This window comes from Salvelinus alpinus, chromosome 12 (genome assembly GCF_045679555.1).
Source record: "Salvelinus alpinus chromosome 12, SLU_Salpinus.1, whole genome shotgun sequence".
Lineage (NCBI taxonomy): Eukaryota > Metazoa > Chordata > Actinopteri > Salmoniformes > Salmonidae > Salvelinus > Salvelinus alpinus.
Window position 1 is genome coordinate 6,760,962 of NC_092097.1, and position 554,771 is coordinate 7,315,732.

A 554,771-nucleotide genomic window follows, 5' to 3' on the forward strand; every position below is an offset into this window, starting at 1 on the left:
GGTAGCCTGACTGCCATTAGGTACCGAGATGAGATCCTCAGACCCCTTGTGAGACCATATGCTGACACATGCACATTTGTGGCCTGCTGGAGGTCATTTTGCAGGGCTCTGGCAGTGCTCCTCCTTGCACAAAGGCGGAGGTAGCGGTCCTGCTGCTGGGTTGTTGCCCTCCTACGGCCTCCTCCACGTCTCTTGATGTACTGGCCTGTCTCCTGGTAGCGCCTCCATGCTCTGGACACTACGCTGACAGACACAGCAAACCTTCTTGCCACAGCTCGCATTGATGTGCCATCCTGGATGAGCTGCACTACCTGAGCCACTTGTGTGGGTTGTAGACTCCGTCTCATGCTACCACTAGAGTGAAAGCACCGCCAGCATTCAAAAGTGACCAAAACATCAGCCAGGAAGCATAGGAACTGAGAAGTGGTCTGTGGTCACCACCTGCAGAACCACTCCTTTATTGGGGGTGTCTTGCTAATTGCCTATAATTTCCACCTTTTGTCTATTCCATTTGCACAACAGCATGTGAAATGTATTGTCAATCAGTGTTGCTTCCTAAGTGGACAGTTTGATTTCACAGAAGTGTGATTGACTTGGAGTTACACTGTGTTGTTTAAGTGTTCCCTTTATTTTTTTGAGCAGTGTACATAGAATTGCAGGAAATTAGATTTAAAACAGTAAAATGTTCCTGGAGGAGGACCCCTAATCCCCCGTCTAGCGGTTGTGCCAGGGGGCAATGAAATTCACATATCAAATCTCACTTCTGACTGACAACCACATCAATTAAAGATGGATTAGCTGGTTTAACTGGTAGGGCTTTATCCATAACATAGCAGTATATATTGTTGGAATGTTATTAATAACCCCAACAATGTATTTACCATAAACATTCCCCAAATTAAGTTTTCATTCTTGTCAACACAGTTTAGGTGGCTAATTTGTTGCACCACATTTAGTCAAAGTGATTTGAGGACATAATCCCATTAATTTCACTCTATCAACTGATAGAAGATTGTCAATACCTATGCATATAAAACAAGTCAAGGAGCCAGAACAGTCCGTCAACCCATAACGGAATATATTATTCACGCCAAAAACACCTGCTCCAACTCTGAAAGTCACAGGAGGTTACAGTGTGGTAAATAACATCAAGGTACACGTTCGTAAATTGGAACTGTGACAACTTGATGAATTCTTAACTCTCCAAAATACTTGCCTCAACCATGAGAATGTTATTCTAAAGCAAAGTTTACTAAATGCTATAAGAGCAACACCTTTTCTTCCCATGGTTCAAGTAACTGCCATGCAAATTTTTTTCATATGGGATGTCGGCAAATCCAAAAACAAACAGAAGAGAGTGATACATTTTTGCCACTCCGCTCAACTGAGATTCTTTTTTTTTTGTAATGGCATTTGACTCATTGTGGTAACGTTGAATGAATGTGGTTACGGATTATTTGCCAATTTAAAGTGTAGCTGCAATGTGTGATATTTCATTATTTTTGCAGGCAAGTTCAGTCTGGATATACTGTATAGTATTCCAATACTAGTCAGTCACACACTTAACTGCTTCATTATTCAATAAGCCACACACGCACACATGCACACTCAAACACATGCACACACACACACACACACACACACACACACACACACACACACTCACCAGCCTCGGGTCCATTATAACAGGTCCAAAGAGAGGAGGCCGTCTTTCATGATTCCTGTGATTATTACAGATGTAAAATAGCAGGGTTAGTGTGGGTTTGTATTGGTGTGTTTGTTTAACAGTCAACACACGCCAGGATCAGTCTCTTTAAAGGCCCCGTGTCTATCCTGTGACTCAGCTAGCAGCACTCCCTCTCCCAATCTCACAATTACTCCATTCAAACACTGCATGCGTAATGATATCTAACTCACGCTCTTGTTATTTAAAAAAACTGAAAATTAACTCTTACGGATTAAAAGGCGCAGTTGATTAGAGATCATTCACTAGATTTTTTCTTTTGAGCTGTTTATCATCTGTGTCGATATGCGCAGTGTATATAGAATGGATACAAGCTTCATATACCAAACCCTTTCCACACAGGTTTTTTCACACATGAAACCAAATTATGTCATGTTACCCTATTGTTCCTTAAACACAAAAACCCCAGAGCTAAGGGAGCAGCATTGTGGCATTTTTTAACGTTCGGTAATCCTGATAACTATTAATTAATGGTTTACAGTGCAAATACAACGTTATGAATGGGGGGAAAAGCTATACTCTACTGTCATTTGGGGGGAGCATGCATATTGTCGTCATTCACTTTCTTTAGATTATAATTAGATTAGGGCCACCTCTTTTCTTCTGATCAGGCACCGTATTCATAAAGCGTCTCAGAGTAGGAGTGATGTTCTAGAATCAGGTCCCCCCTTGTCCGTGTTATCTTATTAATTATGATTTAAAAGGTGAAACCGATACAAGAGCAGCACTCCCGCTCTGAGACACTCTATGAATACGGGTCCAGGTCCCAGGAGGAGAAGAAGAAGAAAAAGAAGAAGAATTTGTCTTTTTCTTTTTTCCCCCAACACCTCCAATATACACAGTAGGCAGCACCTAAGATATTGATGCCAGCAAGTGAAGGGAAGTAATAATTAATGTAGTGAAAATGACACACTTTCACACATTCCTCAGTGGTTTTGTAAGTGAAAGGAAACAGGATGCATACTCAGTATCAGCACAAACAGCTTAATCCACTGAAGATTGAACAGTCATTAAAGTGATGCTCCAGAGCTTTTGCATAATTTCAGACAGTAGTTTTGAAAGTGGTGCTCACGAGCCAAAACGGTTCCCCGTTTTGTGTGTACTACGTCATCCAATTGTGTACTACGTCTTCCATTTTGTATGATATGTTACTACCTGATTTTTTTGTTGCAATTCATATGATATGATACTAATCCAATTCATACAATAGGTTACACATTTTTTGTGCTTAAGATCCCAGACTGCATCTTTAAGGTATAGTGTTGCCTTTTCTCAGCGACACAGATCATTGCGACATGGGGCCGTGCATTATCATGCTGAAACATGGTGGCGGATGAATGGCACGACAATGGGCCTCAGGATCTCGTCAAGGTATCTCTGTGCATTTAAATTGCCACTGATAAAAGGCAATTGTGTTCGTTGTCCGTAGTTTATGCCTGCCCATACCATAACCCATGTCACGATGGGCGTACTGCGAAATTCTCTAAAACGACTTTGGATGCGGCTTATGGTAGAGAAATTTAAATTCTCTGGCAACAGCTCTGTTGGACATTCCTGCAGTCAGCATGCCAATTGCACACTCCCTCAACACTTGAGACATCTGTGGCATTGTGTTGTGTGACAAAACTGCACATTTTAGAGTGGACTTTTATTGTCACAGCACAAGGTGCACCTGTGTACTGTTCATGCTGTTTAATCAGCTTCTTGATATGCCACACCTGTCCGGTGGATGTATTATCTTGGCAAAGGAGAAATGCTCACTAACAGGGGTAAAACACATATTAAAAGATCCCAGAAATGTTCCATACTCACAAAAAGCTTATTTCTCCCAAAAATATTGCACAAATTTCAGTGTGTCAAATTTTTGGCACAAGTGTTGTTGTGTTACAAAGTGGGATAAACCATTTTTGCACAAATGTTGTGCCAAAATATTTTGAGAAATAAGCTTTTTGTACATTTGGAACATTTCTGGGATATTTTATTTTGGCTAATGAAACATGGGCCTTTACATGTTGCGTTTATATTTTTGTTCAGTGTAATATCTATGCTGAATTCAATTCCCAAGATGGTTGGACATGTGAAGTAGAGTAAAGTACTAACTACATTCAAGTAAAGATGACAACTAGATTTTTTTTTACATCAAAATAACTATTTTGAAGTATCATTTTCTAACCACCTGAATCATTTTTCAAACTGCCGTACAGTCTATTTCCCCCTTGAAATTTCACTTAACCTGTACAGAATCTTCCAGATTAAACAGGAAGCTGTCATGGACACTCAGACACCCATATACTTTGAACTAAGATCCGATGCCGTTGTACTAACAGGGTTGAGAAATGACTTTGTGTTATGTGTGTTACACACACACACACACACACACACACATACACACAGACTGTGTGTGCTTAGGTAAACAAGGCTGCCCTAGTATAAATATGACCTACAGTCAATGGAACTGGAATTCCTTCACACACTCTCACTCTCCCTCTGTCACACCCACAGCAGGTACATTGTCACTGATAGCATTAGTTAGCCTTAGTGTGCTTTTGGGCTGCGCCTTTTAAGTCTGCGCCTTTTAAGATCCAGCAGAGACTAGTAGACAGCCTCAGGCCCCCAGGTAGAGGATTCTTCATCAGTATTCTGGGTTACTTATAGGCCTGCTTTCCCTACCTGCTGTCTGCCTGCTCGTCTGCCTGGCGCATCTCCTGGCCCATCATAAAACACCAGACACCTGCAGACTGACAGAAGAGACTGGAATCTGAGCTAACTGGACTAGAGGTAATCATCACCACTAGTCTACCTTACACCTGTTGGGGTCCTGTATTGTCTACACTCAGCGCCAGTCTCAGCCCTGCCTGAGACCACATTTACATTTACATTTAAGTCATTTAGCAGACGCTCTTATCCAGAGCGACTTACAAATTGGTGCAACCACCCAGAGGCCAGCACACCTTGGCCCAGGTAAGGAGTCGGACAGGTAGTCAGGATGTACTTTTTGTGGAGTCTGTGTGTATGGGCGAAAAAGCCACAGAATTGTCTCCAAGGTGTGTTCTTATCAGTAATTTACCAGGTGCTGTTCGCTCTGCATTGGTCTTAATTGAACGTTTCTGAAAGAAAATTACTTTGAAGTTATCTTATGGGGTAAAGGTATATGGGGTTACATTTTATGAAGATGCAGCTCTTATGCTGATAAAATATTCGAATTTCCTGTCATACAGCACGATGTGGTATTTCATTTTATTGTATTTTATTCAACATAAAGGTACTAGAGAATCTATATGCCCCAACTGTGCAACATTGCACCTGTCTGAGTACTTCTGATGTTTGTCAATCAATTTCAAATCAAATCAAATTTCATTAGTCACATGCCCCGAATGCTTACTTACGAGCCCCTAACAACAATGCAGTTTAAAAAAATACAGATAAGAATAAGAAATAAAAGTAACAAGTAATTAAAGAGCAGCAGTAAAATAACAATAGCGAGACTATATACAGGCTGTCACGCCCTGACCTTAGAGAGCCTTTTTATTTCTCTATTTGTTTTTAGGTCAGGGTGTGATTAGGGTGGGAATTCTAGGTTTTCTGTTTCTATGTTGGTGTGTTTGATTCCCAATCGGAGGCAGCTGTCTATCGTTGTCTCTGATTGGGAATCAGATATAAGTTGTTAGTTTCCGTTTGGGTTTTGTGGGATCTTGTCTTTGTTTGTTGCATGTTTTGCACTACGAAGCTTTACGTTCGTTCTATTGTTTATTGTTTTTGGTGGAACATTAATAAAGAAAATGTACGCCTACCACGCTGCACCTTGGTCCGGTCATTCTACCAACGAGAGCTGTAACACAGGCGGGTACCTGTACAGAGTCAATGTGCAGGGGCACCGGTTAGTTGAGGTAATATGTACATGTAGGTAGAGTTATTAAAGTGACTATGCATAGATGATAACAACAGAGAGTAGCAGCTGTGTAAAATAAGGGGAGGGGGGGGCAATGCAAATAGTCTGGGTAGCCATTTGATTAGGTGTCCAGGAGTCTTATGGCTTGGGGGTAGAAGCTCTTGGACCTAGACTTGGCGCTCCGGTACCGCTTGCCGTGCGGTAGCAGAGAGGACACTCTATGACTAGGGTGGCTGCTGTCTTTGACAATTTTTAGGGCCTTCCTCTGATACAACCTGGTATAGAGGTCCTGGATGGCAGGAATCTTGGCCCCAGTGATGTACTGGGCCGTTTGCACTACCCTCTGTAGTGCCTTGCGGTCGGAGGCCGTGCAGTTGCCATAGAGGTTGTTGTCCTGGCACCACATGGCCAGGTCTCTGACCTCCTCCCTATAGGCTGTCTCATCGTTGTCGGTGATCAGGCCTACCACTGTTGTGCCATCGGCAAACTTAATGATGGTGTTGGAGTCGTGCCTGGCTGTGCAGTCATGAGTGAACAGGGAGTACAGGGCGTACAGGAAATGCATGTGACCACAGACCATTTATCTGCCAATTTATCTGCCATTACATGAAAGGTATCTTGCCAATTATAGATAGTGAATAAATCCCTGAGGTAAAACGAGAGATATGGCATTATCCAAAATTCTCCCCTGGTGGATGACCAGAATGGCACAGGTGCCTGATGGATTTACAGTGCCTTCAGAATGTATTCACACCCCATAACTCTTTCCACATTTTGTTGTGTTACAAAGTGGTATTAAAATAGATTAAATTGTGATTTTTTTTGTCAACGATCTACACAAAATACTTTGTAATGTCCAAGTGGAAGAGACATTCTAACATTTATAAAAAACACATGAAAAATAAAATACCAATGTATCTTGATTAGAGAAGTATTCAACCCCCTGAGTCAATGCATTTTAGAATCACCTTTGGCAGCGATGACAGCTGTGAGTCTTTCCGTGGTAATCTAATAGCTTTCCACACCTGGATTGCGCAATATTTGCCCTTTATTCTTTTCAAAATTCTTTAAGCTGTCAAATTGGTTGTTTATCATTGCTTGACAACCATTTTCAGGTCTTGCCATAGATTTTCAAGCAGATTTAAGTCCAAACTGTAAATTGGCCACCCAGGAACAACCACTGTCTCCGGTGTAGATTTGGCCTTGTGTTTTAGGTTATTGTCCTGCTGAAAGGTGAATTAATCTACCAGCAGACTGAACCAGGTTTTCCTCTCGGATTTTGCCTGTGCTTAGCTCCATTCCGTTTATTTTTTATCCTGAAAAACTCCCCAGTCCTTAACGATTTCAAGCATCCCCATAACATGATGCAGCCACCACTATGCTTGAAGATATGGAGAGTGGTACTCAGTAATCTGTTGTATTGAATTTGCACCAAATGTAACACTTTGTATTCAGGACAAAAAGTGAATTGGTTTACCACATTGTTTGCAGTACTACTTTAGTGCCTTGTTGCAAACAGGTTTGGGAATATTTTTATTCTGTACCGACTTCCTTCTTTTCACTCTGTCAATTAGGTTAGTATTGTGAAGTAACTACATCCTCAGTTTTCTCCTATCCCAGCCATTACACTCTGTAACTGTTTTAAAGTCACAATTTGCATCATGGTGAAATCCCTGAGCGGTTTCCTTCCACTCAGGCAACTGAGTTAGGAAGGACACCTGTATCTTTGAAGTGACTGGGTGTATTGATACACGATCCAACGTGTAGTTAATGACTTCACTATGCTCAAAGGGATATTCAATGTTTTTTTGTTTTTTTTACAAATGTTTTACCCATCTTCTTTTGCAAGGTATTGAAAAACCTACCTGGTCTTTGTGGTTGAATCTGTGTTTGAAATTCACTGCTCGACCGAGGGACCTGACAGATAATTGTATATGTGGGGTACAGAGATGGGGTAGTCATTCAAAAATCATGTTAAATGCCATTATTGCACACAGAGTGAGTCCATGCCACTTATTATGTGACTTCTTAAAACCTTTTCGGGATCAGTGTCCCTTCCATGGGATGGTTGAGCTAACGTAGGTTGTAAGTATCAAGAACATTTCCCAGGACATAGACATAACTGATATTGGCAGAAAGCTTACATTCTTGTTAATCTAACTGTACTGTCCAATTTACAGTAGCTATTACAGTGAAAGAATACCATGCTATTGTTTCCCCCCCCCCCCCCCCCACCACCTTTATTTAACCAGGTAGGCTAGTTGAGAACATAGCAGTTTGACACATACACAGAGTTACACATGGAATAAACAAAACATACAGTCAATAATACAGTAGAAAAAAAGAAAAGAAAAAGTCTATATACAGTGAGTGCAAATGAGGTAAGATAAGGGAGTTAAGGCAATAAATAGGCCATGGTGGCGAAGTAATTACACTATAGCAATTAATCACTGGAATGGTAGATGTGCAGAAGATGAATATGCAAGTAGAGATACTGGGGTGCAAAGGAGCAAGATAAATAAATAAATACAGTATGTGGATGAGGTAGTTGGATGGGCTGTTTACAGATGGGCTATGTACAGGTGCAGTGATCTGTGAGCTACTCAGGCAGCTGGTGCTTAAAGCTAGTGAGGGAGAAATTAGTCACCAGCTTCAGTGATTTTTGCAGTTTGTTCCAGTCATTGGCAGCAGAAAACTGGAAGGAAAGGCGGCCAAAGGAGGAATTGGCTTTGGGGGTGACCAGTGAGATATACCTGCTGGAGGGCGTGCTACGAGTGGGTGCTGCTATGGTGACCAGTGAGCTGAGATAAGGCGGGGCTTTACCTAGCAGAGACTTGTAGATGACCTGGAGCCAGTGAGTTAGGCGACGGGTATGAAGCGAGGGCCAGCCACGAGAGCGTACAGGTCGCAGTGGTGGGTAGTATATGGGGCTTTGGTGACAAAACGGATGGCACTGTGATAGACTGCATCCAATTTGTTGAGTAGAGTGTTGGAGGCTATTTTATAAATGACATCGCCGAAGTCGAGGATCGGTAGGATAGTCAGTTTTATGAGGGTATGTTTGGCAGCATGAGTGAAGGATGCTTTGTTGCGAAATAGGAAGCTGATTCTAGATTTAGTTTTGGATAGGAGATGCTTAATGTGAGTCTGGAAGGAGAGTTTACAGTCTAACCAGACACCTAGGTATTTGTAGTTATCCACATATTCTAAGTCGGAGCCGTCCAGAGTAGTGATGCTGGACGGGCGGGCAGGTGCGGGCAGTGATCGGTTGAAGAGCATGCATTTAGTTTTACTTGCATTTAAGAGCAGTTGGAGGCCACGGAAGGAGAGTTGTATGGCATTGAAGCTCGTCTGGAGGTTAGTTAACACAGTGTCCAAAGAAGGGCCAGAAGTATACAGAATGGTGTCGTCTGCGTAGAGGTGGATCAGAGAATCACCAGCAGCAAGAGCGATATCATTGATGTATACAGAGAAGAGAGTCAGCCTGAGAATTGAATCTTGTGGCAGAAATGCAATGATTCATTGGATCAGTCTAAAAGTTTGCGCATACACTGCTGCCATCTAGAGGCCAACATCTAAATTGCAGCTGGGCTGGAATAATACATTATGGCCTTTCTCTTGCATTTCAAAGATGATGGTACAAAAAAAATACAAAATAACGTTTTTTTTTGTATTTTTGTATTATCAGTATCACCAGATCTATTGTGTTATATTCTCCTACATTCCTTTCACATTTCCACAAACGTCAAAGTGTTTCCTTTCAAATGACCTAGAATATGCATATCCTTGCTTCAGGGCCTGAGTTGCAGGCAGTTCGATTTGGGTGTGTCATTTTAGGAGAAAATTGAAAATAAGGGGCGGATCCTTAAGAGTTTTTAAGCACATTTTTACTCCTTAATTATTCAGGCTTGCCGCAACAAAGGCGTTGAATACTTATTGACTCAAGATATTTCAGATGAAACATTTTTATAAACTTGTAAAAAATGTAGACAAAAGCATAATTCCACTTTGATATTATGTGGTAGTGTGTGTAGGCCAGTGACTAAAAAATCTAAATGTAATCAATTTTAAATTCAGGCTGAATACTTTCTGAAGGCACTGTACATTTTACAGAAAAGTAACAATGGTTTGGTTTGGCTGCTCCCCAAATCACAACACCACAGCACTTGAGTATGTAGCAACGGCCTCTTTAGAGACAGGACATATTAAGGGTACAGATGCTCAATAGCACTAGACACTCAAAACGTGCGTGTGTAGTGCTGTAACAATAATATTCTGTCAAGATTGAGTGTTATGTGAGCATTTGGAAAAGGTAAAAAGTATGGTGTGCCGAGTAGCCTAATCGGACAAAACAAGTATCTTAACAGATATGGGCAATGATCTGAGTATTTTTAGTTATTAGCCTATCCGTGATCGGAAAAAAGTACGTTTCGGTTGCCAGACTCGGCGCAGATCTTTCAATGAAATGCAAGGTGCTACGTGGTCTAAATAACTCAACTGGTTAGTTTGGCTGTCTGTAAATATAAGGGCGGGCTGTACGTTGATCTAGCTGCTCTGATTGGATAGAGCAAAGCAGTATTTATAGAATAATTCGCTTCATATTTTCACCTAACCACTTCTCCTTGCATGTTTCGGTCGGATCAGTTCTTGATGCTTCCTGCTACTATGATAAATCAAATGGGTAGGGCGTTTGCTCAAATTATCAATGTGCATTGTACTGTATCTAACGAAAGCGGGGCGAGGGTACGGAGAAGATATTAAACTTGGATGCGCACTCTGAATGAGTGACAGCAAATTGCTTGCTGCAAATTGAGGACAAAAACACACACACCCCTCCACGCGCTGCTCATAATCTGCAATCTGCAGTTTATTTCGCAGAGAGATTTTCCAATATCTATTTTAGGCATCTTAAAACACTTGTGTGTTTTCCGGTCACAAGTATCATCCGATCTGACTATTAACTGTCAATTACTAATAGTCATATGATTATGAATACCAGTATTTTCTGGTTGACACACCCCTATAGGTAACTGTAGCCAAACTCAAAAGGGTGTTCCTCTCTGAAGAACCTGGCCTGATGCCAATGCACCTGCATTACAGGTGAAAATGGTCCCATGTTACAACAACTGCAAAATAGCGTGGCACACAAAGAAACCGTTCACTAAGGTCATGTCTACACTTGACACTTACACACGACTTCCGCTATCAGAGTACGAAGAACGCATTGAAAAGACGGGTCTAGGCGCACAAAAGTCACTTTGTGGTCTGATTGTGTTCAGAGCTGGCTGACCACTTCATGAGGCTGTCAGGTATGCATTGTGTGCGGTTTTCTTCTCAGTCTGGACACAATGAGAAAGCACATACAGTGGGTGATGTCATCAGCACTCCTCCCACTAGTCTGCAGAAGACGGTGTTTTGGGACCTAAAGGCACCTTTTCATTACAACAATGGAGGAAATACGGTTCCTAGAATTGTTTGGCTAGAGTTATGCTAACCCGTTTGCAATCCCTTTAGCATTGCTTGCTAGCTTGCTACAGAGGTCAGCTGGCTAGTTTACATCTTTTAAATGTTTTTATTTAACCTTTAACTAGGCAAGTCAGTTAAGAACAAATTCTTATTTATAATGACAGCCTACACCAGGCAAATCCGGACGACGCTGGGTCAATTGTGCACCTCCCCATGGGACACCCAATCACAGCCAGTTGTCATACAGCCTGAATTCGAACCAGCGTTTCTATAGTGACACCTTGATGCAGTGCTTTAGACCACTGCGCCACTCGGGACGCCAAGTTAGTTAGCTACAGTAGTTAGCTAATCCCTTCAGTTGTTGCGTTATTGTCATGTTTTGCCTATTCCACCATTTGTAGAATGCATACTGGCATTTGAATATACCACGGGAAAAGGGAATCCGGACATACTGTGGACATGGTAGACACATTTAAATGTAGGTGTTGTCGCATGACGCATTCGGAATTTCATGACCAGAACTCTATGTTAAGAATACTAAAGCTGCATGAACTGTCAAGTCTAGACACAGCCTAATTAATACCAACCCCTTGGAAACCAGGAAACAGAAAACAGCATCCATCATTGATACCCAGCAAAGTAGATTCAACCACTGTTGCTTATTGATTCATTCATACCAAGGGGCATAGTAACCCTTGAATGGTGAGGGGATCCTGGGCTTCTCATTAACACGCAGTCACCTGCAGTAAAGATATGTCACATGTGGGCCTACATGGCTCTGACCTCTATTGGACTTCCTGGTTAAATAACAAATGAGAGGTCTGAGAGTTTAAGGGGCTGTAATATTTTTTATCAGTAAGGCTACTTCCTTGTGAGAACAGTAGACGTTGCTGGGTATTATTGATCTTTCCAGCACTCTCATATTAAGCTAGTATCATCATACTCCTTTTTTTTCTCCATTTGTTGATTCCAGGGACATTACCAAGACCTGTCTTTCGGGGCTTTAGCCCGAATGATTTTGTGTCAGCCGCTAATCTTTTGCGCCGCTGCGATGGTGTAAAGTTGTGGTTATGTGAAACTCCCAAAGTCATATAACTGTTATAAGTAGTGCTGTCGGTTAACCGCGGAGGGATGTTCCACCACTTCTCAGAATGGTGTGATGTCTCACAAGATCACTTAATGATTACTTAGTATTCTAAATCACAAACCGAATGTAATAGCATAGATAATGTTAGGCTACTGTTAGACGAAAAACACCACATCATTTCTCATGGCAATTTAGGACGATTGTGCTGAAATGTCTGAAAAATAAAACGACGTGAACTCAACAGCACGCACCATAGGCTTAATATGCCTTGATTGAAACCAAATACAGGTGTCTGTGTTTAACTCCATCTGATCTAAAATTATATTAAACTGTAGTTAGACTACTTAGCCTATGTCATTCAAGATGATCGAAATGCACATTCCCATGAAACCGATTGGGATCAAATGGTTGGCATGCATGCAGAATGGACGTTTCACCCGTAAAACATGAATAATTATCGATCACGATTGACAGGGACGAAGGCCAAATTTCAAATAAGGTAGGACTAATTTGGTGTCTTAACATGATTTTTTTTTTTTATGAATTGATCCGCTTATGTGTATGCATAGGCAATCTTAGAATTTGGATGATATTATGCAATAGACTACATGTTCCTACAAACTTTCATTCAGAAATGATGGCGAAATATGAATAGAAAATTGAGCTATGGTAGGTTACATAAAAAAATAGCACTACACCACTGGTTATAATAAATGTAAAGCAATTACCGTGTGTGGTCAACTGATCAGTACAACACCATTTTGATTGGGACAGCGTCACTGCGCAACTTTGAGACAAGCATGGGAACTGTTCTTGATAAATCAATCATTGTCCAATTTTCTTTTTTTCACTGAATCTCCATTTGGATATTGTTTTACAATTAGGCTGGGAAATCTAAGTGAAGTTGATGCGAGTGCTCATGATCATTAGTCTAGCAATTGAAAGCAATGACGATCTTCTCTACACACAACTTTCGGGCTTGAGCCTACTTTTGACATTTTTGGCTATTCAAGCCATTTGACATCTTTTCTTATTAGCCTTATGGACACCGAAACTGTGCTACAGTGGTCAAACAAGTCACACGGTCTACTTAGTTTCTATAACAATATAGCTGAAACTACGATAAGCTTCATTGACTTATCCTACTGAATTTATTATCTTGTAATTGTAGGCTACTCGCTGATCAGATTATTTTAATATGATTGCAACAGTAGGCCTACCTATGCAATAACCTCATATGGGGTTACTGGCCACAATCCAGGGAAGAACACATAGCTACAGGAAGAGGTGCTGGAAGTGCTGCAGATACATTGAAATACATTTGCCAAATTATATAATGACTCCTGTCTGTACAGAAATAAATGAAATCATTAAAAAATATTACACCAGAGAGCATAATTTATCCACAGAGGATCAATAGCTTCTTTAAAAAAAATTGCTGTGAATTGTATTTTGTCACATCATGAGCTCATAGGCCTACAGTCAGGAATCCGGCAATTAGGCAGTCCGTGCGACAAATATCAGCTGATTGTTGAGTTGAACAGCAGGCAGCAGCTAGAATGTATTTTGCAATATTTCATAATACAATTGCGGGAAAAATCTACTTGGATAAGATAGTGCCACTGGAAAGTTGGTGGACTATAATTTCTACCTCACATTGTAGGCCTACAATCTGTGTATCCATTATTTTCATTGGCCTATGCTATTGGTTGCAATTAAGACATGGGTTGTTCATTTTATTTATCTCAGTATGTCAATGTCAGAGTATCTTGTCATTTTGGTCAATTGTGTGGTATTAAAAAAATATACTTGTAATGTCGCCAGTTATGTAAAATGGCGTAGAATTGCAGGAAATGTAAGCCCCTGGTCTTCAGGGCTGTGCCCCGAATGTTATGAAACTCTGGTGAATTGCCTGGATGGTTCTAAGTTTCCCATGAAAAATAATAACAAAGAATCACTGAGGCTCGTCCAAGGCATAGATTCTATCAGATCACGCTTTAACCGTCGAGAGCTGACATCCGCATAGTTGATGTTTTGTAGGTGTAACTACATCGGAGCTGTCAAATCGGTGCACCTGTGTTAGAAGTTCAGAACGAGAAAGTGTAGGCTATATAGAAATAATTACGCTCAGGGCCTCCCGAGTGGCGGAGCGATCTAAGGCACTGCATCGCAGTGTTGCAGCGCCACTACAGCCTGGGGTTCGATCCCAGGCTCTGTTACAACCGGCTGTGACCGGGAGTCCCATAGGGTGGTGCACAATTGGCCCAGCTTCGTCCTGGTTTGGTCGGGTGGGGCTTTATTTGGCTCATCGTGCTCTAGTGACTCCTTGTGGCGAGCTGGGCGCCTGCAGGCTGACTTCGGTCGACAGTTGAATGGTGTTTCCTCCGACACATTGGTGTGGCTGGTTTCCGGGTTAAGCGTGCGGGTGTTAAGAAGCGCGGCTTGGCGGGTCATGTTTCGGGGGATGCATTACTCGACCTTCACCATCTCCCGAGCCTGTTGGGGAGTTGCAGCGATGAGACAAGATCATAATTGGATCGCAATTGGATATCACAAAATTGGGGAGAAAAAGGGGATACAAAAAAAATATTTCCATCAGCCTAATGGAGGTGTAGATAATCCTACATCTCAGTTTAGTGTCGTGTTCAAACTTTGAACTTGTAAACAAGGCTGCATGGGATTTCTCATAATGCGACTCCGTGCAGCCAATGGCAATGCTCGCTTTAGGTATAATGCCAGGAGCCTCTTGTGGATTTGACAGATCTGATTGAATAGAGCCCAAAATCTCTCTTTAAACCATACACACACAGGAAACAGTCACACCTGACTATATATACTTCTTTAACTCCAAAATCAAACAAGGGAGCCCTTTCTTTGGAAGTGCACAGGGAGAGGACTCAACAAGTGAAATCTGGTGACTGTTGTGTCTCCCTATATCTATTACTGATGCACTATTTTGTATCAAGAGTTGTTTTAAAGAAGATATAGCAGTTAGGGTATTCAACTCCTGTTCCTGAAAAAATATGTAGCACCTATGTTACCCCTTGGCAGTGTTATCAGAAAGCACAGCATTGATTTTCACTGCTACGCAGACGATACACAACTTTACATTTCTTTGTCACCAGAGGATTTTAGCTCCACGGATCAGTTATTAGACTGTATTAGTTATTTAAATACGTGGATGGCTCACAACTTCCTCCAGCTAAATCAAGACAAGACTGAGGTACTTATTGTTGGAGCCAAAGCACAGAGAGGGAATCTAGCCGCACATTTTAATTCACGGGCAATAAAAATAAAACACCAGGTTAAAAAAAACAAGGTGTTATTTTAGATTCTGAACACAATTTTGAATCACACATTAGGAATGTGACCAAAATAGCATTTTACCACCTGAGAAACATTGCCATGGTGCTGCCGTTTCATTTCTCAGTCTGACACAGAGAGACTCATCCATGCTTTTATTACAAGCAGGCTTGATACAGAGAATGTCAAAAATATAAGAAAGATAAATAAAAAGTGGTTAAATGGTTACCAGGGAGGATGGCTGCCTTCATGGCTATGGTTCATCTGACTGTGTGTCTAAGGCCTGGCTAGCAAATGGAGCGAAGCCTAATTCTCCTGAAATGAATATCACCGTCTTGGCCGAACTCATTTAGAGATCAGTCAGGCCCTTAATCCTTCCCCCGGGGAGCATGTTTGTGCCTCTTTCTCCCGTCCCCTCCCCTTTTGGAAAAAGCTAATATGGCTAAATTTGCCGGGCTAATGGGCTTAGCGCAAGCTGTTACAGAGGAGAGTGGACACACAGCAGGCTGGCCGGTACACCGCCTGGCGCTTTTTAATCTGACTCCTGATGAAGAGAAGAGACATTGGGTTATCCCCAGACCCTTAGCGGGAAATTGGGAGATAAAAGGAGGAATGGGGAGGGGGATAGACTGGGGGTTTGGAGATGTGGAGAATAGAGAGAGAGAGAGGGAGAGGGAGAGGATAACTTAATTTCCTTTAGGGTTAATAGGACTGGTACAGTCTGTCAACCGTGTTCCCGCAAGGATCATTGTGGTAACGCTAAAGTAGCCTTATCCTCACCCCAAGGAATATTCCATGTCTGATCAGTTCAATCAGTTTCTTAGTTTCTTTGAAAAACAACCATATAACAAGTGGAACAATTAATCAACATAAATATAGATGGTTTGGATTGCGGTTGCTGGGTGTGGTACTGGGTGTTATAGCTGTTTTATGAATACAGTGGCTTACAGTCTCTCTGGGCAAACAAGCCATGTCTCTCCTTGAACATGTGCTGTGCGATAGCAGGCGTCTTTTACCACGGCACAACTACTGATAACCCCTGTCTCTATGACAGCTACGTTTCTTCCCATCTACCACCTGTGGCAGCAGGTAGCCAGGTACACTGTGAACCATAAGTGAGGTCATCCTGAGATTACACTGGTCAGTGGTACAGCTGACAACCTCTGATGTTGACTTAGGATGCCACTCTGATGCCAGTCGTATGGCAGCTGTGTGGGAAGTTTCTAAGGCAAGGCGTTTTTCCTGTTCAGGTCACATGGTGAGGAATAACTTTGGGCTGCTTTACATGAGGCAGGGCGAAACCATTGAAACCAGAGTGTACGTAAACAGAGTGAATTGACACAAGAAGTACAAATTCCTCCAGATTCTTCTGGAACTGTTCCTGAGCAGACAACAACACTGGCCCGCCGTCATACTCCATTTTGAGGTGTAGTTGTCCTCCTCCACATTATCTCTCTTTCATTTGATTAAAAATTCCAGCTGACAGTGGAGCCAGAGGGCTGCGGAGACGGCACCTTGAAAGGAAAAGGCAGGCGGTCGTACCGCTTTAGGCCTCAATACAAGTCACCTACCCCCAAGTCACCACCCATTCTGGGCCACTGACCCACAAGTAAGAGACTCAGTGCAATCCATTTTGCCCCATGCCTGCCCTGCTGGTTCTGTGCACTCTCTAAAGGGTCATTCCCCCCGTGTCTTCACTTGACTCAGGACACATTTAAAGAGCCTCTGCAAACATGCTCTCACCTCAGTTTCTGTTCTGTTCACTGTGCATCACTCTGGAGGAGTCACACCCGCAGTCCCTCTGATGGACTTTCTTAACGTTTTGAAACTGTTGCACGTTTAGCAGCCGGAGCTTTGGGCGCGAAGGTATAGTTTCTTGAAGGTACTGTGATTTTGATTTACTGCAAGAACGTCATCTACTGTATAGTGTTTAAAAAAATTATACTTCTAAGTCGAATTTCACTAATTCCAAGAGGATATTACAATTTGGCTATCAGGATGTTCATGTAGGTCACTGGTTACACTTTCTTTACAGGGTTTTCAGTGAAATAATTATTCATGTTTTCCGGTCTTACATCAAACTGAATTGGATATATGAAAGAGAACTAGAGCGTGATTCTGCTGATTCCCACACAAATGAAGACACACTTGTTTACTCTGGGTCAACAAGTTGGCTATGGGAAGTTGTCAGATAATTATCTACATAGCACACAGGTGTTGCAGGATCATACCAAGTTTGATGACAAACTGCTGGTTTTCATTATTCCGTCATGAACTGTATGAGTGTGGTCAATGCCCTGTATCTCCACTAGTGGTGGAAAAAGTACTCAATTGTCGTACTTGAGTAAAGGTAAAGATACCTTGATATAAAATGACTCAAGTAAAAGTGAAAGTCATCCAGTAAAATACTACTTGAGTAAAAGTAAAAAAGTATTTGGTTTTAAATATATTTAAGTATCAACAGTAAATGGACTTGCTCAAATGTACTTAAGTATCAAAAGTAAAAGTAAAAGTATAAATAATTTCAAGTTCCTTATATTAAGCAAACCAGACGGCACAATTAAAAAAAAAAGATTTTTATTGACGGATAGCCAGGGGAACACTCCATCACTCAGACATAATTTACTAACAAAGCATTTGTGTTTACCTAGTCCACCAGATCAGAGGCAGTAGAGATGACCAGGGATGTGCTCTTGATAAGTGTGTGAATTGGACCGTTTCCTGTCGAAATGTAACGAGTACTTTTGGGTGTAAGGGAAAATGTATGGAGTAAAAAGTAATTTTCTTTAGGAATGTAGTGAAGTAAAAGTAAAAGTTGCTAAAAATATGAATAGTAAAGGGAAGTACAGATACCCAAAAACACTACTTAAGTAGTACTTGAAAGTATTTTTACTTAAGTACTTTACACCACTGATCTCCACACACACAATATATTAACATATCAAATAGGAAATACTGTTGGTACTATCACATTCTTGACATTGGTAAATCTTTATGACTATTGTAAACTAAATATCCATTCTTCTTCCCTCACAAGGAGGCAGCAGCCATGTCGAGTCCAGGGGAGAGTATATCATCAGAGGGCAGCAGCCCATTGTTTCCGTCCCGCCTAGGTCTGCCTGAAAGCCCAATGGGAGACAGGACAGGTGCAGAGGCTGGTATGGCCTGGGAGATGGAGGACACCAAGCCCTGCATGGAGGCTCTTGAGCATCGCGGCCTTCCGGGCCTCCACCTGTCCTGCTTCGACATGCTCTTCACCGAGGACTCCACCTGGCTGGTGAAGGTGACCGAGGCCTCCTCGGGTCAGGCTGGTCCCGTGCCTCTCCCCATAACTAGGACCGAGCACCGTGAGGAGCCAGAGCAGTGCCCCGTCATCGACAGCCAGGCCCTGGGGCTCTCCCCGGGGCTGGAGGGCCAGGAGGAGGAGCGATCCCTGGAGCAGGTCCAGAGCATGGTGGTCGGGGAGGTGCTGAAGGACATCGAGACGGCCTGCAAGCTGCTCAACATCATCCCAGGTAGGTACTGCTACAGTAGTAAACGGCCACTCCCGTGCTAGAATTAGTAGAGTTAGTAGAATAGACATTCCTGTTTAAAGATATGTTTTGTGGTGGGTACCGATTCTATGTAGGATTAATTGATCCCTGTCACATCAGTGTTCTGTGCCTTTCATATTTTGGAAAGGGAAAGGGGGATACCTAGTCAGTTGTACAACTGAATGCGTTCAACTGAAACGTGTCTTCCGCATTTGAAACGTGTCTTCCTCTGAATCAGATAGGGGGGGGGGCTGCCGTAATTGGCATCCACGTCTTCGTCGCCCGGGGAACAGTGGGTTAACTGCCTTGCTCAGGGGCAGAACGACAGATTTTTACCTTGTCAGCTTGAGGATTCGATCCAGCAACCTTTCGGTTACTGGCCCAATGCGCTAACCACTAGGCTTGATGAGCCATAGTCAGTGGACTGAGGGACTTGACACTTTTTCCTAATTCTTCATCTATGGCTGCCACTACTGCATGATCCTGTCTCCCTTTCATGAGCATGAAAAACACCAGAGCCATTCATTCTAGCCTATTCATCCATACTGCCCAATCAGGTATTGACACAAGGTATTGATATATTGATTCAGAGCAGACACATCTGCAGAATCCGCCTGCCGCTAGAGGATAATTGAGATGGATGACAGCTCTTAATGATGAACTATGTCTCCCTGACGCAAGTCATGCTTGTTTGCTCCAGGATCTGTATAATCCCAACCTTTGCATGTGTTTAACAAATACCCAAACAGGACCTAGTGGGAATGACGGTACTGCTTGCCTGCCAATAGCCGTGTACACAGTGCATGGGTGAGGTCTGTTCAACTGGCAAAGCAAACAGCAGGTCAAGGGCATACAGTACTGTGTGTACTATAAGATGTCTTCCGTCAGTCACACCCTTTCATCACAGAGACCCTACTTCTTCTCCTCCTGCTGCTACCGCTGTATCCAAAATGTGGTCTCGTGGTGCGTTTCAACTGATGAAAATGATTGTAGAGTACACAACAGAACAGTACCCCACCTTATGCAAACCACCATTCTCCCTAGGCCACGCCTGCGATTAGAGTTCACCCAGAGCGAAGCTCGCTGAGAAAAGACAAGGCAAATAAAGACTTTATGGTGAAGACAGTAATTGGCCTCTGATTGACAGCATTTGATTGCACTCTGTATGTGTGTGTGTGTGTGCGTGTGTGTGTGTGACCAGAGATAAACCGATTCTGCAGTATGGGGACCACACACATCTAGGGTCTCCACTGTGTTCATGGTTGTTTTGGTAACCCTCTATCCTGAATAGACCCATCCCTATTGCAGGCCAACAGACATGCAGTTGACATTTACCGTAAATGTTACTGCTAGTTTGCTAATAATTTGTTCAACATCAATAGATGTATAGGGGACTATCCAAAATAGAGTGTTAATTGCTACCGTTCTTATCTGTTATCCCCAGACCCCATAGAGTGGAGCTCGGGGAACGTCCAGAAGTGGTTGTTGTGGACAGAGCACCTGTATAGACTGCCTCAGGCCGGCAAGGCCTTTCAGGAGCTCACTGGGAAAGACCTGTGTGCCATGAGTGAAGAGGACTTCAGGCAGAGGTCCCCTCAGTGTGGAGACACCCTGCACGCCCACCTGGACATCTGGAAGTCAGGTGTGTTATAATAGCTGTATGACTGGCAGGGCCATAGCCTTTTGGGGGCCCTAAGCTTATATCCATGTTAATATGATATATGAGTGAGAATGACTAACAAAATCAATTGGGGCCCCCTGAAGGTCAGGTCCCCTAAAAACATGCTCTGCGTGCCTGGTCGGTATTCAGCCATGATTATTACAAATGTTTTTTTGCGGGGGCCCTAAGCGACCACTTTTGTCGCTTATGCCTGGGGCTGGCCTTGATGACTGGTTTAGACAGACATTCTGCACATACTGTAGTTTACTACTGTTTTCTCCTCAGGATAATGAAGCTTTTATCATTCCATTCAAACAATACAACAATACATCTCTCTCTCTTTCTCTCCCTTCTTTTCCTCTCTACAGCTGCCTGGATGAAAGAGAGGTGTTCCGTTGGAGACAGCAAAATCACAGGTAGGTTTAGCCTCTTCTTTATTAGCTTTGTTAGGAAAGAAAGTGACATGAATCTCATTTCTCGAGGGCCAGAGTGTTCTTGGCCCTTGGGAAGGAGTAGTGGCAGTTGTGTGGGTTCATAGCTCCTAGGAAGAAGACCAGAGGGTCATGTATAGTGCAGCTCTGTTAGAAAATATGTGTGTGTGTGGGGGGGGGGTGCGCATGAGTGTTCATAGCTCATCCCTCTGTGCAGGCGGAGAGGAGCTGTGGTTGGAGGCAGACTCGTCATGCTCAGGCCAGCCCATCCACCTGTGGCAGTTCCTCAGAGAGCTGCTCCTCAAGCCCCACAACTACGGACGCTGTATCCGCTGGCTCAACAAGGAGAAAGGTGAGCAGGACAGGCTGTGTGACCGCTAAGAACTGATGGGATGAGTTCAGAAGAATGACAATTTAATGCAGCGATAAAGAAATCCATATCTAATCTCACTCTGCTGTCTGTCAGGTATTTTCAAAATCGAGGACTCTGCTCACGTGGCGAGACTCTGGGGACTGAGGAAGAACCGTCCAGCGATGAACTACGACAAACTGAGCCGCTCCATACGGCAGTACTACAAGAAGGGCATCATCCGCAAGCCTGATGTCTCCCAGAGACTGGTCTATCAGTTTGTCCACCCAGTATGAGGGGACGGAGGAGGACAGAGGTCTCCAAAGAAAGGGCCACACGATCACACCTTGCATTTGTACATTACACCAACACCAAGCTGAGAAGGGGTGAAACTAACAAGCATGCACTGACCAACCCCTGTAAGTACACATAACCTTTGCCAGCCATTGCCAGTAAGTGTCAGCAGTCAAAGCTGGCAAATTATTTTTTCGCTTTTTTTAATGCAGAGAAGAAACTTGAGACTAAAATGAAAGTGCTTTTTCTCTGCGGCTGATTCCTGATAAAAACCACCAAACAACAAAGAAAGAAAAAAAGAACCTTTGAACTGCCTTTTTCATTTGCACGATCTGCCTGTCCTTTTTCCCTATTATATCATTGAATCAATAACCCGTATCTTAAAACACCGGAAGACAACATTTGATTGGCATCAAACACAAGGAAGAGAAATTCCCATTGCCCACAGTTATACCTTTTAACCTGATGTACCTGCTGTGTCCCTGTGTGTAGGACGAAGAACAGTCTGCGTGCGCTTGTTTATCAGAGCCTGTTTCTACTCATTCCTCTGGGAATGTGGTTAGGAGTTTTGCTTCAGCTAGGGTTCAGCTCTGGCTCTGGCTGTCATCCAGAGAGGCAAACAGCTCACTCTTTTTTTTTATTATTCACATGGCACACTTTGGGAACTCTCCCGAAAGGCTTTTACAAAAGAGCATTTCGCTGAACCTGAATGGGAGTGCAGCAACAACCCCCTCATAATAAACTCATATAGTCAAAGTCGGTAACTGACTGGTAAAAGCCGTTGGTTTTCCACCCTGCCATAGAAAACATCTAGAAAGCACCAGACCACTGTATATTACCATATTATATGTCATATGTTCTGCACCTTTTGCTTGCGTCTAATTGTAATAGCATTTTTGATTTGAAATGTAACCAAAAAATATAGATAGGAATATCTACATCAAAAAACTGTATCCTCCACCATCTTCACCATTGCAATACAAGTTCAATTCTTGAAAACCAGCAGCATTACTAATCTCATAATTGATCATTACCAGTTCTGTCGAATTCTATGAAGTATACAATAAAAAACGAGGGTTCCTCGAGGGGTTTTTGGTAAGGGTGCTGGTTCTATGTGGAACCATACTGACCCAAAGAACCCTTTGAGCCCTTCAATGGTTCTTTGAGGTTCAAAAAATGTAGACGCAGCAGCTCATTCAAACATTTCGGGACTTGGCTTGCTCACAGCTCTTTCTGTGCAACCCTGAGTGAGTGTCCTTCCAGGTGATCTAATCTGTTGTGTTACGCTATTACATGTTATGTATGACTATGGTCAGTGACAGTGTCTTGTGAAAGACTCAAGTATGGCCTTGTGTCAATTGAGAATGGTTGACTAAGTCAGTAGTTCTCAATTATCTCCTCAGGGACCCCCAGCCGTTCCAGAGCTCCCACACCTGATTTAACTTGTTAATAAACACAATAATAAAAACGATTGCATTTTAACAGTATATTATGGCTTTTAAATCAGAATAAAAACCCATGTATGGTTCTACAAAGAACCATTGAGATTGAGAATGGTTCTATAAAGAACCTGTCTCCATGAAGGTTCTATATCGAAACCATAAAAAAGGGTTCTATATTTCCCCAAAAAGGGATGTAACCATAGCGGAACCCTTTTTTGGTGCTATATAGAACCTTTTTTTTTTATGCTTCTTTATAAAACATTAGGAACGGGTTCTTTATAGCACCATACAGGCTCCATTTAGAACCTTATGAGCATGGTTCTTGATAGAAAAAAAGTTCCGTACATAAACGGGTTGGCTGACAACTTCACGAAAATGATGAGTGCGCATCGATGAGGTAGATGGCCGTGTGGTGGTATGATTCTGAACAGTCAGCTAGCAACAATGACAAGACGCTGCCACGTGGGGAATCATAGGTCTTGTTGTCCCCATTCATTATTACGATCTCAAGTGAACTCTTATCCAAGTTACAGTATCCGCTTGACCTTGGTGCCTTGCATAGTTCCAGCTAACTGGATATATTCGTCTGAGCATACAATCCAGGCTAAACTAAAGCCTCATTCACACCTTGTGCTATCTAACGTGAGGCTCTCATCATCTGATCAAGATGATTCAATCACTATCTGATGAAGGTCTGTTAAGTCTGCAAATGGTAATAAAATGTCTCTCTTATACAGGGGCACAACTTTGGTTTTAGAAGTGGGGGGGTGGGGGGGGGCATAACCTGGTGGGGGGTCTGGAGGTCATCCCTCAGAATTTATGGGCATCTAAAGCTCATTTCCTGCATTTCCACAAAATCTAATATGACCCTTTTGGGGTCACTTATATGGAAAATAAGAATAGAATATGTTTCTAAATACTTCTACATGAATGTGAATGCTACCATGATTATGGATAATCCTGAATAAATCGTGAATAATGATGAGTGGGAAAGTTATAGATAAGATCATAAACGAGCCAAGTTAATTTACTTCTGTTGACAAACAAAGGCTACAAAACATTTCCATACACACAACAGCTGTTAGATACTGCTACCTGACAGATAGCTAGAGGGTAGAGCTGAACTGACTGTGGTACACTAGCTAGCTAGCTAGTTCATTCATTTCAAACAGAACTAGAGGGGATGAAACATTAGCTAACGTTGCACGTCAGTTGCACTACTAGCTCAGCACTGGGAATGTGTTTTTTCTTCTGTTGAGTCAAACAGCAGTTACCTGGCCAGCTATATCAGTCAAATAAAGAGAAGCCAGTTTCTGCTGTGCTTGCTTTTACAACTTGAAGAAAAAGCACAATACATACAGACAACAAATGCCTCAGTTCACACTCTCTGTGGTGTCTGCACGGTCCTAAATCCAGCCGGCTGAAACCACTGAAACCACCTTCCCGACCGCTCTGAGGCATCCGCATGTTCCTAAAGCACACCTATGCTGCTTTTTGTAACACAATGCAGTGATAAAACTGAGGAAGGAGGGCAAAAATGCAACAAAAAAAAGTCACCAGTGAAAGTTGCACCCCTGCTCTTATCTGTCAACTTAATCTGCATTGTGATCAGATTTTCTGGTCCCTCCCTGTATGCAAATTATTTGACAGATATAAGACAGTTATTGATGCCATTAGTCAATGGTGTTACCTTTCCATGATTTTACAGGGCGGAATAATGATGATTTAAATCCAGGTCTGTTTACAGAGACAATGGGTCCCTGACTACCTCCGGAGATAGTCAGGAAGATTGGATCACAATCAGAACACAGTGTATTAGTAACCTACACCTAAAAATGTGGGCGCAATCAGAACGTGGACAAGATCAGAACACAGGACACATTTTAGCACCAGGTATAAACAGGACTTATAAATGAGAAACATTAAAACACTGACTGCGACCGAAGATTCACATTGCACATAATATTTGTAAGATGATGTAAAGTGCCTTCAGAAAGTATTCATACAACTTGACTTACTCCAAAAATCTATTTAATATTGACAATACCCCATATTGACAAAGTGAAAACATGTTTTAAGAATTTTTGCAAATTTATTGAGAATGAAATACAGAAATATCTCATTTACGTAAGTATTCACACCCCTGAGTCAATACAGTGCCTTCGGAAAAGTATTCAGACCCCTTGACATTTTCCACATTTTGTTACTTTACAGCCTCATTCTAAAATGGGCTGAATAGTTTTTCCCCTCATCAACCTACACACAATACCACATAATGATTAAGCAAAAACAGTTTTTGAGCATTTTTGGAAATGTATAAAAAAAAAAAAAATGAAAATCACATTTACATAATTATTTAGACCCTTTACTCAGTACTTTGTTGAATCACCTTTGGCAGCGATTACAGCCTCGAGTCTTCTTGGGTATGACGCTACAAGCTTGGCACACCTGTATTTGGAGAGTTTCTCCCATTCTCCGCAGATCCCCTCAAGCTCTGTAAGGTTGGATGGGGAGCGTCGCTGCACAGCTATCTTCAGGTCTCTCCAGAGATGTTCGATCGGGTTCAAGTCTGGGCTCTGGCTGGGCCGCTCAAGGACATTCAGAGACTTGTCCCGAAGTCACTCCTGTGTTGTCTTGGCTGGGCCAGAGCCCAATCAAGTTGTAGAAACATCTCAAGGATGATCAATGGAAACAGGATGCACCTCGGCTTCATTTCGAGTCTCATAACAAAGGGTCTGAATACATGTAAATAAGGTATCTGTTTTTATTTTTAATAAATGTGCAAAAACTTCTAAAAATCTGTTTTCCTTTTGTCCTTATATTGATGAGAAAAATAAATAATTGAATCCATTTTAGAATAAGGCTGTAACGTAACAAAATGTAGAAAAAGTCAAGGGGTCTGAATATTTTCCAAATGCACTGTGCATATTAGAATCACCTTTACTGATGTGAGTATTTCCGGGTAAGTCCCTAAGAGCTTTGCACACTTGGATTGTACAATATTTGCACATTATTCTTTTAAAAATTCTTCAAGCTCTATCAAGTTGGTTGTTGAGCATCGCTAGACAGCCATTTTCAATTCTTGCCGTAGATTCTAAATCCGATTTAAGTCAAAACTGAAACTAGGCCATTCAGGAACATTCAATGTCATCTTGGTAAGCAACCACAGTGTATATTTGGCCTTGTGTCTTAGGTTATTGTCCTACTGAAAGGCGAATTTGTCTCCCAGTGTGTTGGAAAGCAGACTGAACCAGGTTATCTTCTAGGATTTTGACTCTGCTTAGCTGAGTTATGAAGGATGCCTGTATCTTTGTAGTGACTGGGTGTATTGATACACCATCCAAAGTGTAATCAATAACTTCACCGTGCTCAAAAGGATATTCAGTGTCTGCTTCTTTGAATTTTTTTACCCATCTACCAATTGGTGGCCTTCTTTGCGAGGCATTGAAAAACCTCCCCGGCCTTTGTGGTTGAATCTGTGTTTGAAATTCACTGCTTAACTGTGGGACCGTACAGATTATTGTATGTGTAGGGTACAGAGATGAGGTAGTCATTCAAAAATCATGTTAAACACTAGTCCATGCAACTTATTATGTGACTATTTAAGCACATTTTTTACTCGTGAAGGCTTGTCATAACAAAGGTGTTGAATAGTTATTGACGCAAGACATTTCAGGTTTTCATTTTTTATTAATTTCCCCCAAAATTCTAAAAACATAATTCCACTTATGGGGAACTGTGTGTAGGCCAGTGACACAAAATCTCAATTTAATCCATTTTAAAATCAGGCTGTAACACAACAAAATGTGGAAAAAGTTAAGGGATGTGATACTTTCTGAGAGCACTGTATGTGATGTCAGATTTCACCAGTCAGTCAAGGCCTGGACAAGGGTCATCTCCTCACAAATATTCCACTTCCAGCCTCTATACTGCTATCTACCCTGCCTGTCCATACCTATTTTATCATGCTATCCTCAAATATTTATCTTTATGTTAAACGTGCACGGGTGTATTGTTTGTTACATTTTATTTGTTGGCTTTTATTGGTCTTTTATTACCATGAACTGTAAAAACATAATATTTGTTATATTTTCTACACGATTCATCATTGGTCTTTATTATGAATGCAGCGGACAAAAAAAGTTCCTGTGAGAAAAGACACCGTAAGATCTACACTATTTAAATACTGGTTGAAATATGATATTCATCTATAAGGTCCTAACAAGTTCAACATATATCACCTCAAGGTGAACGTGGCGGCTTGATAAAAAGGTCAGAGAGAATGTCTCGCTCAGGGAATACATTTAAAAAAGTAACTGTGCCATAAAATACAATATTTACTTTTTTATCTGCAACCTTAATTTCATTCATACATAAAAAGTCATAGCACTGTATTTGTAGACGTCACTCCCCCATTAGATGTCAACCCAAACAGTGATTGCAGTTAGGGGCATTTTTTTCAGAAAGAGTAGGAAGCTGAACTTCTTTGTGTTTACTGATGACCTCTAGTGGTGTGTTAGGTAAGGCTTTTTAAAAAAATTTTTTTTACAGCTTGCAGGTTAATTCATTATTATAAGACTTGCCAACATTATAGAGTCTCATACATGCTTATGACCAACGTTTTTGGTCAACAAAGAGTCAAATCACAAGGAATTTAGCGACAACAACAAAAAGTGACCGTGACTCAATGTAATCAAATGGTCAATTTGCAGTGTACAAAAAAAACAACATTTTTTTATGGATGTGTGTATATCACCCCGCTATCCAGAGAATGCGTGTACCTATCATCACAATAGTCGTACCAATGTTCTGATAAAGCCTTTTATTTTGTTGTATGCAGATGAACAGGCACTACAGTTTGAAGAGTACAGAACTATTATTCCAAACAGACAGACTTCTAGACCACTAGGGCTTTCCCACAACCACTGGTTCCCCTACATACTGTGTGCGAAACAAGGTCAAATAAAAGGTTAAAACATCTTTACATATTCACCATCCTTTCACGGCTTCACGTGAATTTCTGTGTGAACGCCATAGGCATGATGTAAATTACTGGACTTTACATCATACTCATATACAAATTAGATGACATGTGTACAACAGTATTGTAAACAATCTCATTCTGATTTAGATACAATGCGTTGTGTTTGCTGGGTCAATAGTGTACTATCTGCACTTTATTGGTGTGTTGAACTGGCTAAAGGAGTCTATAATAGTTTAAAAGAGCATGTACACTAGTTGTGTCTTTTCATGGTGGTAATTGAACCGGGTCTTCCCAGATGCACTGAGCCAGTGTCTGTGTGCACATGCTCTCTTTCTCGCTGTTAGTGTGTGTGTGTGTTGTGGGTATGGGTGGTGTGGCTCAGGTGAAGCATTTACTGATTTAGCGAGGCTCGGGTTTCGTTTGGAGAGCTGATGGTTAACATGTTTTATCCCACTATCGGAAGTGTAGTCCCAAAATGTCCTCCGGTAGCTATATCCCAGATCTCCAAAATGAACTTCTAGCAGCAGAAAATACAGTTTCCTCATCAATATTTGACACTTTCTGCCTTTCTTTAACAGTGTACTTTGTACTGTAGCTTTCTCTCCCCGTGTCATTGTCATTAAGAGTACATCATATATATATATAATAACAGTCACACATTTTCTAGCTATTATCTCCGCTGCAGATTCTCTTTGATTCACTCGTTCAGTAGACAAGGATTAAGGATTGTGTGTTGTATAGATTCAAGTTATCCCCGTTATTTGGATAAGTCTCAATTTTGCCAGTTAAGAGACACAAATCATTGGAATCAGTTTCTAAAATGATGGTAAGGATTAAGGATTCAACTGACAGGATAAAAACTAAAAAGAAAAAAGAAGGAATAATTTGGTCAACGTGTACAGTAAGCTCACTTTCAGTAGTATTTAACAGTTTATTGTGATCGAGTATGCAATGACCGTTAGATCAGGAACAGCAAGGTGGAGAGAGACAGAGACTGAGCTGGGATACAGTTAGGGTGACTCATTTCCATTCATAAAAAAATGCATGTGTTTTATATCTATGGATAGGATCTAGTATCTCGCATGGGGCAGTGGGGCTCTCGTTCGTTTGTTACTATAACTGTGTCATCTATACAGTGAATTCCCAGGATTCTCTCATATTCCTAAATGTCTTTGTCTCCTGTAATTTGGTCGGCGACAGTTCATTTCTGATGACAAACCGTTTAACCCATTAGTGGAGTTGGGTCAATGTTATAATTGCGCTGAACCCTTGTGGAGGCCCACATAGGCTGAGGAATGCACTACCTCAACCCAATACATGCTAAAGAAAGAAAAGACAAAAGAAATCAAAACAATAAAGCATATGTGTCATATTTCTCAATGAACACAGCTTGCACTTTAAGACAAAAGAAAACAACATAACGTGATGAGTCCAGAAAGCAGTGGGGTCAGGAAATCACAAGCACATGATCAACATGGTATGATCAGAGGTACTTCAAGTACATTAACTCAATGCTGCTTTAGGGGAAAGAACATGTCCTATACCGGTGTTTCTTCAACCCTCGGTCCATGGTCTGGCACCGGCCCCTGAGACGTTACTGAGTGGTCCCTCATCTGACACCAACATCGTCTGATCTTGAGAGAAGCTTTTCATCTAAACAGTCATCCAAAGAGGAGAACCGTAGCTTGCCAGTCTCTGGTACAACGAGGGTAGAGAAACACTGTTCTATGCCATTACACTGAACAAGGCTCAACAGCGTAGTACGGTCGTGCTCTGCTCTGCTCAACAGTGATTTGTCAGTGATCCTGCAGCTAAATGTCATTAATGTCATACAGTAGCACATGCTGCTGCTGCTGCTGTTTCACAGGGGGACCTTTAGAACCTTACATGGAATGACAGACCCATCAGCACATGTTTACAATGCACAGTGCATAGCTCATTCTGTCTATGCAAGCACCATGGACTAAACCATATCATATGTTATGAGGGAACGTCCTTTCTGCCATGTAAATGTCATCATAACCACTGCACAACATTGGAATAGAACACAGCTACACAAAAATGCTGAATTATTTCCCTGCACTTCTCGGTTGTGGTGTTTGTTGTTGGTACACATATACTGACGTGGTTTGACCGTGGTCCCAAGCCCAGTGTTGTGGTTGATATGTGTTGGTCGTGTTGGTACTGTCTTTGTCTGATGTGGGTCCTAGGGGAGTGTTTAAATAAAGACTGCTCAGTCTGTGTGTTGGTTGCTCAGGTAGAGAGGAGGGATGGGGAAGCATTGCTTTGAAGTCTCTGGTAATGTGCAGTATGATCAGACGGTTCAGTCTGGGTGACTAACCAATGGGGCAGTGTCCGCCACGTACACAAGCAGCTAGACGGGCTCCGCGTAATTAGCAGGATACAAGCCCAGCTGGCCACTGTCCAACCGGCCTTTACACCAACCCTGCTCATCCTCGTCTTCTAGTTTAGTCAGCTCTTCTCCTGTGAGACAGGAAAGAGAGAGAGAGAAGGAGGGAGCGAGAGGAAGGGAAGGTAGAAAAAGACATCATATTGACATACTGTACAATTTTGGATTGATATTGGATTGAGTTAGCAACAAACATGAATTCAATTACAATTATATTTGAAATCAACCAAACCTTGAAACTCTGTTGTTGATTTTTGGTTGAAATCTGGGTTAAATCTGAGATGTGTATGTTGATGACTTTTTGCAAACTGTACCTCAAACTGGTGCCAGTTCATATGCCAGGGCCGTGGGTGTTGCTATTGTTTGTTTTCTTTTTGGGATGAAAAATGTAACGAGACAAGAAAATAACTTGCTTTTTATCTCTGGAAACCTTGTATCCTACTGTGCGTTAGTTAGATTATTTGGTTCATATCATACATAAAATAAATAACAAAACAAATATATTTGAAAAGTTCAGGGCACAATTTAGTGTCTTTCTTACAGTAACCAATCAACAGGCTCTGCTTCTAAAATGTTCAGTTCTTAGTAGTAGTAATGGGAAATTGATTTGTGGCATCACATTTTGAAAAAGATAGACATGGCAACATGACAATAAACACAGAATTACAACCAAACAACCAAACAGAGTTGTTAGTTCTCGTTGGGATTCTCACCTGCTTTAAAGGTGAGTTCGTCCTGTTCCTGCCCGTCGTAGTCGTACAGCGCCCTCACCCGCACGCCCTTCGCTGACTCCTCCTCAAAGGGGTTGGCCCCACCCCCATTGGTGTCTGAGCCGGAGTTTGGCGCGGCCTGCTCATCGTCTGACCACTCTGCCGACTGGTCCTGAGAGGAGTAGGCCTGGTTCTTATCAGAGCTGCTCACACTGTGGAGGAGGAGACGTTTCAACATCACGGACCATCATCATCATCATCATTGTCTAGTTGCAGAACAGTTGACCACAAGTTTCCACAAGTTTCCTCCAGTAACTAGGATCACTATCCATCATCATGGTCATCATGTGACCAGCACAGAGGAGAAAGGGCTGTTGCTACCTTCCAGTCGAACCAAGGTGAGTGAATAGGAGGCACAAACTGGATGTTTCACTTCCATTGTCCTTTAAGAGCTGATCTCTCGTACATTCATGTTGACCCAGCACGAGAAAACATGCAACAGAGAAAACACACACCCCCACTTCCCTGTTCTGCTATGATCATACTGACAATGCAAAAACAACCGGGGTGACATCATCTTCTGGCCACTAAACAGCCCTCGCGGGAGATATTACCAAACCCAACTGTGACATTTCACAGTTCGAGTTAATGATACTATAGCTTGCGATGACATTGTGTGCTTTGTATTTATGAACCGTTAACTTTATGTCCACATGAATCATTGCTGCTATCGCAAGGACATCCGATAAGACAAGACAAGATAAATGTTATAGCCCCCATCCAATACGTGGGGAAATACTCTTGAGCAAACAACAGACATAACATCTCATTCACAGAATTCATACATTGCCTATTGCACAATTCCTTATTGCAACTATGGGCCATTCTGGCTCGGACAAAGCTTACTTGTCCGAGACTTACTTGCTTACTATTGCAAAATGCCAATTACATCACTGACATACTACACATTGTAAAAAGAGATGTTTTGAGATCAATTCTGCTGTTAGTATTGGTAAAAAAAGGAAAATGGTCTCTGTGATGACACTCACAGTTATTCTACATGTTAGAGAGGCATGTCTGAAGGTAACCGTAGTGGTGGAGGTGTCTGTGAGACCTACCTGCCCCTGTCTCCAGCCGGTGCAGCCACATAGTCCGGAGCCGCTGTCACGTTGGTCAGCATGATACCGTCTGCCCCTTTCTTTGACTTCTCCCGTTTGTTGATCATGTGAGTGATCTCTGGGTTGTACTCCTGGAAGGAAGGACGGAAGAAAGGAAGGACAGACGGACGGAAGACAGGGAGCAAGCTATAGTTACCAGTCAAAGCCTGGTTGTTCCTATTCAGTCAATGGGGGAAGTGAATTGAAATGAATTCATTCCATGAGTTAAAAGCGATCAATTAAACACATGTCTTGTGAGGCTAACTGGGAAGCGGTGGTTGTGTACCTCAAACTGGGGCCAGTTCATATGCATGCCAGGGCCGTGGTTGTTGCTGAACCATTTCAGGTCCTCCTGTGCGCTGGCAGAGGTGATGGTGCGCTCCAGGTCTCTGTACACTGTGGCGTAGCTGAAGACAGACAGATAGACAGCAGTCACACCTCTGTTCTGACACATTCATCTTGACTCGGTGTACTATTATGGTGGTGCCCAGGTGGTGGGCCAAGGTGTGTGTGAGTATGGCCCTACCTTTGGTTCTCGGTGAGGTTGAGGTGTCGTTTGATGTCCAACAGCACCTCCCTGAGGAAGCTCAGTCTCTTATCCTCAAACTGCTGACACGTGTCAAACACTGTCTCCATGTTCTCCATGTACTGGGGCGTACACTTCCTCAGCTCATCCAGAGTCTTCTCATACTTCTCCTTAGCCTGCATGGGGAGGATCACACAGTACGTTAACAACGTGTCCGGGATAAACAAGCACACTGGCTGTACGGTTCAGAGCGGAGGGGCCGTTGACCCCTACAAAGTGGGCTTAATATTTGTTGTATGTTAATGTCTCAGGGACCTTTCATACAGGGTATTTTACTGTCAATATTCTGCACATTACAGTGACTTTTCTTTTTCTATTCGGTTAGATCGTTCTAGCCTCTGCATAGCAAGGTCTTTAGAGGCTTGAGGTGACTGAGAAGTGGTGGTGATTGATGTCGACCAAGGTTGAATGATAATTTGTGGCCCTCTCAGTAGTTCTAAGACAGTGTTATTGAACATATGTAATGGTTTGAGCGGGTCAAGGGGTAGCAAGGCTGTGACATCATCCCAGTGGCCTCAGCAGAGTAAAGTCCACTATACTAGTCAATAGGTCCTCTCTGGGCTGTAGATCTTCAACTGGTCAAGAAATACTCCTGGAACTAGTAACGGCAATGAGATGAGAGGCCTCCCTAACATTGACTGTACTTTTGTTTATCCCATGTGTTGTTGTTTTGTGTCGCACTGCTTTGCTTTATCTTGGCCAGGTCGCAGTTGTAAATGAGAACTTGTTCTCAACTGGCCTACCTGGTTAAATAAAGGTGAAATAAAATTAATTAACAATTAATAAAAAATAAGGAGGAGGAAGAGGAGGATTGAGCAGTGGAGGGTGTGACCCAGATGAGTCTTAAAATAGCTGGAGTTGATTTGATTCACTCTCTCCTCTCCACTCGCCTTGATTGCAGCTCTCAGTGTGAATACTGATTAGCAGAAAGGACTCTTCACTGTGATGATAGCTGATGTGTGGTAATCAGTGTTCCGGCACAAAATGGCTGTCGTGTCTCAGCCAGGTGGGTGCTACTGCTATGCCTTGGTGGTGGATGTAAGCTCTTACGCCCTGATCTGGGCAGTAGTGGTCTGGGTAGCTCACCTTCTGAGAATCCTGCTTGCACCTGTCCACCTTGTCCAGGAGCTTCTTCTGCTGGTCGGCCGTGACTGAGGCGTCTGCCTTGCTGTTGGCCTCTCTGAATGACGCCACCTTCTCCTCCTTACAAGCCAGGTGGTACGTCTTCTTGGCAGTCTCAAGCTGAGGAGAGAAGAAATTGTATATTTTAGAAGGACATGAACCCGTTGGGGACATCATTTCAATGCAAACGACTTCAAGGTTACAGCAGAGCGTGGTGCATGTGCTGACCCGGACCTCAACGTCAATGACAGCTCAATTTGGGGAAAATGTTACATCACTCTAAGTGTAGTTCTGGTGGTTGCCCCTCACCTCCTTGAGCTTCTTGGCCCATGGTTTCTGGGCCTTCTTGAAGCCCTCCTCTGCCTCTTTGGTTTCCTTGAAGCCTCCCATCATCTGCTTGTGGTAGGAGTCCTTCTGCCAGTTCTTCACCTTCTCAAAGTCATTGTTGACCAGGTTGTTCTTCACATCCTGGTGCAGCTCACTCACCTTCTCAGCCTCTGTCATCACTGCCACCCAGGCCCTCTCCACACTGCCGTACTGGGGTCCTGAGGGAGAGTGAGAAGGGGGAGGTCCATTAGCAATTTTAGAAACAGATTACTCCAGTATTACTTCATGACTAATAGCAGTTTTATTCCATGGCAAAGATCCCGCGCATTGCGTTTACGGTACTGACAACACTAGAAAGAGTTTATTATACATTCTAAAATGGGTGGTTCGAGCCTTGAATGCTGATTGGCTGATAGCCGTGGTACAGTATATCAGACCGTATAACCCGGGTATGACGCAACATGTATTATTTTTACTGCTCTAATTACGTTGGTAACCAGTTTATAATAGCAATAAGGCACCTCGGGGGTTTGTGACATATGTGCCTAAGAGCAGCCCTTATCTGTGTTATATTGGCCATACACCACACCTCCTCAGAGTTTATTGCTTAAAAATAGCATGCACCAACTAAGCACAGGCTAATGCCCACGTTGTTTCAATGTCTTTTTTTGGTCTGTTTTTGGTGTGGTCCGGACCCGCCTTGATTTCTGAACCAATCATAGACATCTATGTTTGGTCCAGATTTGGTCCGGTCCGGACTGGCCTTGATTTCAACATCCACAGACGTCCGGTCCGGACTGGCCTATATTTAGCCCAAACATAGACGTCTATGATTGGTTCAGCTTTGTTCGGTTCGGTCCGGACCAAATCTGAACCAATCATAGAAATCTATGTTTCCCAAGTTTGGAAAGCACAGTACAGCACACTACAGTACAGTAGAGGAGAGAGGAGTATGTGGCTGATAGTGTCATGTGACAGTGGGTGATGGTGCTGGTAGGTCAAAGTTGAATTCATGGAATATGGGTGTGGTATATTGTATATCTTAAATGTATGCCTACATTCAGAAATAGATCCCTCTTTTCAATATAAATTACCCTTCCATTTTTGGACCAGTTGTCTGGGACGGGGATGTTGTTTCGATTTGCCAATTCGTAGGCAAGTTCTCTGCATTTGAAGCTACTAAGCCCATGAAAACTGGTCCGCGAGGTTCTTGATATGTTTAGCAAGCTCAGACTCCATGTCATCAGCTAAGACCTTGTGTGCCTCTGCTACTCTATCATACATTCTTCAAAAAAAAAGGGTTCCGAAACGGTACTCCGGCAGTTACGAGTCAAGACCCCTTGAGGTTCTTGAGAGAACAGTCAAGGAAGTGAGAGAAGGGAATAAGTCCATTCAAACAGCAGCAAGGGATGGAAAATAGACTGAATGACATTGACCCCAAAAAAAGAAAACAAACATGTTCCTGTGAGAAAGAGAAGCTACACCAAGGTGCTATCTAAAACCTAAAACGGTTCTTCGGCTGTCCCCATAGGAGAACCTTTCGAATAACCCTTTTTGGGTCCACATAGAACACTTTTGGGTTCCACGTAGAACCCCCGGTCTCTCACTTCCTTGGCTGCTCGCTCAAGAACCTCGAGGGGGGCTAGACCTCTGCTTGTTTTACGTTTGTATGCACGGGACATGCTGATGTCTGCTCTGTAACAATAAAAATACACTATCTTGAGTTCATATGCATGACACATTGCAAAAACATTATGCATGTGAATAAAACTGACAAAATGTAATAATCATTTGTATGGGGTATGGTGGCCATTGGCTCAACGGTTTCCGAGAAACAAGGGGTGGCTCAATTGACCCTTTGGCTCAACTTACCCCACTTTCCCCCCACAGTAAAGAAAAGATTAGTATAGTACAATACAGTACAGCACAGCAGAGTACAGTAAATAAAGAAAAGTAAAGTTCAGTACAGCTCAGCACAGAAGAGCATAGTACACTATAATGTACTGTATTGTAACGTACTTTAAAGTACTGTATTGTACTCAACTGTACACTACTGTACTCTACTCTACTGAATTAAACTGTACTGTGCCGTACTGTACTGTACTCTATCGAATTAAACTCTACTGTACCGTACCGTACTCTACTGAATAAAATGTACCGTACCATGCTGTACTCTACTGTGCTCTACTGTACTGAACTGTGCCATACTGTACTGTTCAAACCTGTGAAACATAGCGTAGATGTCTGTGTTTCGTTCAGATTTGGTCTGGTCCGGGCTGACCAGATTTGTACTTGTTTGGGGGCGGAGCTCATTCATGAATAATAATAGTTATTACAGTCAGTGCATTCAATTACAGAAGACGAACAACAACATAAACAGTCGTCGCAAGACAAATATATGTCTGTAACCGTTACTGAGAATGTTATTGCAGTTGAAGTGGGCTGTTGGTTCATTCTGTAGGTTGGACTAGTAAAAGTCGATTTTAGCCTACTGTAGATGATTCGGGAAGGAGAGGGTAAAGAGGTGGCAGGACTGCTGACGGCAGCGTATGAAAAGTCACAATACCACGGCCTCAACACACATTCTCAGCAGCCTTCACTATCCCATACAGTTCACCAAGAAAAGAAGACTAACAAATAACCTTTGGTATTCACCTCTGAACTCATCGGCCTGTATCTTAGCCCTAACCTGGATAGAAGAGAATAGACCACCAAGCACACTCCTCTGTACAGACTCAGGCCTACAAACACTGGACGAAGGTCACATTTTATTTGTCACGTGACCAATGCAACAGGTGTAGACTTTACCGTGAAATGCTTGCTTACGTGCCTGTCCCAGTGAGTCAGAGTTAACAAATAATAATACAAAGGAAAATAGTAACACAAGAGGAATAAAATATCCAAGAATGGAGCTACAGTGGGGAGAACAAGTATTTGATACACTGCCGATTTTGCAGGTTTTCCTACTTACAAAGCATGTAGAGGTCTGTCATTTTTATCATAGGTACACTTCAACTGTGAGAGACGGAATCTAAAACAAAAATCCAGAAAATCACATTGTATGATTTTTAAGTAATTAATTTGCATTTTATTGCATGACATAAGTATTTGATCACCTACCAACCAGTAAGAATTCCGGCTCTCACAGACCTGTTAGTTTTTCTTTAAGAAGCCCTCCTGTTCTCCACTCATTACCTGTATTAACTGCACCTGTTTGAACTCGTTACCTGTATAAAAGACACCTGTCCACACACTCAATCAAACAGACTCCAACCTCTCCACAATGGCCAAGACCAGAGAGCTGTGTAAGGACATCAGGGATAAATTGTAGACCTGTACAAGGCTGGGATGGGCTACAGGACAATAGCCAAGCAGCTTGGTGAGAAGGCAACAACTGTTGGCACAATTATTAGAAAATGGAAGAAGTTCAAGATGACGGTCAATCACCCTCGGTCTGGGGCTCCATGCAAGATCTCACCTCGTGGGGCATCAATGATCATGAGGAATGTGAGGGATCAGCCCAGAACTACACGGCAGGACCTGGTCAATGACCTGAAGAGAGCTGGGACCACAGTCTCAAAGAAAACCATTAGTAACACACTACGCCGTCATGGATTAAAATCCTGCAGCGCACGCAAGGTCCCCCTGCTCAAGCCAGCGCATGTCCAGGCCCGTCTGAAGTTTGCCAATGACCATCTGGATGATCCAGAGGAGGAATGGGAGAAGGTCATGTGGTCTGATGAGACAAAAATAGAGCTTTTTGCTCTAAACTCCACTCGCCGTGTTTGGAGGAATAGAAGGATGAGTACAACCCCAAGAACACCATCCCAACCGTGAAGCATGGAGGTGGAAACATCATTCTTTGGGGATGCTTTTCTGCAAAGGGGACAGGACGACTGCACCGTATTGAGGGGAGGATGGATGGGGCCATGTATCGCGAGATCTTGACCAACAACCTCCTTCCCTCAGTAAGAGCATTGAAGATGGGTCGTGGCTGGGTCTTCCAGCATGACAACGACCCGAAACACACAGCCAGGGCAACTAAGGAGTGGCTCCGTAAGAAGCATCTCAAGGTCCTGGAGTGGCCTAGCCAGTCTCCAGACCTGAACCCAATAGAAAATCTTTGGAGGGAGCCGAAAGTCCGTATTGCCCAGTGACAGCCCCGAAACCTGAAGGATCTGGAGAAGGTCTGTATGGAGGAGTGGGCCAAAATCCCTGCTGCAGTGTGTGCAAACCTGGTCAAGAACTACAGGAAACGTATGATCTCTGTAATTGCAAACTAAGGTTTCTGTATCAAATATTCAGTTCTGCTTTTCTGATGTATCAAATACTTATGTCATGCAATAAAATGCAAATTAATTACTTAAAAATCATACAATGTGATTTTCTGGATTTTTGTTTTAGATTCCTTCTCTCACAGTTGAAGTGTACCTATGATAAAAATTACAGACCTCTACATGCTTTGTAAGTAGGAAAACCTGCAAAATTGTCAGTGTATCAAATACTTGTTCTCCCCACTGTATATACAGGGAGTATCAGTACCAGATCAATGTGGAGCTATATACAGGGAGTATCAGTACCAGATCAATGTGCAAGAGGTACGAGGTATTTGAGGTAGATACTGTATGTACATGAAGGCAGGGTAAAGTGACTAGGCATCAGGATAGATATTAATAAGAGTAAAATAAAGAACAGAGTAGCAGCAGCATATTATGAGTGCAAAAGTGTGCGCGCGTGTAGTTGTCTCTGTTTGTTTGTGTTGTGTCGGTATCCATGTGTGTGTGTTTGTTTTTGTGGTGTGTTGGTATGAGTGTTTGTGTTACGTGTGTGTGTGTACATATGTAGTGTATGGGAATGTGTGTGGGTTTTGCGTGAGAGTGTTTTATTAGTCGTATGTACTGGATACACTTGGTACTCCCGTTTAACGAAATTATTATTTACAGGTTCCTTCTCGACAAAGCAACAACAATAAGAAATAATAAAAGATAAGAATACAAACAGAAAGTAAATGTACATTTCTCAGTAGAATAAAATAAACATGTTAACATATGCATAATACAGGACGGCACAATTTATAGTCCGTTATTTACACATGTTTTGGGTGAAGGGGGGATTGGGGGACGAGTCTGGTAGCAGCAGTTGTGGTGTGTGTGTGTGTGTGCGTGCGTGCGTGCGTGCGTGCGTGCGTGCGTGCGTGTGTGGATGTCTGTTGGTGTGTGCTAAAGTGTGGAGAATCAGAGCAGGTGGTCAGTCCAGTTCAAGTGTTCAGCAGTCTCATGGCTTGTAGATAAAAACTGTCTCTGAGTCTGTTGGCATCAGACCTCATGCTCCGATACAATTTCCCTGACGGTAAGGACTTGAACAGCTTGTGGATGGGGTGTGTGGGGTCCTTGATGATGCTGCGGGCCTTCCTCAGGCACCGTTTCGGGTAGATGTCCCGGATGGGTGGGAACATGGTTCCAGTGATGTACTGGGCCATCTTCACCAGCCACTGGAGGGCCTTGCGGTCGTGGACGGAACAATTCCTGTACCAGGCTGTGAGGCAACCTACCAGGATGCTCTCGGTGGTGCAGCTGTAGTATTTGGAGGACCCGGGGTGGCATGGCCAATTTCTTCAACTGCCTTAGGAGGTAGAGATGCTGTTGCGCCCTCTTGACAAGAGTGGTGGTGTTGTTGGTCCATGTCAAGTTCTCGGTGATGTGCCGAGGAACTTATTAAAACGGCTGACTCTCTCTTCTGCAGTCCCATTGATGTGGATCTTGGAATGTTTCATCCTCTGTTTCTTGAAGTCAACAATTTTTTGCTTTGCTTAATTTGACGTTGAGGGAAAAGTTGTTGTCCTAGCACCACATTGCCAGTTCACTTACTTCTTTCCTATTGGCTGACTCGTCGTTGTTGGTTATCTGGCCTACAACCGTGGTGTCGTCAGCAAACTTGATGATGGAGTTGGTGTAGTGCAAAGCCAGTCGTGGGTGAACAGAGAGTACAGTAGAGAGCTGAGGACACCACTGGGGGTCCATGTGTTAAGAGTTAGTGTGGAGGAGGTGCTGTTGCCAATCCTCACAGCCTGTGGTCTGCCGTTCAGGAAGTCCAGGTTCCAGTTGCAGAGGGTGGTGTCCAGACCCAGGACTCTGAGCTTGGTGTCGAGCTTGGAGGAAATGCTGAAAGGTAGTCAATGAATAGCATTCTCACATAGGTGTTAATCTTGTCCAGATGTGTTATGGCTGTGTGAATAGTGTTGGAAATGGCATGTTCCATGGATCTGTTGGAGTGGAAGGCAAATTGCAGTGGGTCCAGTGTGTGGACTATGACCTGCCTCTCAAAGCACTTCATGTTGACCGGGGTGAGTGTGACAGGGGGATAGTCATTTGGGCATGTCATCTTTTCTTCGGCTCTGGGATGGTGTTCTCCTTGAAGCAGGTGGAGATTTCAGCCTGGGATAGGTTGAAGATGTCAGAGAAGACGCCCGCCAGCTGTTCAGACGCGGCCAGGGATGCCACCTGGGCCGGCAGTTTGGTGAGTATTCCCTCTTTTGAGAGTTTTCCTCACATCAGCCTCAGAGAGCGAAAGCACTTGATAGTCTGGAGCAGAGACAGTCTTCCAACATGCCTCTGTATTGTCTGCCTCGAAACGAGCATAGATGTGTTAAGCTCGTTTGGGAGGGAGGCTTCGGTGGGCACCACAAAGCTAGATTTGCCTTTGTAGTCTGTGATAGTCTGTGGTCCTTGCCACATGCATCGCGAGTCTGAGTTGTCGAACATCAATTCAAGTTTGAGTCTATATTGTCTTTTTGCGTCCCTAATGGATTTACCTGCTTGCCTTGTACACATTGCGCACCACAGAGTTCATTCTGCTGACATTGAATGCTGCAGTACGGGCTCTCAGCATGGAACGGATATCGCCGTTCGTCCAGGGTTTTTGGTTGGGGTATGTCTGGACTGTTATTGTGCGTACAACATCATCAACACATTTCCTAATGAAGCCTGTGACTGAAAATGTATATTTGTGAATGTTGATGGATGAGTCCTGGGTGGAGGAATCTTTGAACATATTCCAATCAGTATTCTCAAAACAGTCCTGCAACATTGAGTCTGCATCCTTTGTCCAGCACCATACTATTCTCTGTGTTGGTGGCTCCCTCTTGAGTTGCTGCTTGTAGGCGGAGAGTAGGGACAGAGAGACGTGATCTGATTGGCCGAAGTGGGGGCGGGGGATGGCTTTGTACGTGTCACAGATGTTTGCATATACAGTACATGGTCGTTTTTTTTTCTTGTGGGGCAGAATAAGTGTTGATATTTTGGATAATTTTTTAAAGAACGGTGCGACAATAAAGACTGCTTCCAGGTGATAGGATTCTTGCTGACTAATGATCTTGTACAATTTGCTGAGTGTTGCGTTTGCTTATGGCAGTATGGTGGGGTCTGCATTTTAGCATCAGAAACTCCAGGTCGGGTGAACAGGAGCTCGAGATGTTTTCAACTTCAGTACACCAGGAATTGTTGATGATGAAACATACCCCTCCCCCTACTTTATTGTATATTTTTACATTTTTTAAATTTATATTATTGTTTTACCTTTATTTAACTAGGCAAGTCAGTTATTCAGCTTTGTTCAATTGTATTCTTCATACTATAAAATAATATAAAATAATGCCATGGAATTCTAAGCAAATCTTATCTGCTAAATGAACTAGTATAGCCCATAGCCATATGGCATAGCCAGATGAGGACCTAACATCAGGACAACTCAGGGTATGCTATTCTGTCCTTCTGAAATAGACTACATTTTCTTCATATCATGTTTCTTTAGACCTGTCTAAAATAAATAATGGATTTATTGTGAAGGTCTAGGCTATATTACATGTATTTATTATACTTTTTAAAATGTAGATGTTCCAAAGGTCTGCATCAGTGGCTTGTAGGCTGTGTGGATGCCAGGAGATGCTAAAAGTGTTTATGCTAATTAACGGTCAATTACCTTGAGACCAGCAGTTATTTGCTTGACAGTCACCAGCTGATGAAATTTCGTGACCGCCACAGCCCTAGTCCAGAACAAACTGTAATTCACTCAGCAATCATTTCCTTCCTCCATTCCCATAGGGCGGCACACAATTGGCCCAGCGTCGTCCGGGTTAGGGGAGGGTTTGGCCGGGGTAGGCCATCATTGTAAAATAAGAATTTGTTCTTAACTGACTTGCCTAGTTAAATAAAGGTTAAATAAATCATGTTTAGATTACAGTGCATAGTGTAGAACACCTCCATAGTCTCCAACATACTCCAGCCCAGTAGGTGGCGGTACTGCACCTAATATTGGTATGCACCACCATAAAACCCCAATGAAGAAGAAAAGAAGGTTGGACTACTTTAATCATCATTGCTGCCTGTTTGAAAGCTTTTGAAAAAGCTAACATAAGTGCATGTGACAGAAGGGAGCAATAATAAATATTATATGTTGCAATCTTTGGTTGGCTCCTCTTTCCGAGATTAAATGAATTAGAAAATGATTATTGTGATATAATGCTTACTTCATTGAGCATGTACAATATGTGCAGTTGAATTTTGACATGGAACCAATTACCAAAAAATATGTATTTTCAATGTCTGTAAATTATGTTTTTTCAACTTTCATTCAGAACCGAAAATTTCAATGTCCGGAAAATAAGTATTTTCAACATCCAGAAAATGTGTATATTTTGACTTTTTATTCTGAACCTAAAATGAACATAACTTCAACGTCTGGAAAATACGTATTTTAGACATCTTTTTTTTGGCTAACTGGGCACCAACAGGTGGCAGTAACTCTCCAAAGCACTGTGAGCTGCTGGGTTTGTGTCTCCCCTCCTCCCCTCGTACCTTTATCCACCAGCTGTCTCCATCTCTTGGACCAGTCGGTCAGCTGCTGGCTGTAGGCCTTCTCAATTTTGGCTCGCTCTTGTATACAGTTCATCAGGTCATTGCAGAGCCTGTGGCCGTCATCAATCCGCTTCACAGCACGCTTGTAGTTCCCCACCTTTCATGGGCACCAGAATGAGAGGCATTTCAATTACATTCAACACATTCCACCTTAAAAGCCGATTTATGGTAATTACGGTTTCTACATTGGCTGTGCAGTATTTACTGTGATGCGGCCTCTGCAGAAGTCAGGGCATTCATACTTCTTGCGCTTCGCGGAACAGAGCTATTTTGAAGGAAGCCTCCGGATGTTCTGAAATTGCGGCACACCCTCCGTACTGAGCGCATTGCCGAATCAAGCATAAATCGTCTTTAAGAATGTGGCGTGCCACCTTAAAGCTAGAATCCTTATCCCAGTGGGCATACAATATGTTAAATATGTATTTTTCTGGTTGGAATCTGGTCAGGACATCTTATAACCAGATCACAAACAGATTAAGATGTCTTTTACATGATGCCTTTTTTTTGTATCTGTTTTTTTGGTTTAAATCTGATTGAACTACTGACCAATTATCTAAATACTACTAAATTAATCGACTCCAATCTATATAAACATGTGCTTAGTGTTTGTGGGCCATGCACCCATTGGATATAAGATACTAGCACCATTACAATGATTCAAATTGGAATAATGTTATTTTTCTGCAGGGTTTGCGTTATTCAGCTTAGCACAGTTAGCAAACAACAGCTGTCAGAGCGCACCAAAGTGGTCTCACGGCAACATACTGGGCTCGGGCCTATTCCATTTGAGACTCGGGGTACTTGGCATGGACTCGGACTCGGAGGGCTTCATGCGGGCAGAGCTCTTCCCGAGTCCGGCAGAATCATATTACTCTGGCTAATGGTACTCCGGCCGAGTGCACTTCAGCTCATCCGGCCGATTAACTTTTTCAGGGTTAGGGCCATTTGAGTTTTTTATTCAGCAGGTGATGAAATACAAAAAAAAATAAAAGAAATGTGATATATTTAACCTCTATCGAATTTGCTAGGTCATTAAAAGCTCAACTGTGTGACAGTCTCTGCGATCCTAAAGCTATCAGAGATGGTCCCTAATTTAGAGAATCTCTGATGGTATAAATGCTTTTGCTTTTACTACAGGCCATTGTAGGGTTTTTCGTAGTTGCTGTCCACCTAATTGAAAAGTGCACATTCACTTCCGTAACGTTTGTTCTAGGCTACCAGCATGTAAGATGAAAATGCAAAATAATACAGGATACCCTTACAAAAATGCACGGCCGTTAAAATGCAGTAGAGCTGTGGTACAATGAAATAATGGTTGTTTTATTAAATGGCATCTGGTAGCTTACTGTGTGTGTTGCCTCTAATGGTCATATTTAGTCTGTTAGCCAATTACACTGTTTATTGTGCTGCACATTTTCTTCTGTTCAACTGAATGCAATTTTGATGTTCAATTATGACTAACTACATTTCTTTTCAGAATTTAACAAATAACACATAGACCTATGTATTTTATTTCAATATCCTACTACAATTTATAAGGGTTTACAAAACCCTTTTTTTATCAATAATTAGTCAAATATTATTGCACCTGAATTTGACCTTGAGAATATGACTATTATATTTTCCCTTAAAGCTTTTAAGCAATTAACATAATGTGTGCAGTAATTCTATTTTCATTTTAGTAGCTAAATAAGGAGGTAGGCATATTTCAGTAGCTAAATGAGGATAAATAAGGCATGAAACTTGGTTTGGAATCTGTGCCTTGCGTGCAGCAATAGATCTCTAATCTGCTAAATGGTAGTCCCTGTTCTCCTGCATTCTTGTTTTACTTTTGTAGGTAAAAGTGGTTTGTTGGGGAGAAGAACATCAAGGAAACTGCTGACAGATTGAACGTTAGCTAACTTAGCTGGCCAATTTTAGCTAGCTAACATTAGCTCTCTGGCTAATCCTCCATGGACATGGTACATTTACATTTGTACCTGTTGTGGCCATTGGTTGTACCTAGCTAGCTTTTTGATATCTGTGTAGTTAGTGGCAGTAATTGTATGTGTGTGTGTGTGAATATTGTCATGTCAACATTTTGCCATGCTAGCTGTGTGTGTGTGGGAGAGAGATGGTTAATGAATACACATATAGGAAACATTGATTGTGTGTGTGAGAGACATTGTAAGCTGGCCTAATTCTTGAAACGTGTACCCCCAATGTGGATGTGAAGTTTTTCTTGATTCATCAGGTATTTTTGTGAATTTTGTATTTGTATTTGACAATACAATACATTTTGCCTATCCCTGACCCCCCTCAACACCAATTCTAACAATACACCTCTCAACTGCCTATTTCAATTCCTGATTCTTTTTTGTAAACAGGAATCTTCTAGCTTGGAAGGAAGGATGGAGGAGGGAGCAAAGGGAAGGAGTAGATTAGTTATCCAGCCTGCTGACTGAGAAATGTAAACAGTCTATGTTTTGCTGTCTCTCTCTCTACGTCTGTCTGTCTGACTGCAAGATTGCTGAGGGGTAGCATAGTCAATGTACTTGCTATTGTAAGTCTAACTTAGTGAAGACCTTAGGTAATGGTTAATTATGATTAGTCTCAGTCTTTATAGCTCCTGAAACAAGTCAATGACCTGATGCGAGGTGTCCTCTCTCCTCACCTCATTCTCAAAACCCGTTGGAGGAAAAGGTCTGAGGGGAGGAACCTCTGGCTTTCTCATCCAATGGGTTTTGAGAAGGAAGTGAGGAGAGAGGACACAAAGAGTATGACATTGAGATTATCCCATGGCCTCTACAGCAGTGCTTGGCCACACACTCAGCTAGCAGTGACCTATTCTGCCACATCCCATGGAAAGGAGTGAGCAGAACCACCCCTCCTTACATCCATTTTTTCTTAGCATCAGGTCTCACTGAGACTGGATTCCCCAAGAGACATGCTATTCAGCTGATGAAGCGCAAGAAGAATGTTATGGCGGGTGTAGCGAAATGCTTGTGTTCCTAGCTCCAACAGTACAGTAATATCTAACAATACACAACAATACACACATCTAAAAGTAAAATACTGGAATTAAGAAATATATAAATATTAGGATGAGCGATGTCGGAGTGGCATTGACTAAAACACTGTAGAATAGAATATAGTATATACATATGAAATTAATAAAGCAATACGCAAACAAGTGTGCAGAATGCAGATAAGAGTAATAGCTTTGCCAATTACACCCATTTCTAACAATGTTTGTGGCAGGAATGATATGACAAACACAGCTTTTTAAATATATAATATTGGATTGTCTCTTTACACATACTTCCATTTTTTGCATTTACCTTTCTTCTTTTAAGACTGCCAAGCTGTTCTCAATTGAGGGAACCTCTGTCCGGGACAATGTCCACAGGATTATGGGACGGTGTGTTTATAAAAAGTTATTTTATCAAGCATAACTTTACCCTTTAGAGATGAGTAAAATACTGTCATTATCCAACTACTGTCTAATTTTGATATTCTCTTTCTTGAAATGTTTCAGATTGATGACCAATCAATGAATGTCCCACTTCAATATGAATGGACAGAGGAGCAAACATGCCTTTGCACAGGAGCAAGAAGGCCTTTGCTACCACTCGTGTGTGTTCCATTGTAGTTGGTAAGTAAATGTGAGCTGTTAATATATATTTTTTTTTTGTAGATTCTCTTAAAGATATTTTACTGTGCGTTACTGTTCTGTTGTGTCCTGCATGCCCACATTATGCCAATCATACATTTTTTATTTTTATTTTTATGCTTAAAGAAAGTGTCATGAAAAGCCAGAAACCTCAGGAGGTTGATGTGTTGCAGACCCATTGGAAAGTCCTCAAATATACCCCTGATCGCCATGGTGGAGGAGGATGCAAAGTATGTGTTTGAGCAAATTGCTCTTTTTAGAAGCCATCTCTAACCTGTAACTGCCACAAACTTCTTCAACTAGTACCATGGAAATATTTTAAGCCAGCTGAGTCCACAAAGTTTCGTCAGGAATTGCCTTTTCTACTTTTCTTTTAAAATGTCAAATTGATCAAGTTTTAATGCACCGATTCTCTTTACTGCATATCTGACCCATCACACCAGTCTTCAAGAGGGCCACTACGCTCCAGATCACCTTCTGTGCTCAGAGGTCTTTGATGAGGATCTACCCCATCACACTGCTTTTATAAATCATTAATACAATAAAAAAAATGCATCTTTATATACTCTGTATCCCAGTCTTTTTATGCATGTGCTTTCTTTGGGTGAATTTTGAAACAATTAGGGACAGATCAAAGTTGACTGGGGGGAGGGTTGACCCAAAATAGGGGAGGGTTGTGTGGTTTAGGGGTAGGGTTGTGTAGTTTTTCTTTTTTTTTGGGGGGGGGGGGGTAGTTTGTTTTTTCCCTGGTTGACATATGCTCTTCTGTTCATATTTTCCCAATAAACAATGGCTTGACTTACTTTTGATATTACCCTAATAAACTTTTGTGAAGGTTTGGTATGGTGTCACTATAATTAAGCTTTAGCTACTGCAGGCGTATGATATGAAGGCAGTGCACCCTAGTGCTCCAACTGACTCCGACAGTTGAACTTGAGGTGAGGAAGTCTGTTTCAGGCCTACCAGAGTTACTCCTATAATCTAACAATATAGTGCTTATCTTTATACAAAATATTCGGATCGAAAATTAACAAATGACCCTCCTTCTGTACGTCTATATCTGTATAGCAGACGCAGTAGCCACCTGGCCAAAATAAATGAATGTCGGTGTCATAGCATGCCACCGGCATATCTCTCTCTATGGGGTTTGGCCTAAACTTCTCTTCCTTTATATAGGCTCTATGTACATATTGAAATATGAATATCATACAGTGGACACCTAAGCCTACAGGCCTTTGCATGCAATGCCCTGATACATTTAGTGCTCAAATCTTTGAACTCTGAGGTGGACAATTATTGTTTTAGGAAAGTATCCTAAAACTCCCCCCAAAAAATGTGGTTATAAAGTTTTGCATATGCTACACATCGAAACACAAGGAATAGTGTTTTTATAATTTGTTATAAGGTGTTTTTAAGGACACGCAAATGTGATTCATTTGGCCAACATCCCTCGTTTATTGATGGCGCTGGCAGGTTGGATCAAATCAAATCAAATCACGCATTTCTCAAATGTCCGGTCAATTAAAATCTTCCCTGTCATGTTGTCCGGCGCAAAATCTTCCTGAAGGAAACTCTGAAATGGCATATTGTTTTTTATGAAGATTTTAGAATCTTCACATGAAAATCTGTCGCCAATTGGATGGAAACCTAGCTAGACACCCTAAAGACTCTAGCAAGTACAATAGTTCAGTGTCGCTTAGATTATGCCTGCACATCGTGGTTCACCAGCAGCCCTAAACATCCAAAGAATAAGCTACCAGCCAAACAAGTTTAGAAGAATTGTACTTAAACTCTCCCCTCAGATGAGTATCTGGAGGTGGACATTTTTATTCTATCTATGTAATGTGTCTGTATCTATGTAATTGGGACCACGACGGAAATAAGTCCCAGACTTTTTTTGTGCAATCCCAGGTCAAAATCTTTATGTATATATGTATTTTTTAACTGACAAATACAATCAATCAATTCAAATTGTGCAGCGGCCAATTGATGAATGGAAAGCGACATCTGTTACAAAACACCAAAACATTTAATGACATTCGGGGAAAATATGGCATCAAAATGTTGACAATCCGATTTCCCCCTAGCTGATCATTGTCTGCAGCCGGCTCTGATCATAGTGTAACGAAACAGGCAGGAAGAGTGAGCTTGTCTGTGGTGGTCGGCGAACCCTCAACCTTCTGGCCTGTAGCCCTGCGTGGCATCGACTGTGCCACTAAACCATGCAGAAGTGGTCAAGACGATATCCACGTTTATAACCACAGGGTCGCTCCAGTTATTTTAATTTGTGGTCGTAAACATTATTTTGAATTAATTCTATGAAGGGGGAGGGTGTTACAATCATGTGAAAATATTTTTTACTTTGAGGAGGGGGGTGCATTTTTTTTTATGACACCTTGAGTTGGACCAGCCCCTCCCTGCCAGTAAATTTTGATCTGTCCCTTACTTTATGCAGATGTAAAAAAAAAAATGTTGTAGATTTGTTTTTGCAATTGCTTGATCGATTTTAAAAGTAAGAATATGTTGTAGATTTAAACTTTATTGGTGTCTATGGAAACAAATAGAAATGTAATGAACAACGTTTTCAATATCCACATTTATGATTGATGACCAGCTAGTCAGATAGAGATCACAATTATGACCAACTGGTCGTATGGCGGTCAAAAAAACATGTAATTCTGGTCAGTAAAAATACTTCAATTTTCAACTAGTTTGCTACCAGAATGAGACGTCATATAAAGACGTCATACTGACGTTCCTGTCACCTGTCAAACGTGTAATCTACAGCAGCAGTAGCCCCTAGAGTGGGATACTGTATCACACACACACACACACACACACACACACACACACACACACACACACACACACACACACACACACACACACACACACACACACACACACACACACACACACACACACACACACACACACACACACACACACAAAGACACACAATCCCTCTACAACCGCAGCCCTAGTCAGCGGCCTGTCACGCTGCCAGCTCTGCCGCAAAGCCATAGGAGGATGATGCAGTGATCGCAGAGTGTGGACACCTTGGTTACTGGTTCAAATCCCAGTTCCACTTAAAGGGATGCCTGTTTGACTTCACATGAATGTATCTCTGTCGGCAAACAGTTGTGGTCTGTTCTCACCTCCCAGAAGCTGTCTGTGCCATCCTCCTGGCTGGCCGACTCATCGTAGACGCCCGACATGATCCTAGAGGGCTTGAGGAGGTTGTGGGAGTCTGCAGCAGAGTCACGGTCGTCATGCACTGAAGGGAGGAGAGAGAGGATCGTCAATAATAGCAATACAATGATATCAGTTGCTTTTATCCAAACTACAAAAAAATATGCAAAGAGGCCATTTCAGAGATTGTGTGTGGGAATTGAAAATCAACTATTTAAGTGGTCCATGTGAATATAATGTTCCCTTTCTTTCATAATATCATGAAATGTTATTCAGATGTAGAAGATGTGAAAGAACTAATGACAGAAGAGCAACAGAAAACAACAGTTGTATTCAGTTACTGTCCTCCCTCAGTCCCTTCGAATTCAGATATACAGTAGGCAAGCTACCAGTTTCAAATACAGGAGGTAGTATTAAGTAAGTGATCAAGTTGCTCATCCTGAGAATGGACACAGACATTGTGCCAAGACAAGGTTGAGTTATCTGTTAATAAAAGAATCACTGATGTGGCCCCTTTCATTATGGAGGAGTTTCCTGACAGGTGAAACTGAACGTTTTTTAAATGTTCTGAAAACAGAAGTGAAAATGTTGCCTGTTCTGGGAACTAAAATGTTTAGGTTGCAGGGGGGTTCTGAGAACATTTTACTATGGTTCCTTGAACGTTTTCCTGTGAGGTTTTATTAACGGTCTGAGAAAGGAAATTATAGGTTATTTGAAGGTATTAAATAAGGTTCTGAGAACATTCCCTACGTGTTGTGATTGTTTTAAGCAGAATTTAAAGGTAATTTGGATAGCTTCCTTGAAAGTTGGCGCTGAAGAAGAAGGCAGACGTTTTACGTGCCCCCAACCGATTTTGCTTTTTTGTTTGTTTATTTGCAAGTCATTTTTTAAACTTATTTTGTACATAATGTTGCCGCTTCCGTCTCTTATGACTGAAAATAACATCTGGACATAAGGACTGCGATTACTCACCACGGACTGGCAGAATTCTTTTTTTCCTTTAACGAGTCTGACGAGCCCGATGTGAACGATATACTGCTTTCTCGGGAACAGGCCCAGATCCACGGAATTTGCGTGAAGAAGAGGCAGAGAAAAAGGGGCCAGAGGGCGGGCTGCCTTCTGAGAATTTGTAGGCGATCGAATAAACCCCCACTTCTTTCCATTCTGCTTGCAAACTTGCAATGTTCGGAGAATAAAATAGATGACCTACGCGGAAGATTAAACTACCAACGGGACATTAAAAACTGTAATATCTTATGCTTCACAGAGTCGTGGATGAACGACGACACTATCAACATACAATTAGCTGGTTATAAGCTTCACCGGCAGGATAGGTCAGCGGAGTCTGGTAAGACAAGGGGCGGCGGACTATGTATTTTTGTAAATAACAGCTGGTGACAATATCTAAGGAAGTCTCACACTATTGCTCGCCTGAGGTAGAGTATCTCATGATAAGCTAAAGAACACACTATCTACCTAGAGAGTTTTCATCTGTATTTTTAGTAGCTGTTTACATACCACCACAGTCAGAGGCTGGCACTGAGACAGCTTTGAATGAGCTGTATTCCACCATAAGCAAACAAGAAAATGCTCACCCAGAGGCAGTGGTCCTAGTAGCTGAGGACTTTAACGCAGGGAAACTTAAATCCGTTTTACCAAATTTCTATCGGCATGTTAAATGTGCAACCAGAGGAAAAAGAACTCTGGACCACCTATACTCCACACACAGAGATGCATACAAATCTGACCATAATTCTATCCAGCTGATTCCTGCATACAAGCACAAATTAAAGCAGGAAGCACCAGTGACTCGATCAATAAAAAAGTGGTCAGATGAAACAGATACTAAGCTAAAGGACTGTTTTGCTAGCACAGATTGGAATATGTTCCGGGATTCCTCCGAAGGCATTGAGGAGTACATCACATCAGTCATTGGCTTCATCAAAAAGTGCATCGATGACGTCGTCCCCACAGTGACCGTACGTACATACCCCAACCAGAAGCCATGGATTACAGGCAATATCTGCACTGAGCTAAAGGCTAGAGCTGCTGCTTTCACGGAGTGGGACTCTAACCCGGAAGCTTATAAGAAATCCCGCTATGCCCTCCGACGAACAATCAAACAGGCAAAACGTCAATACAGGACTAAGATCGAATTGTACTACACTGGCTCTGACGCTCGTCGGATGTGGCAGGGCTTGCAAACCATTACAGACTACAAAGGGAAGCACAGCCGAGAGCTGACGGTGACACGAGCCTACCATACAGGCTAAACTACTTCTATGCTCGCTTCGAGGCAAATAACACTGAAAATGCATGAGAGCACCAACTGTTCTAGAAGACTGTGTGATCAAGCTCTCTGCAGCGAATGTGAGTAAGACCTTTAAACAGGTCAACATTCACAAGGCCGCTGGGCCAGATGGATTACCAGGACGTGTACTGCGACCATGCGCTGACCAACTGGCAAGTGTCTTCACTGACATTTTCAACCTCTCCCTGTCCGAGTCTGTAATACCAACCTGTTTTAAGCAGACCACCATAATGCCTATGCTAAAGAACACTAAGACTAACCTGCCTAAATGACTACCGACCCATAGCACTCATGTCTGTAGCCATGAAGTGCTTTGAAAGGCTGGTCATGGCTCACATCAACACCATTATCCCAGAAACCCTAGACCCACTCCAATTTGCATACCACCCCAACAGATCCACAGATGATGAAATCTCTATTGCACTCCACACTGCCCTTTCCCACCTGAACAAAAGGAACACCTATGAGAGAATGCTATTCATTGACTACAGCTCACCATAGTGACCTCAAAGCTCATCAATAAGCTAAGGACCCTAGGACTAAACACCTCCCTCCGCAACTGGATCCTGGACTTCCTGACGGGCCTCCCCCAGGTGGTAAAGGTAGGTAACAACACATTCACCACGCTGATCCTCAACACAGGGGCCCCTCAGGGGTGCGTGCTCAGTCCCCTCCTGTACTCCCTGTTCACTCATGACTTCACGGCCAAGCACGACTCCAACCCCATCATTATGTTTGCTGACAACACAACAGTGGTTGGCCTGATCACCGACAACAATGAGACAGCCTATAGGGAGGAGGTCAGAGACCTGGCCGTGGGGTGCCAGGACAACAACTTCTCCCACAACGTGATCAAAACAAAGGAGAGGATTGTGGACTACAGGAAAAAGAGCATCGAGTACGCCCCCATTCTCATCGACGGGGCTGCAGTGGAGCAGGTTGAGAGCTTCAAGTTCCTTGGTGTCCACATCACCAACAAACTAACATGGTCCAAGCACACCAGGACAGTCGTGAAAAGAGCACAACAAAACTTATTCCCCCTCAGGAGACTGAAAACATTTGGCATGGGTCCTCAGATCCTCAAAAGTTTCTACATCTACAATATTGAGAGCATCACCACCTGGTATGGCAACTGCTCGGCCACCGACCGCAAGGCACTACAGAAGGTAGTGCGTACGGCCCAGTACATCACTGGGGCCAAGCTTCCTGCCATCCAGGACCTCTATACCAGGCGGTGACAGAGGAAGGCCCTTAAAATTGTCAAGGACTCCAGCCACCCTAGTCATAGACTGTTGTCTCTGTTACCGCACGGCAAGCGATACCGGAGCGCCAAGTCTAGGTCCAAGAGGCTTCTAAACAGCTTCTACCCCCAAGCCATAAGACTCCTGAACAGCTAACCAAATGGCTACCCAGACTATTTGCATTGCTTCCCCCCCCACCCCACCCCCACACACACTCTTTTACACCGCTGCTACTCTCTGTTGTTATCATCTATGCATTGACGCTTTATTAACTCTACCTACATGTACATATTACCTCAACTAACCGGTGCCCCCGCACATTGACTCTGTAACGGTACCCCCCTGTATATAGTCTCGCTATTGTTATTTTACTGCTGCTCTTTAATTACTTCTTACTTTTATTTCTTATTCCAATCTGTATTTTCTTTTAAACTGCATGGTTGTTTAGGGGCTCGTAAGTAAGCATGTGACTAATACAATTTGATTTGATTTGAATGTTTCAATAAGACTTTTAATAACACTGCTAGCTTAGTTTGGGTGAACTGTTTTGAACTCCAAGCACAGATAGTACACATGGGAATTAATTTGCTTAGGCATTAACCATGCCACATCATGCCAACACATTAATTTTTTTATTGTGGCAGTACCTATGATCTTTTGTTCTCTGTCCATGGAATTTGTCCACTGTGTCACCAGGATGGCGCTTGCATGCCATGTTTGTTTTATGCATACAAAGTTGTTCATTTGATTCTATTCAGACCCCATTTCAAAAGGAATCAATCACTCATTAAGATCCAGTGTGGCCAATTATTGTGCTGAAAAGCACTTAATAAGATTAAGGAGAGAGCGTTTTATTGATGCTGAGAACGGAATGTACAGTGGCAAGAAAACGTATGTGAACCCTTTGGAAATACCTGGATTTCTACATAAATTGGTAATCAAATTTGATCTGACCTTCATCTAGGTCACAACAACAGACAAACACAGTCTGCTTAAACTAATAACACACAAACAATTACACATGTTCATTTCTTTATTGAACACACCGTGTAAACATTCACAGTGCAGGGTGGGAAAAGTATGTGAACTGTTGGATTTAATAACTGGAAGACCATCCTTTGGAAGCAATAACCTCAACCAAACATTTTCTGTAGCTGGGGATCAGACCTGCACAACGGTCAGGAGGAATTTTGGACCATTCCTCTTTACAAAACTGTTTCAGTTCAGCAATATTCTTGGGATGTCTGGTGTGAACTGCTCTCTTGAGGTCATGCCACAGCATCTCAATCGGGTTGAGATCAGGACTCCGACTGGGCCACTCCAGAATGCGTATTTTATTATGTTGAAGCCATTCTGTTGTTGATTTACTTCTGTGTTTTGGGTTGTTGTCCTTTTGCATCACCCAACTTCTGTTGAGCTTCAATTGGCGGACAGATAGCCTAACATTCTCCTGCAAAATGTCTTGATAAACTTGGGAATTCATTTTTCCGTCGATGATAGTAAGCTGTCCAGGCCCTGAGGCAGCAAAGCAGCCCCAAACCATGATGCTCCCTCCACCATACTTTACAGTTGGGATGAGGTTTTGATGTTGGTGTGCTGTGCCTTTTTTGCTCCACACACAGTGTTGTGTGTTCCTTCCAAAGAACTCAACTGTAGTTTAATCTGTCCACAGAATATTTTGCCAGTAGCGCTGTGGAACATCCAGGTGCAATTTTGCAAACTTCAGATGTGCAGCAATGTTTTTTTTGGACAGCAGTGGCTTCTTCCATGGTGTCCTCCCATAAACACAATTCTTGTTTAGTGTTTTACCTATCATAGACTCATCAACAGAGATGTTAGCATGTTCCAGAGATTTCTGTAAGTCTTTTGCTGACACTCTAGGATTCTTCTTAACCTCAGTGAGCATTCTGCGCTGTGCTCTTGCAGTCATCTTTAGGGAGAGTAGCAACAGTGCTGAACTTTCTCCATTTATAGACAATTTGTCTTACCATGGACTGATGAATGTCAAGGCTTTTAGAGATACTTTTGTAACCCTTTCCAGCTTTATGCAAGTCAACTATTCTTAATCTTAGGTCTTCTGAGATCTCTTTTGTTCGAGGCATGGTTCACATCAGGCAATGCTTCTTGTGAATAGCAAACTCAAACTTTGTGAGTGTTTTTTTATAGGGCAAGGCAGCTCTAACCAACATCTCCAATCTCGTCTCATTGATTGGACTCCAGGTTAGCTGATTCCTGACTCCAGTTAGCTTTTGGAGAAGTCATTAGCCTAGGGGTTCACATATTTTTTCCAACCTACACTGTGAATGTTTAAATGATGTATTCAATATACACAAGAAAAATACAATAATTTGTGTGTTATTAGTTTGAACACACTATGTTTGTCTATTGTTGTGACTTAGATGAAGATCAGATCAAATTTGATGACCAATTTATGCAGAAATTCAGGTAATTCCAAAGGGTTCACATACTTTTTCTTGCCACTGTATATGTTTTTAATAAAAATTCTCTGAACGTTACTAAACTTTTCTGGTGGTTTTTATGGAAAGTTTTCTAAAACATTCTTGGAACAATTTGAGAACATGAATTTAAATAGAACCATGGGGAAACATGTAGGAAATGTTACGCTGAAGTACTGAAATTCCCACAGAAGAACATCGAACATCTTAAAGTTCTCGTTAATATTCGAGAACATTTCCAATGTCAAATCAGTTAGAGAACATTCCTGCAACATTATCAACATTTAAATTAAATGTAACCATGTTTGAACTTTTAGGAAACGTTCCTTTAAAGTAATGAAATACCAAGAAAATAACATTGTCAAGTTCCTTAAATGTGCTAAGAATGCTCCAAATCTAAGCAACTATCCTGCACCATTCCCAGACAGTTGTGGGAAGGTTGTATGCAAAATAACCATAGGACAACCGCTCCCACCAAGCTAGAAGAAACCTATCGTTCTCAGAACATTATGTGCTAACTGGGTAATTAATAACATAATTGCATGCTGTCCGCTCAATTTTTTATCAGATTAAGGAGTCTGTTACTTAGAAACTGTATGTCTGTCTGTATCCCTCTCTGTCTGTCTGCCTGCCTGCCTGTCTGTGTCCGTCCGTCCGTCTGTCTGCCTGCCTATCTGTCCACGAGCCGCGTCATCAGAGTTTTAGGGGTCGCTGTCTGTCTGTCTGCATGTCTGATTCTCAACACTCTCAGTCTGTCTGCCAGGCAGATAACCTAGCGGTTAAGAGTGTTGGGCCAGTAACCAAAAGGTTGCTGGTTCAGAGCCAGCTAGAAACTGTTCCTGTTTCTCAAAACCTTAATAAAAACACCTCAGGAATAATTAGCTTCAGAACAAAATAATAGTTATTATTGAACAGCAGTGCCTCTACTATTAACATAGCGCTTAGTGGAAAGGGTAACATGCTAGTAGGGGAAATGCTTCCCACTAATGAGAGACATTGCTGTTGAGGTCTAGAGGCCACAAGGTTGCTGGTTGGTTCAAGTCCTTAATCAAGGCAAATCTCATATTCTGTAATGTCTATGGCAGTAGAGCCTACAATTTACAGATTGTACTCCAAGAGCAACTGGATGTTTCTTTCACAACCGATACTGCAACCCCCCCCCCCCCCCCCCCATCAGCCCTGCAATCTCACCGGGGAAGGCCTTGTGCGCACACACACACACACACACACACACACACACACACACACACACACACACACACATCTAGTCTCGTTCCCAGTCGTGTGTCTTCACTACTACCGCAGTGTAACCCTTGCAGGCGAGGTTAATACACAACAGAATCTGTTCAGTCCCATCGGAGAGAGCTGAGCCTTGGTTGAGTTAGACAGACAGTGCGTGACGAGCGCTTACTTCTGTTCTGTGGAACACAGAGCTGCCTGCCATACAGCATCCCATTAGATGGGCAACAAGCCCACGCTCAAGGGAGAAGGGAGCACACTGAGAGTGAGTTGAGAGTCAGAGGGTCTATGAAGTGGGGTTGGAGACAAGACGGTGAGTCACTGTGGATTGGAACAAAGATCTGTAGCTCCGTATGGCTTCCAACACTTAATAGTTTCATTCTGTCACACCCTGATCTGTTTCACCTGTCTTGTGATTGTCTCCAACCCCCACCAGGTGTCTCCCATTACCTCATGTGTATTTATACCTGCGTTTTCTGTTCGTCTGTTGCCAGTTCGTCTTGTCCCGTCAAGTCCTACCAGCGTGTTCCCGTGGTTCCTGTGCTCGTGTTTTTGGTTTTCCTAGTCTTCCCAGTTCTGACCTTTCTGCCTGTCCTGATCCCGCCTGCCGTCCTGTACCTGCCTGACTCTGATTTGGATTTGGACTCTTTGCCTGCCTTGACCTACCTTTTGCCTGCCCCTTGTACTGTAATAAACTCGGAGACTCGTACTACCCGCCTCCTGTGTCTGCATCTGGGTCTTAGCCTGAGCCGTGATACATACCTCCATCAGACCTCACAAGCCTTCCTTTCTGTCAATGGATCTCTGTTGATTTCTGATACATTGGATTAGACCGTTGTCTTTCTCAGGCAGGTCCCTCCTATCCAAGAGCCTCCCAGTGCTAACACCAATCCTGGCTAGGGGAGTGTTTCATGAGAGACAGTCAGGCGTACAGTAAAGCAGCCACAGCATTGTCTCTCTGTTGCCCGGCAGTGGGCAATAACAATAACACATCTTCAGCCCTGTATATATAGAAACTATTCCATTCCTGAGGACTGAGGCCCAGCAACGCTGTGAGAGAGAGACATGTTGGAAATAGTAGAGGGCTCCACTTTAGTGTGGGGGTCAGGGGGAGGAGGAGGAGGAGGAGGAGGGGGAGAGGGCACTGTATGTGCATTTGGGTCACTCAGCAGTCCTAAACCAATGGGTGGAAGAATACTTTTGGTAATGGGAGAAGGAAAGAGGGAAAATGAGTGAGAGAAAGAGAGCGATAAATACTCCAAAATTCCGTTTCTCCCCAGACAAAACGTGAGCAGAATGGCTTTGGTTGAAAAAAGGGCTTTGACTGCATAGAAAAGTGTGAGAGCTGGAGGTGCGCTACAGTTGTTTAATCCATCAAACCACAAGAGGAGGATTTTGTTCTAATGTAGGACAGCCTTCTCTAGGAACAAGGCTAGATGGTAGGATACACACACACACACATACACACACACATTAGGGCCTACTAGTCTTTTGCACAAAATAACACGTAGTCCACCTATACCGTTACGCACACCTACGGTGAGAAAAGCAGTAAAGACCCATTCATTCTGATTCATCAAATTCACCAGCGAAAGGAACATGACGTTCTCTTCTTCTCCTCTACATCTCCCTGCAACACTATGAAGAAGATCACAACACATATTTCATTAATACTCGTAAACTAAGCACCCATGCACATCCATCTCTCCATCTCCACACACACAACCAAATATACACACACAGACATCTCAACCTCAAACACACCAGCACATCAACCGACTGCATTAACCAGAGTGAGAAACCACTCTAGGCTGTAGCCAAGACAAATGAATGCACCCAAAAAAGATGGACAATGCAGGCAGCCTCCCTCCCTCCCTCCACTTCGTCATAGCAACAAAAGCCTTACCCCCATTCCTCCATTAGCAAGGTGAGATGTGACGGCTAGCTACAGATACAGCTCTGAGGCACGTGGGCTCCACTCCTCTCTCTCCTCTCTCCTCCCGCCCCTTTGTTTTTGTTCAGCTAGGAGCCCCATTTTCTCAGAGAGCTGAGCAAGCATCATCACACCACAAACAGGCAACCGACATAGACACTGTCTTATCCAAGAGCACAGACACTTCTGGCCAGGCAACGTGTTGAGTGGAAGTGTGTGAGTGTTTCAGGGTATGAATGTGTGTGTGTGTGTGTGTGTGTGTGTGTGTGTGTGTGTGTGTGTGTGTGTGTGTGTGTGTGTGTGTGTGTGTGTGTGTGTGTGTGTGTGTGTGTGTGTGTGTGTGTGTGTGTGTGTGTGTGTGTGTGTGAGAGAGAGAGTGAGAGCGTGTGAGTGTTTCTCAATAATTGGGGGATAATCCTCTGGTGTTTTGCTTGAATGGTTCAGACAGAGAGGGAGAGTAAAGAGACAGAGAGGGGGGAGAGGGAGGCGGAAGGAGGGATGAGGAGAAGAGAGAGGGGGGGGTTATGGCCGGGATATACTAACCATGGCATCATGAGGGCACAGGGTTGCAGTGATTGGTAGGACCAGAGACAGTTAGGGTTAAGGAGGTGTGAGAGACAGGGAAAATGGAGGTAGAGAAATATAGTGTGAAGAAGAGAGCGTAGTGGGGATGTAGGGTGACATCATGGTTAGGGGAGAGAGTGAGACGCAGTGAGGAGTGAACAGAGAAGCAGACATACAGATAGATGAAGGAGTGAGGGCACTATAAAACCACTGCACTGGAAAGTCCTGCAGTAGAAGGAGGAGAGGAAGGAGGGAAAGTAGGAGAGGTGACGAAAGAGAAAGAGAGAGAGAGTACAGGTGTGGCCTTATACGACAGGTAATAGAGGGAATTGATACTACACAAGGAGGTTGACGCCACTTCAAAAAAAGAGAGCTGAAATATGCCATGCAGAAAGAAAGCCAATAATAAAACCCTTATTTGAATATTCATGAGCCCAAGAAAGCAACTCGGTGCTGTGATAAGACAGTAATAAATGACTGATAATCAGCAGCCAGGAATAGCTATCAGAACATTCCAGAAAGAAAGAAAGGGTGCCATGACGATGCTGTTATAACAGCTGATAGGCCTGTGTAATATGTCATTCCTGTGAATGTGACCAGTCGTGCTTTCCTGTGTCGACCCAGTGGCCAGAGAGTAGAAGAGGAGAGGGGATCATGAGACTCACCCTGGCCTGATGCTTGATCATCACTGGGTAGAGCGCCAGACAGAGTGATGCTGAGCAGGGCGGGGCAGGACAGGGGAAGGAGTGTGAAGAAAGGGGGACGGAGGAAGAGGGGAAGGACATCGGAGGATAGAGGAGAGAGGGGGAAGAAGAGCGGGAGGATGGGGGAGAACGAGGGCAGTGTGGGAATATCAGGGGTCCATAGCAACAGCTCCCAGCCAGCCACAGTAAAATCCCACTGCAGGACAGGTCCTCTGCACCTCAGAACCCACCGCAGCGCAGCAGCTATTCATCATAAACACTTAATATGCTGCCTAAACATCTCTCTGACTGCAGCGCTACTCTGAATGGCTGTAAGCTGTCATCTGTAGAAAAGGCTTTGGTCCATTCCTGACACATTGGACGAGTTCCTATGTCGACTGCATTAACCAGTTCACATAGCGTTAAAACAACTTATAACATAACATTCACAGTAATACATTCCGAGGTAAATTAAAAAACAAAAAGGCATCATAATATAAAAAAGTTTCTCCTCAGGGTAAGAAACGAGAGAGACACACGCCCTCATTCATTTATGTCACTCTGTAAACAAACTCGAAAGACACAAACCCCGAAAGAAATCCCACCGTGCTAGCTTTGTCAGTACCTGATGACTTCCGTTCAAATCTGTAACAGGACACAGTACTCAAAGACCAAAGCATATGTGTGAAAGGTTGCTGACAGCTTCGAAAACAGTGTTCGGCGAAGCGGCACGAGAAGTCTGACACATGGAATATTATTACACTGACAACCACAAGAGGTTTTAAGTCTGACGGAGGAGGCAAGGAAGCTATTTCAAATAGGCCTACGTAACGCACCCAATGGGAGTGCAAGTGTAGGTCTAGTGGGCTCAATTACCCTCAGCCAAAGAAAAGGCATGCACACACACACACACACACACACACACACACACACACACACACACACACACACACACACACACACACACACACACACACACACACACACACACACACACACACACACACACACACACACACACACACACACACACACACACACACACACACACATGCGCGCACACTTTCCTCACTTTCTGTGTGTTCCTCAAGTCCCCAACTATTGCTGCCCCTGTTGCATCGCAAATCCCACTATAGTAGGATCTTGGCAACGTTGGTCATATCCGGGGGAAAAAGGTTTTAAAGCACATTTTTTGCAGTTTTACACATTATGCAATGGGACGGAGAGAAAATGTTGCAATTTTATAACAAATGTCATGCAATTCTACTAATTTTACCATTGGGCAAATGTATTTTTTTCTCCAGTTTTACAGCAAATTTTGTGCAATTCTACACATTTTGTCAAGGGGTGGAGAGACTATTTTTTTCCGTTTTGAAGCTAACTTTCTGAAATTCTACATATTTTGCCATGACTTAGGCCATGTTAATGATATCTGAGTGAGAGTGACTAACAAAATCAATGGGGGCCCCCTGGAGGTCAGGGCCCCTTGGCACGTGCCCTTTGTGACCGGTTGGTATTCGGCCATGATGACTCCTAGTTTAGATAACTGGCTAGACTAATTTATCAAACAAAAAATTGTGAGCTGACATGGCTAATCGAGTGACTGTTAGTGACTGCCATAACAAGAGAAAAATTGCTGATGCTCTACCAGATGTCTAACTTGCACCTTGTATATTCTACTATTCTAACTCTCCATAATAAGTTAAGACTGAGTTCCTGGGGCCCTAAGCGACCACTTATGTCGCTTATACCTGGAGACGGCCCTGCAGGAGACGCTGCGTCCTGCTGCTCTCATCAGATTCCTGCTCATTATATAGAGACAGAAGATATCATCAATTATTCAGCCATACTGTGTAAACAGATAGGAGCGATGACCAACCCTACGTACCTGGAGGCCTCAGCCAGGGCCCTTCAATTCCAACTCATCCCATATAATTTACCATAAAGTACACACACACTGACAGACTGAATCATTAACCATAGGCTACACACACTGACAGACTGAAGCATTACCCATAGGCTACACACACTGTCAGACTGAATCATTACCCATAGGCTACACACACTGCCAGACTGAATCATTACCCATAGGCTACACACACTGCCAGACTGAATCATTAACCATAGGCTACACACACTGCCAGACTGAGTCATTACCCATAGGCTACACACACTGCCAGACTGAATCATTAACCATAGGCTACACACACTGCCAGACTGAGTCATTACCCATAGGCTACACACACTGTCAGACTGAATCATTAACCATAGGCTACACACACTGCCAGACTGAGTCATTACCCATAGGCTACACACACTGCCAGACTGAATCATTACCCATAGGCTACACACACTGCCAGACTGAATCATTACCCATAGGCTACACACACTGCCAGACTGAATCATTAACCATAGGCTACACACATTGCCAGACTCAATCATTACCCATAGGCTACACACACTGCCAGTCTGAATCATTAACCATAGGCTACACACACTGCCAGACTGAATCATTAACCATAGGCTACACACACTGCCAGACTGAATCATTAACCATAGGCTACACACACTGCCAGACTGAATCATTAACCATAGGCTACACACACTGCCAGACTGAATCATTAACCATAGGCTACACACACTGCCAGTCTGAATCATTACCCATAGGCTACACACACTGCCAGACTGAATCATTAACCATAGGCTACACACACTGCCAGACTGAATCATTAACCATAGGCTACACACACTGCCAGTCTGAATCATTAACCATAGGCTACACACACTGCCAGTCTGAATCATTAACCATAGGCTACACACACTGCCAGACTGAATCATTACCCATAGGCTACACACACTGCCAGTCTGAATCATTACCCATAGGCTACACACACTGCCAGACTGAATCATTAACCATAGGCTACACACACTGCCAGACTGAATCATTAACCATAGGCTACACACACTGCCAGACTGAATCATTAACCATAGGCTACACACACTGCCAGACTGAATCATTAACCATAGGCTACACACACTGCCAGACTGAATCATTAACCATAGGCTACACACACTGCCAGACTGAATCATTAACCATAGGCTACACACACTGCCAGTCTGAATCATTAACCATAGGCTACACACACTGCCAGTCTGAATCATTAACCATAGGCTACACACACTGCCAGACTGAATCATTAACCATAGGCTACACACACTGCCAGTCTGAATCATTAACCATAGGCTACACACACTTCCAGTCTGAATCATTACCCATAGGCTACACACACTGCCAGACTGAATCATTAACCATAGGCTACACACACTGCCAGTCTGAATCATTAACCATAGGCTACACACACTGTCAGACTCAATCAGGAGGAATGCTATCTATTCAAATCATTTCTGGTGTTCTGAGGATATTCTAAACCGGCAGATTTGCTCGCAGATGGCCCTACCCATGATACTAGACTATAAACACAGATAGAATGGTAAAGTCCATCACTATGAGCCAGCTGAGTATATGGGTTAGTCTTTATCAGCTTTAGTTCCATTATTCCACTCACTTTTCTATGTAACGTCTTCCACTCTGAAGACTGCAGCAGAGAGACATCCAAGGAGACAACAAAATTCCTGATGTACCCACAAAAGACAATACCCAGCATATTTCACTACCTCTAAAAAATTAAACACTTAATCTACACTGAGTATACCAAACATTAGGAGCACCTTCCTAACACCGAGTTGCCCATTCACCCTCAGAATGGCACACATACACAATCTATGTCTCAATTGTCTCAAGGCTTAAAAATCATTATTTAGCCTGTCTCCTCCCCTTCCTCTACACTGAATGAAGTGGATTTAACAAGTTATATCGATAAGGGATCATAGCTTTCACCTGGATTCACCTGGTCTGTCGATGTCATGGAAAGGCACAGGTGTTCTTAATGTTTTGTATACCCAGTGTATAATCCTCATCTTACCTCTGACTCCTCCTTGTGACATACACCGCCTCCCTCTCTCTCTGTATCTTAATATCAAGTCCAGCCAGTCCTCAGAAACCGATCAGACACTAACTAACCGGACCACACCTTCCTACAACAAAACACGGCCATTAAAATGCCCTGGCACGCTCGGGTCTCTACCAACAATGACAGGATACCCTAACCCGTCCCTCCCTGGGAGACGATGCTGATGCTCTGCAGACCCGACTTCACTCCCCAGCTGAACAGAGCTGAAGGGAGCTGTAAATGGCCTAGCTTTCTCTGGCTACACAATCAATGTCCAATAGAGGTGCATGAAGATGGCGGCCCCCATGCACTTAACACAAATTCTTTGTTGTGCTAATTTCGCCTTTTTTTCTATGGTCGTTAGCAGAGTATACATTATCTGGCGACTCCGGGATGCTGACCTTCTAGGCAGAGTTGTAAAGAAAAAGCCATATCTCAGACTGGCCAATAAAAATAAAAGATTAAGATGGGCAAAAGAACACAGACACTGAACAGAGGAACTCTGCGTTGAAGGCCGGCATCCCAGAGTCTGGTGTTTTGCAGGTTGAGACTGGTGTTTTGCGGGTACTGTTTAATGAAGCTGCCAGTTGAGGACTTGTGAGGCGTCTGTGTCTCAAACTAGACACTCTAATGTACTTGTCCTCTTGCTCAGTTGTGCACCGGGGCCTCCCACTCCTCTTTCTATTCTGGTTAGAGACAGTTTGCGCTTTTCTGTGAAGGGAGTAGTACACAGCGTTGTACGAGATCTTCAGTTTCTTGGCAATTTCTTGCATGGAAAAGCCTTAATTTCTCAGAACAAGAATGGACTAATGAGTTTCAGAAGAAAGGTCTTTGTTTCTGGCCATTTTGAGCCTGTAATCGAACCCACAAATGCTGATGCTCCAGACACTCAACTAGTCTAAAGAAGGCCAGTTGTATTGCTTCTTTAATCAGAACAACAGTTTTCAAGTGTGCTAACATAATTGCAAAAGAGTTTACTAATGATCAATTAGCCTTTAAAAATGATAAACCTGGATTAGCTAACACAACGTGCCATTGGAACACAGGAGTGATGGTTGCTGATAATGAGCCTCTGTACGCCTATGTAGATATTCCATTACAAAAATCCGCCATTTCCAGCTACAATAGTCATTTACAACATTAACAATGTCTACACTATTGTGTGTAGACATTGTGCTTTTCAAAAATATGCTTTTCTTTCAAAAACAAGGACATTTCTAAGTGACCCCTAACTTTTGAACAGTAGTGTATGTGGTAGTTAGACTATTAACATAATGCAAGAGAACAATGTAGATTGTAGAAAGAGAGGAGCGCACCAAAGCAGCACAAAATGCCATATAGGGCCTAATGTGTTTTTTTCCCTCTCCAATGTCGGTCGATCATGGGCCTTTTGCAGCGGACACTCCGTTGTCTGTCTTATTGTTTTAAAATCTTAATTTCAATTTTTTCTCCCCGATCCCCATTCCATTTGAATGTGACTTCTTGGCCTAGCTGTAGCCTACTCTTTCATGATCAACCATCGAATGAATCTATAGGCCTAACGGATTTCTATCTCAGAAAGTTGTTTGAATCTGAATCTATATTTCAGTAAACTTCTGTAATAAAAGCAGATCACATTCTTCATTTCACCTGTCACATTATTTTACATTAGGAAGCTTACCTTAGTTTCACAGAAAAGTTGAGCCAGTCAAGTGTTTGTTTGTAAATAGCTCAATGGAAGAAAGCGGGAGTAGGTGAGTCCAGTGGTGTATTGACAGGGGTCGTATTTTATATTGAAAGTTAACCGTGTGTTTTTGCTTCAACAGAGTGATCAGGGGCGTGCAACTATAGTTTTCCTTCACAGAAAAAACACTAGTGCTACACATTCAGCAGAAAATTGCTTCATTTTCATCAGATGACAAAAGTTTGGCTGCAATGCTATTTGGCTGGCAGCCACACAAGTACATGAAAAAAAGCAAGGTCTTTTTTGCAAAAAACGTAGCATGGTCATCCTATTTATAATGTTTATTATAGAAAGAACATAGACAGCTACATTTCCTAATGTTTTGCTTAACATGAATCTGGCATTTTACCGGAGGAAAGTAGGCTGGCTACACCAAGAAAAGTACTGGAGAAAAGTAGCTACACGTCAGCCAGAGCGCTGTCTGTTGATAGAATGCCCATCGTGAACTCTCATCTGATTGGAATGCATCTGAAGCAGAAAATGTGTCTGATGCCGAGCAGAAATTACAATAAGATGCATTTTAGATCTGCGTTTACAAAATGCAACAAGATATTTCTTATGTGTTTTATCTTTTTTTCCTGCGTGAAAAATTCTGTGTTAACTCGACCCCTAAGTTTAACTTGCTACTTAACTAAGTAAGAGGTTGAATTACAATGGTGATGAGGCATCATATTGTGTTAGCTTTCTGTCATGTTTGAGAAGTCAAAGCCCATTGGATGAGTTATCTGTACAGCTGCCACTGCTATCTTGATTTCCTTGTGTTTTTTCCTCTTCTCTGTTCTCACCGTCTGCTCCTCCCCCCTCTTCTCCGAACAGAGCAGGCAGGCATGTGGCCTTGTCCACTCCAGACTCCACACAGACACAGCGTGTATACATGCTGCTTCAGAGCCAGTTCTGTTATTCCTTCAGACAAGCATGCATCAAAATTTTGCTCATTTGCACAATGTCTCTCATTCTCATTCCCTTGTAAATGTCCAAACTCACCAAAAGTAACATTCGGTAGCACCTACCAACATATGCATAACTTTATGAGCATGATTTCCTTTCTTTGCAATTCGTTTTTTCCCCGTTTTGCGCTCGTTAACATATTTAGCAGGTTTCTACAGGTTTCCTTATGGTTCTAGTTAAAGTCATGTTCTCAGAACGTTCAGAGAATGTTAAGAAACAATGTTCTCCTGTGGGAATTTCAGTACTTCAGCATAACGTTTTCTGCAGGTTTCCTCATGGTTCTATTTAAAGTCATGTTCTCAGAATATAAGATATAGACATGGTCACCCTGTTCATGGCTCCTAAGCAACTTTTCTGTATTTCATTTCTTTGTGTGTTATTTCTCACATTATTAGCTCAGAACGTCTTTTGCATTATTACATAGAGCCAGTAAGAACTTTTGGATATTAGAACGGCGGTAAATCCCCAGCATTTCAACCAGAAATACAACTTTCCTGAATTGAATCCTTTGTTCGTACCCCCCAAGGCAATTCCACTTATCCCAGAGACTGCTCCAAGACACCGCCAATGGAGAAGAGGTATTCAGAGTGGACTTTTAATCTGACTCAGGAGGCGTGCATACCATCTACTGCTTCTGAGTATATTACTTGCTAATGTTCAGTATCTGGACAATAAAGTAGAAGAGCTCAGTGCGAGGATCTCCTTCCAGAGAGACATCAGGGACTGTGATATACTCTGTTTCACGGAATCATGGCTCTTTCCGGATATACTGTCCCCGTCCATACAGCCAGCTGGGTTCTCCGGGAAAAAGAAAGGCTCAGGTGTATGTTTCATGATTAACTACTCATGGTGTGATTGTGGTAATGTACAGGAACTCAAGTCCTTTTGTTCAACTGACCAAAAATACCTCACAATCAACATATTCTGTTCTTCAAATATACTACATATTCTATCCATATACTGTCCATGTTGTCTATACATCCCATATATATATACAGTGGGGAGAACAAGTATTTGATACACTGCCGATTTTGCAGGTTTTCCTACTTACAAAGCATGTAGAGGTCTGTCATTTTTATCATAGGTACACTTCAACTGTGAGAGACGGAATCTAAAACAAAAATCCAGAAAATCACATTGTATGATTTTTAAGTAATTAATTAGCATTTTATTGCATGACATAAGTATTTGATACATCAGAAAAGCAGATCTTAATATTTGGTACAGAAACCTTTGTTTGCAATTACAGAGATCATACGTTTCCTGTAGTTCTTGACCAGGTTTGCACACACTGCAGCAGGGATTTTGGCCCACTCCTCCATACAGATCTTCTCCAGATCCTTCAGGTTTCGGGGCTGTCGCTGGGCAATACGGACTTTCAGCTCCCTCCAAAGATTTTCTATTGGGTTCAGGTCTGGAGACTGGCTAGGCCACTCCAGGACCTTGAGATGCTTCTTACGGCGCCACTCCTTAGTTGCCCTGGCTGTGTGTTTCGGGTCGTTGTCATGCTGGAAGACCCAGCCACGACCCATCTTCAATGCTCTTACTGAGGGAAGGAGGTTGTTGGCCAAGATCTCGCGATACATGGCCCCATCCATCCTCCCCTCAATACGGTGCAGTCATCCTGTACCCTTTGCAGAAAAGCATCCCCAAAGAATGATGTTTCCACCTCCATGCTTCACGGTTGGGATGGTGTTCTTGGGGTTGTACTCATCCTTCTTCTTCCTCCAAACACGGCGAGTGGAGTTTAGACCAAAAAGCTCTATTTTTGTCTCATCAGACCACATGACCTTCTCCCATTCCTCCTCTGGATCATCCAGATGGTCATTGGCAAACTTCAGACGGGCCTGGACATGCGCTGGCTTGAGCAGGTGGACCTTGCGTGCGCTGCAGGATTTTAATCCATGACGGTGTAGTGTGTTACTAATGGTTTTCTTTGAGACTGTGGTCCCAGCTCTCTTCAGGTCATTGACCAGGTCCTGCCGTGTAGTTCTGGGCTGATAACTCACCTTCCTCATGATCATTGATGCCCCACGAGGTGAGATCTTGCATGGAGCCCCAGACCGAGGGTGATTGACCGTCATCTTGAACTTCTTCCATTTTCTAATAATTGCGCCAACAGTTGTTGCCTTCTCACCAAGCTGCTTGCCTATTGTCCTGTAGCCCATCCCAGCCTGTTGCATGTCTACAATTTTATCCCTGATGTCCTTATACAGCTCTCTGGTCTTGGCCATTGTGGAGAGGTTGGAGTCTGTTTGATTGAGTGTGTGGACAGGTGTCTTTTATACAGGTAAGGAGTTCAAACAGGTGCAGTTAATACAGGTAATGAGTGGAGAACAGGAGGGCTTCTTAAAGAAAAACTAACAGGTCTGTGAGAGCCGGAATTCTTACTGGTTGGTAGGTGATCAAATACTTATGTCATGCAATAAAATGCAAATTAATTACTTAAAAATCATACAATGTGATTTTCTGGATTTTTGTTTTAGATTCCGTCTCTCACAGTTGAAGTGTACCTATGATAAAAATTACAGACCTCTACATGCTTTGTAAGTAGGAAAACCTGCAAAATCGGCAGTGTATCAAATACTTGTTCTCCCCACTGTATATATGTATATTTATATATACATATATATATATACATATTTATACTCTAACTTCGAAATTGCTCATCCTAATATTTCTATATTTCTTAGTTACATTATTTAACTTTTTAGATTTGTGTGTATTGTTGTATATTGTTAGATATTACTGCACTGTTGGAGCTAGGAACACAAGCCTTTCACTACACCCGCAATAACATCTGCCAAAAATGTGTATGTAACCAATCAAATTTGATTTGATTTGAGAACCTTAAGAAAACTTTCCATAAAAACCACAAGAAAACATTAGTAACGTATAAAGAATGCCCGTGCGCAATCGTATACCATATACAATCGTATATCAGCGATGGGATGATGAGTCATTCCAGACATCGCCCAATCCTCGTGGATAGTGCTAAAACAATGACGTCATATCTGAATTTTGCCATCTTTATATACGTTGACCATTGATAAGAGTAAAAGCGTGAGTCACACTCCAGGTGACTGCACAGTTGACTAACAGGGAAGGAAACAGCCAACAGAGCTGCTCCTGACAGATTTCTCCTCGGGATGGGAATGCTTTAGCCTCGTACCAACCATCCTGATCTCGCAGGCTTACATTCTGTTTTGCTACATAGATACAGTCTGGCCACGACCAGATTCAATCACCGAGGTGTAATATTAACTGGAGACTGCGCCCAGTATGTCCCACCGTTGTTTTCAAGGTTATCTACTTTTGTGGACCGTCTATATCCGGGTTGCACCCGGTTTATACGGATCAACATCACATGCGCACTAGCCCTCAGTGCACACAGGGAGCAGTGTGAGCAGCGACGACGTCGTGACATCATCCAAAAACATGGCAGACTTTGGATGAATATATAATGTTGATATCTTCGACTGTGATTGATGGAAAAACAATCAGCCTCAGCGACAATTATTTGAATAATTCAATGGATGTTTTGTGCACAAAGGTGATGACTAGTGTCTTATTAGGATTTTTAAAATCTGACTTCTCTATGTGGCCGTCTACGGAAATTGTCGTTCTGGGCCGGGCGTCAGTTCAACTGCAGTACCGAAACAAAACAATGGGAGCCGTGCTTCTAGGCTGGATCCCTGGTCCCTTGGATTCAAACCGTTTGAGCCCCTCCCTTCGAAACAGAATGCAAGCAAAACAGATTGTGAGATCAGGATGTTTAGTACGAGGCTAATGCTTGGCCAACACCCAAAAACTAAAGATGGGCACTGGAAGTAACACTGGAAATAATGAGAGAGAGAGAGAGAGAGAAAGAGGAAGAGAGAGAGAGAGAGAGAGAGAGAGAGAGAGAGAGAGAGAGAGAGAGAGAGAGAGAGAGAGAGAGAGAGAGAGAGAGAGAGAGAGAGAGAGAGAGAGAGAGAGAGAGAGAGAGAGAGAGAGAGAGAGAGAGAGAGAGAGAGAGAGAGAGAGAGAGAGAGGGGACACCTGGTGTCATGAAAGGGCAGAGGGGCTCAATGATTCAATACGGCCATGAGAGAAAAGGACAAGAGCATAACAAAGTGCAGTAAATCCACAAAACAACCATACACACTTCGCTATTGTGGTGACATCATAGGTACATAAATTACGACATCTATTTGCTTAGCAACACGTGTGTATCCAAGGTATCCGAGAACAACCCCCTCTAACACCCATACACTCAGGATCGATTTCAAGAGCGCAAGCAGTTCAAGTTAAACCAGTGTACCCTTTTTTTTGGAGAAAATAACATATTTTTTGATAGACGGATTGATAAATCAACATGTTATCCAAAGGCCCAACGTCCTGTTTGACTGTCTGCAGTGATCTTAATACATTAATCCAGTGGAGGAGTATTGTTCACATAATCAACAAATCATAACACAGGAGGTTAGTGGCACCTTAATTGGGGTGGACAGGCTTGTGGTAATGGCTAGAGCAGAATCAGTGGAAAGGTATGAAATGCATCAAACACATGGTTTGATGCCATTTCATTTGCCCTGTTCCAGTCATTATGCGTCATTATGCGCCGTTCTCCCCTCGGCAGCCTCCACTGAATCATGCGTACAGGAGTTCTCTAAAGAACCCTGATTTTTCTAACATTCTACATGATATGTATGTAGACTAGGTTATTAAAACTGTAAATATTTCAGAAAGTATATATTGATCTATATTGTGTATTTTAAAGTAACATAACAACAGTACTGTACCTGGTCACTCTTGTCTGTGTGTGCTGGCTAAGTCCTTGTGAGCAACACTCGGAACGATCTGTGTCCAAACTTGCGAGATGTGTCACTCGAGACGGACAGTGTTAGAGGCTAGAGGCAACTAGCACAGCTATGCACCTGAAGGAGACGACACACCCTGTTGTCTAAGCACCCGCGCAACACACACACACACACACACACACACACACACACACACACACACACACACACACAAACACACAAAAACACACACATACACACCGACTGAACTTTGACACATCCTCATGAAGACCGGCAAGGCCATCAATAATTAGCCAGCTGCCAGTGAGGGCACTCCCTCCCTGTCTGTCTGACACATTCCTAGGAAGTCTCAAGGAGAACCGTTGTCATGGAGAGGAAAAGGACAGGAGAGAAAATGGACAGGAAAAAAAGAGGCAGGAGGGAGAAAGGAGCAGCAGAGAAAGAGGGGGGCAGGAATGTAAGGAAGGAAATAAGGGGCTGAAAGGAAGGAAATAGGCAATAAACCTTATTTTCGGACAAAATCCGGACGTGCGTGTAGGTAACAGAAGAGTCCTGTTAGGTGTGTTGTCTGGCAGGAAACAGCAGCGGATCAGATCAAAGCTGACGTGGCGATCTTAGGACACATTGCAATCGGCAGGAGGGTTGTGTGTGTTTATCGAATGGGGGGGTGCGGAATCACTCCCACCCATCAAAAGCTTGCCTTAGAGCAGAGCATAGATAAGCAACAGCAGCAGCCTCATTTCATAGACTCAGTCTGCTTTCAACACACACCTCCCTCCCTTTCTGGCAGCACCTTAGGGAATGATAGAGAGAATGTGTAGCTCGACTGACTCAGACTGAGAGGGGATCAAACTAATTCTCCTACACTTCAAACACAAAGGCTTCTCTCTCCTGCTGGCTACTGCACAAGACTGACCCCAATCTTTTCTTTCTGTTGGATGTGGAAATGATATGCACATCCCAAATTCCCACACTGGGTGCTGGACCACGAGTAAATACTGATGAATGAAGAAAGGAAGCTTGCACACGGTAAACGCTGCTCATATGAAGGCTATTCGAGCTGAAACATTGTCTGTGTATTGTGGTGCAGTTGGATCAAAGCACCTGGGAGCAGCATATAATATACTATACCACCTGCAGGCTTTTTATTTCTGTTTTTATTCTCGACACATGACCTCCCCATCAGCTCGCATGTATCCAGACTGTAATCCCTGAACATAGTGGGAGTAGCGCCAACAGACACGAGGGCAGGTCTGGTGAGGTGACTGCTGTAAAATAATTCTGCGTTAATTGCTCCTGTTTCCCTCTGACGCTCTCATCAAATCTTATTTTGTCACATGCTTTGTAAAAAAAAACAGGTGTAGACTAACAGGGAGATGCTTACTTGCCGGCCCTTCTCAACAATGCAGAGAGAAATAAAAATAGAGAAAATATCAAACGTAGTATAATAAATCAAATAAAAGGTCATAATAAATACACAATTGCGTAACGCTAACTTGGCTATATACACGGGGTACCAGTACCGAGTTGATGTGCAGGGGTACGAGGTAATTGAGGTAGATATGTACATATAAGTATATATCTAGTATATATTAAATGCAGCTCGGACATCCTATTATTCTCAACTGATCAGCAGTGGTAACTCCCAGGTGTTGTTCTTTACTGTGAGCAAAGCTCCTCCAACCTTTGAACAATTCTGCTACCTCAGCTCCCCCAGAACGGTGCAATCAATACCTGTGCTTCTTCCAAAGCTAAATGTAAAACATCAACAACATCATCCTATCTTCTCCAGGCCTGGTAGTTGAGATAGCCAGTCCTATGCTCCCTGAGCCCAGGTTCTCCACCTTCACCACAGTAACTGCAGCGGATGTAACCAAGCTGGTTAAAACAATGAGGCCTACCACTTGCACACTTGACACTATCCCCACCTGCTTACCTGCTCTGGAACACACTGGATGTGTTCCTCTTCAGCTCAAACTGGCCGCTGTCACACCAGTACTTAAAAATCCCGGATCTGACCCTGACAACCTCTAGAACTAAACTCAGCAACAACAAAAAAATTCCCTTTTTCAGGACCCTGTGTCTTTCAAAGATAATTCGTAAAAATCCAAATAACTTCACAGATCTTCATTGTAAAGGGTTTAAACGCTGTTTCGCAATGCTTGTTCAAGGAACCATAAATAATTCATGAACATGCACCTGTGGAACGGTCGTTAAGACACTAACAGCTTACAGACGGTAGGCAATTAAGGTCACAGTTATGAAAACTTAGGACACTAAAGAGGCCTTTCTACTGACTCTGAAAACAAAAGAAAGATGCCCAGGGTCCCTGCTCATCTGCGTGAACGTGCCTTTGGCATGCTGCAAGGAGGCATGAAGACTGCTGATGTGCAAAGGCAATAAATTGCAATGTCCGTACTGTGAGACGCCTAAGACAGCGTTACAGGAAGACAGGGCGGACAGCTGATCGTCCTCGCAGTGGCAGACCACGTGTAACAACACGTGCACAGGATCGGTACATCCGAACATCACACCTGTGGGACAAGTACAGGATGGCAACAACAACTGCCCAAGTTACACGAGGAACGCACAATCCCTCCATCAGTGCTCAGACTGTCCCCAATAGGCTGAGAGAGGCTGGACTGAGGGCTTGTAGGCTGTTGTAAGGCAGGTCCTCACCAGACATCACCGGCAACAACGTCGCCTATGGGCACAAACCCACCGTTGCTGGACCAGACAGGACTGGCGAAAAGTGCTCTTCACTGACAAGTCTCGGTTTTGTCTCACCAGGGGTGATGGTCAGATTCACGTTTATCGTCGAGGGAATGAACGTTACACCGAGGCTTGTACTCTGGATTTGGAGGTGGAGAGTCCATCATGGTCTGGGGCGGTGTGTCACAGCATCATCGGACTGTCACATGTCTGTGGAACTTGTTCAGTTTATGTCTCAGTCGTTGAATCTTGTTATGTTCATACACATATTTACACATGTTAAGTTTGCTGAAAATAAATACAGTTGACAGTGAGAGGATGTTTCTTTTTTTGCTGAGTTTACAAGCCTATTTCCAACCTGCCCTTCCTGAGTAAGCTCCTCGAATGTGCTGTTTCTAACCAGCTCCAAAACCATTTGGTCACTCACAACCTACTTGAACCCTTCCAGTCGGGTTCCGGAGCTAGACACAGCACCGAGACTGCCCTGGTAAGGGCCACCAATGACCTCCTGATGAATGCTGACTCTGTGGCTGCAAGCATCCTCATACTGTTGGACCTCAAAGCAGCATTCGACACGATCAGCCACGCCATCCTGCTGGACCGCATGGAGAAGCTCCTGGGCCTGTCAGATACTGGACTGGTTCAGGTCCCATCTCACAGATTGCTTCCAGTTTATAGCTATCGGTCCTAGTAAGTCAGACACAGTTGTGGTCCGACATGGGGTCGCCTCAAAGCTCGGTCCTGGGGCCACTACTGTTTTGTATCTACATGCTGCCACTTGGAACTATCTTGAGGAAACAGGGACTGGGCTTTCACTTTCATGCGGATGACACTCAGCTGTATGTCTCCACAAATACTGCCACTGCACTTCTGGTCAGCTGCCTGCAGGACATCAAAGCGTGGATGCGGTTGAGTTTCCTGCAGTTAACCTGCAAAAAGATGGAGGTCGTCCTGATTAGCACTCGCACCATCATACACAACATCAGCAGCTGCAGCCTCAATATTGATAGTGTCAAGGTCCTCCCTTCCAGTGAGGTTTGCAACCTGTGTTGATATTTGACAGTCAGCTCTCATTTCAGGCCCACATCAAGAGTATGACCAAAGTCAAATTTTCCCATCTACAGATTGTTTCCAGGTTACGACTTATGCTATCACAACCTGCAGCTGAGCAACTCATCCATACCTTTATTTCATCCCGTCTGGACTATTGTAATGCCCATTTTGTTGACGCATTTGCCAAGTGCCTAAACAGGCTACAGGATTTGCAGAAGTGCTCTGCAAGTATCCTGATCACTCCAGTACTGTTCAACCGTCACTGGCTCCCTATATGCTCACGCATCGACAACAAAATCCTGTTTCACACCAACCAAGTTATCCACAGCTCTGAACCCAAGTACCTGTCGGACCTCATTCTACCCTCCTGCCCCACATGCACTCTTCACTCCTCCAGGTCAGTGTCCCTTCAGCAGACTATAAACTATGGGTGACAGGGATTTCAGTTGCGCAGCTCTGCAGCTGTGGAACACACTTCCAGACACTATTAGGGCTGTCTTCTTTTAAGGCACAGCTCAAGATCGTGGTGTTCAGAAAAGCTTTCCAGGACCTCTGCTAATTCTGTTCTCATGTCCTCCGGATCTGATGACACCTGTATATAGCTTTGATTGTTGTCAGTGTTCTATGTTCTGTGTTTTGGGTTGTTTTGTTATTTATTATTATTTTTATAACTAGGAATAATGTGACAGTTAATTAACAGTAGCAGTAATGTGATGAGTCAAAAAGGGGCAATGCAGATAGTCCTGGTAGCTATTTGGTTAACTATTTAACTAACTATTTAGCAGTCTTATCGCTTGGGGGTCTGGCGAAATCCTGCACGGAGCTTTCACTGTGCCTTGCCACTTTAAGAGCACAGCAGCAGTCAGGAAGGAGGAAACAAAGATGGCTCTTCTGGCTCTGTGTAAGCGCTCTCGGCTAGCACGGCAGTTTCGACGGCGTGTGGAACTCTGCAGAAGTCTTGTGTAGTTTCAACGTGCTTAGTTTCTAAAAGTTTCTTGATCGCCTCGTTATCGCGCTACTGCTGATGCATTAGAACCGTTCCATCCTCTGATCACATGGATTACTAGCAACACTGTTGCAAGCTTTTGTCAAACAAACAATCAAGGATTGTGTCGGACGGATGAGTGCACGTGCAAGCCTGGATGCAACAGCCGAGCCCATCTCTCTTTCTATCTCCTTCAGTGCTTTACACTGAAAAAATGTCTCTCTTTGTGCTGCGCTCGCTTTTCAATGTTCGGTGCCTTCGGTGCCTTTGGTGAACTAATAATGCACTGTAGGAGTGTTTAACATTTTAGTTAAAAAGGGAGGTTGCGTGAGAGTTTGTTTATTATTTATTTTTGTTTGAACTGTATTAGTTTTCTGGGGGATTATTGACATTTGGCCAAGAAGATTTTTGGATGAGATGGAGAAAAAGCACAGAAGGCCACAGACCTTCAACATGAGGAGCTGCACCAGGAAGTAATGCAGTGCATTTCCCATCAGGACAAATCCTCTGCACCTCATTTAAACATTCACAGTGTAGGTTGGGAAAAGTATGTGAACCCCTAGGCTAATGACTTCCCCGAAAGCTGACTGGTGTCAGGAGTCAGCTAACCTGGAGTCCAATCAATGAGACGAGATTGGAGATGTTGGTTAGAGCTGCCTTGCCCTGTAAAAAACACTCACAAAATTTGAGTTTGCGATTCACAAGAAGCATTGCCTGATGTGAACCATGCCTCGAACAAAAGAGATCTCAGAAGACCTAAGGTTAAGAATTGTTGACTTGCATGAAGCTGGAAAGGGTTACATAAGTATCTCTAAAAGCCTTGATGTTCATCAGTCCATGGCAAGACAAATTGTCTATAAATTTAGAAAGTTCAGCACTGTTGCTACTTTCCCTAGGAGTGGCCGTCCTGCAAAGATGACTGCAAGAGCACAACGCAGAATGTTCAATGATGTTTAAGAAGAATCCTAGAGTGTCAGTTAAAGACTTACAGAAATCTCTGGAACACGCTAACATCTCTGTTGACAAGTCTATGATACGTAAAGCACTAAACAAGAATGGTGTTCATGGGAGGACACCATGGAAGAAGCCAATGCTGTCCAAAAGAAACATTGCTGCACATCTGAAGTTTGCAAAAGTGCACCTGGATGTTGCACAGCGCTACTGGCAAAATATTCTGTTGACAGATGAAACTACAGTTGAGTTGTTCGGAAGGAACACACAACACTATGTGTGGAGCAAAAAAGGCTCAGCACACCAACATCAAAACCTCATCCCAACTGTAAAGTATGGTGGAGGGAGCATCATGGTTTGGGGCTGCTTGGCTCCCTCAGGGCCTGGACAGCTTGCTATCATCGACGGAAAAATGAATTCCCAAGACCCAAAACACACCTCCAGGTTGTGTAAGAGCTATTTGACCAAGAAGGAGAGTGATGGAGTGCTGCATCAGATGACCTGGCCTCCACAATCACCCGACCTCAACCCAATTGAGATGGTTAGGGATGAGTTGGACCGCAGAGCAGCCAACACGCCATAGCCAACAAGTGCTCAGCATATGTGGGAACTCCTTCAAGACTGTTGTTACTTAAAAGAATCTCCAATATAAAATATATTTTGATTTGTTTAACACTTTTTTGGTTACTACATGATTCCATATGTGTTATTTTTTATCAATAAAATGTATTTATGAAGCCCTTCTTACATCAGCTGATGTCACAAAGTGCTGTACAGAAAACCAGCCTAAAACCCCAAACGGCAAGCAATGCAGGTGTAGACGCGCGGTGGCTTGAAAAAACTATTATTCTCCAATGTAGAAAATAGTAAAAATAAAGAAAAATACTTGAATGAGTAGGTGTGTCCAAACTTTTGACTGGTACTGTACATATATATATATATTTTTTGATGTATTTACTTACTTACTTGAATAGGTTCACGTCTACGCCCATAAAGCGGACAATCTTTTGGAGCGAGGAGTTGTCAAGCGGAGACACCGCTTCTGGTCGAAACGTACTGTAACACGTTGCGGCGATGCTTCGCCCTGGCCTAGAGCAACCATTGGAGCAACCATACTCAGGAATGCTACAGACCTCTGCAGAGAGGCAGCCAATCGTTTCAGAGGTTACAGTGCCAACTTGGCGAAATGAGTCACTCAAATACACACTGCAGCTGCTCACGGTGTCTATCCACACAGAGAGCGATTCTCTGATGGTGTTGTCATGAATGAGCTCTCTTGTCTGCGTAGTGAGAGGGAACACCATTCAAGGATGCAGGTAATCAAATACCATCTACATTATCAGAGATGCTGGAGTCAAAGCACAATTAAGGCACAGATTAGAGCACATTTACACTGAGACTGGCCCTTGTAAAAGTGACAAACCCTCACAATGAGACTATAGGGTCTGTCTCCCAGCTCGATGTGCCAACATGGGTTCAGAGGATTAAACGGGGCCTTGGAGCAGTCTACAATCAAACAAGTGCTCTCTGCTACAGGGTATTTCATTCTTTGTCTCTCTCTCCCTCTCTCTCACACGATCAAATGCATGCACACAAGCACATGCACACGCACACACACACACACACACACACCAAGGAAATACCTAAGCTCTGTCTACTGCACCAAACTTGAATAAATCCAGTTGCTGTGGCAACATAAAGCCATTCCCTCCCCCTCCACCCCTCCCTGCCCCTGGCTCTAGGTGACTCTAAATCAATACTATAGATGAACAGTTAAAACCTGCAGCCAACACCCACAGGGGTTCTTCTTTGTTTGAATCCCAAAATGGCTTCCTATTCAGTTCACTACTTTTGACCAGCCCCATAAGGCTCTATCAGATCCTTTATTAGGCCCTTTGCTCAATTACTGCCAAGCCTGGTTGGTTTGGGTGTCCGGGCCTGCCTGATCTGGGCCTTCCTGCTGCCATCACCGCCACTCAGCCAGATACCGTGTTTGTATTGTCCAGAAATCCATTCTTCCTCCCTTTCTTGGACTAACTATAGATCTTGCTTTCTCCCTATCGAATTGTGCCTGACCAGTGATTTGTTTGAGAAAGGAGGGATGCGTTTAAGAAGCTCAAGGCCAGCATCTATAGAGGAAGTGTAAATAGTAGAATACAGAGGGCGTTATGCTCATAGTGTAGCACGTTTATGTGGAATGCATTGAGCGCATAATCTAGGGATGACACAATTATTGTATAATCGTGTAACCGACAATTATGGAATAACCATGAACTGAAAAAAATCATCACCATAATTGCCTAAATACATTATTTTTAGGAGAAGGGTGGATTCAACTTTATATTAAAGTTAATATAGTTAACCCATTAGCAGTTATACATTTTTACATGAAGAGGGTAAAGTTCATTATAATAGCAGAACGGCACGGTTGGGAGGATAAGCTTAATTTCCAATACTTCCGAGCGGTCAAAACCATACATTTCTTTAGACAGGGGTGTCACCAAAGCTGTGTTGCGTTTATTAGGTATTTCTTCAGGTATATTTTCAAAGATGGATTATGATGCATTACAAGCTAAAAAAAAAAAAATCGACAAAAATGACAATAACTGTGGCTATTTGCATGACAATTAATCATTAACCCAAATTCCATCATTGTCACAACCCTAGTCTAATCAGAAATCAGTGAAAACCTTTACCTTCTCTACTGGGTCAATCAGGTTTCCATATAACCCCGGGTAAGGACTGAGCCCTATAGAATCCCTTCCCCTGAAGGAGCACACCTAAGGAGACAAGAGGGAGAGGATGACGGATTTCATAATAAAACAAAATGACAGACAGACAAACAAACAGCTAGATAGATGAATCTCTGAGACGGAGACGTCAGTTCTATCTCCTCTAATCCCTCTCTTCCTCAATATCAACCTGGCTCTTTACAAAGATTCATCTGATCTCCTCTCTTCTAATGTCGCTCTCCATCGTTGTCCGTCTGTCCCTCGGACAGGAGATAACAGCAGAAAAGAGAGTCAGAAGGGATCAATGCAGATTGTCAGTCTGCCAACAGCTTGTCTGCCCTCTCCTCATCCAAGAGGAAGAGGCAAGGTTTTGGCTGTGATGTCAGATGAGACTGACCTATGTTGACTGGACATGTTGCAAAGGTCGTTCTGTTGTATATAGGAGAAATGAACAAAGAATGAGAAGGACTCAACCAAATTCATGAAAGCACATGATGTGCTTTACTTGGAGCAACCTATATAACAATTTCTAAGTACTAATTCTAGGTGCCTCCACGAAACATTATACCTGAAGTAAGCGAGTCCCCAGTCACATTCTGCGATGCAGACAGTGGACTAGGAAGTGATGTAACGTGAGCATAACAACAACAAAAATAATAATAAACTAACACTTGCACTTTTCTAACTAGCACTGACTTTGCTAATAGCTGCTTAATTGAGAGAAGAAATTGCTTACTATTGACTAGTCACTTTACCCCTACCTACATGTACATTTTACCTCAATTATCTCGACTAACCTGTACCCCCGCACATTGACACGGTGCCGGTACCCCCTGTATATAGCCTCGTTCTTGTCATTTTGTTGTTACTTTTATTTTTTTACTTTAGTTTATTTAGTAAATATTTTCTTACTCTTATTTTTCATAACTGCATTGTTGGTTAAGGGATTGTAAGTAAGAGTGTCATGGTAAGATCTACACCTGTTGTATTTGGTACTGGTAACAAATACAATTTCATTTGATAGGCTATGTGGTTGTCTCACCTAACTACCTTCAGATTAATCCACTGTAACTCCCTCTGAATAAGAGCGTCTGCTAAATGTCTTAAATGTCAAATGTAAAGAAAAAAATAACACAGTCGATGGGAAATATTGGGCCTGCGCCTTTAAGGACACAGGATGCAGCCTCTCTCTCGGTCCACTCCAGTTGTCCCATGTGAGTATCCTATCACTATCTCCAATTACCAAACAGCTCAATCCTAAAATTTGCACTCAGCCTCCACCACCAGGCAGACCATAGAACTAGATTAGAATAGCAAAGAATAAATTGCCATGGTCCGAGTGGCTTTGTCTGGTCTAGTAATTCGATTTCTATGGTTCAGATCAAGCACTGAGAGCCCTACAGGAGAACGTGTTAGGAGCACCCTTTAATTTAGTGGTGTAGTTGGTTGAGGGGGAAAATCCCCTTGAGCTTCAGTACTCAGAGAGGAGAGGGTGTGGGAAGTTGGGGCATGGGAGTATAACGCAGTATGTTGCAAAAAGTTTAAAGCAAGTAAGACATGACAGCTACTAGTCAATTTCATCAAAGCCATTTTGATGCCAAAAAAGTCAATGGATATCACAGAAGATATTGTTGTTTATATTATTAAGATGGATGTGGTTAATGATATAGTAATAGGAAGCCGTGTAAAAAGGCATCTTGTAGATGAATAACACGCATGTGAAATTCACACACACAATACTGAAAGTAGCATATTCTCTTTTTGCCACCCAAATATGTTTAATATGGATCCAAATAATCTATTTCCATCCAGGCCTACTACAAAGCTGGAAAATCTGTATACAGCATCGCTGAACCTTACTATTCCAAATAAAGCATATTCAGGCTACACAATCTGGAAATGGATAAAAAACAGTGATTTTGCCAAATAAAATGCAGTGTCTATTAGCGTAGGATTAAGATTGTGGCGAGCACAATTGACAAGCGGGCTTGTAGGGACGAATTACAATGACTGAGGCAAACAATTCATGTATGTCTCCATGCGGAATAGCCTACCCTGGCAGATCCACAATCATCTGGAGGAGAGAAATCCAAATGATCTGGGCTAATTAATGACATTAGTAATGGTGCCTATACAGTATGCCATTCCTCCTTCAGTGTGGTCGGCTGAATTGGGGTGTATAAATCAGATGTGTGTCCTGGTCCCCATTCATCCCATTAAGGAAATGACACACTAACACAGGACACACACACACACACACACACACACACACACACACACACACACACACACACACACACACACACACACACACACACACACACAGACACACACACACACACACACACACACACACACACACACACACACACACACACACACACACACACACACACACACACACACACACACACACACACACACACACACACACACACACACACACACACACACACACACATACACAGACACGTGACGCAAACACGTAGAAGCATGCAGAGACATGCATGCACTTAGGCAAACACATACACACAGAGCGAGACAGACTGCACTCTATATGACCCTCCGCTCTTCTAGTTGCCTCGTGTCCTATATAAGCATTCCTTACGTGGAGACATTGTGGAAGGCAGCATAACAGACGGATAAAATCATAAATACATGCATTTCTTTTCAACAGCAGATGGCTTTCATGCAGCTCATTTCTGCTCTGAAGGCAAACATGGTTGAGAAAATGAGAACGTCAGAGGCGAGAGGAATGACACATCAGTCCTACAAATTCCTCTTGCTGTCACATACCTATTGCCAGTTTACTGGGCAGTTTTTTTTTTTTTGCTGGCCAAACAACACGTGGACACTTAAACAGAGCCAACTCTTACAAAGTTTTGAAGATAAACAGTACTCCTTGTTCTTTAAGGTAAACTTTGGCATGATTGGGTCTGCCTAGTGCCTAGTATCACCAAGGCCAACCTACACTAAATTACCAAAAGTACTGTATGTGGACACCTCGTTGAACATCTCATTTCAAAATCATGGACAGTAATATGGAGTTGTTCCCCCCTTTGCTGCCCCCCCTTTGCTGCTATAACAGCCTCCACTCTTCTGGGAAGGCTTCCACGAGATGTTGAAACATTGCTGCAGGGATTTGCTTCCATTCAGCCACAGGAGAATTAGTGAGGTCGGGCACTAAGTTTGGGTGATTTGGCCTGGCTTGCAGTCGGCTTTCCAATTCTTCCCAAAGGTGTTCGATGGGGTTGAGTTCAGGGCACTGTGCAGGCCAGTTAAGTTCTTCCACACCAATCTTGGAAAACCATTTCTGTATGGACCACGCTTTGTGCACGGGGGCATTGTCATGCTGAAACAGGAAAGGGCCTTCCCCAAACTGTTGCCACAATGTTGGAAGCACAGGATCGTCTAGAATGTCATTGTATGCTGTAGCGTTAAGATTTCCCTTCACTGGAACTAAGGAGCCTGAACCATGAAAAACAGCCTCAGAACATTATTCCTCCACCACCAAACTTTACAGTTGGCACTATGCATTCGGGCAGGTAGCAATTTCCTGGCATCCGCCAAAGCAAAATTCATCCGTCGGACTTCCAGATGGTGATGCGTAATTCATCACTCCAGAGAATGTGTTTCCACTGCTCCAGAGTCCAATGGCGGCGAGCTTTACACCACTCCAGCCGACGCTTGGCATTGCGCATGATGATCTTAGGCTTGTGTGTGGCAGCTCGGCCATGGAAACCCATTTCATGAAGCTCCCGACGAACAGTTATTGTGCTGACGTTGCTTCCAGAGGCTGTTTGGAGCTCGGTAGTGAGTGTTGCAACCGAGGACAGGTGATTTTTACGCGCTACGCGCTCCAGCACTTGCCGTTCCAGTTCTGTGAGCTTGTGTGACCTACCACTTCACTGTTATAGGATGCCACGTTTCCAACAAGTCAGTTTGTCAAATTTGGTCAACTGTAAGTGCTGTTATTGTTAAGTGGAAATGTCTAGGAGCAACAATGGCTCAGCCGCGAAGTGGTAGGCCACACAAGCCCACATAATGGGACCGCCGAGTGCTGAAGCACGTAAAAATTGTCAGCACAATAACTGTTCGCCAGGAGCTTCATGAAATGGGGTTCCATGGCCGAGCAGCCGCACACAAGCCTAAGATCACCATGTGCAATGCCAAGCATCGGCTGGAGTGATGTAAAGCCTAGTTAAATAAAGGTTAAATCTTTTTTTAAATTAAAAGCTCACTGCCATTGGACACTGGAAATGCATTCTCTGGAGTGATGAATCTGGGTTTGGTGGATACCGGGAGAACGCTACCTGCCACACTGAATAGTGCCAACTGTAAAGTTTGGTGGAGGAGGAATAATGGTCTGGGACTGTTTTTCATGGATCCGGCTATGCCCCTTAGCTCCAGTGAAGAAAAATCTTAACGCTCCAGCATACAATGACATTCTAGAATATTCTGTGCCTCTAACTTTGTGGCAACAGTCTGGGGAAGGCCCTATCCTGTTTCAGCATGACAATGCCCCCGTGCACAAAGCGAGGTCCATACAGAAATGGTTTGTTGAGATCTGTGTGGAAGAACTTGACTGGCCTGCACAGAGCCCTGACCTCAACCCCATCGAATACCTTCGGGATGATTTGGAACGCCGACTGTGAGCCAAGCCTAATCGCCCAAAATTAGTGCCCGACCCCACTAATGAACTTGTGGCTGAATCGAAGCAAGTTCCAGCAACAATGTTACAACATCTAGTGGAAAGCCTTCCCAGAAGAGCGGAGGCTGTTATAACAGCAAAGGGGGGACCAACTCCATATTAATGCACATGATTTTGGAATGAGATGTTCAACGAGCAGGTGTCCACATACTTTTGGTCTTGTAGTGTATATTGTAATAAAATGTAGGCTACTAAAGAATAAAGCAACAAAAAAAACTGTAGGGTTGAAAAGTCTCGCTGTCCCCGGTAGCAGAATATGATGGGTTGCGTAGCCTACCAGTCAAAGATGCAGTTCTTAGCCTATTCTTTCCGTTTCTACTGAAACAAACTGGAAATGGTGCATGCGTATATACTGTAAATGCATAACATACCAGAGAACACAATGCGATGTGTCCGACTCCCCTGTTGGCCTAAATATAAAAATAGTTCCCGTTATAGCAACTAAAAAAGGTAGACCCTTCTCCGTCAATTGACAGCGTGAAGGCTTGCCTTGTGCTGCACAAAAAGCGGCAGGACAAGAGGCGACATGTGGGGGATGGTCCCAGGGCCGGCTCTAGCTTTTGGGGACACTAAACGAGATTTGGTTGGGGACCCCTCCACCAAGCGGATCAAAAAAAAGTGTGGCCCCCCTCTTGATGGCGGATAGAAAAATGTATGTTTGAAAGTTAATTTCCTGCAATTTTACACATTTTGCCATGTGGAGGAGAGAAAATGTTGCAATTTTTTAACACATTTCATGCAATTCTACTATATATTTTTGCTGTTTCAAAGCATTTTTTCTGCAGTTCTACTGATTTTTCCATGGTGTGGAGAGACATTTTTGCAGTTTTAAAGCAAATTTCCTGCAATTTTACACATTTTGCCATGTTAATGATATCTGAGTAAGAGTGACAACAAAAATCAATGAGGACCACCTGGAGGTCAGGGCCCCTGTGCATGTGCTCTGCGTGCCCAGTCGGTATTCGGTCATGATTGCTATAAATTTAGATTATTGGCTAGACTAATTTAACAATCTAAAAAATGTTAACTGACATGGCTAATTGAGTGACTGTCAGTGTTAGATACTACTGCACTGTTGGAGCTAGGAACACAAGCATTTCGATAACATCTGCTAAATATATGTATGTCAATGGAGGCTGCTCAGGGGAGGACGGCTCATAATAATGGCTGGAACGGCGCAAATGGAATGGCATCAAACACATGGTAACCATTCCACCTATTCCGCTCCAGCCATTACCACAAGCCCGTCCTCCCCAATTAAGGTAGCACCAGCCTCCTGTGGTGTATGTGACCAATAAAATTTGATTTGAAAACAGGAGAAACTGCTGAAGCACAAGCAAATGTTGAACTTACACCTTGTGTATTCTACTATTCTAACTCTCTATTCTATTCTAAGTTGAGAACCAGACAGTTCCTAAAAACCTTTTGGGGGGGTGGGCCCCCTAGCAGCCTGGGGCCCTAAGCGACTGCTTATGTCTGGAGCCGGCCCTGGATGGTCCAATGGAAGAATAATGTTATGGTCTTTAAATGAACACCCCAGTACAAATACCGCTGGCTGAATCCCCAAACAAGACCGGAAAATGTATCTGAAGCTTCTTCTAACGTAAAAAAAATAAAATAAACTCGTATTTCCAAAAAAGGACGAGTGGTGGTTCAGGTTGAAAAGCACTTTGATAAGTGGTGTAAGCTTAGACAGTGTATACCTATTGCAGATATGTGTCAATTAATTTATTTGATTAACAAAAGTGCATGGCTATTTTACCCATAGGCTAATTTGCAAAAATGACGATGCGGAATAATAATTCCCTGTCTATAGGCAATTCCATTTAGTCTACTGCACTTTTCCCGCCAGTTCAGTAGATGACGCTAAAGCTGCTAGTTCCAACGTCTGGGCATAAACGCTCTTGAACGCCTTCCGTCGTTCCTTCCGGTTCCGGTCCCCTAGCAAGTGGCAAGGTAGGCAAATGCCTAGCAAAGATAATCTGAATAAATCTAAGACATCTTACATTGAATGAAGCTGTTACTCTCAATTTTAGATAGATGTGTATGTCATTGTTATAAACATCCACACATTTCCCCAAAAAGCCTTATATTATTCGAGATGTAGGTTAAAATACACAGGGTAGTCTAGCTACCTACACGGACTTCCCTGCTATGTCCTCGTATCACATCATTTGTAATTATTTTTCAAAGCTAGTGTGATAGGTAGTAACCACTGCCGGATGGAATTCGTTCCAAATGTGGTTTTATCATTTGACACTAGAAGCCTGGTAAAAGGTTCGTTACCTACCTCACCTGGGAAATGAGCCCATAGTTGTCCGAAGAAGCTAGCTAGCTAGCTTAACGTACCTACCGGCTGGGGTAACGTTAGTTGACATAAGTTAGGACTCCCAATCTTGTGACTTTAGTAACCTTACAATCTTGTAGTGGGGTGTTAGCCAGCCAGTATGTGGGTAGGTGGACATCCCTGTTATATTGCATTTGACGCTAACGCTTGTCTCATTTTCGGTTGTGTGAATAGATGCTGATGCCTAAGAAGAACCGTATTGCCATCTATGAGCTCCTCTTCAAAGAGGGCGTCATGGTGGCGAAGAAAGATGTGCATCTGCCCAAGCACCCTGAATTGGCCGACAAGAACGTGCCCAACCTTCATGTGATGAAAGCAATGCTGGTGAGAGCCACTTGAACTTTAGGAGATATTGATTCTACTGTTTGAGTTTTTCTCAAGTTGGTTCTGTCCTTTGAGACCGGTGCAGTTATTGTCAAGTAGCATGATGTCCACAGTTAAACTGTGGCTGTTGAGTTAAAGACTGGATTGTATCTGAATTCTGGGATTTTTGTTACATGTTGATGTGATGACCTGAGCAAGGTGAATTTGAGCAAGGTGAATTTTCATGTGCGTGGACTCAAGGGTGACAGTGATGAAATTATGCATATCTCTGGGGTATTCTAGGGGTGTGCCGACATGACCATACTCATAATCGTATCCGTAAAGTGACAGTTGGATCGTATTATACTCGCGATAGGAAAAAACTTGAGTGTTTTTAATATGCCTAAATAGATGTTGGGAAAATACCCCCCTGCCCATTCTCACCGGGTGCGTGTCTGTATCCTCAATTTGCAGTGGGCAGCTAAGTTTGCTGTCACTTAGTCAAAATGCGCATTAGTGTTTAATCTATTTTCCCTACCCTTGCCCCACTTGTTGGATATTATGCTCATTGATAGTTTGGTAGCAAACATCCTCACCTTGTTATATATATTGTTATATATAACAAAACAACAATGTAAAGTGTTAGTCCCATGTTTCATGAGCTGAAATCCCAGAAATGTTCCATATGCTTATTTCTCTAAAATGTTCTTCACAAATTTGTTTACATCCCTGTTAGTGAGCGTTTCTCCTTAGCCAAGAGAATATATCCACTAGACAGGTGTGGCATATCAAGAAGCTCATTACACAGGTGCACCTTGTGCTAGGGACAATAAAAGGCCACTCTAAAATGTTCACTTTTGTCACAACACAATTCTACAGAATTCTCAAGTTGAGGGACCTTGCAATTGGTATGCTGACTGCAGGAATGTCCATCAGAGCTGTTGGCAGAGAATTGAATGTTAATTTCTGTACCATAAGCTGCCTCCAACGTCGTTTTAGAAAATTTTGCAGTACGTCCAACCGGCCTCGCAACCGCAGACCACGTGTAACCACGCCAACCCAGGACCTCCACATCCGGCGGCTTCACTTGCGGGATCGTCTGAGGGGGGTGGCGGGTGCTGAGGAGTATTTCTGTCTAATATATGTATTCTGTGGGGTAAAACTCATTCTGATTGGGTGGGCCTATGCCCTCCAAGGCCCACCCTTGGCTGCACCCCATGCCCAGTCATGTGAAATCCATAGATCAGGGCCTAATGATTTGATTTCAATTGACTTATTTCCTTATATGAACTGTAACTCAGTAAAATCTTTGAAATTGTTGCATGTTGCGTTCATTTTTGTTCAGTATATTAAGTGAGTGGACAGAGATACAGCTTCACCCTAGCCAATCAGAGCACCAGGATCAACGTACAGCCCGCCCTTCTCTTTACAGACAGGCAAGCTTGCCAGTTGAGTTATTTAGACCACGCACATGACTGACTCAAAGACAGTACAGTATGGTTGAGAAACTCTGTGACTGAGAGATGAGAAACATACTTGCATGCACCTGAAAAAAAAAGAAAGAAGAAGTTTCGTATCACGGATAATTACAAAAGAATACTCTGATATGATTGCATCCAGAAAATTGCCCATATCAGTTACGATACTCATTTTGTCAGATGACTCGGCACACCCCTAGTGTATTCATTAACGGAAACGGTTTACTTCAATCTGAAAAAAATTGGCTTTTCAATGAAAACAAGAGTTTCGATTGGACACATTTTATCTCGGTCCCTCCCCGTTTGGTGTCTTTAGTAAACACTTTCTGTTGCTAAATGTTTTTCAATGGATTCTGACTAATGAATACACCACCGATGTGGATTTTCAGACTTGCACACAGTTGGATTACGGAAAATGTTTCCCTAGCATGTCATGACTGTTGGATTTTGGGGCTTTGTCTTTATATAAAACAACTAAAATATTTTTTCATGTTTGTTTTTCAGTCTTTGAAGTCACTTGGGTATGTCAAGGAGCAATTTGCCTGGCGCCATTTTTACTGGTACCTCACCAATGAAGGTATCCAGTACCTGAGAGACTTCCTGCACCTTCCACCTGAGATTGTTCCCGCCACCCTGCGCCGCCAGATGCGTCCTGAGACCGCGAGGCCCCGGCCCAAGGGTACGTCCACTTATAGTCTAACCATTTTCACACTAATGAGATGCACTGTCCTGGACTGGTTACACATTAGGCTTGGGAATTGCCAGGGACCTGACGATACTTAGTTGCCGATACAATATGTATTGCGATTCTCACTTCCTATATGTATTACATTTCGATACTGCGATTTGATGTTTCAAACATATTGCTGCCAATGTCTGCTTCAGAAAGACATGGGCTCGATCATTTCTGATCAGTCATGGCAATAAGTGATGGGGGGGAAATGGTTTACTATTTAAAAACAAGCTATAGGATGAAAAATACGGGCGCTTTGGCGCATATACAGCTGACTAGCGTTAGCTAATGCTACCTGGCGCTGTGTTCCATCCCTGGTCCTGGAGTACCGCCACCAGTACACATGTTTATTGTAACCCTAGACAAGCACACCTGATTCAACAAATCATCAAGCCCTCAATGAGTTGAATGAGGTGTTTGTGTCACGGGCTACAGCGATGAGATGATCCATATCTGGGGTGTATTCATTAGTCAGATTCAGTTTTATTTTTACATATCGATACTTTGAGTCGATTTTATAATGTCCAAAATATAGCCTGTGTGTGTGTGTGTGTGTGTGTGTGTGTGTGTGTATGTATGTATATATATATATATGTGTATATATATATATATATATATATTATACCCCCATCACTATTACATATCCACCTCGTTGCTGGAAAAGACTATATGAAAATAAAGTAACCAAACCAGTATAGTATGTGAATGGGGTATTACTGCTATTAATGAGGCCCTACTTCAACAGGTCTGGGTGACTCCAGTCCTGGGGGGCTGCGGTGTGCTGGCTTTAGTACCAGCCCTGTACTAACTGATTCAACTAATCATGGTCTTTGATTTAGACCTTGATTGTTTGACTAAGGTGGTTTAGAGCTGGGTTGGAACATGTCTGCATACACTGCATCCCTCAGGAGCTGGACAGTGAGGACTATCGGGTTTTGTACTGTATAGTCATAGGTGCTGATTGGACCCAAACCTGATGTTCCTTCCTGTGTTTTTGAGTCTGACATTCCACCCAGCTGAGCATTGTCTTTTCTTTTCCAGGTATGGAGGGAGAGAGGGGAGAGAGGCCTGCCCGCTTCAACCGTGATGGGGGTGATAGAGACAATTACAGAAGATCTGCTGCACCGCGTATGTATAGTTTTACAGAATCCCTCTAATCCTAACCATCGCTTTCAACCAACTGGGAATTTCACTATCTGCTGACTAGTGTGCTTTGTAGCTCCAAATATCTGCCTTGAGATCCAGTAGTTGGTGAGCACATTTGTTATTGGTAATGACTTATTCCTCAGCCTTTGTGACTAGTATGAATGGTGATGAATGAAGGAAAATGGCGATAACTAAAACGTTTTGGAATTTGTTTTGATTACAATCTGTTATTTTCTTTACAGCTGGTGGAGACAAGAAAGCAGAGGCAGGTGCTGGTTCAGCCACAGAGTTCCAATTTGTAAGTACTGTATTGCCTAATGGTAATGTAGTCTGAAGCAGGTGCTCAACTCTGTTCTTGGGGACCGACTCAGTATACCGGTTACCATGACAAGTCTGAATAATAAATGGTCATAAATGATTGTTTATTGTATAGCCTACCGTTGAAAGGTTGTATACTGTACATCTATATGGCACTAGAATAGGCAATTCAAAGCCTTATTTGTGTGCATTTAAGTTGAGACTCAACAAGATGTCATTGCCACGAGCAATTGTAATTGATTATACGCTATTGTGAAAAACAACATACATTGGGCAGCCAGACACACTGTAAAGTTATTCGGGTTGACACATTTGGGACATGAATTGGAAACATAACTATATGACACTCGTTTTGCTGACCAACTATCTTGTGATGTGGAAGCTTATCCTGTTCTTTGTTTTCAGAGGGGTGGATTTGGACGTGGCCGAGGACAGCAGCCTCCTCAGGAGTAAATGTCTATCATTACTTTACAATAAACACACAACACAACTTTGTCCTTTTTATTTGTCAGTACTTTAAATATGGACCATTCTGGATTAATGTAGCATTCTTTCCAATGTTTGTGTGGAGTTATTCATTTGCACACTACAGTAATTATACTAGCTGAAGCGTGGCAGAGGTTATTCAAAGTACAGTCCTTTAGTCAGGGGTTTAACAACCTATAGTAAATACAGGTATTAAGTGGAATACTAAGTAGGTAGACACTTTGTTACAATGATCAAAAAAGGCAAATGGAATCCAGATCTGAAATACTGGTGTTTATTTGTTGGCACATTTATATTACAATCTTCAGTCTTCTCACTGGTTTTTCACAGTCCCAAATGACAATAGTAAATATTCCAGTGACGTACACCTTGGCGAAAACAATTACTACAAATATGTAGGCAAGGGCAAGGGCTTGTGCTTAGGGAAATGCACACTTATATTTTAGGTAGCCCAAATAGCTTTCTTCACTGAATCCCATCTGATTGTGACTTTGCCTTATCAATTTGTATATAGCAAGGGAGTATCACTCCTACTACAGGATGATCCAATAGAAAAATAATCAAGCTGTCAGAGTAGTCACTATCCAAATGCAATGCCATGAAACAAATACTGCTGAGAATGCAAGAATCCTCAACTGGACATTCACTGACTGAGGCAAAACTGTTTCACATGCGTTGCAGAATACTGCCTGACCACTAGGAGGTGTGATATAGGCAAGTTTTACATCACTCCGGTGAAGGACCAAGGAGGCCTATCTGAGCAGAGGCTGCGTTTGATCTTTTTAAAATGCCTACATCCACTCCTTCCGGCTTTCACTGCGTGCTGTGTGAAATCGTCCTAAGGAAGAGAGAAATGCATTTCTTAAAGGACTCAAGCAGGGTATATTTATACAGTACTTATCCCTTTCCTAATAATGAGAAGTATTGAGTAATTAAACCCCTCCACTTCCAACTTTCATTGTATTAACAAAAGGAGTTAACAGAACTATGTATTAAATGGGAGGAAAGGGGAAAAATACACTTATTGACTAAAGCATAAGGTTTATCTAGCTATAAGTGCTGCTTTAGCTAGTATGTACAAGGTATCTCGTCAGGAACACAAGAAAATCGACAAAGTACAAACAGGTTAAAGAACAAGTGGTCATTCATTGGCTGTTACATATGGATATCCACATTCATTGCCCTCGCTTGTGCCCATTTTGAATAGAACCCCTTCACTTTAGAGATTTTACAATTCCATCTCTAATTTGATCGCTCATTATCATATAAAGAAAATGGTGGATTAAGGGAGGCTGACCACAAAATTCAATAATAGGCCTAAATGTATTCTGCTCTGTGGGGCTAAGGTGGTATTGGAAAAATTGGTTTCCACTAGACAGTTCCAAGACTTAGCCCCCCACACCTTTCGATGCAGCTCATGTAATGAAGCAATAAGGCCAGAGGGGGTGTGGTATATGGCCAATATACCACGGCTATTCTTAAACGCACGGCGCAATGCGGAGTGACGACACAGTCCTTAGCCGTAGTATATTGGCCATATATCACAAACCGCAAGTTACCTTATTGCTATTATAAACTGGCTACCAATGTAATTAGAGCAGTTAAAATAAATGTTTTGTACCTGTGGAATACAATCTGGTATAACACAGCTGTCAGCCAATCTGCATTCAGGGCTTGAACCACCTAGTTTATAAAAAGCAATAAATGGTTCAAAGTAGAATTTCTATTGATATCAGTAATCCACTCACCACTTTAGTTCAACCCTTACATTATAGAATAGACCTTGAGTCTGGGATTGGGGATAACATACACTCGGTTGCCAGTTATTAGGTGCACCCATCTAGTACCGGATCGGACCCCCTTTGCCTCCAGAACAACCTGAATTCTTCAGTGCATGGAAACGTTGCTCAATTGGTGTGCAAGGAAAACATCCCCCACACCATTGCCCCATGCTGCTTATGTAAAATCCTGACTGACATCAGCATGACTCAACAGGAACTGGGATTCGTTTGACCAGGTGATGTTGGTGATTGTGCACACTGGAGACACTTCTTGTTTTTAGCTGACAGGAGTGGAACCTGGTGTGGTCGTCTGCTGCATTAGCCCATCCGTGCCCATCCGGTAACTGGATGCCTCCTTTTTATAGCAAGCCACGGCCACGTGACACACTGGAGGAGCTAACTATTTTCGGGAATGGATTGGTGTACCTAATAAACTGACCACTGAGTGTATATAATGCTCATTTTGGAGGGCGAATGATGAGCTACTGAAACAATGACAGGGCAGAAGAGATAATAGGGAGTTGTTACATATAAGAGTTGGTTCTGTCAGAAGACTAGGATAATGACATAAAAGTTCTATGGTAGTGGTCTGGAAACAGCATTCAGCCCAGTGGAAACCCTCAATTTTGTATGTTAACAATTTAACTATGGACTTCACTTTATTACACCTCAGCCTCTTGGTCTTTGTAGAACATCTGAGGCATCCCTGCTGCTAATATCATCCATGATAAATGGGGTCTTCTCTTCACCCCCCCAATACAAAGCTAGCAACATTTACTTGTTCTTTAGCCTTAACATGTACTGTGTATCAAAGCAACTCGTCAACAAACCTTACAAAGCCAACGCCACCCTTTGTTTAGGGATCGAGTCAACTCTACAGCCATGGCTGAGCAAAATATAGCCCTCACAAATGCATCAGAGGAACTGTTTTGTCATTTGTACTCACCTTTGATCTATACAGAAATAAACAATTTACAATAAAACGTCTTACATGCTATCTACAGGGCCTCCAGTTTCACAGTATTGAGCCAGCTGCTCCATGCCACATCTAAGGCAAGTATAGCAGGTTGGCTAGAGATTTGCCAGACGTTTAAGAAAAAGAAAAAAAATAGTATTCAAAGCATTTTTACATGTTAAAAACAAGGTCTCAAACTGTACAAGGCTTGTTTGTTTGTTCTGCATCTAGCCAAAGACAGCATTTTAGATTAAATTACTTTCAATATCAAGCAGGTGTTTGTTCTGGGGATGCAGATTCAATACTAAAAAGGGTAAAACATTTTTACTGAAAAGCTCCCCCCCCCGAAAAGATTCTACATTATTCAAATATACATGTCTATTAGTGCTTGTTTAAGTGAAAAATAAATGTTATGAACGCAATGTAAACATCTGATATAAAACAGAGGTTAAAGTAAGGGGTGAGAATCTGAAAATTTGATAAAAAGGTGGTGTGTGTTGGGTGAAGGCAATTGTCAGTCCATGGTTGGCACAAAATAAATGGAGGAAGACTGCAGTTGTTCACACCATGCAATTCTAAATTATAAACTGATACATTTTGGTCGGTGGGGGGGATCTGCTTACTGTTTCGGTGTCTGTAGTGAACCACTACTAACAGACTACTAGACCGTTAAGTAGGTAAAGACACTGTGGAGAACGAAAGGGTCTCAGTCTATTGGGTAAAACACCAGGGTAAACTCTCAATGCTAACTCACCAAAATGGGGACTGTGCTACATATTTAGTTGAGTAGACATTCTTTCTATATTTTTTCTCTGCCTAAAAGTGAATATTGAAATGGCTAGCTAGCTTCCAGACTAAGGGAAAATGTATAGGCTACTTGACGATCGGGTCAAATGGGGAAAAGGCCCTCGTTTTCTGATGAAACCTGCAAGATATTAATACCAAGAACCACAATGCGGAGCTAAATGAGAATTCAAAAGAACTTAGTTACCACCAAAGACTATCTGCTGCACAATCTATATCAGGTGACCCCAATGTGCAAAACATAGCCAGCGATCATGCAAAACAAGTCACTTCCTACAACTGTCTATTCAGATGCACAGAACATTTCCTATCCTTAACAGAGGGAAAACACACTCTTGGGCACAATCATACACAGACAATAACCAAAAGAGGAGACATTAAAAAGACCACTGAAAGCATTGCGCTTAAGCACTAAGTATACACTTTTACATCACAACAGTAAAAAGTAGTTCTTGCATTCAATAAACACCACGCTAAGGGTGTGTTCAAGGTAGGAGAATGAGGGAGTGAGGGACGCTTCATGACATTTTCAATAAAACGAAACAAACAAGGGGTCAAAAATGACATTTCCAATTTTTTTCAGAATCTTCACTCAACACTTGTCAAGTCTGCACCACAAATCTGGCACAAATGAGTTGGCAAAGCAAACCATGTTATTTTGAGACCAAAAAAAAAAAGAAGTAAGAGGGAGAGTGGTGGCAAGAGCTCCTGGGGTTGTGTTTTAGTTATCTGATACCCGACACGGAGCTCTGGCTGATGTTGTAGGTGGGGGAGAGGTCTCCGCCTATCGTGGCCACCAGGGGCGTCCCGTTGCTGGTCAGGCAACCATCCTTGAGAGGCTCGAAGTATGTGGCCTGCACAGGCTTGTGACACTGCAACACTTGTATTGCATCGTCTATTTTAAACCAATCCCTTTTTCTCCCTGTTAAAAGGAACAAGAACAGACACCATTGTGGCACAAGTTTAGAAAGACAGACATGAGAGGCATCTATAACCAGAATTCAAACAATGTAGTATAAATCAGATTGAAATGAAAGCCACTCACCAATGTTCACTGAGTCCTCCCAATCCTCCAGGACCTCAGTTACGATAAGAATGTAGACGTAGGTTCTGTGTTTCCTCTCTCGGTTCTGTAAGATAGACAGTTTTGACCTTTATTTATTTTTTCAGAACAAAGTCCATATTTTCTCTCCACTCCCAAACAAGCTTTAGCATGCCTAAGCATGTCATAACATAAACTCACCTCAAATATTCCAACTAGGCGACCTAAAGTCCCCTTCACACCTGCCTGTGGAACAAAAAACAAGGAAGCAAATCAAATCAAACCCCTATATAAGGATTAAAAACACAACTCTTTCAATCTTAAGAGTCTGTGTGTAACAATATGTCCTGAAGATGCCATTTGATAAAACATCCTTCACACAACTGTCCTGCTATAAAATATAATAAAAAGTGTACACACCAGTACCTCTACCCGTCATGGTTCACACCAAATGGTGTTTTATATACAGTACCGGTCAAAAGTTGACACCTCATTCCAGGGTTTTTCTTTATTTGTACTATGTTCTACATTGTAGAATAATAGTGAAGACATCAAAACTATGAAATTACACATATGGAACCATGTAGTGAACAAAAGTGTTAAATATCTTATATTTGAGATTCTTCAAAGTAGCCACCCTTTGCCTTGACAGTTTTGCACACTCTTGGCATTCTCTCAACCAGCTTCATGAGGTAGTCACCTGGAATACATTTGAATTAACAGCTGTGACAAATAAGTTCATTTGTGGACATTCTTTCTTAATGAGTTGGGGCCAATCAATTGTGTTGTGACAAGGTAGGGGTAGTATACAGAAGATAGTCCTATTTGGTTAAAGCCTTTAAGACATGGTCAGTCATTCCGGAAAATTTCAAGAACTTTAAAAGTTATTCAAGTGAAGTCGCAATAAAAATCAAGCGTTATGAAACTGGCTCTCGTGAGAACCGCCACAGAAAAGGAAGACCCAGAGTTACCTCTGCTGCAGAGGATAAGTTCATTAGAGTTACCAGCCTCAGAAATTGCAGTCCAAATAAATGCTTCAGAGTTCAACAGACATCTCAACAACTGTTCAGAAGAGACTGCATGAATCAGGCCTTCATGGTCGAATTGCTGCAAAGAAATCACTACTAAAAGGACACCAATAAGAAGAAGAGACTTGCTTGGGCCAAGAAACATGAGCAATGGACATTAGACCGGTGGAAATCTGTCCTTTGGTCTGATGAGTACAAATTTGAGATTTTTGGTTCCAACTGCCGTATCTTTGTGAGACGCAGAGTACGTTAACGGATTAATTTCGCATTTGTGGTTCCCACTGTGAAGCATGGAGGATGAAGTGTGATGGTGTGGGGGTGCTTTGCTGGTGACACTGTGGTTTATCTAGAATTCAAGGCACACTTAACCAGCATGGCTACCACAGCATTCTGCAGCGATACGCCATCCCATCTGGTTTGCGCTTAGTGGGATTATTTGTTTTTCAACAGGACAATGACCCAACACACCTCCAGGCTGTGTAAGGGCTATTTGACCAAGGAGGAGAGTGATGGAGTGCTGCATCAGATGACCTGGCCTCCACAATCACCCGACCTCAACCCAATTGAGATGGTTTGGGATGAAATGGACTGCAGAGTGAAGGAAAAGCAGCCAACAAGTGCTCAGCATATGTGGGAACTCCTTCAATATTGTTGAAAAAGCATTCCAGGTGAAGTTGGTTGAGAGAATGCCAAGATTGTGCAAAGCTGTCATCAAGGCAAAGGGTGGCTACTTTGAAGAATCTCAAATATATTTTGATTTGATTAACACTTTTTTCAATGTTATTAACACATGATTCAATGTTATTTCATCATTTTGATGTCTTCACTAATATTCAACAATGTAGAAAAATAGTAAAAATAAAGAAAAACCTTTAAATGAGTAGGTGTGTGCAAACTTTTGACTGGCACTGTACAACTCAAAGTGTGAAAATGGCATATCTTGTTTGTGTCCCCCAGAGATGGTGAGGGGTACTGGGCCAGTTTTCAAATACATTTTCATTTTATTTAGCCAGGATAGTCCACTAACAACTGCCACTTTTCTAGGGAGTCCTGGGTTCCGTTTAATTAATAAAAACATACACATCACATAAAAGTTGACTAGATAAGAACAGCATACACAGAAGCACACACATCATACGCAGTAGCATAAATACAAAATGACGCTCACATATCCTACTAGATTTGTGTACAGCTCTTTTGAAGGCAGACATGCTAGCTAGCTGTCGTGTGGATATGTCCAGCTTATTCCAGAGCAGTGGTCCAAAGAACTGCAGACTGCCTTGGAAGGCCATGTTTTCCCCTGATGGTTGTGCCAGCAGGTGTGGGTCCCATTGGTCATAGGCTTTGGCTGCTGGTGCGTACTGCTGGCATCCTCTAGTTTCAGTCTATTAATAAACTTGGACTCCATAGTGAATATACCAGTATATACCCCAGTATCAATCCCACGCTCTTCATGCCTTCAACCAGATCATATGGGGAAGACCAGCACTGGGGTGACTGGAGAATAGGCAGGGTTTGGATAGCGTAGGCAAACCTCAACCACCTCTACTGAAAATGGCCACCCTGTCCATATCATAATGAGAACATGAGGGAAGAACATGAGCCGTAGAGCTGCATTCCAGTCTATTTAGCCTCGATCGGGTCAGGCCGTTTAACTGGATGAGTGGCTGTGAACACTAGTACAAGGTACTATGCATAACCCTTAACCTGCTCCTATGTCTTTCAGTTCGGGACCTCACAAACGTCTACAGATGCACCAGAGAGCATCCTGTCAGGCTGGATCACTGCATGGTACGGCAACTGCACCGCCTGAAACCGCAGGGCTCTCTCTCCAGAGGGTAGTGCATCGAGCTGTTGTGGTGACCGGCAGTTATGACCGCAGTCAAATTCCATGTGACCGTTGAGTCACAGTAATATCCTCCTATGCGCTCTGTACATGAATGGTGCTGATGTGTTGCTGGTACCCAACTCGCTGACGACCGTCAGGTCACGGATGGGCTGCTACTCAGCGCTCCATTGTCCTTCAATCACTCTGACATCAATGCAAATGTAATCGAAAATCACAAACACTTATCATGAAAACAGTATCATGCTTTAGGCTACAATGTTTGACCTCACTGCGATGATAAAGTTGAAAAAAGAAGTTGGTGGATCTTGTTAAAAAAACCCATTTCAAATCAAATTGTATGTCACATGCGCCAAATACAACAGGTAAAGTAGACTTTACCGTGAAATGCTTACTTACGAGCCTTTAACCAACAACGCAGAGTTTTAAAAAAGTAAAACATTTGCTAAATAAACTAAAGGAAAAATATTAAAACAAAATAACTATAATGAGGCTATATACAATGTGTACCGGTACCGAGTCAATGTGGAGGGGTAATTTAATATTCACATGGAAAAGTCCACAGACTCACTCCAAATTGCTTTCGGAGCCATCATCGACTCAGTGGGTTTTGTCCAACATGTCTCCGGACCTACTCACTGCCACAGTCATACTCTGGACCTAGTTTTGTCCCGTGGAATAAATATTGTGGATTTTAATGTTTTTCCTCATAATCCTGGACTATCGGACCACCAATTTATTATGTTTACAATCGCAACAAATAATCTGCTCAGACCACATCCAAGGATCATCAAAAGCCGTGCTTTAAATGCCCGGACAACCCAAAGATTCCTAGATGCCCTTCCAGACTCCCTCCACCTACCCAAGGACGTCTGAGTACAAAAATCGGTTAACCACCTAACTGAGGAACTAAATGTAACCTTGCGTAATACCCTAGATGCAGTCGCACCCATATAAACAACAAACATTTGTCATAAGAAACTAGCTCCCTGGTAAACCGAAAATACCTGAACCCTGAAGCAAGCTTCCAGAAAACTGGAACAGAAATGGTGGTCCACCAAACTGGAAGTCTTCCGACTAGCTTGGAAAGACAGTACTGTACAATATCGAAGAGCCCTCACTGCTGCTCAATCATCCTATTTTTCAAACTTAATTGAGGAGAATAAGAATAATGCAACATTTATCTTTGATACTGTCGCAAATCTAACTAAAAAGCATTCCCCAAGAGAGGATGGCTTTCACTTCAGCAGTGATAAATTCATGAACTACTTTGACGACAAGATCATGATCATTAGGGGGAAAAATTACGGACTCCTCTTTAACTTCTCTAGGATAGGTGGGCAGCATTTTCACGTTTGGATGAAAAGCATACCCAAATTCAACTGCCAGCTACTCATCCCCAGAAGATAAGATATGCATATTATTAGTAGATTTGGATAGAAAACACTCTGAAGTTTCTAAAACTGTTTGAATCATGTCTGTGAGTTTAACAGAACTTATTTTGCAGGCGAAACCCCGAGGACAAACCATTCAGATCTTTTTTTTTTTGAGGTCACTCTTTTCAATGAGATTTCATTGGGAATCCAGATTTCTAAGGGACCAGATTTCTAAGGGATTTCTAAGTCAACAGTCTTTAGAAATCGGTTGAGGTTTTTTCCATTGTGTAATGAAGAAGTACGGCCATCCAGAACGAGGGTAACTTGAAGTGTACTGTTAGATAGCGGAGCGTGACCAGAAAGCTAGCTACAGTTTGTTTTCCTCCTGTATTGAACACAGATCATCCCGTCTTCAATTTTATCGATTATTTACGTAAAAAAATACCTAAAGTTGTATTACAAAAGTAGTTTGAAATGTTTTGGCAAAGTTTACAGGTAACTTTTGAGATATTTTGTAGTCACGTTGAGCAAGTTGGAACCGGTGTTTTTCTGGATCAAACGCACCAAATAAATGGACATTTATGGATATATATCGACGGAATTAATCGAACAAAAGGACCATTTGTGATGTTTATGGGACATATTGGGGTGCCAACAAAAGAAGCTTGTCAAAGGTAAGGCATGAATTACATTTTTATTTCTGTGTTGTCGCGCCTGCAGGGTTGAAATATGCTTCTCTCTCTTTGTTTACTATGGTGCTATCCTCAGATAATAGCATCGTTTGCTTTCATCGAAAAGCCTATTTGAAATCTGACATGTTGGCTGGATTCACAACAAGTGTAGCTTTAATTTGGTGTATTGCATGTGTGATTTCATGAAAGTTAGATTTTTATAGTAATTTATTTGAATTTGGCGCTCTGCATTTTTACTGGCTTTTGGCCAAGTGGGACTCTAACGTCCCACATATCCCAGAGGTTAAATCTGCGTATTTCTGCAAAGCTCAGTTGTCCTGAGTCTGCTCAACACTGCCAGAGCCTAGGATCAAGGGAGACACTCAAGTTAATCCTAGATCTCTTGACACATTGATGAAAATAGTCATGGCCCCTAAACTTTCAAGCTGTATACTGGACCCTATTCCAACTAAACTACTGAAAGACCTGCTTCCTGTGCTTGGCCCTCCTATGTTGAACTTCATAAACTGCTCCCTATCCACCGGATGTGTACCAAACTCACTATAAAAGTGGCAGTAATAAAGCCTCTCTTGAAAAAGCCAAACCTTGACCCAGAAAATATAAAAAAACGAATTGGCCTATATCGACTCCCCCATTCCTCTCAAACATTTTAGAAAAAGCTGTTGCGCAGCAACTCACTGCCTTCCTGAAGACAAACAATGTATACGAAACGCTTCAGTCTGGTTTTAGACCCCATCATAGCACTCAGACTGCACTCGTGAAGGTGGTAAATTACCTTTTAGTGGCGTCAGACCAAGGCTCTGCATCTGTCCTCGTGCTCCTAGACCTTAGTGCTGCTTTTGACACCATCGATTATGACATTCTTTTGGAGAGATTGGTTTACACGGACAAGTTCTGGCCTCGTTTAGATATTATCAGTCAGAAAGATATGTTTGTCTCTGTTGATGGTTTGCCCTCTGAAAAATCAACCCTAAATTTCAGTGTTCCTCAAGGTTCCGTTTTAGGACCACCATTGTTTTCACTATATATTTTACCTCTTGGTGATGTAATTCGGAAACAATGTTAACTTTCAATGCTATGCGGACAATACACAACTGTACATTTCGATGAAACATGGTGAAGCCCCAAAATTGCCCTTACTGGAAGCATGTGTTTACAGACATAAATCAAATCAAATTTTATTTGTCACATACACATGGTTAGCAGATGTTAATGCGAGTGTAGCGAAATTATTGTGCTTCTAGTTCCGACAATGCAGTAATAACCAACGAGTAATCTAACCTAACAATTCCACAACTACTACCTTATACACACAAGTGTAAAGGGATAAAGAATATGTACATAAAGATATATGAATGAGTGATGGTACAGAACGGCATAGGCAAGATGCAGTAGATGGTATCGAGTACAGTATATACATATGAGATGAGTAAAGTAGGGTATGTAAACATAAGTGGCATAGTTTAAAGTGGCTAGTGATACATGTATTACATAAAGATGGCAATATGCAGTAGATTATATAGAGTACAGTATATACATATACATTACATATTAAGTGGCATTGTTTAAAGTGGCTAGTGATACATTTTTGATCAATTTCCATTATTAAAGTTATTATTATTAAAGCTGGAGTTGAGTCAGTATGTTGGCAGCAGCCAGGTTTGTGCCGTGGGGGAGATCTTCGTGGGCTATACTCAGACTTGTTTCAGGGTAGTAAGTTGCTGGTTTTAAGATATCCCTCTAGATATCCCTCTAGTAGTGTGGGGGCTGTGCTTTGGCAAAGTGGGTGGGATTATATCCTGCCTGGTTGGCCCTGTCCGAGGATATCGTCGGATGGGGCCACAGTGTCTCCCGCTGCAATAGTTTGTGTGTCTGGGGGCTAGGGTCAGTCTTACGTCTGGAGTATTTCTCCTGTCTTATTTGGTGTCCTGTGTTAACTTAAGTATGCTCTGTCTAATTCTCTTTCTCCCTCCCCTCCCAGAGGACCTGAGCCCTAGAACCATGCCTCAGGACACCCTGGCTTGATGACTCCTTGCTGTCTCCAGTCCACCTGGTCGTGTTGCTGTTCCAGTTTCAACTGTTCTGCATGTGGCTATGGAACCCTGACCTTGTCCCGGACCTGCTGTTTTCAACTCACTCTATCTACCGCACCTGCTGTCTCTAATTCTGAATGCTCGGCTATGAAAAGCCAACTGACATTTACTCCTGAGGTGCTGACCTGTTGCACCCTCTACAACCACTGTGATTATTATTATTATTATTATACCCTGCTGGTCATCTAAGAACGTTTGAACATCTTGGCCGTGTACTGTTATAATCTCCACCGGCACAGCCAGAAGAGGACTGGCCACCCCTCAGAGCCTGGTTCCTCTCTAGGTTTCTTCCTAGGTTCCTGCCTTTCTAGGGAGTTTTCCTAGCCACCATGATTCTACATCTACATTGCTTGCTGTTTGGGGTTTTAGGCTGAGTTTCTGTATAGCCTTTTGTGACATCGGCTGATATAAAAAGGGCTTTATGAATAAATTTGATTGAAATTTGATTGATAACGTGTTATGGCACTGGGTGTCAAATAAAGTGCTACCTTTTCCCTTTGTAATCCGTGATAGTTTACAAGCCCTGCTACATCAGACGAGCGTGATAGACGATGAAGTGGGATTCTTAGTCCTGTATTGACGCTTTGCCTGTTTGATGGTTTTTCAGAGGGCGTAGCGGGATTTCTTATTAGCAACCGGATTAGTGTCCCGCTCCTTGAAAGCGGCAGCCCTAGCCTATAGCTCAGTGCGAATGTTGCCTGTAATCCAAGGCTTCTGGTTGGGATATGTATACTGAACAAAAATATAAAGCAAAACATGCAACAATTTCAATGATTTTATTGAGTTACATATAAGAAATCAGTGAATATTAATAAATTCATTAGGCCCTAATCTATGGATTTCACATGACTGGGCAGGGGTGCAGCCATGGGTGGGCCTGGGAGGGCATAGGCCCATCCACTGGGGATGCCAATCAGAATGAGTTTTCCCCCACAAAAGGGCATCATTACAGACATAAATATTCCTCAGTTTCATCAGCTGTCCAGATGGCTGGTCTCAGATTATGTTGCAGGTGAAGAAGCCAGATGTGAATATCCTGGGCTGGCGTGGTTACACATGGTCTGCGGTTGTGAGGCCGGTTGGACGTACTGCCAAATTCTCTAAAATGACGTTGATGGTGACTTATGGTAGAGAAATGAACATTCAATTCTCTGGCAACAGCTCTGGTGGACATTCCTGCAGTCAGACATCTGTGGCATTGTGTTGTGTGACAAAACTGCACATTTTAGTGGCCTTTTATTGTCCCCAGCACAAGGTGCATCTGCATAATGATCATGCTGTTTACTCAGCTTCTTGATATGCCACACCTGTCAAGTGGTTGGTTTATCTTGGGAATGGAGAAATGCTCACCAACAGTTTGATGGCGCCGGAAGAGATGGCTACTGTGCTATTGTGTGTACATATTGTTTCTGCCACCGTCTCTTATGACCGAAAAGCGCTTCTGGATATTAGGACAGCGATTACTCACCTCGTGCTGCACGAAGATTTTTCCTTTAAAAAGTCAGACGCAAAGAATTTACTTCAGACACCTGACAATGCCCAAATCCCCATTTGCATGAAGAAGAGACAGAGAATCGGGGACATAGGTCGGGGTGCCTTGTAAGGATCCGACGGCGAGTGAATAAATCTCCTCTACCATCAATCTTAAAACTGCCGGGGTTTTCGAAACCATCGGCAAGATAGAACAGCTACCTCCAGTAAGACAAGGGGTGGCGATCTGTGTCTATATGTAAATTACAGCTGGTGCACAAAAACTAATATTAAAGGAAGTCTCAAGGTATTGCTCGCCTGAGGAAGAGTATCTCATAAGTTGTAGACCACACTATTTACCAAGAGAGCTTTCATCTATATTCTTCATAGCCATCTTTGTACCACCATAAACCGATGCTGGCACTAAGATGACACTCAACGAGCTGTTAAGGTTAGCGATCTAGAAAATGTGTTTTGAGTTTCCACTTACTCAGTGGTGAATTATCCCCAACAAAATTAGCCTAAGATACCTGTTAGTGCACATAAAGATGTAGGCAAATCCATCTCTATTGACCAAAAGAAAATTCTGGAGCCCTATGTTAACAGTAAAATATAAGTGGTCGAGGAGTGTGTCAAATCGTTCGTAGGCAAATGGATGACTGTACTGCCCTCCTTGATAGCCACCTTTCATCGAGGATACTCATGTTTATCTTATCGCAAAAGAGTTTTGAAATCTGCCACACCCCCTTCGAATCAGCCTTTGTTTTCTCAGAGAAAAACATGCACACATTTAAAATCAATATGCTACTTATTGTTTTATCTATAAAAATGTCTTGCACAACTAGCTTAATTTGTTTTGAGCACATTACAAATTTATTTTGGGATCCATCCCTGTAACGTAATTTGCCTAGCGACACCTGAGTGGAGAAGGACAGTCTCATTTCAAGCAAGAGCATTTCCACTCTCCTCGCCAACTCTCATTGATTAACTTGGACCTTTTTCAAAAGGAGGCGAGAGAGGACGGAAGAGAGAGAGGACGCAGGTGGTGACTAAATCTAATTGATAAAAAGGCCTCAAAGCTAAAATCCTTAGTTGCTACATACATTTTTGGACTTATAAATTAACTATACATACCCATTGACTCTTGGATATAAAACTTACCAATGCCTCAATCTTAGTTCAACTGTCGTACCCAATCAGAAGCCAAAATATAAGCTTGTTTTACCCCAATGTAAACAAACACTGTATAGTTTTAACTATCAATTTGATATCATGGATGGTTAGTACTTGCATCCATAGCTCTCTATGAATTTGAGAGTGGTTACATTTTTCAAGCCCCATCCCTCAGCTTTTTACCAAAACAGAGGTGGGGTGACATTGTTTCACAGAAAGAGTCTAGCTTTAATAAAGCACTGTGAATTACTTTAGAACATGTTTACTTATTTTTTCTATTGCGTGACGCAGCAAATTTTTTTGGGGGGGTGTGGGGTGCGACCAAATCGTAGGCTGGTGTCGCCAACTGAAAAAGTTAGTGTCACCAGGGGAAAATATTAGTCTGGAGCCCTGCATATAGTCTACAGGCTTTCAAAGTGTCCATGCAATCTTGTAAGTAGGCTATGAGTTCTGGAACGCTTATCTTAGAAAGCTAAGTTATCATATTATTTTCTGGAACGCTTATCTCAGAAAGCTAAGTTATCATATTGTTTTCTGGAGTGCTTATCTCAGAAAGCTAAGTTATCATATTATTTTCTGGAACGCTTATCTCAGAAAGCTAAGTTAGCATATTGTTTTCTGGAATGCTTATCTCAGAAAGCTAAGTTATCATATTGTTTTCTGGAACCTAAGCCTTGGTTGAAGAGACACTACTTGGCAACAGAGAAAACCTCTTTACCCCCGAGCGGGCAACAAAAATACACCCGGGGATTAAATGAACATATTCAATCATCATGGTTCAATTAGTGATTAGTACAGAATAGGCTACATTATGTAAACAAACTAAATTGATCTCCATAGAAAGAGGAGCATGAGTTGGGCCTGTGGCTTGGTTGTCTGGCCTGCAGCCACAGCATTGTGTGAAGGGCAGTGTTTAATCTCAGTATAACGCCCGATGGCACTTTTAACACTCCTGTGTAACATGACTCTGGGATACGAGACTTGGCTGCATGCTTACTGTGGATGTGCTTTCTCAGCACACAAACAGAGTACGATCAAGACCAACTGCTCTGCCCAGAAGGGCTCGGGATAAGTGCTAACAGTGAATGTGCTTTGACCAACATCAAAATAATTATGTGTTGAGCTAGGGCTGGGCAATATATACATTTAATTCAAATGTATGTTTTTGTGTGATATTTCAAATGCCTGTATCGCAAGAATCAGGGTTTTGTTATTTTCCGTTTTTACGATGGCTTATGTCCACTTGTTCCCAGGTTGTCTTTTTGGGCTTGTCTCCTTCGCTCCTTCTGTGCACCTTCCCATTTACACCAGAGATGTGTATATAATGACGAGATGCTCATGTCTCCACCCTATAACAAATGGGAGTCGTTGTCCCAAAGCCGGAAAGGCAGGCGACAAGCTTAGGTCCAAAATAAACCCATAGAAACGTAATGATTTTGGCGAGAGTGAAACCTCTCATGTCGCCTCTTCCTCTCTGTTTACACACATACACACACCCCTCCCTCTGCCACTCACTACAAATATGAGCAATCACTTCTTCCTTTCTGACAAGCAGTTTCAATTCGCTATTTGCATTTGAGGTTTGGTCCAACATAGTTGGTCATATGGACACTGAAACACATTGAGACATTTTTACTGTGATGGGTTCTGACTCATAAACTTGAAATATTGTTAATTATCAAGTATTCTAAGGCAATGAGGAGTGCCAGAGTCTGGTTTCTACACCAGAAGTGAATGGTTATCTGTAGGAGGAATGTATATGGTGGAGTCAATTAAGCGTGGAATGTAATGAGTAAAGGAAAGGCAATCACATGGTTGCAGTCACTGATAAGGTTGGAGAGATGTGGTTTAGTGAGGAATGGGGGCCGAGGTCAGGTCAGATTATGGGAGAAGGAAAGGGTTCATTGCCCGCATCACTTAATATCCTGCCTAGCAATAAAGATGTAATGTTTAGAGGGAAGGAGGATGCTCCACCCAAATTGGGGTATATATATATATACACTGCTCAAAAAAATAAAGGGAACACTTAAACAACACAATGTAACTCCAAGTCAATCACACTTCTGTGAAATCAAACTGTCCACTTAGGAAGCAACACTTATTGACAATAAATTTCACATGCTGTTGTGCAAATGGAATAGACAAAAGGTGGAAATTATAGGCAATTAGCAAGACACCCCCAAAAAAGGAGTGATTCTGCAGGTGGTGACCACAGACAACTTCTCAGTTCCTATGCTTCCTGGCTGATGTTTTGGTCACTTTTGAATGCTGGCGGTGCTCTCACTCTAGTGGTAGCATGAGACGGAGTCTAGAACCCACACAAGTGGCTCAGGTAGTGCAGTTCATCCAGGATGGCACATCAATGCGAGCTGTGGCAAAAAGGTTTGCTGTGTCTGTCAGCGTAGTGTCCAGAGCATGGAGGCGCTACCAGGAGACAGGCCAGTACATCAGGAGACGTGGAGGAGGCCGTAGGAGGGCAACAACCCAGCAGCAGGACCGCTACCTCCGCCTTTGTGCAAGGAGGTGCACTGCCAGAGCCCTGCAAAATGACCTCCAGCAGGCCACAAATGTGCATGTGTCTGCTCAAACGGTCAGAAACAGACTCCATGAGGGTGGTATGAGGGCCCGACGTCCACAGGTGGGGGTTGTGCTTACAGCCCAGCACCGTGCAGGACGTTTGGCATTTGCCAGAGAACACCAAGATTGGCAAATTCGCCACTGGCGCCCTGTGCTCTTCACAGATGAAAGCAGGTTCACACTGAGCACATGAGCACGTGACAGAGTCTGGAGACGCCGTGGAGAACGTTCTGCTGCCTGCAACATCCTCCAGCATGACCGGTTTGGCGGTGGGTCAGTCTGGTGTGGGGTGGCATTTCTTTGTGGGGCCGCACAGGCCTCCATGTGCTCGCCAGAGGTAGCCTGACTGCCATTAGGTACCGAGATGAGATCCTCAGACCCTTTGTGAGACCATATGCTGACACATGCACATTTGTGGCCTGCTGGAGGTCATTTTGCAGGGCTCTGGCAGTGCACCTCCTTGCACAAAGGCGGAGGTAGCGGTCCTGCTGCTGGGTTGTTGCCCTCCTACGGCCTCCTCCACGTCTCCTGATGTACTGGCCTGTCTCCTGGTAGCGCCTCCATGCTCTGGACACTACGCTGACAGACACAGCAAACCTTTTTGCCACAGCTCGCATTGATGTGCCATCCTGGATGAACTGCACTACCTGAGCCACTTGTGTGGGTTGTAGACTCCGTCTCATGCTACCACTAGAGTGAGAGCACCGTCAGCATTCAAAAGTGACCAAAACATCAGCCAGGAAGCATAGGAACTGAGAAGTTGTTTGTGGTCACCACCTGCAGAATCACTCCTTTTTTGGGGGTGTCTTGCTAATTGCCTATAATTTCCACCTTTTGTCTATTCCATTTGCACAACAGCATGTGAAATTTATTGTCAATCAGTGTTGCTTCCTAAGTGGACAGTTTGATTTCACAGAAGTGTGATTGACTTGGAGTTACATTGTGTTGTTTAAGTGTTCCCTTTATTTTTTTGAGCAGTGTATATATACATACACACACACACACACTACCACTGCTGGAAACATGTCTTTGTCTGTATAAACTTGGTTTGAGCTTTTATAGTTGTCCGTCAGTTTTTACCCATTTATTTAGAACCTATTACAGGTTCTGTTATTTAGAACCTGTAATAGAGACGTTAACCTTCCTAACGATACCCTTTTTACAGTACGTCTCAACTGCGCAAATCGCGCACAGAGCAGATAACACTAAAACGGGAGTATCAATGAACATTGATTCTCGAAAACGATTGCTCAGTTTGTCACGCGCGGCATTGGCCTACAACGTAAAGCCCTGAAATCGCTACATTATTGCTGACTGTTTGAAATGCAGTATAGTTCACCTTTAACTGTACAACAAAGGTTATTTAGAGATTCTTTGGCCATATCGCCCATCCCTATGTTGAGGTCAATAGCCATGTTTCCACAAGCTTTATCAAGGTAATCAGCATGGGACCAGTAATGGCAGGCCAAATGTGTTATTTTTCAAAGTATGACATAACCTAGTCACAATGGCAAATCTCAGTTTAATATCTGGTTGCCATTCCGGCAAATACCATATTGTAATTGAGGGGTGTGATTTGCAAGAAAAAAACATTTGAGGTTGTCTACCCAAAAAGCCACACCTAAAACAAAGAGACCCTCATCTCTAAAATCCATAACCACTTATGAAAAACACCACAAGTTCCCTGAAATGCGGGGATAGAGAACAGTGTGGGAATGTAGTTTGAATAATTAAGCTAAGGTCAATGAAATGAGAGGGAAAGAAACAAACCTCTTCACAGACTTCTCGTGCTGCTGCTACATTGGGCTCCTCTTCTGGCTCCATCCCCCCACCAGGGACAATCCACTTGTCTGGATGACGACTACTACTCACCAACAGCACCTGCAGAAAAAGACGATACAGCATTGAGCACCATCAATCAAATCCAGAGTTTCAGGTTCCAATGTAAACACAGCGTGGTGTTGCTTGAGACAACTTCTCTACTCAGTTGAAGACAACATCGCAATCCTATTCAAATTACAGGTGACATTCTCAATAACAGATCAAATAAAATGGTATTCTACACATACTTCATAAGCAATAGGTGTAGAGTAACAGTGAAATGCTTACTTACGGGCCCGTCCCAAAAATGTAGAGTAATAGAAAAGTAATAACATAATAAAAGTAATAATAAATACACAATGAGTAACGATAACTTGGCTACAGTTCCTTCAGGAAAGTATTTAGACTAGGAAAGCATGACATATCGGTGAACATCACGTAATCGGACGATATTAGATAAAAATGCCAACATCGTTATCAGCCGATGTCTAGTTTAACACGGAACCCAAACCGGCTGCGCGCGTGTGCCATCGTGCGCTATCTAGCATAAATGTATTTTGTCCCCTGACACCAAACGCGATCACGACACGCAGGTTAAAATATCAAAACAAACTCTGAACCAATGACATTAATTTGGGGACAGGTCGAAAAGCATTAAACATGTATGACAATTTAGCTAGTTAGCTTGCACTTGCTAGCTAATTTGTCCTATTTAGCTAGCTTGCTGTTGCTAGCTAATTTGTCCTGACATAAAAACATTGAGTTGTTATTTTACCTGAAATGCACAAGGTCCTCTACTCCGACAATTAATCCACACAGAAAACGGCCAACCGAATCGTTTCTAGTCATCTCTCCTCCTTCCAGGCTTTTTCATCTTTGAACTTATTTGGTGATTGGCATCTACACTTTCATAGTATTACCACGACAACCGGCAACACAGTTCGTCTTTCAATCACCCATGTGGGTATAACCAATGAGGAGATGGTACCTGCTTCTATAAACCAATGAGGAGATTGGAGAGGCAGGACTTCCAGCGCGATCTGCGTCAGAAATAGAAAGGAGTTCTATTTTAGCCCTTGGCATCGGAGACGCTCGTTGGCGTGCGCGAGCAGTGTGGGGGCAATAATTGAATAACATGGATTTCTACATTTACTTTGCTACGCTCGCGCACGCGACGTGTCCGGTCTGGTCAGCATGTAACGCCGATGTGCAAAACCGATGTCAAAGCTGACGTGCATACCTATATAACGTAGCGACATGCCGTAATGACGGCATGTAAAATGTTTCGCTATACGTGCAACACAGCGTTCCTAACTTAGCCTACAATGATGTGTGGATCGAGCAGTCAAGCAGTCATTTGAAAGAGTAAGAATTTCAGCGAGACAACTCAAAGGCGAAATCCATTAAAGCCAAGATAATGGAATTCATTGCCCTTGACAATCAACCGTTCTCCGTCGTGGGTGATGTTGGCTTTCGCGACTGGTCGAGCACCAGTACACACTACCAAGTGCGCTATTTTTTAGGTGTTACCCTACTGCAGTTACACAGTAATAGCGTCACTGCTATTAGCTTCACAACATACATACATACTATGGAACGTCGTTTGGATCTTTGCGTGTCAAAAAAGATACAGTAGCACTGTCGAAGCTGTACAAAAAAAGTATGCAAACAAGCAAACACCGGCCACGAACTATGTGTTTTCAATATTGCGTTGGTAATAAAGCATAATTTGTTCGATATCAACCTCTGGGGTAGCTAGCTTTAGCTTGGTACCTAGCTAGCACCAATACAAGCAGCCTGAAAACAATGACCAGTAGAAACTGCACTCATTTTTATTATTCTTAGCAATGATGTAGGAACCCTTGTGAGTAAGTATTAGCTAGATTGCCACTTGTTGTTCGCCTATTGAAATTTAACTTAGCTAGCCAGCTACTTAACACCGTTGCCAAAAGCAAACATTATAAGCAGCCAGCTATCTTCATCTGGCTAGTGAGGCTCGACCAAACCGGGTTGTGTTATGAAGCTAGCCACAATAAGGATTAGGCACAATAGTGGAATTTGCAGTTTGCCTTCGAAATAAAAAAGTGTCATTGACAGTGACGCAAATGAATACAAATATAATTATGCCGTACTTTTATTTTGAAGGCTAACTGCAAAGTCAACTGTTGTGGCTAGCTTCACATAGATGGGTCTGACCACCATTAGTCAAATAAGAACTGTCTAATAAATGTGTGTTATTTTAGATGACACCTACTGAAACAGGTGTCGTTTGCTATGTTTTTAGGGAAGAACAAAGTTTGCATCCATGAGCTAGCTAGCTTATTTTTTATTTTTTTAAATGACCACCACTGTAGGTGCGCGAGACAACTTTACCAGCATCATTGCATACGTATCGATGAATCATTTTTGACAAATGAAATACGAGTGATTGATTACACTATGTGTAATAACTACGTAAAAAATTAATGAACACGTTAAATTATTATGTGACGTGCAATCATATTCAGGTCCTGATTGGTCAACAAGCTTATTTGACACGTCAAATCGTGTTAAATACTATATTTTTTGACACGCAAAGACCCAAACGGCGTTCCATAGAAATCCTGGTTGAGAATGAAACGACTGAACAAATGAACAACGAAACAGCACAGTAAGTAAGTGAAAGAAATAGGTTTTGATTATGTTTTACTGGTGATAGGGACATAAGTAAAAGCAAGCAGAATAGCTTTTTCGTGTGTGTGTGTAACCTTTATTTAACTAAGAAAGTCAGTTAAGAACAAATTCTTAATTACAACGGCGGCCAAACCCGGACGACGCTGGGCCAATTGTGAGCCGCCCTATGGGACTCTCAATCACGGCCGGATATGATACTGCCTGGATTCGAACCAGTGAATCGGTGCATCACTAAATTAGACCCCTTGACATTTCAACATTTTGTTACAATCTACACACAACACCACATAATGACAAAGCAAAAAGAGGTTAAGAAATATTTGCAAGTTTATTACAAATAAAAACGGAAATCACATTTACATAAGTATTCAGATCTGTTACTCAGTACTTTGTTGATGCACCTTTGGCAACGATTACAGCAGAGTCTTCTTGGATGACGCTACAAGCTTGGCACACCTGTATTTAGGGAGTTTCTCCCAATCTTCTCTGCAGATCATCTCAAGCTCTGTCAGGTTGGATGGGGAGCATTGCTAAACAGATATTTTCAGGTCTCTCCAGAGATGCTCGATCGGGTTCAAGTACGGGCTCTGGCTGGGCCACTCAAGGACATTCAGAGACTTGTTCCGAAGCCACTCCATTGTCTTGGCTGTGTGCTCAGGGTCTTTGTCCTGTTGGAAAGTGAACCTTCGCCCCAGTCTGAGATCCTGAGCACTCTGGAGCAGGTTTTCATCAAGGATCTCTTTGTACTTTGCCTCGATCCTGACTAGTCTCCCAGTCCCTGCCGATGAAAAACATCCCCACAGCACGATACTGCCACCACCATGCTTCACCGTAGGGATGGTGCCAGGTTTCCTCCAGACATGATGCTTGGCCTTTAGGCCAAAGAGTTCAATCTTGGTTTCATCAGACCAGAGAATATTGTTTCTCATGGTCTGAGAGTTTTTAGGTGCCTTTTGGCAAACTCCAAGCGGGCTGTCATGTGCCTTTTACTGAGGAGTGACTTGTCTGGCCACTCTACCATAAAGGCCTGATTAGTGGAGTGATGCAGTGATGGTTGTCCTTCTGGAAGGTTGTCCCATCAAACACAGAGGAACTCTGGAGCTCTGTCAGAGTGACCATGGGGTTCTTGGTCACCTCCCTGACCAAGGCCCTTCTCCCACGATTACTCAGTTAGGCAAGGCGGCCAGCTATAAGAAGTCTTCGTGGTTCCAAACTTCTTCCATTTAAGAATTATGGAGCCCACTGTGTTCTTGGGGACCTTCAATGCTGCAGAAATGTTTTGGTACCCTTCCCCAGATCTGTGCCTCGACACAAGCCTGTCTCAGAGCTCTACGCACAATTCCTTCGACCTCATGGCTTGGTTTTTGCTCTGACATGCACTGTCAACTGTGAGACCTTATATAGACAGATGTGTGCCTTTACAAATCATGCCCAATCAATTGAATTTACCACAGGTGGACCCCAATCAAGTTGTAGAAACATCAAGAACTATCCATGGAAACAGGATGCAACTCAGCTCAATTTCAGTCTCATAGCAAAGGGTCTGAATACGTATGTAAATAAGGTACTTCTGTTTAATAAGTTTATACATGTGCAAACATTTCTAAAAACAGTTTTTGCTTTGTCATTATAGGGTGTTGTGTGTAGATTGCTGAGGATATATATATTTTTTAAATCCATTTTAGAGTAAGGCTGTAATGTAACAAAATGTGGAAAAAGTCAATGGGTCTGAATAGTTTGAAGGCACTGTATATACACGGGGTACAAGGTAATGGAGCTTGATATGTACATACAGTGCCTTCACACCCATTGACTTTTTCTACTCTGTTGTGTTTCAAAGTGGGATTAAAATAGATTTTTATTTTTTTTGTCATCGATCTACACAAAATACTTTGTCGAAGTAAAAAAAAAAAAAAATATATATATATATATAGTAATGGAAAATAAAACATATTTGATTAGATAAGTATTCAACCCCATAAGTAACATTTTATCACTTTTAGGCAGTGATTACATCTGTGAGTGTTTCTGGGTCTCGAAGAGCTTCGCAAACCTGGATTGTACAATATTTGCCCATTATTCTTTCAAAAATTCTTCAAGCTCAGTCAAGTTGGTTGTTTATCATTTCTAGAAAGCCATTTTCAAATATTCCCATAGATTTTCAAACAAACAAACTATACCACTCAGGAATATTCAATGTCGTCATGATAATTAACTCCAGTGTATATTTTGCCTTGCGTTTTAGGTTATTGTCCTGCTAAAAGTTATCTCCTAGTGTTTTGGAAAGACTGAACCAGGTTTTCCTCTAGGACTTTGCCTGTGCTTAGCTCTATTCCTTTTTATCCTAAAAAACGTGCTAGACCTTGCCAATGACAAGCATACATATAACATGATGCAGCCACAACCATGCTTGAAAATATGAAGCGTGGTACTAGAGGTGTTAGATTTGCCCCAAAAATAATGCTTTGAATTCAGGACAAAAATGTAACTTCTTTGCCACATTTTTTGCAGTATTAATTAGTGCCAAACAGGATGCATGTTTTGGAATATTTTTATTCTGTACAGTCTTCCTTTTCACTCTTGTCATTTAGGTTAGAATTGTGGAGTAACTACAATGTTGATCCATCCTGTTGTTTTCTCCTATAACTCTTATAAAATCACCATTGGCCTCATGGTGAAATCCCTGAGCGTTTTCCTTCCTCTCCGTCAACTGAGTTAGGAAGGACGTCTGTATCTTTGTATTGAGACACCATCAAAAGTGTAATTAATACCTTCCCCATGCTCAAAGGGATATTAATTGTCAGATTTTTTTCTCCCATCTACCAATAGGTGCCCTCCTTTGCGAGGCATTGGAAAACATCCCTGGTCTTTGTCTTTGAATCTGTGTTTGAAATTCACTACTGACTGAGGGACCTTCCATATAATTATATATGTAGAGTACAGAAATGGGGTAGTAATTCAAAAATCATGTTAAACCCAATTATTGCACAAAGAATGAGTCCATGCAACTTTAACAAATTTACACACCTCAATGTATTTAGGCTTGGCATAAACAAGGTGGAGAATACTTATTTACTCAAGAATGTAATAAATTAACATTTAAAAATTCTAAAAACATATTTCCACTTTTTTATTTGACCTTTATTTAACCAGGTAGGCCAGTTGAGAACAAGTTCTCAGTAACAACTGCGACCTGGACAAAATAAAGCAAAGCGACACAAACACAGAGTTACACGTGGAATAAACAAATGTACAGTCAATAACACAATAGAAAAAAAATCTATATACAGTGTGTGCAAATGAGGTAAGATTGGGGAGGTAAGGCAATAAATAGGCCGTAGTGATGAAGTAATTACAATTTAGCAATTAAACACTGGAGTGATAGATGTGCAAGTAGAGATACTGGGGTGCAAAGAAGCAAAAAAATAAATAAGAATATGGGGATGAGGTAGTTAGGTGGGCTATGTACAGGTGCAATGATCTTTGAGCTGCTCTGACAGCTGATGCTTAAAAGTTAGTGATGGAGATACGAGTCTACAGCTTCAGTGATTTTTGCAATTCGTTCCAGTCATTGGCAGCAGAGAACTGGAAGGAAAGGCAGCCAAAGGAGGAATTGGCTTTGGGGGTGACCAGTGAAATATACCTGCTGGAGCGCGTGCTGCTATGGTGACCAGTGAGCTGAGATAAGGCGGGACTTTACCTAGCAAAGACTTATAGATGACTTGGAGCCAGTGGGTTTGGCGACGAATATGAAGCGAGGGCCAGCCAACGAGAGCATACAGGTCGCAGTTGTGGGTAGTATATGGGGCTTTGGTGACAAAACGGATGGCACTGTGATGGACTGCATCCAATTTGCTGAGTAGAGTGTCGGAGAATATTTTGTAAATGACATCGCCGAAGTCAAGAATCGGTAGGATGGTCAGTTTTACGAGGGTATGTTTGGCAGCATGAGTGAAGGATGCTTTGTTGCGAAATAGGAAGCCGATTCTAGATTTAATTTTGGATTGGAGATGCTTAATGCGAGTCTGGAAGGTGAGTTTACAGTCTAACCAGACACCTAGGTATTTGTAGTTGTCCACATATTCTAAGTCAGAACCATCCAGAGTAGTGATGCTGGGCGGGCGGGCAGGTGCGGGCAGCGATCGGTTGAAGAGCATGCACTTAGTTTAACTTGCATTTAAGAGCAGTTGGAGGCCACGGAAGGAGAGTTGTGTTCAGTGTCCATAGAAGGGCCAGAAGTATACAAAATGGTGTCGTCTGAGTAGAGGTGGACCAGAGTATCACCAGCAGCATAAGCGACATCATTGATGTATACAGAGAAAAGAGTCGGCTCGAGAATTGAACCCGGTGGTACCCCCATAGAGACTGCCAGAGGTCCGGACAACAGGCCCTCCTATTTGACACACTGAACTCTGTGTCTGAGAAGTAATTGGTGAACCAGGCGAGGCAGTCATTTGAGAAACCCAAGGCTGTTGAGTCCGCCGATAAGAACGTGGTGATTGACAGAGTCGAAAGCCTTGGCCAGGTCAATGAATACGGCTGCACAATATTGTCTTTTATCGATGGCGGTTATGATATCGTTTAGGATCTTGAGCGTGGCTGAGGTGCACCCATGACCAGCTCTGAAACCAGATTGCATAGCGGAGAAGGTACGGTGGGATTCGAAATGGTCGGTGATCTGTTTGTTAACTTGGCTTTCGAAGACCTTAGATAGGCAGGGTAGGATAGATATAGGTCTGTAACAGTTTGGGTCTAGAGTGTCTCCCCCTTTGAAAAGGGGGATGACCGAGGCAGCTTTCCAATCTTTGGGGATCTCAGACATTACAAAAGAGAGGTTGAACAGGCTAGTAAACAGGGGTTGCAACAATTTCGGCGGATAATTTTAGAAAGAGAGGGTCCAGATTGTCTAGCCCAGCTGATTTGTAGGGGTCCAGATTTTGCAACTCTTTCAGAACATCAGCTATCTGGATTTGGGTGAAGGAGAAATGGGGAGGCTTGGGCAAGTTGCTGTGGGGGGGGGGGGGTACATGGCTGTTGACCGGCGTAGGGGTAGCCAGGTGAAAAGCATGGCCAGCCATAGAGAAATGCGTACTGAAATTCCCGATTATCGTGGATTTATCGGTGTTTCCTAGTCTCAGTGCAGTGGGCAGCTGGGAGGAGGTGCTCTTATTCTCCATGGACTTTACAGTGTCCAGGAAGTTTTTGGAGTTTGTGCTACAGGATGCAAATTTCTGTTTGAAAATGCTAGCCTTTGCTTTCCTAACTGCCTGTGGTTCCTAACTTCCCCAAAAAGTTGCATATCGCGGGGGCTATTCGACACTAATGCAGTATGCCACAGGATGTTTTTGTGCTGGTCAAAGGCAGTCAGGTCTGGAGTGAACCAAGGGCTAGATCTGTTCCTGGTTCTACATTTGTTGAATGGGGCATGCTTATTTAAGATGGTTAGGAAAGCACTTTTAAAGAATAACCAGGCACCCTCTACTGACGGAATGAGGTCAATATCCCTTCAGGATACCCGGGCCGGGTCGATAAGAAAGGCCTGCTCGCTGAAGTGTTTTAGGGAGTGTTTGACAGTGATGAGGGGTGGTCGCTTGACCGCAGATCCATTAACCTCTACATCACCAGAGGAACAGAGGCGGAGTAGGATAAGGGTACGGCTAAAGGCTATAAGAACTGGTCATCTACTGCGTTAGGAACAGAGTAAAAAGAGCATGGTTTCTGGGCGCAGAAGAATAGATTCAAGGCATCATGTACAGACAAGGGTATGGTAGGATGTGAATACAGTGGAGTTAAACCTAGGCATTGAGTGACGATGAGAGAGGTTGACATTATTGGGTATTGTGTGTAGATCAGTGACACAAAATCTAAACGTAATACATTTTAAATTCAGACTTACAACAACATGTGGAAAAGTCAAAGGGTGTGAATACCTTAAGGCACTGTAACTAGGGATAAAGTGACTAGGCAACAGAATAGATAAACAGTAGAAGCAGCGGATGTGATGAGTCAATAGTTAGTGCAAAAAAGGGTCATGCAGATAGTTAAATAGAGAAGTAAGTAAAAGCGCAATATGTGCCATGTAAAAAAGCTAACATTTAAGTTCCTTGCTCAGAAAATGAGAACATATAAAAGCTGGTGGTTCCTTTTAAAACTTGTTCGGGCTAGGGTCCTTTTTTCTCAATTTCCGCCTGACTGACGTGCCCAAAGTAAAGCCTGTAGCTCAGGCCCTGAAGCCAGGATATGCATATAATTGGTACCATTGGAAAGACACTTTGAAGTTTGTAGAAATGTTAAAATAATGTAGGGAGACTATAACACAATAGATATGGTAGGAGAAAATCCAAAGAAAAACCAACCAGATTTTTTTTTTTTTTGAGAGCCCATGCTCTTCCAATGGAACGTTAGGGAAATAAATAAATCTAGCTCCCAGTATGCAATTCCTATGGCTTCCACTGGGTGTCAGTAGTCTTTGTTCAAGGTTTCAGGCTGGTTTCTTCCAAAACAGGTAAGAAATATGAGTTTTACTACAGGGACACAGACTTGGAAATTCATGTATGTACGCGCGATGAAGACAAGACGCACCTGCTAATATTGTTTTCCTATTGAACATACTTCTTTCCATATGAAATGTTATAGTTTAATTACATTTTAGGGTATCTGATGATTAAATAGAAATGGATTTTGACATGTTGAAAAAGTTTAGGTGTAGATTTTCGGATTCCTATCTTGGCACGTTAAACGAGTGGATTACTCAAATCAATGGCGCCAACTAAACAGACTTTTTGGGATATAAAGGATTTTATCTAACAAAACGACACTACATGTTATAGCTGGGACCCTTTGGATGACAAATCAGAGGAAGATTTTCAAAAAGTGAATATTTAATCGCTATTTGTGAATTTATGAAACCTGTGCCGGTGGAAAAAAATGTTGATGTGGGGCGCCGTCCTCAAACAATCGCATGGCATGCTTTCGCTGTAAAGCCTACTGTAAATTGGACAGTGCAGTTAGATTAACAAGAATGTAAGCTTTCAACCGATATAAGACACTTGTATGTACCTAAATGTTTAATATCCATCATTTTTATAATTATTTATTTGAATTGCGTGCCCTCCAGTTCCCCCGGAAGTTGTCCCGCAACTACAATATTGAAGACTATTAACATGAGTCTTCAATATTCCCAGTTAAGAAGTTTTAGGTTGTAGTTATTATAGGACTATTTCTCTATACCATTTGTATTTCATATACCTTTGACTATTGGATGTTCTTATAGGCACTATAGTATTGCCAGCCTAATCTCGGGAGTTGATAGGCTTGAAGTCATAAACAGCGCTGTACTTCAAGCATTGTGAAAAGCTGCTGGCAAACGGAGGAAAGTGCAGTTTGAATGAATGCTAACAAGCCTGCTGCTGCCTACCACCACTCAGTCAGACTGCTCTATCAAATCATAGACTTAATTATAATAAACACACAGAATTATAAGCCTTAGGTTATTAATATGGTCAAATCCTGAAACTGTAATTTCGAAAACAAAAAGAACCGTTCCGTATTTTATATAACGGGTGGCAACCCTAAGTCTAAATATTGCTGTTACATTGCACAACCTTCAATGTGATGTCATAATTATGTACAATTCTGGCAAATTCATTAGTCTTTTTTAGGAAGAAACGGTCTTCACACAGTTCGCAATGAGCCAGGCGACCCAAACTGCTGCATATACCCCGACTCTGCTTACACTGAACACAAGAGAAGTGACATAGTTTCAGGCACCACATTGATTATATGCAACGCAGGACAAGCTAGTTAAACTAGTAATATCGTCAACCATGTGTAGTTAACTAGTGATTATGTTAAGATTGATTGCTTTTTATAAGATAATTTGAATGCTAGCTAGCAACTTACCATGGCTCCTGCTGCCTGCACTCACGTAACAGGTGGTCAGCCTGCCACGCGGTCTCCTCGTGGATTGCAATATAAATCGGCCATATTCGGCATCCAAAAATGCAGATTACAGATTGTTATGAAAACTTGAAATCGTCCATTCCGATAAATCGGTCGACCTCTACATCATACTATTTTCTAGCTAACGTTATATTGAAGGGCTAGATAGCTAGCTAGTTTGATCACAAGCACGGTTAGCTAGTGGTCAGTCGAGTAAAGTTACTAGTTGCTAGTCAAACTTCTAGGCAATCTAAGCAAGGCCCATATCTAGCTCGCTATATAGTTAGATATCTATCTAGTAAATGTGGCCAACTAACTAGCGCTAGCTCTGATGTCACAAGTTGACATGAGTTTTGAGCAATTGATAATGCTGCTAAACATTGATTGTCAGTGTTTTATGTTGCCATTATCACCAGAACGATACTAACTAGCAGTAGCAATACACACACAGAAAAGTATGTAGACAACCCTTCAAAATGGTGGATTTGGCTACTTCAGCCACACCCACTGCTGACAGGTGTATAAAATCAAGCACACAGCCATGCAATCTCCATATCGAAAATGTTGGCAGTAGGGTGGCCTTACTAAAGAGCTTAGTGACTCTCAATGTGGCATTATCATAGGACACCACCTTTCCTACAAGTCAGTTCATAAAATGTCTGCCTTGCTAGAGCTGCCCTGGTCAACTGTGTTGTTATTTTGAAGTGGAAACTTCTAGGAGCAACAATGGCTCAGCCGCGAAGTGGTAAGCTACACAAGCGCACAGAACGGGACCGCCGAGTGCTGAAGCACGTAAAAATAGTCTGTCCTCGGTTGAAACACTCACTACAGAGTTCCAAACTGCCTCTGGAAGCAACGTCAGCATAATAACTGTTTGTCGGGAGCTTCATGAAATGAGTTTCCATGGCCGAGCAGCCGCACACAAGCCTAAAATCACCATGCGCAATGCCAAGAGTCGGCTGGAGTGGCGCAAAGCTCGCCGCCGTTGGACTTTGGAGCAGTGGAAACGCGTTCTCTGGAGTAATGAATCACGCTTCACCATATGTCAGTTCAAGGGACGAATCTGGGTTTTGGCGGATGCCAGGATAACGCTACCTGCCTGAATGCATAGTGCCAACTGTAAGGTTTTGTGGAGGAGGAATAATGGTCTGCGGCTGTTTTTCATGGTTCGGGCTGTTCCAGTGAAGGGAAATATTAACGCTACAGCATACAATGACATTCTAGCCGATTCTGTGCTTCCAACTTTGTGGCAACAGTTTGGGGTTCCTGTTTCAGCATGACAATTCCCTTGCACAAAGCAAGGTTCATACAGAAATGGTTTGTCAAGATGTGGAAGAACTTAACTGGCCTGCACAGAGCCCTGACCTCAACCCCATCAATCACCTTTGGGATGAATTGGAAAACAAACTGCGAGCCAGGCCCTATCACCCAACATCAGTGCCCGACCTTAGTAATGCTCTAGTGGAAGGCCTTCCCAGAAGAGGGGCGGCAGGTAGCCTAGTGGTTAGACTAGTAACCGAAAGGTTGCACGATCGAATCTCCGAGCTGACAAGGTACAAATCTGTCGTTCTGCCCTTGAACACGGCAGTTAGTTAACCCACTGTTCCTAGGCTGTCATTGAAAATAAGAATTTGTTCTTAACTGAGCAAAGGCAGAACCAAATCTATATTAATGCCTATGATTTTGGAATGAGACGTTCGACGTCCACATACTTTTGCCATGTAGTGCTTGTTAGCGCTCAAGCTAGCTAGCAAGACGATAACGTCGCACTACTGGCTTAGCTAGCTAGTAGCCGGTTACCAATATATGTTGTTGCAGTAATGTTTGCTGGCTACGCGTTCGCTAGCTTGCTACCTAACTTAGGTAACTGTGTCCAGCAGCTACCTAACAATCTAACAAAAGAGAATATAACGTTAACTATAATCTTTCTAACTTCAATGTTTGGTTAGCTGCAACGCTACTAAGTTAGCTAGCTAGAATAAATAGCCTATCCAGTATAGCTGCCAGCTAGCTACAGTTAGCTGGCTACCGTTAGCTAACTCAACGTTAATTATCCCTGGGTGGTCGCTGATTCAACAAACCAAAACCAGTAACAACCAGTTAGATAGTTAGCTAACGTTAACTAGCTATCTAATTCACCTTAGTAATTAGCAAATTAATAAAAATGTACTGCGACAAACATCTATCTACCATGTTATCTGTCCTTTCCTGAACTGCGGCCCACCCTACACCCCAGCATCCTTGGCCTCACCTCCTCTTCACTTTCACTCCTGAAGCACAGACAGGCGGCCCGCTTCTTGTAGCCATCCCCATCGTATGTCCGGGTTTGGTTTGACTTGAGCTTCATCATTTCGGCTACCAATTGACCAAAACTGTAATTCAAACGCTGGGAAGGACGCTGTCTTTGACGCAAAGTCCTCCTATGAGGAACCCCGGCGTTTTCTTATAAGAAATAACTTCTTCTTCGCTTCATTTTCATAAGCATAAGCACATCTCCAGCACGGTCGCCATTATGAAGATAACTGCGTAAACAACGTAACATGGCATATCTTAACGATGGTGGCATTGGGATATTACGTATCTTGTTTTGAGGAATACAGTATTGAATGCCAAAAAAACGAAACGAAGTAGAGAATTTACGCCAATGACGCTAGGTTCTGTTGATATCTTTCATGGAGATGCTGGAAGAATTCATCGCCTTGACTATCAACAGACCAAGATCCTATCTTTGGTTGTAATTCATATCAATGACTAAATGGCACGTTAACGCCGAGCTTGTAAAATTAACCACAATAACATATACAACGTGTGTTCACGCGAAACTTCAGACAATCTTTCAGCACACCAGGCAATGGACAGCAACCTGGTAGGTTATTACCTAAGATCAAACAACCAACAAAAAAAAAACATTTGTGGGAAATTTCTATCGGTTACTTATGTCCATTTATGCATATCTAATAATATACTTCAATGCTTTACATTATTTGTTTCATTTATGTTTTATGCATCCATTTCATAGTGACGTTATGGACAGCCTGAACAGTATGTGACCGCGACCACAATAAAATAGATTCAAATGTTTTGCAGTGTCTTGCATGAATTCTGAAAGACGGTGTGAAATATTAACCAGTTTGAAATATTAACCAGTTTAAACACAAAACTCGGGAAGTATTTTGTTCCTTGTGCATAGATGCAGAGAACAGGAGACGAAGAAACGTCTCCAAGGTGATGACATTCCCCAAATATTACCCCTTAATAGGAAATGAAAGAAATTACGAGAGCCTAATTTTCAATTGCGGATTAGAATTCTAAGGTGAGTTCTAGTTGCTAAAGTTATTCTGTTTACATACTGACTATGTTAAATATCGTATAAGTATTTATTTCCAGAGCAGTTGTAAATAGAAGATACATTTCCCCACCCCTCCGTAACGGGCACCATGGAGAATATATGAGTATGGTGTAAGTCTGGCTGTGGTTGGAAGGCAAGCCCATTACGTTGAATGATGAGGTAGTGTTGATCGTAAAAAGCAGTTACAGCTGATCTTCCTCATCCTCTTCCTCAGAGGACTCTTGGGATCCCTGCTCTTTCTTCTCTTGAAAGCAACAGGGGGACAATATTACAGCTTTCTGCATGCTACAGGGATGTGCACAGTCCATTTCAGTGTCATATCTACCACACCCATGGCAGCAACATACATTTTTCACAAGCAGACCTCAACAATACAGGCAGTGTCCAACACCCATGCAATAAGCAATCGTAAGAGGAACCGCAATAATGTACAGTAACCAACAAAAGGACACCAGAATAGTGTTACCTCCTTTTTGGGTGGCCGTCTGTGCTCTCCCTCTGCAGTAAAAGCAGCTTTATGTTCAAGGTGTAATTCAACAAAACAGGTGCAAACATTATACAGTAAATATACAGTATTATATAATTGTCTATGATGCCAACACCTTTGGCCAAGCAGAATGTGTTGTGTAGCACTCCATGTGTTATTGGCACCAGTAGGGGGAGGTAGATCGTTCAGCCCAGGGCAAGCAGGGGGTTCAGAGGCTTTTACTGCAGGTGCTGCTGACAGTGCTTGGCCCAGAGGGATGAGAGTACAGTCAGCACACCACCTGGTGCATTTGAGGATCTAGCGCTTACTACTGTATATGGACATGAGTGTTGTAGTGTAGTGTACTGTACTGGTATCTTGAGGATAAGCATTTACACAGGGCACAGGTGTTCTAATCCAAACGGATTCATAAAAACATTCAGCAGTGAAGTATAACAAAGGATGTTCTCCCAACTATCCTCACATGGAGTAACTTTGCCTGAGGCCTGAAAACCAATGTTAGCTCAGTGGGCTAATGTTGTCTTGAGATGCGCAGATGATGCAAGCTCAATACTCGGTCTATTACACATGACATATAGCCACTTTTTTATTTCATAAAAAAAAAAAAAATTACTAGGCAAGTCAGTTAAGAACAAATACTTATTTACAATGACGGCCTACACCGGCTAAATCCAGAAGAGACTGGGCCAATTGTGCGCCGCCCTATGGGTGTCACATGGAGCGGAACAGGTGAACCCAAGAGCAGACTCAGACGAGGATGAGGTAACCAAGGTATTTATTGAAACACAGGGGGAAGATGGGGTGCAGGCCAGGGGAAGCCCGGCGGGTTGTAGGAAGCCCGGTGCGGAGGCTGAGGCTGGAGCGAGGGGAGTTGGGACTGGGTAAGCAGGTCTGGAGAGGAATCCAAGGACGCAGTGCAGTGGGGGGGGGGGGGGTCCAGGACAGAGTAGCAGGACTGACGAGACGTGGGACTGTAGACGGGCCAAAGTCAGGTAGGGCAGCGGAGAGGAAAACAGTGTCAGGCAAGGGAAACCAGGATCTAAGCTGGAAAAATTGGCTAAAACCGCAGACTGACGGAGCAGAAGTTACGATCTGGCAGCGTGGAAGTGTCAGGGCTGAGTGTTTGTAGAGGTCTTGATTATGGAACATGTTGCAGCTGGTGGGGTTCTGCTCTGCCTCCAGCACACCTGTCTCTGCCCACACAATCACATACAGAGAGAGAGGAGGAGGGAGAGAGCACTGGGGGAGTAGCGGCAGGTTAGGCAGACACAGGATGAGAAGTAGAGGGTGTGGCAGGAGCAGATGTAACAATGGGACTCCCAATCACAGCTGTTTGTGATACAGCCTCTATTCGAACCAGGGTGTCTGTAGTGACGCCTCAAGTACTGAGATGCAGTGCCTTAGACCACTGCTCCACTCAGGAGCCCAGAGTCAATTTTTGTAAACCTAATGTCAGGGAAAGCTATGTAATTATTTACTGTTTGTTGAAGTATACCTGGCTATGTAATTATTTACTGTTTGTTGAAGCATAAAAAACTGGACCTTCGTGTTATTGATGAAGGGGTGGGGTTCGGGTGCATTACAGTGACTTTAGTTTTACAAAAACTGACATTGGGGTCCTGACTGGTCTTTCTTCTAGCCAGGCTCAGAGTTAAATATCTAATTGCAATGAATGAAGTCGATGAGGTCTGTGAAAGCTCCTCTGGAGAACAGTGGAGAAAATGGTATCGATAATTCACTATAATAAACAGTCTGAATAACCTCTTAGTCTCCAAGGACAGGCTTGGTCAAAGGTGTAAAGTACTTAAGTAAAAATAGTGCTACTTAAGTAGTTTTTTGGAGTATCTTTACTTTACTACTAATATTTTTGACTACTTTTACTTCACTACATTCCTAAAGAAAATAACGTACTATTTACTCCACACATTTTCCCTGAAGTTCTTCTTACATTTTCAACATTTAGCAGGACAGGAAAATTGGCCAATTCACGCACTTATCAATAGACCATCCCTGGTCATACCTACTGCCTCTGATCTGGCACACTCACGAAACACAAATGCTTTGTTTGTAAATGAGGTCTGAGTGTTGGAGTGTGCCCCTGGCTCTCCGTAAATAAATAAAAACGAGAAAATGGTGCCGTCTGGTTTGCTTAATATAATATAAGGAATTTGATTTCTACTTTTACTTTTGATATTTAAGTATATTTGAGCAATTACATTTACTTTTGATACTTTTAAGTATATTTAAAACCAAATACTTTTAGACTTTTACTCAAGTAATATTTTACTGGGTGACTTTTAATTTTACTTGAGTCATTTTCTATTAAGGTATCTTTACTTTTAAGTATGACAATTGTATACTTTTTCCACCACTGGGGTTGGTTATGTTTTATTTTAATTTGAGGCATTTGTGTATCTAGACTTTGTAGGCTAAATGCTTTGTTTTGTTTTAAAACGTGGTTTCATGCAATTTGCCCGCTCGACCCCATCCCGTCCTCCCTTCTCCAGACCATCTCTGGAGACCTTCTCCCATTCCTCACTTCCCTCATCAAATCATCCCTGACCACTGGCTGCGTCCCCTCTGACTTGGTCTGAGTTGTTCCCCTCCTCAAGAAACCAACACGACTCATCTGACGTCAAAAACTATAGACCTGTATCCCTTCTTTCTTTTATTTCCAAAACACTTGACCCGTGCCATCTTTGATCAACTATCTCGTTATCTCTGTAAGAACTATCTTATTGACCCTAACCAGTCAGGCTTCAAGACGGGTCACTCAACCGAGACTGCTTTTATCTGTGTCAGGGAGCCTCTCCGCACTGCCAAAGCTGCCTCTCTCCTCTGTTCTCATCCTCTTAGATCTATCCGCTGCTTTTGACACCGTGAACCATCAGATCCTCCTCTCCACCCTCTCAGGGCTGGGTGTCTCAGGCGCTGCACACTATTGGATTGCATCCTACCTGGCAGACCTCTCCTACCAGGTGATGTATAGAGAATCTGTGTATGCACCACATACTTTCACTACTGGTGTCCCCCAAGGCTGGGTTCTAGGCCCTCTTCTCTCTATACACCAAGTCACTCGGCTCCGTCATATCCTCACATGGTCTGTCCTATCATTCCTATGCGGATGACACTCAACTACTTTTTTCCTTCCCCCCTTCTGACACGCCTGGCAGATAGCTCAACTTTGATGTCGGCCCAAAACCACAAGCTCAATCTCGACAAGACGGAACGGCTCTTCCTCCCAGGGAAGGCCTGCCCGCTCAAAGACCTCTCCATCACGGTTGACAACTCCAGTGTTGCCCTCCCAGAGTGCAAAGAACCTTGGCATGACCATGGACAACACCCTGCCAGTCGTTGTAAACATCAAATCAGTGACCCGCTCCTGCAGGTTCATTCTCTACAACATCCGTAGAGTACGACCCTACCTCACACAGGAAGCAGCGCAGGTAATAATCCAGGCACTTGTCCTCTCCCGTCTGGACTACTGCAACTCGCTGTTGGCTGGGCTCCCTGCTTGTGCCAACCAACCGCTGCAACTTATCCAGAAGGCTGCAGCCCGCCTGGTACTCAACCTGCCCAAGTCCTCTCATGTCACCCCGCTCCTCCGGACACACGCCACTGGCTTCCAGTCAAAGCTTGCATCCACTACAAGACCATGGTGCATACCTACGGTACTGCAAGAAGAACAGCAAGAGGAACTGCCCCTCCCTACCTTCAGGCTATGCTCATTTTGCTACACTCGCATTAACATCTGCTAACCATGTGTATGTGACCAATAAAATTTGATTTGATTTGAAACCCTACACCTCAACCCGAGCACTCCATTCTGCCACCTCAGGTCTCTTGGCCCTCCTTATACAGAAATAACAAAACATGCCGAAAAGATGCTGTGTTGTTCAATGTACGTGTAACCATGTCAAAAATCTGGACCTACGGTTCGCAATGCTCCCACGTAGGGAAATAGAACCTGCGAGAAGAGCCCTGTGGCTTCAGGATATTAAGGGTGGGAGAGTGGGAAATGTGTCCAAGTAGCATCATCTAGCTTCGTGTGTGGAAAACATTTAATCACAGATAAGACATTTAACTTGTTTAGTATAGTCCATTTGAATCTCCACTCACTACTTGTAGCTGTATAGTCCGTTTTTTTGTGTTGTTGGTCTTGGCTAGCTTAATGTTCCGGTCGGTAGCAGGTTGGTAGCACTCACATGTGGCTGCTAGCACCGTCATGAAAAGGGGCATGAGGGAAGCTCTACAATATTACATTTTTCTAAGTAGTGAGAACACTCGGGAGCAGGCAATGTTGAAAAATTATCTTTAGACTTGTACTTTTCTTAAATGTAGTTTTGTAATTGACTAAAACTAAAATAAAACTAAAAAATAGTGTTTGTAAAAGTTCACGTTTTTGCTGTGAGCCAATAGGCTAACCTAGGTAACCCCAGGTTGTTTTCCCCACAGGCGGACAGGGCCGCAACGTTCTATCTAATGATTTTAAGGGCCTCTGGAGTGCAACTCATTAGGAGCACCACTGCAGGTCTGATTCCCTCCAGCAGAGGGTGCTCAACTCACATCACCAAAGCCATAGAAAAAGATTTACAGATGTCGGATCTTAATTTGACCCCTTTTATCACAGAAGTAAAATAATACTGCAGCAGGAGGATTTGAATGTCTAAAGACATTTTTAGAATCGCCGCTATGGGGCTACTGGAAGCGATGTTTGTATAAGCCTACAATACAGTACTGTACCTACATTGTAGGATACCTTTAGACTGCAGGTCCACTGGGCGCCAGTTCAAGTAGCCTTCTGTAGGCTACAGCGCATTTGGTGTGAATTCCAGTGGCGTGTATTAACGAAGGCCAAGGAAAGCCAGTATTCCCTAAAGAATTGGACCACGATAAAAAAAAAAATAACAGCGCCCCTCTGTTTCTGTCACGATCGTCTTTACGTGAATGAGTGGCCCAAGGCGCAGCGTGAGAGAAATACATCTTCCTTTTATTAGACGAAGACGTAACACGAAACGAAACACTCTTACAAAACAATAAACGACCGTGAAGCTATAAACGAAAGTGCACACACAAGCTACTAACGTTCAACATAGACAATTACCCACAACAGCCTAATGCCCATGGCTGCCTTAAATATGGCTCCCAATCAGAGACAATGAAAGACAGCTGTCTCTGATTGAGAACCACTCAGGCAACCATAGACATACCTAGACACCTACACTGAACACAACCCCATAAACTCTACCAAAACCCCCTAATACAATACAACCACCCAATACGAGACAAATACACACAAACATCCCCCATGTCACACCCTGACCTAACTAAAATAATACAGAAAACAAAGATAACTAAGGCCAGGGCGTGACAGTGTCAATATGGGATTGTTCGACGTTGCAGCCGACAGTGCAGGCAGTACTGATCAACAAATCACCTTGCATCATAAATAATTACTAATGATTATTTGTAGATCAGTCAGTCACAATTTACCCATGATACATCCCGGTTTTGATGCTCTCGAACACGGCCATTGTGTAGCCCATCTATCTGACGCTATCTGGCCAAAATGAGTATGGGTGTGTTTGAGTCGAGGAGTGAAGTCGGTGGAGGTGCATAGCCGAAAATCAGACAGCGGTTTTCGAAAATGGCAGTGTCAAGATAGCTGCTGTTATTTATAAAAGTTGTAAATGTCGAAATAAACTTTACCCCCCATATCACACACTGAAAACATAACATGTGAACAATTCATTGGTAATTCATTGGTCTCAAATCATCATTTATTTTATATCACCTGTAGCTTTAGAATCGCAGAAAAGTTGATTCCTGTTTCACTCACACCTTTGGCCACGTTCACGTGGGTCAATCACAAACACCCTAACGATTGTTTGACAACTAGTGCCTCCCACAATGCAGTGATGGCTGCCTGGTGCAGTTGGTGAGAGGCAACTTGAAGGCGACTTCATCAAAAACAGGTGTGCCTTGTTAAAAGTTAATTTGTGGAATTTATTTCCTTCTTAATGCGTTTGAGCCAATCAGTTGTGTTGTGACAAGGTAGGGATGGTATACAGAAGATAGCCCTATTTGGTAAAAGACCAAGTCCATATTATGGAAAGAACAGCTCAAATAAGCAAAGAGAAACAACAGTCCATCATTACTTTAAGACATGAATGTCAGTCAATCGGGAAAATTTCTAGAACTTTTAAAGTTATTCAAGTGCAGTCGCAAATACCATCAAGCGCTATGATGAAACTGGCTCTCATAAGGACCGCCACAGGAAAGGAAGACCCAGAGTTACCTCTGCTACAGAGGATACGTTTATTAGAGTTACCAGCCTCAGAAATTGCAGCCCAAATAACAGCTTCACAGAGTTCAAGTAACAGACACATCTCAACATCAACTGTTTAGAGGAGACTGCATGAATCAGGCCTTCATGGTCGAATTGCTGCAAAGAAACCACTACTAAAGGACACCAATAAGAATAAGAGACTTGCTTTAGCCAAGAAACACGAGCAATGGACATTAGACCGGTGGAAATCTGTCATTTGGTCTGATGAGTCCAAATGTGAGATTTTTGGTTCCAACCACCGTGTCTTTGTGAGACGCATAGTAGGTGAATTCAAGACTGTTGGAGAAGCATTCCAGGTGAAGCTGGTTGAGAGAATGCCAAGAGTATGCAAAGCTGTCATCAAGGCAAGGGTGGCTACTTTGAAGAGTGTAAAATCTAAAGTATATTTTGATTTGTTTAACACTTTTTTGGTTACTACTAATCAAATTTAATTGGTCACATACACGTGATTAGCAGATGTTATTGCGGGTGTAGTGAAATGCTTGTGGTTCTAGCTCTGACAGTGCAATAATATCTAACAAATTACACAACGTATACCCAATACACACAAATCTAAGTAGTAATGAATTAAGACAATATACATACGGGCTAGTGATGTCAGAGCGGAATGGACTAAGATACAGTATAGTATAGAATACAGTATATAAACTCAGCAAAAAAGAAATGTCCTCTCACTGTCAACTGCATTTATTTTCAGCAAACTTAACATGTGTAAGTATTTGTATGAACAAAATAAGATTCAACAACTGAGACATAAACTGAACATGTTCCACAGACATGTGACTAACAGAAATGGAATAACGTGTCCCTGATCAAAGGGGAGGTCAAAATCAAAAGTTACAGTCAGTATCTGGTGTGGCCACCAGCTGCATTAAGTACTGCAGTGCATCTCCTCCTCATGGACTGCACCAGATTTTCCAGTTCTTGCTGTGAGATGTTACCCAACTCTTCCACCAAGGCACTTGCAAGTTCCTGGACATTTCTGGGGGGAATGGCCCTAGCCCTCACCCTCCGATCCAACAAGTCCCAGACGTGCTCAATGGGATTGAGATCCGGGCTCTTCGCTGGCCATGGCAGAACAGTGACATTCCTGTCTTGCAGGAAATCATGCACAGAACGAGCAGTATGGCTGGTGGCGTTGTCATGCTGGAGGGTCATGTCAGGATGAGCCTGCAGGAAGGGTACCACATGAGGGAGGAGGATGTCTTCCCTGTAACGCACAGCGTTGAGATTGCCTGCAATGACAACAAGCTCAGTGCGGTGATGCTGTGATACACTGCCCCAGACCCTCCACCTCCATCCTGCTCCAGAGTACAGGCCTCGGTGTAACGCTCATTCCGTTAGTTTTGTCTCATTCCGTGAGACAAAACTGCGACTCGTCAGTGAAGAGCACTTTTTGCCAGTTCTGTCTGGTCCAGCGACGGTGGGTTTGTGCCCATAGGCGACGTTGTTGCCGATGATGTCTGGTGAGGACCTGCCTTACAATAGGCCTACAAGCCCTCTGTCCGCAATAGGCTGAGAGAGGCTGGACTATCTGAGCACTGATGCGAGCACTGAGCACTGATGCATTGTGAGTTCCTGGTGTAACTGGGGTAGTTGTTGTTGCCATCCTGTACCTGTCCTGCAGGTGTGATGTTCGGATGTACTGATCCTGTGCAGGTGTTGTTACACGTGGTCTGCCACTGCGAGGATGATTAGCTGTCTTAGGCATCTCACAGTACGGACAATTTTTTTGCCCTGGCCTCATCTGCAGTCCTCATGCCTTCTTGCAGCATGCCAAAGGCACATTCACGCAGATGAACAGGGACCCTGGGCATCTTTCTTTTGGTGTTTTTCAGAGTCTGTAGAAAGGCCTCTTCAGTGTCCTAAGTTTTCATAACTGTGACCTTAATTGCCTACCGTCTCTAAGCTGTTAGTGTCTTAACGACCATTCCACAGGTGCATGTTCATTAATTGTTTATGGTTCATTGAACACGCATAGGAAACAGTGTTTAAACCCTTTCCAATGGAGATCTGTGAAGTTATTTGGATTTTTACGAATTATCTTTGAAAGACGGGTTCTGAAAAAGGGACGTTTCTTTTTTTGCTGAGTTTACAAATGAGATGAGTAATGCGAGATATGTAAACATTATTAAGTGAATGAGATACCATAGAATAGTATATAAAACAGTATATACATGAGATGAGTAATGCCAGATATGTAAACTATATTAAGTGACTAAGATACTGTAGAATAGTATAGAATACAGTATATACATATGAGATGAGTAATGCCAGATATGTAAACCTTATTAAAGTGACTAGTGTTCCATTCCTTAAAGTGGCCAGTGGTTCTAGTCTATGCCTATAGGCATAATGTGCTAGTGATGGCTGTTTAACAGTGATGGTAATGCGTTGGGCAGACCGCATCGCCATCGGGAGAGTCTTGCAGTAGCGGGCGGTGCAGTTGCCGTTACAGGCGGTGATACAGCCCGACAGAATGCTTTCAGTTGTGCAGCTGTAAAAGTTTGTGAGGGTTTTAGGTGACAAGCCAAATATCTTTAGCCTCCTGAGGTTGAAGAGGCTCTGTTGCACCTTCTTCACCACACTGTCTGTGTGGGTGGTCCATTTCAGTTTGTCAATGATGTGTACCCCAAGGAACTTGAAGCTTTCCACCTTCTCCACTGCGGTCCCCGTCAATATACAGCCGTGGACAAAAGTTTTGAATGACACAAATATTAATTTCCACAAAGTTTGCTGCTTCAGTGTCTTTAGATATTTTTGTCAGATGTTACAATGGAATACTGAAGTATAATTACAAGCATTTCATAAGTGTCAAAGGCTTTTATTGACAATTAAATTAAGTTAATGCAAAGAGTGAATATTTGCAGTGTTGACCCTTCTTTTTCAAGACCTCTGCAATCCACCCTGGCATGCTGTCAATTAACTTCTGGGCCACATCCTGACTGATGGCAGCCCATTCTTGCATAATCAATGCTTGGAGTTTGTCAGAATTTGTGGGTTTTTGTTTGTCCACCCGCCTCTTGAGGATTGACCACAAGTTCTCAATGGGATTAAGGTCTGGGGAGTTTCCTGGCCATGGACCCAAAATATCGATGTTTTGTTCCCCGCGCCACTTAGTTATCACTTTTGCCGTATGGCAAGGTGCTCCATCATGCTGGAAAAGGCATTGTTCGTCACCAAACTGTTCCTGGATGGTTGGGAGAAGTTGCTCTCGGAGGATGTGTTGGTACCATTATTTATTCATGGCTGTGTTCTTTGGCAAAATTGTGAGTGAGCCCACTCCCTTGGCTGAGAAGCAACCCCACACATGAATGGTCTCAGGATGCTTTACTGTTTGCATGACACAGGACTGATGGTAGCGCTCACCTTGTCTTCTCTGGACAAGCTTTTTTCCAGATGCCTCAAACAATCGGAAAGGGGATTCATCAGAGAAAATGACTTTACCCCAGTCCTCAGCAGTCCAATCCCTGTACCTTTTGCAGAATATCAGTCTGTCCCTGATGTTTTTCCTGGAGAGAAGTGGCTTCTTTGCTGCCCTTCTTGACACCAGGCCATCCTCCAAAAGTCTTCGCCTCATTGTGCGTGCAGATGCAGTCACACCTGCCTGCTGCCATTCCTGAGCAAGCTCTGTACTGGTGGTACCCCGATCCCACAGCTGAATCAACTTTAGGAGACGGTCCTGGTGCTTGCTGGAGTTTCTTTGGTGCCCTGAAGCCTTCTTCACAACAATTGAACCACTCTCCTTGAAGTTCTTGATGATCCGATAAATGGTTGATTTAGGTGCAATCTTACTGGCAGCAATATCCTTGCCTGTGAAGCCCTTTTTGTGCAAAGCAATGATGACGGCATGTGTTTCCTTGCAGGTAACCATGTTTGACAGAGGAAGAACGAACAATGATTCCAAGTACCACCCTCCTTCTGAAGGTTCCAGTCTGTTATTCAAACTCAATCAGCATGACAGAGTGATCTCCAGCATTGTCCTCGTCAACACTCACACCTGTGTTAACGAGAGAATCACTGACATGATGTCAGCTGGTCCTTTTGTGGCAGGGCTGAAATGCAGTGGAAATGTTTTTTGGGGATTCAGTTCATTTGCATGGCAAAGAGGGACTTTGCAATTATTTGCAATTCATCTGATCACTCTTCATACCATTCTGGAATATATGCAAATTGCCATCATATAAACTGAGGCAGCAGACTTTGTGAACATTCATATTTGTGTCATTCTCAAAACTTTGGCCACGACTGTAGATGTGCACCCTCTGCTGTTTCCTGAAGTCCACGATCATCTCCTTTGTTTTGTTGACGTTGAGTGAGAGGCTGTTTTCCAGGCACCACACTCCCAGAGCCCTCACCTCCTCCCTGTAGGCTGTCTCATCATCATTGGTAATCAAGCCTACTACTGTTGTGTTGTCTGAACTTGATGATTGAGGTACATGATTCCATATGTGTCATTTCATTGTATTGTTATCTTCACTAATACCCTTGAATGAGTAAGTGTGTCCAAACTTTTGACTGGCACTGTATATAAAACGACGGTTGTTCATGTGTATTGCTGCATTTCAGATACATTTTTGTACATTTGAATGTTGCAGTAATAGGACGTATGTCATGCCCTGACCGTAGAGAGCTTTTTATGTCTCTATTTTGGTTTGGTCAGGGTGTAATTTGTGTGGGCATTCTATGTTCATTTTCTATGTTTTGTATTTCTTTGTGTTTGGCCGGGTGTGGTTCTCAATCAGAGGCAGCTGTCTATCGTAGGTAGGTTCTCCCCACCGATGCTTTGTGGGTAGTTATTTTCTGTTTTGTGTTTCTGCACCTGACAGGACTGTTTCGGTTTTAGTTCATTCTCTTTGTTATTTTTGTTATTAGTGTTCAGTTGTAATAAAAAGCATGAACACTTACCACGCTGCGCTTTGGTCCGATCCTTCTTCAACAGACGACTGTTACAACGTAGGCCTACAGTAGGCCTAGCAGTAGGACATGTATTAATATTCTGGTTGGTGTTTTATCTTTTGATCGATCGAGAGTGAGGATGATTTTGATAGCAGGCCCTGATCCCAATGACTCGACTGCTCGTTTTCAGGGAATTTATCTAAATCACGAGGCTCATTTTAATTTTCTGATGCAGCAGGGAAATTTCTCTGCAATAAAAGAGTGATAAAGTTAAGATCCGACATCTGTAGTATTACAGTCATTCTAATGCTGGGACCAATTCAGTTTACAAAATGTTAAATGAGATAAACTTGCAAATAGAAACTGGGCCGGAACACTTGTTTAATCAGACACTCAGAAGCTGTTGGTAACATCAACTGTTAAAATGTTACTCTCTCTCCCTAGTAACTTAACAAATTAATGACTATGCTGTAACGCTTCAGGTCACTATGCATTGTGCTTGGCTTTGCACGTAAAGGCCACTGATTTAATTAGCTGTAATTTGCTGTGCTTTGATGTACAATGCCCTCTCTCAGTGCAAGTGCCCTTTGCTAAATGAGGATATGTTAAAGTAATAGAGGAATTGCCTCAAATTGTTACCTGCTGTGGACCACAATACATTCATTCTCATGCATGCACTCTATAGCCTGTCACCACTGATAGACATCGAAAAGCTACCCCATTCACATACAACAATACTCTCTGAGCAGCATTCTATTCTCATACGCTTTTCCCTACTTAGAAGAAAGAGACCAGCAGAGGCTGCTGTTGCCTCAGAATTGTAAATGGAAAAGGACATGCCAGTCCATAAGAACCATAGGATGTATGACATGCAGTGTTCATTCATGTAGAAATCCTGTAACAATAATGGCTGAATAAACTTGATATGACTTCCTTTAATCTTGTTTAGTGCTATTTCTCAATGTGGTATACTGTAGTACTGGGTACTATCAGACTGGTGATTGAGGACTTATCACTCCATACAACAATATTGATTTAAAAACACAAACTGTGCATGAACTCCAGTTTTTCCACGTACAACTACTTGAAACTATGCTGGGCTGACTTGGGACTTTGCCAGGCTCGGAGGTACAGAGAAGCAAGACATCTCTTTAGTCTGAAGGTAGCCTAGTAGCCCAGTGGTTAGAGCGTTGGGCTAGTAACTGAAAGGTTGCTGGATTGAATCCTTGAGCTGACATGGTAAAAATCTGTTGTTCTGCTCCTGAACAAGGCAGTTAACCCACTGTTCCCCAGTAGGCCATCATTGTAAATAAGAATTTGTTATTTTACTGACTTGCCTCGTTAAATAAAGGTAAAAAAAAAACTGACACCTATGAAGTGTTGAAGGAAAGCACCTCACCTCCAGAACCTTGACAGGCAGATTCTTACTGCTCAGTTCACACGCCCTCAAAAGTCACTTGTCCAAGTGATTAATTAATACATGGACAGAAGAAGTTGTAAATAATTGGGAACTTTTCGTGCTAGCACAGCCCCCATCAAAATTCGTCGTCTTAAACCAAGTTTCCTGACCTCAAGTATATTCTGTCCAAAGCCCTCCACGGTGTGAACTTTCTCATTAGGTTCAACATTTCATGGATTGGAGAATCAGTTGCATTATAGTCACAGCACAAGGAAAAACCTCAAGGTTTCATCCATTTATATTGTCAGTATACACTGAGTGTACAAAACATTAGGAACACCTTCCTGATATTGAGTTTCGCCCACCTTTTGCCCTCAGAGCAGCGTCAATTTGTTGGTTCATGCACTCTACAAGGTGTTCAACAGGGATGCTGGCCCATGTTGACTCCAATGCTTCCCACAGTTGTGTCAAGTTGGCTGGATGTCCTTTGGGTGGTGGACCATTCTTCATACACACGGGAGACTGTTGAGCATGAAAAACCCAGCAGTGTTGCAATTCTTGACACACGTAAACCGCTGCGCCTGGCACATACTAACATACCTCGTTTAAAGGCACTTACATCTGTTGCCTTGCCCATTCACCTTCTGAAGGGCATACATCCACAATCCATGTCTCAATTGTCTCAAGGCTTAAAAATCCTTCTTTAACCTGTCTCCTCCCCTTCATCTACACTGATTGAAATGGGTTTAACAAGTGACATCAATAAGGGATCATAGCTTTCACCTGGATTCACCTGGTTATTCTATGTCATGGAAAGAGCAGGTGTTCTTAATGTTTTGTGTACAGTCAGTGTACATACTAAACTGCACTGATCAGAGTTAATTAAGTTCTGTACTAAGTAGCAACACATTTGAATTAATTCTGTAATGTATCCATAAAATGAGCGCTGTCTGGGGCAGGCGATTATGCCTCAGTGGTTAGCCTTTTCCCTGGGATTTTTCATTGGGGACTGGAATTAGCATGGCTTAAATTTCCTCAGCCTCTCGGCTAATTGAAACATGTAATCTCCCATGTCGGCACACGACCGAGGGACTTGGAGGACCGCTCTGACACTGTCTCAACATGATGTCGTCAAAGCATTAAACAAGAGTGAAAAGTAGGGCTGTGGCGGTCATGAAATAATGTCAGCCGGTTATTGTCTTGCAAAAAACTGCTGATCTCATGGTAATTGACCGTTAATGAACATAAACACGTTTAGCATGTCCAGGCCTCCACACATGCAAGCCGCTGATGGACGCCGTTGGAACATCTACATTTTAAAAAGTCAAATAAACTTTTTGTAATGTACACCATCACAAGATATGCTTGTAAGTCCCATGCCATAATTTTATTTTATATGCTTTTATAGTAAGAAGAATATAATTGAACGTAGCTGAATAAAAAAGAAAGTAGATTTTTTTCCCATTACGGCAAAAGTGCACGTGTTAAGTGGCTATGTTGAGCGTAAAAGTGATCACCTGAGGTGAATTTTAAAAGTAAGATAGGTCTACTGTTTTGATGATGTGTTTGATGTGATTTTCAATCGCATTGATGTCAGAAGGGTTAGAGGGACAATAGAGCCCTAAGTACCAGCCATTAGGACCTGATGGTAGTTAATAAGTTGGGTACTACCAAAGCATGTCAAGATTGCATAGAAGGAGATTAATGTGACTCAACGGTCACGTGGAATTTTACTGCGGTCATGACTCACGACTGTCGGTGTGGCGGTAATATGGTCACCGCAACAGCCCTAGTAAGAAGGCTCCGGCTCCTCCAAACATCCTGAATGGCTGTTTCAATGAAGCTTTGACTTTAAGCAAAACAAAAACAGGGTGAGATTTGTGGTTTTAAATGCACTCTCAACACAATCTTATTCCCACTCAGAATTGGTTTGATGGGATGAGATTGGAACTGTGAACAGTAAAATGCTGGGATGTGATGAAGATAATGTGAGCTGTGCGGTTTGTACTCAGGTCGCCTTCGACCGCACACCATTCTGATGTAGTACACAACAGCCTGCTTAGTTGTCAAAGTAGAAAACCAGCAGACACTCAGGCCCCCGAGGATCGGAGTTGTCCATCACTGCTGAGGTGCACTGCGTGCAGAGTTGAATTTGCTCCAACAGAGTTCTGCAGGAATATTGAGTGGCTCAGATGTCTTTTTAAGCCTAGCAAGATGCTTCCTCATATAAAGCATCTTCCCCTGGTTGGAGGGTTGAGATGGAATCTGTCCAGCACTTCACAGGTGTGACCTGCAAAATCTGCCTGCCCTTTGCGGCCGGCACATACTGCAGTTCCCTTACCAGAGGGCAGCAAAGGGCCATCACCAACTCCACACCAGCAGCTGTACTCACAGTCCAGTCTTGTAAACCCAACCCTAGGCAAAAGCAGTGACTAGGGTCTAGAAGATATGGCATCCTGACTTGGTTTCTTCGCATTGGGGGGGGGGGAAAACGTTGGGTGGACAGACAGACAACTCTTTTGACAGACAACTCTCCCAACAAATCACGATTTTGGGTAAAATGTGAACCAGAGTTGTGCTCGTGCAAAGAAATACTAATATTGGTCACTACCAATGATGTGTATATATACAGTAAATCAGTGGTCATTACTCTATATAGCCTATACCTTTACTAGATACATTTAAGCTCGTCGTGATGAAGCTAATAACTAGCTATCTAGGTAGGTAGCTAAATGGTTGGTTACCTAGCCCAATAATGGACTAAAGGAGCCTAACGTTACTCCTTATAGTCCAAGGACCTTACATGTTCTGTTTACAGGCAAATTAGCTCTGGAAGCCAAAACAGCCAAACAGCTAAACATGAATTGATTCTCAATTGCGGCACGGTTCTACAAACATAAATCCCTCTACTTTCATATGGCATCAAACATAATTTCACAATTAGAAAATACACATTTACTGTACACTGTTTTAACCAGTTTTGTCCTCAAGCCTGGAGGGAGGCCAAAATAATTCCGCTACCCATGAGTGGTAAAGCGGAATTTACTGGTTATAACAACGGACCAGCGGATCAGCTCTTACCAAACTGTAGAAAAAAAATTGTGTTAAACCAAATGCAATAGGTTCTAGACCTCAGCTGAATCTGGTAATGAATGTGTGGCTGTTGAACAAGTTGAGGAGACTAAATTACTTGGTGTTACCTTAGATTGTAAACTCTGATTGTCAAAACATGTAGATTCAATGGTTGTAAAGTTGGGGAGAGGTCTTTCCGTAATAAAGAGATGCTCCGCTTTTTTGACACCACACTCCACAAAGCAAGTCCTGCAGGCTCTAGTTTAATCTTATCTTGATTATTATCCAGTCATATGGTCAAGTGCTGTAAAGAAAGACCTAGTTAAGCTGCTGCTGGCCCAGAACAGAGTGGCACGTCTTGCTCTTCACTGTAATAAGAGGGCTAATATTAATACTATGCATGGCAGTCTCTCTTGGCTAAGAGTTGAGGAAAGACTGGCTGTGTCACTCTTTTTTTTTTAATAAGGAACAATAATGTGTTGAAAATCCCAAATTATTTGCATAGTCAACTTACACACAGCACTGGCACACACACTTACCCCACCAGACATGCCACCAGGGGTCTTTTCACAGTCCCCAAATCCAGAACAAATTCAAGGAAGTGTACAGTATTATACAGAGCCATGAGTGCAAGGAACTCCCTTCTATCTTATATAGCGCAAGTGAACAGCAAACCTGGTTTAAAAAATCAAATAAAGCAACACCTCAATGCACAACGGCTTTCCCCCATGTGACCTACTTGTTGTGAGTATGTACTGAAATGTATGTGTAACTGATCGATCCAAACAAAATGTACTTTTTCGCTTATGTTTTCATGTACTGAATAAAAATCTAATGTTGAATGTGTTTCCATAGCATTTTCAACCCTACCAGTAGTTTTGTCACAAAAACTGTTGCGTTAAAAAGTAAATGTAGATAGGTTGGTCTTGGCACATGTGCTCTAGCCAACAGTTTGCATCTACAGTGTGGATAGATTAGTCTACAAAACGGGATTATTATGGTTTATCGAGAATATTTGTCAAACATCAGTCAAGCATCGATCATCATGTCACCAGAATAATACCCTCTCATGAAGCTCATACCGTGAACTTTCACAACCCTGTGAAGTTCATCACAACGTATTTCATGTGAAGCCGGTCATGGCTAGAAGGGATCCAGCTTTTGTCAAACTAAAGTCAGATTTGATGTTTCATAGCAGGTTATAAGAATTTACACAACAGGTTAAGATAATTAATGCAGCAGGTTAGGATAATTAGGTTAAGGTTAGGAAAATGGTTAGGGTTAGCTAAAAAGCAAAAAAAAACATTTTTGATGTTAATTTCACAAAATCTGGATGCCTTCTAGCCAAAACCTCTGTAGCCTATAAACGGCATGGTTTCCACAGTCTTAGTGGGAAGAGCACACACCATGTCATCACGTGACTCCAAGTTTACTTTGATATGATGGTTATTATATCAATATTTGCGCATAAAGGCATTTCCACCACCATTTCTCACATGATTCATTTTACCAACACAAAAAGATCCCAACATGTCGAATGAACAAATGATCTGTCGGCTGTAACGTCTGCGTCCAACTCACACTCCCAAACACTTAGATCCCCGGAACGCAGCCCACATCCCCGGAACGCAGCGCAAATATTGATATAATAACCATCATATTACAACGGCATTTATTTATTTGACGGAAACGTCCAATTTCCATCATAGCTTTCGTGATTTAAAAAAATATATACGGTATGACTTTACTCGCATCAAAACTGTGGATGGAAACGTGGTTAATGTATACTGAACAAAGATATAAGTGTTGGTCCCAGAAAATTTCCAGAAATGTACAAATTTGTTTACATCCCTGTTAGCGAGCATTGATCCTTTGCCAAGATAACCCATCAAGCTGAAAGGTGTGGAATATCAAGAAGCTGATTAAACAGCATGGACATTACACAGGTGCACCTTGAGCTGGGGATAATAAAAGGCCCCTCTAAAATGTGCAGTTTTGTCACAAAACATAATGCCACAGATGTCTCAAGTTTTGAGGGAGCATGCAATTGGCATGCTGACTGCAGAAATGTCCACCAGAGCTGTTGCCAAAGAATGTAATGTTAATTTCTCTACCATAAGCTGCCAGAGCTGTTGCCAAAGAATGTAATGTTAATTTCTCTACCATAAGCTTCGTCCAATGTCATTTTAGAGAATTTGGCAGTACGTCCAACCGGCCTCACAACCGCAGATCACCTGTAACCACACCAGACAAGGACCTCCACATCCGGCTTCTTCACCTATGGGATGGTCTGAGACGAGCCACCCGGACAGCTGAGTAAACTGTGGGTTTGCGTAACCAAGGAATTTCTGCACAAACTGTCAGAAACCATCTCAGAGAATCTAATCTGCCTGCTCGTCATACTCATCAGGATCTTGACCTGACTGCAGTTTGGCGTCATAAGCGACTTCAGTGGGAAAATGCTCACCTTCGATGGCCACTGGCACTCTGGAGAAGTGTGCTCTTCATGGATGAATCCCAGTTTCAACTGTACTAGGCAGACAGCGTGTATGGCGTCGTGTGGGCAAGCGGTTTGCTGATCTCAACATTGTGAACAGAGTGCCCCATGGTGGAGGTGGGGTAATGGTATGTGCAGGCATAAACTACGGACAACAAACACAATTGCATTTTATCGATGGCAATTTGAATGCACAGAGATACCATGACGAGATCCGGAGGCCCATTGTGGTGCCATTCATCGTGCCATCACTTCATGTTTCAGCATGTCGCAAGGATCTGTACATAATTCATGGAAGCTGAAAATGTCCCAGTTCTTCCATGGCCTGAATACTCACCAGACATATCACCTCCCATTGAGCAGGTTTGGGATGCTCTGGATCGATGTGTACGACAGCGTGTTCCAACTCCCGTCAATATTCAGCAACTTCGCACAGCCGTTGAAGATGAGTGGGACAACATTCCACAGGCCACAATCAACAGCCTGATCAACTCTATGCGAAAGAGATGTGTCGCGCAGCATGAGGCAAATAGTAGTCACACGAGATACTGACTCGTTTTCTGATCCACGCCCCTACTTTTTTTTAAAGGTATCTGTGATCAACAGATGCATATCTGTATTCCCAGTCATGTGAAATCTATAGATTAGGGCCTAATGAATGTATTTCATTTGACTGATTTCCTTATGAACTGTAACTCTGTAAATTATTTGAAATGGTTGCATGTTGCATTTATATTTTTGTTCAGTGTATTTTATTTGTGTCATAGCTAGTTCCATGACTTAATATCACATGCCAGGGTGATTTATCAGCAAGCTAACTTACATATTACGTGTATATTGCCTTACAATAGTACTTAACAGTCCAAGTGCAGATCTGTACAAGAAAAATACATTCTTAAGGTTATGATATAGACCATGAAGGTCAGACTGCAGATTTTTGTGTATCTAGATTTAGCAGTCAATCCTTCAAAAATATGCTTAGCATACACATGGTTAGGTTATAGGTCTGATACTGTATGTGTAAATAATGGCAGCATGCATGGAGTATGGCAGCTGTGTTGTTATAACAACCCTACCTCTATTTCTTTCTCCTGTCCACATTGTAGGGGGCAGTTGGCAGACTTGGGGACAAACCAAAAGATGTTCCTGTCACAGCAACAGCAACAACATCAGCGCGTGCAGGAGCAGCTTCCTAGACGTCAGTTAATATTCAACGGGGAAAGGAAGTGAGTGTGATAAACAAATCAATGGCATGAGAAATTACAGCCACTATCTTTTTCACTTTTTTTTATGCTCTGTCTCTGTATGGAAAATCTGCAACTACAATAAAAAAATTATTTTGGCCCTTTATATTTTAGTGTAGGTCAGTTTCCATGTCGGGACATTGTATCGAACAAGAATACTTACCGGACTATGGGAGGCAGTTGCAGACAATTTAGTACAGGGTCGTTTCACATTTATTCCCAGAAATCTAATGGCAATCCCTGGCCTGGGTATTGTTGTGGTAAAGGAAGTCCTGAAGTTGGTAAATAAATAATGCACCACCTTAACAACTCTTCACTTGAACTCAGTCCTGCGTAAGACTAGTCCCCTCTCACTTAAAGCATTCAGGTGGACCACTGTTATCGATGAGTTGAAGACTACAGTGCCAACCCTCCTCAGCTGTCTATCTGCTAGCTCAGCTACTGCATCCAACCAATCCAGCAAAAAAGCATGTTCTATGGCTATGGCTGGTGCCACATTACTTAGATTTCACTCGAACAATATGTGTGAACCCATGAACAGGAAAACGCATTGGTCCTACGGCAAGAAGTAGCCAAGAAAATATGCCATGACAGGCTTGCCAGACTAAAAGTTTGCGTAAGAAGTGACAGTAGCTTAATAAAAATGAATCAAATGGCACTATCCTATGGGAAAAGACTTCATCTGCATCTGCTGCCCAGACTGATAGTGATAAGCCACCAACCAGCCCTCCTCATTCTGTACTAGTAGTACTATTAGAGAGCTATTTGACCAGAGAAGAGTGTAATGAGCGAAGAGCGTAGGTAATGACTGTGTTTAAGTGGGACTCAAAGAGACATCGGATTTCCTCTTATGGCAGTGAAACAGCATGATAGGGTACTTACTTCAGCCACTCCAGATGTTCTAAAGAAAGACGTCCATTATTGCCACAGGTATTTAATTACCCTAATCACTTTCTCATGGTTGATTGATGTTTCACGGCTTCAGGCCAGAGCCATATATTTAGATGTATATCCCCTTGAGCGTGGTGAAGTTATTAATTGCACTTTAAAACAGTTACAGAGTTCAATGGCGGTGATAGGAGAAAACTGAGGATGGATCAACAACATTGTAATTACTTCACAATGCTAATGTAATTGACAGAGTGAAAAGATGGATGCTTGTATAGAATACAAATATTTCCTAAACATGCATCCTGTTTGCAACAAGGCACTAAAGTAATTCTGCAAAAAAATGTGCCAAAGCAATTCACTTTGTTGTCCTGAATACAACGTGTTATGTTTGCGGGCAAATCCAATTCAACACATATTTTCAAGCATAGTGGTGGCTGCATCATGTTATGGGTATGCTTGTAATTGTTAAGGACTGGGGAGTTTTTCAGGATAACAAAGAAACAGAATGTAGCTAAACACAGGCAAAATCCTAGAGGAAAATCTGGTTCCGTCTGCTTTCCAATAGACACTGGGAGATGAATTCACCTTTCTGCAGGACAATAATCTAAAACACAAGGCCAAATCGACACTGGAGTTGCTTACCAAGAAGACAGTGAATGTTCCTGAGTGGCCAAGACAGTTTTGATTTAAATCTACTTGAAAATCTTTGGCAAGTGTAATGAGGTTTGTGTGTAGCTTGTGTAGAGGAGCCAGGCGCAGGACAGCAGATATGAGTAAATAAACGTAATTTACTCAAAAAAGGCAAATACAATACAAATAAGCAAGCCCACAGAACGGACCGTCTAACATACAAACAATTACTCACAAACAAACATGGGGGAACAGAGGGTTAAATAATGAACAAGTAGTTGGGGAATTGAAACCAGGTGTGTAAGACAAAGACAAAACAAATGGAAAATGAAAAGTGGATCGGCGATGGCTAGAAGGCCGGTGACATCGACCGCCGAACGCCGACCCGAGCAAGGAGAGGGACCGACTTCGGCGGAAGTCGTGACAGCAAGACCTGAAAATGGTTGTCTAGCAATGATCAAGAAACAATTTGACAGAGCTTGAAGAATTAAAAAAATATTAATGAGGTAAATGTTGCACAATCCAGATGTGTAAAGCTCTTAGAGACTTATCCAGAAAGACTCTCAGCTGTAATCGCTGCCAAAGGTGATTCTAACATGTATTGACTCAGGGGTGTGAATACTTATGTCATATTTCATTTTCAATAAATGTGCCAAAAAATCTACATTTTTTTTCTCACTTTGTCACTATGGGGTGATTATTGTGTTTGGATGGGTGAGAGAAAAAATAAATATAATCCATTTTGAATTCAGGCTGTAACACAACAAAATGTGGAATAAGTAAAGGGGTAGGGCGGCAGGTAGCCTAGTGGTTAAGGCTGTTGGGCCAATAACCGAAAGGTTGCTGGTTTGAATCCCCGAGCCGACTAGGTGAATAATCTGTCGATGTGCCCTTGAGCAAGGCACTTATCCAAAGCAACTTACAGGAGCAATTAGGGTTAAGAGCTTCTGCTAAATGACTAAAATGTGTGAATAGTTTGTGAAATGGTGTGCATGATGAGTCAGTGCAGTCTGAATGGGGAAGGTGCGATAACAGAGAAAATAGTCTCTAACTGGTGTCCTTGGTGATTGTATGGGCCTTCTACTGCCTAGCCAGACAGAATGCTGTCTATGGTACATCTGTAGAATCTGACAAGGAACTGAGGGGACTACGCTTAACAAACAGTTATACAGGTAGGCTCATCATCAAGAAATAGTTTGTTTACTATCTACATATTATTTCAGAAATAGAAAAAACACATGTTTGTCTTTAATGTTTGTTTGCTAAGGTAGCTGAAATACCAGAGGGAGAAGAGAAGAAGAAAATAGAAGATTAGGCTGACAAAAGTAAAATAATTGGGTAAAGAGAGCGATTTGAAAAGTGAGTTCAGGCTGTACCAGTGGGCCAGGTCTAGCTTTGTGATCACGCTTCGCACGGCCTTCAGATTGCTCTTCTCATCCTTCAGTACCAGAGTGGCCTCTGCACCACCAGGGCCACATTGATCATCGGCACTGTGTCACTGGGGCCACGTGATGAGCCTGGGGAAACAGTCACAGTACAGTGAGTAACAATACAGTCACGTAAGGGTCACACTCCCTTCAGTTTAACGAGCTCAGCCAAAAGCCAGCCATAAGGTTACTGAAAGGAATACAAAAAAATGCTTCATTTCACACCAGCATCACCTTCAGCAAAGTCTGAATGCACTCCTGCAGTTTCTCTCATTTGAACAGCGTCTGAATTAGGTAAAGCAGCCCTCTGTCTTCTGCTTGTACAATTTTTCAAGACAGTTGTTGTACTATCCAGTGGGTCATAAAAACCAGCCGTATGATTTACAGATAATTACCAAGCCAGCTAGCTAATTATCAACAGCTCTTTGCAATTGTTTACCTTCACAAATGATCTTTTTATGGCAACTACAGGTAATAATGCTACTGTATGCATTGGTTAGTGTGCTGGAGATTTGTAATGAATCTTTATTATATACAAACTACATGAGACTGCGAACTTACCACTGAGCAACTGTGTGAACTTTGTCCATAGGGCCGGGACGATACCAGTATCTCGATACTCGTTAGTATCGTGGCAAGGAAACAAAACACGAAGCGGATTTCACTTCTTTAGAAACAAACGTCATTATGTTGTCATCATTTATTTATTTTCCAAGCTAAAGCACACAACATTTTACATACGGCAGGTTTTTAAAGGACCAAAGAGTTTGGGCTGCTTCGTGTTTACATTTTTGCCATGGAAATAATATCGCCATACTGGTATCGCCCTTGGCCCTTTTAGTCCACAGCCATCCCAACCAGAAGGCTCCTGAACAAGAGTTCCTGGAGTGCTGTCCTCCATTTTTCGAGGCAAAGGTCTCTATCGACCCATAGGCAATAGAATACTCCCCGTTTGTAAATCCTACATTCGTCTCCTCATTTTGGCCGGCAAAGGGTGGCGCTGATGTCATTCTTGTTGAGGATTCTCATTTGCTCCTCCATTATGAACACAAGTGGGCAAATGACCAAAGCGATGTAGTCATCCGGACATCTCTCGTTATATTTGCCAAGCATTGAACATAACGCCGGCTAAGCCTGAAAAATTTGACTTTTACTGAAGCCTGTAGGCAGACATGCCAGAACGTTGTTATTCAAAACCAAACCCACTGAGCACAGACGTCAGTTCAACATCTAGTTTTGAATTTACATTTGGTTGACTAACGTGAATTCAATGTGAAATCAACATAACATTTCACCATGTCATTCATTTTAGGTTCAAAGTTGGGTGAAAATAAGATGAAATTCCCTTACGTTGATGATATATATATTTTTTAATCCAATCAGTTCTCCACGTTGATGCAACGTCATTACATAGAATTTTTGGGTTGAAATGACATGGAAACAATGTTGATTCAACCATTTTTCCGCCCAGTGGGATGTAGCTATAAGGACATTCTCTGGGAGAATCTCAATTGCATACTCCTCACCTTTGCAGTGGTTTTAGTTAAGGTAGTTGAAGCAAAGTAGCCACTCGTGAAATGCATCTCCATCAGGAATGTTTAACTAAGGAACAAATGGCAGAAAGTGGATGTAGGTATAGTGGGTATAGAAAGTCACCACCCCCTTTCAAAATGTTCACCTTTTGTTGCTGTCACGCCCTGACCATAGAGAGCGTTTTACTCTCTATGTTGGTTAGGTCAGGGTGTGACTAGGGTGGGTTATCTAGGTTGTTTTATGTCTATGTTGGTATGGTTCCCAATCAGAGGCAGCTGTTTATTGTTGTCTCTGATTGGGGATCATATATAGGCAGCCATTTCCCCACTGGTTTTTTGTGGGATCTTGTTTTGAGTTAGTGCATGTAGCACCTCTTATGTTACGGTTCGTTGTTTGTTTCCTTTTGTTTTTTTTTGTAAGTTTCACATAAATAAAGATGTGGAACTCAGAGCACGCTGCACCTTGGTCCGTTAATTTACAAACGATCGTGACAGTTGCCTTACAGCCTGAAATGAAAACACATCAAATCAGACTTTTTCCTGCTTTATTTACACACGGTAACCCACAGTAACCAAGTGGGTCCCAACTCTCCTCCTCTTCCTAATTTGCAGACTCGTATGCCATAGCACTGATACATTGTGGGAGGCAACAAGTCTGCCATGTTAATGTACACACAGGGTTAAAATATAGGCCCAATGTATGAAGCGCTTTCATGAGAAACGCAGAGCTAACGTATTATGCTATTTGACTATGGTGAGTTGTCTGTTCGCTGTCTTTCTCTAAGACAGCAGTGGCACAAACATACAGAAAGACAACGGTATATTCAGTTATAATGCAGACGGCCACATTTTTCTATTGGTTCTCTTGGGCTTCAATTTGAGGAACAGATGGTTTCAAGTACTGTATCTTGAGGGCGTCTCCTTATTTAGACTAAGAGTCTGCAAGGACTTCAGGAATGGCAAGATGGAAAATCCTATGACAGGATTATTATACCGTATGTGTAAAGGGGAGAGAAAGAAAGGGTTAAAAAACATGGCAATGCAATTAAGGCATTATATTACCCTTGTCTTTGTTACTGGAACACGTGTGCTCTCTATCTATCTTTGTGGTCTCTGGAGGAGCGAGGTCATCTGTGGCAGGTGTGCAATGCCCTTTAGCCTTCTCTTTGGTGGATTATGATGCTGTGTTCATAACCAAGTGGGATTTACCACATACGACTGGGAAACATGCAGTTGAACGGTCCTCCGTCATCCCTGAGCTCCGACTCTTTCCACATGCTGAACTTTGACGTCACATAATGACCTCGATAGCAGCATTTTCAGCAGTTAAATGCAACAGCAAAACATTATTTAATAATATAAAAAGTAATTTATTTATATTGTTTTTGAACACTATAATTTGTTTACTGTACTTTTAGTTTGTGGTTGATGCAGCTTGTTTGCCATTAGCCAATCAGGATTTCTCAGCGAGTTTAAAGCACGTGAATGCACCCAACTTGTATTTACAACTTCACAACTGTAGTTTCTACTTTCCCACTTGGTTATGAACGCAGCATAAAACCAGGCAAGTGTGAGAGTGGCAGGGCGCCTGCCTTCTAAAGGTGCCCGCATACAAGGTTCGGTTAGCTCCTAGCAGAACTCGGCAAGGTGAAGAAAATGTCTTTGCCTCCCATACACCCTTAAAAGAACTTCGATTGAAAAATAAGAAAAAAGCGGCAATATTACTGTTTGTCCCTCTTGTGGCGCCATAGCAACGACATATTCATCAAAATGGTCAGAATTAAACTAAGATAAATCAAGAAATCTGTCATAAAATTTTGACGTTTTTGCCAGAGGAAGTCTTAGATGTGCAATGTTATATCTAAGATGTTTGGTGAAGTATTTCTTAAGTGAAAAAATGTGCATGAAAACTCGTCATCTTTCATTGTTTTACAACAAACACTTTATTGAAGAATCCTGTCCAGAGTTCCCACTCCTACAAGGAGTAGTACTGTTGACCAGTCACAGACAAATGGGCCTGGACTTCGGCTACCAAACTTTGACTTGCCTCAAGAAAAAGGGTGTGTTTGAGTGGAAAGGCTAAAGCAAATGACTGTAGATGAAATTCGAGGAGTGAAGTTAGGGGAGGTGTATCAGCGACAGCCAAAAGTCGGACACTAATGTGGTTTTACGACAGCAAGACTCAGATCAACATGACAGTGTTGCCATTGTTTATAAAATATTTTCTTATAATAAACATGTCTCCAACACCCATATCACACACACACAAACTGAAATGATATTTACATTTTACAATCAATTAGTGAGAGAGAGCCTCAAATATCACATTTATTTGTATATATTTGCGGTACACATGAAGCAAATTGGTTACCGTTTCAGTAATGTCTTTGGTCACATTTGCCTGGGTTAAACAAAAACCCCATAATAATTGGTTGACAATAGAGCCTAGCACAATGCAGTCAACTGCAGTCAAAACTACATGACCTTTGACCTTTGATCACATTATTTTTGTAGAGTTCATGCAGTCGACATGTAGGAGCAAGTCTGAGATTTTTTTCTTCCCAGAATGCAACACACCTTGCAAGGCAGTGACTTGACAAAAGTGATCCGCTCGAACGTGCCCAAAATGTTGTGTGAGCGAACAGCGGATAAAAAAATGGCTGAAGTCCAATATTAACAAAAATGTCACAAAATGTTGTCATAATATATGCGCAAACTGTTTGGACTGGGAAGCATGCTTAATCAGGTCCATCTTACAAGGTTTTGTCTAGAAGGGATAAAGCTTTTGACAAAATTGACTTTTTGTAGCAGGTTCAGGAGAACTTAAGCAGCAGGTTAGGATAATTAGGTTAAGGTTAGGAAAGAGTTAGCTAAAATGCGAAAAAAATGTTATACTTTTGACCTCAATTTGACCAAAGCTGTATCCCATCTACATGACCATCTTACAAGCCCTGAGGTGAGCACACCATCAAGCTAGCTAGTACAAGGTGTCGCCCCAGCTGTGCTACCGGCACTGTTTGCCAGCGGTTCTGTTAACAAAGGTGAGAGTAGGCGGGAGCGAAACACACTGTCTACCGGTGTCCAGTGCTTAAGTTGAGCTGAATCCTGCCGGAAGCTAGCTAATGTGAAAACGTGCCTGATATTTTAAGAATTGATTCATGTTGGGCCGGCAGGGTTTGTTCAACATTGTAGCCTATAGGCCTATAGGCTACAATGTTGAACAAACCCTGCCGGCCCAACATGAATCAATTCTTAAAATATAGACCAACGCGTTAGCCATTGCTGTGGTGCGAGAGAAGCAGGCCTGTATCTCTCACAGAACTAAAATGAGATTCACTTTCTATGATCTCTCTACCTCTCTGTGTTGTTATAGACATACGCCTGCAACTCTCATCTCTCCAGCATTGCACTTCATCATTTATTTCCTTATAGAATAATAGCTGCTGGAAGTGTGCTGGAGGTGCTGCAGCTCTCTGCTGCCTGTTCAGACAGAAATGAAATAATTCAGAATACTGAACCAGGAGTAAGCCAATAATTTAGCCACAGAGGATCAATAGCTAATTTAAAAAAATAGCCTAGCTGTGGATTGTGTGTAGCCAAATCACAAGGCATGCCTCGGGAACGTGCGGCAAATCTGTCAGTAAACAACATGCAGCCAAAACAGGCCTTTCGCAATATGTCACATACAATCGTGGGAAAACACAGTTTGGAAAGCAAATGGATCCGGCTGAAAATAAAATTCTAATGTGTCTGTATGTTACCAAGTTATCAACTTCCAAATAGGCCTATTGAGTGAACAGCATTGTTTTACAAAGTAAAGCAAGAAAGAGATACGCTTTTGGCTGGTGAGTGAGCTGCGCATCATTGGGTGAGACAGTGAAACTGGAAAACTTTTTCACGACTATAATTTTCTCCTCATATTGAACAATATGTGTTTCTCCGCACACCTAAGCCTAGCCTAAAGACATCTCAGATTCTCAGTTTGTCAGAGTCAAAGCAGCCTGACATTTTGATCATTTGTGAGGTATTAAAAGAGATTCTGCGAAAGTCTACAGTCATCTAAAATGATGTAGAATTGCATGAAATCCATTTATAAGGCCACATTTTTCCAGGACTCCAGGCTACAAAAAAATGTCTCCATGTGCGCAACTTCTGCAAACAGCTCCACACCACTGCTCTATGCCAGTACGCCAAATCGATGATAATGCATGCAATGCTTTATTATAAAGGTGATTTTTTTTTCATGCATTCCAGTACCTCAGAACTCCCCAGGTCACCACCCTCTTGGGCTCACTTTTTGTTCCGGCACCTCCTAATTTACAAATTAAGCACAGCCGGTGTCGTCCCGCTAGCAAGCAAGGAGGACTCTGCTACACAGCAGGCGGGAGCGACGCCATGTGCTAGCTAGTACACAGTGTCGCCGAAGCCTCCCGCCTGTTGTACTAGTGGGAGGGCGGGACGACCGGTAGACATGGTCCTTCGCCCCTGTCTGTCGGGCACGGTTTTCTCCAGTACACATTAGGTGGGGTGCGGGGGTGACACCCTGTGCTAGCTAGCTAACTAACTAGCAAGCTAGCACACAGTGTCACTAATTAACATGCTAGTTAGCTAACACGTGGGATGCAGGGCGACCGCTAGACAGTGTCCTTCGCCCTGCCTGTTGGGCACTGTTTTCCCGCAGTTTTGTTAAAAATGGTGAGGGTAGGCGGGAGCGAAGGACACTGTCTACTGGTTCCGCTCCCTCTAGCTAGCAAGGATTACTCCAGTAGGCAGGGGCGAAAAAACTCAGATAATAGTTTAATTTCCCTTTTAACCCACATTCAAAAGTGTCACACAAGCATGAAAAGGTCTGCTCAGGCAGGGTTGTAGCGCTCATTCACGAAGCACAAATATACACTGAGTGTACAAAACACCCCCCTTTCCCTCAGAACAGCCTCAGTTCGTCAGGGCTACAAGGTGTCAAAAGTGTTGCACAGGGATGCTGGCCAATGTAGACTCCAATGCTTCCCACAGTTGTGTCAAGTTGGCTGGATGTCCTTTGGGAGGTGGACCATTCTTGATACTATTGAGCGGGGGAAACCCAGCAGCATTGCAGTTCTTGACACACTCAAACCGGTGCGCCTGGCACCTACTACCATACCCAGTTTAAAGGGACTTAAAAATGTTGTCTTGCCCATTCACCCTCTGAATGGCACACATACACAATCCATGTCTAGTCAAATGGCTACCCAGACTATTCACATTGCCCCCCCTCCCGTCTCCACACCACTGCCACTCTCTGTTGTCATCTATGCATAGTCACTTTAATTAACTCTACCTACATGTACATACTCCCTCAACTAACCGGTGCCCCGGCACATTGACTCTGTACCGGCACCCCGCTGTATATATTGTTATTTTTTTTTTTACTGCTCCTCTTTAATTACGTGTTACTTTTATCCCTTATTCTTATCCGTATTTTTTTAAACTGTACTGTCGGTTAGTGGCTCGTAAGTAAGCATTTCACTGTAATTCTACACCTGTTGTATTCGGCGCATGTGACTAATACAATTTCATTTTTTATTTTTTATTTGATGTCCCAAACGTCTCAAGGCTTGAGAATCCTTCTTTATTAACCTGTCTCATCCCCTTCATATCTACTGATTGAAGTGGATTTAACAAGTGACATCAACACGGGATCATAGCTTTCAACTGGATTCACCTGGTCAGTCAAGGAAAGAGCAGGTGTATTATGACTCTTATGTATCATTGGAAACATGTAGATATGTTGCATGCGACAGTTTGATCAATCCTAATAATTTGTGGCGCACGCAAATCCTAGAATCTCAATTTCCCGACAGAATTTAGTAAGACATTTATGCACGGTTGATATATGAGGACTTAAGCCTAAATATATAATGTGCATGTCAAAAACATAGCGATTAATTGTCTATTTAGGTTTTCAAAAAGGATAATCTAACATATGTATTGAGGCAGGCGAAGCAATTGTGTCTCACGTGTTTATTGTAAAGCTTCCTGCGCGTGACGATGCGCTGCGTCTGCCACACCGCTTTTGAGTAATATCCTTATACATATTCAACGTTTGCAGGATTTGGGCATAACTCCAAAACAATTAAACTCAGTGAACGTCAAGTCTGAAATGAAGTGAAGGCTAATGTAGCAGGTGGTCGAATCGACGTAACCTAAATCAATAAGAATATCAACACCATTAAGTGCATGGCGCACTCTTTCTCGGCATGTGTTGTAACTGGTGTGCGATTGTTAAATATTTGGGATTTTTATCCCGTTCTCAGCAGCGGCGTTGAAACAGAATTGATAACAATGATTTTACCACAATAATATGTGCATTTTGCTGCTTTGCATTATGATCAAATTAATTCAGTGGGCGCTGAGTGCACTCCATCGATTCGAGGGTGCTGTCTCCATTCCGCGGGCGTGCAATGTTTGCTTCTCAGTCATTTTTATTATCAGGACATGTCAGTATATGTTCTTTAAAGTTAATAAGTGACTGTAGCATAACCGCTACTAAATCCACTGGTCAATTCGATTTATCGGCAATTAGCAGCAGGCAACGAAAGTTAGGCGAGTCCAGACTTTCAGAACCACTTTCCACTGGACAGCGCTCGAGCGGCTTTGGAATCGAGACAGCAAACGCATGGATTTCTTTGGGATATTTCAAACGATGGAAGGAGTTTTTTGGAAGTGAGGTGGAGGACATTCTTCAAGTGGCCTAATCTACACCCTATTACCAGCAGGAACAACATTTTTCTTTAGTCTCACATCAACATGTTTGTGAATTGGATATGGGTCAATTCACACCGAGAAGATTCTACCAGAGAAGGATAAAGGGGTGAGTAGCCATAAAATGGGTCAACTTTGAAATGCAAAGATAACGTAGATGATAGACAAAGGAATTCATACGAATTGATGTAAATGTACTTATTTATTGTACGCCCACACTCAATATGTGGTTGTATTGAATTAACTGAACACAATCATTTCGACAAACGGAAGTGTTGTAGCGAGTTTCTGTAATGATTTTTACTATAATGACAAAATTGCTAAATATAGGCACATAAATGCACAAAAACGTCGAAATATTATTATGTGGTATATATGTATCCGTAGAAGTGCAACGCCTCGAACATTGTAGGCAAACATTGATTGTTTTATGCGTAAAGGCGCAGCATGTGTGTGCAGGTCTGTGTCCTCACCCGTAGCCTACCACACGGAAATTATCTAGACTGCAGAGCCAACGATAAAAACAAATTTTGACGATGTGAAAAAAATAAATTACATTGCTTTATGCATGCCTTTGTGGGATAAAGAATAACAAATCAGTGTATACTTTTGACCCACTATGAAATTGTATGAGCAGCTGACCCTTCTATTCAGTTGAGTTTGAATAGCACAGTAGGCTATGTGAGGTGCCTTCTAAAGAGCCCTATACCCCGATCATATGCATCCAGGATCCCGCAGGAGAAAGATCCCGCGGGGACGCAAACAGTGTTTGAATTATTTTCCAGTGTAGATGATCTACAGCTGTGCTGTACGGCATCCTCTTGGCAATACGAAAAGTATGTGGACACCCCTTCAAATTTGTGGATTCTGCAATTTCACCCACACCGGTTTCTGATAAGTGTACAAAATCGAGCATACAGCCATGCAATCTCCATACACAAACATTGGAAGTAGAATGGCCTTACTGAATAGCTCAGTGACTTTCAACGTGGCACCGTCATAGGATGCCACCTTTCCAACAAGTCAGTTCATCAAATGTCTGCCCTTCTAGAGCTGCCCCGGTCAACTGTAAGTGCTGTTATTGTGAAGTGGAAATGTCTAGGAGTAACAACGAGTCAGCTGCGAAGTGGTAGGTCACACAAGCCTGTCCTCGGTTGCAACACTCACTACCAAGTTCCAAACTTCCTCTGGATGCAATGTCAGCACAATAACTGTTTGTTTCCATGGCCGAGCAGCTGCACACAAGCCTAAGATCACCATGCGCAAATTCCAAGCGTCAACTGGAGTGGTGTAAAGCCCGCCCCCATTGGACTCTGGAGCAGTGCAAACGTGTTCTCTGGAGTGATAAATTATGCTTCACCATCTGGCAGTCCGAAGGACGAATCCTGGTTTGGCGGATGCCAGTAGAACTCTACCTGTCCCAATGCATAGTGCCAGCTGTAAAGTGTGGAGGAGGAGGAATAATGGTCTGGGGCTGTTTTTCATGGTTCTGGCTAGGCCCCTTAGTTCCAGTGAAGGGAAATGGCCACCCCGACCCATTTTGTGTTAAGACTACTCTGATCAATGTGTTGATATTATTTTGGGAGTTAAAACAACACTAATTTTAGTAAATATTAAACTCTCATAGAGTTGCTTACATTTAACTCCAATTGTTAATGTATTAGTTTGTGTCGTTTTTAATCAACTCCGTTGTCATTTTGCACTTTTCTATGTTTTTGAATTAACAATCAACTACAGCAGAGGACATTTCTCTTTCAGTGTACTTCCTTTGAGTTATAAGGGTACAAAGACATTTGAATATTTCTTAGTGTGTCACATTATGGTGGTTTGCAATGTGATATCAAACTTCTGTTGGAAGCTAATTTACAGGATGACATCCAGCACTTTTACATCACTCATATTTTACATTTACATTGCCTGTCAGAGTAGGGAAGAAATACAGTAGATGAAGACTACCTACACTATATACAGTGCCTTCGAAAAGTATTCAGACCCCTTGACTTTTTCCACATTTTGTTACGTTACAGCCTTATTCTAAAATGGATAAATAAATACAAAATCCTCAGCAATACACACACAATACCCCGTAATGACAAAGTGAAAACAGGTTTTTGTAAATTTTTTGCAAAGTTATTAAAAACAAAACACATAAAAACCTTATTTACATAAGTATTTAGACCCTTTGCTATGAGACAAGAAATTGAGCTCAGGTGCATCCTGTTTCCATTGATCATCCTTGAGATGTTTCAACAACTTGATTGGAGTCCACCTGTGGTAAATTCAATTGATTGGGCATGATTTGGAAAGGCACACACCTGTCCATATAAGGTCCCACATTTGACAGTGCATGTCAAAGCAAAAACCAAGCCATGAGGTCAAAGGAATTGTCCGTAGAACTCTGAGACAGGATTATGTCGAGGCACAGATTTGGGGAAGGGTACCAAAAAATGTCTGCAACATTTAAGGCCCCCAAGAACACAGTGGCCTCCATCATTCTTAAATGGAAGAAGTTTGGAACCACTAAGGCTCTTCCTAGAGTTGGCCGCCCGGCCAAACTGAGCAATTGGGGGAGAAAGGCCTTGGTCAGGGAGGTGACCAAGAACCCAATGGTCACTTTGACAGAGCTCCAGAGTTCCTCTGAGGAGATGAGAGAACTTTCCAGAAGGACAACCATCTCTGCAGCACTCCACCAATCAGGTCTTTATGGTAGAGTGGCCAGACGGAAGCCACTCCTCAGTAAAAAACAGATGACAGCCCGTTTGAGTTTGCCAAAAGGCACCTAAAGGACTCACAGACCATGAGAAACAAGACTATCTGGTTTGATGAAACCAAGATTGAACTCTTTGGCCTGAATGCCAAGCGTCACGTCTGGAGGACGGCACTGCTCATCACCTGGCCCATACATCCCTACGGTGAAGCATGGTGGTGGCACTATCATGCTGGGGATGTTTTTCAGAAAGATGAACGGAGCAATGTAAAAAGAGATCCTTTATGAAAACCTGCTGCAGAGCGCTCAGGACCTCAGACTGGTGCGACGGTTCACTTCCCAAGAGCACAACGACCTTAAGCACACAGCCAAGACCACGCAGGAGTGGCTTCGGGACAAGTCTCTGAATGACCTTGAGTGGCCCAGCCAGAGCCCGGACTTGAACCCGATCGAACATCTCTGGAGATACTTTATAATAGCTGTGCAGCGACGCTCCCCATCCAACCTGACAGAGCTTGTGAGGATCAACGGAGAAGAATGGGAGAAACTCCCCTAATACAGGTGGGCCAAGCTTGTAGTGTCATACCAAAGAATGATGCTACAAGCAATTAGGCTGTAATTGCTGCCAAAGGTGCTTCAACAAGTACTGAGTAAAGGGTCTGAATACTTATGGAAAAAAATGCTGGGTTGCTAAAAGGTCTATTGTGTGTAGACTGATGAGGGGAAAAAGCTATTTAATACCTTTTAGAATAAGGCTGTAACGTAAAAAAATGTGGAAAAAGTGAAGGGGTCTGAATATTTTCAGAATGCACTGTAAACTTGATCAACTATCTCACTAACGGGTTGATATAAATTAAAACACTTACTTATTAGATTCGTTTAGAAAAATGTATGTTTATTATCTTTGTGTAGCATGAAATAAAAAAACAATCAATGCAGATGCGAAAACACAGATATTGAAACAAACAGAACATTCAGGAAAATATGACAATGAGGTCCGTCCCACATTTGTGGATAACTCCATACATTTAACTCCCTGGGTGTTTCTCAAAATGCATTCTACTGTGCTCCGAGCACGCAAATTGGAGCACGGGAGGGTCGTAGTATGAGTCCAAATCAAAGGAGCACGGAGGGCACTTCTCAAATGCGTACTCCGTTTGTTCATATTTTGAAACATGCAACGATGCAAGCTTCAATGGAGAGTATGCAAAGAATTATGACACAACCACGTACAGCGGCTATTATTTGAGCTAAAACGAGAGAAAATGCACTCTTACTTCAGAATGAAATGTTGCCTATTCACATCTCATATGTTGCCTGACTACAATATTTTAACTTGTTAATAAATACATGCTATGTTAATTTTGCCATGGTTACCTGCCTACAATACCCACTCTAGTGTGCGTAGGTCGCAAGCCATAGTAAGTTAAAAGAGCTAACTGGCTAGCTAATACTAATACTAATACTATAGATAGCCACAAAGAATTGTTAGCTAGCTACCCACAAAGAATTGACATCTACCTTGGATAACATTGGTTTTAGGTCATTTTTGCCGTTTGTACTATCTGGTTAGCTACATTATTCCGATTCACCCATAGCTAGCTGATAGTTATGAAGTAAAATGTTTGCTTTGTATTTCGTCTCTATTGACATTGTCCTGGCAAGAAGAAGGAAGGTTCAGCGAATGGGTAAGTCAATTGTCAATAGGGCTAACTGGCTAGCTAACTAGCCACAAAAATGGTTAGCTGAATTGAAATCTATTGTACCTTGCATAACATTAGTTTTAGGTAATGTTTTGGCCTGTTTAACGATTACAACGATTCACATATATCTAACTGATAATTATGAAGTAAAACGTTTGCTTGGTGTATATCTTGTTTCGTCTCTATTGTTGCCGTTGTCCTGGCTGGAAGAAGGTTCAGTGAATGGGGTGATGCAGCGTGAGGTAATAAAGTAGGGTGAGGAGCAGCGTAAGGTAATGCAGTAGGGGGAGTGTGAGTGCTTCTCAAATGTAATGTTTAAAGCATTCTCCACACTCTCATCCTCACAAGAACTCAAGAGAACGTCCTCTGAGAATGCACTTGGAGCATGAGAGTGTGGAGCACAGTAGTATGCATATTGAGAAACACCCTGTCTCTGGTTACTCTAAATGGAGTTTATTTCATCTTTATTTAACTAGGCAAGTCAGTAAAAAAAAAATTCCTCAGGATCGGTGTCCCCTTCCACGGGATGGTTAAGCTAACGTAGGCTAATGCGATTAGCGTGAGGTTGTAATTAACAAGAACATTTCCCAGGACATAGACAGAAAGCTTAAATTCTTGTTAATCTAACTGCACTGTCCAATTTACAGTAGTTATTACAGTGAAATAATACTATGCTATTGTTTGAGGAGAGTGCACAGTTTTAAACATGAAAAGTTATTAATAAACAAATTAGGCACATTTGGGCAGTCTTGATACAACAGTTTGAACAGAAATGCAATGGTTCATTGGATCAGTCTAAAACTTTGCCCATACACTTCTGCCATCTATTGGCCAAATTCTAAATTGCAGCTGGGCTGGAATAATATATTATGGCCTCTCTCTTGCATTTCAAAGATCATGGTACAAGAAAAATACAAAATAACGTATTTTTCTTTCTTTGTATTATCTTTTACAGATCTATTGTGTTATATTCTCCTACATTTCTTTCACATTTACAACAACTTTCAAATGGTACCAAGAATATAACCAGAAGCTAGCCAGTAGCTACCCAGAAGCTAGCCAGTTTACTGGCTAACGTTAGTATTTCAGCTAACCACGGTTTGTGGTCATTAGCTATTACTTTAGATCGAAAATCTATTGCCAGTTTTGTACAACGTGACTCTGACCATAACATACCGGACCTATTTTTCTTTCCATATTCCCTGATTTTAACCGCAAGCTCTGGACATTTACACCTGGATTTCGCAGCTAGCTAGCTGCTACCCGTGTGACTATTGGCTTACGTTGATCCCGGAGCAAACATCAATTATTCCGGAGCTAGCCAGCTGAAGAGTTCCATCAGCCACTCATGGGCTACAATCACATATCCGGACCCGTTTTACTGCCAATGCGGAGCCCCACCGGGTCTTCACGACTGGACTACCGACGTTATCTGCCCGAGGGAGTTATCCAACTGGCACCTCCGTCGCGACATTACCTGAACGCCCATCTGCAGCCCGCTAATCGTTAGCTGTCTTATCGGCTGCTATCTGAATAAGTCTATCGGACAATTTTTCTTGGGTCACTATAACTATATCTATTTTGCCAATTGGATTGATCCCCTCTACCACACGGAACCCCACTAATCTACTGACGGAAACGCACGAGGTGGCTAAAAACAGACCTCCATCCTATGCTAGCTTGCTACCGATGGCCCGGCTAGCTGTCTGAATCGCCGTGACCCAACCAACCTCTACTCACTGGACCCTTATGATCACTCGACTAAGCATGCCTCTCCTTAATGTCAATATGCCTTGTCCATTGTTGTTCTGGTTAGTGTTTATTGGCTTATTTCACTGTAGAGCCTCTAGCCCTGCTCACTATACCTTATCCAACCTTTCAGTTCCACCACCCACACATGCGATGACATCACCTGGTTTCAATGATGTTTCTAGAGACAATATCTCTCTCATCATCACTCAATACCTAGGTTTACCTCCACTGTATTCACATCCTACCATACCTTTGTCTGTACATTATACCTTGAAGCTATTTTATCGCCCCCAGAAACTTCCTTTTACTCTCTGTTCTAGACGTTCTAGACGACCAATTCTCATATCTTTTAGCCGTACCCTTATCCTACTCCTCCTCTGTTCCTCTGGTGATGTAGAGGTGAATCCAGGCCCTGCAGTGCCTAGCTCCACCCCTATTCCCCAGGCGCTCTCTTTTGATGACTTCTGTAACCGTAATTGCCTTGGTTTCATGCATGTTAACATTAGAAGCCTCCTCTCTAAGTTTGTTTTATTCACTGCTTTAGCACACTCTGCCAACCCGGATGTTCTAGCCGTGTCTGAATCCTGGCTTAGAAAGACCACCAAAAATTCTGAAATGTTCATCCCTAACTACAACATTTTCAGACAAGATAGAACGGCCAAAGGGGGCGGTGTTGCAATCTACTGCAAAGATAGCCTGCAGAGTTCTGTCCTACTATCCAGGTCTGTACCCAAACAATTTTAACTTCTACTTTTAAAAATCCACCTCTCTAAAAACAAGTCTCTCACCGTTGCCGCCTGCTATAGACCACCCTCTGCCCCCAGCTGTGCTCTGGACACCATATGTGAACTGATTTCCCCCTATCTATCTTCAGAGCTCGTGCTGCTAGGCGACCTAAACTGGAACATGCTTAACACCCCAGCCATCCTACAATCTAAGCTTGATGCCCTCAATCTCACACAAATTATCAATGAACCTACCAGGTACCACCCCAAAGCCGTAAACACGGGCACCCTCATAGATATCATCCTAACCAACTTACCCTCTAAATACACCTCTGCTGTTTTCAACCAAGATCTCAGCGATCACTACCTCATTGCCTGTATCCGTAATGGGTCAGCGGTCAAACAACCTCCACTCATCACTGTCAAACGCTCCCTGAAACACTTCAGCGAGCAGGCCTTTCTAATCGACCTGGCCGGGGTCTCATCCCGTCAGATGAGGATGCCTGGTTATTTTTTTAAATGCCTTCCTCACCATCTTAAATAAGCATGCCCCATTCAAGAAATGTAGAACCAGGAACAGATATAGCCCTTGGTTCTCTCCAGACCTGACTGCCCTTAACCAACACAAAAACATCCTATGGCGTTCTGCATTAGCATCGAACAGCCCCCGTGATATGCAACTTTTCAGGGAAGCTAGAAACCAATATACACAGGCAGTTAGAAAAGCCAAGACTAGCTTTTTCAAGCAGAAATTTGCTTCCTGCAACACAAACTCAAAAAAGTTATGGAACACTGTAAAGTCCATGGAGAATAAGAACACCTCCTCCCAGCTGCCCACTGCACTGAAGATAGGAAACACTGTCACCACCGATAAATCCACTATAATTGAGAATTTCAATAAGCATTTTTCTACAGCTGGCCATGCTTTCCACCTGGCTACCTCTACCCCGGTCAACAGCACTGCACCCCCCACAGCAACTCGCCCAAGCCTTCCCCATTTCTCCTTCTCCCAAATCCAGTCAGCTGATGTTCTGAAAGAGCTGCTGGACCCCTACAAATCAGCCGGGCTAGATAATCTGGACCCTTTCTTTCTAAAATTATCTGCTGAAATTGTTGCCACCCCTATTACTAGCCTGTTCAACCTCTCTTTCGTGTCGTCTGAGATTCCCAAAGATTGGAAAGCAGCTGCGGTCATCTCCCTCTTCAAAGGGGGGGACACTCTTGACCCAAACTGCTACAGACCTATATCTATCCTACCCTGCCTTTCTAAGGTCTTCGAAAGCCAAGTCAACAAACAGATTACCGACCATTTCGAATCCCACCATACCTTCTCCACTATGCAATCTGGTTTCAGAGCTGGTCATGAGTGCACCTCAGCCACGCTCAAGGTCCTAAACGATATCTTAACCGCCATCGATAAGAAACAATATTGTGCAGCCGTATTCATTGACCTGGCCAAGGCTTTCGACTCTGTCAATCACCACATCCTCATCGGCAGACTTGACAGCCTTGGTTTCTCAAATGATTGCCTCGCTTGGTTCACCAACTACTTCTCTGATAGAGTTCAGTGTGTCAAATCGGAGGGTCTGTTGTCCGGGCCTCTGGCAGTCTCTATGGGGGTGCCACAGGGTTCAATTCTTGGACCGACTCTCTTCTCTGTATACATCAATGATGTCGCTCTTGCTGCTGGTGAGTCTCTGATCCACCTCTACGCAGACGACACCATTCTGTATACTTCTGGCCCTTCTTTGGACACTGTGTTAACAACCCTCCAGGCGAGCTTCAATGCCATACAACTCTCCTTCCGTGGCCTCCAATTGCTCTTAAATACAAGTAAAACTAAATGCTCTTCAACCGATCGCTGCCTGCACCTGCCCGCCTGTCCAACATCACTACTCTGGACGGCTCTGACTTAGAATATGTGGATAACTACAAATACCTAGGTGTCTGGTTAGACTGTAAACTCTCCTTCCAGACTCACATCAAACATCTCCAATCCAAAGTTAAATCTAGAATTGGCTTCCTATTTCGCAACAAAGCATCCTTCACTCATGCTGCCAAACATACCCTTGTAAAACTGACCATCCTACCAATCCTCAACTTCGGTGATGTCATTTACAAAATAGCCTCCTATACCCTACTCTATAGACTGCATCCAGTTTATAATCACAGTGCCATCTGTTTTGTCACCAAAGCCCCATATACTACCCACCACTGCGACCTGTACGCTCTCTTTGGCTGGCCCTCGCTTCATACTCGTCGCCAAACCCACTGGCTCCAGGTCATCTACAAGACCCTGCTAGGTAAAGTCCCCCCTTATCTCAGCTTGCTGGTCACCATAGCAGCACCCACCTGTAGCACGCGCTCCAGCAGGTATATCTCTCTGGTCACCCCCAAAACCAATTCTTCCTTTGGCCGCCTCTCCTTCCAGTTTTCTGCTGCCAATGACTGGAACGAACTACAAAAATCTCTGAAACTGGAAACACTTATCTCCCCCACTAGCTTTAAGCACCAGCTGTCAGAGCAGCTCACAGATTACTGCACCTGTACATAGCGCAAACAACTACCTCTTTCCCTACTGTATTTATTTATTTTGCTCCTTTGCACCCCATTATTTCTATCACTACTTTGCACATTCTTCCACTGCAAATTAACCATTCCAGTGTTTTACTTGCTATATTGTATTTACTTCGCCACCATGGCCTTTTTTGCCTTTACCTCCCTTATCTCACCTCATTTGCTCACATTGTATATAGACTTATTTTTCTACTGTATTATTGACTGTATGTTTGCTTTACTCCATATGTAACTCTGTGTTGTTGTATGTGTCGAACTGCTTTGCTTTATCTTGGCCAGGACGAAATTGTAAATGAGAACTTGTTCTCAACTTGCCTACCTGGTTAAATAAAGGTGAAAAAAATTAAAAATAAAAAGAAATATATGCATATCCTTGCTTCAGGGCCTGAGTTACAGGCAGTAACTCAGGCCCGGTCAAACCCTAACCCGGTCAAACCCTAACCAGGACGACGCTGGGCCAATTGTGCGCCGCCCTATGGGACTCCCAATCAGAGCCGGCTCCAGGCATAAGCAGTCACTTAGGACCCCCTTTTTATTTTAGGAACTCAGTGGGGGTCTCAAGTTACTGTTGAGAGTTAGAATAGTAGAATGCATAAGGTGTAAGTTCGACATTTGGTTGTGCATCAGCAGTTTTTCTCTTGTTTTATCAATCACTGACAGTCACTCAATTAACCATGTCAGTTAACAATTTTTAGATTGGTAAGTTAGTCTAGCCAGTTATCTAAACTTGTAGTAATTATGGCCGAATACCGACCTGGTGAAATGTGTAGAATTGAAGGAAATTCTCTCTGCCCCATGGCAAAATTAGTAGAATTGGGGGGCCTCCCAACCAAATCTCACCTAGGCCCCACAAAAGGCTAGAGCTGGCCCTGCCAGTTATCAACACTAACTCCAGGAAGAGTATCACTCTCTTGACGGTTAAGATAACTCCCAGTAGAGTCAATTTAACCCACATTTTTTTTCAACACTGTGATTTCAACTACCGTTGTTTTACTGTGTAGTCATAAAAAAAAAACACAGAGTCTGAAAGTCTCATGTGCTGCACCATGCAAAAGCATTTAGAAGTTTAGTTATTTTGTTCTAGAACATTTTTGCACATTGGATTTGCACATTCACTTGCTTACCAACATCATCCTATGATAATGCTAATGTTCAGTGGAAATCAGCCTTTTTAAAATCAAGTATTCTTAAAGGTCCACTGCAGCTGTTTTTATGTCAATATCAAATATTTTCTCTGTAACAATGAAGTACCTTAGATTGTTTTCAATTAAAATAGTCAAAAAGGAACAAAAATAGATTTTTATCAAAAAGGAATGCTGGGAGCGGTCTGAGTGAGGAGCCTAATAGGAGGGATATGCAACCTGAAAACTAGCTGTTATTGGCAGAGAGATTCACTTATCCCGCCTTGCGGTCCAAAACCCTTACCATGCTAAATTAGCTGAAATATCAGGTGGTCTTTTCAAACAGCTCTTACACTAAAAGGATATTATCATAATTTTCACAATTTCACAGTATTATTCTAACCAGTTTATTAGATACACCACCTGTTAAAGGAATTAAATGATTCCTCTATGTACTCATTAATTAAAATCAATCTGTCTATTTATAAGAATTTGTAAGATACTTATTAACATAAAATAGACAGGATACAGTCTTATTAAAATTAGATAATAGTATTTATTCTCGGAGCACGCTCCCATTTGACCATAAACAACAGTTTATATACAAGATATGACGTCATTGGTTTACAGAATAAATCTCCTCCTCTTGACCAATATAAAACAGGTTCAAAAGTTCATTCCAACTCCCCAGCGCACACACATGACACACAATATCATTTATTCTCCTGAAGGCTCACTATAATTTATTACCACTTTAGCAGACAACTCAAGATAATGTAAGACCTAAAAAGTTACCCACAGCCTTATCTAAACATCTCAGGGCTAAGTTGGGTCAGTTCAACCATAGTTTAACGACCCTTTTTGCTTACTTTATAACCCACAGCACAAATCTCTTTCACTAGGCGTGCAGAGTTCAATTAGTTATAGTTTTATCTAAATCTAGAAATTGTTTTAGTTATTATTAACAAATTTCCTAACACCACCCCATTCACGAAAATGGTTTGCTCCAACAGACAGTGAGTCACGTGGCCGTGGCCTACTATATAGCAGGCAGACAGGCATTGAGGCATTCAGTTACTGTTTGATTGAACGTTAAATGGGCAAAACGGTCAGTGCCAGGCATGCCAGTTCCAGAATCTCAGAAACGGCCAGCCTCCTGGGGTTTTCACGCACGACAGTGTCTAGGGTTATCCCGAGAATGTTGCGAATGGTGCAAAAAACATTCAATCAGCGGCTGTCCTGTGGGCGAAAACAGCTCGTTGATGAGAGCTGGAAAGAGAATGGCAAGAATCGTGCAAGCTAACAGGTGGGCCACAAAAAAAGAAAATAACGGCGCAGTACAACAGTGGCGTGCAGAACAGCGTCTCGGAACTCACGACTCGTCGGTCCTTGCCACGGATGGGCTATTGCAGCAGACGACCACATCGAGTTTCACTTCTATTAGCTAAAAACAAGTCCGCTCCAGTGGGCACGCAATCACCAACGCTGGACAATTAAGGAGTGGAAAAACATTGCCTGGTCTAACAAATCCTTGTTCCTTTTGCTTCATGCTGGTGGCAGAGTCAGGATTTGGCGTAAGCAGTCAGAATCCATGGCCCCATCCTTCCCGGTGTCAATGGTACAGGCTGGTGGCGGTGTTGTAATGGTGTGCGGAATGTTTTTCTGGCATTGCGTTAGGTCCCTTTATACCAATTGAGCAACATTTCCATGCCCCAAATAATTCAAGCTGTTCTGTAGGCAAAGGGGGTCTGACCCAGTACTAGATGGGTGTACCTAATAAACTGGGAAATTGTGTTTTTGGTTGCACTGCCCCTTTAATCTAATCTTTCTAAATAAGATAGTGACAGGCATACACTTGAAAATGAATGGCCATGTCTTAAGGAAGATATGGGAAACGTCACAACACACTGGTTTGTGTCACTGGAGTATGATCTCTGGAGAAATGAACCCTGCCTTAAAAGTCAGATTACAGTAATGACGTACACACACCATGATATTAATAATGCTGCTTCCATTTGCAGGATATCTATACCCCAGGCCTCCCTCTGTCTCAGGGCATAAGATAAGCTCTGTTGTATCCTCGTCTCAACTTGCCTTCAAACTGAAGAGCTGACACGATGGCTGCCAAATGTGCACTTTTCTGCAAAAACTATTTTTTCCCCTTTTTGACAAATGTACAGCCGAGAAGGAAAAGTACTCTGCACATCACTGGGTTAATTATCTAAAGAGACTTACTAAGCACAGATATTTTGATTCAATTTAGTCCAGTCTTTGAGGTTCCCATGGATAGATTTTATGTCTGCCATTATTGGGTTATTCCTTCTGGCATGTTCTTAGTGAACACAGCCACTGGTATGGTGCTCGATAGATACAGAGCACATGTGGTGTGAGCAGGTCCCAGTAGGAGACAGGCTACTGTATCAAGCAGGCTACTGTATCAAGCAACACGCTGCATGAAAAAGAGGTGCAAGGCTCAATCAAACAGCCTTAGATGTAATTTATCTCTCTCTCCCTCTCTGTTGGTTTAACAACACTGTAAAATAAAAAGTTCTTTCAAATAATAATTATTAAGTAACTAGTTCCACAGCCTTTGTTCTTTCTTTACTCAACTTTTGGGTGCAAGTATTACCTGAAAAAAATTAACAATTGTTGTCTCCAACTAGTTACATACACACACAGTAGTTTTAACATACAATATTTTCAACTTAAATATTTGACACATGTTGACATACAGTACATGATTACAGTGTGCATGTTTATTTATACAGTAATTACTATTCAACATGTCCTCACCGGGAATTTGCATCTCAAAGTGAATCTCAGCTCTGATAAAAGTACACTCGAGAAAAACATTAAACATTAAAACAGAAAACCAAACATTTCGGAAATGAATAAATCAAATCAAGGATGAGAGAATACTCAGATTAACTGATAATTGACAACGACGTGGTGGCGTAGCAGGAAAATTGGAATCCATGAACCAAGAGGTTGTGAGTTCAAATCCCAGGGGAGGACATGTTGAATAATATTTCTGTATAAATGAACATGCACAATGTAATCATGTATGTCAATGTGTGTCAAATATGTAAGTTGAAAACATTGTATGTTAAAACCACTGTTTGTGTAATCAGTTTGACAGCAGTTTTTAGTTAAGATGCAAAAATAATAATATATAGTTGAATGAGCGTAAGTTGAGCAAACACATCATTTTAAATTGACAGAATTTTTGCCTTTCTCAGTTTGGGCCAACAATTTTTTTTGTTAATGTAACACTTGGACTGAAAAGTTGGGGAAACAAAAAAAGGCTGCAGTACCAGTTAGGTAAAGGCCCAGTGAAGTCAAAAACGTGATTTCCCTGTGTTTTATATATACTAAACAAAAATATAAAACGAAACATGTAAAATATTGGTCCGATGTTTCATGAGCTGAAATAAAAGATCCCCGAAATTTTCCATATGCACAAAAAGCATATTTATCGCACATTTTGTGCACACATTTGTTTACATCCCTGTTAGTGATCATTCTCCTTTGCCAAGATAATCCATCCACCTGGCATAACAAGAAGCTGATTAAACAGCATGATCATTACACAGGTACCTCTTTTGCTGGGGACAATAAAGGCCACTCTAAAATATCCAGTTTTGTCTCACAACACAATGCCACAGATGTCTCAAGTTGAGGGAAAATGCAATTGGCATTCTGATTGCAGGAATGTTCACCAGAGCTGTAGCCCGAGAATGGAATGTTCATTCTTCTACCATAAGCCGCCTCCAACGTCAACAATTTTTTGGGGGCAGTACGTCCAACCTGCCTCACAGCCGCAGAACATGTGTAACCACGCCAGCCCAGGACCTCCACATCCGGCTTGTTCGACTGCGGGATCATCTGAGACTAGTCACCTGGACTGCTGATGAAACTGTAGGTTTGCACAACCAAAGAATTTCTGCACAAACTGTCAGAAACCATCTCAGGGAATCTCATCTGCGTGCTTGTCGTCCTCACCAGGGTCTTGACCTGATTGCTGTTCGGCATCGTAACAGACTTCAATGGGTAAATGCTCACCTTCGATGGTCACTTGCATGCTGGAGAAGTGTGCTCTTCACGGATTAATCCAGGTTTCAACTGTACCGGGCAGATGGCAGACATGGCATCATGTGGGCGAGCGGTTTGTTGATGTCAACGTTGGGAACAGAGTTCCTCAGGGGGTTATGGTATGGGCTGGCATAAGCTACGTACAACGAACACAATTGCATTTTATCGATGGCAATTTGAATGCACAGAGATACTGTGACGAGATCCTGAGGCCCATTGGTGTCATTCATCCCCCGCCATCACTTCATGTTTCAGCATGATAATGCACGGCCCCATGTCACAAGGATCTGTACACAATTTCTGGAAGCTGAATATGTCCCAGTTCTTCCATGGCCTGAATATTCACCAGACATGTCACCCATTGAGCACGTTTGGGTTGCTCTGGATCGATGTGTACGACAGTGTGTTCCAGTTCCCGCCAATATCCAGCAACTTTGCACAGCCATTGAAGAGGAGTGGGACAACATTCCACAGGCCACAATCAGCAGCCTGATCAACTGTATGCGAAGGAGATGTGTCGCACTTCATGAGGCAAATGGTGGTCACACCAGATACTGACTGGTTTTCTGATCCATGCATGCCCCTACTTTTTTTAAAAGGTATCTGACTGTGACCAACAGATGCAAATCTGTATTCCCAGTCAAGTGAAATTCATAAATTAGCACCTATTTCAATTGACTGATTTCCTTATATGGCCTGTAACATGTAACATGTTGTAACATGTTGCATTTATCAGTGTATATTTCCACATAAGGCTAGAATAATACTGTGAAATTGTAAACATGATGATAATGCCCTTTTAGTGTCAGAGCTGTTAGAAAACACCACCTGAAATTTCAGCCTGTTTTGGTGGGATGGAGTTTTGGCCTGTGTGGTGACATCACCGCGCGGTAAAATCGTTGACAGACCAATAAGAAAGAAAGTTCCAAAACTCTCTGCCAATAACAGCAAGTTTTCAGTTTCCTCCTTTCCACTGAGATCACTCCCAGAGTGCAACAGTTTGGATTGAGAAATGTATCTTCGCTAAGAAGCTATTGTTGTTTCTTTTTGACCTTTTTTCATTGAAAACAATCACAGTAAGGTACATAATTCTTACCCCAAAATGATCTGATATTGAGATAAAAATGGCTGCATTGGACCTATAATAATAATTAGTTGCACACTCAGCAAGAGCCCTCTGGTAAGCCCACTGTTCTTTAAGTTACATTAATATACCATGCGGCAGAATATAAGCAGCTACGGAGTACTTTTTACCCAGTTAATAATTGCTAAATGCATAACATAGTATACTGGCTCTTAATAGAGGGTGTTATTTCTGTTTGACATTTCAATCTGGTTCGGAGTGGTCATGTGTCGAAGACATCCATTTGTTTGAAGTGAATAAATTGGAGTAATCAACATTTACCATAGTAATAAAATGCCAAGCAAAAACAATGGTAGCGCATTTCTCAACGGATACTCCAGGTTTTCTTGTTGCCTATGCGTTGGATTTTAATAAAAGATACAAAAAATTGTCCCTGTGTTTTCGTGGGGCTCATAGATTCTGCCTAAGCTAGCTTGTGAGTATCTCAAAGAAGAAAAAAATACTATAATCAAATATGTGGATTTCTAAAAAAAACAGGCCCAGGATTTCCCCTGGAGCGATGTTGTTCCGTCCATAAAGAGTTGGGCTGGGAAGGAAGGGGATTTCCATTGCCTATCACAAGCCCAGGTTCCACCTTCACTCTCCTCCCGGCAGATACCATCTGCTCCTTGGAGGCACCGTCCAAGCAGCTCTGTGGTTGTAGACTGGCGAGAGAGAGAGAGAGGGGGGGGGGGGGGGGGGGAGCAACACCGCACTAGACTGACTCATACTGGCAAGATTCATCAGTCTGTATTAGTGATGTGCAGGTTGACTCATAACCCACAGTCCCTGCAGTCATATCTGCGGGGTGGACTGGTTTAGGGTCATTAAATATTGTGTGGCGAAAGGGCGGAGGGGTTGAAAAAGAGAAACAAAACCTTAAAAAACCTATAAGTGTATAATTCTTGTGCAATTTATGTGGGCTACATTGATGTTTTTCGGTCATTATTGTAAGGCTATCTGTTATTAGTGCATAAGCCTAAACTTTGGCTTAACTGTACGCGCGCCAAATATCCTACCACAGCCAAACGCCAAATAACGCTTTTGAGAACTGGCAGAAAAAGTGAACGTCAATCCACGGAGACAAAAATGACATTGTTGAAGATGAATTCAATAAGACAAAAGCTGCGAAAGGAGACAAGGGATGGCCAGAAAAGTCATGTTTGCACTAGACCGACTCATACTGGCAAGAAGGGATGGCCAGAAAAGTCATGTTTGGGAAAGATTTGGTGAAGTGGTAAAAGATAATGATAGCAGTGACGGCTATGTTATGTGTGATGATTGTGAGGCACTATACAAATTCGACAGTTACAAGACGGGACTTCAAATAGGCCTATGGCATGTCAAGGCCTACTGTTTAGATGGGTTAAATGGAAACTGATATCTGCACACTGACTGTAGGTCTATGACCTCTCACATAGCTTTAATAATAACTCCTGCAGAATGAAGCATTTCTTGCAGTAAAAATAGGCAACATTTTGACTTGGGAACAGGAGTGGAGAAATGTGATCTCTTTCTTTCTGCATCTTGAGAGAATGCAATGCTCAGATACCATCTGTAAGGGGATGATCTTCATCATAAAAGCTGGTAGTATTTCAACCACATAAAATATGCATCGAAGCCGAACTGAAATCTTATCAGAAACATGTTGGGTCGTTTCACATTTCCCTTACAACTGACGTTATTTGGAAATTTTGCTCATTTTTTTGCGTGATTGTATTTTCTCCCCATTCCCTAAACGTCTTTGCTCCACGAAAGATGACAGAGAGAACTTTACTGATGTCAACTAGAAGCATTCATTCTATCAATCTATTACATTATTCTGTTGAGCAAGGGTTTATTTAGTATTCTAGGGAAACATATGATGACAAAAGAGAACCTACATCTATCTAATTATAGACAAGCTGAATAACAAATAGGCTACCAAAATGTCGGAAATTTTAAGCCGAAACATACTGTATCAAAAAACAGTTCTGCCTTGTTTGACTGTAGCCTTTAGCTCATATTCTATATTAGCAGGTTAGGGTGGTGCGCGGGCCTCAGATTTTCACTTTATCACATATAGTCGGGTGGTTGCGGGTGGGTTATTGCTGGTGAACAAACAGCTGACCCGCGCACCACTAGTCTGTATGTGTCTCTTGTAAGTTCCGTGACCATGCCATTAATTTCAAAGTGAGTTGGAGTTGGGTTTTCTGTGGGCATCTACTACTAAAAACACTTTGACCATTCCATATTGCCACCCAAGTGAGGTTTGTAGAATGCAACCCGCCTAAGTGCAGTCTTGCTCTCTGTCTACACCATCTGTGATGTAGAGTGACTTGCCCCTTCACTATAAACTAGGCAGAATGTCCTGACTCCTGAGAGGATTCATTCATACTAACAGTGGCTAAAGAAACAGGTCCTAAGACATCAGCGGGAAGGCCCTCAAGAACGTTAAGAGTATTTCCTGAGTCATTGAACATGAAGCATTCTCCTAGGACTGACAGGTGTGAAATGGACTGTGAAATGAGCACTTAACGTCCCCTAACTCGCTGGATTATACACATCGCACAAGAATAAGTCATCCCTTTGCATCTGACTCTCAACACTTCCTCCAAATCCCATTCACCTTTAATACCATCAAATAAACATTCAGAGCACGTAGGCGCCAAGCAAAATACATTTCCTCTGATAACCCAGCTCAAACATCTAAATGATGAATGGAGATTTGTTTTTGTTGTTGTTGAATTAACTATAACCATAACATCAGGTCACAACATATTAACACACACACTGACAATGGTTGGATGTAAAAAGCAGCAGCAAGATAATACGTATTCATAAGTTGCTCTGGCAATTGAAAAATACGACTTTCCCGATAACAACAAAGGGTGTCTTCTCAATCTCAAAGGAACAGACGTCCTGAAATGGAGTAGCTGAAATTTCACCGCTTTATCACAGGAAAAATGATTATGCCAAAGAATAGGAGCTAAAATGAGAGCCGTGGCTAAGGCACTGATCGTATCAGACCAGTTCTGGATATTCCCTGCGTGTCACACTGTCCTTTATGAATTCTCTATCTATTCATTGTAACACACTGTCTGTGACATGGATTCAAATTGGCTTGTTTCTTATGCAATGCATGAAGTTCATACTTTTGAAAATGCTTGTTAGCCATCAGAAACCTTGTTATTATTCTGTCCTTGCAGTACTGGAATTACATGCAATAACTCAATAAATAACCCACAGAGGAGTCTTATTCATGGACACTAAGAATAATAACTCAATCTAATATTTTCTGATTAGTTTTTCATTTCTGCTGTCTAAAGAGTAATTCAGGAAATTCCAACCCGAGTTAAATGGCAATCCGCAGTTAAAACAATAGCAAAGAGGACACCCTGTCACTGTTTCAGTAAACAACTGAGGGATGGGGCTGGTAAAATTGAACCATCTCGAATGAATAGACAGAGCTATGAATGACAAGATTGACCATCCGTGATATCAAAACAATAGTTTTAACCAATTAGAGTGACTCATAGATAAAATACCTCATGATAAGCTGCAAACCTTTTTATCTACCAAGGGAGTTCTCATCAGTAATTATCACGGCTGTCTAGATCCCTCCACAAGCCAACACCACTTTGGCACTCAACAAAATGTATGGGGCCATAAACAAACAAGAAACCCAGAGGAAGCATTTCTAGTGTGGAGACTTTTTTGGTGGGAAGACTTTAATGAGGGGAGACTTAAAACGGTTCTACTTCACTTCTACCAACACGTCTCCTGCACCACTAAACCTCTAGACCCCTTTTATTCTACTCGCTGAAACGCATACAAGACCCTCCCTCGCCTTTCCTTTGACAAATCAGACTACGAATCCTCCTGCTTCCTGTTTACAAACATAAGCTCAAACAGATAGTACCAGTGATGCTCTCAATATGGAAATTGTCAGATGAATTTAGACGGGAGGCTACAAGACTGTTTTGCTAGCACAGACTGGGATATGTTCCGGGATTCATCAACATAACATTGAGGAGTTTACCACATCAGTCACAGGCTTCATCAATAAGTGCATAGATGACGTCGTTCAAATAGTGACTATACGAATATATCCAAACCAAAAACCATGGATTACAGCCAGTATCCGCACTGAGCTAAAGGCTAAAGCTACCGCTTACAAGGAACGGGACACAGACAAGGACACATACAAGAAGGCCTGCTACATCCTCCGACTAGACATCAAACACGAAAAAGATTTGCTGTGTGAAGCCCAAGGACGCAGAACTCCCAAACGAGCTAAATGCCTTTTATTCTCGCTTTGAGGAAAATAACAGGGTCTTGCGTGAAAGCCCCTGTTGTTCCGAATGACTGTGTGATCGTGCTTTCTGAGTTAGTAAACTTTTAAACAGATTAACAATCTCAAGGCCGCAGACGGATTAGAGCATGCGCAGACCAGCTAGCAAATTCACAGTCATTTTCAATCTCTTCTTGGACCAGTTTCTAATCCCAACATGTTTCAAGCTGATCACCATTGTCCCTGTTCCCAATAATTCCAAGGTGACTATTTAATTCCTAAATGACTATCACCTTGTAGCACTCACATCTGTAATTATGATGTGCTTTGACACATAGGCACCATCATCCCAGACACTCTGGACCCACTCCAATTCGCATACCACCCCAACAGATCCACAGATGATGCAATCTCAATTGCACTCCACACTGCCCTCTCCCACCTGGACAAGAGAGGAAATAACTGTGAGAATGCTGTTCATAGACTACAGCTCAGATTTCATCTCCATAGTCCCATCCAAGCGCATCATGAAGCTCGGGACCCTGGACTGAACACCTCCCTCTGCAACTGGATCCTGGATTGTCTGACGGGCCAGCACCAGGTGTTGAGGGTAGGCAACAACACGACAGTGGCCTGATCACTGACGGCGGTGAGACAGCCTACAGGGAGGAGGTCAGAGACTTGACCAGCAGCCTCTCTCTCAACGTCAGTAAGACCAAGGAGCTGATTGTGGACTACAGGAGAAAGGGGGGAGATCCACATTGACAGGGCTGTAGTGGTGTGGGCAGAGAGTGTCAAGTTCCTTGGCGTCCACATTACCAGGGACTTAACATCGTTCACACACACCCGCACAGTAGTGAAGAAGGTGCGACAGCGCCTCTTCCACCTCAAGAGGCTGAAAAGAAATGGCTTGGGCCCTCGGATCCTCAAAAAGTTCTACAGCTGCACTATAGAGAGCATCTTGACTGGCTGCATCATCGCTTGGTATGGCATATGTACCACCCTCGACCACAAAGCGTTACAGAGGGTGGTGCAGACGGCCCAGTACCTCAGTGGGCCGAGCTTCCTGCCATCCAGGACCTCTATATCAGGCGGTGTTAGAGGATGGCCCGAGAATTGCCAAAGACTTCAGTCCAGCTCTCGGAGCAACAGGCTATTTAGCCATATGACTACTTAATAATTAATTTATGGTTACCAGATCTGCACTGATACAATCTTAAACGGACTCTTTGCCCACTCACACACACACATAAGTTTGTGCAAATGAATTGAAAATAAAATATTCTACATTGTGGAATAATAGAGACGACATCAAAACTATGAAATAACACATTGAATCATGTAGTAACCAAAAATGTGTTTTAGATTCTTCAAAGTAGCCACCATTTGCTTTGATGACAGCTTTGCACACCCTTGGCATTCTCTCAACCAGCTTCACCTGGAATGCTTTTCCAACAGTCTTGAAGGAGTTCCCACATATGCTGAGCACTTGTTGGCTGTATTTCCTTCACTCTGCAGTCCAACTCATCCCAAACCATCTCAACTGGGTTGAGGTCGGGTGATTGTGGAGGCCAGGTCATCTGATGCAGCACTCCATTTCTCTTCATGGTCAAATAGCCCTTACACAGCCTGGTGTGTTTTGGGTCATTGTCCTGTTGAAAAACAAATGGGATGGTGTATTGTTGCAGAATGTTGTGGTGGCCATGCTGGTTAAGTGTGCCTTGAATTCTAAATAAATCACTGACAGTGTCACCAGCAAAGCACCCCCACGCCATCACACCTCCTCCTCCATGCTTCACGGTGGGAACCACATATGCAGAGATCATCCGCTCACCTACTCTGCGTCTCACAAAGACACAGCGGTTGGAACCAATAAACTTAAATTTGGACTCATCAGACCAAATGACAGATTTCCACTGGTCTAATGTCCATTGCGCGTGTTTCTTGGCCCAAGCAAGTCTCTTCTTCATATTGGTGTAGTTCGTAGTTTCTTTGCCGCAATTCGACCATGAAGGCCTGAATTACACAGTCTCCTCTGAACAGTTGATGTTGAGATGTGTCTGTTACTTGAACTCCGTGAAGCATTTATTTGGGCTGCATTTTCTGAGGCTGGTAACTCTAATTAACTTATCTTCTGCAGCAGAGGTAACTCTGGGTTTTTCTTTCCTGTGGTCATCCTCATGAGAGACAGTTTCATCACATCGCTTTATGGTTTTTGCGACTGCACTTGAAGAAACTTTCAAAGTTATTGAAATTTTCCGTGTTGACTGACCTTCATATCTTAAAGTAATGATAAACTGTTGTTTTTCTTTGCTTGTTTGAGCTGTTCTTCTACTTAATATGAAGTTGCTCTTTTACCAAATAGGGCTATCTTCTGTATATCAATCCTACCTTGTCACAACACAACTGATTGGCTCAAACGCATTAAGAAGGAAAGAAATTCCACGAATGAACCTTTAACAAGGCACACCTGTTAATTGAAATGAATTCCAGGTGACTACCTCATGAAGCTGGTTGAGAGAATGCCAAGTGTGAAAAGCTGTCATTAAGGCAAAGGGTGGCTACTTTAAATAATCTCAAATATAATATACAGTTGAAGTCGGAAGTTTACATACACTTAGGTTGCAGTTATTAAAACTAATTTTTCAACCACTCCACAAATGTATTATAAACAAACTATAGTTTTGGCAAGTCGGTTACATCTACTTTGTGCATGACATAATTAATTTTTCCAACAATTGTTTACAAACAGATTATTTCACTTATAATTCACTGTATCATAAATCCAGTGCATCAGAAGTTTACATACACTAAGTTGACTGTGCCTTTAAACAGCTTGGAAAATTACAGAAAATCATGTCATGGCTTAGAAGCTTCTGATAGGCTAATTGACATAATTTAAGTCAATTGGAGGTGTACCTGTGGATGTATTTCAAGGCCTACCTTCAAACCCAGTGCCTCTTTACTTGGCATCAATGTAGACCTCCACAAGTCTGGTCAATTCTTGGGAGCAATTTCCAAATGCCTGAAGGTACCACGTTCGTCTGTACAAACAATAGTACGCAAGTATAAACACCATGGGACCACGCAGCCGTCATACCGCTCTGGAAGGAGATGCGTTCTGTCTCCTAGAGATGAACGTACTTTGGTGCGAAATGTGCAAATCAATCCCAGAACAACAGCAAAGGACCTTATAAAGATGCTGGAGGAAACGAGTACAAAAGTATCTATATCCACATTAAAATGAGTCCTATGTCGACATAACCTGAAAATCCGCTCAGCAAGGAAGAAGCCACTGCTCCAAAACCGCCATAAAAATGCCAGACTACAGTTTGCAACTGCACATGGGGACAAAGATCGTACTTTTTGGAGAAATGTCCTCTGGTCTGATGAAACAAAAATAGAACTGCTTGGCCATAATGACCATCGTTATGTTTGGAGGAAAAATGGGGAGTCTTGCAAGCCGAAGATCACCATCCCAACCGTGACGCACGGGGGGTGGCATCATCATGTTGTGGTGCTGCTTTGCTGCAGGAGGGACTGGTGCACTTCACAAAATAGATGGCATCACGAGGAAGGAAAATTATGTGGATATATTGAAGCAACATCTCAAGACATCAGTCAGGAAGTTAAAGCTTGGTCGCAAATGGGTCTTCCAAATGGACAATGACCCAAAGCATACTTCCAAAGTTGTGGCAAAATGGCTTAAGGACAACAAAGTCAAGGTATTGTAGTAGACAAAGACTGACCTCAATCCCATTGAAAATGTGTGGGCAGAACTGAAAAAGCATGTGCGAGCAAGGAGGCCTACAAACCTGACTCACTTATACCAGCTCTGTCAGAAGGAATGGGCCAAAATTCACCCAACTTATTGTGGGAAGCTTGTGGAAGGCTACCCGAAATGTTTGACCCAAGTTAATAAACAATTTAAAGGAAATGCTACCAAATACTAATTGAGTGTATGTAAACTTCTGACCCACTGGGAATGTGACGAAAGAAATAAAAGCTGAAGTAAATCATTCCCTCTACTATTATTCTGACAATTCACATTCTTAAAATAAAGTGGTGATCCTAATTGACCTAAGACAGGGAGATTTTACCAGGATTAAATGTCAGGAATTGTGAAAAATGTCAAGTTCAAATGTATTTGGCTAAGGAAACTTCTGACTTTAACTGTATATTTTGATTTGTTTAACACTTTTTTGGTTACTACATTGTTCCACATGTGTTATTTAATAGTTTTGATGTAGTCACTATTATTCTACAATGTAGAAAATACTAAAAATAAAGACAAACCCTTGAATGAGTAGTTGTTTCCAAACTTTTGACTAGTACTGTTAGTGTTCACACCCCAGAGTCAATACATGCTAGAATCCCCTTTGGCAGCAATTACAGCTGTATTTCTGGGTAAGACTCTAAGAGCTTTGCGCACCTGTATTGTACAATATTTGCACATTATTCCTTAAAAAATTCTTGAAGCTCTGCCAAGTTGGTTGTTGATCCTCGCTTGACAGCCATTTTCAAGTCTTGCCATAGGGCACTTCGGAAGATTCAATGTCATGTTGGTAAGCAACTCCAGCATATATTTGCCCTTGTGTTTTAGGTGAATGTCCTGCTGAAAGGTGAATTTGTCTCCCAGTGTCTGTTGGAAAGCAACCTGAACCACGGTTTCCTCTATGATATTGCCTGTGCTTAGCTATATTCCGTTTATTTTTATCCTATAAAAACTCATTAGTACTTGCCGGTGACAAACATACCCATAACATGATCGCAGCCACCACCATGCTTGAAAATATGAAGAGTGGTACTCAGTGATGGTTTGTTGGACTAACGTTTGCCACATTATTTGCAGTTTTACTTTAGTGTCTTGTTGCAAACATGATGCATGTTTTGGAATATTTTTTATTCTGTACAGGCTTCCTTCTTTTCACTCTGTCATTTAGCTTACTTTTGTGGAGTAACTACTTGTTGATCCATCCTCACTTTTCTCCTATCACAGCCATTAAACTCTGTGACTCTATACACATATTTTTGAACAGCTGAAAATCCGGTTTCCTTTGTCAAATGGTTATGTTATATTTCAGTTTTCTGTGATGTATATGAAGTGTAATATTGGGATACAAACTCAAAATTGAATACATTTCAACTTTATATCTAACATGGTACAGGTGTCTTCCTTTTTTAAACCCATAGCCATGTGTGTGAGGTGTAAACTTTGGATTCAAAGTTCTGTAGATTTGTTTAAGACTACCAAGAACACTCTGTGTGACCCTGATTTAGCCCACTGCAGTAAAAGGTTCAACACTATTATTGCACACAAAGTGAGTCCATGCAACTTATTATGTGACTTTTTAATGCAAATCTTTACTCCTGAACTCATTTAGGCTTGCCATAAGAAAGGGGTTGAGTACTTATTGACTCAAGACATTTCAGCTTTTAAAATTTAACTGGTTCGTACAAATTTCTAAAAACATAATTCTTTTTGACATTATGGGCTATTGTGTATAGACACAAAATCTCAATTTAATCAATTTTAAATTCAGACTGTAAGTGTAAAAAGTCAAGGGGTTTGAATACTTTCTGAAGACAATGTATAAGTTATATTCTTCAAGAATCAATGGGTATATTTAATTTAAAAGTCCAAAAATGTACGTAGCAATTGCAGGTTAAGACTAAAGTAAGTTTAGGTTCTCGTTTAGCAACAGTGTCTGTCACCCAGAATAACTTGACATTCTGACACTCTCGCTCTCTCTCTCTCTCCCTCTCTAACAATAATTATTATCTCAGACGTCAGGATTACATTACCTGGGGAGGGGAAAGATGCTCACGCATGGGCGGGTTATATGATGGTGGTTGGAGACTTTATAACCGCCGTGTCTGAGAGGAGTCGCACAGCATAATTGAGGCCAGGGTGAGGTTTAGATTTGTCTGATGCCCTCTGATGATTCATTGAATTATGTGAGCAGCAACTGATTAGATTTTATTGCTCCTTCTCTTTACCGTGGATGACAGGATGACAGCTTTGGAACGAGGCCGTATTCAGATTTGATCTGGGCTTCACAGCACACATACAGATGTAGGATCTTAATTTGATCACCCCGTTGCAGCAAAACGTGTGGTGTATTTGAGGTTCAAAAAGGCGTCTGAAATTTGTAATTTCCACTTTCAGACTTGATTTGACAACAAAAATGCATCAACCCCTACAAAAATGGCCATTAATTACAATCCACATAACATTTCACATTTCCTGTTGGTGCAGGATTCAGATGTACAACTGACTAGGTATCCCCCTTTCCCTTTCTCACGCACGCACGCACGCACGCACGCACGCACGCGTCCCCCAGCTACACTGGCCTATCCATTCCACACAACGTAGACACACATAAACACTCACTCAGCCGCAAATACACAGTCGTGCTCATGGTGCTCCTCTGCTGTGATCCACTCAGTCACTGTGTTGCGCAACACTTCACAACCAGTGGTCTACTTTACAGTGATCTACAGTGCGATATAGACACATATGTTGTTCGAACTGTAGTAGGACTGCATGACTGAACCAACCACACAGCCTTCGCCATCTGTCTACTCAATTGATATAGTTGAGTTGGACGTCAAGATATTACTTGTATAGAGGGGACAGAGTTCTGGAGCTTAATGGTTAATATTGATCAGGACCTTATATTTTTTTCATGATTCATTCTCTGTTAAATCATTGACACAGAAATGGTTTGGAAATAATAATTTGAGGATTCATATGAAATACTATTCAGGAACAGCATGTGTTGTATCCTTTAAGCCGTAGCCTAATATGTGGGTGTCATCATAAGGGGAAATTGATTCAAAGCCTTTAAATTGATCATGTGTATCTTCAGAGAAGGCCTGTACAACCATAGAACGTGCACATTAAAGCAAGGCCAATGTTAAAGTTATGTGAATATCTGTCTCAAACACAGCCACCCACAATCGCACTCCCTCGCTCTTGCTCACACGCGCACGAACACGCACACACTTAGGGGGGATGGGACTGCGAGAGAGAGAGAGAGAGCTCGAGTAATGTTTGAAAGCTTGGATCCTTCTATCCCACCGTGGGTGTTCTCTCTGTCTTTCCCCTAAGGGATGCTCTTGTTGTTTTGCGGAGGCAGGTTCAGCTCCAGGATTAATGAAAAGCTAAATCTTAGTAATAAAAATAGCATTTTCATGATCTATTTAACATCATGCATACCAACGACTCACATTATAGGCACTGTTGACTTGTGCTTGCCTACAGCAGTGTTTTCTGATGCATTCTCCTGATGTGATCTCCTCTGGTCGGCTTTACACAACCCCCCCCCCCCCCACCCCCCCACAGCCCTACTGCCTTCACATGGAGCGTCTGGCGTTTCTCTCATTCTCACTTTAAAGCCATTTTCCATCTTTAGAGGAGAGATGAGAGAACAGAACACAATGGGAAGTCAGAAAAGAGTGGTGGGAAAAACAACAATAATAAGAAAGGAACTCTTTCATCATTAGGTTTCAAATTGATTCTGGGGTGTTTATTCGTTTTTTTCTAAATCGCGTACAAGTATTTTTTGGAATATGTTGCTGTTTTTTAAAGCAGAGTTCAGAAGACACAGAACTCTGTGGCCTATTTCAAAACAGTAAATGCGTTTTCCAAAACGATATTATACCGTAAAAATTGCAAATAGATTCATCAAAAGAACACGACTGCCTACAAAAAGATTAACGCAACCTTTCTTATCTCTTGATTCCAAGCAGACAACACTTAAGGTTACCTGCGTAAACCCGGTTCTCTGATAATGAGTGAGATCCCAAAAACAGTACCCAAGAAGTCAACTCCTCTGTAGGAGAGGGCCCTTCCAGGCCCCTCGGAAGGCTATCACCCTTGCCATTATAAATCAATATAATGGTCCCCATAATCCGGCAGGATATAGTCGAAAAGAGAGGGGCTGGTTGCCCAATGGGCGAAGAGCATGACACCCTTGCCTGAACCAAACTGCAAGTAAAGTAGGTGCGAACCACACGTACTGGACAACGATGGGGTCGCCTTTCTAGGGAAGGCGACAGTCAAAAAGCCTGGCAGGCAAAAAGTCGACCCAAATATGTGGTTACTGTAGGTACATTAACCTGAAAACCCCTGGGCAGACTGTGGGCGTGAACAGTGGCTGTTAGAGCACAGTACACCCATACGCTTAGGGATGATAAGGGCAGTAGTAAAGTAAAAGATGGAGGAATATGACGTTTACACGTGTTTCATCTGTCATTTGATTTTTTTTAAAGTACAATAGTCACATCCCAGGGTGAGCTAAAAGCTTAGAGTCTGTGCGTAAGGGACGTGGCCCCCTTAGAGACTACTCCACAGTTAGGGATAAACTGTATCCATGTCGGGAACCTTGGCAGGCCGAGAAAGCAACAAAAGGACCTTAACAAGATGGACCTTCTCTCTGTCCAAAACATCCTACAAGGAACATAGGACCGTGGAAAACAGAGTGTAGGGAGGAACAATCTGTATAGTCACACCACTTCTCCACGACAGAAACTGTAAGAACAGAGAGTGTGCATAAGTGGCTGGCACTCTTTTCCAAGAGGCCTGTCTCTTTCCCTTGGAACCTTTTTTTCTATCATTCATGTGCTAGTCGGAACTAGGGTTAGAATAGTAGAGTACACAAGATGCAAGTTTGAAAGTTGCATTAGCAGGTTTTCTCTTGTTATGTCAGTCACTGACAGTCACTCAATTAGCCATGTCAGCTAGCAACTTTTAGATTGGTATATTTAGTCTAGACAGTTATCTAAACTTATACTAATCATGGTCGAATACCGACCGGGCATGCAGGGCACGTGCCCAGGGGCCCTGACCTCCACTGGGCACAAATTGATTGTGTTAGTTACTCTCAGTCAGATATTATTAACATGGTGAAAAGGAATGGCGAAATGGATAGAATTGCAGGAAATTTGCTTGAAAACTGCAAAAAAATATCTCTCTGTCCCATGGCAAAATGAGTAGAATTGCATTAAATGTGTTATAAAATTGCAAAACTTTCTCTCCACCCCATGGCAAAATGTGTAAAACTGCAGAAAACGTGCCTTATAACTGCAATATTTTCTCTACACCCCATGGCAATATATGTAGAATTGCAGGAAATGTATTTAAAACGTAAATTTTTCTCTCCACCATCAAGATGGGGGCCACAAAACATCTTGCTTAGGCCCCCCCAAAAGGCTGTACACGTGCTGAGCTCCTACTTCCGACTAGTAAATGCGGCATTAGCCCTTAATGCTAAAGCATCTGGGTGAGGATCTATAATTGCTGCATTTGATATGGTATAAGCCAGGACATGTAACTGCCGACCGGAAGAATCACTGGTCATCGAGGGGCTCAAAGATGATGTGGGAAAGCATACGGCATCACCCACTTCTCCTGGGTGTGTCAGCACCCAAGAGGACATGGCAGCGTGTTATGCGATGGGGTCTCCCTGGGCCCTATAGGATCGTCGCTTCTACTAAGCTGCAGTAAATTAGTCTAAGCGGGCTCTCTTGGGGCAGAACAGCCAGCGCCATGATGTAAGATGTCAGGCAATATACCCGAAGGAAGAAGAAAACAACTGCAGTGCAATATTCCTAATCCAGGGCAGTAGGACAGCTACATAACTGGTATGTCTTGGCCCTGCTCAATGTAGGAGGGTTGTCAAGAGCAAAGATAGTTCCTCAGCTACTCGCTCCTGTGAGATGGAGAGGCAGAGCAGGCAGTGGCCTGGTTGCGAGATCCAATAGCAGTAAAAACGGGACGAGGAAAAGCAGAAGCTTTGTGGACTCAGGAGTACAAGATAGCGGTCTGGGGCTCTGACGCCTGTGAGGGAGGGAGCCCCAGAGAACCCCAGAGGGAGAGCCTGAGAGAGGCACTCGGGGGGGAACAAAAAGTGTGTCTCCTCCATTTCTCCTGTGAGCACGGTCACGAAAGTGAGCTGCTACACAGAGAATAGGGTTTTGTCGTAAAACACAGCCCTGCCTTTCCATTGCTACGAAACTCGGGGAGGGGTAGGAGTAGCAACCGTGAAACCCAAAGAGAGAAGGTAGGGCAGAGAGCCGGAGGCCTTGCATACTATCCTAATCAGTCGCCAGTGCTGCGCCCTACGTTGGCCGACTTTCTTACCTCCTCTAGGAGGTGCTTTCCTAAAAGTTTGGCCAGGTTCAGGGGCCTAGCCTGAGTCTTGGCAGACTGCTGCATCACCGGGGACCTCAGTCCCCCAAGGCCAGCTGTGAGGCTGGGGCGAGATGCAGAAATCAACGGGCTGTCATATGGCCTGGGTCTGCAGGACAGGCAGATGTTGAAGGCTTCGCCTTCCTTTTTGCACATATCACACTTCTGGCACATGGCAGCGACAGTGGACCCTAACAACTCCTTGGGTATCCAGGAGGTCCACTTTATTCGTCTGGTAAGCTGGTCGAGCTCAGCTAAAGTGCCTTTTCTCCCACCACCGCTAGGCTTATGGTTTGACCACAGCCTTAAATGGCACTAAGGGAGGCACGGAGGCTCAGGTCTGTAATCATACAGATGCCCTCCAAAGCATCTGGGTCTAGGGTCTCTTAGTCAAGTTGTTTTCCCACCTCCGCCAGTAACTCAGCCTGATATGCCAACAATAAAGTAGTCACGTTTAGAGTTCTATTCGCTTAGCCTGAGGCCTTGTATGTTTTCTGAAAATTGGAGGCAGTACTGTAATCCACCTTCCCAAAAACAAATCAAATCAAACTGTATTGGTCACATACACATGGTTAGCAGATGTTAATGTGAGTGTAGCGAAATGCTTGTGCTTCTAGTTCTGACAGTGCAGTAATATCTAACAAGTAATCTAACAATCTCCCAACAACTACCTAATACACACAAATCAAAGGGGTGAATGAGAATATGTACATGTAAGTATATGGATGAGCGGCATAGGCAAGTTGCAATAGATGGTATAAAATAGAGTATATATATGTGATATGAGTAATGTAAGATATGTAAACATTATTAAAGTGGCATGTTTTAGAGTGGCATTATATAAATTGACTAGTGATCAATTTATTAAAGTGGCCAGTGATTGGGTCTCAATGTAGGCAGCAGCCTCTCTGAGTTAGTGATAGCTGTTTAGCAGTCAATTGGCCTTCAGATAGAAGCTGTTTTTCAGTCTCTTGGTCCCAGCTTTGATGCACCTGTACTGACCTCGCCTCCTGGATGGTAGCAGTGCGAACAGGCAGTGGCTCGGGTGGTTGATGTTCTTGATGATCTTTTTGGCCGGGTGCTGTAGGTGTCATGGAGGGCAGGTAGTTTGCCCCCAGTGATGCGTTGTGCAGACCGCACCACCCTCTGGAGAGCCCTGTGGTTGAGGGCGGTGCAGTTGCCGTACCAGGCTGTGATGCAGCCCGACAGGATGCTCTCGATTGTAAAAAAAGTTTGTCAGGGTTTTGGGTGACAAGCCCCATTTCCTCAGCCTCCTGAGGTTGAAGAGGCGTTGTTGTGCCTTCTTCACCACACGTTCTGTGTGGGTGGACCATTTCAGTTTGTTTGGGATGCGTACAACGAGGAACTTAAAACTTTCCACCTTCTCCACTGCTGTCCCTTCGATGTGTATAGGGGGGCGCTCCCTCTGCTGTTTCCTAAAGTCCACAATTATCTCCTTTGTTTTGTTGACGTTAAGTGAGAGGTTGCTTTCCTGACACCACGCTCCGAGTGACCTCACTTCCTCCCTGTAGGCTGTCTCGTCATTGTTGGTAATCAAGCCCACTACTGTTGTGTCATCTGCAGACTTGATAATTGAGTTGGAGGCGTGCATGGCCACTCAGTGGTGGGTGAACAGAGAGTACAGGAGGGGGCTGAGCACGCACCCTTGTGGGGCCCCAGTGTTGAGGGTCAGCGAAGTGTTTTCCAACCTTCACCACCTGGGGGCGGCCAGTCAGAAAGTCCAGAACCCAATTGCACAGGGCGGTGTTGAGACACAGGGCCTTCAGCTTGATAATGAGCTTGGAGGGTACTATGATGTTGAATGCTGAGCTGTAGTCAATGAACAGCATTCTTACATAGGTATTCCTTTTGTCCAGATGGGATAGTGCGCAGTGTGATGGCGATTGCGTCGTCTCTGGACCTGTTTGTGCAGTATGCAAACTGAAGTGGGTCTAGGGTGGCCGGTAAGGTGGAGGTGATATGATCCTTGACTAGTCTCTCAAAGCTCTTCATGATGACAGAAGTGAGTGCTATGGGGCGGTAGTCCTTTAGTTCTGTTATCTTTGCCTTCTTGGGTACAGAAACAATGTTAGCCATCTTGAAGCATGTGAGGACAACAGACTGGGATAGGGAGTGAATGAATATGTCCATAAACACACCAGCCAGCTCGTCTGCGCATGCTCTGAGGATGCGGCTAGGGATGCCGTCTGGGCCAGCAGCCTTGTGAGCGTTAACACGTTTAAATGTTTTACTCATGTCAGCCACGGAGAAGGAAAGGGGGGGGGGGGGGGGGGGCGCAGTCCTTGTTAGCGGGCTGCGACGGTGGCACTGTATTATCCTCAAAGCGGGCAAAGGTGTTCAGTTTGTCTGGAAGCGTCCCGTTGGTGTCTGTGACGTGGCTGGTTTTCTTTTTGTAGTCTGTTATTTCCTGTAGACCCTGCCACATACGTCTCGTTTCTGGGCCGTTGAATTGCGACTCCACCTTGTCCCTGTACTGGCATTTCGCTTGTTTGATTGCCTTGCGGAGGGAATAACTGCACTGTTTATAGTCATATTCCCAGACCTCTTTCCATGGTTAAATGCGGTGGTTCGTGCTTTCAGTTTTGGGTTAGGGTAGATTTGAATAGTCACAGTGGGTACAACATCTCCAATGCACTTCTTTATAAACGCACTCACCGAGTCAGCGTATAGGTCGATGTTGTTCTCTGACGCTGACCGGAACATATTCGAGTCCGCGTGATCAAAACAATCTTGAAGCTTGGCTTCCGATTTGTCGGACCAGCGTTGAATGGTTCATGATGTCCTATGAGTGTCATCTGATGAAGATCATCAAAGGTTAGTGATTCATTTTCTCTATTTCTGCTTTTTGTGACTTCTATCTTTGGCTGGGAAAATGGCTGTGTTTTTCTGTGGCTATGTACTGACCTAACATAATCGTTTGCTGTGCTTTCACCATAAATCCTTTTTGAAATCAGACATGTTGGCTGGATTCACAACATGTGTAGCTTTAATTTGGTGTCTTTCATGTGTGATTTCATGAAAGATTGATTTTTAGAGTAATTTATTTGAATTTGGCGTGCTGCATTTTTACTGGCTTTTGGCCAAGTGGGACGTTAGCGTCCCACATATCCCAGAGAAGTTAAGCAGGTAAACAGGAATACAGCTGATCTGAGGAGAGCTAGATTAGTGACACTCTTCATGAGGCAGAGAAGCAAGAATAACCAAAGGGCAGGAGAGTTTCTCCTTTTATGGAAGTGAGGGTCTCACCTCATTCGCCAATCTACATGTCTGTCTCCAACAGACACTTTTGATAGGTACTTCCGAGAGAGTAGGCGGTCCTAGTGAACCCCCACATGATACATTGAAAAGAGTATTTGAAAGAGAACAGAGTTATTTTGTCTTTTAAAAATCCCAGTAGTTCAGTACATCCGTCACTAAATAATGAGGATCAAAATTGGAAGGACAACTATACAAAGGTGCAGAATTATGGCCAATTATTATTCTACTTTTCTGAATATTTCCTCAAACAATTTCATACACTTCAAATCCAATATTATTCCTGATATATATTTTTTAAATAAGCACATTGTGTTTAGGATTCATTCATATCATCATCGATCTACAGGGACATTTTACTGATCTGCAAGTATTTTCATTTAGAAGCAGCCTCTTAATGAGTTCTGAGAGCCGTGTCATACCAATTATTATTGGATTATTCACCATGGCAACCACGTGTTAGTATAACATTGAAAAATATGTGCATTACATTTTTTTTTACCGAATTCAGTAATATATTTGTACCACTGTACATGCTGTGTTTTTATTTACAGTAGTGATGGACAGCTGGGGGCAATTTGTTTTTCAAAAGCATAGCAGGGTGTGAATTCTGCTAACAACATTTCCATGATGGGCTATCAGCAGGACAATATACTTTTAAACCTTTACAAAAGGATAGTCTAATAGTTCGGCTACTGTAGGTGTGAATTTTTTTTACCCAAACTTGCAATGTATAAAGTACTCTAAAGTTTTACATTTCTAATTCCAAACCTCATGCAACCACAAAATGTTGGATCAAGCATATACTGTACAGTATTTGTTCATCAACATCTTTATGCTTTCGTTAATAAAATAATGATAAAAAGACCTTTTCAAAATGCAGATCTTTATTTCAACTATCAGCAGGACAATAGGGAATAAATATCACTGAATGACAGAGCATGGGGACTGATCTTGATAAATCAATCCGATTTTTATGTTAGGATTATTTTGCTCTTCACTCGCAGTCACTTAGTAGCTTAGGCCTACTTCCGACCGGTCCCGTTGTACAGCGCCATATATTCCTAATGGAAACACTTAGGCCTACATAGGCTAGAGTAAGAAATGCAATTAATTAAGCTACAAAAAGAGACACATTCTCTGAGGGCGACAGCTGATGCATTGGTCCAGAGTCAGGTGGAGAATGATGCGTTGAAGAGGGTGAGGAACAAGATGGAGTCACAATCCATGCCAGGCACACCTGTGAGCTCTGGAACTTTACCTCCTGTTTGTGAACTCTGCAAACAATGTGTCCTTGATGGGCTATCAGCAGGACAATAGACTCTTGCCGAGTTTAGGGACTTTACATGTACAGTATTAATGGATGTTTGCGAGGCATGTCACTTCTCCCATATCTTTTACATAGCCCACCAAATGCACTGTTTTCGAACCTTTTGATCTGGATGGATCCATAACAAATTACTATGGGAATAAGTATCACTGAATGACAGAGCATGGGGACTGGTCTTTATAAATCAATCAGATTTTTATGTGTAAATGTAAGGATTATTTTGCTCTTCACTCGCAGTCACTAAGTAGGCTAGACCTACTCCCGACCGGTCACGTTGTACAGCGCCATATTTTCCTAATATTAAAAACAGTCAAATACTGAATCCAATCGCTTTAGCCGACATGTTGAGGTTTATTCATTGTTTAAATATTCAAGGCTCACTTTGTTATTTCATTTTATAACTAAAATGCTTGAATGTATTTAAAGACATGTATGCTGTGTGATGACATGCACAAATTAATGAATTATTAATATACTGTATATTTAAGTAGGCATGTATGACAATAAATAAGTTACGCTAAAACAGCTACAGTAAACAGGACTCTACAGCTCCATGACATTTCAATAACTTAACTTTTCAAAGATGCCCTCTGGTGGTCAGACTAGCATTAACTAGCATTAATGGCAACAATGGCTGACACTTAAATAACGTGCCATAGAATTCTGCGGCACCCCGCAAGCTGTGCTGCAGTATGACGCAACTTTTAAAGGGAGAACCACTGTAACTGACTAGTGGTGTCTCTTCAGCACTCTGATGGTCTGGGGGTAGAAGCTATTGGCCAGTCTGTTAGTTTTAGCCATGGTGCTCCTGTACTGCCCGCATATGAGTGATGGAAGTAGGGAGAACAGGCCGTGGCTTGGTTTAGTGCATCATGTCGGGGGATCGCATGGCAGCAAAGGCCCCCATGATGATGGACTTCATCCATGGAAATCAGGAAATCCCCCAAACAAACCCCACCTCTCTGCCACCCCCAATCACCCACAAAGCCCTTGAATAAATCTATGGCTTCTCAGGGTGTCAGCTAGCATTACCGTAACCCCCTTACGCTTGCGATCAGGGCCCAGCCATGCTGGCAGGCAAATGGGTCCAGAGTGGAGACACTCATTCACAGCGGTGCATAGAGATGGGAGAGGAGAGGAAGGGCAGTCATCTTTGCCACGTTGACCTTTGAGGGCCTTTTGAGGACTGGAGGAACAGAACTGAGCAGGCAATGGATGGGCAAATATGCTGAGTGACTGTAAAAGTCAGTGGCGATTTTAGCATGTCAATTTTGGTGCGGCAAAATAAATTATATGTGGGATGCATGCCAGCAAAGTCACTACACAACAGAACATAAGCAATACATGAATTGCACTATAACAGTGACAAACGATGCCTACAAACTGTTAGGGCCTACATAAAACTGTCCCAACACCTTACCACTGCTACACCTGGCTATCAGCGGAGCCTTGTCTGGCAGCGAAACAGTTCATTCAGCCTCATTTACTGCCTTTAAAAAAAAACATAGCTGATATGGCTGACTTGCTTAAACAAATGTGGTTTCTACTGACAATTGAGATGTACAAACTATGGCATGAGGGGACGACTAACAGATTAGAGGCAATACGTCATTTAGATTAAGACATTAATGAGCGAGCTAGGACGGACGTAGTCAGTATAACTATTTGTTAATCACTTTTGAAATGTACAGCGACAGAATTCAGAACATGGGCCGTTCTTACAGTGTTCTCCCTGTACACCAGGTCAGAACCGTAGGATAAATAAAGGGTGCGTAAGCAGACAATGAAAGCTCTTACAATATTCAATGATTACATTTATCAAAAAAAGGTTATAGGCTACATGTGCACCATCAAGTCAGAAAACTAGGCGAAATTAAGAAGTGAAAATATACCAAATTATTAGGGTGAGGCACATGGGCTACTAACAGCTTACTATACAACATACACTTAGTATTACTTTCTTAGCTACAGTATACATATCTCCCTGGCATATTACATCATTCATGCAGCAGCATACAAGACATTTTTGGACTCACCTTGTTGTGCTATGCTCACTTGAACAGGAAGGTGGTGCGGCGGTCCTTCATGGGCAAATTTTGTCATCAAACTTTGTCATCAAAGTCTGCCATTTTCTGGTGCTTTCAAGACAACTGGGAACTCGAGAGAAGAAAAAAAAGGTTGAATCATGAGGACGTCAGTGATCTTCATAGTTCGTAGCTCTGGAAAGAGGCTCGAGTTCCCGATTTACAATTCCGAGTTGGATGAAAGTTTAAAACATATTTTCCCAGTTTCGTTAGCTAATTTTTCCCGAGTTCCCAGTTGTCTTGAACTCACAGTTAGCCACTGATTCCTTCCAAACTACTCATTATTGAATTTGCGATTTCCAACTTGTGTAATATTTATGACCAATGGCCGATGAGCACTGATACATTTAATCTATAATTTCTCTTCATTATTTCTCTTCATATGACAAGGATTAAAAAGGATTTGCCAGTAGATTGTCGACTTGATTCATGATGATGACTGCTAGCTAAGATTTTGAAAGTATGATGTTGACATGATCAGTCCAATCAAAGCTACTGTAGATATAACGTGATTTGACATCATTTTATCTGTGGCTAATGACCTTGAGCCTTCTTGGATGGGCACTCCTAATGTAACTCTATGGCAGCATCCAAGGAGCTTGACATTTCTAGCTCTACCCTTAGACTTGGCGGTGACGTAGTGTCCCCATGAGTGACAGAACACTGAGCCAATCACGGCGAAACGCTCCGTATTTTCAGCTGGCTTGCCCCACCACCACAGAAAGCACTAAGCTAGGCTGAAACACCTACATTTTGGAGCTCCTTTACTCAAGAAAATGAAAATGAGACCATGTTTGTACGTAGCTTTATTAACTCAATTATACAGTGGGGAGAACAAGTATTTGATACACTGCCGATTTTGCAGGTTTTCCTACTTACAAAGCATGTAGAGGTCTGTAATTTTTATCATAGGTACACTTCAACTATGAGAGACGGAATCTAAAACAAAAATCCAGAAAATCACATTGTATGATTTTTAAGTAATTAATTTGCATTTTATTGCATGACATAAGTATTTGATACATCAGAAAAGCAGAACTTAATATTTGGTACAGAAACCTTTGTTTGCAATTACAGAGATCATACGTTTCCTGTAGTTCTTGACTAGGTTTGCACACACTGCAGCAGGGATTTTGGCCCACTCCTCCTTACAGATCTTCTCCAGATCCTTCAGGTTTCGGGGCTGTCGCTGGGCAATACGGACTTTCAGCTCCCTCCAAAGATTTTCTATTGGGTTCAGGTCTGGAGACTGGCTAGGCCACTCCAGGACCTTGAGATGCTTCTTACGGAGCCACTCCTTAGTTGCCATGGCTGTGTGCTTCGTGTCGTTGTCATGCTGGAAGACCCAGCCACGACCCATCTTCAATGCTCTTACTGAGGGAAGGAGGTTGTTGGCCAAGATCTCGCGATACATGGCCCCATCCATCCTCCCCTCAATACGGTGCAGTCGTCCTGTCCCCTTTGCAGAAAAGCATCCCCAAAGAATGATGTTTCCACCTCCATGCTTCACGGTTGGGATGGTGTTCTTGGGGTTGTACTCATACTTCTTCTTCCTCCAAACACGGCGAGTGGAGTTAGACCAAAAAGCTCTATTTTTGTCTCATCAGACCACATGACCTTCTCCCATTCCTCCTCTGGATCATCCAGATGGTCATTGGCAAACTTCAGACAGGCCTGGACATGCACTGGCTTAAGCAGGGGGACCTTGCGTGCGCTGCAGGATTTTAATCCATGACGGCGTAGTGTGTTACTAATGGTTTTCTTTGAGACTGTGGTCCCAGCTCTCTTCAGGTCATTGACCAGGTCCTGCCGTGTAGTTCTGGGCTGATCCCTCTTCTTCCTCATGATCATTGATGCCCCACGAGGTGAAATCTTGCATGGAGCCCCAGACTGAGGGTGATTGACCGTCATCTTGAACTTCTTCCATTTTCTAATAATTGCGCCAACAGTTGTTTCCTTCTCACCAAGCTGCTTGCCTATTGTCCTGTAGCCCATCCCAGCCTTGTGCAGGTCTACAATTTTATCCCTGATGTCCTTACACAGCTCTCTGGTCTTGGCCATTGTGGAGGTTGGAATCTGTTTGATTGAGTGTGTGGACAGGTGTCTTTTATACAGGTAACGAGTTCAAACAGGTGCAGTTAATACAGGTAATGAGTGGAGAACAGGAGGGCTTCTTAAAGAAAAACTAACAGGTCTGTGAGAGCCGGAATTCTTACTGGTTGGTAGGTGATCAAATACTTATGTCATGCAATAAAATGCTAATAAATTACTTAAAAATCATACAATGTGATTTTCTGGATTTTTGTTTTAGATTCCGTCTCTCACAGTTGAAGTGTACCTATGATAAAAATTACAGACCTCTACATGCTTTGTAAGTAGGAAAACCTGCAAAATCGGCAGTGTATCAAATACTTGTTCTCCCCACTGTATATATCTTTTTTACATTGTTTGCAAACTGATATGTGACACGTATTAATGCCAAAATAACATGCAAAACAGGCAAGCCCCCCCCCCCAAAAAAAAAATATTATATATTTTTAATGATTGTTTTTAGCTAAAAGTGTCGGGCTCTGCCTTATCTGCCCTGAATGACGGGTCACCACTGGTGAAAGTAATGCCCTGATTCATGTCTGGGCAGGAAACATAGCATGAGGACTTGCGACCGCGGAACAGAACGTTATTCAGGATCCAGACACAAATGTCACTCAAAAAAAATTTAAAGGAAGAATGACTGGAACACCCATTGGTGCTACTGTCTGTGGCTTTCATGTCTGTGCGCTTGTCCATCCTTTTCCTGTTCTTTTTCAAGGTCTGGAACAACTTTCATTTTTTTAAAAAAGGGCAGAGCTGCAAATTCCAGGTGGCAGCTGGTCCCCTAAGGCGAACTAAGGGCCTCGACCTGTCACACTCTCACTGTTGCTGACCGGGTGATGATGTACACCTTTCATTAACAGCCTTCACCAGATGGTGTGTGTAATGAGACAATCATCATGTCCTGAATTTCTAAGTCTTTCAGTACAACTGTGGCAGAGGCCACGTTTCATATTAATGTAAGTATAACACACTCTCAACCTCTGATGAAATATTCAATGTTGTGGCAGTTACTCAGTACACATGACAGGATTTCAATATTCATTGGGGATGTCACATCACTCATATTTTGGTAAAAAAGACAGTCGCGCTCCATAGTCATTTGTATCTATTGTAATCAAATGTCACAGGATGGACTCAGTTTGCTGGAAAAAGCTGATTTGCGTATATTTCTGCCAACCTAATGACGCACAGAGCACAACAAGAGAGGTGGCTGTAGTGCTTTGAGTCTTGAAATCAATGTGATGAATCAAATCGCCTTTCTCAGTGATAACCGGGCAGTGTTAACCATACCTCTACCGTCAACACCTGCTCATAATAATTGGGCTAGTCTTAATCACGATGACACAGACATCATTCGTCTCCCACAGGAGGATGTGACAGACCAATGGGACACTGAACACCTCACTAGCTAGGTTTCCATCCAATTGGTGAGGGAATGTCATGCGAATATTCAAAAATCCACATAAAACCAATGTTTGCATTTTCCCACCAGAGATTGATTTGTTGCAGACTAAAGGCTGTGGGCACGTATATATCAGGGATCATGAACTAGATTCAGCTGTGGGACAATTTCTTTGAGTGGATGGTCAGGGGCCGGAACATAATAATTTGTAGACCGCAAGAAACCCAAACAGATATAATATTTGACTAAAACATAATAATTTCAAACCTCGCTTCCATTTGTATACGATCGCATGTCTCTTTATTATGCATGTGAATACTTGGAATTGTCCAAAATAAAGATCCCTTGGAGATGATTTCCTGGTGTTTTTACAGTCTTTTATGTCCAGAAAACATGGGGGGGGCCAAATAAAACCATCTGTGGGCTGCCAGTTGGAGAACCCTGCCTTGCATGATAAGATTATTATTATGGACAAAGAAGGGAGATCATTTTTAGCAAAGCATTGATCATCATATCACCGGAATAAGACCAGCGATATTTATTGGAAAGCCTTATCCTCATCACCTTGCACTTTCACCACCCTGTGTCACGTTCCTGACCTTATTTCCTTTGTTCTGTATTGTTTAGTTGGTCAGGACGTGAGCTGGGTGGGCATTCTATGTTATTTGTTTCTATGTTGGGTTCATTGCATTAGCCTGATATGGTTCTCAATCAGGGGCAGGTGTTTTACGTTTCCTCTGATTGAGAGCCATATTAAGGTAGGCTGTTCTCACTGTTTGTTTGTGGGTGATTGTTGCTGTGTCTGTGTTTGTTCGCCACACGGTACTGTTTCGTTTCGTTCCTCTTCGTGCGTTCATGTTTTATGTGTTCTCAAGTTCAGGTCTGTTAACGTCGTTTATTATTTTGGTAGTTTGTTCAAGTGTTTTTTCGTCTTCGTTATTATTATTAAAATTATTCAGACGAGGAGGAAGACGAGCGTTACACCCTGTGAAATTCATCATCATTTATTTTGAATTTTTAGCCTGATATGCCTAAACTGCATGTTTTCCAGACGAGTCGTAGTGGGAGGACCAAACAACATGTCATTTCTTGACTTCAAGTTTACTTCGATATGATGGATATTATATCAATATTTGCACATACACGCATTTCCACAGACATGCATAATTCATTTTACCGACACAGAAAGATCCCATCTTGTCTAACGCATTTTGTTTTGTCTACATTTGGAAACTTCACCTGAAAAATGTTCTGTTTCCATCAGGGCTGCCATGACATGTTTTATCCAACATGTACTTTACTTGCATAAAAAGGTTGGATGGACATCTCGTTAGTATCTCGAACGTAGATGGGTCGTTTCACTAAATTAGTTCCTTTTGTGCACCAACATTGGATTTTAAAAACCTGTTATATTAAATGAAGTGCACTTTAATATAAAATGTATATGAAAAAATACTTGCTAAAGTGCCAGAATTAAGCATTTTGACATGTCCATTTCAAGGCTGTAACCTGTTAAATAATAAAAAATAAACTTTAAAATGCAATTTGGAGAACAGCAAAAACAATCAAAAATTACCCCAGCCATTAACACCTTGGCTGCTGTAGGTTCATTCACCTCAGTCCATCTACAAACACATAGCCTATTAGCCATACAATCATACCGTTATACACCTGAAAGAGGGTAAATATGATAAATTATTCACACGGACATGTCAGTTTTAATGATGAATTGCATCAAATCCTCAACTCTTTACATCTTTTCTCAAATTACATAGCGTTCACATTTGTATTCCAAGGCATCACAAACAGATATCATGGGAGCACACTGGTGATCGTATTATCACATTCACGTGAATTATTAGAATATCACTTAGGATTTTCTAATAATATAAATAATGTAGTGGTAAGAAAAAGGTGGATAATGGGTAAACTATAAACTCCAGTGGGCGATTGCGATAAGACAAACAGTATTTTGTGCATTTTAATTGCATTTTAATGTACAGTCATGGCCAAAAGTTTTGAGAATGAAACAAATATTAATTTCCACAAAGTTTGCTGCTTCAGTGTCTTTAAATATTTTTGTCAGATGTTACTATGGAATACTGAAGTATAATTACAAGCATTTCATAAGTGTCAAAGGCTTTTATTGACAATTAAATGAAGTTGATGCAAAGAGTCAATATTTGCAGTGTTGACCCTTCTTTTTCAAGACCTCTGCAATCCACCCTGGCATGCTGTCAATTAACTTCTGGGCCACATCCTGACTGATGGCAGCCCATTCTTGCATAATCAATGCTTGGAGTTTGTCAGAATTTGTGGGGTTTTGTTTGTCCACCCACCTCTTGAGGATTGACCACAAGTTCTCAATGGGAGGCCCAGGGAGTTTCCTGGCCATGGACCCCAAATATCGATGTTTTGTTCCCCGAGCCACTTAGTTATCACTTTTGCCTTATGGCAAGGTGCTCCATTATGCTGGAAAAGGCATTGTTCATCACCAAACTGTTCCTGGGTGGTTGGGAGAAGTTGCTCTCGGAGGATGTGTTGGTACCATTCTTTATTCATGGCTGTGTTCTTAGGCAAAATTGTGAGTGAGCCCACTCCCTTGGCTGAGAAGCAACCCCACACATGAATGGTCTCAGGATGCTTTACTGTTGGCACGACACAGGACTGATGGTACGACACAGGACTGATGGTAGCGCTCACCTTGTTTTCTCTGGACAAGCTTTTTTTCCGGATGCCCCAAACAATCGGAAAGGGGATTCATCAGAGAAAATGACTGAAGACCCAGTCCTCAGCAGTCCAATCCCTGTACTTTTTGCAGAATATCAGTCTGTCACTGATGTTTTTCCTGGAGAGACGTGGCTTCTTTGCTGCCCTTCTTGACACCAGGCCATCCTCCAAAAGTCTTCGCCTCACTGTGCGTGCAGATGCACTCACACCTGCCTGCTGCCATTCCTGAGCAAGCTTTGTACTGGTGGTGCCCCGATCCCACAGCTGAATCAACTTTAGGAGACGGTCCTGGCGCTTGCTGGACTTTTTTGGGCACCCTGAAGCCTTCTTCACAACAATTGAACCACTCTCCTTGAAGTTCTTGATGATCCGATAAGTGGTTGATTTAGGTGCAATCTTACTGGCAGCAATATCCTTGCCTGTGAAGCCCTTTTTGTGCAAAGCAATGATGACGGCACGTGTTTCCTTGCAGGTAACCATGGTTGACAGAGGAAGAACAATGATTCCAAGCACCACCCTCCTTTTGAAGCTTCCAGTCTGTTATTCGAACTCAATCAGCATGACAGAGTGATCTCCAGCCTTGTCCTCGTCAACACTCACACCTGTGTTAACGAGAGAATCACTGACATGATGTCAGCTGGTCCTTTCGTGGCAGGGCTGAAATGCAGTGGAAATGTTTTTTTTGATATTCAGTTCATTTGCATGGCAAAGAGGGACTTTGCAATTAATTGCAATTCATCTGATCACTCTTCATAACATTCTGGAGTATATGCAAATTGCCATCATACAAACTGAGGCCACAGACTCTGTGAAAATGTATATTTGTGTCATTCTCAAAACTTTTGGCCACGACTGTAGGCCTATAAGGAAGATAGGCCAGGTGGATATGTTCATATTGAGAAAAAAAAATGGTGTTCCTAACTTGTTTGATAAGATTAGTGCAGATTTTCTCAGGGAACCCCACATGGAGCCCCGACCCCAAGTTTGAAAACCACTGTTCTAACCTTTCTCCCTGCTTGCTTCCTCTCTCTCTGTCTCCTCTGCTCCCTCCTGCATGTATTGCAGCCTGCGTCAGCCCCACCACTGAGCGCCACATCACTGTCTGTCTCAGTAGCCTACTCTCTGTAAAGCAAAGTTATTATGAGAACTTAGAAGCCAATTTATTTTCCTGCTGAGGTAGGCACCATTTAACGGAAGCTTTTTATTTTAACGTTAGCTTATTACTTCATCCTTCTAGCTGGCTAACGTATCTGCCAGCAGCTAGCCACCTGACTGACTGACATAGCATATCTATAAGCTACTATATACCATTCTCAGAGAGTCGGTTTTTGTTTGTTCTGCGGATGCCTGTAGACACACCAGGAGTCGCAGGCGGGTTTTAAAATTGCCTTTTGTCTTGCATCTCGCAAACACACTGTCAGCATCGTCTCTAGTTGCCCACTTGAGCCTACTCCAAGCTGGGGTCGTTTTTTTCACGGCTCAGGCCCTCAACCGCCCCGCGAGAGGGTGGAGTTAGCCATTTGAGAGAGTGGTGAATGTCAAATCAAATCAAAGTTTATTTGTCACGTGCACCGAATAGAACAGGTGAAATGCTTACTTACAGGCTCTAACCAAGTGCAAAAAATGTGTTAGGTGAACAATAGTTAAGTAAAGAAATAAAACAACAGTAAAAAGACAGGCTATATACAGTAGTGAGGCTATAAAAGTAGCGAGGCTACATACAGACACCGGTTAATCAGGCTGATTGAGGTAGCATGTACATGTAGATATGGTTAAAGTGACTATGCATATATGATGAACAGAGAGTAGCAGTAGCGTAAAAGAGGGGTTGGCGGGTGGTGGGTGGTGGGTGGCGGGTGGCGGGACACAATGCAGATAGCCCGGTTAGCCAATGTGCGGGAGCACTGGTTGGTCGGCCCAATTGAGGTAGTATGTACATGAATGTATAACTAAAGTGACTATGCATATATGATAAACAGAGAGTAGCAACAGCGTAAAAAGAGGGGTTGGGGGGGGGCACACAATGCAAATAGTCCGGGTAGCCATTTGATTACCTGTTCAGGAGTCTTATGGCTTGGGGGTAAAAACTGTAGAGATGCCTTTTTGTCCTAGACTTGGCACTCCGGTACCGCTTGCCATGCGGTAGTAGAGAGAACAGTCTATGACTTGGGAGGCTGGGGTCTTTGACAATTTTTAGGGCCTTCCTCTGACACCGCCTGGTGTAGAGGTCCTCGATGGCATACAGCTTAGCCCCAGTCATGTACTGGGCAGTACGCACTACCCTCTGTAGTGCCTTGCGGTCAGAGGCCGAGTAATTGCCGTACCAGGCAGTGATGAAACCAGTCAGGATGCTCTTGATGTTGCAGCTGTAGAACCTTTTGAGGATCTCAGGACCCATGCCAAATCTTTTTCGTTTCCTGAGGGGGAATAGGCTTTGTCGTACCCTCTTCACGACTGTCTTGGTGTGTTTGGACCATTCTAGTTTGTTGTTGATGTGGACACCAAGGAACTTGAAGCTCTCAACCTGCTCCACTACAGCCTGTCGATGAGAATGGGGGCGTGCTCGATCCTCCTTTTCCTGTAGTCCACAATCATCTCCTCAGACTTGGTTACGATAAAGGAATAGGTTGTTATTCTGGCACCACCCGGACAGGTCTCTGACCTCCTCCCTATAGGCTGTCTCGTCGTTGTCGGTGATCAGGCCTACCACTGTTGTGTCGTCTGCAAACTTAATGATGGTGTTGAAGTCGTGCCTGGCAATGCAGTCGTGGGTGAACAGGGAGTACAGGAGGGGACTGAGCACGCACCCCTGTGGAGCTCCAGTGTTGAGGATCAGCGTGTCAGATGTGTTGCTACCTACCCTCACCACCTGGGGGCGGCCCGTCAGGAAGTCCAGGATCCAGTTGCAGAGGAGGGTGTTTAGTCGCAGGATCTTTAGCTTAGTGATGAGCTTTGAGGTATGTATAGTATATATATATATATATAGGTATATATACACTATGGTGTTGAACGCTGAGCTGTAGTCAATGAGTAGCATTCTCACGTAAGTGTTCCTTTTGTCCAGGTGGGAAAGGGCAGTGTGGAGTGCAATAGAGATTGCATCATCTGTGGATCTGTTTGGGCGGTATGCAAATTGGAGTGGGTCTAGGGTTTCTGGGATAATGGTGTTGATGTGAGCCATTACCAACCTTTCAAAGCACTTCATGGCTACAGGCGTGAGTGCTACGGGTCTGTAGTCATTTAGGCAGGTTGCCTTGGTGTTCTTGGGCACAGAGACTATGGTGGTCTGCTTGAAACATGTTGGTATTACAGACTCAATCAGGGGCATGTTGAAAATGTCAGTGAAGACACCTGCCAGTTGGTCAGCACATTCCCGGAGCACACGTCCTGGTAATCCATCTGGCCCAGCGGCCTTGTGTATGTTGACCTGTTTAAAGGTCTTACTCGAATCGGCTACGCCGAGCGTGGTCACACAGTCGTCTGGAACAGCTGATGCTCTCATGCATGCCTCAGTGTTGCTTGCCTCGAAGCCAGCATAGAAGTGATTTAGCTCGTCTGATGTCACTGGGCAGCTCGCGGCTGTGCTTCCCTTTTGTAGTCTGTAATAGTTTGCAAGCCCTGCCACATAAGATGAGTGTCGGAGCCAGTGTAGTATGATTCAATCTTAGCCCTGTATTGACGCTTCGCCTGTTTGATGGTTCGTCGCAGGGCATAGCAGGATTTCTTGTAAGCTGCTAAAAAGGCAAATCTAGGAGTCTAATCCGGGGGATGCAACGAACATACCGAATAAACCACTGTTCATGATTCCACTAATTCGCAAAGAGGCAGGCTTGATTAAAACTCAGTCAGATCAAGAATATAAGTGCTCTGAGCTTTGATCAACGCTCAGTTTTCATTATCATTGTAAATTGTAAATCCCCAGTTATTTTGAATCATTTTAAGGTAAAAAAACAACATGTCCCTGGCATTTTAAGGTCAACCCTGTTACGAGTACTGAGCTCTCATTTTAATATGGTGAAATGAATTTTTTTTCTATAATTTTTTCAAAAGAGACATTGAACATCTAAAGGTCAAATCATAGTATATGCAGGTGAGCTCATTTGACTCTTTTTGGCCATTTTCTGGTGTTGTGTGGAAACTGAGTGGGTCGAGAAGGGACATTCTCCAGGCAAAAGTGACATAAGCGGTCACTTAGGGCTTGGCAAGAGGCAAAATACCTTTTGTGGATAATGGAGAGGAGGCACGTACAGTTGAAGTCGGAAGTTTACATAAACCTCAGCCAAATACTGTACATTTAAACTCAGATTTTCACAATTCCTGACATTTTATCCTAATAAAAATTCCCTGTCTTAGGTCAGTTAGGATCACCACTTTATTTTAAGAATGTGAAATGTCAGAATAATAGTAGAGAGAATTATTTATTTCAGCTTTTATTTCCTTCACACTCCCAGTGGGTCAGAAGTTTGACATACAATCAATTAGTATTTGGTAGCATTGCCTTTAAATTGTTTAACTTGGGTCAAACATTTCGGGTAGGCTTCCAAAAGCTTCCCACTGTCACGGCCGTTGAAAGATGACCAAGGTGCTGCGTGGTGAGCGTACATGTTCCTTTATTAAACAAGACGCCGAACAAAAACAATAAACACTACAAAAACAAACCGTGAAGCTCAAAGGCTGTGCCCTAAACAAAGTCAACTTCCCACAAACACAGGTGGAAAAAAGGGCTACCTAAGTATGGTTCTCAATCAGAGACAACGATAGACAGCTGTCCCTGATTGAGAACCATACCCGGCCAAAACATAGAAATAGAAAATCATAGAAACACAAAACATAGAATGCCCACCCCAACTCACGCCCTGACCAAACCAAAATAGGGACATAAAAAGGATCTCTAAGGTCAGGGCTTGACACCCACAATAAGTTGGGTGAATTTTGGCCCATTCCTCCTGACAGAGCTGGTGTAACTGAGTCAGGTTTGTAGGCCTCCTTGCTCGCACATGCTTTTTCAGTTCTGCCCACAAATTGCTATGGGATTGAAGTCAGGGATTTGTGATGGCCACTCCAATTCCTTGACTTTGTTGTCCTTAATTAAGCCATTTTGCCACAACTTTGAAGTATGCTTGGAGTCATTGTCCATTTGGAAGACCCATTTGTGACCAAGCTTTAACTTCGTGACTGATGTCTTGAGATGTTGCTTCAATATATCCACATCATTTTCAATTCTCATGATATCATCTAGTTTGTGAAGTGCACCAGTCCCTCCTGCAGCAAAGCACCCCCACAACATGATGCTTGCCAACCCCGTACTTCACGGTTGGGATGGTGTTCTTCGGCTTGCAAGCCTCCCCCTTTTTCCTCCAAACATAACGATGGTCATTACGGCCAAACAGTTCTGTTTTTGTTTCATCAGACCAGAGGACATTTCTACAAAAAGTCGATCTTTGTCCCCATGTGCAGTTGCAAACCGTAGTCTGGCTTTTTTATGGCGGTTTTGGAGCAGTGGCTTCTTACTTGCTGAGTGGCCTTTCAGGTTATTTTGATATAGGACTTGTTTTACTGTGGATATAGATAGTTTTGTACCTGTTTCCTCCCACATCTTCACAAGGTCCTTTGCTGTTGTTGTGGGTTTGATTTGCACTTTTTGCACCAAAGTGCGTTCATCTCTAGGAGACAGAACGCATCTTCTTCCTGAGCGGTATGACGGCTGTGTGGTTCCATGGTGTATATACTTGCGTACTATTGTTTGTACAGATGAACGTGGTACCTTCAGGCATTTGGAAATTGCTCCCAAGGATCAACCAAACTTGTGGAGGTCTACACATTTTTTTCTGAGGTATTGGCTGATTTCTTTTGATTTTCCCATGATGTCAAGCAAAGAGGCACTGAGTTTGAAGGTAGGCCTTGAAATACATCCACAGGTACACCTCCAATTGACTCAAATGATGTCAATTATCAGAAGCTTCTAAAGCCATGACATAATTTTCTGGAATTTTCCAAGCTGTTTAAAGGCACAGTCAACTTAGTGTATGTAAACTTCTGACCCACTGGAATTGTGGTACAGTGAATTATAAGTGAAATAATCTGTCTGTAAACAATTTTTGGAAAAATGACTTGTGTCATGCACGAAGTTAATGTCCTAACCAACTTGCCAAAACTATAGTTTGTTAACAAGACATTTTTGGAGTGGTTGAAAAACGAGTTAAAATGACTCCAACCTAAGTGTATGTAAACTTCTGACTTCAACTGTATATTGCATTCAGAAAGTATTCAGACCCCTTTCCTTTTTCCACATTTTATTACGTTACAGCCTTATTATAAAATGGACAAAAAAAAAATCCCACATCAATCAGCACACAATACCCCATAATGTCAAAGCGAAAAGTTTTTTAGGAATTTTTGCAAATGTATTAAAAATAAAAAACAGAAATACCTTATATACATAAGTATTCAGAACCTTTGCTATGAGACTCGAAATTGAGCTCAGGTGCATCCTGTTTCCATTGATCATCCTTGAGATGTTTCTATCCACCTTTGGTAAATTAAATTGATTGGACATGATTTGTCTGTAGAGTCCGTAGAAGTCCGATACATGATTGTATCAAGGCACAGATCTGGGGAAGGGTACAAAAACATTTCTGCAGCATTGAAGGTTTCCAAGAACACAGTGGCCTCCATCGTTCTTAAATGGAAGACGTTTGGATCTTCCAAGACTCTTTCTAGAGCCCTAGCTTGGCCAAACTGAGCAATGAGAGGAGAAGGGTCTTGGTGACCAAGAACCCGATGGCACTCTGACAGAGCTCCAGAGTTCCTCTGTGGAGATGGGAAAACCTTCCAAAAGGACAACCATCTCTGCAGCACTCCACCAATCAGGCTTTTATGGTAGAGTGGCCAGATGGAAGTCACTCCTAAGTAAAAGGCACATGACAGCCCGCATGGAGTTTGCCAAAAAGCACCTAAAGGACTCTCAGACCAAGAGAAACAAGAATCTCTGATCTGATGAAACCAAGATTGAACTCTTTGGCCTGAATGCCAAGCGTCACGTCTGGAGCAAACCTGGCACCATCCCTACGGTGAAGCATGGTGGTGGCAGCATCATGCTGTGGGAATGTTTTTCAGTGGCAGGGACTAGGAGACTAGTCAGAATTGATGGAAAGATTAATGGAGCAAAGTACATAGAGATCCTTGATGTGAACCTGCTCCAGAGCGCTCAGGACCTCAGACTGGGGCACACAGCCAAGACAACGCCGGAGTGTCTCTGAATGTCTTTGAGTGGCCCAGCCAGAGCTCGGACTTGAATCCGATCAAACATCTCTGGAGGGACCTGAAAATAGCTGTGCAGCGGCGCTCCCTGTCCAACCTGATAGTTCTTGAGAGGATCTGCAGAGAAGAATGGGAGAAACTCCCCAAATACAGGTGTGCCAAGCTTGTAGCTTCATACCCATGAAGACTTGAGGCTGTAATTGCTGCCAAATTTGCGTCAACAAAGTGCTGAGTAAAGGGTCTGAATACTTATGTAAATGTGATATTTCCATTTTTATGTGTTAACGTTTCTTAAAAAGTTTTTTGCTTCGTCATTATGGGCTATTGTGTGTAGACTGTTGAACAGCCACCACTGGCATTGAGTGGCTGCTGCCAACATACTGACTCAACTCCGGCCACTTTAATACTGTAAAAATTGATGGAAAAGGTGTATCACTAGCCACTTTAAACAGTGGCACTTTATATAATGTTTGCATACCCTACATTACTCATCTCATATGTATATACTGTACTCGATACCATCTACTGCATCTTGCCTATGCCGTTCTGTACCATCACTCATTCATATATTTTTATGTACATATTCTTCATTCCTTTACACTTGTGTGTATAAGGTAGTTGTTGTGAAATTGTTAGGTTAGATTACTCGTTGGTTATTACTGCATCGTCAGAACTAGAAGCACAAGCATTTCCGCTACACTCGCATTAACATCTGCTAACCATGTGTATGTGACGAATACAATTAGATTTGATTTGATTGATGAGGGGCATTCGTTGGAATAATAACGTAACAAAATGTGGAAAAAGTCAATGGCTCTGAATACTTTCCGAATGCACTGTATATGGCCACGTTAGTATACAGTAGGATGACGTGGGAGAATGATGAGCCACAACAGACAGTGCATCTCAGTATCGAAAGTAAAAATACAGCCAGACTGGCCTGCTGCTGTAACTTTTTAGACCTTAAAACTGTTGAGAGTAGACCCACAGCTGATCCAAATGTAATGAAACATTAAAATCACAGGGCTTTCGCATTGTTATTCAAATGACATTTTCACTGCAGGCGAGAGTAGAATTTTGTACTCACTTGAAAACAATAATGCTATTCTTCATGGCATTGTTGTGTTGTAGGCTAGTCTAGTTAGGATAATTGTACTGTCCCCAACCAAGATCAATAGGGGAGCTTTTTGAGCTGCATCTGTCTCATGTCTTCATTGTTCTTTCATGTGCAATGATGCACCTGGCCTCTCTGCTGCCTATCAGCAATTCTTATTTCTTCATATTAAAAATGTATGCAGCTTTGAATGCTTTTACTTGTGGCATGATTTCTACACTAAACAAAAATATAAACACAACATGTAAAGTGTTGGTCCCATGTGTCATGAGCTGAAATAAATGATCCCATACATTTTCCAAATGCACCAAAAGCTTATTTCTATAAAATGTTGTTCACAAATGTGTTCACATCCCTGTTAGTGAGCATTTCTCCTTTGCCAAGACAATCTATCCACCTGATAGGTGTGGCATATCAAGAAGCTGTTTAAACAGCATCATCATTACACAATAAAAGTCCCCTCTAAAATGTGCAGTTTTGTCACACAACACAATGTCACAGATGTCTCAAGTTTTGAGGGAGCGTGCACCTGGCATGCTGACAGCAGGAATGTCCACCAGAGCTGTTGCCAGAGAATTGAATGTTAATTTATCTACCATAAGCCGCCTCTCACATCGTTTTAGAAAATTTGGCAGTACGTTCAACCGGCCTTACAACCACAGACCACGTGTAACCAGGCCAGACCAGGACCTCTACATCCGGCTTCTTCACCTGCGGGATCATCAGAGACCGGACACCCGGACAGCTGATGAAACTATGGATTTGCACAACCGAAGAATTTCTGTACAAACTGTCAGAAACCGTCTCAGGGAAGCTCATCTGCATGCTTGTCATCCTCACTAGGGTTTGACCTTACTGCAGTTTGGCATCATAACTGACTTCAGTTGGCAACTGCTCACCTTCGATGGCCACTGGCACACTGGAGAAGTGTGCTTTTCATATCTATATTCCCAGTCATGTGAAATCCATAGATTAGGGCCTAATTAATTTCCTTATATGAACTGTAACTCCATAAAATCTTTGAAGTTCCTGTATGTTGCATTTATATTTTTGTTCAGTTGTAGTTAGCCTAATGCAGATCTGGACAAACGATCCACCTACCACTATTGTCATTATGAATGGTGGATAGAGGGCAGGATAGACAGACTGGTAGACTACACTGAGTATACCAAACATTAGGAACACTTTCCTAATATTGATAATGTGTCGACAGCGTTCCACAGGGATGCTGGCCCATGTTTACTCCAATGCTTCTCAAAGTTGTGTCAAATTGTCTGGATTACCTTTTGGTGGTGGACCAACCTGTTGCGCTTGAAAAAACAATTAGCTTTAGAGTTCTTGACACAAACCTGTGCACCTGGCACCTACTACCATACCCTGTTCAACAGCACTTAAATGTTTTCTCTTGCCTATCCACCCTCTGAATGGTTCACATACAGTACACAATCCATGTCTCAATCGTCTCAAGGCTTAAAACTCCTTCTTTAAGCTTTCTCCTCTCCTTCATCTACATCGAAGTGGATTCAACAGGTGACATCAATAAGGGATCAAAGCTTTCACCTGGATTCACCTGGTCTGTCTATGTCATGGAAAAAGCAGGTGGTCTTAATGTTTTGTATAGTAAAAGTTAGTGCATGGAAAAGTGGAGTGAGTAAGGGATGTACCAAAACACTTTTGATATAAGGAAGACGCATGAAAGCAGATGAGGAAATTTGGCTAGGATGGAAGAAATTATATAGTAAAACCTGCAAAAGAGGGAATGTAATCCAGGGAAAAAAACTCACTACCCTCCCCTGTGCCCAATAAAAAAAACACAAAACCCTCCCTAAAGCAAAAAAAAAGTTAGACATAACAAGTCCACCCTGTTACCCATAGATAGACACTAAAAATGTTTTAACAATTTATTTATTTTGGCAAAGCTTGCATTTTTATCAATTGCCCCTCCATGTTGTACACAACAAGCTTCCATTCACCCTGCCACGAGGTGAATTATAGCTGATTTAAGATGAAATCGTCAACCCTGTTATGGTCAACACTGTTACTTCATTTTGCATTTAATAGCCACTTACTATTCATTTTTTAAAGTTAACCTCTTGAGATGGGAATGTGCTCATCACGACAGAGAGTTACACTACCCAAAAGAGACACATGTAGCGGAACAACCCAGATTAATTTACATGGCATTGTTCACAGAGCATGGCTTGGATTGAGACACAGCTCTCATACACACATCCATCCATGCACCAATCATCATAGGTCACTGGGCAGATGGCCACCATCTGACATGTCAACCACATTCTAGTATCCCCATGACAGCTGCAATCTATGCTCTCCTTTTTGGTCGATACACAGAGAACACTTCAGAAGTTGAAATATTGTATGCCATGGTAGATTTAAATCTTCAGCAGTCCCCTATCCCCTATAGCCATACACGCAATTCTCCAGCCATTTTGTGTAAGACTGTTCTTAAGTTGAAGACATTGGATTGGATTTTTATACATTGCTTGTCTGATAAGATTCGGAGTGGGGGCAGGTTTACATTAAATTATTATACAGTAGTACACTTTATGGTGTATGTAGGCTTCACCTACATGGATCTAGCTTGGCTACACTAGGTTCTCAGGTAACCGAGAGGTACATCCCACCTCCTTCCACTGACCATCGAAAGGAAGCGAGAAATTAACAAATAATTGAAGCAATGAAACAATTGATTGGCAGAACCACCCGTTTTATTGGAATTAGCATTTGAATACAATTTGAGGTGTTGCCACGAATTCATGAATATTTACAGAGAGCTGACTTGAAGAAACATATTCAGCCCAGCAATATGATAGTATGTTATACATTCGTCATGAGCGGCTCACTGTTCATGTTCTTCTATTTGTTCAGCTGTTCTTCCCTTCTTCCATTCCTTGAAACGCATAACCTTGAGGTGAGATGGCATGGTGAAGCTTTTTCCATTTGTGTCCACGTACAACTGGTGGTGCAGGAACAATATATTCATCTTCAGCAGCAACCCTTTCCCATCCTTCCCACTGCACATGACTAGTAACAAGCCAAATTTGGACCAAATTGGTTTTATCTTGCAATTAGGTTTCCTGATTGGGCGTGATTCATTCGTAATAATACACAGATTCCCCTGAATACGGGGAAGGAAAGCAGGCCTTAAATGGGATCCGTGGTCCGTGATATTTTAATAAGACACTGATTAAGTGGGAGACAGTGACGTTGGTAACAAGAAGACATGGATGAAGGTGGAGGTTAATGAGGATGTCAACACTCTAAGTCAGATGAAGTGAAGTGAGGAGGCTCTCTGTCCATGAACAAACCCCTAGCCCCAATAACCCCTAGTCCCACCCCATACACTGGCCCTGTCACGCCTGCTCCCGCTCTCCCTCACTGGTACTCGAGGGCGCCAGGCTGCTCAGAACTACGCACTCCTGCCACAATCATTACGCACACCTGCTCCCCTCGTCACGCGCATCAGCGATTAATTGCACTCACCTGGACTCAATCACCTGTGTTATTTCCTCCCCTATATCTGTCTGTTCCCCAGCTCTATTCTCCGCTTCAGCATTAATTGTTGTTTGTCGTTATGTTACCCGGTTCTGACGCTGTTCCTGTCCTGTTCCATGTCTGTGCGATATTAAATGTTCACTCTCTGTACCTGCTTCTCTACTCCTAGCCCACTCTGCCTAGACCTATCATGTAGATCTGAAAACAATTGGGCAGGTATGAGGAATATAGAAATTATTCACCTAGTTTATAAGGGCAAGGTGTAGCTACAGTAGGGCTACTACCAAATTGTGTGAACCTAACTGAGATCTTCATAAAGTGACTAGTGGTCTATAGGTTAATTCAGCTAGGCTAGGGGCTAGTAGCTAGGAGAAATGGACTAGTAGCTAGGAGTTAGTTCAGCTAGGGGCTAGGGGGCTAGGAATTGTTTCTGGACAAGGCCCTCCTCTTGACTAATGGGATGGGTTTAGTCAAAGCGTGTTTACAAATCTTAAATCTGTTTGGTGGTAGTGAGATAAGATTAAATCCCCCTATTGTACCTCTTTGACCCATTCATATTGTCTGGACTTTCCTCTTAGCTGTGAGAAATTCATCATGACGGTGTGAAATAATCAGCGTTATTGGGTTGATTTGTACGCAGTAAGAAGAGTAAGTAGGTCTTAATGAGGTGCTTTGTCATGCCATTTCTTTGAGGAGATGATTGGAGGTCCTCATTAGGAGTCAAGCTTGGTTCTCTGTGTGAAATTGTCAACGCAGTACTTCTTTCTGGCCTCCGAAGGCTTGTTAAAGTGTGAGCAGCTCACAGCACGCATCAAATCAAATCTCAATGTTTGAGTGATTCCTCACGAAACTAGAAGCAAAAATGACCGTGACTTTTTTCGATTTTCACAAAATGTAATCCGTAAAAGGGTCCTTTGGAGGAAGGAGGTATTGTAAAACATAATTGAGAAATAATCAATTGAATATTACCCGGGCCTCCTTTAAGACTCCATAATCTCTAGGTGCTACAAAGCAAAAGTCATATGAAGCTTTACCACTTGCTCTGTAATATGAGTAGTATGTGTATTTCAATAAAACATTTCTTACATACATTTATGAATATTGAACAATACAAACATGAATATTGAAAGTATTTTTGATTTGGCTAATATTTCAGTATATTTTTGAACATAATATACTCTACAAGTATTTCAAAGTTCCAGAGTGGGATATCTGCTACTTTTAAAGATTATGATCCAATTTTTAAGCATTACTATCAGAGTGAGTCAAAATGGTTGCCCTCTGCTGTTGTTTTGCAGTATGTGCAATGATACAAGTAAAGAAGGGCTATGATTGGAAGTCGGATTTAGTCTGCGGATAAATCAATACCGCCTGACAGGTAGCAGTCCTCAGTATTGACTATGTAGCTACCTCCTTCCGTCAAATACCACAGAGTGAAGGCTCCTGTGGTCGATCTTGTATTCATTATACTAGCTCCAATATGGCCATAGGCAGTAGACTGCAGGCCTACTAAAGGCACTTGTGGTTTGCATGATGAAGAAGTGTGAAAAACCTCCTTCTGACCCACTATGTTGAGTATGCAAGGGATCATTAGCACCTACCACAACTCAGGGTCAACAGGTGAGAAGAGATGCCTCACCCCATGCCATCCTCTCTCTGGACCATTACCCAAACCTGCTGGGAGAGCAGCCTTAACTGCCCATGACTCGCAGGGATCCGGACATTTTGTAAATGGATATGGCATATTGATTTTTCAGAGTCCAGTTCTATCTGCTATTGCACCTTCTTCACCACACTGTTTGTGTGGGTGAACAATTTCAGATTGTTGGTGATGTGTACGCCGAGGAACTTGAAGCTTTCTACCTTCTCCACTGCGGTCCTTTCGATGTGGATAGGGGCATGCTCCCTCTGCTGTTTCCTGACATCCACGATCAGCTCCTTTGTTTTGTTGACGTTGAGTGAGAGGTTATTTTCCCTGCACCACTCTCCTAGGGCCCTCACCTCCTCCCTGTAGGCTGTCTCGTCATTGTTGGTAGTCAGGCCTACAAACTTGATGATTGAGTTGGAGGCATCCGTGGCCACACAGTCATGGGTGAACAGGGAGTACAGGAGAGGGTTGAGCACGCACCCTTGTGGGGTCCCTGTGTTGAGGATCAGTGAAGTGGTGTTGTTGTTTCCTATCTTCACAAACAGGGGTGGCCCATCATGAAGTCCATGACCCAGTTGCACAGGGCGGGGTTCAGACCCAAGGCCCCGAGCTTAATGATGAGCTTTGAGGGTACTATGGTGTTGAATGCTGACCTATAGTCAATGAACAGCGTTCTTACATAGGTATTCCTCTTGTCCAGATGGGATAGGGCACGGTGCAGTGCAATGGTGATTGCATCGTCTGTGGATCTGTTCAGGTGGTAAGCAAATTGAAGTAGGTCTAGGGTGTCAGGTAGAGGGGATATGATCCTTAACTAGCCTCTCAAAGCATTAATTTAGCACTTTTTTTGGTTACTACATGATTCCGTATGTGTTATTTAATAGTTTTGATGTCTTCAATATTATTCTACAATGTAGAAAATAGTAAAAATGAAGAAAAACCCTTGAATGAGTAGGTGTTTCCAAACTTTTGACTGGTACTGTACATGTTATTCAATACTTTCATCCAAACTGCTCGCAAGCATCTGCACAGCCAGGCGCTAAAATAGAACTTGGGTCTATTTTTGACGCATGACACTCTGCAAGTCCCATCTCCTCATTGGTTTTTAGGAGCATATACCCACATGGGTGATTGAAAGGTGAACTGAGGTCCACACTTCAGTCCAGTTGGTAGTGGTAATGCACCTTAAAGTTGTTTGCCAACTGCCATATAAAGTCCAAAGAAGAAGAAGAAGAAAATTGAAGGAGGAGAGATTACTAGAAACTAACTTGGTTGACTTTTTCATCTGTGGATTAATTGTTAGAGTAGAGGACCTTGTGCATTTCAGGTAAAATAACAACCCAATGTTTATATCCCAGGACAAATTAGCTAGCAACAGCAAGCTAGCTAGTTAAATTGTCATAAATGTTGAACTATTTTCGACCTGTCCCCAAATTAATATAGTTGGTTCAGAGTTCGTTTTGATATTTCAACCTGCGTGTCCTGATCGCGTCCGATGTGGATGGACAAAATCAACATGCGTGCGCGCCAGGTCTAATCAGTATGTTAGTCTGCCCAAATCGTGGCTTCCCAAATCAGCATAAGCCTATGCACTTGTGATTTGAAACAATCCACAGCTGTTTTTTTAAGAAGCTTATGATCCTCAGTGGCTAAATCATGCTATTTGGTGAAGTATTTTGAATTATCTTATTTAGACAGGTGTAATTTATATAATTTGTGCAAATTACTTTCGGGGAATCCAGCATCCGAACAGTGCACTATGCACCCGCCAACTTTCCTTTCCAATTCGCAAGGAAAGTTTGCGGGTGCATAGACAAGATGCTCATGTCTCCGAGTCTTTGTCCCAAAAGCGGGATTGCAAACGACAAACTTAGATCTGCATATTACGCCCATAGAAACGCATTGGGCTTATTTAGAACAGATTTTGGTGAGAGTGAGCCCTCTCGTTTTGTCTCTTCCCTTCTGCTTACACTAGCGAGTGAAACAGTGCCCCTCTGTCTTACTATATGTAGGCCATGTATCTGATGCTGTCTGGCCAGAAAAAAGTATGACATGCCATACTCCTTTGGTCCAGACAGCATCCGATATATGGTCTACACTAACGGAGGGGCACTGTTTCGCTCGCTCGGATGCTTTATCAATCTCAGATGAGTCTTTCTGTCGGCGAGCGTCTCGGTTAAATAAAGGTTCAATATTTCAATATTTTATTTGGACGGGCAAGGAGGAACAGGGCAGCCCATAACGCCGGTCCTGATGTAGGCTTAGAATGGAGAAAATGTTTCTTATTTCTAAAAGGAAAGACTGCATAAGAAAAAATGAACTGGGAAAAAAAAGAATATAAAGGGGGTTTGAAGTGGGATAGTCATGACAGATGGAGTCAGAAATGGGTACACTTAGCAAGCTTCCACATTACCACTCTTTCGGGCTATCTATCCTCCTATGATTCCTTTCTCCATCCCTCTCTCCATGCTTTTATTCCATCCCTCTCTTAATGCAGTGTGATGCATCCATTCTACAGCACTCTTAAGGGTGAGTGAAGTCTGGGTTAGTTCTCACATTTCAGACCATTTTATCTTCCACCAGACGCAGTTAAATGAATCTAATCCTCCATTACAGGGGAAAGCATTCTTTGAGAGTAAACAGAACATTTAGAAAGGGCTCTCTTTCAGTCAGTCATTTCCTTTTCCCATCCTCAATGTCCTCTTTTAAGCGCAGACTTATCCTACAAACAACCCCATTACATTGTGCGCCATAAATACTTGTTTCAAATTCAGTCGTTTTTAATAGGCTTTCCTTTTTCATGCATTTGGAGAGAAAAAACATCCTCCATATACAGCACATAACTGGAACTCCTCTCTGGTGTGGCTGTCATAAAGTTGTTATTTTCTGAGACAAATCGTGCCAGTGTTTCCTGGGGAAATCAAACGACCACGAGAGTCAGCTGATGCATAATATCATACCTTCCTGACGTTTAACACATTTTCCAGGCTCTAAATAAATCATAACTGTGACTGGATCTACTGCCTCCGCCTGCTGTGTATCTGTGCGCAACTAAGCACAGGGATTTTCTGGGAATGGACAGAAGAAGCTCTACTGAAAAGTCTGTCGTCCACTCGCTGTTTGATGCTCGTCTCCAGGTAGACGTTGCCCTCGGGCACATATCTAGGATCAGCTTACCATCACCAAATCATGACCTTTACCATTAGAGGGAAAATGCAGAAACTGATCTTGGATCAGTGTCTCTGAAAACCTTTATTTATACTCTGTTTTGGATCACCAACATGCCAACATATCTATTGGCCCTCTTACGAAAGCTGATGCCCAATTTGCCCAATTCTGTGGTGTGTGTCAATTAGACAGCTCCTCCTGCCGTCTGTCTCTCTGTGTCCAGAGGAACTACAGCACATCCTAAAGAGCCTCTCACTGGCTGCTTGCTTTCCTCATACACCCATTTCCTCATTTCCCTTCTCTAAAAGCTGTGTCGCTTTTAGAGAAGGGAGAGGGAAATAATACAACAAAAATAGAGATTTTCTACAAGTGGCTCCCTGTCGCCTTTTTATGGATTTTCTATACCGCATGCCAAACCGTTTGGACTGGCCTGCTGAAACATCTTCCTTTTGAAGTGTAAGTTGGTATGAATGTTTTTCTTCTTCTTGTTTTTTTGAGGGGACGGTCTGAAGTACACGTTCTGTTTGTGAGAAATACAGCTACTTCAAAGAAAACACATGCAGGCACTTTGAAGTTTAGTGTATTTTCTAAAGCAGACAGATTGAGAAAAGTGTTGAGGGGGAACGTCGTTTTTTTCCATTCCATGGTCTATACGTCTCTAACCAATTCTATGAGAGGGAAAGGTTTTGTGGATTGGATATTGCCTACTGAAAAATTTAGTCAAGGGGTAAAGGTCCTCCCAAAGAGCAACCCCCCCCCCCCCCCCCCCCATAATACAGCTGTGGCATTGCATGTCAATATCTAAAGTGCAAATATCAAATATGGAATTCAAAAACACACCATTATGCCTAGATAATGGTGATCAGCGTCATAGGAAGAGCAGCTAATGGGAATCGAAATAAACAAGTAAACACTATCCAACAGGCCATTGTTGTCAGCTCAGCCAGGCAATGCTCAATCACCGTTATTAGTTATGTGGCCGTATGCAATAGCACACGTGCTACTCTTGCCTAAAGGTTATTTTGTGCCCTTTTCAAATGAATCCAGTCTATATTACAAACATTGCCTCTAAACTTGAGTAAAGGTTATTATTTTGCTATGAATCCCACATAATTCCCACAGCGGTCTGTGACATTTTGTGGGTATGATACATCTGTTGTTTTACTCAATATACTATTTAGGAGAGCATATTTACTGCTCTAACTTCGAGACTGTCTGCAAATATTGACACATTTGTTCACCTCAAACACAGTCTTCGTCTCTGCCTTCTCAGTGTGGTAGACTGATTCGTCTGAGCATAATACCACCTCATTAGTAAGCCAAAACCATACACGAGATGTACTGTAAACACATGGTAATAACATTCAAAGCATCTTATCTTAATGTTAATATCAGAATATCAGAATAACAGCTATTGTACACAGCTCATACCATTAACAATATGGTAATCGTATTAAATATGCCAATTTCTAATATTCTCATTCCAGTTTACCATTGTTTATACGGTTTGATTCAAATTTTTCGTTCCATAATCCCACTGGCCTGTGATTATCCCAATCCCTGACTGATGATTGAGGTGGGATTTTTCCTGGTCTCTGGCGACCTGTGACGGTGGGTTGATATTAAGAGGGTTCAGAGATACAGACATTCAAGGCCAGGCCAAGTAAACAGACCTGACTGTCAAAACTGCAGACTGTGAGTGTGGAACACTCTCACCACAATCACAGTGGGATTATTACTTGATATGCATCTTAACCTGGGAGAGAAAAAAGGGGAATTCTGATGTCGACAATATTGATTGATGCACGCTCGTGTTCCCTGAGCTAATTTAAACACAATGCTGTGATTTTGTTGAGTGAGTAAACAAGTTAACATCATATGATCTAAAGATTTTCCAGATTAAGTTGTTATTGAGTGATTGAAATTGTTGCCATATTGCTTTGTCTTTTGAAGGGAAATATGAACATATAAATATGACCACCTCTTAATTTAGCAAATTATAAATGGAGAATATCTGTTATATTTGTACCCCTTTAGAGACCTGCCCTTTAAAACAATAGTTTGATACCAGAAGCATTGCTTACCACAATAACATGAATCTTCCTTCTCTTATTGCTCTCCAAATACTATATCATATATCTATAGTATCGGTAAAAGCTGTTTGAATTTATAGAATTCTATTCCGTTATTATCTTTATTTAGTTTTAGTTAGGTGTCCTGTGCTGTGGATGTGTGGTTGGCCTTTGCAGGGGGGGGGGGGTGACAGTCAGTTGGGGGTAGGGCTTCCTGGGCTCTCCCTCCCTTCTCTTTCTGCTGCATTTAAAGGGAATCTGCGGTGAATGAACTCTGCGAAATTACTTCACTCAGTAGCAGATAGTTCAGTGTATTCAAAGGACCTTTCCACTTCCAATATGCTCACAATGAACCTTGGCCCTTGGTGCAGCAGTCCATCGTCTGACTAACCCACTCCTTTGGCAAAACCAGCACATTCACCTCTATTGTATGCTGGGAGATTGTTCCTTCAGATCCCATTACTGCTCCTGCTGCCAAGACTGAACAGTGTCAGGAACATACAGGGCAGAAAACATTTGCGAGTAGGTAAGTAGCCTTGAACAAGGCTTCAAGTATACCCCCTGGACAGGACACAAGTCTATCGCAGAGCCTTGCCCCCAATCTATCTCCTTAATGCTAAGTGCCAAGCAGAGATGCTTTGCGGCACAGTTTTATAGTCTTTGGTATGACTCAGCCAGGGATCAAACTCCCAACCCTCCAAACTCAAGGCAGACACTCTAACCACAAGGTTAGTTGGTAGAGAGAGCATAGGCTAAAAGCGGGTGAAATTAAAAATGGCTAATCCTATCAAACCTGATGTCAATTTGCAGATGCGTTTCATAGTTTAGTTTGTCTCTCTCGATACAATAACTATCCATCTGAAACAGCACAGTGTTGCATTGTTCAGCAGAGCGTACAGTTGTGGTAATTATCTACAGTGCCTTCGGAAAGTATTCAGACCCCTTGACTTTTTCCAGATTTTGTTACGTTACAGCCTTATTCTAAAATGGATTAAATAAAACGAATTCCTCATCAATCTACACACAATATCCCGTAATGACGAAGTGAAAAAATTATTTGTAAATAAAAATAAAATACCCTATTTACGTAACTATTCAGACCTTTTGCTGTGAGACTTGAAATTGAGCTCAGGTGCATACTGTTTCCTTTGATCGTCCTTGAGATGTTTCTACAACTTGATTGTAGTCCACCAGTGGTAAATTCAATTGATTGGACATGATTTGGAAAGGCACATACCTGTCTATATGAGGTCCCACAGTTGACAGTGCATGTCAGAGCAAAAACCAAGACATGAGGTATAAGGAATTGTCTGTAGAGCTCCGAGACAGGATTGTGTCGAGGCACAGATCTGGTGAAGGGTACCAACATTGTTTTGCAGCATCCAAGGTCCCCAAGAACACGGAGGCCTCCAGCATTCTTAAATGGAAGAAGTTTGGAACCACCAAGACTCTTCCTAGAGCTGGTCGTCCAGCCAAACTGAGCAATCGGGGGAGAAGGGCCTTGGTCAGGGAGGTGACCAAGAACCCGATGGTCACTCTGACAGAGCTCCAGAGTTCCTCTGTGGAAATGGGAGAACCTACCAGAAGGACAACCATCTCTGCAGCACTCCACCAATCAGGCCTTTATGGTAGTGGCCAGGCAGAAGTCACTCTTCAGTAAAAGGCACATGACAGCACACTTGGAGATTACCAAAAGGCACCTAAAGACTCTCAGACCATGAGAAACAAGATTCTCTGATCTGATGAAACCATGATTGAACTCTTTGGCCTGAATGCCAAGCGTCACGTCTGGAGGAAACCTGACACCATCCCTATGGTCAGTGGTGGAAAAAGTACCCAATACTTGAGTAAAAGTATAGATACCTTAATAGAAAGTTACTCAAGAAAAAGTGAAAGTCACCCAGTAAAATACTACTTGAGTAAAAGTCTAAAATGATTTGTTTCTAAGTATCAAAAGTAAATGTAATTGCTAAATTATATATTTTTAAGTATCAAAAGTGAAAGTATATATAATTTATTAAGCAAAGCAGAAGGCACCATTTTCCTATTTTTATTTTATTTTAATTGACAGATAGTCAGGGGTACAATCCAACACTCAGACACAATTTACAAATGATGCATTTATATTTAGTGAGTCTGCCAGATCAGAGGCGGTAGGGATGACCACGTGTTCTCTTGATAAGTGCGTGAATTGGACCATTTTCCTGTCCTGCTAAGCATTCATCATGCAACAAGTACTTTAGGGTGTCAGGGAAAATGTATGGAGTAAAAAGTACATTATTTTCTTTAGGAATGTAGTGAAGTAAAAGTAAAAGTAGTCAAAAATATAAATAGTAAAGTACAGATAACCCCAAAAAATTACTTAAGTAGTAATATTTTTACGTTACACCACTGCCTACGTTGAAGCAAGGTGGTGGCAGCATCATAATGTGGGGATCTCCCAGGGACTGGGAGACTAGTCAGGATCGAGGCAAAGATGAATGGAGCAAAGTACAGAGAGCTCCTTGATGAAAACATACTCCAGAGTGCTCAGGACCTCAGACTGGGGTGAAGGTTCACCTTCCAACAGAACAACAACCCTAAGCATGCAGCCAAGACAACGCAGGAGTGGCTCCGGGACAAGTCTCTGAATGTCCTTGAGTGGCCCAGCCAGAGCCCGGACTTGAACCCAATCGAAACTCTCTGGAGAGACCTGTAAATAGCAGCAATGCTCCCCATCCAACCTAACAGAGCTTGAGAGGATCTGCAGAGAAGAATGGGAAAAACTCCAAAAATACAGGTGTGCCAAGCTTGTAGCGTCATACCCAAGAAGACTCGATGCTGTAATCGCTGCCAAAAGTGCTTCAACAAAGTACCGAGTGAAGGGTCTGAATACTTATGTAAATGTGATATTTCAGTTTGTTTTGAATAAATTTGCAAAAATTCTACAAACCAGTTTTTGCTTTGTCATTATGGGATATTTTGTGTTGATTGATGAGGAAATAAAGCAATTTAAGATATTTTAGAATAACGGTGTGATGTAATGAAATGTGGAAAAAGGAACCGGTTCTGAATACTTTCCGAATGCACTGTATGCATCTGTTGGTAACAGATACCTTTAAAAAGGGTAGAGGCGTGGATCAGAAAACCAGTCAGTATCTGTTTTGACCACCTGTTACCTCATGCAGTGCGACACATCTTTGAATAGAGATGATCAGGCTGTTGATTGTGGCCTGTGGAATGTACAGATCCTTGTGCCGTGCATTATCATGCTGAAACATAAGCTGATGAAGGCAGATGAATGGCTCAGCAATTGGCCTCAGGGTCTTGTCACAGTATCTCTATAAAATGCAAATTGGGTTCATTGTCTGTAGCTTATGCTTGTCCATACCATAACTCCACCGCCACCATGGGGCACTCTGTTCACAACGTTGACATCAGCCATACACGTGGTCTGCGCTTGTGATGCCGGTTGGACGTACTGCCAAATTCTCTAAAATTACGTTGGAGGCGGTTTATGGTAGAGAAATTAAAGTTACATTTTCTGGCAACAGCTCTGGAGGACATTCCTGCAGTCAGCATGCCAATTGCAAGCTCCCTCAAAACTTCAGACATCTGTGGCGCTGTGTTACAAAACTGCGCATTTGAGTGGCCTTTTATTGTCCCCAGCACAAGGTGCACCTGTGTAATGATCATGCTGTTTAATTAGCTTCTTGTCAGGTGGATGGGTTATCTTGGCAAAGGAGAAATGCTCACTAACAGGGATGTAAACAAATGTGTGCTCACAATTTGAGAGAAATAAGCTATTTGTGCGTATGGAAAATCTTTTATTTCAGCTCATGAAACACTTTACATGTTGCATTTATATTTTTGTTCAGTGTAGATGATTGTTGAGTTGTGAATGTCAGTGAAATGTAGAGAGGCCCAACCAGGCATATCGCAATATCGTCTATGATATTAAAGCTTTTCTTCTACATATCCTAAGTAATGCCATGGATTCATCGTTTTTTGGGGCCCAAAATAGTGATCTCGGAGGCAAAAAAGGGATGCATAATGTAAGATGCAAACCTCATATTTTAAATGAGTATTAGATTTCAAAACCTTTGACTAACGCTACGCCGTGGAGTTTTGAATAACAATGTGGGAGAAACTTCTATATCAGTGATGGGCAACATTGATGGGGATTAGGGTCACAAAAAAAATCTGAACTCATCACGACGGGCCGCAGTGGCACTCGGGTCAGCGTACCCCCATCCATACCCACAAATCCGGTCAGAGCCAGCCCTAGCCTTTTGGGGGCCCTAAGTGAAATGTTTTAATTGTACCTTGTGTATTCTCTATTTTAACTCCCAAGAGTAAGTTGAGACCCTGTAAATTGAGACCCGACTGAGTTTGTGACAGGTTAAAGGAAATACTCATAGCCTGTTACACATTAAAAAGTATTAGTAAGTTCATAGTATGTGAGGATCTTAAAACATCTAAGGTTAAGAAGATCATGCATTCAGTATTAGTTGATAGAGATTGATAACATTCATATAATTGTGTTAAAATCCGTCAAGCGTACAAAGGGTACGAATTGTGAGAGGAATGTGTAAACGTTATGTTGATTACTTTATTTTGTCGTGGGTGAAAGTGTTAATCTGTGATGTACTAAATGCTCTTAATCTATGAGCCTGAGATCGATTGCTCTGGTCTCCACTCAAGTTCCCGGAGAAATCGCGGTCTTTTCTCATTGCACTAAAAGTTTCAATGAGTAAACAATACAGTATCACTCTCGTGATCTTTTCTCCCCTTTTTCAGGGGCGTAACAAGTTCAATATTGGGAAATTGATCCATGAGCCTACATCCCTGTGCTATATGAACACCAGAAGCTGCTATTTATTACTGCCCAGCAGATGCCCTTAATATGCATTGTGCTTAAAGCTCTCAGAGTAATTAACCGTTTTTCGGCACAATTTGGTGAAAGACCCAAATTCTTCAGAAAAGCCTTTTTTTCCCATCACAAGTTGTTTCACAAGCAGTTCTCCAGAACATAATAATGAACTCATCATCAAGCTTTGATGATTTTAATCAGCTGTGTAGGACTATGTCAAAAAACTAAATGTGCGCCCCTTGGGGCCCCCAGAACAGAGTTTGGGAAACACTGCTCCAGATCAATGAATAGAGGTTATTCTGCTTGTCCAATGACACTCTTATTCTACACTGTCCTTCAGTAGGATTTGTGGAATTGAATCCCATCTGGGCTAGCTTGGGACTCTTTATTCACACAAGTGACTGTGGGCGTGTAGAGTTAAAAAACCATGTCACACTATGGGTTTAACTATGAAACGCTAGTTCTCCTGAGGACATTTCCCCTCTTACCTACTCCTGTATCAAAGCAGCGTTCCTTCTGTAGTAATGTCATCATTACAATTTCACAGTCTCCTCAGAGGAACCATCCCTACGGTTTTATGCCGTCCAAGGCGCAGTCTCAGATATGCCAGCGTTGTGGGTGTAGGGAAGAAAGGAGTGGGAAATGGGCTGATGGAAGAATAGAAAAGGAGGAGAATGTGTGATGATTCATCCAATATCTGCCTCCTCTCTGATATGTCATCCAACAGAAGGGATATTGTGTCAATAGCATGGTGAATTTGTATAAAAGACACTCTTAACATGTTGGTCTGTTTTTGCCTTTTAGTGTCATCTTTGAATACAGGGAAATGTTATAATCAACAGAATTGTATGGATGAGAGAGTCACCAACAAAAATATCTGATTCAAAGAAGCCCTCCAGCTATTTTTGAGCATTTCCTGTTGAAAAACAATATCCCAAGTGTAAATACATGAATGTACACTTAAGGGTAAAAAAACCAAAAAACATATTGAGCAAAATAGTAAAAAGAGCTAATCATTGAGGTGAAAGGAGACTGGAGTGCCACTTTAGGGCCCTACTGTAAGTTCCTAAAGAGATCTAGGACATGTAATCAAGACATGAGATAACATTTTGTGTATGATGTGTAGCAACCTAACAATGGTAGGCACACTAGTACAGTAGGCAGCGTTTCTTACCGAGTATGTTGAAAAGAGGAGTTTGGGAGCTGACTTTCATGCCTTTCGACCTTGGGAGTCCATGGCAACCCTTTTAAATTCAATATGGAGAGGTGAGTAGGGAGGGAGAAGAGGGAGGAGGGAGAGAGAGAGCGTGTGAGATTGAGAAGAAAAAAAATCGTCTCATCATTCCACACATGATTGCAGAAAAAGGAGTTGAGATAGAAAAAGAAAGCAGTGAAAAGCTCAAACCAACATGAATCCCTTCTCTCATATCTAGCCCCTCTGTCACTGTGTGGTGTGTCTCATCGCTTCTACTTTGCTTTATCTTGCAGAAATTCACTCAGCAGCCCGGAGACCTGAGCGGCCTGACCCCCCCCCCCCCCCCCCCCCCTGTGAGGGATCTCCATAGGCAGGGTGGTGAGTTACAGGGGGCAGAGGAGTGCCCACCACGTTGGTCAGACCATGGAGTGAGGAGGAAAGAAGGAGATGCATATGTAAGAAAGGAAGAGGAGATATCCTTTGAAGAGCCGTCTAAATTCATGCTCCTATTATAATTGAGTGCTTCTAAGAGCAAAGCAACATGAGAGGACGCCTGTTCTGTGCCCACTGCTTCAAGAGTTATTATTAAGATTAACCCTCTGGATATAGAGTAGACTAGTGTTCTTTGTGTTCCTGAATCCGCTGGGTTCTAGAGTGTGTCTGGATTTGTGTCTGGGCTGTGGTCATGGGGTCTCAGCCCCAGGGGTGTGCTCTGCATCGGACTGGCAGGATCTGTCACAGAGGCAGCCTGATCAGGCTCTTACTCCTTCTTTACTGCTCTCTCACGGCCGCCCAAGCCGCTAAACCCAAAGTCCCGAGCGGCACACACCTCAACTCCATCCGCATCGACGGGGATATCTCCCTGGGAGGCCTGTTCCCCGTGCACTCCAGGGGCAACGAAGGCAAGGCCTGCGGGGAGCTGAAGAAGGAGAAGGGGATCCATCGTCTGGAGGCCATGCTGTTCGCCCTGGACCGTATCAACAACGACCATTCCCTGCTTCCCAATATCACGCTGGGGGCGCGCATCCTAGACACGTGTTCCCGGGATACCCACGCCCTGGAGCAGTCACTCACCTTCGTCCAGGCTCTCATCGAGAAGGATGGGACGGACGTCAAGTGTCTCGGCGGGGGGGCACCCATCATCACCAAGCCTGAGAGGGTGGTGGGAGTCATCGGAGCCTCGTCCAGCTCTGTGTCTATCATGGTGGCCAACATACTGCGGCTCTTCAAGGTAAGGACCACACCTTGGTGGTGATTTACTACTTCTGTGTGTGTGTGTGTGTGTGGTTGTGGTTTGTTTGCAGTGTTAGAGTGAGTATCTGATGTATGTACACTGTGGTGTTTGTTCCATGTTAGCTCTAGTTGGGAATGTTATCCTCATTCCTGGGAAAACATTCTATTCTCTGTTCAAACACAATTTGGTACCCTGATATTTGGAAAGAAGAGCATGAGTAAATAATGACAGAGACATGTGGCTCAGTTTGCAGATTATGGTGCTTGTAACGCCAGGGTTGTGCGTTCGATTCCCACAGGGAACCAGTATGAAAGAAAGTATGAAAATATATGCACTCTACTGTAAGTGACAGTGGATAAGAGTTTCTGCTAAATGACTAAAAAACAAATAATGTAAATCTTGAGAAAAAAAATCTTCTTCCACACCATAGTTCCCATAATCCTAAAGTAATGCCATTGGCCATCTCAATCTGAGGACTGCTAAATTGTCACAATTATTGCCTCTAACCCAAAGAGTTGGATAGATGGCACACATGCAAAGATAGGCGATGCACTCTAGTACATCTCTATGCTGTCAACATACTAAATAATAGGATGCATCATTAGTTGATTTCATTGTCTGCTCATAGAACAATAACAGTTTCTCTTTCGACTTGGATTCATTACTTTGATTGACCCCATGATAGGAAAAGTCATTTTCATCCACATGCGGTCCTTGTTCATAGCACATACCAATCCCACGGTTTCACTGATTTATAAGCACAGTCCACCCAGCCCTAGAAATAACTTCGTAATTGCTTTCTCTGATCTGTTTATGCTGCGTCTTCTGTTGCTCAGGTTTGATAGGTGATGTTGGCTCATTGAGTCATTTCTTCCTTTTGATAAGACATGTGTTGCCTTTACTCTCTTGGAAGTCATGCATTCAGGCTGTGTTTTAAGGCCAGTTGGATATTTTGCATATCTATTACTAAACATCTCACTAATTGTGACTCGTTTCAGGGAACTAGGCATATGTTGTGGGTCACTACTTCACAGGAGAGCCATCTGAATGCAGACTTTTTAAATGAAATCAAAATGCGTTTTTTTGGAAGAAATGCCTTCTGGAACATGTGAACTTTCATGTGCCTTAAGAACAAACTTGTATGCCATCTGTAAATATGATTAAAATTGTTAAATTACATGCCTAGTTGGTTTAGTCACAGAAAAAGGCCGCTAGTCATGATTGGCTGAGATAATGAGTGGGCTGGACATGCCGAGAGATGAGTTCGGATTGGTCTGCCATATAGCACACTTCTGTCTGTTTTAGCTGGTTAGTATGTGTTGGTAATCCTGTCTAACGCAGCTTTTTCAAAACTATATTGCGAAGTAGAACTGCTTAAGTGTTGCTCTCCACTTTCTGGAGGACCGAGTTTTGAAATCAGTGGAATTAGAGTATGATAGCTAATGAGATGGTGAAAACACCTGTCTCCAGATTACATCTTCAAACTAAGGGCAACCATAGCAACCGTGACAGGGAGAAGCGTCCATCCATGATGTATACGGTAAGATAGTCTACACCCTAAAAAGAAAAGGTTCCTGGAGTATCATTTAGGGGTTCTTCAAATTTAAACTGTGGGGGAACCCTTATAATTTCTTTGAATAACCCATTTTAATGGATCCTTGAAGAACCTTTTGGGGTAAATTTTTTAACTAACCCACCTCCCCTATTATTGTTAATAATAATAATAATAATAATACACATAACAATAATAACACAATATTTTAGTCCTCAGTGTTTATTATGATCTTAATGGCAGAGCAGAATTAAAAATCTAAAGATAAGCTAAACTCCCAGCAGAGCCCCAAGTCCAATGGGTATATCCTCTGCCCTGTTGATGTTATTGTGTTGATGTTCTCCTTATCCATTGCCAGAATGATTTTGCAGTGCATGGTGATCGGACAGGTTTCATGTTATATTCATCAGAGGTGTAGGGATGGTGAAGTCTGTGAATCCCAAAAATGTGGTAGTTATCTTTTACTTGGTACTCATCCCGGATCCGGGAGCACCCCCCACAGTAAAAAAGCTGACTAGCATAGCCTAGCATAGCGTCACAAGTAAATACTAGCATCTAAATATCATTAAATCACAAGTCCAAGACACCAGATGAAAGATACAGATCTTGTGAATCCAGCCATCATTTCTGATTTTTAAAATGTTTTACAGGGAAGACACAATATGTAAATCTATTAGCTAACCACGTTAGCAAAAGACACCACTTTTTTTACTCCACCAGTTTTTTACTCCATCAGTAGCTATCACTAATTCGACTAAATAAAGATATATATAGCCACTAACCAAGAAACAACTTCATAAGATGACAGTCTGATAACATATTTATGGTATAGCATATGTTTTTTTAGAAAAATGTGCATTTTTCAGGTATAAATCACAGTTCTACATTGCAGCTGCAATCTGAAATAGCGTTGGAAGCAGCCGGAATAATTACAGAGACCGACGTCAATTACCAAAATCCTCATCCTAAAACATTTCTGAAAAATACACAGCCTACAGCAATTGAAAGACACAGATCTTGTGAATCCAGACAATATTTCAGATTTTCTAAGTGTTTTACAGGGAAGACACAATATGTAAATCTATTAGCTAACCACGATAGCAAAAGACACCACTTTTTTTCTCCACCATTTTTTTCCTGCATCAGTAGCTATCACTAATTCGACTAAATAAAGATATATATAGCCACTAACCAAGAAACAACTTCATAAGATGACAGTCTGATAACATATTTATGGTATAGCATATGTTTTTTTTAGAAAAATGTGCATATTTCAGGTATAAATCACAGTTCTACATTGCAGCTGCAATCTGAAATAGCGTTGGAAGCAGCCGGAATAATTACAGAGACCGACGTCAATTACCAAAATACTCATCCTAAAACATTTCTGAAAAATACACAGCATACAGCAATTGAAAGACACAGATCTTGTGAATCCAGACAATATTTCAGATTTTCTTAGTGTTTTACAGCGAAAACACAATATATCGTTATATTAGCATACCACATGAGCTAACATCACCCCAGCATTGAATCAAGGCAAAAGGGGCGATAACGTTATCGCCACCAAAATATATTAATTTTTTCACTAACCTCAGAATTCTTCAGATGACAGTCCTGTAACATCATATTACACAATGCATATAGAGTTTGTTCGAAAATGTGCATATTTAGCATCACAAATCGTGGTTATGCAATGTAATCTGTCAAAACATGGCATGCATTCTGGCCGGCGCCATCTTGGAAAGGCACCTAAGTTTACGATTATTTATCGATTAGATTGACAAAAAAAATACAGGTTGGACAGCTAATGAAAGATGCATTGGTTATTAATGCAACCGCTGATTTAGATTTTTAAAATTTACGTTACTAGACATACATTGTGAGTTACAGCCAGACTAGTGCCTCAAAAAATTAACGACAACTGCGTTTACATTTTTCCACATAAATACGGAATAAAATATTAAACAGCTCTTACTTTTGGACGAGCTTCCATCAGTATCTTGAGCAATGTGTCCTTTGTCCAAAAGAATCGTTGCTTTGTTGTAAAACGACCTCTTCAACTTCGGAACTAGCAGCTAACGATAGCTACACGGCACACACATGTCCAAATCCTCAAACGCAATACTAAGGAAATTCCGAAAAATAGCAATATACTCGCATAAACTGATATAAATCGGTTTCAAATAACTTCGTTATGATGTTTCTAACACCTATATCGAATTAAATCACAGACGGATATATCTTTGGTCAATAACGAGAGCTTTTGAGCATGCCATTCTGATGTCCTCTCTTTCGCCTTGGCGAGCGTCGAAAAGAAGGGACATCTCACTCCATTGCCTTTTATAAACTCTGAGAAACACGTAGAGACACCATTCCACTTCTCATTGGTTACTGACATCCAGGGGAAGGCGGGTGCAGTTCATTTCGATCCATAGGGCACACACAGAGTTTTAAACTGATCCGAGATCAGAGACTATTTTTCAGACCTTCGCATGTCCTGTCATGACTTTCGCTGTAGAAAGAGTTCTGGTTCACCCACAGACATAATTCAAACGGTTTTAGAAACTAGAGATTGTTTTCTATCCAATAGTAATAATAATATGCATATTGTACGAGCAAGAATTGAGTACGAGGCAGTTTAATTTGGAAATGTAAAAAAATAAATAGTGCTAACAGCTCCCCCTATTGACAAAAGGTTTTAAACAGATGATTAACAAAATATGCACACGGCAGTATTCATACCTTGGTTTTTGTGGTGAATGTGAATGAAAAACTGTTTTGATAATGGTTTTCATACACATACCTTGTAGAGGTAATGTAGAGGCCTATGGGATATTCATTGACGATGTAAGGAAGGAGGATGGTAAATGTGATCTACATACCACCAATACCAATTGAAATACCTTTTGATATGCCTCGTCTGTATACCTGCAGACACAGACACAAAAGTCAACAGTTCAGTCATCTGCACCCAATACAGCTAGCCTTCAACATATTCTTATAGCCTACATATTCTTACCTTTTTGTTGATTGATATCCGTTGAATTGTGTCCATTTTCTGTTTTACAAAGATTTGCACAAATATGAAAAGATAGATGGCATAATATCAATTTATATCATACATGGGACAAACCTTACCTTAAATTGAGGAGATCCTCACGTTCTTTACAAGTGTTTCAGTTGGGCAGCTTGGTTCCTGCAAGAACCCCCACCAACTAAGGAGGTTCCTCGATGAACCCCACCTCCTACGGGGTTCTTTGGGGACCATTTTTAGTGCCAAGAAGCCGAAGGTTCTTCTAGGAACCTCCTTAGTTGGTTCTTGGAACAATCTTAGAAGAACCCTTGCTGAACCCCTAATTTGTAGAGTGTAGCTAGTTACCTTTTCAGATATTACACGTTTCTAATTGACAGAAAGTTGTTTTCATGTTTTCACGTTATGTGTATGATCTTATTATTCGTATCTCAGAGCTCTTCTTTGTCTACACATATTGAGCATCGTTCACACCCTCTTAAGCTTTAGCCACACCCATCTCGTATCTCAGAGCCATTTGCTTTGCTAACATTGAACCTGGTTGGTTAGCTACCTGCGCTTTCATGCAAGGTAGTAACGTCATGAGTTGGGACTATAGTTCATTGTTTACCTAGCCATGTCTTAACAAAAGACTCCAATATGCAAGTAACCATTTCAATAGAATATCACTGCGACAACTGTTGATAGACGTAGCTGGTAAATTCGCTCTAGCTATCTACTTGGATTTCAGAGCACCATTGTATGAGTGTGCCAGAGAGCAGAATAACTGACGAATTTACGAACGCTCAACACCCGTTGACTATGGCTAGTGTCAGTAAACGTTGGCAAAAAGCGTAAATTGTTGCCAGCAGCACAGTTGCAGTCACCAACGCTCAGGATAACATAAAAACAGCCTAACCAGCTCTGCTAGGGCGAGTAAAATGGTCAGTAAGCTGTTCTCTCATTTGTGTCTAGAAGTAGCTAGCAAGCTAGCCAACTTTAGCCAGTTAGCTTGGGTACTTGACTGCTGTTGTTAGGACAGAACGCTCGGATCAACCCTTAAAGAGATGGGTGTGGCTAAAGCTTAAGAGGGTGTGAACGATGCTGAATATGTGTAGACAAAGAAGAGCTCTCCAATAGGTACCAAAACATTCAAAGGCCATTTTCTCAAAAGTGAGGTTACAAGTTTGTCAACTTTCAAAGCAGAATTACTTTTCCATTGTTCCTCAAATGCAGTGTATACCATTTTGTAGCTTTGTGTCTCTGATTTTATCCAATGTAAAAAACACAATTTCAAACTTTGCTACATATGACCGAATCAAGGAGGTCGGTCACAATTGTGATCATTGTAGTACATAAGCTCTCCCTCGCTCTCCATTTGGCAAATCTGACCAGAACTCTATCCTCCTGATTCCTGCTTTGCAAGCAAAACTCAAACAGGAAGTACCAATGCTCAATATGGAAATGGTCCGATGAAGCGGATGTACGGACATATCTTAACCAGAAGCCATGGATTACAGGCAACATCCACACTGAGCTAAAGGCTAGAGCTGCCACTTTCAAGGAGCGGGACACTAATCCGGATGCTTAAAAGAAATCCCGCTACGCACTCCGAAGAACCATCAAACAGGTAAAGCGTCAATACAGGACTAAGATCAAATCCTACTACACCGGCTCTGACACTCGTTGTATGTGGTAGGGCTTGCAAACGCTCAGGGATTACAAAGGGAGACCCAGCCGCGAGCTGCCCAGTGACGTGAGTTTACCAGATGAGCTAAATGCCTTCTATTCTCACTTTTGAGGCAAGCAACACTGAAACATGCATGAGAGCACCAGCTGTTCCGGACAACTGTGTGATCACGCTCTCCGTAGCCATTGTAAGACCTTTAAACAGATTAACATTCACAAGGCCGCAGGGCCAGACGAATTACCAGGACGTGTACTCAGAGCATGCGCTGATCAGCTGGCAAGTGTCTTCAGATTTTCAACCTCTCCCTAACCCAGTCTGCAATACCTACATGTTTCAAGAAGACCACCATAGTCCCTGTGCCCAAGAACGCCAATGTAACCTGCCTAAATGACTACCGCCCCATAGCACCCAAATCTTTAGCCATGAAATGCTTTGAATGGCCGGCCATGGCTCACAACACCATCATCCCAGAAACCCTGGACCCACACTAATTCGCATACCGCTCAAACAGATCCACAGATGTTGCAATATCTATTGCACTCCACACTTCCCTTTCCCACCTGTACTCCGTTCACCCATGACTGCGTGGCCACGTAGGACTCCAACACCATGATTAGGTTTGCCGACAACATGACGGTGGTATGGCTGATCACTAATGACGATGAGACAACCTATAGGGAGGATGTCAGAGACCTGGTGGTGTGGTGACAGGACAACGACCTCTCCCTCAACGTGAGCAAGACAAGGGAGCTGACCGTGGGCTACAGGAAAAGGAGGGGAGAGCACGCCTCCATTTACATCGACGGGGCTGTAGTGGAGCGGATCGAGACCTTCAAGTTCCCTGGTGTCCACATCACTAAGGACCTTTTAATGGTCCAAACACACCAACGCAGTAAAGAGGAGGTCCTAACAATGCCTATTCCCCCTCGGGAGGCTGAAAAGATTTGGCATGGGAGCGCACATCCTCAAAACATTGTACAGCTGCACCATTGAGAGCATCCTGACTGGCTGCATCACCGCTTGCTATGGCAACTGCTCAGCATCCGACCGCAAGGCACTACAGAGGGTAGTGCTTATGACCCAGTACAAGTCTGGGACCAAAGGTCTCCTTAACAGCTTCTACCCTCAAGCCATACGACTGCTGAACATTTGATCATATGGCTACCTGGACTATTTGCATTGACCCCCTTATTTTATTTGTATATATATAAAAATATTGCACCAACTCTCTTACCCAGGCTCTATGTACACTCACTGGATTCTAAACACAGACTCACACATACTACACTGACAGTCCAACACACACACACACACACACACACACACACACACACACACACACACACACACACACACACACACACACACACACACACACACACACACACACACACACACACACACACACACACACACACACACACACACATTCCCTCCCACTCTTCATATATGTTGCTGCTACTCTGTTATTATCTATGCCTAATCACTTTACCCCCACCTACATGTTACCTCAATTACCTCAACTACACTGTACCCCTGCATATTGACTCAGTACCGGTACCCCTTGTATATAGCCTCGTTATTGCTATTTTATTGTGTTACTATTTTTCCTTTCCCTTTAGTTTAGCAATTTTTTTTTAAGGGCTCTAAGGTAAGGTTTACATTTAGTAAGGTTTACTACACCTATTGTATTTGGTGCATGTGACAAATAATAATTCATAAAAAATAAGATAAGACAGCCACTTCCAACAATTTCTTCTCTGTATCTCAGATCCCTCCCTGTACTGTAGTTGCATGATTCACCATGAAGACTGGTGGCTCAGTTATGGGTATTTCACACAAGCAAAGTGGCAGAGGGCTGTGATCAAAGCAAGCTCCTGTGGATGTGGCAGGGAGCATGAGGGATGTGGCTGTGACAGTCCTGGGGCTTATGTGCTGCCATAGGCACCTTGAACGCTCCCAGCTGATTCCACCACAACAGGGCTATACAGTACCAACCAGGAGGGGTGTATTCTCCATCCTCTTCAGCCTGGCTGTAAGCATAGCCCTGAGTGAGCCAAGCATGATGGGATGCTCACACACACAAACACACACTTCTTACGCGTAATGTGCAGTAATGAACATCTCCAACAGCAGTCTCTGATCCCATTCACACAGGGAAGCCTTTTGGAAGTCCTGCATCATTAACACTCTTCCACTCTTCATTACCGTATATAGGAGGTAGCTCTACATATTTAATTTGTCTCACTCTGATCTCTTCTCCCCTACCCCCTTTCATAGGAGGTAGCCCTACATATTTAATTTGTCTCACTCTGATCTCTTCTCCCTCTACCCCCTTTACTCTCCTACATGACCCCCATCAGCCTAACCGCATAATCAAACAGTCGTGTGATGTAGGTACAGTTCGATCCGGATGTGTTGAGGGACCTGAAGTTGGCCACATGTTGAGTCAACACTCTCCTCATTCATAGGGATGACTACAGTACAGTGCCTGCTTTCTTAGGAGTGCCTGCTTACCAGCTGAAACAATTCGGTAGAGTTCGTGCATATATTATGATGACGTTTTGTGACATTTCTGTTCGTGTTGGACTTCGGTGAGTTTTTTTTGGCTGTTCAGGCACACCATTTTTTTCTGGAGGCAAGCCGAAGTTCAGAGCCAAAGTCTATGTTGCTTAGCTTCACTGGGATAGGTGGCAGTATTTTCACGTCCGGATGAAAAGCGTGTCCAAAGTAAACTGCCTGCTACTCAGGCCCAGAACCTAAGATATGCATATTATTAGTAGATTTGGATAGAAACACTCTGAAGTTTCTAAAACTGTAAGAATCATGTCTGTGAGTATAACAGAACTTATTTGGCAGGCGAAACCCCGAGGACAAACGATTCAGATTTTTTGGTTGTTGAGGTCACTCCACTCTCTTGTCAATGTGTTTTCATTGGGAATCCAGATTTCCAAGGGACTTTCTTGCAGTTCCTATCGCTTCCACTGGATGTCAACAGTCTTTAGAACTTGGTTGAGGTTTTTCCTTTGAGAAATGAAGAAGTAACACTGTTCAGAATGAGGGTAGAGGGAAGTGTACTCTTTGTTAGAGGCGCGTGACCTGAAAGCTAGCTACACATTGTTTTCCTTATTTACGTTAAAAAATACCTAAAGTTGTATTACAAAAGTTGTTTGAAATGTTTGGACAAACCTTACAGGTAACTTTTGAGATATTTTGTAGTCACGTTGTGCAAGTTGGAACCGGTGTTTTTCTGGATCAAACGCGCCAAATAAATGGACATTTTGGATATATATCGACGGAATTAATCGAACAAAAGGACCATTTGTGATGCTTATGGGACATATTGGAGTGCCAACAGAAGAAGCTCGTCAAAGGTAAGCCATGAATTATATCTTTATTTCTGCGTTTTGTGTCGCGCCTGGAGGGTTGAAATATGATGGTCTGTGTTTGTTTGCTTGCTTGGGTGCTATCCTTAGATAATAGCATCGTTTGCTTTCGCCGTAAAGCATTTTTGAAATTTGACACGTTGGCTGGATTCACAATAAGTGTAGCTTTAATTTGGTATATTGAATGTGTGATTTCATCAAAGTAAAACTTTTATAGTAATTTATTTGAATTTGGCGCTCTGCATTTTCACTGGATGTTGGCCAGTTGGAACGCTAGCGTCCCACATATCCCAGAGAGGTTAGTCGGTGATTGGTCAACAGTAGAGATTCTTCAATAAAGTCTTTGTTGTCATTCAACGAGAGACAACTTGTTTTCATGTACATTTTTTCATAGAAAAATACTGCACAAAACAACTTAGATGCGACACTAAGATTTCTTCGGCAAAAACTTCAAAAATTAATGACAGATATATTAGATTAATCCTGGCTATTTTGAGGAAGTGTATACTGGCTATGGCATCTCAAAATGGACAAACGGGACTATTGCTACTTTTTTTCACATTTTTCAAGCGAAGGGCTTAATTAATTAACCTCTTGAGAATACAGGGGGTGCTATTTTCGCATTAGCATAATTTGCTCTACAGATTAAACTGCCTCTTATTCAATTATTGCTCTTACTATATGCATATAAATAATACCATTGGAAAGAAAACAATCCCTAGTTTCTAAAACCGTTTCAATTTTGTCTCTGAGTGATACAGAAGTCATTCCACAGCACTTTCCATGACCAAGAACATAAAATCAAGATGTGTTATGCTGGCTTCAAAGCTCTGCCTATATATGGTCGTGCCCCCTATGACCAGAAACACACTTCATTCGCCTTCCTCTGGTTGTCAAGAGGACGTCAGAGGAGAAATTCTTTGTTTATCTGGGACTGACGTGAAATAGGACCCATTTCTTTGGCGTGACCGACAACTTCCGGTTTGCTGAATGCTCGAATTTGAGCTGCGTTTGTGTACTGTTTTGCTGGCGTTATGTATGCAAACTATCTCCGTGTCGAATTTTGTTTGATACATGTGACCATATCATCGTAATGTATGTTTTTTCAATATAGTTTAATCAGATTATTTGAATTTTTCCGGGAGTTTTGCGGTGTTCCGTTGTCAGATTGTATTTACGTTTGAGAAATCCGTGCCACTCGACCGGTACCTGTGCTAAATGGAGTGGGCAAGGAAGAATTCTGAACGGAACCAACGACTCATCTTGACAAAGGACACTTTGATCAACATTCTGATGAAAGATCAGCCATAGTAAGACCCAATTTACAATGTTATATCATATCTGTTGTGCATGTGAACTGGACGTGGGCGCCTAGCCGAATCTGCCTGGTAAAAATATCGTGTCCTTCGCTAACGTGGTTAGCTAATAGATTTACATATTGTGTCTTCCCTGTAAAACATTTTAAAAATCTGAAATGGTGGCTTTATTCACAAGACCTGTATCTTTCATCTGGTGTCTTGGACTTGTGATTTAATGATATTTAGATGCTACAAGTTACTTGTGACGCTATGCTAGCTATGCTACTCAGTGGGGTGAGTTGGGGGGTGCTACCGGATCAGGGTTGGTGACTCGTGAGAAGTTTTAAGGGAGAATGCAAGCACACTCCTTCAGTTCAGCTAGGGGCCAGCTGAACTGAAGCATGCTGACACCTTTAGGTCTCACTGCTGAACATCAGAGGTATTCACAGCAGTGGAGGCTCCTCAGAGGAGGAATGGGAGGAACATCCTCCTCAGTGAACTTCATAAAAATTGTAAAACATTTAAAAAGTTATCATTTTTAGATAAAACTATACTAAATATATTCACGTCGCCAAATCATTGATTAAACACACTGTTTTGCAATGAAGGTCTACTCTGTAGGGTAGCACCATGGTGTAGCCGGAGGACAACTAGCTTTCGTCCTCCTCTTGATACATTGACTTCAATACAAAACCTAGGAGGCTCATGGTTCTCACCCCCTTCCATAGACTTACAAAGTAATTACGACAACTTCCGGAGGACATCCTCCAACCTATCAGAGCTCTTGCAGCATGAACTGACATGTTTTCCATCTAATCAAAGGATCAGAGAATGAATCTTGTACTGAAAGCATAAGCTACAGCTAGCTAGCACTGCATACAATGTGGTGAGTAGACTCAAAGAGAGATAAAGACATTAGTTGAACAGTTTTTAACAGATTTAATCAAAAAGGAAGGAGAAAGAGAATTTGTAATTTCACTTTCACTTCCTAGCAAATGCAGCTAGCTAGCTAGTTTAGCATACTCAAACAGAGGGATGCTATTTCAGCTATCTGGCTATGACTACCCAACACAACACTGGAACTCTTCCAAGTCAAGGTAAGCTTTTGGTACACCTGGGCCCGCCGGTGTAACTGCTAAACTGCTTATTGAACTGTTTACTGACTGTACACTGTAACGTTACTGCATGGTTATAGCGTGTTTACTAACGCATTAGTCAACATAGCTAAAATAACTATAACGTTACTTTAGCTAATGGTAACAACGATTTAGGCTGTGTCTAGCAGTTATGATATGTTTGTCTTGGAGAGATTTTTTCACCTGGTCACATACAGCTGATGTATTGTTCATTGAAGTCCACAAGCGACGGGAAAAAGTGAGGGGGACGAGAGCGAATAGATGCGAGAAGGTATACAACATGGCTGCTATGAAAGTGAACTGCGTTTACGAGTGATCAGGGGTGTATTCATTCCACTATTTCTATTGTAAAAAAAACCAGAAGCAAATGGAACGAAACGGGGATAAACATACCTGAACTTGTCCAATAGAAACTCTCTTTTGCAACTGTTGGACTAATCATTACACCATAGATCAGCTAGATGCAGGCAAGAGTGTAGTGTGCAAGGCGGTATTGAATGTGTTACTGTGTGTCACCTCAAATTTCTCTCTTGACCTTTGTTGTAAACTTTCATTCATAGGCTAAGTTGTAGCAACCTCATGATGGTTTATAGGGACAATTTGAGTATCATGTAGTAGATTAACCCTATCGATGTTACATTGAGCTGGGTGAATGGAATATGAATGACAGTCATCCAATATACTACAATAGAAATAAGGCCATGCTCATGAGAAAAACAAAATCGTCCTCCGTCATCTTAAACGGCATCGACCGCCACTGATTCACAGGTAGCCTGTATCCACCATCACTCACTCAATTAAATGATGACCTACAAGGAAGTAAAATAAACTAAGGGCCTGACATGACTGTGAAGCAGTGATCCTCATATATTGGTTTAACAGTAAACAACAGATGGAGAGTGGTCCAGTGTAACGGTTAAAATTATTTTTTTTATTATTTATTACAAAAAACACAGGGAAGGGGTAACATTAAAGTATTAGAACATGAAGGACAAACAATACAGCATCAAGGCACTATCAAACATGTATCAGTCTTTCTGCAACAGAGCCATCCTTATGCGTGAGGGTGCGTGTGCATGATAGGGATATAAAATATATGTCATAGTTTCCTTTTTCATGATCACAATCTTGTGAAACCCGAACCCTCCCAAGATCCCCCCACAGTTCCCCAATAGTTGTCCCTCAACCATTCGAGACCCCTCCCACAGTCCCCCCCGGGAAAATAAAAAAATGTATTCCATTCCCCACCACCAAGAACCCCCCAATGCACCAACAACCAAGAGAATGAACTAAAGATAATAATAATAATACAATTTAAAACAAAATAATACATTTTAAACAAAGGACATCAAGGACAACTGAAATCATAAGAGCAATGCCAACTGTATATGTTTGTGTGCATGTCTGGCACTATTACATGTATGTGTGTGATCTTGTATGTGTTTATTTGAATGAGAGTGTGTGTATATGCATGTGTACAAACACCTGCATGGCATCAGCCTCAGGCAAACCGGCATTAGTTGTAAAAACACTGCCACTTAGTGTCATTCAAATGTACTTTTATTATGTTTTATTTTGACTTTTTTCCCCTTTATCTTTTGACCATCCTACTTGTCTCCAATTCCACATACCAACCCTCAGCTTCCCTCAGCACATCCCATCTATCTCTGCTGGCCACCCACTTCGTGTTTCTACACAACACATATCTTTCAACTATTCTATGATGTTTAACGTACAATTCGAATCTATCTAATCGAATCTACAGATTGCCTGTTGAAGATAAATACTTTTACTAAGAGTATTAGTATATTAGTAATTGACTAACCCGGTCTCTCCAGGCCATTTTTAAACAATGGATGAGCTTTTCTTATTAATCTACTTGAGAACCATTTAGGGTTCAAATAAAACTTTTGAATGAGTGAAGCTTTTAGAGAGAGGTTTAGTGCTTTTATATTTAATAATCTCAACCCACCCAATTCATATTCATTATATAAATACGCTCGTTTTATTTTGTCTGGTTTTGCGTCCCAGATAAAGCGAAATATTTGTTGCTCATTTGATTTGAAAAACGAATAATTTTTTATATTATTTAGAAAGAATTCCTTACCGTAATCTTCATTATGGGTTATGGGTGTGTCACGTTCCTGACCTGTTTCTGTTGTTTTTGTATGTGTTAGCTGGTCAGGGCGTGAGTTTGGGTGGGCAGTCTATGTTTTCTGTTTCTATGTTGGTTAATGGGTGACCTAATATGGTTCTCAATTAGAGGCAGGTGGTTTTCATCTCCTCTGATTGAGAACCATATTAAGGTAGGTGGTTTCACATTGTTTGTTGTGGGTGGTTGTCTTCCGTGTCTGTTTGCACCACACGGGACTGTTTTGTGTTTTCGTTCGTTTATTGTAGTCTGTTCCTGTTTCATGCGTTCTTCGGTTTTATGTAAGTTCTTATGTTCAGGTCAGTCTACGTCGTTTGTTGTTTTGTAAATTCTTCAAGTATATTTTCGTGTTCGTTTTCGTCCTTGTTTAATAAATATCATGTCTAATTACAACGCTGCATTTTGGTCATCTGATCCTTCTCTCCTCTCCTCGTCCGAGGAGGAGGTCGAAGTAGACGTTCGTTACAGGGTGTTTATGTGTGTTTGTGTCTGCCAGAGGCAAATGGATGATATACAGTACTTCTTGCCCCAGTCAGGCCTGTTGATGGCTGGTGAGGGCCAACTTTAACCACTAGGCTACCTGCCGCCCCACATAACAGCAGCATGGGGCAAGCTGCAGCTCAAGAACATCTCTCTGTAGCTCTTTCCTCATGACTACGGAGCTACTGTGACAGGCAGCTGAGCAAAGGAGAATTCATGTTGAGAGACCTGGCATGCTGTGTGATTTCATTATTTATTTGCAAAGCAGATGCCCTCACCCAGGCGACACGCATCACCTACACATTTCACAACCAGGCGGTCGCCGCGGTGTCATGTTTATCAGAGTACACAGCAGCAAAGGCATCATGGGAGATTAGGTATAGTACCAACCGAACATGCCTTGGTCAACAAAGCCTAGATAGGCGAAGTAGAGAATCGTCATCACATTTGGTTGTGTGAGAAGTTACGATCTCTGGCATGATGTTATACACAAGCCGTAAAGTTTCTCAACATTCTTTGTAATATTGATACCCCCGCTGTGGCGTGCCATCACCGTGCATAGTGTTCATTGCTTGTTCTTCTTTCTCCTAGTTTTTTCCAAACAGATAGTAAAAGTGATATTTTCTGGCATGCTCTCAGGAGTAATTTTATGCATGAGGCCATAATAAATCCTACTATTTACATTCTGGCATTAGTATGAATAATGCAACACTGTTAGGGATAATAAAAAGTTCAAAGAAAATTAGCATTTAGGAATAAACTACAGGATTGTTCAACTCCTGCTGCTATGTACATTTTTTGGGATTCATTTAAATGAACTCAAGCGCCTGAGTTGCTGACTTACTGGCATGTGTTGAATGCATTTGCGGCTAAGCTTCTTAACCTTTTTACAAAATTTGTTGACCCATTGTGTTTTGGCTGGAGAGGCATGTTGTGACAGGAGTACAGATATATTGGGGTTAAAGGAAAGGTGTTTGTTGGTCCGCTTCAGTCTGCTCCCTGCCAGTGGCTGTCTCCCATTTACAGGTCAATCAATAGAGAGATGGAGGAAAAAAAGGGTACAGGGACACAAGTATGCTGTCCGATAGGTGTTTGACAGCCCTAAAGGGGACGGCTCAGCTGCTCACCTCTCAAGCCTCTGTTCTAATCTAGCATACGCCATAGGTCTAGAGCAGGGGTGTCAAACTAATTTTGCCCCGGGGGACTGCATTCAATCTTCAACGAGGTCCGGAGGGCTGCAGTGAAAATATGTCATATTTCCTCGGGAAAGCATCTCTGATGGCAGGACTTGAAAGACAACAGATCGGCTGGTTAAATTCCATTTCTTATTTTGTAAATAAACTGCCAAAACTTCAAACACCCAATTCCTTATCTTTAGCTGTTACGACAGAGACGTGATATTGCTACACTCATTTACTTTCCTCCTGGCATGTCTTGATCCACAAAAATGAATTTCCACCGTTATCTGTGAAATTACAATTCAAGTAGGAAGTAAGTAAACATTGAAGAAAACATTGTGCAAAACAAGATGGAAAAGTTCCTTTGTGACCAGGAGCAATGAGATTTATCATAAAACTTTTTTAAACAGAAGGTAATTTCTGAATGGACTTGCACTTCCCAAAAACTCTTTTGGTATTTCTTTCATTCGTCCATTGTTGACATAATCCCAAAATGTTTTGCTAGTCAGCAATTCGTTCGTTGAGCTGTAGATCCACTCCGGTGTCCCCAAAAGTTTTCAAAAGCACCATTGCTTGTAAGTGCCCAGCCGTACTTTGGTGTCTCGTTGCTACCTTGGTTAGACAACTCAAGTTTGCAAAGCCAGTGTGGCTCCAAACACCAAATCGATCACTTGCAAATAATAGGCATTCCCAACAGTACAGTTTGCAGTGCTTCTCGGAGCCTGTGAGCCATTGATAGCGCTCGTAGTTGGAACTTTGAAAGTGGCGAGCGAACGAACCCCTTTCCCGCCTGTGACAGGCTTTGTAGCGTCGGCGTCGGGCGACCTCTCCTTACAATGTCTAACTTTTCTTGAAAAGTTCGTCTTGAGAATGGCGTTATAATTATATCCTCGACCAAATCGATATCTTCTCCTCCTTCCGCCATTGTGGGTTGAAAAAACAGCTTAGTAGTACGCAAATTAATTTGTTTATCAAATTCAGTTTCCTAGATCTGCATAGACCTGCCCATAGGACCTGCCTCTCAATATTGGTAATCCAATCAAAAGACGTGCACGCACTACGCCTGCTAGCTGGCTCCTGTGTAACACTGGAGCCAGCTAGCAGGCGTACAATAGCCAACTCTAAAGCTGATTGGTTGACACTAAATTTTCATTTCCATTCACTTTAAGCTACAAGCGCCCGCACTGTTGATTCTGAAGGCCTGAGGGCAGATTTTAGACCCCTGGCAACACATGATGGCTGAATATGATTGGATAAAAGATCTAACATAAAGACCAGCCCTCCAAATCTCAACCTGGGGCTGGAAGCAGTGCAACTAAGAGGAAAGCTATGAAATGAAGAGTATAACTCTTACTCTGGGGAATAATTTAATACATATTTGTGGGAAAATATATTTAAAAAAAATATATATTCTGATGATGTTTAGGCCAGCAGAGAAGGCCTTGCTGGCCCTGACGGCCCACCACTGTTTACCTGTGTTTTCTCTTAATTTGATTGAATTTGGCACCTTAGTCTCGGTCATAGCTAGCACCATTATTCATGTGCTGTAGCAGAGCCATGCTGTTGCCTTGTCACCCATTATATTTCTTGTCTCCCATTATATTAAATATGACACACACATATCACATGACCACCGTAGCTGATTGCCCAAACAGCTGTAAGACTGGATTCTGATATATTCCAAGCCAAATTTAATTTACTCTGAACTGAAATGACCTTGGACCAAATTCAATCAAAGGTTCTGTAACACTTACACCTTAGGCTTAGTTTATGCAGTTATTCATGAATACGTACCTTCATTATCAAATATGCCTCTAAACCAGTGTTGATTAGCTGAATCAGGGTTCTTAGTGTTGGGCTGGAATAAAACATGTGTACCTGACTCCAACGGGTTCCCAGGTCCAAGATAGGAACCCCCCCCCCCCCCCCCCCCGCGCTCTAAGTAGTCTGTTTATAACCTTATCAACACACTGCAGGGTGAAACACTGACATCTGAAGTGGTCTCAGGAAATGTCAGCATCCATACCTTCCCTTCCGGCTCCTTGCGTTTATGCTCCTTTCTATTCCCCTGTAAACCTGCGAGTGACACCATGGGATGAGGACCCATGTCTGAATTGATTTAACACTTCATTTATGAGATGACAGCTGAATCAAGATGAACAGCGCTGCTCAATATCAGCCTGTCACGGTTCCTACCCAATGCATTCCTTCCAGAGTGATAGACCAAACAGGCCTGTATAGCTCTATACACCTAAATACATTCCCTAAATGGCAAGTTTTTTTCTCTCACTCGTTAATACATTTTTGGTAAGACGGAGCAATGAAATAAATGCATGATAGGGAAAATGTCCAAACGGTTTGGCCTACTAACTAATATGACCCCTCTATGAAAAGATATGACTCTTACAAACACGGTGGTGTTTTCCTACGACCCGCAGATGCCCCACGGGACTCGTCTGAAGGTAACCTGGTATCGGTAAAAAAATAGAGGTATGGAGGTAGTTTTGTGCCAAGAAAAGGGGTTAAATATGTGTAAAAAAATAAATATATATCCTGAGCTTTCTTAGATCTCCTAGATATAGGACAGACTTCAAAACCTTGTGATTTATTTTTTGACTGTAGGTTTTGCCATTTATGAATGTGTTATTCAAGGGGTTTGTATTGGCTATTAAAAATGAAATATTTGATCAAATAATTTTTGTAAAAAAATAAAAAGTATACCTACAGAGGTCCTCAAATTCAAATTGCTAAACGATCCATGGTATGACCATCTTAAAACAATTCCATGTTAGCTTAGTAGAACCCGCTCAGGGATTTCACCATGAGGCCAATGGGGACTTTAAAACAGTTACAGAGTTTAATGGTTGGATAGGAGAAAACTGAGGATGGATCAACAACATTGTAGTTAGTCCACACTACTAACCTAATTGACAAAGTGTAAAGTCTGTACAGAATAAAAATATTCCAAAACATGCATCGTATTTGCAACAAGGCACTAAAGTAATACTACAAAAAAAATGTGGCAAAGCGTTATGTTTGGGGCCAATCCAAAACAACACATTACTGAGTCCCACTCTATATATTTTCAAGCATAGCTTGCGTTATGTTTGGGGCCAATCCAAAACAACACATTACTGAGTCCCACTCTATATATTTTCAAGCATAGCTTGCATCATGTTATGGGTATGCTTGCAATTGGTAAGGGCAGGGGAGTTTGTCTGGATAAAAAAATAAACAGAATGGAGTTAAGCACAGGCAAAATCCTAGAGGAAAACCTGGTTCAGTGCGCATTTCGCCAGAACCTGGGAGATTAATTCACATTTCAGCAGGACAATAACCTAAGAATACAAGGAAAATCTACACTGGAGTTGCTTACCAAGAAAACAGTGAATGTTTGTGAGTGACAGTCACAGTTTTGGCTTCAATAGGCTTGAAAGTCAATGGCAAGTCTTGAAAATGGTTATCTAGCAATGATCAACAACCAATTGTTCAGAACTTGAAGATTTTTGAAAATAATAATGTGCAAGTATTGCACAATCCAAGTGTGGAAAACTCTTAGAAACGTACCCAGAAAGACTCACAGCTCTAATCGCTGCCAAAAGTGATTCCAACGTATTGACTCAGGGGGTTCAATACTTATCTAATCAATATGTCCGATTTTTTTATGTATTTTTATTTTACACATTTTAGAACTTTTGTTCCACTTTGACATTAGAGAATTCAACTCAGATCGTTGACACACAAATTACAATAGAATTGAATCACACTTTATAGGTAAATGTTAATTGACTAGGCAACAGGATAGATCATAGACAGTAGCAGCAGCATATGTGAGTGTGAATGTGTGTGAGTGTGTATGTAGCATCAGTATGCATGTGTGCGCAAGCTAGCTTATGTGTGGGCGTATGTAATGTTTGTGTGTGTGTTGGGATGTCAGTGTAAGTATGTGGTTAGAGTCAGCGCAAAAAATAATCAATGCAGGTAGTCTGTGTAGCCATTTGATTAGCTACACTATATAGATACACAAAGGTATTTGGACACCCCTTCAAATTAGTGGATTTGGCTATTTCAGCCATTCCCGTTGCTGACAGGTGTATAAAATTGAGCACACAGCCATACAATCTCCATAGACAAACATTGGCAGTAGAATGGCCTTAACTGAAGAGCTCAGTGACTAGAATGCCACCTTTCCAACAAGTCAGTTTGTCAAATGTATTCCTTGCTAGAGCTTCCCCGGTAGGCTGTGTGTGCTGTTTTTAAATGTATGTAGTTCTGTCCTTGAGCTGTTCTTGTCTATTAATGTTCTATATTATATCATGTTTCATGTTCTGTGTGGACCCCTGGAAGAGTAACTGTGGCTTTCGCACAGCTAATGGGGATAATAAAAAAAAGACCCCAAAAAAGTAACAGGGAAGGGCCTTCCCCAAACTGTTGCCACAAAGTTGGAAGCACAGAATCATCTAGAATGTCATTGTATGCTGTAGTGTTAAGATTTCACTGGAACTAAGGGGCCTAGCCCGAACCATGAAAAACAACCCCAGACCATTACTCATCCACCAAACTTTACAGTAGGCACTACGCAGTCGGGCAGGTAGCATTCTCCTGTCATACGCCAAAACCCAGATTCGTCTGTCAGACGGTGAAGTGTGATTCATAACTCCAGAAAACGCTTTCCACTGTCCCAGAGTCCAATGGCGGCAAGCTTTACACCACTCCAGCTGACGCTTGGCATTGAGCATGGTGATCTTAGGCTTGTGTGGGGCTGCTCGGCCATTGATATCCATTTTATGAAGCTCATGTCGAGCAGTTCTTGTGCTGACGTTGCTTCCAGAAGCAGTTTGGACCTCGGTAGTGAGTGTTCCAACCGAGGACAGACGATTCTTACGTGCTACAGTACTCGGTGGTCCTGTTCTGTGATCTTGTGTGGCCTACCACTTCACGGCTATGCCGTTGTTGCTCCTAGATGTTTCCACTTCACAATAATAGCACTTCCAGTTGACCGGTGCAGCTCTAGGGGGGCAGACATTTTATGAACTGACTTGTTGGAAAGGTGGCATCCTATCATGGTGCCACATTGAAATTCACTAAGCTCATTCTACTGCCAATGTTTGTTTATGGATATTACATGGCTGTGTGCTCGATTTTGTACACCTGTTAGCAACGGGTGTGGCTGAAATAGCCGAATCCACTCATTTGAAGGGGTGTCCACATACTTTTGTACATATAGTGTACTTTATGATCACAGTCACTGTAAAATTACCAAACTATTTTAGTTTTTTAAAGACAGTTTGCATTGTTTCTATGAAATAGCTTGCCAGACGTAGCTAAAACAAATTTTGTTGAATTTGCATGAATTATTGGAAAACTCATTCTGTAGCGGAAGTGATGGAAGAAAATACTTTGTCATTATTTTTGTTTTCTTGTCATAAAAAAAAAAAAATCCTTCCACCCTTGTGATTTTCATTATTTACCAAGGACTTTCCCCTTTCAAACAATTTGCATTTCCTTTGTGCCTGCCTATTCAACTGCTGTCAATGTCAATGGCTGTTTTTCTGTTATGTGACATTCTCTCACAGTTCATGCAGTGCCTCTAACATTTTAGACGGCCACGTCTTTGTTGATGCAAATCAGAGACGAGATATCTACCAGTTTTTAGGAGTCTGCATCCCAGAATCATTGTACCATCTGTTCCTTACAGGTAAACATAGTACAATATGTCAAAAACCATATGTTTTCATTAAAATGATCAAAAAAATGATCAAAACAAACCTGAAATAAAACGTTCTGTATCCCCCCTTCATATGTCTCAACATACTATGAACACTAGACGTTGGTTAATCAAATCTTCCCATTACAATTTGGCATATCTTCTCACACGGCAACAACAATACATGCATTCACGCATGAAATCTACTCTAGATTTGGGCTTGGGATGGAACAATTGTGGAACAATGGAGCTTGTGGTCATGTGTGTATGTATGTGTGTGTGTGTGTGTGGGGGGGGGGGGGTAGGTTGGTCTATGGGTGGAAGGTGAGAGAGGAGTAGAGATGTTTGTGTGGGAGCGGCGGGGTGTGTGTGTTTGTGCGCATGCAGCGCATGCATCTCACATCTGTTGCTATGGGGTAATGATGTTAGGGATAGTATAGGATGAAACACAAGCTGTAATATAATACTGCTTGCGACAAATTTAGATTCTCCTGCCAGTCCTTGTTATACAGTAGGTAACAACCCTTCAAAGGAAGTACCTGCATTATTAAGCGTATTATTTGTCAATTGTGGTAATGAATTAAGATTTTATATATATATACACACACACACACTCTCACACACACAGACACACACACACACACACGGTCTAAAGTTTTAGAACACCTACTCATTCAAAATAGCCACCCTTTGCCTTGATGACAGCTTTGCAAATTCTTGGCATTCTCTCATCCAGCCTCAGCTGGAATGCTTTTCCAACAGTCTTGAAGGAGTTCAAGACTGCTTTTCCTTCACTCTGCGGTCCGACTCATCCCTAACTATCTCAATTTGTTTGAGGTCGGGGGATTGTGGAGGCCAGGTCATCTGATGCAGCACTTCATCACTCTCCTTCTTGGTCAAATTGCCCTTACACAGCCTGGAGGTGTGTCGGGTCATTGTCCTGTTGAAAAACAAATGATAGTGGGACTAAGTGCAAACCAGATGAGATGGTGTGTTGCTGCAGAATGCTGTGGTAGCCATGCTGGCTAAGTGTGCCTTGAATTCTAAATAAAATCACAGACAGTGTCACCAGCAAAGCACCCCCACACCATAACACCTCCTCATCTATGCTTTACGGTGGGAAATACATATGCGTAGATCGTCCATTCACCCACACCGCATCTCACAAAGACACGGCGGTTGGAACCATAAATCTCCAATTTGGACTCCAGATCAAAGGACAAATTTCCACCGGTCTAATGTCCATTGCTCGTGTTTCTTGGCACAAGCAAGTCTCTTCTTATTATTGGTGTCCTTTAGTAGTGGTTTCTTTGCAGCAATTCGACCATGAAGGCCTGATTCACACAGTCTCCTCTGAACAGTTGATCTTGAGATGTGTCTGTTACTTGAACTCTGTGAAGCATTTATTTTTTACTTATCCTCAGCAGCAGAGGTAACTCTGGGTCTTCCATTCCTGTGGCGGTCCTCATGAGAGCCAGTTTCATCATAGCTCTTGATGGTTTTTGTGACTGCACTTGAAACTTTCAAAGTTCTTAAAATGTTCCGTATTGACTGACCTTCATGTCTTAAAGTAATAATGGAGTTGTTTATGAACTTGGTATTTTACCAAATAGGGCTATCTTCTGTATACCCCCTCCCCACCTTGTCACAACACATCTGATTGGCTCAAACGCATTAAGGAAAGAAATTCCACAAATTTACTTAAGGCGGCACACCTGTTAATTGAAATGCATTCCAAGTGACTACTTCATGACGCTGGTTGAGAGAATGCCAAGAGTGTGCAAAGCTGTCATCAAGGCAAAGGGTAGCCATTTGAAGAATCTCAAATATAAAACATATTTTGATTTGTTTAACACTTTGTTGGTTACTACACGATTCCATATGTGTTATTTCATGGTTTTGAGGTCTTCACTATTATTCTACAATTTAGAAAATAGTAAAAATAAAGAAAAACCCTTGAATGAGTAGGGGTTCTAAAACGTTTGACCGGTAGTGTATGTATATTTTAATAACTATATACAGTACAGCCGAGGCGAAAGCATTAGAAATGCTGTTGGCTGCTAATCTAGTTCTGTTCTGTAGGTGGCACTGTGTGCTCCTTTAAAAAGGATGGGTCTCTCAAAGGCCCTAGGATCCATGTCCCGTACTGAAGAGCTCAGTGACTTTCAACGTGGCACCGTCGAAGGATGCCACCATTCCTACAAGTCAGTTCATCACATTTCTGCCCTGCTAGAGCTGCCCCGGTCAACTGTAAGTGCTATTATTGTGAAGTGGAAATGTCTAGGAGCAACAACGGCTCAGCCGCGATGTGGTAGGCCACACAAGCTCACAGAACGGGACCACAAGTGCTGAAGCGCATGAAAATTGTCTGTCGCAACACTCACTACCAAGTTCCAAACTACCTCAAAGCAAGGTCAGTACAAGAGCTGTTCGTCGGCAGCTTCGTGAAATGGATTTCCATGGCCGAGCAGTCGCCCACAAGCCAGAGTGGTGGAAAACGGTGGGAAGCTCACCACCATTGGGCTTCGGGGGAGTGGAAACGCGTTCTCTGGAGTGATGAATCACGCTTCACAATCTGGCAGTCCGACAGACAAATCTGGGTTTTGCGGAAGCCAGGAGAACGCTACCTGCCCCAATGCGTTTGGTGGAGGAGGAATAATGGTCTGGGGCTGTTTTTCATGCTACAGCATACAATAACATTCCAGACGATTCTGTGCTTCCAACTTCGTGGAAGTTTCAGCATAACAATGCCCCCATGCACAATGCATGGTCCATACAGAATGGTTTGTCGAGATTGGTGTGGAAGAACTTGACTGGTCTACACAGAGCCCTGACCTCAACCCCATCAAACACCTTTGGGATTAATTTGAACGCCAACTCCGAGCCAGGCCTAATCGCCCAACATCAGTGCTCGACCTCACTAATGCTCGTGGCTGAATGGAAGCAAGTCCCTGCAGCAATGTTCCAACATCTAGTGGAAAGCCTTCCCAGAAGAGTGGAGGTTGTTATTGCAGCAAAAAGGGGGGACCAACTCCATATTAATGCCCATGATTTTGGAATGAGATGTTCGACGAGCAGATGTCCACATACACTATATGAATAAAAGTATAATTAATGATCAATAAAACACAAGTGGAAAAACACTTGAAGTAATTTCAACACCAACTCCAAATATAACATGTATATTATATCTTGTCATTCTTATCTATTCATATCATAAAGACAAAATTTGATTTTTACAGGCTAGTGTATATTGTGCATACATACTACTGACATTACCAGTTTTAATGAAGCCATTTCATACCACGTCAAGATGTATGAGACCTATATTGTATGCATTTCACACATTATCTTGTGCCCCTAATTTTAATTGCTTGAGGAATGTCAATGGATGGCATGCCTTCATTCTGAATACATTTAACATCTAGATCAACCCAGCTGAGGCCAAACTGTGACTCCAGCATGGCGGTAAGGAAGTACACGTCATGGCCAAAAGGTTGCTCTCCCTCACTCTCCTTGGCCATTTTCATTCTCACAAAGATTCCTGAGAATGTTGAGTTGAGACTGTTGAAGGGCCCTGGCTAATACCCGGCAACGACTTCTTGACTCCTCCATCTGGAGTAGGTGAGTGTTTGCCTCAGGCTCCATTGCCTCAGAGATCGGTGCAAGAACTGCACTCAACTCTCAGTTGGTTCCATTCGTGAGTGGTAAAAACCACATTCCCGAAGTCCAAGCTGCACATATCTGCGAGGGCCTTGTGGTCAAGAGCTGTGAGGGCCTGCAGCTGTTTGAAAGTGATGTTCCAGCGAGTGGCATTTGCTGCCGGAACAGACTTTCCCATGCCAAACAGCCTCAAACCAGTCTTTAAATGGGGTGCTACTATGTAGCAGTGTACTGAACCTTGATGTCTTGGCCATGGCTAGTGAAATGGCCTTCTTTCATTCCATCATGTATCACTAACTGTAGGGAGTGAGCAAAACAGGAGAGTCGCTGTCTGGATCTCAGGAGGTCAATGTTCTTCTTGTTATCCCATGAGACATCCTCCCACAGGTGTTCATCTTCACTGTCTTCACTGTGCTGCTTCTGCTGTGGCAGCTTCACTTTTAACGCACATTTAATATTTTTTTGCATTATCCGTGATAGCCTACGCTAATTTATTTGTGATGCGATTTTTATCTGTAATTTCATCAAAAGCTTTTGCTATGTTTTCTGCGCTATGCCGCCCAGTGAACCGCCTGCAGTCTAGGAGGAGGAACTCTAGCTCTATTTGGGTTATAACTCTGAGCTGTAACTCCTAAAAAGGAGCACAATATGCGGTCAGACCATATGTCGCCTGTAATGGACACTGACGGTTGGCTCTGAAGCTTTTCTCGATAGTGTCCTTTACCTTCCCAACCAACACTGGGATGTGTTTCTCCTTTATGGTCCTTCTTCCAATGGGGGTGTATTTGTTGTCCAACACTAAGACAGTGCTTGAAGTGGTCATTTTCCACGATCGATAATGGCAGAGTGCAGCCAGTTATTAAATCGTTAATGATGGTCAGGTGAATTTCTTGTTGTCTTGGAGAATTTGGATTGTACGGCTGCATTTTCCTATCAAATGCTGCCACACTTGTCTGTTCAGTATCAGGTGCCTGCTGTCCTGCCTTGTACTCCCTGAATCAGAAATAAAGAAAAAGCAATCTTCTATAAGATCCCTGGTAATATTAACATAAAATGTATGAACTTAAACTAATCAAAGTGGCAGCACCAATTTAATCAAACAAATATTGTAACTGTGTTGCATACGTTGCAATAAACTGTTAAAATCACATAACGATTAACACACAGGGTTGGGGAAACTGTAGTCCGTTATGTTCCCAGCAAAAAATATTGTAATCACATTACTTTTGAAAAAGGAGATAATTACTTCTAAGTTTACTTTCAAATGTAGAAGGGATGTTTGAAGAACAAAATAAATGTCCATGAAACAATCGCCTGTTTTTTAAATTTAAAATGAAAAGTATTTTAACGTCAGTCATTAACCAAATAAGTGCTACTCACATTCTCTATTTGTAATGAACACGATAGGAGACAGAGAGCTGGTTTCAAGCGCATGGCGCAGCAGGTGTTTATTAGTAAAGGACCACAGGAGGAGGCAGGTAGCTGGGTCCAGGGGCAGGCAGAAGGTCATACACAGGGGGTCCAAAAAGGCAACAGTACAGACAGGGAGAAGGCTAATGACGTAGTCCTGGAGATCAGGCAAGAGGTTGATGACAGGAAAACCGATAGGCAAAAGTACAGGCAGGGAATAGGAAAAAAGGCATCGTAGTGAGGATGCCAAAACTACGGTACACAGGCGGACTAATACAGGAAACCCCAGAGCTCCAAATAGAAGTGTGTATCAAAACAAACAATACCTCACAATGATGGGGTGCAAAGAACTGAACTAAATAGTGTGTGTAAATGACATACAGGTGTGTGAACAGGTGATCAGAATTCAGGTGATTGGGATCTGGAGAGTGAGCTGCGTTCAGGGGATCTACGTGTTTGAGAGTGTGAGTTGGAAGCAGATGTTACACTTTTGATCTTCAGGGAGAGAAAAAGGGTTTTCTTGGCTTTCTTATCCCAAAAATCCTAAGCTTGAAGTCTAAGCTCTCAGAGAAAATACCCCTTGCTACACTCTCTGCACACATCATCACTGCAGTCATTGAGACTAGAGACCACCGGTTTGGACCTATGCTAAGCACCCATGAAGCAAAAATGGCAACCGTTCCAAAGTTTTGACTGTGTTGGCTCAACCCTGGAAAGAGAGGAGATATAAGTTCAAGAAGAAGCTTCCATGGAGAACACACACTCCGAAGAGGTTGATGAGGGAGCACAGAACGAGTGTGATGAGTCGGAAGACCATTTTTTGGTGTTTGGAGGTGCAACAACAAAGGCCAGTGGCACTGCAGAGGATGAGGTGAGGAGGCTGAGAACAAGGTGTACAGTTTGTGTAAGATGCCAAAGTAACCTGTGGCATCGAAAGAGCTTTTAGCTGCATCAGCCACAACCAGGTTCAATGTGTGAGCCGCACATGGCACAAATAGAGCTCTTGGATTCATTTCCAGGAGTCTGGCTTGGACACCTTTTGTTTTTGCCTCTCATGTTGGCCCCATTATCACAAGACTGTCCTCTGCAGTCCTGAAAATGAATTTTTTGAGAATCAGGGATGCCAAATGTTGGCCCTTGGACTCCTATGCCTCCAAAAACCCCATAAAATGTTCCTTTATGTGGCGCTCCTCCTTCAGTGACACAATTCTAATCACAACTGACAACTGTTCAGTGTGGCTGACATCTGAGGTGCAATCTAGAATGATAGAGAATCATTTTGCCAGCTTGATGTCACTCACCATTATTGAAATGACCTTGCTGCTCAACAAATCAATGAGTTCATTCTGTATTTGGTGGCCAAGGTAGCTGGTGGTGTGACTCGAGGTCCCTTTTTGGACACGGTTAAGGTACTCTTTCATGACTAGATCGAATTGTGCAATCAGCTCAACTTCTTTGAGGAAATTTCCATTTGATGGAGAGTACAGTTTGTCCCCTTAGTGCCAGATTTCTTATTCCCAGAGACTGCACAATAGCAGTCAGATGTGTCAACATCTCATCCTCTCAGCCTCCATAAGTTCCATCTCATGCTTATCAATTGTTTCCCCTTTTGTGATCCTCATTGGCAGTTCTTTCCATGTTTTCATGTAGTTTTGGTGTTCTGGACTGCTGTCGTGTGAAGTCAGCAAAGAACGTGCATGTTTCCAGTTTGTCAGTTCTGAGTTTGCTAAATGAATTTTCTTCTTAGAAAAGAGTTTGCAGCAGAAGAGGCTGTTTCTTACAGAATACACCAACCAACTACTAAGGCTTTTTTCACCACTCACCAAGGTCTTCCTGAAATACTGGTGGTGGCAACTTCTTCCATCACTCTCATTCCTTGGGGGAAAAAAGTTCAGTGGTACCTCACTTGGTCCTCTGCAAACTAGTTGTGTCTGAATTCTGTCAGTCAGAACTGAAGGCCAGGTAGCAGGGTCTGTAGACAGTGGTTCATCCTCAGCAGCAGGATTTGGTGGGGATGCTACTACATGCATTTCTAATGGAGAGCACATGGGCATTAGTTTACACACGTTATTCACAGCATTTATAGTGGCGGAACATCCCACATACATATCCAGTAATAATAAAATCATCATTGTTACCTACAATATGGAAACTTAAAACGTTGATAAAGGGAAATAATTTATTGTGTTTATGTTATGCAGGGATGCACACATAAACACATGTGCTTGTAACCATACACACACACACGTGTGCGCGCACAAACACACCTGAAGAATCCTGCTGGGGAGAAGGGGAAGCAAATGGGCCTTCATCCTCATCCTCAGGCTCAGACAACATTTGTGAAGACATCTGTGTGGCTGAGGTGGATGGCTCCGCATCCTCAGGCTCCGAGATAATTTCTGAAGAGGCCTGTGTGGCTGAGGAGGTAGATGGCTCCTCATCCTGGCCAGTGCCAGAGGGTGCTCCAAAATATTTCAGAAGTGCCCCTGAATTTGCATTGAAATACAGAGTTTGACACCCTAAATACATTTGTTGCACAATTAAATATTCATGTCATTATGCACCATTTATCAAACTTTCAGAATAGAAACCAAATGAACCATACAACCTCCTTGGCTAATTCTAGGCATAAGACACCCCAAAAGACTCAATATTTCACAAAAAGATACAAAATATCATCATAATATAGATGTCTTTTAAGTTAGCCTACAGCATTGGAAATTCCCATTACTGAGCTCGGGACCTAATCAATACAATCACAGAGAACCTTTTAGATGTCACCTCAATGAAAGTTAACCAAATCAATAATGTGCTCGTTAGGTTGTAATTGTTTTGCTGCAGGCTACACACATTATCATGATGAAACTGTGTGAAATTATATCCAATGTTATGTAAGCTAGTTGGACAGAAAATGGAATATTGTCGCCTTATGTGTAATAGCATAGCAAGCAACATAGCAACATAGGCTAACAAACATAAGTGTTAAACTAGCCTATTTCATTACATGCATAATATTATACTCATAAAGAGATGACATAGCTGCATACCTTTATTTTTGGTGTGTTTCTCTTCTTATTTCCTCTTTTTCCTAAACTGGCCACCTGGTGGCTTAGACCTTTTCTTATCCATTTGTGTTGATTTGGCACTCGAGCATCAATACATTACCCATCCCCCAACACTGTCAACCAAGAGTCAAGACTACATTACCCATCCCCCAACACTGTCAACCAAGAGTCAAGACTACATTACCCATCCCCCAACACTGTCAACCAAGAGTCAAGACTACATTACCCATCCCCCAACACTGTCAACCAAGAGTCAAGACTAAACCAATTCACCTTGGTGGTGTGAAGACTAGTTTTATATTATTCTTAACGATTTCGCACAAACCAGAAAAAAATGCAACAATATGTGTCTGAAACTATATATTCACAGTATTATGAATGAATTGTGGTTTATTTGGTAGCCTTTCATAGTGTGACTGATTTTACTAATTGCATTAGTACTGTACAAAGTTAGAGGTGCGCTATTTGATAGATTCCCCCGCTCCCCCTACCTCGGGCTTCCAGTGGCGAGACCTGAGGTCAACCTACCCCCGCCCCATCTCGTACTTCTCACAAACTAGAATCAGGGCGTACACTACGATAAGGTTAATTGACCCACAGTCCCATACGGCGACATGACATCATTGACGTGACGTGCAAATGAGCGATCAGGAAATGTGGCTCTGCTTAGTGGCTCAAACATCCTGCAATAAATGTTGTTAAATTGGTTAGGGTTAGGGTTAGGGTTAGGGTATCATCTTTTTTAAGGGTGAAGTAATCCAAAAGTAACTGAAAGTAATTCTCTCTACTTTTTTAAGGGTGAAGTAATCCAAAAGTAACTGAAAGTAATTCTCTCTACTTTTTTAAGGGTGAAGTAATCCAAAAGTAACTGAAAGTAATTCTCTCTACTGTTAGTAATAGGTTCATTGCTGTGGTGAGGATACTGACATTTAGAAAAGTGCCGATCCCTCAAGTGACGTTATAGGAGAGAGAGGACAGGACAATGGACTGTCAAGGATGGCCAGAGTCTTTTAGAGACAATTAGATCCTGAGATAAAGGAATCTCTCAGCTGTATTTACTTGAGCAAGTAAACAACCCTATATGATACCACATTGACAAATGAATGCTGAAAATTGACATATTTAGAATATGTCAACATCCTGCCTGTAGCTAGTAAAGTGTTCTCTAGTCTGGCTTGTGCTAATGTCCCTGTGAGAATGCATTACACGGGTGAACATAGATTCCATATCGAGTCAGTCATGGCTGATTAAATGTTGTAATGCTTAGGTGTTTGGACCAGTGAGCTGTTTAATTGTATGGTGATAACATGAAGACAAACATTTACGTTTCTGTGCCGTATATAGATATATCCTGGATGACGTTAGATGGATCAAATGTATTTGGTCTCCTTTGTGTGTGTACAAAACCTCACACACAAAGGAGGATTCAAAGGTTGAGATTGTTAGACATTTTCTGTAGTAGTGATGGATATGGGATGGCGCTCTACTCTATTTCCCCCTATCAGCTGACAGATACGAGGTCATTGTGCTATTAGTATTGAACAAGATGCTGTATTGATTCCTGATGGACAAGGTTATCTATGGGTAGGTTAGGTATGCTGCTCAGTGTCTGGGTGATTACTACCATATCTGCTATGTGCTAGAGACTATAGTCTGTAGAGGAAAGGAGAGACCTCAGACTGGCTTGAACAATGTAATCATCTGTCTTAAAGGAGTCTGAACACTTCTTAGCCAGCTTAGTGGAGGAACACAGATCGATTGTCCAGATGGATGCAGTTATGTCAAAGTGGCAAGAGTGGAATATAGGTTGGAGAATATTACAGTACATTGGACTAGTGGTGGCATCTGCCTTCCTGTGAAACTAGACCCATTGTAACCATGTAACCATTCTAAAGATGAAAGGTACACCCGGATACTTTCCCATATGATGAGAGATGAGCAGTGGTGAATGATTAATCATTAACCAGGTGTATTTTACAGCTACTTTGGACAGCTTTAGACGCCTTTGACATGGCCAACTACATGGCCAACTACTCTGTTGGACTGAGTGGGACAACAACTCTATCACTGGACTGTGGAACAGTATAACCTTTCCAAGCCAGACAGAGACAAATGTCAAATACAAATTACAGTTTGGAACTGTGTGAGTTTGAGTTTGCGTGTGTGTACGTGCATGTTCGGTGTGTGTGTGTTTGTGTTAGTGGGACGCGGGTCAGCTGTTTGTTCACCTGCACCTACAATTGCTAATAACCCATCCGCAACCGCCCAACTATATGTGATTAAGTGAAAATCTGAGGCCCGCACATGACCCTAACCCTCAAATATCGAAAACGTACTCTAGGCTACAGTCAGACGGTGTAACGATTTTTTGACAGTGGGTGCAGGATTATTTGGGGGGCCTATTTTAAATCTGTTTCTGCTTATAATTTCTGACATTTTGGTAGGCTATTTGTTAGTCAACTTGTCTATAATTAGATAGATGCAGCTTCTATTCTGTCATTCTTTGTTGCCCCTAGAAGACTAAATAAACCCTTGTTCATCAGAATAATGTCATAAATCGATATAATGAACTCTTCAATCTGTAAACATTTCTCTGTCATCTCTGCTTCTTTTGGGACCTGGGAGAAAATGCTGCAACTCAACCCCCCAAAAATTTGAAAGATTTTCTGTGCTAAATTTCCTAAGAAAATCAGTTTGACCGGTTGTAAGAAAATAGAAATCTGTCAAAATGTCCCAACATGTTCCTGATAAGATTTCAGTTCGGCTTGGATGCATATTTTATGTGGTTGAAATACTATCAGCTTCTATGATGCTGATAAAGATAGCACTTCTACAGATGCTAAAAGAAAGAAATCACATTTCTCCACTCCTGTTCCCATGTCAAAATGTACATTTGGTGTATCATTTTACTGCAAGAATTGGTTAACTCTGCAGGAGTTAATATTAAGCCTATGTGAGAGGTTATAGACCTACAGTTCATTGTCCAGATTTCAGTTTCCATTTAATCTATCTGAACAGTAGGCAACAGTTCCCTTCCAAAGGCCTATTTGAAGTCCCTGTCTTGTGACTGTGAAATTTGTATAGCGCATCACAATAATCACACATAACATAGGCACTGTCATCCTCATTTACCACTTCACCAAATGTTTCCCAAACACTACTTTTCTGTCCCGCCATTCGGTTTGTTTTCAACTCTCCATTTCACAGCTTTTCTCTTATTGAATTAAACTCAGACAATCAAAGTTAATAACTTCCCAAAAGTATTTGACGATTTTTCGCGCGTAAAGTTTTCACATTTTGTTGTCATACAGCCTGAATTTAAAATGGATTACATTTAGATTTTGTGTGGCTGGCCTGCACACAATACCCCACAATTCAAAGTGGAATTATGAAAAGCTAAAATGTCTTGAGTCAATACGTATTCAACCCCTCTGTTATGGCAAGCCGAAATTAGTTCAGGAGTAAACATTTGCTTAACAAGACACATAATAAGTTGCATGGACTCACTCTGTGTGCGATAATACTGTGTAACATGATTATGTAACGACTACTTCATCTCTGTACCCACACATACAATTATCTGTAAGATCCCTCAGTTGAGCAGTGCATTTCAAACACAGATTCAACCACAAGGACCACAGAGGTTTTCCAATGCCTCGCAAAGAAGAACACCTGTCGGTAGATTAGGTCAAATTTTTAAAAAGCAGACATTGAATATCCCTTTGAGCATGGTGAAGTTATTTATTACACTTTGGATGGTGTATCAATAAACCCAGTTACTACAAAGATACAGGCATCCTTCCTAACTCAGTTTCGGGAGAGGAAGGAAACCACTCAGGGATTTCACCATGAGGCCAATGGTGACTTTAAAACAGTTACAGAGTTTAATGGCCATGATAGGAGAAAACTGAGGATGGATCAACAACATTACAGTTATTAGGGAATAATAAACTAAATGACAGAATGAAAAGGAAGCCTGTACAGAATAACAATATTGCAAAACATACATCATGTTTGCAATAAGGCAAAACTCCCCAAAAATTGGCAAAGAAATGAACTATATCCTGAATAGAAAGCAATATGTTTGGCGCAAATCCAATACAACACATCACTGAGTACCACTCTTCATATTTTCAAGCATGGTGGTGGCTGAATCATGTTATGGGTATGCTTGTCATTGGCAAGAACTAGTCAGTTTTTTAGGATACAAATACATTGAATAGAGCTAAGCACAGACAAAATCCTATAGGAAAACCTGGTTTTAAAGACCTGGTTTAGGTTGCTTTCCAACAGACACTGGGAGACAAATTCAACTTTCAGCAGGACAATAACCTAAAACACAAGGACAAATATGAACTGGAGTTTCTTAACAAGACAACATCGAATGTTCCTGGGTGGCCTTGTTACAGTCAAAACAGACTTCAGTCTATGGCAAGACTTGAAAATGACTGTTTGGCAATGATCAACAACCAACTTGACAGAGCTTGAAGAATGAAATAATGGGGAAATATTTTGCAATCCAGGTGTACAAAGCTCTTAGGGACTTACCCAGAAAGACTCACAGCTGTAATAGCTGCCAAAGGTGATTCTAACATGGATTGACTCATGGGGTTGAATACTTCTGTAATCAATATATATTAGTGTTTTATTTTTTGTATATACTGTATATATGTTTTTTTACAAATGTTAGAAATGTTCTTCCACTTTCGATATTGCAGAGTATTTTGTGGAGATCATTGACTAAAAATGATTATTAAATCAATTTTAGTCCCACCGTGTAACACAATTTTTGGGGGAAATAGTCAAGGGGTGTGAATGATTTCTGAAGGCACTGTAAATATAAATTGCACAAGAATGATACATTTATGGATTTTTTTATGTATTGCTTTTGATTTATTAAACCTGACCACCAACCACCTGCCCTTTATCCACACAATATTACATGACCCTAAACCCGCCAGCCCTACGGATATTGCCGTGGAGACTGCAGGTTATGAGTCAACCTAGTGTGTGTGTCTGTGTCTGTGCCAGTGTGATTGTGTGTGGGGTAAAAGGCCACCAATCCTACTGGGAAACTCTGTACTCTGTTTGTTTGTCATCCCTATTAAGGCGCTGTGTGTGCAATTCTGTGTGTAGTTCTCCCTGGGCTGGAGCCTGGGCACTGAGGCATGGCAAGGACCATTACATACATGCTTGGCACTCTGTGCCTGAATGATAATGAGATCTCAGATGGTGCATCTCCTCTCAGCCCATTCTTTCATCCTCACAGCCCCTGGCTAAAATAAAATGTGTAGTTGATACAGGCCAAAACCCAGCCCTGCCATGTTCTGTAGACATATCAATACTGATGAGACAGAGTGTTTATTTGGGAGACTTTGAAGTTTGGATTACACCCTCAGCTAGGTGCAAGGGGCTTCCAAAACTCGTCAACTTTGCAGATATCATAATCATTGCACTAGATGTCCTGTTTGATCTACCAATTTTGATCTACCAACCTGTTCATATGTTGACAGTTCCTCTTCTACTCCTAATAATTAAGATCAGGATTAGATAATGCACTAGGGAACTCATTTTACCCCTTTGTGTCCTCAGCCTAACCCAACCATGTAAACAAAACATGATAATCAGAGCCTGATACTGACACGTGGAAATTAGACGCAACAACTTGAAAGTGTCGATCTTTGGAGCATCGGTGTGCCAAACCTGCAAGTCCCGAGAAATCCCCTTTGCTTACCAATTTTCTCACCATATTGTTCAAGTTCATATCTTCTTGAACCTAACCAGTCAGGCTTCAGGACAGCTCACTCAACTGAGACCGCTCTCCTCTGCGTCACAGAGGCTCTCCACTCTCCAAAGCTGACTCTCTCTCCTCTGTTCTCATCCTCTCCACCATCTCAAGGCTGGGCATCTCAGGCTCTGCATATTCCTGGATTGCATCCTACCTGGCTGGCTGCTCCCACCAGGTGACATGGAGAGGATCTGTGTCTGCACAATGTTACTCTCTACTACTGGTATCCCCCAGGGCTTGGTTCTAGGCCCTCTCCTATTTTCTCTGTACACCAAGTCACTCGGCTCCGTCATATCCTCACAATCAACTACTTTTCCCCTTCCCCCTTCTGAGACCCAGGTGGTGACACGCATCTTTGCGTGCCTGGCAGATAGACATCTCAGCTTGGATGTTGGCCCACCAGCTCAACCTCGGAGCAGCTCTTCCCCTTGGAAAAGGCCTGCCCATTCCAAGACCGCTCCATCACTGTTGACAACTCCACGGTGTCCACCTTCCAGAGTGAAAAAAACCTTGGCATGACCAGGGACAACAGCCTGTCGTCCACTCCAAACCTCAAAGCAGTGACATGCTCCTGCTTAGCCCAGTCAAAGCTCTTCTCTGTCCTGGCACTGCAATGGTGAAACAAGCTTCCTACTGATGCTAGTACAACAGTCCCTTCCCATCTTCTGAAAATGTCTGAAACCCTATCTCTTCAAAGAGTATCTTAAATAAGACATACATTTTTTTTTTTAAGTCCTACTACCATTGACTTTGCTGATTACTTCTTTATTGAGGAAGGGGACATGGATCCCCCCATGTTGATCGGCTCCGTGCAGATACATGCCCCACTAAATCACATCTGAGTGTGATGTTGTGGTGAGGAAGAATATTTATTCTAGTCCCTTCTTAGACTGGCAACTTTTCCCCATCAGTGTCAATGATGGGAATGATATCTTTCCCTACCACCCATCAAGGCTTGTATGGACCGTAAAGTACTCAGTCAGTTTTACTACTGGTTTAAGTCAAAATTAACTCTCTCTCCCAGATTTCTGATGGTTAAGCTCTTTTAAGTAATCATTTTCTATAATGAATTATATCTGACCTCTTAATGTTTACAGTCTCTGGCCATTGGAGATGTTAGGTTGTTTAAAGTAAGTGATTGTGACTTCATGTGTCTGATGATAATGAATATGGCAGGGAAGAATTGTAATAATTGTGTTTTTGACATCTTTGGTCCAAAAGATTGAGCTCAGAGGGGAGTACAAGATGAGGTTACCGTTCCATTTAAACTTTTATGTATTTGTTCAAGTAAGAAAACTGTAGCTAAGGATTAGATTTCAGGTAGGCTATAGAGCAGGAAAAATATACTTTATTCCTGAAATATCTCCATGATTATCTTTGTCTTCAGCTCTCTATGTTCCGTTTCAGCCAATGTCTTTGCATCATCACTCCTTGTTGGGAATAGTTTAATTGAAATGCTATTTCCAGAGCATCTCTTTCATTCTTTCTCTCTGTTTACTGCTATTTTCCCGCCCTATTGTGGATACCCTGCAGTGTCTTAATGAGATCTCCCACTAGCTGTCTCTCTGCCAGTCTCCTTATCCCCTCTCCGTTCTCTGACTGTGTCCCTTACAACACGTGTTTCTTTGGGGGGCAGAAGGCTGCAGGAGACCACCACATTTCGCAGATGGATAGTCTATGGTGAACTACTGTTTTTCCTGTGGAGTAAAAAGTCGCCCACATAGTCTTTAAACGAACTACAACTTAGAAGGTGAGGCAGTGGCTTAGAAATGATTTGTGAAGCGCTTATGAAGGTTTAATTAAGCCTCCATAGGTTATACACTACATGACTAAAAATGTGTGGACAGCTGCTCATCGAACATCTCATTCCAAAATCATGGGCATTAATATGGAGTTGGTCCCCCCTTTACTGCTATAACAGCCTCCACTCTTCTGGGAAGGTTTTCCACAAGATGTTGGAACATTGCTGCAAGGACTTTCTTTCATTCAGCCACAAGAACATTAGTGTTGTCGCGCAATGATGTTGGTCAATTAGGCCTGGCTCGCAGTCGGCATATAAATTCATCCCAAAGGTGTTTGATGGGGTTGAGGGCAGGGCTCTGTGCAGGCCAGTCAAGTTCTTCCACACCGATCTCAACAAATTATTTCTGTATGTGTAACGGATGTGAAATGGCTAGCTAGTTAGCGGGTACGCGCTAGTAGCGTTTCAATCAGTTACGTCACTTGCTCTGAAACCTAGAAGTAGTGTTGCACCTTGCTCTGCAAGGGCCGCGGCCTTTGTGGAGCGATGGGTAACGATGCTTCGTGGGCGACTGTTGTTGATGTGTGCAGAGGGTCCCTGGTTCGCGCCCGGGTCGGGGCGAGGGGACGTACTAAAAGTTATACTGTTACATTAATGCTGTTGACCCGGATCACTGGTTGCTGCAGAAAAGGAGGAGGTTGAAAGGGGGGTGAGTGTAACGGATGTGAAATGGCTAGCTAGTTAGCGGGTACGCGCTAGTAGCGTTTCAATCAGTTACGTCACTTGCTCTGAAACCTAGAAGTAGTGTTGCACCTTGCTCTGCAAGGGCCGCGGCATTTGTGGAGCGATGGGTAACGACGCTTCGTGGGCGACTGTTGTTGACCAGAGGGTCCCTGGTTCGCGCCCATGTCGGGGCGAGGGGACGGTTTAAAGTTATACTGTTACATATGGACCTCACTTTGTACACGGGGGCATTGTCATGCTGAAACAGGAAAGGGCCTTCCCCAAACTGTTGCCACAAAGTTGGAAGCACAAAATCATCTACAATGTCATTGTATGCTGTAGCGTTAAGATTTCCATTAACTGTAAATAAAGGGCCGAGCCCGAACCATGAATAACGTCCCCAGAACATTATTCCTCCACCACTAAACTTTAGTTGGCACTATGCATCGGGGCAGGTAGCATTCTGGCATCCTCCAAACTCAGATTTGTCCTTCGAACTGCCAGATGGTGAAGCGTGATTCACCACTCCAGAGAACGAATTTCCACTACTCCAGAGTCCAATGGCAGCGAGCTTTACATCACTCCAGCTGACGCTTGGCATTGCGCATGGTGATCTTAGGCTTGTGTGTTGACGTTGCTTCCAGAGGCAGTTTGGAACTCTGTAGTGACTGTTCCAACCGAGGACCGACGATTTATGCGCGATACCAGCTTCAGCACTCGGCAGTCCCGTTCATTGAGCTTGTGTGGCCTAACACTTCGCGGCTGAGCCTTTGTTGCTCCTAGAAGTCTCCACTTCACAGTAACAGTTGACCGGGGCTGCTCAAGCAGGGCAGACATCTGACGTACTGATTTGTTGGAAAGGTGGCATCCTATGACGGTGCCACGTTGAAAGTCACTGAGCTCTTCATTAAGGCCATTCTACTGCCATTGTTTGTCTATGGAGACTGCATGGCTGTGTGCTCGATTTAAACACCTGTCAGCAATGGGTTTGGCTGAAATTGCCGAATCCACAAATTTGAAGCGGTGTCCACATACACTACCGGTCAAAAGTTTTAGAACACCTACTAATTCAAGGATTTTTCTTTTCTTTTTACCATTTTCTACATTGTAGAATAATAGTGAAGGCATCAAAACTATGAAATAACACATGATATCAGGTATTAACCAAAAAAGTGTTAAACAAATCAAAATATATTTTATACTTGAGATTCTTCAAATAGCCACCTTTTGCATTGTAGACAGCTTTGCACACTCTTGGCATTCTCTTAACCAGCTTCATGAGGTAGTCACCTGGAATGCATTTCAATTAACAGATGTGCATTCTTAAAAGTTAATGTGTTGTGACAAGGTAGGGGGGTATACAGAAGCCCTATTTGGTAAAAGACCAAGTCCATATTATTATCCAAATGAAGATAAGACCCAGATGCAGACCATGTCGAAGTAACAATGTTTATTACAGCAACAGGGGCAAATGTAGAGGACAGCAGGCAGGCTCAGGGCCAGGTCAGGCAGATGTCAGTAATCCAGAGGTGGGGCAAATGACATGAAGGTCAGTCAATATGGAACATTTCAAGAACTTTGAAAGTTTCTTCAAGTGCAGTCACAAAAACCATCAAGCGCTATTATGAAACTGGCTCTCACGAGGACAGCCACAGGAATGGAAGACCCAGAGTTACCTCTGCTGCAGAAGATAAGTTCATCAGAGTTACCAGCCTCAGAAATTGCAGCCCAAATAAATGCTTCACAGAGTTCAAGTAACAGACACATCTCAAAATCAACTGATCTGAGGAGATTGCGTGAATCAGGCCTTCATGGTCGAATTGCTGCAAAGTAACCACTACTAAAGGAGACCAATAATAAGAAGAGACTTGCCTGGAGTCCAAATTGGAGGTCTTTGGTTCCAACCGCCGTGTCTTTGTGAGACGCAGAGTAGGTGAACGGATGAACTCCGCATGTGTATTTCCCACCGTAAAGCGGTGGAGGAGGTGTTATGGTGTGGGTGGTGCTTTGCTGGTGACACTGTCTGTGATTTATTTAGAATTCAAGGCACACTTAACCAGCATGGCTACCACAGCATTCTGCAGCGATACGCCATCCCATCTGGTTTGGGTTTAGTGGGTTCTACCATTTGTTTTTCAACAAGACAATGACTCAAACACCTCCAGGCTGTGTAAGGCGAGTGATGGAGTGCTGTATCAGATGATCTGGCCTCCACAATCACCCGACCTCAACCAAGTTGAGATGGTTTGGGATGAGTTGGATCTGCAGAGTGAAGGAAAAGCAGCCAACAAGTGCTCAGCATATGCGGGAACTCCTTCCAGACTGTTGGGAAAGCATTCCAGGTGTAGCTGGTTGATAGAATGCCAAGAGTGTGCAAAGTTGTCATCAAAGCAAAATGTGGCAATTTGAAGAATATCAAATATAAAACATATTTTGATTTGTTGAACAGTTTTTTGGTTACGACATGATTCCATAGTTTTGATGTCTTCACTATTATTTTACAATGTAAAAAATAGTAAAAATAAAGAAAAACCCTTGAATGAACAAGTGTTCTAAAACTTTTGACCGGTAGTACACTAAGATATTTATGCATTTAAATGTTCAATAAGTACTGGACTGGGGAGGTGTGAATGTATGTTGTTCTTTTAATTCATATTGCCTTCTTTTAAATGTTTCTCCTCTTCTGTCATGCCTATTCTTCTCACATCACCTTTATCAGGGGGCAGTGACATTTTCTATTTGATCCTCTGTAGCTCAGTTAGTAGAGCATGGTGCTTGCAACACCAGGATAGTGGGTTAGATTCCCGGGACCATCCATATGTAAAATGTATGCATGCATGACTGTAAGTCACCTTGTATAAAAGCATCTGCTGAATGGCATATACAGTGCCTTCAGAAAGTATTCACACCCTTTGACATTTTCCACATTTTGTTGTGTTACAGCCTGAATTTAAAATTGATTAAATTGAGATTTTGTGTCACTGGCCTACACACCATACCCCATAATGTCAAAGGGGAATTTTTACAAATTAATGAAAAATTAAAATAAGTATTGAGTCAATAAGTATTCAACACCTTTCTTATGGCAAGCCTTCAGGAGTGAAAATGTGCTTAAATAGTCACATAATTAGTTGCATGGACTCACTCTGTGTGCAATAATGGTGTTTAACAGGATTTTTTAATGACTACCTCATCTACATACCCCACACATACAATATCTGTAAGGTCCCTCATTCGTGCAGTGAATTTCAAACACAGATTCAACCACACAGACCAAGAAGGTTTTCCAATGACTTGCAAAGAAGGGCACTTATTGATGGATTTTTTAAAAAGCAGACATTGAATATTTGGTAACGCTTTACTTGACAACTAGTGTCATAACACGGTATAATATGTCATAACCTGCATTAACATAGTCATAAAACTGTCATGACCCATATATTTACATCTGACATGTATTGCGTTATTTTATGACTGGTTATGTGTAGCGAATGTTCTCCTCCTCGTCTGAGGAGGAGCAGGGATCGGACCAAAACGCAGCTTGTGGAGAATACATGATTTAATTATTTTAAAGAAGACGAAACGACGAACACTGACAAACTATACAAAACAACAAACGACGTCAACAGACCTGAACATGAGAACTTGCATATAACGAAGAACGCACGAACAGGTACAGACTAAACAAAACGAAACAGTCCCGTGTGGTACAAACACTGACACGGAAGACAATCACCCACAAACAAACGGTGTGAACAGCCTACCTTAATATGGTTCTCAATCAGAGGAAACGTAAAACACCTGCCCCTGACTGAGAACCATATCAGGCTAATTAACAATGAACCTAAACATAGAAACACATAACATAGAATGCCCACCCAGCTCACGTCCTGACCATACTAAACAAAGACACAATAAAGGAAATAAGGTCAGGAACGTGACATTATGACCCTACATAAGAGTGACACAACCCTAATTTATTACAATAATTTTATTTCCTGCCAAGAAGTTTCCTTTCGTTTTAATGTTTGTTTCTTCAATCCCTTTGTTGTTGTTGTAATTAATTATTTACAGCAGCGGTCACCAACCTTTTGGATCGACTGGTCGATCTTCTAGGCCTTCCTAGTTGATCACCAAATATTTATGTAGAAAAGCCAACGATAGAGGCTTGCGCTCCTTTATAAATTCTTTGGTTAAATGGTTAAAAATGGGAACACTTTGTGTGCCGGGTAGGCAAAGTATTCCCATTTTTAACCATTGCATTTGTCTGAAGGTACAAAATCTGCCTACCCGGTGGAGCAGGGGAGCTGTGGCTTATTCAGGTGTGCCTACTGCAGTCTTCGATCAGATAGCTCGAATCACCGTGCACGAGTACAGGTTCCACGACCCCACAGCCAAGTTTGATATTAGCCACGTGAGATTTTATAACTTTTTAAACCATTACCAGAGAGAAACGATCGAAGAACACAGCAACGAGCTGCTGTTTTTATGAGTGAGTTCATGTTTAAGTTATTCTTTTACAAAACCTAAAACGCGCTTCTCCCTACTCCTCGTGCTGCTGCTGCAATGAGTTAACAGTGTATAGACGGGCATACATTTTTGTTGTTAGCAGCTCAGCAGCTCCTCCTGTCTATTTTAATATCAAGTAATATTTCATTTTCTCTGGTCATAGCTACGACATGAGTTTGTGCATGAGGCAGAAATAATGCAGTGCGACGCAAGTTTCGCCATCGGTGGGAGAAGGTGGACCCTCTCTCTGGTCAGTGTCACCGGAGGAAAGGAGAAAGTGGGGACCTTGAGAGGCAGACCCTCTGCTGCTCGCTCCTTTTCTCCGGTGACACTGAGCATCCAATGCAGGTGCCATCAGTCCAGTAAAATAAAAAACAAATTTTTTAAATGTATGCTTTGCTGTGCATCACAATTGATACAAGTGATCTATTTAAAAATTTTTTTTTAATATGGTCTGAGAACAACAATATTGGCAGGCCAATCATGTAGCCAATATGCTGTGATAATGTATTCGGCCTACTGCACATATTCCGAAATGACTTTTTTTTAGATACATTTTGCATTTGCCTACATTTAAGTCATGTTTAAAAAAAATCTTAGTGGTAGATCTTGGCTTGCTTTTTGCCTGTGAAAGTGATCTTGACTCAGAAAAGGTAGGTGACCACAGCTTCACAGTAATGTTTTTTACATCATATTTTAAATAACTTATGACACTGACGTGGAGTGTTATGGCCATCCTGTGTCACTTTACATGGACTAAGAAAGTACACTGTATGACCGTCATAATCATGTAAGCCAGATAGGCCTATCACATACATGCCCTTATATCAAGTCATCAGTCAAAAAGAGGGTGTCTTCTTGTCCTGCTCCGGAAATCTGCTCCTGCATTCATCCCAGTCATCAGCAACAGAGGATTGGGGTAGGTGCATGTCTGACATCAATGTGTGTGCAATTACAATTATACTTTTTTCAATAACATAAACATACTGTTAACACGTAGGCTATGGTGCAATGGAATGTTTTGCCTTGTGTGGTAGGTTTTGCGAGTCTTGCCACTTTTATGTAGGTGTCATAACCAACCATAAAATAATGCAATATAAGTCACAACAGATCTAAATATATCTGTCATGACAGCTGTTATGACATGGTTATGACGGTGTGACACGTTATCATAACGTGTTATGACAATGTTACCGAATATCCCTTTCAGCATGGTGAAGTTATTAATTACACTTTGGATAATGTATCAATACACCCAGTCACTACAAAGATTCAGGCGTCCTTCCTAACTCAGTTGCCGGAGAGGAAGATAACCGTTCAGGGATTCAGAGGTCAATGGTGACTTTAAAACAGTTACAGAGTTTAATGGCTGTGATAGGAGGAAACTGAGGCTGGATCAACAATATTGTAGTTACTCCACAACACTAACCTTAATGACAGAGTGAAAATCAGGAAGCCTGTACCATCACGACTCAGGATATGACCCAGATGCAGACACAGGAGGCGGATATTACGGTTCTCAGATGATTTATTGGAAACAAGTGGCAGGCAAAGGGCAGGTCGAGGACAGGCAGGGGTTCGTGATCAGGTCAGTCAGACAGGTACAGGACGGCAGGCAGGCTCGGGGTCAGGGCAGGCAGAGGTTCGTGATCAGGTCAGAGTCAGGCAGGTACAGGACGGCAGGCAGGCTCAGGGTCAGGACAGGCAGGGGTTCGTGATCAGGTCAGTCAGACAGGTACAGGACGGCAGGCAGGCTCGTGATCAGTGCAGGCAGAATAGGCAGAAAGAACTGGGAAAACTAGGAAATAGAACTTGAGAAAAAGGAAGATGGGAAAGGACACTGGTACAGTGCTTTGCAAAAGTATTCATCCCCCTTGGTGTTTTCCTATTTTGTTGCATTACAACCTGTAATTTAAATGGTTTTTGATTTGGATTTCATGTAATGAACATACACAAAATAGTCCAAAGTGGTAAAGTGAAATTTAAAAGATAATTTGTTTAAAAAAATTATACAAAATAAAAAACAGAAAAGTGGTGCGTGCATACAGTTGAAGTCGGAAGTTTACATACACTTAGGTTGGAGTCATTAAAACTTGTTTTTCAACGACTCCACAAATTTCTTGTTAACGAACTATAGTTTTGGCAAGTCGGTTAGGACATCTACTTCGTGCTTTACTTTGTGCATGACACAAGTCATTTTTCCAACAATTGTTTACAGACAGATTATTTCTCTTATAATTCACTGTATCACAATTCCAGTGGGTCAGAAGTTTACATACACTAAGTTGACTGTGCCTTTAAACAGCTTGAGAATTTCCAGAAAATTATGTCATGGCTTAGAAGCTTCTGATAAGCTAATTGACATCATTTTAGTCAATTGGAGGTGTACCTGTGGATGTATTTCAAGGCCTACCTTCAAAATAAGTGCCTCTTTGCTTGACATCATGGGAAAGTCCAAAGAAATCAGCCAAGACCTAAAAAAAAAATGTAGACCTCCACAAGTCTGGTTCATCCTTGGGAGCAATTTCCAAACGCCTGAAGGTACCACGTTCATCTGTACAAACAATAGTACGCAAGTATAAACACCATGGGACCACGCAGCCATCATACCGGTCTGGAAGGAGATAAGTATTTCTACGTTTTTTCAAGATGATTGACGAGAAAAGTATCGTCCAATTTATCTCACTGCACCCTTATATGCCATCTCTTGAAATATGCAGACGGATTAAAAGTACATTTCCAATGTAATACTTCTGAAAGACAAATTTCTAACTCCACCAATAACTTCTGGACTTTATAACACCCTGAGGAAGGCACAGTGATGCCGAAATGTTGGTAAATACCCATTAAATTGCTGGGAGATTATACATGGAGTGTGCGACTTTCTTTATTTTGATAGTTTATAGTTTATTCGCCGTTAGTCAGCACCTCCACACAAACTATTATTCTGGGTGTGCGCCAGCTCATGTTTTTTTTAAATTATTTTTTTACGGACTTTATGACATACCCAGAAGGCATGGATTGTTACAACGTAGTGAAAAATGAACCTGGTAACCTAATTTAATTTCCTGCAGGCCTAAGACCTATGGGTTTAACTTTCTGAATGAATGATTATACTGAAGATAGAACCCACCTCTTAATGAGTTCCGAGAGCCGATCCGTTACCCAACAAAATAATGTCCATTTATTTAGCCTAATTGTTTTTATGACTACAGAGAGTAGGCTATTATTCCTCTTTTCCTGCATTCATTAATTTGTCTGCATGTCTATTTAACATTTGGCTAAAAAGAAACCATGCCATGAATTAAGAACAGATATATATTTCTTCCCACAATGCAATGCGGCACATTGACAACTCCAATCGCTTTTAAGAGCCAACAATTAAATATACTAAAACAATGACTTCAAAAACAGTCCATTCGTAAATGGCTTTCTTTAAATTGCTGTGCAAGAAAAGAATGTGCAGCTAGCTTCTATATGAAACCACGCACCCATTTGAAGGTGACGCTATATCCTCTGGGACCACACAATTACCAGGTGAACAGCAGGCCTTTTGAAGGAAAAAAAGGAAATCATTAAGATCCACAAGTATTCTTTCACAATAGCTGGCCTTATGTTATCTGCAGTTTTGAGCTCCACTGTCCCACTCCGTGGTGGATAACATCCACTCTCCGTTTATGTAATGGGCTGTAAGGCATAAGTATCCAATTTTTCAAAAATTGTCGGTCCACATGTCAAGTGTAATTGCGCCATTTTATTTACCCAAGTTCTCTCTCAACTCCAGGCATCAGGCATTTTTTGTTGTTGCTTGATGCAGGACTCTAGGAGAGAGAGACTGGCGAGCATTCACACTTCCATTATTTTAGAAAATGATAGTCTAATAGCTCACCTAGGTGTGAAAAATCCCCCAATTTGTGCCACAGTTTAGACTACCGACAGATGCTGTGGTCTGTCAGAGTTGAGTCCTATTGTGAAGTGTAGCCTAATGGCTAAAAAAGGGCAAACTTGCAATATATTTGATGCTTGAGTACTCAAGTTTTACATTTCTAGCTCAATATCACAGACCAGATTAACCCTAACAAAAAAATGAATCAACCTCTAAAAATACATACATTTATTATAATCCACATAATAATTCAAATGAAATTTGCTGTAGCAAAAAGGAGATTGTCTTTAGCATGCAATCAGAAAGAATGTGTCCTTTAACCCTGCATTATATATAACTTATTTTGAACGAAAGCAAAGAATGAGTGAGTCACTTAGCCCTATGCTTCTGTTGCCTATTTGAGTGTTTGTTTAATATCCTACTATCACCAAGCCTCATGCAATCACAAAATGTTGGAAAAGCATTTTAGAATATAAAATATATTTCAATTTGTTTAACACTTTTTTGGTTACTACATGATTCCGTATGTACTATTTCATAGTTTTGATGTCTTCACTATCATTCTACAATGTAGAAAATAGTCAAAATAAAGAAAAACCCTTGAATGAGTAAGTGTTCTAAAACTTTTGGCCGGTAGTGTCTATCCACTAGGCTAATAAATAATCAAATTTTTCCTTTTGATTAGTTAATTTTATCTATATCATGTTATATCAAGTTGTCCCTTTAGAGCACATGCAAAGCGATTTGGAGTTGCTGAACGGGAGTGACAACATGTATTACAATTGAATTTGAATGAACTGAATGATGAGGAAGAAGAGAGTGACTGAATTTAGAACAAAAGTGTAAGAATTTATCTTCCTCTTTTCCGTGCGCACACAAAAAAAAAAGTGTTTCTACTTTGTCAGAAGAAGATGTAACTGGACCGTAACTTATTACTTACTAAAACTGTTCTTACACTAAGGTTTTCATTCTAAGAATACAAAAATGGTATGTTATATTCCATTATATTCTTAAAATATATGTGTTGACAATATACGCAAGTGATGTCTGCTAAATTAACAAATTGAAAGCCTCCGCTAATAAGCACAAAAAAAAGGTTCCTCATATTTTAAAGACCTGAGCTATTTAATGTAGGTGTTTTACTTATTACATTTACTTGTGGAATGTTACCAAATAGATAACAACAATAGAAAGAATAATCTGATGGAATTGGTAGAGAGTCAGGCGGATAATGGAGTGAAAGTGCACTGTACTGTGAGGACACAACAACGCTGTGGGCCAGGTGTAAATGGTATAGCAGCCTTTCCAATGAATTGGAATACAAAAGAAGCTGTCCACCCTCGATGGGCTATCAGCAGGACAATAGACTCTTGCAAACATACATTAATACATTTAAAGTCCCTAAACTCTGCGAGGCATGTCACTTCACCCATCTCTTTGCATAGCCCACCACATGCACTGTTTTCTAAAGCAGCAAATGGGGAACCAACTCCAAATTAATGCCCATGATTTTGGAATGAGATGTTCGACGAGCAGATGTCCACATATGCTTTTGGTCATGTAGTGTCTCTGTTAACTCGCTTCATATTACCTGAAGACACCCACCTGACCTGCTTCTCATCACACTTTTTCAGTTTTCACAAGCAACTACTGTAGTTTAAACACTGACCACAACCACACAACTACTGAACCACACAACTATTGAACCACACAACTACTGACCACAACTACTGACCACAACTCCTGACCACAACCACACATCTGCAGACAACAACCACACAACTACTGACCACAACTATAACAGTTTGTGGGTCAAATCGTTCACTACAAACCACTACAGACGTTTTTGTGAGAAGACTGACTTTCTGTATGTCTCATGGTCTTACAAACATGGCTCTGACTCCACCTTTCACCGCAGAAGTGTGACACTGGTGGTTGTTGTACTGTATTGAGATGCAACCTATGCAAACAACAGATATCTGGCTTAAACTGACGGATTTGGGTGGGGATTTGTTTATTATGTAACTTAGATTGACGCACTGGTGTGTCAATCGACTCTAGGGGGTTAAAGAATGATTTTTAAGCCTTGGGACAATTGAGATATGGATTGAGTATGTGTGCCATTCAGAGGGTGAATGGGCAAGACATTTACAGTGCATTCGGAAAGTATTCAGACCCTTTGACTTTTTCCACAATTGTTACATTTCAGCCTTATTCTAAAATGTATTAAATATGATTTTTTTCTCTCTTCAATCTACACACACGACCCATAATGACGAAGCGAAAACAGGTTTATAGAAATACCTTATTTAAATAAGTATTCAGACACTTTGCAATGAGACTCGAAATTGAGCTCATGTGCATCCTGTTTCCATTGATCATCCTTGAGATGTTTTTACAACTTGATTGGAGTCCACCTGTGGTAAATTAAATTGATTGGACATGATTTGGAATGGCACACACCTGTCTATATAAAGGTCACACAGTTGACAGTGCATGTCAGAGCAAAAACCAAGCCATGAGGTCGAAGGAATTATCCGTGGAGCTCCGAGACAGGATTGTGTCGAGGCACAGATCTGAGGAAGGGTACCAAGAAATGTCTGCAGGATTGAAGGTCACCAAGAACACAGTGGCTTCCATCATTCTTAAATGGAAGAAGTTTGGAACCATCACCTGGTCAAACTGCGCAATCGGGGGAGAAGGGCCTTGGTCAGGGAGGTGACCAAGAACCCGAATGTCACTCTGACAGAGCTCCAGAGTTCCTCTGTGGAGATGGTTGTCCTTCTGGAAGGTTCTCCCATCTCTGCAGCTCTCCACCAATCAGGCCTTTATGGTGGAGTGGCCGGACGGAAGCCACTCCTCAGTAAAATGCACATGGCAGCCTGCTTGGAGTTTGCCAAAAGGCACCTATAGAATCCCACACCATGAGAAACAAGATTCTCTGGTCTGATGAAACCAAGATTGAACTATTTGGCCTGAATGCCAAGCATCACGTCTGGAGGAAACCTGACACCATCCCTACGGTGAAGCATGGTGGTGGCAGCATCATGCTGTGGGGATATTTTTCAGCAGCAGGTACTGGGAGACCAGTCAAGATCGAGGGAAAGATGAATGGAGCAAAGTACAGAGAGATCCTTGATGAAAACCTGCTCCAGAGCACGCAGGATCTCAGACTGGGGTGAAGGTTCACCTATCAACAGGACAACAACCCTAAGCACACAGCCAAGACAACACAGGAGTGGCTTCGGGACAAATCTCTGAATGTCCTTGAGTGGCCCAGCCAGAGCCCGGACTTGAACACGATCGAATATCTCTGGAGATACCTGAAAAAAGCTGTGCAGTGACTTTGCCCATCCAACCTAAAAGAGCTTGAGAGGATCTGCAGAGAAGAGAAACACCCCAAATAGCGATGTGCCAAGCATGTAGAGTCATACCCAAGAAGACTTGAGGCTGTAATCGCTGCCAAATATGCTTCAAAGTACTGAATAATGGGTCTGAATACTTATGTAAATGTGATATCATTTTTTTTTTTTATTATTAATGAATTTGCAAAAATGTCTAAAACGGTTTTTGCGTTGTCATTATGGGTTATTGTGTGTAGATTGATAAGGGAAAAAATTATGTAATCAATTTTAGAATAAGGCTGTAACGTAACAAAATGTGGAAAAATTCAAGGGGCCAGAAATTTTTTCAAATGCACAATAGCAGTATTTGCAAAACAAAAGACCACCCGATTTATAGCAGTCATTATGATAATATATACAGTACCAGTCAAAAGCTTAGACACACCCACTCATTCAAGGGTTTTACTTAATTTTTTTTCTATTTTCTGCAATGTAGAATAATAGTGAAGACATCAAAACTATGAAATAATATGTAGTAACCAAAAAAGTGTTAAACAAATCAAAATGTATTTAATATTTTAGATTCCACCCTTTGCCTTGATGATAGCTTTGCACACTCTTGGCATTCTCTCAACCAGCTTCATGAGGAATACTTTTCCAACAGTCTTGAAGGAGTTCCCACGTATGCTCAGCACTTGTTGGCTGCTTTTCCTTCACTCTGCGGTCCAACTCATCCCAAACCATCTCAATTGGGTTGAGGCCGGGTGATTGTGGAGGCCAGGTCATCGGATGCAGCACTCCATCACTCTCCTTGGTCATATAGCCCTTACATTGCCTAGGGGTGTGTTTTGATAAATGATAATCGCAATAAGCTCAAAACAGATGGGATGGTGTATCGCTGCAGATTGCTGTGGTAGCCATGCTGGTTAAGTGTGCCTTGAATTCTAAATAAACAACCAACAGTGTCACCAGCAAAGCACCATCACACCTCCTCCATGCTTCACGGTGGCAACCACACATGCGGAGATAATCCGCTCACCTACTCTGCGTCTCACAATGACGCGGCGGTTGGAACCAAAAATCTACAATTTGGACTCATCAAACCAAATGACACCGGTCTAATGTCCATTGCTCGTGTTTCTAGGCCCAAGCAAGTCTCTTCTTCTTATTGGTCTCCTAGTGGTTTCTTCACAGTAATTCGACCATGAAGGCCTGATTCATGCAGTCTCCTCTGAACAGTTGATTTTGAGATGTGTCTGTTACTTGAACTCCGTGAAGCATTTATTTAGGCTGCAATTTCTGAGGCTGGTAACTCTAATGAACTTACCCTCTGCAGCAGAGGTAACTCTGGGTCTTCCATTCCTGTGGCGGGCCTCATGAGAGCCAGTTTCATCATAGAGCTTGATGGTTTTTGCTACTGCATTTGAAGAAATGTTTCATATTGACTGACCTTCATGTCTTAAAGTAATGATGGCCTGTCATTTCTCTTTGCTGTGAGCAGACCAAGTAATTTGGTGTTACTTTAAAGCGGAAAGGTGGAATAAACAAGTCAGGAGTAGGTTTTCTTAATTGAACAAAGTTCTCTATTGAGGGATTTCTTTCAACTCAAACACTCCAACACAATCAACGATGATATCCCAAGGAAAACATAAATCTTCTTCTTTACACGAAAAAGCAGCAAGACGAGTATCTTTAAACTATAACATAAATCACGGATTTGTCACCGTCTTAATGGTTCGTTCATGGATAGCTCCCCTCTCTTGGTGGCCATCCCCCAGAGGTAGTTTTTCTTCTTCTTCTTTTCGCCTTCCGAAAGGTACGTCTTCTCCTTTGGAGGAGCAAACACTCTACTCTTTATTTCCCCCCTATCACTGACGGTTCCCTCCTCTCTGTTGTAGGGGAAAGAGAATAGGTCATTAGTACCGTCAGCTGTGCTTAATTGCCTTTGATCACTTTGACTCACATGCCTGGCTGGGCTACTATCCGTGAGCCCAGCCTGCCCTCTGGTGGTCCTTCCATATTGCTTATTTGTGCTGTTCTTGCCATAATATGGACCTGGTATTTTACCAAATAGGGCTATCTTCTGTATGCCACCACTACCTTGTCACAACACAACTGATTGGCTCAAACGCATTAAGAAGGAAAGAATTTCCACAAATTAACTTTTCACAAGGCACACCTGTTAATTTAATTGCATTCCAGGTGACTGCCTCATGAAGCTGGTTGAGAGAATGCCAAGAGTGTGCAAAGCTGCCATCAAGGCAAAGCGTGGCTACTTTGAAGAATCTAAAATCTAAAATATACACCACCGTTCATAAGTTTGGAAGATAAGAAAAGTGTTTTTTTGTCTATTAAAATAACATCAAATTGTTCAGAAATACAGTGTAGACATTGTTAATGTTGTGAATTACTATTGTAGCTGGAAATGGCTGGTTTTTAATGGAATATCTACATAGGTGTACAGAGGCCCATTATCAGCAACCATCTCTCCTGTTTTTCAATGGCAAGTTGTGTTAGCTAATCCAAGTTAATTTTTTTTAAAGGCTAATTGATCATTAGAAAACCCTTTTGCAAGTATGTTTTGCAAAACTGTTGTTCTGATTAAATAAGCAATACAACTGGCCTTCTTTAGACTAGTTGAGTATCTGGAGCATCAGCATTTGTGGGTTCGATTACAGGCTCAAAATGGCTAGAAACAAAGACCTTTCTTCTGAAACTCGTCAGTCTATTCTTGTTCTGAGAAATGAAGGCTATTCCATGTGAGAAATTGCCAAGAAAGATCTCGTACAATGCTGTGTACTACTCCCTTCACAGAACAGCGCAAAGTGGCTCTAACCAGAATATAAAGAGGAGTGGGAGGCCCCAGTGCACAACTGAGCAAGAGGACAAGCACATTAGAGTGTCTTGTTTGAGAAACAGATGCCTCACAGGTCCTCAACTGGCAGCTTCATTATAGTACCCGCAAAACATCAGTCGTCAACAGGGAAGAGGCGACTCCAGGCAGAGTTGCAAAGAAAAAGCCATATTTCAGACTGGCCAATAAAAATAATAGATTAAGATGGGCGAAAGAACACAGACACTGGACAGAGAAACTCTGCCTATAAGGTCCGCATCCCAGAGTCGCCTCTTTACTGTTGATGTTGAGAACGGTGTTTTGCGGGTACTAGTTGATCAAGTCTTTTAAAATGATAAACTTGGATTTGCTAACACAACGTGCCATCGGAACACAGGAGTGATGGTTGCTGATAATGGGCCTCTGTACATCTATGTAGATATTCCATAAAAATCCTACCGTTTTCAGCTACAATAGTAATTTACTGCATTAACAATGTCTACACTGTATTTCTGATCAATTTTATGTTATTTTAATAGACCAAAAATGTGTTTTTCTTTCAAAAACAAGGACATTTCTAAGTGACCCCAAACTTTGAACGGTAGGTTATTTTGTTTAATTTAACACTTTTTTGGTTACTACATGATTCCATATGTATTATTTCAATGTTTGGATGTCTTCACTATTGTTCTACAATGTAGAAACTAATAAAAATAAAGAAAAACCCTTGAATGTGTGTCCAAACTTTTGACTGGTACTGTTATTTTGCCAGGTAAGCCTATTTTGCAGTTAAGACATCATTTGGATAGTTTTATGAGAAAGCCTTTACAAATTACTGTTTCTGCATCCCAAACTGGCTACACAAAGTGGTAGTCACAGGCATTCCCATGGCGTTGCTTCTTCAGAAAGTTGCAAGAAATACATATCACTGGTGCGTTCTTTAATATTCTTTACACGTAGGCTTTGGATTGGATGAATCTGCTCTCGCTTTTTTCTCTACGGCCTATTATTACAACAATTATTATCTGTGTGATTTTTTTCCCCTGGTTACACTGGTGTTCCCAAAATAAAATGTCAGTTTGCACAGCAAAATACTGTATCTATGAGCATATTCAACCAAAACGGTCACACCTTAGAGCCCTGGTGGTAGTCATTTAGACTTGCTATGTCCTCCCACGTCTTCAACATAAACATCTCCTCTTGAACAGATTCAATACTACACATAGATTTCTCTGCTAATAATCGAGGGCTTCTGCCAAATCAAATAATTGTATAATGCATACATTATTTTCAGTCCTTGATGATGTAACCTGGGAAATATATTCTATGTAGCGGAGGCTAGATTCTCTCCATCTCTCAGATTAGTTTTTTTCTGTAACACTGTGCAAGAATCAGCAAATGATCCACGTTTCAATACATTCAGTAGCGGAGGCTAGATTCTCTCCATCTCTCAGATTAGTTTTTTTCTGTAACACTGTGCAAGAATCAGCAAATGATCCACGTTTCGATACATTCAGTAGCGGAGGCTAGATTCTCTCCATCTCTCAGATTAGTTTTTTCTGTAACACTGTGCAAGAATCAGCAAATGATCCACGTTTCGATACATTCAATGTACCAGTACATATGTATCTGCTGTGACAGACTGGTGAGCTGTGGCTAGTGTGGTAATTCAATCATCCAGAGGAGTGCGTTCATTTATCTCATTCAACCTCCTTTATTAACCTATAATTACCATGCAGTCGCTCGCATCGTTAAGCCTGACCTTTAGAGCTTGACCCCTGACACTGGCTATTCAAGACAAGCGTCTGTAATGAAAGTTGACCATGTATGTCTGACGAGTGATAAATTGATTCCCATGACGTTTTTATTGTTCCTGTTGTCAGTGTGTGTGTGTTACTACTGTGACGACACTGCATGTTGGACTGATAAGGACAGGGCAGAGCGGTTGCACACATGAAAGACAGAACGACAGGTAACTAACGGCTCTGTGTAAGTCATACGTTTCTATGCAACACTGATAGTCATGGTCTGTTTTAACCAGCAAAGCCCTACAAAACTGATAACATGTTTGGCCCCAGAATGACACCAGAGGAAAGGGGGAAAGGGAGGAGATTTAGTGCTGGAGAGATATTTTCCCAGTCTGGTTTAATCAAAGCATGTACATTTATTTCCTCAGCATTTTTATGATATCAGTTAAGAAATGTTGATGCTTGTAAGTTGACCAGGGGGAAAAAAAACGGGGAATAGTCACCTCATCCACTACCACGTCAGCTATCAATCCCTCCAATCCAATCTTGACTTCAACCCAGACCTCAATGCCACATTATGGCATGATATGGCAGATACATAAGGTTTACGTGTAAAACCCTGGTAGAGACTGATGCTTAGGGTGCAGAAATATATTCTTCCCCTACAGTTCTCAATTGCATCCTTTGTAATTCAAATCAAACTAATTACTCTTGGAACCTATTTGTCTGGTGCTGCTACCCTTTTCCATTTAGCTCATGTCCAAAGCTGCCCAGATAATGAAATTTGAGATGTCCCACTTGTGACTCATGCCTTTGCCATGAAAACATTAGAAGGTCACATTAGATGGGAATTTCAGGCCATCTACTCTGCTGCTATTCACAATACGGATTTCCATCCTTCTATTTAATTCTTACGTAGAATGTCAGAATGGTACATACCTGCTAGAGCCCTCTCGCAAATTCAATATAGACCTCATGATAGAGAATGCAGTGACGGCCCATTGGGCACATCTTCTAGTTTTGATTTACATTTGGTTCAGTTGTCAACTAATGTGAATTCAACATGAAATCAACAAAACATTTCATTCGATTTAGGTTAAAAGTTGGGAGAAAAAAATACGAAATTCCCTTACGTTCATAACTTTTTCCCCACGTTGACTCAACGTCATCACATTACATTTTTGTTGTTGAAATGACGTGGATTCAACGTTGATTCGTCCGGTGGAGCGAAACAACTGATTGTGCTTCATGACGACTGATTGTGCTTGGTAAGTGTTGCACCTAAAACTGTTATGCGGGACAGGTGAAAGCGTCTAAATGAAACGGCAACCTGAGAAGGCAATCAATGACTTACACTGGTGCTGAGAGCCCTGCATGCCTCGTGAAGTTCCTATTATTCGATTTCATATAATCTGATAACCCTGATTCATCTTCTCCATTTCAAATGTTCAGGCTCGGATCAATGGCGCTGCTTCCCACACATCGCTGTGGAACCTGGGGAGGGAGGCCACAGCCACTGACATTCCCCTTCCATCAACACATGCACAGTCTTGTAATGTACTGAATTAGCTAACATGACTGAAACACTTACTGCAAGACTTTGAGCGACACAACATGTCTGTTTACACCAATGGTTGTGAGTGCTGTTCTTCTTTGGTTTCCCTGGCAGATACCTTAAAAAATACCCTCCTTCCTCTCTGGAGGGAGTGACAGTGTGTCATCATTTAGGGTGACTTTAAGACATGGAATCAAATGTATTGATTTCACCTTTAATTGTGTCAAAATGGCCCAGAAGGATTGTGGTATAGTAGTCATATGATCCAACCTACTCTGCAGTATTGTTGTGAAGGAAGGATAATGTAAAGTGGAGATAGAGGAGTGAATAAACAGGGCAAAGTGGGTGTAGCTATAAACAAAAAACTGGGATGCTACACAGTAATGATACCCCAAAAATCAAGGCAACAACATTATAGAAACAAGGAAAGTGAAAAATCATAATTTAAGCCCCTATCAAATCAAATCAAATGGTATTGCGGGTCTAGCGAAATGCTTGTGTTCCTAGCTCCAACAGCACAGTAGTATCTAACAATTCACAACAATACACACAAATCTAAAGTAAAAGAATGCAATCTAAGGTACATGGTTGAGTAACCGGGTGGTAGCCAGCTAGTGCCTCGGAGGGAGTCAACATCAGCATCGCGCGACATATTCCCATTATTTGTGAATCTTTTCGAACCGAACAGCTAGCGCAACAACTAAACTGGCTTAGAATTTTTTCAATCAAATCAAATTGTATGTGTCACATGCACTGAATACAACTGGTGTAGACCTTACCGTAAAATGCTTACACCAACAATGCAGTTTTAAGAAAAATAAGGGTTAAAAAAAGAAAAGTAACAATAATTGGGCTATACACACAGGATGGCAGGTAGGCTAGGGGTTAGCGTGTTGGACTAGTAACCGAGAGGTTGCAAGATCAAATCCCCAAACTGGCAAGGAAAAAATATTTTGTTCTGCCCCTGAACAAGGCAGTTTACCCACTGTTCCTAGGCTGTTATTGAAAATTAGAATTTGTTTATAACTGACTTGCCTAGTTAAATAAAGGTAAAACTAAATGATATAAAAGTGCAGGGGTACAGGTTTGTTGAGGTAATATGTAGGTGGGGTAAAGTGACTATGCATAGATAATAAACACCCTCTGTAGCACCTTGCGGTTGGAGGCCGAGCAGTTGCCATACCAGGCAGTGATGCAACCAGTCAGGATGTGCTCGATGATGCAGCTGTAGACATTATTGATGATCTGAGGACCCATGCAAAATCTTTTCACTCTCGTGAGGAGGAATAGGCTTTGTTGTGCCCTCTTCACAACTGTCTTGGTGTGTTTGGATCATTATAGTTTGCTGGTGATGTGGACACCAAGGAACTTGAAGCTCTCAACCTGCTCCACTACAGCCCCGTCGATGAGAATGGGGGCGTGCTCGGCCCTCCTTTTCCTGTAGTCCACGATCATCTCCTTTTTCTTGATCACGATGAGGGAGAGGTTGTTGTTCTGACACCACACTACCAGGTCTCAGACCTCTTTCCTATAGGCTGTCTCATTGTTGTTGGTGATCAGGCCTACAACCATTGTGTCGTGCTTGGCCACGCAGTCATGGGTGAACAGGGAGTACAGGAGGGGACTAAGCACGCACCCCTGAGTGGCCCCCGTGTTGAGAATCAGCGTGGCGGATGTGTTGTTGCCTACCCTGACCACGTGGGTGCGGCCCGTCAGGAAGTCCAGGATCCAGTTGCAGAGGGAGGTGATTAGTCCCAGGGTCCTTAGCTTAGTGATGAGCTTTGAGGGCACTATGGTGTTGAACGCTGAGCTGTAGTCAATGAACAGCATTCTCACGTAGGTGTTCCTTTTGCCCAGGTGGGAAAGGGCATTGTTGAGTGCAATAGAGATTGCATCATCTGTGGATCTGTTGGGGTGCCTGCAAATTTGAGTGGGTCTCAGGTTTCTGGGATGATGGTGTTGATGTGATCCATGACCAGCCTTTCAAAGCACTTCATGGCCTCAGACGTGAGTGCTATGGATCAGTAGTCATTTAGGCAGGTTACCTTGGTGTTCTTGGTCACAGGGACTTTGGTGGTCTGCTTGAAACATGTGGGTATTACAGACTCAGCCAGGGACAGGTTGAAAATGTCCCAGGGACAGGTTGACAGGTTGAAAGACACTTCCCAGTTGGTCAGCGCATGCTTGGAGTACACGTACTGGTAATGTTGACCTGTTTAAAGGTCTTACTCACATCGGCTATGGAGAACGTGATCACACAGTTGTACACATCTCTGTGTGTGCAATAAAGGTGGTCTGGAGTTTTTTCCCCTCTTGTTGCACATGTAACATGCTGGTAGAAATGAGGTAAAACGGATGTAAGGTTCCCTGCATTAAAGTCCCCGGCCACTAGGAGCGCCATGTCTGGATGAGCATTTTATTGTTTGCTTATGGCTTTATACAGCTCGTTGAGTGCGGTCTTAGTGCCAGCATCGGTTTGTGGTGGTAAATAACATATATTAAAAATATAGATGAAAACTCTCTTGGTAAATAGTATAGTCCACAGCTTATCATGAGATACTCTACCTCAGGCGAGCAAAACCTTGAGACTTCATGAATATTTGATTTTGTGCACTAGCTGTTATTTACAAATAGACACAGACCGCCACCCCTTGTCTTACCGGAGGCAGCAGTTCTGTCATGCCGATGCACAGAGAAAGCAGCCAACTGTATATTATCCATGTCATCGTTCAGCCACGAAACATAAGATATTACAGTTTTTAATGTCCTGTTTGTAGGATAGCTCATCCAGTTTATTCTCCAATGATTTCTACTTGCCCTATAAGACGGCTGGTAGAGGCGGGTTACCCACTCGCCAACAAATTCTTACAAGGCACGCAGACCTGTGTTCCCTGTATCGGCGTCTTCTCTTCATGCGAATGATGGGGATTTGGGCCTGGTCGGCTATCCGGAGTAAATCCTTTGCATCTGACTCGTTAAAGAAACAATCTTCATCCAGTTTGGGGTGAGTAATCTCTGTTCTGATATCTAGAAGGTATTTTCTGTCATAAGAGACGGTTGCAGAAACATTATGTACAATTAAGTTACAAACAACCAGAAAAAAGATACAAAATAGCTAATTAAAATGGCAGCCATCTCCTCCGGTATCTAACAAAATAACTTCATTAGGACATTCACTTAGCTTAGACACTCAGCACGGGGTGAGTCTCTATCCACCTCATCCGCCCAAGTTGGCTTTCCGCATCTGCGGTGGAAGGTGGCAGAGCTACAGTAGTGTTTGCCAGACCAGGAGACATCCTAAAAATCTTCTCATAAAAACCTCTGCATAGTCGGAACGGTTTTGTCTCTACGACCCCCACAAGCATCACGAGACTTGTCTAAAGTTGGTACCACCGATGTGCCAACTTCTATCTGTAGCGTCCGAACAATTTGGGCTACAAACTAATATGATCCCACCATCGAAAGCGAAAACTCTCATAAAATCAAATAACATTTTATTTGTCATATACACATGGTTAGCAGATGTTGATGCGAGTGTAGCGAAATGCTTGTGCTTCTAGTTCCGACCATGCAGTAATATCTAACAAGTAATCCAACCTAACAATTTCACAACAACTACCTTATACACACAAGTGTAAAGGAATGAATAAGAATTTGTACATAAAAAATATATGAATGAGCGATGGCCGAACGGCATAGGCAAGATGCAGTAGATGGTATAGAGTACAGTATATACATATGAGATGAGTAATGTAGGGTATGTAAACATTATATAAAGTGGCATTGTTTAAATTGGCTAGTGATACATTTATTACATACATTTTTTCTTTATTAAAGTGGCTAGAGATGAGTCAGTATGTTGGCCTCAATGTTAGTAATGGCTGTTTAACAGTCTGATGGCCTTGAGATAGAAGCTGTTTTTCAGTCTCTTGGTCCCCGCTTTGATGCACCTGTACTGACCTCGCTTTCTGGATGATAGCGGGGTGAACAGGCAGTGGCTCGGGTGGTTGTTGTCCTTGATGATCTTTTTGGCCTTCCTGTGACATTGGGTGGTGTAGGTGTCCTGGAGGGCAGGTAGTTTGCCCCCGGTGATGCGTTGTGCAGACCTCACTACCCTCTGGAGAGCCTTACGGTTGTGGGCGGAGCAGTTGCCATACCAGGCAGTGATACTGCCCGACAGGATGATCTTGATTGTGGATCTGTAAAAGTTTGTGAGTGTTTTTGGTGACAAGCCACATTTCTTCAGCCTCCTGAGGCGCTGCTGCGCCTTCTTCACAACGTTGTCTGTGTGGGTGGACCATTTCAGTTTGTCCGTGATGTGTACGCCGAGGAACTTAAACTTTACACCTTCTCCACTACTGTCCCGTCGATGTGGATAGGGGGCTGCTTCCTCTGCTGTTTCCTGAAGTCCACGATCATCTCCTTTGTTTTGTTGACATTGAATGTGAGGTTACTTTCCTGACACCACACTCCGAGGGCCCTCACCTCCTCCCTGTAGGCCATCTCGTCGTTGTTGGTAATCAAGCCTACCACTGTAGTGTCGTCTGCAAACTTGATGATTGAGTTGGAGGCGTGCATGGACACGCAGTCATGGGTGAACAGGGAGTAAAGGAGAGGGCTGAGAAGGCACCCTTGTGGGGCCCCAGTGTTGAGGATCAGTGGGGTGGAGATGTTGTCATGTTTTGAATCAGTCATGTTTTGTTCTGTTTATCATTCAATGCCTGTTCTGATGATGTTTACACAGACAACTACAGTTATATTGTAAGATGTTTATAGATGTATTTGATAGAGGAGATGTGCACGCCCGATTTATCAATAGTCATACTGAGCCATACGTCAGTGTTTGGAGGGTGGAACTAAACAAGCATTATTGATTAACATATTTCTTGTTGAAGCTGCCTTCTCTGGTCTGTGGACCTATATGATCACTAATGACCTGATGGAAATCCAAAGTTCCAGACAGGAATTGCTTTCAATACTTATTTATCGTAACCAGAGCGGAGTTATGATTTGAAATTAAATGTGCAGATACATACCCACTTCACGTTTTCAGTACATTTCTCTTTGTAACGGCTAAGATAACTGCCATAGAGAGGCTATTCAATCTCTCTTCTCTCGCTGTCTCTGTCTCTCTCTCTCTCTCTCTCTGTCCCTCTCTCTCTGTCACGCTCTCTTTCACTCTCTCTCTTTCCACTCTCACTCTCTGGTGTGGTAATCGTCTAAATACAACTTATTTTTTAATTGGGGCTATGATAGTCTATTACAAATCAGTCTGACAGTACTTTTGACAGTAATTCAGTCAAGTATGTTAACCAAAATGCATCAGAAAGTCATTGGGAAGTTCGGAAGACCATCAGGCAATACTGTTGTATGATTTCTATATAGACAAGAGCATTATCATTGATAATCATTTTTCCTTGAGTCTGTTTTAGTGTCTTATCCTGTCCTCTCTGATCTAATGAGTCATGTGCAGCTTGTGGCCATTGTAGAGAGAAACAGAAGACACATCCCTGGGCACTAGGGTTGACTGGCGGGAACCTGGTTACTGAGATTTACCGGGATTAACCGCCCGAAACCACTCCCCTTTCCCAGGATAAATAACTGCGAGAAACAGGTCAATTATAATACATTATTCATATGAACAGCATGGTGTGAAATGTAACTGTTAAATTGTATGCAGTGTCTAAATCCTAAATCTGTCTTCGCTACGGCCTTTGCATGATGAATCATCAAGCTCACAGTGGGGACAGACAGCCCATCTCAGTATGGAGCGCAGTTCAAAATGAATGTAGACCTATCATCTCATCATGGTCATTTAAAAAAAATGTGACCGCAAGGCCTGCATTTGCTGCAGCATAGTATAGTTGATTGGTTAAGATCATTGCCTCTTCGCTGACCCAGTCAATCAGTAAACAGAACCAAGACATTCTAAGGAAGGTCCAGTAAACCTCCTTGTCATTCAGAGAGGTCATTCGCCACTTCCGGCGCCGAAAAGAGATGGCCGCCTCGCTTCGCGTTCCTTGGAAAATATGCAGTATTTTGTTTTTTTACGTGTTATTTCTTACATCGGTACCCCAGGTAATCTTAGGTTTCATTACATACAGTCTGGAGGAACTACTGAATATACGATTAACGTCAACTCATCATCGTTCCTACCAGGAATATGACTTTCCCGAAACGGATCCAGTGTTTTGCCTTCCACCCAATACAATGGATCTGATCCCAGCCGGCGACCCTGTGCGACGCCGAAAAAGGGGAAAACGAGGCGGTCTCGTGGTCAGGCTTCGGAGACGGGCACATCGCGCTCCACTCCCTAGCATACTACTCGCCAGTCTCTTGACAATAAGGTTGATGAAATCCGAGCACGGGTAGCATTCCAGAGAGACATCAGGGATTGCAACGTGCTCTGCTTCACGGAAACATGGCTAACTCAAGGGACGCTAACGGAGTCGGTGCAGCCAGCTGGTTTCTTCATGCATCGCGCCGACAGAAACAAACATCTTTCCGGTAAGAAGAGGGGCGGGGGGGTATGCCTTATGATTAACGAGAAGTGGTGTGATCATCATAACAACACACAGGAACTCAAGTCATTCTGTTCACCTGATCTAGAACTCCTCACAATCAAATGTCGACCGCATTATCTACCAAGGGAATTCTCTTCAATCATAATCACAGCCGTATATATTCCCCCCCAAGCAGACACATCGATGGCCCTGAACGAACTTTATCTGACTCTTTGTAAACTGGAAACCACACACCCTGAGGCTGCATTCATCGTAGCTGGGGATTTTAACAAGGCTAATCTAAAAACAAAACTCCCTAAATTCTATCAGCATATCGATTGTGCTACCAGGGCTGGAAAAACACTAGACCATTGTTATACTAATTTCCGCGACGCTTATAAGGCCCTCCCCCGCCCCCCTTTCGGAAAAGCTGACCACGACTCCATTTTGTTGATTCCAGCCTACAAACAGAAACTCAAACAACAAGCTCCCGCGCTCAGGTCTGTTCAACGCTGGTCCGACCAATCTGAATCCACGCTTCAAGACTGCTTCGATCACGCGGATTGGAATATGTTCCGCATCGCGTCCAACAACAATATTGACGAATATGCTGATTCGGTGAGCGAGTTCATTAGGAAGTGCATTGACGATGTCGTACCCACAGCAACGATAAAAACATTCCCAAACCAGAAACCGTGGATTGACGGCAGCATTCGCGTGAAACTGAAAGCGCGAACCACTGCTTTTAACCAGGGCAAGGTGACCGGAAGCATGACCGAATACAAACAGTGTAGCTATTCTCTCCGCAAGGCAATCAAACAGGCTAAGTCTCAGTACAGAGACAAAATCGAGTCGCAATTCAACAGCTCAGACACAAGAGGTATGTGGCAGGGTCTACAGTCAATCACGGATTACAAAAAGAAAACCAGCCCCGTCGCGGACCAGGATGTCTTGCTCCCAGACAGGCTAAACAACTTTTTTGCCCGCTTTGAGGACAATACAGTGCCACTGACACGGCCCCCTACCAAAACCTGCGGGCTCTCCTTCACTGCAGCCGAGGTGAGTAAAACATTTAAATGTGTTAACCCTCGCAAGGCTGCAGGCCCAGACGGCATTCCCAGCCGCGTCCTCAGAGCATGCGCAGACCAGCTGGCTGGTGTGTTTACGGACATATTCAATCAATCCTTATCCCAGTCTGCTGTTCCCACATGCTTCAAGAGGGACACCATTGTTCCTGTTCCCAAGAAAGCTAAGGTAACTGAGCTAAACGACTACCGCCCCGTAGCACTCACTTCCGTCATCATGAAGTGCTTTGAGAGACTAGTCAAGGACCATATCACCTCCACCCTACCGGACACCCTAGACCCACTCCAATTTGCTTACCGACCCAATAGGTCCACAGACGACGCAATCGCAACCACACTGCACACTGCCCTAACCCATCTGGACAAGAGGAATACCCATGTGAGAATGCTGTTCATCGATTACAGCTCAGCATTTAACACCATAGTACCCTCCAAACTCGTCATCAAGCTCGAGACCCTGGGTCTCGACCCCGCCCCCTGCAACTGGGTCCTGGACTTCCTGACGGGCCGCCCCCAGGTGGTGAGGGTAGGTAACAACATCTCCACCCCGCTGATCCTCAACACTGGGGCCCCACAAGGGTGCGTTCTGAGCCCTCTCCTGTACTCCCTGTTCACCCACGACTGCGTGGCCATGCACGCCTCCAACTCAATCATCAAGTTTGCGGATGACACTACAGTGGTAGGCTTGATTACCAACAACGACGAGACGGCCTACAGGGAGGAGGTGAGGGCCCTCGGAGTGTGGTGTCAGGAAAATAACCTCACACTCAACGTCAACAAAACAAAGGAGATGATTGTGGACTTCAGGAAACAGCAGAGGGAGCACCCCCCTATCCACATCGACGGGTCAGTAGTGGAGAAGGTGGAAAGTTTTAAGTTCCTCGGTGTACACATCACGGACAAACTGAATTGGTCCACCCACACAGACAGCGTTGTGAAGAAGGCGCAGCAGCGCCTCTTCAACCTCAGGAGGCTGAAGAAATTCGGCTTGTCACCAAAAGCACTCACAAACTTCTACAGATGCACAATCGAGAGCATCCTGTCGGGCTGTATCACCGCCTGGTACGGCAACTGCTCCGCCCACAACCGTAAGGCTCTCCAGAGGGTAGTGAGGTCTGCAGAACGCATCACCAGGGGCAAACTACCTGCCCTCCAGGACACCTACACCACCCGATGTCACAGGAAGGCCATAAAGATCATCAAGGACAACAACCACCCAAGCCACTGCCTGTTCACCCCGCTATCATCCAGAAGGCGAGGTCAGTACAGGTGCATCAAAGCAGGGACCGAGAGACTGAAAAACAGCTTCTATCTCAAGGCCATCAGACTGTTAAACAGCCACCACTAACATTTAGCGGCCGCTGCCAACATACTGACTCAACTCCAGCCACTTTAAAAATGGGAATTGATGGAAATTATGTAAAAATGTACCACTAGCCACTTTAAACAATGCCACTTAATACAATGTTTACATACCCTACATTACCCATCTCATATGTATATACTGTACTCTATATCATCTACTGCATCTTGCCATCTTTATGTAATACATGTACCACTAGCCACTTTAAACTATGCCACTTTATGTTTACATACCCTACAGTACTCATCTCATATGTATATACCGTACTCTATACCATCTACTGCATCTGCCATGCCGTTCTGTACCACCACTCATTCATATATCTTTATGTACATATTCTTTATCCCTTTACACTTGTGTGTGTGTGTAAGGTAGTAGTTGTGGAATTGTTAGGTTAGATTACTGTTGGTTATTACTGCATTGTCGGAACTAGAAGCACAAGCATTTCGCTACACTCGCATTAACATCTGCTAACCATGTGTATGTGACTAATAAAATTTGATTTGATTTGATTTGAGGAGGTGGGACCCAGCTATCCCAGCTAGTGGATCTGGGCCGATTCCGGCTGAGAGTTGGGGCACTCGGCTGAGAGTCAGATACGGCTGACGTCATGTGGCCTGAATCTGGGCCGCCTTCGGCAGTATTACTTATGGCTAGGATAAGCACGGGCCGATTCCGGTGTGAATTATCTGGCCCAAATGTATTACTTGGTGCCCGGGTCGATGGGGGCTACTGTCTGTTTACACAGCCTGCTTTCTAGAATTAACATTACATGTTGATTTTTCCATATTTTCTCATTGTTTCTATGATCAAAAAATACAATTAACATTTAAATTAAATTCTTTAAGATCCTGTTTATGTAGTATTTTAGTATTTTGATAATTTGTGCAAGGCAATTGATAAGCATAAAAAACTTTGTGGATGGAGCGTCCCGTGTGGCGCAGTGGTCTAAGACACTGCATCGCAGTGAAAATTGCGTTGTTACAGATGCTGGCTAGATACCCATGATGGCCACGCCTGGGAGACCCATGAGGCGATGCACAATTGGCCCTGCCTTGTCCGAGTTAGGGGAGGGTTTGGCCGGCCAGGATGTCCTTGTCCCATCGCGCTGTAGCGACTCCTGTGGCGGGCCAGGCGCATGCACGCTGATACAGTCACCAGGTGTACGGTGTTTCCTCCGACGCTATTTTTTTTGTGGATGGGTATAATTTGTTTGTTTAAAATATATAATAGTAATATTTAAATTTACAAAATCGGATAATTTTGTATACATTTAATTAAATTTGCATTGGGACGATTCTGGTAAGATGCCGGCAAAGTCGGCTTTGTTCCGGTAGACGGAAACGGCCTGATGTACTTGGGCCGATTCTGGGCAGTCATTCATTTTGATTCTGGGCCGAGTCCGACATCTGATTCAGGGCCGATTCAACCAGTTCCGGCCCCCCGGAAGAGGGCCGCTTCTGGGACGATTCCTCATTGCTAGCTGGGGACTAACAATCAAGTTTGGTGCGATGCGGGAGAGATGTAAAGGGATGCTGAATAGAGTGTCAGGATACAAAGCCTACAGAACAAAGATAACAAAAACAGAAATAATGTGACTTACCTGAAATCAGCGGAGTTTACTGGAGAACGGAAGAGAGACTTTATGTGTAATACTTTTCAGATTTTTCGGTGCCTTAAGTGGAGCGAGAGACCACCAAAGTTCGGCTGGGGCACAGAGATTGGCTAGCTTGCTAATGGCACAGGGGCTGGAGAGACTTCAAGTACAGAGAGGCGAGTTATTAGCAGCATGGGATCAGGACCAGCAAAGTCGAGGATCGGGACACTGAATAGCGCGAGAAGTTACAGCTCGAGGAAAGCGGACATTGAACTACAGCAAAGGGAAGTAAAAACTTTCACTATTGAATTTAGGCTCAACGTCATTCATAGAACGGGATCGTAGCAGTGTAAACGGACAATGATGGTGTGAAATTGGCATGAATAATGATTAGCCACAGTAGCAGACAGTTCAGCTAACTCAAATACAGCTATTCTGGAAACTCATGACCTGGAGCATATCGCTAGCTCTGACTATAGAAGCAGATTACTAACTCATTCTAGGTGAAGATCATTCGTTTGGTAACTGATATGAGAGAAGCAGACTTGTGATTTCACAGTGACTGTAAGAGAAAAAACATTATTCTATCATGGGAGAAAAGTGTTCCATGAAGGGAGCTGAAAGGACATTACCATTGAAGACAGTTTAGCTCTTGAGTCGCTGGTTCATTTAGTTAAACGGGACTTAGTTGAAACAAAATCAACTTTATTATTTTATTTTAGTGACAATTTTAATTGTGACTTACTTTCAGGTTATCTGATAATCAAGAATTGATAATAATAATTCTAAATGTTTTTCTGGACTCACCACGTGGATTGATTAATAGAGACCATACTATTGCACTCTTGATTAATAGAGACCATACTATTGCACTCTTGATTAATAGAGACCATACTATTGCACTCTTACATGCACCTGTGCTCCGCTGGCCTCTCTCCTTAAAAAAACGCTCTTTAGCTCTTGGAGTCCCATGCAGGAAAAGCTAGAATAGAATAGCTTGCTGGACATATTTTATTTTTGTTTGTTGCCTTTCTTATACCAATAGACCATTCGAAGAGGGACCCACGCTCTTGTTTGCTGAATGTTATACACACCGGCCAATAGAACTCACAGGTAGTTTGAAAGAAGAGCGAACGGGTGATGGCAGTAGGCTATAGCAGTTATTTATTCAGACCCATAACCATTCAATATTCGTAAAGAGAAGTGAAAGCCTTCTGCATCTAATTCTAGTCCTATGTTATTCAAGGATGTCATTAGAATGATGAAGATAGGGACGACAAAACTTTTTTTATTTAACTGTTGAAAGCAAGGAAGGAATGAAGTAACAATATGGACGTAATTCCAGTCCATATAAACCCGTAAAATACAATACTGTACAGTAATACAGTTCACATAATTTTTTTTTGTTGCCTACTTGAGCTAGTTTCATTTATTTACCCAAGAGACCATATAGCTAGCTAGATCTATGGGCTTTTATAGTTTTTCTGTCGTTCATAATGTGCAGAAGCCTATATCATATATGTATTGGATAACGGCCCAATTATTAGTTTTTTGGGGGGTTTGGCTCATTAAATGTCTTTAATTTAGGGCTCATTGAATGTATGGCTCATCAGGTTCAGGTAGCATCAGGCTTTAATGTTCGATCAAAGCTCTAATCAAATCCAGACATAGGCCTATTGATATGCTTTATTATAATGCTTTTGAAAGACACTTCCGGTTTTGGTTGGAAATACTGGGTTACCCGGGAGAAAAGTGATTTATTCTCGGGATGGAATATTCTTAAAATACCGTGAAAATATACAACCCTACTGGGTACACCACGTCATTTCAACGTTGAAATGTGGTTAATATTTGGTTGAGACGTTGATCAATAAGATTTCAACCTTTATTCACTCACTCAAAAAGACAGCCAGAAGTTTGTTCAATTTCCAATGTGTTATCACTATGCTTTCAACCATCTAAAAGCACAACCAAATTCCAATGTAAAAACAATGTCATATTTTGTTTAGTTGTCATTTAACCCTAGTCATAACCTTACGTTTTGACCACATCGAATTGAGGGTAATTACACATCCTTTTACCTCAGATTAGTGATTTTAGTATAAAAGTTAGTAATACAATGACACAATCTATTGCTTAAAACACATCAATATCATTGGTTTTACCTTTGATTTTGTCATACATGCTGGTGGTCTTAGGGCTTCTACTATCATTTTCAAACTAAAATGGCAGGGCAAATTGGGGCACTCTCTGTATAATAGCTGCTGGCCTTATACCTATACACAGTATTGGAGAAAGTACCCAGTTGTCATACTTGAGTAAAAGTAAAGATACCTTAATAGAAAATGACTCAAGTAAAAGAGAAAGTCATCCAGTAAAATACTACTTGATTAAAAGTCTAAAAGTATTTGGTTTTAAATATACTTAAGTATCAAAAGTAAATGTAATTGCCAAAATATACTTAAATATCAAAAGTAAAAGTATAAATTATTTCACATTCCTCATATTGAGCAAAACAGATGGCATGGTTTTCTTGTATTTTTATTTATGGATAGCCTGGGGCACACTCAAACACTCAAAAATAATTTACAAACTAAGCATTTGTGTTTAGGGAGTCCGCCAGATCAGAGGTACTAGGGATGACCAGGGATGTTCTCTTGATAAGTGTGTGAATTGGACCATTTTCCTGTCCTGCCAAGCATTCAAAATGTGACAAGTACTTTTGGGTGTCAGGGGAAATGTATGGAGTAAAAAGTAGATTATTTTCTTTAGGAATGTAGTGGAGTAAAAGTAAAAGTAGTCAAACAGATAAATAGTAAAGTTAAGTGCAGATTCCCCAGAAAAAAACGACTTAAGCAATACTTTAAAGTATTTTTACACCACTGCCTATAAATGGATTTGAGAGTCAACTATCACTCAAATAACAGCCAACCCTTGTCACTGTTGATATGCTATAGCAGGTCGTGATTGGTTGAAGTTAAATAACAAAGCAGCCTCAAAACATTATTTTAGATGACTGTCTTCAGCAAAATCTCTTCTAACCAGTGATAAGGAAACTATTCTCAGATTCAGTTTGGCCTTTGAATAGTGTTAGTTTAAACAGCGCATACACCCCAAATGTTTGCACCCGCTCTATTGATTTCAAATTTATGTCAATATATGAGTGATTATCAAAATAGTGTTACATTTACCTTTCCACGTTGACGACCCACTTCCACGTTGACGACCCACAAAATGCAACAATCCAAAATGTAGCTGGCTGTCCACTACAACTTGTCCTCTAACCAGTGATATACAGTGCCATCGGAAAGTATACAGACCCTTGACTTTTTCCACGTTACAGCCATGTTCTAAAAATGGATGCTAAAAATAAAATCCTCAGCAATCTACACATAATACCCCATAATGATGAAGCGGAAACAGAAATACCTTATTTACATAAGTATTCAGACTCTTTGCTATGAAACTCGAAATTGAGATCAGGTGCATCCTGTTTCCATTGACCATTCTTGAGATGTTTCTAGAACTTGATTAGGGTGCACCTGTGGTAAATTAAGTTGATAGGACATGGTTCGGAAAGGCGCAAAAACTAAGCCATGAGGTCGAAGGAGTTGTTCGTAGAGCTCCAAGATAGGATTGTGTCGAGGAACAGATCTGGGGAAGGGTACCAGAAAATGTCTGCGGCATTAAAGGTATCCAAGAACACAGTGACCTTCAGCATTCTTAAATGGAAGAAGTTTGGAACCACCAAGACTCTTCTTAGAGCTGGCCACCTGGCCAAACAGAGCAATCTGGGTAGAATATCAACATTTGAGGGAGATGTATATTTTGTGTCAGTGACTTAGTCTGGCTTTAATTCCAGTTTGTCTCCAAATCAATAATTGATTGGGTTGGATTCACGTCTCCAGCTCAACCAAGATTCAAAGTTGAATAGAACTAAATCAAATCAAACTTGATTTAAAATGCATGTGAAGTTTGATTTGATTTAGTCCTATTCTTTAACAAAACATTTTTGGGTTGAGATGTAGACGTGAATGCAACATATCAATTATTAAATTGTCGAGCCAGGATGATACCAGTATCTCGATACTCGTTAGTATCATGACAAGGAAACAAAACACGAATCGGATTTCACTTCTTGAGGAAAACAGCCCTAATGTTGGAAACCAGCATCATTATGTTGTCATCCAGAGTCACATTCATTTCCCAAGCTATAGCACACATTATTTTACATACAGAACGTTTTTAAAGGTTTGGTCTGCTTCGTGTTTTCATTTTTTTGCCATGGAAAAAAATATTGCCATACTGTTTTCCCGGGCCCTATTAATTTGTTGACAAACTGGAATTAAAGCCAGACTAAGTCAGTGGCACAGATGGAACTATCCAAGCAGAAGATAAATCTCTTTCAAATGCATGTATTTAGTTGCGTTGACAACCAAACACAATTCAATAGCCACTCATTCCGGTGTAGACTCCTGAACATCTAATCAAATGGCCACCCAAACTATTTGCATTGCTTTTTAATTACTTGCTTTAAAAAAAAAAACTGCATTGTTGGTTTGGGGCTCGTAAGTAAGCATTTCACTGTAAGGTCACTGTTGTGTTCGGCTCATGTGACTAATACAATTTGATTTGAGTTTGAATATGACTTACTAATTTATATGTTGGATTCAGGTATCCATCTCAACAAAACATTTACGTTAAATAATAGGACTAAATCGAATGTAATGCACATTTAAATGCACTTTGCATAAACTTTGATTTGATTTTGTCCTATTCTTTCATTTTGTCCTATTCTTTCACTTAGATTTTTGGTTGAGATGGAAATGTGATTAAGCTTGAAGATTAGATTTGAAGCCTAGGCCTATCTGTATTGTCTATTTTTAGTTGAACGCTGGGTTGAATTAAAACAATAGGTGTTGATGATAAATGACTTATAAAGTATGATTACATTGCATCTGTTCAACCTACTCTTTGGAATGATGCATCTGTTCAACCTACTCTTTGGAATGACTTCGCAAGCAACAGTGAATATATTTAGTTATTAAGAGATCTGTCAATAATTCTTACGATACCACAGTGGTAGGAGTGACAAATATCAAAGCTGGGCTTGGTTAAAACCCTGGATGGGAGACCAAATGAATAGCTCTAGACAGAGAACTCTCAGGAAGAAGGTGCTGCCCAGCCTATTGTTTCTTTTTCTGATAGTGGATATAACGTAGAAGATCTGACGTTGTTTCAAAGGTACAAAATCAACATATTTGATTTATTTTCATAGATTTGTCTATGTTGAAAATGGGTTAGAATTATGACATAGTCCATAATGCACATACTCCTGTGGTTGAAATGTCACTCTCAAAACAACAGTTTACGTTGTCTACTTTTTTCAAAACCAGTACATTTTCCACGTAGATTCCACATCACAATATGTTAACAAGTTAAGTTAAAACAACGTTTGTGACTAGTGGGATATGTGTCCAATATTTTGTATCTTTAACAATTCAAAAGATAGACACAGATGTAGTAATAAAACAGGAACCACTCTGCTTAATGCATCTATCGGCTACCGGAGCTTGCTGATGTTTTATTTCAGAGTTTCTCTCGCGACCCCATTTTCAAATCAGGGGACCCCACATGGGAAACGCTGCATTATTGCTTTCCCAAAGCAATCCTGGGGAAGGTATGACCGCTACGTTTGAACGATTAGGATACTTTTATTCTCTGGGAAATATATAAATTCGCCATAACCTACTGGTTTTGTCTGCATGAGGAAGTCATTTCCATGGTTTCCCAATGCAATCTACAGTTGCTTCTTTGCCCTTTAGCAACTATTTTGTCATCGTAGTTAATGGACTAGAATAGCCCATGTGAATTATAGCGATTTCTGGATTTCACTGATTCCACTGCAACACGTCAGATTCAATATTCATTCCACTGTAGTGATCATGAATAGATTACATTTTAACTCACTTTCGACTGCCCGTCATAACCGATTATCCCCAGTGTATCTCTTTGATTTGATCTGGTGGTTTTCAGGAGCAGAGCAGCCCCGCAGCAGTTGGTGACAAAGTGTTTTTAAAGCTGCCCTGTCGGCCTGTTTAAGCTGAGGCACTCAACCCCCCCAAGGCAAGTTATGGACTGTTACTCCCCCTTATTTGGCAAGATGCCCTGTATAAAAGATGCACCACCTAATTCCACAGTAGGTATGGTGTTATTTTCTGCCCATGCAATCTCAGTTCAACGCCAAACCTGGTGTGCGTGGCAAAAGAGCTCTATTTTCATGTCATCTGACCGAAGCAACGGTTTCAAATCAAAGTGCCAATGCCGTTTAGCAAATTCCAGGCATTTACATTTAAAGGATTATGTGAAAATAGAGCTCTTTGGCCACGCACAGTGATGAAATGAGAATGCATGGGCAGAAAATAACACCATACCTACTGTGAAATTTGGTGGTGTATCTTTGGGGCTACAGTATTTTGCTTTCGCTGGTCCTGAGGCCCTTAAGGTCAACGTCATCATGAACTTTAACTAGTACATTTTAGCCAAGAAACCTGGTTGCTTCTGCAAGGAGTTTGAAACTTGGGCACAAGTGGATCTTCCAGAAAGACAATAACCCTAAGCACACATCAAAATCCACAAAGAAATTGTTAATTGGCCACAAAATCAACATTTTGCAATGGCCTTCTCAGTCTCCGGACTTCAAACCCATTGAAAACATGTGGTTTGAATTGAAGAGGGCAGTATACTGTATAAGCACAGACGAGGGATATCAAGGATCTGTAAGGATTCTGTATGGAGGAATGGTCTAAGATCCCTCTCAATGTGTTCTCTAAAACATTTTAGAAAAAGATCAGTGGCATTATACTCGCAAGGTTAGGTATTGAAAACGGGTATGAATACGATTTTTTTTATTACTTGTTAAACAGAATATTTTTTATCTGAGTAATTGTATTAGTATAAAATAATATAATTGCCCAATTTTCTTTAGCATACAATATAGTATTTGAATTATTTATTTCATAGAGTCATTTTCGCTCATCTTTATGAAGGCTGTCAATCCTTTCGAACCCCACTGTATATTTAGGAAATATGAAAAAATGCCAGGACATCATATGCCAACGCAACAAATGTCTATACATGCACGTCAGAGACCTGTGATAATAATTACATTGTGAATCCTGACAGACTTTTGATAGTGATGAAACGCCTTCATTAGGGAGGGAGGTACCGCATCTCCTTGACAGGGAAAGGAACATTTCATGCAGGAAACTCACTGCTGAAAGAACCTCCGTTTCCAATGACCGCATTTACATGCACACCAATATCCCAATATTATTACTCAAGAATTCTGTTTTTGATTTGACACATATGGACATCATAACCCGCTTACAATTACACGAAAATGCTTGTGTCACAGTTACGAGAAACCTGGATAAGATGCCTGGGATAGGCTGATCTAAGATGAGATACTGTGGCATGTAAACACCGTATCCCGTTTACTGTTGTTTTTGCGGTATCAAATCAAATCAAATGTTATTAGTCACATGCGCCGAATACAACAGGTGTAGAGACCTTACAGTGAAATGCTTACTTACGAGCCCCAAACCAACAGTGCAGTTTCAAAAACTAAAGATTAGAATAAGAAATAAAAGTAACAAGAAATGAAAGAGCAGCGGTAATAAATAACCATATATAAAGGGGGGTGCCATTACAGAGTCAATGTGCGGTGGTGGTTTGTTGAGGTAGTATGTACATGTAGGTAGAGTTAAGTGACTATGCATAGATGACAACAGAGAGTGGCAGTGGTGGGTGGGTGGGGGGGGCAATGCAAATAGTCTGGTTAGCCATTTGATGTTCAAGCTGTTTAGAAGCCTCTTGGACCTAGACTTGGCGCTCCGGTACTGCTTGCCGTGTGGTAGCAGAGAGAACAGTCTATGACTAGGGTGGCTGGAGTCTGACAATTTTTAGGGCCTTCCCCTGACATCGCCTGGTATAGAGGTCCTGGATGGCAGGAAGCTTGGCCCCAGTGATGTACTGGCCGGTTCGCACTACCCTCTGTAGTGCCTTGCGGTCGGAGGCCGAGCAGTTGCCATACCAGGCAGTGATGCAACCAGTCAGGATGCTCTCGATGGTGCAGCTGTAGATCCTTTTGAGGATTTGAGGACCCATGCCAAATCTTTTCAGTCTCCTCAGGGGGAATAGGCTTTGTCGTGCCAGCTTCACGACCATCATAGTGTGCTTGGACCATGTTAGTTTGTTGGTGATGTGGACACCAAGGAACTTGAAGCTCTCAACCTGCTCCACTACAGCTCCGTCAATGAGAATGGGGGCGTGCTCGGTCCTCTTTTTCCTGTAGTCCACAATCATCTCCTTTGTCTTGATCACGTTGAGGGAGAGGTTGTTGTTCTGGCACCACACGGCCAGGTCTCTGACCTCCTCCCTATAGGCTGTCTCGTTGTTGTCGGTGATCAGGCCTACCTCTGTTGTGTCATCGGCAAATTTAATGATGGTTTTGCAGTCGTGTCTGGCTGTGCAGTCATGGGTCCTTAGCTTATTGATGAGCTTTGAGGGCACCATCGTGTTGAACGCTGAGCTGTAGTCAATGAATAGCACTCTCACATAGGTGTTCCTTTTGTCCAGGTGGGAAAGGGCAGTGTGGAGTGCATCTGTGGATCTGTTGGGGCGGTATACAAATTGGAGTGGGTCTCGAGTTTCTGGGATGATGGTGTTGATGTGATCCATGACCAGCCTTTCAAAGCACTTCATGCTTTGTGCTACGGGTCGGCTTTGTGCTACGGGTCGGTAGTCATTTAGGCAGGTTACCTTATTGTTCTTTGGCACAGGCACTATTGTGGTCTGCTTAAAACATGTAGGTATTACAGACTCGGACAGGGAGGGGTTGAACATGTTAGTGAAGACACTTGCCAGTTGGTCAGCGCATGATCGCAGTACACGTCCTGGTAATCCGTCTGGCCCTGCGGCCTTGTGAATGTTGACCTGTCTAAAGGTCTTACTCACATCGGCTGCGGAGAGGGTGATCAAAAAAGTATTTCGGTAGAGCTGGTGCTCTCATGCATGTTTCAGTGTTATTTGCCTTGAAGCGAGCATAGAAGTAGTTTAGCTCGTCCGGTAGGCTTGTGTCACTGGGCAGCTCTCGGCTGTGCTTCCCTTTGTAGTCTGTAATGGTTTGCAAGCCCTGCCACATCCAACGAGCGTCAGAGCCGGTTTAGTACGACTCGATCTTAGTCCTGTAATAACGCTTTGCATGTTTGATGGTTCGTCGGAGGGCATAGCGGGATTTCTTATAAGCTTCCGGGTTAAAGTCATGCTCCTTGAAAGCGGCAGCTCTAGCCTTTAGCTCAGTGCGGATGCTTCCTGTAATCCATGGCTTCTGGTTGGGATATGTAGATACGGTCACTGTGGGGATGACGTCATCAGTGTACTTATTGTGTACTCCTCAATTCCATTGGAGGAATCTCGGAATATATTCCAGTCTGTGCTAGCAAAACAGTCCTGTAGCTTAGCATCTGCTTCATCTGACCACTTTTTTATTGATCTGGTCACGGGTGCTTCCTGCTTTAATTTTTTGCTTGTAAGCAGGAATCAGAAGGATGGAATCATGGTCAGATTTGCCAAATGGAGGGCAAGGGAGAGCTTTGTATGCATCTCTGTGTGTGGAGTAAAAGTGGTCCAGAGTTCTTTTCCCTCTGGTTGAACATTTAACATGCTGATATAAATTTTGTAAAACTGATTTAAGTTTACCTGCATTAAAGTCCCCGGCTACTAGGAGCACCACCTCTGGGTGAGCATTTTCTTGTTTGCTTATGGCGGAATACAGCTCATTCAATGCTCTCTTAGTGCCAGCCTCTGACTGTGGTGGTATGTAATGTGGTCCGCAGTTTATCATGAAAAACTCTACCTCAGGCGAGCAATAGCTCGAGACTTCCTTAGATATCGTGCACTAGCTGTTGTTTACAAAAATACATAGACCGCCACCCCTTGTCTTACCAGACACCACTGTTCTATCCTGCAGGTACATCGTATAACCAGCCAGCTGTATGTTGATATTGTCGTCGTTCAGCCACAACTCCGTGAAGCATAAGATGTTAGTTTTTAATATCCTGTTGGTAGTTTAATCTTCCCAATAACTCGTCCATTTTATTGTCCAAAGATTGTATGTTTGCTAGCAGAATTGACAGAAATGGGGGTTTATTCGATCGCCTCCGACTTCTCAGCAGGCAGCATGCTCTCCGGCCTCTCTTTCGCCGCCTCCTCTCCACGCAGATCACGGGGCTCGGGGCCTGTTCCCGAGGGAGCCGTATATCCTCCATCTCGGGCTCGTCAGATTCGTGAAAGAAGAAAAAGGATTCTGCTAGTCCATGGTGGGTAATCGCAGTCCTGATGCCTAGAAGTTATTTTCAGTCATAAGAGGCGGTAGCTGCAACATTATGTACAAAAATAGTTTTAAAAAATCAGTCGGAAGCGCGTGAAACGGCTGCCTTCTGCTCCGGCGCCATCTTACGGTGTCATGGGTGTTATATGATTATGTTTTCATCTGATTGTCAAACAAATGACTTCGAAAAGTAGGCTACCTGCTCAGTTCGATCCATCATAATATTTCCATAATCATTTAGCCTCTAATGAATTTACTATAATTTACTTTGGGCTACTTTCACCCCTAATTTAGACAGTTTTCTGTTTATAATTTCCAATATTTAGTAGGTCATTTGTTTGTCAACTATAGTTTGATTCATGCAGCTTCTCTTGTCATAACTTGTTGGCCCAGAAGACTAAATAAAGTAGCGCTCACCAGAATGTCTTACATCGATAGAATGAATGCATTAGTAATCTAGTTATCACCGGTAAAGTTATCTGTTTTGTTTAGGGACGGGGTACAAAAGGCAATAACTCCAAAAACAGTGGAAAGGTTGGTCCTGTGCAAAATGTCCAAATGTCATCAGTTTTTCCGGTTTTAATGAAATGAAAGGCTGAGAAAACGACATAACACATTTCTGATAAGACTTCAGTTCATCTTGGGTGCATATTTTATGTGGTGGAAATACTGTCTGCTTGCATATCAGTGTCAAAGATAACACATTACACACGCATTCACTTTTTCTCAAGAGGTGCTGAAGGGAAATAAATCTAATTTCTCCACCCCTGTTCCCGACACAAAATTAACATTTGTTGTATAATTTCACTGCAAGAAATGCATAATTCTGCAGGAGTTAATATTATATTACTCGACATGTGAGAGGTTATAGGTCTACTGTCATTATTTCAGTTACTATTCCATTTAACCCATATACTTACATTTGGAATATTCAGTTTATTCATGGATATAGGGATACTCATGAGCGGAATATCAAAGGTGCATGTAAGCAGCTTATCTTGAATAAGACCTTAAGGACATAAGCTGCTATCTGGAATACTGTGCGCATGTAAACATGTTCGTGACTTGCTGTGACCAAGCACATTTTCTCCAGCTGTTGATGTGCTTGGGCTCATTCATTGGGACTGGGAAGACTATTTACTCACTTGCCAATGAAATGTCTGCTGCCGTCAATTGGTTTCACTTTATCTACCCTAAACATGCCTACCCTGACTTCATGGCTCTTCCTTTATCTTTCTTTGCAGTTTAAGATGGCTTCTCTTCTTTCTTTAAAATGTAGACATGAATTAGTGAAAATGCACGGTCAAGAGTTTTTAACAAAATCACACCAGACGGGGAGGTAATCTTGTAACAGCAAAACCTAATATATCCTACCTTCTTGAATAGAAACGTAGAAAATACATTTCACGGCAGTTATCTATGATAAGATTCAGTTTATTCATCCACCATCTATTTGTATGATGATGAAAACGTACCTTATACAGTTTAAGATTGGACTCTAACCGTGTTCAAGATCTTGATGATTTCCAAAATATGCTATGACATTACATGAAAGCACACCAACGGTGCTACTTGTTTGATAGAGAAGGTCCAAAGGCAGAGATGAGGGTAAAAAACTGAGCTTGTCACAATCTTGCGTTGCACCTCCACAAACAATTTCGAAAATATAGATGACTGAACCCCACTTGGAGAATTGGTCTGAAAGAGACCAATTGAAAGCTCATGTCACAGAGGCTAAAGCAATCAAAGGACTGTGTTTCAACTCAAAGAGGGTCATGCCAAATTGCACCGTACACAGCCTGATAAATCCAAGACCCTCAAATCCCTCCTTGGCTTCTTCCAAGGTGTTTAAGTGTTGGTGGTGTTGTTGTTGTGTGTCCTGGGTTGATTTTTCCGCCTCTGCGAATGAAAGATTGAGTTTTTTTTCTGCTTGGGCAGTGGTGCCCGATGTGTCATAAGAGAGTAAACATGCATTGTTGCCTTGGTGGCACCCCAATCTAATTACCTGTCAAAGCTGCTAGAGCCTGATGCAGCCTGATGCATACTGTAATGCAGTTTGGTGACAAAAATCGAATAAACTGAAAATACAGACCCTAGCTTCCGGCCAACAAACTGTGGGACTAAAAGTATTTCAGGCATTTATTCTGACTCGGTTTACATTTGGGATGAAATGTGGTCACAGTGTCATAAAAAGGAGATATCCAAAAATATTAATAGAAAATGTTTAAAAGTTCTGAGAGGCAACAATATCACATAGTGATATTTGTTTACTTGTTTACTTAGAATCCAGGAAGAAGAGAGATTGTGTGGGCTGAACGGAGAAATACACTGCTCAAAAAAATAAAGGGAACACTTAAACAACACAATGTAACTCCAAGTCAATCACACTTCTGTGAAATCAAACTGTCCACTTAGGAAGCAACACTGATTGTCAATAAATTTCACATGCTGTTGTGCAAATGGAATAGACAAAAGGTGGAAATTATAGGCAATTAGCAAGACACCCCCAATAAAGGAGTGGTTCTGCAGGTGGTGACCACAGACCACTTCTCAGTTCCTATGCTTCCTGGCTGATGTTTTGGTCACTTTTGAATGCTGGCGGTGCTTTCACTCTAGTGGTAGCATGAGACGGAGTCTACAACCCACACAAGTGGCTCAGGTAGTGCAGCTCATCCAGGATGGCACATCAATGCGAGCTGTGGCAAGAAGGTTTGCTGTGTCTGTCAGCGTAGTGTCCAGAGCATGGAGGCGCTACCAGGAGACAGGCCAGTACATCAGGAGACGTGGAGGAGGCCGTAGGAGGGCAACAACCCAGCAGCAGGACCGCTACCTCCGCCTTTGTGCAAGGAGGAGCACTGCCAGAGCCCTGCAAAATGACCTCCAGCAGGCCACAAATGTGCAAATTCCACCGAGGAACTCTGGAGCTCTGTCAGAGTGATGATCGGGTTCTTGGTCATCTCCCTTCCAAGGCCCTTCTACCCCGATTGCGCAGTTTTGCCGGGCAGCTAGCTCTAGGAAGAGTCTTCGTGGTTGCAAACTTATTCCGTTTAAGAAGATGGAGGCCACTGTGTTCTTCAGGACCTTCAATGCTGCAGAATTTATTTGGTACCCTTCCCCAGATCTGTGCCTCGACACAATCCTGTCTCGGAGCTCTACGGACAATTACTTCAACCTCATTGCTTGGTTTTTGCTCTGACATGCACTGTCAACCTTGAGACCTTATATAGACAGATGTATGTATTACCAAATCATGTCCAATCAATTGAATTTACCACAGGTGGACTCCAATCAAGTTGTATAAACATCTCAAGGATGATCAATGGAAACAGGATGCACATGAGCTCAATTTCAAGTCTCATCGCATAGGGTCCTGAATTCTTATATAAATAAGGCATTTCTGTTTTTTAATAAATGTGCAAAAATGTCTATAAACCTGTTTTCACGTTGTCATTATGTGGTATTGTGTGTAGATTGATGAGGAAAAACATGTTTTAATACATTTTAGAATAAGGCTGTTACGTAATAAAATGTGAAAAATTAAAAGGTGTCTGAATACTTTTTGATTGCATTGTAGTACAAAAGTACAAAAAGTATGAAAAATGTCTGCACTCACCACTGCAAGTCGCTTTGGATAACAGCGTCTGCTAAATGGCTAAAATGTCAAATGTATATCTAAGTCAAATGTCACATATGTTTCTACCAGACAGGTCTGGGACATTAACTGTTATAGAATTAAACCGTCATCCATATATATACAGGTCACTGCATATCCATGATTCTGTGTGGTGAGATGCGTTTTCTCCTCTCACACCTTTTCTCTGGCTCAAAACAGATCTGCAGCTATTTATTCTCTCCCATTAAGGACATCAGCTCCTCTGACATCACAAACTGGGAGGGGAGGTAAATCAGTAGGTGCCCATGTGACGTGGTAAGGTTGGGCCCAGGTGCAGAGACGAGACCAGATGAGGAATCAGTGGTTAAAGGAAAAACATGATACTTTACTGAGATACGGCAGCCGCAGGAACACAGTACACTTGAAAAACCAACAAACACTAAACACAATTCAAGCTTCTGCAAAGGACCACGGAAAACACACTTATTTTAACAAGGATACAGTTATGAAGTACTAAGACACACCTGAGTCCAATTAAAGTCTCTAGGGCGGTCTCTGCCGCCCACTGGTGCCAGGAGGAACCACGACAGCCCAATGATAATCACCACAATTAAGGTCTTCTTTTCTGACGATACATCACCCACATTACCTAAAGCACATCTTTCAACCACAGGCACATTTGAATAATTAATGGTCCTGGGGATCATCAATCATTTTGTAGTTCATTAATTGAACAACAGAGGGAGAGCAACAGGGGAAATGTCATTGAAGAAGCCTCTTTCCAAGTTTGTTCCAAGGAATAATGGGAGAACAGGATGGTCTTTGTGAATGGATTTACCAAGGAGAAAGGGACAGTTCTTATTGATGTCAATGTGTAACTTACTGTGCGCTACTTACAGTTTCCTTAGGGACAGATCAAAATGTACTGGGAGGGAGGGGCTGGTCCAACTCAAGGTGTTATTAAAAAAAATGCACCCCCCCCCCTCTCCAATGTTACAAATATTTTCCCATTACCTTCCCCTTGTACTGTAAAATAAATTGAACACCATCCCCGCTCATAGGATGAACTCAAAATATTATTTACAACCACAAATAGCAGTAACTGTAGAGACCCTTAGTTTATAAACGTGGATATTGACTTTGCCATTTCAGCATGCAGGGCTATGGTCCAGAAGGTTGAGGGTTAGCCGACCACCACAGACGAGCTCACTACTCTCCCTGTCTGGTTCATTACAGTACGATCAGAGCCGGCTGCAGACAATGATCAGCAAGGGGAAATCAGATTTTCAACATTTTGATGCCATTTTTATAATTATATAAAATGCATGCAGTACATTTTCCACCAACAGGTTTCTGTCCCAATGCACCACACAACTTTCCTAAACTTTCCTAAAACAATAGTTGTCCACCTCACGGTTCAACTGTCAGAGATTTGAGCACTAAATGTGCAGTATCTGTCACCCCCGATCATAGAGAGCCTGTTATTCTCTATGTTGGTTAGGTCGGGGTGTGACTAGGGTGGGTCATCTAGGTAATTATATATCTATGTTGGCCTGGTATGATTCCCAATCAGAGACAGCTGTTTATCGTTGTCTCTGATTGGGGATCATATTTAGGCAGCCATTTCCCCTTTGTGCTTTGTGGGATCTTGTCTAGGTATAATTGCCTGTGAGCACTACTCTGAGCTTCACGGTTCGTTTGTTCGCTTTATTGTTTTTGTTATTTGAGATTTCTCTTCCTAATAAAAAGGATTGAAACATACCACACTGCATTTTGGTCCACTCCTTATGACGATCGTGACAGTATCAGGGCATTTCATGCATAGGCCTATAGGCTTAGGTGTCCACTGTATGGTATTAATATTTTAATAAATATATATATAGAGAGTATATACAGTGCATTCGGGAAAGTATTCAGACCCCTTGACTTTTCCCCCATTTTGTTACGGTACAGCCTTATTCTAAAATGGATGAAATTGTTTTTCCCTCTCATCAATCTACACACAATACTCTATAAGGACAAAGCAAAAACATCTGTTTAGAAATGTTTGCTCATTTATAATTAAATCCAATGGCATTGAGGAGTATACCACCTCAGTCACCTGCTTCAACAATAAGTGCATCGATGACGTCGTCCCCACATTGACCGTATGTATATATCCCAACCAGAAGCCATGGATTACAGGCAACATCCGCACCGAGCTAGCGGTTTGAGCTGCCGCTTTCAAGGAGCGGGACACTAATCCGGACACTTATAAGAAATACCACTATGCCCTCAGACGAACCATCAAACATGCAAAGCATCAATACAGGACTAAGATTGAATCCTAATACACCAGCTCTGACGCTCGTTGGTTGTGGCAGGGCTTGCAAACTATTACAGTATACAAAGGGAAACCCAGCCGCGAGCTGCCCAGTGAAGCGAGCCTACCAGACAGGCTAAATGTCTTTTATGCTCGCTTCGAGGCAAGCAACACTGAAGCATGCATGAAAGCACCAGCTGTTCCGGACGACTGTGTGATCATGCTCTCCATAGCTGATGTGAGCAAGATCTTTACACAGGTCAACATTCACACTGGGCCAGACGGATTACCAGGACATGTACTCAGAGCATTTCCAGACCAACTGGCAAGTGTCTTCACTGACATTTTCAACCTCCACCTGACCAAGTCTGTAATACCTACGTGTTTCAAGCAGACCACCAAAATTCCTGTGCCCAAGAAAGTGAAGGTAACCTGCATAAATGACTACCGCCCCATAGCACTCACGTCGGTAGCCATGAAGTGCTTTGAAAGGCTGGTCATGACTCACATCAACACCATCATCCCAAAACCCCTAGACCCACTCCAATTCGCATACCGCCCCAACAGATCCACAGATGACGCAATCTCAATTGCACTCCACACTGCCCTTTGCTACCTGGACAAAAGGAACATCTATGTGAGAATGCTATTCATTGACTACACATCACCAACAACCTATCATGGTCCAAACACACCAAGAAAGCTGCGAAGAGGGCACGACAATGCCTTTCCCCCCCCAGGAGACTGAAATGATTTAGTATGGGTCCCCAGATCCTCAAAAAGTTATACAGCTGCACCATCGAGAGCATCCTGACTGGTTGCATCACCGCCTGTTATGGCAACTGGTTGGTTTCTGACCGTAAGGTGCTACAGAGGGTAATGCATACAGCACAGTACGTCACTGGGGCCAAGCTTCCTGCTATCCAGGACCTATATACCAGGCGGTGTCAGAGGAAGGCCCCACATTTTTTTAAAGATTCCAGTCACACAAGTCGTGGACTGTTCTCTCTGCTACCGCACGGCAAGCTTTACCGCAAGCTTTTAGTCTAGGTCCAAAAGCCTCCTTAATCTACCGCTTCTCTCTCCCGGATCCAGGATCCTCCTCATCAAAAAAGCTGACTAGCATAGCCTAGCCTAACGGGACTGGGATATCATATAATATAATTTTCATGAAATCACAAGTCCAATACAGCAAATGAAAGATAAACATCTTGTGAATCCAGCCATCATTTCCGATTTTTAAAATGTTTTACAGCGAAAACACAATATGTATTTCTATTAGCTAACCACAATAGCAAAAGACTCAACCGCATATTTTCACAATTTTTCTACCGCATAGGTAGCTATCACAAAACCGACCAAATAGAGATATAATTAGTCACTAACCAAGAAACAACTTCATCAGATGACAGTCTTATAACATGTTATACAATAAATGTATGTTTTGTTCGAAAATTTGCATATTTGAGGTATAAATCATAGTTTTACATTGCAACTACCATCAAAAATATCACCAAAGCAGCCAGAATAATTACAGAGAGCAACGTGAAATACCTAAATACTCATCATAAAACATTTATGAAAAATACATGGTGTACAGCAAATGAAAGATTAACATCTTGTGAATCCAGCCAATATTTCCGATTTTTTAAGAGCCAGAGGAATGTCGCCGCCCTAAAGCAGAGCTGGAGGCAGCAAAAGCAGAGAGGCGGCATTATGAGGCGCTAGCAAGGCAGAGCGGCTGGAAGCCCGAGAGGCTCCCCCAAAAATTTCCTGGGGGGGGGAGGCTAAAGGGGTGTGTAGCTGGGTCAAGTAGGAGACTTGAGCCAACTCCCCCTGCTTACCGTAAGGAGCCAAGGATGGAACCAGAGCCAGTGAGGGCGGTATTGGAGGTGAGCGAAGTAGAGACTGTGAAGGATCTAATGGGGAAATTGGAGGAGAGAGAAATTAGGGATTTGCTGGTTTGGTGCATGAGGCACGGCATCCGCCCGACGGAACATGTCGGGGATTTGATGTCACCTGAGTCAGCTCTCCATACTCGTCCTGAGGTGCGGGCTGGCCGTCTGGTGAAGACTGTGCCAGCCTCACGCACCAGGCCTCCTGTGCGCCTTCCTAGCCCTGCACGTCCTGTGCCAGCTCAGCGCACCAGCTCTCCTGTGGCAGCCCCATGCACCAGCTCTCCGGTGCCTGCCCAGCGCCGTCTGAGCCGCCCACCTGCCCAGCGCCGTCTGAGCCGCCCGTCTGTCCCGAGCCGTCAGAGCCGCCCGTCTGTCCCGAGCCGTTAGAGCCGTCCGTCAGTCAGGAGCCGCCAGAGCCGCCCGCCAGTCAGGAGCCGCCAGAGCCGGCCGCCAGTCAGGAGCCGCCAGAGCCGCCCGCCAGTCAGGAGCCGCCAGAGCCGCCCGCCAGTCAGGAGCCACCAGAGCCGCCCGCCAGTCAGGAGCCGCCAGAGCCGCCCGCCAGTCAGGAGCCGCCAGAGCCGCCCGCCAGTCAGGAGCTGCCAGAGCCGCCTGCCAGTCATGAGCTGCCCTCCAGTCATGAGCTGTCCTCCAGTCATGAGCTGCCCTCCAGTCATGAGCTGCCCTCCAGTCATGAGCTGCCCTCCAGTCCGGAGCTGCCATTAGTCCGGAGCTGCCATTCAGTCCAGAGCTGCCATTCAGTCCAGAGCTGCCTCTCTGTCCGGAGCTGCCCTTCAGTCCGGAGTTGCCCCTCTGTCCTGAGCTACCTCTCTGTCCTGAGCTACCTCTCTGTCCTGAGCTACCTCTCTGTCCTGAGCTACCTCTCTGTCCTGTCTCCTCAATCTAGGGGGGACCTTTGGGAAGGTTCCTAGGCCAAGGTCGGGGGCGAGGGTCGCCACTCAAAGGACGCTAAGGAGGGGGACAAAGACAATGGTGGAGTGGTGGCCTCGTCCTGCGCCGGAGCCGCCACCGTGGACAGATGCCCACCCAGACCCTCCCCTTGAGTTTTAGGGGGTGCGTTCGGAGTCCGCACCTCAGGAGGGGGGTACTGTCACATTCTGACCATAGTTCTTATGTGTTTTCCTTGTTTTAGTGTTGGTCAGGACGTGAGCTGGGTGGGCATTCTATGTTGTGTGTCTTGTTTGTCTGTTTCTATGTTTGGCCTAATATGGTTCTCAATCAGAGGCAGATGTTTTGTGTTGTCTCTGATTGGGAATCATATATAGGTGGCTTGTTTTGTGTTGGGGATTGTGGGTGGTTGTTTCCTGTCTTTGTGTTTTCTCTGCACCAGCTAGGACTGTATCGGTTTGCCACATTTATTATTTTGTATTTGTTAAGTGTTCACGTTTATCGTTCGTATTAAACATGTTGAGCACTGGCTACGCTGCGTGTTGGTCCGATCCCTGCTACACCTCCTCTTCAGACGAAGAGGAGGAAGGCTGCCGTTACAATAGCATTATATTAGCTTACCACAATAGCCAAACACACAAATGCATTTATTAGCAGCAAAAGGTAGCGATCGCAAAAACCAGCAAAATATATAAAATTAATCACTAACCTTGACCAACTTCATCAGATGACAGTCTTATAACATCAGGTTATACAATACACTTATGTTTTGTTTGAAAATGTACATATTTAGAGCTGCAAACCGTGGTTATACATTGTGAATATGTAGCATCGATTCACCAGAATGTCCGGAGCTAGTTTGGACACTCACCTAATCTGACCAAAGAACTCATCATAAACTTTACTAAAAAATACATGTTGGACAGCAAATGAAAGATACACTGGTTCTTAATGCAACCGCTGTGTTAGATTTTTAAAAATAACTTTACCATAACAAACAGCTTACGTTATAGCGAGACAGCGCCCGCCAAAACGGCGGATAATAGGACTCAACATTTTACACAGAAATACGAAATAACATCATAAATTGTTTTTACTTTTGCTGAGCTTCCATCAGAATCTTGTACAAGGAATCCTTGGTCAAGAATAAATCGTTGTTTGGTTTTAGAATGTCCTTTTCTCCTGTCGAATTCGCTCCACAAGGCTAGCCAATGTTGATGACGTTCCCAATTTCTCTCGACGCAGAGAACGGAAAACTCCAAAAGTCCCATTAAACGTTGAATAAACTGATGAAACTCGGTTGAAAAAACCTACTTTATGATGTTTTTCTAATATGTATCAAATAAAAACAGAGCCGGAGATATTAGCCGTGTATACCGAACGCTTATCATAAGACAATATGGAGGCGCTTCCCGCGCCTAGGTAGAGAAAGGAAATTCTGGACACGTCATTCCAAGAGCTCTTGTTCGACCTCAGATCAAGCCCATTCCATCTTCCACTGCCTGTTGACATCTAGTGGAAGGCATATGAAGTGCATGCATATCGATACATATTAGGCAATTGAATAGGCAGGTCCCTGGAACAGAGCATCGTTTTCAGATTTTTCACTTCCTGTCTGGAAGTTTGCTGCAAAATGAGTTCTGTTTTACTCACAGATATAATTCAAACAGTTTTAGAAACTTGAGAGTGTTTTCTATCCAATAGTAATAATAATATGCATATTGTACGATCTAGAATAGAGTACGAGGCAGTTTAATTTGGGCCCGATTTTTTCCAAAGTGGAAATAGCGCCCCCGTATTGACAAGAAGTTAACAGCTTATAGCTCCAAACAATAAGACTGCTGAACAATTAATCAAAATGCCACCCAGACTATTTACATTGACCCCCCCCCCCCCCTGTTTTTACACTGCTGTTACTCGCTGTTTACTCTCTATCCAGAGCCACTTTACCCCTACCTACATGTACAAATTACCTCGACTAACCTCTATCCCCGCACATTATCTCGGTACCCCCTGTATATAGCCTCATTATTGTTATTTTATTCTGTTTCTATTTTATTTTTTATTTTCTTCTTCATATATTGTAATTTTGTTACTTGTTTGATTACATTTTTTTTCTTTTTATTCTTCTTCTTTTTTTTTTACTTTAGTTTATTTAGTAAATATTTTCTTAAAATTGCATTGTTGGTTAAGGGCTTGTAAATAAGCATTTCACGGTAAGGTCTATTCGGCTCAAGTAACAAATAAAATGTTATTTGATTTGAACTCTGGTAGGCCTAAAACATTCTTCCTCACCTCAAGTTCAACTGTCAGAGTCAGTTGCAGCACTGTGGCGCACTGCCTTCATATCATAAGCCTGCAGTAGCTTAATAATAGCCACACCATACTAAACCTTCACAAACGTTTCTAAACTTTATTAGGGTAATATCAAAAGTAAGTCCAGCCATTGTTTATAGGGACAATACAAGCAGAAGAGCGAATGTAAACCAGGGAAAAAATGCACTACCATCCCCTGTGCCCAATAAAAAAAAACACAACCCTCCCTAAAGCAAAACAAATAAGTTTGACAACCCTCCCCTATTTTGGACGACCCCTCCCCGCCATTACATTTCGATTAATAATCTACATTAAGATGGATGTTAGAAATTAAATATGCTCAATCAGCAAATAAAATTGTATTCTTCATTAGTAGTTGGTGAGTTATCATATAAGGAATGAAGATGCTATTAGCGCCAAATTAGGCAGCAGGTTAAACCCAAACGTCACTTAACATTAAAATACAAGAGCTTATCATCCTTATTAGTTCATTTCAATAAAGGAACATTGTTAGCACAGGCAAATGTTCATGATCATATGAACCTTCGTTATAGAAGATGCTTAATATTTCAAGTTGGAAAAAGTAACATTTTTGGTGTCCCCTGTTCTTTCCAAACCATACTATAATCCTGCATAGTGCCAAACCATTGCCTATTTCCATGCAGGTAATTGGGAATTATTGAATCACTTGAGGTTTAACAGACATTCATAACACCTCATAACCAAGGCAAAGACGCCACAAAATGCACAAGGACCATACTCTAGTCATGGATAACGAAGTTATACAATCAGAGACAACCCCCCAAAATAGACCAAAGCCTTTGTTACGGACAGCCCATTAGTGTGTTTAGTATGTCTTTCGGAGCATCTTCTTAGGCCTAGCCATCTCCATGGGGATGTCGTTAACAAAGAGGAATCTGCTGCCATCAGCACTCTTGAGTTATTGTAAAAGGCTCTGAGGCCAAGGTTGGGATCAATTAAAAAAATACTATATAATAGCTATGGCCTTTAAACAATCAATACATTACATAATTAAAACATACAACAATACAACAACATGATCCAGCCTAAAAAAAAGCATTTACACTCCTCTGTAACAGAGTCTCCCATCAATATTTGAAATTAATTCATTGGCACTACCATATCTATATGAAGCATGGATTGTAGATTATTCCATGCGTCTGGTGCACAAGAAGAGAAGGCAGTCTTGCCTAATACTGTGAATGTCCTGGGGACTTTAAGTAGCAACCACCTAGCAGACCGGGTATGGTAACTGCTGGTGGTGAAGGAGACCAGATTACAGAGGTAAAGAGGGAGTTTACCTGCTGGTGGTGAAGGAGACCAGACTACAGAGGTAAAGAGGGAGTTTACCTGCTGGTGGTGAAGGAGACCAGACTACAGAGGTAAAGAGGGAGTTTACCCAAAAGGGCTTTGTAGATGAACACATACAAATGTATCTTTCTGCGCATATAAAGTGAGGTCCAACCTACCATTTGGCACAATGTGCAATGGTGGGTGAGTGACTTGGTATTTGTAATAAAGCACAAGGATGCATGATAAACAGAGTCCAGTCTCTAAGACGGAGGAGGTTGCATGCATATACAACAAGTCACCATAATCAATTACAGAGAGAAAAGAGGCCTGAACCAGCTTATACCTAATGCATTAACCTTTACACCCAATTACAACTTCAGACCTACATGAGAAGCCTTATTTCAGGTTTATTACGGCTTTACTACGTTCAAATATAGTCTTCCCCGTTCCCTGAATGATGTGCAAATCCAATTGGACACCCCATCCGCCTAGAGAAAGGTACTGAGTGAAACACTGCAACAATGACGTAAAGAGCACAGGGAGGGTGGGAGTGTCTCTTCTCATTCATTCCAGACGACAACATCAAGCAATCACGTTCACGAGACTAGTGTCAGACTGTGAGCTTGCAAACAGCAGGTATGAGACAAACAAATTAATACCTGGAACAGATTCCATTGGTTGGAAACAAGCAGGATAACAGAACCACTACAGGAAGAGCTCAATGTGACTAATAGCTGAGATGATTTATGCCTGTATCCCACATCCCACAGCTAATGGACACATTAGCTATGTGTTGCTGTGGGATGTGGGATACAGTGCTCCGTACCAGAAATTCTATTGGCCTTCAACATGTGTCCTGTCCAGGGGGTGTACTTGTACATCAAGCTGCCTCACGCTACAGAAACAGGATGCCGCTATGGGCCATTCTGGCCCGGACAAGGGTTACAAACACTAGACCCTGATGAGCCATCAACTCCGGTCGTGACCCCACTCTCCCCGAGGGTGTCTCAGGGGGAGTTGGGATATGCAAAAAGCACATTCACACATGCGGCTAATACACACTTGTACATGTGTGAAATAGGAACCACCTAATTATTATTAGAATCATTCATGTTTCTCCCATTGTAATATTCACGTTTAAGACCATGAGTTTTTCCCGACCAGGAACTCTGGGCCCCTTATCCTTCACCATGACAGATCTCTGGAGAGAAGTGTCATTATACAGATTCAGTCCAGTTCACAAGGATTGAGACAGTTTTACTACAGTTATTTAATGCAGCGGAGGGAGCCTATGCTAGTTGTTACTTGAAATGATCTGCATGATTGGACCATAGTGTGATGTCAGTCTCTTTGGGAGCTGAGGGGATGGGCTAGACGTTATTGGCACTGCCATTTGTCTCAATGCAATGGAGTGGCAAAACTTTGAAGGTCAAATTTGAGAGATGGAAATACTATGAAAAGGTCTAATGCACGGTTTGAGAATGTATTATCAGTCTCTTAGAGCAAGGGTTTTAAACTAGCCAGACAGTGGCGCAATGAATGTCTCAATCGGAATTGTGAAATAAATTACGGTAGTAACCTTTACTCTCAAACTCGAAATTTCGATTCTATCTGATAGCTGTACTCCACCAGAGCTATGGCAATTGCAGCGGAGTAAAAAAATAAATAAACTTGAAATCTTCTCTGTTTTATTTCAATTTGACTATGATACTTTTACTGCGGCACTTCATCGGTGCTGTGACATCTGAATGATGCATCAAAGTGAACGAGAGTTTGTCATTTTTTTAAATAATTAAACAAGTTGTCACCTCAATCCGTCATATTGCATCAAATGATGCGAAGCGGGGATACACCTCTCCGTCTCTGTCACAGATCCACTTGGTTAGTATACGCTCCTTCCGTGAGCGGTGGCAATCTGTTTTGTTCTGTCATTATGCAGACCCTTTGTTTTCCTATTCCTCAGGCTCAGCCATTTGCTGCTCCACTTAGGCTGAGAGTAACAAAGTGAAAACCTTCATCCTGTCTTAGTGTCAACACCAGCTGATACCAATTGAGGAGATGCATTGGATACAGAACTGGGGCAGATTAGTTTACTGGCTGAAAACTTTGAGAACTTTGAGTTACTAGATAGAAAACAATCTAACTGACATGTTCAGGTCTTAAAGGTGAGACAAATTAAATTATTCGGTAAATATTTACTTTGACTACATGTTCATAACGCATTCAATACACATCTACACGCATTTAAGGTCCCAACCGCATTATTAAGGGTTAATGAAATAAATCCATAGCATATCTGTAGTGCAATCATGTCATGCTATGCAATAGCTCATATTTAGGTGTCTTAATAGATGTATCATTAAACTACAGCATAGTGTCATCATTATGGCCGTTCTCAAAAGTGTGCTTCTGCCATACCAGTATTGGTGAATATGTATATGCCAAAAGGCCAAACCAAGTTTAGAAAATGATGCTGATATATAGCTTGTGCCAGCCCCATTTCCCCCACCGGCCAGTATAGGCCAGGTACTTACCTTCTCCTTGTCACTGAGGTCAATGGTGCATGAAGATCCCCACATTGTAGACTCATAGCTAGGAATAACTATTTTAGTGAGAAAAACATACTAACACAGGGTGGTAAAGCAAGCTAGAATTGTCCCCTTATTCACTAAGGGGAAAACTGTTTGGAGAGCCTTTAGGCACAAAATACTGTATATTGAAAGCTGTCATATTCAAGTTCAATCTGTGAAATATTGGAAGGTAGAAAAAAACGTCTAATTGGGTTTAATTAAACAATAATCCTATAAATCTACTCTAGTTCTCACTAATCATTGAACTGTTTGACAACAGTCCAGTCGTCGGGAACCGTGTGCCCAAGCTCCTGGTTTAACCTGCTACGTGTGGTCTGAGTTCCATAATGATTCAAATAGGCTACATGTCTCAAATTATTGCACAAGGTTAGTGTAACATGATCCAGTAATGCTAGCGACCGTCCGGAACAATTTACAAAGACGTGACAGAGAAAAGAAAGGTAAACGGAATGGAATGATGCAAAAAAATCATGTATGTTAGTATTACTGATGGTGGCTCCTGATAGTGGATAATATGTAACATGATACAAATTGTAAAATAAAACAGAGAAAATCCCAGGCATATAATCAATACATTCTAAAGCGCATCCATCAACTCATCAGGTTCAGCCCTACAGAAGCCTATAGCTTGGGTTTTCCAAATTTCACCCACTCAAATTATGAGGGCACACAATTAGAATTCTGAATAACGGCAACAGCTATTTATATCCTACTTCACTGTGGAAAAGGGGCCGCAATACATGCCATGTAGATATTATTTTCACTTTGCTTCCATATGGCTGGTTTCACATTCGTCCCCAGGGATCATCTAGAAAAATAATCTAAAACAATTGTTATGTGTACAGTATTTACAATCCCTTTCTCCAAACGGATGACTACTTTGCCTACCTACAAAAAACATTAAAAAAACTAACAAATGAAACATTTAGTTAACCTTTCAGTAAACTATTTAATGACTGAAAGTATATGTTTGTGCATTTAAATTAACATAAATAGCTAATAAGAAGCCAGAAGTACGCTGGGCTTGTACTGAACACGAGGGGAGACAGAGAGCTGGTTTCAAGCGCAGGGCGCAGCAGGTGGAGCCCAGCACTGCTCTTCGGGACCGTACCCCTCCCAGTCGACCAGGTACTCAAGAGACCCCCCACGACGCTGTGAGTCCAACAGGCTGCGGACAGAGTACGCCGGGGCCCCCTCGGTGTCCAAGGGAGGGGGAGGTGCGTTGTGGGGTCCAGCACTAGCCAAGGGACTAGCTGCCAAGGGACCAGCTGCCACTGGCCTGAGGAGAGATGCATGAAATGAGGGTGAGATACAGTAGTTGATGTGGAGCTGTAATCTGTACGTCACCTCATTGACTCTCCTCGGGACTTTGAACGGCCCCACAAACCACGGGCTCAGCTTCCGGCAGGGCGAGGGCAGGTCCTTCGTAGAAAGCCAGACCCTGTCACCGGGGTGAAAGACCTGCGGCTTCTGGAGACGGGTGTGCACTGCATTCCATACCTCCTCGGCAGTGCTGGAACCAATCGTCCACCGCAGGAGCCTCGATCTGACTCCGGTGCCAGGGTGCCAGGGCCGGCTGATAGCCTAGAACACACTGAAAGGGTGTGAGGTTAGTGGAGGAGTGACGGAGGGAGTTTTGTGCGTATTCTGCCCAAGGCAGAAATTCAGCCCACTCCCTCGGCCGGTCCTGACAGTAACTACAGAAGTACATATCCAGTTCCAGATTGACCCTTTCCACCTACCCATTAAATTGGGGACGGGAGGTGAACTGAGGACCACGGTCAGACACAATGTCCTCCGGGATCCCGTAGTGCCGGAAGACGTGAGAGAAGAGAGCCTCCGTGGTCTGCATGGCCGTAGGGAGGTCAGGCAGAGGAATCACACAACCAGGATGGTGGTGTGCCCCTCCGAGAGGCAAAGGTCTGTGACAAAGTACACAGAGAAATGGGACCAGGGATGTTGTGGAACCGGCAGCGGGTGGAGTTTGCCATAGGGGAGGTGTCTCAGTGTCTTGCTCTGTGCTCAGGTATAGCAGGAAGAAACGTAAACCCGGACATTCTGGGCCAAGGTGGGCCACCAGTACTTGGTAGAGAGACAGTCAATAGTAAGGGCTATACCCAGGGGCCCCGACACAGGTGCTGTGTGTGCCCAGGTGAGGAGACGGTCCCCCACATCAGAGGGCACGTAGGTACGCCCCTCGGGACTGTGGGCCGGTGAGGGCTCCTGTGGCAGGGCTCAGTGGATGTCAGCGTTCACATTCTACACGACAGGAGCCACAATACGGGACAGGGGAATAATTGGTGTCACTTTCTCCCTCCGATCCGCTGTGTCATGCACCCGGGACAACGCATTGGCCTTGACGTTCTTAGATAGGAAAGGGTAAAGTCAAACTTGGCGAAGAATAGGGCCCACCTGGCCTGACGCGGGTTCAGCCTCTTCGCTGCTCGAATTTACTCTAGGTTCCGGTGCTCTGTCCAAACTGCCCCTACTCCAACCTCGGAGGTGTCCACCTCCACGATGAAGGGCAGAGACGGGTCAGGATGAGGCAGAACAGGTGCATTTGCTAAACATTCCTTAAGCGCACGGAAGGCTTTGTTGGCCTCAGTCCAACACAGCTGTCTAGGACCTCCCTTCAGGAGGTAGGTGAGAGGACCCACCACTGTGCTGAAACCCCTAATGAAACACCTGAAATAGTTGGCAAAACCTAGGAAGCGCTGCACCGCCTTTATTTTGGATGGAACAGGCCACAACTGTACTGCATTGACCCTTTGCTCCTCCATCTCCACTCCCACGGTGGATATCCGATAGCCCAGGAAGGAGACCGTCTGCTGGAAGAAAAGGCACTTCTCCGCCTTGGCGTACAGGTGATGCCCTATCAGCCTCTCCAAAACGGACCTGACATGAGACATGTTGCTCGCCTGTAGTGCAGTACACCAAGATGTCGTCTATGTACACCACTACACAGTGACCCAACATGTCTCTAAACACCTCGTTAATGAAGGATTGAAAAACTGAGGGTGCATTTGTAAGGCCGTAGGGCATTACCCTGTATTCGGGTAAGGCGGTATTCCATTCATCCCTCTCTCTGATGCACACCAGGTTGTAGGCACAGCGTAAATCCAATTTGGTAAAGTACTGAGCACAGTGCATCTGTTCGATCACAGTGGGTATGAGAGGCAGGGATAACTGAATTTAACAGTTGCCTTATTCAGTGTCTGGTAATCAATTCAGGGGCGGAGACCTCCGTCCTTCTTCATGAAAAAGAAGCTGAAGGAGGTGGACGGACGGAGGAATCCTTGGACCAGCGCCTCCTGGACGTAGACCTCCATGGTTTGGTCTCTGCATGCGAGAGAGGCTAGATGTGCCCCCGCGGGAGGGTAGAACCAGGCAGTAGGTTGATTGTGCAGTAGTGCAGTCCCATCGGCGATGAGGGGACAAGGACGTGACACGAGTCTTCGAAAAACCCACCTGTAGGTCCCAGTATTCCTCCGGGTTAGGGATGTGGGTGGCATGGTCCGGACTTTCCACGGAAGTGGCACAGATAGACACAGAGAGACATCTCCCCTGACACTCCTGAGACCAACCCAACAAACTACTCTCTGTTCACCATATCCTGGGGTTATGCAACTGTAATCAGGGAAACCTAAGATTATGGGGTGTGCAGTAGAGTCTAAGATGAGGAAAGTGATGCGTTCATGGTGGTTGTAAGAAAACGGTGAGGGAAATGAGAATCGTGGTCTGGCACATCAGTCCTGTTCATAGGGGACAGTTGTCTAGGGCATGGACTTGGATAGGGGGTCGTAGGGACGAGAGGAATGCGTAATGATAAGGCCACTGACCAGTCTAGGAAATTGCCTGCAGAACCTGAGTCCACTAGGGCAGGACTCAGTGGGGGCCCAGGATAGTCCGGGAAGGTGACAGGAAGGAGGACAGGCTGGGTGGACAAAGAGGAGGAAGGCACGTCCACGCCTACCTGGGAAGGTGCAGGAGCGCTCCTCGGCCTGTCGCTTCCTCGCCTGGTTCTCCTTCTGGGACAGGTGTTCCAGGGGTGGTCCGACTTCCTGCAGTAGGAGCAGAGACCCTGTTGACAGCGGCGTTGATGTTCCTCTTGGGGAAGGTGCATCGTGCCCACCTCCATGGGCTCAGTCTCGTTGGAGTTTCATGGGAGAGACCCGAACCCCCGGGATGGGCGACGATGGGCACGCAGGAGATTATCCAAGCAGATGGCTATGACGATGAGCTGGTCCAGCGTGAGGTCCTCATCGCGACAGGCCAGCTCGGTCTGGACGTCCACCTGTAGCCCGCTGCGGAAAACCGTCAACAGGGCCTGGTTGTACCAGCCAGTGGATGCAGCCATCGTCTGAAAATCCAGAGCGTACACACACACTGTCCTGGACCTCTGGCGTAAACGGAGGAGATGCTCACCTCCCTCTCGGCACTCTTTAGGGTGGTCGAAAACGGCACGGAAGAGTTGGGTGAAGTGCTCTTTGGACTGCACTTCTGGACCGTCCCTCTCCCAGACGGCGTGCGCCCACTCTAGAGCCCGACCTGTCAGCTTCGCTCCTATAGCCGAGAGGTCGGGATGTCCTGCTGCTTCCTGATCTCTTGACAATGACAAACACACCGCATGACAATGATCCCAAACACACCGCCCGGGCAACGAAGGAGTAGCTTCGTAAGAAGCATTTCAAGGTCCTGGAGTGGCCTAGCCAGTCCCCAGATCTCAACCCCATAGAAAATCTTTGGAGGGAGTTGAAAGTCCGTGTTGCCCAGCAACAGCCCCAAAACATCACTACTCTAGAGGAGATCTGCATGGAGGAATGGGCCAAAATACCAGCAACAGTGTGTGAAAACCTTGTGAAGACTTACAGAAAACGTTTGACCTCTGTCATTGCCAACAAAGGGTATATAACAAAGTATTGAGATAAACTTTTGTTATTGACCAAATACTTATTTTCCACCATAATTAGCAAATAAATTCATTAGAAATCCTACAATGTGATTTTCTGGATTTTTTTTCCTCATTTTGTCTGTCATAGTTGAAGTGTACCTATGATGAAAATTACAGGCCTCTCTCATCTTTTTAAGTGGGAGAACTTGCACAATTGGTGGCTGACTAAATACTTTTTTGCCCCACTGTATACAGTGATAGAGTGGGAATTGGAACCAGGTGTGTGTAATGATGATGAGACAAGTCCAGGGTTGATGAGTGAAGGGCGTTTGCCAGCAGCAGGTTCGGCAGCAGCAGGTTCGGCAGCAGCTAGATGGCTGGCAACACCGAACGCCTGAGCTGGACAGGAGGGGGAGCCAAAGCGAGTGAGAGGATTTCCTCCGCCCAAAATCTGTCCGCGCGTGATAAGCCCTTTTTTGTATGGAAGTCTATGAAAGAGTATCAAATTAAATTAGGCTTATTTGGTTGTATAGAAGTTTCATAATGTTTAGACTGTTACAAAAGTACTGATATAAGTGGATGCACATGACATTATGGCAACTTTGAGGAAAAATGACTTGTGCCTTTTGTTAAAATGAATATCTGCCTCATTGGCTACAGTGGCCCCACCTGAACTCACTTGCCTTCATTCATTGAGGAGGTGTATCTCCATTGTTAAAGCGGTAATTTTGTCAATATAATAAATCTTTGTCTGCAGTCAAAATTAACGCAACTGGTTTCTGTCGGTCTCTTAATTTGTCCTGTATTAAAAAGGTTTGTGATGTGCAAAAGTACAATGTAAATAATAAAATAGCTACCATTGTTAACTAAATGTTTAATGAGTTTTATCAGAACTTTTTCGTAACGTTTATTGACCGAGTGGTAAAACATATTGACCCTGCGCCATGGGTTTAGCTAACTTAGCTAACTAAAGTTACATTAGTGAATAAGGGAAATGCTAGCTAGCTTTACCAGCCTGTGTTAGTACGTTTTACTCATTAAAATAGTTATTGCTAGCTGTGAGTCTAAAATGGGGAATTTAATTGTAATCTTTGTTAAATCTATTGAAGAAAAGTCAAACTGAAAAATGTCAATAGTATTAGGGTGCCAAATCAAAAACAAATATTTTGACCAATGGATAAAATACGTTATTTGTGTAGATAATCCTCTAAGAAAACCAATGGTCCAAACCTCATGTCTCCATCATAATCCGTTCAAAGGTTATTGTAGTTTTTACCCTTGTAGGATGGCCAGAATTCAAATACAATTGTATTAGTCACATGCTTTGGAAAGAACAGGTGTAGACTAAAGGTGAAATGCTTACTTACGGGCCCTTCTCAACAATGCAGAGAGAAAGAAAATAAAGAAAGAATAGAAAAGTACAACACGAAATAATGTAGTAATTTTAAATACACAATGAGTAATGATAACTTGGCTATATACATGGGGTACCAGTATCGAGTCGATGTGCAGGGGTACGAGGTAGTTGATCCCGTGTGGCTCAGTTGGTAGAGCATGGCGCTTGCAACGCCAGGGTTGTGGGTTCATTCCCCACGGGGGGACCAGGATGAATATGTATCAACTTTCCAATTTGTAAGTCGCTCTGGATAAGAGCGTCTGCTAAATGACTTAAATGTAAATGTTGAGTTAGATATGTACATTAGAGGTATTCAATTCCGAGATCCGACCTGGGACCCGAGTGGGTCCGGGTCCTCAATTCTGACATTTGTCTCGGATCTGGGTCTGATATAATTGCCACGGGTCTCGGGTATGTGCAATTGAAAATGTACCGACTGAACCCGATCGGATCAATCCTCTGTTGATTTAATGTGTGAGGTGATGAGAACAGCGCAAACTTATGTCAGCCAATTGCGACTCAATTAAATGTATAGCTTATGTCCAGTTGAAACTGGTTCCGGCTGCTCACCTCACACGCGCCTGCTGCTGAGGAGAGAGAGTGAAAGGAGCCTTGGCTCAGGCTACTGTTGAATGCGAAGATGGTATTTTTCATTTAAGTAAAATGAAAGCTAGAGTAGAAAGAGTATAGTGAAAAGAAGCCGACAAGGGGAATGTCCTTGTCGGCTTATTGTGTTGTGTTGTGTTTTAATATTCTAGTGGACAAAGATGAGAAGGTTGGCACGGACAAATGTACTGTGTGCAACTCGCTATTCAGGTTTGATACATTTCTCTAACTTTTTTCTAATATTTTCTGAAGGCATACAGGAGGCTAATTCGTGAATTCTCAATCAGAATATTTTTATAAAGATAAGCATTATATTGTTCGATTAAAAGAGTACTGTAACTCTGGTAGGCCTAAAACATTCTTCCACGCCGATATAGCCTGAATTTAAAATGGATGAAATGTTTTTTTTTTAAATGGTTACTGGCCTACACACAATACCCCATAATGTCAGAATGGAATTATGTTTTTTTTTTTTACTAATTAAAAGTGAAAAACTGAAATGTCTTGAGTCAGTATGGATTCAACCCCTTCGTTATAGCAAGCCTAAATGAGTTCAGGAGTGAAAATATGCTCACATGAAGAAATCACATAATAAGTTGCATGGACTTATTGTAAACAAATATAGTGTTTACCATGATTTTTGAATGCCTACCTCATCTCTGTACCCCACACATACAATGAATTATATGTAATGTCCCTTAGTCAAGCAGTGAATTTCAAACACCGATTCAACCACAAAGACCAGGAAAGTTTTCCAATCCCAAAAGAAGAGCACCCGTTGGTAGAATGGAGAACACCATCGTGTTCGAGAGAGTCTCATCTTTCCATAGAGGGGTCATAATAGTTTGTAGGCCAAACTGTTCGGACGCTACAGATGATTTCGTGAGAAGACCGAAGATGTCTCATGGTCTGACAAACACCACTACAGCTCTGTCACCTTTCACCGCAGATGCGGAAGTGCGACATAGATGGATGCGGTGGACTGAGAAGTATCCAATGCAACAGAATATATATATTTCTAGCTAAAATTTAAGGATTTTCATGGGGATGTTTGTATTATGCTAATTAGATTTCAGCGGGGGCGCGGACATTGACCTTAGTTAATGAGTTAATGGGTTCCTGAGTGGCGCAGCGGTCTAAGGCACTGCATCTCAGTGCAAGAGGCATCACTACAGTCCATGGTTCGAATCCAGGCGGTATCACATCCGGCCGTGATTGGGAGTCCCATAGGGCCGCACATAATTGGCCCAGAGTCTTCAGGGTTTGGCGAAGGCCGTCATTGTAAATAAGAATTTGATCTAACTGACTTGCCTAGTTAAATAAAGGTTACATTTTTAAAAAGGTCAAATGTACCATGAGGATTCAACCCTGTGGGAATCTTCGTGTATCTTTAACAAGGTGAGAAGAAGAAGAAAGTAGGTCATGGGTCTATAATGGCCAGTGGGGGAAATGGAGCTGGTACAGGCTATGTATCAGCATAATTTTCAAAATGTGGTTTGGCCTTTCGGCATATTCACTAACACCGGTATGGCAGAAGCATACTTTTGAGAACAGACATAATGAAGCCACTACACTGTCATTGTAATGACGCAACTATTAAGATACCTAAATATGAGCTCTTGCATAGCATGACCTGAATGCGTAATAGATATGCTATGGATATGTTTCATTAACGTAATGGGGTTAGGACCTGTTATAACACGTTCATGAAATGCTTAAAGATGTGTAGTAACTGTGTTATGGATATGTAGTCAAAGTTACCAATGAGTCTACTGCATTGGGATGAATACTGTGGAACTATATTATAAAATCAACATTTGGAATTCTGGACACGTGATATAGATGCATAGAAACATATAACAATGTGATATTGCTTGTGACTTACATTGTTGTATGTATTTATGCACTCTATGTGGTCATGTTGTGCTGTTGAGTTTGAGATGCAAGACACAATTCCCAAAAGGGACACAATAAAGAGTAATATATATTATATGTATTATATTTATATATATATACAGTACCAGTCAAAAGTTTGGACACACCGACTCATTCAAGTGTTTTTCTTTATTTGTACTATTTTCTACATTGTAGAATAATAGTGAAGACATCAAACCTATGAAATAACATAAGGAATCATGTAGTAACCAAAAAAGTGTTAAAACAAATCAAAATATATTTGAGATTCTTCAAAGTAGCCACCCTTTCCCTTGATAACAGCTTTGCACAATCTTGGCATTTTCTCAACCAGCTTCACCTGGAATGCTGTTCCAACGGCCTTGAAGGAGTTCCCACATATGCTGATTGGTTGGCTACTTAGATTTTTTTTATTTAACACTTCTTTTTCATGTGTTATTTCATTGTTTTGATGTCTTCACTATTATGCTACAATGTGGAAAATACAAAAAATAAAGTAAAAAACCTGAATATAAACTCAGCAAAAAAAGAAACGTACATTTTTCAGGACCCTGCCTTTCAAAGTCTATTTGTAAAAATCCAAATAACTTCACAGATCTTTATTGTAAAGGGTTTAAACACTGTTTCCCATGCCTGTTCAATGAACCATAAACAATTAATGAACATGCACCTGTGGAACGGTCGTTAAGACACTAACAGCTTACAGACGGTTGGCAATTAAGGTCACGGTTATGAAAACTTAGGACACTAACGAGGCCTTTCTATTGACTCTGAAAAACACCAAAAGAAAGATGCCCAGGGTCCCTGCTCATCTGCGTGAACGTGCCTTAGTTATGCTGCAAGGAGGCATGAGGACTGCAGATGTGGCCAGGGCAAAAAATTGCAATGTCTATACTGTGAGACGCCTAAGATGGCGCTACAGGGAGACAGGACAAACAGCTGATCGTCCTCGCAGTGGCATACCACAGGTAACACCTGCACAGGATCGGTACATCCAAACATCACACCTGCGGGACAGGTACAGGATGGCAACAACAACTGCCCCAGTTACACCAGGAACACACAATCCCAACATCAGTGCTCAGACTGTCCGCAATAGGCTGAGAGAGGCTGGACTGAGGGCTTGTAGGCCTGTTGTAAGGCAGGTCTTCACCAGACATCACCGGCAACAACGTCGCCTATGTGCACAAACCCACCATCGCTGGACCAGACAGGACCGGAAAAAAGTGCTCTTCACTGACGAGTCGTGCTTTTGTATCACCAGGGGTGATGGTTGGATTTGCGTTTATCGTCAAAGGAATGAGCGTCACACCGATCGATGCCTGTACTCTGTAGCGGGATCGATTTGGAAGTGGAGGGTCCGTCATGGTCTGGGGCAGTGTGTCACAGCATCATCGGACTCAGCTTGTTGTCATTGCAGGCAATCTCAACGCTGTGCGTTACAGGGAAGACATCCTCCTCCCTCATGTGGTACGCTTCCTGCAGGCTCATCCTGACATGACCCTCCAGCATGACAATGCCACCCAGCCATACTGCTCGTTCTGTGTGTGTTTTCCTGCAAGACAGAAATGTCAGTATTCTGGCATGGCCAGCGATGAGCCCGGATCTCAATCCGATTGAGCACGTCTGGGACCTGTTGGATTGGAGGGTGAGGGCTAGGGCCATTCCAACCAGAAATGTCCAGGAATTGCATGTGCCTTGGTGGTGGAAGAGTGGGGTAACATCTCACAGCAAGAACTGGAAAATCTGTTGCAGTCCATGAGGAGGAGATGCACTGCAATACTTAATGCAGCTGGTGGCCACACCAGATACTGACTGTTACTTTTGATTTTGACCCCCCCTTTGTTCAGAGACACATTATTCCATTTCTGTTAGTCACATGTCTGTGGAACTTGTTCAGTTTATATCTCAGTTGTTGAATCTTGTTATGTTCATACAAATATTTACACATGTTAAGTTTGCTGAAAATAAACGCAGTTGACAGTGAGAGGACGTTTATTTTTTTGCTGAGTTTATATATATACTCTATATGTATATATATACTGTATATATACAGTGGGGAGAACAAGTATTTGATACACTGCCGATTTTGCAGGTTTTCCTACTTACAAAGCATGTAGAGGTCTGTAATTTTTATCATAGGTACACTTCAACTGTGAGAGGCGGAATCTAAAACAAAATTCCAGAAAATCACATTGTATGATTTTTAAGTAATTAATTTAATTTAATAATCATCTAATATGTCATTGTATGCTGTAGCTTTAAGTTGGCACTATGCATTGGGGCAGGTAGCATTCTCCTGGCATCCACCAAACCCAGATTCTTCTGTCGGACTGCCAGATTGTGAGGCATTACTCCAGACAACGTGTTTCCAATGCTCCAAAGTCCAGTGGCGGCGAACTTTACACCACTCCAACCGACGCTTGGCATTGAGCATGGTGATCTCAGGGTTATGTGCGGCTGCTTGGCCATGGAAACCCATTTCACAAAGCTCCCGACGAACAGTTTTGGTGCTGACGTTGCTTCCAGAGGCAGTTTGGAACTCGGTAGTGAGTGTTGCAACCAAGGACAGACTGTGCTTCAGCACTCGGCGGTCCCGTTTTGTGAGCTTGTGTGGCCTACCACTTCGAGTCTGAGCTGTTGTTGCTCCTAGACGTTTCCACTTTACAATAACAGCATTTACAGTCCACATACTTTTAGCCATGTAGTGTTTATATATATACGCACCACAACCAAATGAATCTGTTAAAGTACTAATCTAATATTTCTCTATTCTATGATGGAAATAAAAAGGTAACAATAGAATATGTTTTTTTTGTTGTCAAAGTGGTGTTGCTGTGTATTTCCCCTCTGTTGTCTCTCAGAACTGTAAGTAGTACATAGGCTAGCTAGAGTGTAATCTCTACAGCCAAAACGCTATGCATCCTTAAATCAACATGAAACTGGAGCGGAAAAACTACAGACTTTACATTACAATACTAGAATGCTAGTGGAATGCAGGCTTTGCTTGACAACAGTCAGCAGGGTAGCAGTTGTGAAAGGGTTTACAGTTGTGGAGGAAGTTAATATGATTTACGGTATTTTGCCTGTAAAAGTAATTGGACAATGTTTATTTGACATCCTTACAAACAGGCCCATTTTTACCACATTCTTTCCTGCATACGCTTTTTATACCGGTATGCCGGGGGACAAGTGGTAGTAGTGATGTGCAGGCGTAGCAGTCAGATGTCCTTTGTCCTCGTCCTGTCCCGTGTATATATTTTTTATATATTTTTCTTCGCATTTCTTTTTATATACAGTGGGGAGAACAAGTATTTGATACACTGCCGATTCTGCAGGTTTTCCTACTTACAAAGCATGTAGAGGTCTGTAATTTTTATCATAGGTACACTTCAACTGTGAGAGACGGAATCTAAAACAAAAATCCAGAAAATCACATTGTATGATTTTTAAATAATTAATTTGCATTTTATTGCATGACATAAGTATTTGATCACCTACCAACCAGTAAGAATTCCGGCTCTCACAGACCTGTTAGTTTTTCTTTAAGAAGCCCTCCTGTTCTCCACTCATTACCTGTATTAACTGCACCTGTTTGAACTCGTTACCTGTATAAAAGACACCTGTCCACACACTCAATCAAACAGACTCCAACCTCTCCACAATGGCCAAGACAAGAGAGCTGTGTAAGGACATCAGGGATAAAATTGTAGACCTGCACAAGGCTGGGATGGGCTACAGGACAATAGGCAAGCAGTTTGGTGAGAAGGCAACAACTGTTGGTGCAATTATTAGAAAATGGAAGAAGTTCAAGATGACGGTCAATCACCCTCGGTCTGGGGCTCCATGCAAGATCTCACCTCGTGGGGCATCAATGATCATGAGGAAGTTGAGGGATCAGCCCAGAACTACACGGCAGGACCTGGTCAATGACCTGAAGAGAGCTGGGACCACCGTTTCAAAGAAAACCATTAGTAACACACTACGCCGTCATGGATTAAAATCCTGCAGCGCACGCAAGGTCCCCCTGCTCAAGCCAGCGCATGTCCAGGCCCGTCTGAAGTTTGCCAATGACCATCTGGATGATCCAGAGGAGGAATGGGAGAAGGTCATGTGGTCTGATGAGACAAAAATAGAGCTTTTTGGTCTAAACTCCACTCGCCGTGTTTGGAGGAAGAAGAAGGATGAGTACAACCCCAAGAACACCATCCCAACCATGAAGCATGGAGGTGGAAACATAATTATTTGGGGATGCTTTTCTGCAAAGGGGACAGGACGACTGCACCGTATTGAGGGGAGGATGGATGGGGCCATGTATCGCGAGATCTTGGCCAACAACCTCCTTCCCTCAGTAAGAGCATTGAAGATGGGTCGTGGCTGGGTCTTCCAGCATGACAACGACCCAAAAACACTGCCAGGGCAACTAAGGAGTGGCTCCGTAAGAAGCATCTCAAGGTCCTGGAGTGGCCTAGCCAGTCTCCAGACCTGAACCCAAAAGAATATCTTTGGAGGGAGCTGAAAGTCCGTATTGCCCAGCGACAGCCCCGAAACCTGAAGGATCTGGAGAAGGTCTGTATGGAGGAGTGGGCCAAAATCCCTGCTGCAGTGTGTGCAAACCTGGTCAAGAACTACAGGAAACGTATGATCTCTGTAATTGCAAACAAAGGTTTCTGTACCAAATATTAAGTTCTGCTTTTCTGATGTATCAAATACTTATGTCATGCAATAAAATGCAAATTAATTACTTAAAAATCATACAATGTGATTTTCTGGATTTTTGTTTTAGATTCCGTCTCTCATAGTTGAAGTGTACCTATGATAATAATTACAGACCTCTACATGCTTTGTAAGTAGGAAAACCTGCAAAATCGGCAGTGTATCAAATACTTGTTCTCCCCACTGTATATATTTTTTCTTCTTAAAAACTCAACTTCAAAACACTCTCCTGCAACCTACCTCACCAAATGTGGTGCGGATCTGTTTTTTTTTTTCTCCTCAAAGGTATTATTCACCTCGTATCCGAAATCTACAACAGAAGCTAGCCAGAAGTTAGCCAGCTCACAAGCTAACGTGAGTAGTTCAGCTAACCACAGCTAGCGCTTATCAGCTATCCTTTAGCTCGGAAAACTATTGCCAGTTTTGTACAACGCGACTCAGACCAGAGCATACCAGACCTATTTTCTCTCCATATCCCCGGATTTTTACCGCAAGCTCTGGACATTTACACCTGGATCTTGCAGCTAACTAGCTGCTATCCGAGTAACTATTGGCTAACATCAATTCCGGAGCAAACACCAATTATCCCGGAGCTAGCCAGCTGAAGAGTTCCATCAGCCACTCCTGGGCTACAATCACCTATCCGGACCCGTTTTACTGCCGATGCGGAGCCCCACCGGGCCTTCACGACTGGGATACCGACGTTATCTGCCCGAGGGAGTTATTCAACTGGCCCCTCCATCGCGACGTAACCTGAACGCCCATATGCTAACTGCGGCCCGCTAATCGTTAGCTGTCTTGAGCATATCGGCTGCTATCTGAACAGGTCTATCGAACAATCTTACGCCGCGGGCTAGCTTAGTGGAGGCCTCACTGCTCCATCTACGGCTGCCCCCTGGACACTATGATCACTTGGCTACATAGCTGATGCTTGCTTGACTGTCCATTAATTCACGGTACTCCATTCCGTTTATTTGTGTTTTATCTGTCGGCTCTGTGCTTTAACTCAGGATCTGTGTGTAGTTAATCCGACCCTCTCTGCCTAGCCGTCGCCATTTTTACCTGCTGCTGCTGTGTTAACTGACTAGCTGCTGTTATCTCACCTGTTGTTTTAGCTAGCTCTCCCAATCAAGACCTGCAATCACTTTATGCCTTATTGTATGTCTCCCTCAAATATCAATATGCCTTGCATACTGTTGTTCAGGCTAGTTATCATTGTTTTGGTTTGCAATGGACCCCGTAGTTCCACTCTCCGTACCTCCGATACCTCCTTTGTCCCACCCCCCACACATGCGGTGACCTCACCCATTGAGACCAGCATGTCCAGAGATACAACCTCTCTTATCATCACCCAGTGCCTGGGCTTGCCTCCGCTGTACCCACGCCCCACCATACCCCTGTCTGCACATTATGCCCAGAATCTATTCTACCACGCCCATAAATCTGCTCCTTTTATTCTTTGTCCCCAACGCTCTAGGCGACCAGTTTTGATAGCCTTTAGCCGCACCCTCATCCTACTACTCCTCTGTTCCTCGGGTGATGTGGAGGTAAACCCAGGCCCTGCATGTCCCCAGTCACCCTCATTTGCTGACTTCTGTGATCGAAAAAGCCTTGGCCTCATGCATGTCAACATCAGAAGCCTCCTCCCTAAGTTTGCCTTACTCACCGCTTTAGCACACTCTGCCAACCCTGATGTCCTTGCCGTGTCCGAATCCTGGCTTAGGAAGGCCACCAAAAATTCTGAGAGTTCCATACCCAACTATAACACTTTCCGTCAAGATAGAACTGCCAAAGGGGGAGGAGTTGCAATCTACTGCAGAGATAGCCTGCAAAGTTCTGTCATACTTTCCAGGTCTATGCCCAAACAGTTCGAACTTCTAATTTTAAAAATTAATCTCTCCAGAAATAAGTCTCTCACTGTTGCCGCCTGCTACCGACCCCCCTCAGCTCCCAGCTGTGCCCTGGACACCATCTGTGAATTGATCGCTCCCCATCTAGCTTCAGAGTTTGTTCTGTTAGGTGACCTAAACTGGGATATGCTTAACACCCCGGCAGTCCTACAATCCAAGCTTGATGCCCTCAATCTCACACAAATCATCAAGGAACCCACCAGGTACAACCCTAAATCCGTAAACATGGGCACCCTAATAGACATTATCCTGACCAACCTGCCCTCCAAATACACCTCTGCTGTCTTCAATCAAGATCTCAGTGATCACTGCCTCATTGCCTGTATCCGCCACGGGTCCGCGGTCAAACGACCACCCCTCATCACTGTCAAACGCTCCCTAAAACACTTCTGCGAGCAGGCCTTTCTAATCGACCTGGCCCGGGTACCCTGGAAGGATATTGACCTCATCCCGTCAGTTGAGGATGCCTGGTCATTCTTTAAATGTTACTTCCTCACCATATTAGACAAGCATGCTCCGTTCAAAAAATGCAGAACCAAGAACAGATATAGCCCTTGGTTCACTCCAGACCTGACTGCCCTCGACCAGCACAAAAACATCCTGTGGCGAACTGCAATAGCATCGAAGAGCCCCCGCGATATGCAACTGTTCAGGGAAGTCAGGAACCAATACACGCAGTCAGTCAGGAAAGCAAAGGCCAGCTTTGCAAGCAGAAATTTGCATCCTGTAGCTCTAACTCCAAAAAGTTCTGGGATACTGTAAAGTCCATGGAGAACAAGAGCACCTCCTCCCAGCTGCCCACTGCACTGAGGCTAGGTAACACGGTCACCACCGATAAATCCGTGATAATCGAAGACTTCAACAAGCATTTCTCAATGGCTGGCCATGCCTTCCTCCTGGCGACTCCAACCTTGGCCAACAGCCCCGCCCCCTCCGCTGCTACTCGCCCAAGCCTCCCCAGCTTCTCCTTTACCCAAATCCAGATAGCAGATGTTCTGAAAGAGCTGGAAAACCTGGACCCATACAAATCAGCTGGGCTTGACAATCTGGACCCCCTATTTCTGAAACTGTCCGCCGCCATTGTCGCACCCCCTATCACCAGCCTGTTCAACCTCTCCTTCGTATCATCTGAGATCCCCAAGGATTGGAAAGCTGCCGCGGTCATCCCCCTCTTCAAAGGGGGAGACACCCTGGACCCAAACTGTTACAGACCTATATCCATCCTGCCCTGCCTATCTAAGGTCTTCGAAAGCCAAGTCAACAAACAGATCACTGACCATCTCGAATCCCACCGTACCTTCTCCGCTGTGCAATCCGGTTTCCGAGCCGGTCATGGGTGCACCTCAGCCACGCTCAAGGTACTAAACGATATCATAACCGCCATCGATAAAAGACATTACTGTGCAGCCGTCTTCATCGACCTGGCCAAGGCTTTCGACTCTGTCAATCACCATATTCTTATCGGCAGACTCAGTAGCCTCGGTTTTTCTAATGACTGCCTTGCCTGGTTCACCAACTACTTTGCAGACAGAGTTCAGTGTGTCAAATCGGAGGGCATGTTGTCCGGTCCTCTGGCAGTCTCTATGGGGGTACCACAGGGTTCAATTCTCGGGCCGACTCTTTTCTCTGTATACATCAATGATGTTGCTCTTGCTGCGGGCGATTCCCTGATCCACCTCTACGCAGACGACACCATTCTATATACTTCCGGCCCTTCCTTGGACACTGTACTATCTAACCTCCAAACGAGCTTCAATGCCATACAACACTCCTTCCGTGGCCTCCAACTGCTCTTAAACGCTAGTAAAACCAAATGCATGCTTTTCAACCGTTCGCTGCCTGCACCCGCACGCCCGACTAGCATCACCACCCTGGACGGTTCCGACCTAGAATATGTGGACATCTATAAGTACCTAGGTGTCTGGCTAGACTGCAAACTCTCCTTCCAGACTCATATCAAACATCTCCAATCCAAAATCAAAGCAAGAATCGGCTTTCTATTCCGCAACAAAGCCTCCTTCACTCACGCCGCCAAACTTACCCTAGTAAAACTGACTATCCTACCGATCCTCGACTTCGGCGATGTCATCTACAAAATAGCTTCCAATACTCTACTCAGCAAACTGGATGCAGTTTATCACAGTGCCATTCGTTTTGTTACTAAAGCACCTTATACGACCCACCACTGCGACCTGTATGCCCTAGTCGGCTGGCCCTCGCTACATGTTCGTCGTCAGACCCACTGGCTCCAGGTCATCTACAAGGCTATGCTAGGTAAAGTGCCGCCTTATCTCAGTTCACTGGTCACGATGGCTACACCCACCCGCAACACGCGCTCCAGCAGGTGTATCTCACTGATCATCCCTAAAGCCAAAACCTCATTTGGACGCCTTTCCTTCCAGTTCTCTGCTGCCTGCGACTGGAACGAATTGCAAAAATCTCTGAAGTTGGAGACTTTTATCTCCCTCAACAACTTTAAAAATCTGCTATCCGAGCAGCTAACCGATCGCTGCAGCTGTACATAGTCCATCTGTAAACTACCCACCCAATTTACCTACCTCACCCCCCATACTGCTTTTATTTATTTACTTTTCTGCTCTTTTGCACACCAGTATCTCTTCTTGCACATGATCATCTGATGATTTATCACTCCAGTGTTAATCTGCTAAATTGTAATTATTCGATTTATTGCCTACCTCATGCCTTTTGCACACATTGTATATAGATTCTCTTTTTTTTTCTACCATGTTATTGACTTGTTTATTGTTTACTCCATGTGTAACTCTGTGTTGTCTGTTCACACTGCTATGCTTTATCTTGGCCAGGTCGCAGTTGCAAATTAGAACTTGTTCTCAACTAGCCTACCTGGTTAAATAAAGGTGAAATAATTTTTTTTTAAAAAGATGTGGGTTGGCGTCTATTTTTTTTAAATATACACCATCAAAAAGTAATCCGTTATTAATTTGTTTAGGCAGGTACTAAGAAACATTATAAGACTAATAAAATGTATTTTCTAAATAATAGAATAACGTATTTTGAGTTGAATTAGGCCTTATGATACAGCTCTGTGCAGCCATGGCTGCGCCATCCAAATTAAATCAATAGTTTGTCATTTTGTTCATTAAACAGACAAGACAAGACCTACCCGATCACAGTCAACAGACATATATTTTAATGTAAGAATATAATGGAATATAAAATAAATCCTATTTTTCCTACACAACTTGTCACAGGAATGTGTGGAACCAATATCATAAAAAAGTGTTATTTCGAAACAGAGCCCAAGCCTATGTTTTGTTTGATCCACGTTTCATCTCCTTCCTACCCTCACTCCACTTTGTTAGGGACCAGGCATAGGGTCTTATCTGCAACATGATACCAATAGAAAACAATAGCAATCCTGTCTTCAAAAGCATGTGTCTCGTGTCAATATTTCACAACCTCTGCGGGCTTTTGGAGTTGCCTATACGCGATCGAGCAAAATACTACGTCTACTCTTGATTTAGGCTACATTATTGCATGCTAGATGTTTCTGATCAGTGATCGATGACCAAACACATAGATTAGCTCTGCCGCCACCACTTATTTGTACAACTAGAAACCAATCAAACAAATAGCCTATAGCCTACAGACGGAGATTCGGTGAAACAAAATCACATTGATTGATTATCAGAGTCAGTGAAGTCACAGGCTTTTGGTCGGGAGTAGGCCTAGGCTACTGACTGCGAGTGAAGAGCAAAATAATCCACTTGTTAAACTACATAACATGGCAAAATGTTCAAATAAGTGAGCCAACTAGACAAGATGATCATGAGCAACACTCACCTCAACTTAGCTAACATTTCCCCAGCCTAATTCTAAATACTGACCTATATTGTATGCTCATACAAATGAGGCAATTACTGTTGTTGTGATGTGACTTTCATTAATGTGAAGACTGCTATTTATTGAATAATTACCTACTATGTTTAATTATTACTCTATTATTAAATTAATCATGTAACAATTAACTCATTAGCAATTTGGGGCACCACGGGATTTGGAGCACAACGCCGCATTATCCTTGGATATCTGCAAGAACCCTAACCTAAGTGATGAATCGGCGATACACAAATTGGCTTAATTATTTACTAACTAACTAAATCATCACACAGAATACGTAAACACACATAGCATAGGTTATTGATTACATACATAATACAATGAAAACAGGTCCTTAGTGGACTAACCTTTTGATTACGCAATGGAAAGGGGAGGGGTATGTAAGAAGAAGGAGAGACAAAGAGTCAACTTCTCGTACATACATTTGGGAGCTATGCTCACGGGAATATGAATACTTTGCACATGAACGACCGATCATTCGGAAAAGGAATGCAATATATATTTACATGTAGATGTCTGTCTCTGTCATCTCTCTGGTGAAACCACTCGATACGTCTATGGGAAGTGGTTTGATGTAAGTCTCTGGTTGTTCACCAGAGGTCACAATGTCCTTATTAGTAGTAGGTTTCTTTTGTTCTGGAGTGTCTGTTAGCATAGATACTTTGGGTGTACCACACAGTGTTCAGAGGGATCTGTCTTCCCTCTCATCTTTGGTCAAACGTTCTAGACTACTTTACACGCACAGCTGCAGATGGTGCATGTTTTGGTCTGGTTTACAAAGTTTCTCACCATTTCAACGTGTGGACCACGGCTTCACGTTCTCTGGTCTCATTGGTTGATTATTCAGGGTACAGCTAGGACCACTTTACATGCCAGCAGCAACCCGGCATGTTTTGGTCTCATGTAAATTTTGTGAACAAGTCCTTTTGAGCACTCTGGTATTAGGGGCGTTCCAACACGCCGACACAATGTCTGTGCTCATGTGGGCATGGTTACTGACTGGAATGTGTACACCCTCAGAGATACAGTTATTTAGTTATACCATCCTTAATGATATCACAAAATAATAATCACTTGACAGAATTGTTCTTTAAATCCACACCGACCATTTCCCATTTTGGACGTTGGAGTTTTGGCAGCAAAGTCTCTCTGTGTAACAAAGTATTTTCACCTCTCGATACATCGGGGCAAGAGAAAGAAAGTTTACGACCGGCTGTTAAGTCATAAAACCAGCCCAACTCCCCCCTCTGGTGGGAGAGAGGGGGGTCTGGCTATCTGTCAGCCATGTGCCGAGCTGATCTGGCACCTTTGATCGTCACCTAGGAGAGCGAGTCATGACACTGTATATTACTTTATATTGATACAATTGCTCAGAGAAAACGATTTTGTTTAACAAGTCATTTTTTTTTCTCTCAAAAAGGTAGAGGTCAATTATTGACACCCCTGTTTTCAATACCTTTCAATACCTCACCTCGTGAGGAAAATGGCACTGATCCTTTTTTCTAAAATGTTTTATGAGATTGGAGAACACATTGGGAGTGATCTTAGTCCATACAGAATCTTTCCAGATCCTTGGCATCCTTCATCTGCGCTGTACTCTTCAATTCAAACCATAGGTTTTCGATGGTGTTCAAGTCCGGAGACTGAGATGGCCATTGCAAAAATGTTGATTTTGTGGCCAAATAGCAAATTCTGTGAATTTTGATGTGCGCTTGGGGTTATTGTCTTGCTGGAAGATCCACTTGCGGCCAAGTTTCATCTTCCTGGCAGAGACAACCAGGTGTTTGGCTGAAATGTCCTGGTACTGGGTAAAGTTCATGATGTCGTTGACCTTAACAAGGGCCCGAGGGCCAATGGAAGCAAAATAGCCCCATAACATCAAATATCCCCCACCATATGGGGCTATGTGATGAATATGCATCTTTCTTTTGACGCAAAACCCACCACTGGTGTGTGTGGCCAAAGAGCTCTATTTTTATGCCATCTGACCAAAGCACCGGTTCCAATCCATGTGCCCTTTAGCAAACTCCAGGCCTTTAAATTTGTTGTATGACATGATAACAGAGCTCTTTGGCCATGCACACCAGTGGTGGGATTGGCATCGAACTGAGAATGCATAAGCAGAAAATAACACCATACCTACTGTGATGGGGGGGGGTGAAATCGACACAGTTACATGTTGCAATATTATTTTTGGACAATGTTATAGCGAAGTTTCGGGAAAAATATATACATAAACTATATACACTGCTCAAAAAAATAAAGGGAACACTTAAACAACACAATGTAACTCCAAGTCAATCACACTTCTGTGAAATCAAACTGTCCACTTAGGAAGCAACACTGATTGACAATAAATTTCACATGCTGTTGTGCAAATGGAATAGACAAAAGGTGGAAATTATAGGCAATTAGCAAGACACCCCCAAAAAAGGAGTGATTCTGCAGGTGGTGACCACAGACCACTTCTCAGTTCCTATGCTTCCTGGCTGATGTTTTGGTCACTTTTGAATGCTGGCGGTGCTCTCACTCTAGTGGTAGCATGAGACGGAGTCTACAACCCACACAAGTGGCTCAGGTAGTGCAGCTCATCCAGGATGGCACATCAATGCGAGCTGTGGCAAAAAGGTTTGCTGTGTCTGTCAGCGTAGTGTCCAGAGCATGGAGGCGCTACCAGGAGACAGGCCAGTACATCAGGAGACTTGGAGGAGGCCGTAGGAGGGCAACAACCCAGCAGCAGGACCGCTACCTCCGCCTTTGTGCAAGGAGGTGCACTGCCAGAGCCCTGCAAAATGACCTCCAGCAGGCCACAAATGTGCATGTGTCTGCTCAAACGGTCAGAAACAGACTCCATGAGGGTGGTATGAGGGCCCGACGTCCACAGGTGGGGGTTGTGCTTACAGCCCAGCACCGTGCAGGACGTTTGGCATTTGCCAGAGAACACCAAGATTGGCAAATTCGCCGCTGGCGCCCTGTGCTCTTCACAGATGAAAGCAGGTTCACACTGAGCACATGAGCACATGTGACAGACGTGACAGAGTCTGGAGACGCCGTGGAGAATGTTCTGCTGCCTGCAACATCCTCCAGCATGACCGGTTTGGCGGTGGGTCAGTCATGGTGTGGGGTGGCATTTCTTTGTGGGGCCGCACAGCCCTCCATGTGCTCGCCAGAGGTAGCCTGACTGCCATTAGGTACCGAGATGAGATCCTCAGACCCCTTGTGAGACCATATGCTGACACATGCACATTTGTGGCCTGCTGGAGTTCATTTTGCAGGGCTCTGGCAGTGCACCTCCTTGCACAAAGGCGGAGGTAGCGGTCCTGCTGCTGGGTTGTTGCCCTCCTACGGCCTCTTCCACGTCTCCTGATGTACTGGCCTGTCTCCTGGTAGCGCCTCCATGCTCTGGACACTACGCTGACAGACACAGCAAACCTTTTTGCCACAGCTCGCATTGATGTGCCATCCTGGATGAACTGCACTACCTGAGCCACTTGTGTGGGTTGTAGACTCCGTCTCATGCTACCACTAGAGTGAGAGCACCGCCAGCATTCAAAAGTGACCAAAACATCAGCCAGGAAGCATAGGAATTGAGAAGTGGTCTGTGGTCACCACCTGCAGAATCACTCCTTTTTTGGGGGTGTCTTGCTAATTGCCTATAATTTCCACCTTTTGTCTATTCCATTTGCACAACAGCATGTGAAATTTATTGTCAATCAGTGTTGCTTCCTAAGTGGACAGTTTGATTTCATAGAAGTGTGATTGACTTGGAGTTACATTGTGTTGTTTAAGTGTTCCCTTTATTTTTTTGAGCAGTGTATATATTTTTGTTTTGTTACTGTTGGTAGCTAGCACTAGTCGGCTGTACCTGCGCCAAAACTCTGGTATTTTTCATCCTATAGCTTGTTCTCCATTTTCTTTTTAATTAGTGAGCCAACATGTTTTCAGCACTTTTATTTTGCTGACTTATGAAACACGTTTTCGCATGCTCTCGCCTGTCTCTGCAGCAGACATATAGCAGACATATGTTTGGAAAATCAAATCACAATAAAATCGCAGTATTGAATCGCTATACGTATAGAATCGTAAGAATTGCAATATATATCGTACCAGCCCTTAAGTATCGTGATAATATTGTATCGTGAGGTCCCAGGCAATTCCCTGCTCTAATACCTACTGTAAAATGTGGAGGTGGGTCTTTGATGTTATGGAGCTATTTTGCTTCCACTGGTCCTGGGGCCTTTGTTAAGGTCAACGTCATCATTAACTTTACCCAGTACCAGGACATTTTAAGTTCCAAGATGTAATGTCACGTGCACAAGTACAGTGAAATGCCTTTCTTGCAAGCTCTAAACCCAGCAATGCAGTAATCAATAACAATACAACAAATAACATAAGGTAGAACAAAAACACACAAATAAAAATACGAAATAACATGAGAAGGTGAGTAAGCATACTATATACAGGGTCAGTCAGTTCCAGCACCATATTTACAATGTGCAGGGATAATGGAGTGATAGAGGTAGCTATGTATAGGGGTAAGGTGACTAAGCATAAAGATATATGATAAACAGAGTAGCTGCGTCATATATGATAATTGTATGTGAGTGGTGTGCGTGTGTGTAGAGTCAGTATAAATGTATGTGCACATTATGTGTGTGAGGAAATGATGAAGTGTTTGCGATGGCGTGTCAGTGTGCTTGAGTGTCTACTGTGCCTTCAGAAAGAATTTGCACTCCTCGACTTTTCCCACATTTTGTGTTACAGCCTGAATTTAAATTGGTTTAAATTGAGATTATGTGTCACTCTCCTACACTCTTAGAAAAAAGGATTCCATTTTTTTTTCCCGACTGTACACATAGGAGAGCACTCTTTGGTTTCAGGTAGAACACTTTTGGGTTCTACCTGGAACCAAAAAGGGTTCTTCAATGGGTTCTCTATGGAGACAGCCGAAGAACCCTTTTAGGTTCTAGATGGCACCTTTTTTTCTAAGAGTGTACACACACACACAATACCACAATGTCAAAGTGGAAATATGTTCTTAGAAATCTTTACAAATGAATTAAAAATGAAAAGCTATAATGCCTTGAGTCGGTAAGTATTCAACCCCTTTGTCATGGAAAGCCTAAATAAGCTCAGGAGTAAATATTAGCTTAACAGGTCACATAATAAGTTGTAGGGGCTCACTCTGTGTGCAATAATAATGTTTATGTCACGCGGAGCGGAACAGGTGAACCCAAGAGCAGACTCAGACGAGGAGACAGGGATGAGGTAACCAAGGTATTTATTGAAACACAGGGGGAACATTGAGTGCAGGCCAGGGGAAGCTCAGGTGGGTTGCAGAAAACCAGGTGCTGAGGCTGAGGCTGAAGCGAGAGGTGTTAGGACAGGGTGAGCAAGTCCGGAGGGGAATCATAGGGAGCCGTAGAGTGGGGGATCCAGGACAGAGTAGCAGGAATGACGAGACGTAGGACTGGAGACAGGGACCAGAGTCAGAGCGGCAGAATTGTAGCGGAGAGGAAAACAGCGTCAGGCACAACAGGATCTTAACAGGAACAAACGGCTAGAAACGTAGACTGACTGAGCAGAGATTACGATCTGGCAGCGTGGAAGCGGCAGGACTGAGTATTTGTAGAGGTCTTGGTTATGGAACAGGTTGCAGCTGGTGGGGATCTGCTCTGACTCCAGAACACCTGTCTCTGCCCACACACACACACACACAGAGACGGAGAGAGAACTGGGGGAGTGGCGGCAGGTCAAGGAGACATCGGGTGAGCACTAGAGGGAGTGGCAGGAGTAGATGTGACAGTTTAACATGATCTTTGAATGACTACCTCATCTCTGTACCCCACACATACAATTATCTGTAAGATCCCTCAGTCGAGAAGTGAAATTCAAACACAGATTCAACCATAAAGACCACAGAGTTTTTGCAGTGCCTCAAAGAAGGGCCCCATTGGTAGATGGTTAAATTAAAAAAGCAGACATTGAATATCTCTTTGAGCATGGTGAAGTTATTAAATATACTTTGGATGGTGTATCAATACACCCAGTCTCTACAAAGATACAGGCATTTTTCCTAACTCAGTTGCCGGAGAAGAAGGAAACCAATCAGGGATTTCATCGTGGGCCTAATTAATTTAATTAAAATTTACTGATTTCCATATGTAAAATCTTTGAAATTGTTGCATGTTGCGTTTATATTTTTGTTCAGCTGTTCAGGAGGCTGTTGGTGTTAGACTTGATGTACCCGTGCCGCAGAGAGAACACTCTATGGCATGGGTGGCTGAAGTCTAACGATTTTCCGGGCTTTCCTTTCACACCGCCTGATTTAGAGGTCCTGGATGACAGATGATGATGTTGAGGGAGAGGTTGGTGTTCTGGCACAACACTGCCAGGTCACGGACCTCCTCTCTGTAAGCTGTCTCATCGTCGTAGGTGATCAGGCCTACCACCGCCGTGTCGTCAGCAAATTTGAAGAGTGTACAGGGAGTACAAGAGTGGACTAAGCACATACCCCTGCAGTTCCCCCACGGGGTCGACCCATCAGGAAGTCGAGGATCCAGTTACAGAGGGAGATGTTCAGTCCCAGGCTCCTAAGCTTGGTGGCAAGCTTGGAGTGGACGATGGTGTTGAACACTGAGCTGTAGTCAAGGAACTGCATTCTCACATAGGTATTCCTCTCATTTTAGCCAAAAACCTGGTTGCTTCTGACGGGAGTGTGAAACTTGGTTGCAAGTGGACGTGCCATCAAGACAATAACCCCGAGCAAACATCAAAATCCACAAAGAAATGGTTAATTGGCCATCTCAGTCCAGCTGCCCCTCACCTCCACTGGATGCCACATAAAAGGGGATTTTCAGACTAATGGGTAAATGTGAACGCATCACATTTAGAATGATGCTGCACAATAAGTGCATGCCTACTTAAGGTTTGGATGACTCTGTTTGCATCTCATTTAATCTAAGGACATTTACACATTTTATAATTAAATGTCTTTATTTCATAGGGCAATATTTGAATTGTAAATTAGACATTTGAGAATGGGACATGAGTTTGATAACCAGAGAAGGTCCCGATGGAATAGCTAAAGCCCTCTCCCCAAATATGTGCTTTAGTCTGTAGTCTAATCTGTATTATTGTAGAAAAAATAATTAGTGACAATTAATTCCAATTATGTGTCAAGATTGCCTTGTAATTTCAGTGTAATTCAACAAAAACAAAGCACAGGGGAGAGGCCTTGCAAGGTAATTGCTCTTTGTATTAGCTAATAAACATTAGTGTTAAACACGTTTTTCGGGATCATTATTGGGAGGGTGATTTACTAGTCATTAATTGACAAAGTGAGTTTTGTCTCTGCTGATGAGCAGTTCTCTAACATATGTAGTACAACAGGAGGGATAGGAAATAATCACTCAGCAAACACATTGCACGGATTCTCCAATAACAGCATGCGATGAATACCGTTTATTTAAAGAACCTAATTCACACTGGTTATTGATGCATGGTTTTTTGTGTCCCATAAATGGTAATGTTTTCAGTAACAGATTAATAGGGCTGAAATTCTTCTTCTTACAGAGATCCTGCTATTTCTGGAGGTGTTATTTAGTGGCTGTGCAGTCACAGTAATAATAACGCTCGGAAGTAAATGTGTATCAGCTCTGCATATGTTCGCTTTCACACTTTGTGTGTGAAGTGACGTCAGAGAGCTTAGCCAGGTTGATAAAAACAGAGTAAAAAAAAACACATGATGGTTTAGTCACTCAATAACTGTCTTTCAGCTTTAACTAAGTGTGATCACTTTTTACCCAACCTCATTAATATTTCAAAAAGTGCGTGATAAAATGCAGACGTGAATTTCAAGTTCTTGACTTGCTAATTGTGCTTACAGTTCTTAACTCCTTATCTCAAGTATTCAATTACAATTTGGATTCTACCAACATAAGACAGTCTAATGCAGGGTTCCCCAACTCGCGGCCCGCGAGCCAGATATGGCCCGCCAGCAATATTATTTGGCCCCCCAAATGAATTATGAATATTTTATTCAAAAACAAAATATATCTAATAATAAAAAATCTCAGACCCGAGATGCAAAAACTCCAACATGCAATTTCCCAAGAAGGAAGTAACCCTTACCTAAATAATGCAAAAGTTACATTTTAACCTCATTCATGAGGAGAGAGAATGCAGGAGACAGTCAACTAATAAAGCAGGCAGCAGACCATTTTGTGGTGCTTAGACATAAAGCTGCAACCGCAGCGCAATCAATAGGAGGTGAGCAGCGCCTGGTGCTGAAAATATATCTAACCTGTTATGCAAGTGTTGCACTGAAACATATTGAGAAAACATATACCAGTTGAGTAATTCATTCAACAGTTATTCACTTTAATTTGACTTTACAAATAACAAGAGAGCTTAACTGAGTCTTTCTTCCGAGCCTAGGCCTATATAAAATAAAATAACTAACTGGCTGAGGTAGGCTATGAGGCTTAACAGCATCTTTCACAAAAAAAAATGTCCTAATATAAGCATTTTTTTTTAAATTAGGCCTATTTACAATTGCAACTGGCCAAAACGGTAGCATCCTACATAAAACAATAATTTAAAGAAAAAATGGCAGTATCTGAACGTTTGTATCGGGATAGCCTGCTCCTGTAACTGTCACGTCCTGACCATAGTGCTTATGTGTTTTGCTTGTTTTAGTGTTGGTCAGGACGTGAGCTGGGTGGGCATTCTATGTTGTGTGTCTAGTTTGTCTGTTTCTGTGTTCAGCCTAATATGGTTCTCAATCAGAGGCAGCTGTCAATCGTTGTCCCTGATTGAGAATCATATATAGGTGGCTTGTTTTGTGTTGGGATTTTGTGGGTGGCTGTTTCCTGTGTCAGTGTTTGTGCCACACGGGACTGTGACGGTTAGTTTGTTTTGTTATTTTGTAATTGTATATTGTTTTCATGTTCATTAAATCATGGAAACTTACCACGCTGTACATTGGTCCTCCGATCCTTCTCGCCTCTCCTCGTCCGATGAGGAAGACGACTTAGACTGCCGTTACAGAACCACCCACCAAACCCGGACCAAGCAGCGTGGCAACGGGCAGCAGCGACAGCAGCAGCGGTACCAGGAGGAATGGACATGAGAGGAAATTCTAGACGGTAAAGGACCCTGGGCAGAGCCAGAGGAGTGTCGCCGCCCCAAAGCGGAGCTGGAGGCAGCAAAAGCAGAGAGGCGGCATTATGAGGCCCTAGCAAGGCAGAGCGGCTGGAAGCCCGAGAGGCTCACCCAAACATTTCTTGGGGGGGGGGGGGGGGCTAAAGGGGAGTGTGGCGAAGTCAGGTAGGAGACCTGCGCCAACTGCCCGTGCTTACCGTGGAGTGAGAGGGCGTCGTACTGGTCAGACACCGTGTTATGCGGTGGCGCGCACGGTGTCCCCAGTACGCGTGCTTAGCCCAGTGCGGGCTATTCCACCTCGCCGCACTGGTAGGGTTAGGTTGGGCATCGAGCCGGGTGTCATGAAGCCGGCCCAACGCATCTGGTCTCCAGTGCGTCTCCTCGGGCCGGCGTACATGGCACCAGCCTTACAAATGGTGTCCCCGGTTCGCCAGCATAGCCCAGTGCGGGCTATTCCACCTCGCCGCACTGGCAGGGCTACGGGGACCATTCAACCAGGTAAGGTTGGGCAGGCTCGGTGCTCACGAGCTCGTGTACTCCTTCACGGTCCGGTATATCCGGCGCCACCTTCCCGCCCCAGCCCAGTACCATCAGTGCCTACACCACGCACCAGGCTTCCAGTGCGTCTCCAGAGCCCTGTTCCTCCTCCACGCACTCTCCCTGTGGTGCGTGTCACCAGCCCAGTACCTCCAGTTCCGGCACCACGCACTAAGCCTCCTGTGCGTCTCCAGAGCCCTGTACGCACTGTTCCTGCTCCCCGCACTAGCCTTGAGGTGCGTGTCTCCAGTCCGGTACCACCAGTTCCGGCACCACGCACCAGGACTACTGTGCGCCTCAGCAGGTCAGAGTCGGTCGTCTGACCAGCGCAGTCTGAGCTGCTTGCCTGCCCAGCGCCGTCTGAGCTGCCTGCCTGCCCAGCGCCATCTGAGCCATCCGTCTGCCCAGCGCCATCTGAGCCATCCGTCTGCCCAGCGCCATCAGAGCCGCCCGTCTGTCCCGAGCCGTCAGAGCCGCCCGTCTGTCCCGAGCCATTAGAGCCGCCAGCCAGTCAGGAGCCGCCAGAGCCGCCAGCCAGTCAGGAGCCGCCAGAGCCGCCAGCCAGTCAGGAGCCGCCAGAGCCGCCAGCCAGTCAGGAGCCGCCAGAGCCGCCAGCCAGTCAGGAGCCGCCAGAGCCGCCAGCCAGTCAGGAGCCGCCAGAGCCGCCAACCAGTCAGGAGCCGCCAGAGCCGCCAACCAGTCAGGAGCCGCCAGAGCCGCCAGCCAGTCATGAGCCGCCCTCCAGTCAGGAGCCGCCCTCCAGTCAGGAGCCGCCCTCCAGTCAGGAGCCGCCCTCCAGTCAGGAGCCGCCCTCCAGTCAGGAGCCGCCCTCCAGTCAGGAGCCGCCCTCCAGTCAGGAGCCGCCCTCCAGTCATGAGCTGCCACTCAGTCATGAGCTGCCACTCAGTCATGAGCTGCCACTGAGTCCGGAGTTGCCCTTCTGTCCGGAGTTGCCCCTCTGTCCGGAGTTGCCCCTCTTTCCTGAGCTACCTCTCTGTCCTGAGCTACCTCTCTGTCCTGAGCTGTCTCCTAAATCTAGGGGGGACCTTTGTGAAGGTTCCTAGACCAGGGTCGGGGGCGAGGGTCGCCACTCAAAGGACGCTAAGGAGGGGGACAAAGACAATGGTGGTGTCCTCGTCCTGCGCCGGAGCCGCCACCGCGGACAGATGCCCACCCAGACCCTCCCCTTGAGTTTTAGGGGTGCGTTCGGAGTCCGCACCTCAGGAGGGGGGTACTGTCACGTCCTGACCATAGTGCTTATGTGTTTTGCTTGTTTTAGTGTTGTTCAGGACGTGAGCTGGGTGGGCATTCTATGTTGTGTGTCTAGTTTGTCTGTTTCTGTGTTCAGCCTAATATGGTTCTCAGAGGCAGCTGTCAATCGTTGTCCCTGATTGAGAATCATATATAGGTGGCTTGTTTTGTGTTGATTTTGTGGGTGGTTGTTTCCTGTGTCAGTGTTTGTGCCACACGGGACTGTGACGGTTAGTTTGTTTTGTTATTTTGTAATTGTATATTGTTTTCATGTTCATTAAATCATGGAAACTTACCACGCTGTACATTGGTCCTCCGATCCTTCTCGCCTCTCCTCGTCCGATGAGGAGGACGACTTAGACTGCCGTTACAGTAACGACAGAACAAACAGAAAATACTGTCAGCTTAAGACCTAAATATCCCTGGATAAGCACTCACAATAATATTAGTATTTAATAATTAGTCATATAGGCCACTAAGTTACTTACTCAATGGGAAAAGTTGCATTTCCCCTCGGACACAATCTTGTGGATGTCCGGTGAGATGGATGTGATATTGATGCACAAGCAGTCCTCAATTGACGTATGTGAAAGCCAGTTCCTGTCGTGAAGCTATACTGCGTTCATAGAGGAAAATGAGGACTCGCAGGTGTAAGTCATTCATTTTTAACCACCTAAAATACAAGTTTGTTCATTGTACTTTATTCCTCACATAAGGACTTGGCACTCCTTAGTGCATCCCTGATGGCTTGATGTCTGGAATTCAATCAACTCCGTTTGAATTGCGGCCTCATCACGCGAGGGTATTGTTTTCTTAGCAAGGGAGGAGAATCTTCCACCTGGGCGGACTGTGAGAGGATCACGTACTAACGCAACGATATCCTTGGGCATGCTGTAGTCTTCAAATCATGTGGAGAAGTTGCCTGGTCCCTCTGCCTGTCGTTCTTCAGTGTGCTGAAGTGCAGTAGCCTTCCAGATGACAAGTCCAAATTGAGCAACTCAAGCTTCCTAGTAAAGGGCCTCAAGTTTCTCCACCATGTCCACAACTTTTTTTCCTCTTCCTTGTAACTGCAGATTTAACTCGTTTAAGTGATAGAATTTGTCAGCCCGAAAAGCTGTGTGTGTAACACTTCAATGTTTCTGCGTCGGGCATCTGTCTGTGGCGGGAAAGTCATTTTGAAAGTTCCCATGCTTCGGTTCACAATGAAGTCTGAGATTTAATTATTTGCAAACGGCAACATTTTCATTGCAAATAAGACCCACTGGCTTGGCATTGGGAAAATAAGGTAATATGAACACATACCTCTCTGTACATTCTTCCCTGAAACTTCGATTTTCATTACCCACCTTTGTTTTGATGCTTTTTGAGAGCGACATTTTCTCTTGCTATCAAGCGAATTATTCTGAAATAATGTTGATGTTAAAAACAATAGTGTAGCCAACAGTAGGCTACATAGACCTGTTTTTCCCCACCAATCAATGCACAGAGAAATAGACAAAAATAATAACTGAATAGAGACATGTTGAATTTATGAGCATAATCAGATCGAAATGATTGTTATTATCACTGAGTACTAATCAGATGTGTTAAACATTTTGTTTAATTTGTTGTGTAGGCCAATTAATTGTGCTAATATTATATACTAATTATGTTCTGGCTCACCAACTATTAGCTCAGAAAAAATTTGACCCAAGGCCAAACTTACTGTAGTTGACGAACCCTGGTCTAATGCTTCAGAGTGCGAGAACTTAGCAGGAATGGCATCCAAAGGAAAATATGGTTAACAATAGTAATACACAATAATCACCCTTTCAAATCTGTTGCCAGTTTTTAACACCGAAGACCCCATCAACTCAATACCTACTTGGCCTATACAGACACATCTTGGCTTATTTGGGAGGGATTACAACACTTTCAAATGTTTTCAGCATCTCAAATGAGATATTCCTGAATAGAGAATTTGAAGTAGCTAAGTGCTTTTAATGGTTACATTTAAATGTTCAATGTTATGTCTATGTCGTTGACCTAGTCTTGTTAAATGTTTTTAGAATGTATAGTTTCCAATCACAGTCCCTGCAAGGCAATCTCACTGCCATTAACAGACATTTTAAGTGTATTAAACCTGCTGTGCCTTAATTTTGTAGGTGTACTCTATAACAATTATATGTGGATTCTATGGATACAAATGCATTTCTTAGAGAGAGATTTCTTAGAACATGAATTACTCTTATCTAATTTCGCTGGTTTAATAATTTGTGACCATTAGCTTTCTTGCTTTACTATACTGTATGTTGGTAAGACATAATAGTAAGTAACAAACAGTAGGCTTGTGCTGCCGATCAGGACATTGGCTTCCTCCGGTCTGTGGAAGAAAAGCTGTTTCATTCACTAATTAGCTGTCCTCCTTTAATTACAACAACATCACAGGCAGTCAACCGCCTAGCGCGAGGTTAATAGCAACCAACAAAGCATTAGAAACATTTAAAATGGATCCCTGTTCTTAGGCCTGGAACTAACTCTACTCGGCACCCTACAGACGCCATACAATTCAGCTGAGAATACTGCTGGCACCCTAAGTAGCAATTCTGTATCTGCTCATACAATTAGTATGTACTGGGTAAAGGCATAATTCAACTATCTAGTGTGAAACATTTCCCTTTCCCTTGTTTTTTGGTGAACCCTTTATTGATGCTAACTACTACCTACAGTAGCAGTGAAGTGTTTCAACTATCAACTCTACTTCCTGACTCTACCCACATCCAGTACAGTACTGTGGGCAACACAGGTCTCTTATTGCGTACTTCATTGCAAGACCACTACTACAACAGAGAAATAGGGCCAAAGCATTTTTTGGTTCGTGCTGGAGCACTTCAGGGACTCTGCCCTCTAATCGGTCTCTTTGGATACTTTTCAAACAGGACTGGCTGTGGTGTGTGATGGCCAACACCATCGACCTACTGTAGCTACTGCACTACAGGCTACCAAACAGGCAAATAAAGAGAGAGGGAAAAAAAGAGGAGTACGTTTTCTTCACTGCACTGTGCAGTAGCTTTTTACCCACCCGTATGACATCTTACTTTATCTGAGCATAGATTTAAAGGGTTATCCAAATGCTGATATGTATTTGTGCATTTTCATGTGCTGCTGCATACAGATAAAGAACAGTAACATCCACTGACCAGGGCCATAGCTAAATTACAGCTCAGTGTTGTCCGATGCACCGATTGCATGTGTCAGGCTTTTATTAAAGGGTGTAATTAGTGCTGAACTGGTGTCATAACAAATTGTCTCATTGTTTTTATAAAGTGCGGTAGGGAAATGTGTGTCAAAAAAATGATGATTGAAATGAAATGTTGTTATTTATAGAACTCTAATAACAGTGATTTGATGAAAATCACCGGTAATTGTGTTTCCAGAATGGCCCATAGGGCACCCTCACGCGCTGTTTCTGCAGCGCGTGAGGAATGTGCCAGGACTTTATAGAGTCTTTGGTATGACTCGACCGGGGATCGAAACCCCAAACCTTCTAATCTCAGGACGGACACTGACGACAAGGCCACTGAACTAACAATGCTAGTCGTCTTGGAATTCATCTTCCACTCAACATTGGTAAAACATGATGAGGATCCCGAAAGGACGTGGTGCCAACAGATAGGGAGACACAATACTGAGTCGGTGACTCAGTCCAATGGCTGCCCAGATAGGTTTGATATGGGTCTGTGGTGGGTGTTAACTTGGCAGAGGGATGGTAATGGGTCAGATTGAGTGTGCCTCTGAGCTTGCTGCCCATGATAATGAACCACTTAGCTGTGGATGAGATGGAAAGCTGGATCCAGCGGGAAATCAGAGCTGTTTTTAGTATCCGGGTTCCCTTCCCCTAGTGTCACAACCACAAAAATAGCACGATAAGTCATCAATCACTGGACACACTTTATCACACCCAGAAAAACAGCTCTGCCAGTTGCACTGTATATCAATATAGGACACATTGAGATATTTTCATGAGCACATTTTTAGATGCATCCGAAACTCATAGGATACCTTAGTCAGCTGTAAATAAACAGTGAAAACAAAGTACTACAAAATGTTAGATGAATGAATAAATGAATGGATATGACTACTCAGGACCAGAAAATCTGCACTGAATGAATGAGCATGTATATGAAAAGCCTCTCATACAGTGTTATTGCCATTGGCTTCATCCCCCTGCTTGTGTGCGGGTTGCCGATCCCCGTGCAGAAGCCTGACACGCTCATCTTCTCGCTGAGTAATCCCCCACCCCCCCCAGTTGTCTAAAGGAGACACCCTGCGGTGCACGGTACAAGCCAGCCAAGCTGGCAGGATGAAATAATGTTTCATGTCCCCTAAGACTGATTGCTGATGAGCTCTCCCTCTGTCCCCACCCCCTTCCTGCTATGATGTCTTTGCCTCTTCTCCATCTTAACTCATCCCTTCTTCCCTCTCTCCCCTCTCTCCTCAGATCCCCCAGGTGAGTTATGCCTCCACGGCACCGGAGCTGAGCGACAACACACGTTACGACTTTTTCTCACGCGTGGTGCCCCCAGACACCTACCAGGCACAGGCCATGGTGGATATCGTCAAGGCCATGCACTGGAACTTTGTCTCCACCGTGGCGTCCGAGGGGAACTATGGAGAGAGCGGTGTGGATGCCTTCATACATAAGGCTCGAGAGGACGGTGAGTGGGTTCTCTGTGGTTTCCTTCTGTTCATTCATCATTCCTCTTGCCATATGATCTGAAGATGACTCAATAGAAGATGGCCCCTAGTGGTACAACTGACCTATTTTCCCTGGGTTTGTCTTCTGTACGTATAAAATCCATATAAATTCCACCCAAAACAACAACTTGCACAAATACATTAACAGATCAAGGATAATACAGTAGTGTTTCTCAAAAACATTTGAATATGTAACGGCAGATTTCCTCCTCTTCGTCTGAAGAGGAGGTGTAGCAGGGATCGGACCAAGACGCAGCGCAGTCCATTTTTTAATAATAAACAACTGAACAAGACACAAAACAAAATAACAAAAGTGAATCTAACCGAAACAGTCCTATCTGGTGCAATGAACACAAAGACAGAAGACAACCACCCACAAAACCCAACAGGCTACCTAAATATGGTTCCCAATCAGAGACAATGACAAACACCTGCCTCTGATTGAGAACCATATTAGGGCAAACAACAAAGCCAACATAGAAACACAACATATAGATAACCCACCCAACTCACGCCCTGACCACACTAAAACAAAGACAAAAATAAAGGTCAGAACGTGTGTCAAGTTTTGACCTCTTTCTTGTGCAATTCCCCACTTGAAAAGGACAGTCCCTCCACATGAAGATTTTAACTGGATTTCACTCAATAAACAGCCATGGAATCAGTTGTTTGTCTTTTATTTACCATTCTTTGGTTGGCAGTAAACAGGTGAAAAACCTCAAAAAAGAGATGACAAATACAAGTTACTATTTGAGTTGACAGCCCAATGAAATACAAACTTATCCACATTCACCCCAGATAAACACATTTCTGCTACCATAAAACACAAGGTTTCCACTTTTAAGCAAATGTTTCCCAAAATAGAAACCCACCATTTTTAATCAAATGAGCAGAATCTGTATATTTATCTAAATTTGCATTTTAGCCAAATACATTCAAAATATTTTTAGTAGTAAAAAATTACATTTATTTTCTAATCAGTAGTTTTAAACAGACAAATCTTTCATTTTTTAGCCAAAGATTTTTTAGACTATACATTTGTTACTGAATTAAGAACTTGGTTTACTAAGATTTCTACAAAGTTTAAATTACTTTTAACCATTTCAAACAAGTTCTTTGTCAACAATGAATTTGGCTCTTCTTACTTTTCCTTTATACCCCACAAACAACATTTGAAGTTATAAATACCACTGCAAAAGTCAAGAGTTAAGAGTCTGTGTTTTCCAGAGTATCATTAGCAGTGCACTGCTTAAGTCAGTATAGTCAAGCATGGCCAATATGGCGCTTACCGGCTGTCTTTCACAGTTTTGTGGAGGGCTTGGACTTGCACAGTCACCTTGATCACAAAGATGAAGTTTCCTTGGTCTTGTGGTGTTATAAATGCTCCTTTCACTGCGGTCTAAAGACAACAGCAGAGCCAGGTGCTGGCACGCCCTGATTGCCTGGAAGATTTGTTCCACCTGGTTCACCACTGATTGAAGGAGGAGGAGTTTCACCACTGAGGAGCTCCCAGGCAGTTTGTCAGCACAACGTGACAGAATATGTGTGAATCTATCTTCAGATATGGAATATACGCTATATACAGTTGAAGTCGGAAGTTAACATACACTTAGGTTGGAGTCATTAAAACTCATTTTTCAACCACTGCACAAATTTCTTGTTAACAAACTATAGTTTTGGCAAGTCGGTTAGGACATCTACTTTGTGCATGACACAAGTAATTTTTCCAAACAATTGTTTACAGATTATTTCACTTATAATTCACTGTATCACAATTCCAGTGGGTCAGAAGTTCACATATACTAAGTTGACTGTGCCTTTAAACAGCTTGGAAAATTCCAGAATATGATGTCATGGCTTTAGAGGCTTCTGATAGATAAGCTTCTGATAATTGACATCATTTGAGTCAATTGGAGGTGTACCTGTGGATGTATTTTAAGGCGTACCATCAAACTCAGTGCCTCTTTGCTTGACATCATGGGAAAATCAAAAGAAATCAGCCAAGACCTCAACATTTTTTTGGTTCATAGAGCCAAGTCTGGTTCATCCTTTGGAGCAATTTCCAAATGCCTGAAGGTACCACGTTCATCTGTATAAACAATAGTACACAAGTATAAACACCATGGGACCATGCAGCCGTCATACCGCTCAGGAAGTAGATGTGTTCTGTCTCCTAGAGATGAACGTCGTTTGGTGCGAAAAGTGCAAATCGATCCCAGAACAACAGCAAAGGACTTTGTCGAGATGCTGGAGGAAACAGGTACAAAAGTATCTATATCCACAGTAAAACGAGTCCTATCTTGACATAACCTGAAAGGCCACTCAGCAAGGAAGAAGCCACTGTTCCACAGCCGCCATAAATAAGTCAGACTACGGTTTGCAACTGCACACGGGGACAAAGATCGTACTTTTTGAAGAAATGCCCTCTGGTCTGATGAAACAAAAATAGAACTGTTTGGCCATAATGACCATCGTTATGTTTGGAGGAAAAAGGGGGAGGCTTGCAAGCCAAAGAACACCCTCCCAACCGTGAAGCATGGGGGTGGCAGCATCATGTTGTGGGGGTGCTTTGCTGCAGGAGGGACTGGTGCAATTCACAAAATAGATGGCATCATGAGGTAGGAAAATGATGTGTATATATTGAAGCAACATCTCAAGATATCAGTCAGGAAGTTAAAGGTTGGTCGCAAATGGGTCTTCCAAATGGACAATGACCCCAAGCATACTTCCAAAGTTGTGGCAAAATGGCTTAAGGACAACAAAGTCAAGGTATTGGAGTGGCCATCACAAAGCCATGACTTCAATCCTATAGAACATTTGTGGGCAGAACTGAAAAAGCATGTGCAAGCAAGGAGGCCTACAAACCTGACTCAGTTACACCAGCTCTGTCAGGAAGAATGGGCCAAAATTCATCGAACTTATTGTGGGAAGCTTGTGGAAGGCTACCTGAAACGTTTGACCCATGTAACGGCGTTCCTCCTCCTCTTCATCCGAAGAGGAGGAGCAGGGATTAAACCAAAATGCAGCGTTGCGATTTGACATGATTTATTTAAGTAAAGACGACAAAACACGAACTTCACTTGAATCTAAACAAAACAACAAACGGAGTAGACAAACCTGAACGTAAGAACTTACATGTGAGTCGAAGAACGCACGAACAGGAAAAATGACTACATAAAACGAAACGAACAAACAAACCGAAAACAAACCGAAAACAGTCCCGTATGGTGCAACATAGACACAGACACAGGAGACAACCACCCACGACAAACAATGTGAAAACACCTACCTTAATATGATTCTCAATCAGAGGAGATGAAAACCACCTGCCTCTAATTGAGAACCATATTAGGTACCCAAACCAACATAGAAACAGAAAACATAGACTGCCCACCCAAACTCACGTCCTGACCAGCTAACACATAAAACAACTAACAGAAAACAGGTCAGGAACGTGACAACCCAACTTAATCAATTTAAAGGCAATGCTACCAAATACTAATTGAGTGTATGTAAACTTCTGACAAACTGGGAGTGTGATGAAAGAAATTAAACCTGAAATAAATAATTATCTCTATTATTATTCTGACATTTCACATTCTTAAAATAAAGTGGTGATCCTAACTGGCCTAAAACAGGAAATTTTTATTAGGATTAAATGTCAGGAATTGTGAAAACTGAGTTTAAATGTATTTGGCTAAGGTCTATGTAAACTTCCGACATCATCTGTATACACAACAGTATGTGGACACCACTTCAAATTTGTGGATTCAGCTATTTCAGCCACACCTGTTGCGGACAGGTGTATAAAATCAAGCACACATCCATGCAATCTCCATGGCAAAACATTGGCAGTAGAATGGTCTTACTGAAGAGCTCAGTGACTTTCAACGTGGCACTGTCATAGGATGCCACCTATCCAACAAGTCAGTTCGTCAAATTTCTGCCCAGCTAGATCTGCCCTGGTCAACTGTAAGTGCTGCTATTGTGAAGTGGAAACGTCTAGGAGCAACAACAGCTCAGCCGCGAAGTGGTAGGCCACACAAGCTCACAGAATGGGACCGCCGAGTTCTGAAACGCATAGTGTGTAAAAATCGTCTGTCCTTGGTTGGAACACTCACTACCGAGTTCCAGATTGCATCTGGAAGCAACGTCAGCACAATAACTGTTTGTCAAGAAAGTCATGAAATGGGTTTCAAGGCCAGTCAGCCACACACAAGCCTAAGATCACCATGTCCAATGCCAAGCGTCAGCTGGAGTGGTGCAAAGCTCGCCGCCATTGGACTCTGGAGCAGTGGAAATGCATTCTCTGGAGTTATGAATCACGCTTCACCATCTGTCAGTCTGACGAACTAATCTGTGTTTGGCGGATGCCAGGAGAATGCTACCTGCAATGCATAGTGCCAACTGTAAAGTTTGGTGGAGGAGGAATAATGGTCTGGGGCTATTTTTCATGGTTAATTCCAATTATGGGAAATCTTAATGCTACAGCATACAATGACATTCTAGACGATTCTGTGCTTCCAACTTTGTGGAAACAGTTACTATTTCAGCATGACAAGGCCCCCATGCACAAAGCAAGGTCCATACAGAAATGGTTTGCCGAGATCGGTGTGGAAGAACTTGACTGGCCTGCACAGAGCTCTGACCACAATCCCATCAAACACCTTTGGGATGAACTGGAACGAGCCAGGCCTAATTGCCCAACATCTGTGCCGACCTCACTAATGCTCGTGGGTGAATGGAAGCAAGTCCCCACATAAATGTTCCAACATCTAGTAGAAAGCCTTCCCAGAAGAGTGGGGGCTGTTGTAGCAGCAAAGAGGGTACCAACTCCATATTAATGCCCTTGATTTTGGAATGAGATGTTCGACGAGCAGGTGTCCACATACTCTTGGTCATGTAGTATATCCTATCTTGATATATGCATTATGGCTCCTTTTACATTTCAATTCCCTTCTGCATTTAAATTCCCCTTAGATGGTGGAAATAGGAGTGTTTCACGGAATTCAACTCTTGATGTTTGATATGGTACGTACAGGGCCTTCAGAAAGTATTCATAACCCCTTGACTTATTCCACATTTTTTGTTACAGCCTGAATTCAAATAGGATTAATCATAAATAAATAATAAATAAAAGATCAACCAATCTACACACAATATGCCATAATGATGAATTGGAAACATGTTTTTAGAAATTGTTGCAAATTTATTGAGAATGAAATACAGAAATATCTAATTACATAAGTATTCACACCCATGAGTTAATACATGTTAGAATCACATTTGGCAGCATTTCTGGGTAAGTCTTTAAGAGCTTTATACACCTGGATTGTACAATATTTGCACATTATTCTTAAAATTATTCAAGTTCTGTCAAGTTGGTTGCTGGTCATTGCTAGACCGCCATTCTGCACAATCCACAATGGCACGAAAGGCTAAACACACAGCACAGGTTCTCACACGCACCAACGGACATAGTAACTGTAACGCGCTTCCTCCTTCTCCTCATCAAAAGAGGAGTAGCATGGATTTGACCAACGTGCAGCGGGTTTTGATACATCATGAAACTTTATTTACAAGACAAAACTAAACACACGAAGAACACTTGAATATTTTACAAAACGAAGAAGACAGACCTGAACGAGAGTACTTACATAAAACACGAAGAACGCACGGACAGGGAAAACAGACTACACAAAAACCGAACAAACGCTACAGTCCCGTGTGGTACACCGACAAGGACACAGGAGACAATCACCCACAAACAAACAGTGAGAACAACCTACCTTAATATGACTCTCAATTAGAGGAAAACGCAAAACACCTGCCTCTAATTAAGAGCCATACCAGGCAACCCAAAACCAACATAGAAACAGCAAACATAGACTGCCCACCCAAAACTCACGCCCTGACCATCACACACATACAAAACAACAGAAAACAGGTCAGGAACGTGACAGAACCCCCCCCTCAAGGTGCGAACGCCGGGCGCACCAGCACAAAGTCCAGGGGAGGGTCTGGGTGGGCATCTGACCACGGTGGTGGCTCAGGCTCCGGACGCTGTCCCCACACCACCATAGTCACTCCCCGCTTCTGTATCCCCCTCCCAATGACCACCCTCCAACTAAAACCACCTAAATGAAGGGGCAGCACCGGGATAAGGGCCAGCACCGGGATAAGGGGCAGCACCGGGATAAGGGGCAGCACCGGGCTGAGGGACTCTGGCAGGTCCTGGCTGAGGGACTCTGGCAGGTCCTGGCTGAGGGACTCTGGCAGGTCCTGGCTGAGGGACTCTGGCAGGTCCTGGCTGAGGGACTCTGGCAGGTCCTGGCTGAGGGACTCTGGCAGGTCCTGGCTGAGGGACTCTGGCAGGTCCTGGCTGGACGGCTCTGGCAGGTCCTGGCTGGACGGCTCTGGCAGGTCCTGGCTGGACGGCTCTGGCAGGTCCTGGCTGGACGGCTCTGGCAGGTCCTGGCTGGACGGCTCTGGCTGGTCCTGGCTGGACGGCTCTGGCAGGTCCTGGCTGGACGGCTCTGGCAGGTCCTGGCTGGACGGCTCTGGCTGGTCCTGGCTGGACGGCTCTGGCTGATCCGGTCTGGCGGAAGGCTCTGGCTGATCCGGTCTGGCGGAAGGCTCTGGCTGATCCGGTCTGGCGGAAGGCTCTGGCTGATCCGGTCTGGCGGAAGGCTCTGGCTGATCCGGTCTGGCGGAAGGCTCTGGCTGATCCGGTCTGGCGGAAGGCTCTGGCTGATCCGGTCTGGCGGAAGGCTCTGGCTGATCCGGTCTGGCGGAAGGCTCTGTAGGCTCTTGGCAGACGGGCAGTTCAGGCGCCGTTGGGCAGACGGGCAGTTCAGGCGCCGCTGGGCAGACGGGCAGTTCAGGCGCCGCTGGGGAGACGGGCAGTTCAGGCGCCGCTGGGCAGACGGGCAGTTCAGGCGCCGCTGGGCAGACGGGCAGTTCAGGCGCCGCTGGGCAGACGGGCAGTTCAGACGGCGCTGGGCAGACAGATGGCTCCGACGGCGCTGGGCAGACAGATGGCTCCGACGGCGCTGGGCAGACAGATGGCTCCGACGGCGCTGGGCAGACGGCGCTGGGCAGACAGATGGCTCCGACGGCGCTGGGCAGACAGATGGCTCCGACGGCGCTGGGCAGACAGGCAGTGCAGAAGGCGTTGGGCAGACGGCCGACTCTGCCCTGCTGAGGCGCACAGTAGGCCTGGTGCGTGGTATAGGCACTGGCTGCGCTGGAGAGGAGGAAAGCTCTGACAGCGCTGGACAGGTGGGAGCAGCTGGAGAGAGAACCCGGAGAGACAGCCTGGTGCGGGGGGCTGCCACCGGTGGACTGGTACTTGGAGGTGGCACCGGGTATACCGGACCGTGAAGGAGGACACGTGCTCTTGAGCACCGAGCCTGCCCAACCTTACCAGGTTGAATGGTGCCCGTAGCCCTGCCAGTGCGGCGAGGTGGAATAGCCCGCACTGGGCTATGCTGGCGAACCGGGGACACCATTCGTAAGGCTGGTGCCATGTATGCCGGCCCGAGGAGACGTACTGGAGACCAGATACGTTGGGCCGGCTTCATGACATCTGGCTCGATGCCCAACCTAGCCCTCCCAGTGCGGCAAGGTGGAATAGCCCGCACTGGGCTAAGCACGCGTACTGGGGACACCGTGCGCTTTACCGCATAACACGGTGTCTGACCAGTACGACGCTCTCTCACTCCACGGTAAGCACGGGGAGTTGGCTCAGGTATCCTACCCGGCTTTGCCACACTCCTCGTGTGCACCCCCCCAAGAAATTTTTGGGTCTGACTCTCAGGCTCCCAACCGCGTCGCCGCGCTGCCTCCTCATACCAGCGCTCCTGGGCTGTGGCTGCCTCCTTCTCCTCCCGAGAGCGGCGATTCTCTCCCACCTTAGCCCAGGGTCCTTCTCCGTTGAATACTTGCTCCCAAGACCATAAATCCTGCTTCGTGCGCTGTCGTTGCTGTCCATTAACCCGCTGCTTGATCTGGGTTTGGTGGGTGATTCTGTAACGCGCTTCCTCCTTCTCCTCATCAGAAGAGGAGTAGCATGGATTTGACCAACGTGCAGCGGGTTTTGAATACATCATGAAACTTTATTTACAAGACAAAACTAAACACACGAAGAACACTTGAATATTTTACAAAACAACAAAACGAAGAAGACAGACCTGAACGAGAGTACTTACATAAAACACGAAGAACGCACGGACAGGGAAAACAGACTACACAAAAACCGAACAAACGCTACAGTCCCGTGTGGTACACCGACAAGGACACAGGAGACAATCACCCACAAACAAACAGTGAGAACAACCTACCTTAATATGACTCTCAATTAGAGGAAAACGCAAAACACCTGCCTCTAATTAAGAGCCATACCAGGCAACCCAAAACCAACATAGAAACAGCAAACATAGACTGCCCACCCAAAACTCACGCCCTGACCATCACACACATACAAAACAACAGAAAACAGGTCAGGAACGTGACAGTAACAATAATGGACTGCCCAATGGAAACCAATGGGCACACTTATACAAGTACTAATCAGTGGGAATAGGGGACAGGTGTGCATAATAAAAGTTCCGGAGGTATCCGTGACAGTACCCCCCCCCCACCCCCCTGATGCACTGCACCAGCAGTGCAACGATACCGGCCTCAAGGACGATCACAGGAACGCAGTGCGGGTTGATCAGGACCTGATGCAGCTGCCGAAGTTGCGTCAGTGCGGGTTGATCAGGACCTGATGCAGCTGCCGAAGTTGCGTTGTTGTCGGACGGGCCAGTTGCCGCTGCCAAAGTTGTGGTGGCGTCGGACGGACCTGTAGCAGTGGCGTTGGACGGACCCGTTGTGGCGGCGTTGGACGGGCCAGTTGTGGCTGCTGAAGTTGCGTCGTCGGACAGACCCGGTGTGGCGGCGCCGGACGGACCAGTCGCAGCGTCGTCGGACGGGCCATTCCCGCTGTCTCCCTTAATGGTCCATTATTCTATCACGCTGGTATAAATGATTCGGGAGACAGGCGCAGGAATGCTTAATAGGGTTTTTTATTAAGTCGTGTAAAGGCACAGGGACGAAGACCAAACAAACACGTAACAAAACACAGGGTAGAAACCCAAAACAAAAGAGCGAGGAGTACCTCGAATAAATAACACAAGCGTACAATGATTAAGCCTTTAAGAGCTTTATACACCTGGATTGTACAATATTTGCACATTATTCTTTTAAAAAAGTATTAAAGTTCTGTTGATCATTGCTAGACCGCCATTTTCAAGTCTTGCCATATATTTTCAAGTCAAAACTGTAACTAGGCCACTCAGGAACATTCAATGTCGTCTTAGTAAACAACTCCGGTGTATATTTGGCCTTGTGTTTTAGGTTATTGTCCTGCTAAAAGGTGAATCTGTCTCCCAGTTTATGTTGGAAAACAGACTGAACCAGGTTTTCCTCTAGGATTTTGCCTGTGCTTAGCTCTATTCCGTTTTTTTTTATTCAGAAGAAATCTATACTCCTTGCGGATGAAAAGCATCCCATGATGCAACCACCACCATGTTAAAAAATATGAAGAATGGTGCTTAGTGATGTGTTATGTTGGATTTGCCCCAAACATAACGTTTTGTATTCAGGACATAAAGTTAATTTCTTTGCCACATTTTTAGCAGTTTTACTTTAGTGCCTTTTTGCAAATAGGATTCATGTTTTGAAATACTTTTTATTCTGCACAGGCTTCCTTGTTTTCACTCTGTCATCTCCTATCACAGCCATTTAATGTCACCATTTACCTCATGGTGAAATCCCTGAGTGTTTTCCTTCGTCTCTGGCAACTGAGTTAGATAGGACCGTATCTTTCTAGTCAGTGGGTGTATTGATACACCATCCAAAGTGTAATTAATAACTTCATCATGCTCAAAGGGATATTCAATGTCTGCTTTTTACATTTTTCCCATCTTCTAATAGGGGCCCTTCTTTGCGAGACATTGGAAAACCTCACTTATTTAGGCTTGCCATAACAAATGGGTTGAATACTTATTGACTCAAGACATTTCAGCTTTTCATTTTTAATTAATTTGTAAAAATGTCTAAAAACATGATTCCACTTTGACATTAAGGTGTATTGTGTGTAGGCCAGTGATACAAAATCTCAATTTCATCCATTTTAAATTCAGGCTGTAACACAACACGTGGGGAAAAAATTAAGGGGTGTGAATACTTTCTGAAGGCAATGTATATCTTCGGCTACCAGGGGATTTACTGAATATCAAGTGCACAATAAAACTGTCCAGAGAGATAAATCAGTTGCATAGTAGGAATGTGGCCTCAATATAGAAATTAATACTATAAGTCGGTAATAATTGATGGTCCATTTATGGCCTCAAGTGGGTTTTGAATAATTTGTGACTACAATGAGCTCTAAAGTTGGTTTGTCATGTTTATTAGTAGAACGAGGCAAAAGAGTATTTTGAGAAACCCTTCCTTGTGCTCAGAAATTCTGAGCAAGAGCATGATGCTGTCTTTCACTACTCTTCATAACTCCATCTTTTTTTGTTGTTAGAGAAGCTTAAGATGTCAAGTGCCCTGTCACCTCCATCTTACACAACTGCCTAACAGCAGCTCCCTGTTCTTTCCTCCTCTTTTAATCAATATGTGACTGAAAAAGTGTAACAGTATAACTTTAGTCCGTCCCCTCGCCCCGACCTGGGCGCGAGCCAGGGACCCTCTGCACACATCAACAACAGTCACCCACGAAGCATCGTTACCCATCGCTCCACAAAAGCCGCGGCTCTTGCAGAGCAAGGGGAACCACTACTTTAAGGTCTCAAAGCGAGTGACGTCACCGATTGAAACGCATTTAGCGCGCACCACCGCTAACTAGCTAGCCATTTCACATCGGTTACAAAAGCACAAAGATATTGTTTTGGTTAAGTGTTAAAGTCAATCACATCAGCCTTAGTGTATGATGAACTACTCCACACCTGTAATTCCATTGGTACTAAAAACAGTGAAACTCCATCAGATTTTTGTCTAACGTCAACACCGTCAGAGTGCTGAAAGATCTGATAGAATAGATGGTCCTGTCTTATTGGGGATTTTCAAATGAAACATTTTCCATATTTTACAAATGTTTGTTTCAAACGAATTCTTAGAGGGCAAAAATATGTCTGTTTTGAGTATATGTTGTCAAGTCAGTGGCTTGACAACTCTGTCAGTAGCTTGGTTTCCATCCAATTGGGACAGATTTTCATGTGAATATAAAAAAAATCAACATAAAAACAATTATGCGCATTTTCCCACCAGAGATGTGTTTCCATCAAATTGACTTGGTGCAGATACAAGTCTGTGCACGATGACATAGTGCACATAAAAATACATTTTGTGGTTAAATTCCCAAGTACCGAATAAAAATACAAGTTAAATGGTTAAATTCATTCTATTTTCAACTCTACTGATGGTATTCTCACCAAAACATTATGTGTTATATACGATAGCGAGTGTGCCCACTCCAGTATTGGCATCTGCACTCTAGCCAACACAGAGAAAATACTGTATCTATGCGCTGTTGGCTAAAGCGTACATGTAGCGTACATGATGCGATTATTTTTATTTGTCAAACGGTAGTCAAGCATCGATTATCATGTCATCAGAATAAGACCCTCAGTATTTATTGGAATGAAGCATATAGCTCATCACCTTGCACTTTCACCACCCTGTGAAGTTCATCATCATTTATTTCATCTGTAGCCGAATAAAATGTCATGCTTTCCCGAAGAGTCATAGTGATAGGGCCACACTCCAAGTTGACTTCGATATGATATTAATATTTCCACATAAGTGTGTCTGCTGACTTTTCTCACATAATTCATTTTACCGAACACGAAAAGATCCCACCTGGTCTAACGTATTTCGTTTTGTCGACATTTGGAAAGTTTACCGAAAAATGTTCTATTTCCATCAGTACATACGACATGTACTTTGCTCATATAAAAAGGTTGGATGGAAACCTGGTTACTGATGGAGTACATTTTTTTTTGTCAATATTCCAAAAATATATTTAAATCACTATTCTACATGGATGCTTAAACAATTTAAGTATTTGCTGTGCTAGAGCTAAGGGATAATGTTTGATTTATAAATGTTGGTTTATGTTCTAAATCTAGAAAAACATGCCAACATCCTAACGAAATTAGCCCTGGAGTATTTACTAGTGCTATAAAACAATACAAAAAGAAGTTTGGAGATTCTTCAAATATATAATCTAATTTTAGAATCTAATCTTAGAATGTAAAACTCAATGCCATTAAACACAATAATAATGAAAATCAAATGCCTGTTATGGTAAAATAGCATGAGATTAGCTATAATACTGAAATGTTATTCTCTCCTCTCCATGACAAAAGAATACAAATTATTGTTAGGAGGGGTGAGGCTTGCTCTAAACTTGCACCTACACCCACTCAGTCATCAAGGAATTCAGATTTAGAGGTGTGGTTATTGACAAACATTGCAATGCATTACACAATCTGTCATTATACAATGGGTGGGTTTAATCCTGGATGCTGGTTGATTAAAACCGCATTACAGCCGGTGTCTATTCCACAAGTTACCACCGGCTAAAGCTATGATGTTGAAATGCCTATTTATCTGTTCCATCTCACTGTGCAATCCACTGTCTCATCAGCCCAGCCAGGCATTTTATAAACTTGATCTCCACTATAAAAAGCAGCTAGACATTATCTCACATTTCTTTTAGACTAACATTTAGTTTTCAACAGAGGAGATTTGTATAAACCTTGCTGTCTGTCTCTCCAACATTTGTAACATTGTTTCAATATTGAAATTCGATCTCCAGCTGTCCCATAGTAATGAACGTGTCGGGAGTTGGGATGAGACAGACAGGCAGACAGCTTTTCTTAGCCAGTCTAAATCATGAATCAGCTGGCATAATTTTTATGGATATATACAGAAATGTCAATAGTAAACAGGTATAACAAAACGAAATGCAGCTAGTTTGCAGTCTTTTCAGCTTCATTTTGAAATGATTGTGTTAGCTGTGTTGTTGGCTAGCTCCTCTGAACAACAGTGTCCTGACGAGAAAGCACATTTTCTATGCCAGGCGAAATCGCACCTCATTAGCTCATTGTTCTGGATGTATCCAAATAAATGTCACTAGAAAACAGCTTAAACAAATGCAAATGCAGCTACTCTGCTGTTATTCTGGCTGCACTGTTTGATGTGACTAAGTTAGCCGTATTTGGCTAGCTAGCAAGGGATAAGAACATTGCCAGCCAGTATGGTAATGGTACATTTAGAACGAACGACTGGATCACATCCATAGATACAGAACAAAAAGACTGAACGACTGGGTCGCGTCTCTGGCAACCGAACCAATAGAACGAACGACCAGCCGGCTTGGGTAGTAACCCTATATTTGTGTCGGGACCATATCTCGTGGAAGGATGAAATAGTTTGAATAAATTCATCAAAATATATATATTTTATGAAAATATGTAAATCATTATTTTAATATGTTGGTAACCCGTTATATTAAAGTGATTAATGCCCTCGAAGCCAGTGTTTGGAGGGTATATTTGCACGGTTTGCTGGCCCGAGACGAACAACACCCGTGCCAATATATCCTACAAACACCGGCTTCTCTGGCATTATCACTTAAATGGTCTCTTACCAACTCCATTGACAAACTCCCTAAAACCCCAAAACATAACGCTCTCTCTTGAGGCTTTTTCCCAGGCATGTGGGTGTGTTTCTGCGTTCAGGTAGGCGGTAACAAAAACCGACCACATTGCACACGGCTGCCTGTTTACAAATGCTACCTGTCAGTCTGTCTAACGTTCATTTAGCAATATGTCACTAGTGCATAGCGACAACACTTATCGAGGTACGACATTTTATATTGAACTTTCAACTGCTACAAGCTGTGTAAATTCTACAATCTGCATTTGTTTCCTGACCATCCATTGTAACATCTGGATATCTTTGTATGACAGTGCAGGGAACTAGAAACCGCAGGAGTTAGAATCCATAAACTAGGTTTAATGTGTGGAGAGGAAACAAGGGAGCAGAAAATCAGTAAAAGATCAATTGCTGTGTCCTAACACATTAGGCATTTCCGTACACCACAACCAGGTGCTTAACCAACAGCAGATGTGATTATAAGTGTAAGGTAAATTATGCCAAAAGGTATATTATGTTATTATATTATCATATTTAGGTAATAATAAATCATAATACATTACATATGCATATACAAAGTGCTTTTCTAGAACCCAAAGTAGAGGCTTTACAATATTGCAGCAATAAGGTAATGGGTTTTACCTTACTGTAGGTTCATCATGTTCCTGTGATGCTGGCATAAATTATTTGGGAGACAGATACAGGAATGCGTAATAGGGGCTAATATTTAGCCCAAATACACGGCACGGGGACGAAGACCAAACAAACACGTAACAAAACACAGGGTAGAGACCCAAAACAAAAGAGCGAGGAGTACATCGAATAAATAACACAAAAGCACAATGATTAACACACGGGACGAGACCCATAATTATCTGCGCAATCCACAATGGCACAAAAGCCAAAACACACAGCACAGGTACTCACACACACCAACGGACATAGTAACAATAATGGCCTGCCCAATGGAAACCAACGGGTACACTTATACAAGTACTAATCAGTGGGAATAGGGGACAGGTGTGCGTAATGAAAGTTCTGGAGGGATCCGTGACAGTAACCCCCCCCCCCCCCTGATGCACTGCACCAGCAGCGCAACGACACCGGCCTCAAGGTGTCACTACATTTCACTATGACTAGCTGTCACACTAGAATGGTACAATTTTCAAATGAAATCAAATTTTATTTGTCACATACACGTGTTTGGCAGATGTTATTGCGAGTGTAGGGAAATGCTTGTGTTTCTAGCACTAACAGTGCAGTAATATCTAACAGTAATATCTAACAATTTCCCAACAACACACACAAATCTAAAGTAAGGAATGGAATTAGGAATATATAAATATTGGGCGAGCAATGGCCAATGAGTTTCTTTGTACTTGGTTGAGTAAGCAGAAGCAGAACGGTAATTAAATATCGGTGACCTTTGGGTGCCCTGGGGCCGTTGCATAAATTTCACACTAAATGTCTGCGTGCAGAATTTTGAAAATGTATTTCAGAAAATAATACGTACGTCTAAAAAATATTGCGTGTGAACGAGCATTATAACTCTGCCTGGAAAATGCCCTCCATTCACTTTTTATGATGACAATAACACCCTTTATTTGCTGTATAATTTGGAACTATTGGAATTGGGCCAGGAGCAAGTTTCTACATTTACATTTTCACCATAAAACAACGTGAGCATGTCTCATTGCCAACAATAGCGAAGCAGGCATTGTGATGTTGAGCAAGAAGCTGGGAATAGAATGTTCAGAAGGCGAGTTGTTGCCACGGTGCTCAATAGAACTAATAGGAGCTGGCATTAGTTGTCTAGTGAAGGCAAACAATTTAGAATCCCCCAATCTTGTAGCCTACTCCCGACAATCACTTGTACACTGTAAACGTTCTGATCTGTTGAGTCAGCCACATTGCAAAAAAAATGAGTTTTGATGCTCGTGGTTGTATTATCTTGGGATCTATCGCATCCCACAACTGTCCCAGACTATCTTTGGAATATTTATTTCTCGCACAGAATAGGTCGACTTTTGTACTATGGGAGATAGTAGATTGATATAGACTAGTGCTTTTGCTGTTCGTTAGGCCTACTCAACTTGTTGGTTGACGAAAAGTAAATGTGGACAGTTCATCCAATATGCACCTTGTAATTGGATAAGGACGCGCGCAGTTGCGTCCCCGACGTGTCTGTCTTCACTTGTAGCCTGTGAGAAAGACCCGATCAAGTGACCAGAGAGCCATGTGAGTGAAAGGGCTTCTGATTGTGCAGCACACTCAGGGAGAAAGGGCACAACGCAGCACTCTGGGCTGCAAAAGGCATGGATTCTTTTAGGGTGCATTATGGCCACAAAGGGGATGCCGCGGTGAAATTCGAGGCATTATCAAGTGCTTGTCAAATTGTGAATGAGACTATTGGAGTGTGTACAGCCTAGGCAAAAAAAAACTAAGCAGAGCTTATGCCTTTCATCCAACTTTTTTCAAACCATCATTAGAGTCGCTTCATGCAGCCATACAATGTATTAAAAATTAAAACATATAGCCCAACGTTTGTAGAACAACTAAAGTTGCATTAATAACTCTAAATTAAGCATATAGGAGTACCTATTTCTTTGTCAACCGCTCAACACAGAATAGCCGCATGTGCGCACTCCCTTAAATCGGTTGGAGACAATATTTATATTTTATTCTGCTTTGTTCAATTGTATTCTTCATACAATTGCCACATCAGGACCTAACATAAGGACAACAAAAGTATGCTATTCTGTTCTTCAGAAATAGATGCCATTTGCATCATATCATGCTTCTTTAGACCTGTCCAAAATAAATAATGCATTTATTGTGAAGGTGTAGGCGATATTACATGGATTTATTAGACTGTTAAATGGCTTGTAGGCTGTGTGTGGAAGCCAGGCGATGCTAAATATGTTTGTTAATTAACGGTCAATCACCGTGAGACCGACAGTTATTTTGCTTGACAATCACCAGCTGACAACATTTTGTGACCACCACAGCCCTACTCAGACCAGACCTTGGATCACTGCTACACTCCCTTGTGGAATGGATACAAAGCCCTCCCCCCCGCTCCTCTTTCAGATCACTCTTCCATCCTGCTCCTACCTGCCTATAGGCAGGAGCTGAAGCAGGAAGTGCCCATGACTAGAACTGTTCAACACTGGTCTGACCAATCGTCATTTATGCTTCAGGACTGTTTTGCTTCCGTGGAATGGGAAATCTTCTGGGTCATCTCTGAGAATAACATTGAGTACACTGACTCTGTCACTGGGTTCATCAGGAAGCCCACAGAGGATGTTGTTTGAACAGTGTTGAGAGATAGAACAGTAGAGTACACAAAGTGCAATTTCAAAACGTGGTTGTTCTTCATCAGTTTTCCTCTTGTTATGTCACTCACTGAAAGTCTCTCAATTATTAACCCATGTCAGTTGAAATGTTTTTGATTGGTAAATTAGTCTAGTCAGCTATCTAAACCTGTCGTCATCGTGATAGAATTACAGACCGGACACGCAGGATATGTGCCCTGACCTCTAAGGGGACCCCATTGATTTTGTTAGTCACTCTAACTGCATCAAAAAATTATGTAAAGCAAACTAATTTGTTTACCTTTTAATAATAAAATAATTTTCCTGCTAGCAGATCCCTTTGTACGTATTAAATTATAATTTTTAAATTCACAGTTCTAAGTTAATGTGAGTTCATGTTTAGCGGCTAATTGTGTAGCTAATTGGCTTTGAGTTTGTAGATTGACTGAGGTGAATGAAGCTACAGCCTCTATAATGTGATGATGGCTTGTTCTCCAAACAGCAGTTCTCCAAATTGCATTTTAGAGTTTTAAATTGTATAGAAATCCCCCCCCCCCCCCACACACATATTTATAAATTGTTTTATCCACCCCTAAAACCGTCACAAACTTCTACAGATGCACCACTGAGAGCATGCGGTCGTGCTGCATCGTCACCTTGTACGGCAACTGCACCATCCTCAACCACATGGCTCTTCAGAGGGAAGATCATTAAGGGCCACTGACTTTTCATTCTGCTACTGACGGTACAAGTGCATTAGATCTGTAACCAAGTGGTTTGGAAACAGCTTCTATCACCAGGCCATCAGACTGTTGAACAGCCATCACTAGCCGTCTACCTGCCCGGTACTCTGTCCTGCACCCTAGAGACTTTTTGCACACATACTCCCACACACTCACATAAAACACACACACACCTCATACACACACAAATTCCTGCACTCACATTTACAGGCACACACGCATATGTCCATACTCACAAACACACGTACATACACAAACACTCACACAGCCAACGCTGCTATCCCATGTTTATAAAGACATTAAACATGGGACACTTTCTATTTCTTGAACTATATAAACGCAACATGTAAGGTGTTGGTCCATGTTTCATGAGCTGAAATAAAATAACCTCGAAATTTTCCATACGCACAAAAAAAAAAATCTCTCAAATTTGGTGTACAAATTTGTTTACATCCATGTTAGTGATAATTCCTCCTTTGCCAAGATAATCCATCCACCTGACAGGTGTGGAATATCAATAAGCGGATTAAACAGCATGATCATTACATAGGTGCAACTTGGGCTGGGGACAATAAAAGGCTTGGTTATTTTATCTGACATGCACTGTGGGACCTTAGACAGGTGTGTGCCTTTCCAAACCATGTCCAATCAATTGAATTTACCACAGGTGGACTCTAATCAAGTTGTAGAAACATCACAACTACCTTATATACTTGTGTTTAAGGTAGTTGTTGTGAAATTGTTAGATTACTTGTTAGATATTACTGCACGGTCGGAACTAGAAGCACAAGCATTTCGCTACACTCGCATTAACATCTGCTAACCATGTGTATGTGACCAATAAAATATGATTTGATGATCAATGGAAACAGGATGCACCTGAGCTCAATTTTGGTATTTCTGTTATTTTTTTTTTTGTAATAAATGTGCAAACATTTTTGAAAACCTGTTGATTATTTGTCATTATGGTGTATTGTGTGTAGATTGGATGAGGAATTTATTTTATTTGATCCATTTTAGAATAAGGCTGTAACGTAACAAAGTAAAGGGGTCTGAATACTTTCCTAATGCAGTGTATCTACTACTGTATATTGCATTTTTATTATACTGTCGTGGCAATTTCCTGTATTACCAAATGAGGAGAGTTATAAACCACACACCAGTCAGAGTTATACTTAAATTTAATCTTTAATAATATGTGCTTCAAAATCGCCCTTTGACTCTCAGATCAATTCAGTGTCTATAATGAATTCTGAGAGTGCCTACAAAAGAATACCAAGATCTTTTATAGCCAAGATACACCCCTCTCAACTTACATGACGAACCACAGATCTTAGGAACAGTTCACAAAGAAAGACTTTTACTTGAGAGAGGAGTATCCCATAGCCAGATAGCATTAGCTATAAATTATCGTTCAGTTTGGTCTCTAAGACGAGGATCTAATCTCGTTCCTGGTACTTCATAGTACCAAAACATTACCTCATCCAAGGCATAACTCAATTGTCAACTCTATCTTCTCCTATCTCAAGTAAAACCTCCTCTTCTCCCCACTCCTGGACAAGCTCACTGAGGGGAGTGAGCCTCTAGGTCATACGCTATCTCAAGATAAGTGCAACATCAGAGGGGACATACAATGGTTCCAGACACTGCCATACTCCTCCCCCCAATGGGAAAAGGACATGTAAAAGACAAGCCTGACCTCTCCCCTCTCTGGGCCCCAAGTGACTTTTCCCTAGCTGAGAAGGGAAAAGTGCAACTGCCAACAGTATAGTCCAAAGGGAGACATTCTAAAGACAATTATATCACATAAGCATATTATGTAAATAAAACATCTTATTTATCTATGTTACCCAACTAATTCTGATTCATCCCCCACAATACACAACACATATTTAAATACTGGATTCTTGACATAGCTCACTCTGATGTAGTGTTATTTGGGTTGTTAATTGGATTCATTCTGACATTTCTTGATTTCTTGTTTGTGATTATTTGTGAACTTGCTTCACATTTTACGGCACTGTTAGGCGCTACAGTGGTAACACAAGCATTTCGCTGCACCCGCAATAACATCTGCTTAACTGTGTACACGACCAAAAACGTGTATTTGATTCATGTGTAATAGCCATCAAATGCTGATGGGGTAAAAGTTGTAGTAGGACAGGAGCAATGCTAAGAGTTATTGCTGTGGTTTGGTGCAGGGATATGGATGACAATCTGTTACTTTAGTTGCTGCTTCATGTGTAGTTGGGACTTTAAGCAGACATCTCTGATCATATACAGTACATTACAGCATAATTATCTCATATTTTGGATACCTCTCACTCTGAACAACGTCTCTTTCTTTTCAATTAAATATTAACCTTTACAAAAGGTTAGCCAGAGGTTATTCTAATACACTTCCCAGAGAGTGAGCAGAACAAGCTAATCATCTGAGTCAGCTACCACAGCAGCCACCTGCTTGGACCAAAACTACTTTTACCCCTGAAGGAAGACAGAAAATTACTTTGGAGCTGAATAGTTTCTAAAGATAGGAGATGAGTAGTAAGTACGCATGGCAGGTAGGTGATTGTTGTCGATGTGGCCTGGGTGTACCCCCAGTAAACAGTCTGGAGAAGGATTTTTAGTGTCCCTCAGCCTCCCCCTCTTAGGCAAAGGCCAGTCTGTGGTGAGCAGCTGCTCGTCACCCACACATATTGACCCTGGACTTGACTTCACATACTGGGAAAGAGGGTGGGCATAGGAGGAAAGAGATGGAGGGACATCAAACATTCAGATATCAATTAATATTATCAGTTCACGATTTAAGGATTCATACCCAGTTTGGATTCCTTTGATAAACCTCATGTTGCAATTTAGATGATATTTGAGAATTTATGACATGAGCTAATGCAATTCAGTTTTCACCATCTGAGCTGAATCTGTGTGAAATGGTTTCTGGGAAACTGAAAGACATGGTTGGGTAATAACGTAAGTCTGGAAGTAACAGCAAATAGCAATAGAAAGTGTAGTATAGATACTGGTACACAACCTCATGAGCCCTTCACTGTGGGACCTGCAAAAATGTGTGTGTGTGTGTGTGTGTGTGCACCTGCATGTGCCTGGGGGGCAGTGAGCGTTGCTTTTGAGAGAGGATTCTTAAATAAATGTATAAAATACTGGCAAGTTGGAACACAGGCAGAGCACAGCAGTGGTAGTAAAGTGAAGGCTATTAGGGCCAAACCTCTGGAGAGTCATCTTTGACTGCAGACATGACACCCCTCTTTGGTGCAGAGCTCTTGATTACTGTTGAACCATGCCTTAAGAGATATAATCGATCAAGTTAATGATGATACGACTCTGAACGTCCTGACCACTGGGACAATGATAGTGTAAACAGGACTTGGAGTAGCGTGTGTGCATTTGTACAATATACATGCATGGATACGCGTGTGTGTGTGTGTGTGTGCTGGTTTTATAAAAAAATCCAGGCACACTTGTGTGGGTGGCTTGTAGGCAGAAGTGATTTTTTTTCTTCTCCATTGCAATAAAAATGTATTAAGGAAAGGAACGTGTTTTTGTGAAACAGAATCAGAAGATTATGGAAATTGACCAGCTCATGCAACTAATCTGGATTACAATTCCACTGTTAGCAACTCATCATTAGAACACATTGATAGCGCTTTTGTAAAGGGGATCTGATATAGAGCTTACACTAATCATGTTTAAATGTCTTCATATTGTTAATAAAGCCGGACAGTTCTGATATTATTATACTGAACAAAATGTTTAACTCAACATACAACGATTTCAAAGATTTTACTGAGTTACAGTTCATCTAAGGAAATCATTACATTTAAATACATTAATTAGGCCCTGATCTATGGATTTCACTGGGAATACAGATATGCATCACCGATACCTTAAAAAAAATAGGGGCGTAGATTAAAAAAAACAGTCAATATCTGGTGTGACTGCCATTTGCCTCATGCAGCACGACATCTCCTTCGCATTGAGTAGATCGGACCGTTGATTGTGGCCTATGGAATGTTGTCCCACTCCTCTTCAATGGCTTTGCAAAGTTGCTGGATTTTGGCAGGAACTGGAACACACTGTCGTACACGTCGATCCAGAGCATACCAAGCGTGCTCAATGGGTGACATGTCTGGTGAGTATACAGGCCATGGAAGAACTGGGACATTTCCAGCTTCCAGGAATTATGTACAGATCCTTATAACATGGGGCTGTGCATTATCATGCTGAATGGTGATGGCGGTGGATAAATGGCACCAGAATGGCCCTAGGGATCTCATCAAGGTATCACTGTGCATTCAAATTGCCATTGCTAAGATGCAATTGTGTTTGTTGTCTGTAGCTTATGCCTGCCCATACCATAACCCCACCACCACCATGGGGCACTTTGTTAACATCAGCAAACCGCTCGCCCACACGACATCATACACTGTCTGCCATCTGCCCGGTACAGTTGAAACCGGGATTCATCCATAAAGAGCACACTTTTCCAGTGTGCCAGTGGCCATCAAAGGTAAGCATTTGCCCATCTGAAGTCAGTTAGGGCCTACATTTGTAGTTGTATTTATTAGGGATCCCACTCTTCCTGGGGTCCAGCAACATCGGAGGCGAGGTGGAATCCTTGAGCAAGCATTTGAAATCGAATCTCCTCTCCTTCCTTTGTTCCCATAGTCGCCCATCGATCCGAATGGTCAAGGTGATGAGCGAGTCAAGATCCGCCGGTAGTTCCCGGGCTGCAAGCTTATCCTTTACTTCCTCCGAAACTCCATGCAGGAACATGTCGAACAGTGCTTCCGTGTTCCAGGCACTCTCAGCTGCCAACGTGCGGAAATCCACTGCATAGTCTGCCACACTGCGGGAGTCTTGCCAAAGCTGGAGTAACTTCCGAGCAGCCTCTCTCCTGGACAATGGAGCATCGAAAACTTTCTTTATCTCCGCCACGAACTCCTCCAGACTGATGCATACGGCCGACTGTTGTTCCCATACTGCCGTAGCCCAGACGAGAGCCCTCCCGGACATCAGCGTGATGAGGTACGCTATCTTAGAGCGGTCCGAGGAGAAGGAGGAGGGTTGCAGCTCGTTGATGAGGGAACACTGAGCGAGAAACGCCTGACAGGTGACCGACTCTCCATCGAAGCGGGGTTCCCGGGAAACCGGGATGGCCGGGGAAGAGGCGCTGCTAACAGCCAGGTTACTGAGAAGCTGGGAGGTTACCGTCATGGTAGGCTGCCTAACAGACAACACGCGGAATTGCTCCAGCAATGTGTTCTACACTCAGTCATGGTGTTCGGTCAAGGTCGGGAACCCTTCCACGAGACCACAATGCAACTCCTCATGCCTTCCGATGGTGGCTCCTTGGGAGGAGATGGCATTGCGGAGCTGGTCCGAGTCTGCTGGGTCAGTCATGGCCAGTTCGTACTATCACGTTTCAGGGAAGTCCCAGATGCAGACAGTATTGAGGTAACAAAAGTAAATTACTAGAACAGGGGGCAGGTAAAACAACAGGTCAAGGGCAGGCAGAAGTCAGTAATCCAGATCAGAGTCCAAAAGGTACTGTCGTGACGTTGGTATCATAAATGTGACGACTGTTTATCGAATAATGAACTATGTTTATAATTATGTGATTAAATTATTCAGGTTATCATCAACCTGGGGCACCATGGGAAAACTTTGTTTTAATGAGTTTCTGTTTCCCACATTAACTCAAAGAATATCAGAATATCAATTTTACAGCAGTCGCTAATTCAGTAATTTCTTCTACAGTCTCATTCGGAACGTCGCATAAGTAGTAAATCTGCACAAACCCGGGGTCTCACTAAATCATCCCATACCACACCAATTGAGTTAATTATTTGATTAACAAGCTAAATGATAATATAAGATACACATACACAAACACACAGTCTAGGCAATTGATTAGAACTTAGTACAATGAAAAAGGTCCCTCGCGGACCAACAAAATATGACACGTTACAGAAGATAGGGATTTAGAAAGAGAGAGAAAGAGATGCACTTGAGAAAAGCACACTTGGATACATTTGTAAACTATGCTTAGTTTAGCGCTAACACCTTGCCCCGAACTGCCACTCTTATGGGTCAGAATATAATGATGTAATTACCTGTTGAAGGTCTCTGTTGGGTATCTGTTGGGCCAGGGCCGAGTTCCGCTTAGTGGGAGAGGTTCGGCCAACGTCCCGTTCTCTGGGTGGTCGTCTCATTTGTTGGTCGGTGTAAGTCTCTGATTGTCCACCAGATGTCACAACGTACCTTTTCTTAGTTGTCTGTTTCCTTGCCCTCGTTCTATGAGAGAGGTCTTCTGAGGACGGCTAATCAGCCATTAGATGGTTCCAGCGTGGGAATTAAATCAGTGTAGACAGATGGTTCCTTGGAGAGAATAACCGGGTGGTCATGCTTGAATTCATCTTCTTAGATACAGATACAGGTACTCAACCATTGTTAGGGCTGTCGCTCTCCTCATCCTCGGACGAGGAGAGGAGAGAAGGATCATCAGACCAATATGCAGCATTCGGGAAATAAGCCATCTTTTATTTGAACCCGATGGCAACACGAAACAAAACACTTACAAATTTACAAAACAAGAAAACGACGTTGACGAAACCTGAACATAAACTTACATAACTAAACGTAAACTCACGGACAGGAAACAGACGACATCAAAATAAACGAACAGCCAAACAGTCCCGTATGGTACATACATTCGATGACACAGGAGACAATCACCCACAAACAAACAGTGAGAACACCCTACCTAAATATGACTCTTAATTAGAGGAGAACGCAAAACACCTGCCTCTAATTAAGAGCCATACCAGGCAACCACAACCAACATAGAAACAGATAACATAGACTGCCCACCCAAAACACATGCCCTGACCTAAACACATACAAAAACAACATAAAACAGGTCAGGACCGTTACAGCACCCCCCCCTCAAGGTGCGAACGCCGGGCGCACCAGCACAAAGTCCAGGGGAGGGTCTGGGTGGGCAGTTGACCACGGTGGTGGCTCCGGCTCTGGACGCTGTCCCCACACCACCATAGTCACTCCCCGCTTCTGTCTTCCCCTCCCAATGACCACCCTAAAACTAACATCCCCTAAATGAACGGCCAGCACCGGGAGAAGGGGCAGCACCGGGACAAGGGGCAACACCGGGACAAGGGGCAGCACCGGGACAAGGGGCAGCACCGGGACAAGGGGCAGCACCGGGACAAGGGGCAGCACCGGGACAAGGGGCAGCACCGGGACAAGGGGCAGCACCGGGATAAGGACCAGCACCGGGATAAGGGGCAGCACCGGGACAAGGGGCAGCACCGGGACAAGGGGCAGGTCCCGGCTGAGGGACTCTGGCAGATCCCGGCTGAGGGACTCTGGCAGATCCCGGCTGAGGGACTCTGGCAGATCCCGGCTGAGGGACTCTGGCAGATCCCGGCTGAGGGACTCTGGCAGATCCCGGCTGAGGGACTCTGGCAGATCCCGGCTGAGGGACTCTGGCAGGTCCCGGCTGAGGGACTCTGGCAGGTCCCGGCTGAGGGACTCTGGCAGGTCCCGGCTGAGGGACTCTGGCAGGTCCCGGCTGAGGGACTCTGGCAGGTCCCGGCTGGACGGCTCTGGCAGGTCCCGGCTGGACGGCTCTGGCAGGTCCCGGCTGGACGGCTCTGGCAGGTCCCGGCTGGACGGCTCTGGCAGGTCCTGGCTGGACGGCTCTGGCAGATCCTGGCTGGACGGCTCTGGCAGGTCCTGGCTGGACGGCTCTGGCAGGTCCTAGCAGGACGGCTCTGGCAGGTCATAGCAGGACGGCTCTGGCAGGTCATAGCAGGACGGCTCTGGCAGGTCATGGCAGGACGGCTCTGGCTGGTCATGGCAGGACGGCTCTGGCTGATCATGGCAGGACGGCTCTGGCTGGTCATGGCAGGACGGCTCTGTAGGGAGGAGAAGGAGAGACAGCCTGGTGCGTGGTCTAGGCACTGGCTGCGCTGGAGAGGAGGAAACAGCTGGAGAGAGAACCCGGAGAGACAGCCTGGTACGGGGGGCTGCCACCGGAGGACTGGTACATGGAGGTGGCACCGGGTATACCGGACCGTGAAGGAGGACACGTGCTCTTGAGCACCGAGCCTCCCCAACCTTACCAGGTTGAATGGTCCCCGTAGCCCTGCCAGTGCGGCGAGGTGGAATAGCCCGCACTGGGCTATGCAGGCGAACCGGGGACACCACCTGTAAGGCTGGTGCCATGTACGCCGGCCCGAGGAGACGTACTGGAGACCAGATACGTTGGGCCGGCTTCATGGCACTCGGCTCGATGCCCAACTTAGCCCTCCCAGTGCGGCAAGGTGGAATAGCCCGCACTGGGCTAAGCACGCGTACTGGGGACACCGTGCGCTTTACCGCATAACACGGTGTCTTACCAGTACGACGCCTTCTACCTCCACGGTAAGCACGGGGAGTTGGCTCGGGTATCCTACCCGGCTTTGCCACACTCCTCGTGTGCCCCCCCCCAAGAAATTTTTGGGTCTGACTCACGGGCTCCCAACCGCGTCGACGCGCTGCCTCCTCATACCAGCGCCTCTCAGCCTTCGCTGCTTCCAACTCCTCCTTGGGACGGCGATATTCCCCTGGCTGAGCCCAAGGTCCTCTACCATCCAGGATCTCCTCCCAAGTCCAGGAGTCCTTGTTGCTCTGTTGAGCATTCCCTTGCCGCTTGGTCTTAGCGTGGTGGGTGATTCTGTTACGGCGTTCCTCTCTCTCTTCATAAGAAGAGGTGGAGTAGTGATCGAGCCAAGGCGCAGCGGGTTGTGAATACATGATGAATTTTATTTATAAGACAAAACGAAACAAACTATACTTGAATAAACTAACAAAATAACAAAACGAAAATAGACAGACTTAGTACGACGAACTGACATAACACACGCAGAACGAACGAACAAGTACTTACTACAAAAACGCACGAACAAACCGAAACAATCCCGTATGGTGTAACATCATACACAAACACGGAAGACAATCACCCACAAACAAACAGTGAGAACACCCTACCTAAATATGACTCTTAATTAGAGGAGAACGCAAAACACCTGCCTCTAATTAAGAGCCATACCAGGCAACCACAACCAACATAGAAACAGATAACATAGACTGCCCACCCAAAACACATGCCCTGACCTAAACACATACAAAAACAACATAAAACAGGTCAGGACCGTTACAACCAAATCAAATCAAATCAAATCAAATTTTATTAGTCACATACACATGGTTAGCAGATGTTAATGCGAGTGTAGCGAAATGCTTGTGCTTCTAGTTCCGACAATGCAGTAATAACCAACAGTAATCTAACCTAACAATTCCACACTACTACCTTACACACACACACAAGTGTAAGGGATAAAGAATATGTACATAAAGATATATGGATGAGTGGTGGTACAGAACGGCATGGCAGATGCAGTAGATGGTATAGAGTACGGTATATACATATGAGATGAGTACTGTAGGGTATGTAAACATAAGGTGGCATAGTTTAAAGTGGCTAGTGGTACATGTATTGCATAAAGATGGCAAGATGCAGTAGATGATATAGAGTACAGTATATATACATATGAGATGGGTAATGTAGGGTATGTAAACATTGTATTAAGTGGCATTGCTTAAAGTGGCTAGTGGTACATTTTTACATAATTTCCATCAATTCCCATTTTTAAAGTGGCTGGAGTTGAGTCAGTATGTTGGCAGCGGCCGCTAAATGTTAGTGGTGGCTGTTTAACAGTCTGATGGCCTTGAGATAGAAGCTGTTTTTCAGTCTCTCGGTCCCTGCTTTGATGCACCTGTACTGACCTCGCCTTCTGGATGATAGCGGGGTGAACAGGCAGTGGCTTGGGTGGTTGTTGTCCTTGATGATCTTTATGGCCTTCCTGTGACATCGGGTGGTGTAGGTGTCCTGGAGGGCAGGTAGTTTGCCCCTGGTGATGCGTTCTGCAGACCTCACTACCCTCTGGAGAGCCTTACGGTTGTGGGCGGAGCAGTTGCCGTACCAGGCGGTGATACAGCCCGACAGGATGCTCTCGATTGTGCATCTGTAGAAGTTTGTGAGTGCTTTTGGTGACAAGCCGAATTTCTTCAGCCTCCTGAGGTTGAAGAGGCGCTGCTGCGCCTTCTTCACAACGCTGTCTGTGTGGGTGGACCAGTTCAGTTTGTCCGTGATGTGTACACCGAGGAACTTAAAACTTTCCACCTTCTCCACTACTGACCCGTCGATGTGGATAGGGGGGTGCTCCCTCTGCTGTTTCCTGAAGTCCACAATCATCTCCTTTGTTTTGTTGACGTTGAGTATGAGGTTATTTTCCTGACACCACACTCCGAGGGCCCTCACCTCCTCCCTGTAGGCCGTCTCGTCGTTGTTGGTGATCAAGCCTACCACTGTAGTGTCATCCGCAAACTTGATGATTGAGTTGGAGGCGTGCATGGCCACGCAGTCGTGGGTGAACAGGGAGTACAGGAGAGGGCTCAGAACGCACCCTTGTGGGGCCCCAGTGTTGAGGATCAGCGGGGTGGAGATGTTGTTACCTACCCTCACCACCTGGGGGCGGCCCGTCAGGAAGTCCAGGACCCAGTTGCACAGGGCGGGGTCGAGACCCAGGGTCTCGAGCTTGATGACGAGTTTGGAGGGTACTATGGTGTTAAATGCTGAGCTGTAATCGATGAACAGCATTCTCACATGGGTATTCCTCTTGTCCAGATGGGTTAGGGCAGTGTGCAGTGTGGTTGCGATTGCGTCGTCTGTGGACCTATTGGGTCGGTAAGCAAATTGGAGTGGGTCTAGGGTGTCCGGTAGGGTGGAGGTGATATGGTCCTTGACTAGTCTCTCAAAGCACTTCATGATGACGGAAGTGAGTGCTACGGGGCGGTAGTCGTTTAGCTCAGTTACCTTAGCTTTCTTGGGAACAGGGACAATGGTGGCCCTCTTGAAGCATGTGGGAACAGCAGACTGGGATAAGGATTGATTGAATATGTCCGTAAACACACCATAGTGTAACAGTATAACTTTAGACCGTCCCCTCGCCCCGACCCGGGCGCGAACCAGGGACCTTCTGCACACATCAACAACTGTGTCAACAGCGTCGTTACCCATCGCTCCACAAAAGCCGTGGCCCTTGCAGAGCAAGTGGAACTACTACTTCAAGGTCCCAAAGCGAGTGACGTAATGATTGAAACGCTATTAGCGCGCACCACCGCTAACTAGCTAGCCATTTCACATCCGTTACACTAGCATTGATTATTAAGAGGTTAACTCACATGTTTTATACCCCAGAGTAGAAAGGGCATGTCAGTCTTTATGACAAGTTCTCTGGGAAGTATCTAGTTACGAGGCAAGGCATCAGGAATTTTACTCTGGTCCAGTTTAGACAACTAAATTCACAGTTCATCTTTAGAATTTTTTAAAATTTGATCTGGACATTTTCCACACAACACACAGTATGCAAACATCATGTACATATTATGAAAACTCAAGTTACAATGTTTTCTTTATAACGTCGTCATTTAACTTTTAACAGAATAACAAAAACAACATTCATTTTAATATTCCATCTATTGTTGTTACCACCATTTTGGGTGATGAAATATATTGTCCCAAAGTCCATTTGTTGCATGTTACCGTTCTGAGGTATTCTCCATAGGGCCCATACAAACATTCCAATCCTCCACACAGAGGACAAAGGATTTTGTCTGCTACCTTAAGATTTACAATGGGCGTGAGGTGTCATAAACCCCCCCCCCATCATACCTCTATACCTCTCCCCCTCTGGTAGGAGTAACAGATGTCTCTGTGGGACTGTGATCCACGGTAACCTGACCCGAACAGGCCAGTCATGACAGAACAGAGCGGCAAGCAGTCTCAGGGTCAGGGCAGGCAGAGGTCAATAATCCAGTGTGGTGTGACAAGGTACAGAACGGCCGGCAGGCTCAGGGCAGGCAGAATGGTCAAAACCAGGAAAACTAGAAAACAGGAACTAGAAACAGACAGGAGTAAGGGGAAAAACGTTGGTAGGCTTGACGAACAAAACGAACTGGCAACAGACAAACAGAGAACACAGATATAAATATACTGGGGATAATGGGGAAGATGGGCGACACCTGGAGGAGGGTTGAGACAAGCACAAAGACAGGTGAAACAGATCAGGGTGTGACACTTTGGTGGCATGCCTTTTAGGATATGTATGGGTATCCGAGCTGTGTGCTAGATGATCTCAACAGACACATCGGTGCATTCAGCCTGTCAACACTTCTTACAAAAACAAGTACTGATAAAGTCAATCTCTCCTTCACTTTGAGCCATGAGAGATGTACATGCATATTATTAATGTTAGCTCTCCATCTACATTTTAGGGCCAGCCCTGCTGCCCTGTTCTGCGCCAATTGCGCCTTCTTTGTAGCACCTGACAACACGACTGAACAGTAGTCCAGGTGCGACAAAACTAGGGCCTGTAGGACCTGCCTCGTTGATAGTGTTGTTAAGAAGGCAGGGCACCACTTTATTATGGACAGACTTCTCCCCATCTTAGCTACTGTTGTATCAACACGTTTTGACCATGACAGTTTACAATACAGGGTTACTCCAAGCAGTTTAGTCACCTCAACTTGCTCAATTTCCACATTATTTATTACAACATTTAGTTGAGGTTTATGGTTTAGTGAATGATTTGTCCCAAATACAATGCTTTTAGTTTACTATCTTATTCCTTGCCACCCATTCTGAAACTAACTGCAGCTCTTTGTTAAGAGTTGCAGTGATTTCACTTGCTGTAGAAACTGTCTGTTAGACAGGTATCTCGTTATCCACAATATAGCAGGGGGTGTAAAGCCAGTACAAGTGTTTCCATCAGCAGACTATGATCAATAATGTCAAAATCCACACTGAAGTCAAACAAAACAACTACCACAATCATTTTATCATCAATTTCTCAACAAGTGATGTGCTTGTTGAATATCCTTCCTATGAGTGTGCTGAAAGTCTGTTGTCAATTTGTTTACGGTAAAATAGCATTGTATCTAGTCATACACAATTTTTTCAAAAGTTTACTCAAGGTTGGTAACAGGCTGATTGGTTGGCTATTTGAGCCAGTAAAGAGGGCTTTACTATATTTGGGTAGCGGAATTACTTTTGCTTTCCTCCAGGCCTGAGGGTACACACTCTCTTGTAGGCTTAGATTGAAGATATGGCAAATAGGAGTGGCAATATCATCTGCTATTATCCTCAGTAATTTTCCATTCAAGTTGTCAGACCCTGGTGGCTTGTCATTTTTGATAGACAACAGCATTTTCTTCACACAAGTTGTCCCAACAGCAGAGCTTTCTTTACAGCACCATTGAGTGAATCCTTACCACTGCTACACCTGGCTATCAGCGGAACCTTGTCTGGCAGCGAAACAGTTCAGCCTTATTTACTGCCTTTGTAAAACACATAGCTGAAATGGCTGACTTGCTTAAACAAATGTGGTTTCCACTGACAATTGAGATGTACTACGCGCAAACCAGATTGGATGGCATATCGCTGCAGAATGCTATGGTAGCCATGCTGATTAAGTGTGCCTAAATAAATCACCGACAGTGTCACCCGCAAAGCACCCCCACACCATCACACCTCCTCCTCCATGCTTCACGGTGGAACTACACATGCAGAGATCATCCGTTCACCTGCTCGGCATCTCACAAAGACACAGTGGTTGGAACCAAAAATCTCACATTTGGACTCATCAGACCAAAGGACAGATTTCCACCGGTCTAATGTCCATTGTTTGTGTTTCTTGGCCCAAGCAAGTTTGTTCCTCTTATTACTGTCCTTTAGTAGTGGTTTCTTTGTAGAAATTTGACCATGAAGGCCTGATTCACTTTGTCTCCTCTAAACAGTTGATGTTGAGATGTGTCTGTTACTTGAACTCTGTGAACCATTTCTTTGGGCTGCAATCTGAGGTGTAGTTACCTCTAATGAACATATCCTCTGCAGAAGAGGTAACTCTGGGTCTTCCTTTCCTGTGGCGGTCCTCATGAGAGCCAGTTTCATCATAGCGCTTGATGGTTTTTGTGACTGCACTTGAAGAAACGTTCAAAGTCCTTGAAATTGTCCGTATTGACTGACATCCAAGTCTTAAAGTAATGATGGATTGTCGTTTCTCTTTGCTTATTTGGGTTGTTCTTGCCATAATATGGACTTGGTCTTTTACCAAATAGGGCTATCTTCTGTATACCACCCCTACCTTGTCACAACACAACTGATTGGCTCAAACGCATTAAGAAGGAAAGAAATTCCACAAAGTAACTTTTTAAATAGGCATACCTGTTAATTGAAATGCTTTCCAGGTGACTACCTCATGATGCTGGTTGAGAAAATGCCAAGAGTGTGCAAAGCTGTCATCAATGCAAAGGGTGGCTACTTTGAAGAATCTCAAATATAAAATATACTTTGATTTGTTTAACACTTGTTTGGTTACTACCTGATTCCATCTGTGTTATTTCATAGTTTTGATGTCTTCACTATTATTCCATAATGTAGAAAATGCAAAAAATTACGAAAAACCCTGAAATGATTAGCTGTGTCCACACTTTTGACTAGTACTGTATATGCCAGGGGCACCGGTTTGAGTGTGTCAAGAACTTCAACACTGCTGGGTTTTTCACGCTCAACAATTTCACTGCTTACTGTATGTAGCCTATGCTATTTAATAAACTGCAGTATCAATCCAAAATGGACTAGGACGAAAATATTCCGTGCCCCCAGATGAATTGAGTTGATGACAACGCAAAGACCGTCAATAACTTTCCGAACTTGAGACAAACGCATGCGGTATTAAGCCTTGGAACCCCTTGATTGGCCAGTGAGTGGCCAAGCTCTCGTCACACCTACAACATGTCTTTCGCACCACAGTCAGCTATTGTGCTCATTATAATGTCTGCGAAAATAGCAAAAGTATTTCTGACATATCCCCGGACCCATAGCGTCACTGCCAGCGCATAGATTTACCATTGCGTTGAGATGGTTCAAATAGAACCCTTAAAGTGAATAGTTAATACTTGGACTGGTTAAACATTTGACTGGTTTGAGTCATTACAATAACTCTGTTTCAGTTGGGTTGTTTAAAATGGTCATTCAACATTTTCAAATCAGTACAGAAACTATTTGACCAATTTCCTCATGGCTGGGCTCCTAGTGGTCAGGTTACTGGTAGCATCCAGCTGTCCATAAGCATAATATAATACATCCCTGTAGGTCTGTCTGGCACGCAGAACTCCAGACTGTGACCACTTAGTTGTATTTTGCAACCATTTTACTTGGCTGTGCAAGTTACATTTTAATTGGTCGCACTGGTGCGAACTGCACATTCTAACCTGGTCACCTCAATCAAAACGTCCTATTTTTGGGGAAGATAAAACCATGCATTTGTAAAACAGTACAGTGCATTATCCTAGGATTCCTGTAATAAATGCCTGCCCTGCCGCTGTACCTGCCTTTTTCGGTGGCGCCGGCTACTGTAATAAGCAAGCCTCTCACATTCTCTCTCCCCCATCTTTTGCCCCTCGTGATTGTATAACATTTCAAAATGAAATTGCGGGAAAAAAAACAACTCAGATTTAAATAGGTAGAATGTTTTATTTCTGAACAATCATTTTTGAGCTCAAAGCACACCGTTTTACTATCAATATATCTGGTATGTCACTGGGCACAAACTGTTTGAATCAATGTTGTTTCCACATAATTTTTATGAAATTACGTTGTACCAATATGGAATAGACATTGAATTGACGTCTGTGCCCAGTCGGATGGCTTTGAAATAAGGAGCGTATGAAAATGTGCATTGGCCATCGTCATTGCAAAGATTTTTTTTGCACATTACATTTACTGTTTGATTAATACATGGCTACCAGCAGTAGGTGTTAAATTTAGAGGTAGCGTATGTTTGAGTTTCCATTTCCTCAGCTGGTGAACTAACACCAATTGAATTAGGCCTACATACTATATTAGTGCACATAAAGAAACAAAGGCAAATTCATCTATTGAAAAATATATAGAATCTGGAGGCCCATTTTGACCGTAAAATTTAAAAAATGGCCTAAATGTAAACAAACCATTTTTTCGATTTTTTTTTACAAATGAATAAAAAGAAAAGCTGAAATGTCTTGAGTCAATAAGTATTCAACCTCTTTGTTATGGCAAGCCTAAATAAATTCAGGAGTAAACATGTGCTTAACAAGTCACATAATAAGTTGCATGGTCTCACTCTGCGCAATAGTGTTTAACATACTTTTTTGAATGACTAGCGCATCTCTGTAACCTACACATAAAATGTTCTGTAAGGTTCTTCACTCATTCTGTGAATTTCAAACACAGGTTCTATAATGGCACCAGGCGAGACCCAAATGCAGACACAGGAGGCAGATGGTTGAGCTCCGATATTTATTATAACAAAAGGCAGGTCAGGTACAGGCGAGAGTTCATAAACCAGGTCAGAGTCCAAACAGTACCAGGCGATAGGCAGGCTCGAGGACAGGACAGGCAGGGGTTCAGTAACCAGGTCAGAGTCCAAATAGTACAAGACGATAAGCAGGCTCGAGGTCAGGCAGAGCGATCAGGCAGACGGGCTCAGAGTCAGGACAGGTAAGGGTCAAAACCAGGAGGGCGAGGAAAGAGACACTGGGAAAGCAGCCGCTGAGACAAAACCGCTGGTTGACTTCACCAACAAGACGAAATGGCACAGAGAGACAGGAAACACAGGGATAAATACACCGGGGATAATATACGACACCTGGAGCGGGTGGAGACAAGCACAAGGACAGGTGAAACAGATCAGGGCGTTGCAGATTCAACCACAAAGAACAAGGAGGTTTTCCAATGCCTCACAAAGAAGGGCACCTGTTGGTAGATGGGTAAAAACAAAAAAAGCAGACATTGAAAATCCCTTTGAGCACGGTGAAGTTGTTAATTACACTTTGGATGGCATATCAATACATGCAGTCAATACACTACAAAGATACAGGCATTGTTCCTAACTCAGTTGCTGGCGAGGAAGGAAACTGCTCAGGGATATCAACATCAGGCCAATGGTGACTTTACAACAGTTACAGAGTTTAATGGCTGTGATAGGAGAAAACTGAGGAGGATGAAAAACATTGTTGATACTCCACAATACTAACCTAATTGACATAGTGAAAAGAAAGATGCCTGTACAGAATACACATATTCAAAAACATGCATCCTGTTTGCAACAAGGCAATAAAGTAATACTGCAAAACATGTGGCAAAGCAATTCACTTTTTGTCCAGAATACAAAATTGTTATGTTTGGGGTAATTCCAATACAACTGTCACGTTCTGACCTTAGTTCCTTTGTTATGTCTTTATTTTAGTTTGGTCAGGGCGTGAGTTGGGGTGGGCATTCTATGTTGTTTTTTCTATGTTTTGTTCTATTGTTCTATTTCTATGTGTTTGGCCTAGTATGGTTCTCAATCAGAGGCAGGTGTCAGTCGTTGTCTCTGATTGGGAGCCATATTTAGGTAGCCTGTTTTTCATTGTGTTTTGAGGGTGATTATTTTCTGTTCTGTGTTTTTGTTTCACCGTACAGGATTGTTCGTTTGTCGTTTTCTTGTTTTTGTTCAGTGTTCATTATTTCGTATTAAATCAATATGGACACTTACCACGCTGCGCATTGGTCCTCCTCTTCTTCCAACCACGACAAGCGTTACAACAACACGTTACTGAGTACCACGCTCCATGTTTTCAATTGTAGTGGTGGCTGCATCATGTTATGGCTATGCTTGTAATCAATAAGGATTGGGGAGTTTTTCAGAATAAAAAAATAAATGTAATGGAGCTAAGCACAGGCAAAAATTCCCAGTTTGTCAGACGTTTACATAAACAATTTAAAGGCAATGCTAATTGAGTGTAACTTGGGTCAAACGTTTTGGGTAGCTTTCCACAATAAGTTGGGTGAATTTTGGCCAATTCGTCCTGACAGAGCTGGTGTAACTGAGTCAGGTCTGTAGGCCTCCTTGCTTGCACACACTTTTTCAGTTCTGCCCACAAATTTTCTATAGGATTGAGGTCAGGGCTTTGAGATGGCCATTCCAATACCTTGACTTTGCTGTCCTTAAGCCATTTTGCCAAACCTTTGTAAGTATACTTGGGGTCATTGTCCATTAGGAAGACCCATTTGCGACCAAGCTTTAACTTCCTGACTTATGTACGTTCCGAAGTACGTTCATCTCTAGGAGACAGAACGCGTCTCCTTCCAGAGCGATATGATGGCTGCGTGGTCCCATGAAGTTTATACTTGCGTACTATTGTTTGTACAGATGAACGTGGTACCTTCAGGCGTTTGGAAATTGCTCCCAAGGATGAACCAGACTTATGGAGGTCTACAATTTCTTTTCTGAATTCTTGGCTGATTTCTTTAGATTTTCCTATGATGTCAAGGAAAGAGGCACTGAGTTTGAAGGTAGGCCTTGAAATACATCCACAGATAAACCTCCAATTGACTCAAATTATGTCAATTAGCCTATCAGAAGCTTCTAAAGCCTTGACATAACTTTCTGGAATTTTCCAAGCTGTTTAAATGCACAGTCAATTTAGTGTATGTAAACTTCTGACCCACTGGAATTGTGATACAGTGAATTATAAGTGAAATAATCTGTCTGTAAACAATTGTTGGAAAAATTACTTGTGTCATGCACTAAGTAGATGTCCTAACCGACTTGCCAAATATGTAGTTTGTTAACAAGAAATTTGTGGAGTGGTTAAAAAACGAGTTTTAATGACTCCAACCTAAGTGTATGTAAACTTCCAACTTCAACTGTATTTCAATTACATATTTCATTTTCAATACATTAGCAAACATAAAAATAAAAAATAAATTTCACTTTGTTACCAACATATTCAAATAACGATTGACATATTTTCATAAAATGTTTTATTTTAAATAATTTATTCATAAATTCTTTCACGAGATATAGTCTCTATTGGTTACGTTGCCAGAGACGCAACCCAATCGTGAAGTATTTTTTTTCAAATCCAATTTTATTCATCATATACACGTGTTTAGCAGATGTTATTGCGGGTGTAGCGAAATGCTTGTGTTTCTAGCTCTAACAGTGCAGTAATATCTAAAAGTAATATTTAACAATTTCACAACAATACACACAAATCTAAAGTAAAGGAATGGAATAAACAATATATAAATATTGGGCGAGCAATGTCAGAGCGGCATAGACTTCTGTATCTGTTGTTTGTTCTAAATGTTCCGTTGCCACTTTAGCTGGCAACGTTCTTATCCCTTGCTTACTAGCTTGCCAACTACGGTTAACACAGTCACATCAAACAGCAAAGTAGCTGTTTTTCAGTGACATTTATTTGGATAAATCCAATAACAACGAGCTACTGATGCACTATTTCGCCTGGCATAGAACATGTGCTCTCTCATCAGGACACTGTTCAGACAAAAGAAAGACAATCCATAACATTCATTTGAACTGATTTTAATAAATGAAACCATACATTCTCTTTGTTGTCTACCATAGCTGAGTTAGCTCGCTACTTTTTGTATGTTACATTTATTTGCATATCCCCCTGAATGGTGCATTGGATTAAACATCTGTGGGGGTCTGTGCTACTACTAGTACTGCTGCTTAGCTTCAGCCTTTTGGGTGTTGATGGTGCTGTGGAGTTCTCTTTGTTTTTGGCGAGGACGTTGCTCCAGCGTTTTTTGTCTGTCAGTGAGGGACGCCAGTAAGTTTGGAGCCAACTTTTCTACTGATGCCCACTCACTGACAGTCTCCCTCGCTTCTAAACCAGCATTGGACAGTTTCTGGATTGCAATGTTCCTGATGTTGTGATTTGTGTATTTAGTTGTTCCCACTGCCATACAGATCTTGGGTAGCAGTGCTGACAGATAGTTCCACGCCCACCGGTTCTGACGTGTACCAGAGTCCCCGATACACTCTCCTCTCCTTGGATGGAGATGAAATTCAGGGGCATTCTCTGGGCATTTCTATAGATATTTCCCCAGTCATGCTGCCAACAAAGATCAAGAGAAATGTTCCACTCATCCATTTTTCGTTTTCGCAACAAAGTATCGATGTAGCCAGTCAACTGAAAGTTTTTGTATGTTGCACTGACAACCAGCTCAAATTTCTGTCTTTTACTCGTTCGGACACATTCACTTTCTATGGGACAGTGGAGATCACAATTCAATATTGAAACAATATTGCAAAGGTTGAAAGCTGTGGTAAAGCTGTGGTATATCAGACCGTACGTGTATGAAAAAAAAAAACGTATTTATACTGCTCTAATAACGTTGGTAACCAGTTTATAATAACAATAAGGCACCTCAGGCATAAGAACAGCCCTTAGCCATGGTATATTGGACATACACCACACCTCCTCAGGCCATATTGCTTAAATAAAGTTTTCTGAATTACTTTATGATGACTTTTTTTGGGGTGCCACCAAATCATGGGCTGGTGCCACCAACTGACAGAGTTAGTGGCACCAGTGCCACCAGGGGGAAATGTTAGTCTGGAACCCTGCTGGCACGTGTTCAGTAACAACATGTTCTCTATGCTGAGGTTGAAGAGGAGCCTAAGGATATACACATCCTCTGTTGCTTTACCTTCGGGTAGGGGCTAAGAGCATGACAAGGGATCTATCCTCCCACAGAATAGCCATGCAAAGATGAACAAAGATCCTTTGTCTACACAACAAGGTCTTATTGAAGACAAATGACACTTTCCCATTCATGAAATGAATGTCAATGCATCTCTCCTGAATGGAATGAACTGAAATGGGATTGACCCTAACCCTGCTACATAAATTCCTACAGGGCGAAGGTAAATTCTGCATCTTCTACTTCCACACACATTGTGTGACAAAACCTCCACTATGTTGTGAATGGGCTTTGAAGGTCTGAGAGGGGTGCATTGGATTATAAAAATATGTCACACAAATGTCTAGAATGGAATCCTAAGTGCTTCTGCCATGCCCATAACCATACATTCCCAATCTCCTTTTATCAAGTATGGGTGGACGTTAAGTGGAGAAGAATAAGTGAAAAGATCAGGATCTCGTTGTGCAGCAGCACAAATGGAATGAATGTGAGCACCTGAAGCCCATTGTGGTTGAGCACATGAATCAGTGTTCCCAGTAGACTATCTGGAGAGAAATGCTTACACCTCCACTAAGAGACCTTGTTGCGGGTACTTGGCCCTTTGCGACAATGGAAACCCGACCTTTCGGCTAATTTACAAAATCATGACATTATTCTGCAGTGTTCAACACTGTCAGACAGTTTCAACTATTTTAACCCCCCCCCCCCCGGGCTTCTTGTAATGGGCGAACATTTAATTATGTTTCGGCACGATGACCTTGAAGAGTCCATTTTAAAATGGCATGGAAGATGGGCTGTTCCCCTATTAGAGGCAGGGGGAGACAGGCTGCTATCACATGTGACACACAGGACAGATTTTAGCCTGATGTCACGAAAAAACATCACCAACAATGACTAGTGGAATGAGCAATCTTCCAGCACAGCCATCGGAAATCACCCAAACTACGGAAACTGGATTCAAAAGGCAAAAAAACATTCACACTTAATGCAGCAAAATTAATACGATTTCCATGAGGTAATATGTTGCACACTGAGATACAAATAGGATTGTGATTGACCTTTTAGTGCTGATGACATTGGTCTGAAATTTGGACTGATGGCTCAACCGTGAGGATTGATTAAACGGGGTGTAGAAAAATAAACAACTTGTGTTTAGCACTGTCTGTGAGGATTCCCACTTTCACCTCCATTGGAAGAACCCTGACCACATGGAACTCTCTGCCACCCCAGGTAACTCAAGCTAGCAATGAAACCAGTTTTAAAAAACAGATAAAAGATCACCTTACTGCATATATATCTTCTATTGTAATTTGCACTGTACTATGTATTAGACCTAGATATTGTAGGCTGTGTGACTAATAATGTCCTGTACTATGTATTATGTCATGTTTCATGTGGACCCAGGAAGAGTAGCTGATGCAGCGGCTAATGGGGATCCTAATAAACACCAAATACCCTGCACTAAAACTCCAAACAATTCTTTTGATTTTCTGAAAATGAGGAATCTGAAAGAAAGGCCAAATTACTCTTACTTATAATAATATTCTATTCACGGTTGATGGGTTAGGAGTTGATGGATTTCAGCATCACAACAAAAGCAGTCAAGGTAGATCGTTCCTCTTTTGATGAAAAAGTAAACAAACAAGATACTTAAATCAACCCTGTTGAATTGAGCATCTTGTTGATGGAATATTCTTTTCCGTTCCTTTTCTACAGTAGCAATCATCGTCCTTGTGCTAGACTAGCTGTGTGGAGTTGCAGCCAACTTGACACCCACGCATTTCTGATAGTTCCCCTTTGGCTTTACACATCACAGTTTCATTTATTCAGCTACAACAGATCCACACAAACAGTGGACCTCTCACTGTTTCATGAGAATGTTTTGCAATCTATCAGCTTCCTAGACAAGCAGCAGGAGGCTGAGACAGTATAGCGAGGCACAGCTATTTCAGTGGCAACCTTTCATTTGTTTGTTGCTGTTTAAAAGTTTAGCATAATCGTCCTGTTCTCTTTGACCGAATTGAAACTCAGTCAAAGGAATAGCAAGCAGCTAAAGAGGTTTCTTTGTCTGCGAATCTCATCTGAATGTCTGGCTTGGGGTCTATTTAAGTGTTATTGGAGACATTATGCTGGAGTCTTCTGGAGTTATGGAGGCTTTGCAAGAGTTCCAATTTGATTTTGAATGAGGTACACAGCAAAAGTGAATGGGTCTGACAGGAATCACAGGATACAATTCTGACATAATGTCACTTTCACTCAGGGCGTGTCATATCCATTCCAAATGACAATGCGCCATACAGAACCTGCTAAAAAGGAGAGGGAGACGGGTGGGAAGTGAGAGAGAAAGAGAGAGTCATTGCAAGTAGGGCTGTGATGGTCATAGAGTTTTGGATGACAGTTATTTGTCAGCCAAATGACCACAGTCACCGCTATAACCGTTTGAATAGCATTTAAAAAGATAAAATATATAATGTCACATCTACTCCCGCTTCTTCCCTCCAGCTTTTGACGTTGCCCGTTACTGACCACCGGTCCTGGCAACCATCATTAAGCGCACCTGGCATCAATCATTACGCACACCTGCGCTTCATCATGAGGCACACCTGGACTCCATTACCTCACTCATTACCTCCCCTTTATCTGGCACTCCTTAGGTTCATTCCCCAGGCAGTATTGTTTCTGTGTTTCATGGCAAGATGCTACTCCTATGTTGTATCGGTCCATGTCTTTGTTATATTAAACTTACCACATGCTTCTCGGATCCCAGCATCTACGTTACATATATGGCTATGTGGTCACTCCTTCAAGATTATTGGAGAAGCATTCCAGGTGAAGCTGGTTGAGAGGATGCCAAAAGCGTGCAAAGCTGTCAAGGCAAAGGGTGGCTACTTTGAAGAATCTCAAATATATTTAGATTTGTAAACACTCTTTTGGTTACTACATGATTCCATGTGTGTTATTTCATAGTTTTGATGTATTCACTATTATTCTACAATGTAGAAAATAGTAAAAAGGAAGAAAAATCCTTGAATGAGTAGGTGTGTCCAAACTTTTGACTGGTACTTTACCTGTTGAAGGAAATTGATACAACTACCAGTATTCTAGCTAGTTTGAGATAGTGTAAATTAGACAGGACAGCCCTCTTTAGTAGTCTACCGATTAATGTAAACCAAAAATAAATGTGCTAGATTGAATTTTTTAAATAGAGATTGGAAATTGTAATTTGATGGCAGTTGTAGCTAGGCATGCCAACATAGAAGAAAAATAGCAATGTCAGGGTACAGAAACAATAAGCTAGATTGCATTGCCCAAAGAGTTTATTAATACTAAATAACCTAACTTGTTTTTGGCAAGCTGTGTTGTATGTAAACATGTCATTCCTTTAACATTATCACTGCAATTATAAAACAAACAATTACAATAAAATGTTTCTCAACTATTATTATTATTATCTTTCTGTTAAGCATGGAACTGATGAAGAAAATGTTTGCCTGGACCCACGGGCCACGGCCATGTGCGATTCTAGCCATGAGCGATTCTAGCTAGCTAACTGGACAACAAGCTAAAATCATAGCTTTCATCCAACTGTCTAGATCAATGTTTAAAACAATTTTACAGAACAAAAAAAGATAGCATATGACAACCTACTTATCAATTCAACTTTGACTAGCTAGCTAAATACTTTAAAATATTCTTACCAAATTCTTTGTGGACTGTTTGGCGGTGAATTCCTATCTGGTATCTGAAAAGTAATTGACTCAGTATAACAATGACTACCATCCTCAACAAATACAGCTCACCTAGCACATTCCAGTTCAAACATAAAACATGACATAGCTAACTAGCACTGCCTCCACGATTAATTTCACTGTTTTCATCATTAGAATTTAAGATAGCTAACATCACTAAAACGATGTATCCCCTGCCATCAATCCTTGGAAATGTTTAGCCAGATATCAAGTAGCTAGCTAGCCAACTAACTGACTCGCTGCCAGAGCTAGTTTGCTAGCCAAGTAATTGATGGGAGAAACTTACATGGCCCAAGCTGAAACTAGAACACAATTTGACTGGTTTTAAATTGAGCTGTCTGGCTGTCTAAGAACGGGTGTGACAAACATGTTCCGCCATCATAAATGATGTCTAGCTACCAAAAGATGTCTAGCTAACATCATTAGTGAGCTAGCTAACGTTGGCTAGCATAGTTGAAAATAACACATGCCCGATCAATAGCTACTTCTGCTAGTTGGTGTCTTCAGCCTAGCCTGCTCAACCAAACATAAATGAGTAAATCACAATAACCTAGCAAGACATCGCATTATACGAATATGTTTATGTAAAAATGCAAAGACATTCCACGTTTGAATGGAAACTTCATCTTGCACATCAAACTTTCTCAGGGGGGAAAAAATATGGCATCGTCTCAACACTGACATTTTCTGAAACTGGCGACGTCTGCTGTTTTATTATTGCGCTGTGCAGAGAAAAAATATGGAGTCGTCTCAAGACTGACATTTCTTGAACTGGTGATGTCATATCTTATTCAAGTCGAGTGACAACTATACCACGCAATGTTGAAAGCACTGTGATTCAAGCAACACTTCATTTATTTACCATAGTCAATTTCAATCCCATTGCTGTAAATCTCACTAGAATCAACACGCAGATATAACACACACATTATTTACAGTGCATTCAGAATGTATTCAGATGACTTTTTCCACATTTTGTTACGTTACCGCCTTATTCTAAAATGAATTAAATAAATACATTCCTCATCAATCTACACACAATACCCATAATGACAATGCAAAAAAACAAAAAAAAAACAGAAATACCATATTTACACAAGTATTCAGACCCTTTGCTATGAGACTCGAAATTGAGCTCAGGCTCATCCTGTTTCCATTGATCATCCTTGAGATGTTTCTATAATTTGACTGGAGTCCACCTGTGGTAAATTCAATTGATTGGAAATGATTTGGAAAGGCACACACCTTTCTATATAAGGTCCCACAGTTGACAGTGCATGTCAGAGCAAAATGGAAGCAGTTTGGAACCCCCAAGACTTCCAAAAACTGGCCGCCTGGCCCACCTGAGAAATCGTGGGAGAAGGGCCTTGGTCAGGTAGGTGACCAAGAACCTGATGGTCACTTTGACAGAGCTGCAGAGTTCCTCTGTGAAGATGGGAGAACCTTCCTTGAAGGACAACCATCTCTGCAGGCGAACGTCACCAGCTGTGCCAAGCTGAATACTTCACACATTGGCTACGTGAACATTATTAGTTCATCACAAAGCTTGAATAGCTCTTTATTTTATCATGAGCCCAACAGCCCCTGGTTGAGGTGCATTGGAGACAGCAGTAAGCCAGTAGCAACAGGAAGTCCACATGGGACATTTTTCAGGTGGTTCCACATTAACAAAACCCAGCCCTGAAAAGAAAGTCGGGGAAACACACAGCATTGAAAAGGAAAAATCTGAAGTTCCCACTTCGAATTTCCTACTTCAAGCCTAAATATATAATATTTTGTGGTCATCATCTACCACCAACACCACCATGTATTGAATAATAGAGAGACATTCAGCGATGGCAGACTATTACAGGGTTGGACAGGGTTGTGTAACAGGTCTACACTGTTTCACTGTCTGCGGAATAAAAAGGCAAGGCTAAATGTTTTTCTCTTGTTGGAGGAAGCTCTGCTTAGTTTATCTCCTCCTCATTCGCTTTTCAGTGCTTTTCACTAACCAATTAGAGTTGAAGGACCTTGGCTTGGCCCGATGATACCGTATCTGGTTCAGGGATTATCCCTACTTTACTAGGGCTCCGCCACCTACTCCACTCCCGACCAGCAGACATGTAGACGGGGCAGTCCTGTTTGACACGTCCTGTTCTGGAGCTTGAGCCTAGATTACTGTGTTTGGGTTGGCTGTGTCGAGGAGTGAGGAGTCAAGACATGACTGGTATAATAAAGAGCTCTGACTGATCCCTTCCCTATAACTTCTCTCTCTGTTTCCTTTACTTTCAGAGAGCTATATAGTATACACAAAGAGGCCTTGGTTTGGTACTCCCTGACAAGACTTTCAGTTTGGACATGTTTGGTATTATTTGTAAAGTGTTTTTGTTATTCCTTCTGCAGGTACGGTAGCAATCGGTGTCTCTGCATTGCCTCTTTTACTCATTGCATATATTTTTGAAGAGTATAAGTCTGACGCAGCACCCAAAGTAACATAGCTAATTTCTCTATGCCATAGAGCACAGCCTCTAAAAAGTAATTTAGCCCAAGCCAAACATGTCATGCAGTCATTTGTTATCCATTGTATGGCTGGCCTGGACTCCCCTGTCAAGTGCTCTTTTATTTTGGAAGTGTGAGCTGAACAATGTGCGCACTCTTCTAAGAAATCTCTTCTGGGGCCTGATTTATATAAAACTTTAGATAAAGCTGGCACTGAACAGTGCCATTGTCACGTGTGCTCCCTCTCTGGCCTCTAGGTCACCAGGCTGCTCGTTATGGCACACCTGTCACCATCATTACGCGCACCTGCGTGTCATCAGACTCACCTGGCGTCCATCACTTCCCTGATTACCTTCCCTATATATGTCACTCCCTTTGGTTCCTTCCCCGGGCGTTATTGTTTCTGTTCCTGTGCCATGTCTGTGCGTTGTTCGTGTTTCTAACTTTGTATTAGGTTGTGTTTATTTATTAATACACTCACTCCCTGAACTTGCTTCCCGACTCTCAGCGTTACAGCCATCTTCCAAGTTTCTTTTATAACTGTAAAATAACATTCCCCTCATACATTATGGGAATCTTATGTATCCTATTTGTTATATAGTAATATAGTAATTTCCGTTTGCGAGTAGTCTCCGGGTATGCAGCTAAGCTGACATATTGTCACGCCCTGACCTTAGAGATCCTTTTAATTCTCTATTTGGTTAGGTCAGGGTGTGACTAGGTTGGGCAATCTATGTTTTCTATTTCTTTGTTGGCCTGGTATGGTTCCCGACCAGAGGCAGCTGTCTATCGTTGTCTCTGATTGGGGATCATATTTAGGCAGCCTTTTCCCACCTGTTGTTTGTGGGATCTTGTTTTTGTATAGTTGCCTTGAGCACTGCGATACTGCACGTTTGTTATATTCTTTGTTGTTTTTGTTGTAAGTTTCACTATTAAATATAATGCGGAACTCTACGCACGCTGCACCTTGGTCCACTCATTTCAACAAGAGTGACGCATATGAAATTATTTTAACATGGTCATACTATGGATCATTTAATTTAGAATTTTAGGACCCCTTTAGATATAAACAATTATTTGATAAAATATATATTTTGGCTATTTGTATCTGTATTTATTATGTATCCCCATTATCTGCTACCAAGGCAGCAGCTACTCTTCCTGGCGTCCAACAAAATTAAGGCAGTTATACATTTTGAAAAACATTACAATACATTCACAACAGATTTCATAACACATTGTGTGCCCTCAGGCCCCTACTCTACTACCACATACAACACAAAATCAATGTGTGTGTATAGTGTGTGTTTGTATGCATGTGTCTGAGCCTGTTTGTGTTGCTTCACAGTCCCCGCTGTTCCATAAGGTGTATTTTTATGGGGGTTGTTATCACATTTTACTGCTTACATGAGATACTTGATGTGGAATAGAGTTCCATGTAGTCATCGCTCTATGCAGTACTGTGCACCTCCCATAGTCTGTTCTGGACTTGGGGACTGTCAAAAAGACCTGGTGACATGTCTTGTGGGGTATGCATGGGTGTCTGAGCTGTGTGCCAGTAGTTCAAACAGACAACTCGGTATGTTGAACATGTCAATACCTCTCACAAATACAAGTAATGATGAAGTCAGTCTCTCCTCCACTTTGATCCAGGTGAGATTTACATGCATATTATTAATGTTAGCTCTCTGTGTAATCTAAGGGCCAGCCTTGCTTCCCTCTTCTGAGCCAATTGCAATTTTCCTAAGTCCCTCTTTCTGGCACATGACGATACGACTGAGCAGTAGTCCAGGTGCGACAAAACTAGGACCTGTAGGACCTGCTTGTTGGTAAGAAGGCAGGACATTGCTTTATTTTGGATTTACTTCTCCCCATCTTAGCTACTGTTTTGACAGTTTATGATCCAGGGTTACTCCAAGCAGTTTAGTCACCTCAGCTTGCTCAATTTCCACATTATTCATTACAATATTTAGTTGAGGTTTAGGGTTTAGTGAATGATTTGTCCCAAATAAAATGCTTTTAGTTTGAAACAATGTAGGACAAACTTATTCCTTGCCCACCGTTCCGAAACAAACTACAGCTCTTTTTTGTGTTGCAGTCATTTCAGTAACTGTAGTAGCTGACGTGTATAGTGTTGAGTCATTCACTTACATGGACACTGGCTTTCCTCAAGCCCAGTGGAATGGCATTAATGAAGATTTGAAAAAAGTAAGGGGCTTAGACAGAGTTTCAAAGAAAAACCCAAGAGCTATTCAGATTCTTGGCAATTTCTCACATGGAATAGCCTTCATTTTTCAGAACAAGAATAGACAGATGAGTTTCATAAGAAAGGCCTTTGTTTCTGGCCATTTTGAGCCTGTAATCGAACCCACAAATGCTGATGCTCAAGATACTCAACTAGTCTAAAGAAGGCCAGTTTTATTGCTTCTTTAATAAGCACAACAGTTTTCAGCTGTGCTAACATAATTGCAAAAGGGTTTTCTAATGATAAATTAACCTTTTAAAATGATAAACTTGGATTAGCTAACACAACGTGCCATTGGAACACAGGAGTGATGGCTGCTGATAATGGGCCTCTGTACACCTATGTAGATATTCCATTAAAAAACTGCTGTTTCCAGCTACAATAGTCATTTACAACATTAACAATGTCTACACTCTTTCTGATCAATTTTATGTTATTTTAATGACCAAAAAATTTGCTTTTCTTTCAATAACAAGGAAAATTCTAACGGTAGTGTAACTCTTTATCCACAATATAGCAGGTGGTGTAAAGCCATAATATATACGCTTTTCCAGCAGCAGTCTATGATCGATAATGTCAAAAGCCACACTGAAGTCAAACAAAAAAGCCCCCACAATATTTTTATCATCAATTCATCTCAGCCAATCATCAGTCATTTGTGTAAGTGCTGTGCTTGTTGAATGTCCTTCCCTATAAGCATGCTGAAAGTCTGTCAATTTGTTTACTGTAAATATTGTATCTGGTCAAACACCATTTTTTTCAAAAGTTTACTCAGGGTTGGTAACAGGCAGATTGGTCGGCTATTTGAGCCTGTAAAGGGTGCTTTACGATTCTTAGGTAGGGGAAGGACTTTTGCTTCCCTCCAGGCCTGAAGGCACATGCTTAAATTGTAGGTATGGCAAATAGGAGTGGTAATGTTGTCCACTATTATCCTCAGTAATTTTCCATCCAAGTTGTCAGATCCCGGTGGCTTTCATTGTTGATAGACAACAATATTTGTTTCACCTCTTCCACACTCACTTTATGGAATTCAAAATGACAATTCTTCTCTTTCATAATTTGGTAAGATATACTTGGAAGTGTAGTCTCAGTGTTTGTTGCTGACATGTCATGCCTAAGTTTGCTAATCTTGCCAATGAAGAAATCATTAAAGTAGTTGGCGCTATCAGTGGGTTTTGTGATGAATGAGCCATCTGATTCAATGAATGATGGAGCGGAGTGTGCCTTTTTGCCATCAGTTTAGTCACATGATTCCTCAATTTGCAGTACGTTTGCCATTTGGTTGTGCAGCCAGACTTATTTTCCATTTATTTTGCCTCAACAATAGCATTTTTATATTCCTCATCAATCCATGGGGATTTAACTCTTTCAACAGTAATTTTCTTAATGGGTGCATGCTTATTAGTAACTGGGATAAGCAATTTCATAAATGTGTCAAGTGCAGCGTTTAGTTGCTTCTCATTACACACCACAGACAAATATTCTTTACATCAACAACATGGGAATCACTACAAAACGTATTGTATGCACTCTTATACACAGGCTCAGCCTTTGGAACTTTTGTTTTCCTAGTTAAAACCTCTTTGGGCTAGAAGTGCCGCTAGCGGCACACCTCGACAACATCCGGTGAATATCAGAGCGCGAAATTCAAATTACAAAAATAGTTATATTAAACATTCATGAAAATACAAGTGTCATACATCGTTTAAAAGCTTAACTTGTTAACTTCTTGCAACTATAGGGGGTGCTGTTCCGCATTAGCATATTTGGGTCTCCAAATTAAACTGCCTCGTGCTAAATTCTTGATCGTACAATATGCATATTATTGTTATTATTGGATAGAAAACACCTTCTAGTTTCTATAGAAGTTGGAATTTTGTCTCTGAGTGGTACAGAACAAAATCTACAGCACTTTTCATGACAGGGGTCAGATTCCAGAAATTTTTACCCCTGATCTGGAGTCTGTTTTTAAGGCGACAGTGAATGCTATGAAGAAACCGACACTGCCTACGTCTTCCTCTGGGTGTCTGTACGTCATCACGTTTTGAATGGAGTCTATTGCACAATCCCAGCCATTATAAAACCACAAAATGTATAGGGACCGCCCTTTCTCGTCGCGCGCCTGAAGCGTGAAGGACATCGCGGACTTGCCTCATTCCAAATCCTTGTCTAACCAGCAATATTTCTCCGGTCATGTTTTCAGTCGTTATAGTTGTTAAAAACATCATAATGTAGTTAATTTGAACCGTTTTATAGCAATTTATATCCGTTTAGTGCGATTTTGAGGAATTTCTTTGTTGTGCACTCTGAAACTTTGGACACGTTTTGGGGTCCCGTTCGATCGTTAGTGGATATTTCGAAGGACAGAGGACATCTATCGACCAAAAGACGTTTATAACATAGAAAGGATACATTGCCCAAGAATATGATGGAAGAACAGCTCAAAGTAAGCAATATTTAATATGATAAATTGTTGTTCTGTCGAAATATTTTAAACGCATATTTCGCCATTTTGTTTGGTATAGCTTCACTTGGCGAACCCTGTATTGAAAAGTAAGGATAATTTTAAAAATGTAAATCAGCGGTTGCATTAAGAACTAATTTGTCTTTCGATTCCTGTCAACCCTGTATTTTTTAGTCAAGTATATGATTAGCTTTCGATTAAACTAGATCACTCTGAAAGCTGACGTTCCTCATTTTGAGGCTTGAGTTGTGACTATTTCCACATTGTATAACCACGGTTTTGTATGGCTAAATATGCACCTTTTCGAACAAACTGTATATGTATGTTGTAAAATGATGTTACAGGAGTGTCATCGGAAGAATTCTGAGAAGGTTAGTGAAAAAATTAATATATTTTGGCGGTGATTACGTTATAGCGCTCTTTGGCTGGAATCGATGCTCTGGTAACGTTTGCACATGTGGTATGCTAACTTATCGATTTATTGTGTTTTCGCTGAAAAACGCTTAGAAAATCTGAAATATGGTCTGAAATCACAAGAACTGGGTCTTTCCATTGCTATGCTTTGTCTATTTTTATGAAATGTTTTATGATGAGTAAATTGGTCATACACGTTGCTCTATCTAGTAATTCTAGTCGATTTGTGATGGTCGGTGCAATTGTAAACTGTGATTTCTACCTGAAATATGCACTTTTTTCTAACAAAAACTATCCTATACCATGAATATGTTATCAGACTGTCATCTGATGGTTTTTTTTATAGGTTATTGGCTATCAATATCTTAGTTGAGCCGAATTGGTGATAGCACCTGAAGGAGTAAGAAACTGATGGAGTTAGAATAGTGGTGTATTTTGCTAACGTGTTTAGCTAATAGATTTACATATTTTGTCTTCCCTGTAAAACATTTTAAAAATCTGAAATGGTGGCTTTATTCACAAGATCTGTATCTTTCATCTGGTGTCTTGGACTTGTGATTTAATGATATTTAGATGCTACTATCTACTTGTGAAGCTATGCTAGCTATGCTAATCAGTGTGTGGGGGGGGTGGGGGGTGATCCCGGACCCGGGGTAGAGGCTCGTGAAAGGTTAATCCAGCCGCTTTGTCAGAAAGAAGGCTTTACGGCGAAAGCATACCATGCGATTATCAGCGCCCCGCGTACAAAAGCATTAAAAACATTTTCCAAACCAGCAAAGGCGTCACGAAAGTTAGAAATAGCGATAAAATAAATCACTTACCTTTGAAGAACTTCCTCTGTTTGCAATCCCAAGGGTCCCAGCTACATAACAAATGGTCATTTTGTTCGATAAAGTCCTTTATATCCCAAAAAAGTATTTAGTTGGCATGCTTGATTCAGTAATCCATCTGTTCCCCTTGTTCAAAATGCATACAAAGGAATCCCAAAAGTTACCAATAAACTTCGTCCAAACAACGTTTCTAATCAATCCTCAGGTACCCTAATATGTAAATAAACAATAAAATTTAAGACGGAGAATAGTATGTTAATTACTGGAGATAAATAACAAAGTGCGCACCCTTATCCATGCGCGCTACAATCAAAATGAGAGCCACCTAGAAAAACTACAAATTGTAGCTAATTTTTCAAAAAACAAGCCTAAACCCCTTTAAAGCCTGATATGTATTCTCGGATGGAACCGGATGGATTCTCCTTGGCTTTTTGCCTGCCATATCAATACTGTTATACTCACAGACATTATTTAAAAAGTTTTAGAAACTTCAGAGTGTTTTCTATCCAAATCTACCAATATATGCATATCCTAGCTTCTGGGCCTAAGTAACAGGCAGTTTACTTTGGGCACCTCAGTCATCCGAACTTCCAAATACTGCCCCCTATCCCTAAGAAGATATGGCTACTATATTGTGATCACTACATCAAATGGATTTGGATACTGCTTTCAAGCAAATTTCTGCAGCATTAGTAAAGATGTGATCAATACATGTTGATTTTAATTTGTGCTGTGTGGTATCCCAGGAGGTCTACCCCGGGGGATGGTAATAGAGGAGGCACGTGATGCGACGTTGGCTCCCTCTGCTGGGAGTACGTGAGATGGGCACCCCGAAACGGATAGCTCCAAGTGGAGGTAATTAGGGGAAAGTGCCCACCAGCCATGGAGGCCAAATAAAAGGAGCACTGTGGCACACCTCGAGAGAGAACAGGGAGAGACTGACACCGAACAAAAACAGAGGAAGGACCGAGCCAAACCTAAGTGATTTTCTTTGTTTATTTCCTGTCCTAGTAAAGTTGTTTTTGCGGACTAAAATCTCACTGTCCACACGGTTTACCACAGCTGTTTGTAACTAACCTGGGAGGTTGACTGATAACCTGAACCAGGTTGCAAGCACTAGTTACAGTTTAAAGCTTTCGCTTGAGTGGGCAGCCTGATTTTAAAGCCAGTCAATATTAAATTCAACCAAAATCACCACTTTATTTTAAGAATGTGGAATGTCAGAATAATAGTAGAGAATGATTTATTTCAGCTTTTATTTAGTTCATCACATTCTCAGTGGGTCAGAAGTTTACATACTGAATTAGTATTTGGTAGCATTGTCTTTAAATTGTTTAACTTGGGTCAAACGTTTTGGGTAGCCTTCCACAAGCTTCCCACAATAAGTTAGGTGAATTTTGGCCCATTCCTCCTGACAGAGCTGATGTAACTGAGTCAGGTTTGTAGGCCTCCTTGCTCGCACACGCTTTTTTAGTTCTGCCCACAAATTTCCTATGGGATTGAGGTCAGGGCTTTGTGATGGCCACTCCAATACCTTGACTTTGTTGTCCTTAGCCGTTTTGCCACAACTTTGGAAGTATGCTTGGGGTCATTGTCCATTTGGAAGACTCATTTGCGACCAAGCTTTAACTTCCTGACTGATGTCTTGAGATGTTGGTTCAGTATATCCACATAATTTTCCATCCTCATGATGCCATCTATTTTGTGAAGTGCACCAGTCGCTCCTGCAGCAAAGTACCCACAAAACATGATGCTGCCACCTCCGTGCTTCGTGGTTGGGATGGTGTTCTTCAGATTGCAAGCGTCCCCCCCTTTTCCTCCAAACATAACGATGGTCATTATGGCCAAACAGTTCTATTTTTGTTTCATCAGACCAGAGGACATTTCTCCAAAAAGTTTTTTATGACTGTCCATTTTGTTATTCAATGTGTTTCTATGGGCTTTAGTAGTAAAGTTTTGGAAGACACAATGTAAGTAATCCAATGTATGTCCCTATTACTGACCGGAATGCCTCTATTACTGCATACAATAGCTGTAAGATCAGTAATGGTGGGTCTTAACCCTGCCCTGTGCAATTGGGTCCTGAACTACCTGATGGGCTGCCCCCAGGTGGTGAAGGTAGGAAACAACATCTCCACTTTGCTTATCCTGAACACTGGGGCCCCACAAGGGTGCGTGCTCAGGCCCCTCCTGTACTCCCTGTTCACCCATGACTGCGTGGCCATGCACGCCTCCAACTCAATCATCAAGTTTGCAGATGACACAACAGTAGTATGCTTGATCACCAACAATGACAAGACAGTCTATAGGGAGGAGGTGAGGGCACTTGGAGTGTGGTGTCAGAAAAACAAAGGAGATTATTGTGGACTTCAGGAAATAGCAGAGAGAGCAGACCCCTATCCACATCGACAGGACCGCAGTGGAGAAGGTGGAAAGTTTTAAGTTCCTCGGCGAACACATCATGAACAAACTGAAATGGTCCACCCACACAGACAGTGTGGTGAAGGCGCAACAGCGCCTCTTCAACCTCAGGAGTCTGAAGAAATGTGGCTTGTCTCTTAAAACCCTCACAAACTTTTACAGATGCACAATGGAGAGAATCCTGTCGGGCTGTATCGCCGCTTGGTACGGCAACTGCACCGCCCACAACCACAGGGCTCTTCAGAGGGTGGTGCGTTCTGCACAATGCATCACCGGGGGCAAACTACCTGCCCTCCAGGACACCTACAGCACCCGTTGTCACAGGAGACCAAAAGATCATCAATGACAACAACCACCCGAGCCTCGGCCTGTTCACCCCGCTACCATCCAGAAGGCAAGGTCAGTACAGGTGCATCAAAGCTGGGACCGAGAGACAGAAGCTATTTTTCAGTCTCAAGGCCATCAGCCTGTTAAACAGCCATCACTAACACAGAGAGGCTACTGCCTACATACAGACTTGAAATCATTGGCCACTTTAATAAATGATCACTAGTCACTTTAATAATGTTTACATATCTTGCATTAGTCATCCCATATGTATATACTGTATTTTTATACCATCTATTGCTTCTTGCCTATGCCGCTCGATCATAGCTCATTTATATATTCTTATTCCATCCCTTTACTTGGAATTCTTAGATTACATGTTAGATATTTCTGCACTGTCGGAACTAGAAGCACAATGTAACGATGTACGCTGAGTCGTGAAGCAAGTTCATGGAGTTAAAATATTTAATTAATAAATTAACAAGAAACGCGAACAGCGCACCGACATGGAACAGAAACAATGACAACTGGGGAAAAAAAACAAAGGGAGTGACATATAGGGCAGGTAATCAAGGAGGTGATGGTCCAGGTGAGTGTCGTTATACGCAGATGCGCGTAATGCTGGTGACAGGTGTGCACCATAGCGAGCAGCCTGGTGACCTAGAGGCCGGAGAGGGAGAACACGTGACAGTACCCCCTCCCCGACGCCTGGCTCCAGCCACAGGACGCCTACCAAGATGACGATCCCGTGGATCAGGAGCGGACCGGTCACCTCTGCTAAGGCGCGGGACCTGTCGGTCCGGCTGAGGAGCGGGAGCATGACGACCTAGAGTGTCAGAAAGGGAGCAAACATGACAGTACCCCCTCCCGGCGCGTTCGTTTCAAGCCGCAGGATGCCAACCACAGTGACGATCCTGGGGATCCGGAGCGGACCGGTCGCATCCGCTGAGGTGCAGGAACCTGACAAACAGGCTAAAGAGTGAGCCGGCTGAGACCTCCCCCGTTACCTCGGTCGAGGCACGGGAACCTTTTCACCCAGCTGAGGCATGGGAGCCTATCGAACCCGCTGAGTAAGGGAAGGTATGAGAATCCGTCAAACCGGCTGAGGCCTTCCAGGTAGCTCCAATTCTGACACCCGAACCCGACATCACCTCCCAAAAATAAAAATAAATTAAAAAAACTCCCTGCTGCTACCCTTTGGTGAGTCGTCATTCTTTAACGACGTACTCTGAGAGTCGGGAAGCAAGTTCAGGGAGTGAAAATATATAATAAATGAACAAAACAAGAAACACGAACATGCAACAGGAACAATGACGACTGGGGAAAAAACCAAAGGGAGTGACATATAGGGCAGGTAATCAAGGAGGTGATGGAGTCCAGGTGAGTGTCATTATACGCAGATGCGCGTAACGCTGGTGACAGGTGTGCACAATAACGAGCAGCCTGGTGACCTAGAGGCCAGAGAGGGAGCACATGTGACACACAAGCATTTTGCTACACTCACAATAACATCTGCTAACCATGTGTATGTGATAAATACAATTTGATTTAAACAAAAATACTGGAGAAATGTAAATGTCTTTGTTTAACAACTAACAAGCTAACGCAAAAGGGTATATAAACCATGGCTTCCAGTACACAGTAAAGTCATTGATTTTTGTATAAGTGGCATCATCAGTCAGCCATCCTTAGCATGACACGGAACCCAACCGGCTGCGCGCGTGCACACATTTATTTTGTCCCCCTACACAAAACACGATCACGACACGCAGGTTAAAATATCAAAACAAACTCTGAACCAGTGACATTAATTTGGGGACAGGTCGAAAAGCATTAAACATTATGGCAATTTAGATAATTTGTCCAATTTAGCTAGCCTGCTGTTGCTAGCTAATTTGTCCTGGGATATAAACATTGGGTTGTTATTTTACCTGAAATGCACAAGGTCCTCTACTCCGACAATTAATCCACACATAAAATGGCCAACCAAATCTTTTCTAATCGTCTCCACTGAAGTAGTTGGTAATCCAGGCGAGGCAATCATTTGAGAAACCAAGGCTGTCGAGTCTGCCAATAAGAATGTGGTGATTGACAGAGTCGAAAGCCTTGGCCAGGTCGATGAATACAGCTGCGCAGTAATGTCTCTTATCGATGGCGGTTATGTCGTTTAGGACCTTGAGCGTGGCTGAGGTGCACCCATGACCAGCTCTGAAACCAGATTGCATAGCGGAGAAGGTACGGTGGGATTCGAAATTGTCGGTAATCTGTTTGTTAACTTGGCTTTCGAAGACCTTAGAAAGACAGGGTAGGATAGATATAGGTCTGTAGCAGTTTGGGTCTAGTGTCACCCCTTTTGAAGAGGGGGATGACCACGTGTTAGGAATTTTGTTAATAAAACAAATTCTAGCTTTAGATAAAACTATAACTAATTGAACTCTGCACGCCTGGTGAAAAGAGATGTGTTGTGGGTTATAAAATAAGCAGAAAGGGTCATTGAACTATGGTTGAACTGACCCAACTTAGCCTTGAGTTGTCTGCTAAAGTGGTAATAAATTATAGTGAGCCTTCAGGATAATTGATTATATTGTGTGTCATGTGTGTGCGCTGTGAAGTTGGAATGAACTTTTGAACCTGTTTTCTATTTGTCAGGACAATGAGACTTATTCTGTAACCTATGACGTCATATCTTGTATATAAACCTGTGTTTATGATCAAATGGGAGTGTGCTCCGAGAATAAATTCTATTATCTAATTTTAATAAGACTGTATCCTGTCTATTTTATGTTAATAAGTATCTTACAAATTCTTATAAATAGACAGATTTAATTTAATTAATGAGTACATTAGAGGAATTATTTAATTCCACTAACACCACGGCAGCTTTCCAATCTTTGGGAATCTCAGACGATACGAAAGAGAGGTTGAACAGGCTAGTAATAGGGGTTGCAACAATTTCTGCAGATAATTTTAGAAAGAGAGGGTCCAGATTGTCCAGCCCGGCTGAAATGTAGGGGTCCAGATTTTGCAGCTCTTTCAGAACATAAGCTATCTGGATTTGGGTGAAGGAGAAATGGTGGGGGCTTTGGCGGGTTGCTGTGGAGAGTGCCGGGCAGTTGACCGGGGTAGGGGTAGCCAGGTGGAAAGCATGGCCAGCCGTAGAGAAATGCTTATTGAAATTCTCAATTATAGTGGATTTATCGGTGGTGACAGTGTTTCCTAGCCTCAGAGCAGTGGGCAGCTGGGAGGAGGTGCTCTTATTCTCCATGGACTTTACAGTGTCCAGGAACTTTTTTGAGTTAGTACTACAGGATGCAAATATCTGTTTGAAAAAGCTAGCCTAAGCTTTCCTAACTGCCTGTGTATATTTGTTCCTAACTTCCCTGAAAAGTTGCATATCACGGGGGCTATTCGATGCTAATCAAATCAAATCAAATCAAATTTTATTAGTCACATACACATGGTTAGCAGATGTTAATGCGAGTGTAGCGAAATGCTTGTGCTTCTAGTTCCGACAATGCAGTAATAACCAACAAGTAATCTAACCTAACAATTCCACAACTACTACCTTATACACACACACAAGTGTAAAGGGATAAAGAATATGTACATAAAGATATATGAATGAGTGATGGTACAGAACGGCATAGGCAAGATGCAGTAGATGGTATAGAGTACGGTATATACATATGAGATGAGTACTGTAGGGTATGTAAACATAAAGTGGCATAGTTTAAAGTGGCTAGTGGTACATGTATTACATAAAGATGGCAAGATGCAGTAGATGATATAGAGTACAGTATATACATATGAGATGGGTAATGTAGGGTATGTAAACATTATATTAAGTGGCATTGTTTAAAGTGGCTAGTGGTACATTTTTACATAATTTCCATCAATTCCCATTTTTAAAGTGGCTGGAGTTGAGTCAGTATGTTGGCAGCGGCTGCTAAATGTTAGTGGTGGCTGTTTAACAGTCTGATGGCCTTGAGATAGAAGCTGTTTTTCAGTCTCTCGGTCCCTGCTTTGATGCACCTGTACTGACCTCGCCTTCTGGATGATAGCGGGGTGAACAGGCAGTGGCTTGGGTGGTTGTTGTCCTTGATGATCTTTATGGCCTTCCTGTGACATCGGGTGGTGTAGGTGTCCTGGAGGGCAGGTAGTTTGCCCCCGGTGATGCGTTGTGCAGACCTCACTACCCTCTGGAGAGCCTTACGGTTGTGGGCGGAGCAGTTGCCGTACCAGGCGGTGATACAGCCCGACAGGATGCTCTCGATTGTGCATCTGTAGAAGTTTGTGAGTGCTTTTGGTGACAAGCCAAATTTCTTCAGCCTCCTGAGGTTGAAGAGGCGCTGCTGCGCCTTCTTCACAACGCTGTCTGTGTGGGTGGACCAATTCAGTTTGTCCGTGATGTGTACACCGAGGAACTTAAAACTTTCCACCTTCTCCACTACTGACCCGTCGATGTGGATAGGGGGGTGCTCCCTCTGCTGTTTCCTGAAGTCCACAATCATCTCCTTTGTTTTGTTGACGTTGAGTGTGAGGTTATTTTCCTGACACCACACTCCGAGGGCCCTCACCTCCTCCCTGTAGGCCGTCTCGTCGTTGTTGGTAATCAAGCCTACCACTGTAGTGTCATCCGCAAACTTGATGATTGAGTTGGAGGCGTGCATGGCCACGCAGTCGTGGGTGAACAGGGAGTACAGGAGAGGGCTCAGAACGCACCCTTGTGGGGCCCCAGTGTTGAGGATCAGCGGGGTGGAGATGTTGTTACCTACCCTCACCACCTGGGGGCGGCCCGTCAGGAAGTCCAGGACCCAGTTGCACAGGGCGGGGTCGAGACCCAGGGTCTCGAGCTTGATGACGAGTTTGGAGGGTACTATGGTGTTAAATGCTGAGCTGTAATCGATGAACAGCATTCTCACATGGGTATTCCTCTTGTCCAGATGGGTTAGGGCAGTGTGCAGTGTGGTTGCGATTGCGTCGTCTGTGGACCTATTGGGTCGGTAAGCAAATTGGAGTGGGTCTAGGGTGTCCGGTAGGGTGGAGGTGATATGGTCCTTGACTAGTCTCTCAAAGCACTTCATGATGACGGAAGTGAGTGCTACGGGGCGGTAGTCGTTTAGCTCAGTTACCTTAGCTTTCTTGGGAACAGGAACAATGGTGGCCCTCTTGAAGCATGTGGGAACAGCAGACTGGGATAAGGATTGATTGAATATGTCCGTAAACACACCAGCCAGCTGGTCTGCGCATGCTCTGAGGACGCGGCTGGGAATGCCGTCTGGGCCTGCAGCCTTGCGAGGGTGAACACGTTTAAATGTTTTACTCACCTCGGCTGCAGTGAAGGAGAGCCCGCAGGTTTTGGTAGGGGGCCGTGTCAGTGGCACTGTATTGTCCTCAAAGCGGGCAAAAAAGTTGTTTAGCCTGTCTGGGAGCAAGACATCCTGGTCCGCGACGGGGCTGGTTTTCTTTTTGTAATCCGTGATTGACTGTAGACCCTGCCACATACCTCTTGTGTCTGAGCTGTTGAATTGCGACTCGATTTTGTCTCTGTACTGGGACTTAGCCTGTTTGATTGCCTTGCGGAGAGAATAGCTACACTGTTTGTATTCGGTCATGCTTCCGGTCACCTTGCCCTGGTTAAAAGCAGTGGTTCGCGCTTTCAGTTTCACGCGAATGCTGCCGTCAATCCACGGTTTCTGGTTTGGGAATGTTTTAATCGTTACTGTGGGTACGACAGAACGCAGAATGCAGAACGCAACAGGATGTTTTTGTGCTGGTCACGGGCAGACAGGTCTGGAGTGAACCAAGGACTATATCTATTCCTAGTTCAATTTTTTTTGAATGGGGCATGCTTATTTAAGATGGTATTTCATCATAAAACTATTTATGTATGACTTCAGTCGTCAGATGCCCTAATTGTTCCATTCCAGCTCTTTTCACAGCGCTTTTATGCAGTCTTTTTATGCAAATCTCTTCTGTTTGATTAGAACTTGTACCACTCTGCATAATGAATGGGTAGAATGTTGTGGGCCTATTTGTTGTAGGCCTATTTAGCCCATATCTGTGCATTGGTGATTTCAGTTTTCTGGGGGGCCTGGCAACTTAAGGGCTTGGCTTTTCCTCTTCTGAAGCCACTCTGCTTCCCGAGCAACGGGTCTCCCTAATATTGGGAAATTCTGCTTGTGGCATGTCAGTTATAAGGGTTAAAGAGTCTGGAATAAATTCTTGATTCATACAGTAGCTGGGGGTACAGCATTTTCTTCTGTTAAGAGGTTTTCCGTTGCAACTGCATTTTCCTTCCTGCTCAACTGAAAGCCTTCTCATTAGAAGTCCATAAACATTAAGAATTGTTAAACAAACATGAGGAACAGTTGGTTTGTGTAACATGTACGCTGGGAGTCGGGAAGCAAGTACAGGGAGTGAATAAATGAATAAAGAAATAGAACATGATCCAAAACAAGAAACAGGAAAAGTACAGACATGAAACTGAAACAGAGTCAATAACGCCTAGGGAAAGAACAAAGGGGAGTGAGGGATATAGGGGAAGGTAATCAGGAAGGTGACTCTGATGAGGTGCTGGTGCGCGTAACAATGGTGACAGGTATGCGTAATAATGAAGCAGACTGGCGAACTCGAGCGCCGGAGAGGGAGTATATGTGACCTAATTTACCTCAGATCATTTGAATAATGAGTCATGCCTTTCCCTGCATCAAACAAGCTGTCTGCTATCAACCTTATTCCAAACCTGAATCATAATAAATTACACTTCATAGATTTTTTTCTAGATACTGTATGTCTAGAGAGAAAACAGTAAATAGAGAACATACAGCTGCATTAATAAAATACAACTTATTTTGAAATGTTAATACAATATTATACCATAGGAAAACTAAAAGCACACGCAGTCCAAAGGTAGAAGAAGAACATGTCATTTGTATTATTTTGGTTCTGACCAAGACAGTGAATGTGATCGTGATTTGCCTAGCACAGTTTCATTGGCCCAACAAGGCCCAGTACTTCCTGACTACTTGCAGACACCTTATCACTCTGGATGACTCCGTATCCACAGTGACATACGAAGGCAGAGGAGTGACTTACTAGAGTTCTAGGATCCCGCTGTCAGGCAGTCTCCTCCATATGGCACCCCAGTCCGTTTCCTCTGCCTTTTTAAATAACACCAGTAGAAAGAAATGACGGTCCCTTTTTCTGGAAGGACAGGTCAAACCTGTTCAAAATGCTTTCCCAAGGAGGGGCATTTATAGGCTGTCTAGATTTAACTGGCATGGGTTGTCCTATTCACACACATAATTATCAGGAATCAAGTAAGACCCAAGTGCAGACTGTGTGAAGTACAGTTGAAGTCGGAAGTTTACATACACTTAGGTTGGAGTCATTAACTCGTTTTTCAACCTCTCCACAAATTTATTGTTAACAAACTACAGTTTTGGCAAGTCGTTTAGGACATCTAATTTGTGCATGACACGTACATTTTCCAACAATTGTTTACAGACAGATTATTTCCCTTATAATTCACTGTATCACAATTCCAGTGGGTCAGAAGTTTACATACACTAAGTTGACTGTGCCTTTAAACAGCTAGGAAAATTCCAGAAAATGATGTCATGGCTTCAGAAGCTTCTGATAGGCTAATTGACATCATTTGACTCATTTGGAGGTGTACCTGTGGATGTATTTCAAGGCCTACTTTCAAACTCGGTGCCTCTTTCCTTGACATCATGGGAAAATCAAAAGACATCAGCCAAGACCTCAGAAAAAAATTGTAGACACAAGTCTGATTCATCCTTTGGGAGCAATTTCCAAACGCCTGAAGGTACCATGTTTATCTGTACAAACAATATTAAGGAAGTGTAAATACTGTGGGACCACGCAGCCGCCATACCGCTCAGGAAGGAGACGCGTTCTGTTTCCTAGAGATGAACGTACATTGGTGCGAAAAGTGCAAATCAATCCCAGAACAACAGCAAAGGACCTTGTGAAGATGCTGGAGGAAACGGGTACAAAAGTATCTATATCCACAGTAAAAAGAGTCTTATATCGACCTGAAAGGCTGCTCAGCAAGGAAGAAGCCACTGCTCGTAAACCGCCATAAAAAAGCCAGACTACGGTTTGCAACTGCACATGGGGACAAATATTGTACTTTTTGGAGAAATGTCCTCTGGTCTGATGAAACAAAAATAGAACTGTTTGGCCATAATGACCATTGTTATGTTTGGAGGAAAAAGGGGGAGCTTGCAAACCGAAGAACACCATCCCAACCGTGAAGCACAGGGGTGGCAGCATCATGTTGTGGGGGTGCTTTGCTGCAGGAGGGACTGATGCACTTTACAAAATAGATGGCATCATGAGGGAGGAAAATTATGTGGATATATTGAAGCAACATCTCAAGACATCAGTCACGAAGTTAAAGCTTGGTCTAAATGGGTCTTCCAAATGGACAATGACCCCAAGCATACTTCCAAAGTTGTGGCAAAATGGCTTAAGGGCAACAAAGTCAAGGTATTGGAGTGGCCATCACAAAGCCCTGACCTCAATCCTATAGAACATTTGTGGGCAGAACTGAAAACGCGTGTGTGAGCAAGGAGGCCTACTAACCTGACTCAGTTACACCAGCTCTGTCAGGAGGAATGGGCCAAAATTCACCCAACTTATTGTGGGAAGCTTGTGGAAGGCTACCCGGAACGTTTGACCCAAGTTAAACCATTGAAAGGCAATGCTACCAAATATTAATTGAGTGTATGTAAACTTCTGACTCACTAGGAATGTGATGAAAGAAATTAAAGCTGGAATAAATAATTATATTATTCTGACATTTCACATTCTTAAAATAAAGTGGTGATACTAACTGACCTAAGACAGGGAATTTTTACCAGGATTAAATGTCAGGAATTGTGAAACACCTTAGCCAAATACATTTAAACTCAGTTTATGTTATCTTCCTACTTCAACTGTAAATGTTTATTGTAACGGGCAGGCAAATGACAAGTCAAGGCAGGCAGTGGTCGATAATCCTGAGTAGGAGCAAAGGTTCAGGACGGCAGGCAGGTTCAGGGACAGGCAGTGGTCAGGCGGGCGGGTACAGGGTCAGAACAGGCAAGGGTTCCAGGAGAACAAGAAAAAGAGAGGCTGGGAAAAGATAGGCGCTTACAGAACAAACGCTGGTAAGCTTGACCAAACAAACCGAACTGGCACAGACATAGAAAACCCAAGTATAAATACCCAGAGGATAATTGGGGAAGATGGGCGACACCTGGAGGGGGTGGATACAAGCACAAGGACAGGTGAAACAGATCAAGGTGTGACACATAATACCGTTTTTAAATGACTCAAACCCCTAAATGCTTGGCTCTCAATCTACAGAACAAACAAGCATACCTGGCAGTTCCTGAGACATGTTTGCTAGAAAACACCTAGACTTGAGCTCAACAAGCAAACATTGTATTGTGGTGCATCAATGACCTAGGTTTCCATATGGTCCGTGACCCTATCAGCTTGCTTGAGAGAAGGTAGTCAAAGGGAGCTCTGCTTGATACATAGTCAGTTATATGTGAGTTGTGTTTTGCTCTAAACATGCAGCTAGTTTTCTACTACTTTAGTTTTATATCAAGCCTGATGTGAAATTAAAGAAAATTGCAGATTTACATATCGGCTTGTCTGTAAGTTATTAAAAATATGGCAGACATTGTCTATATACTGTACACTGTTAAAAAAAAGTGCTATCTGGAACCTAAAAGGGTTCTTTCGCCGTCCCCATAGGATAACCCTTTGAAGAACCCTTTTTGGTTCCAGGTAAAACCATTTTGGGTTCCAGGTAGAACCCTTTCCACAGACGGTTCTACATGGAACCCCAAAGGCTTCTACCTGAAAGCAAAAATGGTTGTACCTGGAACCAACAAGGGTTGTCGTATGGGTACAGCCGAAGAATCCTTTTGGAACCCTATTTTCTGAAAGTGTACTAATATGGCAACAAATATAATCAAACAACAAAACATTTGAAGAATTCCCAGCTCTCCCATTCTAAAGGCTTGTTGTGCACATAGATTGCATAATACTGCACAGGGGACGGGCAGTCTGCCAAGGCAGCTTGCCTATTTGAAGTTTTGATTGAGGTCAGGAGGAAGTCAACTGTTTTGCTTGAAACCTCTGCCACCCAACACAACTTGGTCCCCTTATGCAGGATATTTTCTCAGTCTGTCAGGTTTGGGCCACTCCTCTAGTGGTGTGCACAGAGTCCAAAGGCTCTGGTCAGTTTAATTTATGGTTCAGAGTAACCTTCCAGGTACAGTTGTCTATGTGATCTACAGTACGCTACCCTAGCCTGTAAAGTAACATCATAAGCTTACTTGAGGCCACAATAATCTGTGAATGTATTGTAATGTCGCATTAAAATTGTATTAACTGCCTTAATTTTGCTGGTACGCAGGAAAAGTAGCTGCTGCCTTGGCAACAGCTAATGAGGATCCATAATAAATACAAATAATATGCTCTTAATCAGAAATATTGATATTTTGATAGAACATCAATATAGGAGTGCAAGTGGTTCAATTGGCAATTAGTGGTGCACCTAATCCAATGCAGATCCCAAGCATTTTTAAACCACCATGACATGCAGAATACATCTATTGTTATGATATTATGCTAATGGCTATGTCAAATAAAAGGGAGGGATTCAAGGGCATCTGCCGCTATGTCCAAAAAATAGTTAACTGGTAATTATTTTTTTTGGGCCGAGGGGGCGCTAATTGTTTACATGAAATGAACAGACATATATTTTGCTAATCATTTTTGTGAAATGAAGCACATTCATTTACTACTGTGTCAAAACAATATTGTTAAATACTGTATAATACAGGAAAAACATGTATTCAGTCAGAGCATTGAGGAGAGTTACTGGAGTGTGTGGTATTAATGACTACTTGTGGAGTGAGCTAAACATTGCTTGAGGGGAGAACACAATGGCATGGTCCAATTCTAAAGTGACTCAAGAGGATCAAGTAGACAATGCTATGAATGACCACACAACCGAAAAGACAACAACCATGAGAAACTACTTGATCAAATGTACCAGGCCACCCACCCAAAAGGTGAGAATGTAGAATGTTTAATCCCTCTGTGAAGCTGCACAGGCTAAACAGGGGTTCTATTAAGCTATATGGAATTGTTTTAAGGCCATACCAAGGATAATTTAGCTATTTGATTTTAATTTTTTTATAAATAAAAAGATTATTTGATCAAATGTAGCCCATATAAATGCATTGAATAAAAGATTCACTACATGGAACAACAAAGTCCCCCCCAAGATAGCCTAGTGGTTAGAGTGTTGGACTTGTAACCAGAAGGTTGCAAGATCAAATCCCTGAGCTGACAAAGTAAAAATCTGTCTGTTTCTAGGACGTCATTGAAAATAAGAATTTGTTCTTAACTGAAGGTAAAATATATATATATAAAAAAAAGCAGTCTGTTCTATATCTGAAAGATCAGGAAACATAAAAAAATTTGACATGTATTTAACCCCTAATTTTTGGCACTAAACAATCTCCCTATATACATTACTTCAATGAAAAAGATTCAGCCGGGGGACGTTCAGATGTGGGCGTCCTAGAGCAAAACAACCGACTTACCTCTTCACAGTGTGTAGCCCAAACTGTCCGGGCGCTAAAGACAGAAGATGGCAGATCGACTGTACCGACTTCCGACAAGTCTCAAATTGAAGAACACCATCGTATTCGTGGGAGTCTCATCTTTCCATAGAGGGGTCATAATAGTTTTTAGGCCAAACCGTTCTGATGCTACAGAACATTTTCTGAGAAGACCGATTTTCGGGATGTCTCATGGTCTGACAATCACCGATCTAGCTCTGTCACCTTTCAGCTCTAGCTCTGTCACCTTCCATCGCAGATACGGAAGTGCAACATCGGCAGTTGCGGTGGATTGAGATGCATCTAACGCAAAAAATATCTCTGGCTTAAACTAACAGATTTTTATGGGGGCCACGGAAATCGACTCTACTTATATCCTCAACAGGATCAGTGGGTCCCCCACGGGACGATTGAGCTAACGTAAGCTGATGCGATCAGCATGAGGTTGTCAGTAACAAGAACATATCCCAGGACATAGACACATCTGATATTGTCAGAAACCTTAAATTCTTGTTAATCTAACTGCACTGTCCAATTTACAGTAGCTATTACGGTGAAAGAATACCATGCTATTGTTTGAGGAGAGTGTACAGTTATGAGAGTGCACAGTTACTTGAATGTTTTAATAAACCAATTAGGCACATTTGGGCAGTCTTGATTCAACAGTTTGAACTGAAATGCAATGGTTCATTGGATCAGTCTAAAACTTTGCACATACGCTGCTGCCATCTAGTGGCCAAAATCTAAATTGCGCCTGGGCTGGAATAATACATTATGGCCTTTCTCTTGCATATCAAAGATGGTAAAACATTTTTTTACAAAAAACGCATGCTTTTTCTTTGCATTATCTTTCACCAGATCTAATGTGTTATATTCTCCTACATTCATTTCACATTTCCACAAACTTCAAAGAGTTTCCTTTCAAATGGTATCAAGAATATGCACATCCTTGCTTCAGGTCCTGAGCTACAGTTAGATTTGAGTATGTCATTTTAGGTGAAAATTGAAAAAAAGGGGCAGAGAAAATGTTCAGCTGCCCCTTTAAGGGCAAGAGTTTACCATGGTAACGGGGCCACTCGAGTCCTGTCACTTGTGTGTGAGATTTGGGATCTGACTAGCGTGTCTCTTTGCTATCAGTTGAAGCAGCAGACTCAAACTAACGTTGAAAAACAACCGAGCTTGTGAACTTAACAATGTAAATAGCCAAGAAACATGAGGACAAAGTCTCACTTTGTAGACTTTCGAGTAAATTTGACCAACTTTGTGTCTGTGCGCAGTGCCTCCAAAAATGTATCTATCAGCACTTCACTCAGTGAGCTCAGCTCCTCTGCCAGGCAGTGTTGCTACATGAGGTGGGAAATAGGATTAGTATTTATTTGTGCAATTAACAGCTTTGAAACAAAACAGGAGAAATACTTTGAAAACAGCAACAGCAGCATTTTTCTAAGTCTAACTCGAATGTGCTTATACTTTTTTTTTTTTTTGCGAATGTAATGCTCGCACTGTAGAGCTCTGTAAATTGACCACCCACCAACATGGCTAGTGAAAAAGATATTCTTACCCACCAAGGTTGGTGGCACCTTAATTGGGGAGGACGGGCTCGTGTCAATGGCTGGAGCGGAATGGTATCGAATACTGTACATCAAACACGTGTTTGATGCCATTTCATTTGCTCCGTTCGAGCCATTATAACGAGCCGTCCTCCCCTCAGCAGTCTCTGTTCTCCTCGCAGTGTCTGGATAAAAGTTATCCTTGGTAAGGACATTTTCAGAATGAACCTGGTTCAAGTGATGTCCGCTGCATTAGATTTCCTGTCTACCCCCCCACTGGGCAGTTCCATAAGAGTCACAGCAGGTGGATTTAAAGGCCCTTATTAAAGGGGTAATCTGCAGGTCAAACAACCCCAAAGAGCACCCCACCACTGTTTTTGTAAACAACCGAGGGATGGGGCTGGTGAAATATAACCACTCTCGAATTTATAGACAGAGCAATATATGTAAGGACTGACCATTCATGAGATCAAAATGATAGTTTTTTAACCATCTTCTGATTCCAATCTCATTCAAAAATCAGTTGGCAAAGGTAACTCAAATAACAAAATTCAAACTAGCTCATTTCTGATACAGAATTGTTTGACTACAGAGGCAGCAAAAGAGCTTCCCATGTCTGGAATACACTGCGTTTAGACACATGCAACTGTGCCACCTACCGCACATAACCTAAAGAACAATCATGTGTGTCAACACAATCTCTAGCTGTATATAGCCACTTTCCAAGTTGTTTTGCTTTTTGTGTTTTTGCTCTGTATGTGTTGCTTGTCATATTTTATCTAGACAAGTCAGTTAAGAAAAAAAATATTATTTCCAGTGACAGCCTACTGGGGAACAGTGGTTAACTGCCTTGTTCAGGGTAGAATGACAGATTTCTACCTTATCAGCTCAGGGATTCGATCCAGCAACCTTTTGGTTTCTGGCCCAACGCTTTAACCACTAGGCTACCTGCCGCCCCCATGTTGTTCTGTGTTTGCTTATGGTCTGCATTGTAATTTTATGAGTTTTTAATAACCTGCCCGGGACTGCAGTCGAAAATTTGTTGGCTGGCTAAATCCTGCACTTTTACTGAAATGTTTATTAATGTGCAATGTCATTGTCAAAATAAACTTCAGTGTTTGGATTATATTTTTGCTTCTGATGGGTTTTAGTTGACCTAAGCTCATGAGGCATTTAAAAGTTATATTCTTCAAGAATTAATGGCTATATAGCATTCATTGAAAAGTCCATGGATGTTGCAAATGCAGATTGCCCCCTTAAGAGTGAAGCCAAAGGATTCATGCTCAGTCACAAACCTCAGGGAAGAACGTTGTTGGGAGCTCTGCGCTTATTGGTGATCTACTGATAGCTCAAGTTGAGCATCTGTAAAATGTGAACCTACCAATCCTGGACTTAAACTTAAACTGCCACTCAACTGCTGTGTGTTTCCTCTGTCTCTGTTGTAGGAGGTGTGTGTATCTCTCAGTCGGTCAAGATTCCCCGGGAGCCAAAGCCTGGAGAGTTTGGCAAGGTCATCCGCCGACTAAGAGAAAACCCAAACGCAAGGGTGGTCATCATTTTTGCCAATGAGGATGATATTAGGTAAGGGTATTATCATAGCATTGACATGTTGAATATGAAATATACTAAAATAATAATTTTAAGAAACATGAATGGAAGATTGTTAATTAAAGGGAGAAGAGTCAATCGGCAGAAAGCTTGACATTTAAATGATGCACTGTAGAATTACTTTAAAATGTTATTGGTCAAGCGCTATCATAATTATCCCTTTTAGGCTCTATCGGTAACTCATGTTAATATGTGACTTACCACCTGGATTCGGTCTTATGTAGCAAAATTAGAATCTTTTTTTTTGCATTGGATAAAAGTAGAGACTCAGAGCCACAAAATGGTATATCATACACCGCATTTTTGAGGAACAATGGGAAAGTAATTCTGCTTTGAAAGTTGATACACTTGTAAACTCACTTTTGAGAAAAGGGCAAGTGAATGTTCTGGTATCTACTAGAGCTCTCCTTTGTCTACACCCATTCAGCATTGTTCACGCCCTCTTAAACCAGCCCCACCCATCTCTTTAAGGATTCACATGAGGTGATGTGCTAAAGACTACAAGTGGTAGTAGCCTACAATAAGGAAATATTCCAGGTAAACAGAAAGTGTCCAGATAAAAATATTTTACAAATAGATAACGCTTACCCAGATACACTTGTCTTAATTGATGGGTCATGTGAAAGAAATGCTATAAGCCACATCCAGTGGTGGAAAAAGTACTAAATTCTCATACTTGAGTAAAAGTATGCATTTCAAATTCCTTATTAAACCAGACGGCACAATTATATATATATCTTTTTTTAAATAGCCAGGGGTACAATGTACTTAAGTATAAATCATTTCAACTTCCTTATATTAAGCAAACCAGACGGCACTATTTTTTAAAATTGTTGATGGATAACCAGGGATGTTCTCTTGATAAGTGTGTGAACTGGACCATTTTCCAGTCCTGTTAAGCATTCAAATTGTAAGGAGTCCTTTTGGGTGTCAAGGAAAATGTATGGAGTAAAAAGTACATTTTCTTTTCAAATGTAGTGGACTAAAAGTTGCCAAAAATATAGATAGTAAAGTCATGTGCAGATACCACAAAAAAACGACTTAAGTAGTACTTTAAACTATTTTTACATCACTGCCCAAATGCCTTCACATACTGTTACACATTCACTTAAGTATGGACTACTATGTGATAAGGCCATGCAACCTGAGTAAGGTGCACATATACATAAACAAATGCATGCACCATATATTTAAGCGGTGGACACCTGATACGGTCACATAATATTGTTGCGTATGTCACAAAATCATTTTAGGACCACACATATCAATATTCATTTTATATATCAATATTTTGCTAAGTCGATAGTCTCTCCGGAAGGTGTAAACGGTACAGCCAAAGGGTTACTTGTGTAACAGTTTAACTTTACGTCCGTCCGTCCCCTCGCCTTGACCCGGGCGCGAACCAGGGACCCTCTGCACACATCAACAACAGTCACCCACGAAGCATCGTTACCCATCGCTCCACAAGAGCCACGGCCCTTGCAGAGCAAGGGGAACCACTACTTCAAGGTTTCAGAGCAAGTGACGTCACCGACTGAAAGGCTGCTAGCGCGCACCACCGCTACCTAGCTAGCCATTTCACATCGGTTACACTTGCATAGTAGCAACATCAGAAATAGATAGTGTCAATATAAATCAAATATACAGTATGTACAATAACGATAGTGATAGACAAGGTAGTTATATGCACACAATCAGGGGTAAAGTGGCTGAGCAGCAGGATAAAGAAAAGAAAGGAAGCAACGTGTGTGTTAGAAGAGAGTCATGTGAATACTGCAGATAGTACTGATGACTGGTCCGTCCAAATCCACGCATGAACAAGGGAATACCAGAGCACAAACTTATTCTTGTTTTGGCCATTGCAGTTATCACAATTCAGGTCCACACGTGTTTTTCCAACTCCATAGTTGAAGAAACGGTGCGTGTAGTTGATGACTGCGCTGCTGCCTTTGCTTGGGCCAGCTCTCTTTTTGATGACTGACTGGTGGATTAGAGTCAGGCGTGTTCTACTGATTAATGCTGAAGGACATTCCAGATACAAATATTTTAGCATTATTATACAATAGATGCAAAATGGCATTCTGAGATAACATCACTATACACGTAATTTTAGCTACTGTAGCTAGCCAGCCATCTAACGTCAGCTGGCTAGCTAACAGCAAGCTTTAACTACCAATACAAAAACCGATTGTCATAGCTAACTAAAGTTAACCAATAAGTTTAATGTTAGTTAGCGAAGATTAGGCTATAACTAGCAATGCAAAATGGCATTCATAGAAAACAACAATAACGTTACACACGCTTCATACACAAATGAATGTTAGCAAGCCAAACACCTAATCTCAGCTAACGTTAGCTAGCTAACAGCAAGCATTAACTTCGGATATTTTGTTAAGACATGTCACGTTAATGTTAGCTAGATCACTAAATGAACGCTAATCCCAATCCATAGAATAACATTACTAGCAATACAAACCGATTGTCATAGCAAGCTAAAGTTAACCAAATAACTCTAGGTTCACTGTTAGTTAGCAAGCCAGCCATCAAACTCCAACTGGCTAGTTAACAGCAAGCTTTAGATTGTTATGCAAATAACTTTGACAAAATTAGAAACATGAATCTGTAGCTAGATTTTTAACCCGTGTAATGTTACATGGATGAAAGCTTCACCGCAGACTGCAACCCCTTTCATAAGACATCCTGTGTCATTTCTGTTCAGTTTGCACAGCTTGTTTGGCCCGTTGTGTTCCACTTATTTCAAAACATGTCATGAAATGAGAGAGTCAGCATTGCATGGCACGATCGTCGTTCAGAAAGTTGTCCATCACAACTTTTTCCCACAGGACCTTTGTCGATAGTGCCTGATACATTCAGGGCAACAATGTTATTGAGAACAGTAGCAACATATTTTCAGTTATCCATGCTGCAGTACGAGCAGCTCATTTTATAGAAACAAGATGCAACACCGACCAATCCAAAGTCATCTCTCGGCATGTCCAGCCCCCTCATTATCTCAGCCAATCATGGCTAGCGGGAGGTTGCTGACTTTTTCTGTGGCTAAACCAACTAGGCTCGTAATTTAACAATTTTATTCGTATTTACAGATGGCATACAAGTTTGATATTAATGCACATGAAAGGTCACATGTTCGAGAAGGCATTTCTGCCAAAAAAAAACGTATTTTGATGAAAAAATATTTGTATGTGAAGTCGTGACTTGCGACATACGCCTAGTTTCCCGAATCGGGTCACATATGCTTCCTTACTTTATCTTAGTGACACTGGATACATTTGGGAATAATCTTGTTCATTTAGCCCTCTGTTGTCCTGACATTAGTGAAAGTTACCTGCCGCTGTGCAATCATCTTGCTTTAGCAAACTAAGGTGACAAACTAAAAACCTGGAGAAAATATTTGCTATTGATCTATTGTTAACATTAGTTCGTAGAAAATGTGGATGATTTCTCTGGGTATACAACACACCAGACCATACACATCACTTTGTTAAAGTGCAGGCCAGCCAGACCAATACAATGGAATCCAAATGAGTTTGTACCTTCAAGTTGAATCATGAACGCTGTGTACTACAGTATATCAGTGACTATTGTGTAGTTATTTTGCAGTACTGCTCATACAGTTAGCTCATAGAAAGTGTTACCAAAATATCAAATACATTATTCGTAGCTAAATGTGTTTATCCACTTGTGCCAGGCGGCTACTCCAAGCAGCCAAGAAGGCCAACCAGACTGGCCATTTCATCTGGGTGGGCTCAGACAGCTGGGGCTCAAAGATATCCCCAGTGTTACACCAAGAGGAGATGGCAGAGGGAGCTGTCACCATCCTGCCCAAACGCCAGTCCATCAGAGGTGAGGGGGAACAGAGAAATATTCTCAGTTGCTGTGATCAACTTTGTAATTGGCTAATTGATTGATTGATTGATTAATTCATTGATTGGTGGGGAGATAGGGGGGGACCAATAAATGTTTTAGGTTGCAGGGATCAATTTAAGATTGTCCGATTGATTGATTCATTGGTAGATCTCATGTAGCTTTCGCTCAATGTACAAGGATAAAGTGATTGAGATAAGTAATGCCATTGTAGATTATATTACAGAATATTGGAAAACATGACATTTTGTTTACAAACTTAGACATGGGTCAGTAGTGCGTTATTGTGTCAGCAGCTATTCCCCTTCACATAGAGATATCTCTGGTAGAGCTAGAATCCTTAACTGAAACAATAACAAAGCATATCCCTGCCCCTGTTTCGCTAAAAAGCTCAGGGATGGGGCTGGAGAAATGTAACCTCTCAAATTCATAGATAGAGCTATGGACGCAAGGAATGACCATCCATGATATCAAATGTATAGTTGAACCATGTTTTGAGGCTATAGAGTGTTTGTTTAGATTTGAATTGTTTAGAAACATTGGATTAAAACAAGCTTACATTTTGGGTTCTGATGGGGTACAACAGTTGAACTGAGCTCATAAGGCATTTATAAGTTATATTTTTTAAGAATCAATGGGTATATACTGTATAAATGTATAAGTCAAGAAATTGGTAGTGTACTGTAGCAACTAAGTACTCCTGCTTTAAATATCAAGAGATCTTGTTCCTGTTAACACAGAACACTTCCAAGTCCTGATAAGCTATTGTAAAAGATAAGGCATTTACTGTCCCACACTCTTAAAAAAAAAGGGTTATTCGGGTGTCCCCATAGGATAATCCTTTTGGGTTCCATGTAGAACCCTCCGTAGAAATGGTTCTACATGGAACCCAAAAGAGTTTTACCTGGAACCAATAAGGGTTCTCCTATGGGGACAGCCGAAGAACTCTTTTAGGTTCTAGATAGCACTTTTTTTCCTAAGAGTGTGTGTCATTACCCACTCAGTCTGCCAGCCAAGCCAAACTCTGGTCTATAACACAATCAGCCATTATCAATACATTCACTGTTAAAGCAATGCTCACCCTGTCAGAAAATGTACTTTAAAGAGTTACCCAAACGCATCATTACAGAGCATGTCACTACATTCCCCCACATGTCAATATCCATGTTAGCACTGACACTGTTGCCAGAGCCAGTGCACTTCAATGACAATCTGATCAATCTCTTCCAGGGTTTGATCGTTACTTCATCAGCCGCACACTGGAGAACAACAGGAGAAATATCTGGTTTGCTGAGTTCTGGGAGAACAACTTCGCTTGCAAGCTGAGCCGACACGCTTTGAAGAAAGGTTCCGGGCTGAAGAAATGCACAAGTAAGACAATTCTCCTTTCCTTTCATACCATTGCAGCTTTACTGATTTTAACTACCATTGGAAAAGTGTTATGTTTCACAGGTAAGGACAGGAAATGCCTGTTCTTATCTTAGAACATAACAGCTTTGGCACATGGCTAAAGTGTGTACACCAGTTAAAGCTAGAGAGGTACAACATTAGCTGGATTCAAAATGTATCTCCTTGTGATGAGGTATTACTAGAGCCATGTGTTTCTGCTGAGTAGACTGTTCGACTGTCCTCCCAGATAGCAACAGAACGATGTAATAGCAGGTCTGCATGGTTAAACATCTCCACCTCCAGGCTCACAGCCATATGCTATCCAGCTGTGTCCTGGAGTGTTCCGTCTTCGTGTGCTGGAGATCGTTTGATCATCACATATTCACTTGAGCCTTTCAATCTGGACTTGGAGCTAAAGACCTCTCTAGCTGTTCTAAGAATCTATCTGTACACGAGAGAAGATGTGTAGGCTAGTAGTATATTGATGGTTTGAAACACAATTAACCGCAAAATGGAAATATTGTCTCGTTGGTTTTAAACCTATTGGTTTCAAATTAAATGAAGCCTGTTGCTATTGCAGTTGTCAAATTGTTTGATTTTCTTATGTGGGAAACTTGCCTTCATGGTGGTGCAATAATAGCTATCACTGTGTCAAAGTGTGGAAACAACAATTAGAAAATACAGAACACTAAAAATCATATAATAGGCATTCACTTGCATTCAAAATGCATGTAGCAAATGGAAATCCTTAAAATTCATGAAGCAAGCATAATTCATAGTCATGTTGTAATTGGCTTTCAATAAAAGCCAATAATGGTAATACTTTGTAAGTGTGTTTGTTTAATCACACTGCTCCATAGAATAGCAACCAAGTTCTCATAATGTACTACAGAACTGGCAAACGCTGCACTAATAGCAGAATTTCCTCCCTTTGTTCTCTGTTGTGTGGGTTTTAGGTCCTTAGGCTAGTACTGCTGTCTTAATGGGAGTGCAGCAAGGCATTCAACTGAAAACTATAAGTTGATTAGAGGCCATCTCTCTTCACCCACACCAGTAATAAAAAAAATCCACAATTAAACATGGACATATCAAGATTTAAACAGATTAATGTTGTCCGTCTATACAGAAGACTAATGCCAGTCACATCATTTCAGTGCAGATGTCTACTGCACCACTCTCTCATGGATTAACTGGCTCTGTGTGAATGACCAATCTGGGAGAAGAAAAACCATTGTCAGGATGTAGCTATATGTCTATAGCTACCCACAAAATAATTGACTCATATGATGACAAGTTAGCAATGAGCTGAATGATCTGAGTAGAGGTTGGAGAAATGGGACCTGGAGGAGGAAGTGTTGGGGGACTGAGACATCATCAGCTCATTGACTCATCAACTCAACCATGCATGATCGTTACACACTGAGAGATTGGTTTCAATGCATTCTGACACAGCTGCTCTGGACTAATGTGACAACAACTCAAAGGATATGTTTGTGTGAGGAGGTGAATCATATGTGCCTGAATGTTATTTTTTGGCACTTCTTGACATCCAAATTGCTCTTTGTGGCTGAAGCCTTGGCCAATCTAAAAGCTTGAAATCAAATGGACTACAAAACAAGACAGTTGGAAGCCTGCCCGGTCTTTTCTTTAAAATGGAACAACACGCTTGGAAATGGGAGATGTCAAAAGTAATCATTGTTGGAGACACCTACAGTAGCAGAATGGGAGACACTGTCGAGTTTGCTAGCAAACAGATTTTTCGGAATTTAACGTTAAATAAATAAATAATTTCACCTCACAGTTAGTGCAACATGATTATCCAGCTAGCTAAAATTGCTTACAGTTAGTTAGCAATCGCTTGTCTGCTACACTATTCTGCTAGATAGAGTAGCACTACCTTGTTGATAATGACCTGTGTGGCTCAGTTGGTAGAGCATTGGCATTGATCCTTGCAATGCCAGTGTTGTGGGTTCACTGCTCACAGGGGACCAGTATGCAAAAAGGTATGCACTCATTATTGTATGTTGCTCTGGATAAGAGCGTCTGCAAAAAAAAAAAATGTATACTGAACAAAAATATTCATGCAATCATTTTACTGAGTAACAGTTCATAAAAGGAAATCAGTCAATTAAAATAAATGCATAACGCTCTAATCTATGGGTTTCACGTGACTGGGAGGGCAAAGGCCTTGCGAAAGAATTTCACCCCCCTTGGCATTTTTCCTATTTTGTTGCCTTACAACTTGGAATTAAAATTGATTTTTTGGGGGGTTTGTATCATTTGATTTACACAACATGCCTACCACTTTGAAGATGCAAAATCATTTTTCTTGTGAAACAAACAAGAAATTAGACAAAGTCAATACTTTGTAGAGCCACCTTTTGCAGCAATTACAGCTGCAAGTCTCTTGGGGTGTGTCTCTATAAGCTTGGCACATCACGCCACTGGGATTTTTGTCCATTCTTCAAGGCAAAGTTGCTCCAGCTCCTTCAAGTTGGATGGGTTCCACTTGTGTACAGCAATCTTTAAGTCACACTACAGATTCTCAATTGGATTGAGGTCTGGGCTTTGACTAGGCCATTCCAAGACATTTACATGTTTCCCCTTAAACCACTCGAGTGTTGCTTTAGCAGTTTGCTTAGGGTCATTGTACTGCTGGAAGGAGAACCTCGTTCCCAGTCTCAAATCTCTGGAAGACTGAAACAGGTTTCCCTCAAGAATTTCCCTGTATTTAGCACCATCCACCAGTACCTGCCGATGAAAAACATCCCCACAGCATGATGCTGCCACCATCATGCTTCACTGTAGGGATGGTGTTCTCGGGGTGATGAGAGGTGTTGGGTTTGCGCCAGACATAGCAATTTCCTTGATGGCCAAAAAGCTACATTTTAGTCTCATCTGACCAGAGTACCTTCTTCCATATGTTTGGGGAGTCGACCCACATGCCTTTTGGCGAACACCAAACATGTTTGGTCGGCGCTCTCTTGGCAGGTTTGTTGTGGTGCCATATTCTTTCCATTTTTTAATAATGGATTTAATGGGATGTTCAAAGTTTCGGATATTTTTTAATAACCCAACCCTGATCTGTACTTCTCCACAACTTTGTCCCTGACCTGTTTGGAGAGCTTGTTGGTCTTCATAGTGCCGCTTGCTTGGTGGTCCCCCTTGATTAGTGGTGTTGCAGACTCTGGGGCCTTTCAGAACAGGTGTATATATATACTGAGATCATGTGACAGATCATGTTGCACTGAGGTGGACTTTATTTAATTCATTATGTGACTTCTGAAGGTAATTGGTTGCACCAGATCTTATTTAGGGGCTTCATAGCAAAGGGGATGAATACATATGCACGCACCACTTTTCCATTTATTATTTTTTTTAATTCTTTGAAACAAGTAATTTTTTTCATTTCACTTCACCAATTTGGACTATTTTGTGTGTGTCCATTACATGAAATCCAAATAAAAATCTATTTAAATTACTGGTTGTAATGCAGCAAAATAGGATAAACGCCAATGGAGTGAAGACTTTTGCAAGGCACTGTAGGCCTATTGTTTACCTTTTTGTTGGTGACAGTGACATCTTGATAATATGCAGCTGTTTAAAGGGCAAATCCACAGATTAAGAAATAATAAAACGGTCACCCCGAGGGATGAGCCTGGAGAAAAGTAACCACTCTCAGATTATTAGACAGAGTTATGGATGCAAGGACTGACCATACATGATATCAAAATTATTGTTTTAACCATGTTATGAGGGTATACAGTGGTTGTTTACATTTACAATGTTTACAAACATTGGAGAAAAACAAGCATATTTTGGGTTCTCTTGGAGTGTGACAGTTTAACTAAGCTCATGAGGCATTTAGAAATAATATTCTTCAAGAATTAATGGTTATATATATACACTGCTCAAAAAAATAAAGGGAACACTAAAATAACACATCCTAGATCTGAATGAATGAAACATTCTTATTAAATACTTTTCTCTTTACATAGTTGAATGTGCTGACTACAAAATCACACAAAAATTATCAATGGAAATCAAATGTATCAACCCATGGAGGTCTGGATTTGGAGTCACACTCAAAATTAAAGTGGAAAACCACACTACAGGCTGATCCAACTTTGATGTAATGTCCTTAAAACAAGTCAAATTGAGGCTCAGTAGTGTGTGTGGCCTCCACGTGCCTGTATGACCTCCCTACAACGCCTGGGCATGCTCCTGATGAGGTGGCGGATGGTCTCCTGAGGGATCTCCTCCCAGACCTGGACTAAAGCATCCGCCAACTCCTGGACAGTCTGTGGTGCAACGTGGCGTTGGTGGATGGAGTGAGACATGTTGTCCCAGATGTGCTCAATTGGATTCAGGTCTGGGGAACGGGCGGGCCAGTCCATAGCATCAATGCCTTCCTCTTGCAGGAACTGCTGATACACTCCAGCCACATGAGGTCTAGCATTGTCTTGCATTAGAAAGAACCCAGGGCCAACCGCACCAGCATATGGTCTCACAAGGGGTCTGAGGATCTCATCTCGGTACCTAATGGCAGTCAGGCTACCTCTGGCGAGCACATGGAGGGCTGTGCGGCCCCCCAAAGAAATGCCACCCCACACCATGACTGACCCACCGCCAAACCGGTCATGCTGGAGGATGTTGCAGGCAGCAGAACGTTCTCCACGGCGTCTCCAGACTCTGTCACGTCTGTCACATGTGAACCTGCTTTCATCTGTGAAGAGCACAGGGCGCCAGTGGCGAATTTGCCAATCTTGGTGTTCTCTGGCAAATGCCAAACGTCCTGCATGGTGTTGGGCTGTAAGCACAACCCCCACCTGTGGACGTCGGGCCCTCATACCACCCTCATGGAGTCTGTTTCTGACCGTTTGAGCAGACACATGCACATTTGTGGCCTGCTGGAGGTCATTTTGCAGGGCTCTGGCAGTGCTCCTCCTAATCCTCCTTGCACAAAGGCGGAGGTAGCGGTCCTGCTGCTGGATTGTTGCCCTCCTACGGCCTCCTCCACGTCTCCTGATGTACTGGCCTGTCTCCTGGTAGCGCCTCCATGCTCTGGACACTACGCTGACAGACACAGCAAACCTTCTTGCCACAGCTCGCATTGATGTGCCATCCTGGATGAGCTGCACTACCTGAGCCACTTGTGTGGGTTGTAGACTCCGTCTCATGCTACCACTAGAGTGAAAGCACCGCCAGCATTCAAAAGTGACCAAAACATCAGCCAGGAAGCATAGGAACTGAGAAGTGGTCTGTGGTCACCACCTGCAGAACCACTCCTTTATTGGGGGTGTCTTGCTAATTGCCTATAATTTCCACCTTTTGTCTATTCCATTTGCACAACAGCATGTGAAATTTATTGTCAATCAGTGTTGCTTCCTAAGTGGACAGTTTGATTTCACAGAAGTGTGATTGACTTGGAGTTACATTGTGTTGTTTAAGTGTTCCCTTTATTTTTTTGAGCAGTGTATATACACACAGTGTCTTCGGAATGTAGTCAGCCCCTTGACTCTTTTCACATTTTGTTACGTTATTCTAAAATGTATTAAATAAATACAAATTCTCAGCAATCTACACACAATACCCCATAATGATAATGTGAAAACAGGTTTAGACATTTTTACAAATCTATTCAGAATAAAAACAGAAATACCTTATATACATAAATATTCAAACTCTTTGCTATGAGCCTCGAAATTTAGCTTAGGTGCATCCTGTTCCCATTGATTGTCCTTGAGGTGATTGGAGTCCACCAATCATAAATCCAATTGATTGGACATGATTTGGCACACACCTGTCTAAATAAGGTCCCACAGTTGACAGTGCATGTCAGAGAAAAAAACAATCCATGAGGTCGAAGAAATTGTCCATAGAGCTCCGAGACAGGATTGTGTCAAGGCACAGATCTGGGGAAGGGTACCAACACATTTCTGCAGCATTTAAGGTCCCCAATAACACAGTGGACTCCTTCATTTTTAAATAGAAGCAGTTTGGAACCACCAAGATTCTTCCGAGAGTTGGCTGCCCGGCCAAACTGACCAATCGGGTGAGAAGGGCCTTGGTCAGGTAGGTGCCCAAGAACCCGATGGTCACTCTGACAGAGCTCCAGAGTTCCTCTGTGGAGATGGGAAAACCTTCCAGAAGGACAACCATTTTTGCAGCACTCCACCAATCAGGCCTTTATGGTAGAGTGGCCAGACGGAAGCCACTCTTCAGTAAATGGCACATGACAGCCCGCTTGGAGTTTGCCAAAAGGCACCTAAATACTCTCAGACCATGAACAACAAGATTCTCTGGTCTGATGAAACCAAGATTGAACTCTTTGGCCTGAATGCCAAGCATCACGTCTGGAGGAAACCTGGCACCTACTTTGAAGCATGGTGGTGACAGCATCATGCTGTGGGGATGTTTTTCACCGGCAGGCACTGGGAAACTAGTCAGGATTGAGGGAAATATGAATGGAGCTAAGTACAGAGAGATCCTTGATTTAAAGACCTGCTCCAGAGTGCTCAGGACCCCTGGCTGGGGCAAAGGTTCACCTTCAAACAGGATGATGTCCCTAATCACACAGCTAATACAATGCAGGAGTGGCTTCGGGACAAGTCTCAATGTCCTTGAGTGGCCAAACCAGAGCCCAGACTTGAACCCGATCGAACATCTCCGGAGAGACCTGAAAAAAGCTGTGCAGCGACTCTCCCCATCCAACCTGACAGAGCTTGAGAGGATCTGCCAAGCTTGTAGTGTCATACCCAAGAAGACTTGATGCTGTAATTGCTGCCAAAGGTGCATCAACAAAGTACTGAGTAAAGGGTCAGAATTCAGTCTGCCTGAGAATTGAACCCTGTGGGTTCCGGACAACAGGCCCTCCGATTTGACAAACTGAACTCTATCTGAGAAGTAGTTGGTGAACCAGGTGAGACAATCATTTGAGAAGCCAAGGCTATTGAGTCTGCCGATAAGAATGCGGTGATTAACAGAGTCGAAAGACTTGGCCAGGTCGATGAAGACGGCTGCATAGTACTGTCTTTTATCAATGGCGGTTATGTTATCGTTTAGGACCTTGAGCGTGGCTGAGGTGCACCCATTGACCAGCTCGGAAACCAGATTGCATAGTGGAGAATGTACGGTGGGATTCGAAATGGTCGGTGATCTGTTTGTTAACTTGTCTTTCGAAGATTTTAGAAAGGCAAGGCAGGATGGATGTAGGTCTATAACAGTTTGGGTCTAGAGTGTCTCCCCCTTTGAAGAGGGGCAAATTGGGTGAATTTTGGCCCATTCCTATTGACAGAGCTGGTGTAACTGAGTCAGGTTTGTAGGCCTCCTTGCTCGCACACGCTTTTTCAGTTCTGCCCACAAATTTTCTATGAGATTGAGGTTAGGGATTTGTGATGGCCACTCCAATACCTTGACTTTGTTGTCCTTAAGCCATTTTGCCACAGCTTTGGAAGTATGCTTGGGGTCATTGTCCATTTGGAAGACCCATTTGCAACCAACCTTTACTTCCTGACTGATGTCTTGATGTTGCTTCTATATGTCCACATAATATTCCTACCTCATGATGCCATCTATTTTGTGAAGTGCACCAGTCCCTCCTGCAGCAAAGCATCCCAACAACATGATGCTGCAACCCCCGTGCTCACAGTTGGGATGGTGTTCCTCGGCTTGCAAGCCTCCCTCTTTTTCTCCAAACATAACAATGATCATTATGGATAAACATTTCTATTTTTGTTTCATCAGACCAGAGGACATTTCTCAAAAACGTATGATCTTTGTCCCCATGTGCAGTTGCAAACCGTAGTCTGGCTTTTTATGGTGGTTTTGGAGCAGTGGCTTCTTCCTTGCTGAGCGGCATTTCAGGTTAAGTTGATATAGGACTCGTTTTACTGTGGATATAGATACCTTGGTACCTGTTTCCTCCAGCATCTTCACAAAGTCCTTTGCTGTTGTTCTGGGATTGATTTGCACTTTTCGCTCCAATGTACGTTCATCTCTAGGAGACAGAACGCGTATCCTTCCTGAGCGGTATGACGGCTGCGTGGTCCTATGGTATTTATACTTGCATACTATTGTTTGTACAGATGAACGTGGTACCTTCAGGCATTTGGAAATTGCTCCCAAGGATGAACCAGACTTGTGGACGTCTACATATTTATTTTTGAGTTCTTGGCTGATTTCTTTTCATTTTCCCATGATGTCAAGCAAAGAGGCATTGAGTTTGAAGCTAGGCCTTGAAATACATCCACAGGTGTATACCTCCAATTGACTCAAATTATGTAAATTAGCCTATCAGAAGCTTCTAAAGCTATGACATCATTTTCTGGAGTTTTCCAAGCTGTTTAAAGGCAGCAGTGTATGTAAACTTCTGACCCCACTGGAATTGTGATACAGTGAAATAATCTGTCTGTAAACAATTGTTGGAAAAATGACTTGTGTCATGCACAAAGTAGATGTCCTAACCGACTTGCCAAAACTGTAGTTTGTTAACAAGAAATTTGTGGAGTGGTTAAAAAACGAGTTTTAATGACTCCAACCTAATGTAGACTTCTGACTTCAAATGTATATATGTTTTTACAGTGTTTGCAAACTAATATGTGACACGTATTAATTCAAAAAAATAACAAAACAGGCAAGCCCACATTTGTTAATTTATATATTAATTTTTTTGTTGCTAGAAATGTGGTGCTCAAGAGTCCCACCTGCCCTGATTGATGGGTCGCCACTGCCCCCAGGACTCGGTTCTAGGCCGTCTCCTCTTGACTCTCTTATCATTGCTATGCGGATTACACTCAGCTACTTTTTACATTTTTCCCTTCTAACACCCAGGTGGCAACACACATCTCTGCGTGCCTGGCAGACATCTCATCTCGGTTGTCGGCCCACCACCTTAAGCTCCACTTTGACAAGACGTAGCTGCTCTTCCTCTCAGGAAAGGGCTGCCTGCTCCAAGACCTCTCCATCCCGGTCAACAACTCAACTGTGTCCTCCTCCCAGAGTGCAAATAAACTTTGCGTGACCCTGGACAACATCCTGTCATTCTCTGCAAACATCAAGGCAGTGACTCGCTCCTGCAGGTTCATGCTCTACAACACCTGTAGAGTACAACCTCTCCTCACACAGGAATCGGTGCAGGTCCTAATCCAGGCATTTGTCATCTCCCATCTGGACTACAGTACTTCAACTCTCTGTTGGCTGGGTTCTGCGCTTGTGCTGTCAAACCCCTGCAACTTATCCAGAATGCTTCATCCAACCTGGTGTTCAACCTTCCCAAGTTCTCCCATGTCATCCTGATCCTCCGCACACTCCACTGGCTTCCAGATTAAGCTCGCATCCACTACAAGACCATGGTGCTTGCCTACGAGCCAGCAAGGCGAACTGCCCCTCCCTACGTTTAGGCTATGCTTGGGGCGGCAGCGTAGCCTAGGGGTTAGAGCGTCTGGCCAGTCACTGAAAGGTTGCTAGGTTGAATCCCCAAGCTGACAAGGTAAAAATCTGTCGTCCTGCCCCTGAACAAGGCAGTTAACCCACTGTTCCTAGGCCATCATCGTAAATAAGATGTTTTTCTTAACTGATTTGCCTAGTTAAATTAAGGTAAATATATATATATATGCTAGAGCCATATATCCCAACCCAAGCACTCCGTTCTGCCGCATCCGGACACTTGGCCGTCCCACCCCTACTGAAGGCCAGTTCCTGCTCAGCCTAGTCAAAGCTCTTCTCTGTCCTGGCACCCCAGTGATGGAACCAGATTCCCCCTGCCCATCTTCCCGAAAACTTCTTAATTAAACCTTACGCCCCCCCACAAAAAAATAAATAAATAAATTGCACTTGTGTTTTCCTACTACCACTAACTTTGCTGATAACTTCTTTATTGGAGAAAACATTTACTTACTACGACTGTGATATGTGGTTGTCTCACCTAGTTAAAAGCGTCTGCTAATGACTAGAATGTAAACGATAGAATGATCTTTGTACCTATTGCTTGGGGAGGGGGATGCTAAAATGGCTAAATGTGCAAAGGAGAATGCTGTTCAGACAAAGATGAAGCTCTGATGAAGGGCTTTGACATGTGAAGAGGCTGTGCAGTATTCATTTGACTGACAGTGTGAGTTGAATACAAGGTCGCAGCTCTGTTTGCTGAAAATATGGTGCAGTGTTGTTTTTCTAAGGCTGTGTGGAAGTTTGTTGACGTAGCAGACAGTTCTTTGGCTTTGCAATCCACTCTCCCTTTTGTCTAAGGGAAGGATGCCACTCAGGGAGCATGTTTCAGGGCCACATGCAATTCTCCAGGGGCCCCTAGTGGTGCTGGCGAAGGCTTTGTACCTCCCTTCAAGCAGACCACATGAGGTATGGGTGAGGAATAATCAATGTCCTGAGAGGGCTCTGTGTGTTCACAGTGATCAAAGAGAGAGCGAGTGTGCAAGTGAGTTGGAGACAGAGCGAGACTCGTCTTGTATCTGTGAATGACTGAGACACACAGCTGATATTGATTAAGGTGGAGATGAGCAGGAAGGTAGAATGGGGGCCCAGCTCCCTCTCCTGGGGTTTGATGCTTCCAGCTAGTTTATACAGGGGAGAACAGCATGCAGCAGAGCAACACAGATACAATGGCTGAATCTTTTCTCCATGTTCATGTCATATTTCCATAATGAAAAGAGTTATGGATTTAATGTACCAAACTGTGACTATCATAGAAGGGCAAGAATGATCTCATGTGTGTCTAATGGACAGTTTGTTAAAATGTTTTGATCATCCTGTTTCATCCATTTGTTTCAGCTTGGCGAGTTTTGAGTTGGAAAAGTCTGGGAATGTTCCAGGATGGGCATCAGCCAAAACATGCTATATATTCCCTAAGGCACACATAAGGAGATGTTCTCATGTGAAGTAATGGATGAAGACTGGCTATGGGTGAAGTCCAAGTTCTCTGGACGATGAAGGGAAACATGGTCTGTGGCCAAACCCAAACATGCAGAATTTAACAGCGTTAGAGCCAACCCACTCTGTTACAAACTCCCTTCTGTGGCACCCTGGTAAAGGGAGACACCCTCGCTGTGCTGCTACCCCTAATCTGAATGGATTTCTCTGAAGCCAGAGAGCCAGCCTCGGGTGTGCGTGGGCGTGCTCTGACTCCCAATGAGATGAGAGAGGCCTTGCTGGGAAAGAGAGAGGCAATACCAAGCTTGTGTGTGTGGGCCGCCATGCCTCAGCCTCAGAGAGATATATCACTCCCTCTCTCGCTCCCGGGCTGCCCTACAGCCCAACCGTGTCAGCCAAACCGTGACAAATTTTGTCTGTCCAATATGGGTGCCTGTGGCACTCAATTACCACAGTCGTAACCTGTCTTTTTAATTCATGCATTTCAAAGTTGCATGGGCTAATCAGAGATGTTAAATTGCCTTTAGTTTTGGCTGTAGCAGAGATACACTACCGTTCAAAGTTTGGGGTCACTTAGAAATGTCCTTGTTTTTGAAAGAAAAGCACATTTTCTGTCCATTTTTAAAATAACACAAAATTGATCAGAAATACAGTGTAGACATTGTTAATGTTGTAAATGACTATTGTAGCTGGAAACAGCAGTTTTATTTATGGAATATCTACATAGGTGTACAGAGGCCCATTATCAGCAGCCATCACTCCTGTGTTCCAATGGCACGTTGTGTTAGCTAATCCAAGTTTAGCAGTTTAAAAGGCTAATTGATCATTAAAAAAACATTTTGCAATTATGTTAGCACAGCTGAAAACTGTTGTTCTGATTAAATAAGCGATAAAACTGGCCTTTAGACTAGTTGAGTATCTGGAGCATCAGCATGTGTGGGTTCGATTTACAGGCTCAAAATGGTGAGAAACAAAGAACTTTCTTATGAAACGCGTCAGTCTATTCTTGTTCTGAGCAATGAAGGCTATTCCATGCGAGAAATTTCCAAGAAACTGAAGATCTGGTACAACGCTGTGTACTACTCCCTTCACAGAACAGCGCAAACTGGCTCTAACCAGAATAGAAAGAGGAGTGGGAAGCCCCGGAGCACAACTGAGCAAGAAGTGCATTAGAGTGTGTAGTTTGAGAAACAGACGCCTCACAAGTCCTCAACTGGCATCTCCATGAAATAATACCCGCAAAACACTAGTCTCAACGTCAACAGTGAAGAGGCGACTCCGGGATGCTGGCCTTCTAGGAACCCAAGTACAGTACATTCAACACATTCTCCTCCCCAACTTACAACACTGTGGACCCCCCCCCAGCCATGCACTTTTAAACTCACAACACTTAATTCAATTCCATTTGGCAGGTGCATGAATATATTCAGCTAGCTCATTAGTACATCCCTGATAATTACTCTATTGTTAATTTAAATTGAACACTCATGCATTCTTTATCTCTCCGTCACATACCGTAGAGTTGTGAGCAAAACTGCTTTCAGACCAACGGCTCGGTAGAAGACCAGGAGGAGTTTGGAATGGCATGTCTTCTCTCAACCCAGGCCCCCTAATTCCTGACAGCAAATAATGTGAAAAAATGTAACTGCTCCATGATTATTAAAACACGTATTAGAAGTCCAATAGTTGATTACTCCCCTTGCTAGACTGGCTGTCCTCATTCACTGCTTGTCTGTATACTTCCAAAAAGTAATTGTTTCCCTTGCTGAAGGTGATTATACCGTTCTAGAGCTGGTTGTGAATGTAGTGCAGTCAGAATGGGGTGGCAATCAGAGTAGCTACAGTATTTCAACATACAGTGGCGTGCGAAAGTATTCACCCCCTTGGCATTTTTCCAATTTTGTTGACTTACAACCTGGAATTAAAATTGATTTCTTGGTTTGTATCATTTGATTTACACATGCGTACCACTTTGAAGATGCAAAATATGTTTTTATTGTGAAACAAACAAGAAATAAGACAAAACTGAACTTGAGCGTGCATAACTATTCACCCCCCCAAAAGTCAAAACTTTGTAGAGCCACCTTTTTCAGCAATTACAGCTGCAAGTATCTTGGGGTGTGTCTCTATAAGCTTGGCACATCTATCCACTGGGATTTTTGCCCATTCTTCAAGGTAAAGTTGCTCCAGCTCCTTCAAGTTGGATGAGTTCCGCTGGTGTACAGCAATCTTTAAGTCACACTACAGATTCTCAATTGGATTGAGGTCTGGGCATTGACAAGGCCATTCTAAGACATTTAAATGTTTCCCCTTAAACCACTCGTGTTGCTTTTATTAGTATGCTTAGGGTCATTGTCCTGCTGGAAGGTGAACCTCCGTCCCAGTCTCAAATCTCTGGAAGACTGAAACAGGTTTCCCTCAAGAATTTCCCTGTATTTAGCGCCATCCATCATTCCTTCAATTCCTTCAATTCTGACCATCCCTGCCGATGAAAAACATCTCTGCAGTATGATGCTTCCCCCACCATGCTTCACTGTTGGGATGGTGTTCTTGGGGTGAAGCGAGGTGTTGTTGGGGTGATGAGGTGTTGGGTTTGCGCCAGACATAGCGTTTTCCTTGATGGCCAAAAAGCTCAATTTTAGTCTAATCTGACCAGAGTACCTTCTTCCATATGTTTGGGGAGTCGACCCACATGCCTTTTGGCGAACACCAAATGTGTTTGCTTATTTTTTTCTTTAAACAATGTATTTTTCTGGCCACTCTTCTATAAATCCCAGCTCTGGAGTGTACAGCTTAAAGTGGTCCTATGGACATATACTCTAATCTCTGCTCTGGAGCTTTGCAACTCCTTCAGGGTTATCTTTGGTCTCTTTGTTGCCTCTCTGATTAATGCCCTCCTTGCCTGGTCCATGAGTTTGTGTGCGACCCTCTCTTGGCAGGTTTGTTGTGGTGCCATATTCTTAAAACATTTTAATAATGGATTTAATGGTGCTCCGTGGGATGTTCAAAGTTTCTGATATTTTTTTATAACCCAACCTTGATCTGTACTTCTTTACAACTTTGTCCCTGATCTGTTTGGAGAGCTCCTTGGTCTTCATGGTGCTGCTTGCTTGGTGGTGCCCCTTGCTTAGTGGTGTTGCAGACTATGGGGCCTTTCAGAACTGGTGTATATATACTGAGATCATGTGACACTTAGATTGCACACAGTTGGACTTTATTTAACTAATTATGCGACTTCTGAAGGTAATTGGTTGCACCAGATCTTATTTAGGGGCTTCATAGCAAAGGGGGTGAATACATATGCACGCACCACTTTTCCGTAAAAAAAATAATATATTTTTTAAACAAGTAATTTCTTTCATTTGACTTCCCCAATTTGGACTATTTTGTGTATGTCCATTACATGATATCCAAATAAAAATATATTTAAATGACATGTTCTAATGCAACAAAATAGGAAAAACGCCAACGCCGGTGAATACTTTTGCAAGGCGCTGTAGAACAAACGTCCCTTATGCAGCATTTAAGTACATTATATGTCGCTTATGCAAAGCATTACTTGTTTCTTATACAGCATATTACTTATACTTCGCTTATGAGAAATAAGACTTATATGTTGTATATTTGACAACTTATTTATGATTCACATATATGACATCAACCAACATAAACGTCACTGGACATTGACAAACAGAACGTTTTAGTAAAAATTGTTTTAGTTTACTAATGTGATTTCTCTGAGAAGAAGACCTTACACTCCTCATATTGGAATTGATTGGCTCCTCTGCAGTGGTCTAACTAAACATTTATCTTCTAGCTAATTGTGAGAGGCAGTCAGTGCATGAAGGCCTATACGCTAAACTAATGGAGAGTAATGCATTTTGCTCGATGCCTTCTGGCCCTCTGCCACGACTTCCATTAAAAGGTCTTACTCTTTTTAAGTGGGTCAAACAGAACTGGCTTAGTTGCGTACTGTACTTTGCTGACTTACTTTACACACTGAGTTCCTAACATTTCAGATTGACAAGGAACTGGTAGTGTGACTGTGGACCTGGCATTGTGAGAGTATACAGTGTCCAGTTGATGGTGATTAAATAGGGAATAGGGTGCCATTTGGGAAACAGCCATAGGCATAGAATAACTTCCAAACATTACCACCTGTCTGTCTGTCTTTCTGTCTGTCTGTCTATCCTTCTCATCAGCCCTCTTCATACCTGAGTAACCATAGGTCATACAGCTCACAAAACCAATGACAGTCTTAAGTATCAGGCTCCCGAGTGGCGCAGCGGTCTAAGGCAATGCATATCAGTGCCTTAGAATTTGTTCTTAAAAACCTCTTAGGGATCCCCTATGGCTAGAATCCCGTTAACGGGATCGATTTGACAACATCCGATAAATTGCAGAGCGCGAAATTCAAAAATACTACATTCGTAATATTAAACATTCATGACGATACAAGTGTCTTACATCATTTAACTTCTAATTGCACACCATCCGGGAGCACCCCCATCAGTAAAAAAGCTGACTAGCATAGCCTAGCATAGCGTCACAAGTAAATACTAGCATCTAAATATCATTAAATCACAAGTCCAAGACACCAGATGAAAGATACACATCTTGTGAATCCAGCCATCATTTCAGATTTTTAAAATGTTTTACAGGGAAGACACAATATGTAAATCTATTAGCTAACCACGATAGCAAAAGACCCAACTTTTTTTTCTCCACCATTTTTTTCCTGTATAGGTAGCTATCACAATTTCGACCAAATAAAGATATAAATAGTCACTAACCAAGAAATAACTTCATCAGATGACAGTCTGATAACATATTTATTGTATAGCATATGTTTTGTTAGAAAAATTTGCATATTTCAGGTATAAATCACAGTTCTACATTGCAGCTGCAATCTGAAATAGCGTCGATGCAGCCAGAATAATTACAGAGACCAACGTCAAATACCTAATTACTCATCATAAATCATTTCTGAAAAATACACAGCGTACAGCAAATGAAAGCCCAACATCTTGTGAATCCAGCCAATATTTCAGATTTCTTAAGTGTTTTACAGCGAAAACACAATATAGCATTATATTAGCTTACCACAATAGCCAGAAACACAAGCAATTTACCAGCAGCAAAGGTTAGCGATCGTAACAATCCAGCAAAAGATATATTATTTTTGACTAACCTTGATAAACTTCATCAGATGACAGTCCTGTAACATCATATTACACAATGCATATAGGTTTTGTTCGAAAATGTGCATATTTAGCAGCACAAATCGTGGTTATACAATGTGATCAGTAGCAACATTTCAGGCATTCTGGCCGGCGCCATCTTGGAGAGGCACCTAATCTAATCGATAACTAATCGTAAACTTGACTAAAAAATACAGGTTGGACAGCAAATGAAAGATGCATTAGTTATTAATGCAACCGCTGTGTTAGATTTTTAAAATTAACGTTACTAGACATACAGTGTGCGTTACAGCCAGACCAGTGCCGAAATTAATGGCGGACAAATCCTTTTACATTTTTCCACAGAAATACGAATTAACATCATAAATAGCTCTTACTTTTGGACGAGCTTCCATCAGAATCTTGGGCAAGTTGTCCTTTGTCCATAATAATTGTTGCTCTGCTGAAGAACGTCGTCTTCAACCGTGTAATTAGCAGCAAACATTAGCTATGGGGCCACGACATGCCCAAATCTTCAAAACGCAACACAAAGGAAATTCCGAAAATCGCAATATAATCCCATAAACTGATATAACTCGGTTTAAAATAACTTCGTTATGATGTTTCTAACACCTATATTGAATAAAATCAGAGACGGATATATCTAAGGCCTATAACGAGAGCTTTTGAGAATGCCATCCTGAGGTCCTCCTTTGCGTCATGACGAACGTTGAAAAGAGTGCACCCCCCCCCATGCCATGGGCTTTTATATGGTCTCAGATCTGCCTAGAAACTCCATTCCAATTCTCATTGGTTACTGACATCCAGGGGAAGGCGCGTGCAGTTCATGTCGACCCATAGGATACATACAGAGTTTTCCTAGAACAGAGTCAACATTTTCAGATTTTGCAGTACCCGTCAGGAATTTCGCTGCCAAACGAGTTCTGTTTCACTCAGAGAAATAATTCAAACGGTTTTAGAAACTAGAGAGTGTTTTCTATCCAATAGTAATAATAATATGCATATTGTACGAGCAAGAATTGAGTATGAGGCAGTTTAATTTGGAGACGATATTTTCCAAAGTGGAAACAGCACCCCCTAGATTGACAAAAGGTTAAACATTAGCCTACGTTAGCTCAACCGTCCCAAGGACGGGACACGGATCCTGAAGAAGTTTTTAAAGTGGACTCTTATTTTTGATATGGTACCGCAGCTGATGGAATAACAATCTGCAATTATTTAGTGCCAGATTGATGAGCATTGCAAATACATATTTTAAAGACCAAATTGAATATGGGTGCAATGATTGCCTCGTAGCAGTCACACTAGTGTGGCCTTGAATTAACACTTGCTTGACAAGGCTATCAATGTAGAAATTGAGTACCAGCAAAAGGATGCTATTTCCTTTCTAGATTTGTAACTCCAAAAACCATCACAGCATGGAGGCTAATCACTACCTGCGTGTAATAATCACCCACTGTTAGGATCAACACGATAGAAATTCAATACACCCATAAAATGTAATTTGACAATGGTCAAAGACATGTAGGTCTGTCTACCTGATACTGCATTGCTGTATTATTTCTCATTTTATTTTTTTGAACAAAAACCTGGTTAAATAATGGACAGAACACATTTAAAAACTCTTTATATGATTTGGATCCACTTTTCTATGAAGCAAAATATGATACTGGGGTTGGTAACCAATGCTATAACGTATTGCATTTCTCAGATACCTAACTTGGTTCTCTCTCTGCTCTACAGATCAGGAGCGGATAGGGAAGAACTCCAACTACGAACAAGAGGGGAAGGTGCAGTTTGTGATCGATGCAGTCTATTCCATGGCCCACGCGCTGCACAACATGCACAGGGAGCTCTGTCCAGGGAAGGTGGGCCTTTGCTCTAGGATGGATCCCATCAACGGCACTCTGCTGCTCAAACACATCCGGATGCTTAACTTTGCAGGTCAGCCACTTACTTGGTGCACACACCCACATCCACAGGCTCGTATGTACTGTATGTACACACATGCAAATAGGACATCCAGACATGCATGCACAAACACAAGCACGCACTATGTAAAGCAATAATTTCATCAGATTGTGGTGTGTTTTTCTATGATTATTTCATAAAGTGAGATTATTTACATGATGTGAAATATTTACCCGAGGTTGAAGACATATATCTAAACGGAGAGGAGGCGAGGAAGAGACTAAAAACCTAACGTAAAAACCTTGTTTTCGGATTCCTTCCAAATAACAAAATGTCAAGTGAGGGCCTCTTGAACACATAGAGGAAATATCTTTCTAGGTATTACAGAGATTAGTTTCAAATCGATTAAATGGAGAGACAAAAATGCTGCTCTCTGGAGAGCACAGAAAAACCCTTGAAGGGGGGCAGCCCCTTGAAATACATCATCCTAGTGAAACGTATTTAATAAATGTTTGGCAAAAAAAACACTTATGGGGGCTGTTGATTTACGTTTATTACAAAATACCCCATTGTACTGTATATGTGAGAAACATCTATCACCTAAGGGGAGATAAATCAAAACAGCAACTGCATGTGTTTGCTAGACTTATTTGAAGACACCATCTAGGGAAACGACACTAACTACACTAACAACTAGACCAATCTGGATGGAGATGCTGTGCCACACAAGTGGGTTGCTTCTGGATTACACGCAACTTCATCCTGTTGCATCAGCAGCAGCACACGTCAGTATGTTTAACATGGCCTCGTACAACCAACCACCTGGGCGATGGGGATAGCACACTGGGGGGCAATTTCTAAAAACAATATTTATCTTCTTCTCATCAGATAAGTATTTACAACCAAAACACACACAAAAAAAACGTTTTGTCTGTTTGTTGAATTTGTATTCGGTTTTCGGGGTCTCCGTTGAAATGTCTGAGTTTTAACCGTAGAGCTTTCATACAGGGTCTAATGTGTCACTCCTTTTAAACAATGTCATGTTTTAAGCATCCGGGATCAAGTACAAACGACAAAAAGGTCAAACGACAACAGCCTCCCAAGCAAAGCATTGTGGCAATGTAATTACTCATAGTGTGGCGGCCATATCTCTGGCGGGCCGACAATCATCAACAATCTTATCTAGGAATATCGGTGGACTTCCACTCTGGACTATCTATATACAGTTGAAGTCGAAAGTTTACATACACCTTAGCCAAAAACATTTAAACTCAGTTTTTCACAATTCCTGACATTTATTCCTAATAAATACTCCCTGTTTTAGGTCAGTTAGGATTGGCACTTTATTTTAAGAATGTGAAATGTCAGAATAATAGTAGAGAATTATTTATTTCAGCTTTTATTTCTTTCATCACATTCCCAGTGGGTCAGAAGTTTACATGCACTCAATTAGTATTTGGTAGCATTGCCTTTAAATTGTTTAACTTGGGTCAAACGTTTCAGGTAGCCTTCCACAAGCTTCCCACATTAAGTTGGGTGAATTTCGGCCCATTCCTCCTGACAGAGCTGGTGTAACTGAGTCAGGTTTGTAGGCCTCCTTGCTCGCACACGCTTTTTCAGTTCTGCCCACAAATCTTCTATGGGATTGAGGTCAGGGCTTTGTGATGGCCCCTCCAATACCTTGACTTCGTTGTCCTTAAGCCATTTTGCCACAACTTTGTAAGTATGCTTGGGGTCATTGTCCATTTGGAAGACCCATTTGCGACCAAGTTTTAACTTCCTTACTGATGTCTTGAGATGTTGCTTCAATATATCCACATAATTTTCCTACCTCATGATGCCATCTATTTTGTGAAGTTACTAGTCCAACATTCTAACTACTAGGCTAACTGCCGCCTGTCGCCTGTCATTTAGCCTATCAGAAGCTTCTAAAGCCATGACATACCTTTCTGGAATTTCCCAAGCTGTTTAAAGGCACATTCAACTTTGTGTATGCAAACTTCTGACCCACCGGAATTGTGATAAAGTGAAATAATCTGTCTGTAAACAATTGTTGGAAAGATTACTTGTGTCATGCACAAAGTAGATGTCCTAACCGACTTGCCAAAACGATAGTTTGTTAACAAGAAATTTGTGGAGTGGTTGAAAAATGAGTTTTAATGACTCCAACCTATGTGTATGTCAACATTCGACTTCAACTGTATCTCAACACACACAGTAGGAGAGAGAACTCCTCTTTTCTCAAGTGTGAGGATGCTTATCCTTCTGTCATTTCAATAAGTAGGTTCTAAGTAGGCTCTTTTGATGTCTTGCTGTTATTATTCTTTCTAGAAACTCCCACTTATCAAATGTCTCATTTTGGCTCACTCAGTAGCCAAGGCAGAGGAATCAAAGTTTCCAACCTCACTCTAGCCCCTGGTCCCAACCCCTCCTAGCACCTCCTCCCATCTCGTGCCTACCTCTCCCTTTTCATGCTCTAAAGACTAGCTTGACATTTCAACGGGCTGCGATTGAATGTAGCTTCCTATCATTGTTCTGCATCTGAGAAACATTTGTATGTTTTTGTATTTTTTTTATTTGTACCTCTACTGCAGACAGAATGCAGTGGCCTTTCGACTGTCAGTCTCCACAGACACTGCAGTAATGACTATGGAACAATGACAAAGCACTGTGTGCTTCTTTTTCCCTCTTCTCAGGGAAGTGCACAATTCTTTTTTAGCTTGTTTCGGTTTACCCAATTGCTGGGTTGCAGGAGTTGGGTCACTTAGTTGGGTTGTTTCTTTAAAAACTGCTGGGTTATTGGTGCTGGGTTATTGAGATCAGAACACTGGAGGCATAGTTTAGTAGGGGCACGGCTTTTCAGACAGTTGTTTTTAGCTACCCATGAGAGTAAATGCCATTCCTGTTCATCTGTTCTGTTGTTATCACATGTTAAGGTTGAACATTTACATTTTTGTATCTTCAATAACACTTACAGAAGTTTATTAGTTCCATAAAAGCCAATGTAAATCTCATTGTTGGGGTGCAGTAAGGTGGTATACCTTATTATAATAAATAATCATAATGCTATTTAAGTTGCATTTGCAGTATACAAACTTAACATCATGAACAACAATGGCATTTGTGCTCACGGGTGGCCAAGAAGATCTAGCTGAAAGACATGCCCCTAAGAAGCCAGATGTCTCGAAAATAACCTAAGGATTATATTAAAAAAGACCCAGGTGCTAAATCAACCCAGCATTAGATAAAAAAATACCCAACTGATGGTTAAATTAGCCCATGTTTGGGTAATCCCAACAACCCAATTTGTTGTGTTATTCACGCAACCCAACTGGCTGGGTCAAAAATAACCCAACGTGTTCTGTCCATTGTTTAACCAGGTTTTAGTTTTTTTCCTTTGAATTTAGACAAGAGGTGAGGGGAGTTCATTACCAATTAGTGATCTTAATTCATCAATCAAGTACGAAGGAGGAGTGAAAACCCGCTGCCACTCGGTCCTCTGTGGAATGACTTTGACACCTGTGCCTTAGAACCAATGCCAATATGGGCCACTTTCTTCTTTAGATTTTTAGGTTAAATGAATCACTAAACTTTTTTTAAGCCCATGTTTTATCATTATTATTTATAAAAAGATCTGCCAGCGGTATTTTGCGGAGTAAGCACACTGACTGGACCAGGCTCCTATGTCCCTAGTAAGTTGTTCCTTCAAAGGTGCACCACAGAGCAAAGATATGCAAGGCAGGACATGCAAATAGTATCGTCAGTGGAGAACGAGAGTGTCGAGTGACGCACACAGCATTTTATTTGATTTGAGCTTCCAGTGATGGACAGGACTCACATGAGGTATGTTTGTGAATTAATTTGATCAAGCTATGTAGCCGATTTGAGTCCTTTTTGATGAATAAATAAAACAATTTTTTTTTCTTGTTTCTCTGTAATAATTGCCACCTAGCAATTTATGAAGCTGGCTTTAGCTATCCATCTCTCAACTCATAACTAGCTACAAAGCCATTTAAGGCTATCAATCAAGTTAGAGTACCTTGTCTAACTATCATAGCTGGCATGCCTGCTGGCAAGGTTGCTAGACTTTAGGAGCGACTAAAATTGCTTTAATACTTGTTATGATACTTTATACCACAGCATTGTTGAATACTCGTTTCTGATTGGCTAGATGGGCATTCTAGAATGGACATTAAAAACAGACAGTTGGAAAATATATTGGGACACGTTGCAATAATGATGCAATATGCGCCGACACATGCAGACCGTACTTGCTACAAATTTACAGAAAGCTAAACCAACAGCTACACAATCTGAAATTGGATACATTATAAACGCAGGTCCAATGAGGAAGAAATATAGCTAGCTAGCTTGAATTGATTTTTGCAGAGACATATCTTTTTGGAGCATCTGATGACCTAAAGTGGTGAGTGATGAACATGGATTTATCTTGTCCCTTCAGCCGCTAAAGCTGTCAAATCCTCCCACATATTTCCAGTTTGACCAGCTGTTTTCAGCAACTGATATTTTAGAATTTGCTTGTCATATTGGCAGGTTTGCTAGCAACAAACTATTTAGTTAGCTTCTAACCTAGTGTTTGATATACAATGCGATCTCCTCGTAATTAACAGTCAGTGTTGTTGAGTGTCCTGATGAGAAGACAAGCTATTATAGCTATGCCAGGCAAAATTGTACATAATCAGGTCATTGTTATGGATGTATTCAAATGAATGTCAATAGAAAATTGCTACTTTGCTGTTATTTTGGCTGCAGAGGTCGTGACTGTGTTAGCTGTAGCTATCTGGCTAGCTAGCAAGCAAGGGATAAGAACGATGCCAGCGAGCATGGCAACTGAACATAAAGAATGAATGAGTCCATAAATATCAAACTAATCGAATGAGTTTGAGGTTATTTAATTTTTACAGGGACAGTGCACATTAATCAACGTTGCAGTAAAAGTGCCGGTTTTAGCCACCCGGCTAATTTTTAACCGCAGTCCCTGGGCAGGTAATTAAAAACAATTAAAATAACAATACAGGCAAACAATGATCAGTCAGCACATGCAGAGCAACATAGGAGAAGCAACATGTAGCACACAGATAGAGCAATAGCACAAAAAGCAACAACAACAAAAATACATAAAAGCAACAAACAGTGTCTCCACACCTCACAAACTGCAGACAATGGATAACATGGAAAGTGGCAATACACATCTATGGATTATTTTCACAAGTCTGATTGTCCTTTTGCAATGTCTATATGTTTTTTGTGAAGGTGTGATAGGTGGTGCAGTTGTGTGTGTCTGATGGCAGTGTGTTCCAGACATGGGAAGCTCTCACAGAGAAAGCAGATTGACTGACTAAAGGTGTTTTTCCTTAAGGCAGAGTCACCTCTCATGGCTTGGATATGTGTTTTCTGTTTGACAAAAGTACTAAGTGGAGGGGAAGCTAGGCCATTTAGGATCTTAAATACAAGATATGCGTCGGTCTATTGCACAAGAGTTTCCCAACACAGGAGCTCATTTTTGAGGATGTAACAGTGATGATGGCTATTGAGCCTGTTTGTAGACAGACTGAATGGGTTTTAATGTTATACAGCAAGCTTGGGACCAACTAGTCAAGCAGTATGTTGTGGGTGAGTATAATAGCATTGAAGAACAGTTTTTCTGCCTCTGTTGTCAAACAGTTCAGAATGTATCGGAAATGAGCTCGTGTCACGAACCGGCTCGAAGACCGTAACAAAAAAGAGACAACGTAGAGATCAAGGAATAGCAAAAAGATATTTATTAACTGAAGTAACCTGTATACAATTAACAATGGTGTCAGTAATCAGTAGTGTAAGTGAGTAGTTGCGTGCATAGGTGTGATAATGAGGGGTGTTGAATGGTGCCAAAGCAAACAAACAAACAAAACGGTCACAAAAATGCCACAACCAAAATCCAACAGTGTGTCTGCATGGAGAGAGTCTCCTCCATGGATGGGGGAAAGGTGTATTTATTCCGGGACCCCTCCGGGCCCAGGTGTGTCCCATTTTGCTGACAACCCTCCCTGCTCCGCCCAACAACATCCTATTAAGGAAAACAAGAGCAAAGAGAGAGAATTTGTCAGAGTGGGTCGTCACACTAGGTTGAATTTGATTATTCTAGGTACCTTTTTTCACCTGCTTTTTAAAAGAGAGGTTGGAATCAAGTCTGATGCCAAGGTACTTAAAAACAGATACCAACTGGTGCGATTGGGTTGTACGGAACATCAGCGTTTATCCCTTACATGTGGCAGTTCTACTACACTCCTAAGGCATGAAAGTTCTTAAAGAATCAATGTGCATCATTAATTAAAATGACAATGGAACATGTAAAGAGGAATGCTTAGATGATAATGGATCTATATTGCAATAAAAATCTGTTTCAGGTGATTTAAAAAATAAAAATGTTCTAGGGCGGCCAGCCCTGATCCAGACCCAGCCTCTCTCCCCTGTCCATCCTCACGTATTTTGTACCCTCTCGAAAATAATAGGTGCTTGACGCCCCTTCAGAAGAGTCAGATTTGCTAGTTTTTCACAAGAACTTGAAGATCTAGCCTTCACGTCAGCCAATGACTTTACACTAAAGGTGTGATGATATTCAGTTCCCTAGTTCAGTTTCTTGGAGCGTTTGTGAGAATTTTACAAAATCTTTTCCTTTCACAACACCTGAAAATAACTGTTCCAGGATGCAATTTGCGATACGCACATTCTACATGACGTTAGCAAGCTAGCTTGTTTACAACGGGCAAAAGGTTCCATGCGACTCTCGCTGCTGCATCACAATACCTAGTACTCTGGTCCTGAAATGTATACCTGCTACTCACACAGGTCCAGGATTCGATTCAGCCAGGGTTCATTTGCGTAGAGCTCCAAGACAGGATTGTGTCAAGGCAGAGATCTGGGGAAGGGTACGAACACATTTCTGCAGCATTGAAGGCCCCCAAGAACACAGTTGCCTCCATCAGTCTTAAATTAAATAACTTTTGAACCACAAAGACGCTTCCTAGAGCTGGTCGTCCGGCCAAACTGAGCAATCGGGGAAGAAGGGCCTTGGTCAGGGAGGTGACCAAAAACCCGATGGTCAATCTGACAGAGCTCTAGAGCTCCTCTGTGGAGATAGGAAAACCTTCCAGAAGGACAACCATCTCTGCAGCACTCCACCAATCAGGCCTTTATGGTAGAGTGGCCAGACGGAGGCCACTCCACAGTAAAAGGCACATGACAGCCTGCTTGGTGTTTTCCAAAAGGCACCCAATGACTCTCAGACCAGGAGAAACAACATTCTCTGGCCTGAAGAAACCAAGATTGAAGGCCAAATATCACGTCCGGAGGAAACCTGGCACCATCCCATGATGCTGTGAAGCAAGGTGCTGACAGCATCATGCTGTGGAGGTGTTTTTCCTCGGCAGGGACTGGGAGACTTGTCAGGATCGACGCAAAGATGAACGGAGCAAAGTACAGAGAGCTCCCTGATGAAAACCTGCTCCAGTGCGCTAAAGACCTCAGACTGAGGCGAAGGTTCACCTTCCAATAGGACAACCACCCTAAGCACACAGTCAAAACAATGCAGGAGTGGCTTCGGGACAAGTCATTGAATGTCCTTGAGTGGCCCAGCCAGAGCCCGGACTTGAACCCGATCTAATATCTCTGTAAATAGCTGTGCAGCGACGCTCCCCATCCAACCTAACAAAGCTTGAGAGGATCTGCAGAGAAGAATGGGAGGAATTCCTCATATACAGGTGTGCCTAGCATTTAGCGTCATACTGAAGAAGACTCAAGGGTGTAATTTCTGCCAAAGGTGCTTCAAAAAAGTACAGAGTAAAGGGTCTGAATACTTAAAGTATGTTAATGTGATATTTCTGTTAAAACATTTTAATACATTTGCAAAAATGTCTAAAAACCTGTTTTTGCTTTGTCATAATGATGTAGATTGAAGAGTTAAAAAAACAATTTAATCAATATTAGAATGAGGCTGTAATGTCATTTTTTTGGGGAAAAGTCAAGGGTCTGAATAGGCACTGTATACCCTTGAGTTATTCTGCATTTTGTTGTCACAGCCTGAATTCAAAATGTATTCAATTTCTGTATTTATTTTTTCTCACCTATCTACACACAATATCCCATGACAATGTCAAAACAGGTACAATTTTTGGGGCAAATGTATTAAAAAAGAAATACAGAATTATCTCATTGCATAAGTATTCATACCTGAATCATTACCTGTCAGAATCCCATTTTGCAGCGATTACAGCTGTGAGTCTTTCTGGGTAAGTCTCTAAGATCACCTGATGATACAATATTTGCCCATTATTCTTTTCAAAATTCTTTATGCTCTGTCAAATTGGTTGTTGATCATTGCTAGACAACCATTTTCAAGCGTTACCATAGATTTTCAAGCAGATTTAAGTTAAAACGAACTCGGCCACTCAGGAACAATCACGGTCTTCTTGTAAAGCAACTCTAGTGTAGATTTGGCCTTGTGTTTTGGGTTATCGTCCTGCTGAAAGGGGAATTCATCTACCACTGTCTGGTGGAAAGCAGACAAACAGGTTTTCCTCTAGGATTTTGCCTGTGCTTAGCTCTATTCCGTTTATTTTTTTAATACTGAAAACTCCCCAGTCCTTAACGATTACAAGCATATCCATAACATGATGCAGCCACCACTATGCTTGAGATTGGTAGTCAGTTATGCGTTTGATTTAAAAAATAAATAATAATAATAATATCGGTCATATACACATGGTTAGCAGATGTTATTACAAATGTAGCAAACATTACTCCCAAACATAACTCTTTGTCACATGTGTTGTAATGTTGTTCATACAGTACATCCTCAGCTTTTTCCTAAAGAAAGCCATTAAACTCCCTGAGGGGTTTCCTTCCTCTCCGGCAACTGAGTTAGGAAGGACGCCTGTATCTTCGTAGTGACTGGGTGTATTGATACACCATCCAAAGTGTAATTAATACCTTCACCATGCTCAAAGGAATATTCAATTTCTGCTTTTTTAATTTTTTTTACCCATCTATCATTTGGAAAACATTGGAAAACCTCCCTGGTCTTTGTGGTTGAATCTGTCTTTAAAATGCACTGCTCGGCTGAGGGACCTTACAGATAATTGTATATGTGGGGTACAGCGATGAGGTAATTCAAAAATCATGTTAAACACTAGTATTGCACAGAGTGAGTCCATACAACTTATTACGTGACTTGTTAACCAAATGTTTACTTCTGAATATATTTAGGCATGCCATAACAAAGGGGTTGACTCAAGATATTTCAGCTTTTCACATTATATGGTATTGTGTGTAGGCCAGTGGCCCAAAAAATCTAAATGTAATCCATTTTAATTTCAGACTGTAACACAACAAAAAGTGAATAAAATCAAGGAGTGTGAATATTTTCTGAAAGCACTGTAAATTGTATATTTTTTTAAATGTAATCTCAACTAGTTCCTACTTCATATTGTTTCTGAATTACATGTACACATACAAGATAGCAAATTACAGTAAATGCTGTATCATAAATTAATTAGTACAAAACATTTAGATGGTAATAGGTGTACTCTGAGGACATTAACCATGGTCCTCTTCTCACGAGTCTGGTCGCTGCGTATTACAACACAGCTGGAGAGCACTTGTACATAGACACGTTTCATTTACTGAAATGGAGTAATCATGCAGACAGAAGGAAGGTGAGAGCGAGAGAGAGAGAGAGAGAAGGAAAGTGAGAGAGAGCGTATGGGAGAGAGCTTGCGAGAGAGCAGGAGAGCACAGTGTAGTGGAAGATGTGTGTATTTCTTTCTGCACTTGGGCCTGGTGATGTACATTTCATTAGGCATTCATGACTAGTGTGTTGTGGCGAGCTGCGCTGCCTTCTATCAACCAAGGTGTCGCACCTGCAAAGTCATGCAAAACAAGCACATGTTGGATTAATGATCATTACTCTAACCATAATCATCACCTTGTAAACTAGAAACAGCAGTCAGTGGACCGAATAGGACCGAGTTACAGTTTACTGCATGATCACTCCATCACTCTAGTGTAGCCTTCTGTGTGCTTGTCTGTACGCGCACCAGCGGAGGTCGCTAAGGGCCTCGTTAGGTTTCATGGTCATAGAATTACTTAATCAGAGAATTAATAATGAGTTTGAAAATGTGGAAAATAGAGAGTGAATGGAAAAGTACTGTAATTTAACACGGAGCACACATGAGCACATGGCAGAGCTGATGTGAAACATTAAGGAAAGAGAGACAGGGATAGGACACAATGTTTTGTTCTTTGAATTCCAAGGTTTAGTTTGTAACAAACAGAATCCCCCATTTAAATATTTTCTTAACCTTTGCACGGAATACCTTTGGGGCATTGTGAACATGACATTCACACAAGATTCACATACCTCTATCAAGTTGAATCAGCTTATCGTGTCTGTCGAACCTGACATTTAACTCATGATTGTTGGTATATAGCCTACTGTATATTGTTTCTGCTCTCCAGGGAGACTCAACTATAGTATTCAGTCCAGTGACATACTATTCATGTACAGATTAATGAGAGGTTGAATCACGAGGGTCAAAGCAACTATAAAATAGCAGGAAAAATACCGTGATTAATGATTGCTGAACTTCTCTGCAGCTAATATCACAAATGGAGTGTGAGTGAGTCCACAGGCTAAGTATGTGGAAGTGTGAATGTGGGAACTGTTAGATGGGATCGGTCGGCTCAGCTCGGCTTGGCACCTGCACAAGAAATGACTCAGAGGAGAATGGACTGCATGAAGAGAAACACTAAACAATGTGCACATTGTGTGCATTCAATTACATTTCCTTGACTGCAAATGGTTGCTTTTTGAAGATTGCTCTCAGGACCCTGTTTCTGTAGTCGGAATATCCTTCAGGAAACTTCTGAAGAAAACTTATTGAAATGTTTTGCAGATTTTAAGTTTTCAGGTGTGGTGACTGAAAGAGGAGATATACAGTTGAAGTCGGAAGTTTACATACACCTTAGCAAAATACATTTCAACTCAGTTTTTCACAATTCCTGACATTTAATCAGAGTGAATATACACTGTCTTAGGTCAGTTAGGATCACCACTTTATTTTAAGAATGTGAAATGTCAGAATAATAGTAGAGTGATTTATTTCAGATTTTATTTCTTTCATCACATTCCCAGCGGGTCAGAAGTTTACATGCACTCAATTAGTATTTGGTAGCATTGCCTTTAAATTGTTTAACCTGGGTCAAATGTGTCGGGTAGCCTTCCACAAGCTTCCCACAATAGGTTGGGTGAATTTTGACCTATTTCTCCTAACAAAGCTGGTGTAACTGGGTCAGGTTTGTAGGCCTCCTTGCTCGCACACGCTTTTTCAGTTCTGCCCACAAATTTTCTATAGGATTGAGGTCAGAGCTTTGTGATGGCCACTCCAAAACCTTGACTTCGTTGTCCTTAAACCATTTTGCCACAACTTTATAAGTATGCTTGGGGTCATTGTCCATTTGGAAGGCCCATTTGCGACCAAGCTTTAACTTCCTGACTGATGTCTTGAGATGTTGCTTCAATATATCTACATAATTTTCCTCTTCATGATGCCATCTATTTTGTGAAGTGCACCAGTCCCTCCTGCAGCAAAGCAGCCCCACAACATGATGCTGCAACCCCCGTGCTTCACGGTTGGGATGGTGTTCTTCGGGCTTGCAAGCATACCCCTTTTTCCTCCAAACATAACGATGGTCATTATGGCCAAACGGTTCTATTTTTGTTTCATCAGACCAGAGGACATTTCTCCAAAAAGTATGATCTTTGTGCAGTTGCGCAGTTGCAAACTGTAGTCTGGCTTTTTTATGGCGGTTTTGGAGCAGTGGCTTCTTCCTTGCTTTCAGGTTAGGTCGACATAACTCGTATTACTGTGGATAAAGATACTTTTGTACCTGTTTCCTCCAGCATCTTCACAGGGTCTTTTGCTGCTGTTTTGGGATTGATTTGTACTTTTCGCATCAAAGTACATTCATCTCTAGGAGACAGAACACATCTCCTTCCTGAGCGGTATGACGGCTGCTTGGTCCCATGGTGTTTATACTTGCATACTATTGTTTGTACAGATGAACGTGGTACCTTCAGGCGTTTGGAAATAGCTGTACAGCAACGCTCTCATCCAACCTGACAGACCATGAGAGGATTTGCAGAAAATAATGTGAGAAACTCCTCAAATACAGGTGTGCCAAGCTTGTAGTGTCATACCCAAGACGACTCGAGGCTTTAATCACTGCCAAAGGTGCTTTAACAAAGTATTGAGTAAAGGTTCTGAATACTTATGTAAATGTCATATTTCAGTGTTTTATTAAAATAAAATGTGCAAACATTTCTAAAAACCTGTTTTTGTATGGTCATTATCGGGTTTTGTGTGTAGATTGACGAGGGGGGAACAAACATTTAATCAATTTTAGAATAAGTAAGACTTTAATGTAACAAATTATGGATAAAGTCAATGGGTCTGAATACTTTCCGAATTCACTGTATGTGTTGGACATCGACTCGGTACTGGTACTCCCTGTATATAGCCATGTTATATTCTACTCCCTATGTATAGTCATGTTCTTTTTACTCTTTATTTTCATTAGTTTTTCACTATTTATTCCTTGTCACAATTTTGTATTATTATTCTATATATTTTTTATCTTATATTTAACTCTGCATTGTTGGAAAAGGACCCGTAAGTAAGCATGTCACTGTTAGTCTACACCAGTTGTTTACGAAGCATGTGACAAATACAATTTAATTTTCAGTTTAATTTTGCTTAATACATCACTTAACCGGGAACAACTCTACTCCCTCGTCATAAAATCACACCAAAAGCATTTTAAGTGAAGTTCTGGAGAACACTGATAAAGCAAAGTACCATAAAATACATGAGAAGTTCTCTGAGCTGTAAGTCTGGACTGGCATGTTTCTGTCGTGCATCTGAAGGCCTGCCCCAGTGGCGATTTTAGCATGTCAATCTTGGTTGGACAAACTCAACAATTTTTTTTGCATATCAGCAAAGCCACAACACAACACTAAACAATACATGAATTGCACTATAACGGTGATAAATGGTTCCCACAAACTTTTAGGGCCTACATAAAGCTGTCCCAACAGTGGAGCTTTCCTTTTAGCACAATGGAGTGAATCGTTAACACCGCTACACCTGGCTTATCAGTGGAGCCTCATCTGGCAGCGAAACAATTCATTCAGTCTCATTTACTACCTTTTAAAAACAATAGCTGATATGGCTGACTTGCTTAAATAAATATGGTCTTTACTAGGGTTGAATCGCAGGAACCCGGTTACCAAGATTTACTGAGATTTATCGCCCAAAACCACTGTGAGAAACCAGTAAATTTTAATGCATTACAGTATTTATATGAACATTATGATGTGAAATGGAACTGTTAAATTATATGCAATGTCTAATTCTGGCTTCTCTACGGCCTCTGCATAATGAACCAACGCTCAGGGGGGACAGACAGCCCATATCTGTATGGAGCGCAGTTCACAATGCATGTAGACCAATCATCTCATCATGGTCACTTTTGAAATGGACAGCAACAGAATACACAACATGGGCCGTTCTTACAGTATTCTCCCTGTACACCAAGTCAGAACTGTAGGATAAATAACGGGGGCATATAAGCAGACAATGAAAGATCTTACAATATTCAATGATGACATTTCTCTAAAACAGGCTATAGGCTACATGTGCACCATCAAGTCAAAACAGTAGGTTAAGTTCTGAGGGGGAGTGAGAACAAATTCTTTGGGTGAGAAACAGGGGTCCTTTGTCAGGACCCTGTATATCAAAGATAATTCGTAAAAATCTAAATAACTTCACAGATCTTCATTGTAAAGGGTTTAAACACTGTTTCCCATGCTTGTTCAATGAACCATAAACAATTAATGAACATGCACCTGTGGAACGGTCGTTAAGACACTAACAGCTTACAGACGGTAGGCAATTACGGTCACGGTTATGAAAATTTAGGACATTAAAGAGCGCTTTCTGCTGACTTTGAAAAACACCAAAAGAAAGATGCCCAGGGTCCCTGCTCATCTGTGTGAACGTGCCTTAGGCATGCTGCAAGGAGGCATGAGGACTGCAGATTTGGCCAGGGCAATAAATTGCAATGTCCGTACTGTGAGACGCCTAAGACAGCGCTACAGGGAGACAGGACGGACAGCTGAACGTGGCAGACAACGTGAAACAACATCTGCACAGGATCGGTACATCCGAACATCACACCTGTGGGACAGGTACAGGATGGCAACAACAACTGCCCGAGTTACACCAGGAACGCACAGTCCCTCCATCAGTGCTCAGGCTGTCTGCAATAGGCTGACAAAGGCTGGACTGAGAGCTTGTAGGCCTGTTGTAAGGCATGTCCTCCAGACATCACTGGCAACAACGTCACCTATGGGCACAAAAAACGATTTGCGTTTATCGTCGAAGGAATGAGCGTTACACCGAGGCCTGTACTCTGGAGCGGGATCGATTTGGAGGTGGAGGGTCCGTAATGGTCTTGGGCGGTGTGTCAGAGCATCATCGGACTGGGCTTGTTGTCATTGCATGCAGGCAATCAACGCTGTGCGTTACAGGGAAGACATCCTCCTCTCTCATGTGGTACCCTTCCTGCAGGCTCATCCTGACATGACCCTCCAGCATGCCAATGCCATCAGCCATACTACTTGTTATGTGCGTGATTTCCTGCAAGACAGGAATGTCAGTGTTCTGCGCCATGGCCAGCGAAGAGCCCTGATCTCAATCACACTGAGCACGTCTGGGACCTGTTGGATCAGAGGGTGAGGGCTAGGGCCATTCCCCCCAGAAATGTCTGGGAACTTGCAGGTGCCTTGGTGGAAGAGTGGGGTAACATCTCACAGCAAGAACTGGCAAATCTGTTGCAGTCCATGAGGAGGAGATGCACTGCAGTACTTAATGCAGCTGGTGGCCACACCAGATACTGGCTGTTACTTTTGATTTTGACCCCCCCTTTGTTCAGGGACACATTATTCAATTTCTGTTAGGCACATGTCTGTGGAAATTGTTCAGTTTGTCTGTTGTTCAATCTTGTTATGTTCATACAATTATTTTCACATGTTAAGTTTGCTGAAAGTAAACTCACTTGACAGTGAGAGGACGTTTCTTTTTTTCTGAGTTTAATAGCTTACAACAAAACATACATTCAGTATTACTTTCTTAGCTACAGTATACATATCCTGGCATGTTGCATAATTTGTGCAGCAGCATACAAGACATATTTTTGGACTCACAATTGTTGTGCTGTGCTCACTTGAACAGAAAGGGGGCGCGGCAGTCCTTCTTGTGGGAAAACTTTGTCATCAAAGTCTGGCATTCTCTGGATTCATGGTGCTTTCAAGACAACTGGAAATTTGGTGGAAAATTTGGTTGAATAATGACGTCAGTGATCTTCAGGTCGAAACGTCGATGCTCTATAAAGAGGCCTGATTTCTGAAGTCAGAGATTTCAGTTTTGACAGCATGGCCGACGTAGTCAACTTTTTCTGGTCCGTGACGTTGTGTGTGAATGTTTATCCTTTTAAGGTTGGAAAAGAGACCCTTTCAGACAGATTTTTAAAAATCCTTAATCCCAGACTTGGAACACATACCTCTCCACTGAATAGCAGGCAGGGGAAGCAAAAATAGTGTTTCGCCACTGATTCCTATAAAACCACTCTGTACTTTAGCTGGCTGCCCCTCCAATACAGAAAGCACTGAGCTCGGCTGAAGCACCTGCATTTTGGAGCAGCCTTACTCAACAGAGTATGCTGCTTTATTAACTCAAGGATAACTGATAAGTGACACGAATGAATGCCAAAATGAAATGCAAAACATGTGGTGCTCAAAAAAGGCTCTGCCCCACCTGAACCTGAATGACGGGTCGCCACTGACCTGTCCCTACATCTGCATGAGCTTTAGCCAGCTTCTCTGACTATTGCTGTCATACCATGACAAGATTGCATGACAACAACATGCCTGCATGACAACGCTAGTCAGGAGTTGGCTAAGACTCATACAGATATGATGCCATGCATACTAGAAGGCATACAGTGAACATACAGTCCGTTTTGAGAACAGCTTGGCTAAGAGATGACAATAAGCTTTGGGCCAACCTCAGAATGGAGCACTAAATGTAATTACATCTGCAGTGGCAGACTGTGGTGCTGCATTAGTGTCTGAAAGGACCAATGTGGAGGTCAGGATCCATTTCCCTCTCACAGTGACAGCATGATACCCAGTGGCATGTCATGGGCTACGGCCTCAAAGCCTTAACAAGCCCCTTTAATACACAGTTCCAACTAGGCTGGGTGAAGAACTATATTCCTTAGTTTTCTTTTTTTTACGGAAAAATACTATGATTGAACTACTGGATACAAACGCAGATCAACACTTCAGCTGTGGAGAGTGCTTGTATAAACATATCTCCTTCAAACATAAAATCTGTTCTAATCCCTCTCATCTGTTCCTATAACTGTGAGATGTGGGCTGCATTGTCACTGAGGCACGGCTGAGTACACAATAGTGCCTTAATCCAGAGCGGCTGACTCATCGAGATGTGGATTAGGCTGCTGTATACGTTTTCCACCCTACGCTAAACAAAAAAAAAACAGTCATCAGCAGAAACCCAAACCGCCACGATCATCCACGCTTTTTCCCTTGTTCGTAAAATGGAACGCCGATTGTGCTTGGGGAGACGTAATGATAAGCTTGGGCATAACGAGAAATGCCAGCGCCTTATGCCTTTTATCAGTGGATGGTGGTTTGCTGGTGCATGTTCAAACTTGAGTTTTGAAGTGGAAGTTACTCCTCTGTATCCTCAGCAGAGAGCAGTGATGCTATACCTAATATATTCAAGGGGCATCTTAGGGAAATAAATGTTGTGTAGTTTTATTATCATAAAGTATCTCAGGAACAGAAATGTGGTTGTGTGGTTTTAATGTTTAATATTTAAAATGTCATATTTTGTCTAATGACGTTCTGTATTTTGTCATTCTGTATTATTTTTCATGTTTTGTGTGGACCCCAGAAAGAGTAGCTGCTGCTTTTGCAACAACTAATGGGGATCCTAATAAAATACCAAATATATTTATAATATCATAAAAAGGCTATCTAATAAATAAGTGTCTTATATCGGCTGAAAGCTTAAATTCTTGTTCATATAACTGCACTGTCCAATTTACAGTAGCTATTACTGTGAAAAAATGCCATGCTATTGTTTAAGGAGAGCTCCTAACAACAAAATACTTTTTTCACCATGATAGGTTTGATAAATTCACCTCTGAAGGTGAAATGTGTACTTACAATCTGAAATCTTGATGTGATTTATCAAACAAAGGGTCGCAGAGTTAGATAAAATCATTTTTCATATCCTAAAAAGGTCCATATAGCATGCACGACTGATTTTGTATATCCACTCGTTCAATTTGCTAAGAAAGGAATCTGTGAAAATCTAACCCTAAACGTTGTTTCAACCAGTCAAATCACATTCATATGTGTTCATCAGAGATCCTAGAACGTAACCAGACTTCACTATAACATTAGGGGTGTAGTATATCCTATGGGACACCAAATTTGGTCAGAGCGACACCTTCATGGCACGCCAATGACGCGGGCAGTCTTCACTTGATCAACTCTAACTTTTGTCAAAATAAGCACCAATCTGGGTCAACCAAAGCTAGCTAGATAGCCAATGAGCTGGGCTTTATGGGAGTATCTTGAAACCCTGTATCTGTCGCAGAATGTAGCTGCTATCCCTTTGCGACAGCATGCCTTTTCCTTTTGGACAAAAATTATAAGAATATTCAGAGTTATGAAGTTATGAAAACTGGTTGTTTTGCAAATGTTTAACTTATAATATGGCTACTAATACTGGAAAAGCTAAATCAAAGTCCAAGTATACAGATTTGATGATATTCTTGCAGAAAAATTTAATATGAATGCAAATGTCTCCACGATTTGTCCAAATGTGCCTGGGTGACTTCACACTAAATGTCATGTAGTTTGCTCATACTTCAAGTTTTCCGTCTTTGCACATTTGCACATTCACTGCACATATACTGCTGCCATCTTGTGTACACCATCGGAATTACAACCAGATTGATGGCTGGAAGTGTAACCTTTCTGTTGCATTTCAAAGATGGTGGTAGGAAGGAAAAAAACGGTAGTTTTTTTCTTTGTATTTTCTTCTGCCAGATCTATTGTGTTATATTCTCCTACATTCAATTCCCATTTCCACAAACGTCAAAGTGTTACCTTTCAGGCTCTGGACACGGGCACATCACGCACCGCTCCCGAGCATACTACTCGCCGATGTCCAGTCTCTTGACAACAAGGTAAATGAAATCCGAGCACTGGTAGCATTCCAGAGAGACATAAGAGACTGTAACGTTCTTTGCTTCACGGAAACATGGCTCACTCGAGACACGCTATCGGAGTCGGTACAGCCAGCTGGTTTCTTCACGCATCGCGCCGACAGAAACAAGCATCTTTCTGGTAAGAAGAAGGGCGGGGGGTATGCCTTATGATTAACGAGACGTGGTGTGATCATAACAACATACAGGAACTCAAGTCCTTCTGTTCACCTGACTTAGAATTCCTCACAATCAAATGTCGACTGCATTATCTACCAAGAGAATTCTCTTCGATTATCATCACAGCCGCATATATTCCCCCCCAAGCAGACACATCGATGGCCCTGAACGAACTTCATTTGACTCTATCTAAACTGGAAACCACATATCCTGAGGCTGCATTCATTGTAGCTGGGGATTTTAACAAGCCCAATCTGAAAACAAGACTCCCTAAATTCTATCAGCATATCGATTGTGTAACCAGGGCTGGGAAAACCCTGGATCATTATTATTATAACTTCCGCGACGCATATAAGGCCCTTCCCTGCACTCCATTCGGAAAAGCTGACCACGACTCCATTTTGTTGCTTCCAGCCTATAGACAGAAACTAAAACAGGAAGCTCCTGCACTCAGGTCTGTTCAACGCTGGTCCGACCAATTTGATTCCACGCTTCAAGATTGCTTCGATCACGTGGACTGGGATATGTTCCACATTGCGTCAAACAACAACATTGACAAATACGCTGATTCGGTGAGCGAGTTTATTATCAAGTTCATCGGCGATGTCGTACCCACAGCAACTATTAAAACATTCCCAAACCAGAAACCGTGGATTGATGGCACGAAACTGAAAGCGCGAACCACTGCTTTTAATCAGGGCAAGGTGACCGGAAACATGACCGAATACAAACAGTGTAGCTATTCCCGCCGCAAGGCAATCAAACAAGCTAAGTGTCAGTATAGAGACAAAGTAGAGTCGCAATTCAACGGCTCAGACACAAGAGGTATGTGCCAGGGTCTACAGTCAATCACGGATTACAAAATTAAAACCAGCCCCGTCCCGGACCATGATGTCTTGCTCCCAGACAGACTAAACAACTTCTTTGTCCGCTTTGAGGACAATACAGTGCCACTGACACGGCCCGCTACCAAAACCTGTGGACTCTCCTTCACTGCAGCCGACGTGAGTAAAACATTTAAACGTGTTAACCCTCGCAAGGCTGCAGGCCCAGACGGCATCCCCAGCCGCGTCCTCAGAGCATGCACAGACCCAGCTGGCTGGTGTGTTTACGGACATATTCAATCAATCCTTATCCCAGTCTGCTGTCCCCACATGTTTCAAGAGGGCCACCATTGTTCCTGTTCCCAAGAAAGCTAAGGTAACTGAGCTAAACGACTACCGCCCCGTAGCACTCACTTCCGTCATCAAGAAGTGCTTTGAGAGACTAGTCAAGGACCATATCACCTCCACCCTACCTGACACCCTAGACCCACTCCAATTTGCTTACCGCCCCAATAGGTCCACAGACGACGCAATTGCAACCACGTTGCACACTGCCCTACCCCATCTGGACAAGAGGAATACCTATGTGAAAATGCTGTTCATCAACTACAGCTCAGCATTTAACACCATAGTACCCTCAACTTGTCATCAAGCTCGAGACCCTGGGTCTCGACCCCGCCCTGTGCAACTGGGTACTGGATTTCCTGACGGGCCGCCCCCAGGTGGTTAGGGTAGGTAACAACATCTCCACCCCGCTGATCCTCAACACTGGGGACCCACAAGGGTGCGTTCTGAGCCCTCTCCTGTACTCCCTGTTCACCCACGACTGCGTGGCCATGCACGCCTCCAACTCAATCATCAAGTTTGCAGACGACACTACAGTGGTAGGCATGATTACCCACAACGACGAGACGGCCTACAGGGAGGAGGTGAGGGCCCTCAGAGTGTGTTGTCAGGAAAATAACCTCACACTCAACATCAACAAAACAAAGGAGATGATCGTGAACTTCAGGAAACAGCAGAGGGAGCACCCCCCTATCCACATCGACGGGGCAGTAGTGGAGAGGGTAGTAAGTTTTAAGTTCCTCGGCGTACACGTCACAGACAAACTGAATTGGTCCACCCACACAGACAGCGTGGTGAAGAAGGCGCAGCAGCGCCTCTTTAACCTCAGGAGGCTGACGAAATTTGGCTTGTCACCAAAGCACTCACAAACTTTTACAGATGCACAATCGAGATCATCCTGTCGGGCTGTATCACCGCCTGGTACAGCAACTGCTCTGCCCACAACCGTAGGCTCTCCAGAGGGTAGTGAGGTCTGCACAACGCATCACCGGGGACCTGTCCTCCAGGACAACTACACCACCCGATGTCACAGGAAAGCCATAAAGATCATCAAGGACAACAACCACCCGAGCCACTGCCTGTTCACCCCTCTATCATCCAGAAGGCGAGGTCAGTACAGGTGCATCAATGCAGGGACCGAGAGACTGAAAAACAGCTTCTATCTCAAGGCCATCAGACTGTTAAACAGCCACCACTAACATTGAGTGGCTGCTGCCAACATACTGACTCAACTCCAGCCACTTTAACAATGTAAAAATGTATGAAAAAAATGCATCACTAGCTACTTTAAACTATGCCACTTCATATAATGTTTACATACCCTACATTACTCATCTCATATGTATATACTGTACTCTATACCATCTACTGCATCTTGCCATCTTGATGTAAAACATGTATCACTAGCCACTTTAAACAATGCCACTTTTATATGTTTACATACCCTACATTACTCATCTCATATTTATATACTGTACTCGATACCATCTACTGCATCTTGCCTATGCTGTTCTGTACCATCACTCATTCATATATTTTTATGTACATATTCTTCATTCCTTTACACTTGTGTGTATAAGGTAGTTGTTGTGAAATTGTTAGGTTAGATTACTCGTTGGTTATTACTGCATTGTCGGAACTAGAAGCACAAGCATTTCGCTACACTCGCATTAACATCTGCTAACCATGTGTATGTGACAAATAAAATTTGATTTGATTTGAAGAATATGCATATCCTTGCTTCAGGGCATGAGCTACAGGCAGTTACATTTGGGTATGTCCTTTTAGGTGAAATAAAAAAAAAAAAGAGGGCTATCCCTAATATATATATATATTACCCTTTGGCAGCTTTATCAGAAAGGACAGCATTGATTTTCACTGCTACGCAGATGACACAACAGTTTCCATATCTGCGTCACCAGAGGATTTTAGCTCCACGGATAAACGTCGCTGCACTAGCTGCCTGTGAGTTTTAAGATTATTCTCTTGGTTTTTAAATCAATCCACGATTGTGCAACCCAATACATGTCCGACTGTTTTTAAGTTATGTACCCAGTAGGTCCCTCAGGTCCTCTGGCACTGGCCTTTTAACTGTCCCAAAGCCTAGGACCAAGAGGCATGGAGAGGTAGCCTTCAGTTACCATGCCCCCAGCCTTTGGAATAGCCTGCCAGAGAACCTGAGGGGGACCGAAACTGTGGGCATTGATAAATAAAAAAAAACACACCTTTTTAGCTTTGCTTTCCTTAGGGTGCTTTTTAGTCATTCGGTTTCTTTTGTTTTTTTATCCTCTTATATTTGTTGTGTAGTAAATATATATATATTTTTTTCCATTGTTTTTTTATTTAAAAAATTGCCTGTGAAGAATATTGTGTTGCCTTCCATGTCTGAAATGTGCTGTACAAATGAAGCTGAGTTTGATTTGATAGTTTGTTTTGTAGTGGGGGCTCCTTTTGGCTGCTATGTCATATGACATACGATTACTATATCTCTCATGCCAAAACATATTGGAACAATATCTTGTCTTGTTGCTTTTTGTTCTATGTTGCTCTGTCTGTATGCTACGTCTTGCGTGTCCTCACTGCTCAATGATTGTCTATATTGTAATTGTTTTTAATAACCTGCCCAGGGACTGCGGTTGAAAATTAGCCGGCTGGCTAAAACCGGCAATTTTACTGAAACGTTGATTAATGTGCACTGTCCCTGTAAAAATAAACTCAAACTCAACACCACCAAAATATTGCAGGGTGCCATAACACCACACAGTAACACAGTGCAGTTAACGTCAATCGAAAAATAATCCCCACACACAAAGTTCTCACTTAGAATAGAGTATGGAAGAACAATTTCAAATCAATGGAGTGACTGCAAATATGATTTGACTAAGGCAGATGCCTCTAGACAGAACAGAGCAGAGAGAGAGTTTAAAATCTGCCACTTATTCTCTCCTCACCCCACAAGCTAAATTTCACACTTTCTTGAATTGAGAAATTGCATTTCAACACAGCTTCTTTTGGTCAGCCGCAAACATTTGCACATTCCACACACTGATCCTGTGACAATTACAATACAAAATTAAGCAGGAAAACACTTGTTTTTTTGTTGAATAATTCATTGACTCTCTCCTTTGTCCTTCAGGTATTGCTGGCAACCCAGTGCTTTTCAATGGGAATGGAGACGCCCCTGGTCGCTATGAGATTTACCAGTATCAGATCAGAAACCGAACAGCTGAGTACAAAGTCATCGGGCGCTGGACCGACAAGCTCTACCTGAATGTAAGAACTCGTTTTTTATAGTTAATACAGCAGCTGCAGATACTGTACTTTAGATATATTATCAGACTCCACATTAACTTCATGGGTTTCACCATGTGTGTCAGTGACTCTCCTCCTGACACAGCTACGATTGGCTGTTATCGTCTGTTGGTTCTACTGCAGCGCTTCCTCGGCTCAGTAATTCCTCCTGATCCATTTGCTACTGGCTTTGTGCACACATCTTTTAAAGTTGAAAACATCCAGAGGGTGCTTTAATGATTAACAACAAAGACTGAAATGAAAAGAAAGCAATAAGAGCTTAAAAACCGATACATTGCTATCGTGACTTCAGACACCATCCACTGTCTTAGGGAAACAATAGTGTGCAATTGTGGACACATGGGGGTTACAAAGCTATGACAATGAATTACATGAAGCCGGCCCCGCAAATAATGCTTAAATGGAATAAGAAGAGATGGCCTTGGGCTAAGAGAGATAGAAAGAAAAAAATAAGCAGGTTTCTATGGAGTTGACCTGGTTTCTATGGAGTTGACCTGGTTTCTATGGAGTTGACCTGGTTTCTATGGAGTTGACCTGGTTTCTATGGAGTTGACCTGGTTTCTATGGAGTTGACCTGGTTTCTATGGAGTTGACCTGGTTTCTATGGAGGTGACATGGTTTCTATGGAGTTGACCTGGTTTCTATGGAGTTGACATGGTTTCTATGGAGTTGATCTGGGTCTGTACCTCTTTCAATGCTGTGTACACAGAATTAATGGAATGGTGTTGTAAATTGTAGTCCTGGGCACCTACTGTAGTGTGCACCAATTCTCTTTCCTAAGGATATTTTAGTCAATTAGGATTCTTCAATCTGTTAATGAAATACACATTTGGGGATGAGTTTGCCGCCTATGAATTTAACAACCACCATCGATGGCAAAAAAAGTGAATAACATGATGCTAAATATACTGTTTTAAAAAGGCAAATAGAGTTTATGAGAGGAGAATCCCCAAAACGAGCCGCATGCCAGTGGCAATTTTCATTAAACAAGAAGAGACTGTGTATGGGTTATAGTGTTAGTTATTTGAGAAGTGTTTGACTGTACCCCTCTCCTCTCCATCTCAATCAGATCCGAGCAATGCACTGGCCAGGTGGAGGTCGTCAGATCCCTTACTCCATCTGCAGCCACCCATGCCAGGCCGGAGAGCGCAAGAAGATAGTGAAGGGCATCCCTTGCTGCTGGCACTGCGAGCGCTGCGACGGCTACCAATACCAGGCAGACACTTACAGCTGCAAGATGTGTCGCTTTGACCTGCGTCCCAACGAGAACCACACGGCCTGCCGTCCCATCCCCATTGTCAAGCTGGAATGGAGTTCCCCCTGGGCCGTCATACCTGTCCTCATCTCCGTGGTGGGCATCATGGCCACTCTGTTTGTGGTGGTCACCTTTATCCGCTACAATGACACGCCCATCGTCAAGGCGTCAGGCCGCGAGCTCAGCTACGTTCTACTGACGGGTATCTTCATGTGCTACGCCACCACTTTTCTCATGATATCTGCCCCTGACGTGGGCATCTGCTCCCTCAGACGGATCTTCCTGGGTCTGGGGATGAGTATCAGCTACGCAGCCCTGCTCACCAAGACTAACCGCATCTACCGCATCTTCGAGCAGGGATCCATGTCGGTGAGCGCCCCCAGGTTCATCTCCCCAGCCTCCCAGCTGGTCATCACCTTCAGCCTGACTTCGGTGCAGCTACTGGGGGTGTGTATCTGGTTTGGCGTGGACCCGTCTCAGGCCATCATCGACTACGAGGACCAGCGCATGGCCAATCCGGACATGGCCCGTGGCGTGCTCAAATGTGACATCTCTGACCTTTCTCTGATTTGCCTGCTCGGCTACAGCATGCTGCTAATGGTCACCTGCACAGTGTACGCCATCAAGACTCGAGGCGTGCCGGAGGCCTTCAACGAGGCCAAGCCCATCGGCTTCACCATGTACACCACCTGTATCATCTGGCTGGCCTTCATCCCCATCTTCTTTGGTACCTCCCAGTCCACAGAGAAGGTAAGCTCAGAGGTGTGTTTTTTTCTGGTCTGTTTGTTTTTGTACTTTTTTATACTATCCAAAAGGATGGCATAAGCACAAAGAGGATTATACAGACTGGGTCCCTCTCTCTCTCTCTGTCTCTCTGTTTCTCTTTTCTTGCTCTCTCTCTCTCTCTCTCTCTCTCTCTCTCTCTCTCTCTCTCTCTCTCTCTCTCTCTCTCTCTCTCTCTCTCTCTCTCGCACTCTCTGTCTTTTATGTCTTGGTTGAAATAAAATGCTTTTTTATAATGCTTTGTTTATAGAGAGGCCTTTATACCATTGTTCGTTATGGAAGGAGTGTGCTGGGGAGTCAGTGTACGTAGGTGGACATGACTGGATGAAAAAAGCTATGGTATGCACGAGCCTTTTCTGGCAGAGCTTAACTCTCTAGAGTCAAACATGCTGACCACACTGACTAGGTATCTCCCTTTTCCCTTTCCTGCATTTTTTAAAACCTTTATTTAACTAGGCAAGTCAGTTAAAGAACAAATTCTTATTTACAATGATGGCCTACACCCGCAAAACCCGGACGAAGCTGGGCCAGTTGTGCGCCGCCCTATCAGACTCACAATCACGGCCGGTTGTGATACAGCCTGGAATCAAACCAGGGTGTCTGTGGTGACGCATCTAGCACTGAGATGCAGTGCCTTAGACCACTGCGCCACTCGAGCATGCATTGCGTACACGAGCGTTGCAAAATACAGTCGAAGTCGGAAGTTTACATACACTTAGGTTGGAGTCATTAAAACTCGTTTTTCAACCACTCCACAAATGTATTTTTAGCAAACTATAGTTGTGTCATGTCAGTTAGGACATATACTTTGTGCATGACACAAGTACTTTTTCCAACAATTGTTTACAGGCAGATTATTTAACGTATGTATCAGGAAACTATATATGTATTTTACATATATTTATCTCCTTATTTTTGGTCTTAAACTAATTCCATTTACAGCACCAGTCAAAAGTTTGAACACACCTACTCATTCCAGGGGTTTTCTTTATTTGACTATTTTCTACATTGTAGAATAATAGTGAAGACAACAAAACTATGAAATAACACATATAGAATCATGTAGTTACCCAAAAAGTGTTAAACAAATCAAAATATATTTTATATTTGAGATTCTTCAAAGTAGCCACCCTTTGCCATGATGACAGCTTTGCACACTCTTGGCATTCTCTCAACCAGCTTCATTAGGTAGTCACCTGGAATGCATTTCAATTAACAGGTGTGCCTTGTTAAAAGTTAACTTGTAGAATTTCTTTCCTTCTTAATGAATTTGAGACATTCAGTTGTGTTGTGACATGGCAGGGGTGGTATACAGAAGATAGCCCTATTTGGTAAAAGACCATGTCCGTATTATGGCAAGAACAGCTCAAATAAGCAAAGAGAAACGACATATTTTAAGACATGAAGGTCAGTCAATCCGGAAAATTTCAAGAACCTTGATATTCTCTTTAAGTGCAGTCGTAAAAACCATCAAGCGCTGTGATGAAACTGGCTCTTATGATGACCGCCACAGGAATGGAAGACCCAGAGTTACCTCTGCTGTAGAAGATAAGTTCATTAGAGTTAACAGCCTCAGAAATTGCAGCCCAAATAAATGCTTCACAGAGTTCAAGTAACAGACATATGGAGACTGTGTGAATCATACTGTCATTATGCAGCGATACGCCATCCCAGCTGGTTTGGGCTTAGTGAGACTATCACTTGCTTTTCAACTGGACAATGACCCAAAACACCTCCAGGCTGTGTAAGGGCTATTTTTTCCAAGAAGGAGAGTGATGGAGTGCTGTATCAAATGACCTGGCCTCCACAATCCACAAACAAGTGCTTAGCATATGTGGGAACTCCTTCAAGACTGTTGGAAAAGCATTTCAGGTGAAGCTGGTTGAGACAATGCCAAGAGTGTGCAAAGCTGTCATCAAGGCAAATGGTGAAAATTTGAAGAATCTGAAATATAAAATATATTTTGATTTGTTTAACACTTTTTTGGTTACTACCTGATTCCATATATGTTATTTCATAGTTTTGATGTCTTCACTATTATTCAAACATTTTCAAAATAAAGAAAAACCCTTGAATGAGTAGGTGTTCTAAAATTTGGACCGGTAGTGTAAGGAATTTGAAATGATTTTTACTTTTGATACTTAAGTATATTTTAGCAATTACATTTACTTTTGACACTTAAGTATATTTAAAACCAAATACTTTTAGACTTTTACTCAAGTAGTATTTTACTGGGTGACTTTCACTTTTAATTGAGTCATTATCCGTTAAGGTATCTTTACTTTTACTCAAGTATGACAATTGGGTACTTTTCCCACCACTGCCTTTCACCGCAGATGCAGAAGGGCGATATCGCTTGATGATGTGTATTGAGATGCAGCCCATGCAAAACAGATATCTCTGCTTTAAACAGACAGATTGACAGATTGTTTCCATTATGTTAATTAGATTTCCGCGGGCGTGCGGAAAACGTAGGCTAAGGGATGGTGAATTCTGTTATACTCTGCGTCAGAGCACCAATTTTTCATTTTGTAATCATTAAGTTTTAATCTCCCCTGCAGTCTTGGTTTTATGAAGACTAGAATTACAAGCTGAGGATTGCATAATTCTGTGATTACAGTATATCTGAGATACAATTACATTGAGGAGGTAAGTATCAATATAAAACTGCTAAGCCATTAATTACTTAAATATTAAAAGTTCTGATCTGAAGAAAGGTCCTATTCTACATTTGAAGATAATTCCTATAAACTCTGCAGGCCCTTTGCATACAGTAGCCTGCTTGTTATTCTGTGACTCATGCGTATGTGACAGCCATGTGCCACAGTGTATTAGTGACCGTTGAGCTGTTTACACAACCACAGAGCTCACACTCGTGTCACTGTGTCAAATCAATGATTCTGGTCTGGTGAACGGCAAATCCACTGAACACTGGGATTCACACCTAGGGGCAATTGTATTGGTTTTCATTCAAAAACGTTCAAGCATTCGATTAAGCCTGCCTGGAATGGAGTGTCAGATGGGCGGGGTTTGCACTTTTTTGGACTATTCCATTGGTTCTGTTGTGACAACCAAGCTGAATCAAGTGCAGCATAAGAATTAGAAAGAAACCAAATACTGTTTGAACCGTTTGAACTGGGAGAAATGCATGCACTGTAAACCCCAATGTGCTGTCATTAATTCAAACTTTTGAGGAAACCTGTTGCAGTTAATATATCTGAGTATATTTATTGTGATTTTGTAGTCATTACTCAAACTGATGGAGTCACTGTGACCCTGTAGAGCAGGGGTAGGCATCCCTGGTACTTGAGTGCCGAAGGCACTTCATGTTTTTGATTTAACCGACCTGGAAGACCAGGTGTGTTGAATGTAATACAGGGGGCTGAAGCTCATGGTTTACAGGCCTGCAAATAGGGTTGCAAAATTCCGTTAACTTTCCCAAAGTTCCCAGATTTTCAAAAAAATCCTGGTAGAAGAATTTCCAGGAATCTTCCACCCGGGATTTCTGGGAAACCTTGGACATTTACCAGAAGGTTGCAATCTTAGATGCAAGTCACATTATGCTGGTTTACAAAGTGATGTGAAAATCCTATAATCCAGACAGAGTTAAGCTATCTAACAGCTGAAATTTGTATTCACCTGCAACCTGCACTCATAATGACTGCCAGGATTAGGAACAGTGTGAGGAGACTACCTAAGCTATTTAAACTGGAACAACCATTTTCGGAACGGGTGCAAAAAATCTAACAAAATTATTGGATTAGTTTACAACAATGTATGTTATTTATCTTTGTGTAGTGTAAGATTAATCAATCAATCACTCAATGTAAATGCAAAAACACAGATATTAAAAACAATAATTTAAAAAAAGTACATTTGTTAACATAACTTTTTTTTAATGTAGTTGATATGACTTCTCATTTAGTTTTGATTCAGTACATCATTAACATTTTAAGTAATAGGCCTAATCACTTTTCATTGACTATGAGTTCAATTTACCAGAAGTATTTGAGTTAAAAATGCCTTGGTGTTTACAGTGTGGATGTTGAGTTTTTAGCACATAACCATAGCTGCAGTACAGTGTACTGTAGGGCTCCACAGCCTTGAGATAAAAACAATGGTTAAAATGAGTAGGTGGAAGCAGATCTATTTGGCAGATAGACAAAGAATGGGGCCTCGGTAGCTGTCGTGAGCACTGGTTATTTACTCAGGGGCGAGAGGCTAGTGAATGCATTGCACTGGCAGGGATGACACCATCGGTGGGGCTGGAGTAAAACAACAGAAAGAGGGGAGGTCTAAAGAGCTATACTATAATGTCATCATCATCACCGTCTTCCCACTAAGGCTGCAGAGGCAGAAAAAAACCCAGAGTACATTCTGCTAGGATCTCTACTCAGCTTGTACATGGCTAAAATGTATATCTTGTAAGACTGACTATCACTTATGAACTGCGTTCAACATGTGTATTCTTCCGCAGTGTGTTACTGGGCATTGCATATGGCCATTGCGAGTAAGATGCACTCAGTCATTGTGCAAAATGTCCATAGAGTCCACTGTGTGTTAACGTAATGAAGCCCTTACTGAGCGCGATTAATTGTGTGTATCGGTCAACTTCCTTTATCAGTATGACCTGTTGTGGAGTTAACACAATGCATACTCATCTGAAGAACAGGAAGATACCTGCAGGGATCAAAAGGGAAAACAACTTTTACAAGAAGATTATGCCGCTTTTGCTTAAGCTCTTCTAAGTCTTGTCTGCTACCATCACATTGTGTTAATAATGGTGCATAAATACTGGAAACATGGATCAGCCTTTAAAGGATCGTTCATCATTTCATTAATAAGAACAAGGTAATCGAACACAAACCGCAAAAGCTCCACATGTACTGAATAACAGACATTGACCTGAACATTGCGTATCTCTTGTAATCAGTAGCAAACCGCAATGGATATCAATAACTACTGTCTTCCAGCTGTCCATCTTCTGCTTTGAAAGATAAAAGAGAATCGTGAAGTAGACTTAACGTAAGCTTATTCCTAGATGAGGTAATCCATTAGCTAGTGTGGCTTTGAATCACAAAACAGGAGGTGCCCTACTTTTTGTTTCTCCTCACACAATCCTGCAGAAACCCAGCCCTGCTAATTCAATTTGAAAACCTGGAACAAGTTCTCTTATAGAGGCTTATGATAAGAGGTGGCTTTTCTTCTCCCAATTCATATTAAACATTCATTAATTCGTTTTTCCCTTGGAAAGGGGCGGACACAGTTGTGGAGAGAACTTTAGTTCTTTGGGAGGAGGAGTGCCACCACTGCCAGGAGACTGGAGCTCTGTTACTGTAGGTGAGAGAGAAAATACAGTGGCGTGCCTGAGCTAAGACTTCCCTTATACTGCTCTCTCTGCTTCCTCTATCGTAGCTAGTCATATTATACACATGCGCACACAGGAAACTTTGAACGTAGCAGAAATATGCCTCTACAGTATGATGAGAAGATTTAGTGTTGAACTACTGTGCTATTTGTTCTAAAAAAAATCTCTTTTGAGCTAAAATATTCTGGATGATGCCATCCACAATCAACAATACTGGGCTGCAGTACACACAAACTTCTTGATTTTCCAATCAATTGGAATAATTCTGTGATAGATCATCTGCGCTGTTATGTAAACAATGTTCCTTTATAAGAAATTAACATGCAAACACAAAAGCACCTCGTAATCATCCAAAGTGACAAGCCCGACAAAGCCTTGCAGCTGGAAATGACATGTCTTTTAGAGCAAATTAAATGCTTGAGTTGCTCTGGGTCTTGATTTAGCTTATCTGTCCGCCTATGTGCTCATCACCAGTTTACTGCAAGCCTCCCTCGCCTGGCACTCCAATTACACTAATTTATTTGTCATCCTGTGTCAGGAGAAATGTAACACACGCCATATAGGAGGCCTTCTCTATCAGTCGAATCTGGTCTATCTATAAGTGTGTGATCACAGAGCATGATGCCGGATGTGGGAATCGATGTGGCACTGCCTCACCTGGAGAGGTGCAGTAAATCAGAGGATGTCGGTCAGGTAGGGGGAGGGGGAGGAATGGTAGGAACGTCTCACAATGGAGTCCAAGGGGAAGGTTTCTCTCCTCACAATGGACACAATTCCAACGCAATCGGGCCGCCTTAGAAAGAGCTGCCATTACGGTGCTCGGACAGCTGGCTGCTAGTGAGTGGTTTTGTCCATCTCTTTTATGTCATCAAGTTTTCATTACGCTGTTTACAGTGTTCGTGTTGTTAAAAAAGTAGGTTAGTTCAACAGCCTTAGATTACATGCTGTGATCTCAGGCCCTTCTTATGAACAATTGTTTATTTTATGAACAAGTCTTATAAGTATATATTTTCTATCTACGGCTTATTAGCGTACACCGAATATGTCCCCCCTGTTAATGATGCTCATTATGCATTAAGGTTGAACCAAAAGATTACATGTATCAAATATGAAATGAAATACAAAACAATTAAATATGTGAAATTAAATTAAGCAATAATGTATGTTAATGCTAACATGATGTACGATATTAAATTATGTTTCTATATGATAACAATAGCCTAATATTTAATATGACATACATTTTTTTTACAGTTTCACAAATTGTAATTGGTTGCACTAATTGCACTGTTTGTCTTCATAACCTGGTTCAAGTATTCATGACATTAACCTGAGGAAGGCACAGTGATGCCGAGACGTTGGTAAATACCCAATAAGTGGTCCCGTGTGGCTCAGTTGGTAGAGCATGGCGCTTGCAACGCCAGGGTTGTGGGTTCATTCCCCACGGGGGGACCAGGATGAATATGTATGAACTTTCCAATTTGTAAGTCGCTCTGGATAAGAGCGTCTGCTAAATGACTTAAATGTAAATGTAATGGGACAGAGCACAGAGGCCTGGATAAGATCTAGGATTTCATACTGGTTGCATCGGCTACATGACACAAGCATGTAGTTGTTGTCCTGTGTTTTCCTAGAGGGAGAGGGGATTGGACAAGAAGCTAATCAAGGCCAAAACATTGTAGCCCCTTTGTAAATCACGTTCTTCAGCAGCACCACATTAGAGTCCCCGGGGGAAGGGAAAAATCCTTATTGGTTTAATTAGACTATAACCACAGAAACCATGTGAGGCTGTGAAATTGAAATGAATATTGAAATGATTCATAGCCTGTTGTTTGAATATGCCATACTGAACTATGAGTAAAACAAAGAAGCGACATTGTTTCCCAGGAAGAATGTTAGTCAATAACGGAAAATGAAAGTGCTTTTTATTCATCAGTCTTAAGATGGAGCATATGTGATGCCGCTCGCACGTTAGCGTTTATTAGGATGAATCTTATCCTGGAGGCAGAGCTGAGCGGTTTTCACTAGATGGGCCAGCCGCAAAGTCAGAATTGGCTATACCGTAAAAAATGTATTGAAAACAAAATGTGCTTTTTTTGTCTTAAGGTGAGGCATAAGGTTAGCTGTGTGGGAAGGTTGGTGTTGAAGGGGAGCTGAACTTCCTGATTTGACCTTGTTTTTCAGTGGCCATGACTGAAGCCAAACGATAGTTGTCTGGGGGGGGGGGGGGTGATTTAATATGGGTGTCTCTTGTGTATGTATTGCACGTGGCAAGCATTTGTACATTCACTCTGCCAAGACAGTACACAGTTACTAGATAACGTGAAACAACCTAACCTCTTGTGTCTTAAAGTTGCATCGGCTAGCTAACTTCATTCGCCAATTAGCTTCAGCTTTAGCTTTACATTTACAATGTAAATGGGACAATATTTTCATGTTGCACATCTTTTAGTTGTCTCATTAAATGCTTTCAATATTTGTATGTGCATGTCTACAATTTATAGTTGGTTTGACGTTTTTAAGTCATTGAAATTTGAAGCTATAGACCTTTTCAAATATTGTCTCATGTACATGGTGTGATTTACTGATGGTCCCTAACTACCCCTATACGGATATCGAATGTCAAACCAAATTGACCATGGGCATTACGATCGGGTCGTGTGCAGCTATGCTCCGAATTGAAGATTACTTGGGTGCTGCAAGCTGTGGACATGTGGGTAGGATTGAAATAAACCCAACCCTAGGAAAACTGTTACAGTACTCTTCATTCCGTTACATACGCATTTTTCCTTTTAATCTCGCAAACCTCAGTTTTGGACAAGACTGACTTTATGACCAAAATTATCCTATTTAGACTTTGTAGCCAATTTGACACTAGAATAAATAAATGAATAAATCATATTGTTGCCACATAGGCCGTTTTCAAAACAAGAAGTTGCTTTTTAGGGGCAGTCACTCTCTAAGGTTAGGGTTAGGTTTAAAATCAGATGTTATGACTGTGCCAGCTAGTATGACCACCCTGCAGAGCTGACTCCAGTACATGAGTCATCCCAATAAATGCCAACCTACATCCAGCTCGCTAAACAAATGCAGGTCCATAGAAATCACATGTTCTATATGTGCAGGTCTGCCAATAGCACTCCTCCAATATGCGCTGTTCTGAATGTGCTGAGGAAGAGGCAGATTAGGGGAGAAGTACAGGCGAATGATCCAGCCAGTCTACTGTCTGAGTCACAGTCTTTCAGACTTGCTCTGATATACACTCACAGCCCCATGGTGGACGGTTCATTTTAGGCTTACTCAACAGAACTGCAATGCCAAACATTAATTCAAATATTCAGAGTGTACAGTGAATGAATTCTAATGGTCAACTCTGCATTAACGTATGCCATGCTTTGTATTTGTATTTGTATTTATTATGTATCCCCATTAGCGGTTGTCAAGGCAGCAGCTACTCTTCCTGGGGTCCTGCAAAATGAAGGCAGCTATATACAATGGATGCATATTGTCACGTTCTGACCATAGTTCTTTTGTGTTTTCTTTGTTTTAGTGTTGGTCAGGACGTGAGCTGAGTGGGCATTCTATGTTGTCTGTTTCTATGTGGGTTTCTTGTTTGGCCTGATATGGTTCTCAATCAGAGACAGGTGTTTTGCGTTGTCTCTGATTGGGAACCATATTTAGGTAGCCTGTTTTGTGTTGGGGTTTGTGGGTGGTTGTCTTCTGTCTTTGTGTTCTATGCACCAGATAGGACTGTTTCGGTTTTGCCACATTTGTTATTTTGTGTTTTGTTGTTATTAAACATGATGAACACTAACTACGCTGCGTCTTGGTCCGATCCCTACTACACCTCCTCTTCAGACGAAGAGGAGGAAATCTGCCGTTACAGAACCACCCACCAAAAGAGGACCAAGCAGCGTGGTAACGGGCAGCAGCGGCAACAGCAGCAGCAGCGGCCAAGTACACAGGACTCCTGGACATGGGAGGAAATTCTGGACGGTAAGGGACCCTGGGTTCAAGCTGGGGAATATCGCCGCCCTCGTGAAGAGCTGGAGGCAGCTAAAGCCGAGAGGCGGTGGTATGAGGAGGCAGCACGGAAGCGTGGCTGGAAGCCAGAGAGGCAGCCCCAAAAATGTCTTGGGGGGGAGACACACGGGGAGTGTGGCGAAGTCAGGTAGGAGACCTGCGCCAACTTCCCGTGCTTACAGTGGAGAGCGAGAGTATGGGCAGACACCATGTTATGCGGAAGAGCGCACGGTGTCTCCTGTACGTGTGCATAGCCCGGTGCGGTACATCCCAGCTCCTCGTATCGGCCGGGCTAGAGTGGGCATCGAGCCAGGTGCCATGAAGCCGGCTCAACGCATCTGGTCTCCAGTGCGTCTCCTTGGGCCGGTGTACATGGCACCAGCCTTACGCATGGTGTCCCCCGTTCGCCAGCACAGCCCAGTGCGGGTTAAGGGGAGTATTCAACCAGGTAAGGTTGGGCAGGCTCGGTGCTCAAGAGTTCCAGTACGCCTTCACGGTCCGGTATATCCGGTGCCACCTCCTCGCACCAGCCCAGTACCACCAGTGCCAACACCACGCACCAGACTTCCTGTGCGTCTCCAGAGCCCTGTTCCTCCTCCACGCACTCGCCCTGTGATGCGTGTCTCCAGCCCGGTACCACCAGTTCCGGCACCACGCACCAAGCCTCCTGTGCGTCTCCAGAGCCCTGTATGCTCTGTTGCTGCTCCCCGCACTAGCCTTGAGGTGCGTGTCCTTAGCCAGGTACCACCAGTTCCGGCACCACGCACCAGGCCTACTGTGCGCCTCAGCAGGTCAGAGTCTGCCGTCTGCCCAGCGCCGTTTGAGCTGCCCGTCTGCCCAGCGCCGTCTGAGCTGCCCGTCTGCCCAGCGCCGTCTGAGCCGCCCGTCTGCCCAGTGCCGTCTGAGCCACCCGTCTGCCCAGCGCCGTCTGAGCCGCCCGTCTGCCCAGCGCCATTTAAGCCGCCCGTCTGTCCTGAGCCGCTAGAGCCGTTCGTCAGTCAGGAGCCGCCAGAGCCGCCCGCCAGTCAGGAGTCGCCAGAGCCGCCCGCCAGTCAGGAGTCGCCAGAGCCGCCCGCCAGTCAGGAGTCGCCAGAGCCGCCCGCCAGTCAGGAGCCGCCAGAGCCGCCCGCCAGTCAGGAGCCGCCAGAGCCGCCCGCCAGTCAGGAGCCGCCAGAGCCGCCCGCCAGTCAGGAGCCGCCAGAGCCGCCCGCCAGTCAGGAGCCGCCAGAGCCGCCCGCCAGTCAGGAGCCGCCAGAGCCGCCCGCCAGTCAGGAGCCGCCAGAGCCGCCCGCCAGTCAGGAGCCGCCAGAGCCGCCCGCCAGTCAGGAGCCGCCAGAGCCGCCCGCCAGTCAGGAGCCGCCAGAGCCGCCCGCCAGTCAGGAGCCGCCAGAGCCGCCCGCCAGTCAGGAGCCGCCAGAGCCGCCCGCCAGTCAGGAGCCGCCAGAGCCGCCCGTCCGCCAGTCCGGAGCCGCCCTTCAGTCATGAGCCGCCCTTCAGTCATGAGCCGCCCTTCAGTCATGAGCCGCCCTTCAGTCATGAGCTGCCCTTCAGTCATGAGCTGCCCTTCAGTCCGGAGCTGCCCTCAGCCATGAGCTACCCCTCAGTCATGAGCTACCCCTCAGTCATGAGCTACCTCTCAGTCATGAGCTACCCCTCAGTCATGAGCTACCCCTCAGTCCTGAGCTGCCTCTCAGTCCGGAGCGGCTTCTTCAGTCCAGAAGTGTCCCTCAGTCCTGTGGGCCCATTTAGTAGGGTTCCCAGGCCAGGATCGGCGGCGAGGGTCGCCGCTCAAAGGAGGACACTAAAGCGGACAAAGACTATGGTGGAGCGCCAGAGCTGCCACCGCGGACAGATGCCCACCCAGACCCTCCCCTATAGGTTCAGGTTTTGCGGCCGGAGTCCGCACCTTGGGGGGAGGGGGGGGGGGGGGTACTGTCACGTTCTGACCATAGGTCTTCTGTATTTTCTTTGTTTTAGTGTTGGTCAGGGCGTGAGCTGAGTGGGCATTCTATGTTGTCTGTTTCTATGTGGGTTTCTTGTTTGGCCTGATATGGTTCTCAATCAGAGACAGGTGTTTTGCGTTGTCTCTGATTGGGAACCATATTTAGGTAGCCTGTTTTGTGTTGGGGTTTGTGGGTGGTTGTCTTCTGTCTTTGTGTTCTATGCACCAGATAGGACTGTTTCGGTTTTGCCACATTTGTTATTTTGTATTTTGTAGTGTTCACGGTTTTGTTGTTATTAAACATGATGAACACTAACTACGCTGCGTCTTGGTCCGATCCCTGCTACACCTCCTCTTCAGATGAAGAGGAGGAAATCTGCCGTTACACATATGGAAGTATTCCTACATTCAAAGTCACTTACAGTTGACTAATGCACATCTGACATACTGACACTGGAGTCAAAATGACCACAAAGGAATTTAATTTATAAAAAGTCCATATTGATACAGAAACACTAAACAATTATTTCGATTTATTAAGAACAAGTTCACTGACAAAGTCGTGAAAAATGTGAAGAATTGAATAAACCGCCTTTGGACTATGATAAAAAAATATGCCTCTGTGGTCAAAATAACCCCAGTCGGTGGTATGAGGGTTTAGAAGTTAACATCCCATCATGCTTAGGGTCATGTCTAAAAAATTGCCCAGTTGTCCATTATATTTGTCTAGAAGAAAAGATTGCAGTGACTTTAAAAGAGGGGTCTCAAAGTAGCATAGGGGGTTTAAAGCGTGTGTGTGTGTGTGTGTTTCACCAGATCCCATCCAATTGAACACTTACGGGAGATTCTGGAGTGGCGCCCGAGACAGCGTTTTCCACCACCATCAACAAAACACCAAATTATGGAATTTCTGGTGGAAGAATGGTGTCGCATCCATGCCAAGGCGCATTGAAGCTGTTTTGGCAGCTTTTGGTGGCCCTAAGCCCTATCAAGACACTTAATGTGGGGTTTCCTTTATTTTGGCAGTTACCTGTGACACAGGATGGTCATAATGCTTCTTGACAGTGTCATAAAGTGTATTTTCTGCAAGTTATTTCAAATATGATGAAAAAAAACATGATTGCAAAAAATTCATTACAACAACAAAGGACTTATGAAACAAACTTTCCAACTAAAGGAAACTTCTTGGCAGGGAATCAAAAATAAAATAATGCAATATATGTCACAACTGGTGTAAATATATGGGTCATGGCAGTGTTATGACCATATTATGACAGGTTACGACATGTTATGTCAGCTGTTATGACATATTATGACATGGTTATGACCGTGTCATAACGTAATATGACGGTGGGTGTCAAGTAAAGTTTAAATATTAGTACAATACAGCAGCAGATAACATGAACCAAATCATCGATCAAATAATTTCCCACTACAACTTGTCCTGATTATCCCAATTATTCATTTGTTCTTAAATGAATCCACGGATAACAACTTGGGTCCTGAATCTCCCCATAAGATAGCCGAGCCGAACACAGCCCAGAGCAGAGCACTAGTGGACTGTGTCTCCACAGCTGTGAGAGACTCTACCACCGCTGGCATCTGCTCCTCTAACGTCCCATCCGCCATTCTCGATGGTGCTGCGCTTCACCTAGATGGTAAGCAAAGCAATCTGGAGAGAAAGCGGAGCGTCTTAGAGGGTTAGACATGACAAAAACAGACAAAGACACACTAGCGGAAGTAAAGTCTGGGGATGCTACACTATGTTGATGAAACAGCAGGAGGGAATCTCTTGCTGCATTAGATAGCGAGCTACAGAGAAAGGTCTAGTCCAACCGAACAGATTTGAATTATAATGGTCTCTCAGTCAAATACCTTACAGGTTAACACACTATTGGTATTTATTGATTTCATTACATGTTAAACGAGATGTGTCAGTGTGGATTATGTTTGTTGTAGGTTGGGTCATAGTGTCATGGTATAAAACCATTTGGGTCTACACCATCTTATATTAGCTCAACCTTTAATTGCTTTTCCCTGATCAAGTCAGGCGATCAGTATTTGTAACAATGTACTGTATACATTACAATTCATACGAGCCTGTCCCTCCCCTTTAAATGTTCTCAATAAGATGGCCTAATTAACACAGTTCTGCTTTGCAAACACTTAAAATGGAGCGAGGGAGACTGCTGATCAGCAAGGCCCTCCCCTGTGGGTCACAATGTTCAGCCATGGATAAAAAATTCATGAGGTTATTTCGTTTTTTTATGGGGCAGCTTGTAGTGAATCAGAACAGGGCAGATAGGCTGGTGTTATGACATTCCGTTTTAAAGGTTGACGTGATGGCCATGTTAAAACAAGCACTGCCGAAAATCAACAAACAAGAGTGTCTTGGTTGCTTGGTTTTGTGCACCGTGGTGGTACTGGTGTGTGTGTGTGTGTGTGTGTGTGGGGGGGGGGGGGGGGGGGGGTGTTATGAAGAGAGGATCAAGCCATCCTACCAACAGATACCTTTGTTAATAATTTACTTGTGTAATGTGAATTGTAATTAATAATAGTGATACACCACAAACATGTCTTATACGCTTTAGGCTTACAGTATATACTATATTACACATACTCGTTACACGTTCACAAGAACTTTGGTGAAGAGCAAAGCTCTGTCATGGATTGTACGGTGTCTGTGTCCTTCACAAATCATTTCCGTCTCTTCATGAAGGACAAATGGACAGAAGTATTTAACCTCAGATAAGTAAAGAGGGTTTGACATGAGCATTAACATCTAGAGTAAACCACCAGGGATGCGGTGAAGCAGTAACTGTCGATTCCCGACACCGGTTACATTAACCCTAATCTTAACCCTAAACTTAACCAACTTCGATCCGTAGGTCTAACACAGTCTCCTTGACATTACTTTACAGATGTACATCCAGACCACCACGCTGACCATCTCTGTGAGCCTGAGTGCGTCTGTCTCTCTGGGGATGCTGTACATGCCCAAGGTCTACGTGATCCTCAGGCACCCGGAGCAGAACGTTCCCAAACGCACACGCAGCCTCAAGGCTGTGGTCACAGCTGCCACCATGTCCAACAAGTTCAACCCCAAGGCGAGCCTACGTCCCAACGGAGAAGCCAAGTCCGAGTTGTGTGAGAGCCAGGAAACACAAGGTGAGTTATAAGGTGAAGACAAATATATGCTATATATACTGAACAAAAACATAAATGCAACGTGCAATAATTTCAAAGATTTTACTGAGTTACAGTTCATATGAGGAAATCAGTCAATTGAAATAAATTCATTCGGCACTATTCTATGGATTTCACATGACTGGGAATACAGATATGCCTCTGTTTTGGTCACAGATACCTTAAAAGAAATGGGCCTCTCAATGGGCCTCAGGATCTCGTCACGATATTTCTATACATTCAAATTGCCATAGATAAAATGGAATTGTGTTCGTTGTCCGTAGCTTGTGCCTGCCCATACCATAACCCCAATGCCACCATGGGGCACTCTTTTCACAACGTTGACATCAGCAAACCGCTCACCCACAATTCTCTAAAACAACGTTGGAGGCGGCTTATGGTAGAGAAATGAATTTCTTACTCTCTGGCAACATTCCTGCAGTCAGCATGCCACTTGCACACTCCCTCAAAACTTGAGAAATCTATGGCATTGTGTTGTGTGACAAAACTACACATTTTAGAGTGGCCTTTTATTCTCCCTAGCATGAGGTGCACCTGTGTAATGAGCATGCTGTTAAATGTATTTTACCCTTCAGGCACTGTAAATCAAATGAATAAATTGGTTTAAGAGGTGGAAAGCAAAGTATCCAAATCATTATTTACTGGCCACCTTGCGCCGTTGTTATTTTACACTTCGATTGATGTAGGAAATGTGCTGCCATTTTTAATTTTAAATCAGTTTGTGAGTTGTGGGAGGCATTTAAACATTCCATGATAGGCTCAAAATATCCACTGTGTGTGGATATCACTAAGGAGGGCATTAATACCAGGAGCGGTGTACTGTATAGTCCTACTTCAACAGCTACCTCAACGCCATACACAATTAACCTATTGTATTGAATGTATGAGATCCATTTCAATGCTTGTTATACACCATATACAACAACCATGTTTTATTTTATAATTTCAATGCATTCAGTTGACTATCACAGAAAGACACTACTCAATATGCTGAACAGGTATATTTTCAGCAGTTTGGCTCAGATTTGTGGCAGTGTTCAAAGCCCGGTGTAATTAATTGAGAGGTAAATGAGTTTCCTTTCTGAACCAGCTGAACCTCTCTCTGCCTGAGTCCATCTCCCTCTAATTTCAATAGCAATAAAAATGCTTGGTGGTTTCTGGGACAGACTCTGGCTTTATACAACTGTGGTAAATAATGATTTCAACCATTGACTCAGCAGAAAATGTCTCAGGTGATGGCCAAAACACTCACCCACACGGCTGGCTCGTTTCCCTCAGAAAAGAAAAGAGTGGTCTGAGTCGGTAATGTCTGTCAATAGACATAGACTCCCTGTTTGTGGGTAAATCTTAATGACAGATGCATATCGTGATGATTCACTGTTCCCCGAGAGCTAGTTTACAGTATTTTGGGGATTATTTAGCCCCTGCAATTTGTATTCCACTGATAACAAAAGTACAGAGATGTTCCCCAAAAATACATTGTTGACAATTTACTGTAGTTGTTTATATTGAATGCAACATTGCAAATATTTGATGGCAAACTGATGAGGATGCTGAGCATGGTGTGGCGTTACATAACATCTACACATAAGCCTTTATCTTAAAAACATTTATTTACTTTAACGACAACAGTGACGATGTAACAATAAGTGAGGAGAGGGAGGTTTGATAGCAAGCACAAATTCCTCGCCTATCTGTTTACAAGGGGCATACAGTGCATAGGTATTTGAATAAGCACCATTTGTCATTGCCATTACGGACAAATTGTATGATGGTGTGGCAAGTAGCCTAGTGGTTAGCGCATTGGGCCAGTAACCAAAAGTTTGCTGGATCAAATCCCTGAGCTGACAATGCAAAAATCTGTTATTCTGCCCCTGAACAAGGCAATAAACCCACTGTTCCCTGGTAGGCTGTCATTGTAAATAAGAATTTATTCTTAACTGACTTGCCTAGTTAAATGTAAAAATTATTTTGGGAAAAATTCACGTCTCGCCATCTCTCTGACTGGCTGACATTGGTAGCAGGGATGGTACAATTTATACGCTCCGGCTCAGCAGATCAGATAAGACGGTCAGGAGAGAACTGGAGAGTTGAGGCCTGATTACCCAGTAGACAGGGTAGGAAGAGGTGGAGGTCTGGGAGGGGATTGAGAGCCCACCCACTGTACAAATACGACAGGTACAATATACTGTGTGTGTCTATATATATATATATATATATATATATATATCACACACTACCGTTCAAAAGTTTGGGGTCACTTAGAAATGTCCTTGTTTTTGAAAGAAAAACTCTATATAGTCCGCCAGAAAAATTGCACAAAAAAAGTATTTTGTTGACACAGCTTCTAAAATGGAGTATTACGTTAAGCATTTCATTAACTGCAAAACCACCCATGTCATCTATAGATTGGAATGTCCACAGTGCAAGGTGTTCTACATTGGACCGACAAAGAGACGCCTTCAAGACCGCTTAGCGGAACACAAGTACGCCATACGGATAGGCAATGAAGACTACCCCAAGGCAAGGCACTACAAGTCCTTACACCATGGCAACCCTGCCTCCCTACAAGCTATGGGTATTGATCATATTCCGGCATCAATTAGAAAAGGGGACCGTCTGAAACAGTTAAACCAAAGGGAACGTTTATGGATTTACAAACTACAGGCCACTAAGTACCCTGGTTTAAATGAAGATATGGATTTCTCACCCTTCCTGTAGGGTCGTGATAGGTCCATTTGCTGTCATCTAGTGCTATGTTTAGACTGTTGTTGTTCATGTTTTGCTGTGTTCTAGTGTACTATGGAATATATTGCTTTCTTATTCTTAACACTTCTCCCAGTCATATTTAAGGTTAGAACAACCTTTCTAGGCGTTCTGATACTTCTAGCTTGGAGTTGAATTTTTTTATAACATAGCCACAGTATTTCACTTTTTAATGTGTATAGTATTGCTTACTAGGTACGTCCAATCAATTTTGTAACCACTCCCTCTTCAAATTAGGGCTAATTGGAAAAGCTGTTCAAAAGAGGACATTGTATTAGTTCTTTGTACTCCCTGACGAAGGCCATGCAGCTGAAACGCGTCAGATTTTTTAAAACTTTGTTTCTATTGAACATGCCATACAAAGGCATTTTAATTAATTATATGAAGAGTGCCTTGGTCCTCCTTTATTTGTTTTGTCTAAAGGCCAGTTTTATTGCTTCTTTAATCAGAACAACAGTTTTCAGCTGTGCTAACATAATTGCAAAAGGGTTTTCTAATGACATTTAGCCTTTTAAAATGATAAAGCTAACATTAGCTGGATTAGCTAACACAAAGTGCCATTGGAACACAGGACTGATGGGTGCTGATAATGGGCCTCTGTCCGCCTATGCAGATATTCCATAGAAAAAATCCCACATTTCCAGCTACAATAGTCATTTACAATATGAACAATGTCTACACTGTATTTTTGATCAATTTGATGTTATTTTAATGGACCTAAAATGTGTTTTTCTTTCTAAAACAAGGACATTTTTAAGTGAATATATATATATATATATATATACACATACATTGAGTATTCCATACATTAAGAACACCTTCCTAATATTGATTAAGTTGGCTGGGTATCCTTTGGGTGGTGGAAAAATCTTGATACAAACGGGAAACTGTTGATTGTGAAAAACCCTGCACCGTTGTAGTTCTTGACACAAACTTGTGCGCCAGGCACCAGCTACCATACCCCGTTCAAAGGCACTTCAATTGTTTGTCTTGCTCATTCACACTCTGAATTGCACACATAAGTACATAATCCATGTCTCAATTGTCTCAAGGCTTAAAAATCATTCTTTAACCTGTCTCCTCCCCTTCCTCTACACTGATAGAAGTGGATTGAACAAGTGACATCAGTAAGGGATCGTTGCTTTCACCTGGATTCACCTGGTCAGTCTATGTCATGGAAAGAGCAGGTGTTCATAATGTTTTGTATACTCGGTGTACCTACAGATACATCTATATATGAAACTTGGTCCAACCTGTAGCTGAAACGACATGGTATTTACTCTTAGGTGGATATAACATAATGTATATTTCTGGATATGTCATCATTGATATCCACCTGTCGATGTACTAAGCACAAAGTAGAAATTCGGCACCACTACTTACAAACCACAGTGTACAGCAATAACTTTGATGTTGCGCTGACCTCGTCTCTGTGTTGATCTCATCTCCTTCTTTCTCTTCTCTTTCAGCTTTCTCCACAAAACAAACATACATCAGCTACAGCAACCATGCAATCTAGGAGAGGAAGGCCATGGTCATTGCTCAGGACAGTCACCTCGTGGAGCATTTTCTTATGCAGTGGAAATGGGGGGGGGGGGGGGGGGAATAGGGCAAGAAAATGGACATGGGACATGTGAGAATCACTAAAGAATTTCATAGGGAGTAGTCATTGTTAAGGACAGAGAAAAGACAAACAGAGATGCAGGAAGGGACCCTCAGGGGACCACAACAGAACAAATACAGTATAATTGTGATGTTCCATCTTGTGTTGGCCGTGGCAGACAAGACAAACACTTCCCTCCTGGCCAGAGTCCAGAGTACAGAGAGGATTCATGCAGGATGGGGCTTCTAATCCCTTCTCGTTGTTTACATTGCTGCATTACCTTCTCTTTCACTATGACTTCTCATCTCAAGCTGACAATTGAAAGAATCTGTTTAGGTGTGTGCGATGCAATGTTGTAGTCTGCCAGTGTTGTCATCAGTAAGTGACATTGCTCTCAATGCTTTGGGAAGTTGCAGAAACACCAGTTTAAGAGTGGTCCATACTTAAATGTCTAGGAAGACTTTAAATTATGTCATTGTTAAAAAATATATTTCTAAAAGTATTCCAGTTTTTTTTGTAAAGACTGGATGGAAAAAATAATTCCAACAATGCAGGATACTTGTACCCCATCATAAAAAATATATAATGATGTTGACAACAAAGAATATGGTCATTATTGATTTTAAGCATGCCAGTTTGAACATCCTGTGTTGTGTTGTTAAAAAAATATATTTAGAATGCGTTCAAACTATGTTGCAGTGTCGTTCCCATTGTTCGGGCCTGAGCCTATTGTACGTAATCTCCAAACTGGTGAAGGTCTAGTGATTGATCTTTGTTTACTGTGCTAAAGTGAGGCAATACCAGCTATCCAAAGGCTGCCATTGCCCTCTTCCCACTATGTCCGTGCTTTAATACAAAAATTCCAGACTAAAATGAAGAGCCTGAAAGAGGCCCTACATTGAAATACCATAGCTGACCCCAATCCACGTCCACCAGCTATACTCCTGGTCACACAAAGGTTTTCATTGATTGATATGATTTATTTAAGCGCCATACACCTACCAGTGCCCAGTCCACATGGGATAACACAACACTACTAAATACAATTGTCCTTTTACTCAAGGTACAGCTAAGTTGTACAGATCTAAATAAAGTATGCACTGGCGAGTCATTCACCCAAGATGATATCCATAACGAGACTAATTCATCACAAAAAAATGTTGTCTCTGAGGACTGTCATGTTCTGTAAAATGCTTCAGGGATATGTTCGTATACTATATGACTGATGCCTCAAGCTGCAGAAAATAACCTACTCAAGACAAAATGCTCTCTGAATAAATACAATATATGACCAAAAGTATATGGATACCTGATCGTCGAACATCTCATTCCAAAATCATGGTCATTAATATGGGGTTGGTCCCCCCTTTGCTGCTACGCTCTTCTGAGAAGGCTTTCCACTAGATGTTGGAACATTGCTTCAAGAACTTGCTTCAATTCAGCCACAAGAGCATGAGTGAGGTCGGGCACTGATGTTGGGCGATTAGGCCTGGCTCGCAGCCGCCGTTCCAATTCATCCAAAACATGTTTGATGGGGTTGAGGTCAGGGCTCTGTGCAGGCTAGTCAAGGTCTTCCATACTGGTTTCAACAAATCATTTTTGTATGGACCTCACTTTGTGCACGGGGGAATTGTCAGGCTGAAACAGGAAAGGGCCTTGCCCAAACTGTTGCCACAAATTTGGAAGCACAGAATCATCTAGAAAGTAATTGCGTGCTGTAGCGTCAAGATTTCCCATCACTGAAACTAATAGGCCTAGCCCGAACCATGAAAAATAGCCCCAGACCATTATTCCTCCTCCACCAATCTTTGAAGTTGGCACTATGCATCCGGGCAGGTAGCGTTCTCCTGGCAACTGCCAAACCCAGATTTGTCCATTGGACTGCCAGATGGTAAAGCAAGATTCATCACTCCAGAGAACTTGTTTCCACTGCTCCAGTCCTATGGCAGCAAGCTTTACACCACTCCAGCCGACACTTGGCATTGCGCATGGTGATCTTAGGCGTGTGTGCCACTGCTTGGCCATGGAAACCCATTTCATGAACAGTACTTGTGCTGACGTTGCTTCCAGAGGCAGTTTGGAACTTGGTAGTGAGTGTTGCAACCGAGAACAGACGATACGTGCTTCAGCACTCAGCGGTCACATTCTGTGAGCTTGTGTGGCCTACCACTTCGAGGCTGAGTCGTTGTTACTCCTAGACGTTTCCACTTCATAATAACAGCACTTACAGTTGACTGGGGCAGCTCTAGCAGGGCAGACATTTTACAAATGACTTGTTGGAAAGGTGGCATCCTATGACGGTGCCACATTGAAAGTCACTGGGCTCTTCAGTATGGTCATTCTACTGCTAATGTTTGTCTATGGTGATTGCATGGCTGTGTGCGCAATTGTATACACCTTTCAGCAACGGGTGGGGCTGAAATAGCCAAATCCACTAATTTCAAGGGTTGTCCACATACTTTTGTACATATAGTTTATATCAGAGGTGGGTTCTGTAAATCTGAGCAGCCCTTTAGTTTTTCTAGGGAAAAATTGTGAGGTCATTTTGTGATGTGAATTCAATGCTTCTTTTCCATCTATCCTTCTGTATTACTTTCAACACCATTTGTGTTGCAGAAATAAAATAATGTGAGTGCTGACGAAATTAGTTAATGTATGTTATTAAATAGATTGATGATGTCTGCTTTTATGTCCCGACAAAACTTAAAAGGGAAAAATGTGAACAAAAAATTAACAGTGCCTGACTATCTGACTATGTATTTGTAAAACCTATTGAAAACTAATGAAGTGTGTGGAGCATGTCCAGTTATTTTTCTACAAAATCACATTTCTAATTAAAATGTTTTTAAAATTCCAAGCCTCTCTTCTTTCTTTCAAATGTTTTCTCTCAGTATTGCATTTTTATGACCGAAAGAGTCTGTTGTTCAGAATGGGAAACAGTAAAGTAATAATTGACTGTAACGTGCAACATTTGCCTGTTCCGTATGAGAAGAGGCCTCGCTCCCCTGGTCTGGAGAAGGAGTCAGACATGTCAGATAGAGGGAGAGAGAGAGTGATAAAGGGACTGAGGGCCAACAGAACTGACCTGGCTGTCTCGTAGAGGGCAGCAGAGGGCAGTAGTGAAGTTATTAATTTAGATGCAGGAAGTTCAGGAAGATTCAGGCTATGACCAGATCATGTTTTGTAGATAAGCCAATGAAAGATGTCTTTTTAAAAAGAAGTAAATTATTATAAAAATAAATAAAAAATACAGGGTATAACTGCAGAATGTTCTGTCTTTTCCATTGACAAGGCAAAGTAAAGACAGTACAGTATGAAGATAGGTAGAAACTGCTTCTCCAATAGAAATCCCCGATCACGCTTCTAGGCAATGTCATGGGCAGAAACACATCATCAGGTCTAACCGTCTTCTCACGCCAAACTGAATGTGCAGGCCATCAAATCAAAGGCACTCCTTTGATGTAAAGCTGTTTTTGAGAAAAAGGAAAATGGAAAATGTGTCAGTTTGTCACTTCCTGGAAAATGTGTCAGTTTGTCACTTCCTTTGGAACGTTATTGTTTTTACGTGCTGTATTTTGTAGAACGTAATTAAAGTGCGCCTGTTCACTACACTCTAATAAGATGTTCAACTACTTAAGACTCAAATCTAGGTTGTGCCTTTAGATTTCGAGAAACAACTAAGGAAGAATGGGAAATTGTTAGGATTTATGTTTATGCACTATAGCCTGTTAGCATATTGTTTGAATATGAATATTGTTTTGTTACACACACACACACAAACAATACAGATGGGTGTGTGTAAGGACTGACCAACACAGGCCATAAAAGCTGTGGTCAGTCTGGAGAGGGGAGGGGTGCATCTCTCTAGGCCAACCAGGAGGTTAGAATACTGGACAATACCATATTAGGAACTGTTTCAGTGTAGAATCGACAGACACAAGACGGATCTAATCTACCCAGCAACCAGATGTGGACAAAAGGAACGCGCCAAGGGGCTTGGACAAATCCGAGGGCCAGCAAAGGCGGGGCAAAGTCTAAACCGCGCCCAGCCTCTACTGTGATAGGCCAACAGACGTGTTGGAACTACGTCATCACGGTATAAGAACAGCTGTTTACGTACTTCCTGCAGTTCCCTGTTAACCCTGCGTGGTGATACAGCGAACCCGTATATACGAAAATTGCATTTGCCATTCATTGTTTGCGGTAATTAAACATAATAAAAGAAAGTTAGCAGACCTTGCTTTTTATTTATCCTGATACCGGATGTGATACACGCAGCGTTCACATGGTGACTGCGACGTGATGAAAGAAGTGAAACAAACCCCGGGTTGGTCTGCTTCGCAAGCGTTCCTGGAAGTCTCACGATGTTGCACCTCTGGGTCTAGAAAGTCTGTGCTATTACATTAACTTAACTGGTGAAATAATATCACTATTTGGCAAAAACCAAAACAACAATCACACAAACTTGGTAACACTTTATAATAACTCCACGTAATAAAGCATTTATAATGGATTAGTAAATAGTTTATTCATCATTTATTAATCATCACTCCCACATTTGCAAATGTTAGTAACCTAGCTGTTCACACATTTATAAGCAACTTTTAAAGTATTTAATAATGATTCATGAGATCATTTATAAATTGTTTAATGTAGCGCCTTATAAACCATTTACTAATCATTAATTTTGTACTTTTGTGTGGTGTGGGCTACTAAATTTTATTAACGCTTTGAGTGACCAGTGTAATTTCTATCAAAAAGATGGACATGCCATTGGAAGACATTCCAGCTGGCTGTCAGTAAGGTATGTGTCAGTAAGGTATGGTGTCAGTGTCAGGTGTCAGTAAGGTATGTGGGCACCAGTGCTTTGGATGAGTAATTTATAGATGATCCTGTATTGGATTGGGAGTCAGTGGAGCTTGATTGGGATTGTTGCAGTTGTTGGTTTAGAGCTTCCACTTTGTTTTGAAAGTAGGCCAGAAAACTGTCACAGAGGTCGGAGGTGATCGTGAGACAGGGGTTTTCCAATGGGCGGAGAAGTTTGTTGATGGTTGAGAAGAGCACTCTTGGGTTTCCTTGTTCATTCCTTATAATGTTGGAGAAATAGGTAGATCTCAAGTTTAAATGTTTAATGTCACGTGCACAAGTACAGTGAAATGCCTTTCTTGCAAGCTCCAAAGCCAACAATGCAGTGATCAATATCAATGTAGGACTAAAAAATAATATACGGTAGAACAATAACACACAAGAAAAAAATAAGAATAACACAAGAAAGTAAGAAGCATAGAGACAGTACAGTTCGCCCCCTCCTGTCTCAGCGTCCAGTATTTATGCTGCAATGGTCTGTTATATCTGGAGTATTTCTCCTGTCTTATCCAGTGGCCTGTGTGAATTTAAGTATCCTCCCTCTAATTCTCTCTCTTTCCCTCTCCCTTTCCCTCCCGTAGGACCTGAGCCCTGGGACCATGCCTCAGGACTACCTGGCCTGATGACTCCTTGCTGTCCCCAGTCCATCTAGTCGTGCTGCTGCTCCAGTTTCAACTGTTCTGCCTGTGGCTATGGAACCCTGACCTGTTCACCGGACGTGCTACCTTTTCCCGGACCTGCTGTTTTCAACTCTCTCTCTGTATTCCAGTCCTCTTCTGGCTGTGCCGGGTGGAGATTATAACAGTACATGGGCAAGATGTTCAAACGTTCATAGATGACCAGCAGGGTCAAATAATAATAATCACAGTGATTGTCGAGGGTGCAACAGGTCAGCACCTCAGGAATAAATGTCAGTTTGCTTTTCATAGCCGATCATTCAGAGTTAGAGACAGCATGCCATCAACAGGCTTCTGAACAGCTTCCATCCCCAGCTTCCATCTCAAACTAAATTTGAGAGACCTAAGCTTTTTGTGAATATGGAACATTTCGGGGATCTTTTATTTCAGTTCATGAAACATGGGACCAACACTTTACATGTTTCATTTATATGTTTGTTCAGTGTAAATACAAGGGTCAACTCAAATAGTCTGTATAGCCGTTTTATGGCTTGGGGATGGAAGCTGTTCCGAAGCCTGTTGATGGCATGCTGTCTCTAACTCTGAATGATCGGCTATGAAAAGCAAACTGACATTTATTCCTGAGGTGCTGACCTGTTGCACCCTCGACAATCACTGTGATTATTATTATTTGACCCTGCTGGTCATCTATGAACGTTTGAACATCTTGCCCATGTACTGTTATAATCTCCACCCGGCACAGCCAGAAGAGGACTGGCCACCCCTCAGAGCCTAGTTCCTCTCTAGGTTTCTTCCTAGGTTCCTGACTTTCTAGGGATTTTTTTTGCCTAGCCACCGTACTTCCACATCTGCATTGCTTGCTGTTTGGGGTTTCAGGCTAGGTTTCTGTATAAGCACTTTGGGACATCTGATGATGTAAAAAGGGCTTTCTAAAAACATTTGATTGATTGATTGATACTCTATAAAGTAATCAGTCAATAATTGAAATACATTAATTTGGCCTTAATCTATGGATTTCACATAACTGGAATACAGATATGCATCTGTTGGTCACAATTACCTATAAAAAAATGGGCGTGGATCAGAAAACCAGTCAGTATCTGTGTGACTACCATTTGCCTCATGCAGCGCAACACATCTCCTTCGCATAAAGTTGATCAGGCTGTTGACTGTGGCCTGTGGAATGTTATCCCTCTCCTCTTCAATGGCTATGTGATGTTGCTGGATAGAGTATCCCAAACATGCTCAATGGGTGACATGTCTGGTGAGTTTGCAGGCCATGGAACAACTAGGCCATTTTCAGCTTCCAGGAATTGTGTGCAGATCCTTGTAACATGGGGCCGTGCATTATCATGCTGGAACATGAGGTGATTGTGTTGAATGGCACGACGATGGGCCTCAGGAGGCCGTCACGGTATCTCTGTGCATTCAAATTGCCATTTATAAAATGTAATTGTGTTCATTGTCCTTAGCTTATACCTGCCCATACCATAACCCCACTGCCACCATGGGGCAATCTGTTCACAGAGTTGACATCAGCAAACCGCTCACCCACACAGCCATAAAAGCTGTCTGCTATTTGCTTGATACAGTTGAAACTGGATTCCTACATAAAGAGCACATTTCTCCATCATGCCAGTGGTTATCGAAGGTAAGCATTTGCCCACTGAAGTTGGTTACGACGTCGAACCGCAGTCTGATCAAGACCCTGGTGAGGAAGATGAGCACGCAGATGAGATTCCCTGAGATGATTTCTGACAGTTTGTTCAGCTATTCTTTCATTGTGCAAACCCACAGTTTCATCAGCTGTCTGGGTGGCTGGTCTCAGATGATCCTGCAGGTGAAGAAGCCGGATGTGGAGGTCCTGGGCTGGTGTGGTTACACGTGGTCTATTGTTGTGAGGCCGGTTGGACCTACTGCCAAATTAACATAGAGAAGTGAACATTCAATTGCCTGGCAACAGCTCTGGTGGACATTCCTGCAGTTAGCATGCCAATTGCATACTCCCTCTAAACTTGAGACATCTGCAGCTTTGTGTTGTGTGGCAAAACTGCACATTTTAGAGTGACCTTTTATTGTCCCCAGCACAAGTTGCGCCAGTGTAATAATCATGATGTTTAATCAGCTTCTTGATATACAACACCTGTCAGGGGGAAGGATTATCTTGGCAAAAGAGAAATGCTCACTAACAGGGATGCAAACTAAATTTGAGAGACCTAAGCTTTTTGTGAATATGGAACATTTCGGGGATCTTTTATTTCAGTTCATGAAACATGGGACCAACACTTTACATGTTTCATTTATATGTTTGTTCAGTGTAAATACAAGGGTCAACTCAGATAGTCCGTATAGCCGTTTTATGGCTTGGGGATGGAAGCTGTTCAGAAGCCTGTTGATGGCATATTTGATGGGGTTTCCTTTCACACTACCTGATATAAAGGTCCTGGTGCTCGGCCCCAGTGATTTACTTGGCTGTCAGCACCACTCTCTATAGAGCCATTCGATCGAGGGCGGTTCTGTTGCCATACCAAGCAGTAATTCAGCCAGTCAAGATGCTCTCAATGGTGTAGCTGTATAACCTTTTGAGGATTTGAGGGGCCCATAACAAACTTTTTCAACCTGCTGAGCGGGAAGAGACGCTATCGTACCTTCTTCATGACTGTGCGCGTGTGTGTGGAACATTTTAGGTACTTAGTGATTTGGACTCCGAGGAACTTGAAGTTTGTGTGCTCTCCCCCTTGTTTCCTGTAGTCCACGATCAGCTCCTTGGTCTTGCTGACATTGAGGGAGAGGTTGTTGTCGTGGCACCACATTGCCAGGTCTTTGACCTCCTCCCAATAGTCTGTCCCATCGTCGCCGTTGATCAGGCCTACCGCCGTCACGTCGTCAGAAAACTTGATGATGGTTTTGGAGTCGTGCGTGGCCACGCAGTCGTGAGTGAACAGGGTGTACAGAAGGAAACTAAGCACATAACTCTGTGGGGCCCCCATGTTGAGGGTCAGCGTGGCACAGGTACCTGGGGTCGGCACATCAGGAAGTCTATGATCGAGTTGCAGAGGGAAGTGTTCAATACCAGTGTCCTAAGCTTGGAGGAGACGATGCTTAGCTGTAGTCAACGAACAGCATTCTCACATATGTATTCCTCGTATCTAGGTGAGTGAGGGCAGTGCGGAGTGCAATTGAGATTGTGTCGTCTATGGATCTGTTGGGGTGGTCTGCAAATTGGAGTGGGTCTAGGGTGTGGCAAGTGTGTCCTTGTAGTTGTGAAGGTGCTTATTAACCCTTGTGTAGTCTTAACATTCTCTTTACTCCCCTTGTCCTAAGGGTACAAAATGGCCCACCATCAATAAAGCCCTAAAAAAAAAAGCATCTTAACTGAATTTTAAACCCCAAATCTATTTTGCATGAAGAAACAATCTGTCATTCATCACACACTTTGTGAATATCTGGGTTTTCCCTCTTCACAATGTAGAAAGACTGCATTTAATCAGTGGACACCACTCGTTTTTTTACAACACACCTGTCATAATCGTTTTCTTTACTAAAGTAGAGGTTTATTATTATTATTATTATTGCTAAAGGTACTGCATACGTGTTAACATGCATTTTTTTAGCAAGAGATAGCACTTGTATAGCTTAAGAAGGTAGCAGAAATGTGCAGAAAGTGGTTTTGAAAGCATTTTATGGAAGGGAAACAATAAGCCTTGATTCTTTTGGAAACGTAGTGATATACTCTTACATACTGTACAATGAGGAATTCAACCACAAAATACTAGTCTTCTCACATTTATTTTAACCTTTGCCCCCACCCACAAGGTGTATAAACAACAACAATAAATAAGACTAAAATAGGATAATAGATAAAACAAAAATGTGAAGAACATATATCAATCAACTCTAATTAGCACATGTAGAACAGTATGCAAGTGTGTGTGCATGGACTTTGCAGATGTATTTCTCACATGTGCAGCACATAGTATTTGTTTTACACTTCTTCTTTGGGGGCAGAATTGACATCTCCTCCTCTTGCCTGCCCCAGCTGCAGCCTCAGGTGGATCAGGACAAGATTCAGCCCCCTGAGCAGAACTTGTTACCCCACACATTCAAAGAAGGGAGCGCCTCCTTCTTTGAATGTGTGGGGTTACAAGTGCCTTTCCCAGCTGCACCAGGAACAATGATGTTATGGAAGATGACCAGGGGTCAGCGGGCAGTCATCCTCTTGCAGCTGTAAGTTCCAATCACCTTGTCCAGGTTGTCCACGCCTCCTTTGTTGTGGTTGTAGTCCAGGATGATGGCTGGCTTCCTGTCCTCAAAATTACTGATCTCAGCCGTTTTGTGCAGTGTGCTCAGGAGGACCACATTCGTGTTCCTCTTTGGGAGGTAGGAAACTAGAGGGGTGGTGGGGGTGAAGGCAAGCTTTGTTGAGAAGGCCTCTCCCCCCCATGTTGCGAGGAGTGCAGGGGGGAGTTCAGGCTTGTTCTTTCTAACTGTGCTAACTATGGTGATTTTTCTCTTCAGGAGCTGCTGGCTGAGTTCAATCGGTAGCACACATAATCTACGTTTTTCATTGTGTGTGTGTGTATCTTTGTGGTTTTTGTGGTGTGTAAATTATTTTGTAACTGCCGGGTCAAAAATAACCCGAAGACAATCTTTGTACCCTGGTCGTGTACAGCTTTCATAGAAATATGAACAAATATAAACTTTTTCTAATGTTGGGGTCACTATAGGAAAAGTCATCAAATTTCAAGTTGAACAAATATAATTTAGGGGGGTTTCTCTGCTGTTAGACATAGTGGCGGGTCATCTTTGACCATTAAGACAACTCAAGGGTTAATAATGAGCCCTGTCCATTTGTAGAGCAGTTCTAGTCCTGTCCTGTGGCTTTCATGGCACGCTGCTCAGGAGTGTACCACTGGATGTTGAAAGAGACCACCCTTGTTTAAATGGGAGCCACAACATCCAGGTAGGAGGAGAGCTCACTATTGTAATGAGCCACCAGGTCAGTCACTGAGGATACATGAGGGCCAGGGGAGTCATGCGATTGCAGGATATCCATTTGGCCAGCAGTGTTAATCCTTTTTAAATTCCTGTAGGTAATGATGAGCTTGTTGGTGGGCTTGGGCATGAGGGCAGGCTCACTGAATAGAATGGCCTTGTGGTCAGAGATGGGTATGTCCAGACCTGAGAGGTTGGAGGGAGCCGTGTTAGCACACAAGGCCAAGCACATGGCTTCTGTCATGGGTGGGGAAGTAGACATGCTGTGTGAAGTTGAAGCAATCCAATAAGGCCATGATGTGTAATGATGCATAATACATGTTTGTTTGTATGCGTTTAAACATGTATTTGTGTGCGTGTGCGTGTGTGCGTGCATGCGAGTGTGTGTATGGCTACGACAAAGGAGGGAGCAAACAGAAGAAAGAAAAGCGGATGAACACCAAATGAATGACATAGCAGTAAGAAATAGGATCGTCAACTTTACAAGTGATAACAGCATGTCAGGGTAACAGAATTTCTGGTGGAAAACAAGCAATTATTTCAAATTAATGGTTAGTAGGCCATATTTTTATACTTCAATCCATGGTCCCTGCAGTGGTAATGTCCAGTCATGAGCGTCTCTGTTCATCTCAAGCCTACAGAATGATTGCCTCTCAATAGGCGAACAAAATGCCGAAAAATAACACGGTCTCATACTGCTAAATACATGTTATTTGTGCACTGCAATATAGCTGAAATGTTTTGCAAAAGCATAAGGTGCAATCTAAATGCCATCATTCTCAAATGCTTTACTTAAGGTGTGGGAGTAGAAGGCCTGTCTCTTCTACCTCTTAGTATTTAGAACATAATAAAAAGACTTTCTAATAAACTCAATGAAACACATTGCTCACATAACTTAAAAACAAATCAAATCAAATGTATTTATAGAGCCCTTCTTACATCAGCTGATATCTCAAAGTGCCGTACAGAAACCCAGCCTAAAACCCCAAACAGCAAGCAATGCAGGTGTAGAAGCACGGTGGCTAGGAAAAACTCCCTAGAAAGACAAACATTTAATCAATGTTCATTTATTCAATAGACTGAAAGTATTCAAGTTTTAATGAACATATAAATAGACGACTAACAGAATGTTGAAGGCAACGCGTTTTCATACAAACACACATGTTTTTCAACATAAACACACTGAAATACAGATTGTCAAGACGAGTGCATCGAGGTCAGAGCAAAACTATACTGACTGAAACTACTCAAGATCACTGAAAGCAGGACTTCCCTCCTTGCCATCGGGAACAATTGTGTAAAAATAGATGAATATCTGACAGCATTTTTTACTTGAGCATCTGGCCCGTTATTTGCTTCAATAAGTCTCAATCTGAAAGCCAAACATTTTCAACACATCAAGCGTATTTAGGACAAGTTCACCCGCTGTTCTGCAAACTAAGAGCGACGCACACAGATAATGGAATGTATGAGCTGTCAAAAAAAACGACAGTCCGACCATTCAACTGAGAAAAGTATTGAGGAGTTCAATGCAGTCCTCTGAACTGTGTAATTGCAGATTGAGTGATACACTTGTTTTGATTGAAGTTGAGACATGTATCTGTCCTGAGTCAGTGAATCCTATAAGCACTGATGCGTCTGTAATGGACAGCCATATAGTTTATCTAAAGACCTGTAGGTGAAAGCACCAGGGGACATACTGTTCCAAACAGCAGTTGACAGACAATCTTTCAGATCCACAGATAGAAAATACAAAACATGTGGCAGGATTCCCAACCCTGTCAATGTCACTCCACAGTAGAGGGGTGAACTCAGTGAACAATCACAGAAGATAGTTTTTTGCCAGATTATTCCCGCATCACGTATACATTTCCAAGCATCATCCATGCATCACATATACATCCATATACATCCATAATCCATTCCATATCTAACTTGAACATGATGGCCAATATGTGGGATACTTGAACATTTCCAACAGAGATTCCCATGCCTTGGAACTGACAATACAGTCGGTGGTGTAAATAGGTGAAGGGAATTTCTTATTTACAATGTACTTTTTCTTCAGTTCACTGTCTGCCAGCACACAATACATGACAGAATGAGTGACAGAATGAGTCCAACCAATAGATATAGCTATAGGAAACACATTTTACTTGCATTGAGCAAGAAAGTACAGAGACCCGGCATTGCAGCATTGTTTGTCTCCTCTCATGACTCCTCTTGAGCCCCCTGAGCTCAATCCTGAGGTTCCTTAGGACTCTCCTGAATTCCCTCTGCTGTGGTGCACTGTACTGTCTCCATAGCCTCAAACAAATGGCACTGTTCTGCTCCGCTCTGCTGTGAAAACCAGGCCTAGCTTTTCAAGAGGAGAGCCACACATGCTCTTTCATAAGCTGAACAACATACAGTTAAAAATGATGAGACATCACATAATCCTACCATGGCCTCTCTCTTTACAAAGGGGGCTTTCAGAAACCTCAAATAAAATACCTTAAATTCAGTGACTCACTCCATCTATATTTCCCCAAACGGTATAATAGTTCTAGGCAAATTATGAACTGTATTGACTGCATTGGTCTGGGTTTGAGGGAGGGAGCGAGCGAGCGAGAAATGGGATACATCTTTCATACTTTATGTTGCTAAGAAACACAGGGCTTGCATCATGAATACCCAGAATTTGACACCGTGATCGCAGAAATCAAAGCTGTGATGTCTTCACAGTTCACTGATCGGTTAAAAGCCCTGTTTTGAGGCCAATGTCGTACTTACAGAGAAACATAACCAGCTATACAGATGTTGAATGCATACTAATTACTTTACATATGCAAGCTGTTAAAACGCGTAAAACACATCCCACTCAATCTTTACAAAATGGCATATCATCATGCCACAATTAGGGAAGAGGAAACTGATGTATAGGCATGCATGATCTGTTGATGATGATAAATCGAATTGCAATTCTGGTTTATTTGAATTTATGCTAATTCCTTCAACTCAATTGTACTTGTTTCCCTTCCATCGTGTGTACCCAGCTAACAAAATTACATTCCAGGATGTGGCCACAAAGTTATTTTAGCCCCCTCATAATTCATGATAACGTCATTGTGAAACGTGCCTTCTATGTAGCCGTGGTGTCCGCTGACAAAACTTATGTCCCAAGTCTTTTCAGGACGTAGAAATGTGGGGGATTTTAAACAGCTAAATAACGTTATTCGGTAACGTTATATGAGATGTCCGTGAATCTTCCCTGAACGTGCACACTGTTATGTGCCGTATTGCTACTGCAGGTACCCACTGACGAAAGTTACGTTCCCAGTGGTTACCAGAAACTGCATTTTGTGGGGCTCTCAATGTCCTTTCTGACCTTTAGCACCATTATGCGGTTGACCTAAAAATAATTTCTTCATGAAACGTCTCCTACAGTACATGTACCTGTGGCGTCAGCTGACAAAAGTCATGTCCCAAGTCTTTTTAGGACGTTGAAATGTGGGGGGATCTTATTAAACAGCTGAATAACGTTATTTAGTAACATTATAAGAGATGTCCTTGAATCTTTCCTGAACGCGCACACTTACGTGTCTTGTTGGTGCTGTAGGTAAACACTGACCAAAGTTAAGTTCGCAGTGGCTACCAGAAACTGCATTTTGTGGGGCTCTCATTGTACTTTCTGACGTATAGCAACGTTATGAGGTTGACCTAAAAATAATGTTTTCATGAAACGTCTCCTAGATGTACCTGTGGTGCCAGTTGACAAAAGTTACTTCCCAAGTCACTTCAGGACGTTGAAATGAGGGGGCCCCTGAATATCTAATGACATTATAAGACGCATCATTTAATCTACCCTGAACATCAACATGGTAACTTGTCGGTAGGTGTCCACTGACGAAACAAGCAAAATTACAGAAAATATATATATTTTACTTAAACTGTATCACAATAGATTCAGGGGGAAAATCACAGCTATAAGCTCACAAAATAACAAGACAGTAAAAACATGAACACTGCACTCCAATCAAGAACTGTAAAACTGCTTCAAGCTAAAAGTTAAGAACTATGTTATGTTTCTTCAGGTGCTGCTGCTCCATCCTCATCCACTGTCGCCTGCTCGACCCGCTCCTGGATGTCACAATAACACAAATTGGTCATAATTTTCAGTAAACAAATGATCAAAATGCTGGTTTAACGTCGACTCCCTACTACATTCCTTTTGTACTAGCGCAATCATTTAGCTATACTGACCGGCTGGATTAAAGTGAAGTAAAAAAGTGTTATTTTTAATCATACCTTTCGCTTACTCTTGAGTCAAGCTGGTGCATGTTTGAGGGCGTCTGCTATTTTGTCATCTACCTCTTGGTAGGTAGCCTTAGGAGCGTCCCTGAAAGCACACTCCATGTTGTGATTTTTTTTAAACATGGTACGTTCCATGTCATATCACTACTTTTCCACCTATGCTGGCTGAGACAGAGGTTGGTTATTGTCCCTCTCTTCCCTCATAGGCAGTTTTGGCCATGAGACTTCTCTCCTTCACCTTTCCTTTCTCCTCTCTCTACGAACTTAACAGGTGGTAGGATTTTAAATTTAGTTTGTAACTGCCTTGTTACTGATTTAATTCATTAGACATTTTTATAAATACACATTTGACTTACCATATAATGCTATCTACTAAATAATTTTTATTTCACCTTTATTTAACCAGGTAGGCAAGTTGAGAACAAGTTCTCATTTACAATTGCGACCTGGCCAAGATAAAGCAAAGCAGTTCGACACATACAACAACACAGAGTTACACATGGAGTAAAACAAACATACAGTCAATAATACAGTAGAAAAATAAGTCTATATACAATGTGAGCAAATGAGGTGAGATAAGGGAGGTAAAGGCAAAAAAAGGCCATGGTGGCGAAGTAAATACAAAATAGATGTCACGCCCTGACCTTAGAGAGCCTTTTTTATTCTATATTTGGTTTTATTCTCTATTTGGTCAGGGTGTGACTTGGGTGGGCAAATCTATGTTTCTATTTCTTTGTTGGCCTAGTATGGTTCCCAATCAGAGGCAGCTGTTTATCGTTGTCTCTAATTGGGGATCATACTTAGGCAGCCCTTTTTCCCACCTTAGATTGTGGGATCTTGTTTGTGTGTATTTGTTTTCTGCACTGCATGTAGCATTACGTTCGTTTTGTATTTTGTTGTTTTTTGGTGTCATTTAAAATAAAAGTAAAATGTATGGCTACGACGCTGCACCTTGGTCCAATCCATCTTTCAACGAGCGTGACAATAGCAAGTAAAACACTGGAATGGTAGATTTGCAGTGGAAGAATGTGCAAAGTAGAAATAATGGGGTGCAAAGGAGCAAAATAAATGAATAAATAAATACAGTAGGGGAAGAGGTAGTTGTTTGAGCTAAATTATAGATGGGCTATGTACAGGTGCAGTAATCTGTGAGCTGCTCTGACAGCTGGTGCTTAAAGCTAGTGAGGGAGATAAGTGTTTCTAGTTTCAGAGATTTTTGTAGTTTGTTCCAGCCATTGGCAGCAGAGAACTGGAAGGAGAGGCGGCCAAAGGAGGAATTGGTTTTGGGGGTGACCAGGGAGATATATCTGCTGGAGAACATGCTACAGGTGGGTGCTGCTATGGTGACCAGCGAGCTGAGATAAGGGGGGACTTTACCTAGCAGGGTCTTGTAGATGACCTGGAGCCAGTGGGTTTGGCGACGAGAGCATACAGGTCGCAGTGGTGGGTAGTATTTGGGGCTTTGGTGACAAAACGGATGGCACTGTGATAGACTGCATCCAATTTATTGAGTAGGGTATTGGAGGCTATTTTGTAAATGACATCGCCGAAGTCGAGGATCGGTAGGATGGTCAGTTTTACGAGGGTATGTTGGCAGCATGAGTGAAGGATGCTTTGTTGCGAAAGAGGAAGCCAATTCTAGATTTAACTTTGGATTGGAGATGTTTGATGTGAGTCTGGAAGGAGAGTATACAGTCTAACCAGACACCTAGGTATTTGTAGTTGTCCACGTATTCTAAGTCAGAACCGTCAAGAGTAGTGATGCTGGACGGGCGTGCAGGTGCAGGCAGCAATCGGTTGAATAGCATGCATTTATTTTTACTTGTATTTAAGAGCAGTTGGAGGCCACGTAAGGAGAGTTGTATGGCATTGAAGCTCATCTGGAGGGTTGTTAACACAGTGTCCAAAGAAGGGTCAGAAGTATACAGAATGGTGTCGTCTGCATAGAGGTGGATCAGAGACTCACCAGCAGCAAGAGCGACATCATTGATGTATACAGAGAAGAGAGTCGGCCCAATAATTGAACCCTGTGGCACCCCCATAGAGACTGCCAGAGGCCTGGACAACAGGCCCTCCGATTTGACACACTGAACTCTATCAGAGAAGTAGTTGGTGAACCAGGCGAGGCAATCATTTGAGAAACCAAGGCTATCGAGTCTGCCGATGAGGATGTGGTGATTGACAGAGTCTAAAGTCTTGGCCAGGTCAATGAATACGGCTGCACAGTATTGTTTCTTATTGATTGCGGTTAAGATATCGTTTAGGACCTTGAGCATGGCTGAGGTGCACTCATGACCAGATTGCATTGTGGAGAAGGTGCGGTGGGACTCGAAATGGTCGGTAATCTGTTTGTTGCTTTCGAAGACCTTAGAAAGGCAGGGTAGGATAGATATAGGTCTGTAGCAGTTTGGGTCAAGAGTGTCCCCCCCTTTGAAGAGGGGGATGACCGCAGCTGCTTTCCAATCTTTGGGAATCTCAGACGACACGAAAGAGAGGTTGAACAGGCTAGTAATAGGGGTTTCAACAATTTCGGCAGATAGTTTTAGAAAGAGAGGGTCCAGATTGTCTAGCCCGGCTGATTTGTAGGGGTCCAGATTTTGCAGCTCTTTCAGAACATCAGCTGACTGGATTTGGGAGAAGGAGAAATGGGGAAGGCTTGGGCGAGTAGCTGTGGGGGGTGCAGTGCTGTTGACCGGGGTAGGGGTAGCCAGGTGGAAAGCATGGCCAGCCGTAGAAAAATGCTTATTGAAATTCTCAATTATAGTGGATTTATCGGTGGTGACAGTGTTTCCTATCCTCAGTGCAGTGGACAGCTGGGAGGAGATGTTCTTATTCTCCATGGACTTTACAGTGTTCCAGAACGTTTTTGAGTTTGTGTTGCAGGAAGCAAATTTCTGCTTGAAAAAGGTAGCCTTTTCTAACTGCCTGTGTATATTGGTTTCTAACTTCCCTGAAAGGTTGCATATCACGGGGGCTGTTCGATGCTAATGCAGAATGCCATAGGATGTGTTTGTGTTGGTTGACTTCTCTAGGATAGGGGGCAGCATTTTCACGTTTGGATGAAAAGCATACCCAAAATCAACTGCCAGCTACTCATCCCCAGAAGATAAGATATGCATATTGTTAGTAGATTTGGATAGAAAACACTCTGAAGTTTCTAAAACTATTTGGATCATGTCTGTGAGTATTACAGAACTTATTTAGCAGGCGACACCCAGAGGACAAACCATTCAGATTCTTTTTTTTTGAGGTCACTCTCTTTTCAATGAGATTTCATTGGGAAACCAGATTTCCAATTGACCTGCTTGCAGTTCCTACCGCTTCCACTGGATGTCAACAGTCTTGAGAAATTGGTTGAGGTTATTCCTTTGTGTAATGAAGAAGTATGGCCATCTTGAACGAGAGTCACGTTAAGTGTCCTGTTAGATAGAAGCGCGTAACCAGAAAGCTGGCTATAGTTGGTTTTAATCCTGTATTGAACACAGATCATCCCGTCTTCAATTTTATCAATTTATTAACGTTAGAAAGTACCTAAAGTTGTATTACAAAAGTAGTTTGACATTTTTTTCGCAAAGTTTACAGGTAACCTTTGAGATATTTTGTAGTCACGTTTGAGCAATTTGGAAGCAGTGTTTTTCTGGATCAAACGGGAGGGTTGCAGGAGAGTGTTTTGAAGTTGAGTTTTTAGAAGAAAAAAATATATACACTGCTCAAAAAAATAAAGGGAACACTTAAACAACACAATGTAACTCCAAGTCAATCACACTTCTGTGAAATCAAACTGTCCACTTAGGAAGCAACACTGATTGACAATACATTTCACATGCTGTTGTGCAAATGGAATAGACAAAAGGTGGAAATTATAGGCAATTAGCAAGACACCCCCAAAAAAGGAGTGATTCTGCAGGTTGTTGACCACAGACCACTTCTCAGTTCCTATGCTTCCTGGCTGATGTTTTGGTCACTTTTGAATGCTGGCGGTGCTCTCACTCTAGTGGTAGCATGAGACGGAGTCTACAACCCACACAAGTGGCTCAGGTAGTGCAGCTCATCCAGGATGGCACATCAATGCGAGCTGTGGCAAGAAGGTTTGCTGTGTCTGTCAGCGTAGTGTCCAGAGCATGGAGGCGCTACCAGGAGACAGGCCAGTACATCAGGAGACGTGGAGGAGGCCGTAGGAGGGCAACAACCCAGCAGCAGGACCGCTACCTCCGCCTTTGTGCAAGGAGGAGCACTGCCAGAGCCCTGCAAAATGACCTCCAGCAGGCCACAAATGTGCATGTGTCAGCATATGGTCTCACAAGGGGTCTGAGGATCTCATCTCGGTACCTAATGGCAGTCAGGCTACCTCTGGCGAGCACATGGAGGGCTGTGCGGCCTCACAAAGAAATGCCACCCCACACCATGACTGACCCACCGCCAAACCGGTCATGCTGGAGGATGTTCCAGGCAGCAGAACGTTCTCCACGGCGTCTCCAGACTCTGTCACGTCTGTCACGTGCTCATGTGCTCAGTGTGAACCTGCTTTCATCTTTGAAGAGCACAGGGCGCCAGTGGCAAATTTGCCAATCTTGGTGTTCTCTGGCAAATGCCAAACGTCCTGCACGGTGTTGGGCTGTAAGCACAACCCCCACCTGTGGACGTCGGGCCCTCATACCACCCTCATGGAGTCTGTTTCTGACCGTTTGAGCAGACACATGCACATTTGTGGCCTGCTGGAGGTCATTTTGCAGGGCTCTGGCAGTGCTCCTCCTAATCCTCCTTGCACAAAGGCGGAGGTAGCGGTCCTGCTGCTGGGTTGTTGCCCTCCTACGGCCTCCTCCACGTCTCCTGATGTACTGGCCTGTCTCCTGGTAGCGCCTCCATGCTCTGGACACTACGCTGACAGACACAGCAAACCTTCTTGCCACAGCTCGCATTGATGTGCCATCCTGGATGAGCTGCACTACCTGAGCCACTTGTGTGGGTTGTAGACTCCGTCTCATGCTACCACTAGAGTGAAAGCACCGCCAGCATTCAAAAGTGACCAAAACATCAGCCAGGAAGCATAGGAACTGAGAAGTGGTCTGTGGTCACCACCTGCAGAACCACTCCTTTATTGGGGGTGTCTTGCTAATTGCCTATAATTTCCACCTTTTGTCTATTCCATTTGCACAACAGCATGTGAAATTTATTGTCAATCAGTGTTGCTTCCTAAGTGGACAGTTTGATTTCACAGAAGTGTGATTGACTTGGAGTTACATTGTGTTGTTTAAGTGTTCCCTTTATTTTTTTGAGCAGTGTATATAAAAAGATATGCGAAGAAAATATGTAAATATATATATATACACGGGTCATGACAAGACAAGGACAAAGGATGACTGCTATGCCATCTTGAACAGAAGCTAATAATAGCTAATAAGCTAATAATAAATAATGATCTAAACGTGTGCATTTACTTACTTGTGACATCATAGATTGATAGCTCATTAAAGGCCATCTTCCCCTTCCTGCCCTTCAAGCAGCAGCCTGTCCACAGCTCCTCTGTTCCAATTTTTCTCATCATTCGTCTGATTCCTGAGCCCAGGTCCTGGCCACAGCAGAGGGTCAGGTATCGGATACCACTCATGTGTGTGTTACTCAGCTGGCCATACAGTTCTGATTGATAGTAATGAGAAATCATTTTTGGAGTGTATCACGTAATCATGGGCTAAAACTCATGTAAACTTGCAAGTAGTTCTCAAACTTAAAAGCACTACAGTTGTCAAGGCAGCCGTGTTCTTCAGCATCAGCAGTGAGGCGTTGGAGGGAGTGACATTATACACAAGAAATATGTTTCCATACAAACCCCTCCCTGCTCCACAAAGAAGTTCAGTAAAGCATGAGCATAGGCACTGTGGATTGAAGAAAGTTGAGGAGAAACCAAAATGCACATGGCAACACTGAAGGCCATGAAGTGTGTGTACTGTTCTTTAGACAAGATTCTTCTCAGGACTACTTTCCCAGTACAAAGAAACTGTCTGAATTGTGTGGCATTCCAACTGCCAAGGTCATCCAATCCCCGTGGTTTGCGAGCAAAGCACTATGGAATTGAATCCTTTAGTCGGTTTAGTCGTTGACTGACCCCCTTGACTTACACCAATAACAACCTGGCCCCAGTCTTTCCCCTAATCCACATCATCAAGAGCTTCCGGGTTACTCCGAGGCAATAAAGGTGCATATATTGTCAATTGGGAATGACTTCACCATATCAATGGGGAGGATGCAAAAAGGAGAGGTTTTCCCTTCATGGTGATGTTCTGGCTGTACCAATTCCCTAAAGGATTTGTCAGCTCTGATGCACAGGTTTTTTACCTGTGGGTACGTCCTCCTCCCATCATCCCTGCCTTTTTGTGTGCACCTGTCACAGCCATAGTAGCCAGAATACATCTTTATGCATTTTACCATGGCTTTTGGAGGTGCATCACGTGTTACAGAACAAACTTTCACTTGCAGTGTTTTGTCTCCCCACTTCAAGCCGGTCTGCATCAACTCTTTCAGCTCCATCAAAGTGTCATTGAGGAATTCCAGGGAGCTTGGTTTCGATGATGCCAATGCAAGTGACAGATGAAACACTGTCACAAAAGTGGCCTTAATGACATATTGGTACTTTTGAACAAAAGGAGACCCTCCAGAATAAGGGATATTTATAAGACATACAAATCTCCAACTACAGAATGAGGATAGATGCTTAGATGTTTTACTAACTCCACCTTCACTTTAAACCTCTTAAATCTGACAAACTCCACATCAGACTTGACTTCAACACAAACATTGGTCTTTCTAGGAGAGTTTTAGTAGTGGAACGCAAATCTGGGTGACCACTAGACTGCAGCATCTTCAGAAGTGCATCAACAGCATTGTGTTTTACTTGGAAATCACTTATCCAGGTTGTCAGGTCCTATCTGAAGGTAGAATATTTTTCAACATCGTCAGAGTCAGTTGTCTCCTGAATTGCACAACCAGCATTAGCTTCAGTCTCTGAATCTATGTCACTGTGTGATGGCAGTCTTGGAGGAGTACCACCTACTGCCGCAAGTTCACCATCTGATTCTTCCTCAGCGTGTGTTGGAAGTCTTGGAGGAGTACCACCTACTGCCTCAACCTCACTATCTGACTGAATTTTACTCTCAGATTCAGCAGGACTGGTATCTTCGTGACAGACTGGTTGATGAGAATATATCCACTTTCATTGTCATTGTCTTCCTTCTCTACCCTTTTTTCTTAAGGGTGGTTTCTCTCTTGACAATTTAGTCCAGATTCTATTGTATTCTCTCTTTCTTGAAGTACTTGACATCCGTGTTAACGGTCTGAAAACGATTAAACAATGATATGACAATGGCTCTACACACACAGTACAATATGAAATTGAATAACCAGTTAGACAACACATAGGTTTACCTTTTTTGAAGACATGTTCAATCTTCAGAACACTAAGTAAAGAAATGGAAAGAACATTACTATCTACTACCCAAGACATTATCCATAATATCCATCTTGAATCAGAACTTAAATGAGGAAAGAGGTGACTAGAGCCTCTCAGGATATCATGATACTGCAAAGCGTTTGAATAATGTTGGTGTTATAGAACGGATACATTTATCAAGGCACAAGGCGAGACCCAAATGTAGACGGTTGGATTCTTACAATGTTTATTAATCCAAAGGGGTAGGCAAGAGAATGGTCAAAGATAGGCAAAAGGGTCAAAACCAGATCAGAGTCCAGGAGGTACAGAGTGGCAGACAGTCACGTGTTCAAGGCAGGCAGAATGGTCAGGCACAAAGTCCAGAAACAGGCAAGGGTCAAAACCGGGAGAACTAGAAAAAGGAGAATGCAAAAAGCAGGAGAATGGGAAAACCGCTGGTTCCTCTGAAACATACAAGAGAGACAGGAAACACAGGGATAAATACACTGGGGAAAACAAGCGACACCTGGAGGGGGTGGAGACAATAACGAGGACAGGTGAAACTGATCAGGGTGTGACAAAATTGCACTTTTCATAATCTGGATTGTGCAAATTTAGACAGCCCTTCAGTAAAAATGTATGTATCAAGCCTGCATTGTATTTGTTTACATGCTTATGCTAGTAATAGACCAAGAACACCTGTCAATGTTGTATTCATTAGAACCTAAGAACCCGATTACTGAACCCTGTAACACAGGCTGTGATTATGCAATTTAACAAAGCTGTGCAAGACACATCTTACTCACAATAGCTTTTTCTTATTTTACAAAGTTTATTTTATTTTATTAAAGTTCGTAGAAATATGTCAAACGATGTATATAATCAATCTTTAGGATGCTTTTATCATAAATCTCCAATAATATTCCAACCGGACAATTCCGTTGTCATTAGAAAGGAAAGGGAACGGAGCTCGCGCTCACGGCCCGCGCACGATAAACAACTCCTGGCTTTCAGCTGAGCCACTTACTGTGAGTGGTCTTATTCTCTCCCCTTTCACAATAGAAGCCTAAAACAACTTTCTATAGACTGTTGACATCTAGTGGAAGCCTTAGGAAGTGCAATCTGACCCCATTTACACTGGATATTGGATAGGCAATCACTTGAAAAACTACAAACCTCAGATGTCCCACTTCCTGGTTGGATTTTTCTCAGGTTTTCACCTGCCATATGAATTCTGTTATACTCACAGACATCATTCAAACAGTTTTAGAAACTTCAGAGTGTTTTCTATCCAATACTAATAATAATATGCATATATTAGCAACTATGACATAGGAGCAGGCCGTATGCATATTCTAGCTTCTGGGCCTGAGTAGGAGGCAGTTTACTCTGGGCACGCTTTTCATCCGGATGTGAAAATACTGCCCCCTAGCCCAAAGAGGATTTATTAATAGGGCGGTGTATTTAAACACTGGGAACACACACACACAACAATGTGCCACACTATTGTGCTATTGCTTTACTGCTGCCTCCACCTCCCTAGACTCCACCTTTTGGTTCTTATACTGTATGTCTGGGGGATTGATGCATAGGCAGCTCTCTGTCATTGCTTTTACCATTTATAGCATAGAAAATCTGAGCTAAGAGCTTTTGTGATGCAGAACCATACCGTCAAAAAATAATGTATATTTATTCGTTACTGATTAAATAAATTCACCAATGTTAAAGCTAATGCAGGAGTATGCTGACTCAACTGGATAACAATAGTCCACTAGCTGAGCTTCGGCTTTGTCTGTGTCAATGTAGGGCTACACTGGACAGGTAGACCTTCAAAGACTCAGTAGGCTGGGCACAACTGCCCTAGACCAAGTAATTGCTGATACTTAACATGCACCTGTGACATAGCCATACAGCTACGAGAGCTGGGAGTACACTAGCTTACCTGTAAGGCTTAAGGGGCTCGCGGACCGTTAGCGGTCCAACACGACAACATCCGGTGAAATTGCAGAGCGCCAAATTCAAAATACAAAAATTTTAATATTAAACATGGATGAAAATACAAGTGTCTTACATCATTCTTTAGCTTAGAATCTTAGTAATCGAACTGCGTTGTCCGATTTACAATAGGCTTTACGGCGAAAGCATAGCATTCGACTATCTGACGACAGCGCCCCACAACAACATATTTTTTCAAACCAACACAGGTGTTACAAAAAAAATTACAAATAGCAATTAAATAAATCACTTACCTTTGAAGATCTTCCTCTGTTTGCATTCCCAAGGGTCCCAGCAACACAATGAATGGTCGTTTTGTTCGATAAAGTCCTTCTTTATATCCCAAAAAGTCTGTTTAGTTGGCGCCATTGATTTCAGTAATCCACTCGTTCAACATGCAGACAAAGGAATCCAAATAGTTACCGGTAAAGTTCGTCCAAACAAGTCAAACAATGTTTGTAATTAATTCTCAGGTACTCTAATATCTAAATAAACGATAATATTTAAGACGGAGATTAGTATGTTCAATAGGGAAGATAAATAACGAAGAGCGCGCACCTCATTCACTCGTGCAACAAGGCTACTTTTCTAATGAGGGTCACCTTGGATAAACTACAACTACTTGTTTTCGTTTTTCAAGAAACAAGCCTGAAACCTTGTATAAAGACTGTTGACATCTAGTGGAAGCCATAGAAACTGCAAGTTGGGAGCTATGTATTTGTATATCCCATAGACTTCCATTGAAAAGGCCTGTGACCTCCAAAAAACAAACAAAAATCCGAATGGATTTTCCTCGGGTTTTCGCTTGCCATATCAGTTCTGTTATACTCACAAACATTATTTTAACAGTTTTAGAAACTGTTTTCTATGAGTGTTTTCTATCCAATGCTACCAGTTATATGCATATCCTAGCTTCTGGGCCTGAGTAACAGGCAGTTTACTTTGGGCACATCAGACAGCCGAAATTCAGGATACTGCCCCCTAGCCCTAAGAGGTTTTAAATAGTACACACTGGATAACTTACCTTTCGTAAAAACTTCCAGGAGGTGGTCTGTGTTGGGTGTTCGCTGTTCAGCTGTGTTTTTTCACTTTCACCAATTAGTAGCATAGCTGCTTTTTTATGGCCAGCCTCAGAATTGTTAGGAGCCACGCCTACTTTTATGTTTGCAATGACGGATAATGGAGTCAAAAGGAATATTCAGTATGCAGGCCACCACTACTGCTAGCTACTCTATCTGTCTGTAGCTCAGCATGGTGGGGCATACAGGATCTGCCCTTTTGGACTTATTTCCACTTTTTACACATAGTTTAATAATGTATTTACATTTATCCCCCTTCTAGTACCCCCTTTTTATCACCCTTCTAGTACACATAATAAATCCTTTTGGCTGAACATTAATGAAAACACACTAAACAAGGTTTTAACAGGATTTTTGGCTCACAAAAAACGCAAGCCATGCCACTAATGATTTTTTCAAATTATTATTATTGTTATAGGCTACATTCATAAAATTATATAATAAACAAATATTATTTTCAGGTATCGTTCCCTCTTACATAGGCCTATACTGAGGAACAAATTACATTATGAATCTCCATACATTTATTAAATCGATAAAATTATGGAAAAATGTATTGCGGAGGGGAAAAGCTGAATCCACTTCCTTTACTCCCAACTCAAGTATGCTGGCCCCAATATCTTGGGATCTCTGTTGAGGAGTGATATTCAAAGCTCAGGGTAGATATCCTCTCTGAATAACCTCTGTTGCCTTGAATGGCCTGTTCAACAGCATCGGCCAACAAACCTCCAGACGGTTATTTCCATATGGATGATTTTGGATGATTATTTCCATATGGATGATTTTGGATGGTTATTTCCATATTTTGATTTTGTACCTTGCTGCTCTCTAACAAAAGTGATTTACTCAGCATTGGGTCATGCTTGTGATAAAGTAAAATCTTCTTCACTAGGAAAATGCAGAAAGGTTGAATCTGGATTTTTTTTTACAAGACACGCAAATTATGTAAGCATACACACATTAATGAATGGAGATGATGGGTACACAGTCCACGGTGGTGAGTCCAAGTATCTCTGATCTGTATAGACATTGATGGAACACGGCTGATGAGGGCACTTAGATCAGAATGATGATTTCAGCATGGGTTACATCATGGAGCCGAGAGCGTTTTGTGTCAAGATAGCTAGGTCCTGTGTGCAAGGAAAATTACATCGAGGGCACATCATTCAACAACACAGCATACAGGGTGATCAAAACCGACCAAATTGGTTACACACAGGGAAACAGGCTTGGTTACCAATTGATTAAACACTTCTGGTATTCTGCTTCAAAGGCACAAAAGGCATTCCTTCACAATATACTTGCTGGCCGATGCCGATTCCTGGACATGCCGCCAACCCACTCCCACAGGCTTTGGGTTGCATCTCAAGATGTGCTTCAGCAAACGTAATCTGGAGCAAAGCCGGCATGCTAGAGACTCCAACTGAACAGGTTAGATAGGCTGCGTTGAACCTCACAAATGTCCTGGATATGGGACTTGATGCACTGTGGCCCCACTCCCATGAGACTTTCCTCTCAACTGTCTGCTTCTACCAGGCTCCTTGCTTCCTCATACCCACTATTTGACATATCTTATCTCCCTCCACTGCTGCTCTTACTTTATCCTACACTAAAGGCCCTCTTTCCATTGGCAGTCATATTTGGGGATAGGTTCCAAGACCAGCTCTCCCCCAGAGTCACTGCTGCCACAAGACTATTGTGGAGCAGTCAGTTATTTATCCTCGCTTGGCCGCAAGTTTTTTCACACACGGGATTACTCCATTACACAAGGAACAACTTCACATGGATCCACAACCACAAGCAGCACTATCCAGGGCTCCATGCAGGCTGTCATCCATGGTCATTAGCAATCTGGTCCCTGACATGAAAGCATAGCTGCATTGTGTCACATTCAAGTTAATGTTGAGACGTAAATTCCTGACTTTTCCCACCATGTCTTCTTTAGAGAATAGAGAAAGGACAGCCCTTACAACATTTTACTTTATATGTTTCTTTGATTTTAGCAATGTTTTAATATATGTATTATGGTATACACTGTATTTACTTCAAGTGTATATATTCCAGAATGTCTATGTATTACTCTAAATGTTTCTTTAGTAACACAAGTGAAACATTGATTGTAGACACATCACAACTCTCAAATAAACATTCCAAAATGTTCTTTGGATATTCACAAAGTAGTCTGACATCTGTACATTTGAGGATTCTGTACATTTGAACATTACAAATACTACTACAATGTCACCAAAGTGCCCTGACATTCAGAACCTCCAAAGTACTTACTGAAAACGTAACTAATATCCATATGTAGTCAGATATACCACCACTTGACATACTGACAATGTTCCATGAAGTCTATGTATAATTCTCATTGCAACTTTAGATGTAACTATGCATGGCTCTATACCAAACATTCTGAATTCTTATATCCCAACATTTACCTGACACCTGTCAACAAAATCATCATATTGTGAAGTAATTTTAGAACTTGCCTAGACTTTAGAAATAACATTTCTAATATCCCCTTATGCTCAGATAGAAAATGTGACATATAGACATACATACATAGGGACATACTGTACAATAAATATTTTTCTAAGATTTTTGAGTGACACAACTGTTGTTTGTAGACACACCAGGGCTCTCAAAGGAATATTCCTAAATGTTCTTTGGATATCCCAAAAGTGATCTGACATTCACTGGACTCATTGGGAATGTTATGTGGAATATTGACAGAGTGACCTGTCAATCAGTACATTTTAGGAACCTTCTGTGAACGTTACACATACTACTAAAATGTCACTGACACTCATATGCACTGTAGTCAGAAATACAAAGTTACAAGTACACCACCACTTGACTTACTGACAATGATCCATAATGTCTATTTATAATTGTCATTGCAACGTTAGTTAACTATGCACGGCTCTTTAGCAAACATTCTGAAATTCGACATTATAAAAACATTATTTTTAGGTCAACCTCCAAATGTTACTAAAAGTCAAAAAGTACATTGTGAGCCCCACAAAATGCAGTTTCTGGTATCCACTGGGAACGTAACTTTCGTCAGTGGGTACCTACAGTACCAATAAGGCACGTAACTGTGTGCACGTTTAGGGAAGATTCATTCATCTCTTTGTAACAATATTCACCCTTTCAGGGTCCCCCACATTTCAATGTCCTGAACAGACTTGGGATGTACAGTATATCACAAAAGTGCGTACACCCCTCACATTTTTGTAAATATTTGAGTATATCTTTTCATGTGACAACACTGAAGAAATGACACTTTGCTACAATGTAAAGTAGTGAGTGTACAGCTTGTATAACAGTGTAAATTTGCTGTCCCCTCAAAATAACTCAACACACAGCCATTAATGTCTAAACCGCTGACAACAACAGTGAGTACACCCCTAAGTGAAAATGTCCAAATTGGGCCCAAAGTGTCAATATTTTGTGTGGCCACCATCATTTTCCAGCACTGCCTTAATCCTCTTGGGCATGGAGTTCACCAGAGCTTCACAGGTTGCCACGAGTCCTCTTCCACTCCTCCATGACGACATCACGGAGCTGATGGATGTTAGAGACCTTGCACAGACCCCGGAAGAGGTCTGTTCAGTAGCAATACGGCACATAACAGTGTGCACGTTCAGGGAAGATTCACGGACATCTCTTATGACCTTACAAAATAACGTAATTTAGCTATTTAAGATCCATGACGTTTCAACATCATGAAAAGACTTGGGACGTAACTTATGTCAGCTGACACCACAGCTACGTACAAGGCACATTTCACAATAACGTTATCATGAATTATGTGGGGGTTAAAATAACTTTGTGGTCACGTCCTCAAATGTAATTTTCGTAGCTGGGTTACTACAATATCCCGAAATTGACCTGACATTTAGGGATATGACATTCACGACATCTACCAGACTCATTAGAACGTTATGTAAAATATTGCCAAAGTGACCAGACATTGAGTACATTTCAGAAACCTTCTGTGAACATTACAAATACTGTACTACGACAATGTCACCGAAGTGTCCTGACATTCAGAACATCTAAAGTACTTATTTAGAACATAGTAAATGTTCCTACATACTTAGAAAGACAACGTTACAAGTGTACCACCACTTGACTTACAGACGACGGTCCAAAATGTATTTACATCAATCCGATTGTAACATTATATGAAGACAAACCGTAGCTCTAAATCTAACGTGATGAAATGTTCCTAGGATATCTCCAAAATAACATGATATTCAGAACCTTTCATGGACTACCAAGGAACGTTTTTAATGTTCCCATGATATCTGTATAGCGACCAGATATTTATAACCTCTATAATACGTATTAGAAACATTATGAATGTGCCTATAATATCCCAAACAGGCTATGACATTCAGTACCTCTAGAAGACTTAAGGGGAACGTTACAAATGTCCCAGTTACGTTCCTTGTTAGCTGGGTATTCAATATCGACTTAGATGTAGCCATAAGTAAAATAACATTTTGAAATTGGTTGTCTCATCTCCAAAGTTGTGGTTTTACAAAGTACCTGAATATCACAAGATTCCCACTAAACCACTGTCCACTAAACACTGTCTAACTGAGCCAAAGGGAGAGAGAGAGAGAAGGCAGAAGTGTGGTAACAAAGTCACAGGTTAAGGACATACTCTGGTAGCATTTTCCCAACAGGGAGGAAAAAGCCAAGAGTTGGGAGGTGGGTGAATGCTTTACCATGAAAGTAGGCCAACGTGACAGTGACCATCCAGAGGCAATACAGTGCATAATGCACCACTGCAAGGGCTGAATCAATTTACTGCCAGGACATTTGGTATTGGTAATACATCATTTTACAGCCCTATTCAATCATACCTGGTTTTCACTTGGAAATGATGTGGTAACGATAGGGCCTTCTTGGTACTTCCAATAACATTTTAATTTTAGTAATCTAGCAGACACTCCTATCCAGAGCGACTTGCAATTAGTGCATTCATCTTAAGATAGCTAGGTGAGACACAACATATCAGTTGTAGCAAGTCGCTATCAGTATCAGTTGTAGCATTTTCCTCAACAAAGTATCTATCTGCAAAGCCAAACGCTTGTTTTGGGCTCCAGAGTGACGCAGGCACTGTATCTCAGTGCTAGAGGCATCACTATAGACCCCGGTTCGATTCCAGGCTGTATCACAATCGGTTAGGGTTTGGCCGGGGTAGGCCGTCATTGTAAATAAGAATTTGTTCTTAACCGGCTTGCCTAGTTAGATAAAATTAAAATAAATATTAAGAAAAGGGGTTGAGGGCTCTGTGGGATTTATGTTAAGTCCTCCTCCACTCTCCTTTTCACTTCATTTAAAACCTGATTTACTTAAGGGTAGGGGGCAGCATTTGGAATTTTGGATGAAAAGCATGCCCAAATTAAACTGCCTGCTACTCGGGACCAGAAGACATGATATGCATATAACTGGTAGATTTGGATAGAAAACACTGTAAAGTTTCCAAACCTGTTAAAAAAGTGTCTGTGAGTATAACAGAACTGATTTGGCAGGCGAAAACCTGAGAAAAATCCATTCAGGAAGTCGTTTTTTTTTGTCTATTCAATGCCATTACAGTATCTATTGACTTAGGACTCAAATTGCAGTTCCTATGCCTTCCACTAGATGTCAACAGTCTTTAGAAATTGTTTCAGGCTTGTATTCTGAAAAATGAGGTAATAAGAGCAGTCTGAATGAGTGGACCTGCCGTGTCACAGAAATGTTTCATGCGCGAGACCAGAGAGAGTGCCTTTCTTGTTTACCTTTTATATTGACGACGTTATTGTCCGGTTGAAATATTATCGATTATTTAGGCTAATAACAACCTGAGGCTTGAATATAAACATTGTTCAACATGTTTCTCTGAACTTTACGGATACAATTTTTATTTTTTTTCTGCCTGTTTTGACTGCGTTTGAGCCTGTGGATTACTGAAGAAAACGCGTGAACAAAACTGAGGTTTTTGGATATAAAGAGACTTTATTGAACAAATGGAACATTTATTGAGTAAATGAATGTCTTCAATGTCTTCATTCATGAACGCTTCAGCGATACAGATTGATTAGAGCCCTAAGTACACTGAATCCAATGAGCACCTTTCTGATGCTTTTTAAAACTCAAGCATGGCAGGACTCTTATATCTTTTCTTATCTGGAGGCGCATTCAAAGCTCTCCCCCACCCTCCATTTGGCAAATCTGACCATAATTCTATTCTCCTGATTCCTGCTTACAAGCAAAAATTAAAGCAGGACTCTGTAAATCCAGTGACTCGGTCAATAAAAATGGTCAGATGAAGCAGATGCTAAGCTACAGGACAGTATTGTTAGCACAGACTGGAATATGATCCCGGGATTCTTCAGATGGCATTGAGGAGTACACCACATCAGTCACTGGCTTCATCAATAAGTGCATCGAGGACGTCGTCCCCACAGTGGCTGTACGTACATACTCCAACCAGAAGCCATGGATTTCAGGCAACATCTGTAGTGAGCTAAAGGGTAGAGCTGCCACTTTCAAGTAGCTGGACACTAACCCAGAAGCTTATAAGAAATCCTGCTATGCCCTCCGACGAACCATCATACAGGCAAAGCTTCAATACAGGACTAAGATTGAATTGTACTACACCAGCTCTGACGCTCATCGGATATGACAGGGCTTGCAAACTATTACAGACTACAAAGGGAAGCACAGTCGAGAGCTGCCTAGTGACACAAGCATATGAGCTAAATAACATCTATGCTCACTTCGAGGCAAGTAACACTGAAACATGCATGAGAGCATCAGCTGTTCCGGATGACTGTGTGATCATGCTCTCCGCAGCCAATGTGAGTAAGACCTTTAAGCAGGTCAACATTCACAAGGCCGCAGGGCCAGATGGATTACCAGGACGTGTACTCCAAGCATGCGCTGACCAACTGGCAAGTGTCTTCACTTACATTTTCAACCTCTCCCTGTCTGAGTCTGTAATACCAACATGTTTCAAGAAGACCACTGTGCCCAAGAACACTAAGGTAACCCGCCTAAATGACTACCGACCCGTAGCACTCACATCTGTAGCCATGAAATGCTTTGAAAGGCTAGTCATGGGTCACATCAACACCATTATCCCAGAAACACTAGACCCACTCCAATTTGCATACAGCCTCAACAGATCCACAGACGGTGCAATCTCTATTACACTCCACACTGCCCTTTCACACCTGAACAAAAGGAACACCTATGTGAGAATGTTATTCATTGACTACAGCTCAGCACCATAGTGCCCTCAAAGCTCATCACTAAGCAAAGGACCCTGGGACTAAACACCTTCCTCTGCAACTGGATCCTGGACTTCCTGATGGGCCTCCCCAAGGTGGTAAGGGTAGGTAACAACACATCTGCCATGCTGATCCTAAACACGGGGGCCCCTCAGTGCTCAGTCCCCTCCTGTACTCTCTGTTCACTCACGACTGCACGGCCAGGCACGACTCCAACGCCATCATTACGTTTGCCAATGACACAACAGTGGTAGGCCTGATCACCGACAACGACGAGACAGCCTATAGAGAGGTCAGAGACCTGACCGTGTGGTGCAAGGACAACAACCTCTCCTTCAACGTGATCAAGACAAAGGAGATGATTTGTGGACAACAGGAAAAGGAGGACCGAGCACACCCCCATTCTCAACAACGGGGCTGTAGCAGAGCAGGTTGAGAGCTTCAAGTTCCTTGGCGTTCACATCACCAACAAACATGGTCCAAGCACACCAAGAGAGTCGTGAAGAGGGCACAACAAAACATATTTCCCCTCAGAAGACTGAAAAGATTTGACATAGGTCCTCAGATCCTCAAAAGGTTCTACAGCTGCACCATCGAGAGCATCCTGACGGGTTTCATCACTGCCTGGTATGGAAACTGCTCGGCCTCCGACCGCAAAGCACTACAGAGGGTAGTGCGTACGGACCAGTACATCACTGGGGCCAAGCTTCCTGCTATCCAGGACCTCTATACCAGGCGGTGTAAGAGGAAGGCCCTAAAAATTGTCAAAGACTCCAGCCACCCTAGTCAAATACTGTTCCTCTGCTACCGCATAGCAAATGGTACCGGAGCGCCAAGTCTAGGTCCAAGAGGCTTCTAAACAGCATCTACCCCCAAGCCTTAAGACTCTTGAACATCTAATCAAATGGCTACCCAGGCTATTTGCATTGACCCCCCTCCCCTTTACACTGCTGCTACTCTCTGTTATCTATGCATAGTCACTTTAATAACTCTACCTACATGTACATATAACTACCTCGACTAACCGTTGCCCCAGCACATTGACTCTGTACCGGTACCCCCTGTATATAGCCTCGCTATTGTTTTTTACTGCTGCTCTTTAAATATTTGTTACTTTTATTACTTTTTTTTTGTTGGTATTTTTCTTAACTGCATTGTTGGTTAAGGGCTTGTAAGTAGGCACTTCACTGTAAGGTCTGCTCCACCTGTTGTATTCGGCGCATGTGACAAATACATTTTGATTTGATATAATAGCAACATTTGACAATGGCCTCCTGAATTTTCAATATTTCAAATAAAACTTCAGACATAAGTTGGTTCGAATAAAAAAAAAGAAAATCCCATTCCAAACACCTGGGCTTTGACTAAGCCGTACAGAGGCGTACTTCCAACTTTAGAGTTTATTATATCTTATATCCTGCTCCAATGTAAGATGTTAAGCCTATAACCCATATTTATACCAATGAGATAATGAAATTCAGTTCTAAATCAGATAGATATTCAAATTCAACTTCATATGGCTATTATCCTGTAATGTTCAAAACAATTCCTATTTACATGTTATGTAGAGAACACTTTAGGTCTTTTCTCTTCCCACCAACAACTCTCAGCTCCCATCATGGGGCGCCTGTATGTGGAGCATGGAATGTGTAAGCTCACTCTTTGTGGAGTGGCCCAGTCTCTACAGCAAAGCACAGCTTTCAACCCCCCATATCCTAATAGCCTACAGGTGTTTGGCTAATTTGATAACTAAAAGATATTTGGAGCTCCATCCCACTGACTTCTTGTCTCTTACAGCTCATAAGTAGTTTACCTTTCCTTCCTCTGACATACATGTTTGGACAGTATTAATAAGTTAAAAGAGGGAAGTCAACTCCAGCAAGAATCAAAAGAAGAATACAACACAGGCTGTTCATTTAATTCTGAGCATGTGTGACTATAAACTATTGCTCACACGGGGTTAATTCTCACTGTTTTCCAGGCCGTGCATGCTTCCACAGTAATAATGTACAATCAGGAGAACATTTGTGACCCACCACCTCAATTCGGTCGTATGTATCAATATTTTAAATGGTGTTTTTTACATTGGATAAAATTACAGACTAAGAGCTACAAAATTATATATCACACACTGCAGTTGAGGAACAATGGAATAGTAATTCTGCTTTGAAAATTCATAAACTTGTAACCCCACTTTTGAGAAAATGGCCCTCGAATGTGTTGTTACACTTACTGGAAACCTCTGCAAAGATTTCAAGACTAAAAGTAGTGAAAGTAGTAGTAAAAATACACTTTATCTAGACAGTTGGCACGATGCATTACAGTGGGCACTATGCAGGTAGCACCCTAGGGTCCAATGACGGCGAGCTTTACACCACTGCAGCCAAAGCATGGCATTGCGCATGGTGATCTTAGGCTTGTGTGTGAAGGTGTGTTTTCTAGGGATGAGGGAAAAGTGTGACATCAATCAGGCCCCCGAGGATTGAAATTGCCCAGGCCTCTCCTAGACGTTTCTACTTCACAATAACAGCACTTACAGTTGACCGGTGCAGCTCTAGCAGGGCAGAAATTTGACAAACTGACTTATTGGAAAGGTGGCATCCTATGTCGGTGCCACGTTGAAAGTCACTGAGCTCTTCAGTAAGGCCATTCTACTGCCAATATTTGTCAATGGAGATTGCATGGCTGTGTGCTCGATTTATACACCTGTCAGCAACGGGTGTGGTTGAAATAGCCAAATCCACTAATTCGGAGGGGTGTCCACATACATTTGTATATATAGTGTAGACACCCTCAGCTTAGACAGGGATTAGACTGTAATGGGTTAGCAGACAGTTTGAAGCCTGCTTGACATAGCCGCTAACCTTAGCTATCTAAACTGCTAGCCATCAAGCTATTGAAGATAGCTGAGAGGATTTTCGCTATCTTGGTATGTCTCCTCTCATTGAGGCCTCCCCATTCATAGGAAGAGGCGAACGCTTCCTGCTATGTAGGAGGTGTGTTCACAATGCTCTTTTCTGGATTTTTGATATAACTTCTACTTGCTACGCATCCCGGATCCGGGAGCACCCCCCACAGTAAAAAAGCTGACTAGCATAGCCTAGCATAGCGTCACAAGTAAATACTAGCATCTAAATATCATTAAATCACAAGTCCAAGACACCAGATGAAAGATACACATCTTGTGAATCCAGCCATCATTTCTGATTTTTAAAATGTTTTACAGGGAAGACACAATATGTAAATCTGTTAGCTAACCACGATAGCAAAAGACACAACTTTTTTTTGCCACCATTTTTTTCCTGCATGGGTAGCTATCACTAATTCGACCAAATAAAGATATATATAGCCACTAACCAAGAAACAACTTCATAAGATGACAGTCAGATAACATATTTATTGTATAGCATATGTTTTTTTAGAAAAATGTGCATATTTCAGGTATAAATCACAGTTCTACATTGTAGCTGCAATCTGAAATAGTGCCGAAGCTGCCAGAATAATTACAGAGACCAACGTCAAATACCTAATTACTCATCTTAAAACATTTCTGAAAAATACACAGCGTACAGCAAATGAAAGCCCAACATCTTGTGAATCCAGCCAATATGTCAGATTCTTTAAATGTTTTACAGCGAAAACACAATATAGCATTATATTAGCTTACCACAATAGCCGGAAACACAAGCAATTTACCAGCAGCAAAGGTTAGCGATCGTAACAATCCAGCAAAATATATATAATTTTTGACTAACCTTGATATACTTCATCAGATGACAGTCCTGTAACATCATATTACACAATGCATATAGGTTTTGTTCGAAAATGTGCATATTTAGCAGCACAAATCGTGGTTATACAATGTCAACAGTAGCAACAGTTCATGCATTCTGGCCGGCGCCATCTTGGAGAGGCACCTAATCTAATCAATAAATAATCGATTAAACTTGACTAAAAAATACAGGTTGGACAGCAAATGAAAGATGCATTAGTTATTAATGCAACCGCTGAGTTAGATTTTTAAAATTAACGTTACTAGACATACAGTGTGCGTTACAGCCAGACTAGTGCCTCAATAATGGCGGACAAATGCGTTTACATTTTTCCACATAAATACGGAATAACATCATAAATAGCTCTTACTTTTGGACGAGCTTCCATCAGAATCTTGGGCAAGGTGTCCTTTGTCAAAAATAATCGTTGCTTGGTTGTAAAACGTCGTCTTCAACTTCGGAATTAGCAGCTAACAATAGCTATGTGGCCACAACATGCCCAAATCCCCAAAACGCAATACTAAGGAAATTCCGAAAATAGCAATATACTCGCATAAACTGATATAACTCGGTTTAAAATAACTTCGTTATGATGTTTCTAACACCTATATCGAATTAAATTACAGACGGATATAGCTAAGGCCGATAACTGAGCGTTTCAAAATGCCATCTTGAGGTCTTGCTTTGCGCAATGACGAACGACGAAAAGAGAGCTTACTTCGTTCCTTGGCCTTTTATAAGCTCTGAGAACTACGTAGACACTCCATTCCACTTCTCATTGGTTACTGACATCCAGGGGAAGGCGGGTGCAGTTCATGTCGACCCATAGGATACATACAGAGCTTTAAACTGATCTGAGAACAGAGCCTCGTTTTCAGACCTTCGCAGTTCCTGTCATGGATTTCGCTGCAGAAAGAGTTCTGGTTCACCCACAGACATAATTCAAACGGTTTTAGAAACTAGAGATTGTTTTCTATCCAATAGTAATAATAATATGCATATTGTACGAGCAAGAATTGAGTATGAGGCAGTTTAATTTGGAGACGATATTTTCCAAAGTGGAAACAGCACCCCCTAGATTGAGAAAAGGATAACAGCTGCCTAGTTGCGGAGGACTATAGGACCTAGCTGTCTACCCTAAGCAAGCAAATCTGTGTTGCACAATTTGCTGGGGAAACCATGTCCACCTACCTTTTCCTCTACACCTCAGGCTGGATGTCGTTACGATATGGGGAGAGCATCACCTCCCTGTTACCACTCTTTTACTGACTGGCCAATGCTTCACAGGGACCTCTCACCAAGGATATCTCCCCCGGCTGTGGAAAATGGAACAGGACAGACACTTCTAGAGGACCTAGTGGATGCCACTGTCTCCAATCCCGCTTTACAGCAATGGAATTGCGCCACCCACCGTAAGCCTAATGGAAGGCAGCGGTCAATGGTGAACAGTGCGTCCTTGGCTTTGGAAAGCCCAATCCAGACATCAAACAGCTTTGCCCCCTGGCCTCAGAGGTTGCTGCGCCATCGTCCTCTACCCTGTTTCAAACCCAGGGGGATTCTCCCTCGTGTTCAGATCTTCTGAGTTCCTCCTCATCGGACCATGAGACTCCGGGCCCTGTGTCTGAGACTCCGGGCCCTGTGTCTGAGACTCCGGACCCTGTATCAGCCATGATGGATTCGACGGCTTGCTTGCGTTCAACAGGCCCCACCTCCCATCGATCCTCGAGGTGTCTTCTAAACTACTTGAGGAAAAAGAATGGCTGGACCTCCTCAGCCATCATCAGCAGCTCTATGGTGAGAAACATCTTGGTTCCCGGGGCAAAAACCTGTGCTATCCTGGAGCACGAGCACAGGACATTACAAGGCTGCTTCCTACTGTTCTATGACAGCTTCCTGGGGCTGACGCTGTCGTAGTCCATGTGGGGTCAAACGACATTAGGAGGGCTAGTTCAGGACTGCTGAAAAATGATTTTAAAGAGCTGATTCAGGCCGGTACCATCACTGAGTTGTGAAAAATTGAGCAGGCTACTGGCATTAAACATCTGGCTAAAAGACTAGTGTAGCTCTGTTGGCATAACTTCTATAGATACCATTGAGACCTCTTGGAAATAGAAGATGTTCTACAGGAATGACGAGTCCATCCAAATAATCTTGGCTCCTGGACCCTGCCTGCGGATTTCAAGGCTGCATTGAGACAATGACTTATCAGTTACCCAAGCCCTGCTCAAATAATCCCAACCATTATGTCGCTTGTCACAGTACTTCTGCAAATGTACATTGTCCCAGGGCTGTTCAAATAAAATAAAATACAATGTTTTTGGTCATATACACATATTTAGCAGATGTTATTGGGGGTGCAGAGAAATGCTTGAAAAAAAATTACTGTTGGCAGTCAAAGTAAGTAACCTAATTTCTGTCCCTCTAACTCCCCTGATTGCCTCTGTCAATCCTACAGCTATTGTATGCAGTAATCATGCGCCTATGAACCTGAGTTATACTCTTAGCACTGAGGCGGTTTTCCCTATTAGGAAGCCCTGTGTATTGCTGACCCTGCAGTATCAACTCAAACACAAATATCACTGTCATGTGTACCTTTTGATAAGACTCCCAAGTGGTGCAGCAGTCTAAGGCACTGCTTCTAAGTGCTAGAGGCATCACTACAGACCCTGGTTTGATTCCAACTTGTATCTCAACCGGCCGTGACTGGGAGTCCCACAGGGCGGCGCACAATTGGCCCAGCGTCGTCCGGGTTAGGGTTTGGCCGGGGTAGGCCATCATTGTAAATATGAATTGGTTGTAAAATAACTTCCCTAGTTAAATTAAATTTAACTAAGAAACACAGAAAAGTGCAAAAACTTGCCAACATATACAGTTCCAGTCAAAAGTTTGGACACACCTTTTAATTCAAGGGTTTTTATTTGTTTCGACTGTTTTCTACATTGTAGAATAATATTGAAGCCATACAACTATGAAATAACACATGTGGAATCATGTCGTAACCAAAAAAGAGTAAAACAAATCAAAATATATTTAATATTTTAGAATTCTTCAAAATAGCCCCCTTTGCCTTGATGACAGCTTTGCACACTCTTGGCATTCTCTCAGCCAGCTTCACCTGAAATGCTTTTCCAACAGTCTTGAAGGAGTTCCCACATATGCTGAGCACTTGTTGGTTGCTTTTCCAACTCATCCCAAACCATCTCAATTGGATTGAGGTCGGGTGATTGTGGAGGCCAGGTCATCTGATGCAGCACTCCATCACTCTCCTTCTTGGTCAAATAGCCCTTACACAGGCTGTAGGTGTGTTGGGTCATTGTCCTTTGAAAAACAAATGATAGTCTCACTAACCGCAAACCAGATGGGATGACGTATCACTGCAGAATGCTGTGGTAGCCATGCTGGTTAAGTGTGCCATGAATTCTAAATAACTTCACGACAGTGTCATCAGCAAAGCACCCCCACACCATCACACCTCCTCCTCCATGCGTCAAGGTGGGAACCACACATGCGGAGATCATCCGTTCACCTACTCTGCGTCTCACAAAGACATGGCGGTTGGAACCAAAAATCTCAGATTTGGACTCATCAGACCAAAGGACATATTTCCACTGGTCCAATGTCCATTGCATGTTTCTTGGCCCAAGCAAGTCTCTTCTTATTATTGGTGTCCTTTAGTAGTGGTTTCTTTGCAGCAATTCGACAATGGCCTGAATCACACAGTCTCCTCTGAACAGTTGATGTTGAGATGTGTCAGTTAACTTGAACTCTGTGAAGCATTTATTTGGGCTGCAATCTGTGGTGCAGTTAACCTCTCTTGGGCACGTGAGACGGTAGCTCTTCAACAGCCAGTGAAACTGCTGGGCGCCAAATTCAAATACAGAAATACTCATTATAAAAATTCAGAAAACAAAACATATTTCACATAGGTTTAAAGATGAACTTCTTGTGAATCCAACCACGGTGTCAGATTTAAAAAATGCTTTATGGCGAAAGCATACCTTACGATTATTTGAGAACATAGCCCACTAGACAAATCATTACAAACAGTAGCCAGCCAAGTAGAACGGTTACACATGTCAGAAATAGAGATAAAATTAATCCCTTACCTTTGAAGATCTTCATATAGTTGTACTCAGCAGACATTAATTTACTCAATAAATGTTCCTTTTGTTCGATAAAGTCTCTTTATATCCAAAAACCTCGTTTTGTTTGCGCGTTTTCTTCAGTAATCCACAGGGTCAAACGCAGTCAAAACAGGAAGACAAAAAATCCAAATTGTATCCGTAAAGTTCATAGAAACATGTCAAACAATGTTTATATTCAAGCCTCAGGTTGTTTTTAGCCTAAATAATCGATCATATTTCAACCGGACAATAACGTTGTCAATTTAAAAGGTAAACAAGAAAGGCACTCTCTCGGTCTCGCGCATGAAAAAGCTCTGTGACACTTTAGGGTCCACTCATTCCGACTGCTCTTAATTCTTCATTTTTCAGAATACAAGCCTGAAACAATTTCTAAAGACTGTTGACATCTAGTGGAAGGCATAGAAACTGCAATTTGAGTCCTAAGTCAATAGATACTGTAATGGTATTGAATAGAAAACTACAAAACCCCCCAAAAAAAGCCTACCTGAATGGATTCTTCTCAGGTTTTCGCCTGCCAAATCAGTTCTGTTATACTCACTGACACTATTTTAACAGTTTTGGAAACTTTAGAGTGTTTTCTATCCAAATCTACCAGTTATATGCATATCATATCTTCTGGGCCAGAGAAGCAGGCAGTTTAATTTGGGCATGCATTTCATCCAAAATTCCGAATGCTGCCCCCTACCCTAGTGAAGTATAACTCTAATTAACTTATCATCTGCTGCAGAGGTAGCCCTGGATCTTCCTTTCCTTTGGTGGTTCTCATGAGAGCCTATTTCATCATAGTGTTTGACGGTTTTTGTGACCGCACTTGAAGAAACTTTCAAAGTTCTAGACATTTTCCGCATTCACTGACTTTCATGTCTTAAAGTAATGATGGACTGTCATTTCTCCTTGCTTATTTGAGCTGTTCTTGCCATAATTTTCCATATAGGGCTATCTTCTGTTTACCACCCCTACCTTGTCACAACACAACTGATTGGCTCAAATACATTAAGAAGAAAATAAATTCCACAAATTAAGTTTTAACAAGGCACACCTGTTAATTGAAATGCATTTCAGGTGACTACCTCATGAAGCTAGTTGAGAGAATGCCAAGCGTGTGCAAAGCTGGCAAAGGGTGGCTACTTTGAAGAATCTAAAATCTAAAATATATTTTGATTTGTTTAACTTCTTATGGCTGCAGGGGCAGTATTGAGTAGGTTGGATGAAAGGTGCACAGAGGTGCCCATAGTAAACGGCCTGCTCCTCAGTCCCAGAAGATATGATATGCATATTATTATTCGTATTGGATAGAAAACACTCTGAAGTTTCTAAAACTGTTTGAATTATGTCTGTGAGTATAACAGAACTCATATGGCAGGCAAAAACCTGAGAAGTTCCACTTCCTGTTTGAATTTTTTCTGAGGTGGCAGATTTTCAACCAAGCTCTCATTGAAATTACAGCGAGATATTGATGAGTTTTCACTTCCTACGACTTCCACTAGATGTCAACAGTCAATAGAACTTTGTCTGATGACTCTAATGTGAAGGGGGGCCGAAGGAGACAGGAATTAGTCAGGTCTGCCACGAGCTGACCATGCTTTCACTTGCGCGTTCACATGAGGAGAACCTCCGTTCCACCGCTCTTTTGAAGTCAATCGAATTCTCCGGTTGGAACGTTATTCAAGATGTATGTTAACAACATTCTAAAGATTTATTCAGTACATCGTTTGACATGTTTCTACTGACTGTTACGGTACTTTTGGACATTTCGTCACGTTACAGGGGACGCGCTTTGTGACTTTGGAATTGTTTACCAAAGGCGCTAACCAAAGTAGCTAATTGGACATAAATAACGGACATTATCGAACAAATCAAGCATTTATTGTGGACCTGGGATTCCTAGGACTGCATTCTGATGAAGTTCATCAAGGGTAAGGAAACATTTATCATGTATTTTCTGGTTTCTGTTGACCCCAACATGGCGGCTAATTTGGCTATTGTTCTGACCTCCGTCTCAGATTATTGCATGATTTGCTTTTTCCGTAAAGTTTTTTTGAAATCTGACACAGCGGTTGCAGTAAGGAGAGGTATATCTACAATTCCATGTGTATAACTTGTATTATCATCTACATTTATGATGAGTATTTCTGTTGAAACGATGTGGCTATGCAAAATCACTTGATGTTTTTGGAACTAGTGAATGTAACGCGCCAATGTAAACTCAGAGTTTTTGTTATAAATATGAACTTTATCAAACAAAGCATGCATGTATTGTGTAACATGAAGTCCTATGAGTGTCATCTGATGAAGATAATCAAAGGTTAGTGATTCATTTTATCTCTATTTCTGCTTTTTCTGACTGCTATCTTTCGCTGGAAAAATGGCTGTGCTTATTGTGGTTTTGTGGTGACCTAACATAATCGTTTGTAGTGCTTTCGCTGAAAAGCATATTTGAAATCGGACACTTTGGTGGGATTAACAACAAGATTACCTTTAAAATGATATAAGACATGTATGTTTGAGGAATTTTAATTATGAGAATTCTGTTGTTTGAATTTGGCGCCCTGCACTTTCACTGGCTGTTGTCATATCGATCCCGGTAGCGAGATGCAGCCATAAGGAGTTAACCGTTTTTTGGTTACTACATGATTCCATATTCCATATTTCATGGTTTGATGTCTTCACTATTATTCTTCAATGTAGAAAATAGTAAAAAATAAAGAAAAACCCTTGAATGAGTAGGTGTGTTCAAACTTTTGACTGGTACTGTATAGCCTAAGAAACAAGGTCCATGAAATGGATAACTTGCTAGTAACAGATAACATTCACATACTGACTCTCTGAAACTCACTTAGATCATACCTTTGATGATACAGTAGTAGCAATACATGGTTATAACATCTACAGAAAAGACAGACATGCCAATGGGGGTCTATCAACAATGACAAGCCACCTGGGACTGACAACTTGGATGGACAATTACTGAGGATGATAGAGGACGATATTGCCATGCCTATTTGCACTTCTCATCAATCTAAGCTTACAGGAAAGTGTGTGCCCTCAGGCCTGGAGGGAAGCAAAAGTCATTCCGCTACCCAAAAATAGCAACTCAACCTTTACTGGCTCAAAAAACCAACCAACCAGCCTGTTACCAACCCTTAGTAAACTTTTGGAAAAAATGTGTTTGACCAGATACAATGCTATTTCACAGTAAACAAATTAACAACAGATGTTCAGCACGCTTATAGGAAAGGTCATTCAACATGTTTGGCACTTACACAAATGACTGATGATTTGCTTAGAGAAATTGATAATAAAAAGATTGTGGGAGCTGTTTTGTTAGACTTCAGTGCAGCTTTTGACATTATCGATTATAATATATAATATGCTGCTGGAAAATCTTGTGTATTATGACTTTACATCCCCTGCTACATTGTGGATCGAGAGATACCTGTCTAACAAAACACAGAGGGTGTTCTTTAATGAAAGCCTCTCCAACATAATCCTGGTAAAGTCAGGCATTCCCTAGGGCAGCTGTCTAGGCCCCTTACTTTTAAAAATCTTTACCAATGACTTGCCACTGGCTCTGAGTAAAGCCTGTGTGTATATGTATGCTGATGACAACACTGTACACGTCATCTATCACAGCAAGTGAAATCACTGCAACAATTAACAAACAGCTGCAGTCAGTTTCAGAATGGGTGGCAATAAATAAGTTAGTCCTAAATATTTATAAAACTAAAAGCATTGTAATTGGGACAAATAATTGACAAAACCCTAATCCTCAACTAAATATTGAAATTAATAGTGTGGAAATTGAGCAAGTTAAGGTGTAACACTGAATTGTAAATTGTCAGGGTCAAAATATATTGATATAATGGTAGCTAAGATGGGGAGAGGCCTGTCTGTAATAAAGCGCTGCTCTGCTTTCTTGACATCGCTATCGACAAAACAAGTCCTACAGGCCCTAGTTTTGTTGCACCTGTACTACTGTCCAGTCATATGGTCAAGTGCCACAAAGACAGACATAGCCAAGTGTCTTGGGAATGTGGTATGGTTAGGTTCTTGCTCCAGTCCATCAACGGGACCAAGCAATCTATTATTAAGTCTGAGTCAATTAGCAGTGGATCTATTTCGAGGCTGGTAACGTACACTGGGTGAACAAAGGACACGTTCTGGAAGGCTAGTTTTAGGAGAATCCGCATTGTGAGATATGAGGTTGTTTGAGTGAAACCTCGCAGTTTAGTGTCACATTGTTCCAATTTGAACTCATGTTTATCCGGGTTGATGATCCTTTTAAGGTTGTCCAGCAATATCAGAGACATTCGAGAAATTGTCAAACCAGAATCTATCAGAGCTTCACAGGGCAGACAGTGCTCAAGGACTGTCGCAAGTTAAGGTCTCTTATAGTTGTTTTTCCTTGTCATCATACCAACAAAGCTAGGGTTGCGGTGCATGACTGGTGTTTGTTTCGATGGTTATTACAGACCGGCTTATTTCGGGATCTGGAGGACACGTGACTTGATTTTGACTGGAGGCGGGAACCAAAATGTCATTAATGTTACTACTATTTAGGTTAACCGGAGCAAGGTTATGTATTGCTTGTTCCATGCCTAGTCATAGTGATTGGTTTCCCCTGTTTTCCTCTAGCTGTTCACACACTTAGCATTGTGCTTAGCCATGCTTAGCATTGCACCCCCCCCCCCCCCCCCCCCCCTCCCATGTTTTCATATTTTTGGTCTGACCCTTTTTTTGAGTGGTTAGCAGCGTGTGTCTTATTATGTTGGCTGTCGTACTGCCTATTTTGCGCATGTTGGTGGTTAATCTTACGGCTGCCACGACAGGTGGGGGAGTTGGAATTATTGCGTTGTGGTTGTAAGTCAGGTTGATCATTTTGGGGTTCTCTGGCTGTCGTGTGGGCACCTTCCCTTCTAATTATAAGGAAGGTTCATGTTGAACAGTGAAAACAGAGGGGTAAGGAGTTTTAGTGTGTCTCACTTTTGAGGCGTTGTGAGCGGTACTGGCGAGTTCACCAAGTTCAGAAATGGGCAGACTCATATGAACCATTGGTCCTAGGAAGGTAACGTGAGTGGTATACATGTTTGCTAAAAACATCTGTTTTAACGCTAAGAGTTCTTCCATGCCTGGTTCAGCGAGGTTATTAAAGTAGGCTTGTAAGTTAACGATGTTCTGCCCTAGCCTGCTTGATGATGTGAGCCATGGAGCTGTCTAGGAATCGCAGAACCAGAAAATTCGATCTTCAGGGTGTTGGAAAGTTGCACATAATCATTCTGCATGTGGCTATGTTGACGGACAAAGTTCGTAACATGCTAATTGGATGTGCATTTCAGCAGGTAAAGCCTGTCTGCATCGGTTGCCAAGGGAATCACTTAGATCAGCCAAGTATGCCTCCATGTCATTTGGCTACCCGGGCATTGGGTCAAAAGTGCAGGTGTTTTTGACTATTTTATCCAAGCGTTTCCCGGTATTGTTGCAGTGAGGAATGACGTTGCCAGGAGCGAAGTCTGGGGCCGAGAGGCCAAGAGGAGCAGCGTCACCTGAGCCTGAATGGGCAAGTGGGCGACCGTAGCTCCGGGCATGGTGACAGTGAGGAAGAGAGAATCGGGTCACCTGTTTGAGGATAACATTGGAATCTTCCGTCATCCTTCATCCCAGGGTTCGTCAACTAGGTTTGGCCTCTGAGCTAATAGTTGGCAGGCCAGAACATAATTAGTATATAATATTAGCGCAATTAATTGGCCTACACTACAAATTAAACAAAATGTTTAACTTATCTGTCGGTTAACTTCTTATGGCTGCAGGGGCAGTATTGAGTAGCTTGGATGAAAGGTGCACAGAGGTGCCCAGAGTAAACGGCCTGCTCCTATGTCATAGTTGCTAATATATGCATATTATTATTAGTATTGGATAGAAAACACTCTGAAGTTTCTAAAACTGTTTGAATTATGTCTGTGAGTATAACAGAACTCATATGGCAGGCAAAAACCTGAGAAGTTCCACTTCCTATTTGGGATTTTGTAAGTTAACGATGTTCTGCCCTAGCCTGCTTGATGATGTGAGCCATGGAGCTGTCTAGGAATCGCAGAACCAGAAAATTCGATCTTCAGGGTGTTGGAAAGTTGCACATAATCATTCTGCATGTGGCTATGTTGACGGACAAAGTTCGTAACATGCTAATTGGATGTGCATTTCAGCAGGTAAAGCCTGTCTGCATCGGTTGCCAAGGGAATCACTTAGATCAGCCAAGTATGCCTCCATGTCATTTGGCTACCCGGGCATTGGGTCAAAAGTGCAGGTGTTTTTGACTATTTTATCCAAGCGTTTCCCGGTATTGTTGCAGTGAGGAATGACGTTGCCAGGAGCGAAGTCTGGGGCCGAGAGGCCAAGAGGAGCAGCGTCACCTGAGCCTGAATGGGCAAGTGGGCGACCGTAGCTCCGGGCATGGTGACAGTGAGGAAGAGAGAATCGGGTCACCTGTTTGAGGATAACATTGGAATCTTCCGTCATCCTTCATCCCAGGGTTCGTCAACTAGGTTTGGCCTCTGAGCTAATAGTTGGCAGGCCAGAACATAATTAGTATATAATATTAGCGCAATTAATTGGCCTACACTACAAATTAAACAAAATGTTTAACTTATCTGTCGGTTAACTTCTTATGGCTGCAGGGGCAGTATTGAGTAGCTTGGATGAAAGGTGCACAGAGGTGCCCAGAGTAAACGGCCTGCTCCTATGTCATAGTTGCTAATATATGCATATTATTATTAGTATTGGATAGAAAACACTCTGAAGTTTCTAAAACTGTTTGAATTATGTCTGTGAGTATAACAGAACTCATATGGCAGGCAAAAACCTGAGAAGTTCCACTTCCTATTTGGGATTTATCTGGGGTTGCCAGATTTTCAACCAAGCTCTCATTGAAAATACAGAGAGATATGGATGGGTTTTCACTTCCTACGGCTTCCACTAGATGTCAACAGTCAATAGAACGTTGTCTGATGACGCTAATGTGAAGGGGGGCCGAAGGAGACAGGAATGAGTAATCACTTCCACGAGCTGATCACGCATTCACCATGCGCCTTCACATGAGTAGGACGTCCGTTCCATCTCTCAACTGAAGTCAATGTAGTTCTCCGGTTGGAACGTTATTCAAGATGTATGTTAACAACATTCTAAAGATTGATTCAGTACATCGTTTGACATGTTTCTACTGACTGTAACGGAACTTTTGGACATTTCGTCACGTTATAGTGGTCGCGCTTTTTGACCTTGGATAGGGCTTTTGGTAAACAATTCCAAAGTAGCTAATTGGACATAAATAACAGACATTATCGAACAAATCAAGCATTTATTGTGGACCTGGGATTCCTAGGACTGCATTCTGATGAAGTTCATCAAAGGTAAGGAAACATTTATCATGTATTTTCTGGTTTCTGTTGAGTCCAACATGGCGCCTAATTTGGCTATTGTTCTGAGCTCCGTCTCAGATTATTGCATGGTTTATTTTTCCGTAAAGTTTTTTTGAAATCTGACACAGCGGTTGCATTAAGGAGAGGTATATCTATAATTCCATGTGTATAACTTGTATTATCATCTACATTTATGATGAGTATTTGTGGCTATGTGGCTATGCAAAATCACTTGATGTTTTTGCAACTAGTGAATCTAACGCGCCAATGTAAACTCAGATTTTTTTATATAAATATAATCAAACAAAACATGCATGTATTGTGTAACATGAAGTCCTATGAGTGTCATCTGATGAAGATAATCAAAGGTTAGTGATTCATTTTATCTCTATTTCTGGTTTTTGTGAAAGCTATCTTTCGCTGGAAAAATGGCTGTGCTTATTGTGGTTTTGTGGTGACCTAACATAATCGTTTGTAGTGCTTTCGCTGAAAAGCATATTTGAAATCGGACACTTTGGTGAGATTAACAACAAGATTACCTTTAAAATGATATAAGACACATGAATGTCTTATATGAATGTCTTAATTTTAATTATGAGATTTCTGTTGTTTGAATATGGCGCCCTGCACTATCACTGGCTGTTGTCATATCGATCCCGGTATCGGGATTGCAGCCATATGAAGATAATGGATTTGACAAAGATTCATATTCATGGTCTCTTAATTTTTTCCAGAGCTGTATGTATGGCGCATAATGTATTTACTGTTTTATTCACGTTTCCAAGTACTGGTGACAAATCATTCCGTTATATATCGTGTGTAAAATACTTTTTTCAAAGTTGATTATGATGAACGAATGCTAAGATTTTGCCAGCTATGTGTGGTGCCATGTTTGTTGACATCATACAATGCTTTCTGGTTGTCACGGAAGCGTCTTGCCTGACCAAAGATGTTATAACAAAACGAGGTGAAGGGATAGTTCACTTTACTGACTTATGGTGCTTTCAAGACAACTGGAAACTTGAGGTCAAATCATGACATCTGATCTTCAAGTCGGAAAGTCGGAGCTCCAGAAAGAGGCCTGAGTTCCCAAGTTGGAATTTCGAGTTGGATGACAGTTCACAGTCTGAGCTTTTTTTTCCTGAGTTCCCAGTTGTTTTGAGCTCATGAAGTCAGAGATTTCCGTGTTCCCAGTTATTTTGAACACGGCATCAGATTGTAACTATGATACATCAGGGTTTTCAGCTCAGACCCCCCTTTCCAGTGATTACATTTTTTATTTAGCTTAAACTTATCCTGTGTTTCCACACATCTATTGATAAATCCCCCATCATAGTACTATTTCCTGCAACATATCCCCCAACGATACCTTCCTCCATTTCTACCCCCCATGGACAAACCCCCAAAAAATGAAATCCCCCCCCCCCCCCCCCACAAACCCCTGTAAAATGTTTTTTTTTGTATCCCTGTTTAGCCTTTGTGCTAAAGTTAGTCTAGGCAGTAGGCTTGTATTTGATCTGTGAGGTGATAACATTTTATTTGCTTTGTGATTTGTCAAACTGTAATCGACATATCAAGTCATGTGTTCCGGTTCTTGTATACACTGTAACAAGTACATCAAAAATGTGTAATATGCTGAAAAGTGGCCAAACTAAGTAAATCTTTTTCTGGCAATGGGCGCAGCCATCTTTGACTTTGTTTATTTGCATTTTATAGTGAATAGCATTCTGGGATTAGGAGTTTTCGGTAGTAAAACAAACAAACATGGCTTCCATCATAAAGAATTTAGCTGCTATTAGCTTAGCTGACACGCATCTATTTTCTAAACAATATTACATTTCTCCCTTTTGCTCACCAGAGATGTGGTACATTGTAAACAAGTCTAGCTGTTAGGTCAGTATATTCAGTTTGTCAGCGCAACCCGTTACTTAGACTGGTTTATGGAATGAATTTGGCTATGGATGTGTGTCGTGTGATGCTTGGATGATGAAGTTCGCATTTATCTTTTACAATAAAAGGTGAAATTGGGGAATAAAGTTGTGAAGACCTTTATATCCCATCAGCACAAACCAATGATCACAAATAGGTGATTGTACGCATCAAACGTTTAACTAAATATTTCATACATTTTGTGACGTTTATTGACAGAGTTGGAAAAAAAGTTGACATTGTGACAGTGCTAACTACAGTTGAAGTCAGAAGTTTACATACACTTAGGTTGGAGTCATTAAAACTAGTTTTTCAACCACTACACAAATTTCTTGTTAAACTATAGTTTAGGCAAGTTGGTTAGGACATCTACTTTGTGCATGACACAAGTAATATTTCCAACAATTGTTTACATACAGATTATTTCACTTATAATTCACTGTATCACAATTCCAGTGGGTCAGAAGTTTACATAAACTTAGTTGACTGTGGCTTTAAACAGATTGGAAAATTCCAGAAAATCATGTCATGGCTTTAGAAGCTTCTGATAGGCTGATTGACATGATTTGAGTCAATTGAAGGTGTACCTGTGGATGTATTTCAAGGCCTATCTTCAAACTCAGTGCCTCTTTGCTTGACATCATGGGAAAATCAAAAGAAATCAACCAAAAAATTGTAGACCTCCACAAGTCTGGTTCATCCTTGGGAGCAATTTCCTAAAGCCTGAAGGTACAACGTTCATCTGTACAAACAATAGTACGCAAGTATAAACACCATGGGACCACACAGCCGTCATACCACTCAGTAAGGAGACACATTCTGTCTGCTAGAGATGAACATACTTTGGTGCGAAAAGTGCAAATCAATCCCAAAACAACAGCAAAGGATGTTGTGAAGATGCTGGAGGAAACAGGTACAAAAGTATCTATATCCACAGTAAAACGAGTCCTATATCGACACAACCTGAAAGGCCGCTCAGCAAGGAAGAAGCCACTGCTCCAAAACCGCCATAAAAAAGCCAGACTACGGTTTGCAACTGCACATGGGGACAAAGATTGTACATTTGAGACATTTCCTCAAGTCTGATGAAAAAAAACAGAACTGTTTGGCCATAATGACCATCGTTATGCTTGGAGGAAAAAGGGTGAGGCTGTCGTTCAAACTGTGCAATGGAGTATAATTTATGATAATTCTTCCTTACGGACAATACCGTGTGGTGCCTGAACTTCTTCTTGGAGTGGATTCTTGGAGAGAAACAGAATTCCTCTGCCTACATGTGTCTTTGTAGCAGAACTGTATTCTGTGAACTGTATCCCTCTCGATGGATTGGACATTATGCTGGATTTCAAGCAGAAGATGGCTCAAGAGGAGCTAAATAGTTTGTTACACCATCTGTGATTTAACCAAAGATTTCTGGGAGTTACAGGATCGGTACTATTTGGTGTAGCACAGAATTTTCTACCACCATCAGCTTCGTCCTCGATTTGTGGAAACAGGAGTCTCGTAACATGTCCGTGTCCAGTTGCAGGGGTCCGTTTGAATGAGAGAAGACTTTAAATAGATAAGATTGCAGCATACACCGTTGGATTAATCCAGAGAAAAATCGAATCGAGGATGAAGACAGCGTCGCCAAGGTTGGTAGAAAATTGACAGTGCTACACCAGACAGTACCCATAACCTTTCAAACGAGATTCGATTATTTCTCAAGCTACAGTATGTTTATAATTGAGGGGTGATGACAAGCATTGACCCCGTTTTTCTTTTAGACAAAGTGCACAATTGGGTGCCAGACTGATCCCCTGGTCATGAACCGGCACCTACAAGAAGGAGCAGGTGGGTATTATAACACATCCAACAATGTGATTGCAATGGCTTAGCAACCTCCAAAAACAATTTCATTCACTGTTCACTTGCTTTTTTTCACAGCTTGTGACACCACTTCCGTTGTAGCCAAAGTCTCCCTCGACTCCTATGAAAAGGACACGCCATCAAGAGGCCTCTGATAGTGACCCGAGTTAATGGCCTGATGACAGATTGCTTCATCAACAACAGGTAATGAGTGTTATGTGAAAAGTTGTATAAAAAAATACCTGGCTTGATAAACCTGTAGGCTAATTCCCCAGCCAAGCAGCAGATACAACTATTCAAGTCATTTTGTTTGTGAAGTGCATTAGCAAAAAGATTCGTCCTCTCTTCCGAACAAAATGCAATTTAACACTTGGCTGTCTATTATATCACCCTGTCAACAACTATTTTATAAGATTGCCAGCTGAGGTTGTTCGAGAGATGTCCAGTTTGCAGCCAAACATGCATCATAGAGAAAACCAGCAAGGGAGCTCTGATCAGCATCGTGCAGACATGCCCTTGCTGTGAGCATTCCTATGAATGGAACAGTCAGCCACATGTTGGCAAGTATCTGGCTAGCATCCTTCTACTGTCATCGGCAACAGCTTTCACATGCTCATCATTTGCACAAATACAGATAGTAACCCACTTCATTACTACACCCAATTGTGAAGCAATTTATGTAAACTGACAATTTGTTGCTTATTATCTACTTAGATGCAAATAATGTCCAGGGCATAACCTGGCCTGGTGGAACAAGTGTTCACTATTCTATTTCACATCTGAAGCGAAATAGAATACTGAACACAGCGAACAGGTTGGTTCCACCAGGCTAATCATAACCACCATTGATAATGTAGTCAGTGCTCGGTGTGTGTGACCGACCAGTATCTTTGATGAGGGGCCAGTAGCTGATTTACACTGCAATGCCAATCAATGGGGCTCTGGCAAAGACCGGCAACTCCAGCCTCACCTCTTGCTTGCTCACCAACAGTCGATGGGGAGAACAGAATCCTAACTGCCATTGGTAATAGAACAGTGACTATTTGTTCACAGATACCAGCACTTGGGAGACTTGCAAGATGATGCGATGGAGCCCAGACAGACTTGATGCTGATGTCTCTGAATGGAGAGAAACCTTGCACTCAGCAATACAATACACATCTATTACTTTTTATAAGGGGAAGGTATGATGACTGACATGTTTGGCTGACTGTGCATGTCCATAACCTGTAATACATTCAATAGATGAAAGTGACTTCATCACCCACTGGAGGCATGAAGACAGAACCTCAGTCAGAGAGCTTTGCCTTTCATTGTTAGACAACCAAATCCTTAGATTTGGGAAAATAGACCATAGAAATGTCATTCTAGTTCTGGTTAGACAGCTAAAGTTGTATATATATACACACACACACACACACACACAGTTTGATTTGTTAGTGTAGACATACTGTCTTTAAGCACCTCAATATGATATTTACAGCAGAAAATGGTTGGTCTTTAACACATCCATCGATTTTTTTGTTGATGCATCTATACTCAAGCTGGCGATGTTTGTGCAATGTCCCCATGTACAGTTGAAGTCGGAAGTTTACATACACCTTAGCCAAATACATTTTAACTCAGTTTTTCACAATTCCTGACATTTAATCCGAGTAAAGAAATCCCTGTCAGGTCAGTTAGGATCACCACTTTATTTTAAGAATGTGAAATGTCAGAATAATAGTAGAGAGAATTATTTAATTCAGTTTTTATTTCTTTCATCACATTCCCAGTGGGTCAGAAGTTTACATACACTCAATTAGTATTTGGTAGCAATGCCTTTAAATGTTTAACTCTTCCAGAACTTGCAAACTGCTTTTTAAACTGTTTAACATACCTTGTGTCAATTGAAGCTTATCCTCAATACTGACAAAATTAAACTAATGGTGTTTTCTAAAGCAAGAAATAGACCTCTGAACCTTTCACCTATTACTACCTGTCAGGGCAAGGAGATTGAGGTTGTAACCTCATATAAATATCTTGGAATTTTAATTGATGACAGCCTCTCTTTTAAATTGCATATTCAACAATTTACAAAAATAATTAAGCTGAAATTGGGATTTTATTTTAAGAATAAGGCCTGTTTTTCTTTTGAAGCCAGAAGAAGGCTAGTATCAGCTACATTTATGCCTTTACTAGACAATGGGGGTATTTTATATATGAATGCTTCTGCTCAGTGTTTGAGATCAATTGACAGCCTTTACCATGGCTGTCGGCACATTCCTCCTGACAGAGCTGGTGTAACTGAGTCAGGTTTGTAGGCCTCCTGGCTCACACACGCTTTTTCAGATCCACCCACAAATTTTCTATAGGATTGGGGTCAGGGCTTTGTGATGGCCACTCCAATACCTTGACTTTGTTGTCCTTAAGCGATTTTACCACAACTTTGGAAGTATGCATGGGGTCATTGTCCATTTGGAAAACCCATTTGGAAAACCCAAGCTTTAACTTCCTGACTGGTGTCTTGAGATGTTGCTTCAAAATATCCACATAATTTTCCTTCTCATGATGCCATCTATTTTGTGAAGTGTACCAGTCCATAAAAAAGCCAGACTACGTTTTGCAACTGCACATGGGGACAAAGATCATCCCTCCTGCAGCAAAGCACCCCCACAACATGATGCTGCCACCCCCGTGCTTCACGGTTGGGATGGTGTTCTTTGGCTTGCAAGGTCCCCCTTTTTCCTCCAAACATAACAATGGTCATTATGGCCAAGCAGTACTAGTTTTATTCCATCAGACCAGAGGAAATTTCTCCCAAAAAGTATGATTTTTGTCCCCATGTGCAGTTGCAAAACGTAGTCTGTCTTTTTATGGCGGTTTTGGAGCAGTGGCTTCTTCCTTGCTGAGCGGCCTTTCAGGTTGTGTTGATAAAGGACGCATTTTACTGTGGATATAGATACTTTTGTACCTGTTTCCTCCAGCATCTTCACAAAGTCCTGTTGTTCTGGGATTGTTCATCTCTAGCAGACAGAACACGTCTCCTTCCTGAGTGGTATGATGGCTGGGTGGTCCCATGGTGTTTACACTTGCGTACTATTGTTTGTACACATGAATGTGGTACCGTCAAGTGTTTGAAATTGCTCCCAAGGATGAACCAGACTTGTGGAGGTCTACAATTCTTTTTCTGAGGCCTGACTGATTTCTTTTGATTTCCCCATGATGTCAAGCAAAGAAGCACTTAGTTTGAAGGTAGGCGTTGAAATACATCCACAGGTACACATCCAATTGACTCAAATTGATGTCAATTAGCCTATCAGAAGCTTCTAAAGCCTTGACATAATTGTCTGGAATTTTCAATGCTGTTTAAAGCCACAGTCAATTTAGTGCATGTAAACTTCTGACCCACTGGAATTCGTATACAGTGAATTATAAGTGAAATAATCTGTTTGTAAACAATTGTTGGAAAAACTGTATTGTGTCATGCATGAAGTAGATGTCCTAACCAAATGGCCAAAATATAGTTTGTTAACAAGAAATTTGTGGAGTGGTTGAAATATGAGTTTTAATGACTCCAACCCAAGTGCATGTAAACTTCTGACTTCAAATGTGGACTACACCTGTAGGGATATTAGTTCTGGGATTTGTCTCCCGGGAAAGATCTAACAGCAGACATAAGGATAGACAAAACTAGCTATTTATAGAATGTTGTAGGACAGCTGAGCTGACTGAAGACAGTCATTCAACTAGCAGTAGTTGATATTGTTTTCACAGTAACGTGATGAAAAGTTGAAACTAAGTTGCAGTCTACTTTCGTAGCAATGCATTTTAGAACATATATTTTATGAAACAGATTCCAGACCCTGGCTCTTGCTAGCTTGCCATAACTGATCCTTTTAAGATAGCTAGGTGGGACAACCACATCTCACAAGCATAGTAAATCCACTTTTCCTCAATAAATAGCTATCAGCAAAGTCAAAGATAGAAAGGAGGGGGAGATTGTTTAACATACTCTTTGAAGAGGTAGGGTTCCAGTTGCTTTCGGGAAGATTTGGATGGACTCTGAAGCCTTAGCTTCAGGGGGTGCCACCATTGGGGTGCCAGGACAGAGAAGAACTTGGACTGAGCTGAGCAGGAGCTGGCGTCCTGTAGAGGTGGGAGGGCCAAGAGACCAGAGGTGGCAGAACAAAGTGCTCGGATTGGGGTGTAGTGTTTGAGCATGGCCTGAAGGTAGGGAGGGGCAGTTCCACTTGCTGCTCAATAGGCAAGCACCTTGGTCTTTTAGTTGATGCCAGCTTCGACTGGAAGCCAGTTTAGTGTGAGTAGGAGCCGGGTAACATGAGAGAATTTAGGAAGGTTGAAAACCAAGAGAGCTGCAGTGTTCTGGATAAATTGCAGGGATTTTATGACAAGCGGGCAGCACAGCCAACAGTGAGTTGCGGTAGTCTAGACAGGAGTTAACAAGGGCCTGGATTAGGACCCGCGTTGTTTCCTGTGTGAAGTAGGATTGTATTCTACGGATGTTGTAGAGCAGGAACAAGTCACTGCTTTGATGTTTGCAGAGAACAAGGTGTTGTCCAGGGTCACGCTGAAGTGCTTTGCACTCGGAATGGCGACACTGGAGTTGTCAACCGTGATGAGAGGTCTTTGAGTGGGAGACCTTCCCTGGGAGGAAGAGCAGCTCCATCTTGTTGAGCTTGAGGTTGTGGGCCAACATATAAGCTGAGATATCTGCCAGGCACGCAGAGATGCATGTTGCCACCTGTGTCTCAAAAGGGGGGAAAGAGAAAAGTAGTTGAGTGTCATCCGCATAGTAATGACAGAAGACCATGTGAAGATATGACAGAGTCGAGTGACTTGGTGTATAGAGTGAAGCGGAGAGGGCCTAGATCCAAGCCCTGGGGGACACCAGTAGTGAGAGTAAGTAGTGCAAACAGATCGTCTCCACGTCCCATAGGGCGGCGCACAATTGGCACAGTGTCTTTAGGTTTTGGCCAGGGTATGCCGTCACTGTAAATAAGAATTTGTTCTCAACTGGCTTGCTTAGTTGAATAAAATAAAAAAATAAGTCACCTGGTAGGAGCTACCTGACAGGTAGGATGCAATCCAAGAGTGTGCAGAGCCTGAGACGCTCAGCCCTGAGGTTGGACAGGAGGATTTGATGGTTCAGTGGTGAAGGCAGTGGATAGATCTAGGAGAATGAGAACAGAGGAGATAGAGTCAGCTTTGGCAGTGCGGCAAGCCTCTGGTTAGGGTCAAGAAGATTGTTCTGAGAGAGTTGATCAGAACCAGCACACTCAGTTGTTTTGGAAGGTAAAGAAAGGGAAACAGGTCCATAGTTTGACATCAGATGAGTTGTGTTGGTTTCTTGAGGGGAGCAACTAAGGAAAGTGGCTTTAGCAGCAGATACAGAGGAAGAAAAGGTAGAGAGGAGGGAGTGAAAGGAAGATAGCCCTGTTCTGTAAGCTTGTAATGAGTCACTCAGCAAGAGGGGAGGGCCGAGCCGGCCAGGAGGAAAGGGGACAGTGCGAGTCATAGGATGTGGGAAGGGAGGAGTAGGGTCGAAGAGGCAGAATCAGGAGGGAGAAGGATTTAGCAGAAAGGAGAGAGGATGTACTTCTAGTAAAGATGCGTATTGCCTGCTTCGAGAGTTGGGAAGGATTGGGAAAGGGTGAGGTCAAACGAGACAGAGGGAGAGTAGGAACGAAGTGGTCAGCGATCATCAGGACATGAGCTTATCAAGGTGTCAAACTCATGAGAAACTCGCCAAGGGCACCTCGTGGGCGATAGATGCCAACAATGTTAAGCTTGAGTGGACGAGTGACAGTGTCAGCATGGAATTCAGATGAGGAGAAAGACACGTGAGAGGTAGAAAAGAGAAAAGCTCCAGTTAGGAGAAATGAATATGGGGTGTTCAGGGACAAAAAGCCAAGGGACTGAAGGGCTGCATAAACTGAGATGAACACTGCATTCTTGACCGCAGATTAGAAGTTCCAAATGCTGCCAGAGACCTGGAATTCCAAATGGGTGGGCACGCAGGGTACACAAAATTATTAGTGTTGCAGCCAAGGGGTGGGGAGTGTCTGTAAAGCCTACAGGGAGAGGAGTGATCAGGTATAGAAAACACAGTTGCAAAAGCTACAAAAGAGCAAAATGAGATCATCAGAATATAACTAGGCAAGATACTCAAGTAAGAGAGTGGTGTGGAGCATTCCTCGAAGAAAAACTCGGCAGAACTGTCTTAGCTTTGCCGACGAGCCCTCAACTGACACAACCACCACTTACAGTTGTTGCTGAGAAACACCTCCCTGTACTAATTGCTGATTGCCTAGGAGAGGAGAAACCACTCCCCCTCCAATACAGCACTGATTACCAAAACAAGTCACAAATTGCCTTGCCCCTTAATCCTGGTTGATGTGTCAACAATCATCCGTTCAAAGCCACTTAAAGGCACTTCAATCTTTTGTCTTGCCCATTCACCCTTAGAATGGCACACATACAAGATCCATGTCTCAACTGTCTCAAGGCTTAAAAATCCTTCTTTAACCAGTTTCCTCCCCTTTTATCTACACTGATTGAAGTGGATTTAAGTGACATCAATAAGGGATTATAGCTTTCAGATGGATTCACCCGGTCAGACGGTCATGGAAATAGGTGTTTCTAATGTTTTGTACACTCAGTGTATATTAAACATGGGCAAATCACGTTTTTGACTGCACTGGGCCTTTAAATGATTTCAGAAAATTCCGGAGAGAGCAATCTGTTAACCACGTCATTGTAATGTGCTAAATACCTTTTTCGTTGTATTGCGGTTTGACTTTGTGCTGTAATATACTAAGAGAAGTCCAGCATAGCAGCAACAGGATGAATGATTGTTATGATGGGATGTGATGGATTGCACACACACACATTTAGTTTTCACTCCATATTGCCTTGTCCAATGTCGGAAACAGCCCAGGCAGCAGCAAAAACATTATATGAGTACACAATCCCATTCCAAACAAGCCTTAAAATGAACAAGCATTTTTTTTCACACTTTGCTTCCAAAACTACAATTTATCTCTAAAACTGGCAATCCGTCATCTTTTAGGAGCTGGCAAGTGCCTGTGAAACACCAACTTACCTGGTAAAATAAGGGTTAAATATAATAAATAAATAAACAGCCCACCCACAATCCGGACAAAGGCAATACAGACACTGGAACAAACCTTCAAAGTTTTAGGGATTACTTTCCACAAAATGTGTAAAAATGTGACTTTCAATTTGTTTCCTACTGTAGACTTTGAGAGAAACAAACAACTTATAAATGGGAACTTCAAGTCTAATATTAAAGGGGGGGGGGGGGCATATGGAATTGTTTGAAAATGGTCATACCATGGATCATTTATCTATTTGATTTTAATTTTAGGACCCCGTTAGGCGTATATAAAAATGTGCAGCTTATAAAGGCTTCATAAAGCCTTCATAAACACTACATAAATGTATTACAAACCATCTATAACCATATATCATAATTTATAAAGGGTTCATAAATGTGTCATAACTGTGGAACATAACCACCAATGTAAATTGTGACATACCCCACCAGGTCAAATATTAAATAAACCTGGTCTTTATAAAGGGTGGCATAAGCGCCACTTAAAAAGGCCTTATAAAGCATATTCAATTAAAAGTATTTATAACCCTGTTATGCATCTTGGTAGAGCATTGCAATGCCAGGATATTGGGTTTGATTCCGTAAAAATATGTCCACGCATGACTGTAAGTCACTTTGGATAAAATCATCTGCAAAATTGTATAAATTATATTTCACTTAAGCATTTCTTGGATCGCACAACGTCTTTCCCTCTTGGGTGCATATATTGGCGCTGATCTCAACTTCCCCCAAAATGTTGTGTTGCAGGATGACACAAATTCTAAAGTGCAGTCACGCACAGCAAAAAACAATTTTTTTTGTTGCCTACTTCTGTTTTTTTTCACCAAATTCAATTTTCTTGCTTTCGTTTTTCTATGTTTCGGATTTCCCCCATTTTTTTCTGCTATACCCCATTTTTTTCACACATTGGAGTTTCTCTGTTCACTTAAACAACATCAGGGAATGACTTTTGAGTTCTGGGATTTTTTTTTTTTAAGTTCATTTTTTGAGTGTAGTTGCCCTTTTATTCATTGAGTATGCCCGGCACTGTTTTTAGTTTAGCTCGTTTTCTGTAGTGCAATAAGGGCTCATGTGATGTGATTCGGCCTCCAATGAAATGGGTGGTGTAAAAAGCCAGTAGCACTCCATATTATTCAGAGCCCCATGTAATGACACCATATGTGACTTGTTTCAGGAAACTAAGCGTATGTCGCGCGTCACTACTTCACAGGAGAGCCATTTGAATGTAAACCTTTTTTTTACCAAAACAAATTTAATCAAAATTTCTTAGTGGCCCCAAACATTTGAATGGTATTGTATTTATATATACATATACATTTTTTACACATATTTAACACTTTATTTTTGTTGCCACAAATTACCTCCATACATCCATTCATTTGTATGGGTTACCTTCAGACGAGTCCTGTGACACTTCGTGAGAGTCTCATCTTTCCATAGAGTGGTCATATCAGTTTATTCAGATGCTACAGACGTTTTCATTAGAAGACAGACTTTCGGGATGTCTAACGGTCTGACGAACACAGCATTAGCTCGGCCACCTTCCACTGCAGATGCGGAAGGCCGTCATAAGCGGATGCGACGGATTGACATATCTCCAGCTTAAACTGACGGATGTTGATAGAGATTTATTTTTTATATTACTTAGATTGAGGGGAACTAGGAGAACATTCACAATGAAAAATACTCAGTCAAATCATCTATATTTTCATGCAATATCAGAATATGTTTTCAAGTGTTTCACCCTGCAGTACTTAATGTCTTAATGGGCTGTGCATCATATCATACACACTCCTGCATTATACAATAGGGCAGTATGCATTGAATCGTGAAGCATTTATTTTGTGATAATGAATGGATGTTTGTCTCTGCACCAAGGCAACAGACCACAGAAAAAGCAGGGACAGTGGAGGAAACCCTCCTACTGTATTTCCAAAGGCCTTTAGACACCACTCGGGAAGACTATTGCTTTGTTCAGGCTGAAAATGAGAGCCTTTTATTTCCAGCAGTACTCTTATCCGCAGCATGAGATCCATGGCTCCTCCATCACTGCTTACACGTTTGACTTATGGACTTGACAAACATCAAAAGATCATTCCCCGTCCAAAGTCCTATTGCCCTTTTATTCATGCTGATCCAAGCCACTGCCAGAGAACAGGAGGATCTCAAGAGGCCATTACCGTGTGGTATATCAGACAGCTCATCAGCCTGCACTGGATGGATGGCATTCTGTGAAGCTCAAGCAACGCCTAAGATGGGCACTTAAGCATGTTAGCCTAAAGAATGACAATCATTTCCTTCAGTCAAAGGGTAAGGTCTCTCAATATGGCTGGAGCTAAGTGACGGTCATGAAGCCAAAAGTATGGTCATAAAGTCATTATGAAAAGACAATGATTTACTGAGGCCTGGGATCCCAAATTTCATTTACACCTTTATCAAATTGTTTCTGAAGATAAGAGGAAGAAATATGTTCTATGGGCAGGGGGGCAGGGCGTGATAAGCAGCCAAGACCTTCCAAGGAACTGGGACTAGCTACCTCTTCAGGAACAGCAAACAATAGGAGCGGCACTGCCACTGCAGGAGCTGGGATAGTTTCACTTTTGAAAGGTTGTGGTTATATGGGAAGGATTTTGAAAAGGGGTCACACATTGTTTTAGGCCTCTTTGGCGAGAGGACCAAAAAGTTACTTTCAGGCCATGCCATAGTGAAGTACTGTATGCATTCCTCTAGCAAATGAATTGCATTGTGGGGATGGAGTGCTTCTGAATGCCAACTCATTCACAGCTGATATTAGATTCTATGAACCTCAACTTTCTTAGGCACAGGTGAGGTTGCTCATGATTTTTTTGGTGTCTCTCCTCTGTCAGGACTCCACGGAGTGTTAGCAATGACCAAGGAGGCAACGAGAAACACTGAGATAGGGTGGCCACCAAGTAGGGGTTTTATTCTCCACATTTTCTAAAATATACATTTTTACTAGAGAAAATAAACCAACACGTGTTTTCAAACTGAATTGAAATGGGGGGGGGGGGGAAACTGACTGTCCTATAATGTAGCAACTTAAAAAAGAACTGAGAGCTACGGTGCAGGAACAGAACGTACAAAAATCATAACTCAACTCACAAGAAAGGGGATGACACAGAATATATAGGGAGTGGCCAGTTCCATTCTCAACATGAAGGGGATTCTGCAAAACATCCATCTGCAATTACAGACTATAATGATATAAAGTTTTAACATAATGATCAGATTTTAAATACAACCTTTATTTTAGCATTAGCAGTACATAACATCAATAGAGAACGGTACTTTACCATTTTAATATCGTCCCTGGAAACAGAGTTCCCCTGCGTTGACCATGCTCCTCAAGAACAATACTTTAGTGGTGGATTTCCACATGGACCTCCTTTACCAGAACACAGCTGGCTTACCTGCTGCAGACATGGTGCCGGTAACTGCTGAGACAAGGAGGTAAACAGAAGACATTATATAGCTAGAACATTGATTGTGTATTTGAGAATAATAAATGGTTAAATAATAATAAAGTTGGATGATAGAGTTAAATTATACCCGTGACTGTTACCAAAAGCGTGCACTCAACATAAAGAAACAAAGTTGACACGATTTGTAATTATGAATTCCTGCAATAGTGTTACGCATGGGATATAAGAAACACAAGCTATGTGGAGCGTCATCATTTATATAGTATGTGTATCACCATGAGTATAATGCAAAGTGAGTGTTAATAACGTGCATTCAATTGAAATGACATTTGTTTGGCCAGGGTTGTTATTAAATACTACAAGAGGGTCTAATCCATCATGACTTCTATGGTACCGTTATTATTAGAGTCGAGGTTCCGTTCGCGTCTGTGGTAACACTGCACCACTCAGACTGGCAGAGCTATTGGGCCAACGACAGAAAGATATATGGCAGTCCAGACAGCTCATGATGAATTACTGCTTTGGCTGAGTTTATTCGCTGGTACTTAGGGTTGCCAGTGATATACACCAAATAGCCAAATGATTGGGAGGTCACTTGAGTCAGTCTGTCAAGAGAGCAGGCTATCAGACAGTCTGTCCTAGATAGACAGCGAGAGAGGAGGGTGGTGTGAGAGACGATCCCAGACAGTGGCCTTTGATGAAGTTACTCTTTCTGCCATTGTCCAAAATGATTGCAGTCCTCTCCTCACCAGACATGATTTAAATATGGCACATAATAGTATTAGCATAACAGTAATTGTACCCACCGGCAGTCTCCCCGTGTCACATATCCTAAAACATGTTCCTTGAGTTCATAGCATGATCGTTTTTCCCCAGTCTCATATCAGGGCCAAAGTGACAAAGCAAAATTAAAATGTGACACTATCCTTAATATTTCACATTCTAACAAGACTCTGAGTGGTTGAGCTGGTTTAAGAAGCGTGGTGCAGAAAAAAACAGCAAGGTGAATCAGAAAGTCAGTGCTTAGGAAGAAGTTTCTTTCAGGGACCCCAAAAAATCCTTCAATAACGTTTTCAGATAGAAAAACTTTAAACAGTTCGGGAGTACTAATGTCTTTTCGTCTGCGCAAAAACATTTCAAGCTTCTCAAGGTCAGTTCTCGTTTTACATTACTGAAGTGTACAAAAGAAATGAGGAACTCCAAATAACCCTCCCGCTTCAGCAGAAATTGAATATTTTCAGTTAATATTTCACCAGGGTATCCGGCTCAGATTTTCCTGAAGAGAGAATTGGGCGACCTGACTATTTGTCTGGATATCCACTTGGCAAATAAAGATAGCAGCAAAGATAACGTCAAAGCTGTTTTCATTAGTAGGGAAAACAATCCCGTGTATGTGACAATAAAAACATAGATTTATTTAAATCAATAGATCAATACCATTTTTATGAATAGTCGTGGTAAGGGTTTTCCCTTTTATCAGTACAAATGTGCAGTACCCAAGCCCCCAAGTCCAGCTCTCCAGTACCAACTATACAGCATGGGCCTCTTTCTTTAGATGTTAATATTAGAATATTGTATAAAGCGTGTGGTAACAATGGGTCTTCAAATTCTACACACCCCCTCAGAATGTGTTCATATCTCTTTCCAACAATTGTACAGTAACATCTTGAAGTAAATCCTGGCATTTCCATCCAATTGTCGACAGATTTTCATGCAAATATGATAAAAATCTGCATAAAAACAATATGGCATTTCCCCTTCAGAGATGTGTTTCCATCAAATTGACTTGTTGCAGATAAAAGGATGTGCGTGATGATGCACATAAAAAAGTACTGTTATGGTTAAATTCCCATGTACTTAATAAAACGTGTTTCCATCTTAATTTCAACTCTACTGATGGTTTTGTCACCAAAAAAAGCATTATATAGCTAATGTTCAAAATCTGGTCTGGGTATGTGTGCTTTACCCAACATTATTACGGGCGAGTGATAATATTTTGATTTGTCAAACGGCAGTCAAGCATCGATCATCATGTCACCAGAATAAGACCCTCAATATTTAATTGGAAAGGAGCATCACGCTCATCACTGTGCACTTTCACCACCCTGTGAAGTTCATCCTAACTTATTTTATTTGTAGCCTGATAAACTGCATGGTTAAACGCGCATAAAGGCGTTTCCACCGCCATTTCAAACAAACAATTTATCTGTTGGTTTTTCCATCATTTGCTCTCATGATTTTTTTTATATGGGATTACATTTGTGTTGTAAAGTGATGGCTACTCTTCCTCATGTAGTTTTACAAGTGCAATAGTCTACTCTTTTCAAAGTGTACTCTAGGGTACTCAAGTACTATTTGAGAAGGTCTGGATGTATATGGTAATTTATCAGGGTAGTAACAAACCCCCACCTCACGACTCAAGCAACCCCAAAATGTTCAATTTGTTCACACCTCTCTTTTTGGCGGAGAGAAAATGTTGCCATTTTAATGCTAATTTCCTGCAATTATACACATTTTGCCATGGGGAGGAGAGAAAATGTTGATGTTTTAAAGCAAATTTCTTACAATTATACACAGCTTACTACATCTTTGGTATCATATTATGATACCAAAGTGACTCAACAATATCAAATGTGGGCCCGCTCGGGGTCGAGGCCCACGTGCACGTAATATGGTCATAATAACTACAATATTTAGGCCGAGATTCATTCAGTTCCAGCGTTAATCCAAGATAACCGACAACTTCATAGCATATTTCTATTATTTAGGCGATGTCGGTGATGTAACTGTGTTGGAGCTGTCCCCTTTCTCTGTCTTAGCTAGCCACTGACTACATTTTAGCTAGCTGGTTAGCAGAGCAGTAGATAAACAATAAACAAGATAATTGTTTGTACAGTATGTCGACTTTGGTGTTTGTTTCAGACGTTATGGCATTTTTTAAGGATGAGCATAAGAGCATTAAAAGGGGAGAAGACCTCTATAACTCTGGCCATGTGGAAAATGCAGCTATAGTGAGGGGCAATTTACCGGTTTGGTCAGAGCCAGCATGAGGGATAAAGTTTCTCCTGTGTCAGTGAGTGTAGCTATTAAGTTAAGTTTGAGCGTCTTAGCAATACAATGTGTTCTATACAACTGTCAACATTCTACAAGGAAAGAGCCACTTAATCAATGTTATAATCATTAACCAGATTATCCTGGATACCAGACTTAGATGAGTGCTATAACTCAGTTCTAGAATGTTGTAATTGATGAGAATCAAAAATCTATTGACATTCAGAATTGTCTTAGTTTAGACATCCAGCCTGTATTGTAGTTGCATAACCAGAGACAAATCTTCAAAGGCACAGTATTTTTTTTTTCATAGTGGTACATGGATTCAAAGGTCTGGATTTATAGAATCCTTCCCACTGTATGATTGATATGTCAAGTGATAAAATCCCTCGTTATCAAAAAATGTCAATTACAGTTTATTTAATTTTCTACAGCTGTAATGCCATCAATCAAATCAAACTTTAATTACAGTGGCAAGAAAAAGTATGTGAACACTTTGGAAATACCTGGATTTCGGCATAAATTGGTCATACAATTTGATCTGATCTTCATCTAGGTCACAACAATAGACAAAAACAGTCTGCTTAAACTATTAACACACAAATAGTTATACATTTTCATGTCTTTATTGAACACACCATGTAAACATTCACAGTGCATGGTGGGAAAAGTATGTGAACCCTTGGATTTAATAACTGGTTGACCCTTCTTGGCAGCAATAACCTCAACCAAACATTTTCTGTAGCTGGGGATCAGACCTGCACAACGGTCAGGAGGAATTTTGGACCATTCCTCTTTACAAAACTGTTTCAGTTCAGCAATATTCCTGGGATGTCTGGTGTGAACTGCTCTCTTGAGGTCATGCCACAGCATCTCAATCGAGTTGAGGTCAGGACTCCGACTGGGCCACTCCAGAAGGCGTATTTTCTTCTGTTGAAGCCATTCTGTTGTTGATTTACTTCTGTGTTCTGGGTTGTTGTCCTGTTGCATCACCCAACTTCTGTTGAGCTTCAATTGGCGGACAGATAGCCTAAAATTCTCCTGCAAAATGTCTTGATCAACATGGGAATACATTTTTCTGTCCAGGCCCTGAGGCAGCAAAGCAGCCCCAAACCATGATGCTCCCTCAACCATACTTTACAGTTGGGATGAGGTTTTGATGTCGGTGTGCTGTGCCTATTTTTCTCAACACATAATGTTGTGTGTTCCTTCCAAACAACTCAACTGTAGTTTCATCTGTCCACAGAATATTTTGCCAGTAGCGCTGTGTAACATCCAGGTGCACTTTTGCAAACTTCAGACATGCAAACTTTCTCCATTTATAGACAATTTGTCTTACTGTGGACTGATGAACATCAAGGCTTTTAGCGATACTTTTGTAACCTTTTCCTGCTTTATGCAAGTCAACAATCGTTAATCTTAGGTCTTCTGAGATCTCTTTTGTTCGAGGCATGGTTCACATCGGGCAATACATCTTGTGAATAACAAACTCAAATTCTGTGAGTGTTTTTTATAGGGCAAGGCAGCTCTAACCAACATCTCCAATCTCGTCTCATTGATTGGACTCCAGGTTAGCTGAGCCCTGACTCAAATTAGCTTTTGTAGAAGTCATTAGCCTAGGTGTTCACATACTTTTCCTAACCTACTGTCATGACTTCGACCGAAGGTGGCTCCTCTCCCTGTTCGGTCGGCGGTCGTCGTCGCCGGTCTACTAGCTGCCACCGATCCTTTTTCCTTTTCTTTTGGTTATGTCTGTTTTGTGTTTCACCTGGTTTCATTTTGGTTAATTAGGGGGGGTATTTATCTCGACAATTCCTTTGGGTTTTTGTGCGGGATTGTTTTCGTTTGACTGTCAGTTAGTTTGGGTTGCGTTTTTCGTTAGTTCATGTTTAACAGGTGTTTTTTCCCTGGGCTGTGTCTGAGTGGGGTTTCGTGGCTACTGCTGTAGTGCGGTGTGCTGCTATTTTTGAGCTGGTTTAATAAAACGCCCTTTGTCACGTTCTGACCTTAGTTCCTTTTTTATGACTTTGTTTTGGTTTGTTCAGGGCGTGAGTTGGGGTGGGCATTCTATGT

General features: G+C 42.5%; 5 protein-coding genes and 1 long non-coding RNA gene across 17 annotated transcripts; 4 read left to right on the forward strand and 2 right to left on the reverse strand.

The window, feature by feature from the left end:
* The first annotated feature begins 4,200 nt into the window (after positions 1 to 4,200).
* Positions 4,201 to 23,238, forward strand: LOC139536534 (SAM pointed domain-containing Ets transcription factor-like). 2 transcript variants are annotated; one of them, XM_071337116.1, is made up of 6 exons: positions 4,201 to 4,522; positions 18,527 to 19,004; positions 20,467 to 20,664; positions 21,051 to 21,098; positions 21,331 to 21,465; positions 21,580 to 23,238. In XM_071337116.1, the coding sequence occupies exons 2-6, from the start codon at positions 18,539 to 18,541 to the stop codon at positions 21,756 to 21,758; spliced, it is 1,026 nt and encodes a 341-aa protein (XP_071193217.1). In that variant the 5' UTR covers positions 4,201 to 4,522; positions 18,527 to 18,538; the 3' UTR covers positions 21,759 to 23,238. The 2 variants fall into 2 exon arrangements, with proteins under 2 accessions (XP_071193217.1, XP_071193218.1); XM_071337117.1 differs by lacking the exon at positions 4,201 to 4,522 and adding an exon at positions 17,229 to 17,371.
* A 4,762-nt stretch (positions 23,239 to 28,000) lies between these two features.
* On the reverse strand, positions 28,001 to 85,821 carry LOC139536532 (protein kinase C and casein kinase substrate in neurons protein 1-like). 8 transcript variants are annotated; one of them, XM_071337108.1, is made up of 13 exons: positions 85,676 to 85,821; positions 80,558 to 80,641; positions 75,307 to 75,801; positions 50,217 to 50,335; positions 43,347 to 43,503; positions 34,477 to 34,712; positions 34,132 to 34,287; positions 32,986 to 33,161; positions 32,746 to 32,866; positions 32,421 to 32,551; positions 31,306 to 31,514; positions 30,907 to 30,962; positions 28,001 to 30,666 (listed from the first exon to the last, which is right to left on the reverse strand). In XM_071337108.1, the coding sequence occupies exons 3-12, from the start codon at positions 75,476 to 75,478 to the stop codon at positions 30,949 to 30,951; spliced, it is 1,491 nt and encodes a 496-aa protein (XP_071193209.1). In that variant the 5' UTR covers positions 75,479 to 75,801; positions 80,558 to 80,641; positions 85,676 to 85,821; the 3' UTR covers positions 28,001 to 30,666; positions 30,907 to 30,948. The 8 variants fall into 8 exon arrangements, with proteins under 8 accessions (XP_071193209.1, XP_071193208.1, XP_071193210.1 ...); XM_071337107.1 differs by lacking the exon at positions 30,907 to 30,962; XM_071337109.1 differs by lacking the exons at positions 30,907 to 30,962; positions 75,307 to 75,801 and having other exon boundaries at positions 85,676 to 85,819.
* LOC139536535 (uncharacterized) lies at positions 31,528 to 47,612 on the forward strand. The gene is made up of 4 exons (XR_011667321.1): positions 31,528 to 31,700; positions 46,924 to 47,040; positions 47,185 to 47,288; positions 47,502 to 47,612. It is a non-coding gene; the product is annotated as an uncharacterized lncRNA (long non-coding RNA).
* A 1,001-nt stretch (positions 85,822 to 86,822) lies between the features above and the next one.
* LOC139536537 (small ribosomal subunit protein eS10-like) lies at positions 86,823 to 92,119 on the forward strand. The gene is made up of 6 exons (XM_071337120.1): positions 86,823 to 87,260; positions 87,826 to 87,975; positions 89,937 to 90,111; positions 91,207 to 91,293; positions 91,554 to 91,609; positions 92,035 to 92,119. Exons 2-6 carry the CDS (start codon positions 87,826 to 87,828, stop codon positions 92,080 to 92,082), a joined length of 516 nt encoding a protein of 171 aa, XP_071193221.1. The 5' UTR covers positions 86,823 to 87,260; the 3' UTR covers positions 92,083 to 92,119.
* A 254-nt stretch (positions 92,120 to 92,373) lies between these two features.
* On the reverse strand, positions 92,374 to 123,924 carry LOC139536536 (diphosphoinositol polyphosphate phosphohydrolase 1). Of its 2 annotated transcripts, XM_071337118.1 has the most exons (6): positions 123,639 to 123,924; positions 110,723 to 110,833; positions 96,899 to 96,943; positions 96,701 to 96,785; positions 96,392 to 96,577; positions 92,374 to 92,953 (listed from the first exon to the last, which is right to left on the reverse strand). In XM_071337118.1, exons 1-6 carry the CDS (start codon positions 123,735 to 123,737, stop codon positions 92,907 to 92,909), a joined length of 573 nt encoding a protein of 190 aa, XP_071193219.1. In that variant the 5' UTR covers positions 123,738 to 123,924; the 3' UTR covers positions 92,374 to 92,906. The 2 variants fall into 2 exon arrangements, with proteins under 2 accessions (XP_071193219.1, XP_071193220.1); XM_071337119.1 differs by lacking the exon at positions 92,374 to 92,953 and having other exon boundaries at positions 94,999 to 96,577; positions 123,639 to 123,919.
* Positions 123,925 to 154,609: 30,685 nt separating this feature from the next.
* Positions 154,610 to 487,370, forward strand: LOC139535405 (metabotropic glutamate receptor 4-like). 3 transcript variants are annotated; one of them, XM_071334772.1, is made up of 11 exons: positions 154,610 to 156,013; positions 224,207 to 225,144; positions 351,634 to 351,850; positions 419,918 to 420,053; positions 423,790 to 423,944; positions 425,196 to 425,336; positions 443,180 to 443,380; positions 466,253 to 466,389; positions 467,498 to 468,433; positions 482,721 to 482,979; positions 487,242 to 487,355. In XM_071334772.1, the coding sequence occupies exons 2-10, from the start codon at positions 224,599 to 224,601 to the stop codon at positions 482,976 to 482,978; spliced, it is 2,727 nt and encodes a 908-aa protein (XP_071190873.1). In that variant the 5' UTR covers positions 154,610 to 156,013; positions 224,207 to 224,598; the 3' UTR covers position 482,979; positions 487,242 to 487,355. The 3 variants fall into 3 exon arrangements, with proteins under 3 accessions (XP_071190873.1, XP_071190870.1, XP_071190871.1); XM_071334769.1 differs by having other exon boundaries at positions 154,612 to 156,013; positions 482,721 to 482,967; positions 487,242 to 487,370; XM_071334770.1 differs by lacking the exon at positions 154,610 to 156,013 and adding an exon at positions 217,482 to 217,649 and having other exon boundaries at positions 482,721 to 482,967; positions 487,242 to 487,370.
* Positions 487,371 to 554,771: the final 67,401 nt, after the last annotated feature.

Excerpts from the sequence above, each read along its gene's own strand:
- LOC139536534 (XM_071337116.1), top strand. The coding sequence starts at position 18,539 with ATGTCGAGTCCAGGGGAGAGTATATCATCAGAGGGCAGCAGCCCATTG. Across the intron at positions 20,665-21,050 it reads CCTGGACATCTGGAAGTCAG|CTGCCTGGATGAAAGAGAGG; the intron begins GTGTGTTATAAT and ends TCCTCTCTACAG. Across the intron at positions 21,099-21,330 it reads TGGAGACAGCAAAATCACAG|GCGGAGAGGAGCTGTGGTTG; the intron begins GTAGGTTTAGCC and ends CCCTCTGTGCAG.
- LOC139536532 (XM_071337107.1), bottom strand. The coding sequence starts at position 75,478 with ATGCGGTCCAGCAGGATGGCGTGGCTGATCGTGTCGAATGCTGCTTTG. Across the intron at positions 50,336-75,306 it reads ACCCGACTGGAAGGGTTCAA|TGCATGACGACCGTGACTCT; the intron begins GTAGGTTGTGAG and ends TCCTCCCTTCAG. Across the intron at positions 32,552-32,745 it reads TGAACTGGCCCCAGTTTGAG|GAGTACAACCCAGAGATCAC; the intron begins GTACACAACCAC and ends CCTTCCTTCCAG.
- LOC139536537 (XM_071337120.1), top strand. The coding sequence starts at position 87,826 with ATGCTGATGCCTAAGAAGAACCGTATTGCCATCTATGAGCTCCTCTTC. Across the intron at positions 90,112-91,206 it reads CGCGAGGCCCCGGCCCAAGG|GTATGGAGGGAGAGAGGGGA; the intron begins GTACGTCCACTT and ends TTTCTTTTCCAG. Across the intron at positions 91,294-91,553 it reads CAGAAGATCTGCTGCACCGC|CTGGTGGAGACAAGAAAGCA; the intron begins GTATGTATAGTT and ends TTTTCTTTACAG.
- LOC139536536 (XM_071337118.1), bottom strand. The coding sequence starts at position 123,737 with ATGATGAAGCTCAAGTCAAACCAAACCCGGACATACGATGGGGATGGC. Across the intron at positions 96,578-96,700 it reads GGAGGACTCAGTGAACATTG|GGAGAAAAAGGGATTGGTTT; the intron begins GTGAGTGGCTTT and ends TCCTTTTAACAG. Across the intron at positions 92,954-96,391 it reads CAGCCAGAGCTCCGTGTCGG|GACGATTTCACACAGCACGC; the intron begins GTATCAGATAAC and ends TCTCTTCCTTAG.
- LOC139535405 (XM_071334769.1), top strand. The coding sequence starts at position 224,599 with ATGGGGTCTCAGCCCCAGGGGTGTGCTCTGCATCGGACTGGCAGGATC. Across the intron at positions 443,381-466,252 it reads CCGGATGCTTAACTTTGCAG|GTATTGCTGGCAACCCAGTG; the intron begins GTCAGCCACTTA and ends TTTGTCCTTCAG. Across the intron at positions 466,390-467,497 it reads CCGACAAGCTCTACCTGAAT|ATCCGAGCAATGCACTGGCC; the intron begins GTAAGAACTCGT and ends CATCTCAATCAG.